Below are 487,587 nucleotides of genomic sequence, written 5' to 3' on the forward strand. Positions count from 1 at the left end.
GGAGTGTTCATGGAGTGTGTGTGGAGGGTGTGGAGTGTGTGGAGTGTGTGTGGAGTGTGCATGTAGTGTGCATGGAGTGCGCATGGAGTGTGTGTGGAGTGTGCGTGGAGTGTGTGCGGAGTGTGTGTGGAGTATGTGTGGAGTGTGTGGAATGCGTGTGGATTGTGTGGAGTGTGCATCGAGTGCGTGGAGTGTGCATGGAGTGTGTGGAGTGTGTGTGTGGAGTGTGTGTAGAGTGTGTGTAGAGTGTGTGTAGAGTGTGTGTAGAGTGTGTGTGGAGTGTGTGTGGAGTGTGTGTGGAGTGTGTGTGGAGTGTGTGTGGAGTGTGCGTGGAGTGTGCGTGGAGAGTGTGTGGAGTGTGTTTGGAGTGTACGTGGAGTGTACGTGGAGTGTGTGTGGAGTGTGCGTGGAGTGTGTGGAGTGTGAGTGGAGTGTATGGAGTGTGCATGGAGAATGTGTGGAGTGTGTTTGGAGTGTACGTGGAGTGTGTGGAGTGTGTGTGGAGTGTGTGGAGTGTGCGTGGAGTGTGTGGAGTGTGCGTGGAGTGCGTGGAGTGTGTGTGGAGTGTGTGTGGAGTGTGCGTGGAGTGTGTGGAGTGCGTGTGGAGTGTGTGGAGTGCGTGTGGAGTGTGTGGAGTGCGTGTGGAGTGTGTGTGGAGTGTGCGTGGAGTGTGTGGAGTGTGCGTGGAGTGTGTGGAGTGCGTGTGGAGTGTGTGTGGAGTGTGCGTGGAGTGTGTGGAATGTGCGTGGAGTGTGTGGAGTGCGTGTGGAGTGGTGCTTCACCCCCTAGAAGTCCTTGCATGTGAGTTTAATGTTCTTGCATAAACTAAAATCTACTGTAAGGATGATACACTACAGTATTCTTATTCTTATCAGTATTACTACTAATATTAGTAATAGTATTAGTAGGAGTTAAAATAATAATAATGGTTATCAATATTACAGTTTATTTATGTTTATACAAGACATTCTCTTTATTATTAGCATTTGTATATAATAATAAAAATAGTAATGATGATGATAATAGTCATAATAATAGTACACACATGGTCTTTGGTTGAAAGGTCCTCGGTGTTAGGCTGCAGAGCTGGAGAGTACTCAAGGGGACCCCCAGGCAGCAGTAGAGGGGGGGGTGGGCACTCCTGAGCTCCACAGAGGGGCACTGTTCATTACACCGTGGGGGGGGGGTGAAGAGCTGAGGTACACAATCCAAGGCATCAGGAATGTACTGGGGAAGGAATCCAGCCAGGTCAGAGGTCAAGGTGAGTGTTCTAAGTTAGAAACCTGACACTGTGAGCTGCCAGGGCTGGGCCTCCTGCAGCAGAAGAGGTAAACACGTGTCAGAGAGCGGAAGTACACATGGAGCGCTCCTCACTCCTGAGACTGCCCTGACACTCCACAGAGCGGGAGTACACATGGAGCTCTCCACACTCCTGGACTGCATACACTCTACAGAGCGGGAGTACACATGGAGCGCTCCACACTCCTGGACTGCATACACTCTACAGAGCGGGAGTACACACAGAGCGCTCCACACTCCTGAGACTGCCCTGACACTCCACAGAGCGGGAGTACACATGGAGCGCTCCTCACTCCTGAGACTGACGACACTCCTCAGAGCGGGAGTACACATGGAGCGCTCCTCACTCCTGAGACTGCCCTGACACTCTGCAGAGCGGGAGTACACATGGAGCGCTCCTCTCTCCTGAGACTGACGACACTCCACAGAGCGAGAGTACACATGGAGCGCTCCACACTCCTGAGACTGACGACACTCCACAGAGCGAGAGTACACATGGAGCGCTCCACACTCCTGAGACTGCACTGATACTCTACAGAGCAGGAGTACACATGGAGCGCACCTCACTCCTGAGACTGCCCTGACACTCTACAGAGCGAGAGTACACATGGAGCGCTCCTCACTCCTGAGACTGCACTGATACTCTACAGAGCAGGAGTACACATGGAGCGCACCTCACTCCTGAGACTGCCCTGACACTCCTCAGAGCGGGAGTACACATGGAGCTCTCCTCACTCCTGAGACTGCCCTGACACTCCTCAGAGCGGGAGTACACATGGAGCGCTCCTCACTCCTGAGACTGACGACACTCCTCAGAGCGGGAGTACACATGGAGCGCTCCACACTCCTGAGACTGCCCTGACACTCTACAGAGCGGGAGTACATATGGAGCGCTCCTCACTCCTGGACTGCATACACTCTACAGAGCGGGAGTACACATGGAGCTCTCCTCACCCCTGAGACTGCCCTGACACTCCACAGAGCGGGAGTACACATGGAGCCCCCCACACTCCTGAGACTGCCCTGAGACACTACAGAGCGGGAGTACACATGGAGCCCCCCACACTCCTGAGACTGCCCTGAGACACTACAGAGCGGGAGTACACATGGAGCCCCCCACACTCCTGAGACTGCCCTGACACTCCACAGAGCGGGAGTACACATGGAGCCCCCCACACTCCTGAGACTGCCCTGAGACACTACAGAGCGGGAGTACACATGGAGCCCCCCACACTCCTGAGACTGCCCTGACACTCCACAGAGCGGGAGTACACATGGAGCCCCCCACACTCCTGAGACTGCCCTGACACTCCACAGAGCGGGAGTACACATGGAGCGCTCCACACTCCTGAGACTGCCCTGACACTCCACAGAGCGGAGTACACATGGAGCGCTCCTCACCGCCGAGACTGCCCTGACACTCTACGGAGCGGAAGAATACATAGAGCGCTCCTCACTCCTGAGACTGCCCTGACACTCTACAGAGCGGACGTACACATGGAGCGCTCCACACTCCTGAGACTGACGACACTCCTCAGAGCGAGAGTACACATGGAGCGCTCCTCACTCCTGAGACTGTCCTGACACTCCACAGAGCGGGAGTACACATGGAGCGCTCCTCACTCCCGAGACTGACCTGACACTCTACAGAGCGGGAGTACACATGGAGCGCTCCTCACTCCTGAGACTGCCTACACTCTGCAGAGCGGGAGTACACATGGAGCGCTCCTCACTCCTGAGACTGCCCTGACACTCTACAGAGCGGGAGTACACATGGAGCGCTCCTCACTCCTGAGACTGCCTACACTCTGCAGAGCGGGAGTACACATGGAGCGCTCCTCACTCCTGAGACTGCCCTGACACTCCACAGAGCGGGAGTACACATGGAGCGCTCCTCACTCCTGAGACTGCCCTGACACTCCTCAGAGCGGGAGTACACATGGAGCGCTCCTCACTCCTGAGACTACCCTGACACTCTACAGAGCGGAAGTACACATGGAGCGCTCCTCACTCCTGAGACTGCCTACACTCTACAGAGCGGGAGTACACATGGAGCGCTCCACACTCCTGAGACTGCCCTGACACTCTACAGAGCGGGAGTACATATGGAGCGCTCCTCACTCCTGGACTGCATACACTCTACAGAGCGGGAGTACACATGGAGCGCTCCTCACTCCTGAGACTGCCCTGACACTCCACAGAGCGGGAGTACACATGGAGCCCCCCACACTCCTGAGACTGCCCTGACACTCCACAGAGCGGGAGTACACATGGAGCGCTCCACACTCCTGAGACTGCCCTGACACTCTACAGAGCGGGAGTACATATGGAGCGCTCCTCACTCCTGGACTGCATACACTCTACAGAGCGGGAGTACACATGGAGCTCTCCTCACCCCTGAGACTGCCCTGACACTCCACAGAGCGGAAGTACACATGGAGCGCTCCTCACTCCTGAGACTGCCTACACTCTACAGAGCGGGAGTACACATGGAGCGCTCCACACTCCTGAGACTGCCCTGACACTCTACAGAGCGGGAGTACATATGGAGCGCTCCTCACTCCTGGACTGCCCTGACACTCCACAGAGCGGGAGTACACATGGAGCCCCCCACACTCCTGAGACTGCCCTGACACTCCACAGAGCGGGAGTACACATGGAGCGCTCCACACTCCTGAGACTGCCCTGACACTCCACAGAGCGGAGTACACATGGAGCGCTCCTCACCGCCGAGACTGCCCTGACACTCTACGGAGCGGAAGAATACATAGAGCGCTCCTCACTCCTGAGACTGCCCTGACACTCTACAGAGCGGACGTACACATGGAGCGCTCCTCACTCCTGAGACTGACGACACTCCTCAGAGCGAGAGTACACATGGAGCGCTCCACACTCCTGAGACTGACGACACTCCTCAGAGCGAGAGTACACATGGAGCGCTCCTCACTCCTGAGACTGCCTACACTCTGCAGAGCGGGAGTACACATGGAGCGCTCCTCACTCCTGAGACTGCCCTGACACTCTACAGAGCGGGAGTACACATGGAGCGCTCCTCACTCCTGAGACTGCCTACACTCTGCAGAGCGGGAGTACACATAGAGCGCTCCTCACTCCTGAGACTGCCCTGACACTCCACTGAGCGGACGTACACATGGAGCGCTCCTCACTCCTGAGACTGCCTACACTCTGCAGAGCGGGAGTACACATGGAGCGCTCCTCACTCCTGAGACTGCCCTGACACTCCACAGAGCGGAAGTACACATGGCGCTCTCCTCACTCCTGGACTGCCCGGACACGCTACAGAGCGGGAGTACACATGGGGCGCTCCACACTCCTGAGACTGCCCTGACACTCTGCAGAGCGGGAGTACACATGGAGCGCTCCTCACTCCTGAGACTGCCCTGACACTCCACTGAGCGGACGTACACATGGAGCACTCCTTACTCCTGAGACTGCCCTGACACTCCTCAGAGCGGGAGTACACATGGAGCGCTCCTCACTCCTGAGACTGCCCTGACACTCTACAGAGCGGAAGTACACATGGAGCGCTCCTCACTCCTGAGACTGCCCTGACACTCCACAGAGCGGGAGTACACATGGAGCGCTCCTCACTCCTGAGACTGCCTTCACTCTGCAGAGCGGGAGTACACATGGAGCGCTCCTCACTCCTGAGACTGCCCTGACACTCCACAGAGCGGGAGTACACATGGAGCGCTCCTCACTCCTGAGACTGCCTTCACTCTGCAGAGCGGGAGTACACATGGAGCGCTCCTCACTCCTGAGACTGCCCTGACACTCCACAGAGCGGACGTACACATGGCGCTCTCCTCACTCCTGGACTGCATACACTCTACAGAGCGGGAGTACACACAGAGCGCTCCTCACTCCTGAGACTGCCCTGACACTCTACAGAGCGGAAGTACACCTGGAGCGCTCCACACTCCTGAGACTGCCCTGACACTCTATAGAGCGGAAGTACACATGGAGCCCTCCACACTCCTGAGACTGCCCTGACACTCTATAGAGCGGAAGTACACATGGAGCCCTCCACACTCCTGAGACTGCCCTGACACTCTATAGAGCGGAAGTACACATGGAGCCCTCCACACTCCTGAGACTGCCCTGACACTCTATAGAGCGGAAGTACACATGGAGCCCTCCACACTCCTGAGACTGCCCTGACACTCTATAGAGCGGAAGTACACATGGAGCCCTCCACACTCCTGAGACTGCCCTGACACTCCATAGAGCGGAAGTACACATGGAGCCCTCCACACTCCTGAGACTGCCCTGACACTCTATAGAGCGGAAGTACACATGGAGCTCTCCACACTCCTGAGACTGCCCTGACACTCCTCAGAGCGGACGTACACATGGAGCCCTCCTCACTCCTGAGACTGCACTGAGACTCAACAGAGCGGAAGTACACATGGAGCGCTCCTCACTCCTGAGACTGCCCTGACACTCCACTGAGCGGACGTACACATGGAGCGCTCCTCACTCCTGAGACTGCCCTGAGACACTACAGAGCGGAAGTACACATGGAGCGCTCCTCACTCCTGAGACTGCCTACACTCTGCAGAGCGAGAGTACACATGGAGCGCTCCTCACTCCTGAGACTGCCTACACTCTGCAGAGCGGGAGTACACATGGAGCGCTCCTCACTCCTGAGACTGCCCTGACACTCCACTGAGCGGACGTACACATGGAGCGCTCCTCACTCCTGAGACTGCCCTGACACTCCACTGAGCGGACGTACACATGGAGCGCACCTCACTCCTGAGACTGCCCTGACACTCCACAAAACCGAAGTACACATGGAGCGCTCCTCTCTCCTGAGACTGACGACACTCTACAGAGCGGAAGTACACCTGGAGCGCTCCACACTCCTGAGACTGCCCTGACACTCCTCAGAGCGGGAGTACACATGGAGCGCTCCACACGCCTGAGACTGCCCTGACACTCCTCAGAGCGGGAGTACACATGGAGCGCTCCACACGCCTGAGACTGCCCTGACACTCTACAGAGCGGGAGTACACATGGAGCGCTCCTCACTCCTGAGGCTGACAACACTCCTCAGAGCGGGAGTACACATGGAGCGCTCCACAATCCTCGAGACTGCCCTGACACTCTACAGAGCGAGAGTACACATGGAGCGCTCCTCACTCCTGAGACTGCCCTGACACTCCACAGAGCGGAAGTACACATGGCGCTCTCCTCACTCCTGAGACTGACCTGACACTCTACAGAGCGGGAGTACACATGGAGCGCTCCTCACTCCTGAGACTGCCCTGACACTCTACAGAGCGGGAGTACACATGGAGCGCTCCACACGCCTGAGACTGCCCTGACACTCCTCAGAGCGGGAGTACACATGGAGCCCTCCACACTCCTGAGACTGCCCTGACACTCCTCAGAGCGGAAGTACACATGGAGCGCTCCTCACTCCTGAGACTGCCCTGACACTCTATAGAGCGGAAGTACACATGGAGCGCTCCTCACTCCTGAGACTGCCCTGACACTCTATAGAGCGGAAGTACACATGGAGCGCTCCTCACTCCTGAGACTGCCCTGACACTCAACAGAGCGAGAGTACACATGGAGCGCTCCTCACTCCTGAGACTGCCCTGACACTCAACAGAGCGAGAGTACACATGGAGCGCTCCTCACTCCTGAGACTGCCCTGACACTCTATAGAGCGGAAGTACACATGGAGCGCTCCTCACTCCTGAGACTGCCCTGACACTCTATAGAGCGGAAGTACACATGGAGCGCTCCTCACTCCTGAGACTGCCCTGACACTCAACAGAGCGAGAGTACACATGGAGCGCTCCTCACTCCTGAGACTGCCCTGACACTCTATAGAGCGGAAGTACACATGGAGCGCTCCTCACTCCTGAGACTGCCCTGACACTCTGCAGAGCGGGAGTACACATGGAGCGCTCCACACTCACGAGACTGCCCTGACACTCCACAAAACCGAAGTACACATGGAGCGCTCCTCTCTCCTGAGACTGACGACACTCTACAGAGCGGAAGTACACCTGGAGCGCTCCACACTCCTGAGACTGCCCTGACACTCCTCAGAGCGGGAGTACACATGGAGCTCTCCACAATCCTCGAGACTGCCCTGACACTCTACAGAGCGAGAGTACACATGGAGCGCTCCTCACTCCTGAGACTGCCCTGACACTCCACTGAGCGGACGTACACATGGAGCGCTCCTCACTCCTGAGACTGCCCTGACACTCTACAGAGCGGGAGTACACATGGAGCGCTCCACACACCTGAGACTGCCCTGACACTCCTCAGAGCGGGAGTACACATGGAGCGCTCCTCACTCCTGAGACTGACGACACTCCTCAGAGCGGGAGTACACATGGAGCACTCCTTACTCCTGAGACTGCCCTGACAGTCTACAGAGCGGGAGTACACATGGAGCGCTCCTCACTCCTGAGACTGCCTACACTCTGCAGAGCGGGAGTACACATGGAGCGCTCCTCACTCCTGAGACTGCCCTGACACTCCACTGAGCGGATGTACACATGGAGCGCTCCTCACTCCTGAGACTGCCCTGACACTCCACAGAGCGGAAGTACACATGGAGCGCTCCTCACTCCTGAGACTGCCCTGACACTCCACTGAGCGGATGTACACATGGAGCGCTCCTCACTCCTGAGACTGCCCTGACACTCCACAGAGCGGAAGTACACATGGAGCGCTCCTCACTCCTGAGACTGCCCTGACACTCTACAGAGCGGGAGTACACATGGAGCGCTCCTCACTCCTGAGACTGACGACACTCCTCAGAGCGGGAGTACACATGGAGCACTCCTTACTCCTGAGACTGCCCTGACACTCTACAGAGCGGGAGTACACATGGAGCGCTCCTCACTCCTGAGACTGCCTACACTCTGCAGAGCGGGAGTACACATGGAGCGCTCCTCACTCCTGAGACTGCCCTGACACTCCACTGAGCGGATGTACACATGGAGCGCTCCTCACTCCTGAGACTGCCCTGAAACTCCACAGAGCAGAAGTACACATGGAGCGCTCCTCACTCCTGAGACTGCCCTGAAACTCCACAGAGCAGAAGTACACATGGAGCGCTCCTCACTCCTGAGACTGCACTGACACTCTACTGAGCGGACGTACACATGGAGCTCTCCTCACTCCTGGACTGCCCTGACACTCCTCAGAGCGGGAGTACACATGGAGCACTCCTTACTCCTGAGACTGCCCTGACACTCTACAGAGCGGGAGTACACATGGAGCGCTCCTCACTCCTGAGACTGCCTACACTCTGCAGAGCGGGAGTACACATGGAGCGCTCCACACTCCTGAGACTGCCCTGACACTCTGCAGAGCGGGAGTACACATGGAGCGCTCCTCACTCCTGAGACTGCCCTGACACTCCACTGAGCGGACGTACACATGGAGCGCTCCTCACTCCTGAGACTGCCCTGACACGCCACAGAGCGGAAGTACACATGGAGCGCTCCTCACTCCTGAGACTGCCCTGACACTCCACAGAGCGGGAGTACACATGGAGCGCTCCTCACTCCTGAGACTGCCTACACTCTGCAGAGCGGGAGTACACATGGAGCGCTCCTCACTCCTGAGACTGCCCTGACACTCCACAGAGCGGGAGTACACATGGAGCGCTCCTCACTCCTGAGACTGCCTACACTCTGCAGAGCGGGAGTACACATGGAGCGCTCCACACTCCTGGACTGCATACACTCTACAGAGCGGGAGTACACATGGAGCCCTCCACACTCCTGAGACTGCCCTGACACTCTATAGAGCGGAAGTACACATGGAGCGCTCCTCACTCCTGAGACTGCCCTGAGACTCTACAGAGCGGAAGTACACATGGCGCTCTCCTCACTCCTGGACTGCATACACTCTACAGAGCGGGAGTACACATGGAGCGCTCCACACTCCTGAGACTGCCCTGACACTCTGCAGAGTGGGAGTACACATGGAGCGCTCCTCACTCCTGAGACTGCCCTGAGACACTACAGAGCGGGAGTACACATGGAGCGCTCCACACTCCTGAGACTGCCCTGACACTCTATAGAGCGGAAGTACACATGGAGCGCTCCTCACTCCTGAGACTGCCCTGACACTCTGCAGAGCGGGAGTACACATGGAGCGCTCCTCACTCCTGAGACTGCCCTGACACTCCTCAGAGCGGAAGTACACATGGAGCGCTCCTCACTCCTGAGACTGCCCTGAGACACTACAGAGCGGAAGTACACATGGAGCGCTCCTCACTCCTGAGACTGCCCTGACACTCTGCAGAGCGGGAGTACACATGGAGCGCTCCACACTCCTGAGACTGCCCTGACACTCTATAGAGCGGAAGTACACATGGAGCGCTCCTCACTCCTCACTCCTGAGACTGCCCTGACACTCTGCAGAGCGGGAGTACACATGGAGCGCTCCTCACTCCTGAGACTGCCCTGAGACACTACAGAGCGGAAGTACACATGGAGCGCTCCACACTCATGAGACTGCTCTGACACTCCACAGAGCGGAAGTGCACATGGAGCGCTCCACACTCCTGAGATTGCCCTGAAACTCCACAGAGCGGGAGTACACATGGAGCGCTCCTCACTCCTGAGACTGCCCTGACACTCCACAAAACCGAAGTACACATGGAACGCTCCTCACTCCTGAGACTGCCCTGACACTCTACAGAGCGGAAGTACACCTGGAGCGCTCCACACTCCTGAGACTGCCCTGACACTCCTCAGAGCGGGAGTACACATGGAGCTCTCCACAATCCTCGAGACTGCCCTGACACTCTACAGAGCGAGAGTACACATGGAGCGCTCCTCACTCCTGAGACTGCCCTGACACTCCACTGAGCGGACGTACACCTGGAGCGCTCCACACTCCTGAGACTGCCCTGACACTCCACTGAGCGGACGTACACATGGAGCGCTCCTCACTCCTGAGACTGACCTGACACTCTACAGAGCGGGAGTACACATGGAGCGCTCCTCACTCCTGAGACTGCCCTGACACTCCACAGAGCGGGAGTACACATAGAGCGCTCCTCGCTCCTGAGACTGCCCTGACACTCCTCAGAGCGGGAGTACACATGGAGCGCTCCTCACTCCTGAGACTGCCCTGACACTCCTCAGAGCGGAAGTACACATGGAGCGCTCCTCACTCCTGAGACTGCCCTGAGACTCTACAGAGCGGAAGTACACATGGAGCGCTCCTCACTCCTGAGACTGACCTGACACTCTACAGAGCGGGAGTACACATGGAGCGCTCCTCACACCCGAGACTGACCTGACACTCTACAGAGCGGGAGTACACATGGAGCGCTCCTCACTCCTGAGACTGCCCTGACACTCTACAGAGCGGGAGTACACATGGAGCGCTCCTCACTCCTGAGACTGCCCTGACACTCTACAGAGCGGGAGTACACATGGAGCGCTCCTCACACCCGAGACTGACCTGACACTCTACAGAGCGGGAGTACACATGGAGCGCTCCTCACTCCCGAGACTGCTGTCACACTCTGCAGAGCGGGAGTACACATGGAGCGCTCCTCACTCCTGAGACTGACGACACTCCTCAGAGCGGGAGTACACATGGAGCACTCCTTACTCCTGAGACTGCCCTGACAGTCTACAGAGCGGGAGTACACATGGAGCGCTCCTCACTCCTGAGACTGCCTACACTCTGCAGAGCGGGAGTACACATGGAGCGCTCCACACTCCTGAGACTGCCCTGACACTCCACAGAGCGGACGTACACATGGAGCTCTCCTCACTCCTGAGACTGCCCTGACACTCCACTGAGCAGAAGTACACACGGAGCGCTTCTCACTCCTGAGACTGCCCTGACACTCCACTGAGCGGACGTACACATGGCGCTCTCCTCACTCCTGAGACTGCCCTGACACGCCACAGAGCGGAAGTACACATGGCGCTCTCCTCACTCCTGGACTGCCCTGACACGCTACAGAGCGGGAGTACACATGGAGCGCTCCACACTCCTGAGACTGCCCTGACACTCTGCAGAGCGGGAGTACACATGGAGCGCTCCTCACTCCTGAGACTGCCCTGACACTCCACAGAGCGGAAGTACACATGGCGCTCTCCTCACTCCTGGACTGCCCTGACACGCTACAGAGCGGGAGTACACATGGAGCGCTCCTCACTCCTGAGACTGCCCTGACACTCTGCAGAGCGGGAGTACACATGGAGCGCTCCTCACTCCTGAGACTGCCCTGACACGCCACAGAGCGGAAGTACACATGGCGCTCTCCTCACTCCTGGACTGCCCTGACACGCTACAGAGCGGGAGTACACATGGAGCGCTCCACACTCCTGAGACTGCCCTAACACTCTGCAGAGCGGGAGTACACATGGAGCGCTCCTCACTCCTGAGACTGCCCTGACACTCCACTGAGCGGACGTACACATGGAGCGCTCCTCACTCCTGAGACTGCCCTGACACGCCACAGAGCGGAAGTACACATGGCGCTCTCCTCACTCCTGGACTGCCCTGACACGCTACAGAGCGGGAGTACACATGGAGCGCTCCACACTCCTGAGACTGCCCTGACACTCTGCAGAGCGGGAGTACACATGGAGCGCTCCTCACTCCTGAGACTGCCCTGACACTCCACTGAGCGGACGTACACATGGAGCGCTCCTCACTCCTGAGACTGCCCTGACACTCCACAGAGCGGGAGTACACATGGAGCGCTCCTCACTCCTGAGACTGCCTACACTCTGCAGAGCGGGAGTACACATGGAGCGCTCCTCACTCCTGAGACTGCCCTGACACTCCACAGAGCGGGAGTACACATGGAGCGCTCCTCACTCCTGAGACTGCCTACACTCTGCAGAGCGGGAGTACACATGGAGCGCTCCACACTCCTGGACTGCATACACTCTACAGAGCGGGAGTACACATGGAGCCCTCCACACTCCTGAGACTGCCCTGACACTCTATAGAGCGGAAGTACACATGGAGCGCTCCTCACTCCTGAGACTGCCCTGACACTCTATAGAGCGGAAGTACACATGGAGCTCTCCACACTCCTGAGACTGCCCTGACACTCCTCAGAGCGGAAGTACACATGGAGCGCTCCTCACTCCTGAGACTGCCCTGACACTCCACAGAGCGGGAGTACACATGGAGCGCTCCTCACTCCTGAGACTGCCCTGACACTCCACAGAGTGGAAGTACACATGGAGCGCTCCTCACTCCTGAGACTGCCCTGACACTCTACAGAGCGGAAGTACACATGGAGCCCTCCACACTCCTGAGACTGCCCTGACACTCTATAGAGCGGAAGTACACATGGAGCTCTCCACACTCCTGAGACTGCCCTGACACTCCTCAGAGCGGAAGTACACATGGAGCGCACCTCACTCCTGAGACTGCACTGAGACTCTACAGAGCGGAAGTACACATGGAGCGCTCCTCACTCCTGAGACTGCCCTGACACTCTACAGAGCGGGAGTACACATGGAGCGCTCCACACTCCTGAGACTGCCCTGACACTCTGCAGAGCGGGAGTACACATGGAGCCCTCCACACTCCTGAGACTGCCCTGACACTCTATAGAGCGGAAGTACACATGGAGCGCTCCACACTCCTGAGACTGCCCTGACACTCTGCAGAGCGGGAGTACACATGGAGCGCTCCTCACTCCTGAGACTGCCCTGACACTCCTCAGAGCGGGAGTACACATGGAGCGCTCCTCACTCCTGAGACTGCCCTGAGACACTACAGAGCGGAAGTACACATGGAGCGCTCCTCACTACTGAGACTGCCCTGACACTCCTCAGAGCGGGAGTACACATGGAGCCCTCCACACTCCTGAGACTGCCCTGACACTCTATAGAGCGGAAGTACACATGGAGCGCTCCTCACTCCTGAGACTGCCCTGACACTCTGCAGAGCGGGAGTACACATGGAGCGCTCCTCACTCCTGAGACTGCCCTGACACTCCTCAGAGCGGAAGTACACATGGAGCGCTCCTCACTCCTGAGACTGCCCTGAGACACTACAGAGCGGAAGTACACATGGAGCGCTCCTCACTACTGAGACTGCCCTGACACTCCACAGAGCGGAAGTACACATGGAGCGCTCCTCACTCCTGAGACTGCCCTGAGACACTACAGAGCGGAAGTACACATGGAGCGCTCCACACTCATGAGACTGCTCTGACACTCCACAGAGCGGAAGTGCACATGGAGCGCACCTCACTCCTGAGACTGCCCTGACACTCAACAGAGCGGAAGTACACATGGAGCGCTCCACACTCCTGAGATTGCCCTGAAACTCCACAGAGCGGAAGTACACATGGAGCGCTCCACACTCATGAGACTGCTCTGACACTCCACAGAGCGGAAGTGCACATGGAGCGCACCTCACTCTTGAGACTGCCCTGACACTCTACAGAGCGGAAGTACACATGGAGCGCTCCTCACTCCTGAGACTGCCCTGACACTCCACAGAGCGGAAGTACACCTGGAGCGCTCCACACTCCTGAGACTGCCCTGACACTCCACAAAACCGAAGTACACATGGAACGCTCCTCACTCCTGAGACTGCCCTGACACTCTACAGAGCGGAAGTACACCTGGAGCGCTCCACACTCCTGAGACTGCCCTGACACTCTACAGAGCGGGAGTACACATGGAGCGCTCCACACTCACGGGACTGCCCTGACACTCTGCAGAGCGGGAGTACACATGGAGCGCTCCTCACTCCTGAGACTGCCCTGACACTCTGCAGAGCGGGAGTACACATGGAGCGCTCCTCACTCCTGAGACTGCCCTGACACTCCTCAGAGTGGGAGTACACATGGAGCTCTCCACAATCCTGGACTGCATACACTCTGCAGAGCGGGAGTACACATGGAGCGCTCCACACTCCTGGACTGCATACACTCTACAGAGCGGGAGTACACATGGAGCCCTCCACACTCCTGAGACTGCCCTGACACTCTATAGAGCGGAAGTACACATGGAGCGCTCCTCACTCCTGAGACTGCCCTGACACTCCACAGAGCGGAAGTACACATGGAGCGCTCCACACTCCTGAGACTGCCCTAACACGCTACAGAGCGGGAGTACACATGGAGCGCTCCTCACTCCTGAGACTGCCCTGACACTCCACAGAGCGGGAGTACACATGGAGCGCTCCTCACTCCCGAGACTGCCCTGACACTCCTCAGAGCGGGAGTACACATGGAGCGCTCCTCACTCCTGAGACTGCCCTGACACTCCTCAGAGCGGGAGTACACATGGAGCGCTCCACACTCCTGAGACTGCCCTGACACTCCACAGAGCGGGAGTACACATGGAGCGCTCCTCACTCCTGAGACTGCCCTGACACTCCTCAGAGCGGGAGTACACATGGAGCGCTCCTCACACCCGAGACTGCCCTGACACTCCTCAGAGTGGGAGTACACATGGAGCGCTCCACACACCTGAGACTGCCCTGACACTCCTCAGAGTGGGAGTACACATGGAGCGCTCCACACACCTGAGACTGCCCTGACACTCCTCAGAGTGGGAGTACACATGGAGCGCTCCACACACCTGAGACTGCCCTGACACTCCTCAGAGTGGGAGTACACATGGAGCACTCCTTACTCCTGAGACTGCCCTGACAGTCTACAGAGCGGGAGTACACATGGAGCGCTCCTCACTCCTGAGACTGCCTACACTCTGCAGAGCGGGAGTACACATGGAGCACTCCTTACTCCTGAGACTGCCCTGACAGTCTACAGAGCGGGAGTACACATGGAGCGCTCCTCACTCCTGAGACTGCCTACACTCTGCAGAGCGGGAGTACACATGGAGCGCTCCTCACTCCTGAGACTGCCCTGACACTCCACAGAGCGGGAGTACACATGGAGCGCTCCTCACTCCTGAGACTGCCCTGACACTCCACAGATCAGAAGTACACATGGAGCGCTCCTCACTCCTGAGACTGCCCTGACACTCTACAGAGCGGGAGTACACATGGAGCGCTCCTCACTCCTGAGACTGACGAAACTTCTCAGAGCGGGAGTACACATGGAGCGCTCCACACGCCTGAGACTGCCCTGACACTCCTCAGAGCGGGAGTACACATGGAGCGCTCCTCACTCCTGAGACTGACGAAACTTCTCAGAGCGGGAGTACACATGGAGCACTCCTTACTCCTGAGACTGCCCTGACACTCTACAGAGCGGGAGTACACATGGAGCGCTCCTCGCTCCTGAGACTGCCCTGACACTCTACAGAGCGGAAGTACACATGGAGCGCTCCACACTCCTGAGACTGCCCTGACACTCTGCAGAGCGGGAGTACACATGGAGCGCTCCTCACTCCTGAGACTGCCCTGAAACTCCACAGAGCAGAAGTACACATGGAGCGCTTCTCACTCCTGAGACTGCCCTGACACTCCACTGAGCGGGAGTACACATGGAGCGCTCCTCACTCCTGAGACTGCCCTGACACTCCACAGAGCGGGAGTACACATGGAGCTCTCCTCACTCCTGAGACTGCCCTGACACTCCACTGAGCGGACGTACACATGGAGCTCTCCTCACTCCTGGACTGCCCTGACACGCTACAGAGTGGGAGTACACATGGAGCGCTCCTCACTCCTGGACTGCATACACTCTACAGAGCGGGAGTACACATGGAGCTCTCCTCACCCCTGAGACTGCCCTGACACTTCACAGAGCGGACGTACACATGGAGCTCTCCTCACTCCTGGACTGCCCTGACACGCTACAGAGTGGGAGTACACATGGAGCTCTCCTCACTCCTGGACTGCCCTGACACGCTACAGAGCGGGAGTACACATGGAGCCCTCCACACTCCTGAGACTGCCCTGACACGCTACAGAGCGGGAGTACACATGGAGCGCTCCTCACTACTGAGACTGCCCTGACACTCTGCAGAGCGGGAGTACACATGGAGCGCTCCTCACTCCTGAGACTGCCCTGACACTCCACTGAGCGGACGTACACATGGAGCGCTCCTCACTCCTGAGACTGCCTGCACTCTGCAGAGCGGGAGTACACATGGAGCGCTCCTCACTCCTGAGACTGCCCTGACACTCCACTGAGCGGACGTACACATGGAGCGCTCCTCACTCCTGAGACTGCCCTGACACGCCACAGAGCGGAAGTACACATGGCGCTCTCCTCACTCCTGGACTGCCCTGACACGCTACAGAGCGGGAGTACACATGGAGCGCTCCACACTCCTGAGACTGCCCTGACACTCTGCAGAGCGGGAGTACACATGGAGCGCTCCTCACTCCTGAGACTGCCCTGACACTCCACTGAGCGGGAGTACACATGGAGCGCTCCTCACTCCTGAGACTGCCTACACTCTGCAGAGCGGGAGTACACATGGAGCGCTCCTCACTCCTGAGACTGCCCTGACACTCCACAGAGCGGACGTACACATGACGCTCTCCTACCTCCTGGACTGCATACACTCTACAGAGCGGGAGTACACACGGAGCGCTCCTCACTCCTGAGACTGCCCTGACACTCTACAGAGCGGGAGTACACATGGAGCGCTCCTCACTCCTGAGACTGCCCTGACACTCTATAGAGCAGGAGTACACATGGAGCCCTCCACACTCCTGAGACTGCCCTGACACTCCACAGAGCGGACGTACACATGACGCTCTCCTACCTCCTGGACTGCATACACTCTACAGAGCGGGAGTACACACGGAGCGCTCCTCACTCCTGAGACTGCCCTGACACTCTACAGAGCGGGAGTACACATGGAGCGCTCCTCACTCCTGAGACTGCCCTGACACTCTATAGAGCAGGAGTACACATGGAGCTCTCCACACTCCTGAGACTGCCCTGACACTCTACAGAGCGGGAGTACACATGGAGCGCACCTCACTCTTGAGACTTCACTGACACTCCACAGAGCGGGAGTACACATGGAGCGCACCTCACTCCTGAGACTGCACTGACACTCTACAGAGCGGGAGTACACATGGAGCGCTCCTCACTCCTGAGACTGCCCTGACACTCTACAGAGCGGAAGTACACCTGGAGCGCTCCACACTCCTGAGACTGCCCAGACACTCCTCAGAGTGGGAGTACACATGGAGCTCTCCACAATCCTGAGACTGCACTGATACTCTACAGAGCAGGAGTACACATGGAGCGCTCCTCACTCGTGAGACTGCCCTGACACTCCTCAGAGCGGAAGTACACATGGAGCGCTCCTCACTCGTGAGACTGCCCTGACACTCCTCAGAGCGGAAGTACACATGGAGCGCTCCTCACTCCTGAGACTGCCCTGACACTCCTCAGAGCGGGAGTACACATGGAGCGCACCTCACTCTTGAGACTGACCTGACACTCTACAGAGCGGGAGTACACATGGAGCGCTCCTCACACCCGAGACTGACCTGACACTCTACAGAGCGGGAGTACACATGGAGCGCTCCACACTCCTGAGACTGCCCTGACACTCCTCAGAGCGGAAGTACACATGGAGCGCTCCTCTCTCCTGAGACTGCCCTGACACTCTACAGAGCGGGAGTACACATGGAGCGCTCCTCACTCCTGAGACTGACGACACTCCTCAGAGCGGGAGTACACATGGAGCACTCCTTACTCCTGAGACTGCCCTGACACTCTACAGAGCGGGAGTACACATGGAGCCCTCCTCACTCCTGAGACTGCCTACACTCTGCAGAGCGGGAGTACACATGGAGCGCTCCTCACTCCTGAGACTGCCCTGACACTCCACAGAGCGGAAGTACACATGGAGCGCTTCTCACTCCTGAGACTGCCCTGACACTCCACAGAGCGGAAGTACACATGGAGCGCTTCTCACTCCTGAGACTGCCCTGACACTCTACAGAGCGGAAGTACACATGGAGCGCTCCTCACACCTGAGACTGCCCTGACACTCCACAGAGCGGAAGTACACATGGAGCGCTCCTCACTCCTGAGACTTCCCTGTCACTCCACAGAGCGGGAGTACACATGGAGCGCTTCTCACTCCTGAGACTGCCCTGACACTCTACAGAGCTGTTAGACGGGGACTCTGAGGGTCGGCCGAATACTGAGGGAGAGGTCCCCGATGAGGACCGTCTCCGGCGATCGTACAGACAAGTCACCTCCCTCCCCACAAATAGGCACCACACCAGGTCGAGTTCAATGCTTTATATAAGGTACGTAAGGCAAGGATATTAGCGATACAGGATATCTCGGACCGGAGGGTCCTCTCACTTCTAGTCTCTGTAGGGAAAAGGGGGTAGCGGGACAGTCTTGGTACCGGGTCGGTACAGGCGGTGATAAGGGGCGAGCTCACAATCCTCGAGCTGGAGAGTCTGCGAGTTGGGCCGCGGCAGCGCCAGCAGGCCAAGACGATGGTTTCACGAGGCAGAGGGCCACGGCAGCGCCAGCAGGCCAAAACGATGGTTCCACGAGGCAGAGGGCCGCGGCAGCGCCAGCAGGCCAAGACGATGGTTTCACGAGGCAGAGGGCCGCGGCAGCGCCAGCAGGCCAAAACGATGGTTCCACGAGGCAGAGGGCCGCGGCAGCGCCAGCAGGCCAAGACGATGGTTTCACGAGGCAGAGGGCCGCGGCAGCGCCAGCAGGCCAAGACGATGGTTTCACGAGGCAGAGGGCCGCGGCAGCGCCAGCAGGCCAGTCACGGATGAGTTCTTCTCGGGTCTCTCGACTCCAGGATACAACTGCCTTCCTGGTCTGGCCCTGCCCCAGTTATAGGTCTGGTCCCCTTTGATGTCCGGACCCTCGCGCCTGGGGGCCGGGAGGTCCGGGATGAGGGAGTCCAGACACCCAGCAGGGGGGTGGAGCCCGCGCCCAGGGCGGCCGGGGGTGATCGACACCTGGCGGAGGAGAGCCGTTGACGATTCCTTCTCCCATTGACTTGCCAAGTGGTCACTCTGCCTCCTGGGGGGAGGTTGGTGCCTCGATGTCGGGGCCGGCCGGGCCCAGGGTTAGGGTCGAGTTGAGGCCATGCGGCCTCGTGCTGCAGTGCCCCAAGATGGCGGCTGGGCCGGGGCCGTGGTGTGGATGGTGACCCGGGCCAGCTGGGTCCGGAGCTGGTGTCTTGTGGTGGAGGGATTGCAGTGTACTTCGGGTGGTCGCCGGGGACTCTGGCTGGGGATGCAGGGAGAGCCAGGGTCCAGGTCCCATTGCGGGGAGGGGGGACAGCCCGACCATGCGGCCTGTCCAACATGCGTCCCCCCCAGCTGAAGGCGGGGAGAGTCAGCCATCTTCCTGGGGACTCTCCTCGCTGAGGCGGAAAAAGCGTGACAGGCCGTCGGCGTTGGCGTGGTCCTGGCCTGGACGATGTTCCACCGTGAAGTCCATCCCCTGCAGGGAGATGGACCAGCGCAACAGCTTCGGGTTCTCCCCCCGCATTTGCATCAGCCATTGCAGGGGTCGGTGGTCTGTTTGCACCCGGAAGTGGGTGCCGAAGAGGTATGGCCGGAGCTTCTTGAGTGCCCAGACTACGGCGAAGGCCTCCCTCTCAATGGTGCTCCAGCGCTGTTCTCGGGGCAGTAGGCGTCTGCTGATGAAGGCCACTGGTTGGTCGACCCCTTCGGCGTTGAGTTGGGAGAGGACGGCCCCCACACCATGATCGGAGGCGTCCGTCTGCACAATGAATTCCCGGCTGTAGTCGGGAGCCTGGAGCACGGGGGCCGTGCACATGGCGGCCTTTAGTTTCTCGAAGGCCGATTGGCAGTCCGGGGTCCAGTTGACGGTTTTGGGGCCCTTCTTGGAGGTGAGCTCTGTGAGGGGCCCCACGATGCTGCCATAGTCCTTCACGAACCGCCGGTAGTATCCGGTGAGCCCCAGGAAGGCCCGGACCTCCGTTTGGGTCGTAGGGGGTTGCCAGGCCTGGATGGCAGCAATCTTGAGTTGGAGAGGGGCCACCAGCCCGCTTCCCACTTGGTGTCCCAGGTAGGTCACGGACCCTTGGCCAACCTGGCACTTGCTGGCCTTGATGGTGAGCCCGGCTTGCTGGAGGGCGTGTAGAACCTTCCGCAGGTGGCGGAGGTGGTCGGTCCACTGGTGGCTGTACACAGCAATGTCGTCCAGGTAGGCGGCGCTGAAGTCTTCCAGGCCCGCCAGTACCTGGTTTACCAGCCGTTGGAACGTTGCCGGGGCGTTTTTCATGCCGAAGGGCATTACTTTAAAGTGGTAGTGCCCGTCCGGGGTAGAGAAGGCGGAACGTTCTTGGGCCCTAGGGGTGAGGGCGATCTGCCAGTAGCCCGCTGTTAGGTCGAAGATGCTCAGGTAGCGGGCGGCCCCCATCCGGTCAATTAGCTCATCTGCCCGGGGGATGGGATGAGCGTCGGTCCTGGTAACTGCATTCAGCCCCCGATAGTCCACGCAGAACCGGAGCTCAGGGGCAACGCCCGGGGCGGCCGCCTTGGGAACCAGGACGACTGGGCTCGCCCAGGGGCTGTCTGAGGGTTCGATCACTCCCAGGGTCAGCATTTTGGACACCTCGGTCTGGATGCAGGCGCGCACCCGGTCGGGTACGCGGTACGCCCGGTGTCGAATAGGAGGGCTGTCCCCGGTGTCCACATCGTAAAGGCACCAGGGGGTGACTCCGGGGGTGAGGGAGAACAGGGAGGCGAACCGCCTCAGGAGCGTTCGGCAGTCTTGGCGTTGCTCCGGGGACAGGGCCTCGGAGAGCTGGACCCCTTCCACTGAACCATCCTGCTCGAGGGCCCTCAGTAAGTCCGGAAGGGGTTCGGAGTCTTCTTCTGTCCCATTATCGGTAGCCATCAGGAGGCTGAGTTCTGATCGCACAAAATGGGGTTTGAGCCTGTTGGCATGGAGGACCCGTAGGGGGTTCCGGGCAGTCTCCATGTCGATTAAATAGGTGACGGGCCCCTTGCGTTCGATCACCTTGAAGGGCCCGGACCATCTGTCTTGGAGTGCACAGGGTTCAACCGGGGACATCACCCAGACCTGTTGTCCCGGTTCGAACTCAATGGAGGACGCGTGCTGATCGTACCACCTCTTCATGTCCTCCTGACTGGCCTCGAGATTGGCTTTGGCGGTGTCTCGGAACCGCCGGGTCTGGTTGCGGAGAGCCAGGAGATACCTGTAGACGTCCGGGGGAGTTTTCTGGGGAGGCTGCTCCCAACCTTCCTTGACTAGGCTGAGGGGGCCCCGGACGGGGTGCCCGTACAGGAGTTCAAATGGGCTGAAGCCGAGGGATTTCTGCGGGACCTCCCGATAGGCAAACAGGAGGCACGGAAGTAGCACGTCCCACTGGCGTCGAAGGGGTTCTTCTAGGCCCATAATCATTCCCTTGAGGGTGCGGTTGAACCTCTCGACCAGTCCGTTTCCTTGCGGGTGATAGGGGGTCGTGAATTTGTAGGTGACCCCGCATTGTTGCCAGAGAGACTTCATATATCTGGAGATAAAGTTCGTGCCCCTGTCACTGACGACCTCCCGGGGGAACCCCACCCGGGAGAAGATCCCCATCAGAGCTCGGCCCACCACGGGGGCCGTCACAGTCCGAAGAGGGATGGCCTCGGGATAGCGGGTGGCGTGGTCTACTAGGACCAGGATGAACCGGTGTCCTTGGGCTGTTCCAGGGTCGAGGGGCCCCACAATGTCTATACCCACTCGTTCAAACGGGGTGGTGACGACAGGAAAGGGTTGTAAAGGTGCTTTGATTTTTCGGCCACTTTTTCCGCTGGCCTGGCAGGTGGGGCAGGCCTTGCAGTGGTTGGTGACATCCTTTCGCATTTGGGGCCAGAAAAAATGGGTCACCAGGCGGTCGTAGGTTTTATCCTGTCCCAGGTGTCCGGCAAGGGGGACATCGTGGGCTAGGTTCAGGAGGAAGTCTCGGAAGCGAAGGGGCACCACCAGCACCCGACTGGCTCCTAGTTCTGCCATTTTCTGCTCGCTGTAGAGGAGGTCTTGGTCCCAGTAGATCCAGTGGGCCCCCGAGGTATCCCCGGTGCCCTGGGCCAGGGCTTGCTGCCGGAGTCCTTCGAGAGAGGGACATGTTTTCTGTTCGGCCCGGAATTGCTCCTGAGTGGGGCCTCCCTCCTGCCGCCATTGTGCCAGGTCAGGGACGTCCCGAAGCTGGTCGGATCCGTCTTCTGTTTGGGTCGAGGGACTGGCTTCTGGGGCGGCCTCCTCTGGGATGAGCGCGGGAGGAGGTTCCGGCCACTCGGGCTCTTCTAGACTGGGGACCGCGCGGGCGGTCATGGACCGGGTCGTGACGCAGACCCATTCGGGGAGGCCGAGCATCCCCAGGTGTTCCCTCCGTTCGACAGCTGCCCAGGGAGAGCTTTCGAGGTCGTTTCCTAGGAGGCAATCCACGGGGGCATCATCGCGGACAGTTACCTTTAACATCCCCGTTACTCCTCCCCACTCGAAGGGGACGCAGGCCATGTGGCATAGGCTTTCGGAATTGTCTGCTGAGCGGACAGGGCAAAGAATGTTCGGCAGGATTTGGTCTGGAGTGACGAGGTGGCGTCGGACCGCCGTTACACTGGCCCCGGTGTCGCGGAGGGCTTCCGCCCGGCGGCCATTAATGTTGACCCATTGACTGTACTTCTGCGTGTTGGCGGGAAGGGGGGCCCGAGGAATCATCTCTCTCTCCCCTAAGCAGACCAGTGCCATGGCGGCGGGGGCCCATTCAGAGGGGTCGGTCTCGTACTCTTCCTGGTCTTCCGGGATTAGTTCTTCCCCTAGGGCGGCCGCTGCGACCTGGCGGGGGGTAGTGTTCGGATTCTTTGGGCAGTGGGGATCACTGGCGTAGTGGCCGGGTCGCTGGCATCTGTGGCACATAACGTTGGCCCGGAAACCGGCCCGGATGGCAGGGCTTCCCCGGCCGACCGGGGTCGAGGGGCTGCTGGGGGGTGACGAGGGGCCGGGGTCTCTCCCCCGACCCTGGCCTCCTCCTCCTCCTCGGGGGCGATGGGGCCCTGGGTACGGTCTGGATGATTCACTGGGTCCGTTCCGGCCAACTCGGGTGCTTTCCCACCGGTCGGCTTCGGCGGCGAGTTGTCGAGGTTCGGTTAGCTTACTGTCCAAGAGGTGTTGCCGGAGCTCCACGAAGCAGTTGTTCGACAGGTGCTCCCATACGATAAGGTCAAAGAGTTGTTCGTAGGTGGTCACTTTGTTGCCCTTGATCCACCCCTCGAAGGCTCGGCTAAAGAAGTTCACATACTCCACCCAGGTTGTACCCGGAATCCGTTTGCAGTCGCGGAACCGTTGGCGGTACATCTCAGGTGTGAGCCCGTATCGAGTGAGGAGGGCGGCCTTCATGTGGTCGTAGGATGTCATCAGATGGTCCGGGAGTTGCAGCAGGGCGTCCCGCCCTTCGTTGACAAACCTCCCCCATAATCCGGCTCCCCAGTCGCTTCGGGGAATCCGGTGGGAGGTCATTGCCACCTCATAGGCTTTAAACCACTGCTGTATATCATCGTTCTTGTGGTATTCCCGGATGACATCTTTGGGGATGTGAACCTTGGGCTCGGTGGAGGCAGACAGGGTCGGTCGTTCGGGGAGCCCGAGGTCTTTATTCTGTTTCTGGATCTCCAGTTCTTTGAGATTGCGCTCATGTTCGTACGCTAGTTTCTTTTCCTCTAGCTCTCTCTGTCATTGCTTCTCTTCTCGCTCCTCTCGGAGCCGTAAGTGTTCCAGAGTTATTTTTTGTTCCGCCAGCTTGAGTTCCCCATCCAAGCGAAGTCGGGCTAGTTCCAACTCGTGGAGTCTGCTTTTTTCTCTTTCTCGGATCTCTTCCAGGGAGAGACCCGCTCTTCTTTCTTCAGTTGGTGCGGGGCTCGTCTCGGTTGTTCGTGTTCGGGGTACGGCCGTACCCGTTTCCGCCCAAGCTTCTAGGGCTCGTTTGAAGTCTTCCTTCGTGCTCAGACCTGTGGTTGGGAGACCAAGTTCTATGCAATATTGCTTCAGTTCTCGGTGGTTGTAGTCTTCCAATCTTTCCATCTGGAATTTCTCCGTTGTTCCGCTCTCTGTTGTCATGGTGGTCGTGTGCCGTGGGTCGAGTGACTTTCTGTACGATTATGCGTAGGTTCGGATCCCGTCGCTGGCCACCAATGTTAGACGGGGACTCTGAGGGTCGGCCGAATACTGAGGGAGAGGTCCCCGATGAGGACCGTCTCCGGCGATCGTACAGACAAGTCACCTCCCTCCCCACAAATAGGCACCACACCAGGTCGAGTTCAATGCTTTATATAAGGTACGTAAGGCAAGGATATTAGCGATACAGGATATCTCGGACCGGAGGGTCCTCTCACTTCTAGTCTCTGTAGGGAAAAGGGGGTAGCGGGACAGTCTTGGTACCGGGTCGGTACAGGCGGTGATAAGGGGCGAGCTCACAATCCTCGAGCTGGAGAGTCTGCGAGTTGGGCCGCGGCAGCGCCAGCAGGCCAAGACGATGGTTTCACGAGGCAGAGGGCCGCGGCAGCGCCAGCAGGCCAAAACGATGGTTCCACGAGGCAGAGGGCCGCGGCAGCGCCAGCAGGCCAAGACGATGGTTTCACGAGGCAGAGGGCCGCGGCAGCGCCAGCAGGCCAAGACGATGGTTTCACGAGGCAGAGGGCCGCGGCAGCGCCAGCAGGCCAGTCACGGATGAGTTCTTCTCGGGTCTCTCGACTCCAGGATACAACTGCCTTCCTGGTCTGGCCCTGCCCCAGTTATAGGTCTGGTCCCCTTTGATGTCCGGACCCTCGCGCCTGGGGGCCGGGAGGTCCGGGATGAGGGAGTCCAGACACCCAGCAGGGGGGTGGAGCCCGCGCCCAGGGCGGCCGGGGGTGATCGACACCTGGCGGAGGAGAGCCGTTGACGATTCCTTCTCCCATTGACTTGCCAAGTGGTCACTCTGCCTCCTGGGGGGAGGTTGGTGCCTCGATGTCGGGGCCGGCCGGGCCCAGGGTTAGGGTCGAGTTGAGGCCATGCGGCCTCGTGCTGCAGTGCCCCAAGATGGCGGCTGGGCCGGGGCCGTGGTGTGGATGGTGACCCGGGCCAGCTGGGTCCGGAGCTGGTGTCTTGTGGTGGAGGGATTGCAGTGTACTTCGGGTGGTCGCCGGGGACTCTGGCTGGGGATGCAGGGAGAGCCAGGGTCCAGGTCCCATTGCGGGGAGGGGGGACAGCCCGACCATGCGGCCTGTCCAACAAGAGCGGAAGTACACATGGAGCGCTCCTCACTCCTACGACTGCCCTGACACGCTACAGAGCGGAAGTACACATGGAGCGCTCCTCACTCCTGAGACTGCCCTGTCACTCCACAGAGCGGGAGTACACACGGAGCGCTTCTCACTCCTGAGACTGCCCTGACACTCCACAGAGCGGGAGTACACATGGAGCGCTTCTCACTCCTGAGACTGCCCTGACACTCCACTGAGCGGACGTACACATGGCGCTCTCCTCACTCCTGGACTGCCCTGACACGCTACAGAGCGGGAGTACACATGGAGCGCTCCACACTCCTGAGACTGCCCTGACACTCTGCAGAGCGGGAGTACACATGGAGCGCTCCTCACTCCTGAGACTGCCCTGACACTCCACTGAGCGGACGTACACATGGAGCGCTCCTCACTCCTGAGACTGCCCTGAGACACTACAGAGCGGAAGTACACATGGAGCGCTCCTCACTACTGAGACTGCCCTGACACTCCACAGAGCGGGAGTACACATGGAGCGCTCCTCACTCCTGAGACTGCCCTGACACTCCACAGAGTGGAAGTACACATGGAGCGCTCCTCACTCCTGAGACTGCCCTGACACTCCACAGAGCGGACGTACACATGGCGCTCTCCTCACTCCTGAGACTGCCCTGACACTCTACAGAGCGGGAGTACACACGGAGCGCTCCTCACTCCTGAGACTGCCCTGACACTCTACAGAGCGGAAGTACACATGGAGCCCTCCACACTCCTGAGACTGCCCTGACACGCTATAGAGCGGAAGTACACATGGAGCGCTCCTCACTCCTGAGACTGCCCTGACACTCCACAGAGCGGAAGTACACATGGAGCGCTCCACACTCCTGAGATTGCCCTGTCACTCCACAGAGCGGAAGTACACATGGCGCTCTCCTCACTCCTGGACTGCCCTGACACGCTACAGAGCGGGAGTACACATGGAGCTCTCCACACTCCTGAGACTGCCCTGACACTCTACAGAGCGGAAGTACACATGGAGCGCACCTCACTCCTGAGATTGCCCTGAAACTCCTCAGAGCGGGAGTACACATGGAGCGCTCCTCACTACTGAGACTGCCCTGACACTCTACAGAGCGGGAGTACACATGGAGCGCTCCACACTCCTGGGACTGCCCTGACACTCCTCAGAGCGGAAGTACACATGGAGCGCTCCTCACTACTGAGACTGCCCTGACACTCTACAGAGCGGGAGTACACATGGAGCGCTCCTCACTCCTGAGGCTGACAACACTCCTCAGAGCGGGAGTACACATGGAGCCCTCCTCACTCCTGAGACTGCCTCCACTCTGCAGAGCGGGAGTACACATGGAGCGCTCCTCACTCCTGAGACTGCCCGAACACTCCACTGAGCGGACGTACACATGGAGCGCTCCTCACTCCTGAGACTGCCCTGACACTCCACAGAGCGGAAGTACACATGGAGCGCTCCTCACTCCTGAGACTGCCCTGACACTCCACTGAGCGGACGTACACATGGCGCTCTCCTCACTCCTGGACTGCCCTGACACGCTACAGAGCGGGAGTACACATGGAGCGCTCCACACTCCTGAGACTGCCCTGACACTCTGCAGAGCGGGAGTACACATGGAGCGCTCCTCACTCCTGAGACTGCCCTGACACTCCACTGAGCGGACGTACACATGGAGCGCTCCTCACTCCTGAGACTGCCCTGACACTCCACAGAGCGGGAGTACACATGGAGCGCTCCTCACTCCTGAGACTGCCCTGACACTCCACTGAGCGGACGTACACATGGCGCTCTCCTCACTCCTGGACTGCCCTGACACGCTACAGAGCGGGAGTACACATGGAGCGCTCCACACTCCTGAGACTGCCCTGACACTCTGCAGAGCGGGAGTACACATGGAGCGCTCCTCACTCCTGAGACTGCCCTGACACTCCACTGAGCGGACGTACACATGGAGCGCTCCTCACTCCTGAGACTGCCTACACTCTGCAGAGCGGGAGTACACATGGAGCGCTCCTCACTCCTGAGACTGCCCTGACACTCTACAGAGCGGAAGTACACATGGAGCGCTCCTCACTCCTGAGACTGCCCTGACACTCCTCAGAGCGGGAGTACACATGGAGCGCTCCTCACTCCTGAGACTGCCTACACTCTGCAGAGCGGAAGTACACATGGAGCGCTCCTCACTCCTGAGACTGACCTGACACTCTACAGAGCTGGAGTACACATGGAGCGCTCCTCACTCCTGAGGCTGCCCTGACACTCTACAGAGCGGAAGTACACATGGAGCGCTCCTCACTCCTGAGACTGCCCTGACACTCCTCAGAGCGGGAGTACACATGGAGCGCTCCACACACCCGAGACTGACCTGACACTCTACAGAGCGGGAGTACACATGGAGCGCTCCTCACTCCTGAGGCTGCCCTGACACTCTACAGAGCGGAAGTACACATGGAGCGCTCCTCACTCCTGAGACTGCCCTGACACTCCTCAGAGCGGGAGTACACATGGAGCGCTCCACACTCCTGAGACTGCACTGACACTCTACAGAGCGGAAGTACACATGGAGCGCTCCTCACTCCTGAGACTGCCCTGACACTCCTCAGAGTGGGAGTACACATGGAGCGCTCCTCACTCCTGAGACTGCCCTGACACTCCTCAGAGCGGACGTACACATGGAGCGCTCCTCACTCCTGAGACTGCACTGAGACTCAACAGAGCGGAAGTACACATGGAGCGCTCCACACTCCTGAGACTGCACTGACACTCTACTGAGCGGAAGTACACATGGAGCGCTCCACACTCCTGAGACTGCCCTGACACTCTACAGAGCGGAAGTACACATGGAGCGCACCTCACTCCTGAGACTGCACTGACACTCTACAGAGCGGAAGTACACATGGAGCGCTCCTCACTCCTGAGACTGCCCTGACACTCCACAGAGCGGGAGTACACATGGAGCGCTCCTCACTCCTGAGACTGCCTACACTCTGCAGAGCGGGAGTACACATGGAGCGCTCCACACTCCTGAGACTGCCCTGACACTCCACAGAGCGGACGTACACATGGCGCTCTCCTCACTCCTGGACTGCATACACTCTACAGAGCGGGAGTACACATGGAGCGCACCTCACTCCTGAGACTGCACTGACACTCCACAGAGCGGGAGTACACATGGAGCGCTCCTCACTCCTGAGACTGCCTACACTCTGCAGAGCGGGAGTACACATGGAGCGCTCCACACTCCTGAGACTGCCCTGACACTCCACAGAGCGGACGTACACATGGCGCTCTCCTCACTCCTGGACTGCATACACTCTACAGAGCGGGAGTACACATGGAGCGCTCCTCACTCCTGAGACTGCACTGACACTCTATAGAGCGGAAGTACACATGGAGCTCTCCACACTCCTTCGACTGCCCTGACACTCTACAGAGCGGAAGTACACATGGAGCGCTCCACACTCACGAGACTGCCCTGACACTCCACAAAACCGAAGTACATATGGAACGCTCCTTACTCCTGAGACTGCCCTGACACTCTACAGAGCGGAAGTACACATGGAGCGCTCCTCACTCCTGAGACTGCCTACACTCTACAGAGCGGGAGTACACATGGAGCGCTCCACACTCCTGAGACTGCCCTGACACTCCACAGAGCGGACGTACACATGGCGCTCTCCTCACTCCTGGACTGCATACACTCTACAGAGCGGGGTTACACATGGAGCGCTCCTCACTCCTGAGACTGCACTGACACTCTATAGAGCGGAAGTACACATGGAGCTCTCCACACTCCTTCGACTGCCCTGACACTCTACAGAGCGGAAGTACACATGGAGCGCTCCACACTCACGAGACTGCCCTGACACTCCACAAAACCGAAGTACATATGGAACGCTCCTTACTCCTGAGACTGCCCTGACACTCTACAGAGCGGAAGTACACGTGGAGCGCTTCACACTCCTGAGACTGCCCTGACACTCTACAGAGTGGAAGTACACATGGAGCGCTCCTCACTCCTGAGACTGCCCTGACACTCTACAGAGCGGAAGTACACATGGAGCGCTCCTCACTCCTGGACTGCATACACTCTACAGAGCGGGAGTACACATGGAGCGCTCCACACTCCTGAGACTGCCCTGACACTCTGCAGAGCGGGAGTACACATGGAGCGCTCCTCACTCCCGAGACTGCCCTGACACGCTACAGAGCAGAAGTACACATGGAGCGCTCCTCGCTCCTGAGACTGCCCTGACACTCCACTGAGCGGGAGTACACATAGAGCGCTCCTCTCTCCTGAGACTGCCCTGACACTCTACATAGCGGAAGTACACATGGAGCTCTCCTCACTCCTGAGACTGCCCTGACCCTCCACAGAGCGGACGTACACATGGAGCGCTCCTCACTGCTGAGACTGCCCTGACACTCCACAGAGCGGGAGTACACATGGCGAACTCCACTCTCCTGAGACTGCCCTGACACTCCACAGAGAGGAAGTACGCATGGAGCGCTCCTCACTCCTGAGACTGCTCAAATACTCCACAGAGCAGAAGTACACGTGGAGCGCTCCAGACTCCCGAGACTGCCCTGACACTCCACAGAGAGGAAGTACACATGGAGCATCCCCTTTTCGCAGTTTCTGAGAGTCAGAAGAAATTGCACAAACCTAAAGGACTATGACACCCAATCAGTTACAATGAAACAGAAATTTCTTGAACGAGGCTATCCCCATCGCCTTGTAAGAGAAGCATATAAAAGAGCCTGGTTCTATGACCGAGATGCTCTGCTCAAATCCCCCAAAAAACCAAGAAGAACTAAAACTGGTCTGCATCACAAAGCATTCCACGCTTGATGCCACCGTTAAACAAATCATTAATGCCAATTGGCACCTTCTTAATGTCAATTCCTTACAAACCAAACTAAGCAAACCCATGTTTGCACACCGCCGCTACAAAAATTTAAAAGACCTTGTAGTTCGCTCACGTTACACTGCAGCGACTACTAAAACCCTATTTTTACAAAAATCAATACATGGCATCAACCAAGTCAAGGGCACCTCCCGATGTAGCTCCTGCCAATCCTGTGACGGCATCATATCGGGAGAGTCATTCACTTTCAACCAATTTAAGATTCAAGCAAAAGAACTATGGACGTGTAATCCAAGTAATCTAATATACCTGATTACATGCCCATGTAACTTAGGTTACGTGGGAGAGACCTCACGTACAATAAAAACACGTCTAACAGAACACAGGTCCGCCATCAAAACACATAAATCCACAGCCCCACTAGTTAATCACTTTTCTGAATTTAAACATTCCCCGTCCGATATCAGATGGCGCATCCTGAAAAGATCCACACGCCAAACAACAAAGGCGGTGATAAAATCAGGAAGAAAAAAGAAGTATTCTGGAATTTTTCTCTGGGAACATTTACCCATGGTTTAAATAATGAATTACCCTGGGAGAACGCTATTCTGTAGAATCAAAAGACAACACCTAATGTTCTGTAAATAATAACCCACAACAATGTCCCCCCAATGCATCAAATTCAGCACTACTGTCCCTTCTGCCCATAAGTATATTCAGTATATAACATTCTGTCACTCACTACGAATTCACCCCTGGTAGATGTAACTGACAACCTTTATTACTGCCGTATGCATTCACTCCTACTAAACATAAAACCCTAGAGCATACACCTTTAAAAGGAGGTTATGTCAATGTCAACGACCATTGGGAAGGCTCAGTATATAAACCAATCAGGGTCACTGTATCGAACCCATTCATTCAATTTTGAGACGTTAGACCGCGCAACACGGCACGCCACTATTCCGATCAACACAGGTAAGAAATACAATAGAGGGGAGGAGGAGCTTCGCGCGCACCCAAGATGGTCGCGTGAGCACAGGGCTCCCGGACCCTCGCCACCTCCATCGACTATCCTGTAATTTATCCTGATTCGGACGACGGGTGTTTATTGGCACAGTTCTACTGCTCATTTATTTGTTTCAGCAAACTTTTTTGGACTTCGGGGTCCGGAGCTACAGACTGTCGCAGTTTTATGGCCTGCTCCAGGGTGACGCCCCGCGCTATCTTGTCTCGCTTGCCGTCCAGTAAGTGAACAACAACGGACTGCCAGACTTGCGTGGGCAGGCAACAGCTTTCGGTTTCGATTCCTGTCCGGAGCCCAACCTGACTTTGTTGGCTCCGTGGACGGCCGGACGCTCCTACACCTTGGTCTCTCCGCTCCTACTGCCGATCTGTAGCGGCTTCCAGATCTGAGACTGGCACCACCTTCGCCCTTTTGGTCCTACATTTGCCTCCACAGTCACCATTTTTACCCGTCAACAGGCGACCCGTACGGGTCCAGGATCCAAGATGGCCACCAAGCCTGAGGGTGGGAAGCGTGGGCCTAAACCGGGCGTTCGAGGGAGTGCTCTGCAAACAAACATTATGGACCGGTACACTCTAGCTAAGGGATCGCCGGGAGCAGTCGCTAAACCCTCGACGACAATGCCGGAGGACTCGTCGATCGAAGACGAGCCCTCGCTGCGAGATCTCATGGATGCCATCACCGGTATGAAGGCCTCATTGGGGCAACAATATGAGGCCTTGACTCTCAAACTGGATACGGTGGCGATTGATGTCAATCTGATCAGGGCGGACTTGGCGAAGACAAACAAAAAGGTCAAATCCCTGGATCTTAAAACCTCTAGCCTGGTCACCGATGTCTCTGACTTACAGGCTGAAGTCGGGAATCTGAGGAAAGCCAATGATTACTACTCTGGGCGCCTAGAGGACTATGAAAGCCGTGCCAGGCGCAATAACATCCGCCTGATTGGGGTCCCGGAATCATCGACTGCTGCCTCGACGGACCTATTGGTGGAAGACCTGGTGCTGAATCACTTGGCGCCCAAGGGTCTCAGCAAGTTCTTCGCTGTAGAACGTGCACATAGGATCCCCGGCGGCACACCTAAATCGGGTGCGAACCCTCGACCCATCATTGCGAGGATCTTTCATTTCCGGGACAGAGACGCTATCCTGCAGGCTTCGCGGCAGTCTGGTCCCATTGCCTTTGAGAACTCTACTGTCAGCTTCTATCCGGACTTTACACAACAGGTCCAGAAACAGAGGCTGGGGTTCCAAGGGGTCAAGAAGAGACTCCGGGAAAGGTCTATGAAGTATGCCATGCTCTTTCCGGCCCTTCTGCTGGTGGTACATAGGGATCGTACTTTTTTCTTCGACCATCCTGGGGTCGTGAGTGACTGGCTTGACACGCTGCCTACGGATCCTGAACCTTTTGAGGACTCTGGCAAGTCGGATCGGGCGGAAGGTGGCCCGACAGAGCAGGAGTAGCTGTTGACTTTGGCCCCGTACCCTTCCCGTTGGCTTTGAACTGTGCTATGTTTTGTTCTTAATGTTTGCAAGTAATAGTCTTTTTGGGGGTGGGTGGGGGGTGAACGGGTCCTTTCTCCTCCTGGGTTTTCTTTTCGTAGACTAGTTGGGTGGTTGGGCGACAGGCACACTGCAAGTTTATGGGGCTCTTTGGTCTTCAGCAGGTGTGCGGGGTGGGGGGTATAGTTGTTTTGAAATTGTTGGGGGAACTGGGTTGTTTGTTTGAATTTTCTTGTTACTTGCAAGGCGAAGGAAGGGCGCACTCCTGTTTTTTGCGGTCGCTTTGGGTGTGGGGCGGGGGAGGGGCTGAACACGGGGATGGGGGGTAGGGGACTTCGGTTATTGTGTTGGAACGTGAACGGGTTGGGGGATGGCATTAAGAGGAGGGTGGTGTTGCAATTGCTGAAACGTTTGACTCCAGATGTCGTTTTACTGCAGGAGACTCATTTGCTCGGCAACAAGTGCTACGCTTTGAATAGGCGTGGTTATCGCCTTGTGGCGCACTCGGGTTTCACTTCGGGCTCTAGGGGGGCGGGCATTCTGGTTAGGACCTCCCTCCCCTTGGCCATAGATGATGTCATTCTGGATGATAAGGGACGATACGCCGCCATTGTGGGGCGCTGGGAGGGGAAGGTTCTTATTTTGATTTCTGTGTACGTGCCCCCGGGCCTCCAGGCCACCACATTTGCTGATCTCAGTGGACTTATCCTGGGTCTCCCCGAGGGTCTGCTTTTGGTTGGGGGTGACTTTAATGCAGTGGTCTCGGGGATGCGTGATCGTCACCCTCCCAGGGAACTGCCGAAGGCCCAGACTTGGTTGAGTGACTTCCTGGAGACGCTGGGTCTCACTGATTGCTGGCGGTTGCTTCACCCAGGACAGTTGCAATATACCTATCATTCTGGTGCTCATGGTAGTCTCTCGAGGTTGGACCACGTATTACTGCCCTCGGCCCATGCATCCCTCATACGGGAAGTTAAACATCTGGCACGGGGCATCTCGGACCATTCTCCTCTTTGGCTGGTGGTTGATGCGCAGCAGGGTTCGGCGGGTCGAGTGGCTCCGATCAACCCCTGGTATTTGAAGGACCCCAGGGTCAGGGGTGAGCTGGTTAAAGCACACGATTGTTATTTTGAGGAAAATGTGGGCTCTGTTTCCTCCCCTAGTTTACTTTGGGAAGCTTACAAGACGGTCATTCGTGGCCAGGCCCTCTCACTGATTGGTAGCGTGAAGTTGGCCAACCGTGCTGAGATGGTTCGACTTGAGGGGGAGGTCACGGCCCTGGAGGAGCGCTTGGAATCTGGGGTTACCGCTGAGGGGTTGCATCTACTGGAGTTGAAGCAACATGAATACAGAGCTCTGCTCACTGAAGCTGCTAAGGAAATGGGGAGGGAACAGCAGGGACGCTTGTATGATGTGGGTGATAAGGCTGGGAAACTGCTTGCTTGGTTGGATAAGAGGGAGAATGCAAGTCGTGTCGTCCCTATGATTGTTGCGGAGAATGGAGAGTGTTGTACAGACCCTGTTGATATTGTTGCGTGTTTTGCCGATTATTTCCGCGAGGTGTACTCCCAGGTGTCTGATCGTTCAGAGCAGGACTCCTGCCTGCTATTGCGTGATATTGCACTTCCCCGATTGTCTGACATTGATAGAGATACTCTGGATGCCCCGCCTACTGTGGACGAGATTGCTGCTGCTGTCCGTTCGGTCCGATCCGGCAAGGCCTCGGGCCCTAATGGGCTCCCCATTGAGCTATATAAACTGCGCCCGGATTCGCTAGCTCTTCATCTGCGCTCTATGTTTCTTGAGTCTTTGGAGGTGGGTTTTCTCCCGCCAGACCAGAGACTGGCCACTATTGTTGTCATCCACAAGGATGGTAAACCTCGGGATTGCTGTGCCTCTTTTCGGCCCATTTCGTTGATTAACGCGGAACCTAAAATCTTGGCCAGGTTGCTGGCGACACGTTTGGCGACCGTTATTGGGGAACTGGTTCACCCTGATCAATCCGGCTTTATACCGCATCGTAACATGGCGCTTAACCTCCGAAGGTTGCATGGCGTCCTGGCACGGGCCGAGACGCTGCGTGAGCCCGCCATCTTGGCGTCCTTAGACGCTACGATGGCGTTTGACACAATAGAATGGCCGTATTTGTGGGCGGTTCTTGCTAAGTTTGGTTTCGGTTCGGAGTTCGTTCGGTGGGTCAAATTGTTTTACGCCGGTCCCATGGCTCAGGTAGTGGTCAATGGTCGGGTCTCTGCGCCCTTTGCTCTGAGCAGAGGGACGCGACAGGGCTGTCCCTTGTCCCCCTTGTTGTTTGCTCTCGCCTTGGAACCGCTGGCGGCCTGGTTGAGGTGGGAACCGTCCCTGAAGGGCATTAGGTGGAACTCGGAGTTTGAAGACCATGTATCTCTCTACGCTGATGATATTCTGCTCTATCTTACATCACCCCGTAAATCCCTCATTGTACTGTTTGATGTCTTAACGTCCTTCCGCAAAAACTCGGGTCTTGTCATCAACTGGTCGAAGTCCTGTGTATACGTCCTGTCGGGTGCCGCCCCCCTTCTGCCAAGTGGTTGTCCTATCGCGATTGTGAAAGATGGCTTTAAATACCTGGGCATTTTTATCACGCTGAGCCCTGCACTGCGGTTTGACCGTAACTTACTGCCCCCTCTTCAGCGCCTTCGGGCGGATGTGGTCGCTTGGGGGAAACTTCCTCTCTCTCCCCTGGGTAAAGCGGCATTGTTTAAGATGATGTCACTGCCCCGCTTCCTCTACGCTTTGCAAAACACACTTGACGTCGTCCCGGCTACATACTTCCGTGAGGTTGAAAGTTTACAGAGGCAACTGGTGTGGGGGGGTAGGCCCCGGATCGCCATTGCTAAATTGTCGCTCCCGTGGTACGACGGTGGAATTGCTTTACCTGATATCCGTCGCTATTATTGGGCGTCTCAACTGGGGGCGATAAATCATTGCATGTATGGCCCTTTGCCGAATCCGGCCTTCGAGATGGACAAATGGTTGTTACCGGGGGGCGACTTCAATAGAGCCCTCTACTCGAAAATCACCCCTCGCAACGTGACGGGCCCCACCAGGACTGCCGTCCAGGTGTGGCGACATGCTTCCATGGCGCTTGGGTGGACCGGTAAATTGACTCGTGCCACCCCCCTGTACGCGTCTGATAGACTTGGCTCACTTTGGCAGTTCCGGGGGTTTGATAGGTGGGACTTGATTGGTATCAGCAGGATTGATGATGTCTGGACTAAGGGGAGAATGAAGACGTTCGAGGAATTGAAAACCGAGTACGCTTTGAGCGATCGTGAATTTTTTCGCTATGCGCAGGTCCGCCACGCGGTGCTCTCGGTCTTCCCTTCGGGTGTGGAGATACCGGAGTCGTCCCCGCTTGAAGACAGGGTACTGGACGGACATGTTCCTGATAGTACGATTTCGCTTATTTATAAAAAATTAATCAACTCCAGGTCTGATCTCCTGGTTCGCCTTAGAGAGGTCTGGACTGGTGATGGGCTGGAGCTGGACGATGAGGACTGGCAGGCGGCGATCTCCTCCCCTAAAGAGGTGGCCATCCAGGCGCGCCTTAGATTTGTGCAACTTAAAATCCTGCATAGAGTGTATGTCACTGGTCCCCGTTTGGTACACATGGGCTTCTCTGTGGATGGTTTGTGTCGGCGTGGATGCGGTCTCCTGGGCACCTTTTTACATATCATCTGGGAGTGCCCTGAGATAGTGCGATTCTGGTCCCGTGTGCACGAGGTGATGAGTGAGGTTACGGGGGTGCGATCGATGCCGGAAGCTAGGAGATGCCTGCTGAATGTATGGGAACCGAATGATTACTCCGTGTCGCAGCTTCGGTGGGTGACCTTGGGCAATATGATTGCCAAAAGAGACATTGCGCAACTGTGGGGCGCTCAGGGCCCGCCCGGGATTCGGAAATGGAAACAAAACATGGACTGGTGCATGTTCAGAGAAAAAACTGTATATATTTCTCGAGGTACCCCCCGAAAATGGGGGAAGATATGGACTCAATGGAACACTTATCGTGGTGATATATGTGCCCCTCCTCTTCCTGACCCAGATGTAGCACCCACGTCCCCGTAACCCGAGGGTTCCTTCACATGCTATTGTATACTGGTTGCAATTTGTCTCTTCTGCCCCCCCCCCTTGTGAGATTCTTTCTCGATGGAACAAATGCTTATGGTATTGCCCTTCCCGCTCCGCCACCATGTACTGCAACGTTGTATATACTGATGTCTCTTTTTCTTCTCTCCTTGCAAGTTGTTTGTGTTTGTGTTATAAAATCAATAAAAAGTTTCAACAAAAAAAAAAAGAAATACAATAGAGACTCGCGCTAGTGACAACAACTTCATCATGTAATACGTAACATTTATTTCCCTGTATGACCATTTCTACCTTTAGATAGCCGGTAATCTGTAGCCGAGTGAACCTCTCTTGGCGGGGTACCACCTGACACCGGTTCGTTCGTAACCCAACTAACACAGGTAAGAAGTCCAATAGCCATTTGTGCTACTGGCAACAATTGACCTGTCACGTAATCCGTAACATCCACCCCAATACAACTATTTCTATCTTTAGATAACCGGTAGTCTGTAGCCGAATGAACCTTTATCGACGGTTTACCACGTGACACTGACCGGTTCATAACTCACTTAACAGAGGTAAGAAGTTAAATAGACATTTGTGCCATTGACAATAATTGACTTGTCACGTAACTCGCAACACTTACTCCCCTATACGACTATTTCTATCTTTAGATAGTCATCAATCTGCAGTCGAGCGATCCTCTATCCACGTAACCACGTAACACCGGCCCGTTCGTATCGTTTTCAACATAGGTAAGAAACAAATGAGACTTTTGCGCCAATTACAAAAACTCTTTTATCATGTATTTTACAAGCCTGAAACTGCTGCACGCTATGTTTAACCGCAGATAGTTGGTAATCTGAACCTGATAAAACCACACCTGTTCGATTAACCATGTAATTCCGGCACAACACTACTCTATCTAATGAAGGTAAGAGATCTCCGGCATCGGCACGCCTCTTTACTATTCATTCTGCAAATGCCGTTTGAAAGATTGATCTTCATGTACGACATTTTTTGATTCTATACAGCCGTTATTTTGAGTCCGATTTTATCCTACTCAGCTGTGAAGATACACGGGTGAACGGGGGATCGCTTCTCCAGCTTTTAGCACCAACCATTCATTAAAAATTCTTTAGAATACAGGTAAGAATAGTGAGAGAATGTAACTACCTACGATACTACGAACAACTAGTACAATATACTGCTGCATAGCTAGTATTCACTATGAACCTATTATTTTTTAGTGCAGCAATCCTGAATAGATTGTGTACGAACAGAACAGTACCACCGCCCCGATATATCACATATCGTGAAATACAGGTAATTAGCAATAGAGATATCGCAGTACTTCATTAACACTCATGGCACGAATTCACTTATATCATGTCCCAGATTCATGGCCATTTGTTTTTCTCGATAGCCAATCACACTCATTCAGGCAAAGTCTCTTCAGTCGATACTGAACAACAGAGGCAATTGAATTTAAAAACCACGCGGTTCCAGCTCAATATAAAGATCTCAAAACAGGTAATAAAATACGTAGATAGACTGTCACTTAATAAATAACTTCGGAATCATTCGTCCTTATAGGAAATAACATTCTTCACCGTATTAAGCTAAGGGCTCCTTCCCTCTCCCTGAATACCTTAAACATGTCAAAATTAGCCCTTAAGTAACTTAATATTTGTAAGGATTAAACAAACACCAGTTCCTTTTTTCCTCTCCCTGTACCCTCTGCTTATGACTTGTGCACTCTCCGTTTATAACCTGTGCATTCTCCTCTGTAGGCCTTTTCTATAAAAATTTCACTATAATATAAAATGTTATCTGTTGTTGCTTTAACTATACCATTGTAACTGTAATTATGTTTTTCCTTGTATTTTTCTGTATGTGTAAAAAAAGATGAACTTATGTTATGCGGTATATCATGAAACTCTATCAATTTACTGGCCGATACATTGTAGCAAACTGTATTTACCACCATAAACTGTTAAGCATAAAGACAAATTTTTAAATATTGTTTATTCATTTTCAGTATCATGATGGTAGGGATATATGACGTTAAAACGCATGTTTTTACAACGCATACCGTTACAACGGGACTTTTACAACGCCAATACTATTACCACGCATGTATTTACAACGCATTTTTTTACAACGCAGGTACCTTTACAACGCATACCATTACAACGTAAGTATTGGTAAGTATATATATTTTTTTTAATTGTATATTATTTAAAATTAATATAATGTAATGTAATTGTATTTAATTTAATTTAATTTAATTTAATTTCATTTAATTAATTTAATTTAAATTTAATTTTATTTTATTTTTACCCTGTACCCCTTTACCCAAAAACCCAAAACTGACCCTGAACCCTAAAAATACCCCTTTACCCAAAAACCCAAAACTGACCCTGAACCCTAAAAATACCCCTTTACCCAAAAACCCAAAACTGACCCTAAACCCTAAAAATACTCCTTTACCCAAAAACTGAAAACTGACCCTAAACCCTAAAAATACCCCTTTACCCAAAAACTGAAAACTGACCCTGAACCCTAAAAATACCCCTTTTCCCCAAAACTGAAAACTGACCCTGAACCCTAAAAATACCCCTTTACCCAAAAACTGAAAACTGACCCTGAACCCTAAAAATACCCCTTTACCCAAAAACCCAAAACTGACCCTGAACCCTAAAAATACCCCTTTACCCAAAAACTGAAAACTGACCCTGAACCCTAAAAATACCCCTTTACCCAAAAACTGAAAACTGACCCTGAACCCTAAAAATACCCCTTTACCCAAAAACTGAAAACTGACCCTGAACCCTAAAAATACCCCTTTACCCAAAAACCCAAAACTGACCCTGAACCCTAAAAATACCCCTTTACCCAAAAACCCAAAACTGACCCTGAACCCTAAAAATACCCCTTTACCCAAAAACCCAAAATTGACCCTGAACCCTAAAAATACCCCTTTACCCAAAAACTGAAAACTGACCCTGAACCCTAAAAATACCCCTTTACCCAAAAACTGAAAACTGACCCTGAACCCTAAAAATACCCCTTTACCCAAAAACCCAAAACTGACCCTGAACCCTAAAAATACCCCATTACCCAAAAACCCAAAACTGACCCTGAACCCTAAAAATATCCTTTTACCCAAAAACCTAAAACTGACCCTGAACCCTAAAAATACCCCTTTACCCAAAAACCCAAAACTGACCCTAAACCCTAAAAATACCCCTTTATAAAAAACCTAACATATAACATTTTAAATATAATTATATACTTACCAATACTTACGTTGTAATGGTATGCGTTGTAAAAGTACCTGCGTTGTAAAAACATGCGTTGTAAATAAATGCGTTGTAATGGTATTTGCGTTGTAAAAGTTCCGTTGTAATGGTAGTGCGTTGTAAAAAATGCGTTGTAATGTGTGTTTACCGATGGTAGTGTCCTGAGGAAGACACCTTCAACGTGTCGAAACGCGTAGACAGGAAACCATCTCCCCATTATATATTTCACTGTATAAACAATGTATATCTATTAATGGAATTTGTTTTATCACTTTTTATCAATACGTCAATGATTTAATTCATGACACTTTATATGAAATTTATTAAAATGTACTTTTCATGTTAAATCAGTGTTTCATTATTAATTTTGTTTTGTTTGCTAATTGAATTGTGCCAGTCCTTATATTTGTTTGCCTGGGTATGCTACTTTACATACGAGACTGCCCTGACACTCCACAGAGCGGGAGTACACATGGAGCGCTCAACACTCCTGAGACAGCCCTGACACTTCACAGAGCGGAAGTACACATGGAGCGCTCCACACTCCTTAGACTGCCCTGAGACGCTACAGAGCGGAAGTACACATGGAGCGCTCCACACTCCTTAGACTGCCCTGACACGCTACAGAGCGGAAGTACACATGGAGCGCTCCTCACTCCTGAGACTGCCCTGACACTCCACAGAGAGGAAGTACGCGTGGAGCGCTCCCGACCCCTGAGACTTCCCTGCCACTCTACAGAACGGAAATACACATGGAGCACTCCTCACTTCTGAGACTGCCCTGACACTCTACGGAGCCGAAGTGCACATGGAGCGCTCCACACTCCTGAGACTGCCCTGACACTCCACAGAGCGGAAGTACACATGAAGCGCTCCTCACTCCTGAGACTGCCCTGACACTCTACAGAGCGAAAGTACACATGGAGCGCTCCTCACTCCTGAGACTGCCTGACACTCTACAGAGAGGAAGTACACATGGAGCGCTCCTCACTCCTGAGACTGCCCTGATTAAACCCAGATCAGTTGACTGGGGGTGAGTGCTTGCAATGTGCAACACTCCGTCCATCATCCCCTTTGGTTTTGCTGTATTCGCTCTAAGTTGGCAGGGTATGCCCAGACGTGGGTCCCTTACTCACTTTGCCACTGGATTCAAGCTAGCCTGGCTGATGAAGGCCGATAGCCAGAAACCGGTCCCAGGATGCTTGTTTCCGGTCCAGGGAAGACATGGCTTGGCAGTTCTGGCTGGACTGTTCCCATGAGGCACAGGTTCAGACTGATTTACATATGGCCATGTCTGAACTGGGGTGGTGGAGTGAGCTAAAGAATGATGATGGATTAAACCCCGATCAGTTGACTGGGGGTGAGTGCTTGCAATGTTCAACACTTCGTCCATCATCCCCTTTGGTTTTGCTCTGACACTCCACAGAGCGGAAGTACACATGGCGCGCTCCTCGTTCCCGCGGCAGTCCTTACTCTCGACAGAGCGCTGTTGAAAGCGGTTGTTTGCCGAGGATGTGTACTCTGTGTGACATATTTGCCTTTATTTCCTTTCGTGAGTGCGCCTGGGGCGGTGTGATAGGAGCGCCGCCCCTACTTCTGATAAACATGTCTGCCTGGGAGTGCCTAGACACAGCAGACCTTCCCATTCAAGAAGGGACAGGCTTGGACAAGCCAGAGACTGTCGTGAATTAGCAGCAACACTTTCATTTCCTTTCAACCCATGTTGCCCTGAGTGCCTCTAATCCTCTTTAAATCTGCACACAAAGGAGCAGCGGAGTTTGGCAAAAGTGTTTACAGTGTAACAAAGTTGTTCCAGCCAGAGGCCACTTTTTTATTCAATCTCTTTCAGAAAAGCTAAATCATAATAAAATCTGCTCCTGTGTCTCTTTACTCTTTGTGTTAAGACTGCCTTTGCTTCTCTTGAGTAGTACTGAGGTTGCCAGGTAACTCCGGAGCACGTTGATATGTTTTTTTTACAATCCTTGGACTTTGTTTTACAATTGACTATTTCCCACTGTGCCAACCCAATCAGGTCATTAAAATGAAGTCAGACTGTATCTCCCACAATGCACTGATTTGCTAGCTGAAAAGCCCTGATCTAGATGCAAGAATTCTGTGTGACATGTACTCTTGTGATCAGAGGTGCCGGAGAGGCCATTTTTCTGGACCCGAGTCTCTCGATTGTGCCCAATATGCTCCTTCTATTTGTATTGTCTTGCATTTGTCAGCACCCCATTCAGAGGGCCACGGGCAAGCAGGGGTTACTGGACTCAACTCTAGCGGCCCGATCTTTTATGGATCCTGAGAAACTGGGGTGCATGCCCCATGTGGGTCGAGCAGTCTTAGGGGTAGATGTATCAAGCCTTTTGCGATTTTCGGCCTTTGCGAATCGCAAAAGGCTTTTTTGCATTTTTTGAAATGTATCAAAAAATCGCAAAATAAGGAATCGCAAAAATTTGCGATTCCTTATTTTGCTTAAGAATTTAAGGAATCGCAAATTTTGCGATTCCTTAAATGCGATTTATGTGGGTTTTAGAAATTGCGAATTTGGGTTAAGAAATCGCAAATTACCACCAACTGGTAGTTGGTGGTAATTTGCGATTTCATTTAAAAATGCCCTATTTGGCATTTGTGAAGGTGGCATGTGACGCACATACATGCCCATAGGGCATGTATGTGCACCATATGCACACACATGTAAATTTCAGGGGTGCAGCAGGGTGTCTTTGAGACACCCCTGCACCCTTGAAATTATTCTCAATTTGCGAATTCGCAAATTGCGATTCGCAAATTAAGAAATATTTCACAATCATTCCTATGGGCCTCCTGGCCCATAGGAATGCATGGGAAATTATTCCTTAATTGCGAATTCACAAATTGCGAATTCGCAAATAAGGAAGACTAAGAAATAGCTAAAAAATAGCGATTTTCTACATACATTCCATTTTGCGATTTCTAAATAGCGTTTCCATAAAAATCGCTATTTAGAAATCGCAAAATGGAATCTTGATACATCTACCCCTTGGCTTCTTAGGGTGGGGTGTAGATGCAATGTGGTGAACACAGAACTCAAAATACGTGCAGCTGTAACACTAAAATAATTATTTATTTTACTGCTACAACCACAAAATGGGAAATAAGACATTCACAAGCAACTTCCACAGTCCACTGAGGTCAGGGCTCTTGGATTTATTAGGCAGTTCCCTGAGTCCCACTTCCTCCTAACGCTAGCAGTACTGGTTATTCCCCATTCACTTGCAAGCAACATTCAGGTGAGGATCCACTAGTGATCTGAGTATCAGGAGTCCTACTCCGACTCTGTATTAAAGTTAAAAGTGTTTCTGCGCTGAAGCACTATCTAGGAAGCAAGTTCCCCTGGGCAGACTGGCCCGAAATCAGCCTTACTCACTCACACCTGCAGGATCGGAGCAATCAGAGTCCCTGAGCTCGGCCCTTCCCTCCTTCTGAATCAAAGAGCACCTTTTGAAGTGTGCAGGGGAAGCTTGGCTGTCCCCTCTCCGGAAATGCATCAATGCACACATCTGTATCCGGAAATGCAGCAATGCACACATCTGTCTCCGGGAATGCAGCAACACACACATCTGTCTCTGGGAATGTAGCAACTGACACATCTGTCGGGGGGGGGGGGGGGGCAGGGGGATTCCTCTGCCTCCTTTCCAAGTTTTACCATGCAGCTACGTCTCTCCCAAAATGGAACCCAGAGTCCGCCATGTATTGTACCATTCACAGCCCACATCCATTACATGCATGTAACATACGCACACTGCACAGCACTACATCATTCATGTATTGTACCACTCACAGGCACATATTCACCCAGCACATGCATGTAACATACACGCACTGCACAGTACTGCATTATCCCTGTTGCACCATTCACAAGCACACATAAACTCGGTATATGTGCACCATACATGCAAGGCACAGCACTAAACACCAAACCTATGTAGGCCAAAGATGAGTTAGGCACACAGCAGCAGAACTTTAACTGAGTGAGCCTGTAGGCCTCACTCATCTGGCACAGGTAAAAAGGAACTGTTCACTACTACTGATCTCTACACAGTATGCTGCCACCTTGTGCTGCTTAACTCCTAGTCAAGGTGGTAGTCTTTCACCAATATGATGGTAGCGCTTTGAGCGCCCCTCCCAGTCCAAGAAGACCACAATGAGTGAGGCAGGCCTCTGCCTTGGAGCACACGCCTGATCTGTATTTGTTTATGACAAGCAAAAAAATCAGCATTTGAGACCAGGCGTCAGTGCAATTGGGCCACTCAGGGCAGGAGCACCCGTTCATTACCATGCAAAGACTTTTCCATCCCCTAAGTATTGTTTTTATTTATAAAGCGTGCATAAGCAAAAGATAAAACGGGTGTTAAAAAAATTATGATGGCAGGTGCTTTCTGAAGCTTAGCAGGTTAGTAGCTGCACCAAGATGATCAGATAAATTGTTCCATTGTATTGCTGTTAAAATAGAAAAAAACACAGATTTCATTCTAAAAGAGATTGAAGCCCAGAGCTCCTAAAGGTTCATAAGTTTTTTAAAACAACAGGGCAGTGCTGTATATTATCTTGTGTACCAACGTCAGAGGTTTTACTCTTTTTTTTGATTCACTGCCAATGCACACCGGAAAGAGCTGGGAACATATGTTCCCAACGTGGGATGCTGGTGAGTAGATGCGCAGCCGCATTCTGAAGTAACTGACAGTGGCGGCTCCTCCATTAGGGCGGAGGAGCGTCGCCCCACTGCTGAGAGCCAAATTAAATCATAATAAAACAATTGTATTATTTTATTTTTCACTGAGCCAAGTTTTATGGTGGGGCGGGGCTATTCTGACAGATAGCAGCAGGGAGGAGGAGTGGTGGGAACTGCAAATGGGAACGTCAGTTTTGCCGGCCGTCTTAGGACAACCAAACTGACATGCGCACTTAGATTTCTCCAACACGAGCTATTTTCACAGCCAGGTGGAGCACAGGCACAGGCTTCCTGTCCCTGGGTGAGCCCTAAACCACCCCGCTCAGATCAATCCCAGCAGTTCTCTCATGATGGGTAATAGTATTACCAGCATGAGAGCAGCGTCTGGATTGGCTTAGGGGAGCCTGTGCAGTGTGCACCAACCCATGGACTGCCAGGACAGAAGCAGAGGAGTAGAAGAGCACCGAGGTGACGATTGGCAGCAGCAGATAAGTACTCTTTTATTTTTTCCATTATTCTCCCACGTGCTACCCTACCACTTTTCATTGACAGCAGCCACCACTGCTAACTGAATGCGTCCAAGCTGACTGTCAGGGAGACCCAACTAGCAGCCATAGTCCAGCCGTGCAAGAAGGAAAGCATTTACCACTGGCAAGTGGAATACCTTGTCAATAAAATACAATAGATTCTTTAAAAGTTTGAGATACCAAAAGCAATTGTCGATCGTTCATCCAGGACCCCTGTTATTTGTCAGTGTGGCTCCTGGATAATGCTCAGGTGGTATTCAACTCCTCCAGTGTACACCAGTCACTCTCATACCTCCCAGCCACTCCTAACACTGCAAACACTCATCTTTGTCATGAATCGGAGGGCAAGGATAACATTTAGGGAGTGCTTGCTATGATTCAACCCCACCGTTCCGAAGCCTGCTATAACCGCTTCGCTGCAGCGCAAATTATTACACACGTGCGGAAAACGGATGGCCCCCAGCCATCTTCCGCACACGCCCACCGTGACGTCAGACAGCCGGGCGCCATCCGACGCACCAAAGAGGATAAAGGCCAGTAACTTAATCTAATGCAACAAACACTAGTAAAGCCAATAGGTCGCACCTTTGGGCCCTATTGGCTTTACCAGTGGTTTTAGCCATGCGGCACAGCATCCTCGATGTTTTGCCGCATTGCTTAACAATTTCTTTTTTAAAAAGCTATTGGCGCAGTTAGCTACATCATTTTGTAGACGTTCGAACTACAGATTTGGGTGCCTGCAAAATGACATGACCTTTTCTTTTTCTTTTTTAGTATTGATAAAAGTTAGATTGGTAACTAAAAAGAGAAAAAAACACAGCTAAACTGAGTGAAAGTGTTTGTTTTTTAAATGCAGAATTTGCAGATGGGGAAGAAACACTGGGGGAAACAGCATTGAGGAGGGAAGCAATGCTGGGGGTAAAAGCAACACATGGTGGCGGTCAGGGGGGACGGAAGCAGCACAGGGGTCAATAGGCAAAAGCAACACGGGTGCAGGTGGAGGATGCAAGCATAAAGGGTTGTGGGTCAGGGGAAGCAACACAGGGGAACGGGTGGGAGGATTAAATGAAAGACAGGAACGTGGATGTGACGTGGAGCTAAGACAACACAGACAAGAGTGCAGCGTGGAAAGAGTAGGGGATAAGCACACTGAAGAGAGAACACGCAGCGCGTCAGAAGGGAGACGCACGCAAGGGAGACAGCTGGACACATATGCACTCTTGCAGAGTGCTAAACTGAAAAGAAAAATGTAGCACCTGAAAAAGTAAACAGTGGAAGGGCACAGTTATGTGTTCATGCTCCAGGGCACGGACAAACACAAGAAAATTAAGGAAAGCACACACATGGTAAGGAATAAGAAGCAAGGAAATGAGAGTGACAATGAAGCCACCAATGGTGAGCAATGGGCGGGCTCAAAGCCCACTGTAAGCTAACAATACATCTTGCATCAGACAGTGCAAGAACTGTCTTAGGCAAGACCTAAAAACTAAGGGGCATATTATCAAGGAGTAGCGATATTTATCGCTAAATGCGCTTAGTGCATTTTTTTTTATCGCCGGAAATTATTGCAGAGATAACGTGCTATTAGCAACGTTTATCTCCAATGCGTTCAAATTTCCGGCAATAGCGGTTCAATGCGTGAATATTCCTGGAAATCCAGCGATATTCAGGCATTAATGCCAATGGGGACTTAACCGTTTTATCCAATGGGAGGTGGATAATCAGGTTAAGTCCTGGTCTGAGCAGGCGTTAGGTTACAGCGATATTCGCGCTTAGCGCAAATTTTTTTATCGCTTCGCTTGCCTTGCTAATAGGCGATAGCTGTATTAGCGACTGTTTTCTGTCGCTAACAGTTTGGGTACTGTAATGTAGCCAATGGACAGTGCCCAGTGACCACACTGGTCAGGCACTAGGACCAGCCCGAGGGAAGGCCGAGGGCGGGAGGAAAGGGAGGAGCTGGGGGACGAAAGGGCAGTTCACTGCTGACCACCATGCCTGTAAGACATGAATAAAGAAGCTCCCTACTATACCAGTTGTCCGCGTGGTCATTGAGTCACCTACGACTCTACAACTGGCGACGAGGCTAAAGACACCCTGCGCGTGTGCATAGCCACTGCAGCAACCGGCGACCGACTGGCCTGGAGCTCGCCCCACGTCCGGAGGCTCGAGCGCGCTGCGTGTCCAGATAGGACAACGCCCACCGAGTGCCCACCTCGGCGGCGAAAGCGGATCCGACGAACATCGACGTAGAGCGCCCACCGAGTGCCCACCTCGGCGGCGGAAGCAGACCAGAAGAGCGCCCACCGAGTGCCCACCTCGGCGGCGGAAGCGGACCAGAAGAGCGCCCACCGAGTGCCCACCTCGGCGGCGACAGCGGACCAGAAGAGCGCCCACCGAGTGCCCACCTCGGCGGCGACAGCGGACCAGAAGAGCGCCCACCGGGTGCCCACCTCGGCGGCGGAAGCTTGGCAAGACCTCCACCCACCGAGTGCCCACCTCGGCGGTGGAAGAGGAAGAAGACTGCCCTATTACCTGTGGTGTCTCCAGCGGCGGATCCCCGGCTTCGGTGAGTGAAGACGCCGACCCAGCCAGACTCCCGGTAGAAAATCGAATGAAATCGGCCGAAATCCCGCCAAAAACGAGATTCCCGGCGGCGCAGTTTCGACCAATCCCCTGCGAGGGATTTCCGGCGGCCATTTTGAAGTCAGGCAAAGGCCCTAAAGTGACAAACAAGCACTGGCGAGTGCAGCGAAGAGAATAAACAAGCACTGGCGAGTGCAACGAAGACTACAAACAAGCACTGGCGAGTGCAACGAAGATATTAAACAAGCACTGGCGAGTGCAACGGAGATAATAAACAAGCACTAGTGAGTGCAACAAACCTAGTAAACAAGCACTGGCGAGTGCAACGCAAACAACAAACAAGCACTGGTGAGTGCAACGAGTCCGGCCAAGAGAGTGAACACGGACTGAAGTAGACGTCAGGCACTACGAGCAAGCAATGGGCGACTCTGCCCCTGAGAGCACGTCGAGAGCATCGCTCCTGCGGCGCCCCAAACCCCTCATTATCGAATCTGGCAGGAGTATGAGCCTGAGGTGGCAAGAATGGATAGAAGACTTTGACGACTTCATAAAAGCATCCAAGATAACTGACGAGGAAGGACAACTACTCTTCCTCAGGAACCTGATTGGCAGGGACGGGGGCCAGGTCCTAAAAGAACTGCCAGAAGAATCCTTGGTGTCCTACACAAAAGCACAGGAAGCCCTGGACGGTAAATTCCTGCACAAAAAGAACGTTGACTATGAGCGGTACACCCTAAACAGAGCCGTGCAAGAGAAAGGTGAACGAATGGAGGCGTTCGTGACTCGTCTGAACCGCCTAGCAAAGCACTGCGAGTTTGACAAGTTTTCAAAAGAAGACGCTCTGCGACTAAGAGTCATAGAAGGATGCCTCTCCGAACCATTGAGACGTAAGTTACTGAAGAAAAGCTACACGCTAGCAGAAATCGTGGACATGACGAGAGTAGAGGAGCAAGCTGACGATTACGCAAAGAGCATGGAAAGCGGAAAAAGCGAGAGACCGGAACAAGCCTTCAGGATGCAGTCTCGGCACGAACATCGGCGGTCCCCGCCATGTGATCGCTCGTCCAGATCTAAGAAACATCACCACCAGTCCCACAGAAGGCACAAGGACACGAGATACACGAAAGGACGCTCGGACAAGCACACCAAATGTTCCCGATGCGGCTACGACTATCCACATGCAGATGCATGCCCAGCACTGGGTGAGCAATGCCGGAAATGTGGGAGAGACAACCATTTTGAAAGTATGTGCGGGGCAGTGTTGAAAAGCGATCACAAGGGAAGCCACCGACGATACCCAGACAGTCGCCATCATATCAGGGCTGTCGAAGACAAACGCGACTCATCCTCTGGGTCGTCACAATCAAGCGGCCGCTCCTGCAGGACATGTCAGTCTCGGCGATCATCCTCAAGAGGCTCTCAATCTCCATCACCCGTTCCCCGAAAAGAATACCTCTATCGGGTGGCAGACCTTAACCAACTAAAGGAATACCCGCGCCTGGACATCAACATTGGCTCTCACCCCACACAGTTTGTGCTCGATAGTGGGGCAACGCTAAACTATCTACCAGCCGCTGAATATCACCGGATGAATCCACCGCCCAAACTAATGGAGGCCCATGTGCAAGTGTACACGTGGATGGCTGAAGAGCCACTGACGTGCCTCGGAAAGTTCAAAACCGACCTTTCATACGAAGATCAGACAATACCAGCGTACATCCATGTTATTGAAGGGCCCGAAGCCGACTGCCTCCTGAGCCTGGCAACTGCCGAACGGCTGAAACTGGTAGATATCCTATTCAGAGTCACTGACAAACCAGCACTCATCCGAAAATTCCCAAAGCTATTCCAAGGTCTAGGAAAATTGAAGAACTGCCAAATAAAACTACATATAGATGAACAAGTCACGCCGGTGGCACAACACCACCGAAAAATTCCATTTCACCTGCAAGAAGCCGTGGAGAAGGAACTCGGAGACCTGCTAGAAGCAGACATCATCGAGAGAATGGAAGGGCCGACCCCGTGGGTCTCCCCGGTCGTGGTGGTCCCAAAGAAAGGAGAAACGGGCCGAGTTCGTCTGTGTGTAGACATGAGAGCACCCAATACGGCCATCGAAAGAGAGAGACATCCTGGCCCACACATCAGTGACATGATCACGTCCCTCAACGGAGCAAAGATATTTTCAAAACTGGACCTCAACAAAGGATACCATCAGCTAGAGTTGCATGAAAGGTCAAGATACATCACAACATTCTCGACACATCTTGGACTATTCAGATATAAGAGACTAAGTTTCGGAGTGTCATCAGCGGCAGAGATATTCCAAGAGGCCATCAGGAGAACAATACACCACATCTCACAGGTTCTGAACTACAGTGATGACATCCTCGTATACGGAGCAACGGCAGCTGAACACAACAAAGCGCTGAATCAGGTCTGTCAAGCACTGATGGACGCGAACCTCACACTTAACGAAGCTAAATGTGAACTGCACAAACCAACACTAAAGTTCTTCGGACACCTATTCTCTGGAAATGGAATGAAACCAGACCCAGAAAAGGTAGCAGCGTTAAATGACACACCAAGCCCGAAGGACGTGGGCGATGTACGTTCGTTCCTAGGCATGGCCAGCTACTGCTCCAGATATATTACCCGACTATGCTACATTAAGCTACCCGTTAAGGAAGCTCACCAAACAAGGGCAACCTTTCCAGTGGTCCACCCAGTGTGAAGGAGCATTTAGGGAAATTAAGAGAACTGTTGAATCAGCAAAGAACCTAGCATACTTCAACCCAACAATGAAGACGGAGATAACGGTGGACGCCAGTCTTGTAGGATTAGGAGCCATCCTAGCACAGTATGACAGGGAAGGAGACCAAAGGCACATAGTAGCGTATGCTAGCAGAAGCCTGACGGACACAGAGAGGGCCTACTCGCAACCAGAAAAAGAAAGCCTGGCGGTTGTCTGGGCGTGTGAACACTTCCACATCTTCATCTTTGGAAAACACTTCACACTCATAACTGACCACCAGGCCCTAATCACAATCTTTGGAAACCCGAAAGCAAAAATGCCACCAAGAATAGAGCAGTGGGGCCTAAGGCTGCAAGAATACACATACACCATCATCCACAAGCCAGGCAAGGACGCAAACCCGGCAGACTACATGTCACGACACCCCATCAAAGACAACAAATCAGAACCATCAATAGCGGACGAATACATTCGCTTCGTAGTGAATCAAGCGAGGCCTCCGGCTGTACCACTGGATGCCATCTGTGAAGCAACACAAACGGATGCCACCCTGCAAGAAGTGAAAAACATGATCCAAACCAACGGCTGGAGACACAAGTCAAACAATGGACAAAACGACACTGACATGGCGGCATTCAAACATGTCCATGAAGAACTGTCGATAGCCGCCAATGGACTCATTTTACGAAACACGAGAATAGTAATACCACGACAACTCAGACAAGGGGTCATCGACTTAGCGCATGAGGGACATCGGGGTGTGGTAGCTACAAAAAGAGCACTCCGCGAAAGGGTCTGGTTCCCAACCCTAGATCAGATGGTGGAGGCGACATTGAAGGACTGTCTTCAATGTCAACTTGTTAGTCGTCCAGACCCCCCTGCACCGCTACAAATGTCCCCACTACCGGAGGGCGTATGGCAACACATTGCCATCGATTTCTTCGGACCAATCAAATCGGGCCAATATGTCCTGGTCATCATGGACGAATACTCCAGATTCCCCATCGCCCAGCTGTGCGCCTCCACGAAAGCATCAAGTGCCATACCCATCCTAGAAGAGGTTTTTGCAGCATGGGGAATTCCCCTAGTGGTGAAGTCGGAAAATGGACCACCTTTCAATAGCCACAACTTTGCTGAGTTCGCCCAACACCTCAACTTCACACACCGCAAGATCACACCATTATGGCCACAGGCCAATGGAATGATTGAACGCTTCATGGCCACGATCAAGAGGACCCTCCAGCAAGCAGAACTCACTGGAAAGCGCCTGCAGACAGCTCTTGACGAGATGCTGCGGGCCTATCGAAACACGCCTCACTCCACCACGGGCAAATGTCCCGCTAACATCATGCTAGGACGCCCAGTGCGCACCAGAATACCAATGATGAACCTGACCGCGACAGAACTGGATGCTGACTCTGATCACGAAGAGATCGCGGCAAGAGACAAAGAAAAGAAGGAAAAGATGAAAGACTATGCTGATGAGCGACGTCATGCGGCCCCCCCGCAAATAAAAGAAGGAGACTGGGTGCTAGCAAGACAAGAGCAGCACCGGAAGACGGACTGTCGATACAACGAGGTTCCTCTCAAAGTGATCCAACAAAAAGGAGCAATGATCACAGCGGAGACCGAAGGGAAGAGACTCACCAGAAATGTGACATACTTCAAAAAGTGCGGACCCACTGTCACCGAGCGACTGGCCGATCCCAAACTGGATCCAGAAGACCTCGAGACACTGACAACCAACAGCTCATTACCCATGGGGATCGCTGACTAGAATGAGAGTGACAACTCTGACCATCAAGCACACCCCAGACGTGTGATCAAGAAACCGTCGCGTCTGATTGAAGAACCTTAAAGAAACAAACTCGTGACTTGACCAGGGACATGTCACTGTGTCATCATCCACCTTGTGTCGTCATCCACCGGGGGGGGAGATGTAATGTAGCCAATGGACAGTGCCCAGTGACCACACTGGTCAGGCACTAGGACCAGCCCGAGGGAAGGCCGAGGGCGGGAGGAAAGGGAGGAGCTGGGGGACGAAAGGGCAGTTCACTGCTGACCACCATACCTGTAAGACATGAATAAAGAAGCTCCCTACTATACCAGTTGTCCGCGTGGTCATTGAGTCACCTACGACTCTACAGGTACGCCCACTTTGCATGTCATTACCGATGAATATCGCTGACATGCAAAGCGGGCCCCAAACCTGCTGTTAGCGACAGCTTGCTAATAGAGTGATAAAAATATTGCCGCTTAAGCGGGAAAAAGTCCCGGTAAAGCGGCGATATGGCCCTTGATAATATGCCCCTAAGATTGTGTAATAAAGAAACTTCACTTTCGTCTACTGAGTTAATTTTCTTTTTTTTATTGAATATTGCAAACAAATGCACCAAAATGCTGATTTTGCAAGGACAGGCACCTGCAAAACCTAATTTCAGTAGAAATCTCATGGGAAAAGGTAGAATTTGTCTGGAAAAAATGTGGTAACAGAAACATCCTCCCACTAAAATATGTTTTCCCGGATATTTTGCCTATTGTCAAAGCTGGGCAGTTCTACTGGAGGGATGAAAATCTGCACAGCTCTTACAGAGAACGAATTGGTGTCCCTTCCTCTTTAGCTCCGAATGACAATATACAAACACTTGAATTATGTCACTTACTCTTCAGCACTGATATCCAATATAAGGACAATTGAATGACAAACAGAAGTTTGGAAAGGAGACCAGAGCTCTTTGTGCACCAACAGAATTCATTATAAACCCTATTAAGAACTGACAATGTTAAAAGTTATTTAAATTGTGTTTACGATCAGTTTTGGATCAGAGAATTTGAAATGAAGTATACAACGAAAAAAATGTGATAATAAAAAACAAAATGGTAAAAATACTGACCGCTATCTTAAAAAAAAAAACTTTGGAGGAAAAGTAGCAGGAGGATCAGATGTCTAATAAAAACTAGAAATTAGAGTGCGTGACTTATGGATTAATTTGGAAACTATTATGGTATAGTAAAACTAAAAGAGGGAGCACGAAAGAGTAAAATATATATATAAAATATATATATATAATATATATATATAAAGATGATTGAAAGTGTGATATGAAAGGAATAGTTAAAACAATTAATGTGCACGTAAAGAATGACAGCGTATGTAGATGTGTGTAATTGCAATTTATATGTGAGAGGTCAAAGTGTTCATTTGGTCCCATAAATAAGTATTGTGTAATAACTGTACAAATACGAGTCATTTTAAAAAGCTATCGTATTTTATTCATTGAACAGGAGAGATGCCTTGTGAAACACATGTTGGCGAGTCTCTAAAAGAACACAATTAATGGTGTTGAAAGAATTGAGGATTGATTAAATTTAGAATAAATGTATGAATATGCGAGTGGCCTTTGTATCGACATTTTGTGTGCTGACATTGAGGTGGGGGGGGGAATTGCTGATTAGTCACATAGAAGGTTTTATGTGCTGGGTATTGAGATCCTACAGTTTAATTTTTCTTTTAGAAAATCAAATGATGCCACTACCTGTTTATTTCTGCATCCAATATCATACTTTGGAACCCACCGTTCTGTTCTTGTGCCAAGAGGAAGCATTGCACAGTGCAACGTACCACCTGGAGACTACTGGAAGGTCACTAACACTGTTGCTTTAGGAAGAAGATCCTTGGACCATTATTCATACATTAACCCGACCTGGCCTTCGTCTTGCATTCTTACCTCATATTTGTATAGAAAACTGCTGTATTTGTAGGGCAGCGTCTTCATACAAGAGCTTGGTGCCACTCACATAGGAAGTAAGTTCGACCCTGCTTCCAACTTTCACAAAAACCCCTGACCACAGAAATGTTCGGAACTACTGTGTGAAGTGTGGAACGCTGTGTATGTTGCCCACGACGCCTGCGCGCTCATCCATTGTGTCAGGGTTATGATGCACAGACCGCCATTTTGAGGATTTGCAGATTAACAGAGGTGGCGGAAAACCAACCCCAGTTACCATCTTGAAGTTTAAGGCAATTCATTATGCCCTAACAACTTCAATGGAATTTGTCTCTTAGGTTCTCTAAGGGTTTTAGAATTTAGCTCCAAGAGGCCTAACCAACAAGGTAAAAACTTGAGCCCATTAGCACCAAAAGATCCCAGGTCTTTCATATCTAAGAGGCCACTATAGACTGTGCCATCATCTTTAGCTGTGTAACGGCTCTTAGTCTAATGCAAGCCGAATGCTTACTACATGATAGACATGTTCTTGTTGTGGCCCTGAAGTTCACTTCGAAAGGTCAAATACATTCCGCTCCTCTGTTTTGTATTCTAGAACAGAAAGTCCCTGCCTGATCCGGTTAGGTCTTGTCCTTTTTTGTTGTAGCCAACCCGGCTTCTGCTCATCTTCACTTCTGGGCCCACGTAGACGGCTAACATTCCGTTCATCATGTGCATTCTACAAATATCCTCTGTTGTGAGGACTTGGTACCCTAGAAGCCTCTGGTGGGATTCGGGTGTACAGGAATTCCACTCAATTCACTCCTGGCGTTAGCGGCACATCCACAAACCTCCACATGGGTGTATCTCCTCATCGAAACCATATGAACCAGTGTCCTGCTGGTAGGCAGACAAAATATCGAAATTAAAATATCGATATACAATAATATCGATGTTTTAATATCGATGTTATAGTATATCGATGTGCCATAATATCGACAGACAGAATATCGAGATTAAGGTATGTATGTTAGTAATATCGAAATTTTGTTGTTTAGTGTTATGTATTTTATTTTGTTGTTTATATGTTTGCTAAATATGTTTAGAAATGTATGTTTGAAAATTAGTAATTTTGTTAACATTTTGCGTTTTAGTATTAGAGCGGGTTGTGGGTTTATAGGGGAATAGGGTGGGAAGTAATTTAATAATAATTAATTAATTAATATATGTTTGTAAATATTTTTAATTAATAATTAATTGGTAATTAATTAATATTAATTAGTTAATTAATATACGTTTGTAAATATTTTTAAATAATAATTAATTGGTAATTCATTAATATTAATTAGTTAATTAATTAATATAATTTTGTACATATTTTTAATTAATTGGTAATCAATTAATATTAATTAGTTAATTACATTAATTAGAGTAATTTTTTGATATATATAATTTTTTTATTGTTAATTAACTATTTGGGAAAAATTAATATTAATTAGTAAATTAAATTAATTATAGCTAATGTGCTAATATATTTACTTTATTGTTATTGTTAATTAATAATTAATTGGTAATTAAATAATGTTAATTAATTTTGGGTAAGGGAGTATTTTTAGGGTTCAGGGTCAGTTTTCAGTTCTTGGGTAAAGGGGTATTTTTTGGGTTCAGGGTCAGTTTTCAGTTTTTGGGTAAAGGGGTATTTTTAGGGTTCAGGGTCAGTTTTCAGTTTTTGGGTAAAGGGGTATTTTTAGGGTTCAGGGTCAGTTTTCAGTTTTTGGGTAAAGGGGTATTTTTAGGGTTCAGGGTCAGTTTTTGGATAAAGGGGTATTTTTAGGGTTCAGGGTCAGTTTTCAGTTCTTGGGTAAAGGGGTATTTTTAGGGTTCAGGGACAGTTTTGGGTTTTTGGGGTACAGGGGTATTTTTAGGGTTCAGGGTCAGTTTTGGGTTTTTGGGGTACAGGGGTATTTTTAGGGTTAAGGGTCAGTTTTGGGTTTTTGGGGTACAGGCGTACAGGGTAAAAATAAAATAAATTTAAATTTATTTTAAATCAATTAAATGAAATTTAAAAAAATAAAATTACATTAAATTATTAAGTTTTTAATTTATTTTAAATGTATATGTATTACTTTTAATTTTTTAATTATGTTTTAATGTTTTTATTTAATATTTGTTAAATTATATGTATTTTAAAATTATTTTTACATTATTATTAATACATTTAAAAAACGATATTTTTTATTTCGATATTTTTGTACTACGATATTATTTTTTCGATATTTTTGTACTTACCATTATGTAGATATAATTTCGATATTTTTGATTTCGATATTTTTGTGTCGATATTTTTGTATGTAGATATTCTGTCTGTCGATATTATGTCAGACATTCTTCCTGCATTGTCACCAACGTCTGACTTACCATGGAGACTGCCGGGACCAACTTTGACATCAACATGGCAAGACACTTCTCCCTGCAGCTCACACATGAGCATAGCCCAGCCTTAGGGGGCTGAGTTTTGATTAATCGTGTCATTATGGAATTATGGGAAGGGGTTCCAGGAGAGCAGTTGCTAATAATTGAGTGCCTTACTACACACCTCAGCGCTGCCAGATATGAATCGTGTATTGTTATAACTGGTTCCACTCCACGTGAAAGAATCCGGCAGGTGGATCATCACAGAATCACCAGGCAGTGGATTAACTCCCAGAACGCGGAAGATTCATGGATCCCTGGAGCATAGGGAATCTGCAAATTAGACATCACCATCAAACAGGGACAGCATTTGAAAAGTCAGATTGCAAAACCATCTACTAACATAAAATTTACTATACATAAAAATCTCTCTAGAACCAAGAATGTTACAAATGAGGGTAGAATAGTAAATTAATTTAGGTCCAGGATAGTTTGGGAGTGAGTTTGTCTCGATTCTGGAATTTAAAACAGATCGACATTTTCTTAAAGACTTATCTTCCTGTTGTAGATATTTTGGCAGCATAATGTGTACATCTGTATATAGTTTGTGTGTTTTTAATCTATGTCTGCACTTGGGCCAGGTAAGGAACAATATTTTTTTTAACTATTGGAAACCCTAAAGCAGAAACATGAACCTAAGAGAATTCAAAATGCACTCCAGAGTCAAATCAGTAGAACAATCTAAAGCCCACGTCAGAACAAGTGAATTAAAACATAATGGAAGTATAACAACTTCTTTTCAAGCTGGTCAGCAACGTAATCAACGTAATGCAGGCTTCTGGGAGCAGTTCCTGAACGTATCAGAATGAAAGATAATGCATGATGCGTGGACCCCACCCCAGAAGGCTCCCACTGACCTCAATCCTAGGATATGGGCAGAGTATAAAGCATTTTCACTAGTGCAAAACAGAACGAGGCAAATCCACTTGTGTTATTTTTGCTGCTGCTGTAACAGGAAATTGTATTTGCAGCAGGAGGAATACTACCCAAGCTGTACTTTCTTTACTTATTAGGAAGTGGAGAACATACATTGCCTGTACTTTTTCAACTTTAGAAAAGATGGGATAATATTTAAGAAAAGTTCATTTTTAATATTTTTGATTACATAGGTTGCAAGGACAGAAGAAAATCTGTTTTATCTATTTGTGAGTGGCAGTAAGGCATAGCTTTCAGGTTTTCCAGTTCCATGTGTGAGCAGCTCATCAAGTTTAGGCATTCTCTCTGAATTCTGGGATGTCTAGTCCTGGGTTTAAAATGGGTTCAGCGCGACTACAAATCCCAGCATAAATATCAAACTCTTTGGGCCACTCCTGCTTTGAGAGCTCTGTATCAATTGTTAAATTATCTGTGTGTCATTTTAAATTAATATGTACATTTCGTTTCACAATCTGTTATACCCATTATTGCCCTGGTGCAAAAATCTTCCCATGGTGTGGACTGTGGTAAAATGTGTTTGCCTTCTTGCACAACGACAAAAATGCTGCAAATGGATTTTCACAGGTTTTTTTATGCAACATTGTAGTCTTTCTACAAAATGACCAAAAGACTTACACAGCCATCAGAATGTGATGTGCGACCATATGCTGGACATACAGGGGCCTCTCTGCCCACTCAGCACCGCCCAAGGGACATTCAAAGGCTCCAGGAGGTGAACAGTGGTCTGTTCATCGTTGCACATTTTGTGCAAGAGCTTGACCTGGCTGTTCAACTGATGCCACCCGAGGAGCTTGGCTCTCAGTGCCTGGATACCCTCGCGGGTGAATAGCTGCGCTTTATAAATCCTGATTGATTGACTGTGCTAAAACTGAAGGATATTTTATATCCATCAGCTTTAAGGACTGGCTCTATCTGCACAGTCTAGTACCAAGCCTGTGAAGAGCACACATCAGCTTACAGGCAAGGAATCCCTCCTCCTGCCCTGGCTCTGCCTGGATGCTGTCTCTGGAAACCCTGTGTGGTGCAGATTCTGATCTGGTTCAACCCAGTACCTAAGTATAATGCATGTTGGGAGATGTAGTTTAGACAAGAGATAAGGTTCTGGTGATTAAGTTATCCACCATCTAATATGGAGACCTGATTTCGAATCTCAGCTTCAGCACTTGACCAAAAGTCGTGTTTCTGTGCAAATCACTTAATAACCCTGTGTCTCAAATTGAAAAGTAGTGCAATTTAATGTACCATTGTGTAATGCAAGCATGTGAAAAACGTATTTATTGTACTCAGTCTTGTATCATCTCCCAAACCCTGTTGACGTACAGCGCTCTGTTGCTCCCTAGCTAGGGATGTACCATAGAAATGACTGTCCCCCCTCGAAGAGTGTTGGACATAGTCCAGGGCTGATAAAAAGGCGGCTTCTGGGGATATGCAGACTTATCACCATGATTTTAAAGCCAACTGACATATCACCACCTGCACTACACCACGTAATTAGACGGTGGTGTAGTTTGAGGTGGTGAATTGTCAGTGAACAGGGTGGAGAGGGGGGTATGGCTACAGGGGTGTGGCACCCACCCACACTACCCCTATATACAAAAGCATTCACCTCGGGCAAGCATTGGCCTAAAGAGTGACTGTGTTTGTCTGCAAATCACTGCTGATGCAACCTGATGAAGAGCAGAAACCCTGCCTCACATGCAGATTCCGCCTATGTTGGGACAGAAATGTTCCCTGCATGGTGTTCAGTCGCGTTCCCTGCCCTGTGTGCCGGACTGCGAGTATCTGGTGTCCTGGTTTTCGACTTGGACCCCAGCCTCACACTCGTCTAGTGTGCGTGCAAAGGCCTAGGCCTGTCCCGTGACATGAGTGAGGTTCTGGACGTGTCATGGACCTGGCAGGATGAACCAAGCCTGTCCTTATTTGTTTGCAGTGGATTACCGTCTCTCTCGTGGCTTTAGTAGGTGGCGGGGTGGTGGCAGCGTAGAATATTTGTGAATCAGTGTTTGTGAGCAGACAACACTGTTCTCCCTGAGTCACTGGAGTGGACACTACTGGACCACATTTCCACATTTATGCACTAACCCTGATCCCAGTGCGAACATCTCAGTGCAGGTTATCAATGTGCCTATGTGTACAGCCCACATGGTGCATGCATTGCTCGTATGAGTCACCCAGACTAATGGAGGCCTGAGGGTTAAATTTTGGAGCCCCCCCCCCCCCGGCCTCTGTGCATGGAGGTGAGGTTTTTTCCCCAGTAAGTGGACGAATATTGCTAACATTCCTGAAGCTGCAAGGAGGCGGCCTAGACACTGACATGGGGAAAGAGTAGACAGGGCTCCCTTTAGAAATTCGATACTTTAATTACAGCAGTGCGCCTGGCATACTGGTGGTATTCCACCAGCTCTCTTTTCTCTGTTCCTTGGCTGGCAACCTTCCCACCAGGCAGCACGCACCTGTTGAGTAAATTCTTTACATTAGTCTTGCAGTAGATTATAGGGAGTGCACAGACCTTACAATTTTTCTTTTTTTCTCTTTCAGAGCACTGCCATTTAATTAATGGAGAGGGTCAAAGGTAGGACTGCAGTCTCTGTTGGACAGAGCATGAAGGGTCCTTTAGGAGAGGCCAGCCTTTCATCCACTTCCTGATCAACGTGGCTGTTGATAGCCAGATACAGAAAGCCCACCCTTCTCTGTGCCTCTGTTGTGCGTGCTCCAAACTGGAGACTACGCTGCTGTGAGGAGCATCACTTAACACAAAGGCTGTGTCTGGAGAGCAACCGATAAAGGACACCTGAAAGAAGAGCCCTCTCAAACGGGTTCTGAGAGTGCAGAGAGAATCCACATCTGCTGTCTGCTTTGACTATATAAAAGGGGGAGCAACTGACCCACTTGTTTTTCCAGTTCCAAATTGTCTTTGATCAAGGAAGAAAGTGCTCCACAGAGTACTCTGAGGACTGCTGTGCAACCAGGGCTGGTGTCTGCCTGACTGTCAACTTCTCAGAGGCGAGAGGTGTGGTTCCGTGAATTCTGAACCCGTGTTTTAAATGTCATGGTCCCATTACGATTTTGGTAACTGATGAGTTTGGCAAGTACAAGTGTTTTTCGCCATGTTACACACGAAGACTCGCAGTGTATTTGAAGATTCTGCTCCGAACCATAGTTATCATTCTGTATAAGGCAGCCATTTTGTGGTTGCCCTCACATAGGCCGATGACTGCGGCTGAATGAGCCTTTAAGACTCGTGCCCTTTAGCTGGGGTTTGTGCTGACTTCTACATGACCCGAAGTGAATTGACCTCGTTGCCTGAAGCCGACCCTGCTGAGCCAGTTCTTGCCCGCTAGCTGATCAAGACTAAAATCAGAGCGCAGGGCATCGTAAAAGGTTTACTACACACAAATATGCCTTATCCTACTCTTAGCTGTTTCTGTTTCTTTCTTTATGGGCTATTTATGATATGGGTTGTAGCCTTTTTATTATGGGTTCGTTCGGCCTGTCTAAAGAAGAATGTTGGGTTTGTCCGATGATTGATCATGGGCCGGGCAATTGAAAAGTGGGTTTTACCGTCATGCGATACCTTTGGTGTGAATACATGTGATTGGACAGCTCGTAAATGTTAGGTATTTGTCTGGAATGTGATTTTTGGCATAAAAAGGGATGACTTGCTTTGTAAAATTGAGCAGTCTCCTGAGCACTCAGACCGTGATGATTTCTAGGACATCTGTTACTGGCTGCAGTCAATAAACTCGATCTTTGACGTCACCACGAAGAGTCCCGTGTCTCTGTATTGAATTCTAAGACAGGTGAACCCGAAGACTTTGGGCGTGCCCCTGGCGCCGCCGGGTCTTAAATAACCCGGTTCTTCAGAGGACATCACCTAGAGTTTGACCTGGAAGGCAGAGGTGCCTCCCTGTCCTCAGTCATATGGAAGCTAACTCGCCTGCTGAGAGAGGGAAGCAGTGCGCCCGCCCAGCAGGAAGTGAGATCATCTAGGGTAAACTAGAAGAATCTGACGCCAGAACTGAGCATCTGCCCACCCAGAGAGATGCAGGAGAGCGATCAGTTCTTTAGGATCTTGTGGAAAAGTAAATTTTGTCATGTTCTGTGTCCCTACGTGTTATCCATCATATGTTATGTGTGCATGACCAATATGCATATGCATTCCCCATGTCTGATTAATGACGCAATTACAGTTGTGTCCACCTCTAGTATGCCAGTTTCCAGTCCTCGTGAATACTACGAATATCAGGCCTATGTAAAGCTACGTTGCCACGTTTCTCAGTGTGCACGTTAGTCTATTATAAAGTCCCCGTTTCTAGGCCTCAAAAGGGCCCGGACATCAGATTCAGCTCCTGTCTCCTGAAGTCCTCGCTGAGGAGCGATGCAGCCCCCACCTGTATCCTCGACCTTTCACTTACTTTCTGCCTCGCAGTGCCCGGTGCAGCTTGGCTCTGCCTCTGAGTCTGCCAAGACTATGTTATGATTCCAGTTATCAGTTCAGTCCTCCTTCTCTGCATTCCTAAGCTACTGAACTGCATCAATAGTTTCCGTCATTGTCTAGCCTATGCGTCTCCATGTTAAGAGAAATACTGCATTTAATGGTCATTTAATATTCTTCATCACGCACTACATGTAGAATAATGCATGGTCCAGTCTTAGAGTCAGTTAGCCTTTCCCCTCCTGACTTCTAGTTTATATCAACATGTTCTCTAAACATCAGATACTAGATAGAGTTTAGGTACATGTCGCTCCGACCCTCCAGACTTTAGTCTCTGCTCCTAGCACAGAGTTCATAGCCCCCAGCTTCTCCTAGTAACACGTCATTGCCAGTTTGCGCGCACCACCAGGTTAGAGGTCCCGGCTCCTTAGGTAGCCCCCTCCTATGTTTCCGCCCATTCATGACATATTCTGTTACGTCTGCACCACATGTCTATGTATATGCCCAGTTACACCTCTTTTTACTCTCATCTTTCGCGACTGCTACGCGTCACGCCTTCTGTTCCACCCACTGCTACGCCTACTGCAATGTAATGCTATGTGTTTGCGTTATGTATATATACTCATGTATTGTTATTAAAAGTTAGCGCGCTCATCCCAGACCCAGCCCCAGCAGCTGCTGGGCCCCTGTCTATGCAGGTTGTCCTGTTCCTGTCCTTATGCTGTATTAAACCTGCAAAAACTCCTACTACCTCGAATCTTGACTCTTATTTATTGAGCTATCTGTTATGATATATGTCTAGTCAAAAATAGGGTATTATTTATTTATTTACCACATAATGGCGCCCGAATAGGGACTTGCCCTTTCCCCACGCGTCGGTGAAGCCACGCCGACCCCCTGACCCTCTGCAGCCGTGACGGAACCATACCGGCCACGTGCAGATATTTCTGCTTCAAGTATCCCTCAGGCCCACGGAGGAGACGGAGGAGGCGGTCCAGCATCCAAACGAGACGGTGGAGGAACGCGGCGAGTCCCGACCAGAGCCCAAGCCAAGAGTCCAAGGTCCGAGGTATCCGGAGGCCCACCCGTAACTAAAGTCCGAAGTTCGTCGTCCGTCGTCGTAGCAGTCCAGTCCAGTCCGAAGCTTCCGTTCTTGCTGCCCGGTGAGTACCATTACTGGGGTAGTATCTAGACAGGGTCAATCTAAATTGACTCTGGTCCGTGGGTTGGTGGTACCCAGGCCCACAAACGAAGTGTTCACCTAGGTGGATACGGGTCTTGATGCGTCCCTTTATGGGACCGGTATGTCCCGTACTGTTTCAGCAGTGCATCCAGTAACTCTAGTCTGTTCCGTTCTCGAGAAATTCTTGTGTTTCTGTTCTCAGTATTCCAGGTAATATTCTGTCCGAACTGTAATGTTATGATGTTGTTCAATGTATTTCCAATGTCGTGGTATGCCTGAATTGTTCTCCCAATTGTTATTGTTCCTCGTCTATTGTATTGTGTTCCGATTCAAGTTTACAATGTCTCTCTTTTCGAGATTACGTCAGTTAAAAACTAGAAAGGGTTTGTTAGAAGAAGCCGTTCCTGTTCCGCCTAGGGACAGTCCAGGTCATTTTATGTATCAGAAGCATGGCATAAGCGCCATATTATATCTAGATTTATGGGTAGATTATACCAAACAGTTAGAAGAAAAGTATAGATGGCCCGTATCGGGTACATGGGATGCCGAGTGCATCATGCGAGTAGAAGAAGCATTATGGAAAAAGAAAGCCAGACAGTCACAGAAAGATGCCATCGAGTTATGGCGCAAAGAAGCTCATAAAAGAACCGAAAAAGAAATCAGAAAGTCAGAACTAAGTAGAGAATCCCAAGAACGAGCCCAAGAAAGAGAACTAATCGAGATAGGTGAACGAGTCAAAGCCGAACAGTCAGACAGACAGAGGCATGCCCTCATTAAGGGTATGTATCCTCTTCTTGCTGAGGGCTTGTCAAAAGCGACCCCAGAGGCATCCAGTAATTTCCCGCCACCATTAGTTCCGACCAAGCTACGTCACAAACCGACCGCAGCTGATATTTTTATTTCGTCCTATCTGGACGACACAGTCCCCGAATATGCAAATCCTGTTCACGCTCCGCCAGTCCCTGTAAATCAGGTAATTCTTGCTCCTCCAGACACCGGGGTGCCCTTAACAGCCCCCCCGGGTCAGCCCGCCATACAAGTCCAGCCCACGTTACAATTACCGACCCTGCCAGGACGGAAAGCATCAGTTGATGATTCTAGTCTAGGGGCCGCAGGAGGAGGTTTTCCTCAAACCCCGCCGCCATACAAGCGTTTATCAGCACTCGAATTACATGCTCAAGCATCACAGCGTACTCCTAAAAGTAATAAGTCTGTTACAGAAATCAGGCAAACCCTTGGCGAATGTGTCTATGACCCAGTTCCAGGCGAATTTAATATGGTTTTATATTCCGTACGCGTAAGGAGAGTGACCGAGTATCTAGTCACCTTACCGAATATGAAAGAAGATCTAGACAGAATATATCGTTTCATCCGTACAGGGGATGATCCAGAAAGTATTAGTGATGCCATGTCTCAAAGGAAAGCCGAGATTCAGCGCATGATATTAAAGTTTTTAATTAACTGTCTAATAAGAGAACAAGATTACCCGTCTAAAGATCCAGCCGAAATGAAAATCCTAACAAAGTGGAGTGATAATATAGCCGAAGGAAAGCACAATACCATTGGTGCCATGGAAAGTATGTACAAGAAAATCCGTAGAGAGATAATAAAGATACACGAACAGCGTAAAGCAGCACAAGTAAGCGAGAAAGAAAGTACCTCTGATCCTGAAGAGGAAGACGACGAGAATACCGCCAGAATAGCGTATGTAGGAAAACCTAGATTTCCAGATCGCCATTTACGTCTAGAACACAAGTCTATTTTTCATCATCCAGCACCAGAACAAGGTTCTCTAGAACAAGTATTTCAAGCTACCGATCACATTCTGAAATCACGAATCGGTTATAGTGAGTTAAGTACTATGCATGAACAGGAACTAGTTCGGTCAGCAGTCCGATGGACTACTGATTCTACCACTTTTCCAGACGAAATAGTGGCACAAATGTTTCTGAAAATGCCCCCAGCCGAGCAGCGACTGGTGGGTATGTATATGATTCAGCACCTCATTACTCTGTATGAGGGTCAACACTCTGATCCAGGTCCGTTACATGATATCCTGAACGAGTTACTCCAGTACAAATGGAGAGGTCTAGGTACCGATTTAATTAGTGTCATTCTAGAACAGCGTCACAAATATAGAACGTTTCTAAACCCGCATTTTGTTCATGTCTCACCCCCAGAAAGTAAATCATTCTACATAGACAGACAGAATCCGTTACGAGAAGTCCACCCAGTTAAAGGAACGGGTGGCGAAATGCAACGAGTGTTTGTATACACTCCGATCACAAAGATGGAACTCCTTGAAATGAAGAAATTAATTCCCTGTCATGACAAAGATCCAGCAGGGTTCCATAGAGAATTAAAAGACATGCTCCGTATGGGAGAATACACTTACCCAGATATCATTAAAATGTTAAAGGTCCTGTTGCCCGCAGGGGTGTATGAAAAGCTAAAGGAAAAAGAATGGGAGGTGGGAGAGAAAAAGATCGATTGGACAGTTCTAGAAGCTGAAGACAAGGCACGAGTACCAGGTACCGGTCTTGGAGAGAAATGTAAAGAATTACCAGAATTATTGATTCAAGTTTTACCCAGATTATTAACAACTAGAAAAGAAGACTGGGATGCAATCTCAGCCTGTAAACAGAAACAAGATGAAGATATTAGTGATTTTTATTCTAGATTTGAAAAATGTTTCAGCATCAACAGTGGTCTCAAGACAAGTAGTGAGTCATACCCTCACCTTTTTGTTACTAAATTAGTCGAGAATTCAAGTCCACCAATTAAAAATCGAGTTTTGAAAGTCGAAAGTACCTGGCAAGCTAATACTCCGTCCCAGATGCTCCAGATGCTCCAGTACCACCAGAATAGAATCAGAGAAGAGCAAGAACACGAAAGAAAACGTATGAAAGACACGAAAATGAAAGTGCTAGTTGCACAATCTGTTCCTCAAGACAGTCAGAAGAGGGGTCCGAATCAAGCCAGTCATCCTGCAGCTCCCGTTAAAGGGAACTGCAATTATTGTAAACAGCCAGGTCATTTTATAAATGAGTGTGCAGTTCTGAAACACAACATAGCTACTGGTAAGACTAAAGAAAGACCACGTCCGTCTAGACAAGAACAAGTTTCACAGACTCCTCAGTCACAGAATGCACCACAGACAGTTACAGTACCGCAGCCTATTGCTGCAACACAGCATGTTACATCGCAGATGTACCAGTATGCACAGTCCGAGTATCCAGAGTACCAGCCATATTCATGAAATAGCCTAGAGAGGGAGGTAGGCTTGCCTCTCATCGAGATACCTGTAGATCAAGAAGGTCCCTATGTTCACAGTCAAGTATTAGGGAAAGACAGAAAGTTTTTGATTGATACAGGGGCAAGTAGGACCACAATTAGTCATGCCGAAGTTCCAGGGGCTCCGCTCTCAGGCTCAAGAAATGTTTCCCTTGGATTTTCAGGAAAGCCTATCGTTAATGAGATCTCAAAGCCAGTTACTCTAGAAGTAGGTCCATTGTCCCGTACTACTGATCTGTTACTTACTAAGTCATGTCCAGAAAATCTATTAGGCATTAAAACACTGAAAGAGTTAGGTGCAGTCATATGCTGTTCCCCAGAGGGAATACGTCTGTTCCTACGTGACTTTAAGGGTCACTATGTATTACGAGATTTTGATTCAAGACTGTCTAATGTTCCGCAGCATTTATGGGCGCAAGGTCCAACTGATGTAGGTTATATGCAAATCACACCCTATCGTGTGACTCTCAAGCCAGGTGTAGTGTTACCACGAATCAGACAGTACAGATTGCCACCCGAGGCTGTAGCAGCCTTATCCAAAATTATTGACGAGCTCATCGCTCAAGGAGTAGTTGTAGAAACTGACTCCAATGTATGTAATTCTCCGATCATTCCAGTCATGAAACGTACTGATCCAAATGCACCCCCAGTATATCGATTAGTGATTGACTTACGAGAGCTTAATAAATGTATTATTCCGCAGTACCCAGTTGTCCCAGACATCTCTTCCCTATTGACAGCCATTGATTCCGAAGCCACGTTCTTTACAGTAATAGACCTCAAGAATGCATTTTTTAGTGTTCCAATTCATCTAGACAGCCAGTTTCTTTTCGGATTTTGTTTAAATGGAAGGAGCTATATGTTCACACGCGCTCCTCAAGGTTTTACAGAAAGCCCTAGTATTTACAGTCAAGCACTTAAGAGACAACTAGATAATATTCACATGCCAACTGACACTGCCCTGCTCCAGTATGTCGATGATCTACTGATCACAGCCCGTTCTGAACGTGACTGCGAGCGAGCATCCCTTACAGTTTTGTATTTCCTAGCCGAGATGGGGCACAAGGTGTCCCCTTCGAAGCTTCAATTCTGTGTCCAGCAAGTGGTATACTTAGGACACTTGCTGTCCAAGAGGGGTAGGCAGTTGACACCAGACCGTATCCAGTTAATAGCGAGTCTTCCCCAGCCCAGAACCCAGAAGGAGGTACGTGCCTTTATTGGCCTTACTTCTTATTGTAGACAATGGATTCCCCAGTATGCATTTCTAGCCAAGCCACTGATACAGTTAACGACACAGGAGGCAGCCGTATCGACTGTTCTCCCTTGGACATCTGAACATACACTTAGTTTCAACGAGTTAAAGAAAGCCCTATGCCAAGCTCCAGTTCTAGCTACACCGAACTACAGTAAGCCTTTTACACTTTTCGTTACTGAACGTGAAGGTACAGCATTATCTGTTCTTACACAAGATCAAGCAGGACAATACAAGCCCTGTGCTTATTTTTCTAGCACATTAGATCCAGTCGCCCAGGCGTTGCCTGCGTGCCTCAAGTCAGTTGCAGCCACAGCACTAGCTATCAGACAAAGTGATTCCATAGTTTTAGGACACTCCCTGACAGTACAAGTCCCACACTCCGTAGAAGTTCTTTTAAACCGAACACAAACTCAGCACTTGACAATTGCACGTTTAACAGGTTATGAATTGACACTGTTCCAGCCACACATAGATATTAGACGCTGCAACATCCTGAATCCTGCTACACTGTTACCATCAGTTAATTCAAATCCAGCCACACATGACTGTGTGGAAGTAGTCAACATTATGACAAAGCCAAGACAAGACCTGACAGACATTCCGTTACCAGATCCTGACCTGACACTTTATATGGATGGTTCATGTATGAGAACAAGTACAGGAGAACTAGTCGCCGCGTATGCAGTGACTACTGACACCGAAGTTATTGAAACACACCGTATTGACACCCTGTCCGCTCAAGCAGCAGAGCTAGTTGCTCTGACACAAGCCTGCATACACGCCAAGAACCTGAAAGTTAATGTTTACACAGATTCACGTTACGCATTTGGAGTTGTACACGACTTCGGAGTGCTCTGGCAGGAGAGAGGTTTCATGACTTCTCATGGAACCAAGATTCAGCATGGTCTCCTTATTCAAGCTCTGTTAGATGCCATACATTTACCGACATCCATTGCTATCATGAAATGCAAAGCACATACGAAAGTCACTGACATTATTTCCCAAGGTAATGATCTAGCAGATCGCACAGCCAAGCTTACAGCACAGACTCCAGACATTCCAGTTAACATGACACACACTCCAGATCCGATTACATGTATGACAGTTAAGGACCCTACACAAGATGTCATAGATATCCAGTTACATGCTACTCCCGATGAAATCAAGAAATGGTCCGAACAAGGAGGGGTCCAGACAGATCAAGGATGGTTAACGAAGGGTAGAGCCACATGGTTTCTCCCCGACTCTATGGTTCAAGTCATCATTAATACCGCACATAGTCCAGCACATTTAGGAGAAAAAGCTATGTTAGACAGTATCCAGAACATTTGGTTCAACAAGCATTTACGAGCTGCAGCCAAGCAGAAAGTCCGTACCTGTATGATATGTTGTCAGTTTAATCCAGGTAAAAGTGTCCCGGTGGAACAAGGTGGTTTCCAACCTCCTGACCACCCTTTTGAAGTCCTCCAGATGGATTATATTCAGATGGAGCGATGTCGAGGTTTCAAGTATGTCCTTGTAGTTGTATGCGCTTTGTCCAGATGGACAGAAGCATATCCAGTCCCAGATTACACAGCCGCGACCACTGCCAAGCAGTTGGTTCGTGAGTTTTTCCCTCGATATGGACTCCCTAGAGTCGTATATTCTGATAACGGTCAGCCATTCTCATCTGAGCTGATGAAGCACGTTTCCCTGTTGTTAGGGTACCAGTGGAAGTTCCATTGTGTACGCCATCCTGAAGCAGCCGGTCTAGTCGAGAGACATAATCAGACTCTGAAAATTCGAATTGCCAAGATATGTAAAGATAAGGGTGTGGACTGGCTAGTAGCTCTGCCAGTCGCTTTGTTTTATATGCGCATGGTCGCACATTCCAGATCAGGTCTGTCCCCGTATGAGGTCGTATTCGGCCGCCCCCCTAACATGTGGGGTACTCCTAGACCCCGAAGTATTACTGATGTTTCATGTAATATGCTGACAGATTACCTAGCTTCCTTGATGTCTGCCCTCAACTCATGTCGTTCACAGGTTGCCGCCGCATTTCCAGACAATACCGAGGTGGCACCGCATGAAATCGTTCCAGGATCCATGGTGATGGTGAGGAACTTTGACAGATCAAGTCCGCTGGAGCCTCGTTGGAAGGAGCCGAAGCTCGTCCTCTTGACCACCCGTACTGCCGTCAAGCTGGAAGGCAGGAAGGGGTGGGTCCACCTGTCTCATGTTAAACTTTTTAATGGACTGAAACCCGCCTTAAAGAACATTTCCCAGGATTTTAAGGACTGCCAAAATATTGCTCTCAAGGACTGTCCCGCAAAAGACATTGATACAACCCCTCCCTTGTTAGAGAAAACTCCGCAGCAGGAGTATAAGTTAAAACTCCGGTCTAGTAAAATAAGTCAGTCAGTTTGATTGTATAAGTCCTCCCTTAGGTGAAACGGTTAGACTGTTTCTGACATGTATAAAATAGACCCCCATAGCGAGAGAGTTAGTAAAAACTCAAACCGATGTATCGTTTTTCTAAGTTTCATATTATTTCTCAGCATTTTGATTTCCTGCACTAGTTACGCATTTTTCCTGTATTTTCCAGTTCCTCATGTAAATAAGTCTGCTAATGCTACAGCAGAGCACACATTTAGTGATCTGCCCCCTCACGAACTCTCCTACCGCCTCGCTATGCGTAATAATTCCTTTATCCGTATGTTACATTACTCACACCAGACCAGCAATGCCACTAATTGTTGGGTGTGTGGTCGACTCCCCCCTTTCCAGACACCGAAGGGAGTTCTGCCACTTTTTCCTTATCCATTCTCACATAATGGTTCGTGTGGAGCATGGTCCACGTTAACGTCATCCTCAACAGATATGTCTTTTCTTAACAGTACATGTTTCCCAGACAAGCAAGGTCTCCCCCACAGAACAGGTTTAGATCTAGAAAATGAAGTATATAATTTAGGTAATTATTCGTCGAATTTCATGGTCCTGAATGTTCAGTCTGATACTACTCCAGACTTACCCGCTATTTCAGTACTACCAGTCAAAGGCGAATTATGTGTCCGAAATAAGGGTTCCGTACATGTAGGACATAGTGAATGTAATACTGTTGTCAAGTATAGTGACAGTGGGAAATCTATTTTCAAAGCTTCACGTCATTCTTATTTTATTTGTGGTCAAACCGCATATGTTCGTCTGCCCCTCGATTGGGAGGGAACCTGTTACATTGCCTTCCTACTGCCACCTGTTTTTCTAGCCCCACCTGACTACCATAGGAATTCCTACCTAGTACACACTAGACACAAGAGAAACCTCCCGATTGTCGATTATACTGAAACTGCCGCAGAACAATTCATTGATATTGATAAAGGTGTTTTCCCTTATTTAGGTACAGTTGTAAATAGTAAGCTAATTCGTAGACTAACAAGAACCCTTGAAGCTGTAGTAGATGAGACTGCCTCCGCTCTAGGTAACTTAACCGAAGAGCAATCTGCTATGAGATTTGTCGTTTTACAGAATCGTCTCGTCCTTGACGTCATACTGGCCGATAGGGGCGGGGCCTGTAGAGTCATCGGATCTAGTTGCTGCATTTTCATTCCAAATAACGCGCCGTCTGTTTATTCAGCTATAACCAGACTCCATAAAATTGCCCATCTGATACACCAGAATCCAGGCACCTGGACATGGTCCGGTTGGTTCTGGAATATAATTTCCGCATGGGGATGGAAAATATTGTCCTTTCTAGGTATTGCAGTAGCGATCATATTTAGCTGCTGCCTCTGTATACAATGTGGCCCTGCGATTTGCGGCATTTGTGCTACCTCTTGTATTCCTAGTCCCAAGCCCCGTTCTAAATCCCGTTCCAAGATAATTCGAGACGAGCAAATGATACTGTATGAGATGATAGACGGTATCATGAAAATTGATGTTTCCTGATGGAAACGTAGTGACAAGGAGGGAATGTGGAAAAGTAAATTTTGTCATATTCTGTGTCCCTACGTGTTATCCATCATATGTTATGTGTGCATGACCAATATGCATATGCATTCCCCATGTCTGATTAATGACGCAATTACAGTTGTGTCCACCTCTAGTATGCCAGTTTCCAGTCCTCGTGAATACTACGAATATCAGGCCTATGTAAAGCTACGTTGCCACGTTTCTCAGTGTGCACGTTAGTCTATTATAAAGTCCCCGTTTCTAGGCCTCAAAAGGGCCCGGACATCAGATTCAGCTCCTGTCTCCTGAAGTCCTCGCTGAGGAGCGATGCAGCCCCCACCTGTATCCTCGACCTTTCACTTACTTTCTGCCTCGCAGTGCCCGGTGCAGCTTGGCTCTGCCTCTGAGTCTGCCAAGACTATGTTATGATTCCAGTTATCAGTTCAGTCCTCCTTCTCTGCATTCCTAAGCTACTGAACTGCATCAATAGTTTCCGTCATTGTCTAGCCTATGCGTCTCCATGTTAAGAGAAATACTGCATTTAATGGTCATTTAATATTCTTCATCACGCACTACATGTAGAATAATGCATGGTCCAGTCTTAGAGTCAGTTAGCCTTTCCCCTCCTGACTTCTAGTTTATATCAACATGTTCTCTAAACATCAGATACTAGATAGAGTTTAGGTACATGTCGCTCCGACCCTCCAGACTTTAGTCTCTGCTCCTAGCACAGAGTTCATAGCCCCCAGCTTCTCCTAGTAACACGTCATTGCCAGTTTGCGCGCACCACCAGGTTAGAGGTCCCGGCTCCTTAGGTAGCCCCCTCCTATGTTTCCGCCCATTCATGACATATTCTGTTACGTCTGCACCACATGTCTATGTATATGCCCAGTTACACCTCTTTTTACTCTCATCTTTCGCGACTGCTACGCGTCACGCCTTCTGTTCCACCCACTGCTACGCCTACTGCAATGTAATGCTATGTGTTTGCGTTATGTATATATACTCATGTATTGTTATTAAAAGTTAGCGCGCTCATCCCAGACCCAGCCCCAGCAGCTGCTGGGCCCCTGTCTATGCAGGTTGTCCTGTTCCTGTCCTTATGCTGTATTAAACCTGCAAAAACTCCTACTACCTCGAATCTTGACTCTTATTTATTGAGCTATCTGTTATGATATATGTCTAGTCAAAAATAGGGTATTATTTATTTATTTACCACAATCTGAGGGCAGTCACTTCTGCTGAGCGGCCGGCACCACGGCACTGTCCTGAAGTTGTGCCTAAGCAGACAATGCCACTGAAGTCCTAAAGTTGCAACCAAGCCGACTGTGCCCGTGCCTAAGTGGACTGAGCCACTTTGACGTCTGACTGAACCTGAGCCGAATGTGCCACTCATATAGCACTGTGACCTGGGACGGGGTTATGCCACCTGCAGGAAAGCACTTTGAGGCAGTCCCAAGAACTCTGACCCAGTGGCGCGCCATTCAATTTACCCAAAGCTCAGAAGTGGACTGTACCAGCCAGAGACATGTGAAGACGCCAGAGCCTGCATTTCTGCACAGACTCCAGGTGGCGCCCTTCGCTCGCTGCTGCTCCCAATGAACATGACGCAAGTGCCGGAGCATGCGCAGTCGGTGCATCCCCTTCTGGAAGACAGAGGAAGAGTCAGACGTGCTGCATGTCCTAGCCATGGACACAACTTTAACGACGATCTGCAGTGGTGAAATAAAAGAACTGTTGGAACGATGAGGGCTTTAAGTGGGCCGGGTCTCACCGTGTCTGAGCACCGGCAGTTTTTTTAAAGGGGGCCTCGAAACGGGTCTCTATCGGGCTCTGTTTTGTGCCCTGGCACAGGTGGTCCGTTTATTCCAGCCTGCAGTAACAGCAGGTACATCGATGTGCGCGTGCTCACACTGCTCTCTTCTCACTAGTGGAGAAGTTACAGCATGACATCAAGCCAGGTGAGCATTGTAGGGGAAGGGAAATCCTTTTGAAAGAGCCATTTCCTCTCTGGATTCCCCTTCTCTTTTTGAAACTCAGGAGCAGGAACACTGTCGTGTTGTCACCAGGGCTTTAAGTGGAAGCTTTTTCAATAATATATACAACAAGCCACAGTTGCTGCTTATTTATCTCATGCAACTATCAACCATTGACAAAGCCAAAAGTCCTGACTTGTTATAGGTATGGTGTTACTTGTTGTATCATATGTCTGGAGGGTGTAGCACGGTTACAACGATTTTTTTACAACGCACTACCATTACATCGCAACTTTTACCACGCAAACCATTACAACGCAATGCGCTGGGGGGCGCTCTAGGATAGGGAATGTATTTAATATACTATCCAACACCTTCACTGCTATCCACGGGGACTGGAGTTGGAATAGTAAATTAAATAATTCACTATCCAGCGCCTAAAAGCATTATGCGTTGTAATGGACTGCGTGGTAAAAACCGCGTTGTAAAGGCATGCGTGGTAAAAGCATGCGTTGTAGTGACACCAATCCGTCTGGAGGCAATGACAGAAACAGCAAAATACAAATCGGGCGGCACTCTCTGCTAAGCACAGATTTTTAGCTTACGTGTTTTTAAGCCACGCCTTATTTACATTGACCACACCCCTTTGAGTGACCCCCGAGTTTTTTCATCCCACTTAAAGCCCTGGGAACTATTAAGAGTAACTGAGCACAAAAACTCCACAGAGTGGGTAGCCCTGGAGGTGTGCCTGATGAATGCACCCCCCATGGACAGATTCGTCCATGAGCATAGGGGAGAGAGCGAAGGGAACAGGGATGGGTGAATCGTTGACCCCTTTGTACAGTGGCCCTGTGCCAGAGAAATGCTAGTACGTGTATACTGAAGTGTGTAATAGTATGTTTTCGGTGTCTATTAAATAACTTTCTTTTTAACAAAGACCAGCACTGGGTGACTGCTTCCCATCACTACTGCAGACAGTCAAGTACTGAAGGGGTTGTATTTGGCCCAGTCTGCAGGCCATAGTAGGACAGGACCCAGGACATCAGAGGCAGATGACCCCTTTCCCTGATGGCCAAGACTCTGCAAGCCCTGCTGGTCTCTTTGGCCCCCTGTTGGGGGTTCTGAAAGCCCACCTTCAGATCAGATCCAACTGTCGATTTTCTCAGAATCGAGACCAGGGCACAAGTCCTAAAAAAAGAAGTGGGGGTACGCTGACATCACGACAGGAAGTGACGTCACAAAAGGTGGCTTGCACCATCAGAGTCATTGCCTCCCCTTGCTCACCCCTTAGATGCGATTGCATCAGAGAAACCAGCGCATGAGCAGAGTTCTGAATGAGCTCCAATCTTGCCCCAGAGAGGCCAAAGAGTGAATGTGGGGCTCCATTTGCTCCAGTTATCGAGCTTCTGGTAAAATAAGTGGGGGGACGCCGTCCATCCGCGTGGTACCCGACTTGAGCCCTGATCGAGACCAAGACAAAGGGCTGTTACCGATGCCCAGCCCGGCCGGGAAGCTGAGAGCAGTGCTGAGTTAAGTGCTTCATCCTCTGCGCTCTGCTGCAGCACAATTGCTGTCTTGCGGTGGTCCTATTATGAGCTGAGCGGCCCATTTGTCTCTCCTGCTAATTGGTTCCCAGACAAGAAGGACTGCATCAAGCACAGCGTTCACAGACCCCTCGACTCAAACCACAGCACTACGGATGCTGACCAAATTTCGCACTTAGCGTCTGATACTTAATTGACTTTTTTCAATGTGAGGACCACTCAGGATTTATTCCACTAACCACTGACCATTTTCCTACTTAAGGGTTTTATATGCTGCTTTCACCTACCTGAAAAGGTTGTATGACACAGGCATGCATGGCTAAACCACCCATGCCTCTACTACGCTGTCTAAACCACGAATGTGTCTGAATTACGCATTTCTTTCCAACGCATGCCTTTACCACACAATTTCGTTGTAAAGGCATGACTGGTATCACCCTATGTTACCTGCCCTTAGCCCTAACAACTACCCCGAACACACTGAGCCCTAAAAAGTACCCTGAACCCTTAAAACTAACCCATCCCCCCCTTGGTCCTAAAAACCTATCCGACCCCCTTAAACCCTAAAAACTTACCCAACCCTCCTAAGCCCTAACTACCCCAACCCGGAGCCCTAAAAAGTACCCCGACCCCACCCTGAGCCCTAAAAAACTACCTCGAGCCCCCCAGAGTCCTAAAATCTACCCCAACCCCCTCTGAGTCCTAAAAACTACCCTAGCCCCCCCTTGATCCCTAAAAGCAACCCCACCCCCAAACTAAACTATGAGCCCTAAAAACTACCCCAACCCTTAAAAACTACCCCACCCTACCCCACCCCAAAACCCGGCCCAGCCCCTCTTTCCCCACCTCGTCCTCTCCCAATCCTTCCTGTTCCTGGGCCCACCCATCTCATCATCTAGAATGCATCCCCTTAACCACGCATATGTGTGGTTAAGGCATATGCGTGGTTAAGACAAGCATGGTTGTGCTTGTGTTGGAATGCCACGCGTGGCTCTGCCTGTGTTTTCCAGGCTGTTTCCCACCTGAAAAATATATGTTTGGAGCCAGTGCTTTATTTGAGCCAGTGGTTTCGGGTGCTCGACACCGGCACTTAATTGTCAACACCAGCGCTTGTGACAGTCTGCCACAAGGTGGCGCTGTGTGGCTAATTTAGAGGGGATCACAATTACAGTTACTAATAAATTCAATATACATTATAAAAGACCATTACCTGCCCCCAAGCCATTTTTATAGCTTTGGGGGGCTGAAATAATCTGAATTATCACACTTAGATGAGTGTGATAGTTAGTAGTTGTGTTGGTACTGTCACTGGCAGTGCTGGCAGAGAAAATGTGTGGTGCAAGCTGCAGTGGCCTCCTGACCAGAGCCCTGGCACTTATGTTTTTTTTTTTTTTTTTACAAATTAAGCACTGTAGGAGCACACCCTGACACAGTGCCTCCCTTTCTCGTTGATACACCAAACCAGTACTTTCATCTGCCGTACTATTTCCTTAAACAGTCCTCGGTACCCATCAATTCTTTTACGTGCCTTATTCTAACCGGCCCACACTGGCGTCTCAAATTGTGCGGATCTCCATTTACTCTGATGCTAGGCGCAATGCAATTAAAAGAAGCCTGTGACATTAGGATTACCGACAAAACATATAACCTTTCCCGAGACCACAATAGCCTTGAAGAAGTCTCAGTGATGAAACACACGTCAGCTGTAATGGTGGTTCTTCAAAAACATCCAGGGATTCCTCATAACCTGTTGCGTCTCTTAACACCAGGAGTACATTTGTAGTGCCGCATCTCTGTTACATATGTATACGGTGTAAACAATTGTATTACGCACATACTACTTGCTGTTATCACCAAACCGTTTGAATTACGGTATATCGACTAGACACAACATAGTATAAAGGGCTACTGGTTTCTTTCAACACACATTAAATGAAAATGTTTTACTTTGTGTACCAGACCGACACATAGTGTGCTCCACACACTCATTGTGTCTTTGGGTTATGCATGCAATCCCCCTACCGCACATTCCGGTAGCAAAAGCATAAGTCTTTTGTACCACCAAACGAACCTGCTTTTTCACTTCTCCTCAATACCTAATGTTGTTCAAACAACAGTTGATGCATAATAGGGAGGTGCGGTTACTGCTGCCATTGTAATAGCAGGAGGGCTGTTGGCTGCTTACATGAAGCTTCAGCCCTTCCATAGTGCTCTTCTGAGTTATAGAGTCCTTCACACAACTGTGTCCCTTGTAATGGTGTGGAGCCACGCCTGAGGGACCCATTGCTGCATCGTGGTTCCATCTCACTCTGTGTGAGCAGTGGAATAATGAAACTTGATGGGGCCCCCCTGCAAAGTACATGGAGCCTACCCCACCCCCACACGGAACCAGTCAGGGGCTCTCAGGCTAGGGGCCTCAGCCCTTGCGCAGTACTAGCGTGGGCCCACTGGAGCTCGCCCCCCCCCCACTTTGCAGGGGATGGGGGGCTAATGTTACACCACTGTGTGTAAGGCTGACTAGTACAGTACGATCTGTGCAGCGTGTGTCCGTGCTCTGCCTGCATCTGCCTCTGCTGCCTGTTCCTTGAGAGTCGCTACACCAGAGTCCTCAGCAGGAGTAACATATGCCATAAGACTTTGGAAAAGTTCATAATGGGATTATATATATATATATATATATATATATATATATATATATATATATATATATATATATATATATATATAAGTTGATCCCACGTCTTCATGACCCCATCTACCAAATGTAAATAAACTTATTTTTTTTAAAGTATGGTACTGCTTGGGCATTTAGGGGCTGATTTAGAGTTTGGTGGAGCGAGTATGCAACGTAATACCCTCTCCGACCACCTGCCCGATTTAGAGGTAGGAAGACTACCAGACTTATACTCCATCAGCGTAAAACTTCTTCCAACAGCTAGAGGGAGTTGGACTCGAAAGTGTCACAACCAACCACAACAACCAAGTATATCCTGGCAGTGGGGGGCAAAATTACCCCCACACAATGGGAGAAAACTCCCCTAGTGTGGGTGACATTTGTTCTTTATTTTTCAAAAACAAACTTCTGCTTTGGGATTTGGTTTATGAAAAATAAAAAATGTAGGAAAAGTTTGATGGCTGGCTGTCATGTTTGAAGAAGCCATCAGTTAAAAAGTTCTTATATTGATAGGAGTCTCACGCTACTCAAGTGTTGTAAGAGCGAGATGCTACTCACAGTTTGTTGGAGTTCATACTAATACTTGGATACTGCTGGTAGTAAAGCAGACCGTGGCCGAGGGTAGATGTTTTAGCAGCCATGGTCCAGAGGAAGAAATGTAACATGAAAGAGGTCTTGTAAGGGACAGGGCTGTGGTCCACACCTGCTCCCAATATCTTTTAGAGAAATGGGACAATAAAGTGAGATTTTAAAAGGTGTAGTATATTTTGCAGTATTTTGAAAGTATTATTCTGCCTTTACAACTGTTTGTGATAATTAGAACCAAATGGTGGCTTTAAAAGTGAAGTGATCCAGAAATGTTGGCATTTTTCAGGGTATCTGAGTCAAATGGTGTTTGGAATCACTTCTAGCCAATTATATTGATAAAACCTTATTAGAACATAAATGCAGTTGTGAATGGGGTTGGGTATTCTCGTTGAGGGCACACGAAGATGTGTCAGGCAAATGCTTAATTTAAAAGGCACATTTTTAATAACAATCATTGATAATAATTGAATGCTATCAAAGCAGTGTAAAGTGTAAACAAATAAGTGCCAGGGGATCACTGCAGCTTGGACCACCCAGTGCCCCTGCCAGCACTGACAATGACAGTACCAACACAACTACCAACCATCACAATCTTACAAGTGTGACAATTCAGGGTATTCTCGGCCCCCAAAGCAATAGGAATGGCTTGGGTGGTGGGTATTAGTTATTTATATTTAGGGTTCCCGGTTTTATGGTATTTATTGTTTTGACATTTACGTCTGTATTTATCCATATTTATTTTTGTCAACTTTATCTGTATTTATCCATATTTATTATGGGTTTTGTGAAAAAATAAAGCTGAAACTGGTATATTTCCACATTTATTTAACCAATAAATATGCAGTCATGCTTGAATGCCTGCCAGGTTTCAGTGATATGAACACCCACAGAAGATAAATCAATGCACTTATATGAAAATATGCACATTTCAGCATCAGCCTTGTACATATCTACTGCTGTTTAAGCCTCTTTACTAAAATTCCTTTCTTTTTTAACCCCCTTACCTATCAATACACACAGTTATTGGCCTGGCTGTCATGGCAAGTGTATTTAGAATCACTCAAAAAGCACCCAATTTCCACTTTTCTCCCCATTTAAAAATAAATACAGACAAGAAAATAAATAGTTTTCTGTCTGTATTTATCTGTAAACATCTGTAAAAACTGAAAACAGGGAGCCTTATTTATGATGTATATTGAATTAATAAACAACCGTTGTGGTCATCTCTAAATTAGACAGACAGTGCACCATGTGGCAGACTGTCATAAGTGCCGGTGTTGACAATTAAGTACCAGTGCCGAGCACTTTGACCCACTGGCTCAAATTAAGTACTGTATAAAAGGGAGCTCTAAACACATTAGCACTTAGACAAGAGTACACACATATGTTGTAATTCCCTGGTTTTTCCCCATTCCCTGCATACCTGGGCTGGTGGATGGAATACTGCGAGTGGAATTCTCCGAGTGAATGCTGTAATGAAATGTTGACATGTGGGTGTGCAGTGGAAGGTGGAACAGAGCAGAGTTGGATGGAGGATGGAGCGCCGACAGGACCTACCTACTGTTGCTGTCACCTAAGGTCCCAACATGAAAAAAAAACTTGGGGCCACAGGTAAGACGTTTTTGGGCGGGGGCAAATGGGTTTTAGACCCGTTTGCGCTCGCAAAAAACCTGTGGCCTATGTACTAATCCTATTTTGCGAGTCGCAAATTGATTTGCGACTCGCAGAATAGGATTAGCATCTCACCATTAGGAAGGGCGTTCCTTCCTAATAGCGTCTCCAAAAGGTATATTTGAATATTTTGCCACCCTTCTTAGAATTTCGTAAACTCGCACTGGCTGAAGATTTTTGGGGGCAGGGACGAGAGTCACTGTGTGTGGAAACCGCCTTGTTACATCAAGCATAAAGGTTAGGGAGCAGAGCTGATGAGCAGGCTTTTAAAAAATGTTGTTTAGTTCGGTCTCGAGACTTGCTCGTTCCTATGTCCATGGTCCTTGTGTCCTTGGTTTCCTGGTCTGTCTTGCTGTCTTTGTGTCCATACATTAGTGTCCCTCTGTCCTTTTGTCTTGCCTGGGTGGCAAACCTGGCTGACTATTAGCATGGTTACTAAAAAGAGACACAAACCTCACCGTCATCACAACAATAAGAGACAACCAGGGCTTACAGCATCATACACAAGAGCAAATCAATAATCTATTCCATGAATGCTATCATATTCTCTACACACAACTAGAAGAAAGAGAGGTAGATATATGGGTCCTTATTTACAACAATTTGATGCAAGGCAGCGCTGCACGTCACTTTTCTGCGCTGCGCTGCCCTGCGTCAAAAGAAAGGGCAGAAACACACTGTATCCATGAGATACGGCACATTCCTGTCCTCTTACACTGCGCTGACGCACACACAGCTTCCTAGCGCCACTTCAAGCACCCTTGCATCATGGCGCAAGGGTGCCCACATTGAAATCAGGTTGTTTTTATGCAAGAAGTGACACCTTCCTTCACAAAAACAACCATTACGCCACCCCTGGGGAGGCGCAGGGTTTTGACGACGCATTCACAGATTTACACTGTGTTGTAAATCTGGTAATGTGTCAAAAACCATGGGCGTTGAGTGGGAGCATCCACCACAACGTGCATGGTATGCCTCCCCGAGGCAGTGTGAGGCAACGTAGTGACCTGCGCTGCATTGCCTCATACTATATCTATGAGGCGATGAAAAGCCACGCAGGGTGGCTTTCCGTGGCCTTGTAGATATGGGTCTACACTGTACGCCACCGAAATGTCAATGGGCTTAAATAAGCCCCCTAATTTTCACACCTGGAGTTGAGATGCATATGTGAAGTAACACAAGAGTAACACATGAGAGGAAGTAAAAGAGGCAAAAAAAGCTCTCACACCCAACACAACACTGGTGCGGGACGGCCTGCAGCTGAATGGTACCAAGAATATGCTACAATATTGGCACCACGGCTTTTACAAGTGCATCAAGCAGCTATAGAAGCAGAGATTGTACCCAGATCTATGAGAGAGACCCAAAAAAATGTAATAATATTGTTAAAGCCTTTGATATAACATGGTGGCATTACATATTCTCGGTAACCCCTTCCATGCTCATGACGAGCTGAGCTCGTCATGTAACGCGGTTATTTAAAAAATGCAGCACAGCGCGAAAAAAGCCGCCGCACGCATGCGGTTAATGGATTTTGGCCCTGTGCTTATTAAGACAGTTAAGCTACTGCACACTAAACCCACAGCTAGAGTCAGAACTATGGGTACCTATCCGACGAGTGGGAGCTGGGAAGAGGGATAAGGCTTTTTCTGTATCAAAGGCTAAGAAAGTCATTTAATTTTCTTTATTTGATGGTCCACCAGTGTCATTGGCTGGCCATCTTATGTTAACTGCAGTGCGTCCATTCGCAATAAAACCCTGAGTCCCTGTGCACCTCTTGTACAATGACTTTGTTTAGACAGAGCACCAACATTTGCCCTAAGATCTGGCTATCTGCATTAAGGAGAGATGAAGTTCTGTGTTCTTTGCAGTCTGTGGGACCTTTATTTGGCTTTATCAATATTATTACAATTATTTGGGTCCTCCATTTACAATTAAATACATATATTTGTGGGCATCACCATCATTGTCAATGGCAGGAAGAAGAATAGTGGTCACTACGGACCAGATGCACAACCATTTATGCATGCGCAAACGGGTTTGCGAACATGTTTGCACATGCAAAAACAGCATGGGGAATGTACGGATGTATGACGTTACAACGCAGGCTATTACAACGCCTGCCTTTACAACGCGGTTTTTACATCGCAAACCTTTACAATGCATAGCGCTTAGAGGTGCTGGATAGTAAAAAGTTTAATTTTCTATTCCAACTCCAGTCCCCGTGGACACTAGGGAAGGTGTTGGATAGAAAATTAAACGTATTCCCTATCCTAGAGCGCCCCCCAGCGCAATGCGTTGTAATGGTTTGCGTTGTAATGAGTGCGTTGTAAAAGTTTCGTTGTAAAGGTTATTCACCGGAATGTACAAACCCTACTTTGCAAGTCACAATTTTGTGCGACTCGCAAATTAGGGTTTTGCGAGTTGCTATTAGGAAACAAAAACATTTCTATTTTTTTTTTTTTTAATGAAGCCCGTTTTCCTTTAAGGAAAACGGGCTGCATTTAAAAAAGAAACTGCTCTATTTAAAAGCAGTCCCAGACATGGTGGTCTGCTGAGCCCAGCAGGCCACCATACCTGGGAGGGCCTGCCATTCCCAATGGGGTTGCAAATTGCGAGAGGCTCATTAATATTCATGAGCCTCTCTATTTGCGACCCCATTGGGAATCACTAACAGTGTGTTACACACTGTTGCACATCCAAAATAGCGCCGCTCAAATTGCGAGTCGCAAAAGACTCGCAATTTGCGAGGCGCTATTTTGGCCGTCGTACTTCTGACCCTAAGTTGCTCATACTGCCTGGGTGCCCATATTTGTCTCAGTGCCTTATGTATACAATTCTGAGGAAATTCATTCGGCAAATAAAATCCACAAATAAGGAAACTGATATGAACAAAGGGGCAGAGTGAGAATGGAGAAACGATGTTACACCTCGGCCTGGAGGCCTGTTACACAGCAGCTCAAATGCAATTTGTTTAGGGGAACAACTGGGCCTAGATAGAGAATTACCAACCACAGCTTCAGCCATAACAGATCTCCAAACTAATCTACTTAGCATAAAGAACAGAAGCTCAAAAACTCAACACCTAGTAACACCAACGAAGCATGGGCGGTCAATATTTCATCCCGGGCTTGGACTACTGATGCTGGATACTCCACAGATGCCACACTAGGTATTGCCAGAGTTTAAACAGTTTAAGGGTGAAAGGGACAAGACAAATTGGAAAAGGGGTGTGTGGGAGACCTATATGAGTCCAACGCTCTGGAATCCATTGGCCCAGATATTGAGGCTTTCCAAACAGTGATGGGCCAATGATTGCAATTCTGTGGTATGTGTAAATCCACCAGAAAGACAAGGGCCAGCATTAAAACCTGCAGTAAACCATCAGCAATATTAGATTTGATAGTGTCAGCAGAGCAAGGAAGGTGGGTGATGATGTGGCTGTCAGGAGCGATGCGAGAAGACAACGTAGAAACAATCCTTATTAGTGTGGCATTAGTGTGGCATAAATGGGAAATGGATTGTGGGATGAATTCTTGGACAGACTGTGGGAGAATGCACTATACCTGCCCAAGCAGGTATCAATCCTCCTGACGACATTAACATATTATATAGAAGACACATCACACCAGCAATGCTACGCAAACCCCACTAGGGATGCAAGCTACAGAGTGATGCAACATTCTTTCATCCACTGTGGGACTGCCCAACCTTCCAAAAGTACTGAGAAATGGTCCAAAGTAGAAGATCAGGAGACTGGCGATTGAAATGAGAAGCAATGTTCCAGTACAGCTTACAGGAACGTCGGTCAACATGTTTCGTGCTATGTAAAGGCCCTGCAGGTCTAAGCACTTTGTTCGACCTTCAATGGAAAAGAGACATATAGAAGCTCAATGACATTCATGATTCTGCCTACTGCATAGGTTTGTTCAACAATTGACTAATGCATTGCTATGTGATGATGTGGTCTGCCCTACTGAATACCCCCCTTGGTTTTAATGCTCTCTCTCTCTCTATGTGTCTCTTCTCCATTGCAGGTCGGATTTTAGATATCATAAGGTATATCCTACACTTTGAGGGTGACTATGAGATTGGGTATTGTTGCTAATTACCACTACTATAACCCCAATCCGTGGTAGATTAAGTTACATGGTCTAAATGAAGTGCCCAGATCTGCAGGGACTTTATATGGCACGAAACATGTTGACCGACGTTCTCACTGTTGTATGAGCTCTACCGGATCATTGTCCCCAACACATCCACCCATTGTTTTTATTTATAACACAAAGGCCCATATATTAAAACTTTCCGGGTCTCTCATTGTTATTTTTACACCACACTTACACCAATCTACACGCACAGCTCCTTCACTTACACTTCGTTACGGCATCCTATTTTAAAAGACCTCCTGCACAGACCCCCTCGAGGGGTCCGTTGAGCATTGCCGCACTGGCCCAACAAGGACCTGCCCGATGAAGCAGGACACCCATCTGGGTGTTTGAGGACCCTTGCTTCTGAGCAATCCACTTGCTCAGAACCCTCCCAACCTACTGACTTTTCTGTTTCCTTTTCTGATTGCTTTAGGAACTGCATACTCCACTTGTATACATGTACATTTAGGGAGCTTGTATGCTGGAACCGGACGTGTTCCCGGTCCCCCATTATTGTGTTCTTGGTTTCCCTTGTTCCGTTGTTTGTGCCTCTGTGTCAGTTTCCTACTGTCAGTGATGCCCCCTGTTTCTGGATGCTGGCCTTAGTGTCCTACATGATGTTATTGTTGCTTCTAAGTGAGTTATACCATCCTGCATCCACTTCAAAGCATTAAGATGGTGGACGAGCCTTTTGGGCTGTGGATGCAGATGAGAGAGTGATCTGGTGATCTAAAAATAAATCAAGGATGATAAGTGTTTTAGGTAGGAAATCTTGAAATAATGTTTTTTTTAAGAGCGAGAGACCCAAAAGTTAAAGCATCCAGTACAGTAACTCATGCAACATTATGATTGTCAACAGTCACAGGTCGCATGACTGTGGGTGGGGGGCGGTTGGGGGGTTTGCGTGGGCGGATTAAATTTTTTTTATTTTACCTGGTCCCGTGCCGCCTCCGCTCCTGGTCAGGTTCCGGGCCATTGTTTTCCTGCTGCTTCGGCAGGAACAGGAAGGAGGCATCCTCCCTCCCCTCTCTACAGATAATCACTGCAATGGCAGCGTTGTGATTGGTGCAGACGGCATCCAGCCAGGCGCCTGTAGGGAGGCCATTTTCTCTATGTAGGATGTGCATGACTGGTTTGGGGCAGACCAAACCAGTCAGGGCCCTCAGCATTGGCAAGCCACTCCTCCCCGACCCGCCCTCCCCCAACCAGGCACACCATTCTGCTTTCTCACAGTGCAAGAAGCAGAAACATGAAATGGTATTAAAAATACCATTTTATGTTTCTGATTCTTGCACTGCAAGAAAGCAGTGGGGTGACACTCCTCCGCCCTGAAGGAGGAGCCGCCCCTGATTGTCACACACATCATACTAATTTTTGTAGTTGCCTATGCAGGAACAATTGTACTCATCTTTTAAGAATTTAAGAAATGGTTTGAAGTCGTTTCACAGTACAGTGCAGGGCTTTAATTTTAGCTTACATGTTGAAAGTGTTCAGAGGTGAAGGCAGTGTTAACATGGGCTAAGCTTTTGCTTTGAAATAAACCTCTAGCCTGCTGTTAGTTGCACTTAGAGGGTCCAAGCAGTATTAAGACCCAATGGCTACGGCTCTGTCATAAACTGGCACTGACAAAGGGACGATCAGAAAAGGCCATGACATGGTGACAGGACACTCCTGGGGGAGCTCTTACTATTCTGGTGCCCAAAAGCACAGCTGGAAATATCTGTGGTACTGGAGCCCCCTAGTAATGGCAGGACACCAATGGAGGCAGCCCGAGAGCTGGGGGCCTGTCGCACTGGCAATTCACTGGCGATAGCACTCCCACTCAGAAGCAAAACAGGTATCAGTGCCCTTTGTAAAGAAGTCCAACTGGGGGGGCAAAAGTTTTGTGGTTGGAGCTGCCAAGGCATGGAACGACTTACCGATGCATCTTAGGTATATACCCAATCACCTGGACTTCAGGAGGGCCTTGAAGACCTGGCTCTTCCAGTCTAACTAGTTATCCACGCTCTTCTGTGTTTAGGCCTCCGAAGGACATTTGGTTTCAGCGCCAGGAAACCCTCGGGTAACAGTTTGCGCTTACAAAGTTTCAGTAACATAACAGATGGCCTTAAGGTCACCACCTGGTCAGGTTTTTTACCAGCGTGGTCAGTATTTTTATGTCTTTGCCAGTGAAATATTTGGAAAAAACAATACATTCTAGTATGTTTAGGTAGAACCTACCAGATAGCATAAGCTGTCTGGCTGCGAAGTACCTATTGTGAACTTACAGTGGGCTTAGATCCCGCCCTCTGCTTACCATTGGCTGGTTTTATTGTCACTCTCATTTGCTTGCTTTTAAGTTTAATAGCTTGTTCTTGCATATGTCCCTCCCCTGGAGAATATCCCCACTGTAATCCTTTTGATTGGCAGATTATTATCCTTCCACTGCCAATCCAGTATAACAACACAGTACCAGGAAATGTTGAAAGGAAGCTTAGAGTGAAAGGGCACCGTAAGGATTGAGCATGGCACTGCACGGAGGGCTCACGCTGTGCGGCACAGCCACGGGGGAGCTCTACACTGCGCGGCACCGTCATGGGGGAGCTCTACACTGCGCGGCCCAGCCATGGGGGAGCTCTACACTGCGCGGTCCAGCCACGGGGGAGCTCTACATTGCGCGGCCCAGCCACGGGGAAGCTCTACACTGCGCGGCCCAGCCACGGGGAAGCTCTACACGGCGCGGCACAGCCACAGGGGAGCTCTACACTACGCGTCACAGCCACGGGGGAGCTCTACACTGCTCAGCACAGCCACAGGGGAGCTCTACACTGCGTGGCACAGCCACAGGGGAGCTCTACACTGTGCTGCACAGCCAGAGGGGAGCTCTACACTGCGCGGCACAGCCACAGGGGAGCTCTACACTGCGTGGCACAGCCACAGGGGAGCTCTACACTGTGCTGCACAGCCACAGGGGAGCTCTACACTGTGCTGCACAGCCACAGGGGAGCTCTACACTGCTCAGCACAGCCACGGGGGGCTCTACGCTGTGCCGCACCCCCATGGGGGAGCTCTGGCTGATACATCAGTTCTAGGAAGGCGCTCCTGCTGGAAAGTCTCTGGAATATTCTGTGTGTCCTGGTTCATTGAAAGTCTGAGATGGGGTATGGAATACTGAGCGTAAATGATGATGCAACAGAATGATGACGTGTATGTTTGTGGAGGGCATAGTAACAGTATAGGAGAGTTTACTGAGAAAAGTGCACCGAATGGGCCTCGTTAGTTCATGAAAAGACGCGTATCCTACTGAGTGTTACATTAATTTCATTGTTGTGTTGATGTGTAATCATGTGTGTGGGTTTGTGTGTGTGCGTGTGTCTGCTTATATGGGGTATATCATAGTGTCGGCATGCTATGTATTGGATGTTACATACGGCATGTAGCAGTTTGCTGGTGGATGAGCATGTTATGCTAAGGAGAAAGATACTCCTGGGTAACACTTATGGCCCAATTCATAAACTGAATTTGTAGTACGTAAGGTAGTGCTACAATAGTTTTAGTACAGTACTTACTTACTGTAACTTGTAGAAACGACCGATTCTGTCCCGGCTGTGCAATCTTGTGGGAGCGAGATGGGAATATCAGAAGCTGACTCCCTGTGCCACCTGCACCCTACTACCACCCGAGATATGATATAGTTCCTGGCAATTCCAGCACCCGGGGGAAAGGGGAAGTGGAGGAAATAAATTGCCATGGCGTCCTAGGGTCCCTTCAAGGTGATTGTACCAATTCTTTGCACAGCAGATTCTTCCAGTGGAATGCAGTGACAATCATGAGAGAATGAAACAAATCCAGGAGACTGAGTAAATTCAGAACCAGATAATCACTACTACTAGAACACCTCTATGGCAAACAATACTTACCTAAACGACAAAAGGCAAAAGGTGCAAAGGCATATTGGAAACATAAGTAAATCATTCCTTCAACATTTAGTAAACAATCCCATATGGGAAATGACTGAGACATATCCCAATGAGGCCCAAAAAATAAGTCTTTAGAAAAATAATAGTATTTTAATTCTCAATCAGTATTGTTAGTGAAGTAACAACGAAAAAAACATATTTTCCTTCTCTTGCAAAGTATGCTTTTCGCCATCCACAAGTTCCTGGATTTGCTCTGAACGTTGAGTATATATCCAAAGGTTTTTGTATGCATGCAACTTACAAACTAGAACAGCAGTCAGCTGTTGGTAAACCTTTATCACCCTTTATGATTCTGCAGGTTCCACAGGAGAGGCAGAAGCAGAAAATATCACCAGGAAGCCCTAAGGTAAATGGAGCAGCCACTGGAGCAAGGCAGTCATCAGTAAAATAGCAGACACGAGGCCATTGAGGGAGAAAAGGTAAGTATAGGGTTTTCTAAAATTCTAATTACAGGCATGGCAGTTCCCTGAGCAGCTTTTATACAGCTGCACTCGAGAAAACACAACTTCAGCCAGCACAGACTTCCAGGGCGCCGCAACTACACAGGGAACACGGAAGACTAGACCCATTGGGAATCTGCCATTGTAATCCCTCAGCCGGAAAGAGCCTGCCAAGGCATTACGGCAGGTTTTCCGAATGGCGGCGGCCATTCTCAAAACCGATTCAGATTACCTTCCGACCGACCCCATCGAAATGGGTTGGTCGGAAAGGAATCCGACCAGCCAATTACGATGCAGGCTGGAGGGCTCCAACCAACAGTCAGAGCCGTTCCAGCCCACATTGTAATAAGGCCCTTGTCATGCCCCGAGGTCCCACTCGAGCTGTAGCTCTAATTGCCTGGGCACTATAAAAGACGCATCACACCAACGGAACGCCGCTTTGCTTTCTTGCGACTAGCCCTTTCTTCCGTGTGTACTGTCCCTGTTCGTTTTGCCTGACTTCCGGTTCCTTGGATGTTTGTTTCCGGTTTGATTTCCTACCTCCTCCGTGAGGGTGTTTTGTTCGGCTGTTATTCAGAGGCCGTTCTATTTCGGTTACGCTTTCGTACTTTGGTGTCAGCGTAATCTGTGGCTTTCTTAATAAGTCCTCACAAACACGCTAATTACTATCCGTGTTTGTTTTCACTTCTATTCCCCGTTTCCCTGTGCTCCGCCCGGCGGCCTGGTCCTTCTCCGCCATCCGGCCGGGCACAGCCATTCCAATCTCCCCTTCTCCTGGTACTCCGCCAGGGTCTTTCCCCGCCATCTGGCCGGGTACTGCTATTCTAAGTTCTCCCCTTCTCCTGGTGCTCCGCACGGCGGCCGGGTCTTTCCCCGCCGCCCGGCAGGACACTGTTTGTGGCATCAGAATTTTGGTTCACTGGCCGGAGCTGACTCCCGTTGGGTGAATCACCCTTCCAGCCTTCCCTTTGGCATTGTGGTATACTTTTATTTGGGGCACTTGCGTGGGCCACTGTGCGGTGTGTTTCGAGGCTCAGCTACAAAGAATCACGGTAACAGCGCTTTGCGCTGCTTTTCTTACATTATGTTGGGGGGTTACTGGAGTGGATGACTAATTGTGAATATCCTATGGCAGATAACCTTGGGCATACTTCAAGGTAGAGGTTCGCACACACGTATCCAGCCTTGAAGAAGAGTTGGATGTTTTTCCAGTTTTCTCCAGAAAATAACAGAATGAGATTTACATATCACTTACCTTCACATGCTAGCAGAGAGTGGGATAGAATTCTTAATATCTTTTTGTCTTGTTGTGTACAGAAAGCGAACACCATATTCTACCCACCAGCAATGTCCCAAGGTCCAGGCGATTAGTTGTGGTAGGTTATGTGCGTATATATGTATTAGACATTGTGCATATACATTGTGTGGTTGCCAAGTGTAGATAGTAATATATTCCTTCCCTTACAGCCTGCCTTTTCACCGAGTGTCCACTCTGAAGTCCATTGCCAAGACCTGTTGTTTTCCCCAACCTCTCCTTGTTTTGTTTCCCTGTTTTCCCCTGGTGAGCCATTCGGTACTCTAGAGTCTGATAGAGTCGAAAGGCCGTAGGGGAAGGCTGAGGATTATTCTCCGGATTCCTGACGCTCCTGCGGAACCAGCCTGGAAATCATTACAGCCCTTTGTAGTAAATGTGACGGGAGACACGGAGTGTGACTGGAAAATGGACAGTACTTACTACTGAGACACTGAATTTATCTATGCATGTGCCTTAATGCATACATACTTACTACAAAAATGCTAATGTTCCAATGTGCTTTAAAATGTGCTGTTCCAATGTATCAATCATTTGCTATGTCATCAGCTGTAAGGCAGCTAAAGTCTTATATTCTTGCACAATTACACACATTGTATGAGCTCTGTGGCCATGTAACTCCATGTTCTACAATACAAATGTGCTGGGCTGTGTTAGTAAGCAGTAGCATCAGTCTGAGGTTGGCACAATGCAAAGAATAAAGAAAGTTGTGGAGTCTGTTCCAGTTACTGTCACTTGTTTAACATATCAAGAACCTCTCACATTCCTTCCCATGAGAAGATCCTGGCACCTGCTCATTAGTTGTTATCACTGAGTTCTTGTTTTATCATGTGGTCTTACTCCCATTCATTTGCAGTGAGGGAAAATATACAAAAAAGTGTATAAATTGTATGTATTTTAGAGTTATACACTTGAATTGAACAAGAGCAAAGCTCTAGTCAACGGAAATGGCCGTCATCTAACATTATTTCTGGTCGCTCGCTTGCTATTTTGCAATAAACCCATGTTAAACTTTACATGCTATCCAAACTCTGACGGTTTTCTTTTACACTATAAAATAAGAGGGTCTAGGGAGGGTCAAAGTGGGGTTACAGGTGGACATGCTGATACAAACACCCAACCAGGAAAGAGTAAAACCATTGCTATTCACAAACTACGATTCAAACGTTACTACAGACCAAAAGGTCACAAAACAGTTGTAAATGTCAGCCCAGCCTTGGAGTAAGCCTATCACGACACATACCTACTCACACGCCACAGAAAATAATGGAGGCAGGGACTTAGGATAACACCCCATAGAAAACAATGTTAAAATAATAACAAATTAAATTATTTACATTTTTACTAAATAGATCAGTTGAAAACCCTGTGAGTTCTCCAAATGTCTTCCTGAAGCAGTTCTTGAGTAACAAGCGAGACCCTTCCCACTCCAACACAAAGCACCCACACTGAGTTCGGCGATTATAGGTGGGACCTTCAAAAATGGATTTTATTGCCCTGCCGCTGAATCGCCACTGATGGATCTTCTTGTTGACCAATGAAGGTCGCGAATGTAGGGAGATGCGGGAGCTCATTTGGGGCTTTAATGGACTGTGAAAAAGCATCATGGCCAACAATATTTGTTGGCACTGTGACCGACAGCAAAAGCCCATTGAGGAGATCGGTGAGTGCTCTGTATTTTTTCCTGAAGCAGTTGTTGTGTAACCAGCGGGACCCTACCCTGGCAACCATAGAGGCACCCGCCTCGATTTCAGCGGTTTAGGTTGGACCTTGAAAAAAAAAAAAAAAATATATATATATATATATTACCAAGACTTCCTCTTTCATCGCTCTGCCCTTGTGGGGGGTAGCACGTTGCACCAGGCACAGTACCCAGCAATCGAATATTTCACTCAGCCAAAGAGTGTCAAACAAAAACCATAGGTTTCAGGGACGTTATAGTTAGAAATTAGCATTTAAAAAACCTTAGAAATTCACTGAAAAAACCATAGGTGTCAGGGGCATTATAGTTAGCTGGACATTTCGCTTGTACAAAACCATAGAAATTCCCCCGTTATAGTTAGTTCAGCTAACTATAACTCGCGCGCCAACAATGCACTGCTAATGACGTCACATATTACATCACTCATGACATGGTCAGTGACATCACTCAAGACATCACTGATGACATCTCAAATAACATCACTGATGACATCACTGATGAGTGAAAAGGTACTAGTAGTAATTTTACAATTGTGAATATTTCTTAGATGTCTCCATCCCCCGTTTAAGGTGGTAGAGGCATGTAAATCTAAACGCAGGTGTAAATCTACTTTCAGAAATGGTGAATAGGAAAAAAGTGTTGATTCATACCTACCAAGAGTAATTTTACATGTAAGTAAATCTACAGGTGTAAATTTTACTTTTTGAGTAAGACCCAGAAAGTATTTTTAAGGTCAGGGTGAGGGTGAATTCCTGAGTTATGCAGGTGTATCTCTGTGAATAGTGAGCTTGTTTCTGAATGTCAGCATTAGGTGTTTGCTTGAGGTCTGATTTTGAGAATTTCAGGAGTGCATGAATGTGTAGTGTTGCATATTTTATAGCTTGTGTTGTGGGCTGGGGGAGTAATGGTTGGTACTCTCCTGCAAATTGTGGTGTTTGGATTTTTATTGTGTGTGCAATCATTTGGAATTACAGGAGATGTACATTCTGAGATTGCTGCTCTGATGGTCGTGCTCATCTATCTCAATTTTCCTGAGTTCATACATGTGTGTAGGTATGGTATACATGTTGGTGGGAGTGTGAAGCTTAGTCTGGAGCTATGTACCTGATGCTGTACGCCAGGGCCTGACATGTAAATAAAGTCCTCCGCCTCACTGGCTCCTGTCTCATCCTTGGCGAACCATCCTTAAGACCTAAGATGAAGGCCACTGAAAATATTGAATTTTCGTTTGCAGCGTTTTCTACATAATTATGGATTTGCCACATTTATTACATAATCCATCATCTGCTGCATGATCTACAGACTTCAGCAAAAAAATATGTTTCAATCTCACACAAAGTTACTAAAAGTGTGGTAACATGTTGCAGCGCATTGGAAAGCCCTTCGCATAGATTGATTGGTCACCGTTTTCTTGCTTATTTCTGCATTTGGGTGTCAAAGTGGTACTAATGAGGAGAAACCTTTTCTCAGTGTTAAAGTATATAAAAATTCCAAAATAATGAGGTAATACTAACCCTAAATGTGCCTCATTGCAGCACATAATTGGCCACTTCATGTAGCACAATTAGGTCTGCTACAGCCTTTGGTCCTTCACTGCCGCATAAATCAAGGAAAAAAATGCTCCTAGACAAATAGAAAACCAAATGAAGATAGGTATGGGTCACCCTGACCTGAACTCTTTCCCATTTTCCCTAGTCCAGGGAAGGAATTCGCTGGGCTTCTCGTCTCGTTCCAAGTGCTCTCTGCTCGCTTCTATTTGTCTAGGAGCATTTTTTTCGTGCTGGCGAATATTAGTGGATTGGCATTGGTGTATCTGGGCAATAAATGAAGACGATAACAGGAGATTACATTCAGTAAGTCACAGGTTATTACTGTTGATCATGATCCATGAATCTGGTGGGATATGGAATAGAATTGGGTATACACATATATTTTTTGTACATTTTTGATACAGCTGGTCATTCAGGAATCACCAAGTGGTCTTGAAGCTGGATCGAGCATTTATAGGAAAAGGATTGCTAAGGAAGAATATATTTGTGGAACACAGGTAACCATGGTTAAGAAAGGAAGGGTTGCCCTGGGAGGACCTCCTTTGTAGTACATTATCTGGAATGCTTATCAAGTTCATTGATTACCCATTTCTACATTTTAGATTTTCTTTACAAAATCAGATTTTAAGTCGCCTTCAGAATACCTGCGAAAAGATAGAATTCTTGATCAGGTCACATACTGGTTGTAATATATTTATCGAAGGTGAGCCATCATTTAATATCTAGATGGTATATCAGGAAAGTAGTTCTTAAATAATTTGAAGCTCAAGAGGGTCCAAGATTGGAGATGACTATTACAAGTGGGAGGGAACATGTAGCCCTTGTGGATGCTCAGAATGTTCAATAGGCAGAAATACTGTTGCTGCATTTGTCAGTGATTGTGTTGACCAATGTGTTAAGGAAAAGGTTGCTGAATTCGAAATTGGTCCGGTTCATCAATTCATTGATTATATTTAGACGATTATGTATTCTGCTCACGTGGCTTAATATTTAACAAGAAAAAAAAAAAAAAAAAACAAAGTGAATACAAAATCCTAGGACATCCACAGAATAAGTGACCATACACGCTGGGACCAATGGAGAAAAAGAATTGTCGGGAGATAATGTGTATATTAAAAAATATATATATTTAATTAAACATAAAGTAAAAATCATATAGAGACTAGAGTGATAAGTCAAACTATATGATACAATAAAACATTAACATATTAAAATCTTAACCACAATACATCAAATACATTCATTAAAAAGCAAATACATCATAATAAAGGCGTAAATCCTGGCTAGTTTAGACAATTATATACAAGAGGAGGTGTTTACTGAAACAACAATTGCATTTATTACAAATTTATTCAATAGACTCGACGCGCGTTTCGGCAGTAGAAGAACTGCCTTCTTCAGGAGTCGTTGATTAAACTCTGTAAAAAATATTATAGGAAACAATGTTATACATAACAGTACATATGTCTTTTTACAATTTTATTACATTTTATCTACTAACATACCTAATAACTCATCACAAAATGAAGACTTCTTAACAATTCTATATCTCACCTAGAGGTCCAGACATATTGATTGGTCACTTAAAGTCATATAATAGACTGATATACGTACAACAATAGTGCAATACTCAGCTCAACATAAAGAACCGTGATATAAGTACAGTTAGTTGTCACAAGCAACATTCCTAGATGATTTCCTGATTAGGGACTCATATATTAGACTGTTCATACATGATGTATTGTGATCTCACTCCTGGATACATACATATTAAATCACTTACATGGCACAAGAATCGATGATAACTTCCTTGGTAATTTAGAAGGGAATGCCAAAAAACACGAATACAGGGACACTTGTTAGAGTTGATACCTGATTTTAAACAGAAATTGTGATGAGACAAACTGTATGGTGGAAAGGGACAGAGAACACCTTGAACACAATGGGTCAGTTCAAAAACGATAGTTTAGTACAACAGTGTAGTCTCTGATGGGATGTTGTTGGGATTAAAAAGATATAGATAGTTGATCACTGTGTTTATGGTAACATGTATCTAACAGGAGACAAATTAATAGGGGGGGGGTTTTAACCATTACAGGCAATAATATAGGACCCGTTGTTAATTGGGTAGCATCTTTGGTGAGTAAATAAATGGATTTCCATCAAAAGAGAGAGTTACCTATTGTTATCACTGCCAGGATATGGTGGCTCACTGTTGCAAGGAAATTCACTTCATGATAATGTTCAGTAGATGGTAAGTGGTAATCACTATAGATAAGTATATAGACAAAAGATATATAAAACCATGATAGATCGTTTCTATGTTTGTAAGTTATGCAATGATAACTTTTATAGCGAAACTATTCATGCTTAAAGTGCTCAAAAAGTAGTAAGCTAGAGGGGAAAGAGAATTACCTCTATGTTTGTAGTTGTTTATATTCCAATCGTGGTTGTCGTAATGAATTTAAAAATGCCCGGGGCATAGGGAAGGCTGAAAAATATAAATAGAGCGGTAGTAAGCGTTAGTTGTTACCTAAGAAAACGTTGGGTTAGTGGATAACAAACACGAACTTGTAATGGAAACCATCCTGTGGTTCGAGACGCTAAGTGTCGAGGAGATGGATGAACAATTACCTTTAAAAAAGTATCTAGTTGCCGGCAGCAAGATGGTGCTGTTCCGCTTAGAAAAACGAGTCGGGATATTTGTTGTTTACAACGCGGCTTAATTCCACGAGTTGTAGGGTTTCTGCAGATAAACATCAAACAGGCTGGGATTAAGTAGAGAGCCACATCTAGAAAATTGTGTGGTTCCAGATATTTAGGGCGGACATGATTCTCACCTTGGTAAGAGAGAAGTATCGCGGGCTGCAGGATGGTGCAGTTCCAGGCGGCAGGATAGCGGGACAGCTTCGCCGGGGTCAATGGATGCGCGCTCTGCTACTGACTACTCTTTTGAAAAAAAAATTATTAAGTAAAGAGCCACATCTAGAAAATTGAGTGGTTCCAGATATTTAGAGTGGACATGATTCTCACCTTGGTAAGAGAAAAATATCGCGGACTGCAGGATGGTGCAGTTCCAAGCGGCAGGATAGCGGGACAGCTTCGCCGGGGTCAAAGGATATGCGCTCTGCTACTGACTACTCTTTTGAAGGGTAATTTAGGCGCGAAAAGCTCAATCAGGTCGGGGTTTAGTAGAAAGAGTGAAAGGACCATCTTACGTCTTCCATCAGAGTCTCGAGTGTGTAATTACCTTTTAAAGATGGCGCTAAAAAGACGAGGGATGTTTACATACGCCGTCTAATTCTAAGGGCACAAACTTAATGCGTTATGATAAAAGGAAGGAAAAAAAGCATGTCTCAATAGAGTCTTAAATGTAGGAACAGCATTCACTAATTGCACTAAATAACCAAAAAGTAATCCTGCATGTTGTATGATTCTAAAGGCAGCATTTGCTTACAGGCAGGGTAAATCAATACTGCGAACAGACCCTCAAAAAATGTCTGTAGGATATATTTTATATAGGCCAGAAAACATAATGAGGACTATTTCGCTCTTATTAGTTTGTGGTGGACTCCATTCCAAGATGGTACTGAATATAACAACTAGTCTTCAGTGGTAAGACAGAGACATTCTATATAGTTATCAGAATTAATTATACTTGGGAGTCGTCAAGGAAGGACGGCAATGTTATTATATTAATATGGTGATATATTTCTATAAGGGCTATCTTATTAAAAAGGCAAAAAAACCTAGTTCCCTAATCGATTGCCTCGGGGGCTAAATGTTAAACATGTAAGGTAAGGTACATAATTAAATGGGGGCCTGTTATTGAAGAAATAGTAACAAAATTCCTGAGCCATAACTAACATATTATTACGTGATAGCGTTCTCCCATGGGATTTCAGCGTTTAATCCTTTTTTGAAAGTTCCCAGAGAAAAAATCCAAAATACTTCTCTTTTCTTTCTAATTTTTTCGCCGCCTTTGCTGTCTGGGAGCCTAAGTTTTTTCTAAGATGCACCATCTAAAATCTTCTGGGCCATGATTGTACTCTCTGAAATGTTTAACTAGAGGTGCTAGAATTTTGTTGGTGCGAATGGCTGAGCGATGCTCCGTGAGTCTGGTTTGTATCGGTCTAGAGGTCTCGCCAACATATCCAAGTTCGCAGGGACAAAGGATCAGATATATACAGTTGGCTGTTTTACAATTCCACATACCTGTAGCGTTAAAATGACAGCCATTGTGTTCAAAGGATTCTCCTGGAATGATATTGTTACATGATTTACATGAGGAGCATCTAACAGTTCCTTTCACTGGGAAGTTATTATCGATTGACCTTTGGATAAATTCAGAATGAACTTCTTTAGAGGAGAAACGAGAATGCACGATCAAGTCTTTGAGATTCTTATTCCTTTTGTGTGCATACAAAGGTTTTTCCAATTTGGCGTTGGTTGGATTAGAGTTAAGTATGTGCCAGTTGGAATTTATGATCTGGCGAACAGTATTGTCTAGGGTGGAGTGTTTGGTAATGCAGACCAGTTTTTTATTCTCTGAGGGTAACTTAGGTCTAAGTAGTGAGTCCCGATCATAGTATCGGGCCCGCTTGTATGAATCCCTGACTAGTCTATGGGGATAGCCTCTATTGAGAAACTTCTGCCGCATGATGTTTGCTTGAAGGTCAAAGTCTGCTAAGTTAGAACAGTTTCTTCTCACCCGAAGGAACTGGGAGAATGGGATGCTCTCTCTCTGACAGCGGGGATGAAAGCTTTTAAAATGTAAGAGAGTATTCCTCGCTGTGGGCTTGACGTAAAGATCAACTGCCAATCTGTTGTTCTGGTGCTTAATGATAATGTCCAAAAATTCTACTTGGTTACTATCAACTTGGGCAGTAAATTTCAAATTTGTATCCACCAGGTTGATCCATTCTAAAAACTCGCACAGCGAGTCTTTCCCATTGGTCCAGATAAAAAAGATGTCATCAATATATCTGGACCAATGGGAAATGGACTCGAAGAAAGGGGCTATTTCGTTGTGGATAGCTTTAGTTTCGAAAGCCGCCATGTAGATGTTGGCAATTGAAGGGGCAACTGAAGCCCCCATACTGACGCCTCTTGTTTGACGATAGATCGTATCACCAAATTCTACAATGTTTTCCGACAGTACAATATGAAGAAGTTCCAAGAGAAATTCTTTGGGACATGGGATATCGAAATGGTCAATGAACCACCTAGTGGCTGACAGAGCTTCCCGTTGGGGAATGCTACTGTACAACGCTTCTATGTCCATCGTTACTAGGAGGTCTGTACATGGATCGAAAGGTATGTTTTCTATTTTCGATATCATGGAGCCTGTGTCCTTGATGTAGGAGATAATTTTTGGTATATGTGGACGTAGAAATGAGTCTACAAATTTGGATAAAGGTTCCGTATTGGTCCCTATTGTAGATACGATAGGCCTATATGGTGGGTCTGTGATGTCTTTATGGATCTTAGGCATCCCGTAGATGCATGCTGTTTTGTGTTGGTGGTAATTCAAGAAGTCAAATTCTTTTTGACTAATGTCACCCGCAGTTAGTGCATTGGTGGTAAGATTACGGATTTTTTTGGAAGTTGATATCAGGGGGTTACTTCTTATGGGGGTATAAGTGGTGGTATCTGCGAGCATAGTTTTCATTTTGCGTTCATAGTCATTAGTATCTATTAGAACGATTCCACCCCCTTTGTCACAACTCTTAATGACCACAGTATTATCCTGTCGTAAGGTTTTAAGGGAGTCTGATTCATCTCTGTTGAGATTGTAAATAGGTTTTGGAATGAAGCGAAGAGCTTTCTCAAGTTGTTGGAGGACAACCAGTTCGAAGGTGGCAACCTCCGGGCCTAGTTGGTCTAGGGAAGGGTTGAAAGTGGATGGAAGGGATAATTGCCTAGTTTCTTGAAGCTGTTCACTATTGTCTAGCTGGGAGGAGAAGAATTTCTTAAGTCTAATCCTGCGAAAGAAAGAGATAATATCTTTCTGAAATTCAAAAATGTCCAGATGGGAATGTGGGACAAAGGAAAGACCTTTGGATAGAAGAGATTCTGTATAGGGATCTATATTTTTTGAGGATAGATTGAAAATCGGGATTTGCAATTGTTGTTTCAGTAAACACCTCCTCTTGTATATAATTGTCTAAACTAGCCAGGATTTACGCCTTTATTATGATGTATTTGCTTTTTAATGAATGTATTTGATGTATTGTGGTTAAGATTTTAATATGTTAATGTTTTATTGTATCATATAGTTTGACTTATCACTCTAGTCTCTATATGATTTTTACTTTATGTTTAATTAAATATATATATTTTTTAATATACACATTATCTCCCGACAATTCTTTTTCTCCATTGGTCCCAGCGTGTATGGTCACTTATTCTGTGGATGTCCTAGGATTTTGTATTCACTTTGGTTTTTACCCTGCCCTAGGAATCTGTGTATTTGTGATACCCAGGGGGTCCTTGTTTATTTCTCAATGTTTACCCACAGCCTGTCTGTGTAGGGCCTTTCTCTTGTAACATTACTAGTGTTATCAAATAGTGTCAGTACCTCGTGCCCTCAGCCTTCATCAATATTAGCCTTATTAATAAATTTATTAGTCATACATCATGGCCCAACTACCAACTTTCGGTTTTTCAGATGAAGTATTTGCCTCTCTAGTTGGAACTAGTATCACCACCACGAATGGGGGAGCTTCCAACATACCAAATAATGAGGACAGTCACAATCTTATTGAACTTAAAAAGAAACTGACCCGTATGGAAGCACATGGGGAATTTATGCTGGCGTATCTTAAAAATGGCATGATCCCCATGGGGTTAAAAGTTCGCAATATACCAGGACTCTTTGTTAATCATAGGCCATTTTTAGAAAAATGGAGTCTCATTGCAAATAGGTGCTCAAGGGACTTGATGATCCTTATCATCGAGACAGCCAAAGAACTAGCTGTCGACATCAAGAAGGAAATTGATGCCCTAGAAACCAAACTTAAAACCGCAGGTAACATAGAGGAGGCAATGAAGAAAATCGAGGAAGCCAACAAAGAGTTAGAGTCTTTTAGTGCCTATTTAAACAAACGTAAGAACGATAAATTAACTAAAGACAAACGCTTTTATACTTTAGAAGGTACCTATCCCTACCTGAGGACAGACTTTTATAAACAAAACCACTATGTGGATGACGTGAGATCAACACCTCAGAGAGTGAATAACTTCACTGATTCCTCGGACTCAGAGAATGAAGGTCCGTCAAATTACTATGACCAAGAAAATAACTTCAATCAATATAATGGCCCTCGCCCCAAACAGCCTTTTTTATCCAACAGGGGCCCACGGCGAGGCCGACAGAGAGTCCATTTCCAGAATCAGACCAGAGGCAATTTCCAACAGGCCCACCACCAGCAACAACATCCACATCAACATCAACAGTCTCACCAACAACATCAGCCTCAGGAACCCCAATGTATCCGCGAAACACGCAACCGCCAATATTGGGGACAAGGGATGTAATCCCGATTTTCAATCTATCCTCAAAAAATATAGATCCCTATACAGAATCTCTTCTATCCAAAGGTCTTTCCTTTGTCCCACATTCCCATCTGGACATTTTTGAATTTCAGAAAGATATTATCTCTTTCTTTCGCAGGATTAGACTTAAGAAATTCTTCTCCTCCCAGCTAGACAATAGTGAACAGCTTCAAGAAACTAGGCAATTATCCCTTCCATCCACTTTCAACCCTTCCCTAGACCAACTAGGCCCGGAGGTTGCCACCTTCGAACTGGTTGTCCTCCAACAACTTGAGAAAGCTCTTCGCTTCATTCCAAAACCTATTTACAATCTCAACAGAGATGAATCAGACTCCCTTAAAACCTTACGACAGGATAATACTGTGGTCATTAAGAGTTGTGACAAAGGGGGTGGAATCGTTCTAATAGATACTAATGACTATGAACGCAAAATGAAAACTATGCTCGCAGATACCACCACTTATACCCCCATAAGAAGTAACCCCCTGATATCAACTTCCAAAAAAATCCGTAATCTTACCACCAATGCACTAACTGCGGGTGACATTAGTCAAAAAGAATTTGACTTCTTGAATTACCACCAACACAAAACAGCATGCATCTACGGGATGCCTAAGATCCATAAAGACATCACAGACCCACCATATAGGCCTATCGTATCTACAATAGGGACCAATACGGAACCTTTATCCAAATTTGTAGACTCATTTCTACGTCCACATATACCAAAAATTATCTCCTACATCAAGGACACAGGCTCCATGATATCGAAAATAGAAAACATACCTTTCGATCCATGTACAGACCTCCTAGTAACGATGGACATAGAAGCGTTGTACAGTAGCATTCCCCAACGGGAAGCTCTGTCAGCCACTAGGTGGTTCATTGACCATTTCGATATCCCATGTCCCAAAGAATTTCTCTTGGAACTTCTTCATATTGTACTGTCGGAAAACATTGTAGAATTTGGTGATACGATCTATCGTCAAACAAGAGGCGTCAGTATGGGGGCTTCAGTTGCCCCTTCAATTGCCAACATCTACATGGCGGCTTTCGAAACTAAAGCTATCCACAACGAAATAGCCCCTTTCTTCGAGTCCATTTCCCATTGGTCCAGATATATTGATGACATCTTTTTTATCTGGACCAATGGGAAAGACTCGCTGTGCGAGTTTTTAGAATGGATCAACCTGGTGGATACAAATTTGAAATTTACTGCCCAAGTTGATAGTAACCAAGTAGAATTTTTGGACATTATCATTAAGCACCAGAACAACAGATTGGCAGTTGATCTTTACGTCAAGCCCACAGCGAGGAATACTCTCTTACATTTTAAAAGCTTTCATCCCCGCTGTCAGAGAGAGAGCATCCCATTCTCCCAGTTCCTTCGGGTGAGAAGAAACTGTTCTAACTTAGCAGACTTTGACCTTCAAGCAAACATCATGCGGCAGAAGTTTCTCAATAGAGGCTATCCCCATAGACTAGTCAGGGATTCATACAAGCGGGCCCGATACTATGATCGGGACTCACTACTTAGACCTAAGTTACCCTCAGAGAATAAAAAACTGGTCTGCATTACCAAACACTCCACCCTAGACAATACTGTTCGCCAGATCATAAATTCCAACTGGCACATACTTAACTCTAATCCAACCAACGCCAAATTGGAAAAACCTTTGTATGCACACAAAAGGAATAAGAATCTCAAAGACTTGATCGTGCATTCTCGTTTCTCCTCTAAAGAAGTTCATTCTGAATTTATCCAAAGGTCAATCGATAATAACTTCCCAGTGAAAGGAACTGTTAGATGCTCCTCATGTAAATCATGTAACAATATCATTCCAGGAGAATCCTTTGAACACAATGGCTGTCATTTTAACGCTACAGGTATGTGGAATTGTAAAACAGCCAACTGTATATATCTGATCCTTTGTCCCTGCGAACTTGGATATGTTGGCGAGACCTCTAGACCGATACAAACCAGACTCACGGAGCATCGCTCAGCCATTCGCACCAACAAAATTCTAGCACCTCTAGTTAAACATTTCAGAGAGTACAATCATGGCCCAGAAGATTTTAGATGGTGCATCTTAGAAAAAATTAGGCTCCCAGACAGCAAAGGCGGCGAAAAAATTAGAAAGAAAAGAGAAGTATTTTGGATTTTTTCTCTGGGAACTTTCAAAAAAGGATTAAACGCTGAAATCCCATGGGAGAACGCTATCACGTAATAATATGTTAGTTATGGCTCAGGAATTTTGTTACTATTTCTTCAATAACAGGCCCCCATTTAATTATGTACCTTACCTTACATGTTTAACATTTAGCCCCCGAGGCAATCGATTAGGGAACTAGGTTTTTTTGCCTTTTTAATAAGATAGCCCTTATAGAAATATATCACCATATTAATATAATAACATTGCCGTCCTTCCTTGACGACTCCCAAGTATAATTAATTCTGATAACTATATAGAATGTCTCTGTCTTACCACTGAAGACTAGTTGTTATATTCAGTACCATCTTGGAATGGAGTCCACCACAAACTAATAAGAGCGAAATAGTCCTCATTATGTTTTCTGGCCTATATAAAATATATCCTACAGACATTTTTTGAGGGTCTGTTCGCAGTATTGATTTACCCTGCCTGTAAGCAAATGCTGCCTTTAGAATCATACAACATGCAGGATTACTTTTTGGTTATTTAGTGCAATTAGTGAATGCTGTTCCTACATTTAAGACTCTATTGAGACATGCTTTTTTTCCTTCCTTTTATCATAACGCATTAAGTTTGTGCCCTTAGAATTAGACGGCGTATGTAAACATCCCTCGTCTTTTTAGCGCCATCTTTAAAAGGTAATTACACACTCGAGACTCTGATGGAAGACGTAAGATGGTCCTTTCACTCTTTCTACTAAACCCCGACCTGATTGAGCTTTTCGCGCCTAAATTACCCTTCAAAAGAGTAGTCAGTAGCAGAGCGCATATCCTTTGACCCCGGCGAAGCTGTCCCGCTATCCTGCCGCTTGGAACTGCACCATCCTGCAGTCCGCGATATTTTTCTCTTACCAAGGTGAGAATCATGTCCACTCTAAATATCTGGAACCACTCAATTTTCTAGATGTGGCTCTTTACTTAATAATTTTTTTTTTCAAAAGAGTAGTCAGTAGCAGAGCGCGCATCCATTGACCCCGGCGAAGCTGTCCCGCTATCCTGCCGCCTGGAACTGCACCATCCTGCAGCCCGCGATACTTCTCTCTTACCAAGGTGAGAATCATGTCCGCCCTAAATATCTGGAACCACACAATTTTCTAGATGTGGCTCTCTACTTAATCCCAGCCTGTTTGATGTTTATCTGCAGAAACCCTACAACTCGTGGAATTAAGCCGCGTTGTAAACAACAAATATCCCGACTCGTTTTTCTAAGCGGAACAGCACCATCTTGCTGCCGGCAACTAGATACTTTTTTAAAGGTAATTGTTCATCCATCTCCTCGACACTTAGCGTCTCGAACCACAGGATGGTTTCCATTACAAGTTCGTGTTTGTTATCCACTAACCCAACGTTTTCTTAGGTAACAACTAACGCTTACTACCGCTCTATTTATATTTTTCAGCCTTCCCTATGCCCCGGGCATTTTTAAATTCATTACGACAACCACGATTGGAATATAAACAACTACAAACATAGAGGTAATTCTCTTTCCCCTCTAGCTTACTACTTTTTGAGCACTTTAAGCATGAATAGTTTCGCTATAAAAGTTATCATTGCATAACTTACAAACATAGAAACGATCTATCATGGTTTTATATATCTTTTGTCTATATACTTATCTATAGTGATTACCACTTACCATCTACTGAACATTATCATGAAGTGAATTTCCTTGCAACAGTGAGCCACCATATCCTGGCAGTGATAACAATAGGTAACTCTCTCTTTTGATGGAAATCCATTTATTCACTCACCAAAGATGCTACCCAATTAACAACGGGTCCTATATTATTGCCTGTAATGGTTAAAAAAAAAACCCTATTAATTTGTCTCCTGTTAGATACATGTTACCATAAACACAGTGATCAACTATCTATATCTTTTTAATCCCAACAACATCCCATCAGAGACTACACTGTTGTACTAAACTATCGTTTTTGAACTGACCCATTGTGTTCAAGGTGTTCTCTGTCCCTTTCCACCATACAGTTTGTCTCATCACAATTTCTGTTTAAAATCAGGTATCAACTCTAACAAGTGTCCCTGTATTCGTGTTTTTTGGCATTCCCTTCTAAATTACCAAGGAAGTTATCATCGATTCTTGTGCCATGTAAGTGCTTTAATATGTATGTATCCAGGAGTGAGATCACAATACATCATGTATGAACAGTCTAATATATGAGTCCCTAATCAGGAAATCATCTAGGAATGTTGCTTGTGACAACTAACTGTACTTATATCACGGTTCTTTATGTTGAGCTGAGTATTGCACTATTGTTGTACGTATATCAGTCTATTATATGACTTTAAGTGACCAATCAATATGTCTGGACCTCTAGGTGAGATATAGAATTGTTAAGAAGTCTTCATTTTGTGATGAGTTATTAGGTATGTTAGTAGATAAAATGTAATAAAATTGTAAAAAGACATATGTACTGTTATGTATAACATTGTTTCCTATAATATTTTTTACAGAGTTTAATCAACGACTCCTGAAGAAGGCAGTTCTTCTACTGCCGAAACGCGCGTCGAGTCTATTGAATAAATTTGTAATAAATGCAATTGTTGTTTCAGTAAACACCTCCTCTTGTATATAATTGTCTAAACTAGCCAGGATTTACGCCTTTATTATGATGTATTTGCTTTTTAATGAATGTATTTGATGTATTGTGGTTAAGATTTTAACATGTTAATGTTTTATTGTATCATATAGTTTGACTTATCACTCTAGTCTCTATATGATTTTTACTTTATGTTTAATTAAATATATATATTTTTTAATATACACATTATCTCCCGACAATTCTTTTTCTCCATTGGTCCCAGCGTGTATGGTCACTTATTCTGTGGATGTCCTAGGATTTTGTATTCACTTTGGTTTTTACCCTGCCCTAGGAATCTGTGTATTTGTGATACCCAGGGGGTCCTTGTTTATTTCTCAATTAATATTTAACAAGTACATGGATAATAGGAATGAGATGTACATTTATATATTTGTTTGAGATGAACATGCTTGTGATTTCTTGTTTTCATTTTCTTTCACAGCCCTGAGGACGTCCCATTAAGGGACGAAACGCGTCGTCTGTTGAGTTTGTACTGTAATCATATGAAAATTGTGGAGTTGAAAGAATAAAGAAACCATTGAAAAATTCAGAAGACGCTTTCTGTGAACAAGTGTTATTGTGAATTAAAAGTCATTATATTTGTATTGCATCACCAGTACGCTCCTTCCTAATTGGTTTGATTGTTTAGTGACAGGGAGGTTGGGCGGTGCCTCTGTGGGGGGTTGAGCGTACCAACAATAGAATTTCTTAACATTGCCTAGAAAGTGCGACCATTGGGTGACCCCATTATCGCCAAATTCGTGTTAGCATAGAGTTTCTCACAGTGACTGTCAGTGGGTCCAAAAGGTGTTCAGAATAAATGCTCATCCAATCCTTGGCCTCTCTACAGAGTGCACAGAGCAATGATCAGGTATTTCCGTAGCAGTTGTGAATCTGTACAAATGTGAGTGAAAGAGGTACACAGTTGTCAAACTATTGACAAGGCGAAAGTAAAAGAATATGCGGTGCTTACAGGTGAGTGAGGCGTTGTGTGTTCGGAGGTGGTGAAGTGATGGAGATGAGAGGAAGTGCATTCAGGAGAGAGTGCGAAGAGGGGGCTGAAGAGGAAAGATGGGTGCAAGATATGCAGATAGCGGAGATGTGGAGAGAAAAAGGGCGTACACGTCTAACATAGAGTGAACATAACGGGAGTGACTGAGAAACTACAGGCCTCAGAAATGTTAAATTCACAGTCTCACAATTTCAGAATTTAAGCATTTTCAATATTAATTATTTAAAACTAAACCATTGTTGCTACTTATTTATCTGAAACGGCTAACAACCTTTGACAAACCCACCAGTTATGGCTGGTTTGAGGTGTAAGTCAGTTGTTGTGTCATATATCTTGATGCAATAACAGGAAGCTGAGAGAGGAACCAAAATACTGGATGGGCCGCACACTATCGAAATCACAGACATTTTGTTTACTTGTTTAAGACACGCCCCTTTTTTTGAGAGATCCTTTTCATCCCACTTAAAGCCCTGCCTTTAGAACTTGCATCGGTCACACCTCTACATAAGTCATAACCAACCGGAAATTGCGCGGCGCTGCTTCGCAACTTTCTTACTCTGAACCCGGAAGTATTTCTTCGCCCTCGTTATTAATCGCCTTAAGGGGTGTATTTTGCTGGTAGAATTCCTCGCATACCGTGCGTAGACTTCTGCAAGACCAGGCGGTGTTTTATCTCCTCCTCAAGATTCATGACTGGCACATTTTACAACACCTTGACCTCCCTTCTTATCTCACAGGCCCAGACTCCCATCTCATGCCCTAACTAAGCACGTGACTCAGGTTTTTATACTCGGCCCTCAGGCCGGTAGTACCTCAGTATTTTTATTCTTCTGTCATCTTGCTGTTTTATTCCCGAGGCCAGTAAATCACCCGGGCATTAAACGCTGGGAGAGCGGCGCTGCTGGGCCAGGCTAATGGCTTGAAATTAATTCTGAAATATGCAGATGTCACCATAAATGCAGCCCACTGCGTGAACAGAACGCAGCTGTGTTTGTGGAGGTGCTGAACACACATGTAAAGTGTAGGGTGACCAGCTGGCATGGGTTCAAATTCAGGACTGTAAGAGTAAAAATTGAGGACAGTGGCTCAAAATTCAGGACACAAATTCAGGACAGAAGCTCAAAATTCAGGACAAAACTTCAGGACAAAAGGTACGCTTTACAGACACATGAGAGGAAATTGCGCGATAGTATAAAAGTAAGTAAATAAACAACCACTTAAGTACAAGTCAAAATACGTTTTATATTAGTTTGAGATAATCGTGCACTTCACACATTTTTTCGGCATGCGCGCAGCTTTGAGCAACTGTGCAGGTCTTTTTGTGGTATTTCATGTGATAATAATCTATTTGTGTGGTTACTGCACTGGGTTGTCCAGTCTGATATTTTGTTTACAACTCATGGTCCTGAGCAGGCATGTTTGGTGAGAGAAGTGATCAGGAAGATCTGCTCGGATATACTTTGTTACTAGCATCTCATATCCGAGTGCCATTGTGAGATGTAAAGCGGCACGCATAGGGGAACTAAAGGGAGGATTGCTGTGATGAACCCACTATAGGGAACGCATTATGGGTGTTTCTGCAAGTGGAACTTAAAATATAGAATCTGACTTTGCTTATGGGGGCTTCGCAGAGAGTTGCCAAGCTGACGGAAGTCACAAACGTGCTTTTCCCTGCCTGCAACTTTCTTAAAGAATGCCCTGTCGATACACTACTACATAGTTTATTGTTGACGCCTTGCCTATTGCTACAAACACAATATACATCTCAAGCACAGCTCATCGCACTATGAGGCTCTCCCTAAAATCTTACACCTGAAACAAAACAAGCAAACATTTACAATTACTAGTGTAACATTCAATTAGCAGTTGGGTGTCACCCAAAATGTCATATGCATGATGTATAGATCCCACACATATGCACACAGCAAATACAGAATAGTAACACATGGGCAAGGGAGTAGACAGAAAATGTAAATACCTCCCACTTTGAACTAAAGCTCTTACGGCACCAAGAAGGCAAAGTAAGTCATCACAACCCTTCCGAGAAGAGCTCTCTTGTCCCAAGGATCTAGCCATTCATCCTTCCATCAAGCCCCTGATATCCACCATTTAAATTTACATTCTGTCATCTAATAATTCTTTTATCCATCATTCAGTCTTTCACCATTCATTCTGTCCTTCCATCTGTGTGCCCATCCATATCCAAACCTTTTAAACTATTTGCAAACCTATCCGTCATCTATCCTTCCATCCATCATTTCACTGGTCCATCCCTTCATCCATCCTTTCACTCATCCATCCACTCTTCCACCCATCCATTCATTCACTCATCCATCCAACCATGTACCCTTTCACCCATCCAGCCATCCTTTCACTTACTCATCATCCATCCACCCAGTCACTCATCCATCCACCCATTCACCCTTTCACTCATCCATCCATCCGTTTTTTCCAGGTGTCCACCCTCCCTTTCACTCATCCATCTTTACATTCTTCTTTTCACTCATCCATGCGCCCATTCGCCCATCCATTCTGTCAATCATTCATCCATGCTTTCACTCATCCATCCATCCATCCTCCCTTTCTCTCTCCATTCTCCTTTCACTTAGCCACCCGTCCTTCCATCCACCCTTCACCCATACACCCAACCATCCAGTTGCAGACAGAAGAGGCCCATCACAAACGTCACCCCTGCTGTAGTTCCTAAAGCAAGGGGTGTGGTGGGGGAGGGTTCACTATGACCCTGCACAAAGGCAATCTGAAAACTTGGAAGTCACGAGTCATGCATGATGCACAGTGCCAGGACGTGAGGTGACTGTGACATGGTGTTGTTTCCAGGACTTTAAGTGGGATGAAAAAACTGGGGGTCTCTCCAAGGGGTGTGCCTCATGTAATTAAGGGCATGGCTTAAAACATGTCTGCTAAAAATATGTGCTGAGCATAATGTGCTTGCATATTTTACTGTTTCTATCAAAACATTAGACCATTACATTAGACCTACAACAAGCCATGACTATTGGCTTTGTCAATGGATGTTGGTTGCATAAAATAAAAAAAAGCAGCAACTATGGCTTTGTTTTGTATAATAATAAAAATGCTTCAGCTCTGAAATGATTAGACTGTGTAAGAACTATAACCTCTTCTTTTTAACTTTGTACATTTCTTTTGTACATTTCTTCCATCTAACCCTAACGAAATTCCCTGCCCTAGACCGTGGCAGGAGGAGGCCACCCACATGCTGTAACACCCCAAACTGGCCCATTGTCATTCTGTATGCGGCAATGAGCTGCATACGGAATGACAATGGGCGGGTGGGGCTGCTCTTGTGATCCAGGAGAGTGCGAGGTGGCCCCATCAGGGAGCTGAGGCCTCTCACAGGGGAACAGCTCGGCTCCCTGTAAGGCCCAAAATTACCGACAAAAGGCGTCCGCAAAAGGGATCCTCACGGAGAACGGACGCGAGGTCCAAATTATGAACGGTCCGTGATATTTACAGACGGTTGGTCACCCTAGTATAGCGCCAAGCATTGTGGCAGGACACTCACCAACCTCGCGGTTATTAGTAGCTCCCAGCCCTCGGGCCACACACCATCGAGTTCTGCTCACAGCAGGGGCCCATCCATAGGGACCTGTCACACTGGTGTCCTGCGCCACCTGCTCTCTGATAGCCAATGAGCTGACTTGTGTTTTTAGAGGTTCAGCCTTTCTGGAATATGAACTCATGACTTGCAGATCACCGTATACCTCAGCAGCGAGAGTTTAGCCCAATGAGCTATCCTGCAAGCTGATGGACTATTCCTAACTTTATCTTCTGAATGGCATAAGCGTTTCTTTCTTTCTTTCCTTTCTTTCATTCTTAGTTTATTCCATTTCTTCTTTCTTCCTTAGTTTCTTTCTTTCTTTGTTTATTTATTTTATTTAGTTACCCAGCGTCCGCCTCAGACCAAACTGTATTAAGGTGCTTCACTGTCAAAAATGAGAACCATGAGAACAGCAGGATAAACACAAAAGCCAACAGTTTAAGCCTGTGTAGCAGAACGATGGTTGACATTTAGATTGAGGAACCTCTGTGAAAGAAAGATCTCCAAATAAATTGATTCAATGGGTGGATACCCTGCAGTCTTATTTAGTTATTTATTTATTTATTTGGGAGTTTTATATAGCGCTAGCTGGACCCAAGGGCATCAGAGCGCTTTACAACAAGTGTCATATATGAAATCAAGCAACGCAGAGATCATAGTAGGACATAGTGATTTGTGACGAGTAGAGTTCAAACAAAAGGAGTAGCAAATGGAAAAAAAAAGAAACATGATGAGTACTGGTCACACAAAACGAGCAGCCGGTAGGTTTTCTTATTCGGGAAGGAGGGAACAGGTAGGGGTCTGGGAGGAAAAGGAGGTCAAGGTCACAGGACACAGAGTCAAAGTCAAGTGGAGTGTCGGCAAGGCACTTCGGTGGCACCTATCAGTTCTCTAGGGAGCGATGGAGGATGAGGACTTTGAGCAGACTTTTGAATTTTGCAAAAGAGGGGATCGTTCTGATGTGGGGGGGGAATAGAGTTCCAGATTTTGGCTCATTAGCAGCAAACAACCTGACCGCGGTTTTTTGTTTGCGTGTTTTCAGCGGGATGAGAAGCAGCGTGTTGGAGATCCTGAGGTTCCTGGTCTGGCCCGCTTTTTTGAGTTTGGAAGCCAGGTTGAAGAACCGGGTTTTAGAACCCAGCGGCGCCAGGAACACGCCCAAAGTCTTCGGGTTCTCCTGTCTTGGCAAACAGAGACACGGAATACTTCTAGGTGGCGTCAGAGATCAAATTTATTAGCTGCAGCTAGTAACAGTAATCCCAGCAATACAACACGGTGTACAACTCAAGAAACTGTTAAATTTTCATAGAGCAAGACATCGCTTTTTATACACCATATTCTCATCATAAATGTACACCCACTGTGCAAAATTCTGACCAAGAAGACACATTTTCTAACTGAGTATCACATTAACAAAAACCCAATTTACAGTAATCCAACCCAAAAGTTAATTATTAGGACTGTCCCAAATTCAATTTTTTCAAGCCAGACAACCCCATAATTGAAAGCACTACCCATGTAATGAAAAGTGGTAAGGAAAGAAACAATTCAGATGCTGATTAGGATAAGATATGTGCAAGGAAACTAAAAGTTAACGATATCCTGAACATTGATTGGCAATCTCAGACAACGATCAGCCAGAGAAATTGGCTTCGTGAAGGGTCAGTTTCAGGTGACGGGGTCAGTGTCTTTGCAATTCACTCACAAGTCAGAAAAAGGGCCTGTTAATGCATACATGAATAATGAGGCCCATGCAACTTTGTTCGTTCGGTTACCTCCACGGCCTACGTGAGGGCAACACAAAAATGGCGTCACGAACAACTCAAACAAAATGGAGTCTGGTTCAAAATCACGGAACCTCAGCCCCTCCTTTTGCCATTACGTAGTTAATGACCTAAACTCACGTCAATCTGAATCCAGGTCTATATCTATTCTCATCAGGTCATCAAGGTGTTGCTGTAACATCATCTTATTATCCTTCGCTTCTCTCGGGACTGGTCTTCTCACACAGATCGTAGCACAAAGACTACAAATGGCAGGACCACACTGGATGCATAAGCAACACGAGAAAAAGATTGCTAAAGCCATACCAAGAAACATCAGAATTTTCCATCCCCATTTGGACAGCAGTTCCCAAAACCATTTTATCAATGACCAGTTCCCTTCGTCTACATGTATAGACTCAGCGGACTTATGTAACCTCAAGATGGCTTGGTACACTGTCGGGGCGTTATCTGGTATGAAAACACAGCAACTAGACCCGATCAATTTACATACTCCACCTCTATCTGCAAGTATAATATCTAAAGCAAAGCGGTTCTGTAATGTCATAAGGCGATCCGCTTGAAGCTCAGCTGTATTATTGCTAAGAGCACCTGCAGTCACATTTATAGTGGCCTCGACCACTCTCGTAAGCTGACGAATATTCCTACTATTAGCCATAGGACCCCAAAAGGGCAGAAAACCCTTAAAGAAGTCTCCAACTTCTTGTGCAACAGTATCTTTCGCATCGATAACACCTCTACCATATCTTGTCTTATGGTAATTGAAAGCAGCTGTATACATAGGGGGAAGCAAAAATGCCACATAACATGTGCCTGAAAAATCAGGAGGCAACCATGTATATGCTCTATCATAACAAACAAAATACGTGCCTTTGGCTGGCACGAATGGTGGAGATTTCTGAGACGTATAGACATAGGTGTGAACACACACACTCTTACCAAGCTGAGCTCTCGGATTCTGACCATTACCTTGCAGACAAAAATGGCCTCGGTGGGGTACAATCCAAATAGGAGGAGACCTTTTCTGTCTCTCTTTCTCTGTCAGACTAATGCTATATCTCGTCTTGTTCCAACCAACATATGCTCGTACCTCATCTTTAGGGATAGCATTATACGCATCAATATCTCTGATCATATCTACTATTCCCTGTATCAAGGCATTATTACTCGCATTATCTTTGACAGAATGTACAGGAGATGCTTCATTCGCATAGATAAACATTGATTGGAGTGCCCATACTGACCCATTAGGCGAAAAAGGCAAAACCAAATATGGCATTCCCTTATCAGTCGTATGTGGCATAAGACCACACACCCAACAATTTGTTGTATTTACAACTAGCTGATGCTGATGTAACATCTGTATAAACAAATTGTTCACAAATTCTAATCTTCGTGTCTGTTCATGTTCAGGCAACGTATGAAACTCGTGTGGGGAAACAGTAGAAAAAGAAAGAGTAGGTTGGGAGGTAGATGCAAGTGTCTGTTGTGATGCATAGAAAATCCAACCCACACAAACCAACGTAATGTTCAAAAGCATAAGAAAACACATTAATAAAAAACATTTGCTACGAACCAATATACACATTTGCACTCTGAAATCAACTTTCTTAACACCCTTGTCGGACTCAAAAGACTCCATCCTCTAACGTGCTGCTCACGGCAATTTTCCTTCTTCACTTAAGTGTGCGTCAAGATCGTACTAACGACCCTAAACCACAGACCTTGTGTCAATACGCGGCTCACCCCTTAAGAACTTATACCGTGACCCTGCAGCTGAGTCCGGATGGTGCCTCGAAAAAGAAAAAAGCAAAAAAGTCTCTTGATCTGACAAGGTGTAATTCACTACATAAAAAAAATCTATTTTATTTGTCCATTTCAAACGTCCTTTTTCGATCTCAGATTGTAGCGCTCTTTGCCAGGCACGGTCTGATCCTTAAAGAGGAGTTCCGGATTCGTCGTGTCGAATCTCAGTGACGGAGGCACAGCAGCTTGCAGAACATCATCATCCTCGCGTTCCGACTGAGTCCATGTCAAATGTGCATCACTAAAAGGTACGAATCTAGGAACCCTTTCACACTCTGAGTCAGCTATTCCATCCCTCACCCACTTATCATACGGTAAGGGCAAAGGAACTTTTTTACAGTGGGTGGCATGCACCCAGTTCTTTTTGCCAGCTACTCTAACAGCAGTTCTAGTGACCAGAAGAACTAAGTAGGGACCAGTCCATCTTGGTTCCAAATTCTTGGTGCGCTGAAAATTCTTGGTCATAATATAGTTTCCAGGTTGAATCGTATGGCCTGGATCTGCAGTAGCTGTAGGCAAACTGTCATAGACCTGTTGGTGGAGAACACGTAATTTAGCAGTCAAGTCATGTAAGTAATCCACCAACATAGGGTACTCAATACTGCTGTATTCTTTTGGACGAGGCACACCCCAAACATTTGCTGGACGACCAAAAACTATTTCGTATGGGCTAAGTCCCACACGAGAATGCACTGTCGTCCTTGTTGACAAAAGAGCCAACGGCAAGGCATCCGGCCACGTAAGACCAGTGCTCGCTTGTACCTTAGCTAATTTCAGCTTCAATGTACCATTGTAACATTCAACAAGTCCAGCAGACTGGGGGTGATTCGCTGCGTGGAACTTCTGCCTGATACCCAAACCAACGCATACTTTCTTCATGATATGACCCACAAATTCACTCCCATTGTCCGACCATACAATTCTCGGCAAACCAAATCTGGGGAAATACTCTTTGAGCAAAACCTTGGCTGTAGACAAGGCAGTATTATCCTTTAGGGGTTAGGCCTCTATCCATCTGGAAAAGGCGCAAACAACCACAAGGACATGCTTCAATTTTATTACATCTCTCCATGTGAATGTAATCCAACTGTATCACCTCAAACGGATATGTCGGAGGAGCAAAATGACCAGCTGGAGTTGGAGTTCCCTTACCAGGATTATACTTCAGACAAATCATGCAATGCTTCACCACGTTCTCAGCACATTTCGGAATTCCAGCATTCTGCCAAACTGGAGCCAACAACTTGCATATTCCCTTCAAACTGATATGAGCCATTCCATGAGCCATTGTAACCACTGGGAGCCCATACGCGTCTGGCAACAACTATCGCTGGTGTTCTGATAACTCAACCCAACAACCTGTCGAATCCAACATACCCGTACTCTCTCTCCACGTACTCACTTCTTTCTCTGTAGCTTCAGCCTGAATCATCTTCACACTTTCTATTGTGTCTTCACACATTCCACCAGCCATAACCCAATTAGCAGGGCCTGCAACATACATACGGCTCATCATGTCTTTCGCCGTTTCCTTCGCAACTTCATCCGCAAACGCATTCCCTCGACCTACATCATCCACAACTTTCTTATGCGCACTACACTTCACAATTGCAATCTGCTTTGGGAGAGCAAGAGATTCCAAAAGTTCATTCACTAACTGCCCATGCTGAATTTTTGTGCCATGGGAAGTAAGGAATCCTCTTTCTCTCCACAAACGTCCAAAACTATGGGCAACACCAAACGCATACTGGCTATCGGTATAAACATTCACTCGCTTTCCCTCTGACAATACACACGCTTGTGTCAATGCAATCAACTCTGCTGCTTGCGCAGAATTCTGTGCTATGCGTGCTGTCTCAACAACTGTATGTAAAGTTGTGACAGCATATGCTGCAGTCGTCTCACCATTCGGAAGCTTGAAACATGAACCATCTACCCATAAAGTACCATCAACATTCTCAAGAGGAGTATCTTTTAGGTCAACTCTAGCCTTCATTTCCTCCTCTGTCCGGAGAACACAATCATGCTGTTCCTGAACATCTGTCTCTACAGAAATCGGCAACAACGTAGCTGGATTCAACACATTACATCTTTTGATGTGAACATGGCTAGCCAACAGTGTCAACTCATAACCTGAAAGACGTGCACTAGTAAGGTGCTGTGTCTTGGTCCTGTTTAATAAGGTATCCACTGCATGTGGGACCATCACAATCAACGTATTATCCAATACCAAACCAGCAGACTGTCGGATAGAAACAGCCGCTGCCGCTGTAGCTCTCAAACAACTCTGTAACGCCTTAGCAACTGGGTCTAACGTAGCTGAAAAATACACACATGGACGCTGCTTGTCCCCGAATGGTTGTGTCAACACTGACAACACACAACCTTCTCTCTCGTGCACGTAAAACGTGAAAGGTTTACTGTAGTCCGGGGTACCCAACACCGGAGCAGAACACAATGCATCACGTAATTCAGGAAAAACTTTTCTGGCATTCATCAGACCAGGGAAGAGTGAGGAAAATTGAATTTTGCCTTGTCATGTGTCCCTACATGCTCCCCATTATATGTTATATGTGCATGATCGATATGCATATGTTCCCCCTTGACCGAATAAAGACGCAATTATAGTTGTGTCCAACGTTAGTATGTCAGTTTCCAGTCCTCGTGAAAACAACAAGTATTAGGCCTATGTTGCCAACGTTTTACATTGTGCACGTTAATTCATCGAGTTGTCCCCGTTTCTAGGCCTCAAAGGGCCCGGACACCAGATTCAAGCTCCAGTCTCCTGAAACCACTCCGAGGAGCGATGCAGCCCCTCCCGTATCCCTGACCCTTCGCTTACTTTCTGCCAAGCAGCGCGGTGCCCGGCCTGGCCTGCCTGCCTGTCTGCCAAGAATATGTTATGCCTCTAGTTATCAGTTCAGCTCCCCGGCTTCACATTCCTAAGCTAACGAACCGCATAAACATCTTCAGCTATAGTCTAGTCTTCCTGTCTCCATGAAAGAGAGTTACTGAATTAATATCCATAGAAGATTCATAGCACACGCAATACATGTAGAATATATGCATGCACCAGCCTTAGTGTCAAGTAGCCTTTGCTCTGATGACTTTTAGATTCTATCAACATGTACTCCAAACACCAGATACCAGATATGCTATAGGTTCATGTCATCCTGACATCCCAGACTTTAGTCTCCTCTTTTAGCGCAGAAGTCAGAGCCCCCAGTTCTCCCTAGTTACACGTCATGGTCCGTTTGCGCGCACCAGTAGGTTAAAGGTTCCAGCTGCCCAGGTAGCCCCCTCCATGTATCCACCCATTTATGACACTTCTGTGACGTTTTCATCACATGTCTATGTGCACGCCTTCTTTGTACGCCCCTATGTTCTTATCTTACGTTTGTCACTTGTTACGCCTACTGTATGCAATGCAATTGTACTGTTTTACTATATATACTATGTAATGTTGATGAGACGTTGCAGCTGCCATTCCATTCCATTGCATGCCACTTCATGGTCTTTAGGCTCGAGCCATCCGATTAAAGCCATTCTGACTCAGATATCACGGATCCTGCCTCTTATTTATTGAGCTATCTGTTTTCAGTTAATGCATAGAAAAATAGTACCGGTAATTAATTATTTATTTACCACATAAAATGGCGCCCGAACAGGGACGAGCCCCTTCCCCACGCGCCGGCGATGTAACGCAGGCCCGCTGACCCTTCTACAGCCGTGACGGAACCTCTACCGTGCACGTGCAGATATTTCTGCTCCAAGTCTCCCTCAGGCCCACGGAGGAGACGGAGACTGCGGTCCGGCATCCAGACGAGGCGGTGAGGAAGGCGGGTCGTTCCGACCAGAGCCCAAGCCGAGAGAGCAAGGTCCGAGGTATCCGGAGGCCCACCTGTAACCGAAGCCCGAAGCCCGAAGCGCATGCGTAGTGCGTAGCAGTAACCAGACGTCGTAGCAGTCCAGTCCAGTCCGAGGCCTTCAGTTTGCTTCCCGGTGAGTACCGTTGCTGGGGGTATCTAGACGGGTGTTCATTAATTTGTGCCCGGTCCGACGGGTTTGGGTACACAGATCCGGTCCGACGTGTTCACCTAGGTGGATACGGTATGACGTGTCTCTTTAGGAGACCGGTATGTTCTGTGCTGTTTTAGCAGTGCATCCAGTAATTCTAGTAAGTCCGTTCTCGAGAAATTCAAGTATTGTGTTTTCAATGTATCAGGTAGTATTCTGTTCGAACTGTTATTAATGTGTTCTTGATGTCGTGGTATGAATGATTGTTTTGCTATTTATTACTGTGTTCATTGTGTATTGTGTTCAAGTTCAAGTACGGTTCAAATATGCCGCTGTTTTCGAAATTACGTCAGATAAAAACGAGAAAAGGGTTACTCGAAGAATCAGTTCCTGTCCCTCCTAGGGATAGTCCTGGACATTTTATGTACCATAAGCATGGCTTAGATGCCATACTGTATCTAGATTTATGGGTTGATTACACCAAGCATCTCGAAGAGAAATATAGATGGCCTGTTTCAGGTACATGGGATGCCGAGTGCATCATGCGAGTAGAAGAAGCATTATGGAAAAAGAAAGCCAGACAGTCCCAGAAAGATGCCATAGAGTTATGGCGTAAAGAATCTCATAAGAGAACCGAGAAAGAATTCAGAAAAGCAGAATTAAGTAGAGAATCCTCAGAAAAAGCCCAAGAAAGGGAATTACTCGAAGAAGGTGAACGAGTTAGAGCAGAACAGTCAGACAGACAGAGAAATGCCCTTATTAAAGGTATGTATCCTCTTCTCGCCGAGGGTTTGCCGAAGGCGACCCCGGAAACACTCTGTAATTTACCTCCACCATTGGTCCCAACTAAGCTGCGTCATAAACCGACTGCAGCCGAAATTTTTCTTTCTTCCTATTTAGACGACACTGTCCCAGAATATGTTAATACAGATCCTACCCCGCCAGTCCAAGTTCAAGTCCAGCCCCCTGTTAATAATGTAATTCCTGTGCCTCCAGTCGTTGGTCCTGTCCATGCGCCAGTCCCCCAGGATCAACCCACATTACGTATCCCTACTGTACCAGTCACGTTACCAGCAGCCGCACATCCAGTATTAATTGACGATTCCAGTTCACGAGGGGCAGGGGGAGGTGCTCCTACCACCCCGCCTCAAACAAAGCGCCTGACGCTGAGAGATGCAGCATTACAGCGTACGCCAAAAGTGGCTACGTATGAAGCCCTCAAGAAGTTCCTTACTGATTGTAGATATGATCCAGTGCCAGGCGAAGATCAACGGATATTATACTCCGTACGTTTACGACGAGTTGCAAACTTCTTGATCACCATATCAGATATGAAAGAACATTTAGACAGAATATATCATTTTATCCGAACAGGGGAGAACCCAGAAAGTATTCACAAAGCTATGGCACACAGGAAAGTCGAGATTCAAGGCATGATATTGCAATTTCTAATAAATTGTTTAATAAGAGAACAGGACCGTCCTGATAAAAGTCCAGAAGAGATGAAAGTCCTGACAAAATGGAGTGACAATATAGCAGACGGAAAACACAAGACACAAAATAGTATAGAAACCATGTACAGAAAGATCCGGAAAGAAATTATAGGTATCCACGAGAGAGAGGAAGCAAGAATAGTAGCAGACAAAGAGAATGATTCTTCCAACGAAGATGTAGACACCGAGAATCCCAGCAGAATAGCGTATGTAGGTAGAGCGAGACCGTCAGATAGACACACACGTCCAGACTACAAGAACGTTTTCCCTCCTCCCGTACCTGAACAGTGTTCTCTTGAACAAGTATTCCAGGCTACAGATAAAGTCCTGAAACTACGAATAGGTTACAGTGAGCTTAGTACCATGCATGAACAAGAACTAGCCCGATCAGCAGTCCGATGGGTTAGTGATTCTGCCACGTTTCCAGACGAAATAGTGGCCCAAATGTTTCTGAAACTGCCCCCAGCCGAGCAACGACTGGTGGGTATGTACATGATCCAGCACCTCATCACACTGTACGAGAGTCAGCATTCTGATCCAGGTCCCTTATATAATGTATTGAACGAGTTACTCCTAAACAGATGGAAAGGTCTAGGTACCGATTTAGTTAGTGTCATTTTAGAACAGCGCCACAAATACAGAACGTTCTTGACTCCGCATTTTGTTCCTGTTTCACCTCCGTTCTACATAGACAGACAGAATCCGTTACGAGAAGTGCATCCAGTTAAGGGAGAGGGGGGTAATCTCGAGCAAGTATTTGTTTACACCCCTATCACGAAAATAGAACTGCTAGAAATGAAAAAGTTAATACCCTGTCACGATAAAGATCCAGCAGGGTTCCACCGAGAATTAAAGGACATGCTCCGTATGGGAGAATACACGTATCCTGATATCATTAAAATGTTAAAGGTCCTGTTGCCTGCGGGCATATATGAAAAACTTAAAGAAAAAGATTGGGAGGTGGGAGAGAAAAAGATAGATTGGACCGCGTTAGAAACCGAAGATAATGCACGGGTCCCAGGTACTGGTCTTGGGGATAAAGCCAAAGAGTTGCCCGAACTGTTAATACAAGTCTTGCCGAGATTACTAGCCACGAAAAAGGAAGATTGGGATGCCATCTCAGCCTGTAAACAGAAACAAGACGAGGACACTAGTGACTTTTATTCTAGATTTGAGAAATGTTTTATTATTAATAGCGGTCTGAAAACAAGTAGTGAGTCGTATCCACATCTTTTTGTTACCAAACTAGTTGAGAATTCTTTACCACAAGTTAAAAATCGAGTATTGAAAGTCGAGAGTACGTGGCAAGCTAATACCCCGTCTCAAATGCTCCAGATGCTACAATATCACCAGAACAGAATCAGGGAAGAGCAAGAACACGAAAGGAGACGTATGAAAGACACGAAAATGAAAGTACTAGTTGCACAGTCTGTTCAACCAGATAGTCAGAAGAGGGGTCCGAATCAGACTAGTCATTCTGCAGCTCCTGTTAAAGGGACCTGCAATTACTGTAAACAGCCAGGTCATTATATAAACGAATGTGCAGTTCTGAAACACAATATAGCTACAGGTAAGACAAAAGTGAGACCACGTCCTCCTAGACAAGAACAAGTTCCGCAGAATTCCCAGCCACCGCAGAACGCACAACAGACAGTTACAGTACCGCAGCCTATAGCTGCCACACAACACGTTACACAACAGATGGACCAGTACGCACAGTCAGATTATCCAGAATATCAGCAGTATTCATGAAACAGCCTAGAGAGGGAGGTTGGCTTGCCTCTCATCGAGGTTCCTGTAGATCAAGAGGGTCCCTATGTACACAGTCAAGTATTAGGGAAAGACAGAAAGTTTCTGATTGATACAGGGGCAAGTAGGACTACCATCAGTCATGACGAGGTTCCAGGGGCTCCACTCTCAGGCTCAAGAAACGTTTCCCTGGGATTTTCAGGAAAGCCTATTGTTAATGAAATATCGAAACCAGTTTCCCTAGAAGTTGGTCCATTGTCCCGAACTACAGACTTGTTACTTACGAAATCCTGTCCTGAAAATTTACTGGGTATTAAAACATTGAGAGAGTTAGGTGCAGTAATATGTTGTTCTCCGGAAGGAGTGAGATTGTTTTTACGTGATTTTAAAGGTCATTATGTGTTACGTGATTTTGATCCAAGATTACTGAATGTACCACAGCATTTATGGGCGCAAGGTCCAACTGATGTAGGTTGTATGCACATTACACCCTATCGTGTCACTCTGAAACAAGGTGTTGTATTACCACGAATCCGACAGTACAAATTGCCACCTGAGGCTGTAGCAGCCTTATCGAAAATTATTGACGAGCTCATTGCTCAAGGAGTGGTTGTAGAAACTGACTCCAATGTATGTAATTCTCCTATTATTCCAATTCTTAAACGTACTGATCCAAATGCACCTCCAGTTTACCGATTGGTGATTGATCTTCGAGAACTTAATAAATGTATCATACCCCAGTACCCTGTGGTTCCAGATATCTCTTCCCTATTGACTGCCATTGATTCTGAAGCAGAGTTCTTTACTGTTATTGATCTCAAGAACGCATTCTTTAGTGTCCCCATTCATCCAGACAGCCAGTTCCTTTTCGGATTCTGTTTAAATGGAAGAAGCTATAAATTCACACGAGCTCCTCAAGGTTTCACAGAAAGTCCTAGTATTTACAGTCAAGCGCTTAAAAGACAACTAGACAGTATTCATATGCCAACTGACACTGCCCTGCTCCAGTATGTCGATGATCTATTGATCACAGCCCGTACAGAACGTGACTGCGAACGTGCGTCACTTACAGTCCTGTATTTTCTGGCCGAGATGGGGCATAAGGTGTCCCCTTCGAATCTACAATTCTGTGTCCAGCAAGTGGTATACCTTGGACACTTACTGTCCAAGAGGGGTAGACAGTTGACACCAGACCGTATCCAGTTAATAGCACATCTTCCACAGCCCAAGACACAGAAGGAGGTACGAGCTTTTATCGGCCTCACTTCTTACTGCAGACAATGGATTCCTCAGTATGCATATCTAGCTAAACCACTGATACAGTTAACGACACAGGAGTCAGCGACATCGACTGTCCTCCCTTGGACCCAGGAACATACACTTGTTTTTAACGAGTTAAAGAAAGCTTTATGTAATGCACCTGTGTTAGCGACACCGAACTACAGTAAGCCTTTTACACTATTTGTTACTGAACGTGATGGTACAGCATTGTCTGTTCTCACACAAGATCAAGCAGGACAACACAAGCCTTGTGCTTATTTTTCTAGCACATTAGATCCAGTAGCCCAGGCTCTGCCTGCGTGCCTCAAGTCAGTTGCAGCCACAGCTCTAGCTATCAGACAAAGTGATTCCATAGTGTTAGGACACTCCCTGACCGTACAAGTTCCACACTCAGTGGAAGTTCTTTTAAACCGAACACAGACTCAGCACTTGACAATTGCACGATTAACAGGTTATGAACTGACACTGTTTCAGCCACACATAGAAATCAGACGCTGCAACATTTTAAATCCTGCTACACTGTTACCCTCGAGTACATCGAACCCTGCCACACATGACTGCGTGGAAGTTATTAATATCATGACAAAGCCAAGACAAGACTTGACTGACATTGCATTACCTGATCCCGACCTGACACTTTATGTGGATGGTTCATGTATGAGAACAAGTACAGGAGAACTAGTAGCCGCGTATGCAGTGACTACTGAAACTGAAGTTATAGAAACACATCGTATTGACACCCTGTCTGCTCAAGCAGCAGAGCTCATTGCTCTGACCCAAGCTTGCATACGAGCCAAGAACCTGAAAGTAAACATATACACAGATTCACGTTATGCATTCGGAGTCGTACACGACTTTGGAGTACTCTGGCAAGAAAGAGGTTTCATGACCTCTCATGGAGCCAAGATTCAGCATGGCCCCCTCATTCAAGCTCTGTTAGAAGCAATACATTTACCGACAGCCATTGCCATTATGAAGTGCAAAGCACATACGAAAGCCACTGACACCATTTCTCAAGGTAACGATCTAGCAGATCGAACAGCCAAGCTTACAGCTCAGACTCCAGACATTCCAGTTAACACGACAAAGACAGATATTCCAGATCAGACTACTTGTATGACAGTTAAAGACCCTACACGAGATATATTAGACATACAGTCACATGCTACTCCCGACGAAATTAAGAAATGGTCTGAACAAGGAGGGGTCCAGACAGATCAGGGATGGTTGACGAAGGGAAAAGGCACATGGTTTCTCCCCGACTCTATGGTTCAAGTCATTATTAATACCGCACATAGTCCGGCACATTTAGGAGAGAAAGCCGTGTTAGACAGCATCCAGAATATTTGGTTTAACAAGCATTTGCGAGCAGCAGCCAAACAGAAAGTACGTACCTGTATGATATGTTGTCAGTTCAATCCAGGTAAAGGTGTTCCGGTGGAACAAGGTGGATTCCATCCCCCTGACCACCCTTTTGAAGTCCTCCAGATGGATTATATTCAGATGGATCGATGCCGAGGTTTCAAGTATGTCCTCGTAGTTGTATGCGCTTTGTCCAGATGGACGGAAGCATATCCAGTCCCAGATTACACTGCCGCGACCACTGCCAGGCAGTTGGTTCGTGAGTTTTTTCCCCGCTATGGTTTGCCCAGGGTCGTGTATTCAGATAACGGCCAGCCATTCTCATCCGAACTCATGAAACAAGTATCTCTTCTGTTAGGGTACCAGTGGAAGTTCCATTGTGTACGACATCCCGAGGCAGCTGGCCTCGTCGAGAGACATAATCAGACTCTGAAAATCCGCATTGCAAAGGTTTGCGCAGAAAAAGGCGTAGATTGGATGGTAGCCCTGCCAGTCGCCCTTTTTTACATGAGAATGGTCGCTCACTCCCGTTCAGGTCTGTCCCCTTTTGAGGTTGTTTTCGGTCGTCCCCCAAACATGTGGGGTACACCAATGCCACGTAAAATAACTGATGTTGACAGTAATATGCTGACAGATTACCTGGCTTCCTTGATGTCTGCACTACTCTCTTGTCGTTCACAGGTCGCTGCTGCCTTTCCAGACAACACGCAAGTGAAACCGCACGAGGTCGTTCCAGGCGATTTGGTGTTGATCCGGAATTTTGATCGTTCAAGTCCGCTGGAGCCCCGCTGGAAGGAGCCGAAGCTTGTTTTGATGACCACAAGGACAGCAGTCAAAGTGGAGGGCCGCAAGGGCTGGCTCCACTCCAGTCACGTTAAACGTTTTCATGGACTCCGTCCAAAGACTTTTTTCAAGGACTGCCCCGTTCTCAAGGACTGCCCAGATACTGACTCTAAACTCCCCCTGTTAGAGAAAACTCCGCAGCAGGAGTATAAACTAAAACTGAGGTCTAGCAAGTCAGACAGTTTAATTGTTTAAGTCCCTCTCGGGTGAAGCGGTTAGACAGGTTCCTGACATGTATGAGATAGACCCCCATAGTGAGAGAGTTAGTCGAAACTCCAAGAAAATACGTTATTGTAAAAATTTGCGCAGTCGATGCGTAATCACGTTACTGTTTATGTTATTTCTGAGTCTTACGGTTACATGCATAAGTTATGTTTTACATGTATATTTTCCTATTGATTCACATGTACATTTGTCTTCTAATGATACAGTAGAGCACACCTTTAGTGAACTACCTCCTCACGAGTTATCCTACAGACTTGCTATGCGCAACAATACTTTTATCCGAATGTTACATTATTCACACCAGACTAGCAATGCCACTAATTGTTGGGTGTGTGGTCGACTCCCCCCTTTCCAGACGCCGAAGGGAGTTCTGCCACTCTTTCCCTATCCGTTTTCACACAATGGTTCGTGTGGAGCATGGTTTACGATAACGTCATCCTCAGACGATAAGTCCCTTTTGAATAGAACATGTTTCCCAGACAAGGAAGGACTTTCCCATAGAACAGGGTTAGATCTAGAAAATGAAGTATATGATCTAGGTAATTATTCCTCGAATTTCATGGTTTTGAATGTTCAGTCTGAGACTACTCCAGATTTGCCTGCTATTACAGTCCTACCAGTGAAAGGCGAATTATGTGTCAGACAGAATGGTTCAGTACATCTAGGACATAGTGATTGTACTACTGTGGTCGAGTATAGTGACAGTGGGAAATCTAATTTCAAAGCCTCACGTCATTCGTATTTTGCGTGTGGTCAGACCGCATATGTTCGTCTGCCCCTCGATTGGGATGGAACATGTTACATTGCCTTCCTACTGCCACCAGTTTTCCTAGCCCCATCCGATTATCACAGAAATACACATCTAGTACACGTTAGACATAGAAGGGAGACTGAGTCCCCGATTGTCGATCAAACTGAGACTGCCTTAGAACAGTATCAAGACTTCAATAAAGGTTTCTTTTTCTTCATAGGTCCTGTCCAGAACAGTAAGCTAATACGTAGGCTAACCAGAACCCTTGAAGCAGTAGTGAATGAGACTACTTCCGCTCTAGGTAACTTAACGGAGGAACAATCTGCTATGAGATTTGTTGTCCTTCAAAATCGCCTCGTCCTTGACGTCATACTGGCCGATAGGGGCGGAGCTTGTAGAGTCATCGGATCTAGTTGCTGTATTTTCATTCCTAATAACGCACCGTCTGTTTATTCAGCTATAACCAGACTTCATAAAATTGCCCATCAGTTATACCAGAATCCAGGCACCTGGACATGGTCCGGTTGGCTCTGGAATATAATATCTGCCTGGGGATGGAAAGTATTGTCATTCCTAGGAATAGTAGTAATGATCATATTCAGTTGTTGTCTATGTTTACAATGTGGCCCTGCGATTTGCGGCTTGTGCGCTACCTCTTGTATTCCTAGTCCTAAGTCCCATTCCAAGAAGATTCGAGACGAGCAAATGATGCTCTATGAACAGATAGATGGTATCATGAATATTGATGTTTCCTGAAGGAAACGTAGGGCACAAGGAGGGAATGAGGAAAATTGAATTTTGCCTTGTCATGTGTCCCTACGTGTTCCCCATTATATGTTATATGTGCATGATCGATATGCATATGTTCCCCCTTGACCGAATAAAGACGCAATTATAGTTGTGTCCAACGTTAGTATGTCAGTTTCCAGTCCTCGTGAAAACAACAAGTATTAGGCCTATGTTGCCAACGTTTTACATTGTGCACGTTAATTCATCGAGTTGTCCCCGTTTCTAGGCCTCAAAGGGCCCGGACACCAGATTCAAGCTCCAGTCTCCTGAAACCACTCCGAGGAGCGATGCAGCCCCTCCCGTATCCCTGACCCTTCGCTTACTTTCTGCCAAGCAGCGCGGTGCCAGGCCTGGCCTGCCTGCCTGTCTGCCAAGAATATGTTATGCCTCTAGTTATCAGTTCAGCTCCCCGGCTTCACATTCCTAAGCTAACGAACCGCATAAACATCTTCAGCTATAGTCTAGTCTTCCTGTCTCCATGAAAGAGAGTTACTGAATTAATATCCATAGAAGATTCATAGCACACGCAATACTTGTAGAATATATGCATGCACCAGCCTTAGTGTCAAGTAGCCTTTGCTCTGATGACTTTTAGATTCTATCAACATGTACTCCAAACACCAGATACCAGATATGCTATAGGTTCATGTCATCCTGACATCCCAGACTTTAGTCTCCTCTTTTAGCGCAGAAGTCAGAGCCCCCAGTTCTCCCTAGTTACACGTCATGGTCCGTTTGCGCGCACCAGTAGGTTAAAGGTTCCAGCTGCCCAGGTAGCCCCCTCCATGTATCCACCCATTTATGACACTTCTGTGACGTTTTCATCACATGTCTATGTGCACGCCTTCTTTGTACGCCCCTATGTTCTTATCTTACGTTTGTCACTTGTTACGCCTACTGTATGCAATGCAATTGTACTGTTTTACTATATATACTATGTAATGTTGATGAGACGTTGCAGCTGCCATTCCATTCCATTGCATGCCACTTCATGGTCTTTAGGCTCGAGCCATCCGATTAAAGCCATTCTGACTCAGATATCACGGATCCTGCCTCTTATTTATTGAGCTATCTGTTTTCAGTTAATGCATAGAAAAATAGTACCGGTAATTAATTATTTATTTACCACAAGAGGATGCGGAGTATCTTTCAGAGTCAACGCTAACAGAGGTTTCGCTAACAATGAGAAATTGGGGATCCACTGTCTACAATACGATGTGATTCCTAAAAAGGCACGCACTTCTCTCTCTGTGGATGGTACTGTCATTTGTGCAATCGCTTGAATACCTTCTTCCCTCCTTCGACAAGAGATGACCTAAGTAGGTTACTTCTTGTCGGCAATACTGTAACTTGGAAGGTGACACTTTATGATGAAGGTCAGACAAATGTCGTAACAAAGAAAGAGTAACCTCTTTACAAATCTCTTTGTTATCAGCAGTAATCAACAAATCATCAACGTACTGAATAAGAGTAGCACAAACAGGCAACACAAAACCATCAAGCTGAGTTTTAAACGCTTGACTATAGATGGAGGGACTTTCACAATAACCTTGGGGAGCTCTCTTAAACCGGAAGCTTCGGCCTCCTAATGAGAAGCTAAAAATATCCCTACTCTCCTCAGCAATAGGAATACTGAAGAAAGCATTCTTCAAGTCGATGACAGAAAACCAGGCTGCCGAAGCAGGAATCAGAGTCAACAAACAGTGATATCAGGGACAACAGGAAACTGTGCCACAACAATCTTGTTGACCTCTCGAAGGCCGATCACAAACCGGTACACAGGTGGCTGAGAAGCATCAGTACGCTGAAGGACAGTCAAAACAGGACTGTTACACACATTACCTCTCGTTTCTTCAACTACACCCTTCTCAACCAAATCATAGACAATCGCTAGAAGAGCTCTCTCGCCATCACTAGAGATTTTATATTGCAGAATACGAGGTAGCCTAGCATTCAACTTGAGGGTGACAACATATGGTGAAATCTGTAAGAGACCAACATCATTCGGACCTGTAGCCCAAAGCGTATCAGGAAGCGAACGCAATTCCAGTGGAAGACAATCTTTAGACAAATACATCGGAGAAATCACTTTCTTACCCAAGGTAAGATGTACTCCTGAAGGAGAACAATGTAATGTCGCATACAATCTTTTCAGCAAGTCCAAACCCAACAGATTCTCATTACAACCAGTCGTCAGAATAAGAGGAGCTTCCAATTCACAAGGACCAACAGAAAGAGGCAAAGGACTAGAAACCGGGTTACAAACTGGGGCGCCTGAAAATCCTACTGAAACATTGGTCAAGCCAGACAAAGGTGCGCCAGGAAGTTTAGAGTGCATAATAGAACTCTTTGTCGCACCAGTATCCAAAAGAAAAGGTTCTGTCACACCTGATGTAGTCACTTCAACATAAGGTCCACTCTGGTCTACTAGAACTGACACTACTCCTTCTCTTTGCCCATGGCTGTCCTAACTATCAATTTAACCAGCACTCTCACTCTCGACATAATAATCGTCAACATAGTACTGTGCAGACTGACCACTCGGAACATTCTGTCTGTCAAAATAATTCGCAGAATTCTGAAGGGAAGAGGGACGTTCATTCTGGGGTAACACACCACGTCCCCTACCCCTAGGAGCTTGCTGGAAACCACCACAACCTCTCTGACCAGATACGCCATTCGCACGCTGTAACAAAGCCGGGCAACTATTCTTGAAATGACCTTCCTCTCTGCAATAAGCACACTGATTAGGACCAGGAAAGAATCGCGGAGCATAAGGCTCAGGTTTCTGTAACAATCTCTGAAACTGTGGAGGTTACTGAAACTGAGGCTGATTCTGACGAGGCGGATAAGCTTGCTGCAAAAGAACCTTCGTCTTTAAATCTTTAGTTTTCTTCTCTGCTTTATCCTTCTCATCTTTATCCCTATTCTCATAATATTGTGCAGTAGCCAATATCTGGGCCGACGAAGAAACAGCCCATGAACTCTCAGAGTCCTTTAACTTATTAGAAAGTTCGGGAAGCAAATTAAAGACAAATTTGTCCACGAACAACCTTTGACCACCTTCCGTACTCATGTCCTGACCACTATGATCGATAAACGTTTCTTCAAACCTCGTGAAGAAATCAGACACACTCTCGTCTTTCTTCTGTATGCATGCTGCCAACTTATCCCAATTCACTCGCAAAGCAGGCATCATAGTTTTCATTAGATTAATAATTCTACCAGGTAATTCTGCAACTAAAGGCTCAGGTTTGGCACCACCTACTTGCCGACCATCTGCAGCAACAATATTAGCCCACGTATCTCCTAATTCTGCCCCATGATTCTCATGACGAATCTTCGCCCACAAAGGTTGCGGAACTACATTACCCATCAACATATCTATGTCAGCTAAATTCATAATACATGCTTCAACTGTCTGGGACAACTCCTTGTAATAACCGGCAGGATTCTTACGGGGGTCAGGTAAGGTCTGCTTAAGAGCCAAGACCTCTGCTCTTTTCGAAGGAACATGTACCCATACTCGCTCAAAATGGGCCGGAGCGGCCACAATACCATGAGCGGCATCAGCCTGAACTGCGTCTCTCCATACAGGAGGAACCTCTCTCATAGGATACTGCTTCACCATCCTCCAAACAGAAGGATCAGGTTCGTACAATTTCTGAGACGGGAGTCTAGTTCTGAAGGCAAGTATCGTCTCTACGGCATCAGTAACATCAGATTTCACTATCGTCCATTTAGCAAATTCTGACTGAACATCAAGCACTTCCTGCGGAATCGCACCCAACTCATTATCTTCCCATTCCTGACGAAGAAAAGTACACATTACATCAAAAACGTATCTTTGCTTAGGCGGATCCCACTGAAAAAAAAACATCCATAACCGCTGGCAAATTATACCTAGAAGCATTTAAAATCCATCTACGAGCCAACAAATCCAACACTGTCCGTTCCTCGGAACTAGGAAGCTGACTACGACTCTGCTTACGTTCCGAAACAGGGGTCATACTCAGTGGCCCAAACAATGGAGACAACAGATTAACAACGGTCTCTGTCATCCGTTTACGAGCAGAAGGAGAAGAAGGAGGCGTGAAAACAGGAAAGTTAAAATCTTGAGACAAAGTAGGAACAAGAGCAGTAGGAGTCTGAGATGCAGAAGCAGAAGGCAAAGGAGTTTAAGGCAAAGCTGGAAGCAAAGCTTGCGACCCTAGAGTGGGTTGCGCAGTAGGAGGCAAAACCATCTGTGGAGCACCGGGTGGCTGAACAACAGCAGGAGGTTGAACAACAAAGGGTGGAACGACCGGGGGTAATGGAGGCGCAGTAGCACCCTGCACATAAGGGGGTGGCAATCTCAGTAAATGAGAGATCAAAGGATCTTTTTCAGGGTCTTCAGTCACTTTTGGAGGAGAAGACGGCAAGGCCGGATAACATTTATCTATGGCCATGCAACGCTGTCTATCTAAAACTTCACACACTCGATCTTCCTCATCTATCTTAAACTGCCTAGTAGCTTGTAGTACTGACATATTCTTATCTTTCCTATCTCTTTTTGCTTGCTTAATTTCTCGCTGTGTGGCTTCCTTTCGCCAGAGGCGGAAAGAGTCAAACATTGCCGGCCGGGCTTTCTTCTTAAATAGCGCAACTTCCAGATTATCTAAAATATTTAATTCGAAACTACCATATTGGGGCCATCGTAAAACACCATCTCTCCTTGTATAGCGGACCCATACTTCATTATAAGTAATAGGACCCACTCCGTGTTTTGAATAGAGCTCATAAGTCGGAGTTCCAACCGGAGGTATCGGACACGAATCCTCCAATCGGGAATCCCTATTGCAACCACAACTAAACCATTTCCTAATTTTGCTAAGACCAGGCATTTTATAGCTCATTAATCTAGCTTCAAACTTCAAGGGGTTATCAACTATCGATACACTCGTAAATATACGAGCCCCTCGGCTTCGATTTTTGCAAAAATCAAATCAAACAAAACCAAGAACCAAAACAAAGTCGTGGGAGCAACCCACTTATACTTAACCAAAGTATCTGTCACGCCACCAGAAGACCGTCTATCGTCTCACTCTACAAAGAATCAATCAAGGGTCCAAGACAGGGCGACAGTCAGGGCAGCAGTCCTTCGTAGCCGTCGGAAAGCGGGAAGCCTCGCAGCAAAAACCTTCGGTCCACGTCGACATACAGGGGTCGATGAAGTGGCCGCCTTCCTCCAGAATTTCCTCACGTGGCTCCTCACGATCCTCGGGCTTGGACCGGTACCGCTGAAGTCACCCCACCATTGGGCGCCAACTGAAGAACCGGGTTTTAGAACCCAGCGGCGCCAGGGACACGCCCAAAGTCTTCGGGTTCTCCTGTCTTGGCAAACAGAGACACGGAATACTTCTAGGTGGCGTCAGAGATCAAATGTATTAGTTGCAGCTAGTAACAGTAATCCCAGCAATACAACACGGTGTACAACTCAAGAAACTGTTCAATTTTCATAGAGCAAGACATCGCTTTTTATACACCATATTCTCATTATAAATGTACACCCACTGCGCAAAATTCTGACCAATAAGACACATGTTCTAACTGAGTATCACATTAACAAAAACCCAATTTACAGTAACCCAACCCAAAAGTTAATTATTAGGACTGTCCCAAATTCAATTTTTGCAAGCCGGACAAACCCATAATTGAAAGCACTACCCATGTAATGAAAAGTCGTAAGGAAAGAAACAATTCAGATGCTGATGAGGATAAGATATGTGCAAGGAAACTAAAAGTTAACGATATCCTGAACATTGATTGGCAATCTCAGACAACGATCAGCCAGAGAAATTGGCTTTGTGAAGGGTCAGTTTCAGGTGACGGGGTCAGCGTCTTTGCAATTCACTCACAAGTCAGAAAAAGGGCCTGTTAATGCATACATGAACAATGAGGCCCATGCAACTTTGTTTGTTCGGTTACCTCCACGGCCTACGTGAGGGCATCACAAAAATGGCGTCACGAACAACTTAAACAAAATGGAGTCCGGTTCGAAATCACGGAACCTCAAGGTATTCCGGTTTGCCTGTGTGTAGGACTTTGTGCGTGAGGCAGGCTGTTCTGAAGCTGGCCCGCATTTCAATTGGAAGCCATTTTAGTTCTCTGAGTGCGGGCGAGTTGTGGTCGAATTTCTTAGTTCCAGTGACCATTCTTGCTGCTGCATTGAGGGTTGTTTTGAGGGGGCAAGGTGAGATTTTGCTGTACCAGAGAGGACTGCATTACAGTAGTCTAGTCTGGACAACACCAATGCTTGAGTGGCTTGTTGAAGGTCCTCGGGTGAGAGGAAGGTTTTTATTTTGTTTATTTTTTTATTTTGTGCAGTAGCTTCAAGTTGGAGAAGGCACTTAATGCAGAGTTTTTGATGTATTTTTTCATGTCCAGTTTCGGGTCTAGGGTAATACCTAGAGAGTCCGCCAGGGTGAGGTCGCTCTCAAAGTTTTTGATTTTTATTCTTTAGGAGCGGTTGTGGAGGAAGGAGTAGAACCAGTGTAGGACCGTCTCTTCAAGACTTGCCCTTTCTTGAAGAGCCTTGATGAGAAGTTTGTGGTCGACCTTGTCAAAAGCTGCCGATAGGTCTAGGAGAATGAGAAGGCAGAATTGGTCCGAGTCAAGTGACTTGTGCATATCATCTATGACATTGAGGATCGCGGTTTCAGTGCTGCAGCCTTTTCTGAAACCCGATTGGTGGGGATCGAGAAGATTGATGCTGTCCAGGTGTTGGGTCAGTTGTGGGAGGACGCATCTTTCCAGGATTTTGGATAAAAGAGGGAGATTCGAGACAGGTTTGAAGTTGTTTAGATCTTTTGTGTCTAGGCCAGGTTTTTTCAGCAGTGGCGTGACTTGTCCGACTTTGAGGAAGTTTGGTATGACTCCGGATCTCAGGGAGCTGTTTATGATCTTGCACCAAAGCGGGGCTAGGATGAGTTTCAGTTCATTGGTCAGTCGAGGTGTGAAAGGCAGCGAATCTTCTAGGACCCTCAATGCTGCTCGGTGCAGGGTTCCACCTCTAATTCACTTTGGGTTCGCTATCAAAATAATGAGGCAAGCGCTGGAAAACTGGAAGACAAGAAAAAGGTTTATTTCTCATGAGGAGATCAGGTCAACTTTAGCCACCGGGATGTCTGGGGGAGGTGTTCTGCTGATAACTCCTTTGGCTCTTCCTTGTATACAGGTTTGACACAATGCATTTGTTTCATCAACATGGTTACACAGGCTTGGGGTCCCCGCCCCGGGCAGGTTGTCACACAAGCCCAACAGTAGTTCTCTTCCCACCCAGGTCAAACAGACAATCTTCACTTGCAGCTGGACCTTGCTTCAGGTTCTAAAACATGTGAGACCGGCCAGATCTAGGCGTCCGTTCTGTTGATAAAAACAGGTCCCATTGTTGGTAACAACAAGTCTTGCTGTTTGCAGTGCAATAAATCTTGTTTCAAGGGTCTTTTTGGTGTTTGGAATCTGTTTGTGTAACTAGGTGCAGTGAGGGGTAGAGTGTCCAAAGGTTTGCCTGTAAACAGAGATGAGAGGAAAAACGAGTTTGTGGCAGCAACTGGCACTGAGGTTTGTTGCAGCAATAGAGTTTATAGCCCCCAGCACACATACCAAGTCGGTCAGAGGGTCAGAGGGATGCTAATAAGGGCAGGGTGAAACAAAGGTGACCAACAGAGTACAAAATGGCTGTGATAGATTAAAATTACTGCAACCTATGTGCACATAGAAATTTCCACCAGACAAGATGGCGCAGGCAATGTTCACGATTGTCGTTTTGCTTTTAATAGAGGGGGTAGCTGATCGAGGGCGTGTGATGAGGGCTTGGGTTTGGAGATTTGTTTGACTATCTCTGCTTCCTGAATGGGATTGAAGGAAGTCCAGTGTTTTGGAGGGTTCATGGATGCGATGTCCTTAATTCCAAGCATCGGGCTCTTGTGGAGGGGATCGTGGTTGGTGACTAGTGAGAGTTCGATCTTGGAGATTTTGTCATTGAAAAAGTTGGCGAAGTTGCCGCACAGTTCTTTGGATGTCTGAGTTGGGGAGACAGCGGGCTTGGAGGTTTGTTTCCTGATGATGTTAAAGAGCTCTTTGTATTCTTAATGTGTTTTTTGTACTTCCTGCGCGCTGCTTGGAGTTGACTGTGGCTCTTAGCTGTCTCCTTTCGTCGTTGATGTCAGTAGTAAACCATGATGTGGATAGAATGTTCCTGTTTTTATAGTTTCAGAGGACCTAGTTGATCCAGGATGAGCGTCATATTTGAATTGTAGAGAGAGATGAGTTCAGTTGTGGGGAGAAGATTGGTGTTTAGACGTCATGTAGCCTGAGGGTGAAGTAGTGTCATAGGGAGTCTGTGATTGCAAGTATGCGTCATTCCTGGTTAGCTGGTGGGGGTGGAAGGGGAGGGTTGGGGGCCATCCAGCAGAGGGATTGGGATCCTTATTCATAGGGGCAGAGTTGCGGGCGGTGTCTCAAGGAGGAAGGGAGGAGGTTCTCGCAAAGGGCGTGGGAAAGGTTGGACTCCTCACCTGGCGAGACAGGCTTACCGGGGGAAGGGGAGGGGTAGGGCCAGGTTGTAGAGTGTGCAAGGGGGCCTTTCTTAGCGAAGGGAAGAGGGAGTCTAAAGCCTTGAGATTATCATAGTTAGCTTGTTTCAGGACTGTGCCGTTTGAGTAGATGGTTATGGAGGTGTTCCGGCTCTTCATCTGGCGGTTAAAGAGGGAGGTCGGCAGTTTGCAGCTGTGGGATGTGTTAGTAGTTTTAGAGATGTGGAGCTGTGATCCACATGGAGAAGTGGAGAAGTGTGGCTCAATGGTTAGAGCGGCAGACCCTGATGCAGAGGTCTGGCCCGGGACCAGATTTCAATTCCTGCCTTGGTGGATCTTGGGCTCATAATTCCTCGGACCTGATTTCTCGCCTCGGTGCCTACTCTAAGCATGGGTCCCACGCTGCAACTCTGGGCAATAGCTTGCTTAGTCTCCACAACAGCCCCCTACAGCGCTAGGGATGCCTGGTTGCACCCTGGGGATGCCCAGGAGTGGACATTTCACAGGGAAAACCAGGAAGGGATCCCTAGCGGTATGAGTACAGCGCCAGGACACTGAGGAGTATCAGTGCGCTTTACAAGTACGTTTACATTTACATTTACATCTGAGCATGTTGTTCCAGTTATCAGGTCTTTCTGTATGGAAGATAAGATCCATTTTTATCTGCCCTTTGGAGGAGCAATGGTAGATGTCAGCGAATAGTGTTTCAGGGTGCTGTCTAAACAGTCTATGTTTGAAGTTTCTCTTCACTTTACATAAGAGGTTGGGGGGAAATTAATCGTGAAGGAGTTCGGGCCGTGAGGTTTCAGGTGGTTCGGTGCTAAGGGGTTAGCGACAATTAGCGTGGCAGGTGGCATTTTGTCAAGGTTAGAAGGGAGGGAGATTCCCTAAGGGGTGAGATTGTAGCGTTACCGTGAGGGGGAGAGAGTGCTTCTAACCGGTTGGGCGGATTGAGGTGGTCACGGTCCACCCTCCCTGGAGAAAGGATCTCGTAACGAGAAGGGGAGGCGGGTGTGGGCCTCCTGTAGATCTGGGTCTGAGGGTCTGAGCTAGGCTAATACCCTAGGCGGGAAGCCTGCATCGTTGCTTGGCTGTTGCCCTGTTTGGGGTATTGTCTGGAGTTTCGGTCAATCATCAGCTTAAGGAAAGTGCGATGAAGGATGCAGCTCCTTATTTTGGAGTCGGGCAATTAGACTTGGTGGACTGGCATTTATGGTCTTATAACTTCTCTGGATCAGGATTAGGCTTAGTGACTTCCCCGCATTCCTGGGTGCTTAGGGAGGAGGAGGTCACAGTCTGCAGCCTTCTTAGGTTTCAGGAGGTAGGGATTGCTGAACTGCTGTTCAGCCCTTTACACTCCCTTCACCCCGCTGGTTTCAGGCTCCCTGTGCTGCTCAGGAATTAGATCACCAGAAGAGGTATTTAGGTGGTAGAATTAATGTGTGGACCGGTCGTGAGGTAAAGAGGGACAGAGCAGCTTCTCACGCTATCTCCAACTGGTCCACTGGAGAGGCTGAGATCGCAGACTTCAGGGGTGACTGAGGGCATGAAGCCACCATTGTGGAGTCAGGCACTGGGTTTGCTACCCACTAGCCAGCGAGTCCTCGCTGCCAGGAGAAACGGGTCAGGGGTGAGTAGCCTCATGGGTCTTTTAGTTAGCGCCCTCTTTGGGATGACAGGGACGCCTCTGCAGAATTACATTGGCTGTTGGAATTCTGAGATTAGGTCTAGAGTGGCCATTTTGGAGTCAGTACCAGTTAACTAGCTGGCGGCCATGCAGACGCTTGTGTGCCAAGTTAAAGATGTTGACTGCTCCCCGGCATTCACTGGTAGCCAGGGGGCAGCCTGTCTTGGGAGCAAAGTAAGGCCAACTTACACTGTCCCAAAACTAGATGGCTGGCCCTAGTTTGGGTTTGCGTTAAGCAAGCACATTTTGTCTCCAATGAACTCCCAAATGCATCTATACTGCCATGATCTAATTTAGAATTGATTAAAGTGCCCAAAACTAAGTTAGGTGAGTGCCTGCTGCTGCTACTTTAGGGAAATTTATGAAAGTGCCCACTACTGGTTTATGCTAACGTATGGGTAGAAAGCCTTGAACTCTATAGAGCTGGGTAATTTAAACCTGCACTCCTTAAGAAAGGCTCACACCTGTCTCCCAAATAAAGACAATATTTTGACGGTGACCAAATAGCACAGTGGACATGTTCGTCAAGTGTCCTAATTTTCCCACTAAAAGGATAATTAAATTCCATCTCTCCTTAACAACCTTTTTTTCTGCACCCACAACCACTTCTGTTTTTCTTTAACAAGTTCTTTTCTTAGTTTCTATAAACTCTAGCGCACATTCTGTTATGATGTCCTGCACTGCTATCAGCCCGTAGAATCCACCTAAGGCCCATTCTTCTTCAATTAGGTGTGCGGACGGTAAAAGAGGAAGTTCTTCAACTATATTTGTTGGACACGGTGAAGCACATGGCCAACTTTACCAAATTCATTCATTCTGCGCGAACAGCATTAATGGATAACACAATCATGGCATAAAGTGACTTTTACTTGGGGGAATCGTTTGAGTAGTACATGCTTTGAAAACATACATTGTTTTTCTAAATTTTAATTTTTTTTACAATGATTGCTTTTATTCACACTAATTGCTATTTTTTTTATTGATTTTAATTAATAATTCAAATAAACTATTTGTCATGTCATGTCACTGAGACGTGGCTGGCAAGCGCGCTTCGCTTAGTTTCTATTAATTCACCCACACTAAAACTGTCTACTCTTCACATTGTACAGTTTGCTGAGCACATCTCCAATCTTAAATAATTCAGGTCTCCCAATTGAATATTCTAACTTGTGAGTGGACAGACTACAATAACCGTCATCTCTTGGAGTAAGCCTCTTGACTAGCTACAACCTAAATATAGTCTCCCAAATATCTTTTGTGCAATTGTGAACTGTGATCCTGATTTCAATGACAAAAACACAAAATGTAAGAAGGGTCCAGAGGGGAAATGATTTAATGACCCAAGTGCACTCTATCCCCTAATCCTACTTACAAAGAACACAGAAAGGGGTGCTACTAGTCAGAATGGGCTAGGAAGTGTCTGCTTTCTCATGTATGAAATGTATGCATGTACTGCAAGGTATGAAGGGTGAATAAAAGAAAACCCATCAGCCCACCCATTGGCGGAACTTCATCATTTGGGATTTTTGGATTGCCAACTGGTATCCACTAGATTGCTCACTGTTGTTATTGTGAGTCAACTCTAGTAATGGATCCGCCAGCGATGAGAAGCCATAGAGTGGTGGTGTATAAAACTGTGGGAAGAAAAAGTTGCAGTGCTCAAAGATGTGTAAGTGCTACTAGAAACGTGGTGTATCAAAATTGACTAACATGATGCCAAAAACTGAATTTTATTATGGCGGTCATCATGGTGCCAAGGTTAAAAGCAGAGTGTGGATAGTGTTTAACAAATAGAACTATCGTGGTGGAATATCAAATGGTCGACATGTTTCAGCCATGAATGGCTTTCTTCAGGACCTATAATAACACTACTGTAACTGTGATAAGGAGGAGTAATAAGGACTACATACCATGCATAAGTGACCTACCATCTGTAGATATGTTATATGGTAAGTTGGATGCTCATGTTTGTGAAATCACCTCTCCTGAAAGAGAAACAGTACATACAAACAACGCGTCAAAATGAAAGCAACAAATGCAAAAAGACATATGTCAGCCATCGAGACATTGCTCATTCATTATTTTTTAAAGAAATTCTTTTATATATCACTCACCCAAATTTACTTGGGAGTGGCCTCACCTCGCCTGGCACTCGCTCAGGTAATGAGGCCCCGCTCTGGAGAAATGGAAATAAGAAATACCAATGGAGTCCTTTTGTTGGTATTAATTCCACTTCTAGTTAATATATTTATACAATTATGTATCTATATAAATATATCCCCTGGTGTCATAGATGGATATGGCAAGGACCGCGGTTCTATGCTAGCCCAGCCGATTGATGATGGAAGGGTTGGCAATTTAACAAGAAAAGGACATATGCAAGACTGTCAACAAACCATGTGACAACTTCGCATAAAAGGTGAAGCTCGGGGTAACGTCCGAGAAGGCAGTATTCGCTTAGACAAACCACATGGTTATTCTAAAACAGGAAGTAGTTGGAATTTTTTAAAGAAGTAGTTAAAAACTTTTAAAGAAAACCATGGCATGAGGTTAAGTACTTATTATCAAAGAAGCGCTTATTCACTGATCTTCAAAGAGAAGCAGCAACAATGGCAAGGGAGTAGAGCCCTTTAACCACAAGGTTTTACAAAGACGGAGAGATGCTCAATAAAGCACCTATTGTGAGAATGTCGTGATCTGCTGCACTCACCTGTCCGTCGGTACCTCAATCCCCTACAGAGCTGAGGGGGAGGTAACTCGACGGACCAGGACGACTGCTTAAATATGGTATATGCGGACCATAGAGAGAACCCAAAACCGGAAGTGCCCGTAAGCTAGGCGGTGCCTCGAGAGTTTATTCTTTTTTAAGTTTTGCAATGCTGCACTCTAACGTGAAAGGCGGACCATCCAGCAAGGTAGAATGTAAGACCGAGTAGTCAAGGATTGCTTAAAGAGCGCCTGATAGGGTAACTTCGGCGCGGTAATCTTATCGCTCTTGTTATTGGTTTATGAAGTAGCCAATCAGAGACCCGATTTCGCCCTTTTGTAGTAAGGCAAAGTCGTCAAAGTAGAAGTAGTTATGTCTCATACTCCCGGGCGCATAGAGAAGTCTAAATTATGCGAACCAGGGAGGGAGCATGTCAGAGGAAAATATAGTTTGTCATATTGCTTATCGTGTTGCGCCTGATAGGATAACTTCGGCGCAATGAACTTATCGGTCTTGTTATTGGTCACTGAGGTAGCCAATCAGAGACCCGATTCCGCTTTGGTGTAGTAAGGCAGAGTCGGCGAAGTAAGGGCGGTTATGTCATGTCCTCCCGGGCGCACAAGGGAATCTAAAATGTGCGGACCCGGGAGGGAACGTATCTAAAGAGAATGCTGCTTGTCATAATGCTCAAGAGGTTAACGTGTAGCAATAATCAAAAAGAATGGCGGACCAGAAAGAGAGCCGCGATTTTTCGCAGTAAAAGGTAATGAAAGAGGCGAAAGTAAAAATAAACTTCGCCGTGTTTCTCATCCAGTAGACGAATGAGACCTTCTTAACCCAACCTACATCGTGAAAAGGCAGGAAGAGTGACGATGCATGCCTTATATGTTTGTGTTAGCCTCGAGACGCTACAGGTTTCAAATGCTGACAGTTAGAACCAAGCTGGTGCCATAATGAGTCGGCCATAATGAGTCGACCAAGCAGTAGTCAGTGGTACTACACTTAAAAGGGAACTAAAGGGGACAAGGCTTGGCTCTGATGTTAGTATTTTCATAAGTGGTTGACAGTGAGGGGTTGCGCTCGAGGGTGTAATGTATGAGTGGGCTCAATAGGAAGGAGTGTATATCCCAATTTATGTCAATATAGCCCACGTCCAGCTCCTCTGAAACTGAGTGGGGTTAACCAATCCATGAAAAATAGTAGCAGGTATAGCCCGGTGGACGCCCCCATGATTTACTGAGAGATGTTAATGCCCCTCTATAAAGCTAATTCAGTAGGTCATCAAATTTGGACCCACGGGATCTCATCATTGAGCCCCATAGTGTCACACTTCATTCTGAAAATCCATTTTTGTTCCTTTACAAACAAATAATGAGATATATCACTGACATGTTGAGGGATGTAAGGTTGTTCCAGTACTATCCACCTCAACTCATCAGCAGTGTGTTTCATAGTCAGGAAGTGGTTGGTGAGGCGTGTTGCTTGTCGGTTGCGCCTAATTGTGCTCTTATGTTCATTGATTCTCAGATTGATCTTTCTAGTAGTCATACCAACGTAGCGAAGGGAGCATGGGCATGTTATAAGATAGATCACCCTTTTCGCTATTTCAGTTGGTATGATGCTTGAGAATCCATGGGCGCTCTGTGCCTACGTCCACGGTTAACGTTTTCTCAGTCTGTGGACACACCGAACATACGCCACATGGATAGTGGCCTTGGATCGGTGGGAGGTTCCATAGTGTGTTAGTAGGTTCTTGAGAGAAGGTGCGAGGTCTAGTGTGAACTAAGTTGTTACGTAGGTTTTGACTCCTTTTGAAGGCGAACATCGGGGGAGAAATGTTCACCCCTGCAGTGTTAAGAATCCGCCAGTTCTTACGAACTATCTTTTGTACTTGTGTAGAGATTGTGCTAAACGTAGTGACAAAGGTCAGATTCTCCAGAGGAGGTTTGACAACTGGAGGGGCAAGAAGGGCTTTTCGGTGGTTATTGGAGGCCCTCTTTCGTGCTTTCCGTATCAGGGCATTGGGGTATTGTCGTTCTCTAAGCTTGGTGCTCAGGTCTCGAGATAGAGCCTTAAAGTCACTTGTCTCTGAACAATTTCTGCGTACCCTAAGAAATTGCCCAAATGGCAAATTTTCTCGGAGAGAACGCGGATGATGGCTGTGAAATTGGGGAAGGAATTTCTGGACATAGGTTTCCGATATAGCCTGCTCGCCAGATGACCATCCTTAGGAAAGATCATTAAATCCAAGAATGGAAGTTCACTCTTGCTGTGCTCCACAGTGAACTTGAGAAATGGATTTTGAGTGTTGAGCAAGTTTTGAAACGCGAGTATAGAGGTGGTATCTCCCCGCCAGACAACAAGAACGTCGTTAATGTATCTCTTCCACAGTATCGTCTGATGGAAGAACGGATTACTGTGGACGAGTACAGACTTGGTCTCAAAAAGATGGACATAGAGGTTCGCCAAACTGGGGGCGAAAACGCTCCCCATAGAAGTAACTGATGTTTGGAGGTATAATGAGTCTTCAAATTGAAAGAAGTTTTCAGTCATGGCTATCCTGGCTAGTTCCATGATGAAGTTGATGGGTGTGATACTGTCATGTTCTTGGGCTTCTAGAAGTCCCTTCACAGCCACTAGAGTCTCCTCCTGGGGGATGCAGGTGTAAAGTGATTCAACTTCGAAGCTGACGAGGGTGTCAGTTTCGATGTTGAATTCAACCTCAGGTAACAAACGCAGGACATCCTTCGTGTACTGCAAATAAGTAGGCATGTTGCGTACCAAAGGCCTCAAGAAGACATCCACAAAAGTGGAGAGGGGCTCCAGAGGGGCTCCAGAAGAAGAAGAATAAACCAGCCACACCAACTCCAGGTCGCCCGATAATTTCTGGCGACCTGGAGTTGGTCTGGCTGGTTTATGGATCTTAGGCAGTGCATAGAAATACGGGGTCACTGGATGGATGGTTACCAGGAATAAGGCCTCTTGAGGTGTAATCCAGCCCTCCGCACTTGCTTCTTCTAATAGATTTTTGATCTCTGCCGCCAGTCTTGCAGTAGGGTCTTCAGTGAGTAAGATGTAATATTTCAATTCTCCTAGCTGTCTGAGACATTCTGCTCGATAGGAGGAGGTGTCGAGAATAACCACGGCACCCCCCTCATCGGCAGGTTTGATAGTGATTTTAGCATCTTTGGAAAGTACATCAACCGCCATTCTTTCTGCCCTTGACAAATTCTGATAGGTGTCATTGTTGGATAGGTTCAAAGAACTAATTTAATGAATGACAGCTTTCTCAAAGGTGCCTACCATGGGAGGTACCTGTTGTAGTAAGGGAGTGAAAGTGGATTTTTTCTTGAGACCAGTATTTTTTTCTTTATCAATAGGCTCATGATCATTCTTGTGGTCAGAAAAGAAAAAGTGAAGGCGAACCTTCCTGATTTCAACACCAGTTTCCTTCAACAAACTTCACTCATCCAGAGCGCATCGCCCCCGAACGTGGTCAAAGAGTCCTCCATGTCTGCATTGACCCTTCCTCTCCAAGGAACAAGTGTCCTAGAATCCGCGGACAGGCAGATGTGATCTAGAAGGGAGTGGCAGTGATGTAAGGCCTTTCTTCAGATGTATTACTTTGAATCTGGTTAGTTGGCCACCTCATGTGATCCAGTGTGATAAACACCCATTAGCTCTGAGCCCCAGGAAGGCCGCTAACGATAAGGGTGTAAGCTCGTCAAACTTTGTAGGCAGAAATGTGACAAAGGGACAGATATACTAATCTATTTTGAGGTTGCTGATTCAGCGATTCGCGAAATAGGAGCATTTGTGGCAGCACTATAGATGTTTCCTGCAAGCAAATACTATTTTAGCAGGTGGTAAAGGTTTATCGACTCCTTATAAGGATTTGCAAATTGATACTGCTTCACAAATCCCTTCCAAATTGCGAATTGGTGTCATATGTATGAATGGTGTGCGACCAGAATTCCAGTTGCAAACCATTGAAAAATGACTACAGTCCAAGTTGGAGTTGTAACTCATTTGCAAAAAAGAGAGGTCCTGTTTAAGACTTACTTTTTAAGAATTGTGAAAAAGGTTTCTGGGGAGGAGGCAGTGCCTGAGGCAATTATGCTAACTCTAAGAGAAACCATTAAAAAAATATTTTTTTAAAACAGCCCTGTTTCCCTCAATGAAAATGGGCAGCTTAAAATAAACTACTCAAAACATAGGGGTCTAGCGGTTCAAAAAACTTCACAGACGCTGAAGGGTAGAGAACTATTCTTGATTGAGGATGAAGGAATACTACTAGCCGAAGAGTATCCCTTCCGGAGTTCAAATGTCTCCAGGAGGAAAAGATTGGAAATCTGTAATGTGCCACACCTGTGCACCACTTTAATGGAGTGGAGAAGGGAAAAAGCCCTTTTCAACCCTGGCCCACTCTAGTAGGGTCGTGCTTCATCATCGGGTCCATCCTGACTCCTTAAGATCAAGGTGGGCTCGACCATATTTCAAGGAGCTAGTTAAATAGGGGGCGTACCTTTAAAGATAAAATTCCTCACACACTCCCAAGGTATCCCTTTATTAGTGGGGTGGGTGGGAAGGTTACAAATAAACACTATGTAGGGGTATTAGGATGCAATTGTCCTATGACCCATAAACACTAACATGCTTCAGCCCTATACTCATGGGTCCTGGGATTTCGTCAGGGTGGGTTCGTAAATATGTCACTCCCCCAATGACGTGTCTTACGTGTTGTTTTTTGTGTAAAATGCAAAAACAACAGTTGGTGGACAGAATACAGAACAATGTCATACATTCACCCTAGTACAGAAATCTGGGACTAAATCCATCGTTTTTTAGGGCTCGTGCAGCGAGAACCCCTTTGTCCGGGGTTCCAAATCGGAGCCTGGAATCGCACACACGCTTGTGCATGTGCTTTTCCTTTTGTTCCTCCCTATTGGCCTTTGTGTGCGTGTGTTTTAGCAATAGATCACGCAATAGGCCAAAGGCGGGCGCATTGCTCTGCCCACGGCCTATTGGTGTCTATTACGCGCACCAAAGGCCATGTGCTTTCAAATATCGTGTCCAGACACTGGCACGATAATTAAGAGCACGTCTCGGATAGCTTTACTCCAGTGGCATGGAGAGCATGGGACCCACGTCTGTGCATACCCGTCCCACTCGTGCTGACAAATACAAAAAGAACAATTGATGGACAGAATGCAGAACAATGTCATACATTCACCCCATGTACGGATATCTGGGCCTAAATCCATTGCTTTTTTGCTCATCATGCCATTCCAGTTTGGACCCAGCCATATGAAAATCAGTCTTGACCCTGCACCCAATGGGAACAGTCCAGCCCGAACTGCCAGGCCAGGTCCTGCCTGGACTGGAAACAAGCATCCTAGGACCAGTTTCTGGCTTTCAGCCCTCATCAGCCAGGATAGCTTGACTCCAGTGGCATGGAGAGCACTGGACCCACGTCTGGGCATACCCGTCCCACTCGGGGTGACAAATGCAAAAAGAAAAATTGATGGACAGAATGCAGAGTAATGTCATACATTCACCCCAGTACAGAGATCTGGGCCTAAATTTATAGTTTTTTTGCTCACTATCCCATTCCAGTTTGAACCCAGCCATATACAAATCAGTCTTGACCCTGTGCCCAATGGGAACAGTCCAGCCCGAACTGCCAGGCCAGGTCCTCACTGGACTGGAAACAAGCATCCCAGGACCAGTTTCAGGGTTTCACCCCTCTTCAGCCAGGATAGCTTGATTCCAGTAGCACAGTGAGCTCAGGACCCACATCTGGGCATACCTGGCGCACCTAGGGCGAGAAAGCAAAAAACACACAATTTTCGGACAGAATGCAGAGCAAATCAAAACATTTACCCTCAGTCAAGAGATCTGTTGATCGAGCACAGACTCTCCTACTGCGGGATGCTTGTATATAGCGCCTCAACGTCAAAGCAGACCAGTGTCTCTGTTGAGGGTTCATACTCTACTTCTTACAGTAGGGTCAGCTGATGTTTGGCATCCTTAATGTAGGATCTTGTCTGTGTTACAAGGGCTCCAGGGAACCAGCCTGTGTATTGTGACAGTGGTTCGAGCACCAAGCCAATGCTTGTCAGAATCGGCCTGCCTTGGGACGTGGGGCATTCTGCTCTTGTGGATCTTCGGGATGGTGCAAAATTGGGGCATCCTGGGTTCAGTTGTAACAAGGAATTCATGCTCCTCTTTAGTGATCCACCCATTCTCTGAGGCCTCCTCTACTAATTTCTTGATTTACTCTTGTATGCAACCCGTTGGGTCAGATTGGAGGGCCAAATAGTTTAATATAAAGACAGCTTCATTTAAAACCAATGACATACACGGTCATCTGCTGACCCTTGCAGGCCACCATCTCTGTGATTTGGGCCAATAAGAGTCGGACGCAATTTACAAGCTACCTAATGCATATTAATAAGGTAGCTCAGATAGTGACTCTATCTGATTTGCAATTTTTACGAACCTACATATCAGTACAGTACACAGACCAGTTTGAAAAATTCCACACTGGTCGCAAAAATACTGGGCGCCAATTGCGATCCGTTTTTCAGTCTGTGCAATGAAACATCTGGCCCAAAATTCCAAAAGTGATCTGTTAGAAAGGCGACCCCGGGGAGGCAGAAGAGGTCTGACTGACCACCCCGAGACCCACCTCTCCTTCTGGAGTTGGCCGAGCGCCGTCGAGAGGCCTCCTGGGTGAGGTTCCTCTCCTAGAATCGTAACAGCCGAGCAATCACACCACTACAAATGGACACCACACAAGAGGATAGATTCTTAGAGTTTTTATCAGCATTAAAGATAGGTTCTCTCAGCAATGTATACAAACGGATCGAGGGACCCTTAATGTCTCGGTACTGAGGGAAGGGGGTAGCGGGACAGTCTTAGTACCAGTCTGGCACGGGGATACCCGGTGCACAGCTCTCAATCCTCGAGCTGGGGGGTTCCGCAAGGTCGAGCCGCGACAGCGTCACCAGGGCTCCGAGGATGGTTCAGCGAGGTCGGGCCGCAACAGCGTCAGCAGGGCTCCGAGGATGGTTCCGCGAGGTCGGGCCGCGACAGCGTCAGCAGGGCTCCGAGGATGGTTCAGCGAGATCGGGCCGCAACAGAGTCAGCAGGGCTCCGAGGATGGTTCAGCGAGGTCGGCCGCGACAGCGTCAGCAGGGCTCCGAGGATGGTTCAGCGAGGTCGGGCCGCGACAGCGTCAGCAGGGCTCCGATGTTCCAGGGTTCAAAGTAGTGAGTTCTTCTCAGGATCAGCCGCGATTCAATCAGCAGGGCTCTCGACTCCAAGATACAACTACCGACCCATTCCAGAGCTGCCCCAGATATAGGTCTGGAGTCCTTTGATGTCCGGACCCTCGCGCCTGGGGGTCAGAGGGGCCGGGATGAGAGTGTCCAGACACCCAGCAGGGGGGGTGGAGCCAGCGCACAGGGAGGCCGGAGGGCGATCGAAACCAGGCGTCCGGAGACGGCTGGAGGGCCATCGAAACTTCCCTCCTCCTTGATCCGTCAAGTGGCCGCTTTACCACCTGGTCGGATCTTGGTGCCGCGATGTCGGGGCTTCGCTGGGGCCGCGGCCGAGGTCGGGCCGAGGCCACGTGGCTCGGACGTGGAGGGGCCAACATGGAGTTGGGGCCGGAGATGGCGGCCCGGGGTAGGGGTCGGACCCGCAGAGTGGGGCGAGTAGGGGTCGCCGTGTTCCTGAGGGGTAGAGCCGGGGGTCGCCCAGAGTGGCGGCTCTCGCTGAAGTCTGGAGAGGTAGCTTCAGGGAGGAGATCATGGGTTGATGCTGTCCAGGGCCGCCATGCAGGAGGAGTGAGACCACGCCACGAGGCCGGGTCCAACACACGTCCCCCCCAGCTGAAGGCTGGGAGAGTCACCCATCTTCTTGGGGGTTCTCCTCGCCGAGGCGGAAGAAGCGGGACAGGCCGTCGGCGTTGGCGTGGTCGTTGCCGGGGCGATGTTTCACAGTGAAGTCCATCCCTTGGAGGGAGATGGACCATCGCAGCAACTTCGGGTTCTCTCCTCGCATCTGCATTAGCCACCGCAAGGGCCGGTGGTCAGTTTGCACCCGGAAGTGGGTGCCGAAGAGATAGGGTCGGAGTTTCTTGAGGGCCCACACCACGGCGAAGGCGTCTCGTTCAATGGTGCTCCAGCGTTGCTCTCGGGCCAGCAGACGCCGGCTGATGAAGGCCACCGGTCGATCAACTCCTTCGGTGTTGACTTGGGAAAGGACCGCTCCGACACAGTGCTCCGAGGCATCAGTTTGGACTATGAATTCCCGGCTGTAGTCGGGGGCTTGGAGCACGGGGGCGGTACACATCGCTGTCTTCAGAGTTTCAAAGGCGGCCTGACACTCGGGTGTCCAGTGCACCTTCTGTGGCTGTTTTTTGGAAGTCAGTTCGGTGAGGGGGCCCACAATGCTCTTATAATTCTTCACGAAGCGCCGGTAATACCCAGTGAGCCCTAGGAAGGCTCGGACTGCTGTCTGGGTGACCGGGGGCTCCCAGGCCATGATGGCGTCGATCTTTGGTTGAAGGGGAGCCACATGGCCGCTCCCCACTTGGTGTCCCAGATAGGTCACGGACCCTTGGGCGATCTGGCACTTGCTTGCTTTTATGGTCAGTCCGGCCCGTCTGAGGGCCGTCAGGACCTCCCAGAGGTGCTTGAGGTGCTCGGCCCAGTGGAGGCTGTACACCGCAATATCGTCCAGACAGGCGGCGCTGAACTCTTCTAGCCCTGCCAGTACCTTATTCACCAGCCTCTGGAAGGTTGCGGGGGCGTTCATCATCCCGAAGGGCATCACCCTGAAGTGGTAGTGGCCATCGGGGTTGAGAAGGCAGAGCGCTCCTGTGCGCCCGGGGTGAGTCCGATCTGCCAGTAGCCGGAGGTTAGGTCGAAGGTGCTCAGGTAGCGGGCCGCCCCCAGGCGGTCGATCAGTTCATCGGCCCGGGGAATGGGGTGGGCATCGGTCCGGGTGACGGCGTTCAGCCCCCGGTAATCTACACAAAATCGCAGTTCAGGGGGGGCGCCAGGGGCGGCGGCTTTTGGGACCAGGACGACGGGACTGGCGCATGGACTGTCAGAGGGTTCGACCACCCCCAGGGCCAGCATCTTGGAGACCTCCGATTGAATGCAGGTCCGAACTCGGTCGGGAACTCGGTAGGCCCGGTGTCGCACAGGCGGGCTGTTCCGGGTGTCGACATCGTGGACGCACCTCCGGGGGTGAGAGAAAATAAGTCTGTGAATTGCCCCAACAGCTTTTGGCAGTCCTGGCGCTGTTCGGAGGTCAGGGCGGAGGAGAGGGTGACCCCCTCTACGGAGCCGTCTTTCTCGGAGGTGCTCAGGAGGTCCGGTAGGGGCTCGGAGTCGTCTTCGGCCCCGCCATCAGTAGCCATCAGTAGGCTAAGTTCCATTCGGACAAAGTGAGGCTTGAGCCGGTTGGTGTGGAGGACCCTGAGGGGGTTCCTGGGGGACTCCATGTCCACCAGGTAGGTGACAGGGCTCTTGCGCTCCACCACTTTGAAGGGCCGCGTCCATTTGTCCTGGAGGGCACAGGGTTCGACCGGGAACATGACCCAGGCCTGTTGGCCCGGCTCGAACTCAATGGAAGAGGCGTTCTGGTCATACCAGCGTTTCATCTCCTCTTGGCTGGCCTCGAGGTTGGCCTCGGCAAGTTCCCGGAACTTCCGAGTCTGGTTTCGAAGGGTCAGGAGGTATCGGTAGACGTCGGGGAAAGCATCTCGGACTGTACCCTCCCACCCTTCTTTCACCAGGCTGGGGGGACCCTGGACGGGGTGTCCGTACAATAGTTCGAAGGGGCTGAACCCCAGGGACTTCTGAGGGACCTCCCGATAGGCGAAGAGGAGGCAGGGCAGCAACACGTCCCATTGGCGTCGCAAGGGCTCTTCCAGGCCCATGATCATCCCCTTGAGTGTTCGATTGAAATGTTCCACCAGTCCATTCCCTTGGGGGTGGTAGGGAGTCGTGAATTTGTACGTGACCCCGCACTATTGCCACAGGGACTTCATGTATCGGGAAATGAAGTACGTACCTCGGTCACTGACGACCTCTCGGGGGAAGCCCACCCGGGAGAAGATCCCCATCAGCGCCCGGCCCACCACGGGGGCCGTCACGGTCCGGAGAGGGATGGCTTCGGGATAGCGGGTGGCATGGTCCACCAGGACTAGAATAAAACTGTGACCTTGCGAGGTTCGGGGCTCCAGAGGTCCCACAATGTCGATCCCCACTCGCTCGAATGGGGTGTTGACGACTGGAAAGGGTTGGAGGGGTGCCTTGTGCTTCCCTCTGCTCTTCCCGCTGGCTTGGCAGGTGGGGCAAGTCCGGCAGTGATTGTTCACATCATTCCTCATCTTTGGCCAGTAGAAATGGGTCACCAGGCGGCTGTAAGTTTTGTCCTGCCCCAGGTGCCCGGCGAGGGGCACATCGTGTGCCAGGTTCAGGAGGAAGTCTCTGAATCGGAGGGGGACCACCAGCACCCGGCTGGTCCCTAGTTCAGCAATCTTCTGTTCGCTGTAGAGGAGCTCGTTGTCCCAATAGACCCAGTGGGACCCCGATGGGTCTCCGGCGGCTTGAGCGGCGGCTTGCTGTCGGGTTCCCTCGAGGGAGGGACACGCTTTCTGTTCTTGACAGAACTGCTCTCGTGTGGGGCCACCTTCTTGGCGCCATTGTGCTAGTTCCGGGAGGTCGCCGAGCTCGGCGAATTCTTCACGGGTGGGCCCCAGTGGCCCGGGCTCAGGGTCGGCGTCTTCGGGGATTGATGGCGGCGGAGGCGCGGGCCACTCCGGTTCCTCGGTCGGGGTGGATTCAGTCGGGGCGGTGGCCCGGGCGGCCATGGATCGGGTGGTCGCACAGGCCCACTCAGGAAGGCCTAGCATCCCCAGATGCTCTCTCCGCTCGACGTGGGCCCAGGGGGAACTTTCCAGGTCGTTCCCAAGGAGGCAGTCCACGGGGGCATCGTCCCGGACGGTCACCTTCAGCATGCCCGACACCCCCCCCCACTCGAAGGGGATGCGGGCCATCTGGAACAGGCTCTCGGAGTTGTCCACCGACCGTACTGGGCACAGCACATTGGCCAGGATCTGGTCGGGGTCACCAAGTGGCAACGGACGGCCGTCACGCTGGCTCCGGTGTCGCAGAGGGCTTCGGCCCGGCGCCCAATAATGGTGACCCATTGGCGGTACTTCTGAGTGTTGCCCGGGATCGGGGCCCGGGGGATCATGTCTCTTTCGCCTAGACATACCAGGGACATGGCGGCGGGCTCCCACTCGGTCTGGTCTTCGTCAAAGTTCTCTTTTACTCCCCTCTATTCTCCCAGGGCGGCAGCCGCGATCTGGCGGTTTTGAGGACCGGTGGTGCCGGGTAGCTGGTTCATCGGTGGCAGGTAACGTTCGGGCGGGGCCCCGGTCGTGCTGGGGGGGGGCCCTCTTCTGGCCAAGGATGGTGAAGTGTGGGTCGGGGGCGGCCCCCGAGGTGGACTCCGGGGCGGCACTGCGGGGGAGTCTCTGTTCCTATTCTGGCCTCCGCCGCTGCCACGCTGGTGGATGGGCCCCTGGGGGTTTCGGCCGTACTCTCCCATCGAGTTCCGGGGGACCCGGGTGCTCACCCATCGATCGGCCTCGACGGCGAGTTTACGTGGCTCGGTCAGCTTGCTGTCGAGGAGATGTTGTCTGAGTTCGACAAAACAGTTGTTGGAGAGGTGCTCCCATACAATGAGGTTGAACAGCTGTTCGTAGGTGGTGACCTGGCTGCCTTTGATCCACCCCTCTAGGGCTCTGCTATAGACGTTTACGTTCTCCACCCATGTAGTACCGGGGATTTTCTTACAGTCTCGGAATCGCTGCCGGTACATCTCGGGGGTGAGTCCATAGCGAGTAAGTAGGGCGTTTTTCATATGTTCGTAAGAGGTCATCTCGGCGTCTGGGAGCTCTAGCAGGGTGTCTCTCCCTTCGCTGACGAACTTCCCCCATAAGCCGGCACCCCAGTCTTTTTGGGGTATTCAATGGGAGGTCATGGCTACCTCGTAGGCCATAAACCATTGTTGGATGTCGTAGTTTTTATAGTATTCTTTGACGACATCCTTGGGGATGTGGACCTTCGGGTCCGCCGGAGGAGGTGGGCTTCTGTTCCCGGAGGCGCTGGCCTCACCATGAGTGGCCTTAATCTCAAGTTCTTTTAAGCCACGCTCGTGCTCGAACGTGAGCTTCTTCTCCTCTAAGTCCCTCTGTTTTCGTTTCTCCTCCAGGTTTCCTTGCAGCTGTAGTTGCTCAAGGGCTATTTTTTTCTCGGCCAACTGTAGTTCTCCGTCCAGACGGAGTCGGGCGAGCTCCAATTCGTGGAGCCGGCTCCTTTCTCGCTCTCGGGCGTCTTCGTGGGAGAGGCCCGTGCCTACGTTTGCATTTCTTTCCTCCGCTGGGGTTGCGAGGGTTTCCGGGTGCATGTCTGGGACCGTGTCATCTTCGATGTGGGGTGGCGTCGCTCCTGCCTCCACCCATGTTTGTAGGGCCTGCTGGAAATCGTCCTTGGTGCTTAATCCAGTGGTAGCGATGCCCAGGTCTTTACAGAATTGTTTCAATTCTTTGTGGGTATATTCTCCCAATCGTTCCTTCTGGAACTCCGTGGTTGGTCTGGTTTCTTTGGTAGTCATGGTTGTGGTGTGTTTCTGTCAGTAGTGGGTGAGTTACTCTCTGTACGATTTGCGTCGGCTCGGATCCCACCGCCTGCCACCAATGTTATAAAGGCAACCCCGGGGAGGCAGAAGAGGTCTGACTGACCACCCCGAGACCCACCTCTCCTTCTGGAGTTGGCCGAGCGCCGTCGAGAGGCCTCCTGGGTGAGGTTCCTCTCCTAGAATCGTAACAGCCGAGCAATCACACCACTACAAATGGACACCACACAAGAGGATAGATTCTTAGACTTTTTATCAGCATTAAAGATAGGTTCTCTCAGCAATATATACAAACGGATTGAGGGACCCTTAATGTCTCGGTACTGCGGGAAGGGGTAGCGGGACAGTCTTAGTACCAGTCTGGCACGGGGATACCCGGCACACAGCTCTCAATCCTCTAGCTGGGGGGTTCCGCAAGGTCGAGCCGCGACAGCGTCAGCAGGGCTCCGAGGATGGTTCAGCGAGGTCGGGCCGCGACAGCGTCAGCAGGGCTCCGAGGATGGTTCAGCGAGGTCGGGACGCGACAGCGTCAGCAGGGCTCCGAGGATGGTTCAGCGAGGTCGGACCGCGACAGCGTCAGCAGGGCTCCGATGTTCAAGGGTTCAAAGTAGCGAGTTCTTCTCAGGATCAGCCGCGATTCAATCAGCAGGGCTCTCGACTCCAAGATACAACTACCGACCCATTCCAGAGCTGCCCCAGATATAGGTCTGGAGTCCTTTGATGTCCGGACCCTTGCGCCTGGGGGTCATAGGGGCCGGGATGAGAGTGTCCAGACACCCAGCAGGGGGGTGGAGCCAGCGCCCAGGGAGGCCAGAGGGCGATCGAAACCAGGCGTCCGGGGACGGCTGGAGGGCCATCGAAACTTCCCTCCTCTTTGATCCGTCAAGTGGCCGCTTTACCACCTGGTCGGATCTTGGTGCCTCGATGTCGGGGCTTCGCTGGGGCCGCGGCCGAGGTCGGGCCGAGGCCACGTGGCTCGGACGTGGAGGGGCCAAGATGGGGTTGGGGCCGGAGATGGCGGCCCGGGGTAGGGGTCGGACCCGCAGAGTGGGGCGAGTAGGGGTCGCCGTGTTCCTGAGGGGGAGAGCCGGGGGTCGCCCGGAGTGGCGGCTCTCGCTGAAGTCTGGAGAGGTAGCTTCAGGGAGGAGATCATGGGTCGATGCTGTCCAGGGCCCGCCATGCGGGAGGAGTGGGACCACGCCACGAGGCCGGGTCCAACATGATCTTTGAACTGTAAGTGATAAAATCTAATGTGCTGATTAGTAATTCTTTTGTATGGAAGCTGCAAAAATAGATGTCTGTAATAATTTCCTAACAGCAGTTAGCAAAAACAACGTTTTTTAAATATAAAGGGCCCGTTCGTAGCGAATCACTTGGTAATCATCGATTACCAAATAGCAAAATGTATCACCTCCTGATCACCGATCACCACCCTGACCACCTGCACCATTATGTCTTCCATCCACTCCGGGGCACCCACTGACCCAGGCCCCCACCACCCCTTCAACCTAGCAATGAACCCAATCAGCGCGTAACTCACAGGCATCCTCAACACCTCCATCTCCACAGTAACCTTCCCGGACAGATGGAAACATGCAGACGTCAGACCCCTCATACAGAAAGCCTCCGCTGACCCCCATAACCTGAAACAATTATTGTTCGATTTCCCTGCTTCTCTACCCATCCAAAGTTCTTGGGAAAGCCATCAACCAGCAGCTCACTGAATTCCTGGGACAAAACCAACTACTGGACGCCTCTCAATCAGGATTTCGTGCCAACCAAAGTACTGAGATCGTGCTGATTACCACCACAGACGACACCAGAACACTCCTCGACCATGGAGAAAACGGCAACCCTGATCCTCCTCCTCCTCAACCTCTCTGCGGCGTTCGACACAGTCTCCCAGAACACTCTTACCAACAGACTCCACAACATAGGCATACGGCAAGACGCCCTCAAGTGGATTGCCTCCTTCCTTACAGGATGCACACAGAGCATTGGACTGCCTCCCTTCACGTCCACACCCAAAAAAATCATATGCGGCGTACCACAATGATCATTCCGCAGCCTCACCCTGTTCAACATCTATAAGACCCCCTTGCAGATGTCAGATCCCACGGACTCAACATAATCTCCTAAGAAGATGACGCTCAATTGATTCTCTTGCTCACTGAGGACCCCGTAAATGCCAAAAGCAACTTTAGCGGCGCCATGATGAACACAAGCCGAATGGATGAGCAAGAATTACCTCCAACTAAACTCTGACAAAACTTAAGTACTGATCTTCTGGATGAATACCTCCGCATGGGACCACAGCTGGTGCCCTGCAGATCCCGGAATCACACCCATACTGACTGACCACGCATGCAACCTTGGCATCATCCTCAATAGCCAACTGACCATGAAACGACAAGTAAATGCAGTTGCCTCCTCCTGCTTCCACACATTGCACATGCTCTGCAGAATCTTCAGATGGATCCCAACCAACACCAGAAAAACCATCACTCAGACCCTCGTCACCAGCCGCCTCGACTACGGCAATCTCCTCTATGCTTCCATCTCCATCCAGCTACTAAGAAGACTTCAGACCATACAGAACGCTGCAATCAGACTCATCCTGGACCTCCCCAGATGAAGCCACATCACCCCCCACCTGAGACACTTCCACTAGCTCCCTATCCAGAAGAGATGCCAGTTCAAGATCCTCGCGCACAACGACAGAGCCCTCCATGACCTTGGACCTGCCTACCTCTACCACTGATTGAACTTCCACCAACCCTCTAGACACTTGCACTCCTCTTCACTCGCCCTCGGACACACACCCCACATCCGCTGCAACCATAGCGCTGGCCACTCCTTCTCCAGCCAGGACCTGGAACGACCTCCCCCTCCAGCTCCGTACAGCCCCCTCGCTTGCAGACTTCAGAAAGAGACTAAAGACCTGGCTCTTAGACGGAGATACAGCACCCTGATACCCCTAGGGGTGACAGAGTACGCTTTACAAATGCTGATTGATTGATTGATGAACTGGTCACTGGACTGCTCATGGCTTGCAATATCCTTACAATGTACACCAAGGGGGTACTTTATGCCATATATAATTTATTCATGTATTTATACGTTATTTAATTCTCTGTCTAGGTTCCAGGGCATAACTGCATAGCATGGTACAACTAAGCGCCAAGGCTAAATTGTACATCATTGTTCTGACAAGGTTCATTTTCTCAGAAAAGTGTGATCGGTATGTATGAAAAGTTTACATTTCTGAAAAAATAGAGAGTAATCCTTTAAATTTCTAGCTTGTTGTTATAGGGTGGGGCCCTAGTTTTTTTCAGGAGGTCAAGAGGTAAGAGACAAGGGGCTCGATTCACAGAACTAACTTTTTTTTAAAAACTTTATTTATCAAGTTTTACAGGTTACATCACCAGCACAGTAAATCCAACAAGGTACAATCTTACATTGTAAGTGCTCTCGTCATAAAGAAAAAAAACATCACAGCAATATTATCAAGCAGTCAGTTGCATAATAGTTATGAGAGTAATGTGGTCTCCAGCAGTCCCTGGTGTAGTCACTGTGTCGTCGCCTGCCGCATAGGCTGTATTGAACTCCATTAAACTCCCTGAACCCTCTCATCCCCCCACCCAAACCGTCAACTTCACCCTGTCCCTATCCCCGCCCCCTGCCGAGATTTAAACCCTCCCCTGTGTGGTCTGTGTTCCTAACTTTTGATTCAACAGGAATAGTAAAAAACTTTAACGTTGGGTCTCTACAACTAGTTCTTCATAGTGGGTCACCAGGTGTCGTGATGTCTTGAGGTCGAATCTCTTCTCGTCTCTAATCTACCAGTTCCTGGCTATTTTGCGTCATTGGGGTATCCAATCCCACCAGCTCTTGGATCATGACCCCCAGGCCTGGAGAACCTCAGGCAGCTTTCCATCCCTCCTTGTGCGTCTTATATGGTCTTCTTCTGCTAGCGCCCATTCTCTCAAGTCAGTCTGCCATTTCTGCAATGCCGCGTTGAGCCGTAACCAGGCCCTTCACAGAACTATCTTAAGACAAAATTCTAAAATTACTACCATTTTGGTATTCACAGAAGGCACTTACTCATTTTGGTATTCACAGAAGGCACTTGCTCATTTCGGTATTCACAGAAGTTAGGAGTCCTAACTTTAGGAGTCCTAAATGCCTTCTATGAATTCCGAAAGTCTTAAAGTTAGGATTTTTCTCAGTTTAGGAGTCTGTCACGATTCGCTCCCTGTGCTCTCGTGCCCACCACCAGGGGGCTGAATTGTGGGGCTTTCCAGTGTTCTAATATGCCTCCAGACACTCCCCTGTATGCATATCCTGACTTCCAGGCATTTGGACATCATTTAGAAATTGACATCCATTCCCAATCCATGCCGGGTTTTGTGAAAGCCAGCCTGCTTATACTTAAAGCCAGCCTACTCATGCCTTAAACTCCATTACCCAGAATTCCATGCTCACTGCTTTGTCTCCACCCCTGCAGGCCAAGGATGGGTGGAGGAATTCAGCTCACCTGTGCCTGGCTGCTGCTAGCCTGCTCACACCAGCTGCATGTGATTACTTTGAGGTCTTTTAAGCCCCAGCTCCCTTCAAGCAAAGGTTGGTCATTATAGCTGTTTTACCGGTGAGACCAATCCTTGTTTCCAGTGCTCCTGAGCTTTTGCTCTCCTTGTTCCTGACCTGCTGCTGTTTTCCCTGTTCCTGAATTAGCACTAATCACAAAACAGGTAGTGGAGGGTCCAAGGGAAATTTTTAAGACCTGCCCAAGCTAACATCCCCTAATGATCATACTAAATAACACTCGAAGCCTGGGGGTCTAACAGAAGAGTCAAACAAATACTCTCAATTGCTTACAGGTGCTCATTAAAAGACATGATAGAAATGACTATGTCAACAATACTGTCCAACGCATTCTCTTCCCAGCAAAGGTAGGTAAGACCCAAGGACCAGAAATGGACTCCCATCAATGTCTTGTGAGTGATCTCATAATCTTATCATTTGGTCGTCCAAAAGGTTGGGATGGGGTACCTCTGGTAAATTGAGATACCTTGCACCCCACCTTATCGGCCAGGGAACAAAGCCCACAATCGCTCGATAGACCATGCGTGGGATCACTCAATGGGATTCAGTGCAGTGAAAAAAAGTGAATAAGTGTAAAGTTAAAAGTAGAATAGTAAGCATACAGTGAGAAACTTTAATAACAGTATGCTTCTTTCTCTTTAAAAACAGGAACAGTGCAAAAAAATGCAGTTCAAGCAAATAGCTGCATATTGGCCGACATGTTTCTGCCAAGTAAGGGGAAACAACCTCTTACGGCTTCATCAGGGCCTCTGTTCTAAGAAAATTTATTGTCACTGCTGGTGCGTGCTACCAAGTGAAACAACCATCAATAAAGTGATCAACTTAAACCATAAAGGATATAACTTTTTCCTATTCCTCCATGTCAGATGGTGTTATTCTCACCCTTCATGACAGGGGATAGTACCTCACCTCGCCTGGACCAAGCTCAGATTAAGGGAGGCCACGCTCTCTCCGTCGTTGCCTCGAACTGTGACTGAGATCGGGGGAGTGCTACCCTGACCCCATAGCCTTAGTATTCCTTGTTCCTGAACTGCAGCAATTTCCCTTCTCCTGAATTAGCACTGCTTGCAGTGCTACCTTGTTTCCTGAGCTATAGCTATTCCCTGTACCCGAATTAGCACTGCCTGCAGTGCTACCTTGTTTCCTGAGTTCCTGAGCTATAGTTATTCTTTGTTCCTGGGCTTAGCTATTTCTTGTTCCTGATTTGCACTGCTTGCAGTGCTCTCTTGACTCCTTGTTTCCTGAGCTGTAGCTATGTCCTGTTTCCTTGAACCCGTATTGCCCGCAGTGCTACCTTGACTCCTGAGCTCTAGTAATTTCCCTGTTCCTGAACTAGCACTGCCTGCAGTGCTACCTTCACTCCTGAAGCTTTGGTAGTTCCCTGTTCCCGAACTAGCACTGTCTGCAGTGCTGCCTTGACTCCTGAGCCTTAGCTCACTTCTTGTTCCTGCCCCAGCACTGCCTTCTATGCTTCTTTGTTTTCTTGATTCCTCAACCTGCACTATTCGAGTATACCCTTGTAGCCTCCCCTTCTGTATATCTGTTTCCAGTCCCTGCCTTGCTTCCCATTTCCTTGGTTCCAGTTCTAGTTTGCTGCCTTTCTAATCTGCTGTCTTACTTCTGTTACCTTGTATGTTTGTTACCTGCTTTCTGCCAAGTGTGCCCTGTCATTTCCTTCCTTTCCTGTTAAGCACTCCTCCTTGCTAGCTCATTGTCTATTGTGCTTGTGTTTAGTTCTACCCCTTTGCTGTTACTGCCTTGTGCGTTCTGTTTGATCGCTAGGATCCGTGGGCTCAGCTGACTACCTAGGTGGTGTTTCTTGTTCACTGTGAGTTTTGTCTTTGAGTTACATTTATAACATCACTATAGGCATAAGCTCCACAGACCCTGCCTTTGCATGCATATCCTACATGTGGGTATTTGCAGTCAGTATCTATAACAGCAATTGCGGGTAAGAACCTTACTGAGCTTCAGTCTTACCATGTGGAGCTCCTGAGTGCTTTACCCCACACCCCCCTTTATTGTTAATGTTGTATTATATATATGTCTTGCACGTCCGTCCTGGGTGTAGTTAGTCTGAATGCTAAATTGCCTTGTGAGTGCCCTTCCTTTCTGAGTCTTACCCATCTTGTTCACTTGTACAGGCTTCCCCTTTGGATCCCTTTTTCTCCTCTGACTCCCTGTATGATCCTGGGCAGTACTGTACTCCTCCTTTCTGTGTACGTCTTCTACCCAGTTCCCAGTCCTTGTCCAAGTCCCTGACTGTGTTCCCCACATAGTCCCGGACAGTCCCTGACAGAGTCCTAAAGTTAGGAGTCCTAACTTTATTACTCCTAACTGAGAAAAATCCTAACTTTAAGACTATCGATATTCACAGAAGGTATTTAGGAGTCCTAAAGTTAGGACTCCTAACTTCTGTGAATACCGAAATGAGTAAGTACCTTCTGTGAATACCAAAATGAGTAAGTGACTTCTGTGAATACCAAAATGGTAGTAAGTTTAGGATTTTGTCTTAAGTTAGTTCTGTGAATCGGGCCCATTAGATTTTAATAAGCAGTGAATGAGAAGCTGGTCTTTTAGTAAGTGCTTTATAAGTTGACAGACAACTCGTGATAAAACGAGGAGCTGGTCAGACTGATGCTGCTCAAGCAAACTGCATGGCTTTTACTTGGCCCTAGTGAAGGCAGTGGTGTAGCTAGGGCTTTTGATGCCCGGGGCGATACCACAGTTTGCCACCCAGTGCAGGTAAGAGCAGGTGGGGGGGATGTTGGCGAAATCCCACAATGAGCGGGGGCATGGTGGGGGTGGTTTCGGGTGACAGACGAAAACGAGAGCATATGTAATACATGCCAACATTTTAGAATAGGAAAGTGGGAGATTGTAAAAAATATAATTGGGAGAATGTATTTCCCCCATTGACTTCTATTGAAGCAGAGGCAATTTCAGGTGGGGGGCAGCCAAATTAGAGCAATGTTTTGCTTTAAAAAATTGGGAGTATCCAACTTGAATTGGGTCTATATGCATGTATGATATGTGTGTGTGTTTGTGTGTGCATATAAACATATGTATAAGCTACTCTTACATAACATTAGCTATAGCTAATACATGCCAACATTTTAGAAGAGGTCTCGCTTTCCGCTGGTTGCCATTACCATAGCCAACACTGGAAGTTACACCAATCTTTAGGACAACAACCTTGTCATCCCTGGATCCGCCTTTGCGCGGCAGGCTATCCCCTCGACTGGGCCGAAATACATCAAAAAACCAAAGATTTGCTCCTTGCGCGGAAAGCCTCTAAAGGTGAACTGTCTTGTTCCATATCTGAAGGTTCAGCGAGCAGAAGGCAGAGACCAGTGCCTCACATCACAGCCATACCCGTTTCGGGTCACCGCCCTTGTTCACTGGCTGCATAGAAAAGAACTGAAGTTGCAGTCACATGATTTTATTTGAATTAAGCCCCGCTCCACCGGGCCTCTCGGCATTCTGGTATTTGTAGTGCTGCATATATTAAAAACCTCCGTGGGTTTCAGTTACATTCCCCTTGTTTGTGCTTTTAAAATACATCACCCCAGTGGGTTAACAACAGAGTCTCGCTTTCCGCTGGTTGCCATTACCATAGCCAACACTGGAAGTTACACCAATCTTTAGAACAACAACCTTGTCATCCCTGGATCCGCTTTTGTGCGGCGGATAATCCCCTCGACTATGCCAGCTGAAATACGTAAAAAAAAACAAAGATTTGCTCCTTGAGGGGTTAATCCTCACGAGTTGCGTCTCCACATTGGGCAAACTTTTTGATGTATTTGAGCGGCCGGTCCGGTAGCGGAGATGCCCTACTGCTTAAAAGCGGACCTTGGCAGTTTGAATTTTCAGTGCTGATGGCGTGGGGTGAGCCGTTTTGAAAGACTTGGTATGAAGCACACACAGCTTTCTGGCACCAATTCGACCCACTTTGGTAAGACATTTGTGTTTATTTTGAAGGGCAGCAGAACCCACTTGGGAGGAACATTTGTGGGACAACAAGTACCATCATGCCGTGTGGCACCCCCCACTGGGGCAGGACTTGGGAAATGCTTATCAGGTGTGTTCACAAACGCTGCTGCTGCTCTTACTTTCCTTGCCTGTGAACAAGGACAGCAAAGTCTGAAACGCGTAAAGCTTCAGAGACTTTGAATTTGGTGTGTGTGATCCTGTTTGCACTGCGGTCTTCGAATAAAGGTGTTATATATATGCACACAAGCATTTATTACCTACTGACGATTGCCAGTAAGTAGTTATAGTTAGGACCTAGTTTCCATAGGAAAAGCGTTTTTTGTTTTCTCAATATCTTTAGCGCCGGTTGACGAATCTTTGCAAAATTTCCAAAACTAGTGGTCCGCTCTGGTCAGCTGCTGTCTTGAAAGTTTCGGGGTGATTCGACAAGCGGGGGCTAAGAAAAAAGGGTCCCAAAACGTGTTTCCCCATGTAATTTTCTATAGGAAACTTTAGACACAGCTACAGCCCGAAATGCTGATCGGAATTACACCAAATTTGGCAAAAAAGTAGCCCTTGGTTCAGAAAGAGCCCTTTTTAGGTTTCGGACTGTCGTAAGCAGCGCATGCGCTGCTCTCGTCACATGAGACTTCTTGGAATCTATACGATTCCAGAAGCCGTGTCCCAGCTCCGCCTTCAGTTTTGATTTGTGAGCGTCGTTTGGCGTCACAAATGATGCCAAAGGCAGTGCAATGATTGCAACGAAGGCATGTCAATCGCTGCTTGTTGCCACCCTGTCTCCTTTTTTCCACGCCCAACGGGATTGGATCTCTTACTGGCGGCGGGAGACAGTGTCTCCTAATTAGCTGCTACGCACTTTTTTGTTATCATTCGCCTTTGGCAAAGGCAGCTGCGTGTTTATTTTTGCATTGCTCTTTCACTTAAAGTGAAAGCGCAATGCAATTATAAGCAAGCTGCTGCCTTTGCCAAAGCCAAGAGCTTTTCTTTCCTGATGTTTGAACTGAATGCCAACCAGAAATAGTATTTTGGTAAGCCCAAAAATACCCAAAGAATTACACTTAACCAGAAGTATTCTGCTGCCGACCCAGAGTCGTTGAACATAGTACACGCCGCACGGGTTTACCACACCAATGCCTGAGGTAAGCATACGTCTGCAGCAGCTAAAAATCACGCCAAAGTGGAACCTTTCCTTTTAGATATGTCTATTTATAAACATGCTCTTCCGCCGAATTGCTGAATACGCGCCTGCATAGAACATGTGTTGAATGTTTCTAGCACGTTTGAAATAACAGCTGATGCAACACGGCTCCCGCATGCCTCCAGATGTGCACACAGCTTGCTGGGGTGTACTTCACACCATGTTGGACATGCCGAAGGCTTTAAGGTGTACAAGTAGCATGAATGATGGTGCTTGTGAGTTTTACTCTTCTTGACATGCCTCTCCTCTACCCCTGGTTATGCACACAGTCTGCTCGGGAGAGCGCTCGCATACCTCACTGGACACAACGAAGTAAGCGCTCCCAAGAAGCCCATACACATGCCGCAGTACCTTAATGGGCAAGTCGTCACTGTTGCCCTTACTGTGTCATCCACTGCCTGTCCGCCAACTTCCTCATTTTGCAGCTGATACGTGCTGCGACACTCCGTCTGCACTCAACGGTCCATGTAGGTTTGTTGCCAAAATGGTTGTAATAAATCGTAGTCACAGGCCTCACTACTTTCTGTCAAGAGACTTATTATCAAGAGACAAGAAACCACCTAACTGTGTCTCAGCCAGACGCAGTTGCAACAACTGTTACATCAACCACTCAAGCGGATACATTTTTATGTCCCCTCACGCATAAATATGCCTCTTATATTCGTGACACTGGCGATATCTTTAACAAAATCGAGGGACTTCCATTCAACCCAGAGACGGACATCCTTGTGACGCTCGACATTGAGGCGTTATACACTAACATTCCTCAATGCCGGGCGTTACAGGCGGTGTCAGCTCTCCTACAAAGGTTTCCAGATAATCGACCAGATGTCTTTATCTTACAATGCCTTGAGGTTGTTCTCTTGAACAACTTCTTTGAATATAATGGCTCTCTCTATAAGCAAATATCTCTACTTGGAAACGCTTCATAGATGATATTTTCTTTATTTGGAGTGGATCAGTTGATATGCTGCAAGCGTTTGTTCTTTGGCTCAATGCTAGCGACACAAATCTTAGGTTCACAGTAAACTATTACAACTACAAAGTCGATTTTTGGACATCAGCATTGAGGGTACCAGCGGACAATTAAAAGTGAGTCTCTTCAGAAAACTACGGCGAAGAATACAATACTGAAATTTGACAGTTACCATCCTAACTGCCAAAGGGAATCCATTCCCTTTGGGGAATTCTTACGAATTTGCCGTAACTGTACGGATATGGCTGCCTTCCATGCGCATGGAGATGCGCTAAAAGATAGGCTTCTTAAGAGGGGTTACCCCCATCGACTTGTGCGGCACTCTTACAAAAGAGCGAAATACTACGACAGAGGTGCGCTATTACAAGGGTCGAAGCGTTCGAATCAGAATCGGATTACATGTGTGATAAATCATTCAACCTTGAATTTCAAAATCAGGAACATTATAAATAAAAACTGGAGAATCCTGAATTCAGATGATAATGTTCCTCCTATGCCATTACCCTTGTTAGCCTACAGAAGAAATAAGAACCTTAAAGATATGCTGGTGCATACTCGTCAGGTTAAAATATCCCCCCTAGATGGCCAACGTTCTATCACGGGTCTACCCGCCATCTTCGGTAACCACAGATGTGGCTCTTGCCATGCCTGTGACTCAGCCATTATATCTGAGGTTATTGAATATAATGACAAAGAAATCAGACTACGCCATTTAACAAACTGTTGCAGTAGTAATATCATATATATTCTGTTCTGTGGTTGTGGGCTGGCCTATGTAGGAGAAACAGGCCGTGAATTCCGCCTACGTTTCAGCGAACATAAGTCCGCCATTAGAACTAAAAAATTGATGGCACCTTTAGTTCAACATTGTCTGAACATGCATCACAATGAGCAAGAAATTAAATGGTCAATTTTAGAGAAAGTGCAACCCAGATTAGGCCAACCAACAGAAATCACACGTAAAAAACGTGAAACTTTCTGGATTTATCATCTTGACTGTGTCAAACGTGGCCATAATGAAGAAATAGCTTGGTATGTTACGAAATAGATGCCATTCAATTACACTTAGATGTTATCTGTCATTCCAGCTTTTGAGCTATGTGTTTATCAACGGTTGCACTGCTTTGCTTCTCTAGTTACCATTATCTGTTTTCGGCACCGATTCGTTATATTTGAGATAATCCGCTCCTCAGCGCATTTCGCGTGTGACAACTGTCTTTTTACTGCCTTCTAGACGTTGTTGTTAACGTTAATGTGGATCTGTACCATATGAGCTTATGGGGAATTGTCGTATAATATTAACATATTCGTTCTTCCCCCATATTACAATTCTGGTATTCTATAAGAGGCGTTTCTATTGGAATCCTTATTCTAGGATATTAGTGATACTTTGGTAACTTTTTGTTCTACATATGTAACACGCGACTTTTCTATTCGGGCCTTGGTATGTGGAGATTCCCATACGTGGATATCTGAGTGTTTAAAATTTCTCATTTGATCGCTCACCTTCTCAAGGGATGCACCATATCAGGACATCATTTTCTATTGCTTTGCGTTGCATTACATCCATATCGTTACCTTCGTAACTGCAACTGTGGATATTTCAGTCCGCTTTTTATCTTTAGTTCTCCTCTGCCGCTTGAGATCGATCTCCGGCACTTTATCAAATATCGCGAGAGTTGCGCCATTTTCTAAGGGCTTAAAAACATGGCCACTAGCTTGGTTTACCGTTTGGAATCATATCACTCAGTCGGAGAGCGTGTTGTCCCGTACCCCGTGCAACATTGGAGTAAGTAGAACTTATCATAAGCGACGTGCAACCAGATAGATACGGATGTAATCGATTTACCGCATTAACGCATTTTGTTCAGTTGTTAGTGATGTCCTCTGACTGTCGATACGTGCATATATATTATCCGTTTAAATGAGTACAACGTGATTCGGGATTTCTCAATTTTTAATTAATGCACATGGACTAGTGTGATCGTTATGATCCTAGACTGAGTGTAGTACACTTTCCCCTTGGGTGAATACATATATAGATTGCGGTATTATCATTAGTCAGTATGATTTCCATTGGCAAGGTATTACATTTTCGGGTACTCGAGCGACCCCCTTCTATTTTAAACATATAGATATTGAGATGTCGATTTTTCCACATCTTAGGTAATCCGCGGACATGGGAAGTCATTATTTCCTGTATTAATCAAAAACGCAACAGATCAACAGTAAGAAGTATCATATGGAAGAGCAGGATACATTGACTTAATTAAAAGGTGGGTTTCCTTTTCTAGAATGTCATGACATAGACGAGAGAGATCCTTAGAAATATGGACAGTTTCCATCACACTAAATATTGAAATATCTCGTTTCAGTTGAATACTATACTGCATACTGTACCGTTGAATACTCGGCACGCTCTTCCATAAATCAATTCGGCACCAAAGAAATTCTTCTTTTTCTATATTGGGGTAAGATAGGCTCATGAATTAGGAGCGTATTTCTATTGCTACAAACTATGTGATTATTTGACTATCTATAGCTGGGCCCTCTTTGTCTCTTAGGTATCCGCAGTGTAATCTCCTTGATCTACCATTATACATGGTTCATTCTTGTGACATCGTCCTCCATGGACTAAGAGTAACAAACTGTTTTTAATCGTAAGTAGATGTGCGCCTATCATGAATCTGAAACGTGTTCCCTGTAAGAATCTCGTGGAAATGTAGATCTCCTTTAGATATGTGGAATGTATCGTTACCCTTATAAAAGTCCATAGATAATCATTGACGTTTATCAGATTAATGTAGCACTAGTCACTTTTTTAGTATTCTATTAACTTTTCTCAGTCTCTCTCACAACTGTGGTTTATGTACACTTACTGAGGACTCAGTCTGTGTCTGGTCATGTGATGAGCTGTGGTGTTATTCCGAGCAATGTTACTTAATGGTGTATATTGTGTTGTTTTCTCTCTTTTCTTGAGAGTACATATGGTGACAGTATTTCTTATGTATATTTTAGGTCCCCTGGATATCTGGGTTTGATTGTCTGGAAGAGGTCCTGAGGAAGGTGGCCTTGTGCCGCCGAAACGCGCGTCGACCAAGTGCGGGGTCTCATACTGAGCTTTGAGACCTACTAATTGGCGGGGTGGTTCTGCCAATTAAGATTCAGTTTCCTTTTTTCAGATGCTGTGGTTTTGAATGTAGTGAGGGTATGATTGTGTTGGTATGTTGTGATTGATTGTGTGCCACCAGGGGTATAATTATTTGGGTAAATTGTTCTTCTATGTATATAGCTATTGTCATATTATGTTCTTTCTATTGTATGAACCATGAAATTATTTATGAAATGTATATGTGGTAAAATGTTCCTTATGAATTAAAATATAACGAAAAAATATAAAACTATAAAAGCATTGATAAATTGAAAATAAAAAGCTTTATATATTTTTGAAGAAAATAAAAAAGATTGTTGTGTATCTGTCACCTATATCATACTAAGAATGGGATTTATACCAGTATTGAAACATTGTGGCCATTGAGGGAACATTGCTCTCTTAGTAGTGTCTTCACACCATGTTGGACATGCCGAAGGCTTTAAGGTGTACAAGTAGCATGAATGAAGGTGCTTGTGAGTTTTACTCTTCTTGACATGCCTCTCCTCTACCCCTGGTTATGCACACAGTCTGCTCGGGAGAGCGCTCGCATACCTCACTGGACACACCGAAGTAAGCGCTCCCAAGAAGCCCATACACATGCCACAGTACCTTAATGGGCAAGTCGTCACTGTTACCCTTACTGTGTCATCCACTGCCTGTCCGCCAACTTCCTCCTTTTGCAGCTGATACGTGCTGCGACACTCCGTCTGCACTCAACGGTCCATGTAGGTTTGTTGCCAAAATGGTTGTAATAAATCGTAGTCGCAGGCCTCACTTCTTTCTGTCAAGAGACTTATTATCAAGAGACAAGAAACCACCTAACTGTGTCTCAGCCAGACGCAGTTACAACAATGACTGTTACATCAACCACTCAAGCGCGGAATGTAAACCATGTCATCAGAATGTTAATATGTCACAGCAATCTCAGCCTAGCTGAGACTGACAAATAACCTTATTACATTAATCCACTGAGATTATATTATATTCTGAAGGCTGTCAAATTAGTCATGTATGACATAATACAATTAAGAACTAAACAGAGGTATAACTCAGTAGGGAGCATTTGACTGCACCTCCCCCACAAGGACTGCAAGTATTATTTATTTAAAAAAGAAAGCATTTGCAATGCAATAGGTCTCGCAATTATATGAGTCTGAGCTATTGGCAGTGTAAATCACAATGCCTTTTATTTATGTGTTTGGTTGTAAAACATACATAAAAGGCATTGTCTTTTACAATACCAATAGCTCAAACTTGCGTAAATGCAAGACCTATTGCATTGCAAATGCTTGTCTTGACAAGTGCCATCAGAGTCTGTGTCAGCGTGTCTCGCCCAAAGCACACACGAGTGTGCGCTTCCTGCAGCGTGAGGACAAACGGGCTGTGGTTCTCCTTAAGAGGGAGCTTATCACACAGGATTGAGGCGCTTTCTATTCATCTTTGGGCTTCCTGTTTGCTCTGCTCCCCTTGATATCGCGTGCTCGTCCCCTGCAAGGAAGACAAATTGAGGAGGCGTTTGGCTGACAGGCCTTATGAAGGTGTTACATAAATTAGAGACTAATTGGGTAGGTGTCGTCAAAGGCAAACCGACAAAAGCAGCAATATCGTCTCTGGCAAAATGCTTTAATAACACTTAATCAAGAAAAGGGATTTATCCCAGAAAAAGCGCTGCAGCTTTGATGTAAAGTCCTACATCTTACTGCTCAAGACTCCAGCTCTTTGTCTCAGGGCTTCGCTAGTGGTGCTGAAGGTAAGTATTGTGAATATAGACTGGATCTTGGTCATTGCCGGCAAGTTGTGGGAAGATATTTCACAACAGGTTGTGTAAATCACAAGTCTTCTCTCTTTCCGAAGCAGCCTGGCTGCTTTACTTGAAAATGTGTGTCCGAGCCTTCCATTTTATAAAACCTTACACTACAAAGGTGAAGCTGCAAAGAAAAGCCAGATCATTCAATTACTGATGAAGCGAATAGCATTTACTTTTATATTATATATGCACATAGGAGTAGGCAGGGACAGACGCACATATTCAAGCACGCAGGCAGAGGAGCCCACTTACAGCCAAGTACACAAACAACAAGAAACAAGCATTTAAAATGCAATAGGTATCGCCTTTTAATAGGTGAAAGCCATTTGCTTTGCGATACAATACCATTAGCAAAGCAAATAGCTTTAACTTAATCAAAGGTGAGACCTATTGCATTTTCAATGCTTGTTTTTAAATGGTGTAAATCCGTTCAGTAGTTCCTGAGAAATTTGAAAAAGAAAAAGTTTCAATATCTAGGGACGCGGTGGAGTCGCGACCCCTCCTGATCACGAGCTTCACTGTGATTGGCTGCCAACACGCCAAACCAGGAAGTGTTGGCAGCCATCTTGTGACTCGGTAGAACCGAGTCACACGAAAACAGTAAAACAAAGGTGAAAAAAAGAAAAGGGGGTAGGGTAGAAACACCTTGACCCCCTAGGCCTACTCAGGGGGTCCCACAAGGGCCCCCAGGGCCAAAAAAACCATTTTTTTAAATTTCAACGAAATTCGCACTGGGGTCGCGAATCCTGCCTATTTTTTTTTTTTAAATGAAGCGGGAGTTCCCGCACTTCTGAGGTTCTGTAAAATCTGCCTTGTCCTGTGATATTATGGTTCCATCACGATTTTGGTGATGTTGTACCGTATTTAGCGAGTACGACTAATGTGGAGTGAATTCGTCATGTTAACTAGCGAGTTCATTACGTATAAAGAGACTTTGTTTCGAATATGGGTTCCATTTTGTCTTTACCTCCATTTTGTGTTGCCCTCACGTAGGCCTGTGGAAGTAACCAAACAAACAAAGTTGCAAGGGCTTCATTGTTCATACACTTATTAACTAAGCCTTTTCTTGACTCTAAGGTGCATTGTAAGTAATTGACCTCTTTATCTGAAACTGACCCTTTGCTAGGCCAATTTCCTTAGTTGATCCTTGTCTGAGATTGCGAGTCAAAGTTCAGGACATCGTTAATTTTTAGCTTTTCTACACATGCTTTATCTTGCTCGTTATCTATCATCGTTTCCTTTTTATGTTCCTTCGTTATATGCATTGTGCTTTCAATTATGGGTTTGTCCGGCTTTTGGTAATTGAATTTGGGACGATCCTAATAATTAACTTGTGGGGTTGGTACAATGTAAAGTGAGCCTTTTGGAATGTGATAATGTATAGAAATATGTTTCTATTGGTCAGAATTTGCTGCAGTGGGTGTCCATTTGTAATGTGAATATTGTGTATAAAAGGTGATGTCTTGCTCTATGAAAATTGAGCAGTTTCTTGGGTTGTACACTGTGTTGTATTGCTGGGATTACTGTTACTAGCTGCAGCTAATAAACTTGATCTCTGACGCCACCTAGAAGTATTCCGTGTCTCTGTATACCAAGGCAAGGGAACCCAGAGGACTTCGGGCGTGTCCCTGGCGCCGCTGGGTACTTGAAATCCCAGTTCTTCAGTTTGCGCGGCCAACGTGGGGCGACTTCAGTGGTACCGGTCCAAGCCCGGAGATTGCGAGGATCCACGTGAGGAAACTCTGGAGGTGGGCCCCCACTTCATCGACCCCTGCATGTCGACGTGGACCGAAGGTCTTTTCTGCGAGGCTTCCCGCTTTCCAACAGCTACGAAGGACTGCTGCCCTGACTGTCGCCTTGTCTTAGACCCTCCGATTGATGTTTGTAAAGTGAGACGATAGACGGTCTTCTGGTGGCGTGACAGATATTTGGTTAAGTATAAGTGGGTCGCTCCCACGACTTTGTTTGGTTCCTTGGTTTTGATTTGGTTGCTGCAGTACCCAAAGCCGAAGGGCTTGTATATTTACGAGTGTATCATTTTTTGATTCCCTTTGAAGTTTGAAACCAGACTAGTGAGCAAGATGCCTGGTCTTGGTAAATTTGGTAATTGGTTTGTTTGTGGTAGTAACAGGGATTCCCGATTGGAGGATTCGTGTCCGATACCTCCGGTTGGAACTCCGACTTATGAGCTCTATTCAAAACACGGAGTGGGCCCTATTACTTATAATGAAGTATGGGTCCGCTATACTAAAAAAGATGGTGTCTTACGATGGCCCCAATATGGTAGTTTCGAATCAAATATTTTAGATAATCTGGAAGTTGTGCTGTTCAAGAAGAAAGCCCGGCCGGCAATGTTTGACTCTTTCCGCCTTTGGCGTAAGGAAGCCAAACAGTGAGAAATTAAGCAAGCAAAAAGAGATAGGAAAGATAAGAATATGTCAGTATTACAAGCTGCTAGGCAGTTTAAGGAAGATGGAGAAGAGCATGTGAATGAAGTCTCAGATAGGCAGCGTTGTATGGCCATAGATAAATGTTATCCGGCCTTGCCGTCTTCTCCTCCAAAAGTGATTGAAGACCTTGAAAAAGATCCTTTGATCTTTCATTTACTAAGATTGCCACCTCCCTATGTACAGGGTGCTACTGCACCTCCATTACCCCCGGTTGTTCCACCCTTTGTAGTTCAACCTCCTGCTGTTGTTCAGCCACCCGATGCTCCACAGATGGTTTTGCCTCCTCCTGCACAACCCATTCTAGGGTCGCCAGCCTTGCTATCAGCTTTGCCTCAAACTCCTTTGCCTTCTGCTTCTGCATCTTCGACTTCTACTGTTCTTGTCCCTACACCTTCTTTGCCTCAGAATACTTATTCTCCTGTTCTTATGTCTACTTCTTCCCCTTCTGCTCGAAAATGAATGACCGAGACTGTTGTTAATCTGTTGTCACCATTGTTTGGGTCACTGAATATGACGTCTGTTTCGGAACGTAAGCAGAGTCGTAGTCAGCTTCCTAGTTCTGAAGAACGGACAGTGTTGGATTTGTTGGCTCGTAGGTGGATTTTAAATGCTCCGAGGTATGATTTGCCAGCAGTTATGGATGTTTTTTTCAGTGGGAACCGCCTAAGCAAAGGTATGTTTTTGATGTAATGTGTACTTTTCTGCGTCAGGAATGGGAAGATAATGAGTTGGGTCCGATTCCGCAGGATGTGCTCGATGTTCAGTCAGATTTTGCTAAAGGGCTGATAGTGGAATCTGATGTTACAGATGCCGTAGAGACAATACTTGCTTTCAGATCTAGACTTCCGCCTCAGACATTGTATGAACCTGATTCTTCTGTTAGGAGGAAAGTGAAACAGTATCCTATGAGAAAAGTTCCTCCTGTATGGAAAGAAGCAGTTCAGGCTAATGTAAATTTGGGTATTCAGGCCGCTCCGGCTCATTTTCAGCGAGTATGGGTACAAGTCCCTTGGAAGAGAGCAGAGGTCTTGGCTCTTAAGCAGACCTTACCTGAACCTCGTAAGAATCCTGCTGGTTATTACAAGGAGTTGTCCCAGACAGTTGAAGCGTGTATTATGAATTTAGCTGACATCGATATGTTGATGGGTAATGTAGTCCCTCAACCTTTGTGGGCGAAGATTCGTCATGAGAATCATGCTGCTGAATTAGGTGATACCTGGGCGAATATTGTTGCTGCAGATGGTAGACAGGAGGGAGGTGCTAAACCTGAACCTCTAGTTTCAGAATTACCAGGTAGGATTATTAATTTGATGAAAACGATGATGCCTGCTTTACGAGTGAATTGGGATAAGTTAGCAGCATGTAAGCAGAAGAAAGACGAGAGTGTATCTGATTTCTTCACTAGGTTTGAAGAGACGTTTATTGATCATAGTGGTCAGGATATGAGTACGGAGGGTGGTCAAAGGTTGTTTGTGGATAAATTTGTCTTTAATTTGCTTCCCAAACTTTCTAATAAGTTAAAGGACTCTGAGAGCTCATGGGCTGTTTCTTCGTCGGCCCAGATATTGGCTACTGCACAATATTACGAGAATAGGGATAAAGATGAGAAGGATAAAGTGGAGAAGAAAACTAAAGAATTAAAGACGAAAGTTCTTTTGCAGCAAGCTTATCCGCCTCGTCAGAATCAGCCTCAGTTTCAGCAACCTCCACAATTTCAGAGATTGTTACAGAAGCCTGAGCCTTATGTTCAGCGATTCTTTCCTGGCCCTAATCAGTGTGCTTATTGCAGAGAGGAAGGTCATTACAAGAATAGTTGCCCGGCTTTGTTACAGCGTGCGAATGGTGTATCTGGTCAGAGAGGTCATGGTAGTTTTCAGCAAGCTCCTAGGGGTAGGGGACGTGGTGTGATCCCTCAGAATGAGCGTTCCTCTTCCCTACAGAATTCTGCGAATTATTTTGACAGACAGAATGTTCCGAGTGATCAGTCCGCCCAGTATTATGTTGAGGATTACTATGTCGGAGGTGAGAGTTCTGGTTATAATGATAACTAGGACAGCCAAGGACAAAGTGAGGAAGTAGTGTCAGTTCCAGTAGATCAGAGTGGACCTTATGTTGAAGTGATTACATCAGGTGTGGTAGAACCTTTTCTTTAGGATACTGGTGCGATGAAGAGTTCTATTATGCACTCTAAACTTCCTGGCGCACCTTTGTCTGGCTTGACCAATGTTTCAGTAGGATTTTCAGGCGCCCCAGTTCGTAATCCGGTTTCTAGTCCTTTGTCCCTTACCATTGGCCCTTGTGAATTGGAAGCTCCACTTATTTTAACGACTGGTTGTGGTGAGAATCTGTTGGGTTTGGACTTGCTGAAAAGATTGTATGCGACATTGCATTGTTCTCCTTCAGGAGTACAACTTACCCTCGGTAAGAAAGTGATTTCTCCAATGTATTTGTCTAAGGATTGTTTGCCACTGGAATTGCGTTCGCTTCCTGATACACTTTGGGCCACAGGTCCAAATGATGTTGGTCTTTTGCAGATTCCTCCGCATGTTGTTACCCTTAAGTCGAATGCTAGGCTACCTCGTATTCCACAATACAAGATTTCGAGCGATGATTAGAGAGCTCTTTTAGCGATTGTCTATGATTTGGTTGAGAAGGGTGTAGTTGAGGAAACGAGAGGTAATGTGTGTAACAGTCCTGTTTTGCCTGTCCTTAAACGTACTGATGCTTCTCAGCCACCTGTGTACAGGTTTGTGATCGACCTTCGAGAGGTCAATAAGATAGTCGTGCCACAGTTTCCTGTGGTACCTGATATCACTGCTTTGTTGACTTTGATTCCTGCTTCGGCAGCTTGGTTTTCTGTCATCGATTTGAAGAATGCTTTCTTCAGTATTCCTATTGCTGAGGAGAGCAGGGATATTTTTGGCTTCTCATTAGGAGGCCGAAGCTTCCGGTTTAAGAGAGCTCCCCAAGGTTATTGTGAAAGTCCCTCCATCTATAGTCAGGCGTTGAAAATTCAGCTTGACGGTTTTGTGTTACCTGTTGGTGCTACTCTTATTCAGTACGTCGATGATTTGTTGATTACTGCTGATGATGAAAAGATTTGTAAAGAGGCTACTCTTTCTTTGTTGAGGTATTTATCTGACCTTCATCATAAAGTGTCACCTTCAAAGTTGCAATATTGTCGCCAGGAAGTGACCTACTTAGGTCATCTCTTGTCGAAGGAGGGAAGGAGATTGACCCCAGAACGAATTCAAGCGATTGCGCAAATGAATGTACCATCCACACAGAGAGAAGTGCGTGCCTTTTTAGGTATTACATCGTATTGTAGACAGTGGATTCCCATTTTTTCCTTGCTAGCGAAACCTCTGTTAGCATTGACTCTGAAAGATACTCCGCATCCTCTTCCTTGGTCTGACGAATGTCAGAAAAGTTTTTCTGAACTACGCGATGCATTGTGTTCCGCTCCTGTGTTGGGTACTCCAGACTATAGTAAGCCTTTCACGTTGTACGTGCACGAGAGAGAAAGTTGTGGTTGTCAGTGTTGACACAACCATTTGGGGACAAGCAGCGTCCATGTGCGTATTTTTCAGCAACGTTAGACCCAGTTGCTAAGGCGTTGCCGAGTTGTCTGAGAGCTACAGCTGCAGCGGCTGTTTCTAACCGACAGTCTGCTGGTTTGGTATTGGATAATACGTTGATTGTGATGGTCCCACATGCAGTAGATACCTTATTAAACAGGACTAAGACACAGCACCTTACTAGTGCACGTCTGTCAGGTTACGAGTTGACATTGTTGGCTAGTCATGTTCACATTAAAAGGTGTAATGTGCTGAATCCAGCTACGTTGTTACCGATCTCTACAGAGACGGATCCTCAGGAACAGCATGATTGTTTTCTTCGTACAGAGGAAGAAACGAAAGCTAGAGTTGACCTGAGGGATACTACCCTTACAGATGTTGATGGTACCCTATGGGTAGATGGTTCGTGTTTTAAGCTTCCGAATGGTGAAACGACTGCAGCGTATGCTATTACAACTTTACATACAGTTGTTGAGACAGCACGCATACCACAGAATTCTGCGCAAGCAGCAGAGTTGATTGCACTGACTAGAGCGTGCGTGTTGTCAGAGGGAAAGCGAGTGAATGTTTACAACCGATAGCCAGTATGCGTTTGGTGTTGCCCATAGTTTTGGGCGTTTGTGGAGAGAGCGTGGGTTCCTTACTTTGCATGGGATAAAAATACAGCATGGGCAGTTGGTGAATGAATTTTTGAAATCTCTCACTCTCCCAAAGCAGATTGCAATTGTGAAGTGTAGTGCGCATAAGAAAGTTGTGGACGATGTTGGTCGAGGGAATGCGTTTGCGGATGAAGTTGCGAAAGACATGATGAGCCGTATGTATGTTGCAGGCCCAGCTAATTGGGTTATGGCTGGTGGAATGTGTGAAGACACAATAGAAAGGGTGAAAATGATTCAGGCTGAAGCAACTGAGAAAGAAGTGAGTGTTTGGAGAGAAACTACGGGTATGTTGGATTCGACAGGTTGTTGGGTTGAGTTGTCAGAACACCAGCGATGGCTGTTGCCAGATGCGTATGTGCTCCCAGTGGTTACTATGGCTCATGGAATGGCTCACATTAGTTCGAAGGGAATATGCAAGTTGTTGGCTCCAGTTTGGCAGAATGCTGGAATTCCGAAATGTGCAGAGAACGTGGTGAAACATTGTATGATTTGTCTGAAGTATAATCCTGGTAAGGGAACTCCAACTCCAGCTGGTCATTTTGCTCCTCCGACGTATCCGTTTGAGGTGATACAGCTAGATTATATACATATGGAGAGATGCAATAATTTGAAGTATGTCCTCGTGGTTGTTTGTGCCTTTTCCAGGTGGATAGAGGCTTACCCCCTAAAGGATAATACTGCCTTGTCTACAGCCAAGGTTTTGCTCAAAGAATATTTCCCTAGGTATGGTTTGCCCAGAATTGTATGGTCGGACAATGGGAGTGAATTTGTGGGTCAAATCATGAAGAAAGTATGCTCTGGTTTGGGGATGAATCAGAAGTTCCGTGCAGCGAATCACCCCCAGTCTGCTGGACTTGTTGAATGTTACAATGGTACCTTGAAGCTGAAATTAGCTAAGGTACAAGCGAGCACTGGTCTTACATGGCCGGATGCCTTGCCGTTGGCTCTTTTGTCAACAAGGACGACTGTGCATTCTCGAGTGGGACTTAGTCCGTATGAAATTTTGTTTGGTCGTCCTGCGAATGTTTGGGGTGTGCCTCGTCCTAAAGAATACAGCAGTATTGAGTACCCTATGTTGGTGGATTACTTACATGACTTGACTGCTAAATTACGTGTTCTCCACCAACAGGTCCATGACAGTTTACCGACAGCTACTACAGATCCAGGCCATTCCATTGAACCTGGACACTACGTTCTCGTTAAGAATTTCCAGCGCACCAAGAATCTGGAACCGAGATGGACTGGTCCCTACTTAGTTCTTCTGGTCACTAGAACCGCTGTTATAGTAGCTGGCAAAAAGAACTGGGTGCATGCCACCAACTGTAAAAAAACTTCCTTTGCCTTTACCGTATGATCAGTGGGTGAGGGATGGTATAGCTGACACAGATTGTGAGAAAGTCCCCAGATTCGTGCCCTTTAGTGATGCTCATTTGACATGGACACGGTCAGAACGCGAGGATGATGATGTTGTGCAAGCTGCTGTGCCTCCTCATCTAAAGATTGACACCACCAATCCGGATCTTCTATTCAAGGACCAGACTGTACCTGATAAAGTACGCTACGATTTGAGACCAAGAAAGCTTGTACATATGGACAAATAAAGTGAAACTGAAATATTTTTTTAGATAGTGAATTTACACTTTGGCAGATCAAGAAACTTTTTTTTGCTTTTTCCTTTTTCGAGTCACCATCCGGACTCCGCTGCAGGGTCACGGTAGGAAGTTCTTAAGGGCTGAACCGCGCAGTGACACAGGGTCCGTGGTCCAGGGTCGTTAGTACGATCTTGGCCCACACTTAAGTGAAGAAGGTAACGACCGTGAGCAGCACGTTAGAGGATGGAGTTTTTTTATGCTGACCAGTGTTAGGAAAGTGGATTCTAAAGTCCGAATATGTATATTGATTCGTAGCAAATGTTTTTTAATAATGTGTTTTCTTATGCTTGTGAATATTACGTTAGCTTGTGTGGGTTGGATTTTCTATGTCACACAATTGCCGCTCACATCTACCTCCCAACCTACTCTTTCTTTTTCTACTGTTTCTCCACATGAGTTTCATACGTTACCTGAACATGAACAGACACGAAGATCAGAATTTGTGAACAATTCGTTTATACAGATGTTGCATCAGCATCAGCTAGTCATAAATACCACGAATTGTTGGGTGTGTGGTCTTATGCCACATACTACAGACAAGGGAATCCCATATTTGGTTTTGCCTTTTTCACCTAATGGGTCAGTTTGGGTACTCCAACCGATGTTTATCTATGCGAACGAAGCCTCTCCAGTGCGTTCTGTTAACGATAACGTGAGCAAGAATGCTTTGATACGGGGAATAGTCGATATGATTAGAGATATTGGCGCGTATAATGCTATCCCTAAAGATGAGGTACGAGCATATGTCGGTTGGAATAAGACGACATATAGTGTTAGCTTGACGGAGAAAGAAAGACAGTGAAGGTCTCCTCCTATTTGGATTGTACCCCACCAAGGTCATCTTTGTTTGCAAGGTAATTGTCAGAATCCGAGAGCTCAGCTTGGTAAGAGTGTGTGTGTTCACACATACGTTTATACGTCCCAGAAATCTCCTCCGTTTGTGCCAGCTAAAGGCACGTATTTTGTTTGTCACGATAGAGCATACATATGGTTGCCATCTGATTTTTCCGGCACATGTTACGTGGCATTTTTGCTTCCCCCTACATACACTGCTGTTTCCGATTACCATAAGACAAGATATGGTAGAGGTGTAATCAATGCGAAAGATACTATCGAACTGTGGTATATAAATAAATAATACCGGATCTATTTTTTACTGGATATGGTAATAACAGATAGCTCAATAAATAAGAGTCAAGATTCGAGGTAGTAGGAGTTTGCAGGTTTAATACAGCATAAAGGACAGGAACAGGACAACCTGCGAGATCTGGGATGGCTAGCTAGCACAACTTTAATAACAGTGCACAAGCATATATACTAAAACAGTTGCATTACAATACATACAATAGGCGGAGCAGGGGGTGTGGTGCATAGCAGTCGCGACAGATAAGGGTGAAAGTGGGTGTAACAGGAGGCGTGTACATAGACATGTGATGTAAACGTAACAGAATATGTCATAAATGGGGCGGAAACATGGAGGGGGCTACCTAAGGAGCCGGGACCTCTAACCTAATGGTGCGCGCAAACTGACAATGACGTGTTACTAGGAGAAGCTGGGGGCTATGACTTCTGAGCTAGGAGCAGAGACTGAAGTCTGGAGAGTCAGGGCGACATGTACCTAAACACTATCTAGTATCTGATGTTAGAGAACATGTTGATATAAACTAAAAGTTATCGGGGTAAAGGCTAACGGACTCTAAGACTGGTGCATGCATTATTCTACATGTAGTGCGTGTTGAGGAATATTAAATGACCATTAATACAGTATTTCTCTTACATGGAGACGTAAAGGCTAGACCATGACGGAAACTATTGATGCGATTCAGTAGCTTAGGAATGCAGAGAAGGAGGGCTGGACTGATAACTAGAATCATAACATACTTTTGGCAGACTAGCAGGCAGAGCCAGGCCGAGCCGGGCACTGTGAGGCAGGAAGTAAGTGAAGGGTCAGGAATACAGGTGGGGGCTGTATCGCTCCTCAGCGAGGGCTCAGGAGACAGGAGCTGAATCTGGTGTCCGGGCCCTTTTGAGGCCTAGAAACGGGGACTTTTCAATGAAATAACGTGCACACTGAGAAACGTGGCAACGTAACCTTACATAGGCCTAATACTCGTAGCTTTCACGAGAACTGGAAACTGGCATACTAGAAATGGACACAACGGTAAGTGCGTCTTTAATCGAACATGGGGGATACATATGCATATTAATCATGCACACATAACATAAGATGGGGGACACGTAGGGACACAGAACATGGCAAAATTTACTTTTCCACAGCACAAGAAGTTGGAGACTTCTTTAAGGGTTTCCTACCTTTTGGGGTCCTATGGCTAATAGTAGAAATATTCGTCAGCTTACGAGAGTGGTTGAGGCCACTATAAATGAGACTGCAGGTGCCCTTAGCAATATTACAGCTGAGCTTCAAGCGGATCGCCTTATGACATTACAAAACCGCTTTGTTTTAGATATTATACTTGCAGATACAGGTGGGGTATGCAAATTGATTAGATCTAGTTGCTGCGTTTTCATACCAGATAATGCCCCGACAGTGTACCAAGCCATCTATAGACTACATAAGATCTCTGAGTCTATTCATGAGGACGAAGGTAACTGGTCGTTGATGGGATGGTTTTGGGAATTGTTGTCCAAATGGGGATGGAAGGTTCTGATTTTCCTTGGTATGGCGTTACCTATCCTTTTCTCGTGTTGTTTATGCATCCAGTGTGGTCCCGCCATTTGTAGTCTTTGTGCTACAATCTGTGTGAGAAGACCCGTCTCGAGAGAAGTGAAGGATAATAAGATGATGTTACAGCAATACCTTGATGACTTGATGAGAATAGATATAGACCTAGATTCAGATTGACGTGAGTTTAGGTTATTGCCTACGTAATGGCAAAAGGAGGGGCTGAGGTTCTGTAAAATCTGCCTTGTCCTGTGATATTATGGTTCCATCACGATTTTGGTGATGTTGTACCGTATTTAGCGAGTACGACTAATGTGGAGTTAATTTGTCATGTTAACTAGCGAGTTCATTACGTATTCAGAGACTTTGTTTCGAATATGGGTTCCATTTTGTCTTTACCTCCATTTTGTGTTGCCCTCACGTAGGCCTGTGGAAGTAACCAAACAAACAAAGTTGCATGGGCTTCATTGTTCATACACTTATTAACTAAGCCTTTTCTTGACTCTAAGGTGCATTGTAAGGAATTGACCTCTTTATCTGAAACTGACCCTTTGCTAGGCCAATTTCCTTAGTTGATCCTTGTCTGAGATTGCGAGTCAAAGTTCAGGACATCGTTAATTTTTAGCTTTTCTACACATGCTTTAGCTTGCTCGTTATCTATCATCGTTTCCTTTTTATGTTCCTTCGTTATATGCATTGTGCTTTCAATTATGGGTTTGTCCGGCTTTTGGTAATTGAATTTGGGACGATCCTAATAATTAACTTGTGGGGTTGGTACAATGTAAAGTGAGCCTTTTGGAATGTGATAATGTATAGAAATGTGTTTCTATTGGTCAGAATTTGCTGCAGTGGGTGTCCATTTGTAATGTGAATATTGTGTATAAAAGTTGATGTCTTGCTCTATGAAAATTGAGCAGTTTCTTGAGTTGTACACCGTGTTGTATTGCTGGGATTACTGTTACTAGCTGCAGCTAATAAATTTGATCTCTGACGCCACCTAGAAGTATTCCGTGTCTCTGTATACCAAGGCAAGGGAACCCAGAGGACTTCGGGCGTGTCCCTGGCGCCGCTGGGTACTTGAAATCCCAGTTCTTCACTTCATTTAATTGAGGCCCCCGGGTTGGCCAGGACCCTGGGGCATTGCAAAGATATATTAGCAGGACTCGCTGGGGCCCCCGCAGCCCCAGGGACCGCCACCTTGTTCAATTTGTGGGGGGCCTCCAAGGCCCCCCCAAGCCCTGGGGACCACCACCCCCCAGGCTTTTGTCAAATATTCACGGGGGCACTGCTTTGGATTTTGGAAGCGAGAGCAGGCAAACCTGCTCTCTCTTCCAAAATCCAAAGCAGATTGCTTTTCCACATGGGGAGCTGCATGTCAGCAGCTCCCCGTGTGGAAAAAAATACCGGCTCCCGCAGGACGCGGGGAGCCAGCCGGACCGTGGGGTTATTGGGGCTCCCCCCACGGTCCCTAACAGATAGGGCCGGCCCCGGGGGATGGGGTCCCTGGGACTAGAAGTGGGCTTAGGAGGGGGACCACGCAGCCCCCCTCTGTAAAAATTTAAATAAATGTGGCCATGCCCCGGGGGATGGGACCCCTGGGCCGGAATTGGCCACGGGAGGGGGGCCCACGCGGCCCACTTCCTGTTAAAACATTTTTTTTTTTTTAAAGGGGTAGGCCCTGGGGGATGGGGTCTCTAGGGCCCAAAAAAAGGAAAAAGAAGGAGGACTATGCAGCCCCCCTTCTAAATAAAAGAAATTTTAAAAAAGACTGGCATTGTGCCAGAGGCCACGCCCCCTCCCAGCAACAGTCTGCAAACGCGCACTGTGGCGCGTTTTAAGTTGGGGAAATAATTCCCCTTCAATACTGGGGGTCCCTGGGGGCCAACTAGCCCACCAGGTACCTCCAGTATGCGCCACAGGGCTGCCTTGCAGAGAGGTGGTCCGAGGCCACGCCCCTTTTTACACCTCTCTGCAACGCAGCTCTGTGGCGCTTAGTGGAGGTACCTGGTAAGCTAGTTGGACCCCAGGGACCCTCAGGACTCAAGGGGATGTAATCCCCCAATTTACAACGCACCAGGGGTCGCATTTGCACAGTGGTGCAGGGAGGGGGCGTGGCCTTATTTGACAAGTGTGCAAACGCGCCCTGTGGCGCATTTTAAGTTGGAGGATTCTGTCCCCTTCAATCCTAAGGGTCCTTGGGAGCCAACTAGCCCACCAGGTACCTCCAGTAAGCGCCAGGGAGCTGCGTTGAAGAGTGGTGGTCCAAGGCCACGCCCCCTTTTTATACGACTCTGCAACGCAGCTCTGTGATGCTTACTGGAGATAGCTGGTGGGCTAGTTGGCCCTCAAGGACCCTCAGGTTTCAAGAAGACTTAATCACCCAACTTAAAATGCGCCACAGGGCGCGTTTGCACACTTGTCACAGGCCCCGCCTCCCTCCCAGCACCACAGTGCTAACGTGCCCTGTGGCACGCTTTTAAGTTGGGGGATTAATTCCCCTTCAATCTTGAGGGTCTTTGGAGGCCAACTAGTCCACCAGGTAACTCTTGTAAATGCCACAGGGCTGTGTTGCAGAGAGGTGCTCCGAGGCCACACCCCTTTTTACACCACTCTGCAAACGAGGCTTCTGGTGTACTGCTGGTGGGGTGATAAGGTCCTCTTGTGGCCTGAGGACCTCAAGACACAAGTGGACTTCATCCTCTGAGCAGCAGTGCCCCAGAAGCCGCGTTTGCAGCGTGGTGTAAAAAGGGACGTGGCCTCAGAACACCTCTCTGAAACGCAGGTCTGTGTCGCTTACTGGGTGTACCTGGTGGGCTACTTGGACAACCAGGGACCTTCAGGATTCAAGAGGACCTAATAGGGAAATTAGCTTTTAAAAAAACATTGAAATTCACTGAAAAAACCATAGGTTTCAGGTACGTTATAGTTAGAAATTAGCATTTTAAAAACCTTAGAAATTCACTGAAAAAAACATAGGTTTCAGGGACGTTATAGTTAGCTGGACATTTCACTCTTACAAAACCATAGAAATTCGGCCGTTATAGTTAGTTCAGCTAACTATAACTCGTGCACCTGCAATGCACTGCTCATGACGTCACATATTGCATCATTCATGACATGGTCAGTGACATCACTGATGACATCTCAAATGACATCACTGATGACATCACTGATGACATCATCCATGTGAAAATCTGATGCACCTCCTCACACTCTAATATTACCTTTGATACACCCACAGTAAATTACAGACTACCATTTTCTAAATCATTGACACACTGTGGGCTTTGTGTATGGGCGGACCGGAATAACAGGCTTGGAGGCCGTATGTAGTGAGCTATATCTGTAGCTCTATTTATTAACACTGACAGTTATAGAGTACGTAGGGGCAGAGGAAACACAAGATTGGAGAGAGAGTCCGGAGGGTAGTCGTCAAGGAGCAGGGTTCCGCTGTGAGCAGGTGTGGGGGTCTTCCTCTTCTCCGTCTTGGGTAGTCCGGTGGCCCTCGGAGGTAAAGAGAGACAATGACAGGGCAGTTAGTCCTTGACCACGAGTACTAACCAGTGACACCAACACCCTGGTTGTGATGGGGTAGAAGAGAGAGTGAGGAGGGGTCGGAAGGGTCGAAGATGGAAGGGAACTCAAGCAGGAAGGGAAAGGGTGCAAGTAGTGAGGAGTCCGGTGGCGGTATTCACTATCTACAGTGTCTCGGGAAGTGCGCGTATACACAGTGCTCCTAGGAGTGCTATACAGTGAGGGGATTCGATATATACACTATGATACAAGTCGACCTACAATTCAGGAGACAGGGTACTCACATGCCCCGCCGCAACTCTTCTCCGAGTTGCGGCCGCTCTCCAGCCACCTCCACAGGACTCCACCAGTCCTCGCTCCAGATCTCTTCCTCCTCGCCTCCGCTCTTCTCTTCTCCGCGCTCTCCGTCCACCGCCTTCAGTTCTTGGTTTGCTGTCTCCTGCCACGAGTCCGCCTTCAAGAACTCCGCTTCTTCTCCGTGGCGTCCTTTTCCGTGTTCCGGTCCGGGATCGTGGGCGGGACTTCCGGGGTCGGTGACAGGTACTTCCGGTTCGCCGTCCCTCGTACTCGTTTCCTGCATGGAAAGAGAAAGGGGGATATGCCGGGTTGCCAGGGACGCGGTGGGACTATCATCGGAGCCCAGGGAAACGGTACTGAGCCACCGCCCGAAAGAGGTAGGGGAGGGGTCTGTTCCACACACACCAATACCAGTTACTACATACGCACTCACTGATTCCTAGGTCTTCCCACACATCCACTCATACATGCAGTCACTCATCAATACAACACTATCAAATGCACTCATACACCTATACAGACACTCACACACTGCCACTCATCCATACAGTTACTCACACGCCCAGTCAGTCATGCTAAAAATCAATCACACTCCCATTTACTCACCTATACAATTATACACACACCACCTCACTTATGCATACAGATACTAACGCATACTTACTCTCTTATATAATCAGTGATACAAGTACACACTCATCCATACAGCCAGTCTCACAATCACTGACTATCATGTAGAATCATTTATATACTTCTACTCTCACATACACTGCCTTTTACATATGTAGTTACTTGGGCATGTACCACTGAGACATCCATTCACTCACCAACACATCCATACAGACACTCACGCACCCATACAGCTGTTTCCACATGCACTCTTAAACCCATACACCCAGTGAATCAGCCATTCACACATCTATGCACAGTCACATACCTCCCACCCACCCACACACACACTCAATCTCCCAAAAAATACTCAACCAATCAATAACCTATATAGACACCCATGTAGCTACTGACCAACCCATGCAGCAGCTTGCACAACAACAGACAGACTGATACAGACATTCACACAGTTTAGTCACTAACCATAACACATTTAATCACTCACTTATAAAGTCAGTCATGCACCTACTAAATCCTCCATCCAGACACTTATACACCCACTCATTCTTCAATAAACCTTGGAATATATATATAAAATATATTTAAACTTTACAGAAACACACAGTAACTGGATGTTGTCATCAGTGATGTCACTGACCATGTCATGAATGATGTAATATGTGACGTCATGAGCAGTGCATTCCGGGTGCGCAAGTTATATATAGTTAGCTGAACTAACTATAACGGTCGAATTTCTATGGTTTTGTAAGAGTGAAATGTCCAGCTAATTATAACGTCCCTGAAACCTATGGTTTTGCAGTGAATATATATCTATACACATATATATATATATATATATATATATATATATATATATATATATATATATATTCAAACCAGTGTAACCTCCCAGGCTCCGCCCGTAGCGACCAGGAAAATCACGCAGTTCCAAACAGCTTTATAGTAGGCACAAGTTTATTCACGAGCTGAACCAAACAATCTGACGCGTTTCGGGCATCCGCCCTTGCTCACAGACGTGACATATATATATAAACAAGAGCTTTCAAACCCGAAACGGGTCATTTGCTGAGAAGAATGGTCAATAAATAACATCTTGCCTGAGATTCGAGTGGTCCATCTCTCCTTCTTCGCCGCCTGGAGGTTGAGGGAGTGCACATTTTGTTGGATATATATAAATATATACACACACACACATATATATATATATATATATATATATATATACATATATATATATATATATATATATACATACACATATATATATATACATATATACACACATGGATATATATATATATATATATATATATATATATATATATATATATATATATATATATATATATGTACATATATACAAACACACACATATATATATATACATATGTACACACGCACACACACATATATACTGACGAAGCTGCAAGGCGAAACGTGTTTGTTGGAAGGGTAGGGGGTCTGCAATAAACCACCTTGAAACCGGATACCTGTGTGCTTTCCCTTTTCAACGCATAAATGGGCTGTTTACGTTTTTCGGATATATATATATATATGTACATATATACACACACACACACATATATATATACACGTATGCCCACATGCATACACACATATACATGGAAATATATATATATATAATATATACATGAATATATATATACATTTAGATACACACACATATGTATATATATATACATACATATATTCATAGATAGATAGATAGATAGATAGATAGATAGATAGATAGATAGATAGATAGATAGATAGATAGATAGATAGATAGATAGATAGATAGACGGGACTACGCAAAACTCGGGACAGCCAGATATAGAAGTAAAGTTAAAGGCTTTAGTCCTAATTTTATGTCTGACATGTCCCGGTTTTTGCTTCTTAAATCTGGTCCCCGTACCAAGTGGTACTGCCCTTGCCCTTGGCTGCTACTGTAAGCCCCCTAAAAGCTTCGAAACGTCATCAAAGAGTGGGTCCCAGGCACTGGGTGTCACGTGGGCTGCAGGGGCCTGGCCCGGGCACACAACCTAGCCCCAGAGCTGCAGGCGGATCTGATTGACACCGACGGGCACCAATGACGGGGCAGCGCCACTCGAAAGGGAACTTTTCCGAACTCCAGTGAGCCAATGGCGTGACGGGGGAGGGCGGCCCGCGCCTGGCAGGGCGGGGCCCGCGGCGGGCTGCGTGCGCCCGGTGGGTGGGAGGGGGCGTGCCCCGAGGTTAGGTTGAGCCCCCGCAGAGGGAGCAGCCTGCACCCAGCCGCACAGTGTAGCTCGGGCTGCCTCGTGAGTTACACTGTGGGGGCGGCAGCAGCGGCTGAAGGGGGAGGCTGAGACCCGCACGAAGCACTCCAGGCCGGGGCTCAGCGAGCATGGACCACTACGACACCCAGACCAACGACTACATGCACCCGGAGGACGACTGGGACCGGGACCTCCTGCTGGACCCCGCCTGGGAGAAGCAGCAGCGGAAGGTGAGCTCAGGTGGGGGACGGGGAGTGCACGCGCACACCTCCGCCTTTCATCATTGCGCCGCTCGGGGTGGGAGTGCACGCTCACACCTCCGCCTTTCATCATTGTGCCGCTCCGGGTAGCAGTGGGTCTGTTTTCCACGCTGGGTGAGAGGGCGGGGGAGTGAGCTGCTAATGCGGAGAAGGTATTTCCTTTTCTGCCCCTCCTCATCCCCCGCAGGTCGGTGTGGCAAGAGCAGCAGGGAGTGAGTCAATCACCGCTTCCTTTCGCTGGTTGTGCGCTGTGGACAGCGGGTGGATTTCAACATATAAGATCAGAGCGTGACTTGGATGTGACAGGCTTCGGGCAGTTTCCCGCTGGCCTCGGGCAGTTTCACGTTATGGAGTTTAACTGTGGTCGGAGCTGAAATCTTGTCCTTGGAGCATTCTATGTCTGGTTGTTAGTGGCATTCTAGAACTCGAGTGTATCCCTTCTGAGCCTTGCATTGATGTCTGGTTGTTAGTGGCATTCTAGAACCCGAGTGTATCCCTTGTGAGCCTTGCATTGATGTCTGGTTGTTAGTGGCATTCTAGAACCCGAGTGTATCCCTTCTGAGCCTTGCATTGATGTCTGATTGTTAGTGTCACTCACGTTCTAGAGTTTGAATGTATCCATGTTGTACCATATTTGAGATCCGATTGTCTGTTCCCGGTTCTAGAACCCGAGTTTACCTTCTACTCAGCTGAATGAAAGTTTTACCTTTTTGATCCCTAGGACACCCTACCTTACCAGATACGAAGATCTTATTGTCAGTTTTACATTATGGAACCTGAGTGTATCACTTACCTGCGGTACAATCCATTGAGAGGTGATTGTTCAATTCACATTCTAGAACCTGTGTATCACTATCCTACTCTACCATCAGCTGATTGTCATTTCCCCTTTTTAGAACCCGAGGATATCTCTACTGTACCATATATTAAAATGTAATTGGCAGTTTCACATTCTAGAACCCGACTGTATCTGTTCCCTATGGTACAATCCATTGAGATGTGACTGTTTGCTTCACAGCCTGCAACTAGAGGGTATCTCCAAAGTGGCATCTTTCATGCTCGGAGTATCTGTTTCACCATCTACAACCATATTGTATTCCTTCCGTCCCTTCTATGGCGATCTGGTTGGTGATTTCACTTTGTAGAACATGTGTAATACTGTACCTGCTGTTGCCTACAGCTCGACCATATTCATACAGTGCCAGCTTCTGAGGCCTGATGTCTAGTTTAACAGTCCACCGTCTACTACTCTTATTCTCACTATCATATTAGAAGCCATGCGTTCATGTTCTACCAGTTTTTGAAACCAGATTCTGTTGCCTAATTTATAACGCCAACGTACCTCATTTACTACGTGCTGGTGGGTTTTGTCAGTTAATTTCTGGACCCAGGTCGCATTCATACTGTTCCAGCTGTTTCCGACTTGTCGTATTTACTCTTTGGAACCCTTGTATCTCTATACTGTGACAGCTTTTCAGACCTAATGTACCTTCACACTCTAGAATGCACATGTAGTGCTGCTGAAAGAGATCTTGGCGCCTGATTAGCAAATTCAGATTTTAGAATGTGTCCATACTACAGCAGCAGTGAGATCTCATAGTTCAGTGTTCGAGAACCTCAGTTTGCCTTAAAGGTCGCAGCCATGGGAGTGTCGTTGTCAATTCCATTCTAGAATCCAGTGTGTGTGTGCCTATGACGTGTGATACAGGGCGATCTACTCCATTCGTTTGCCATGATGGTGTATCGCTTGATGGTTGGGGGTTCGTTTGCACTCCCGGATTGTGGATTTGATCAGGGCCTACAGGACTGGCTCTGGCACCTTCTAGATTGTGGCAGGCACTTAGAGCGGATTTACACTTTACATTCCTGCAGGGCGCCCAGTGTCGCAATCCTTACAGTCCATGGGATTTCACAACATGGAATTTTAATTCTACTGTGGCCTTTGCAAAGATTTACAACTGCATTTTGGCAAGGCTGGGCGGGACTTTCGAGAACGTTGAATAGCAGATTGCCTTTGCTATGATCTCTAGAGTAAGGACATCCAGATTTGAGAAGAAGATGTAATAATATTTAAAGTCGATGTGACGTCATACTGTATAAGATAGCTTTATTTATAGTAAAGAACAGACTGCCTGCCAACTATGCTTTTCAGAATGTATCGATCCGTGCTGCATGTCTGCTTCACATTCTAGAATTTAACAAAGCAGATCTGGTTTAGTTACGTAGCAGAATGTAGCAGGCAGTGCTGCTGGTTCAGTTACGCAGCAGAATGTAGCAGGCAGTGCTGCTGGGTCAGTTACATAGCAGAATGTAGCAGGCAGTGCTGCTGGTTCAGTTACATAACAGAATGTAGCAGGCAGTGCTGCTGGTTGTTACATAGCAGAATGTAGCAGGCAGTGCTGCTGGTTCAGTTGCATAGCAGAATGTAGCAGGCAGTGCTGCTGGTTCAGTTGCATAGTAAGTAGGACGTGGGCTTAGTTACGTTGTAGACTAGAATGTAGTAGGCAGCTCTGTAGAATGTAGCAGGCAGTGCTGCTGGTTCAGTTACATAGCAGAATGTAGCAGGCAGTGCTGCTGGTTCAGTTGCATAGTAAGTAGGACGTGGGTTTAGTTACATTGTAGACTAGAATGTAGTAGGCAGCTCTGTAGAATGTAGCAGGCAGTGCTACATAAAATGTAGCAAGCAGTGCTGTTGGTGTAGTTGCAGACTAGAACGTAGCAGACAGTGCTGCTGGTTTAGTTACATAGCAGGATGTAGCAGGCAGTGTGTAGGTTTGTTTACTTAGTAAAATGTAGCAGGCAGTGCTGTTGGTTTAGTTGCAGACTAGGATGTAGCAGGCAGTGCTGTCTGTTTCACCTTCTGAATGTTGCTGAGGGCATCTCCTGTTCTATTTCCATTCTATAACGTAGGAACAATGGTGGTAGTATGTTTCTCACCCCTTGGGATGTTGTGTACGTCACACTCTAGAACTAGTGATTACAAGGTGACCGCGTTGCTAGTCGGTTTCCCGTTGCTCGTGGACGTCACGCCCTGTCTAGAGGGTGTCCGAGTGTCGCCCTTGCAGTGTGCACGCACACACGTGGAGGGGTGCGGGAGAGAGGCCCGGCCATCTGTCAGTCTCGGTTACCTGCAGTGTCCATTCTACTTGACATATGGCACGGGCCGGATTACAGCTGACAGCGTGCAGCCCCTCCCTTATCAGCGCTGGTAATGAACTGAATGGGACCCCCGCCCCCTCCCCGCTCAGATCACCGCCCCTCTGTCACGATCGCTCCAGGCTAACTTACAGTGGGGCGCACACGTTTTATTGGAACTGAAACCGAACATTTTCTGTTCTTGATTGTCAGCCTGAGTAGTTTGATTAAAAACGCACCCCCACCCCTAAATATATTTGCATTCACTTTTTTTGTCTATATATTTTTGCTGCTTTGGGAAGGCCGGAAACGCAGCCGAGCTGTGATAGGAAGTGGCTGAAATGGACTCCGCGGTGTAATGTTCTGCAGAGGAAGCAACAGATGTGTGCGCCAGCCAGCAGCCATTGTGCACGCGAGTGTGCATGTGTGTGTATGGGGGGGGGGGGGGTGCAAGTGAGTATCCTGCTCGGCTGTGTAGCTGCACCGCGCTGCTAACCTACGTTGTGAGCATCAAAACTACTGGAGTTTATCCAGAATGCGTGTGATATTGGTGAATGGAGTCAACGCACCCGCTGTCACCCCCTCTCTGCGTCTGTATATAGCTATGCAGACAGACACCCCTCGTCCGGGTTCCAGTACACCCAAAGTCCCCGCGTGTGCATGGTGCTCACCTGCAGAGTCCCCTTCCAGCCTCGGGGGGGATTCCGTCTGTCTAGGCCTCTACTTTCTCCTCCACCCCTCGTGTGCAGGGGCCCACTTGTAAGTGTCGGTGTGTGGCTCTGTGTAGGGGGCAGCTGCCCCCCGCCCCCTGTTTGCCTGGCGCCTCTTTATGTGTATATTATCTGTCTATGCACGTAAATTAACTGCCCCCCTCCCCCCCACAAGTTGCGGGGCCCACTCTGTATAACTGGCAGTCTTGGCTGACGCCCCCCCCCATAACAGGACTTTGTCTATACCCCCCTCCCCCGTTCCAGGCGACCGTATATCTGTCTGTCTGTCTCCAGCCGGCTGCGGTCCCTCCCTCCGCCCCGGGTAAAACATTCTTAAAACTCGGGCAGCGCACGGCGGGAGGGGCCGTGGATCGCCCCCACCGGCCCCTCCCTCCGAGTGTTGTGTACACAGCTCGCAGCATACCTTGCCCCCGCCCCAGGGTCCCTTCCCAGGTTTCGGGGCCGCGGTTTGGGGCGGCCTCTGCTCCGCGCACTCGTGTCCAAAAATGGTAACATTCGTCCCTCCTACGTCAGGGCAGGAGGGGCCGCGAGTGAGAGGCATCCGGTGTTAGAGCAGACTCAGGAATTCTTATCTGCCAGACATTTCCCTCTGAGTCACGGAGGGCAGCGGTGACTCCCTCCTGCCCACCCGGTGCCACCACGGGCGCTTCCAAATGTGCCAGCTCCGCGCTGTCTGCAGGGCGCCTTCTGTGCGCCCTGGGCCGGGTGCAAAATGTTACTTTAGTTTCTTTATTTTGTGGCAACTGGCGCTGGGGTGTACAATGTTACACTTGGTAAAGTGCGGCGGCTCGTCCGCGGTCCTGTGGCTTTACTACTAAACCCGGAGAGAGGTAGTGACTAGTCAGAGAGGCCCCGGACTGGCAGGGGCACCTCTAGTGTCAGCAAAGACAGGGGCGAGGCTGAAGTGGCCGCAAGGGTGGGGCCGGTTTTGTTACTGGGGGCCGGTTTTGCAGCAATGTTGCAGTGTCACCCCCTAACGGAAGCGGCAGGGGTGCTTGACACTAATAGCCCCCTTCGCCTCCAGGCCCTGCCCAGCCGACACCCTACGTGGCGCCGCGGCCAGGGCGACTGACGCTGGAATCTGGGGATCAGGGTTCGATCCCCGGCTCCGGCGGCAGGTCAGCCCAGCACCATGTGACTCTGGGCAATAGCTCGCTTAATCTTCCCGACGGCCCCCAGCGCCTAGAGACCCTTACGGGTGATTGTGCGCTTTACAAATGTGGACTTTTACCTCTAACCCATCAGCCTGCATCGACCGACACCACCTGTCTCTCACCTGTTACCCTTTCACCCCCTCTTCCTCTAACACGTCATCAGCATGGACCCCCACTTCTCTTGCTTTGTAGCTGGCTTTGGGCTGGACTGGATCAAAGGTTACTAAAAACTCTGCCACATGTTTTGCTGTGCAGTGGAAGCCCTTTGCAAAGGTCAACCGGTCACCTCTCAGTTACAGCTGCATTTAGCTGTTAAACGTATTATAATTGTGAACATGTAAAGATAACAACATAATGAAGTGATACTATCACAAAATGTGCCGCGTTGTGCTGCATAATTTGCCTTTTCTTGCTGCATAATTTAGTCTACTGTGCCACATAATTTGATCATCTCCCGTCTCATAATTCCAGTGGCCCTGTATAAATAACATAATTAAATAGAAAAATATTTACCTATCATACATAACCTATTCATATATTCATCAACTAGTCAATTTACAAATTGTTCCAATTCATGCCGCCACTTCATCATTGGCCGGTGGTGGTATCTATTAGTTCACATAAGATTGATAGTACATAGAGGTATAGGCAATAATTGGATTAACTGAAGCAATAAACTCCCGGCTGAACCTACAGTCGGTTCAGAAAATTAACCTGACATTGTCGCTCGTCTTTTGTGAATAGTTAACATGAACAACAAGCACTACTATTGCCAACAGGTTTCGGTTGGATAAGACAACTTTTTCATAGGCCTTCTTCACACCTAGTTGACATGAAACAGTGTACATGAGATTAGTTTCACCATGGTGAGGATGCCATAAATTCCTACCCTCCTTTCCTTAGCCGTACATATGTCTCACGATACAGCCTGTGTGTCTGAAAAGTAAGTCTGAGAGACCCTGGATTTTAAGAGCTTCAAGTACCTCTCTTTTCAAGATGCACTAGTGCGTTATAAACCGTTTCATTTATCACTGATGTGCTTCAAGATGTATGTTATGCAACTAAGCAAAGATGGAACTGAAGGCTGCGTAGTGTCTAAAGGAAATCCTCGCCTCTGTGTATTTACGTCACCATATTTCCCAGCGTTTGCTGTCCATCAACTTGCACCCCCCTCTATAATCCACCTACTATAACCAGAGCCACTGGAATTATGCGCCAGTGGAAGACCAATTTATGTGGCAGGCTAGATTAAATTATGTGGCAAGAAAAACATATTTTCTGGCATATTACAGAAGGTTCTGCTGCAGTATTATTTCACTGCTGTCATATTAACACACATTAATAACATCTGAGCAAACCTTTCACCCCTGTTACCAATTTCATAACTAAGCACAGCAATTAGCCACTGAAAGGTGACCAGTTCACCTTTGCAAAGGGGCTCCATCTGACCGGCACCACATGTGGCATTTGTTTTAAAGTATCATTTGATCCGTTTGAACTAGAAAGTTTTATTTTTGTTGAAATCTGCTAATTAGACAGGATATGATGTAGCGCAATAAAGTGCAATAAATCCTAAATTTCGGTGCATATGTGATGTGGCAGGGAAAGGGCCAGAGGGGTCGCGTGGTCCTTCAGAGGTCGTTCTCGTTACCAACCATTCATAATAAACTGAGTAGCCGCTTACTCAACCTTCCAGAAAGCGCCTTGGGTGCCTTATCAAGGGTACGAAGCGCTATACAAACGCTACATGCGAGGACGAGGCTATAGGCTAGGTCTGTTGTGTATGGCGCGTGGGCGGGGCAGGCCTGTCAATCTCCGCCTTTACAAATGGAGGTGGAACCGGAAGCCGCGTGACTATCAGAAAGCACTTCAAAGGGCACTTGAAAAGGCCATTTTTGACCCAGAGCCGCGTGACTGCGCGTGTGAGGATGACTCTAGAGCAGCAGGGCCGCGAAACACGTTGATGATAAAGGGGGCAGTGTGTGTTAAATTCTCTCTGAGATTTGGGACCCTGCGGGGACCCGTAGAGTCGGGTAGGGGTTGCCTTGTGGCCTGAAGGCTGGTTTTGGAGGTCTGTTTGTGGTCCGCTCTGCAGAGTGTAGGAATGACTCCACTACAGAAAACAGAAGTGCTCTTACTGTCCCATTGAAAGTATAGCAGCAGGCTGAAAAGTGCAGGCACTGCCCCAGTAAAAGTAAAGCTACCCTGATGCCACGTGCTGGTACGGCCCCTTTAAAACTGTGGCAGTCTTACACAGAGGCGTGCGGTACTGTCCTATTAAAATAAAGCAGCCCGCTAAAAAGTGCTAGTACTCCTACTAAGAGTAAAGCAGCCCCTGGGAAGTGCAGGTACTGTCCTATTAAAACAAAGCAGCTCCGCTGAGGTTTGCACTATCCAATGACAGCATTGTAGCTCTGTTATGAAGTGTTGGCAGCATCCTATTAAAGCATTGCAGCCCTGCTGTGAAGTGCTGGCACTGTCCTTTTAAGCGATACCAAAGGGGATGATGGACGGAGCGTTTGAGCAAATCAAACACTCACCCCCCAGTCAACTGATCTGGGTTTAATCCAGCACCATTCTTTAGCTCACTCCACTACCCCAGTTCAGACATGGCCATATGCGAATCAGTCTGACCCTGTGCCTCATGGGAACAGTCCAGCCCGAACTGCCAAGCCAAGTCTTCCCTGGACCGGAAACAAGCATCCTGGGACCGGTTTTGGATTCATAATCCTCATCAGCCAGGCTATCTTGAATCCAGTGGTGGAGTGAGTAAGGGACACACGTCTGGGCATTCCCTGCCAATTTAGGGCGAACAAAGCGATACCAGCTACACTGTGCTATTAAAGCATTGCAGCCCTGCTGTGAAGTGCTGGCACTGTGCTATTAAAGCATTGCAGCCCTGCTGTGAAGTGCTGGCACTGTGCTATTAACGCATTGCAGCCCTGCTGTGAAGTGCTGGCACTGTCCCATTAAACATTATCTGGCCTTTCAAGTAGTATCAACATTATCCAACAAGTGTTGGACTCTGGCTGAACAGTGCAACATCAACCTTTATCATAAGTATCGCAACCGTACTAAGTGTTACTTGTGAGAGGCGATGGTACCGTCCTACTGAAGTACAACAACCCTTCTGAGAGGGGCGGGTACTGTCCTACTGAAGCTCCGCAGCCTTACTGAGAGGGGCCGGTACTGTCCTATTGAAGCACAGCAGCCTTACTGAGAGGCACCAGTACTGTCCTACTGTCCTACTGAAGCACAGCAGCCTTACTGAGAGGCACCAGTACTGTCCTACTGAAGCACAGCAGCCTTACTGAGAGGCACCAGTACTGTCCTACTGTCCTACTGAAGCACAGCAGCCTTACTGAGAGGCACCAGTACTGTCCTACTGTCCTACTGAAGCACAGCAGCCTTACTGAGAGGCACCAGTACTGTCCTACTGAAGCACAGCAGCCTTACTGAGAGGCACCAGTACTGTCCTACTGAAGCACAGCAGCCTTACTGAGAGCTGCTGGTGCTTTCTTGCTAGGGTGCCCCTGTTGTGTGTTGGAGGCTGGCCCCGTGATGGGCATAAGCAGTTTCTCCCTCTGGGGCATCGGTGGTTTCTCCCTGTGGATATTGAGCTGGCCCACCCTTGGACATCAGCGGTTGTTCCCTGTTGGCATCAGCTGTGCTTCCCTGAGGGCGTTAGGCAGGCTGTGTTGGACGTTAGAGGTTGGACCCTGCTAGCTCCCTGTTGGGCATTAGCGGTTGTTCCCTGTTGGCGTTAGGCTGGCTCCGTGTTGGGCATTAGAGGTGGCTTCATGTTTTCACCCTGCAGGTTCATTGTTGGGCATTAGCGGTTGTTCCCTGTGGGCGTTAGGCTGGTTCTGTGTTGAACGTTGATGGTGGCTCATGCTTGCATCCTGCTGGTTCCCTGTTGGCATCAGCGGTGGGTTCTGTGTTGGGCATTGGAGGTGGCCTCATGCTTGCATCCTGCTGGTTCCCTGTTGGCATCAGAGGTGGGTTCTGTGTTGGGCATTAGAGGTGGTTCAGGGTTGCATCCCGCAGGTGCCCTGTTGGGCTTCAGTGGTTGTTCCCTGCGGGCGTTAGGGTGGCTCCGTGTTGGAGATTGGAGGTGGCTTCATGCTTGCGTCCCGCTGCTTCCCTGTTGGCATCAGCGGTGGGTTCTGTGTTGGGCATTGGAGGTGGCTTCATGCTTGCGCCCCGCTGCTTCCCTGTTTGCATCAGCGGTGGGTTCTGTGTTGGGCATTGGAGGCGGCTGCTTCCCTGTTTGCATCAGCGGTGGGTTCTGTGTTGGACAAGAGGTGGCTTCATTCTTGCGCCCTGCTCCTTCCCTGTTGGCATCAGCGGTGGGTTCTGTGTTGGGCATTGGAGGTGGCTTCATGCTTGCGCCCCGCTGCTTCCCTGTTTGGCATCAGCGGTGGGTTCTGTGTTGGGCATTGGAGGTGGCTTCATGCTTGCGCCCCACTGCTTCCCTGTTTGGCATCAGCGGTGGGTTCTGTGTTGGGCATTGGAGGTGGCTTCATGCTTGCGCCCCGCTGCTTCCCTGTTTGGCATCAGCGGTGGGTTCTGTGTTGGGCATTGGAGGTGGCTTAATGCATGCGCCCCGCTGCTTCCCTGTTTGCATCAGCGGTGGGTTCTGTGTTGGACAAGAGGTGGCTTCATGCTTTCGCCCTGCTGCTTCCCTGTTGGCATCAGCGGTGGGTTCTGTGTTGGACAAGAGGTGGCTTCATGCTTGCACCCTGCTGCTTCCCTGTTGGCATCAGCGGTGGGTTCTGTGTTGGGCATTAGAGGTGGCTTCATGCTTGCGCCCCGCTGCTTCCCTGTTTGCATCAGCGGTGGGTTCTGTGTTTGGCATTAGAGGTGGCTTCATGCTTGCGCCCCGCTGCTTCCCTGTTGGCATCAGCGGTGGGTTCTGTGTCTGGCATTGGAGGCGGCTGCTTCCCTGTTTGCATTAGCGGTGGGTTCTGTGTTGGACAAGAGGTGGCTTCATTCTTGCACCCTGCTGCTTCCCTGTTGGCATCAGCGGTGGGTTCTGTGTTGGGCATTGGAGGTGGCTTCATGCTTGCACCCTGCTGCTTCCCTGTTGGCATCAGCAGTGGGTTCTGTGTTGGGCATTGGAAGTGGCTTCATGCTTGCACCCCGCTGCTTCCCTGATGGCATCAGCGGTGGGTTCTGTGTTGGGCATTAGAGGTGGTTAAGGGTTGCATCCCGCAGGTGCCCTGTTGGGCATCAGCTGTTGTTGCCTGTGGGCGTTAGGGTGGCTCCATGTAGGACAGTAGAGGTGCTTCATGCTTGGCTGGGTCTGAGTTGGACAAGAGGTGGCTTCATGCTTTCGCCCTGCTGCTTCCCTGTTGGCATCAGCGGTGGGTTCTGTGTTGGACATTGGAGGTGGCTTCATGCTTGCACCCTGCTGCTTCCCTGTTGGCATCAGCGGTGGGTTCTGTGTTGGGCATTGGAGGTGGCTTCATGCTTGCGCCCCGCTGCTTCCCTGTTGGCATCAGCGGTGGGTTCTGTGTTGGGCATTGGAGGTGGCTACATGCTTGCACCCCGCTGCTTCCCTGTTGGCATCAGCGGTGGGTTCTGTGTTGGACAAGAGGTGGCTTCATTCTTGCACCCTGCTGCTTCCCTGTTTGCATCAGCGGTGGGTTCTGTGTTGGGCATTGGAGGTGGCTTCATTCTTGCACCCCACTGCTTCCCTGTTGGCATCAGCGGTGGGTTCTGTGTTGGACAAGAGGTGGCTTCATTCTTGCACCCTGCTGCTTCCCTGTTTGCATCAGCGGTGGGTTCTGTGTTGGGCATTGGAGGTGGCTTCATGCTTGCGCCCTGCTCCTTCCCTGTTGGCATCAGCGGTGGGTTCTGTGTCGGGCATTGGAGGCGGCTGCTTCCCTGTTTGCATTAGCGGTGGGTTCTGTGTTGGGCATTGGAGGTGGCTTCATGCTTGCACCCTGCTCCTTCCCTGTTGGCATCAGCGGTGGGTTCTGTGTCGGGCATTGGAGGCGGCTGCTTCCCTGTTTGCATCAGCGGTGGGTTCTGTGTTGGACAAGAGGTGGCTTCATTCTTGCACCCCGCTGCTTCCCTGTTGGCATCAGCGGTGGGTTCTTTGTTGGACAAGAGGTGGCTTCATTCTTGCACCCCGCTGCTTCCCTGTTGGCATCAGCGGTGGGTTCTGTGTTGGGCATTGGAGGTGGCTTCGTGCTTGCGCCCTGCTGCTTCCCTGTTTGCATCAGTGGTGGGTTCTGTGTTGGACATTGGAGGTGGCTTCGTGCTTGCACACCGCTGCTTCCCTGTTTGCATCAGCGGTGGGTTCTGTGTTGGGCATTGGAGGTGGCTTCATTCTTGCACCCTGCTGCTTCCCTGTTTGCATCAGCGGTGGGTTCTGTGTTGGGCATTGGAGGTGGCTTCATGCTTGCACACCGCTGCTTCCCTGATGGCATCAGCGGTGGGTTCTGTGTTTGGCATTGGGGTGGCTTTATGCTTGCACCCTGCTGCTTCCCTGTTGGCTTCAGCGGTGGGTTCTGTGTTGGACACGAGGTGGCTTCATGCTTGCACCCCGCTGCTTCCCTGTTGGCATCAGCGGTGGGTTCTGTGTTGGACAAGAGGTGGCTTCATGCTTGCACCCTGTTGCTTCCCTGTTGGCATCAGCGGTGGGTTCTGTGTTGGGCATTGGAGGTGGCTGCATGCTTGCACACCGCTGCTTCCCTGTTGGCATCAGCGGTGGGTTCTGTGTTGGACATTGGAGGTGGCTTCATGCTTGCACACCGCTGCTTCCCTGTTGGCATCAGCGGTGGGTTCTGTGTTGAGCATTGGAGGTGGCTTCATGCTTGCACCCTGCTGCTTCCCTGTTGGCATCAGCGGTGGGTTCTGTGTTGGGCATTGGAGGTGGCTTCATGCTTGCACCCTGCTGCTTCCCTGTTGGCATCAGCGGTGGGTTCTGTGTTGGGCATTGGAGGTGGCCTCATGCTTGCACCCTGCTGCTTCCCTGTTGGCATCAGCGGTGGGTTCTGTGTTGGGCATTAGAGGTGGTTCAGGGTTGCATCCCGCAGGTGCCCTGTTGGGCTTCAGTGGTTGTTCCCTGCGGGCGTTAGGGTGGCTCTGTGTTGGAGATTGGAGGTGGCTTCATGCTTGCACCCTGCTGCTTCCCTGTCTGCATCAGCGGTGGGTTCTGTGTTGGGCAAGAGGTGGCTTCATGCTTGCGCCCCGCTGCTTCGGTGTTGGCATCAGCGGTGGGTTCTGTGTTGGGCAAGAGGTGGCTGCATGCTTGCACCCTGCTGCTTCCCTGTTGGCATCAGCGGTGGGTTCTGTGTTGGGCATTGGAGGTGGCTTCATGCTTGCACCCTGCTCCTTCCCTGTTGGCATCAGCGGTGGGTTCTGTGTTGGGCATTGGAGGTGGCTTCATGCTTGCACCCTGCTCCTTCCCTGTTGGCATCAGCGGTGGGTTCTGTGTTGGGCATTGGAGGTGGCTTCGTGCTTGCACCCCGCTGCTTCCCTGTTTGCATCAGCGGTGGGTTCTGTGTTGGGCAAGAGGTGGCTTCATGCTTGCACCCCGCTGCTTCCCTGTTTGCATCAGCGGTGGGTTCTGTGTTGGGCAAGAGGTGGCTGCATGCTTGCACCCCGCTGCTTCCCTGTTGGCATCAGCGGTGGGTTCTGTGTTGGGCATTGGAGGTGGCTTCGTGCTTGCGCCCTGCTGCTTCCCTGTTGGCATCAGCGGTGGGTTCTGTGTTGGGCATTGGAGGTGGCTTCATGCTTGCACCCCGCTGCTTCCCTGTTGGCATCAGCGGTGGGTTCTGTGTTGGGCATTGGAGGTGGCTGCTTCCCTGTTTGCATCAGCGGTGGGTTCTGTGTTGGACAAGAGGTGGCTTCATGCTTGCACCCCGCTGCTTCCCTGTTGGCATCAGCGGTGGGTTCTGTGTTGGGCATTGGAGGTGGCTTCGTGCTTGCGCCCTGCTGCTTCCCTGTTTGCATCAGCGGTGGGTTCTGTGTTGGGCATTGGAGGTGGCTTCGTGCTTGCGCCCTGCTGCTTCCCTGTTTGCATCAGCGGTGGGTTCTGTGTTGGGCATTGGAGGTGGCTTCGTGCTTGCGCCCTGCTGCTTCGCTGTTTGCATCAGCGGTGGGTTCTGTGTTGGACATTGGAGGTGGCTTCATGCTTGCGCCCTGCTGCTTCGCTGTTTGCATCAGCGGTGGGTTCTGTGTTGGACATTGGAGGTGGCTTCATGCTTGCGCCCTGCTGCTTCGCTGTTTGCATCAGCGGTGGGTTCTGTGTTGGGCATTGGAGGTGGCTGCTTCCCTGTTTGCATCAGCGGTGGGTTCTGTGTTGGGCATTGGAGGTGGCTGCTTCCCTGTTTGCATCAGCGGTGGGTTCTGTGTTGGGCAAGAGGTGGCTGCATGCTTGCACCCCGCTGCTTCCCTGTTGGCATCAGCGGTGGGTTCTGTGTTGGGCATTGGAGGTGGCTTCGTGCTTGCGCCCCGCTGCTTCCCTGATGGCATCAGCGGTGGGTTCTGTGTTGGGCATTGGAGGTGGCTTCATGCTTGCACCCTGCTGCTTCCCTGTTGGCATCAGCGGTGGGTTCTGTGTTGGGCAAGAGGTGGCTGCATGCTTGCACCCCGCTGCTTCCCTGTTGGCATCAGCGGTGGGTTCTGTGTTGGGCATTGGAGGTGGCTTCATGCTTGCGCCCCGCTGCTTCCCTGTTTGCATCAGCGGTGGGTTCTGTGTTGGGCATTGGAGGTGGCTTCGTGCTTGCGCCCCGCTGCTTCCCTGATGGCATCAGCGGTGGGTTCTGTGTTGGGCATTGGAGGTGGCTTCATGCTTGCACCCTGCTGCTTCCCTGTTGGCATCAGCGGTGGGTTCTGTGTTGGGCAAGAGGTGGCTGCATGCTTGCACCCCGCTGCTTCCCTGTTGGCATCAGCGGTGGGTTCTGTGTTGGGCATTGGAGGTGGCTTCGTGCTTGCGCCCTGCTGCTTCGCTGTTTGCATCAGCGGTGGGTTCTGTGTTGGGTATTGGAGGTGGCTTCGTGCTTGTGCCCTGCTGCTTCCCTGATGGCATCAGAGGTGGGTTCTGTGTTGGGCATTGGAGGTGGCTTCATGCTTGCACCCTGCTGCTTCCCTGATGGCATCAGCGGTGGGTTCTGTGTTGGGCATTGGAGGTGGCTTCGTGCTTGCGCCCTGCTGCTTCCCTGTTGGCATCAGCGGTGGGTTCTGTGTTGGGCATTGGAGGTGGCTTCATGCTTGCGCCCTGCTGCTTCCCTGTTTGCATCAGCGGTGGGTTCTGTGTTGGGCATTGGAGGTGGCTTCATGCTTGCGCCCTGCTGCCTCCCTGTTGGCATCAGCGGTGGGTTCTGTGTTGGACAAGAGGTGGCTTCGTGCTTGTGCCCCGCTGCTTCCCTGATGGCATCAGCGGTGGGTTCTGTGTTGGGCATTGGAGGTGGCTTCATGCTTGCGCCCTGCTGCTTTGCTGTTTGCATCAGCGGTGGGTTCTGTGTTGGACAAGAGGTGGCTTCGTGCTTGCGCCCCGCTGCTTCCCTGATGGCATCAGCGGTGGGTTCTGTGTTGGGCATTGGAGGTGGCTTCATGCTTGCACCCTGCTGCTTCCCTGTTGGCATCAGCGGTGGGTTCTGTGTTGGGCATTGGAGGTGGCTTCATGCTTGCACCCTGCTGCTTCCCTGTTGGCATCAGCGGTGGGTTCTGTGTTGGGCATTGGAGGTGGCTTCATGCTTGCACCCTGCTGCTTCCCTGTTGGCATCAGCGGTGGGTTCTGTGTTGGGCATTGGAGGTGGTTCATGCTTGCACCCTGCTGGCATCAGCGGTGGGTTCTGTGTTGGGCATTGGAGGTGGTTCATGCTTGCACCCTGCTGGCATCAGCGGTGGGTTCTGTGTTGGGCATTGGAGGTGGTTCATGCTTGCACCCTGCTGGCATCAGCGGTGGGTTCTGTGTTGGGCATTGGAGGTGGCTTCATGCTTGAGCCCCGCTGCTTCCCTGTTGGCATCAGCGGTGGGTTCTGTGTTGGACATTGGAGGTGGCTTCATGCTTGCGCCCCGCTGCTTCCCTGTTGGCATCAGCGTTGGGTTCTGTGTTGGACATTGGAGGTGGCTTCATGCTTGCGCCCTGCTGCTTCCCTGTTGGCATCAGCGGTGGGTTCTGTGTTGGGCATTGGAGGTGGCTTCGTGCTTGCGCCCTGCTGCTTCCCTGTTGGCATCAGCGGTGGGTTCTGTGTTGGGCATTGGAGGTGGCTTCATGCTTGCACCCTGCTGGTTCCCTGTTGGCATCAGCGGTGGGTTCTGTGTTGGACATTGGAGGTGGCTTCATGCTTGAGCCCCGCTGCTTCCCTGTTGGCATCAGCGTTGGGTTCTGTGTTGGACATTGGAGGTGGCTTCATGCTTGCGCCCTGCTGCTTCCCTGTTGGCATCAGCGGTGGGTTCTGTGTTGGGCATTGGAGGTGGCTTCCTGCTTGCACCCCGCTGCTTCCCTGTTGGCATCAGCGGTGGGTTCTGTGTTGGGCATTGGAGGTGGCTGCATGCTTGCACCCTGCTGCTTCCCTGTTGGCATCAGCGTTGGGTTCTGTGTTGGGCATTGGAGGTGGCTTCGTGCTTGCGCCCTGCTGCTTCCCTGTTTGCATCAGCGGTGGGTTCTGTGTTGGGCATTGGAGGTGGCTTCATGCTTGCGCCCCGCTGGTTCCCTGTTGGCATCAGCGGTGGGTTCTGGGTTGGGCATTGGAGGTGGCTTCATGCTTGCACCCCGCTGCTTCCCTGTTGGCATCAGCGGTGGGTTCTGTGTTGGGCATTGGAGGTGGCTGCATGCTTGCGCCCCGCTGGTTCCCTGTTGGCATCAGCGGTGGGTTCTGGGTTGGGCATTGGAGGTGGCTTCATGCTTGCGCCCCGCTGCTTCCCTGTTTGCATCAGCGGTGGGTTCTGTGTTGGACAAGAGGTGGCTTCATGCTTGCACCCTGCTGCTTCCCTGTTTGCATCAGCGGTGGGTTCTGTGTTGGGCATTGGAGGTGGCTTCATGCTTGCACCCTGCTGCTTCCCTGTTTGCATCAGCGGTGGGTTCTGTGTTGGGCATTGGAGGTGGCTTCATGCTTGCGCCCTGCTGCTTCCCTGTTTGCATCAGTGGTGGGTTCTGTGTTGGGCATTGGAGGTGGCTTCATGCTTGCACCCCGCTGCTTCCCTGTTGGCATCAGCGGTGGGTTCTGTGTTGGGCATTGGAGGTGGCTGCATGCTTGCGCCCCGCTGGTTCCCTGTTGGCATCAGCGGTGGGTTCTGGGTTGGGCATTGGAGGTGGCTTCATGCTTGCGCCCCGCTGCTTCCCTGTTTGCATCAGCGGTGGGTTCTGTGTTGGACAAGAGGTGGCTTCATGCTTGCACCCTGCTGCTTCCCTGTTTGCATCAGCGGTGGGTTCTGTGTTGGGCATTGGAGGTGGCTTCATGCTTGCGCCCTGCTGCTTCCCTGTTTGCATCAGTGGTGGGTTCTGTGTTGGACATTGGAGGTGGCTTCATGCTTGAGCCCCGCTGCTTCCCTGTTGGCATCAGCGGTGGGTTCTGTGTTGGACATTGGAGGTGGCTTCATGCTTGAGCCCCGCTGCTTCCCTGTTGGCATCAGCGGTGGGTTCTGTGTTGGGCATTGGAGGTGGCTTCGTGCTTGCGCCCTGCTGCTTCCCTGTTGGCATCAGCGGTGGGTTCTGTGTTGGACATTGGAGGTGGCTTCATGCTCGCGCCCCGCTGCTTCCCTGTTGGCATCAGCGGTGGGTTCTGTGTTGGACATTGGAGGTGGCTTCATGCTTGAGCCCCGCTGCTTCCCTGTTGGCATCAGCGGTGGGTTCTGTGTTGGACATTGGAGGTGGCTTCATGCTCGCGCCCCGCTGCTTCCCTGTTGGCATCAGCGGTGGGTTCTGTGTTGGACATTGGAGGTGGCTTCATGCTTGAGCCCTGCTGCTTCCCTGTTGGCATCAGCGGTGGGTTCTGTGTTGGGCATTGGAGGTGGCTTCATGCTTGCACCCCCTGCTTGGCATTAGAGGGCACCTCTCGTCTCCAGCTCTTCCAGGCCCTCCGTTCCTTCCCGCTCCCACCCTGGCAGTCTGGTAGCCGTGAGCGGCAGCGAGTCCCTGCCAAGGCTCCGCTCCTGTAAATCCCTTGACAGCAGGAATTTCAACTTTGCCGAGGGTTGGAGGCCCCGCGCAGGAAGCGGCGGATGAGTTTCAACATGTTCGGCTTCCAAAGAAGCGCCGCTTTCCACTCCAACGTTACCCCCCCCCCCCCCCCCTTCAGTGCTGCGCGCCCTGTGCACACTAGAACAGTACAGCGGCTGTGATGTCATAAGGCTAGGGCTTCTCGTGCTTCTGATTGGATGGGAGCATCACTAGTGTAACAAAGTTTGCCAACATGTGTACCAACCTTAATATATTTTATACCCCCCCTTAGGGGCCAGCTCCCTGCGTGCAAGGAGTTGGCAATTATTTGTGGCTGGCAGGCATTGGTTTTACATTTGTACAGAGTATGGTTACTCTGCGCGGCCCTGTGCGCTTGGTAATGGATGAAACCAGGATAAAACCTCACTAGTATAATAAATAAGTGTGGCTTGAACACTTGTTTACATTATGGGACTATGGTAACCCCCCCCCCACCACCACCACCACATGAAAGACCAGAGGTTTGGTTTCCATTAAAGACGAGGAGTTGTCGATTGTGACTAAAGTTTGATTTACAGAAACTTCAGCACCCAAGTAATGTGGATACATTATCTAACATGGACGAAAATAACTAACAATAAAGTATACATGTAGTGAGGTCGGCGCTCTAGTTTTTCTCTGGCCTCACTATTACATCAGCCAATCACAATAATATATCTACTATAATTATCTTGGCAGAAAATAAAACCGTCCTCTTCTAAGCGCCATTTTAAGGTCTGAAACAGTGTAAAGGATATTCAGGACTCGACAGCTCCATCAAAGTGAAAAAGTTCTTTAGACAATATCCCCTTCATCAAAGGAAACCGGTTTCCTTTCAAAATAAAGGGGAAAAACCCCAAATAATTTTCCTTCAGGGAGAAAGGGGGGGGGGAGGGGTATAATTTTCGCCTTTGTGTCTTTAATAAAATACAAGCCTCCTGCCACGTTATTAAGAGAAATTTGTATTCTGTTACAATACCAGGAGCTTAATTATGACCAGTTTGAAGCTTTTCTGAAATATTATAGGAAACATGCTGAACTGGTTTGTGATTAAAAAGTCTTAAACATAGACTTCTTTGACCAGTCTGCCTTTAATTTGCCCTTCAAATGTCCATAAGAAAATAAGCCTTGGACGCCACAGCTTTTCTTGTTGAGTGAACTCCAAAATGGTAAACATTAAAACCCGCCTCCAACCTGATCATCATGCAAAGGGTAGCGGGAGGGACCGAAACGTACAGTTCCCTGAAAGATATTTTAAGTTGTGAAGCTGAAGGAAGACGCAAAGTGCAAGTTTGGCGTTTATATGGGCAAAGACGAGCCACCACACACAGTTTATTTACTTTCTGGAAAAGCAGGATAAAAAAGTTAAGTCGACAATGCCTTGGTGCACAACCCCACCCCCAGCAGAAAACAATAGAACTGCTACACACATCAAGAGTTCCAACATCCGAAATCAGCCTGAATGATGTAGTACATTTTTCGGATGACTGCATCCACGAAAGGTATTTATTGTCGCGGTGTGATGGGATTATATCGAATAATAAACTAACATCCCACAAAGACCAATATTTTGGCTTTAGAGTTTAGAGGAACCTCGATGCATATTGATTTGTAAAGCTCTGCAGACCAAGAATGCCGTTCTTCTGGCTCCCCTTGAACTAGAATGTGACATTCCGTAATCGCTGACCTATAAGCCTAATCTGCTACAAATAAATATACAAAAAATGTACTACCACCAGTGGAGATTCGGATATGCGATTAAACTGTTGCGAACCCAGACTGACCAGGCATATTAATCACTGGATCTACTGAAGGGATCCCAGGAGTCGTTAACGGACCATACATACAGCGAAAATCCTTCGACATTCCAGGAAGATCTGAAATCCTCCAACACGAGCTGCAGATGCCCTCCCAGAATTGGGTCGTTTGGACAGCCTTGAGGATTCTGGCAGAGAAGAGAAACAAGCATTTGCAATGCAATAGGTCTCGCAGCATTCAAGTTTGAGTTATTGGCATTGTATATGACAATGTGTTGCATGAATTCTTTTCCAAACTCTGTATTGGCTGGTGGTGTTTGTGCCCGGTGAAAGCGTGCACTGACGGATGGTGGTGTTTGTGCCCGGTGAAAGCGTGCACGAACAACTTATGGCGTCTGTGCCTGGTGAAAGTGTGCACTGACGGCTGGTGGTGTTTGTGCCTGGTGAAAGGGTGCACTGGTGGCTGGTGGTGTTTGTGCCCGGTGAAAGCGTGCACTGACGGCTGTTGGTGTTTGTGCCTGGTGAAAGGGTGCACTGGCGGCTGTTGGTGTTTGTGCCCGGTGAAAGCGTGCACTGACGGCTGGTGGTGTTTGTGCCTGGTGAAAGCGTGCACTGATGACTTATGGTGTCTGTGCCTGTTGAAAGTGTGTACTGACGGCCGGTGGTGGGTATGCCTGATGAAACCATGTACTGATGGCTAGTGGTGTGTGTGTGCCTGTTGAAAGTGTGCACTGATGGCTGATGGTGTGTGTGCATGGTGGAAAAGCGTGCACTGACATGTTTAGAAGTAAAGTGCGCCATACTGCGATTGCTACAATAGTTAATTGTGGATGTGCTAACCATTGATGCGTGCACTGATGGCTGGTGGTGTGTGTGTGCTTGTAGAAAATGTGCACTGATGGCTAATGGTGTGTGTGCCTGGTGGAAGTGTGCACTGCCAGCTAGTGGCGTGTGTGCCCGGTGAAAGCGTGCATTGACGGCTGATGGGGTGTGCCTGGTGAAAGTGTGCACTGACGGTTGGTGGTGTGTGTGTGCGCCTGGTGAAAGCGTGCACCGACGTCTGGTTCTGTGTGCGTGTGGTGGAAGCGTGCATTGATCGCTGGTGTTGTTTAAATAGCAACATACTTGGGTCCAGCATATAGAGCACTCTTTTTAAACAGGCATTAAGAGTGAGACAGCACACAATGATCCAATGGTAATTACTAGTTGAAGGCAAATCGCATATAGAACATTAGGAACACTGCAATTCTTTACATTGATTCAGACGGTCCTTGCTGCATTCAGGACATTATCAAAAATCAGTCTGTTTCGTGAGAAGTAATACCTTACATCCTAAATAGCTGTTTTAACAGAATTTTCCCGACTTTAAAAAGAGAGATGACTAAAACATTGGCAGGGAGGCAGCATCCTGAATTTAGGTTGTATGAATGTTACTTTATTGTTTGACTGAGAGAAAAAAGCTCAACTATAATAAACTCCTAGCCAACGCTGCAACACCATTCTGCCAGCTAAGCAAGCCGAGTAAGAAGGGATGTGCGGACTTCACCCGAAGGTGTCAGAGCGAATTCACAATAGAAACAGAACTGATACATGAGAACATTACTAGTGAACAAAATACAAAGGCAAACGTTACATTACATGAGGCAAAAGTGACAATGATAACAAACCGTGCCTTACACAGTGTGTAAGGCACTTTTTGTTATCTTAGTCTAAGCCCGCCTGATTCTATGAAATGGCGGCGGGACGCGGGACAGGCCTTTATCCTTTTCTTTCACTTTCCGTTCCGCACTTCCGCCGCCGCGTATGCGCGTGCCGCGTGCGTGGGGGGCGTGGGCAGCAGGGCTGGCTGCTGCTGAGTGGTGGTGAGCAATGCCAGGCAGCCCCAGGGCACGCACAACATCATGCGGGCCAATAAGCAGTAAGCCCCTGTGCGTGGCATATGGGGCGCGGCAGGCGGCGCGCATAGCCAAAGAAGAAGACAAGAGAAGAACAACGAAAACTACGAACTTAACTGCCTTCCAAGTCCAAGACAAAGCAGCCAGGCGGCCAGGCCCGCCCACGCTGAGCTGCCCTGTCCGATTTCCGAATCCGAGTCCGAAGACCAAAGTAAGTCACTCAGAGTCTGTCACTCCGTCTCCGTCACCGACCGGCGGGGCAGGGCTGCTGCTGGCTGCCTGCCTCCAGGCCTGCTGCGTGCACTAATTAGTTGCTTTCCTGTCGCGCATTTGCCTGCTTCTTATTTATGTCCCAACTTGTCACTCGTGTTTGTCCCTCCTATAGAACATGCTTTCTCGCTTCTGTACTTCTTTGCTCCCGGGGCCGCACTCAGTGTTGCTCTCTGTTCTTGCCTGTGTGCCGCTTCCCTCCATATTGGGTTCGCCCTTGCACTCAACCAGCCCCCCAACCCCTGTTGCTTCCTCGCCTGCTCCATTTGCCCTCGGCTGCTGCTGAAGCAAGCAAGCAGGCAAGCCTATATTATAATAGTTACAGTGCGCAACGCACGCCAGGGACGGATGGTAACGGGCCCCGGCCTATAAACATTAATTATGGTGCCGTGGTGCGCACGCCCTACCGGCCTGGCCTGAGCCTTTTTAAAATTAATTAAATAGTTGGTAGTGGTACGCACTGGAGCCGGGCCGGGTCTTCATAATTAAAATGGTGCACGGGAGTGGCGGCGCGCAGAGTAGTGCTATTTTTATTTTGTATAGTGGTCATTTTCCTGCAGTTTTGCTCTTTTAGACTACTGTAAATAAAATGCGCTTTTATCAGCCAACGTAACGGTGTTCAATGCATTGGTCTTGTTAAGATGAATAGCTAAAATACTAGATTGTTATTCCATCATGTTTTTAAATGTTCAGCATCACATGCTTACTTTCGTGAGCTTTCTATGTACTTATGACATATGCATCATCGTTATAGTTGCTTCAGTCAAGGAAAAAATGCGTGTCTCTGCATCAGATGTTTGGTGATTAGCAGCTGTCCTAAGCAGGTGTTACAAAAGGAACCTTACATTATTAATCTAGTATGTTTGCACTCCGGAATTTTTCAAGCTAGCTCAGTTGGTTGATGCACCTGTTACAATGATGCAACTGCAACCTAATGGCCACTAGTTTGGAATCAAAGCAAGTTCGGCTCAGCATTTCATCCTTCTCATGCTGAGAAGATGAGCACCATGCCTCGAAATTGTTTGAACACCTTCTGGGGCCTAATCCATTTTTAAAATAAAACGTGTTCTAGCATCACTTCGTAATGGACATACACAGGTGATATTCACGTGGCTCCTTGCTCGTAGTGGGGAGTAGAATCAGGCCAAGCCCCTCTCCTGTGATAACAAAAACAACACTCGCAGGCAACAAAATACACATAAATGAGAGAGCTGGACCAAAAGCAGCAGAGTGCGGATCATCCTTCTCTTGCTCTGTCAGGGTAAGCTGCTGTCTGCTGAGCTACAAATGGGATCACATCTGAAAAGAACCCACCCGAGAGAGGAAGTGTAAACGAACACAGCGCGGTGTAATTTAGATTGATTATTGCAGTGGATTCTCGTGGATCGAAGCGCTCTCTTGTAGTGGGCTCAGGTGCACCAATTATCCCTAGACACCTGCGACTGACCCCTGTCTTTTGGGGTCATGAGACGATGAGAGAGAGGCAATGTGACCTGTCATCACTCAAAGATCTCTAAGCAGTTGCAAGACCTGGCATCCTTGACGTGTTTTCCTCTGTCTTTTTGCTCTACCACCTGTATTTTTGATGTTATGCTGGACTTCTTTTTTGCTGTTTTATGTACTCCGTACACTTTACCACTGCTAATCAGTGCTCAAGTGCAAATGCTACCTCTGTCATTTTTAATTCTGCTGGGTTCTCCATAATTTGCATATTTGATTTACTGGTAAGTCCCTAGTAAAGTGCACTGTGTGTGCCCAAGGCCTGTAAATCAAATGCATCTAGTGCGCCTGCAGCAGTGATTGTGCCAACCATATAAGCACCCCTGTAAACGTGTCTCCAGCCTACCATTGCAGTGCCTTTGAGTACAGTTTTAAACTGCCAAGTCGACCTGGCAAGTGCAGTCTCTTGCCAGGCCCTAAGCCTCCCTTTTACTACATGTTGGACACCCCTAAGGTAGGCCCAAGACACTCCCAGGGGCAGGGTGCAGTGTATGTTAAAGGTGGGACATGTGTAGGTATGTATTACATGTCATGATAGTGAAATACTGCTAATTTCGTTCTTCACTATTGTCAGGACTAGCTCGCCAATAGGATATTATTGGAGCTGCCTTGTATGTTTGCTGACTGGGAACACATTTTAAACCTAGATTGAGGACAGATTCCTCATCCCTTGTCAATACTTTCGTGGATAAATTGACTACTGTCGATGGTGGGATTTCTATTATTTGTAAAAGTTTCTGCGCGCGGGGCGCTGTAGAGTGCGGGGCGCTGTAGAGTGCGGGGCGCTGCGTTGCACTGTAGAGTGCGGGACGCTGCGGTGCGCTGTAGAGTGCGGGGCGCTGTAGAGTGCGGGGCACTGCGGGGCGCTGTAGAGTGCGGGGCGCTGTAGAGTGCAGGGCGCTGTAGAGTGCGCTGTAGAGTGCGGGGCGCTGTAGAGTGCGGGGCGCTGTAGAGTGCGGGGCGCTGTAGAGTGCGTGGCGCTGTAGAGTGCGGGGCGCTGCGGGGCGCTGTAGAGCGCGGGGCGCTGTAGAGTGCATGGCGCTGCGGGGTGCTGAGAGCGTGGTGCGCTGTAGAGTGCGTGCGCTGTAGAGCGCAGGGCGCTGTAGAGTGCGGGGCGCTGTAGAGTATGGGGCGCTGCGGTGCGCTGTAGAGTGCGGTGAGCTGCGGGGCGCTGTAGAGTGCGGGGTGCTGTAGAGTGCGGGGCGCTGTAGAGTGCAGGGCGCTGCGGGGCGCTGTAGAGTGCAGGGCGCTGCGGGGCGCTGTAGAGTGCAGGGCGCTGCGTGGCGCTGTGGAGTGCGTGGCGCTGTAGAATGCGGGGCGCTGTAGAGTGCGGGCGCTGTAGAGTGCGGGGCGCTGTAGAGTGCGGGCGCTGTAGAGTGCGGGGCGCTGTAGAGTGCGGGGCGCAGTGCGTGGCGCTGTGGAGTGCGTGGCGCTGTAGAGTGCGTGGCGCTGTAGAGTGCGTGGCGCTGTAGAGTGCGTGGCGCTGTAGAGTGCGTGGCGCTGTAGAGTGCGTGGCGCTGTAGAGTGCGGGGCGCTGTAGAGTGCGGGGCGCTGTAGAGTGCGGGGCGCTGTAGAGTGCGGGGCGCTGTAGAGTGCGGGGCGCTGTAGAGTGCGGGGCGCTGTAGAGTGCGGGGCGCTGTAGAGTGCGGGGCGCTGTAGAGTGCGGGGCGCTGTAGAGTGCGGGGCGCTGTAGAGTGCGGGGCGCTGTAGAGTGCGGGGCGCTGTAGAGTGCGGGGCGCTGTAGAGTGCGGGGCGCTGTAGAGTGCGGGGCGCTGTAGAGTGCGGGGCGCTGTAGAGTGCGGGGCGCTGTAGAGTGCGGGGCGCTGTAGAGTGCGGGGCGCTGTAGAGTGCGGGGCGCTGTAGAGTGCGGGGCGCTGTAGAGTGCGGGGCGCTGTAGAGTGCGGGGCAGAGTGCGGGGCAGAGTGCGGGGCGCTGTAGAGTGCGGGGCGCTGTAGAGTGCGGGGCGCTGTAGAGTGCGGGGCGCTGTAGAGTGCGGGGCGCTGTAGAGTGCGCTGTAGAGTGCGGTGCGCTGTAGAGTGCGCTGTAGAGTGCGGTGCGCTGTAGAGTGCGCTGTAGAGTGCGGTGCGCTGTAGAGTGCGCTGTAGAGTGCGGTGCGCTGTAGAGTGCGCTGTAGAGTGCGGTGCGCTGTAGAGTGCGGGGCGCTGTAGAGTGCGGGCGCTGTGGGGCGCTGTAGAGTGCAGGGCGCTGTGGGGCGCTGTAGAGTGCAGGGCGCTGTGGGGCGCTGTAGAGTGCAGGGCGCTGTGGGGCGCTGTAGAGTGCGGGGCGCTGCGGGGCGCTGTAGAGTGCGGGGCGCTGTCGAGCCCAGGGCGCTGTAGAGTGCGGGGCGCTGTAGAGTGCGGGGCGCTGTAGAGTGCGGGGCGCTGTAGAGTGCGGGGCGCTGTAGAGTGCGGGGCGCTGTAGAGTGCGGGGCGCTGTAGAGTGCGGGGCGCTGTAGAGTGCGGGGCGCTGTAGAGTGCGGGGCGCTGTAGAGTGCGGGGCGCTGTAGAGTGCGGGGCGCTGTAGAGTGCGGGGCGCTGTAGAGTGCGGGGCGCTGTAGAGTGCGGGGCGCTGTAGAGTGCGGGGCGCTGTAGAGTGTGTTGCGCTGTAGAGCGCGTTGCCCTGTAGAGTGCGGGGCGCTGTAGAGTATGGGGCGCTGTGGTGCGCTGTAGGCTGCGGTGCGGGCGCTGTAGAGTGCAGTGCGCTGTAGAGCGCGCTGTAGAGTGCGGGGCGCTGTAGAGTGCGGGGCGCTGTAGAGTGCGGGGCGCTGTAGAGTGCGGGGCGCTGTAGAGTGCGGGGCGCTGTAGAGTGCGGGGCGCTGTAGAGTGCGGGGCGCTGTAGAGTGCGGGGCGCTGTAGAGTGCGGGGCGCTGTAGAGTGCGGGGCGCTGTAGAGTGCGGGGCGCTGTAGAGTGCGGGGCGCTGTAGAGTGCGGGGCGCTGTAGAGTGCGGGGCGCTGTAGAGTGCGGGGCGCTGTAGAGTGCGGGGCGCTGTAGAGTGCGGGGCGCTGTAGAGTGCGGGGCGCTGTAGAGTGCGGGGCGCTGTAGAGTGCGGGGCGCTGTAGAGTGCGGGGCGCTGTAGAGCGCTGGGCGCTGTAGAGCGCTGTAGAGTGCGGGGCGCTGTAGAGTGCGGGGCGCTGTAGAGTGCGGGGCGCTGTAGAGTGCGGGGCGCTGTAGAGTGCGGGGCGCTGTAGAGTGCGGGGCGCTGTAGAGTGCGGGGCGCTGTAGAGTGCGGGGCGCTGTAGAGTGCGGGGCGCTGTAGAGTGCGGGGCGCTGTAGAGTGCGGGGCGCTGTAGAGTGCGGGGCGCTGTAGAGTGCGGGGCGCTGTAGAGTGCGGGGCGCTGTAGAGTGCGGGGCGCTGTAGAGTGCGGGGCGCTGTAGAGTGCGGGGCGCTGTCGAGCCCGGGGCGCTGTAGAGTGCAGGGCGCTGCGGGGCGCTGTAGTGCGTGGGGCGCTGTAGAGTGCGGGGTGCTGTAGAGTGCTCCACTCTGCACTCTGAAGCTCCACTCTGAAGCTCAGCTCCACTCTGAATCTGCACTCTGAATCTGCACTCTGAAGCTCCACTCTGAAGCTCCACTCTGAAGCTCCACTCTGAAGCTCCACTCTGAAGCTCCACTCTGAAGCTCCACTCTGAAGCTCCACTCTGAAGCTCCACTCTGAAGCTCCACTCTGAAGCTCCACTCTGAAGCTCCACTCTGAAGCTCCACTCTGAAGCTCCACTCTGAAGCTCCACTCTCCACTCTGAATCTCCACTCTGAATCTCCACTCTGAAGCTCCACTCTCCACTCTGAATCTCCACTCTGAAGCTCCACTCCACTCTGAAGCTCCACTCCGAATCTGCACTCTGCACTCCGAAGCTCCACTCTGAAGCTCCACTCTGAAGCTCCACTCTGAAGCTCCACTCTGAAGCTCCACTCTGAAGCTCCACTCTGAAGCTCCACTCTGAAGCTCCACTCTGAAGCTCCACTCTGAAGCTCCACTCTGAAGCTCCACTCTGAAGCTCCACTCTGAAGCTCCACTCTGAAGCTCCACTCTGAAGCTCCACTCTGAAGCTCCACTCTGAAGCTCCACTCTGAAGCTCCACTCTGAAGCTCCACTCTCCACTCTGAATCTCCACTCTGAATCTCCACTCTGAAGCTCCACTCTCCACTCTGAATCTCCACTCTGAAGCTCCACTCCACTCTGAAGCTCCACTCCGAATCTGCACTCTGCACTCCGAAGCTCCACTCTGAAGCTCCACTCTGAAGCTCCACTCTGAAGCTCCACTCTGAAGCTCCACTCTGAAGCTCCACTCTGAAGCTCCACTCTGAAGCTCCACTCTGAAGCTCCACTCTGAAGCTCCACTCTGAAGCTCCACTCTGAAGCTCCACTCTGAAGCTCCACTCCACTCTGAAGCTCCACTCCGAATCTGCACTCTGAAGCTCCACTCTGAAGCTCCACTCTGAAGCTCCACTCTGAAGCTCCACTCTGAAGCTCCACTCTGAAGCTCCACTCTGAAGCTCCACTCTGAAGCTCCACTCTGAAGCTCCACTCTGAAGCTCCACTCTGAAGCTCCACTCTGAAGCTCCACTCTGAAGCTCCACTCTGAAGCTCCACTCTGAAGCTCCACTCTGCACTCTGAAGCTCCACTCTGCACTCTGAAGCTCCACTCTGCACTCTGAAGCTCCACTCTGCACTCTGAAGCTCCACTCTGCACTCTGAAGCTCCACTCTGCACTCTGAAGCTCCACTCTGAAGCTCCACTCTGAAGCTCCACTCTGAAGCTCCACTCTGAAGCTCCACTCTGAAGCTCCACTCTGAAGCTCCACTCTGAAGCTCCACTCTGAAGCTCCACTCTGAAGCTCCACTCTGAAGCTCCACTCTGAAGCTCCACTCTGAAGCTCCACTCTGAAGCTCCACTCTGAAGCTCCACTCTGAAGCTGCACTCTGAAGCTCCACTCTGCACTCTGAAGCTCCACTCTGCACTCTGAAGCTCCACTCTGAAGCTCCACTCTGAAGCTCCACTCTGAAGCTCCACTCTGAAGCTCCACTCTGAAGCTCCACTCTGAAGCTCCACTCTGAAGCTCCACTCTGAAGCTCCACTCTGAAGCTCCACTCTGAAGCTCCACTCTGAAGCTCCACTCTGAAGCTCCACTCTGAAGCTCCACTCTGAAGCTCCACTCTGCACTCTGAAGCTCCACTCTGAAGCTCCACTCTGCACTCTGAAGCTCCACTCTGGAGCTCCACTCTGCACTCTGAAGCTCCACTCTGAAGCTCCACTCTGAAGCTCCACTCTGAAGCTCCACTCTGAAGCTCCACTCTGAAGCTCCACTCTGAAGCTCCACTCTGAAGCTCCACTCTGAAGCTCCACTCTGAAGCTCCACTCTGCACTCTGAAGCTCCACTCTGAAGCTCCACTCTGAAGCTCCACTCTGCACTCTGAAGCTCCACTCTGAAGCTCCACTCTGCACTCTGAAGCTCCACTCTGAAGCTCCACTCTGCACTCTGAAGCTCCACTCTGAAGCTCCACTCTGCACTCTGAAGCTCCACTCTGAAGCTCCACTCCACTCTGAAGCTCCACTCTGAAGCTCCACTCTGAAGCTCCACTCTGAAGCTCCACTCTGAAGCTCCACTCTGAAGCTCCACTCTGAAGCTCCACTCTGCACTCTGAAGCTCCGCTCTGAAGCTCCACTCTGCACTCTGAAGCTCCGCTCTGAAGCTCCACTCTGAAGCTCCACTCTGAAGCTCCACTCTGAAGCTCCACTCTGCACTCTGAAGCTCCACTCTGAAGCTCCACTCTGCACTCTGAAGCTCCACTCTGAAGCTCCACTCTGCACTCTGAAGCTCCACTCTGAAGCTCCACTCTGCACTCTGAAGCTCCACTCTGAAGCTCCACTCTGCACTCTGAAGCTCCACTCTGAAGCTCCACTCTGCACTCTGAAGCTCCACTCTGCACTCTGAAGCTCCACTCTGAAGCTCCACTCTGCACTCTGAAGCTCCACTCTGAAGCTCCACTCTGCACTCTGAATCTGCACTCTGAATCTGCACTCTGAATCTGCACTCTGAATCTGCACTCTGAATCTGCACTCTGAATCTGCACTCTGAATCTGCACTCTGAATCTGCACTCTGAATCTCCACTCTGAATCTCCACTCTGAATCTCCACTCTGAATCTCCACTCTGAATCTCCACTCTGAATCTCCACTCTGAATCTCCACTCTGAATCTCCACTCTGAAGCTCCACTCTGAAGCTCCACTCTGAAGCTCCACTCTGAAGCTCCACTCTGAAGCTCCACTCTGAAGCTCCACTCTGAAGCTCCACTCTGAAGCTCCACTCTGAAGCTCCACTCTGAAGCTCCACTCTGAAGCTCCACTCTGAAGCTCCACTCTGAAGCTCCACTCTGAAGCTCCACTCTGAAGCTCCACTCTGAAGCTCCACTCTGAAGCTCCACTCTGAAGCTCCACTCTGAAGCTCCACTCTGAAGCTCCACTCTGAAGCTCCACTCTGAAGCTCCACTCTGAAGCTCCACTCTGAAGCTCCACTCTGAAGCTCCACTCTGAAGCTCCACTCTGAAGCTCCACTCTGAAGCTCCACTCTGAAGCTCCACTCTGAAGCTCCACTCTGAAGCTCCACTCTGAAGCTCCACTCTGAAGCTCCACTCTGAAGCTCCACTCTGAAGCTCCACTCTGAAGCTCCACTCCACTCTGAAGCTCCACTCCACTCTGAAGCTCCACTCCACTCTGAAGCTCCACTCCACTCTGAAGCTCCACTCCGAATCTGCACTCTGCACTCCGAAGCTCCACTCTGAAGCTCCACTCTGAAGCTCCACTCTGAAGCTCCACTCTGAAGCTCCACTCTGAAGCTCCACTCTGAAGCTCCACTCTGAAGCTCCACTCTGAAGCTCCACTCTGAAGCTCCACTCTGAAGCTCCACTCTGAAGCTCCACTCTGAAGCTCCACTCTGAAGCTCCACTCTGAAGCTCCACTCTGAAGCTCCACTCTGAAGCTCCACTCTGCACTCCGAAGCTCCACTCTGAAGCTCCACTCTGCACTCCGAAGCTCCACTCTGAAGCTCCACTCTGCACTCCGAAGCTCCACTCCGAAGCTCCACTCTGAAGCTCCACTCTGAAGCTCCACTCTGAAGCTCCACTCTGAAGCTCCACTCTGAAGCTCCACTCTGAAGCTCCACTCTGAAGCTCCACTCTGAAGCTCCACTCTGAAGCTCCACTCTGAAGCTCCACTCTGAAGCTCCACTCTGAAGCTCCACTCTGCACTCTGAAGCTCCACTCTGAAGCTCCACTCTGAAGCTCCACTCTGAAGCTCCACTCTGAAGCTCCACTCTGAAGCTCCACTCTGAAGCTCCACTCTGAAGCTCCACTCTGAAGCTCCACTCTGAAGCTCCACTCTGAAGCTCCACTCTGCACTCTGAAGCTCCACTCTGCACTCTGAAGCTCCACTCTGCACTCTGAAGCTCCACTCTGAAGCTCCACTCTGAAGCTCCACTCTGAAGCTCCACTCTGAAGCTCCACTCTGAAGCTCCACTCTGAAGCTCCACTCTGAAGCTCCACTCTGAAGCTCCACTCTGCAGCTCCACTCTGCAGCTCCACTCTGAAGCTCCACTCTGAAGCTCCACTCTGCAGCTCCACTCTGAAGCTCCACTCTGAAGCTCCACTCTGAAGCTCCACTCTGAAGCTCCACTCTGAAGCTCCACTCTGAAGCTCCACTCTGAAGCTCCACTCTGAAGCTCCACTCTGAAGCTCCACTCTGAAGCTCCACTCTGAAGCTCCACTCTGAAGCTCCACTCTGAAGCTCCACTCTGAAGCTCCACTCTGCACTCTGAAGCTCCACTCTGCACTCTGAAGCTCCACTCTGCACTCTGAAGCTCCACTCTGCACTCTGAAGCTCCACTCTGCACTCTGAAGCTCCACTCTGCACTCTGAAGCTCCACTCTGAAGCTCCACTCTGAAGCTCCACTCTGAAGCTCCACTCTGAAGCTCCACTCTGAAGCTCCACTCTGAAGCTCCACTCTGAAGCTCCACTCTGAAGCTCCACTCTGAAGCTCCACTCTGAAGCTCCACTCTGAAGCTCCACTCTGAAGCTCCACTCTGAAGCTCCACTCTGAAGCTCCACTCTGAAGCTCCACTCTGAAGCTCCACTCTGAAGCTCCACTCTGAAGCTCCACTCTGAAGCTCCACTCTGAAGCTGCACTCTGAAGCTCCACTCTGCACTCTGAAGCTCCACTCTGCACTCTGAAGCTCCACTCTGAAGCTCCACTCTGAAGCTCCACTCTGAAGCTCCACTCTGAAGCTCCACTCTGAAGCTCCACTCTGAAGCTCCACTCTGAAGCTCCACTCTGAAGCTCCACTCTGAAGCTCCACTCTGAAGCTCCACTCTGAAGCTCCACTCTGAAGCTCCACTCTGAAGCTCCACTCTGCACTCTGAAGCTCCACTCTGAAGCTCCACTCTGCACTCTGAAGCTCCACTCTGGAGCTCCACTCTGCACTCTGAAGCTCCACTCTGAAGCTCCACTCTGAAGCTCCACTCTGAAGCTCCACTCTGAAGCTCCACTCTGAAGCTCCACTCTGAAGCTCCACTCTGAAGCTCCACTCTGCACTCTGAAGCTCCACTCTGAAGCTCCACTCTGAAGCTCCACTCTGCACTCTGAAGCTCCACTCTGAAGCTCCACTCTGCACTCTGAAGCTCCACTCTGAAGCTCCACTCTGCACTCTGAAGCTCCACTCTGAAGCTCCACTCTGCACTCTGAAGCTCCACTCTGAAGCTCCACTCCACTCTGAAGCTCCACTCTGAAGCTCCACTCTGAAGCTCCACTCTGAAGCTCCACTCTGAAGCTCCACTCTGAAGCTCCACTCTGAAGCTCCACTCTGCACTCTGAAGCTCCGCTCTGAAGCTCCACTCTGCACTCTGAAGCTCCGCTCTGAAGCTCCACTCTGAAGCTCCACTCTGAAGCTCCACTCTGAAGCTCCACTCTGCACTCTGAAGCTCCACTCTGAAGCTCCACTCTGCACTCTGAAGCTCCACTCTGAAGCTCCACTCTGCACTCTGAAGCTCCACTCTGAAGCTCCACTCTGCACTCTGAAGCTCCACTCTGAAGCTCCACTCTGCACTCTGAAGCTCCACTCTGAAGCTCCACTCTGCACTCTGAAGCTCCACTCTGCACTCTGAAGCTCCACTCTGAAGCTCCACTCTGCACTCTGAAGCTCCACTCTGAAGCTCCACTCTGCACTCTGAATCTGCACTCTGAATCTGCACTCTGAATCTGCACTCTGAATCTGCACTCTGAATCTGCACTCTGAATCTGCACTCTGAATCTGCACTCTGAATCTGCACTCTGAATCTCCACTCTGAATCTCCACTCTGAATCTCCACTCTGAATCTCCACTCTGAATCTCCACTCTGAATCTCCACTCTGAATCTCCACTCTGAATCTCCACTCTGAAGCTCCACTCTGAAGCTCCACTCTGAAGCTCCACTCTGAAGCTCCACTCTGAAGCTCCACTCTGAAGCTCCACTCTGAAGCTCCACTCTGAAGCTCCACTCTGAAGCTCCACTCTGAAGCTCCACTCTGAAGCTCCACTCTGAAGCTCCACTCTGAAGCTCCACTCTGAAGCTCCACTCTGAAGCTCCACTCTGAAGCTCCACTCTGAAGCTCCACTCTGAAGCTCCACTCTGAAGCTCCACTCTGAAGCTCCACTCTGAAGCTCCACTCTGAAGCTCCACTCTGAAGCTCCACTCTGAAGCTCCACTCTGAAGCTCCACTCTGAAGCTCCACTCTGAAGCTCCACTCTGAAGCTCCACTCTGAAGCTCCACTCTGAAGCTCCACTCCACTCTGAAGCTCCACTCCACTCTGAAGCTCCACTCCACTCTGAAGCTCCACTCCACTCTGAAGCTCCACTCCGAATCTGCACTCTGCACTCCGAAGCTCCACTCTGAAGCTCCACTCTGAAGCTCCACTCTGAAGCTCCACTCTGAAGCTCCACTCTGAAGCTCCACTCTGAAGCTCCACTCTGAAGCTCCACTCTGAAGCTCCACTCTGAAGCTCCACTCTGAAGCTCCACTCTGAAGCTCCACTCTGAAGCTCCACTCTGAAGCTCCACTCTGAAGCTCCACTCTGAAGCTCCACTCTGCACTCCGAAGCTCCACTCTGAAGCTCCACTCTGCACTCCGAAGCTCCACTCTGAAGCTCCACTCTGCACTCCGAAGCTCCACTCCGAAGCTCCACTCTGAAGCTCCACTCTGAAGCTCCACTCTGAAGCTCCACTCTGAAGCTCCACTCTGAAGCTCCACTCTGAAGCTCCACTCTGAAGCTCCACTCTGAAGCTCCACTCTGAAGCTCCACTCTGAAGCTCCACTCTGAAGCTCCACTCTGCACTCTGAAGCTCCACTCTGAAGCTCCACTCTGAAGCTCCACTCTGAAGCTCCACTCTGAAGCTCCACTCTGAAGCTCCACTCTGAAGCTCCACTCTGAAGCTCCACTCTGAAGCTCCACTCTGAAGCTCCACTCTGAAGCTCCACTCTGCACTCTGAAGCTCCACTCTGCACTCTGAAGCTCCACTCTGCACTCTGAAGCTCCACTCTGAAGCTCCACTCTGAAGCTCCACTCTGAAGCTCCACTCTGAAGCTCCACTCTGAAGCTCCACTCTGAAGCTCCACTCTGAAGCTCCACTCTGAAGCTCCACTCTGCAGCTCCACTCTGCAGCTCCACTCTGCAGCTCCACTCTGAAGCTCCACTCTGAAGCTCCACTCTGAAGCTCCACTCTGCAGCTCCACTCTGAAGCTCCACTCTGCAGCTCCACTCTGCAGCTCCACTCTGCAGCTCCACTCTGCAGCTCCACTCTGAAGCTCCACTCTGAAGCTCCACTCTGAAGCTCCACTCTGAAGCTCCACTCTGAAGCTCCACTCTGAAGCTCCACTCTGAAGCTCCACTCTGAAGCTCCACTCTGAAGCTCCACTCTGAAGCTCCACTCTGAAGCTCCACTCTGAAGCTCCACTCTGAAGCTCCACTCTGAAGCTCCACTCTGAAGCTCCACTCTGAAGCTCCACTCTGAAGCTCCACTCTGAAGCTCCACTCTGAAGCTCCACTCTGAAGCTCCACTCGGAAGCTCCACTCGGAAGCTCCACTCGGAAGCGGCAAAGATCGGAGCATCACGGAACTAAAACAAATATAAACAAGGGCTGTGAGTTACTCTGCGCATGCGCGGGGGCAAGCCTGTTCATTCCAAGCCAGCCTCAGCCAGCCTCGGGAAAAACGAAAGTAATAAAAAAGCGAAACTGACACTGCCACTGCAGACAATGCTGCGCGCTCCCGAGGTGAAATCCGGCACTGAAAACGCTCGTAACACTTTGGTGTCCACTCTCCTAAAAACGGATCACATTAGTTGTCGAGCTGACGTTGTCGAGCTGACAGCATTCATGCTTCGCATGAATGCTAACGTCAGCTCGACCTAAAAACTAGCAGTGTTCATGGAAAGTCTATTAAGAATTATGGACCTTGAGGGCACGACACCTGAGCCGGCAAAAAGTCGGTCACTACGACAAGAGATGCACATCAGGACAGATCTGGCACTAAGGTCCCGTATATCCCTGCCAACTGGGAAAAGCATAACCTCGGAGAGGTTCCCACTGTTGTAGAAATGCATCCACCGGCTCCATCTTGGGACCGGTCTCCTGAAAAACCAGTATGTCTGATTCCAGGGAGAGAGACAAAAAGATCTATCTGAAGCGAACACCAAAGAAGTTTAGTTCTTGGTATCTCGAGACCAGTCGCTTCTGTCTTGCAGAAGTCTGAATTCTCAGTCTGCCACAGAGGTGGGAAGACGTAGAAGATATCCCACCTGAAGCAGGGTCTTTTTGTCTAGACAAAGTGGCCGAATTCCCAGGCTAAATCTGCTAGACCCTTGCACCTCCCGATTTGTTTGCGTAACACGTGAAAACCATGTCCATTCGCAGGACAGTCTTAACAGTTTATCTTGCTTTGGGCCAAACGTTCAACTGTGAAGGAACCACCGTTCACTCTGTCATTTATATGATATTGTTTCTCTTGTAGGGACCACTTCCCGCCTGTAATCGTAACCCCGTATCGAGCTCCCCAGCCTGTTCTGCTGGCGTCGGACTCTAGTGTGCTATTTGGGGGGCCTGGCCAAATATATAGATCTTCCATTTGGGAAAGCCACCATCCCGACTCCTCTCGTGCCGCTTAAGAAATGGAAATGAATGCTGAGAACCGGAGGCTTCTGTGGAGATGTAATGCCTTCAGACGTTGGAGGACCTGATAATGGAGTGGGGCTGGAAAAATCACTTGAGTAGATGCGGATAAAAGATCTACGATCCTGGATAACCTCCCGAGAGCACGCGTCTGATCGTATTTCCTTCTTTTATTAATTTGATTTTCTTCTGTGGGAGTTTCTTTTACTGGGCTATTATGAAGCCAAGACATTGAAGTGTCTAAGATGGACCTAGAATTAATGGCTCTTGATTTATCCCAAATCTAACTGTTGCACGAGTGATGGTCCCTCCGAACACTTGTATACAGAACATGCTTGGAACTGACCATTATCAAACCTGTCATCGAAATAAATCTTATTCTTACCCGTGAGAACTTTATAATCCTATTACAGGTTTTAAGAGTTTTCTCAAACACCAAGTGGGTGGTGACAGCCTGAAGGGGAGAGATTGGAATGGATACATCTGTTTTTTCCATCGAATTGTAGAAATTTCCCGTGGGATCTTTCAGATCCACTTTCTCTAGCAAATCTCCCTCCGGCAATGAATCTCAACCAATCCACTCCTTCCGTCTTGAGGTGTCTTCACAACACGCAATTGTTCAAAAGCTTGATGTTTATCACCATTGTTGGACTTCCGAACCAAATTAGGTGCGACTCTATGGGAACCTTCTGTCGCTCCTTTGCGTAACAAGTTTTTTACTTCCTGTGTTATCCGATATGCTTCTAAGGTAGTGAAAACCATAGTACGGGGGAAGACAGATGAACTGGATGAGGGTAAAGTTCTGTCTTGTAACTCTAAATTGTGTGTAATGTCCCTTGATCTGACGCAATGACTGATCAACTGGGAACAAAAAGGACGAGTCCGCCAACCACCTTTCTTGGAAGAGAAAATGGTTTAAACATAATTGACCTATCATTATTAGGATGTGAGCATCCCAAAGCCTGTTGGAATCTTCCTCTGTAAGGGCCACCTTTCTGTCGATAGCTAAGTACACCTGAGCCTCAGTGGTCCGTTGCATCCCCCATGGCCTCCATTATTTAGTTATAAAATGTCTAGATGTTGATCTTGGCACACTCGAAGGGACGTGTCCATCCTTTTTTTTAGGATCTTTCCCTTTCTTGGTCAGTACGGCCAGCACAGCGGCGTCAGCCTCCGATGGGACAGCCACCTTGAGGGAGGGGATGGGTCTCCGCTATTATGCCCGAAGCTTGTTCCTGGTACTTCTGTCTGCTGGTTTCCCGGTCCAATGTGCTATAAACGGCGTAATGGACTGAGAAGGACCCAGGTACGCTGTCCTGGGATGCGTAATCGCCTCCAGATCAAAGTAAGGGGATCGCATCACAGGGACCTGCTAATGGTTCTGGTTGAGCAGAATCTCCAGGGTCGCCATCATCTGTATGCTAAAGCTGGAGCGCTGACCTTTCTACGTGTATACTTTGTTGACCCTCCTTTTCGTCCATGTTAGGTGATGCAAAAAAATAACCCAAGAACATTTTTTAACAGAGTTTTATATAGCGTGAACTTTACCCAAAGGTATCTGGTATCAGAGCGCTTTACACGAGCCCCAGTTGCATTACATGAGGATTTATTTATATTTCTTTACTACTAGAGTTTCCAGAAATGGAGACTATTCCTAATTAAGGCTCCGATCTAGCAATAGAATCCTATTCTTTTGAGTTCCATGAGGCAAGTGGATACATTTTTGGATTTATTAAATACAGATTTTATTTTTTTAATATTCAGCATTAAATGAAGTGAAATGCCCCCATTATGACCTCTTAAATGAAGTGCGCTGAGGCTGCTCCACCTGTTAGTAAGTCGGGTTGGCCTTACTTCCTCGGTTGCATGCATTTCAGGTTGGTTAGTAACTGCCACTGAAACCCCACGCGACCAACTACGATGTTCTGTGACCTCATTGGACGATGATGACATCACAGTAGATCTCTGTGACGTCACAGGAAGTGTTAAATGGTGTCATGTTTCAGTAACAGTAAGGCGTGGAGTACAGCTTTTGAGTGGAGTTAACATAGACCGCGCAGGGATTGGGGGGCAGTGTCATTTTGTGTGTTACTAAAATATATGGTTCGTTTTTTCTATTTTTAGTCTGCATAATAGGCTTATCTATGGCTCCATGTATTAACCCCTTCCATGCTGGTGACGAACCCCAGCCGTCACGCTCCACGGTGCTCGTGTGCTGATGACGGCTGGGGTTCGTCACGGCCCCGCCCTGTTCGTTCGGCGGCCGCACACGGGGGGAATCGCGGCCACACGGAAGGGGTTAAACAATTATCCACCGCTGTTAAGGTAATCGCCCAGAACGCACCTGTGAACCCACAACCCGCTTCCCCTAAAACCCCCACCCCCCCCTCCCCTCCTCTCCCCTTCTATGGTCAGGAACAGTGAAGCCCACAACTCTCAACGTTGCCCAGTTTCATCCCCAGATTCACATTTAGCGCTAAGGCCGGCCCTACCTAAGACCTTACTACCCAGGTGGGACGGGACAGACCTCCGCATGGTCCAGCTCCCCGACCTTTCACTGTCCTGGGACTTTACTGCCCAGGTGGGCTGGGATAGACCTCTGCATGGCCCAACTCCCTGAACTTTAACTGCTGTGGGACCTTACTACACCAGAGGGCAAGACTAGCCGCATTGTGGCCCAGTTACCAGACTCCCAACCTTCCACTGTCCTGGGACCTTACTGTCCAGGTGGGAAGGGGCAGGCCGCAGCCTGGCCCAACTCCCTGACCTTTCGCTGTGCTGGGACCTTACGCAACCCGGTGGGCAGGAACGTACCCTAGCGTGCCACAGCTCCCCGACACTTTACTGTCACTGGGGGCAGGGACTGGTCTCAGCCTGGCCCAACTCCCCAACCTTGCACTGTCCTGAGACCTGTGCATTGCTGCGCGTGGAGACTGCGGCTGGGAGGCTGACTGCCCCGTTCTACGACAGCTCTGCCCTTAACAGACGAGAGTTTTTAATGGATGTCAGTGGTCCGTGGGGGGCAGAGAAGAAGCTGTGAAAACGATGTCCATTCTGAATGGTTAACGAGTATCCGTCTATTATTGCATGTACGGGGTGTAATATCTGGTGCGGATTGCTGGTAGTATTTCTTTACAACCAGTACATGGTGTGAAATTTGGTGTGGTTAGTTGCAGGGTGTGATTTCTGGCTAAAGAAAGCATTCTCTAATGTCCACTATGCTTGTGTCCATGATACACGAGAAACTTTGCGTGGAGGGACTATCGCGCCAGTCTTTGCTATATGCACAGGTCCTACTGAGGTACAGGAAACATGACGATTGTTTAATGTATGTTATGGGTGATGAATCCTCGTATAAAGTGAATGAAACCCTGATGAAGTCCCATTCAGGGGGCGAAACGCGTTGGCTGGGCTGATTTTGATGATTACTGAATGAATAAATAAAAGAACTTTGGATTCAAACATTTTATGGCTCCTGCGTTTTTGAACACTGAGAAGGATTGTATATTTGTAAATAGGATAAAGGGAACGTTTCAATATATATAATATTTTTTTTAACATTCACAAGAACTTTTTGGGACTGTTTTGGGACTCCTTTTGTATAGGCTTTTGTTATGGCCTCCGAGCAGTAAGGCCATAGAGAGTGCCGTGTCTGTACACTACAAACCATAACACCCATGCGAGTGTTCTTTTGCCAATAATGCTCTTTCTTGTGGTTTCAATAATAACTGTTTATGCAGCAAACGCGAAGGACTAAAGTTTCTTGGTGTTAGAACAATCTGCTTTATATATGACCTGATATGCTGACTTTTCACCACCAGGGAAGGATGAAAGGTGAAGCATTCCACTGCACTGAAAACTGATCCCTTTGTCTTGCACACGGCTGTCGCAAAGCTATTTGTGCACCTATGTGACACTAATGTGCACAGTTAGTGCATTAACACCTGCAAGTTAATGTCTGGGTTCACAGGTGAATTGGCATTTGTAAATGTACTTATATGTAAAATTACTTGGTATAATCTACTCACTGGGCCATGTTTGAAGTGTTCGAAACTGGGGGGTGGGTTCAAAAGGCAAACTTCCGCAAACTAGCACATTCCCCATTCTGAAATACACTCCTTTAAAGGGAAGGAGTACATGTTGTTGTCGGGGTTGGAAAAGGTAGTAAAGGCCCCCTAAAATCTGTGAGTTTATGGGTTATGGGGTTTTCTGTATGGGGGAGACTTTTTCTATGGTGGAAAAGAATGGAAAAAAAGTTGCTAGATGCACTTACACATAACGTTACCCATCTGAACTCATGCGAGTACTCCTAGGAAGCTGACAGTGTGGAGTACACCTGAAACTCTCTGAATTTCAACAGAGTAGGGAACTTGCTTTCATGTAGAAGTGTTCAACTGGAACCGATTTCCGCCTTCTTTGTGAATTGGGCCCAGAATGGCCTCGCTCTAGTGCATGCGGCGTGTGTTATTACGCAGGCCTGAGGGGAGTCTGTACCTACTTCTACCTCATAATTTGTCTCTGTTTTTTCTGCCTCCGGGCCAGCAAAATCACCTGCCGGAGCTTTACCTGGCAGGCGAGGCGGACACACCCTGGACTGAAAAATAAACTCTGTAATTCCACATGGTTTGCAGGTGAAAAGCTGTTTGTGTAAGGCTTCTGTGCCCTGCAGGACTCGCTGGAGTAGCAACTTAGCCGCAAGCCCAGCCTCAGCCCGCCGGCCTCCATACTATGATTTCAGGCCTTCGTCGACTGAGGCTTGCTACTGGCTGCACAATATGCACCACCACAGATTTAACTCTGCGCCATTGTTATTTTTATTATTTCTATCCGTACTTTATTCACAGATTGCTGATATAAACTGAAATCCAATATAACCCTAGAACAAGCCTTTTACAGTTCCTGTAGCAAATACTGACTCCCTAAATATGAGAGTGATTCAGGAAGTTTGTCAGAAGCACCAGGTGGTCCTGGGGGCATCCATTTTAAGAAATACTAAATGGGGGAACCATGTATTGTCCGTAATACTGGGCTCAAAACTAGAACTGAACATGACTTAAGTTTTGGGCCTAGGGCTCCACCTCTCCTCACAGGCTCCTGGCGACCTCCCGTGTTGACCACGCCCTGCTTACTGCCAAGGTCGATAGTGGATTCAGAGAGAGACTGGATCACTTCAACACTACATAATTCAAGGGATAATTGGGTGGAAGCCCAATATCCATGTCCCCTGATGTTAGCCCATGCTCATCCTTTCATCCTGGCCTTCTCCAGGCCCCCCCTCGGTGCAGTCTTCTGGCCTCAGTGGTCTGTCGTGGGCCCTACCACCAACTCTGGAGCGGCTGGAGGGACACAGTTTCCTCATCTCAGACATTGTGGCAAACCTGGTCTTTTACCTCTGCATGTCTGTACCTTCCAAGGCTACACGCCGGAATCACTGGAAACACCTTGGTTGAAAAGCACCACGCCTACACAAGCTTGCGTCAACACCTCTCCAACCGCCTGCTCAGGTCATTCGTTGGACGACCGGTTCATCCCAGTAGGTGAAACCAACCGGAAGGAATTTAGTACACACCTGACGCACACAGAGAAGGTGTGGCACAGGGTGCCTGACTACGGACCACAGGGTTCAAGGTTCGATCCCCGACTCCGGCGGGAGGTTAGCCCAGCACCATGTGGGCAATAGCTTGCTTAATCTTCCCGACGACCACCAGCGCCGGGACACCTCCGTTGGAGGTAGCTGTGCACTTTACAAATGCTGGCATTTACCTGCTAACTCACAAGGTGCAACCGTGTGCCACACGATATCCGCTCCAGTCACACAGTCCCCCGGTGAAGATCTGATCCCACATGGTGGCAGGGAAGACGAGCGAAAACCACTGTAAATTGTGGTTTTTCCAGCTCGTTATCCGAGGCTTTGAACTCCTGATCGCCAGTAAGTGGTGTAACAATACCTCAGGACATCGGCACCAGCCTCGGCAACTTTTTTTTGGGGGGGGAGAGGTGGGGGCTTGTGGGCAGGGTGGGGGTACAAACGTGTCTCGTTGGTACTTTGCGGCTCCAGGCCCTGCCCTTTTCAAGGCCCCGCCCCCTACTCCCAAAGGAGATTGTTCTTTAAGTTGGCTGGTGTGGACGCATGACATGGCGCATCCATGCACATGCCGTCCTAGGAAGTGACCTTATGGAGCTGCATGACGCAATAGGAAGAGCAGGGGCGGCTCTAGGCTCATGGCGGCCCTGGGCAGGGAGCGTAGGTAGGGGACCCCGGACGAGGGTGTCCGGGCGGGGCAGTGCGCGAAGGCCAGTGAAGAGAGGGGGGGGGGGGTCAGGGTGTTTGGAAGTGGAACAGAGCCGGAGGCCGCCAATCCCTGCCAGCGGCCGCCACACACATATGTATCCATCCTCAGAGGATTATTATATTAAGGATATATATATTGGCGTGGTGGCCCCTGGGGTTTGGTGGCCCTGTGCAGGTGCACAGCTTGCACATGCCTAAGGCCGCCCCTGGGAAGAGGCTTGTATGGAGGGGAGACCTTCTGTTTGGCCCATTATACAACAGTACGCATAGCTAAAGAAAGACTTTATAACCAAGCACAGTAACACCAGCTTGTCTCCAACACCGATTACAAGGGTTTTTGTGGTTCAATGCCTAGATACCCGCACAAGTCCTAACATCCCTGTTTACCAGATACAAAAGGTGCAAAAAGGGCTTGAGGCACAATCCCCTATACCTCCAATAATTGGGGAGCCAGTCATCACCCAACCGGCTTTCCCAAAATCACAACTAACAAAGTTAGCCCAGCACACTTTAAAAGTCAAGTAGTAAAAATTAAGCAGTTTTCAAGATGCAAATGTATTCCAATGAAGAGTCGATGTTATGTGGTCGTATTAAATTACATCCTTTATTTATTTATTTTTTTTAAGCTTTTTGCAACCGCCAAAGCGTTTCGTCCATACATAGACTTCTTCAGGGCTTGCAGTATGTATTTGTAGCGCTGTCATATGATTATTGCCAACGTATTAGGACCAATTCGTTTTTTTTAGAACAGTTAACACCTCGAAAATGAGGTCTATTTCACTCCAGGTAATATTCCATGTTGAATTTGTATCCAAGTAAAACGTCGTTCGGGCAGTACGATCGTCCATGGAAGAAGGCAGCGCGTGTCTCCAACGCCGCAATACGACCACACACATGGTAGAAGACTGCTCGCTGGTAACACCTCATAATGTCCGGGCCAAGAGAATTCTGTGATTCTGCACCCCTTGTGTGTTCCTTATAATGATTGATTTGCCGCATTTGCCACATAATCCATCATCTACATCATTACAGATTTTAACAAATCTATTTTGTTTTTAGCTAAAACCGATCATAAACAACTAAAAACGTGACGACGTGGAAGGTCCTTTGCTAAGGTTGACTCTTCATCTTTCAGTTGCTTATTGCTGTATTTGCGGTTTGTAATGATGTGAAATCTTTTCACACACACTGCTAGTGTGTAAAAGAAAAAAATGTAGTATCACAAAACATGCCACACATTACAATACATAATTTGGCTTTTCCTGCCACATAATTTAGTCATACCTTCTGCATGACTGGCTCTGCCCCTTCCACATAGTTCCAGTGGTCCTGCATAACATATAGTTACCTATAGAGGGGCACGATGTGTCCGCCTTTCCTAGCATGGGACCCGTCTTTCTGGGCCTCCCCGGGAGTGGTCCCAGCTACATCAGTGGCCCTCTGTGTCCCCTTAGTCCCGTCACCCATTCTTCTTGATGAGGGGTGAGCAGACTCTGCTTCCATAGTAGGGGCCACTGTGAATGGACTCTTCCGCCGTAGACTGCTTTAACCCCTTAACTGCGGCGGCTATTTCGCCGCAGTGCTTAGGGGGCGGGGCGGAAGAGCGGTGGGCGCATGCTGGTGACGGAACCGCTCCGTCACCAGCGTCGGTTGCGCTGTGCTTATGACGGAGCGGTTCCGTCATGGCCCGCCCCGCTCAATAGAACGCTCAGCGCAGGCGCGGAATCCGCGCCGCGCAGGCGTGCCGAGCGGGCCATGACGGAACCGCTCCGTCATCGGCACAGCACGACCGCGGCTGATGACGGAGCGCTTCCGTCATCAGCAGGGGAGGGGTTAAGCAGTTTGTCCCATCCACGACCAATCTCGTGCTCTTTTTCTTCCATAATTGAAGTGACCCACTTCAAACTACTAATATTTCCTAGCTCACAAGGATCTCTGTCCTCCCTATCAGTGCAGTGGAACAGTCCAGAGCGCGCCGTGCCAAGGCCACGTGCTCCGGGCTCGGCCTTCGCCAGCAGCGCACGTGCTTCAAGGGCGTGACCTGTTGGAATCCAGTCTGGGCCCCCGTGAGCAGCGTGGTCCCCGCGGGCCCTCCACAGGGTGTTACCGGGTGCTCCAAACAGACTCCTGCGTGTAATGGACAGAGCTGCCGACTGGGCCTGGGGTATCAGGTTCGGGTCTCGGCGTCTGCTAAACACCCTGTGATTCTGGGCAAATCACTCAATCTCCGGTGCCGACCACAAATGAATGTATCCGTGTGTAACGTAACTGGTGCTAAAGTAAAGCACTCCAATACCTTCGGGTCTAGTTCGCGCTATATTAAAAAATAATAATAATAAAATATAAAAACAATTGAACTGCCCCATATCGGTATCGACCTACAATTCTGAGGCGGCTCAAGTGATCTTATCCACGCCCTGACATGGTGGCAGAATAGGTTTACATTCCGGGCAATTGGTTCTTGGATCCAAGGTTGTAAACTACTCCCCAGGGCAGGACTCGTCTTGTGATCCTCTGCAGGTGGCTGGAAGCTCCTGACTGCAGCGCCTCTGCTCTGCAGCTTACCTTCCCTATCACTCTTCGAACTGAGCTGCAGATCAGAAATACCGGAAGTTCCTATAACCGACTCTTTAATCAGCAATAATGGACTTTTCCTCCGCACATTCCAGTCTCATTCCGTACAAAGACCGGAAACTCCTTCCTGGAGATTCTGCGCCGTATAAACCCCCTGTCGTAGAACTGCACAGACTTGTGCACTACGTGTTGTGTGCGGGGGAGGGTTGGAGCGCTTCAACTGTATAGTTCTCAACTTGTTACATACAATAAACGTTATTAAAAAAAAAAAAAAAACTTCTTCTGTACTCGGAGAGCCGCGGGCAATAAACGGGGATGGCTTATACCTTTCAACGAAGGTCATTAAAAAGCCCAGCGCCTCCCTGGCTGCGGGCAGCGCGCCATGCGTGCTCTTAGGCAAATAAACCATTTCCCGCCCGCAGCACCTTATCTGCAGCAATACAGATTGCGGCCGGGTTTGTGTTTCTGATCAACATGGCGGCCACCAGGCACACTTCCGGGTTCGCGAATGGAACCGGTTTTACAATTCAGCACAGGTTTGAAATTGTAGGTCTTAGATATTGTCTTTAACGAAGAAGGTCAAAACCTCCGTTATTTGATATTTCCACCCTCCAGACTGCATGGTTTACATATTTTCTTGAACTGCGGGACACAGTATTGTTGGCTTTTAACACACAGATGACCCGTCCTGGCAGGTGTGCTCGCCGGCAGTGCTTTAAGTGGAATAAAAACTGGGATATCGAAAAGGGCGTGGCCAAAGAAGAATAACTACAATCCTTTGCAGGAGTTTTGGCCTATGTACCCTTGGGTGTGGCTTAAAACGTGCAAACTAAAATCCTGTGCTTCACACAGCATACCACCTGGGCAGTATATAAAAGCCTCTCGAGTTTTGTTATTGCTTCCAGACTTGTCACAACAGCAAATGCATGCACCATAAACAAGCTGGCTTTTGGCTTTGCCGGTGCTTGTCAGATGTATTGGATAAATGAATAAAAACAATCTTGTGAGTAATCGGAATTGAAGTGACTCAATTCTGAACGTATGAGATTGCGAATAAACATTACTGAGGGCTCTGAAATGAGTAGTGGACTCGGGCACTCCCATTTCCCCTTCACATGCCTTTCTTCTGTTGTCTCATTTTGTTAGATATTTGCATCCTGTTTCTTCAAATATTTTTTCTGAAATCCTCATTTGCATATTTCCTACAATTAACTACTTAATATATGTGACTCGTTATGTGCGCTCTGCAGAAAGGCCAAATAATGGATGTGCATCTGTCTGCACAGTACTGTGACCTACTGCTGGGCATTGTGAAAAAAACAGTATGCCTTCCAACTCCACTACAGAGCTCCCAATCGTGCACTGTCGTAAACACCCTCCTACAAACAGAACACAACCCCACCTACCAACGGAACAGACCTGTGGAGGTGGTACAGTTCAAAGTGTGCACTATTCCAGAGTCGCACTTCTCACCAGAAGGCTGCAGACCATTCAGAATTGAGTGGCCATTCTCGCACTCAACCTCCCACGCCGCACTCTCAGCACACCACACCTGAAGGAGCTCAACTGGCTCCCCACACACAAACCAGCACAATTCAAACTCCTCACCCACACTTTGGAGGCGCTACATAACACTGGCCGAGCATACCTCAACAATCGCATCTGCTTTCACAAACCTTCCAGACGCGCCTGCCCTTCTGGGCTCAGTGTTGCACCCATCCCGCACGTACGGGAAACTAGGTTCAGCGGTCGAGCCGCCTTCGACATTCTCCTAAAGCATGGAACGTCCCACTACACATGAGTCTCCTCCTCACTTATTGAATTGCCCAAGAAGCTGAATACATGGCTTTTCGAGTAGTCCCACTAGGCCCTATGAGTGGCTCAACTCATGTCTTCTCAGCGCCAGGATACCGTGCCGGGTGATAACATGCGCTACAAATCTGCATAACGCAACATGTTGCATGAAAAGAAAAACAATCTTGAAAAAAGCAAACCCATCTAGGATGAAGTAAAACTTGAAATGTAAACAGGGATTGCATCGCTGACTGGCAATATCTTAATGGTTTCATAGTATTTATTGAGGAATGGATCAGTCTTTTTGCCAGTAAAGTTAAGGACATGAATGTAGAGCCCGATAATATTCAGTTTCAAGATTTTGCTTTTTTTATTACTGCCAGTTCTAAGGCCATGCAAGACCCGGCCCACTTATAGCCCTGCTCTCCGACCCCAAACATCTATCAATCTAGGGCCCAAACCAACCACAGTGGAGAGAGTGCTTTGTGGTCATGCTGGTGGTGGTATGAAGCGCTATAAAAATGTTACACGGCTATACAATGCTCATACCACTTGGACAGACGCCTGAGCAAGCTATCCCAAATCTAAACTGTCACACTAGGACTTCCGTGCACGGCCTCATTTAGGATTTCTACTGATTTTGGGAAAACTGCAGATTTTTGGGGTTCAGCGGTCAAAACCACCTGGCAGGAAGAAAACTGCCAACAACTCTCATGGCGATTTGAAGTGCATGCCTGACGGTACTTACTGCACTTACTGAATGAAAGCCCTGCGTGGGTGCATTGACTGGCGCAGAGACATGCAGCTGAGGTCCTTAAAGGTATCATGAAATTATTTACTGCAACAGTATTTTGAGCCACACAATTTCAAGTATATGGGGATGTTTTTAAGGAGTACAAAGGCACGGGGTCTGATGATCGTATAGGCACCTGAGCCGCCAGTCCACGGTCGGAAAACTGATTCCAGAAGAGAGTGGGGGTGTGGTGTGGGGGGTGGGATGGGGGTGTCCTACAGGGATGCACAGATCCAAGCTACGCTCCCGCAGGGACGTACCTCTGTGCATCAACATGGCCATTGTGTTTACGATACTACAGTATATACTTGGTAAATAGTGTTTTTTGGATTGCCCGCTTTCGTAATTTAACAGGGCTTTGAGTGCTTAATTTGTAAAAAAAAAAAAAAACAGTGCCGGGGCTCTCACCAGGAGGACACTAGAGCTTGCATCATCCATTGCGCCTGGCAGCACTGCCAATGACCGCACCAACACACTACTAAGCATCACACTCTTAAAGTGTGACCATTCATACTATTACAGGCCCCAACAGCTAGAAGAATGGCTTTGAAGGAAAATACTAATAATTGTAAAATGAACTGGAAATAATAAACAGAAGTTGTTGTGCTCGTACCTAAATTGGTAGACACCACTACTATGTGGCAGACAGACAGTCATAAGCCCCGGTGCTGGCTATTAAGTGCCGGTGCTGAGCACCGGCACAAATTAAGCATGTGTTATGTTAGAATCCCTCCACCACCGAGTGTGGGTATCCGCTGAGGGACGGCTCCTTTGCTTGTCCTCCAGCGAGTCCTTTGCTGTATCACTAAAAAGGCGTAAAGTGAAGCCATGGCTTTCTATAGTTGTAACCTGTCAACATATGCGCAAACACCCTCAGAAATACACTTAACCACAAAGTGCAGTGAAGGCTGTGAATTAAAACCAGAAAAAACTCGGAAATTCACAAATTCTGGTTCCTTTGTTGACTTCTTGAGCAGGTGCATGCATTTACATCCCTGGGAATAGTAGCAACGAGCACCTGAGTGATGGAATCAGCACACAATTCGGTCTAGGATCCCTGCTGTGCAGAGAGCAGGTACCCCCATCATTTTACTTTGGTGGAACGTGGACGATTCATTTCTCCAGCAATGGAGGTTTATTAATTACAGAGGTGTAAAACTGCTGTGTAGAGACGGGCTGTGGGGCTATTCCAAAAGTTTTACCCTTCATGGTCTTAGAAATGCTTCTTAACACGAGTTGGCACTACCCCTCCAGGACCCCAAATGTACCCCTGTACGCGGACCTAGGGGCGGTGGATATTGCCTCACTTGTGCAATTGAGACTTCGCGCTCATTGAAGATGAGTTTGGCGACACGCAAGTTGTTCCATTGTAGGGCGAGCTCAAGCGTTGACCGTGTCCTGACAGATGGGTACTCTCTTAAAAAGTTCAGGCATGTTTTTGACTTACTGGGTCGGATAGGTCTGTCAGATGTTTGATCTATCTCCACCCCCATTCTATCACCCTAAGACTGGCGCGCAAAGTCAGATCTGCCCACAAAATATGGCTTCAGGGGTCGAAGCTCTCGAATCTCACCCAATGGAGCTTAACCAAGACTTTCCAAACCTGCCCATGCGTACCCACATTTGAGACCACTCTGTATCAGAGGGAACCAGTGTCGGCTAGAGTTTTGAGTTGAGGATTGAAACTCCATTTAAATATTATACTTGTAATTGGAATGCTGCTTATGCCAGAGCAAGACCATGTCATAATTGTCCAAAGTGGACCCAAGATGAGATGCATCCTTGTTCCTTTGTCTGAAGTCCATCCAGAGGGCAAAATGGCTGACTCAGCTGTTAAGAAATATTGGCGCCCAGAAAGTGAGGCCAGCGATGGGCGTCACTGAGATGAATACCTCAAGACCTGCAGAGTTCCCTGTCTCTCACTTTTTCTGCAAGATGCCTAGAAAATAAGGCAATACAGTGTTTGTGAATGATTAAGGTGTTTCACAGTGATGCAATGCCTTTTTAAAAGAATTTGCTTTTTTGCTTTTAACGATTCAAAAGGGGGTGGTGACGGACAGAGTATCTGAATTAAGCAGAACACTCCTACCCAGTCAAAAGATCAGGGCTTGATCCATCACCGTTTTTTAGCTCACTGCACCATCCCAGTTCAGAACCTGGCTACATGCAAATTAGTCTGACCCTGGCCCAGTGCATCATGGGAACAGGGCAGACCAAACTACCAAGCCAATTCTTTACTGGAAAGGAAACAAGCTTCCGGGGACCGGTTTCTGGCATTACAGCCGTCTTCGGCCCGGCTTGCTTGAATCCTGATGGTGCAGTGAGCAAGGGACTCACATCTGAGCATACCCTTCCACACTTGTGGTGGCCAAAACGATTCAAAAGGGAGTGAAAAAAATCGGTGATGGATCAAGCCCTGATCTTCTGACTGGGTATGAGTGTTCTGTTTAACTCAGATGCTCTGTCCATCACCACCCCCTTTTCTGAATCGTTTTGGCCACTATAGGAGTGGCAGGGTATGCTCAGACATGAGTCCCTTGCTCACTGCACCATCAGGATTCAAGCAAGCCGGGTCAAAGACGGCTGCAATGCCAGAAACCGGTCCCCGGAAGCTTGTTTCCTTTCCAGTAAAGAATTGGCTTGGTAGTTTGGTCTGCTCTGTTCCCATGATGCACTGGGCCAGGGTCAGACTAATTTGCATATAGCCAGGTTCTGAGCTGGGATGGTGCAGTGAGCTAAAAAACGGTGATGGATCAAGCCCTGATCTTTTGACTGGGTATGAGTGTTCTGTTTAACTCAGATGCTCTGTCCATCACCACCCCCTTTTCTGAATCTTTTTGCTTTTAAGCCATATAGACCTAGGTGTTTATTAGTTAGGTGATTGACTTACTTTTCTCTGTTGCTGCCATGGTTTAAAAAAATGTCATTTTTAAACATTATGGGTTTAAACTTGAAATAAGCTGGATTGATTGCGTTGTTCAGTAGAGCGAAATTACGTAAGAGAATCTCCTAAAAACAACCATCCGGATCAGTGGAAGGATTTTTGTTGCACAAGGCAACTTGCCGGACCGCTTCCGGAGTGCTCCCCAGATACAGAATCAAACCATGTATACACGCCTTTTGCTGACACTTGGCGCCACCACTAGGTGGTGCCCTACAGCCTTCCATCACCGTGTTGAATGCTAGCCCCTGAGTTTCCCCTTTCCCATACCACATTCCTAATATGATGGGGGTGATTTATGCCCAAGAAATGGCCAACGGTGCCAGGCCTTCAAAATGAAGTTTTTGATCTACAGCACCCTCCTCATTTTAAACTGGTGGAAATAAACAGTCGACCTTTCACCTGGAAATACTTTTCGGGTGTTGCTTCTTGCTCCAGAATTTACTTGATTATTCTGGAAATGTTTCTTTTTTTTTGTTACTTGTTGGCTCCCTGCTCCATGTTAAATCTGCTTTTTATTTTTTTAATTCTCTATCCTGAAAAGAGACTGTGAAACAGCCTTGGGGTTGCCTACAACTGAGGATTCTTGATTTTAGATAGTATGTTGATCTAACAATGGTGTCAAATTCTTCATTGATGAGGAACCTGTTTAGCTGTTCCGGGCTATATGTGTGAGAAGAGATTTAAACAAGAAATGGGCATCTACCAGAGGCTCTCCCACTCGCCCCACGCGGGGAAAAAAGCGAGCACTGGCCCTTTGGGGGGGGGGGGGGGGATAGTGGTGGATGTGGTGGTGGATGTGGTGGTGGATGTGGTGGTGGATGTGGTGGTGGTGGACGTGGTGGACGTGGTGGTGGTGGACGTGGTGGTGGTGGAGGTGGTGGTGGTGGTGGACGTGGTGGTGGTGGTGGACGTGGTGGTGGTGGTGGACGTGGTGGTGGTGGAGGTGGTGGAGGTGGTGGACGTGGTGGTGGTGGACGTGGTGGACGTGGTGGTGGTGGACGTGGTGGTGGTGGGTTGAGGAATCTGAGTGTAGGGTGCCCGCAGTAGGTATCCTAAGGGCAGCTGGTCCGCGTGCACTAGAGTTCCCAAAGTGGGAGAGCTCTCAGTACGGGAGAGGGAACTTGGGGCCCTCCGATATGGAGGACCCCCATTCTTGGGACAGGAGGTGTAAGAGGAAGGAGCACGGAGTTAGTCTTGATCTCACTCGGAACGGTTATGGAGTTTTTTGTTGGTTGCACAGGAACAGACTAATATGGTTGTGTGATTCCCATGTACTTGTCTCTTTTAAGATTAGGTCTCACTTGTAAACAAGGATGTAAATAATGTAGCTACTGTGCAAAAATGTTATTATGAAAAAAAAATTGGGTGGAAAAATGCAGCCAGGGGTCTTGCGACCTTTAACCCTAAGAATGGTACAATATCTTCAACGTTGGTGTTTGCGGTGACTCTCTGGCCATATACGGGCCTCTCTGCGCTCTGAATGTGGCGCAGATCGTGCCGTGTTCACTCTGGGGCGTTTGTGTGTTTCTTTGCTAAGTTGTTCAGACGGATCAGGAGAGGCATGGAACAGAAATAACCTGCTCGTGGCAGAGTTTAGCACACTGTGCACAAACATTCAAAGGCCTGCGTCCCGGAGAGGGTTATTCTGCGGCTGCAGCTTTGGGCACCATAACTGGCATCACCCAGGCAGCGAGGAGAATGGTCTGGCCATGTAGATCACTGGTGGGGCATCGTGGGACATAGGTGTGTGCTACCAGGAGGGTCTGTAGGGGATATTGGTGGGTTGTGGCGGGGGCATTCACGGGTACCCGCAGTGGGCATTGATCGATAGTCGCAAGGGTCTTTGATGGATGCTGGCCAGGAGCAATGACTGGCTGCTTCAAGGGCCTTTGATGGATGCTGGCCAGGGGCAGTGACTGGCTGCTTTAAGGGTCTTTGATGGATGCTGGCCAGGGGCAGTGACGGGTTGCTTTAAGGGTCTTTGGATGCTGGCCAGGGGCAGTGACTGGTTGCTTTAAGGGTCTTTGATGGATGCTGGCCAGGGGCAGTGACGGGTTGCTTTAAGGGTCTTTGGATGCTGGCCAGGGGCAGTGACTGGTTGCTTTAAGGGTCTTTGATGGATGCTGGCCAGGGGCAGTGACGGGTTGCTTTAAGGGTCTTTGGATGCTGGCCAGGGGCAGTGGCGGGTTGCTTTAAGGGTCTTTGAAGGATGCTGGCCAGGGGCAGTGACGGGTTGCTTTAAGGGTCTTTGATGGATGCTGGCCAGGGGCAGTGACTGGTTGCTTTAAGGGCCTTTGATGGATGCTGGCCAGGGACAGTGACTGGTTGCTTTAAGGGTCTTTGATGGATGCTGGCCAGGGGCAGTGACTGGCTGCTTCAAGGGCCTTTGATGGATGCTGGCCAGGGGCAGTGACGGGTTGCTTTAAGGGTCTTTGATGGATGCTGGCCAGGGGCCGTGACTGGTTGTCTCAAGGGTCTTTGATGGATGCTGGCCAGGGGCAGTGACTGGTTGTCTCCAGGGTCTTTGATGGATGCTGGCCAGGGGCAATGACTGGCTGCTTCAAGGGCCTTTGATGGATGCTGGCCAGGGGCAGTGGCGGGTTGCTTTAAGGGTCCTTGAAGGATGCTGGCCAGGGGCAGTGACGGGTTGCTTTAAGGGTCTTTGATGGATGCTGGCCAGGGGCAGTGACTGGTTGCTTTAAGGGCCTTTGAAGGATGCTGGCCAGGGGCAGTGACTGGTTGCTTTAAGGGTCTTTGATGGATGCTGGCCAGGGGCAGTGACTGGTTGCTTTAAGGGTCTTTGATGGATGCTGGCCAGGGGCAGTGACTGGTTGCTTTAAGGGTCTTTGATGGATGCTGGCCAGGGGCAGTGACTGGTTGCTTTAAGGGTCTTTGATGGATGCTGGCCAGGGGCAGTGACTGGTTGCTTTAAGGGTCTTTGATGGATGCTGGCCAGGGGCAGTGACTGGTTGCTTTAAGGGTCTTTGATGGATGCTGGCCAGGGGCAGTGACTGGTTGCTTTAAGGGTCTTTGATGGATGCTGGCCAGGGGCAGTGGCGGGTTGCTTCAAGGGCCTTTGATGGATGCTGGCCAGGGGCAGTGACTGGTTGCTTTAAGGGCCTTTGATGGATGCTGGCCAGGGGCAGTGACTGGCTGCTTCAAGGGTCTTTGATGGATGCTGGGCAGGGGCAATGACGGGTTGCTTTAAGGGTCTTTGATGGATGCTGGGCAGGGGCAGTGACTGGTTGCTTTAAGGGTCTTTGATGGATGCTGGCCAGGGGCAGTGACTGGCTGCTTTAAGGGTCTTTGATGGATGCCGGCCGGGAGCAGTGACGGGTTGCTTTAAGGGTCTTTGATGGATGCTGGCCAGGGGCCGTGACTGGTTGCTTTAAGGGTCTTTGGATGCTGGCCAGGGGCAGTGACTGGTTGCTTTAAGGGTCTTTGATGGATGCTGGCCAGGGGCAGTGACTGGCTGCTTCAAGGGCCTTTGATGGATGCTGGCCAGGGGCTGTGACTGGTTGTCTCAAGGGTCTTTGATGGATGCTGGCCAGGGGCCGTGACTGGTTGTCTCAAGGGTCTTTGATGGATGCTGGCCAGGGGCAATGACTGGCTTACTCAAGGGCCTTTGATGGATGCTGGCCAGGGGCAATGACTGGCTGCTTCAAGGGCCTTTGATGGATGCTGGCCAGGGGCAGTGGCGGGTTGCTTTAAGGGTCTTTGAAGGATGCTGGCCAGGGGCAGTGACGGGTTGCTTTAAGGGTCTTTGATGGATGCTGGCCAGGGGCAGTGACTGGTTGCTTTAAGGGCCTTTGAAGGATGCTGGCCAGGGGCAGTGACGGGTTGCTTTAAGGGTCTTTGATGGATGCTGGCCAGGGGCAGTGACTGGTTGCTTTAAGGGTCTTTGATGGATGCTGGCCAGGGGCAGTGGCGGGTTGCTTTAAGGGTCTTTGAAGGATGCTGGCCAGGGGAGTGACGGGTTGCTTTAAGGGTCTTTGATGGATGCTGGCCAGGGGCCGTGACTGGTTGTCTCAAGGGTCTTTGGATGCTGGCCAGGGGCAGTGACTGGTTGCTATAAGGGTCTTTGATGGATGCTGGCCAGGGGCAGTGACGGATTGCTATAAGGGTGTTTGATGGATGCTTTCCAGGGGCAGGGACGGGTTGCTTCAAGGGTCGTTGATGGATGCTGGCCAGGGACAGGGCTGGGTTGATTCAAGGGTCTTTGTTGGATGCTGGTAGGGGTCACTCAGGGGTGCCCACGACGGGCACTGATGGATAGCCATAATGATTGATGGATGCTGGCCAGGGGCACTGGCAGGTGTCTGCGACTGGCATTGAGATGGGAATGCAAGGAGCGTTGCTGGGGGCCATGACGAAGGCTGCTCTGATGTGAAGGACAGTGACATATGATTAGGGCTCCCGGTTTTATGGTATTTATTTTTTTGTCATTTCAGTCTGTATTTATCCATATTTATTATGGGTATTGTGAAAAAAGTAAAGCTGAAACTGGTATATACCACATTTATTTATCCAATAAATATACAGTCATGCTTGAATGCCTGCCATGTTTTAGTGATATGAACACCCATGGAAGATAAAATATTGCACTTATGCACAAATTGGTACTGAAATGTGCATATATTTCCTGCTGTTTCTTTCCTAAAATACCTTTCATTTTTAACACCCTTGCCTATCGATCCACACCGTTATTGGCCTGACAGTCATGACAAAGTGTATTTAGAATCACTCAAAAAGCACCCAATTTCTGTTTTTATCCACATTTAAAATAAATACAGACCAGAAAATAAAAGGGTTTCTCTTTGTATTTATCTGTAAAAACGGAAAACAGGGAGCCTTGTATCTGATTAACCATGTACACTCTAAACAAGGTTTCTCCGGTCTTATGTAGTGTTTCGGCACTACCTGTGGGCAGTGCCAGTGCTCTGTCGCTGTTACCTGCCCCTGCGGTACGAACTCGCCAGCCCTAAGAATAATTTGACTATATTATGAGGAAGAGGTCCAAAATGTGGGTAGTGTGCCGGTGCCGTGTGCCCCAACCTTGGGCTCAACGGTGCTCAGCAAGTCTAAGTTCTTGTCAGTCTACAAAGTGTATTGAAGGCTGGTAAGTGAGGGCTGTGAGTGAGTTACAACATACAACAGTTGATAACTCCATGTAAACGGAAGGGCAAACGCAGACACATGCAGACTCCTACTCGGCATCTCCAGAGGCCCGCCCTCCTCAGATGCAGAAGATCTTAGATGTACATGTCGAGCCAAGCTTGTCATTGGTCTTCTGAGATGTCCATCAACACCCATTTAAAAAGACAAGTGTCTACATCTGAACCACATGAACCCTAGAGGGTTTTAGGTCCCAAATACTGACCGCTTTTTACGGTGTGTTGAAACGACTTCTTGCCTGCTGTCTTGTTTTCGCCTGTCAGATTCCTTCTGACAGTGGTGAGTTTTTGGATACCGAGGCAGTAGCCTCATTACTCCACGTTCATTTCGAGTTTTTTTTTTAGTCGCTGTTTAGGTTGTCTTATTGATGTGTGACGCTTTGTCACAGTTGAGGTTGTATCACATGGTCAGCTCAGTGATGGGCCGGACAACGAAACGACTTCTTGTAAATAGTACCAGTACTTATACTGGGCTTTGGGCCAGCCCACTGCTTTCAATTGGCTGGATTTCTTGCAACCTTTTGTCCTTGCTTCTGATTCAAGGGCTTTCCTTCCTCCCCCTGTGCCTGTCCATCCCCCTGTAGTGTCACTTATTTTTACCATCCTTCTCATTTGATGACTTGGGTCCTTCCACTACTCACGTTCAGGAAACTATAGCTATCCTCCTCTCTGCGCTCTCCTTGGGAGCGCATTTTTTTTTTCTTGCTCTCTCCCCTGCCACAGACCCTGCGAGGAGCGCCTATTGCTTGGGTCGCAGACCCTGCGAGGAGCGCCCATTGCTTGGGTCGCAGACCCTGCGAGGAGCGCCCATTGCTTGGGTCGCAGACCCTGCGAGGAGCGCCCATTGCTTGGGTCGCAGACCCTGCGAGGAGTGCCCATTGCTTGGGTCGCAGACCCTGCGGCGAGCGTCCATTGCTTGGGTCGCAGACCCTGCGGCGAGCGTCCATTGCTTGGGTCGCAGACCCTGCGGCGAGCGTCCATTGCTTGGGTCGCAGACCCTGCGGCGAGCTTCCATTGCTTGGGTCGCAGACCCTGCGGCGAGCGTCCATTGCTTGGGTCGCAGACTCCCAACGAGCATCCCTTGCGTGCGTCACTGGCCCTGTGACGAACATCCATTGCAGAGGCTCCAACCTTTGCGCTAAGAGCTGCTAAATGTCAGTGAAATTCATCCAGAGCTTCTAATTTTATTAGCGTTGCAGCAGTGATCACATCGGACCTGATTACATTAGTGTCCCCCTTATGTAAAGTTACCGGCAGGGTTCACCTCGTGCATCTGGCAGGGTTGCTGGCATTAATGTCGAGCATACTCTGTCACTGCACCGGGCCTCTACATGGACCATACATGCCAGCTGCAGCTCCCTGGCACAGAGGCAATAATACTAGTAATAAGTCTCCTAGTGCTGCCTGATTTATCATTCATATATCTGCTTTAAATATATTTGGAAGTGCCACCATTTTGCTTCAAACATCCGCTTACGAGTTTTGAAAATACCCATGTTTGTATCGAATAGACACTTTTTAAAATATTGTCATATATATATATATATATATATATATATATATATATATATATATATATATATATATATATATATATATATATATATATACACATATATATATATACACTCACTCAACCACCCAGAAGCTTCTAATGTAGTATTTTGGGCTGTTCATAGGGCAGCTACTTGCAGGTAGTACTCGTTGGAGAAGCCTGAACCATTGCTTGAGTCACGGACCCTGCAACGAGCGTCCCTCGGTTGGGTCGCGGACCCTGCAACGAGCGTCCCTCGGTTGGGTCGCGGACCCTGCGACGAGCGTCCCTCGGTTGGGTCGCGGACCCTGCGACGAGCGTCCCTCGGTTGGGTCGCGGACCCTGCGACGAGCGTCCCTCGGTTGGGGGTCGCGGACCCTGCGACGAGCGTCCCTCGGTTGGGGGTCGCGGACCCTGCGACGAGCGTCCCTCGGTTGGGGGTCGCAGACCCTGCGACGAGCGTCCCTCGGTTGGGGTTCGCAGACCCTGCGACGAGCATCCCTCGGTTCATACCTGGCTTCCATTAGCCAATCAGTGGGGGGCATTGCCCGACGTTCGCCCTTCAAGGGGTTATTGACCTTCAGGTGGGGTGTGGCTCGTTCAGTGTCTAATGAGCCGCTTTTATTCAGTGTAAACAGTGGGGAGAACCTAGCAGTGACACTGTGGCGAAAATATCCCTGATGTGTGCTCAGTGCCCCACCCCCCACGTAGAGCCACGCCCCGTCACGCCAGAGTAAAACCTTAAAGGCGCGCCGGATGTTTTTTCACGTCGAAGAGCCACAGATTTCCGCAAGAGCCTTGTATTCGGCTTTATAAAGAATAAATGCAGGAATATGGTTACTTTAGATTCCGATCCGTCAGTACCACGGTATGGGCTGGCCCAGCTGGACTGGTGCCAGTCACGTGCCCACGCCGGTTCTCAGTGTCTGGACCGCGGGCACAGCGGGAGCCACCGGCCTTCACAGGGGCTCTGGGCACAGCACAGTGGGCTCAGTGCCCGCTGCGGTGGTGCGTGTGTAGCTTGGAGCCTTGGCACGTGAGAGTGCGCACCGAGCCTGCCCAGCAGAGGTATCCGAGGGAGCCACTGTGCCACGCTGGGAGCAGACACCCCACACCCCTCGGTTTAGGATTGGACGCCCCTGTCTGGTAATTCACCATTTCGAGTCTCTTCCACGGGTGACCCCACTCCTCCGGCCTGCCAAGAACGTGTGCAACCTCTCCAGCCTCACACTCAAAACTGTCTCACGACTGCTTGGTTTGCCTGGGTCCGAGACAGCAAAATAGTCTTATAAATGAAAACCTTATAAATGAAAACCATATATGCATACACTTTATAGCATTCTCTGCAGTGCACGTGTTGACGAATGTAGTGGCCGAGCCGGTGTGTGACGGGCCCCAGTGCAGGGAAGGACATGCCCCCCCCCCCCCCCACACCCCCGTAGGATTTTCAACTATAAGATGCAGCAATAATCTTGGTTCAGCAGGCCCTTCAGAACTCTGAGCCTCGGTGCCACTGCACGTGAGGCTCAATGGATTGCGTTCCGGAGTTTGCCAAGTATTCTATTAATATTTTAAACATTACATTTGCCCCTTCACCCTCAGCACTAAAACTGTTTTCATGAGGTAGTCCTAAAGTTCCTTATTTAAAAAAAATGAAGTTATCACATTTATTTAGGGCGTGTTTTCTGCATTTGCAACAAATTAAAAACAAAAATCCACCACACGTTTATTCGACATTGAGCGCCGCTGAAAAGTCCACAATCTTGAGCCCAAGATGGTGAACCATCGCGGTGAGATGTATCCCATTGTAGAGACCTGCCCTGGCATGTTAAAATGCTGCTGGGAAACGACTCCTCTTTTTATCCTTCGTAGCGCTTTCTCAAGCTGGGCTCCCATACCGTCCTCTCTGGGATACGTGTAGTAGTTTGGCTGTGTGCGGTTGGTGTGGGTTAATGTGACAGTAACGCGAGTTTCATCCAGAGCAGGTGTTGTGTTGTGTGCGTGGGTGGCTGTGTTGCTGCTTTACCTCTGGTTTTGTGGTCGGTTATCCAGCGCCTAGACTCTCCTGCTTGTTTTTGTAGCCAGGTGTGTCCTCACGGTGAAGTGAGGTGCCCGAGTGAAAACACGAGAGCTGGGGGAATTGTCGAGGAATGTTCTTAATGTACATATTTCAGGTCTGATAACAAAACGAGAAGGCGGTGCAGCCAATCGGATTTGTGAAATCCCAAACTCCCCCTTTTGGCACAGACCAGGGGAGGAAGGGGGGGGGGAGCTGGCGAGCCTGTCATTGGGCAGTCTGCCATGTCATCGGTCCATCTGAGGCTTCACAGCTGGAAGTGACATTTTAAACACACCTCCGTATGTGGACGCCTTTGACGTACTGCCCGTTTATGGCAGCTTTGTCAAGTTTTTTTTGTCCCTAAGAATCTGTAAAAAGAAGGGGAGCTTAGCTGCCCTGGCCCCCCACCCCCGGGTACTAGCCTTTCCTCCCCCAGGTACATTGGTGCAACGAGGCCTACAGGACAGACCGCTCTCCATAGGCTGAGAGACGGCTCTAATGAACCCTCTGCCAGTCGATACCCGGCGTGAGTGAGGGCAAACCAGGCCGCAGCGCGCCAAAATCATAAACACATGGGAGATGACCTAAGCAGACCAACTATGGGTTGAGTATGGCTGGGGACATACTATGTATACAAAAAACCTCTAATCTGACTTTTCAAATTTATCAAATAGGTACAACTCACTAACTAATTTTCAAAGACACAGCACACATATAGAATTTCAACGATATATAACTTTCAATTGAATTCACTTTTATTGATCAAATTGATTTATTCTTATTTCATTTTTCATAAGTCAAATTTTTAGGGGGAATTTTAAACTTTTTGTTAAAGGTAAAATACACATTAATTTACAATTCGTTACTTAAACAATCCCATAAGAAGTGAGGAAAACATTGAATCTTAACACAATCCCTTCATACAATAACTCGAATACCCCCATAAGACAATTGAGTCTGGCTGGGGACCCTCTACAGATCTTATCTCCACACCACGTGCTTTCTGCGCGCGTCAGAGTCGAAGCACACGTGGCTGCCAGGCGCCGGAACATGGAACTGGCCACGTCCTACTTAAACACACATTTTGTATTTTATTAACGGTAGCATACAGGTAGGCAAACCGTAGTCCCAGAATACACATTTTCAGAAAATAGGTGCAACTGTTTAGGTCAGGCCGGGGCAGCCGATGCGCTGCTCTGGGAGCCATGCTGGATTGAGGTATGGAATAGAAGCTCCGCCCATTTCCCCGCCCATCTTTTCAATTGGCTCCTGTTACTGTCCTTTCAGTAACCTTGCTTTTCATTCTTGAATAGGCTTAATAGTCCCTACTTGGTACCGCCTTGTCTGCATTTGTAACCTCCCATAAGGACTGGACTTTTTACTTGTGTTGTTACACGGTCTGCTTTATGTAGTCGGTGAGCACTATTTTCTTTAATCTTCCCCTATTCCACCCAGGAGGTCGCAGCATGCCGCCCGCCTTTATATTGTTAGTAGTAATGTATTTATTTTACTGTGCTTTCCGCTTTCACTTTATCAGCGCGCTTATTTATTTAATTTACAGTGCGGTCCACTTTCACTTTGGCGGCTGCACTACAGAACCATTCTTTATTTCTTTTTGGGTGAAAATGCCCCATACCGCATTTTCACTTTAATGTTGGCCTCTCCCATTTCTTTAGACGCTGCTCATTGTAACCTAGATAGAGCTAGCATTGTGTAAAGAAAGGGGCGCAGCCACCATTAACCCCGCCCATGCCTAGCTCAGCTCGTCATGAGCCACAGTGCTCCGGTGCTCATGACGAGCATGGCCCGTGGAACGCTCGCACGGTGGGCTAATTCCCCTGCTGTGCTGAGCGTTCCATTTAAACGGGCGTGGTCGTGACGAGCTCAGCTCGTCATGAGCACTGGAGCACCGTGGCTCATGACGAGCTGGGGGCGCTGTGCACGCCCCCCAGCACAGCAGGGGAATAGCCCCAGCAGCCAGGGGGTTAAACTGGTCGCACGTTTGCGAGAGTTTGAGATAATATCATTAGAAATAGCAATGCCTTTTATATGTGCTGGTTGCTTTTAAAAACACATAAATAAAGGGCATTGTCATTTACAATGCCAATAGCTTAAACCCTCGCGAATGTGGGACCTATTGCATTGACAATGCTTTTTTTTTTTTTACCCACTTCCTCCCTGAATTTCAGTTCGCCCCCGTACCATTTCGTCAAGTAATTCTGAAGTGGTTTTTCCACTTTCTTGTTGATGTAACAGGATAAAAAGCGCTTATTAGACGGAAATATTCAGCCTCACTTTGCTGTCCTAGATGTAAATTAATGTGGTATGGTTAGCTCAGTGTGTTAAACCCCTACTACAGAGATCAGGGTCCAAACTTAAGGCCACAGGTTTGCATCTTGCTGGGCCTACGCAGCCGTTCACCTTTCTGTGGCCCAACAAAATGAGCACTTGTGTTTTTGTGTAATGAAAATCCCTATTAAAGCACTTGAGAACTTTGGTTTGCAATTGGCGTTGTGCAAATGGTCTTTGTAATATATTGGTTATTATGTTATTATTTTTAAGTATATAATATTATTATTTCGGAGCTCTCGACCTCCTCTGACCCATACAGGAGTATCTCAAGGACTCCACGTGTTTTGTTTTCTCACGAGCCTGTGGTTTTGGAGTTGTATAAACATTCTTGACGGGTGTTTTTTCCCCCCCTGAAACGTGAATCGACCCTTTATCCCAGTGAAGTCTCTGACCGCTTAAAAACCTGGTGTCTGTCGGTGTTTCGGTTGCTCGATCGCTGAGGTTGCTTGTATTTTTTGTTTCATTTAATGTAACGTTGGCTTTTGTATTTTGTTCACTTGTAATGTTCTCATGTATCAGTTCTGTTCCTATTGTGAAGCGCTCTGACACCTTCCGGTAAAGTCTGCGCTATATAAAAACGCATAAATAAATAAAGCTTGTTCGCGTGTTGGCGGTGCTGAGGTAGGTTGTGTACATTAAGGCAGGCTTCCAGAGACGTCTCCCTGTTTCAAGGTCGGGGGCGGAGCATGCCGGCGTCGGACACGGGAAGGAGACACCCGTGGGCCCCTCCCCCCTCTGTCCATGCAGGTGCACCGGTTGGCAGGTGTGCTGGGCCTGTTTGGTGCCAGAGGTGAGGACAGCAGACTGTATTGAACAGCACCCGCTGCCAGCCTGGGGGGGAGGGTCGGGGGAGTGTCAGCTCGATTCCCGCCAGGGCAGGAGAGATTGGACCGGTGCTTCCTCCCGGCTGATGGGGCTGGCAGAGAACCTTCTGGAAGAGGAGGCCATAACATTTCATTACACTGTTGGAGAAGTCTAACTGCTTCTGAAGATAGAAGGGGGGTGGGAGCACACTGCTTCACCTCCCAGCACAGTTCACCCCTTTGCATCCTGGTAAATGCAGTTCAATTTAAATGCTTACTTGAAATGTTGCAGTGTTTCACCAAAGTTGGTGCAAGTTAGTGCTGTTAATCTCGACACATGCGTTTCTGGATTTTATCCGTCATCAGTAGAGATAAAACTAAATTCTTCTGGGGTTTGCTGAGAAAGCTGCCACAATCCTCTCCGGTAAAACACTCTGCAAAATTTCAAGTAAGCATTTAAATTGAACTGCATTTACCAGGATGCAAAGGGGGAACTGTGCTGGGAGGTGAAGCAGTGTGCTCCCATCCCCCTTCTGCTTCTGAAGATAACATTTGTGGAGTAAATTATTCCGCTTGTGAAAAGCATATGCAGGTGCACCAGGGCCGGGCTGCATACTTTGGGTAGGCGCAAGCAGGACCGGGCCGGCCCCCGGGCAGGCTCGCCCAGGACCAGGCCGGCCCCCGGGCAGGACCCCGGGTAGGCTTGCCCAGGACCTGACTTGACTCTGCAGATGCCTTTTTCTAGATTCTGTGCCCTGGTTGGCTAGTGCCAGGTTAAACTGGACTTTAGTTGGACCAAACTCGGAGATGGGCCTGGGGCACTCCGTCCTCCCTTATTTTCTGGGCGGTGGTTTTGTAGCACAGGGGCAGTTTCTGGGGTGGTAAGTCGGGCTACGCATCATTTCTTTGGCTGAACAGAGGTGCTGGAAAAATACAACCATGCTCGGATTAGAGGTGCTTTGCTGTTCAGCTTAAATAAATATTAAACGTAAAGTAAGATCTTTCGCTTCAGGCAGGTTCCCTATTCAAACTGAATATTTACTGATCATGTTTGTCAAATGTCTGTCGCAAAAACACACTTTGATTCAGAAATTTGCATTTAGCTAATTTGAAAACAAACGGAAGTAATTCTCATTTATTTGCCGAATACAGTGCGATGTTTGGAGAACTTGTGCTGAAGAAATTTAGAGAAAACCGGCAAAGATTTGTTAGTGTTTAGTGGAAATTGTGTATAACCGCTTTGGAAGTTAAGTTCTAAACCAGTATTTAGTTACTGATTTATTTTTGGGTTCATACTAGGCCACCAAGTAATCGATTCAGTGCGAGAAAACTTTACCCTTTCCTGAAGTTTATTTCTCACTTTGCCACTTGGGTGTGAAAATTGTGACTTTTGTGACTATTTCTGTCGCATATATTGTTAACACCGACAAAAGGGTTCTGTTGATTATCGTTACAGAAAACTGGCGGTGTTGCTCACAGTTGCCACGTGCAAAGAAAACCTTTGCTAAAAAATGTCAGTCTGTATTTTCAAATATGACTGGGCTTAAATAAAGTGAAATTTATCTTGCTGTGTGATGACAATTATCTTGCAACGTAGAAAAAAAACCTGTTCACGTAAAAGGTGAAAAAGTGAACGTATCAAATCTTGTGAAGGGCAAAAAATCTGGCAAAAGACCCACAATTGATGGACGGAATGCAGAACAAATCAAAACATTCACCCCCAGTCAAGAGATCTGGGTTAAATCCAGCATTCTTTTGCTCACCACACCACCCCAGTTCAGACCTGGCCATATGCAAATCAGTCTTGACCCTGTGCCTCATGGGAACAGTCCAGCCCGAACTGCCAAGCCAGATCCTCCCTGGACTGTAAACAAGCATGCTAGGACCGGTTTCGGGGTTTCACCCCTCTTCAGCCAGGATAGCTTGATTCCAGTGGCACAGTGAGCCCAGGACCCACGTCTGGGCATACCTGGCACACTTAGGGCAAGAAAGCAAAAGACACACAATTGATGGACGTAATGCAGAACAAATCAAAACATTCACCCCCAGTGAAGAGATCTGGGCAGAAAATCTGGAACTTAGCAAAACTTGCCCATTGACTAAAAAAACTTTGCACACCCCTGTTCTGTATCTATCTAGAAGCGGTGGGCGGTGGCAGGCTTCCCTGGGTGCTGCAGAACTGGCTGCCATGGACACAGATTAAATTCACAGGCCTCCAGGGAACTTTGGCCGGCTGCCCTGGCACAGCGATAAGTTGCCTAGCAGGTTACTACCTTAATTCAAAATTTGGCACAAGGAAAGCAAATTCTGTGGGCTCGAATTTTAGTCGGAGCGTTGCAAATGAAACTCATCAGCCTGCCAGCAACTTCCGGTTTCGCCCACTCAGATGACACTATTCTGGCAGTGTTTTAAGGTCGGAGTTAAGTGTCCTCTGCAGTGGGACCGATAATGACCCATGCTTGTACTGTTCTGGGTGAAGTGATGCCGCTTTTAGTTTAGTAAAATAGAATCAGAGCCAACCTAGTATGTGGAAAAGCAACTCCTGACACGCGTTTCTCTCCGTCACTTGTCAGAGCATATATTTGTCTATATGTGTGCAATGCAAATACTAAACATTTAAGCTCAGAGGGGCATTTTGCATGAAATAGACAATAGAACAAGTCACTCTGGGTTTGTAAGTCAGATGCTAGTTGGACGTTGCAGTGCACATGCGTACACTTCAAGCCCCGTCGACTCAGTCTGCCTGTTGTTGATCCAATCCCCGAACGGCTGTAGTTGGTCCTAACCTGGCGAAAGTTGAGCAGAAGCCATTGGCGAGATTGAGGCAGTGCTTGAAATGGAAATATAGAAGTGCAGGTACTCCTTGTCTCAGAGTGTCTGTTTGCTGCTAATAAGTGCCCATACTCTCCCATTAAAAGCATTGGAGCAGCGCTGAGAAGTGCCCTTACTCTCCCATTCCAAGCTTTGGAGCAGTGCTGAGAAGTGCCCATACTGCCATTAAATGTACTACAGTAGTGCTGAGAAGTGCCAGTACTCTCCCATTGAAAGCCTTGGAGCAGTGCTAGAAGTGCCAGTACTCTCCCATTGAAAGCATTGGAGCAGTGCTGAGAAGTGCATGTACTGAGTACCTGATAGCACCTGCCCATTTAAAGTGCTGGACAAAGTTCCTTCTCTGACTGTTTTGGGGAGCCCTGTGGCTCTGCGTAGACTGCAGTGAGCTGGCGCGGTGGTTCTGACCAGGCGGGCGAGAGTGGCGTGCTGCGAAGTCCATATCCGGTGAATCTGGCTGATGTGAGTATGGGATGTTGGGGGCCACCTTAAGCTCCTCTGAATGGTCATTAAACAATTCATTCCATGCTCCGAGATGACCTCTCCCAGCACAGATGTGCTGTAGGCGTGAGAAAATGGGCCCTGGGCAGAAAGCAGTTTACCCAATGGAGCGGAGTCTGGCTGTCCTCTCGGGTCGCACTGTTTTGTGTAGAGATGCAGCACATTTGTTTTGGGAGCGGAAGTCCAAAAATTCCATTCCTAAAAATGTGGAAGTCACTTTGTGTGTGTTTTAATGTATTTATTTTTTGCCCACTGAAATGAAGATATTGCTAGAGATGTGGTATTCCTCTCTGGATTACCCTTCATCCCTATATTGCAAACATGCTCCAGATGTGACATCTAGAGCTGAGCATAATAATTTAGACTTTGGTCCCCGCAATGAAGACACTGCTCCAGATGTGACACCCATTGCTGGACCCATCAACACTGAACAGGGGCTCCAGATGTGATTTCTGAGCTGGAACCTCCCCCCTCAGCACATGCCCCAGATGTGACATCCAGGGCTGGGCATAATGCTTCAGACTTTGCCCACTGCAATGAACACTGCTCCAGATGTGACACCCATTGCTGGAGTGATCAACACTGAACACATGCTCCAGGTGTGACACCAGGAGCTGGTCCCTCCCCCCCTCAACACATGCTCCAGATGTGACATCCAGAGCCGGGGGTGGTTCTCCAGCGGTCGCCTCCAGAACTGGACAGTAATGCGGACTCTGCTCCTGTACTATGAGCTACGCCGGGGATGAGGCCTCTGCAGCTGTGTGCAGTGACGCCCACGAACCCGGTACATATGGGAGCGCTTCAGTACCTCGCTAGGTGTACGAAGCGCTATATGAACAATACTTACGGACGACCCAGAAAGTGCTTTGGGCCTCACAGGTGGTTGAAAAGCGCTATACAAATCTCAGTTCAGTACATAACGGTGGTTCCTTTCATAGGGGTTAAAACTGTCTTTTCAGTTTATTTTTTTTAATTTTCATTTTTTAGGCTGTTTCGATTCCCCTCCCTGTTAATAAGCTCCAGCACTGGTGAAACGGTGGATAACCGTGACAGAGCAGTGACTAGCTGCCGCGAGCCCTGCCGTTCCCCCAGGCTCCCCCTGGTCCTGGGCCCGGGATGCCTGCGGTCTGGCAGGCGGCCTCCTCGCTGCTCCCACAGCTCCCTATTAGGAGCGGAGCCTCGCCGCCTGCCCCGGTTTCCGGTTCCTTAATCGTCTTCCTGCCGGAGCCTGACGGGGCTGCAGCTCCGTGCAGGGCGAGAGATGAGCGCTCACGTGATGTGTCCACTCACCCCTCCACCCCCACCCCGCGCCTTGAAGACTGAGGCTTCATTTACAGCGCTGTTTCCCGCCTTGGCTACATGTGATCCTGGGCAAAGTGTTTCAAACCTACCCCATATTCATAGCATGAATAGCCCAGGTGAACAGCCTCTGCAAACCAATTGCTGAATTGTGTTTGTGGAAGGCGTTTTGACGATCTTTTTCGAAATGGTCAGTCTGTCTGTCTATGGCAAGACCTCATTTACCCCATGTTTATTTTGGCTAGGTCATCTTTTTTAGGTCGATCCTGGAGGCAGCGCGCATGCGCTGCTCGCTCTGCGAGGTATGCAGTAGTCGAGTATGCTGTGGAAGCCTCGCCTTTTCTCCGCCCATATTTTCGATTGGCTGGTGTCATTGTCCTTGGTAAATGATGTCTTCCGATTGATAATGAGGCTTGTTAGTCCCTCCTTGTTACCGTCCTGTCGCCATTTGTTACCTCGCATGAGGACTGGATCTCTTACTTCTAGCGTTACGCTTTCACTTTGGCGGTCGCACTTGTTTATTTAATTAATTTGCCACGCAGACCAAAAAGGAGCGTTTCTACTCACTAATCGAATAAGCATTTGCAATGCAATATGTCTCGCATTTATGCAAGTTTCAGCTGACATTGCAAATCACATTGCCTTTTATTTTTATTTTCGTTTTTAAAACCTGAATAACAGGCATTGTCATTTACAATGCCAATAGCCTAAACTTGCGTAAATACAAGACCTATTGCATTGCAAATGCTTGTTCTGGAGGGATATCTCCAGGACCCTCAATCCTGTCCCCGCCATGACGTACTTCACCCGGCAGCGGCTTCACAACCGTTTTTGGAGTCCCTTATTTTTTCCTCCTCATAGAAGTTCCCATTTGCTGTCTGTCACAGCGTTAGATACCAGGTCTGGGTGTTTAATGAATCAATTTAGCATGTTATTAAATTATGTCTTCGTGTGTAGCACATTGGAAGTGAGCCAGGCTGACTTACTACTACCCGTCTACTCTTCATTCACGGGCTCACCTTGCTTGCCAGTTCTATTCCTATGTAGTAAGTGTTGCTGTTCTCCCGTTTTAGGCGCAGATTTTATCTCCTTTACCTCTGCTTGGAATCAGCCCCTGAATCCACTACTGTTTTCACACAAAAGATTCTGATCAAAAGTTGCTCCTATGCCTTTTATTTTTTTACATTTTATCTTTAACAAACATTTATTGCTTCTTTTCTTTTGTATAACATAAACATGTAGAAAAGATGAAACCAAAGTGTTAATATGGAAGAATAGGGAGGGAATGTCCAGGGTAATCGCAACACCAATAGAAAGTAAGCAAAAGATGTGAGTGCAAAGGGTAATAGCGCCACATTGGTACATAGGGCAGTGCAGTAGTTCAAACATCATGTTAGCCGTCAAGCCAATAAGTCATCCTGACGAGGTAACACAGGTGGCGGGATACTGGTTATGGTCACATGTCAGTCCTCCTGTGCCAGTTCTCCATCAGATGACAGGCCCGCCATACGGGCTCGCTGCAGGAGTTCCTTCTCTTTCTTTAGTTTCATATTGTGTCCAATCCTCCCCGTCAGTCTCACGTGCTTCTGTGGCCCTCCCGTCTCTTATGAACCATACTGTTTGTGACCTCTTACCTGAGCCCGCTTCTCTGGTCTCGTATATTGACCCTGCTCGTAGTCTCCTGTCCGGACCACTCACTTCTGAGCTACTCCTTTTCCTGCTAAAAAATATTGGTTTCAAGCTCAAATGCATGAAAAGTGACTGAAAATGTCACGTGGTACCACGTCACGTGGTACCACGCAGAGGCAGGCCATTTGCAAATGTTAACTGGTTGCCTTTCAGTTGCGGATTGCTGTGTTCAGGTATTAAATTGGTTCTATTGGAAGAAATTGTTGTAAAACGGTTGCAATGTGTGCCAAAGTGACTAGATGAAATAATTCTGAGCCTCAACGTGTTGCTTAATTTGCCTTTTCTTGGTCGCCAAATTCGTCAAGGCTTTTGCATAATTTGGTTGTCTATTGCCCCATAGTTGCCCTGGCCGTTCCCCAATGTCTGGGACCCTTAGTATCATCACTGCGTGCTTCTGGATCCTGTTTCAGTATCTTTTTCTGGATCTTACTTCTAAGCCTTCAGTCTCTTTGTCCCCTCGGTTTGATCCTATTATATATTCAAACTATTGGTATATATTTGTCAATTTTTATTAGTTTATTATTATTATTGTTCTTATTCTACACTATCTTTTTGTTATGCGTGTTTTGGTTGTTCACATTTGCCTGTAAATCGCTCTGATACCCCCAAGGTTCTTGTTCGTGCTATACAAAACTTTTAAAATAAATAAAATCCTTCCTTTTTCCCCCCTTGTCTCATATTTTCGATATCATTACCTTTTACTCCCGAGCCTCCGTCTCCGGCTTCCAGTTCTGACTGTGGCTTCTGGAGCTTGCTTCAGTATCTTTTCTGGCTCTCTTACTTCCGAGACTCCGCCTTTAGTCTATTGTCACATCTGCTCTGATGCTTCCTCTTGTCTTGTCAATATCTTGACATTTTCCTCCTAACCAGCAGACCCTGGTCTCAAATCTGACTTCTGGAGCCTGCTTTAGTCTCCTCTCTAGATAGGTCATTTCCTGAGCCTTCACCTTTTATCTCCCGCTGTCCCCTCTGCTCAGTACTCGCCTCTCACCTGTATCTGATCCTCCGTATCATTACCCCTTAGTCCTGAGCATTAGTCTGCTGTTTCAGATTCTGGCTCTGTTCTGGAGCTTGCTTCAGTCTTATTTCTGGATCTCTTTCTCCTTTGCCTTCAGTCTTCTGTTGTCACCACTAATCGATCCTCTCTTCCTCCAACCTCATATCATTCACTCTCACCCAGTAGCATTCCTCCCCCTAAAAATAGGGCCTCATCTCCTGTCCGCTACCCTTGGGAAGTAAGATGTCATTGACCCTTCCCTTTGCTTGAAACATCTCGTTGCTCAGCTGACCCTGGATGCCTGGTACCAGCACAGTCCAGTTTCTGGAGCACTGTCCAAGTGCCGTCTTCTTCCATCTCACCAGATGTGTCTCTCCGTTTGCAGGTGTTCCAGTTTCCCTTTCGACCCCTCCTCCTATAATTGTCGTCCATGCTACGATACACCTTATCAAGGACCTACAAAATTACCTGGTTAACCCCACTCGTGGAGAACGTCACTGGCACCCCATATTCTTGAAAATCTTCTGCATCACCTCCAAAACGGTGAACTGGAGTCCTCCACCGGGCCTAGTCAGCAAGAGGAGGCTCTCTGGTGGTCTACACAACGCCTGCAGCAGCGTCCCTAGACTCGCGACCAGGAAGTATTTGAAGGAGAAGACCAGGGTTTGGACATTCTCCGGCTAGTCTCCAATGGTCTGGGCCGCCGTCCCAGTGCAGCTCCAGCCAGGCCCAGAAGGAACCGAACACTTGCTTCTTCAGGGAACACCGTGTCTGCATCAAAGTGACTTCCCGTCACCCTCCAACCTCCTCGATCCTTTTCTTTTAAGATGCATCCCTCTTGTTGGTCTCTCTCCTGGTGCCTGTCACTCCTCTGGAAATGCTGACCATGCTGCCACAGAGGTACCACCGCTCCAGGGCGGAGGACTTTACTAAAGAAGCAGGGATTTTGAGGCCACCATCTCACCTCTCCTGTTGGGTAAGATCTTCCATCAGCAAAGGGTCTCGACCCTCTACCCATAGTCTGCGAGACAAACTCTGCAGGAGCGACGACTCTTGAGGATGGGGAGGAGACGGTGCACCAGTGCTTTCTTTCGAGACAATGTGGAACAAATTAAGATTGGAAGACTTCTACCATCTGCTTGAGGAGGCTCCTCTAGGCCCTCTTACTGAGGTTGATCGCGGATATGACTCCTTTTGTGAGTGGATCTCTGGTGCCCTCGATTCTCTGATCCCCGTGCGCTGGTCCAAGTGTCGGCGGAAGGAGCCCAGCCCATGGTATGATAGCGCCTTAGCGTCCCTCAAAAGAGCCTGTAGACAGGCCGAGAGGTCATGGAGGAAATCGTTCGATCCTGAGTTGAAGGCTTGTTATCTTGCTAAGATTAAAATCTACCGTAGGGCGGTGTGTCAAACACTAGCAACCTTCTATGCCCATGAGTTTCAGAATAACGTGAACTCTTCGAAACTCATTTTTAAGGTGCTAAAGGATCTGATGGCTAAGAGGGTAGCCGCGGCGGAAATATGCTCGGACTCCCATTGTGAGGGCCTGGCCTCCTTTTTTCGTGAAAGTGCAGGCCATTTATCGAACTTTTCCAATGGGTGCCCCAATTCCTGAGCGGGTCAGCTGCACGCTGGGAGACAGTGAGTGTCTTACCATTCTGCCTTCCCTTTCTATGGAGGCCTTTGACTCTCTCAGCCATAAAATCAAGTCAGGATCTCTGGCAGATCCGCTGAAACCGGCCCAACTTAAGAATCTGGTGCCGTTTTGCCGCACTCCGGTGCTTTCTCTGATTAACCTGTCACTTTCCTCCGGAGTAGTTCCCGTCAGATGGAAGCAGGCTGTAGTCACACCGATTTTGAAGAAGGCGACCCTTGACCCCCTTGAACCTGAAAACTACCGCCCTATCTCTTTACTTCCTTGGGCCACGAAAGTTGCGGAGGCCCATGTGAATGCCATTCTTGCAGACCATCTATCCAGGGCTAACATTCTTGACCCTACTCAGAATGGGTTCCGTGCAGGCCATAGCACTGAGACGGCCCTTCTTTCTATGGTCGAGCATCTGCGTTCTGTGCTTGATGCGGGTCGGACGGCGGCACTATTGTTATTAGATCTCAGTGCCGCCTTCTACACGGTCTCGCACAGGATTCTGCTCCAACGACTTGAAGTGGGTGTCTCTGGCTCCGCCCTATGCTGGTTTCGATCTTTTCTTGCTGAAAGGTCATTCCAGGTGGTGATCCCGCCCGGTAAGTCGACATCTTATCCACTAGATCTGGGGGTCCCTCAGGGTTCATCGTTGAGTCCCACCCTTTTTAATCTTTACGTGAGACCGCTGGCTGCGGTCGTCAAGCAGTGGGGCCTGACGATGGTCTCGTATGCAGATGACACGCAGCTGGCGGTCACACTGAGTGGGGACTCAGACATGGAGGCGCCCAGATTTTGCAATGGCTTACGGGCAGTGGCTAACTGGGTGAATTCCAACTGTCTCCAGTTAAACACCAAGAAGACTGAGATTATGGTAGTTGGTAAGCAGGTGGCATTGTGGGGGGACAAGTGGTGGCCTTCTGAATTGGGTGTGACTCCGTCTCCAGCATCAGAGATACAAAATTTGGGGGTTTGGTTTGATCCATCCCTCAGCTTCATCTGTCATACCAAGAAGGTGGCGGCTTCTTGTTATGGCATTATCAGAGGACTTAGACCTATCCTCAAGTTCTTTGATGCATCCACTAGACAACTGGTGGTCCAAGCATCAGTGCTGACTCGGCTGGACTATGCCAGCTCACTATTGGCTGGGATCAATCAATCAGAACTCTCTCGGCTGCAGCGAGTTCAAAATGCTGCAGCCCGAGTGGTGATAGGTCTGCCAAGGCGGTGCTCGTGTCTAAATCTTTGCGCTCCCTCCACTGGCTGCCTGTAAATCAGAGGATTAAATTCAAGGTTCTTTGCCTTGCGTTTAAAATTCTCAAGGGTACATCTCCCCAAATCTTAGAGAATTTGCTGACTCATTATGCTCCTCTGCGTACCCTCAGATCTCTGGGTCAGAATTTAGCGGTGGTTCCGCGTTTCAGACTGAGTAGAGCTGGTGGCCACTCTTTCCGAGTTCTGGCGGCAAGCTGGTGGAACTCTCTTCCCATGCACATTCGGGCCATTGATGAGCTTCTTCAGTTCAGACGGGCCATCAAGACCTTTTTATTTGTTTAGCCCTTATGCTGTGTTTTATTGCCCTTTTGATCTTCTTTAGTGTTGTGTTGTGTTGTGATTGCCTTGTCAAGGCGCCAGGACGCCCCTTTGCTGGGGCAGCTGTGCGCGGTATAAGTATAAAAATAACATAACATAACATCTGAGGAGCACTTTTGCTCTCACAGATGTTTCCATAAGCGTTGCGTATCAGAATAGACCTTGCATTTGTTGTCAGATTTGTAGGGCAGTGTCTCTTGGCAGTTTTTTACTACAAAAAAATGTTGCTTCTCAATCAAATAAAGGAAAGGTAACCCAGATACCTAATAATTCCTATATCTTGTACAGACTGTCGTGCTCTCACCTTTTGTTGCCTCAGGAGTGCCACGGAGGAAGAAGTTAGGTCCACAACTTCACCCTATCACCACCATATGCCAGAGTAGGGACTGGTAACATCTACTGGTGATTAGGGGGGAAGGAGGGAAAACATAACAAGGGAAGGAGGGAATAACAAGAAATCTTCTCCAATCGATGTCGGCAGGATACCTGCAAAACTTCGGTATGCGTCTACTGCATGAAGAGGAAGCATAAGATTAATGTCTGCCCCTGCCTATCTTAATTCTACAGTATGTGTGTCTTATGTTAAAGACAATAAACGAGTATGACATAAGGATTTCCTCAAACGGCAACCACCCAGTGCCTGATATAGGAGAGACATATCAATCTGGTCTTGAAAAAGATGGTCAACTGTAAATAAACCCTCGAAACGCGTTGACGCCTAGATTAACATAATCAAGGGATTGAGCTTACTCCAGAGATAACAAAATTAGAGTGTGTCCTGAAGGGGTTTCTATAATTCAGGTTCCCTGATATGTATCCATATGACAAATAGGATTGTCTTTTTGTTTCTCTCCTTATATTTCTCTCTTCCTGTATGATTCTTCTTTTTATGAAAAAAATGTATGAACTAGTATATCCTTTTCTAGTAAAGGATTGATTTTAATATGAAGTGGTGCTAATGTATATGCATTTGAATGTATTTTTAATGTATTGTTTTTAATTTTGTATAAATATCTCAAAAAAATCCTTCTTACTTAAAATAAAAAGGAAACAAAGAAAATTGTATTTTGTGCCAAATATCTATTTTTTATACATGGGCTACAATGATGTAAATTATACATCATAGTGTACCGACAGGTTGTATCACCAAGGGATCCCCCTTTTTTCACTTATGTTAATATGTACCTTCTATCTCTGTGTCTTCTCCTCTTGAGAGTGATGTGATTGCGTAGCTTTGATGTGAGGATTTCCTGACTCCATGGTAGAAACATCTTAGTGTCAGTGTTTTATCTTATGGAGGGAGTAATGAATATCTCTGCCCTTGAATCCCTTGATCACCATATAGATTGGAGACTGGAGACTGTTTAATAAATAATCAAATGACCATCCCGAATCTTGTCTAAATGCTTACTATCAGCATCAATACTTGAAATTCATATCGATTGTTCATGGCATGTTGTATCCACATGAAAACCATGAAGTAAATACCATGTAATTATTTACACACTCAATAGCGCCCAAACCGCCATTAAGTACAGGGAAACAACAAAAAGAAGTCATATAACCGAAAACCCTCAGTCAAGATATGTACTCCCAGGTTGTGACTAATGCGAGGGTTTGAACGAAGCTCAAACACTTCCAAATATACACATGTGACTAAATGACGAGATGCCACAGGAAAGCAATGAACACCCCGGATAACACTTAATCAAGCTTACACGACGCCTAGACCCGACGTTCCTCTGTGAACGCCACCACCGTGACCTGGACGAGAAAACAGGAACTGGCTCGAACGCAAAGCGCTTCCGGGAAGGAGAGGAGGGCTTAAGACTCGCCTCCTTTCCTCATGCGCATGTGTTAACCTTCGCGCATCCGTCTAAGTGGACAGTGTCTGCCATCTTGCCAACCACTTCCACGTCTTTTTGCCAACCCCGTTTAGAAGCATGACGCAGACCAAGATAATCCGTAAAGTTCCTTTGGTGATGAACAAGTGAACATCCACCATCAGTTCATCAATAAGTAAGGAGCATCCAGGCCAAGAAATTTTCAATCGCTTGGTTCTTGCTTTCAATTTACAACACAGATAATTCTATTCCATTCTTCTTTACAATAGTCAACAAGCGTGGCGACGCCCCAGCCAACACGTTTCGCCCTACCAGGGGACTTCTTCTGGGCAATTATTAATGTTAAGATTTCCTTGCAGCTGGTTTACTGAGTGCTTGTGCCGAGATTGTTTAATGTGAATGGATTTAGAAATGAACTACAGAGGAACACGTTGAGAACTGTTTGTCAACAACAAAATCTCAACATTAATGACCGCGCTGTCTGATTTGGGTACTTTTGCATCTAGGTCTCCAGGATTTGTCACAGATTGGAGTCTTTTTGTACTCTATTGGAGGTTGTGATTATTCAGTAATCTAGTTCTCTGCACTTGCGCATTACTACCAATAGGAGAGTACCAACACTTCTTAGCAATTGTGCATTACTACCATTCGGATAGTAGTATAACATCTCTGCACTCGTGTATTACTACCAATGGGAGAGTACCAGCACTTCTCTGCGCTCGTCCATTACTACTAATGGGAGAGTGCTTGCACTCGTGCAGTACTACCAATTGGATAGTATCAGCACTTGATGCCCCTGGGCTAAGTTCGCGCTCTACAACATTTGTATTCATTCATTGATTTCTCTGCACTCGTAATACACCGTCTTTATTATTCGAACAGTCCACGTTCTGCAGTGACTTGAAGTCTCACATGGCTGTGAATTTTGTATCTGATACTTCTGTGCGTAGAACACGCAGGTGTATTTATTGATGGTCCTATTTAAGTAATTGTAAATACCCTTAGGCTGTAAACTTAATGCAGCTTTTATCATCAACAATGCCACCAAACATCAACTTTACAGGAAGGACCAATTACAGATCCTGCACTGATTTTTGTATTATTCTCCTTTGTGTCATTTGTATGTGAATCATGCGATTATTCATGCTTTGTATTATTACTTGATGTTGATATTGGGTTTTGACCTTCCTTCCTCCCTTTTGTAAAGCGCTCTGATATCCTTTGGGATCTTGTTCGCGCTATATAAAACTTTATTAATAAAATAATAATAATAATAAATAAGATTCCATACCTGATCCACTTCCATTTCTGCATTTCTTGTTATAAATCTTACTTTGATGTACATTTCACAGAATTCTACGCTACACTTTGTATAACTGAACTCTTTACATGGCTGTACAGTTAAAGTTATGAAAACTGCTCACGGTTGTAAACTGTGCCCTGCTGTAAACTTGAGCTGTCCGTAAAGGTTGCCTGGCTGTAAAGTGTAAACAAATGTAGACTTTGTCAGGCTGGAAACTTCTCCTAAGAGTTAAACTGCCAGGTTGTGAAGTGCAAACCGCTGTAGAATGTCAGTGCATTCAGGGGTTGTACTTTTGTTGACCGGATGCTTCTTTCTACTTGACCAGGTCGGTGGCCCCGGCCAGGTTTCTAGTTTCGCCACCCACCAGTTATGCGTTTCTAAAGTACCGAGTGCGGTGCGCCCTGCCGCTTTCAGAGTGACGTCGAGGCGGAAGCGTGTCATTCCCAGGCTCCCGGCCTTGTAGGTCTTAATCTGTGTTCTTGTCCCAGGGTCCAGCATCCGTGTCATGAATCCGTGCCAGCTCCGATTGGCAGATTACAGGCTCGGAAGTTAAAGGCCAATCGGGGCCAGGAACAGCATTCATCTTTTGTGACGCTGCATGGCAGGCTGCTTTCTGCTACAGTGAAAATGTCGCCAGTTTGCAGCCATTTAAAAACGTTTTCTGGTCCAGTGGGGTTCACACGCACAAGCGTGTGTCTGCACCTGAATTAACCAAGGTGTGCTGGAAGGCCTCCGGAAGGGCTGATGGTGCCTGGTGCCAGCCTGGGGGTCTGTGGGCATTGACGCCAGCAGATGGAAGGTGATGCTCTAATATGGTGGTTGCACCTGTGTCCTAGGTTAAGGGGTTGAAAGGGGGAGCCGCCCTGCAAACGCCTGTGAATCCACGGCTCCAAAGGCTGGTGTAGTCCAGTTTCCAAGTGTGGGAGTGGGCTCCGAGGTTCCATGTGGGTGGACGGGGAGGGTCTTGTGCAGGTGGACATGTCCGTCCTGTTTTTTAATCCTCTTTGGAAAGTGCAAAGAAGCAGCGGTGGGTTTTATGTAGCGCTTCATACCACACCTCTAGAACTTGTACATGTGATAAATAGCAGGTGTCCGTGCTGCTCACTAATTCTGGAAGGATGAAAGGCTGAGTCGACCTGCAGATCACTGCGGTCCTGACTGGTGAAAGTTTAACTCACTGAGCCTTGTGACCACATACAAATCTGATTTGCACATTTCCATATGTTTTCACGAGGAGTTTTGTAAATTCCCAAAGTTGGAAACCTACCTGTCAATCAATCAATCAATCAAGTCATTTATATAGCGCACTACTCACCCGTAGGGTCTCAAGGCGCTGGGAGGGGGGGGGTGCCGTTACTGCTCGAACAGCCAGGTCTTGAGCTTCTTCCTGAAGGAGAGGTGGTCTTGGGTCAGGCGCAGGTCGGACGGGAGTGAGTTCCAGGTCTTGGCAGCCAGGTGGGAGAAGGACCTTCCTCCTGTTGTCGCTCTTCGGATGCGGGGGACGGCGGCGAGGGCGTGGCTGGTTGATCTGAGGAGGCGCGTGGGAGTGTAGAAGTTGATCCTGTTGTTGAGGTAGCTCGGGCCTTGGTCGTGTAGGGCTTTGTGCGCGTGGGTGAGGAGGCGGAAGGTGATTCTCTTGTTGACCGGGAGCCAGTGCAGGTCTCTCAGGTGTCCGGAGATGTGGCTGTTTCGTGGGATGTCGAGGATGAGTCTGGCTGAGGCGTTCTGGATCCGCTGGAGTCTCTTCTGGAGCTTGGCGGTGGTTCCGGCGTAGAGGGCGTTGCCGTAGTCCAGTCGGCTAGTGACGAGGGCCTGGGTGACAGTCTTCCTGGTCTCGGTGGGGATCCACCGGAAGATCTTCCGTAGCATGCGCAGGATGTTGAAGCATGACGAGGAGACGGCGTTGACTTGTCTGGTCATGGAGAGGGAGGAGTCCAGGATGAAGCCCAGGTTGCGTGCGTGGTCCGTCGGTTTGGGTGCGGTGCCCAGGGCGGGGGGCCACCAGGAGTCGTCCCAGGCGGAGGGCGAGGAGCCCAGGATGAGGACCTCCGTCTTGTCTGAGTTCAGTTTCAGGCGGCTGGTCGTCATCCATTCGGCTACCTCTCTCATCCCTTCGTGCAGGTTGGCTCTGGCGGCGTCGGGGTCGTTGGTCAGGGAGAGGATCAGCTGGGTGTCATCGGCGTAGGAGATGATGTTCAGGTTGTGTTGGCGTGCGATGGTCGCGAGGGGGCTCATGTAGACGTTGAAGAGGGTTGGGCTCAGTGAGGATCCCTGGGGTACGCCGCAGATGACTTCGGTGGCCTCTGACTTGTACGGTGGTAGACGGACTCTCTGTGTTCTTCCGTTCTTCCTGTGCCAAGATTGCGTGGTCCTGCACCTTTGTGTGTTACAGACCTGGCACACTGATCCGATTGTCTGCAGCCTTTCGTTTCTCCACTTTGATAGGCTCAGGGGTCTTGTTTTTTTGGTTTTTTTTTTTAACTTAATATTTTGTATATACTTTTGAATTTTTATAGAGCGAGCCACACCAGGCCCTGCATGGTAGCAGAGCGCTTTGTCGCAGCGAGATGCACTGTAGGTGACAACATGACCATAGTAGAGTGCATTGCAAGAGCCTTGTGATGACCTGTATCGGGCTAGGAATTAATCCGATATAGGATGAACGTCCCTACATGTGGGAATCGATGCCCACCAAGGCAGACTTTCCGTATGGACCCTGGATGTGATCCAGGCCAGGTGAAGCAACGGGTCAATTTTTACTCTGTCACGGCAACCACAAAGTGTCAAAGGATCACCTTGAATCTCCTCACTCACGCCTACAAAGCTCTCCGCAGCACAGGACCAGCATACCTCAACCACTGCCTCAACTTCCACACACCCGCCAGACAACTCCGCCCCGCCCATTGGCCCTGGCCTCCGTCTCACCGATCCACTAGACCAGAACCGACATCGCCAAGACCTGGAACACCCTGCCCCTCCACCTCCACCTCAGCCAATCCGCGTCATTGACACCGTTCTGTAGGTACCTAAAGTGTTGGCTCTTTGACTGCTGTCCCCCTAAATGCCCTTAGTGCCTCATTCATCCTCCTGTACCCCGGATCCAGGGTTTAGGGTGCCAAGCAGAGTTTGAGATGCAGGAATGGCCAATGGCAGGGTTTCATTCCAGTGGTCGGCGGTGCCACCCTGAGCCCCCAGCTGGAAAACTGATCTCAGTAGAAATCTAGCTGGCATAAAAGCAACAGCAGAAGCATGAAGGGCCGAGGAAGCCCTGCTGGCCTTCAGATTGCACACAGGCCTCTGCAGTGGGCGGTGAACCCACTGAGCTGCCTCACAGGCTCCCAGAATGCCACGCAATAGCCTTAGAACAGACTTGTTTTGATGGTGAAACCAGTATCCCGGAGACTGCTCGTGGTACAGAGCAGCCAACGCCACCTGGGCGGATGAGAGGCGTCGTCAGCACTCTCCAAGCCTCTGAGAAATCTCCATGGTAACCATCTGCAGAATCCAGAGGTGGGTACTCATGCTTCGCTCTACCTTGCCTCGGGATGTGAACGTAAATCTATGTCACTTTCTGGCGCCGCGGTTGAGAGCTGTTCCTACTACAGTGGAAACTCGAGCAGTGGTGGAGTCTGACGGTTCCTGTAGGCGCTGGGTTGGGAGGGCTGGCACCACGTCATCAGACAGCGCCTCAACGGAGGTCAAAGGTCACTTGAACTGTGTTAGTAGGGTGTCTTTCACTATACACAGAATAGCTCGGACCCATGTAGACCCACCGGAAAGGGTCGAGTCAGTGCCTTAATGCGTGACACCCCCCCCCCCCCCCCCCCCCAGCAGACCACCAATCGGATGCGTATGTTTTTTACATCATCCAAAAATTGTGCAGGAACGTCCACCTTAAAGTGGCATAGTGAGAATTCCAAGGGTCTAGTGCCAGGATGCAAAATGTGCACTCATTAAAATGTACAGAAATCACACATGCAGACATTCTATAAGATAAAAGTGGGAGATTTTAAAAACCTAATCGGGAGAGTGCATTTTCCCATTGACTGCTAGTGAACCAGTGGCAATTTCGGGCGGAAGAAAACCAAACTAAAGCCATTTTTGACTTTAAAAATCGAGTCTCCCATCTGAATCGGGTATATTGGCATGCATGTGATCTAATATAGCCCTGTTCGTAGCAATCAGCCGCTTATCCTGCAAAGGACTTGTCTTCGGACACAGCAGCCCACGTCCCACCCATTCTGTGTCTAGGGGCTTTGCAAGTTCCTACCCACCTCAGCCTCCTAAAGCGGCTAGAAGAAACCCTCTGACATGCATCCGATCTTAGCTGGCCACAGTAGATGCTGCATGTGTTACAAGTACACCACTAACCCACAAATCGGCTGGACATGTATGCATGCATGTTGAATTTACACCGTACTCTAGTAGGAGTCTCTGTAGTCCGCATAATCCCTTAGCCTTGAAAATAAATCTTTGCTTTCTCGTTTACATCCATAATGTCTGGGAGCCTTTAGTGCATGTAGTATGAAAACTCATATTTTACAGGGAGCCATAAAATATGCAAAGTAATGCACGGTTTCTTTTGAAATATGGATTTCCTCATTATAGCCTCCAAACCGCCCTGCTGAGGTCAAACATTGGTCTTTCATGGTACATAATCCTAGCAGCCCTGAAAAATGATGTGGTGAGGTTATCTAGATTATGCAGCACATTTTATGGCAGTCTTATTTTCAGATATTTAAGCAAGAGCCTACATTTTTGTGAAATCCTCAAATTATATGGCCAATTATGCGACAAATGCGGTAGTTTGATTAATTATGTGGTCGAATTGAAATCGCAGATTCACATAAATCCTCAGGCCTCCATTATTGTCCATTGTTTTATCAACAATTTATTCCAAATATTGTCAACAAAACATAAAAATTCTAATTCGAGTGTGTGCTCATTGTTCGCTGCATCTTACAGAAAGCAGCTGTTTAAAGTAAATTGCGCCTAAACAAATGTGACAATTAAAATACATGGGTGATCTAAAAGTACAAGTGAATACGACCCTTAATTGCCTTCTCGATGTTTGTGACATTTACAAAGCACTCTACCTTCGGCTTTGGTTTTTATGACGTCACAAGAACTCTTCAATGGCAATATTGGTCCATGTCACACAGATAATAATTATACAGCTTTTTGCTAATGTTATGTATATTACAATGACGGAGGGTTTCCTGATATCACCTCTTTTAGCAAAAAGCCAGAGTAGAGACCCCAAATATCTAAAGAATACTCTTGCAGACTCCTGAGTTCCCCAAAGACTTGTCACACCTAGTGAAGTGGTGAAGTGGTGTGGCTCACTGGTTAGAGGCGGCAGACCCGTAAGCAGAGGACGGCCCGGGACCAGGGTTCGAGGGTTCGACGCGGCAGGGTCGTGGACCAGGGTCAGCGGGCTTGATAATTCTCGCCTCGGTGCCTACTCCAGTCAGGGACCACACTCTGCAACTCTGGGCATTAGCTTGCCTCATCTTCACAATGGCCCCCCAGACCGCCGGGGATGCTTGGTTGCACCTTAGAGATACCCATTAGGGACCATCTCTCAGGGTGAGCCAGGACGGGTTCCCCAGCGGTCGAAGCGCGGGGATACTCCTCCGGGAGTTGATTCTAGCGCTATATAAACCCACAATTAAACAATTAAATCCATATCTTTTCGGGAGGGCTTCGGGGTAAGGGAGGCGCAGGGTTGGCTTCTCCTTTTATCCTTCCTTGGTGCTTGCGGTGTGCACCCCGAATATCGGAACCACAATATAGGTGACACATATCGATGACACAATATCGAAAATAAAATATTGATTATAGATTTTCAATAACTAGATTCACATGTAGGTAACTATGTGAACTTGTTTCTTCCGGGTATGTAAATGTGAAGTTAGGAATAGCAAATCTATACTTGTATGCACTTGTCTTTCCATCTTTTATTCCTACATACTCTGTTGGTGATTATTCTTCTATCCGTGTATTGGTGGTGTGGATTTTCATTAGTACAGTCGTGCCTGCAGTCCACATCCTAGGAAGGGGTCAATGGCCCCTTTTATACTGAGAAAAGGTTATTATTGCCAAACTCAACACAACAATGCATGCTACTTTGTAGTGTATTGTATTGTATTGTAACTAAACTTATAATGCGCACAGCTACCCGCATGGGGTCTCCCGGCGCCAGCAAGAGGTAGTAAAGTTAAGGGTCCCGGAATAAGGCTGTATGGACAAACTAGCCGAAACCTACTGTATCCTCAAAATTCAGTCAAGGGGCCTGCCTCCCAGGAGGAGGATTGTGGTCAAACCCCGGAGGAAGTGCCATGTCACTGCCCCTCCTAGGCTTCCTTTCTCGTCTCAGCTCTGTTGTGTTTCACCACTTGACCAAACCGTGTGATCCTGGGTGGTTCACTATATTTCACCATGCCCCAGTGCCCGTCTTTAAAAAAAAAATAAAAAAAATAAGGATTACCTTGAAACTAGTATCCGGTACTATTGTACAACTGAATATTCTGGGTTTATACATTAGACTTGTTAACCTTGTGTCCTAGAGGCTGTGATGTACAATCAGCTGTTTGGGATTAAATTGAAGGTGGAAACATTTTTGGGACTTAGATTGCAGAGCAGTACGTATTGTTCGGCCATGTGTTACGCTACATTTGAATAATAGTAGGATAATAATAACAGTTTAAATTAAATCATAATTTATGGGTTGTGGTTCTAAAGCCCACGCTCTGTCCTGATGGTTCTCGCGATGTGTGACCGTGGGATAAACACGTCACTATCCAGGCGCCCTCCTAATTCAAAGGAAGCCATGCCATCGACTTGCCTTTTGCTTCCGGAACTTCTACGCGCCGGAAGCGGAAGTCCTGGTGTGGCAGCAGCCATAAGGGCATCCATGGGAGAGATTAGGCGGCGGGAGGGAGATGTGGTACAGAGGGTGGGGGCTGTGGGGGTGGCGGGATTAGCCTGGAAAGGCTTGAAAGTGAGCACGGCCGGCAGGGAAACGAACGGACTGTTCTTGAGCGGGAAGGAACAGGCGGGAGGTGGCCTTGGTGTACCTGGGAGGGAGCAGGCGGGCTCGGTTGCCTGTGCCTGCATGGGAGGAAGCAGACAGGGTTGATAGTTTGTGCCTGATGGAAGGGAGCAGGCGGGGTTGGTTGCCTGTGCCTTCATGGGAGGGAGCAGGCGGGGTTGGTTGCCTGTGTGCATGGGAGGGAGCAGGCGGGGTTGGTTGCCTGTGTGCATGGGAGGGAGCAGGTGGGGTTGGTTGCCTGTGTGCATGGGAGGGAGCAGGCGGAGTTGGTTGCCTGTGTGCATGGGAGGGAGCAGGCGGAGTTGGTTGTCTGTGTGCATGGGAGGGAGCATGTGGGGTCGGTTGCCTGTGCTTGCATGGGAGGAAGCTGGCGGGGTTGGTTGCCTGTGTGCATGGGAGGGAGCAGGCGGAGTTGGTTGCCTGTGTGCATGGGAGGGAGCATGTGGGGTCGGTTGCCTGTGCTTGCATGGGAGGAAGCTGGCGGGGTTGGTTGCCTGTGCCTTCATGGGAGGAAGCTGGCGGGGTTGGTTGCCTGTGCCTTCATGGGAGGGAGCAGGCGGGGTTGGTTGCCTGTGTGCATGGGAGGGAGCAGGCGGAGTTGGTTGCCTGTGTGCATGGGAGGGAGCATGTGGGGTCGGTTGCCTGTGCTTGCATGGGAGGAAGCTGGCGGGGTTGGTTGCCTGTGTCTTCCTGGGAGGGAGCAGGCGGGGTTGGTTGCCTGTGTCTTCCTGGGAGGGAGCAGGCGGGGTTGGTTGCCTGTGTCTTCCTGGGAGGGAGCAGGGTGGAGCTAGGCCGGGGTGCCCGCGGCCTGGCACTTTTGGAAGGTGGCTGGCATGGTTTTTGACCAAGCATTCTTGGCAGATGACGTGGCATCCTTGGTAGGGAGTAGGCTGGGCACTTGTGGGGGTGTATTTTGGGGGATGCTTTATTGCGTTCCCTCGGCATTCTTGGTTGGTACCAAGGGAGTGAGTGCCCGTGCGTCATTGGAAGACGGCCAGGCCGTGGTGCCTGCCTCCTGCGAGGCCTTGGCTGGAGCGCGCTACGCATGGAGGGATGACGTTTTATTCCGAGTTTAAGAGACTTGGCCAAGGGCGCGCTGCCGGAAGCGACGGCTGATCCCGGCTTTCACAACACTTACAGAAAGCAAGTTGTGTGAAGGACAAGGATAGCTCCCACGGGGGCAATAAGGCGCTGCGGCATGAGCTCCCATAATCCAGGCTGAACATGGCTCCCAGTGAAATCCAATACCCGGCCAGGGCTGGTCAATAGCGTCCTGCACAAGTAACCGGTCACAAACCAATGCTAAATAAATCTGGTATTTAATGTTCGACAGATAACCAATCTGGGCAGAAGCCTGTCGTGCAACAGATATTGGGTTTTTTCAATTGAATTAGTGCGCGGTGGTAAATCCCAGCAGAATAATAGACTTCTGGATTACTTTTGACCAGGAGTTCTCAGCTGATGGTTTCTCTTGTTGTAGTATCTTTCTGCTCTGAGTTATCATCTGTCAGGTTTCGGGCGAAGGTTTATCCAGTGGCTGAAGGTGCATCTAACAGCAGAGTTGTGGCAGGCTGTTACCTAGTAACTGGTTTATGGCTGGTGGTTAACCCATCGGTTGGATCTTGGCTGGCTTTTACCCGGTGTGCTTGTTTTTTGGCATGCAGTTTGCCCTGTATACCAGGCCGTCGCGATCCGTTTATCCAGTGACTGGCGTCTCCAGCTCCCGGGGCTTGGCAACTGATGGGATCAAGTTGGCAGTTGACCCCTTGGGTAGGCCTTTCCTTGTGTATTCCAAGTGTTGCTTGTCCCCCAGTTTCTCCTGCCAGCATGTTTTGGCTGGCACGTCAGTAGCCGGGAAGACCCTTCTTCAGGGCTTTTTATCAAGTGATAGGACCGAAACTATTAATTTAGCGGCTAGCCATTTGGCTAGTGGTGTTATCCCAGGCCCTGGCTGGCGGTTTATTCCCTGGGCGTGCGCTTGATGGTGGGTTATCTCGAGTTTGTGTATCAGAGTGACTGGGTGTTGACTACTGGTTTATCAATGTGGCAGGTTTTGGCTAGCCGTTTTATCCCTTGGTCTGGTTGGCTGCTTACAGTTATCTAAACAGAAGTTTGCTGAGGCAGGAACCGTTGACTGTTTGAATCTTTTTACCAGTTTCTTCAGGGAAACCAACATTTTTCTGGATCGCTTGCACACTAGACAGTGGGATTTTTTGTTACGGCATCTGTTTTTTTAATTTTGTATGTATGCCAGAACGCGTTGAGGGTGAGGTAAGGGGGCCCGCTACACAATGTCGGCAGTGTTGCAGAAGGAAATGAAGTGACTGTGCAACACGTGTTTGGGTTGGCACGTGCCTACCCATGCGACTTGGGGAATTCAGGAAACTTGGATTCGAATGTATGGGTCTTTAATCTTTTTTTTTTTTTTTTTTTCTTCATTCTATTTTTAGTGCTGTCATGGAGATCACTTTACAGCCAGATGTATATTTCCCTGCTTCTGTTTGAAGCTTTTAAAACCTTTTCTAGAAAGAAAAAACCTGCATTTGCCTGACCGGCGGTTTTAGCGCAGTTTGGTTGTTGAAAGCTTTAGCGGGCCAACGAGTGCGCCTGTGGGCGACCGAGATTTAGGGTTCAGAGGAAAAAGAATGACGGTCATTTTAATGGTGCACAAGCAGAGGCATAAAATCGTTAGAGAACTCTTATGTGCTGCCAGAAGGGGCTTGAAACTGCTATAGCGCGTAAGGCTGTAACCCTTTTGGAATATGGATCCCCAAAATCATCGATTTAGCAGGTAATGAGAGTTGTTAATATCCACTTCGGCGACGTATAAATATTCCTTAATGTTGGAAAGGCCACAACGTTGAGTTACAAAGATTCCGAAAATGTCAAAAAAGTGATTCGGGTCCAGTAGGTCCTTCTTTTTTTTTTTTTTTTATTTTTTTTTTTTTTTTTATTTTTTACCAAAACTATATTTTTGAACTAGATTTACCAGTCCGTAAACGAGGTAGGTTTGAAGTAAATTTACCAGATGCAAAACCCCCACTCCATATTCTTGTTCTTTCCAACTACATTTGAGGAGACGCAGTAGGATGCGCGGCTCGCAGCATGGTCTTTCGGCTGTGGTGGTACTTGGTCTACAGGCACCCGATAAACCTTAACCTGTCAAACTCCCAACCTGACCTATTGAAAGCAGACTTTCCTAGTTTAGCCCCTTCCATGCGTTTGTCGGCCAACGGCCATCGCAAGCACTACCTCCGTAGTGCTGCGCTCGTACTCGGCCCCGCCCACTCCACTAAACCACCGCACCGCGGTGGAATTTCTGCCGCGGTTAGGCCTGACTGCAGGCCAGATCAACGGATAGTTACTCCAGATCGCAGGACTTAGCCAGGGTCCTCTATCGCAATCTGCGATATACGGGGTTATGTTTCCCCAGGGATGGCGTGGAGACTAGGGTGGGGTTGTGCAAGGCAGCCAGCCATTTTGAGAAGCAACATTGTACAAGACCCAGTATTGCCCACTACACTGTGGTGGTCACAGGTTATAAATGGCGGACTTCGGAGTTTGCTGTTTCCTGGTAGAATGAGTGGAAAAGCACCTTAACGATACAGACATAACTCGAGACTTAAGGTGGAATGGAGCACACTACTTCGCCTCCCAGCACAGTTCGCCCCTTTGCATCCTGGTAAATGCAGTTCAGTTCAAATGCTTACCTGAATTTTTGTTGAAGTGTTTTACCAAAGTCGGTACAGGTTAGTGCTGTTAATCTCTAGACGTGTTTCTGGATATTATCCTTCATCAGTAGAGATAAAAACAAAATCAATCTGGGGTTGCTGAGAAAGCTGCCACAATCCTCTCGGGTGTCTGTACCTCTCCCCGGCGCACAGGTGCATCTCCAAGAGCTCGGATCCCACCGACTCAGTATTTGATCTGTGGGTTCTCAAATAGCTTGCTTTTGTTTTGTCTAGCAATTTAGGGTAATATCTGCATATTTAATGATGGGTTGGAACGCTACCCTGAGCGGCTGCCAGCGGTAAGACCTCCCGCCATTGTTTAATTTAATGATCCCACCAGAGAGGTTGACTCTGTTTAATTTGATATTCGAGCTCTAGAAGAGTTTCTTAGTCTAATTTATGATAATATCTGTAAAATGTAGGGATACTTAATTAAAAAAAATTGTAACTATTACACTTGTGCGCCAGGTTTATTTTATCATCCTGCTTTGTTTTAAACTTGGGGAAGCAGTAGCTACAAACTGTTTCATCCCAGACCTCTCACTCCCTGCATCTCTACAAAGAGCCGTAGCTTCACCACCCAGTGCTTAATTTGTAAAAACCTTCGTGCCGGGGCCCTCAACAGGAGGAGCTTGCACCATCCGTTGCCCCTGGCAGCACTGCCAATGACAGCACCAACACACTACTAACTACCACACTCTTAAAAGTGTGACATTTCATACTATTACAGGCCCTCAAAGCTATAAGAATGGCTTTGGAGGCAAATACTAATAATTGAACATTTAAATTGAAATAATAAATAGAAGTTGTTGTGCTCGTACCTAAATTGGCAGACACCACTACCATGTGGCAGACAGTCATAAGCCCCGGTGCTGTCAATTAAGTGCCGGTGCTGAGCACCGGAAAACACCTGCACAAATTAAGCGCTGACCACCCCTGCTAACTCTGGAATAAAAGAGCTCTAGAAAAGGGTCCACCCTTCCAGACCTATCATCAGTCTTTTAGTTCACTCATGTTAAATATTGGGTAAAGTTTAGGGCTGCACGTTTGCGGCAGGTTTTCCTGCAGAATTGTTCGCATCCTGGCAATTCATATGCATAATGTTTACGCATTTGCTGAAGAATATACCTAGCCTACGTTTCCAAGCGTGCTCCTGGAATACTTCAAGGGTGCCCAAAATTCACAAACATTTTTTTTTTTTTTCTTCTTTTCTCTGCCTCAGTGTTTTGGTGCTTAAGATTAATGCAACGTTGTGGAACTTTTCTGCAAAAAATCGTTGGGGTGATTGCGAAAACACTTAAATGTCATTTTAGCTCGTCTTCTCCAAGATATACAATCGGAGCCTGTTTTATCATTTGCACCCATATTTTAAAGGAACAAGGGTCCCTACAAACAACCATCATACTCTGATTAAATGCTTCATACGAAAATAAAACCACATTTATTAACAATCGAAAAGCTAGTGGGTAAGGTCAAGAGACCACAAAATACAATATACTCGGGTAATTGTAAGTGACGTAAATAGTGGATATACACTTCACATCACACTATAATATAGCCACAGGTCAGGCATTTACAAATTATATACACAGTACAGGGTCAGTGTGCATAAGTTGACGACGTTTGGATCCTTTTTCGAAATCGGGGCATTACAGAATTGTTTGTAGGGACCGTTGTTTCTTTAAAATATTATGCGTCCTTGTTCCCTATGTATCCTCGATTTTTTTCCTTATTTCTTCATTAATAAAAAGAAAAGAGAACTTCATCTATCCAAGTACTGGCATTTAGTTGTTTGCTTGTAAAACAGCTAGAAATAAAGGTGCTCGTGCTGCTAGCGCCCCGCTGGGGACAGCGCCTCGGAGCAGAAAGGGGCGCTCAATGAGCTTTATTTACAGCCGCGACCTTCTCATCCAAGGAGCGCGCTGGGAGGGAAGTGCGTCACTTTTGGACCTGGTCCACACGTTTCTTTTTCAAAGCGGTGTCATTTGGGTCCGCTGTATAATCAAGGAGGCAGCAGGTAGTTTTCAAATAGTGCGTTTTGTTGGACAAATTGCCTCATTTCGCCTCGCGCTTGGCACGAGGCCACCTCCCTCACCGACCTGCTCCTGCCCTTGTTTCTAAAGGCGGTGGGGCCTTCTCGCAGAAGCTGCTGAATTCTGGACTAGGCTTCCTGGATCAATCCTAACCACATGGGATCGTGGCCGGGCCCTGGAAAAAGGTTTGCATACACTGTTTGCGGTAGGCCTATAAAAACACACATTGGTAACGGCAATTTAACCTGCTTTGGCTGCTAGCCAGAAGGTTTTAGCAATGCTTTTTTTGCGATTTAATAACATTGCTTTCGAAGCTGCAGGGCCCTCCTCGTCCTTCTGAAAGGAAATACTTTGTGTTCGGATGTGCTCCTTGTAAAAGGGTGGAATGCTGTCATTCAGAGTGAAGTCAGCCAATGGCCGAAGTAGGCTGACCCAATGCCTCTTGCTCAATATTTAGTGTGTGGTAGAAAAATATGAATGACACAACAGCAAACCAATGGATGTAGACAACTGGCGGAAAGTACAGTATGTATATAAATTCACTAAAATCGAGGGGTCTTGGCTAATGTCAGACCAAAAAATGGTAGTCATGCCCTAGTACATCACTAGCTGATACAAGTATGTGCAGTAGCCGCTGTTCATTTTGAACACTATTCTCGGGCGGATACAATCTTTGTAGCCCACGGTTACATTATCCATCACGATTTTATTAACCCTATCGCTGCTGCCGTTGGACGTCGCGTGAGCTACCTCCCTGGTGCTGCGCACGTCCAACGCGGCCGCACCCGTTTCTTAGAAAGTTCAGCACTGGCGCTGAACGTTCGAAGCAGCAAACTGGTTAACAAGAGCAACTGTGTTGTCTTGTTGGGTATGAGACTCTGTACATCAATAAACCAATCGGGGTTTGTAAAGGGCAGCTACTCACCCGTGTGGGTCTCAAGGCGCTGTGGGCAGATGGGGCGGCTGCAGATGTGTCTGAGCGATGGGTTCGTTCGAAGAGCCAGGTCTTGAGGTCCTTCCTGAATTGGGACAGCGATGGGGAATTGCCTGAGGTAGGGAGGCATTGTGTTCCAGGTCTTGGTGACGAGGTAGAAGAAGAATCTTCCTTCGGTTCTGGTCTTGCGGATCCATGAGACTGTGGGCAGAGGGGTTTGTTGGGTGCCTAGAATGAGAGGCGGTGGTTCAGGTATGCTGGTCCGGCGTTGTGAAGGGCCTTGTATGCGTGGGTGAGGAGCTTGAAGGTTATTCTTCTGTTGACTGGGAGCCAGTGGAGTTCACGCAGGTGTTGTGTGATGTGGTTTTGGCGGGGGATGTCTGGAACCAGTCTGGCTGTGGCTTTTTGGACGTTCTGCAGCTTCTGCAGGAGTTTTTGGGTGACGCCGACGTAGATTGCGTTGACGTAGTAGAGTCTGCTGCTGATAAGGGCATGGGAGGCCATTTTCCTTGATTCGGTGGGGATCCATCGAAGGTCTTTCGGAGCAGGCGGAGCGTGTTGAAGCATGCACCTCCCTTGCTCCTAAGTAGTTCTGTAATGCAGGTACAAGAAACATACTGTTGTGTTTTTTTTTTTGTGTTCGAATTTCGAATCGTCTGGCATATCATATTAAAATACATAGCGCTTTCTGTGTGTCCTCTTGTGAATATGACCATTTTTTCATTTGAAAGGCTTTATTGAATTAAGGACACAATAATGAATCTGAAAGCTGAGACTCTGAAGGGGAGAATGCCGAACACAGAGCCCTTGTTTTAGGGATTTAAGAAGTGTGGCAGGAAGTTTAAAAATTGAAACCTAACACCATTTCTAAAAGATGGTATGAAGAATTTCTTGGGGCGCTTAGAGTTCCTAGTATAATGGGCCCGGTATTGTTAGAAAGAAACACAATTATTTTGACGCAGATCAACACAGAATTGAAAGGCATTTGACACCTTTTCAAAAATATTTATTTTTTAGCCAATTGGAGGTAGTAGATTTGGTGGCCTCAGCCTGCCGTTGAAGGCAGACCTAATGGAGAAGCTGTTGCGAGTAGTAGGGGTGTTTCTATTGGCTGAAGTCCTTTTTTGTATGAACGTTCAGCTGTGGCTCAGTCAACCTGGGCTGAAGTTTGTTTCTTGTTGGGTCCCTCTGGGTTCCTGCTTCACGCTTCTGGTTTTTAATATTTACATCCAAACTCTACATGAACTGTTGACTAACTTGTAACATTCCACTGCTACGTAGATGACACCAGAGCGATATTTTGTGTCCATTGATGATCATCAGGACACATTGGCAATTGCCCCAGTTTTCGATTGAACCCAAGCTGGATGAATGAGAATAGTTTCGCCGTTAATGCGGACAAGACCGAGATCTTGTTGGTTGGCTCTGATCCCTGGATGAGGCAGCGTAGAGCTGGGTACCACTCTTCCTTGTTTGGCTTTTCTGATGTAGTATTAACACAGCAGTGCGGCGGTTTTAATAAGTGGGCGGGCCGCGTTGGTCGTTGGACGTTCGCAGCACCAGCAAGGTAGTGCTCGACAGCCAACGGCAAGAGGGAAGGGGTTAAAGGACAATATTAAAACACTTGGGTTTTACATTGAGGAAAGAATGTCCATGGATAGTCCAGTGAATCGGTAAATTCTCTCGGCATGCTACCATCTTAAGATCTTACAAACAACTAAACGAATACTTTCCCCTGAAAATCAGGCGTTTAGTGCTGAAGCCGTTAGTGGTTCTAAAACGGACTATGCCAAGGCTGTGTTGGCCGCCATTTCTGGCATGAATTTTAAGAAGCTGGAAGTTGCCAAATTCGTCTGTGCGAGCTATATTTAACCTTCGCTACGATGCTCGCATATCCAGAGCTCGTCTGAGCCTCTGCTGGCTTCCAGTGCCATCTAGGGTCATGTTCAAAATATTAATATGGACTCGTAAAGTGATGCATGGAAATGAAAGAAAGACTGACCTACTGTCTGAAAAGAGCTCTCGGATCAGGAAAAGCAGCCGCTCACTCTTCCAGAGAGTCAGAAAAAAAACTGGAGGGAAGTAGATTATGGCCATTACCTGCACATCTTTTACACCCACCATGATGGCCTAAGGGAAATGTAGCAACTACTACCGGTCAGGAGCTTGCTGACATCTCATCTGTGGGAATACTTTTTTGGCTTCCTTGACCATTGTAAGGTCCTAGACATCTTCGTGTATTTGGCGCTGTACAAGCGCTGATTCGATTTGGAAGGCAGTAAATTGCTCTTTACTCTTTGTGGAGGTGTCTGTTCAGTGCTTGTTAATGTATTGTTCATCGACCTCCAGGAGATGAAACTTTGTGTTGACCCTGCTGCCGGGATTCCTTTCTGTGGCTTGCATGATCATTTGAATAAACCCTTTGAACTACCTCATCAGGTAGCTCAGTGGGGTCAGAGCTCTGTGTTTGATTAGCGCCTAGTATGGACTCTAAATGAGGATCGCTGGTGGAGCTGGATTGATCAGATATGTGTTATCTTTTTTCTAAGTTTTTTTTTTTTTTTACTGGGAATGTTCATGACGTTGAAAAAGTTTGCCAAGTTTTGAAGAAAAAACAAAAACACTGCAAGAAACTGCTTTCAATACAGGTGGGTTTGCGAAGCAAAAGACCGCCAAAAGCACTGAGTGCGAGAATGGTTTTTCAGAGCTTTTTTAGGTAGAAAAGGTCACCTGCAAACGGAGCTGTTGCTAAGATGAAGCACCTTCGCAGGTGTTGCCTCCTTTGCCCAGCTCAGAGAGCAAACCTTTTAAAAACTATCACCCACCTCCAGGTTTGGCATGGAAGGACTCTGCGAACGGTCTTTACCTGGATGCCCCAGCACTTCTACCTGCAACTGATGGTGGGTCCAGGGTTCGGAGGACAGACTTCACCTGCGTCGTACGCGCAGGGATCGTCTTATCCGAGGCCTGCTGACACTATTCTGGCTTCTGTTTACAGGATGGTTGTCCTTAAGGGTCCGTGCATAACTCGCTGAGCAGTCGAGGTTGGCCGGGGTTCCGCACCAAAAAGTAAATACACAAAACAAAATCAAAGTAATCTGTGCTTCAACCCTTGCTACAAATGATACTCTGTACCACGTCACATTAGGGAGATGCAAAACCACCTGGTCTTCATAGTGGCAATAAAAACATGGCTCAAGTTTCGGAACTGGTTTGAACCATCACTCTCCAGAGGACAGCAATGAAAAATGACTGCAACACAGCCACCTCTTTCACAGCAAGCGTAGCCCGCTCCAAGCGTGGCCCGCTCCAAGCATAGCCCACTCCAAGCAACCAAACCAAGCATACTCCGCTCAAAGCATAGCCCACTCCAAGCAACCAAACCAAGCGTAGTCTGCTCAAAGCATAGTCCGCTCCAAGCGCAGCCCACTCCAAGCAACCAAACCAAGCGTAGTCTGCTCCAAGCATAGTCCGCTCCAAGCGCAGCCCACTCCAAGCAACCAAACCAAGCGCCGTCTGCTCCAAGCGCCGTTGGCTCCAAGCAACCGCTCCAAGAGCAAGTCCACTCCATGCGACCACTCAAAGCGTGGTTTGCTCCAAGCTGCACCAGGATCAGTCCACTTCAGGCGTAGTCCACTTGCTACTTCCAAGCTAGTGGGGGCTCCAACCCAAGTCCTTTGGTCGATGTCGTTGGGAAGCACACCCACCGTGTTGTGACTCATTGAGTGGGTCTGTGGATCCAATGCAGCAAGAAGTGCGCTGTGCCCGATCTCGCATACCTCTGTAACATGGGCATACACACTGCCGGAGGCAAGCTACACGACCAGGTCACGCTTCAAGTCCTCACGCGTGTCACACTAACTCTTCCCAATTAAAATATGCTACAACACGCACACTCCCAACCAAGCATACTTGTCTGAATGCAATCATCCAGGCACTATATATTAAACCAGGAACAGGCTAGGTTAGCACACCACCTAATGTTAGAGTATTGTAGACTCTAGGTAATCCTAGATCTTTCCTTAGAATCAATCAATTCCAATAGACATTTAGTAACTATTTCGCAATTGGATATGCACAATGTCCAATTCTTATATCGCAACAATGGATTCAGAGATCCAAACCAAGTAGTATTCTTTATTAAAAATCCATGTGTAGATTAGACTTCTAAGCTCACACCGCCGACACGTGTTTCGTCTCTTTGCAAGACTTTTTCAAGGCAGATATTATAAGCACGTCTTGTGGTGATATGTAGTAGGCGCCCCTCCGAGTTTCCCTGTATTCAAAAGTTGAGCCCCTCAAAGTTTAATGGTGATAATTTGATAAGCACCCAGCAGTCCTCTCATAAAGAGCAAAATAAGTGAGGAGTTAATCAACAGGGATGCCACTTCTAAATATCTTCAATAATGAGATATCCAGTATTGATGTGGTTGAATAATCCTGGCCTACTACTTCAGCATCGAATATCAAAAAGTAATTCAAAAACTTTGGCGAAGTAAAGTTCAACAATATGGTGTCGCGGCTTTGTACGGCATCATATCAATAATGGGATGCCCTTCAGTAGCGTTAATAATGTAGTATAATCTGGGTGTGTAAAATAAACACGCTGTAGCCAGTGGACACCCCCCTGTATATTGATCGCACAAGACCCTGATAAGTCTCGAATTTGACACTTAAGTGTTGACCATCAAACACCAACAAAAGCCGTCTAGCCAGTGTCACACTAACTCTTCCCAATTAAAATATGCTACAACACGCACACTCCCAACCAAGCATACTGGTCTGAATGCAATCATCCAGGCACTAAATAGCGCTGTGATGCCACGAGTGCATGTGCGTATAACCCACACCATGGCAGTGCAGTGATTGGCTTGGAGATGAAACTGTTTTTTTTTCCCGAATGTGTCTCTGTAGAAGGGGGAAAGCATGAATTGTAACTATCTTGACTCTGCTCCCCAAACCCATGTCTGCCTCAGTGCAGGCTTGACACATACTCTGCCCGTGCTCAGTGTGTGCTGCACTCCCAAGTGTGTCAGAAGTTTGAGGTTAGAGTTGGCCATCTGCCAACAACCCCAGTGTCCAGAGGGCCACCACCACCGCCAGTCTCTTGTTCATGCAAAAGCTCTTTGCCAGCTGGGACGACCATTTTTAGAAAAGAAAAAGTAAGTCACAGAATCCCACAGAGTGTATTATATAAAAAAAAAATCAGAAGTGATGTAAAGATGGCCTTCCTGGCATTGGTGCACTCGGCGGATATTCATCTCGGTGTGCTAGGAGAAAAATCGGGTATATTTTAGGAGCTTGATAAAATGTTGCCTCCCAGGCATGGAGCCTAGGCGCATGCGCGTGGTACTCTTGTCACGTGGTAATGCTGCTGCACCTGGCCATCATCAGCAGGGAACGAGTCTCGGCGCGAGAGGTAATTGTATAAGTGCATTAATTCGTGCCGGGGTGCCCGTCCAGACTGGCAGTGGCACGCGTCCCTGTCAATTAAAACGGCTTTTAAGGGCTGTTTGTGCCAAGCACTCCATGTATATGATAGGGCGGTCCCTTCTAAGCGCACACCCCACCGCGTGCCCGCCCGTGGAGAAGCAGGTGTGGGTTGTTGCTTGGGGGCACTGGATCTGGGAACCTGCCATGCTAATTGTTCAACTCCCCACTTAACCCAACAGGAAAATGTGTGACCTGAGGCAGCTCACCAGATAGATGCATCTTGCCGGCTGAAGCAAGGAAAACAAAAATTATATAGACGGGTATTTTGTGTAATTTCCGTCATTGTAGGAGGTATTACTTTAAGGCTCATCCTATAGTTGCATTTGTATCATTTCTTTGGCAGTGGGGAAAAATAGATACATTGATTCCCAGCGAGTGCACTCAACCTTTCCTCCTTCTAAGGTCGATAAAATGAGTACACTTGAGTTGGGTGACTATACATATCTGTTATTCAGCGCCAAGGTGTCCTTCTGGGTGAACGTGCGCTTTTACAAATAAATACGTGTTGTTAATACTTCCAGTCACGTGCATTGGAGTACAGTCATGTTTCTAGGGTCCACGCATGAACTGACTAGAGGCTTGTTTCCTATAAAAAGAGGGGGGGGGGGTTCCGCGCCCTCCAAATGAGGATATGGCGTGTCACTGGGTTACCAACCACTCAGTGGAGCACCGCGTAGGCTGCCAGTTAAAAGTTTAAAACGCTGACAGCCCTGGCTCAACCTTTCATCCTCTGAGACTGTTAAAATGAGTACCCCTCTGTTGACTAACCGTAAACCGTATGCTTAACCTCCAGTAATAGATTCCGTTAATCCGCTTGTGCTGCCTGATGTATTCTAGATTAATATGCCTCACATTGTAATGTGCACCCGGTTAACTTGTATCCCGACTTGCTGCTCAATGCACTAACGATGCTTTGTCAGTTTTCCAGCAGCCCCCTCGGGTCGTTTATTCCTCATTTATAAAGTACCTGTTTCCTTCCCGGGACAGACATGCGGCCGCTCAGCCTCCCGACAGGAACGCAGCCAGCTGAGAAGCGGCCAAGTTGGCTGGAGCGGAGCGGACGCTGGTCTGTGGGAAGTGCGTAAAGTACCTTCACAGACCTGCAACGGGCCGTGGTGGGGCGTTCCCAGGCACCTCGGAGAGCGGCCAAACATCAGGGATGGAGGAGAAATTAAAAACTGGGCCCTAAGGAGCCTTCTACGAGGTTCCACCCCTCGGGAGCAGGAGTCTGCTTTTCAAGTCTGAAGGGGGTGCGGGGTGCAGGGGTAGGGCTGCGCCAGTTGGCACCGCCCAGGGCCTGCCCTTGCACGGGGACACCTCGGGTCACAGCCAGGGCTAGCAGCCATCGGAGGCTGCCCCTGGCCTCGGCGGAAGGCGGGAGATCTCGAAAAGAGTTGCGCTTCCCATGGTGCTTTGCGGGTCACCACAAGGTCAGCCAAATGCAGAATAATCGTTGGGCAAGGGCGAGCGACGAGGGCTTTTGAGTGACCTTCGAGCCACAGAAGCTTAAACCCCATCTCCGACTATCTCGTTTGATTTCTGACACGAAAACCCCGGGCCGATTCACTGCCGAATTATCATTAATATTTTTCTTGGCACCAACTTTCAAATGTCTCCAACATCTGAAATAAATTGACATTTTTACATTATCTTTATGAAAATGCTGAAATGCTGCGCTAGCCTTGAAGCAGCTCGACCCTTTGTGCTGCAGGTTGTACATTCTTGCTTGCAACTGGTGCATTAACCCCCCAGTGCTAGCTAATACTGATAGAGTTGGTGGTGATCCTTGCCCAAGCTTTGATTGCCCTGGGAATTTGTTTAGGGCCCTGTGTTGCATGTGGCCCATGAGCAGGACCACTGGAATCATGCCATGTCGCCATGTTTTCTGCATAGTTATGGATTCGCTTCATTTACCACATAATTCGTCATCTACCGCATAATCAGATTTTAAGATGCAAATATTGTTTCTAGCTCGAACGGATCTATGATCCGAAAATCACGGCGACATATGTTGCTGTGCAGTGGAAGCCCTGGGCAAAAGTTGAATTGTCCTATTTGAGTTGACTGTTACTGTATTTGGACGCTAAAATGGTAGCAATGAGGTGGAAAGTTTGCCCAGACAGTGTTAACCTGTGAAAAAATGACAAACTTGTGAAGTAATACTATCGCAAAATGTGCCACTAATCGTTGCATAGTTTGCCTTTTCTTGCAGCTTATTGTAGTTAACCCTGCCACATCATTTGGCTTCTCCTGCCAGATAATTCTAGTAGGCCCTGCCTGTTAACTAGTCCTGGCTTTTTAGTGAACACTGAGCTTTGCATTCTGGGCCTTGTAGTTTGTTTGACCTGCATGTCTGATGTGCTGACTGCCATTGGCTGCGAAGGCAGGACTGGGCAAAGACATCCTTCCTACTTGGGGGCACGTGCCAAGGGGTGTCGGGTACCCACCCTCACTCACGCAGGGCAATATGTTTTCAGTGGTTTGTGGACCTGAGCAGATGTTCCTTTTCCTGTTAAAATACTGTAACTCCCCTGGTTGTGGGTTCACTGAGCATTAGATTTCTTTGGTGCAGCAAAAACAAAGTGAATTGTGTTCATCTTTTGTGTGTCTCGAGTGGTCTTTTTATTCTGATAACCGGGCTGGATATCAGTGGGGGCGCTGAACAAGAGAGTCAGTCCTTTGCCAAAGCCCTCCACTGAGCTACCCCATGGTGCTTAGGGATGTATAAGAGTGATTTAAGACTCAATGTATTAAAATGTAATCATTTGCAATGACGATGCGTTCTTCCCCAAGCAGTAGGGTTTGGGATTCGATTCCTTTAAGTCCCAGACAAGCTCGCCTCCTCCAGGGCTGCATCCTGAAGTAGACTCCAGATCCACAGATGTTTCCACATCTGGCTGGAAGGAGAGGCGGGGTCTGCACATCTTTGGAAGTGGGCATCATGTTGTATCATGAGGATAGGCAGTGGTTTCATGCTAGATCCTCATGAAAGAACGAAACATAAGGACATGCTCAAAAGTTATAAGGCCGCAGTTCTTGCAGAAAAAATGTCATACTTCTCCAATCTTACGACCACCCTTAGGTCACCCAGAGAGCTATTTAAAATCGTGGATAATCTATCCATGGCCCTCCTCCCTGACCCTATTGTACCATCCCAAGAGTTGTGTAACCAGATTTCCAAATTTTTCCACACTAAAATCAAGGACATATACACAGCTCTACAAGACTGCAATCTTAACACCAATATTGCGCTCCTTCCTATAACTCCCTCCCCTCAAGACTCGATGGCCCTACCTCGCAGCAGTATGACAAATTTTCCCCCTCTGACCCTGGAGCTTCTCTACCAACTCCTTGATAAACTCAAGTCTGGCTCTTCCCCTTGACCCCTGTCCCCTAAAAATCCTGAAGGAGTGCAAAGAGGTTCTGCTGCCCCCTCTTCTTGACATCATTTTATTTATTTATTTATTCAAAGTTTTATATAGCGCGAACAAGATCCTTACAGATATCAGAGCGCTTCACAGATACAAGGGTAGGGGCAGCAGGACTGAACAGAGATAATGGGAGCAGTACAATAGTCACTAAACATAATAGGATAACAGTAATGTACAGAAAACCTATCATTATACAATCAGGTAACAAGTAATATAAGAGCGCACAAGTCATTGATCCCATTACAGTAGGGTTCAGGTAAACCTTAGATGTGTGGATGGCTTATAACAATTTCTTAGAATAGAGGGAACACGGGGTGGGGGCATGGGGAGGGTTATTCAATAAACTAAAGTGTATCATATATTGGTCGGTAGTAAGAGAGTAGCGTAGTAGTGTCACAATCGAGTAAGAGTATAGTGCCAGGAGACAAGGTGATCAGTGATACAAAGCGATGCAGAGTCTCTGATCCAGCATCTATAAAGTTCAGGAGATCTTGGCCAGAAGGATGGTTTTCACCTCTTTCTTGAAGAGTGCAGTGGAGGAGATACGCCTGGTTTCAGGAGGGAGCGCATTCCAGATCCTGGGTGCCATTCCTGAGAAGGAGCGCTTGTATGTTTTTTCTTTCCGGAATCTACGAGGTTTCAGGAGTAGATTTTTTGTACTTCTATTGGATCTCGAACCTCCTGATATAGACCACTTTTGAGCGAGGTAGTTGGGTGCCTTGTGGTGCACGGCCGAGTGTGTCATAACTGCGATTTTTAACTGTATTCTGGCTTCAAAAGGCAACCATTTTAGAGACTTTAAGTCTGGGGATATATGCAAATGTTTTCTTGAGCCAGTGATGAGCCTCGCGGCAGCGTTCAGGGAGGCTCTTAGGGGTGCTGTTGTGGATAGCGGGAGTCCGCTGAGGGCCACAATTCCGTAGTCTATGCGAGGGATGACTAAAGAATGTACAGCAGTTTGGAAGTCTTTGGCAGGGAGGAAGGGTTTAAGTTTCCTCAGTGTGTTGATTTGGAAGTTAGCTCCTTTTGTGGCTTTGCTAACGTGCTGCTGCATGTTGAGCTTGGCGTCGAGTGTGATGCCTAGGGATTTCGCAGAATCCACGATGGTAGGTTGGACATTGAGTGCTGTTAGGTTATTGAGCCAGGTTTGGGTGGTGGAAATTTTCGCCGGAGGTGAGATGAGTAGGAACTCAGTTTTCAGAGCATTTAGTTTGAGGTGATTATCGGCCAACCAAGATTGAGTGTTACTAAGTGTGGAATTCAGAAGTTTGATATCTTCCGGGGATTGTAACTTTAGGTAAAGTTGTGTGTCATCGGCGTACATATGGAATTGAACATTGGATGCTTGGAGTAAGGTGGCGAGCGGTTCCATGACGAGGTTGAACAGTGTGGGGGAGAGGGAGGAACCTTGTGGAACACCTAGATCTGCAGGCACAGGTGTAGATAGCACATTGTCGATCTTGAACTTCTGAGACCGGTTATGAAGGAAGGAAGAAAACCATTTGAGAACAGTCCCCGAAAGACCCATTCTAGTGCTTAGCAGCTCCAGTAAGTTCTCATGTTTGACCGTGTCAAATGCTGAAGAGAGGTCAAGAAGGATGAGGAGGCAGGACTCATTGCGATCAAGGATTTGGAGGGCGTCATCGATTATGTGTCATAGCGGTTTCCGTGCTATGATTCGCTCAGAAGCCTGATTGATGATGGTTGAGGAGGTCAAATTGGTCAATGTGTTTTGTTAGTTGGAGTTGGACACATTTTTCCAGCAGTTTGGCCAGGGTGGGGATATTGGTGATGGGCCGGTAGTTGTTTAGGTCAGACGGATCAGCTGTAGGTTTCTTGAGTATAGGCGTGACTTGCCCCACCTTGAGGGAGTCTGGAATGAGACCTTGTTGAAGGGAGCTGTTGATGATTTGGGTCCAAAGTGGGAGGAGCAGGGGGATGAAGTCTTTTACAGCATTAGCAGGTAGGGGGTCTATGAGGTGATTAGAGGGCTTCAAGGTGCAGAGCAGTTTGTGTATTGCTTCTTCCGAGTAGGTGTCGAAGTACAGCCATGATGCCTTGTTTTTGGGTTGAGTGTAGGACATTCTGGTGTGGTTGGGGAATCGGCTTACATCCATGATGAGGTCATTTCTTATGTTGTCGGTCTTTAGCTTAAAGAAAGCAGAGAAGGCTTCACAGTGTGGGGTGTCGCTTGTTGTGCTGTTTGATTGTAAGTCTTGTGTCTTTGTTTGAGTCTTGATTAGTTCGAACAGCTTTCTTGGCCTGTTTTTTGCTTGGTCCAACTGGCGGCTAAAGAAGTCCGACTTTGCGCGCTTTATTTTCCTAAATTAGGCATTTCTCTTGTTCTTAAGCATTTTGAGATGCAGTGATGAGGGGTCAGATCTCCAGGTACGCTCTGCCATTCGCATAGTACGCCTGTTATCATTGAGTCTGCCGTCATACCAGGGGTTAGAAATTTTGGTGGAGACTCTTCAGTTGCAGTGGGGCGACTTCATTGACTATTGAATTCATAGAGTCAAGGTAGTGATCGGTCAGTGTTTGAACATCCGAGGCACCTGAAGGGGGGAAGGAGGAGACTGCCGATGTGGGGAGGCAGGGTGGTGGGGTTAAGATTCCTCAGGTCCCTTTTCCAGGTTTTGGATCTGGAGCATTGAGCAGAGTTAGATTAAACTTTTTCGTTGATAAAGAAGGTGATAATGTGGTGGTCTGACCAGTCGCAGGGTTGGATCGCCTCCAGTTGGGTAGAGTCCTCTTTGGCGATGATGAGATCGAGTATCGAGCTTTTGTCGTGTGTTGGTCTATCGCATATTTGGGTGAGGTCAAGCGCATTAAGGAAAGTTTTGAGACTATTCACCACTGTGTCTTTCTGATCGTTCCAGTGGAGATTAAAGTCACCCAGATAGACTTGGGTGGTCTGCCGACCGGCATTGGATGTGATCGTGTCCATGAGTTGTTGGGTGATTATGAGGTTGTCACCAGGCGGGTGATAGATGAACCTAGCTATCTCCAAGGGCGCTTTCCCTGCATCTTGGAAAATGGCCACTGTCAAACAACTTCTCAAAAAAGCCTCCCTAGACCCTACCATCTTAAAGAACCTCCGTCCTATATCCCTGCTACCTGCCCCCGCCAAGCTACTAGAGGCCCACCTCAACTCTTCTTAGCGCCTTCCTGGATAAATCCTGCCTGCTAGATTCTTCTCAGCACGGCTTCCGGAAGGCGCACAGCACGGAGTCAGCTCTCACAGTGGTGGTAAACAACATCCGCACTAAGGTCGACAGTGGTCAGACTACCCTTCTGATCCTGCTCGACCTTACAGCTGCATTAGACACCTTGTCCCCTGCCATTCTGATTGCCCGCCTCAGCGAGATGGGAGTGGATGGTCTTGCTCTGAGTCTCTTGGCCTCGTTCCTCAACCAACGCATGCAGAGGTTTAAACTGGGTGACTTCCTCTCCCCAGCCAAGCCTGTGCAATGTGGGGTCCCGCAGGGCTCTTCCTTGAGCCCCACCCTTTTTAACATTTATGTGGCCCCCCTTGCCAGGCTTGTAAGATCATTTGGCTTGGAAGTATTATCGTATGCCGACGACACCTAGATTATGGTCTCCCTCAATCAATCCGTGGAGACCGAGGCATCCAACTTCAAGAACTGTATGGAAGCTGTAGCAGGTTGGATGACCAACATTTTTTTAAAACTAAATGGGGAAAAGACGGAGGTTCTGGTCTTCGGAGGCAAACATGAGATTTGGTCGGCTGACTGGTGGCCATCAGCCCTCGGAGTATGTCCCACACCCACCCTCGCAGCGCGAAATCTAGGAGTTATACTTGACACCACACTTTCCCTTGATAGACAAGTTAATAGAACTGTCTCCACCTGCTGCGGGGTGCTAAGGATCCTCCGTAAACTTTCAGACTATCTTTCCTTCGACTCCAGGAAACAACTTGTGGTGGCCCTTATCTCTTCACGCCTAGATTATTGTAATGCACTTTATCTGGGCATAAACAAGAGTCTGATTCAACGCCTGCAAGTTGTGCAGAATGCTGCTGCCAGGTTTGTTGTCAACGCCCCAGACGCTCCTCCGGCTCGGCCATAAGAAAACATCTCCATTGGCTCCCGATGCTGGCCAGGATAGATTTCAAGGTTTTATGTCTAACTCACGGTGCCCTTCAGGAATCCGGTGCAGAGGACATTAGGTCCCTCGTATCCTTTTATACTCCTGGCAGGGCCTTGCGCTCTGCCAACAGGAACCTTCTGTCCACTCCCCGGACGAAGAAGGCCAGATGGGGAGGGAAGGCTTTCTCTGCTCTTGCCCCGAAGCTCTGGAACCTCCTCCCGGATAAGCTCAAGGGCCTCGCATCACCTGATCAATTTCGCAAAGCCTTAAAGACCTGGCTCTTCACCATAGCTTACCAGTAGTTCCCTCTTCCGATTTGTGCACTGCTTCCAGCTTTGCCATCCTATGCGCCTTGATGCCCCTGGGCAAAGTTCTGCGCAATACAAAACTATTTTCATTCATTCATGGCTTTGGGTGGCAGTGGCAAAATCTCAAAGCCTTGGGGTACTCCAGACGAGACCTCAGTGGGGTGGGGGGAATCGCAGCTCGACCTGTTTCTGTCCTCCGAAAAGAAAGGACGTGTTAAGTCACATGGCACAGCGGCCATGTTTGGTGACTTCCCGGATTTGTCAAACCTTAAATTATTTAATTCCCCCATACGGCAGAAGCAGCCATCTTCTCTGGCGCTTATGGATTCCGGGAGAAGATGTGACCACGTGAAAGAAGGCTGAAACATGATCTTTTTTTAAGAGGCCTGAAAAGAGAGATGTGAAAAGATCTGTGTGAAATGTAAGGAGATAACGTTTGATACTTGGATCTTTGTGTCTTCCCAAGAGCTTCCCACAATTCAAGGAGAAACTGCAAATAATGTTACTCCTGAACATTTGACCTTGAATTGAGTCCTTCAAGGGCACCCGTAAGCTCAAGGCAATAGGGGCCCTAAAGCTGTTGATAACCGCTTACTGTGATGGTCATTTGGGTCCCCGCCTCTATCGCAGTGCAGAGGTGTTCTCCACCACCCAAACCTGAATCGCCTTAAGATAGAGTTCCTGTTTGCCTCCTCGTCGCAGTCAATCCGCGTCCGTCATCACTTCCTTCTCGAACTACTGGACGACAAACCAGCTACCACAACCTCTTGGGTTCGTTCCACTGAGATACAACCTCCTAATGGTTAATTTGTGTAAAAAAAAAAAGTGCCAGGGCTTTCATCAGGAGGCAGCTTGCACCAGCCCATTTCTCCTGTTAGCAGCGCCTAAAACAGAACCAACTACTCATCATGCAAGTGGGGAGAGGATGTGTTGTAATGGCCATAGCCGTCAAGTTCGGAGCTGGGGAACCAGGTTCGATTCTCGGCGTTGGCTCAACATCCTGTGATTCTGTGCAGATCACTCAATCTCCCAGTGCCAACCATAAATGAATGTCCTTAACTGGTGCTCATGAAAAGCGCTTGTGTTGATGATTAAGTGCTGGTGCTGAGCACCAGTAACCACTGTCTCAAATTAAGCACTGCATCCGTCACATGTGTACTGACAAGGCTTGAAATGGACAGTTCAGACTAAGTCTCCTCGGGTGTATAAACCTTACAAGGTCGATGCTGGGGGCTCCTTGAGCCTCCACTTTAAAAGTCAACAACCCACGGTGCTATGTAAAGCGCTCTGATACCCGATACCGGGTCAAGTTCGCGCTATATAAAACTCCGTTAAAAAAAAAGTAAATTTTGTTTTAAAATTTTTTTTTAAATAAAATTTTTCTGTTAGCCAAAAGCTGTCTCTCCATCTGCCTTCAGTCCGAGCTAGCACCTCAGATTGTGCATCAGGAGAGAATGAAACCACCTTCTGTTCAGTTCAAGATCCACGCCTACAAAGCCCTCCACGACCTAGGACCTGCCTACCTCAACCAGCGACTGAACTTCCACCAACCTTCTAGACACTTGCGCTCCTCCTCACTCGCCCTCACCCCCTGCACATTCTCCACACCCGCATCGGTGGTCGGCCACCTTCTCCTACATCTCTGCCAAGACCTGGAATGACCTCCCCCTCTGTACCGCCCCCTCGCTGGCAGACTTTAAAAAGAGACACAAGACCTGGCTGTTCGATGGAGACACATCGCCCAGATACTCATAGGGGTGACAGTGTGCGCTTTACAAATGCTGTTGATTGAATGATTCAATCCACACTCTAGGCTTTTGTCTCAAAACTTTTCCTTCAATCAGATAGATACAGATTCTGCTTCCTCACCTCCTCGTACTACTGCCTGTAAAATAGCAGCACCCTACATATTCCTTTTATAACTTTTCATTGGCTCATTTTATACCCGTTCTGATGTATATTTTCACACCCTACGAATCTGGCCTGGATCTGCCCCTCGGGAACAGACACTGGAGAACCCTGATTTAGACTATTTACAGGCATTCCTCCCATCACCTTTTGTGTTTCAGTGTCAATCCTGGAGGGCCGGATCCATGCCAGATTTTCATGATGGCTACATTTATCTAAATGTGTGGATATGCTAAAAATATGGCATGGATCTGCCCCTCCGGAACAGACACTGGAGAACCCTGATTTAGACTATTTACAGGCATTCCTCCCATCACCGTTTGTGTTTCAGTGTCAATCCTGGAGGGCCGGATCCATGCCAGATTTTCATGATGGCTACATTTATCTAAATGTGGATATGCTAAAAATCTGGCATGGATCTGGCCCACCAGGACCTACATTGGAGAACCCCGGTCTAAATCCCTGACAGTCTCTCTGGGTAGCATTCCAACCATCGTGTTTCACCCACCGTGCCATTCTAGACAGAAGCCTATCTCAGCTGGCAGGTCCGGGTGGACTGTTCCCAAGAGGAGCGGGAGCAGCACAGATTGGCATAAGGTGAACCTATGTCGAGAGTAGGACACTGGGCAATAGGATGGTGCTTTGGATGTTATGCTGCGTTGAGTGATTGTCGTAGGTGTATAGGGTTTGATTATCGGCAAGCATCCTCCCAGCACCTTTGTGTTTCATCGAAGGACCTAAGAGGCACAGGGCATGTCCAGATATGGGTCCCGTGCGAGCTGTGCCCTGCCCCGGGATCCAGAGGAGATCTCAGTGACGAGGATCTACAAGATTGAAACCAGTAAGAGGGATACGAGGTTTCCTTCTGGATGGGCTTCGCCTTGTATGAGGGAAGGTGACGTGGTCGTTATGTCGGAGCTGCTAACTTTGGAACTGGGTAACCAAGTTCGAGCCTTTGTATCGAGTCAGTCTTCGGATTCTGGACAACTCAATTAATCTCCCTGTGCCTAAAAAAAAATATGAATCTGGCCTTGTGTGTAATGTAATCAGATTTGAATTTGAATTTAAAAACATTTGTACAGCGCTCGTTTACCAGGCGGTTTCATGGCGCTAATGGCGGACGGTGGGCGGCGGTGACAAGAGGGGTCTATGTCAGATGGGCTTGCGTGAAGAGGAAGGTTTTAAGGTTCTTCCGGAACAGGAGGTAGGAAGGAGAAGTGCGCAGGGTGACAGGGAGGGAGTTCCAGAAGGTAGGAGCCAAGACAGCAAAACTGGATCCACCCGCTTTCTGTTTTTTAAAGCGGGGAATAGCAAGAAGAGCTGAATAAGTGGAGCGGAGTTCTCTGCCGGGAAGGTAGGGCTTAATGGCCGAGCAGATGAACTCAGGGGCAGTGCCTGATCTGGCTTGATAGGTGAGGCAGCCGAGCTTGAAAAGGGCGCGTTCTTTTATTGGAAGCCAGTGCAGGGTTTTGAGCAGTGGGGTAGCCCGATGGTATTTAGGCTGGCCATAGATCAGGCGGGCCGCCTGGTTCTGTACCAGTTGCAGGCGGTGGATTGCATAAGCCGGGGCCCCATTATAGACTATGTTACCATAGTCTATACGGGACAAAACCATGGCCAGCACGATGATTTTTAGAGCAGGGGTAGAAAAGAAACGGGAAACTTTCCTAATAGTTCTAAGGGAAAAAAAACAAGAGGAAACTACGGAACTAACCTGTGAATGGACAGTGAGTTGGGAGTTAAGGTAGATGCCCAGGGTTTTCACCTTGGGCACAGGGAGTGGGGGGGCACCAAGGGAAGGGGGCCAGAAGGAGGGGGACCATGGACTGCAACCACCTCCAGTCAAGACCAGCTCGGTCTTGTCTGGGTTAAGCTTGAGGTGGTTGCAGTTCATCCAATCGTGAATGAAAGTCATTACTGTCTGGACGTTCAAAGCAGATGAAGGTGAGTGAGATAGGTTGAAGATTAGCTGGAGGTCATCCGCGTAGTTGAACACAGTGACCTCCAGCTGCTGTAACATAAAAATGAGGGGAAAGATATAAAGGTTGAACAAGAGGGGGGAAAGTGATGAGCCCTGGGGAACCCCGCACTCTACTTTGCGTGAGGCCGCAGCATAGCCGGCCAAGCGTACCGCTTGGCTTCTCCCCGCAAGAAAGGACTCAAGCCATGAAAAGGCCAGGCCTTCTATGCCCGCCGCCCTGACACGATGGAGAAGGATGGAATGGTCCACCGTGTCAAAAGCGGCGGACAGGTCTAGGAGTATCAGGGCTTGCGGAAGGTTGGTGTCAATACCTCCACGCAGTTTGTCCATTACTGAGACGACCACCTTCTCAGTAGAGTGCATGGGGCGGAAACCAGCTTGACGGGGGGAGAGACAATGATTTGTCTCAATATGTGTAGTTAAGGTAGTGGTGATGTGGGTTTCTAGGACTTTTGCAAGGTAGGGCAGGAGTGAGATGGGACGATAGCTGGCAGGAGCCGATGAATCGGCGTCTGGTTTTTTTAAGAGTGGTATGACAATCGCCGATTTATGTGAACTGGGAACGGAGCCGTATGTGAGTGAGTCGTTAAGGAGAGTGAGAGGAGGTGTAGGACAGACTGAATAAATTTCTTTAAGAATGTGGGCAGGAGCAAAGTCCAGGGGGGAACCGGATTTGACCCGGTGAAGAAGGGGAAGGAGAGTGTCATTGGTCAACAGTGGAAAAGTAGTTAACTTAACAGGGGTGATAGGTGGGGACGGGGTAACAAAAGTGGGGGAGGGCAAGGGAATATTGAGTTTGATTTTAATCACTTTATCTATGAAGAACTCATTTAGTGAGTCACAGAGGAACTGGGAGGGGGGGGGTGGTGGCCGTGGTTCTGTTGGATGATGCGAGTTCGTGGACGGTGGAGAAAATTTCCTTAGTTTGAGATTCTGCTGTAATTATCCTATTGGTGTAGTATGCAGTTTTTGCTTCCAGAATGCCTTTTTTGTAGGTTTGTAGGGTGGAGAGATAAATTGCCTTTTGCGCGGGATTGTAGGTGTTTCTCCAAGCCCGCTCGGCCCTTCTTGCAGCTAGTTTCAATTCCTTAAGGTCCGGTGAGAACCAGCGGTTTGCTGCGTGGGCCCGTTTAACTGTGAGCCGCCTTAAGGGAGCGAATTCGTCGCACGCCGTGGTAAGCCAGTTTTTAATAGCAGCCAACTGAGAAGTAGCTGGGAGACCCGATAAATCAGGGTGGGTTTTAACCAGGGCTGAACAGAGAGAAGGCATGTCTGTTTTGCCCCATTTCCAGACCCAGATGTTTTGGGGAGCGGGGGCTTGACCATGGGCGCCAGGGCAAGGGAGAGCGTGATAATGGAGTGGTCCGACCACGAGCAGGGAGATATAATGGGGGATGTGGACGGAACGTTAAGTGACCAGATTTGGTCGAGTGTGTGACCGTGAGTGTGAGTAGGGCTGGTGATCAGTGACCTAAAGTTTAGACTATTCATGAGATTGGTAAATTCCTTGGATTGTGGGCTTTCGGCAGGGTCGTTGGGCCAAAAGTTGAGGTCCCCTAAGACCAATACCGAAGAGTTATTAATTACCAGGGTAGCCAGAAGGGTCTGGATGCTGGAAAGAAACAGGGGAGTGGATTGGGGGGGACGGTAAATTAAAACAAAGGTGAGGGGAGCCCGATGGGAGGAAGAACGAGCTACCAAGAGGTCCACATCAGGAATGGGGGAAGATGGGAGGACTTGAAAGTTAAGATCAGTACGAGTTATTAGGGCCACTCCTCCCCCCCGCTTGCCTTCTGGACGATCCGCTCGAATGGCGGAGTACGAGGATGGTAAGGCGGCAAGTACATTGGGTAGGGAGTCTGCTTTGAACCAGGTTTCGGTTAAAAATAAAAGGTCTGGTTCATGAGACTCGATGAAATTGAATAGTTCATATTGGTGATTGACTGCGGACCTAGTGTTCAGGAGGGCAGCCGAGGTATTAAACAGAGGGGCAGGGGGTCCAGGGGGTCGGGAAGGGGAGGGAAAAGGTGTGAGGGGTAGTGAGGCTAGGTGTGATACAATCCCAGGAGGGAGGGGAGGTGGGAGTGTGAGTAAACCAAGTTGTTGAAGATGAGTCAGGGTGGCAGGATCAAGGGAACCAGGGGTCCAGAGCTGACATAGATGGGAAGGTGAGTAGCTGATAAAACTGGCAGCATCTCGTGCCCCTGGCCCCGGTCGGCCGCGGACGGGCGCAGACGGGCTTAACTCAGGCGCTACTCCGGCGCGTCTACGGCGCTCCCGCTGCGCTCGTCCGCTGCGCTGACGCATAGGGGATGTTTAAATAGGCGCGTGATGAGGGAGGTGGGAGGAGCCAACAGGGCGGGATAGGAGGGTTTTTTAAAAAAAGTAGATGGCGTCCAGCGCTTGCAACCAGCGGGACGAGAAGGCTGCTCTTCAGTCAGCAGCAGGAAGGAAGGTATTTTAAAATAGAATTGAAGCACTTGAATGCCCTCGAGCCATGTTTGCGCAATATAAAAAGCAAACAAGCTGTTGTTCAGGGCGGACTGTTCCTAGGAGTAGCGGGGTCAGTAATGATTCGCATATGGAGAGCGGTCTACAGTGGGGTTGTAACGCACCCTGAGCGATAGAGATTTAAACTATTTGCAAGCATTCCTCCCAACACCTTGTGTGATAAATATATGTATAGGGGAAATCCCTTTTTGGGTAGCTGTCGTGCCTTGCAAATGTAATATATATATATATATATATATATATATAGATTTAGATTTAGATTTAGATTTAGATTTAGCCTCCAGTGTCTTCCCAAAGAAGCAACAGTTATAACCAGGGGAAGGTAAGAGGACTGAGTGTGATCTTATATTGACATTCAGGGCGAGGGTTGTATATATACACACATCTCTCTCGTGACACCTCCTTCCAACCACGATCTCCCATGATGCAGAAGAGGCTTCCCTTGAATATTCTCCCTGCGGAGTTCACTTGGCAACGGTTGCTAGGGGAAACACGGGCGCTCCTGCAGGTACTAATCCTAGGTTTCTCCAAGGAGTAGCTCTTCAGCTACATGTAAGCAACTCTCCTGTGTGCAGCACAGTCTAGTAGATTAGAAGCTGTTTGGTGCAATACTCACTTTTCAACTTTGGTGTGTATATATATATATATATATATATATATATATAATGCCAAAGTTGAAAAGTGAGTATTCAATTTGAAAGTATTTTCAGCACACATAAGCTGTTGAATTTCCTTTGGAATTTCCAGTTGAAATTCCATTTCCACCACTAAATTAAATCACAATTAGCATTGTTATTTCAGCGCCAAGATACCCTTCAGGATGAAAGTGCGTTTTACTAATTCATGCTATGTTAGGTTATATTTAAAGCTGATATTTTAGTGAGAAATAATGCAGATTCAAACCTGGGACCTACACTTTAAATGTGTACAACTGTAGTGGTTCATTTTATCCCGTGAGGACCCAACTAGCTCCCTGTTTTCGCTAGAGTGCATTTTCAAAAGGTGCGTCGGGCGCAAGCAGGGAAAGTGCACCCTATGTTGAATGTGCTGCCCTGGGGGCAGCCACCAACTCGCCCTACCCTGGGCCAGTGCATTCAAGGGAAGTATGGAACAGATGCTATAAAGTGCTCTGTGTTTCACTGTGCAGGCGCCATGCCACCTGCACTTTCAAGAGTGGAGAGAGCTCCCCGTGCAGGCGGGTGCAGTGAGTGACTGCACCCGCCTGCATGGGAATGTCTGGGGGTCTCCACTTTGTGCTTCTGTACCCCCCCAGCATACAGCGTGCAGCAGAGGGGCAGCCACTTCAGCCATTGGCTCCCCTCACTGTGACTGACTGCCTTTTGGTTGTGCACATGAACACCCTTCCCCTTCCCCCCCCAAAAAAGAAAAAGTAATCCACTTCAGTTCTTAATCTGATGGGACAATGTGTGGTTTTTATTTCCGAGTACATATAGTTTTTTATGCACTTTCTGCAACGGGTCATTTTTTATTTACTATTTTTGCAAACACATGCAGGCCACCTTCAGACAGCAGTATTTTTAATTTTAAACTTGTAATGCCTATTAAATAGGTTTTCATTAAAAATATATTGTTGGCCGGATAAGGATGGACCGATTGGCTTTGCCAATGCTTGTGTTCTTTGGATTGGGTTGTCATTTGCTTGTCCGGAGTAAAGTGGGTTATGTCTTTGATATGTAGTGGCCAAGCACACTTACAGTGCTAATTCTAATTGCATGTGTTGAGTTGGGTGGGGAGGGGGGGGGGGGGGGTTAATTTAGGAAGGCAGTTTGGCGGGTTAATGATCCATTTCTTGTTAGGTCTGGCCTTTGAGACCTTTAGTTGTTTTGTCAAACTAATACTTTTTCAGGAAATTCATTCCTATGTATAAATACACAGAGACTCGGAGTCAGAAGGCTTCATGTATTGTTCTGTCATGGACAGTTTTAACTCCGCCCATCAATGCCTTCAGCAAGTGGCAGTGGACCTGTTCACTTTACCCATTGGCTCCCTTCCCTTTGAGTGACTGCACAAAACCTGTGCGTCACAAGCACTTTAAAATAGTTGTTTTCTCTTTAGTGACAAAGTTGGTTCAAAGTGCTGTTTTTATTTTTGTATAATAACTTTAAATGGTGGTTATTTTACCTTCACCATTTTTATTTTTTAAGGTTCTGCTATAGACTGACATTGTAACATTGTAGCTGCCTTCGATTTGAGTATTTGGTTAGGTGGCAAGATATTGTCTCCTTCACGAATAAACTGCATAGCACAACTGAAAGGCCTGATACTGAAATAAAAAAAAAACTAGTAAATTAGTGACACCTGTGAATTCTTTTAAAATGTAAATCTGTATTGCAAGCAAATGGCAGCCATGAGCCATGTGTAGATGGTAGTTTTCTTTTTTTGGAGGGGGAAGTTTGGGGGGGCCTAAGCTTCCAATAAATGTTGAAGGAAAAAAGTTAACCATCACACCAGCTTGCCACCGCGACAATTATTGACTTTGCCAGTGTTTGTTTACTCTGTCTTTCAGCAGCTCTGCTGGTTTTAACTGCTTTGGTTCAGTTTGCCTTCTATGGCTTTGATTAGATGAAGCCTCGAGTAGGCGCCAAAAAACGTGATAAATGTTTTCAAGCAGCCGTCACGGAAAAGGCGTTTAGTTTGCACTTTAACAACTGTGCATCCAAGTGAGTTTTAAAGCCGCCCCTTGTCCCAAATAGTTAATTTTTTTCAGCATTTGCAAGATACACACCCCTGCCTCTCAGTTCAGCTTTTCCAAAATTTGTTCCAGGCGAGATTTTTTTGCACGATGCGCACTTTTTCTTATTCCCTGTTTTTAAAGCATCGAGCGCTCTCTGCAAACCTTTGTGGGCGTGGCTGTGTGACCGATTCATCTGCATATTACACAAACATTTTACGGTTGCCAAGAGAGCTATTTGAAATCGAACTAAAAGTGACGCGGCAATTCTAGATAATTCACCATATATATATATATATATATATCGGGGATACAGATACACCATATCTACAAGAACACGGCAGCCCTCACCTTTTTGAACAAGTATCACAGAGGTTGGGACTGCACAGCACCTTTTGCCCACTCATTCGCAGCCTTTTCGAAGAGGCTGCCGCCAGGTGACCGTATAGAACATAGGGGCTTATTTACCTGCACCTTGCACCGCCAGCGCGTTTTTTTGGTTTTTATTTTTTAGACACGCTGGCCCCTATTTACAAGGCCATGCAATGCCACCCTGCATGGCTTTTCATGGTCTTGTAAATACAGCCCCTTGTCATGCGGCACTTTGCGTGAAAGGGGTGTGCCATGGGTGTTGCTGTGGGTGTTCCCTTGCAACACCAATAGACTCTGACGCATTCCCAGATAAAAAAAAAACTTCTATCTGGGAATACATCAGAATCCTACACCTCTCCAGAAGAGGCGTGCGGAGGCGCAACAAGGAGAAATACTTGTATTTATCCCCTTTTCTTCCTCTTTCTATGCGTGCTGCAAGATGCAGCACACATAGAAAGAGTAAAAGGTCATCAATGATGGTTCTTTTGCAGGAAGGTGTCCCTTCCTGCACAACCACATTCATTTCCGTAACGCAGACACCCTTGCACCATGGTGTAATGGTGTCTGCATGTGGGAGACGCCTTACCGTTTGTGCTGAAAGACGCTGTGGAGAGTTCCATTTGGCTGCTGCTTTTCCGTTTCCACAACCTCAGAACCTCGCGGTACCCGCTGCACTTGTCCCGCATCGCTCATCTTGCTGGGGCATTGATCATTGGACTGAGGCTACATCACCAGGCGACTAAGGACATAGAATAGAGCAGCAGGGCTGCGAGCGCCAGGACAGGGACTCCATTTCCCAGGAGTCCCTGCGTGCTCATCACCTGCACCTGGACGCTCTCCCTGTTTGCCCCGCTCCCCCAACCACCTCCTTCCGTTAATAGGAACTGCTGTACCCCGCTGCGCTGGAGCGCCCAGGAGAAGCCCGGGACAAGGGCGGGACAGTCTGCGACAGTCCGAGACAGGCAGAGACTGGACCGGGCCAAGAACGCTGCCCAAAATACTAGCCGTGAGTTGTCGTTGTTGTTATTAGTTATTATTGTGGAACCCTTGGAGTATTGCTCTCTAAACTTAGCGCGACACATTGTCCCATTTTCTCTTTTGTTTACTATCTAGTGTGTCTCTTGGGGAAAAGGTCACCTACTGTGTTTGTGTAGCATGTCAAAGTCAAAACCCCCCCTAGCAGTAAATACCCTCGACAACTATCTAGTTCAGGTGGTTGCCAAAATTAACAATGATAGAAGATCTTCACTGGGCTTGAGCTCATCCCCTTCATTGTCTATGGTAGAAAATATGCCTGTTGAAACACCCGAGCCAGATGATAGCATTGAGGTTTTCTTGCAGGATCAGCAAGATAATAATACATTAACACAGTTATTAGTGACCTTAGCAGAGTCGGACTCAGAGAATACACATGAAGAAGAGTTAGTGCTATTAGAGGTCGAGCCCCCGGTGCCGGTCCCAGCTCCTAGAGGCGCTAAAGGGGGGGACAAGGGCCTCCCTAAACGTGGTGGGTTACGCTCAAGCAAGAAAAGACTAGATACCCTACCCCCAATAGGGATGTAGAAGATGAAAGGGGTCTAAATGGGGGAAAAATACTCCTGGATGATGACCAGCTCAAGAAATTAGTAAATATCCTAGATACTAAGATTAAGACCATTACAAAACCACTTCTGGCAAAAATTGACCATCTTACAGAGCAGGTACATAGATTAGGGGGGCTCTTACAGAAGACATTAGAAGAGGTGGCAAATATCCCCACTCAAGTAGCATCTAGAGTAGAGACCGAAAAGATCCCAACAGTTTCCTGCCCGGGGTCAACTGAGAATGTATCTCCCCTTCCAACTATGACTACTCATTCGGGGGGAGGGGGGTCAGGATTTAGACAATAGGGTACCCCCAAGACCAGACCCAAGGGATAAGAATGGAGATTCCAGGGCAGAGAAGGGCCCAGTAGAGCTAATTGTGGAGGCCTCCCCCTTGGTGTTGGTCTTGGCCAATGTCCCACATTTGAAACCTGGGCAAATAGAAAATACACCCTCCCTAATGAGTAAGGCCCTGCACTGGCTATCTCAAAACATGGCATTCTCACCCGGGGGTATGCATCAGTTGGCAGAAGAGATAGTGAAGGCAAGGAGAGTGGAATGGATTGGGGCGGCCATAAAAAATTCAGGGGGGATTGCGTGGTGCTGCACTTTACAGATCCGGTAGTTCTGCCAAACATTCTGTCGAATATATATCCTCCCCAACGCCGAACCGCTGAGATCATCCCTTTAACATTAGATTTTTTCTATGCCAGACGAGGTAATATCTTGAATCCTACAATCCTAAGATCCAAATGGAACACTGTGGTAAAAAAGGGAAACCCTATTGGTCCAAAAAATAGTTGGGGTGTGTCCCTTGAAAACAGATTCTCAGCTCTATCAGACCTCAATGAGTGCGACTGAAATGTAATGAGCTGCAGCTTCTGTCCCATGAAGTCAGTCAGCCTCACAAATACTAGGTCAAGTAGTGTCGAGAAAAGGGCCAATGAGCCTGTCTTGCTTGGTAGCAAAGAGAAACGTCACGCGGATGTACATTCTGTGCATAGAGTTCCGGAAAACGTTGATGGGATCCTCAAATCTACTTCTAATAATCCCAGTAGCAACAAGACACGCAGTTTATGATCTAATTTTGGCCTAGTATCCAGTAGGCAAAATGTAGTGCCGTCTCAAGATATAGCTATACCAGATAATAGAAGTCTAAACCTCCTATCATGGAACCTTGCTGGTATTTCTAACAAAATGATTTCCCCAGAATGGTGTGAATTCATAGAGCACCATGACATAATTATGTTTCAGGAAACCTGGGCAGTGAACCCAGTCTATCGGCATGGTTTCCTAAATTTTTATGTCCCAGCAAAAAAGAACCCCAAAGGGCGGCCATCAGGGGGATTGATTATTTGGGTGCGCCAATCTTCGCATTGTAATATCCAGGAAAGATCCCTCAATAATAGTGACATACTGTCAATTACGATCACCTGGGCCAATGGCCAAGAGATGGCCATTTATAACATATATGCTAGGGGAGTTGCAGGGGGAAAAACTTCAGAGGTAATAACAGCACTTGATAATGATCTTGACCTCCTTCCATCTCATCTTTCTATCTTGGTGGGTGGAGACATGAATACGACCTTCGAACCTTTGGGCTCGGAGGACGGTGAAATGACCTTAGAAGAGGATAATAAATGGGGAATCCCCCAGTTGGACCTGCCATCTGTCAAGAGATGGTCTGAGGTAGCAATTCAAATCAAGAGCTTGTGCTTAGCAAGGGGCTTAAGAGCAGCTAATGGGCGCACCCCGTCTGACCGACGGGGTGTCCATACATTTGATAATGGAAGGGCAAAAAGCCGAATAGATTATATCCTAGTGGATGTGAGGGATTGGCACAGGCTGGTAGATATGAGCATCGCATCTAGATTAGAGAGTGACCACAACCCACTATGCTTGAGCATACAATTTAACCAGGAGGTGCGAGTTTCAAGCCAGGGAAGGGGCACAGTGACTTTGGATATTATCTCCACAAATAACCAACGCCATGTAAGGTGGGGCAGACTGATAGAGAAGCCAGAGATGTTAGAAGATCTAAGGAAGTTAGTTGTCTCTGAGATTAACATTATGAAAGAACATTGTACCGAACCCAACTTCTCCAGATTTATGGAGGAGGCACACTCTGAGTTTTTTTTCTAAAATTCAGGGCTTCTTTCTAAAACCAGTAGGCCAAAAAAAGGTGGTAAAATCACCCACTAAACAGGGGTGGTATGATCAAACATGCAGAAGAGCACGTCAGAAACGTAGTCTTGAGTTAAGGAGTCAAAACAGAGGAGTGAGGAAGGCCAGGGATGTCTACAGAAAAGCACAAACCAAAGCGAAAAAGCTCTGGGACGAAAATCACTGGCTTGACCTCAAATCAGCATGTGCAGCTAAGAAGCAAAAAGAGTTTTGGGCAATCGTAAAATGGGACGGGGGGGGGGGTAGCAGAGCGTCCACAAAACAACGTTGCAAAGAACTTATGGATAGACTTCTTTAAGCCACAATATGCGTAAACATAGCGTTGGATGGGGTGTCTGTGGGGAGAGCGCCAGGAATGGACGGAATACCGGCCGATGTATTCTTAAGCGACCGGGCTTCATGGTGCCAATACTTTGTCTGGCTAGCAAATTCCATCGCCCATTGAGCTTCCATACCCAATTCATGGAAGGGTGCGGAGATCATCCCAGTTTTCAAAAAAGGTGATAAGACACTCCCAAGCAACTACAGACCCATCAGTCTTATCGATTCTGCACAAAAATTGATGGGCCGACTGATACAAAACAAACTACAAGCTTGGATAGATGAGAAGGATATTCTCTCCCCCTTCCAAGTCGGATTCCGCCCCCTAACAAGTTCTATTGACCAGGTCTTTTATTTTCTAACTTTATACTGGAGAAACGTGACCTTGATCAATGGTCCATTGTATGCCGTATTTGTTGACTTAAAGTCAGCATTCGACTTAGTCCCGCGACAAAAATTGTGGAGTGTCCTCGCGGAAATTGGTATCAGCCCGAACTATTGACATTGTTAGTCCGCATGCATGAAAATAACTACGCTAGGATCAGGTGGGGGGCCCAGGGCGAGGTAACTGATTCTTTCCCTGTAGAGCGTGGGGTTAGACAGGGATGCGTCCTGGCTCCCACCTTATTTTCATTATATATCAATGGCATAGTGGACTACCTGAAGAAATCCCCTACTGATGCCCCAATACTGGACGGGGTTCGTGTACCAGTATTAATGTTTGCTGATGACACGTTGCTGGTATCACGAACTCCTAGTGGCCTCCAGAAGGCAATTAATGCTTTCGGGGATTTCTGCCAGATTCGGGGCTTGGAGTTAAACACTTCAAAGACTAAGTTTATGAGTATGAATCCAGCAAAGCCATTTAGGGGTACAATAACTTTTAATGGGGCTGCCTTAGAACAGGTGGAGGCTTTTACTTATCTTGGTATCTCCCTACAGGGCAATATGTAATGGAAGTCCCATATTGACTTAGCAGTTTTAAAGTTCCATCAACTAGCAGGGGTCCTAGCACTTAAACATAAATCTTCATTAACCAAACCTATCCATCCTGTGTTAGAGATTTATAGTATGAAGGTGCGAAGTGCCTGTTTGTATGGCTCAGAGTTGTGGGGTTTTGCCAACTTGAAAATTTTGTCTACTGCTGAGAACAAGTTTTTGCGACGTCTGCTTGGCGTTCCACAGAGCACACCAACAATCCCCCTGTTGTATGACCTGGGGAGGAAAAAGATTGAGGACCTGGCTCGACTGCGCCCATTACTATTCTGGAGACGAATAATGTCAACGCCGGAGCTAGGTCATTATGCCTCCGCCCTCATGGACATTATTAAGAAGGACCGGTTCCATACAGTAACATGGCTCAACGAGATCCGGAACCTATTAACAAAACTCCATCTAGACCATTTATGGATTAACACTGACCCAACTGCCTTCCCATCAAAGGAGATTGTGAAAAAAATGTACTGGGATATGACTTTGCAATCTGTTTTGACCTCTAACCCACATTCCATGTTAACATCCCGGTATTTGGAAATCAAATTTACTCCATTTTGTGAACTATACTGGGATTTTATTACAAAACCTATGGATAGAAAGTTGTACTTCCAATTTAGAGCTGGTAGTTTGCCCCTTAACGCTTTCACACAAAAGTGGTCGCCTAGCAATGTTAATATATGCAATCATTGCAAAGACTTGGTTGAGGACATCTCGCACTTTGTTTGTCTGTCCTCTTTATGCTTCTCCAAGAAGGAGGTGGTTAAAACCAGCGTGTCAGAATTTAGGGACACGTAGGTGCCAGGAAGCACTTAGAATTTTGGAATCAAACAGCTCCCCTCCTTTAGCAATTGCAGTAGCAAAATACCTGGGATGGGCATGGATCATTCGCACTCGCACTTTAGCCAGTGGAGTCAGAGGAAATGTAACGTGATTTTATGTAGATTATAATTAATCATGTGTAGTGAACTTGAGTTTTTAGCAGTAAATGCGTTCCTTTTAGTCATGATTCGTCAGCGTTTTGAATTTAATGTGTGTTTTAAAAATGTGATTGTATTCTAGAATAGTATTTACTGATGTATAGGTTAGGGCGTCAATGCTTTTATGACAATGCTGTCGAATAAAGCTTTTGAATTTGATTTGGTGTCTGCATTGACGCATGGCAGGCAGTTGTGCGCCAGCACAGAGGAAAGCACAGGTATATGTTGTATTGTTGTAAATGACTCATCCCTGTGCTTTTAAAATGATGCAGCTCGGCACAGCAAAATGGCTTGCCGCGTTGCACCATTTTGTTGTGAATGAGGCTTCTAGTTTCTTAAGCCACGGCTGCTCCAAACAAGCATTAAAAATGTTATGTTATTTAAATTTGTAACGTGCGCAGATACTTGTAAGTGCAATAGGTCTCGCAATTGTTTCAGGTAGAGCTATTGGCATTGTAAAGGACAGTGTCTTTTACCCATGTGTTAACAGGAACCTTTTGAGAAACTGGGTGGATACTTGGAGGTAAATTGAGGATCAGTCCAGGCCACACTTCAGTTGCTCCCTCCTCCCGAGAAACCACCCTAAACATTTTAAGGAAATTTGAGCGCAGGCACGGGCTTTCACAATGCTCATGCGACCCGCTCACCAGCTACCAGCTCTGATGTCTTTTTGATGTTTTCACAAAAAAAGTGCTTAGCGGCTAATTAAAAGACACAGTAATGTCACTGAGGGAGTTCTGGTAACACAATAAAATATAAAATCATGTTCACATTAAAATATAAGTAAACCCACTACATGTTTAGGTAGACAACTTCGTATTTGCACATTTTAGGATTTGTTTTAGATATATTTACTTGGTAAATAAAAACTACAATATACTTTCCCATATTTGATTGAAATACAAACAAAAAAACAATCACATCCCTCGCCCAGCAGTGGGAATTCCCAGAGAGTAAATGTGTCCTGACTCCTCCGCTGTGCCACTTTCACCAACTGGTGTCCTTCCAAGCTGTACCAGTAGTGCGCCCACACTCACTTCTCCTCAGCACTGGTAGTCTTAGAGACCAGTGTGCTGTTCTTGCCCCAACTCCCAGGGTATCCTTGCTCTAAGCCCCGCCCCTAAGCAGCCTCCCTGCAGCGGTCATGCCGCTCAACAGCCCTGACTTGGTTTATTGTACCCAGTCCCACCGCCTTAGTCACTCGACTTTTTTTCACTACTAGGCGAGACTCCCACCGCCCACCAAACTCTGTCCTTCAAACTCAATGCAACTGTTCCTTTGCAGTACCCCTCTGCTGTTTCTCTCAGCACCACAATGTTTAATTTTTCACTTCGGAAATACCACCCCGTTTAATCCTGTGCCCCTGCAACACCAGCCCGTTTACTTGTGCGCCACCACAACACCACATAGTTTACTCCTGTGCCACAGCAAGACAACCCCGTTTACTCCTGTACAGTCTCAGCCCCCCCCTGAATGCTTGTGTCCCGATTACCCCCAGCCCCTCGTACCCCCAATGCACCCCAGATCCGCAGGTGCTCTCCGGGCGCAGCCTGGTCTCCGGAGGAAGGTGGAGTAACGCTGAACACAAAAAAGGCACATAACCAGAGAGGTGCTCGGTGTCTGCGGAATATAATGCCTTGTAACCGATCCTCATAAATCCCCACTAGATCCACGATAAGCGACCACGGTATCACAGAATTCTCACAGTTTAAATGCGTTCACATCGAGACTACAGGCTTCCACAATGCACGTGCGACCCGCTCACCAGCTATCCGCTCGGATGTCTTTTTGATGTTTTCACGAAAAAAGTGCTTTGCCGCAAGTAAAAGATTCAGTCCGAGTGGGCAGGGCCAAAAAGAGACAGGGCGGTAACAAGGAGGGACTAAGAGGCCTCCTTTACAATAGAAACACAGCGTTTAGCCTGCAAAATGATTCAAACCAATTAAAAGAAGGGGCGGGCTTCAACTCCCCTTCTGAAAGGTACTGATGACAATAAGGCTCGCAGAGCGAGGAGCGCATGCGCGCTCCAGCGCTAGGTCTGCGAGACCTAATAAAAAATCTACTTCTTAACATGTGTAAAATGTAGAATGTGCAGTGTCACCTAAATGAGAATGGTGTTTGAACTCCTATATGCACTCACTGGTTCATCTATATATTCCACTATGTGAGTTGAGTCCCTGCTTCAGAGTGCTGTCTCTAACCCGCGTGCACTCATAGCTGAACTATGACCGATGAAAGCTGGTACTAGTCAGCCCTGCAGGAACTGTTCTGCTGGGAAAAGAGAATTTACTCGCTGCCTCATGTGAGAGTGGGAAGTTTGCTTTGCTATTGTGTACTCATTCTGTGAGGAAGCAGAACTTGCAATGCTGCTGTCTCATTCGTACGTGGCCTGTGATGAGAAAAGCTTGCCCTGCTGATAACTGTCCCCTGAATACAGGAAGCTTGCGCTGCCTCTGCATATGATGTACTGGTTCTATGAGAATAAGGGTGTTTCCACTTCTGAATGAAGGTGGTTTCCTGCTTATGAAGTAAGAGTATATATATAAAATACACGTGCATAGCATGACCTACGAACTGGGACTTTTCTTTCATATGTGATCGGAGATGCATATAGTCCTGAGGCAGTTCCATCACATAAGGGCAACATTCTGCCCGAAACATGTTGACCGAAAACAAAAGCCGGAGGTTAAAATATTTCACTCCTTTGGCCAGTGCCTGGATTTTAGCTTGCATTACTTTGCATTCTGGTTAATGAAAGTGTTAAATCAAACCTACACGCCCCAGAGCGATATGCTATTAGTTCAAATGCTAAGAATGTCGAGGTGCACTTGGCAGACTTGTAAAATGCTAATTGAAATAATGTTCCTGGCTTTCTCCCTTCCTTCTTTTTCTTGATGGTTAAATAGCCCAGTGGGTGAGAGGACAGTGATGGCCTTTCAAATGCAAATAGGAACCCACGTCTTACTGCTAATGGGCTAACATTAACCCTCCTTGGAAAGAAACCAGCATGCCAAATGAAAGGAAGCCATTGTTTCCCAGAACAATGCATCAGCAGAGGCCCTGAGAAAGAAAAACAGGGACCTGGCAGCCATCTTCCCCAGCCCATCCTTGGCCTGGACGTCCCTGTGTTTTAGGTCCAGGGCCTGCCTGTGACCCTCCCTTAAACTGGTGCAGCACGTGCTGCAGGTTCTCCTCCGTGAGGGCAGCCGGTGTACAAGTGCCAGTTCAAGCTCTTGACCCATGCCTACAAAGCACTCCACAACATTGGACCACACTACATGAACCACCACCTGACCGTCCAACCACCCCCGCCCCAGACACCTGTGCTGAGCAAACCTCGCCCTCGCACAGACGCCATGCATTTGCCGCCTCTGCACTGGAGGATGCTCGTTTTCTCACCTTGCCACCAAAACCTAGAACACCCTCCCTCTCCACTTACGCACTTTGCTTATTAGGTCTCGACTATTTCTATCCCGCATGGATAGATAGGCGAGAATTATAGTAAGCACTTCAAAAACTCTACCAAACTTGCGGATCACGAACAGTTCATGTGAGACAGGCGCGTGCACACCATTTGTCTGTGCCTCGCATCAGACTTCAAAGGCTGCCGCTCCCCCCCAATCACACTTCAAAGGCTGCCGCTTCCCCGCCCGCCGCATCAGACTTCAAAGGAATGCGCTCCTGCTCCCCCACCCCTCCGCTACAGCAATGCCGAGAGCTTGTTATCCTATGTGTACTAGTGATAACACAGGCAACCTCCGTTTTGGGTATAACATTGCAGGCGAACCCCGCTTTGGGTGTAATGTGACTGGCAAGCCCCGCTTTCGGAGTAGCGCGGTGACAACGCCAATTGCAATATCTCCAGCCACCGCCATCTTTAAACAGTAACTTGCTCATATTTTGCTTAAGAGTGCCCGATACGTCAATAAAAGCCCGGACCTTGCTTTTATATTTACACTCTGAAACGTCACATTAAGCCCAAGCTTAGAGTAATTTATAATAAAATTACATGCAAATACTTAGCCTCTATTAGACTCGTATATCCTCATCAAGCAACAAATACTTACGGGAATAAGTATTTCCCTTCACTTATATGTGGGCGTCCGATTCCAAAAGAAGTTTCAAAGGCGACTCACCATCGAGCCTTTTATAACGGAATTGTGCACATCACACCTATTACTCATTAGCACCACTCGTGTTATTTTTTTTTTCTCCTCCTACCCCTCTTTCTACATCTTTCTCGCTCTCGAACCCACGCTTCACCCTCCAAGTCCACCCTCTAAGTCCACCACCGCATCACTCGTGGGGGAGGGGGACACCACCACCACCACCACATCATCTTTGCTTGCTACCAACAAGCATTGCCATAGCCAATAGGACTCGCATTACGAAAGTGTAAGCTATTGGCTTTGTGAATAACAATGCTATTAATTTATATATTTTCAAAGCCAACACATATTTAAAAAACGTGTCATTTACAATACCAATAGCTCACACTTTCCTAATGCGAGACCTTTCGCATTGCAAATGCTTGTTTTTTGTTTGTTTTATGTAGCGCGTACTAGACCCGAGAATTCGGGTATCAGAGCGCTTTACACAAGCAAGCACCAATTTCATTACAAATGGACACATACATTTTTGTCAGGCACTGGGTGATTAAGTGATTTGCCCAGAGAATCGCAGGATGTTGAGCGGCGCTGCCGAGACTCTCACCCGGTTCCCCAGCTTGGAGGTCGACCGCTCTAGCCATGAGGCTACATCCTCTCCCGCTTAACCTCTTCAGGAAGGTACTCAAAACCTGGCTCTTCGACTGAGACAGGCAGCATAGCACCTGGATACCCCCCAGGGTGATAAGCAGCGGTTTACAAATACTATTACAAAGACTGCAAGAGTGCACCATTGCTTCATATCAAAGCTCCAGGTAGCCTCCTTAGGCGGTCTGCAGCTGCTGGAGCTGCAAAAACATCCAAGTTCTCATCTTTTGACCAGGGCCAAACCAACAAGTCTGATCTGATGGTGCCGTATCAGGAACGGTCTCACCCATGTACTTTGGCAGGTGGCGTGGTCCCAGTCTCATCACGGGGTACAGCCCGTTTTTGGACATCAACCTACACGGTAGACACCAGCGGACCGTACCGGAAGAGGCAAAAAGGGCAATATTGTAGAATGCATAAAGGGAATACTGTACAAGGCATAAAGGGCAACATGAACGCTGTATGAGATTGTGTGCTATTGAAGTGCCAAAATACAGTAATGGGCAATACTGTATTGGTTGTGAATGGCAATGCAGTACTGCGTTTTAGTGTCGGTACTATACATGGTGTAAATAGCAATACTGTACTGGGTGTAAATAACAGTACGGTTCTATGAGAGAGGTGTGGCGCCGCGGCCAGGGCGACTGACGCTGGAATCTGGGGACCACGGTTCGATCCCCGGCTCCGGCGGCAGGTTAGCCCAGCACCATGCGACTCTGGGCAATAGCTTGCTTAATCTTCCCGACGGCCCCCCAGCGCCTAGAGACCCTAACGGGTGATTGTGCGCTATACAAATGTGGATTATTATTATTATTATTATTATGTGTAAGTAGCAATAATGTTCTATGCATAAGTGGCAATAACATACTAGGTGTGGAGATGACGGCATCAATTATTTTCTGCTCTGTGATGCCTGGTAAAGGGCTACCTTTTCAGTGCTAATCAGTAGCAGATATAGGGCCACTGATAAATGAATTTAGATGGTGCCCGCAGAGTAGTCACCAGGCACTTTGCCTTCCGCTGCCTGACTGTCCGCTGCCTGACTGTCCGCTGCCTGACTGTCCGCTGCCTGACTGTCCGCTGCCTGGCCTTCCGCTGCCTGGCCTTATTGTTGACCATTGACCACTTCTAGCTCCTTGCCTAGTTGAAGGTTTTGTTTTATTTCACTTAACTGCGGTAGAATTGTGGAGAAAGGGTGTCACTCTGTGCAGGATGAGGATGGGTCACACTCTTGCTCCATGGAGATTGGATACCATGACATGCTATTGATGGCCTATTGTGGAGCGCACGCTTTTCCTTTTATACATGGGTTAACAGAAGTTTGCATTGGAAACCCAAAAAGTGTGGATAGTAGAGAAAGGGTAACCGGGAAGACCTCTGCTCTGCAGTTCTAAAAGATACTCCTGATTAACCCTGAGCGTAGTTTGCGTAGTAGCACTACGCAAAGTGCACTTTGCACTACGCGAGATAAGCGAAGCGCTGCGCGAACTGCATAGTGCGCTGTTCGGGATGATTGCACAGTGCCGGATGCTTGTCCGCACTGTGCAATCATTGAAAACGGCATCTATCGCAGCACGAGCTGTCGTTTTCTGCCCCTCGAGTAGATTTTTACTCGAGTGGCAGCTTTCTCAACGCGGACTGGTAGTTTCTCATCGTGAGCGGTCGCAAGCATACGCGACCACTCGCAATGAGAAACCTGACCTCCCTGCATTGAGAATCTCGCCGGGAGGTTTATTTTCCGCGATCGCCGACTTGATGTTGCTAATCGCGTACGAGGAAAAAGTCTCGCGAGCGAGCACAAAATGCCCACTACGCGTTTTTGCACTGTGCTACGTGCAATTCGCGTAGCGCAATGTAGCACACACTACGCAAACTACGCGAACCTTGATTACTAATGGGCTGCACGGGGAGCCCTGAGTTTTGGAGTTAATGTTCGACTTAGGGGCTCTTTGGAGAGAGTAACTCAATCTATAGCCCTGTCGCTGATCTAAGGGAATTGGAGAGTAGGCTGCAGGCCTTCTTAGAGGGGGTTCTATGCCTAGATTGTTGTAACACATTTTATTTTATTTTGTTAAAAAAAAGAAGGCATTAATGCTTTCTGACACGAACTCCCTTTTTCCAATTTTTCAAATTCTCTGGTAGATTTGGGGTGTTTTGAGATTTCCTGACATGCTTCTGAAAACCCCGTACGGTCAAGTCCTGGGCAGCAATGTCAGTCCCTGATCTCACACTTAGCTAGCCTTATAAAGTCCTCCATGTATTAGGATTTTTGGGCACACAGTCCCACCTCCGTTAAAGCAGTGTGTGACGCCAGGTTTCCAGCCCTGGGCTTTCCCTTTACAAACTATTGCATTCTGGTACTTGTAGTAGCATTGTACCTGGATCTCCCCGTATTCATTGGTTTTGTAAATTAATTTCTAGTATTGGAAGCAGTGTTTCCAGGTGCCACAACTCCTCTTGTGAGACCTAAGAAAGGGACACTTTATCTTATTAGATTGTATGTAAAGGCAGGAGAGAAATTACTGTTTCCATCCTGAAGTACATTTATCTCTGTTCACGACATTCATCGTGAATCTGCGATAACTTGTATAGATTAATAAATAACAGTAAAACACCCACTTTTTACATAAAGCTCTTCCCACCTCGGGTCTGCCGCGCCCATGCAAGCTTGTTGTCTGGAAGTATTACGCTGGACTTTTTCATTTACGTTCCCTTGGTCCAGAGTTATCCCATTTCATTGTGAAAACTATCTTGGCTCTCACTAAAAAAAAAAAATGTTCAAAAATTGCACATTTTGTCAAGCCCAAATGCACAATACAAAAATTTGAAATAAAGTGAACATAAAAGGTATGAATTTTAACGCATGTTAAAGCATGCATGTTTACTATCGTTTTTCTGAACTTGTGTTAACCCGTGCAACAAAATAAACAAAAGCTTGTTAAATTCATAACTGCCAAGTGTATTCTCTAGTAGTGTAACACCTTCAGCCAGAGCGGTTTTTAAGCCAAAAGCACTTATTGTGCTGGGATTTTCTAACACTTATCTGCAATATTGAAAGTGAAACTACCAGGTCCCAGAATGCAACATTGTTTTATTAAAAATAAAAAATGTGATTCACCCTTTAGGTGCATCAGGGACAGTCACCCTCGTCCCCACCCACTGCTAGTGTAGGTTTCCAAATTTTGTAGGAAAAAGGGATGCGTTATCCCAAACCACTCTGAAATTGGCCTACTGTATTTAATCAAATTAATCGAAGCCTATCAAGCTTGCCTAGACGCACCCCGATTAAGTTTTAAAACTGTTCCAAAGATCAGATAATCTCCCATGAATTTATACAAAATGCTCCCTTCTATGCGTAATTAAGCAGGGCTTCCATGTCTCCAGGAGCTCAACGTGCTCCCAATATCTGTGAAATTGATGTAATGGCTGAAACAATTTATTGAAATTCGTCCAAGTCTCCATGAAATTTTAAATTCACGCAGAAGGCAATGAAACGTAATAGTTTTTGGAATGAACGCTGCCCGTCTTGAGCTGCCGAACCATTGGACGAGAATCTTCTCTCTGAAGTAGAGTCCTCGCCGTGGACTGCAAATCCTTGCACCATCGATGTGAGACGGAGCCCTCAAATGCTGTACCTGGTTGCCTACAATTAGGGTTGAGGTGGCAAAAATGTGTAGCATGCCATATGGAAGGTGCCAAGGGCTTTGGTAGTCATTAAAGACCATGTCTCTGTCCTATTGGCCAAAGCTGCAGGCAAGAGTCTTAACAGAGGGAGATGGACCGTACCGACCAGTAGATCCTGAGGGAGAAGGAATAAGTGCCATTAGAGCACTTCACCCCTGAGGGTAGAATGTTCCAAAAGAGGGAGAGACCTAAACACAAACATTGGAGTGGTTGCGAATGACGTCTATATTGGCCATTATTGGCCTTCTGACACGCCATTACCTTTAACCCCTTCGATGCTGATGACTAGCTCAGTTCGTCATCAGTTACGGCGCTCGTACGCTGATGACGAGCTGAGCTCGTCGTGTAACGCAAAAGGCAGCGCACAGCGGGAAAACCGCTAGCGCGCATGCGGTTAATAGAATGCGCAACATTTCAATATTCTAATATAGCAGCTAAGCCTAGGTAGTGCCCCTAGATAAGCAGCTAAGCATCTTGACCCACCTCCTGGAAGGTTTGTAGAGCTACATTCTCCAGCCAAGTGCACTCACAAGAAGCCTTCCATACCGGGCCCTCAACGTCAGCCCAGCCGCGTTGTGCGCTATGGCTAATACCAATCTTGCCAATGTCGAAGCCTCCTATACCGGGGCGATATCCTGGATTTCTCCTTACCGCCGTTGCCTGTTTTGTGTCTGGTGCATGTGATGTGCCTGCTGCAATCGGAAACAGACCAAATTTGAAAGACGATGGCCCTGGTTCCAAGGCATCTACACTGGCTTTCTGCAGGGTTCCCATGAGGTCGAGAATTCTCTTGTGCATTCTCCGCATGCTTCAGAAATGTTTGGCAGGCGCCTCCTCATTCTACTTCTGCAAACAAATATGGCATTCTAAAGCCCAGCATTCCCTGCAGCTCTTCGTCGCTGTAGTGGGCGTCAACATGTTTTCTCAGGTTCTCCTGGGAGACGGTAGAAACTATTTCTGCCAACTTCAGGCAGAGCGACAAACCCGCCTTTTCCTTGGAGCTCCCAGGTTGGCCTTGGGTAAGAAATTGTTGTGTGCTTCTCGCCCTTTATCGAAAAGTGGCGCTATAGATGGTGGCAGATTCTTCATGCATGCCCTTAAACTCTGGAATAATTGGGTTCCTGATGGGGAAGCCCTACAGATCCACTGCTCATCCTGTGATCCTCTAAGACCTACCCTTTCCCTCCCAACAACCTAACATGGTCATGGTATCGACAGACCAGGTCACTGGGGGCAGTATCAATAGTAAAATGAACAGGTAAAGAGCACATTATAGTAGTTCTGAGTGGAATAGGAATGTTTAAATATTTATTCATGGAATGGATGTCAAAACGTTAACTTTTTGCCTCTAAAAAGTATTACTTCAATTTTGTACTTATCCTTTTTTTTAATTTATTTATTTATTTTTACTTTAGTGTCTACATCTTTTTACTTTATTTTATGATTTATTTTTCCTTAACCTATTTTATTTATTTTTAGTTCCACATTTTTTCCTTTTTGGAGTAACCCCCACTGTCCTTTTTTTCGTGCTTTTTTTTTTTTTTTTCTTCGCCATGTTTCCTCTGCCTCCTTTAGTTTTTTAATGTTCTATTCCTAGCTCACACGGATCAAAGTGCAGTGACACCTGTTGGCGTACAGTGAAAGCCCTTCACAAAGGATGATAGGTTACTGCATTATTCAGACTAGATTTGCAGAATAACTGAAAATAACATGCTTAATCAAAATATCGCAATGAATTTTGTATGTGGATAATCTCTGCTTCTGTATGCACGGGGGAGCGGAAGGGCAGCTCGAGGTCTGGGCATCTTTTAGACATTGTGTGGTACTGTCAATTCACATTTTTTTTATCTCGTGTTTAATCAGTCATGCAAAATAAAGCAGTGTAACCTGAGGGGTAGTTCTGCTGTGCTAGGAGAGGGTTTTAGGTTTCATATCGCCTCTTTTTTTGACTGGGCTATCTGAAGCCCGATTCTACCGGTTCTGTGTAGCCTAAGAGAGTTCTGCTGTCTGTTGCCAAAATCTTGCGGAGGGCTCGGTTGTCTATACCAAGCGCCTTAAAACCGGATAATGTGGCCCGCCACATAATGCCAAAGCCTGTAGGTTGTGTTACTCGAGTGGCAGCGCCGCTTATGTATCTGTAACTATGTTCTACGTACCATAACTTATTTGAACTTATGTCATGGAAAGGGTGGAGAGTGGGTTAAGACCTGCCCACCCCCGTTCAGATGTGGTCTCGACGCAAGGGCCCCTACCAAGGGCCTTGGCAGCAGGGTGTGCCCCCTCTGCTGGCACGGGGGCTTCCTGGTGGAAGGTGCAGATCTGAGCAGTCTCAGTACCTGCACATCCTGAAGTAGGCATCGCTGCCCCATGGGATGTGCATTTCAGGGGCTCTGTATCCAGGGTACCCCCTCTCGCCGTGGTACCCGTCCCCGGAGGGATGCGGTGTTACCTTGGCACCCAGCTGCGCGTAAACATCCCTTGTGTCCTTCCGTGTGGTGTGTGCGCATGCGCAGGGCCTGGGCCCAGAATTCTGCGGCCAAAGCACAAGCCACGCGCACACAGACCCTCCACGCTGTACATTATGCGCCACAAATCCTGGCGATTAAAATTAAAATATGCCAATGAAAGTAAACGTGGCCAGTAAAACGTATCCTGCCTCGCAGTTACATACCAGAGGGGCTGCATGCAGGAAGTCTACACCACGAATACTCCGAAGGCTCTTTAATGAGATTTATTTTTTACTGCATCAAGTTAACTCTTTCTTCCCCAGTTCTATATTCGAGCCCCTACACTGGAAAGAAACAGCACAACATGTGCATATCGGCATGGGACAAATAGTCTGTTATCTCCCCTGCTTTTTCTTCTCATTACATGCACGCTCTAACGTCATGGGCACCTATGTTAAGAAAAGTGTACCACGGTTTGCGGCTGCCGCACATGGGGGTGCGGGAGGGGGTGTGTGTTCTGCAGAGAGCCCTACAACCCCAGATTGTGAAATGAGAAATGACTCCCTGTTTTTTTTTTAATGTTTATTGCTTTTCCAACCGTATTTACTTTTTTTTTTTTTCTTCTAATTTTGTCTGAATTTATCTGTAATTATTCAGTGTTTAGTGTAAAAATTGAGCTGCAACAAATAAACCACTGATCTTTCTTGAAATAGTTCCCCGGTTACACGCGTGAAGTTCTTGGACTCGAGCTGTAGTATTTCAAGCTGCTGATAGAAACCGACTTTGTCGGACTTCATGCCACACGCATTCCTACAGGCAGGTGCCAAGGAGTGATGTTTCCCTATTCAAATGAGCAAACCGCAAAGGAAGAGGGCGGCCGCTAACCAATGGGAGCAGAGCACGGAAACCTATTCTGTTTATGGTATGCAAACTAACTGTGGCCTGTCCTTGAAATATGCAAGTTTCAGGGTATCCAAATTATTTCTTTGTGTTCAATAAAGTGCTGGATTGTCTCCTTTCGGACACTTCTTAGCACTTGAAATGTTGGGTGTGCCAGAACAAAGCACCGGCTTGTGATAGCGTTTCGGTGAGGTTACTGCAGATGGCGCGAAGGTCTTCCTCTGGATGAAGCGCTCTGCTGTAGTTGGGCGGTATGGAAGAGGTGTGGCGCCGCGGCCAGGGCGACTGACGTTGGAATCTGGGGATCAGGGTTCGATCCCCGGCTCCGGCGGCAGGTTAGCCCAGCACCATGTGACTCTGGGCTAACTCGCTCGCTTAATCTTCCCGACGGCCCCCAGCGCCTAGAGACCCTTACGGGTGATTGTGCGCTTTACAAATGTGGACTTTACTTTAGATGTCTCTAAACTGTTCATCTGGTAGGATTTGGAAGATGGTTTCTTGGTCATTGAAGTGGGATGTTTGCTATTAGTCCCTTGGCAAAGGTGGGTACGGAGGCAGTTCCGTTAGTTACTTAACCACTTGGATGCTAAGGTCCCTGATAATCCTCCCTTAAATTTCCATTGAAATCAATGGAAACTCCATGACGAGTTACCCTTGTCATTAGCATTCAAGTGGGAGGTCTCTAAACTCTATTCCTCTGGGTGGAGTGAAGATGGTCTGTCGTTGAACGCGGATGTTGATCATTGAACCAGTCCCTTGGTAAAGGCGAAGTCATTAATGGTGGCTCAGTTAGTTACCGCAGAGGTCTCTAAACTCTGTTCCCTCAATTGAGTTAAGATGCGCTATTGGCCGTCGGATGTTGATCACTAGGCTTGGTCTCTTGGTTAATGTGGGATTGAAAGGTGGCCTCGATAGGTTTTCCTAACGCTCCATACGGCTGCCTTAAGCGTCTAAAGTTTTTTATTTTTAGAAGGCTGGGCGGAGTTTTCAGGGTGGCATTCGGATTGTTTTTGGTCTGATCCCAAAGCGTTTGTTTCCCCCCTCTTGTTTTATCTGTATGAAACCGGTTTGCGCATTCCTCCTGGAGCGGTGAAGATCAGGGCTGTCTGAAGGTATTGGTGTGGAGTAGGTGATTGCAGACGTCTGGTCCTTATTCCGGGAGGTGCTCTAGATACGAAGCAGAGGTCCTTCGGCGGCTCTCTGGGGTGGGCTGGTCCGCACTTCTCAGATTCAGGCAGTCCGGCCACTTGGTCTTGGATCCCCTGTAGTATTTGGACTTCTTTCTTCGTTGGTCGCCATACATTACGCTATGGTAGTCCAACCACGAGAACACTAGGGATCTGGTGAGTTCAGTTTGGTGCGTTGTTTTGGCGCTTTTTGTGCCAATTGGTCAGTGATCAGGAGAGGGCCTTGTTAACCCGCACCCTCTTTTTTTTTTTTACTTCCTGTTGCAGGCGGGTTGCTTCCATCTCCAGATCCTATCGGAAGGGGACTGTGTGACCATTTACTGTCTCGATGGCCAGCACCTCCAGTTTGTCTCAGTTGAGGCACAGGAAATGTGTTTGCTGATGTAGTGTAGTTTTATGTGTTGCAAGCAGAGATTAACTTGTATCTTCGTAGTGTCCTAGTCGAATGGAGGTCTAATGTTGTCTGTGTGTGCTTGGAACTGCATTGAGCAGAAAGCGCCTTGATGTGTATAGGTAATGCCTCTTTGGTTCACCTCAAGCACTTGTCTCGCAGAGGTGGAGATTCAGGGCCATATGTATCAAAATCCTCTTGCGATTGTCAAATAGCGATTTTTTTTTTTTTTAATCGCTATTTGAGAATCGCAAAATGCTATGTATGTAGGATTTGCAATACATTTTGCGAAACCTACATATTCCTTAATTGCGAATCTCAAATTGCTTTTCGCAATTAAGGAATACCTCCCCATTCATTCCTATGGGCCTCGAATGAATGGGAAGACATTCTCAATTTGCGATTAGCAATTAGAGAATCGCTATTTGAGAATGTAATTTCAAGGGTGTCAAATGGAAACCCTCTGGCACCCCTGAAATAAGCATGGGTGCACATGTGGTGCACATACAAGCCCTAAGGGCATGTATGTGCTTCACATTGCATTTTGAAAAATGCAAAAAAGTGAATTTTTCAAAGAAATCGCAAATTACCACCAACTTGAAGTTGGTGCTAATTTGCGATTCCTTAAGGCAAATTGAACTTTTTTGGTGCTTCTTACATTGCATTTAAGGAATTGCAAAATTTACGATCCCTTGAATGCAATTGCAAAATAAGGAATCGCAAATTTTACGATTCCTTATTTTGCACGCAGATTTGCCTTCATTCATGCCATTTAGCAAAATCACAAACGCTGAAATTCTGCGAATTTCGGCGTTTGTGATCGCAATTTTGCTTGATACATATGGCCCTCGGTGCTCTCATTTATTTTCTGGTAACATAAAATCTTAATTGTGCACAACTTTTACAGCATTTAACTACTGATTCATACTATACCGAACTCAGCTGCCAGACTCATCCTTGACCTCTCTAATCGGGCCACATCACCCACACCTCCGGAACCTCCACAGGCTCTCCCTCCGCAAGAGATGCCAATTTAAGATGGTCACCCATGCCTATAAGGCCCTGCACAATCAGGGGCCAGCCTACATCAATCACAGTCTGAACTTCAACCAGCCTTCCAGACACTTGTGCTCTTGCTCTCTCTCCTTCGCACAGCCCGCCCATCCTTCGAAGCAAGAGTGGCAGACTCTCTATTTTTTTTTTTTTTTTTTTTTTTCCACCTGGCCCTAGGACTTGGGGCAGCTTCCCATTTGACCTCTGGACCGCCCCTTCCTTTGTGAAACTCAGAAAAAATCTGATGATTGCTCTACTGATTAGATCCAGCAGCAGTAACTCCCTGTGTCTGGATACCCTTGCTGTTGATGAGCAGCACTCTACAAATCCTGATTGATTCAGTGTCTCTAGCATGCATGCATGTGTGTACGTGTGTGTACATGTGTGTGTACATACATTAATGTAAAATGTGTAAATGTAGTGGTACTTGTATAGCGCATGAATCACTCATGAGGCATCTCTGCGCTTGTACGAATACCGCTGAGGAACCCTTCCTGGCCTTTCCCTGTGAAGTGCCCACTCCTGGGCACCCCCAAGGTGAAGCCAGGCATCCTAGCGTTGTTGGGGGCCGTTGTGGAGATTAAGCAAGCTATTCCCAGAGTTGCAGAGTGGGACTCCATGATTAGAATAGGCACCGAGGCGAGAATTATCAGGTCCGAGGAAGTTGAGCCCAAGACCCGCCGAGGCGTGAATTGAACCCTGGTCCCGGGCCAGACCTCTGCATCAGGGTCTGCCGCTCTAACCATTGAGCCACACTTCTCCACGTGCGTGCGTTTGTACGTGTGTAGGTGGGCATGTCTCAGTCCAAAGATCCAGACAGCAGTAGGAGAAGACAGTTTGTGTTCACCGTGTAGCACTATTGTTAGTTGCGCCTTGCACCAGGCTCTGCACCAATGGTGTTCTTAGATGCGCTAATTCTTACTGTTTTACAGAAAGCCATTGCAGGGAAAAGACCACAGTCTGATCACGTCTGTCCACCCCATGTTAGCACTGCAAGCGCTCATTCAGTCTCATTATTGAGCCATAAGAGACATGATCCTGTCCCCACAGTTGTGAGATCCTTGCACAAGAGAATTAAATTCAGGGTTCTGCATGGTCCCCCCGGCTCTCACCATAGGAGCCTTGCATTAATCCTTTGAATATTGCAATTCTATTAGCTTGACCACGCCCACGGCTCTTGTACAATAAACATTGAGTCAAGATTTAGTAAAACCTGCACAAAGAGGTGTGCTTTGTTTGTTGGCGCTGCTGAAATGTGGAAGAGTCAGGATGACTAGGTTTCCTATCTTTCATCACTTGTCTTGGCAAATTTCAGTACACTTAGCACATGTTGTGGTTTTCAAAGAGGTAGTGGCGGCTGGCAGGAAACGGTGAGGGGGTGGGAACAAAATATAAAAAAAGAAAAAAACGTACCTCCTGACAGCCACCGGCCGCCGTCTCTCCTCCTTTACTTCGAAGCAGGAAGCACCCAGGCTCCCCTAAGCCAATCACAACGCTGCATTGCAGCGTTGGTCGGTCTGACCGCTATGGTTTGGCGCTCGGACAGGGAGCATGTTACTCACCGGGCTGGGCATTGCAGCCTGGTAGGGAATATGCAAAGTGCGCGTAACTGTTTGGTCGGCCAAGCAGTCATGCGCACTTAGTGTGCGCAAACCCCTCCTCCTCTCTGAGCCACCAGCCCGCCCCAACCTAGCACCGCAGTGACGAAAAATAAAATAACTATATTACCATTTTATTTTTCCCTTTTTCACTGCTCTAAGAGCAGTGGGGCGAAAAGAGAAGTAAGTTTTCATGCGCTCCAGACTCCAGTGCAGAATTAGCAGCCCTAGCAGAAAGAAATGTGGTTCACACATACAGCACCATCTTCTCTGGCTGCCGCGTGTGAAAGCGATGCTCGATATAGCAACGCCTGGCTATAGTGGCAAGCCGCTGACAAAGGCTATAAGCTACATCTGTTTTACTATGAAAAGCTGCGATAAAGTCAGTGGGCCTGACTTCCAGTTTGTGGAAAAATATGTTCAAATCAATAGGCTTTTAAAGGGGGTGTTGTTACTATATTAAGATCTTCAGAGCGGTATTTTATTACATAGAACGTTACCGTTTATCAAAGCAAGCAAGGATTTTAGTGTGGGTTACCCCTCTGCCAAATCATGGGGATAGAAGATTTGCACTTTAAAACCTTTTAAGCCCTCTTAGGAGACCTAGTATTTTGCGTTGCCAGCTCTGATGTTTACATTTGTAATTTTGTGACTATATGCGGATGGTGGTTGAATTGTTTTCGCTCCTTACAGTAGGCCGGGGTTGGTTATGGTGACAAGCCAGTGATCGATTAAAATGATGTTGAAAACCATAGGTCTGATCTCTTTATTGTAAAATGTTATAACAAAGGCAGTAGGCTTAGCCTATTTATTATGAAAAGTATGTGTTAAAACCAATAGGACTTTAATGGTGCATTGTTGTCATACTGTGTTAGAGGCTCTAGTTGGGTATTTTGTTACATGGAATTTCACAGATTATCATCGTAGACCACGGTTTAAGTGCTTATGATTCCCTGTGACAAACTCTGGGAGTAGAAATGATCATTGTGAAAATCATTCTTAGGTCCGTTTGAGAGAGTTTGTATATTGTGTTGCCAGCTGTAATTTTCTACATTTAATGAACTTCATTTTATAACTATGCGTGATGGTTGCTAGCATGTATGCACTTCAGTAGGTTGGTTATGGTGTCAAACCCCATTGGTTTACCATTTAAAGACTAGAATCTCTTTATTTGGTTCATTTACAAGTTATGTCAGATATCCTCAGTTTGATTTGCTTATTATGAAAAGTTACGAGCAAGCCAGTGGGCCTGACTGACTCCTTGTGAAAAGCTTGTGTCACACACAGTTGGCTTTTAATGGTGAATTGTTGTTGAACAATGGTCCAAACCTATAGGCAGGTATTAAGTTAAATTCATCTTACAAATTACCATGATGGGCAAGGATTTGGGTGTTTGTGATTTACTTGAACAAACTTCAATGTGAATTCCTCATTAGGTCCTATTACGAATGGTTTCGAAAACTGTCATTTTGTGAAGATTTGTAAATTTATTAGCGTGTTCTGGATGGTTACCTTGTGGGAGCTCTTCTGCTGAATAAAGGAGGCCCAAGCTGGTTATGATGACACGCCAGTGATGAAGCGTAAAGGTCTGATTGGTTCATTGGGAAAAGTTATGTCAGATGTCAAGTGTCATCTGTTTTCATAAAAGTTTCAACAAAGGCATCTGCCTCATTTAATTGTCCCCTTGCATCAATCAATCAATCATGCCATTTGTATAGCGCACTACTCACCCGGGAGGGTCTCAAGGCACTTGGGGGGAGGGGTATGCTACTGCTCGAACAGCCAGGTCTTGAGTTGTTTCCTGAAGGCGAGATGGTCCTGGGTCAGCCGAAGGTGGATGGGGAGGGAGTTCCAAGTCTTGGCAGCCAGGTAAGAGAAGGATCTTCCTCCGGCGGTGGCTCTTCGGATGCGTGGTACGGCTGCGAGGGCGAGGCTGGTGGACCGTAGCTGGCGGGTGGGCGTGTAGAAGGTCAGGCGTACTTGGGGCCCAGGTCGTGGAGAGACTTGTGGGTGAGGAGCCGGAACTTGATAACATTTGTCATGGGGCAAGTGGTCAGCGGCTTCAGCCACTGGCTCTCTAGCCCCGTGAGTGATCGCATTTCACTGACATGCCCATCCATCTGGAAATGACTCTGCTTCAATGCCAGGACTGGCAAGCCAGTCCTTCTCTTTAACATTTTTCCTGTCGTTTCTTTTCTTCTCATCTTTATATTTTCATTATTTTTAAAGTATACTACTCCCCTCCCACCCCACAGGCAGTCCACAGTTTGCCTGTTTTACCATGGCCACTTAACTGTAGCTGCCATGTTGGAACTTTAAAACAATGAAACACCATGTACAATACCATTTGAGATGGCCATCGTTTTCTCTGTTTAATTTTTTCTCTGTTTAATTGTGTTTGTTGCAAGTGCATGTCGGCATTTTTAATTTTTTTACTTTCAATTTATTTTACATATTATATTGAGTTTGTGTGTTTTTATTGTGGTTGTGTGAGGAAATGAATGCATGAATGAGTCAGCGGCCTGATAAATGGACACATGACTGCTAAGATGAGCAACTGAGTGCTTGTCTGATGACCTATAGACTGCCTAAACTCATTATTGACTGAGGAGGCACTTATATTTAAAATATAGACCTATTGGCATTGCCAATGCTTGTTGGTGTCGGGTCAGCCTGTGAAGAGCTCACCCCTTAAACCAGTGGTGGGGTCCTCACACTTTACCATTTCTATTGCAATAGATCGGTCACTATTGGGTCATGTTGACGTTTAATGTGCTGATCTAGTGCCTAGAGGCTGCCCTACATTCTATAGCATAGCTTTACGTTTGCTGCCCTCAAAATACTCCAACCCCTACTGCACCTCCCCCAGCGTTGGTAGGTCTACCAGTTTTCCTCCTGCCGATCGAGTTTTTCTCTTTCCAGGGAGACCGACCGCCATGGGGCAAAACACTCGCCGTGAGCTCCTTTCTGCCCCCCCCCCCCCCCCCCCCCCCCCCCCCCCCCACAAGAGCGAGCAGATTCTTTCTAGTTCATGGTCCTACCCCCAAGTGACTGGCATGCCCTCCAAATTATGATGAAGAATGATGCGTGATGGCAATATCACGACCCTACCTTACGCACAGCTTGATTTGTCGTGTTTCCACCTGTTCTAATAGTTTACCAAAGTTTTTCAATTATTCAATAATTTCTGGTTTTGCTCATTTGTCTCATTTATTGTGAAACAAGGATTCAAAAATGTCCATGAATTATAAATGATTACTTTTCAATGCATTATCATTTCGTTATAGCCTCTAGATATACTTTGCAATGCATAAATTGTATTAAACATCATACAAACAGCGATATGCAATGTTATTTCTATTTCGACGATCGTTGAATTGATTGGCCCGATGCATTTTGGGACCAGCGTCCCTTCTTCAGGGGCCTCTGCAAAAAAATCATATTTTAACATTAATAATACATTGATTGTACATTTTAAGTTTCTACATTTCTACTAATTTATCCAAATGCCATCCGCGGTATTGAAGCAAGGTGGCTCCTGCCCTAGTGTGGTATAGGAGGTAGGCGAGTGAATTTGGCAGCAGCAGTTTAGCTATCAGCAAGTGTTGTGGCATCTGGGTGCTCGGAAGTGACTGGCACGCTTATTCCACTTAATGGGATACCGCCCTAAGCGGCATGGGAATGCCCAGATGTGGGTCCTGTGCACACAGTCCACTGGAACCAAGCTACACCCAACTGAAGAGACCCAATCAGGGTGAAACTGTTTCTGGGTTGCTTGTGTTCTTGTTCAGGGAGGACCTGGTGTGGCAATTCGAGCTGGACTATTCCTATTTGAGCAGGGTCGAGCCTGATTTGAATATGGCTGGGTCCAAACTGAGGTGGGTAAAAGAATTCTGGTTTGAAATGCTACCCTGAGCGACTGTCAGTGGTTAGACAAATAGCAAGCATTCCTTCCATCACCTTTTATGTTTTTGGTATTGTTTGTGTCTGCATTTTTTATGTATGCGTGGGTTAACGGGTTATTCTGTTTTGTGTGTGCTGGTGCATGTCTGTCTGCATGGCGGTAATCCTGAATGGGGATGTGTGGATTTATTTTTGCAAATATACTGGGTGTTTTGTCTTTGGTGTGCTCTACAAGTATGGATGTATTTGTAATTGCTATGCTTATATTTTGTGGATTGGTTAGTTGCACTTTCTGCCTGTGGTGTTATTTTGCGTAAGTGGCTGTACTATTCTTCCTCGTTGGATGTTTTTGGCTTTGTTACTCTGTGCACAGGGTCTCATTATCTCTCATATATTGATATATTTGCAAATGTTATCCCGTCCATCTTGCTGTGTTTGGGTGATAGTGCTATTTCATTGGTTGCTGTGTTTTTTTAAAGAAGGGTTTATTTGTGGCTCTGTATTTCTTGATTTATTAGAGGTTTTTAGTCTATTTAATGAAGCCTTTTTAGGTCAAAGCCTAACAGACAGAGCAGCTGTCTGGTTTGCTAAAAACATCTTGGACATTCGGAAAACTTCCCTGGGAATGCATTCCGCCCGCTGCTTACAATTGTAACTCAGTTTCTGGCTTTCTACTTGCTGGCTTTATTTGTTTGACTGTCCAGGATGAGTTCATGCCTCCAAAGGAGCAAAGCCTTTTCAATCAACTCCCCTTGTATTCTTCCACCAGTGATCCTTTCTGTAAACCGGCCTGTAAATCTTGTTCTTATCTGGTCACATTTGCTGTGCATTCAAAGACTGAGGTCAAATGTCAGGATCTGTCTTCTGAGGGAGCTTGGTGTTTACTTTTCTTTCTCTGCCTTTATTCCATCCATCATTGGAGGTCTTGGCTCCTGTTTTGGCTCCAAGCTAGACCCCTAGCTCCTAGTGGAGCTAGGGCGTCTAGCTTTGAGCCAAAACAGGAGCCGAGACCTCTAATGATGGATGGAATAAAGGCAACAAATGTCAAGAAAAAATATAGCAAACACTGTACAAATAATTTCTAAAAAGTATTTTTATCATTACATCCTCCTCGCTTCTGTTTAACACAAATGGTCAATGCTTTGTGTTCATTTATTCAAATTATTGTTCAAACGGTGTTAGGTGCATTTATTCAACTCCATATACTATCACAATACCTTGAACAAACTGATGCTATATACACTATTATACAGGTATGCTTTTCTGTTTGAAAGGTGACCACAGACGCTGAAGATCAAACATGGTGTCAGAACAGGCCTGTCTGCAATCATGCTGCACTTACAAGCATCTTTTTGAAGAGCTTACACCGGGGAGCGAATCTGTGGGGGCCCTGAGGCCTTTTCAGTTTTGTAATTATTTAATGCAGTTATTGAGGTCTTGAGCCTCCTCTAAAATCATTATTTTTCTCGAGTCAGCGAGACCTGGTCTGTCGCCACGGATTAATCACCAGTTTCCACTTCACAATAAAACATCTGGGGGATATTGTCCCTTGCGCCCCCCCCCCCCCCAACTCCAAAATCTGGAGTGGAAAAATCCGCACACTTGCCCCGCCCCAACGGTTCCTAGCCAATGAGGATGATTACCTGAGATAGGGAGCAATGCTGTTAGCCTATCAAAGGTATTCTTACAAGATTGCATCTGCATAACTCAATAAACAAACTGTTCCCTTTGAAGCAGGGTTTCTTAGCACACTCCCCCGTCTTCCAATAATGCAGAGCAGATGCGACTCAAGCGCCTCCCCCCCCTCCCCCGCAGCCACTTCTGGAACCGTGCCCCCCAAGCTATGTTTCTGTCTGCTCTGTGTCCTCAAAGGACTTCCTGTGTTTCAGGTTTCATGTTAGTTCGCTTGGCTCTCTTCATATGCTTACAAATATTTGTCACAAACAATTTAACAATGTACACTTAAAGTATGCGGCTCTTTTGTTTAATTTTGTTTGAGGGGAACTGCAGAAACAGGAGTGCATCTAATACAAACGGACTATCCAATTTAAATGAATCCTTCAAAGCCTATTTTTTTAATTTCCATAAAAAAACAGTTAAATAGTCTGCTGGACTTTAAATTGTACAGAGTCTTTGCTACTTTAGGAAACGGCCTTACGGTGCTACCACAAATACCCACAAGGGGGCACCAGATTGCATCTAATGTGAGTGGAAAATTCCACTGAGCAGACCACTAATATGCTCCTCAGTTTTCTCTAGTAATTACTGCTTCTCATTTGGCTGGTGAAATATCATTCATCACCCGGAAGACCCATGAAACGACCTCTAAAGTGACCCGGAAGACCTATGAAGTGACCTCTAGCGTACTCCTCAGTTTCCGCCTCACTTTGCTCATCAGCTGCACCAAAGAACTGATCACTTGGCTCTAGAATGTGTTCATATTTTCACCAGAGAGCCACCAACATACCCCAAGCTGGCTGCGGGTCACAGGCTACGCCCGGCCACCTTTTACTGGATTTAATGAAAATAACCTGCATAAGATGTTATGTTCACGAATGCCCTCTGACACTAACCCTTACTCGCAAAAAGTTATAACTGTGGAGGGAGAGGTTTTACTCTTATTGTCTTCTGCACAGTTGAAGCCCTTTGAGTAGGTGCATAGTCTGGTAGCATTATAGCGCTTAAACCAGTTTGTCTGCGTGATAACCAGGATCCGCTGGTTTTGAGTCGGTCGTCCAGCTTCAACTGCCCGATGATTGGATTACATGAGTGCTTTGGAGACACTAAAACTGGTCCTTTTTAGACTTAAAAGTAGTGCAAGTAATAATCGGACCCATACCTGGCCACTGAAGTCAGGGCAGCTGGAGGGTTCTGCAGGTCACACCCCAGACACGATGGAATCCGTATAGAGTGCAAGGGTGCCCAGTGTGGCACCAGAAGGGCCGGATTCATGTTGGCGTTTCAGGATGTACATATAAAACGGATTTACATAAAACAAATTTAAAAGGACCACAGAGCATACAAACTGTGTATGGGCACGGAGAGCATTTACTGCTGTACAATCACAACAAATGAGCAAGACGAGTGTAAGAGCAATCCAAGATGGCCTCACAAGCAGAGCATACCAACTGTTTATGGGCAGGGAAAGCGTCTTCTGCTGTGCATTTACAACAAATGAGTGAAAAGTGTATGAGCAAATATATATACGCACATACACTCAAGGGTTTAAGGCCTGGGCACAATGGGCAATAGCCCAGCGCCACCTGAGAAAGTGAACATTGTCTAGTTGACTTCCGTCGACTATGCCTAGTTCACTATCTGAACCATTCTACCTCTCTCTGTCTCCGTGTACCTTACTCGGTCTCTTTCTTTCCAGTGTCATCTTAAGGATGTTTGTGTTACTGCTCAAAACATGTTTCAATTTATTTGTGACCCAGTTTATGAAAGTTTAACGTATAATTCACCATACTATGGGATTATGCAGGCTTGAATTAGTAGGAAATGGCTAATGAATTTCATTGTTCTGAACAGAGCCATCAACATAATTCTGGCCCGGGGCCCTATAACAAACTTATGAGAACACTGACAGTACCTAGTGCCTTAAAACTTTTTAGATCATTTACCCCTTCCATTGTAAGCAAGACTTCCATATATTGTGTTAAGTAACGATAGAAAAAACATCCTTTATACTTGCATTGCATTAGGGACATTAAATGTAAATTGATACTTGTATAGCGCACTACTCACCCGCAAGGGTCTCAAGGCGCTTGTACGAATACCGCTGTGGAACCCATCCTGGCTTTCCCTGTGAGGTGTCCACTCCTGGGCACCCCCAAGGTGGAGGCCAGGCATCCTTAGCGTTGTGGGGGCCGTTGTGGAGATTAAGCAAGCTATTGCCCAGAGTTGCAGAGTGGGACTCCATGATTAGAACAGGCACCGAGGCGAGAATTATCAGGTCCGTGGAATTTTTTGAGCCCAAGACCCGCCGAGGCGGGGAATTGAACCCTGGTCCCGGGCTAGAGCTCTGCATCAGGGTCTGCCGCTCTAACCATTGAGCCACACTTCTACATTTAGGGCTTGCTGCGTGGTTTTCTTTACCCCTAATATTTTTGTTTATGAATAACGCAAAAAAAAAAAACATTTTAGGTCTGACCTAGAGACTACTTTAGCTGTTAAGATGGCCTCTTTTTAAAAAACAAATAGCGCCAAAAATACCTACATATACATACAAAGAGTTACTTTCAGTCAACCCTCTGCTTCTATTGGTTGATTTAAGTGTCATTCGCTCTTTGTGTCCGCCTGCCACAGCATACTGCATCAGGCAAAGGGTCTCCCCCTTTATTCATTGTCTCTTATACTGTGAGTGATGGAACTTTCCATGATCACTTGTCCACAGCTAGCAACAAGCATTTACAATGCAAAGGTTTCGCCTTTGGAAAAGTTTGAGCTATTGGCATTGTAAATGACAAAATTTGTATTTATGTGTTGGTTTTGAAAACAGATAAATAAATGGCATTGTCTTTTACATTGCTAATAGCTCTAACTTTTCCAAAGGCGAAACCGTTGCATTGTAAATGCTCAACCCACGTGGAAGTGGTCAGATGTTGCACCGCCCTCCTCTCGCAGAGTATAGCAACTTCCGGTCTTAAACTGCATCACTGCTAACTAACAAGACCTAGTCTGCTCTACCTGTCTATTCACCCCACCAACCATCTGCACGTACTCACAGCTGCCACTAATGTTCACACACAACTTCTATGAACTCCATCAACTACAAGCACTGCAGTAAATGCAAAGAGCGGGTCTCTTGGCAGCATAACACCAAGACCAATAATGCACAGTAGTCAATGACCACTGGATGAAACAATAACGTTGGTTTCCGGAGTTGTCTGCTACTCGCCAGAAAGCGCTTGAATGTCCCATCAGGGGTACTAAGCGCTATATAAGCGCAATTACACTGCAATACAGTTCTGCCAGTGTGTTCTGTCCGTGCTCAGACTTCAAATGCACAGATGCTGGGGCCCGAACAGCATAAACGTGCCACATACTTTATCCGCAAAGAGTGGCACTGTCATTCATTATGCTGCATGCATATATAATATTGTTGTAACTTTGAAGAGTCCTCCCATCCTCAAAGGGCTAGGGGTAGCAATGCTATGACCAATGGAGTTGCCACTAATGTTGGCTTCCGGAGTGGTCTGCTACTCGCCAGAAAGCGCTTAAATGCCCCATGAGGGGTACTAAGCACTATATATGAGCAATTGCACTACAATGCAGTTCTGTCAGTGGGTTATGTTCGTGCTCAGACTTCAAATGAAGATGCTTGGGCTCCAACAGCACCCGCTGTGTTTTGGTTAGACAAAAGGAGATCAAAAGAAATGAAAGAAGGACAAAGTTGTGTCGCACAGGTGCTACTTACAGAGTTGACCCCGGTGGTGGCAGCGGTCTGTCCCTCGGTCGGTCCTGCCGGCCTCCCGAGCTCCGCTGCCTGAGAGGCGCGAGCTCCCAGCCTGATCCGAGGCGGGCTGGTATGTGGAGAGGTCTGTTCAGCCTCCCCCATCACAGCTGAAGGGAGGGAGGGCCCCTCCTCTGCCAGCCTCCTCACCCAGTCTCAGGCACAGTCATCCGGGGCCTGGCTGGGAGGAGAAGGGCGGCAGCCTGCACCAAGAGCTGGGAAGTGAGGGGTTTCCTCGAGCCGCACAGATGTGCCTCCTCCCGTGTAATCCACCCTCTGACAGCCGCACATCTGGCGGACAATCCCCGGGGAAGTGAGCTCATCCTTGGAGCAGCCTGACTAACGACGGATCAAAGCTGGGATCCCGAAGAGCCCGGGGCCCCTCCTGCCTCCCCCCCCCCCAGCCCAGACCGCGGCAAACTGAGCACCCCCGCCCCCACACATCTAACACAACCTGCAACCCACAGCAGACGGCAGCTGCACACCTGCTTTTTGTACACACAGACGCGGTTTCCCGTTAATTTACACATAACACGAGCCTCAAGCACCTACGAGGACACAGGGGTCGGGAGACGACACGGAGGGCGGGAGATGACACGGAGATGACACGGAGGGCGGGAGGGGGGCGGGAGATGACACGGAGGGCGGGAGATGACACGGAGGGCGGGAGGGGGGCGGGAGACGACACGGAGGGCGGGAGGGGGGCGGGAGACGACACGGAGGGCGGGAGATGACACGGAGATGACACGGAGGGCGGGAGGGGGGCGGGAGACGACACGGAGGGCGGGAGATGACACGGAGGGCGGGAGGGGGGCGGGAGACGACACGGAGGGCGGGAGGGGGGCGGGAGACGACACGGAGGGCGGGAGGGGGGCGGGAGACGACACGGAGGGCGGGAGGGGGGCGGGAGACGACACGGAGGGCGGGAGGGGGGCGGGAGAGGACACGGACGGCGGGAGGGGACACGGACTGCAGGAAACGTGCACAGGACAGCGAGGGTGGGGCGGGGAGGCACACGGAGGGGGCGGGAATGGACAGCGCATCTCCGCCCAGGGAAAAAATCTCGGGAACGCCCCCGAATCTGGTCCGGCCTTGACGGACAGATCCGGCACTCAATGGCTAGCCTCCATTTATGGAGCTAGCCAATGAGAGCCGGGGGACGTTCCCGAAGTGCTTAGTGTAGACATAGGATTTCACCTGCGCTGAAAAGCTGCGCAGAGCGCAGCCTTTCGGCAGGCGAAACCCAAAAACAAAGTGCACTTTAGAGTAAGTGCTAGTTTCTTCAAATTGACCACCCTTTCATTTTTTTATGTATTGTTGCCATTTTCTTTGCATATTAAATATCTTTGCAAAAAAAAAAGTTTTAAAGAATGTTTACTTGCCACAGCCAGACCGCTTTGCCAATGCTTGTTAGTAATGTAAACCAGTGTGGGACTACTCACGCTGTTCATCATTGTGGATTCTCCTTGTATGGTCGTGCTGTTTTTGCTTTTAATCTTACTTCTTGATTAATTGTGCCCGTGGTTGGCAATGGACTCTGAGGCTGTGGTGGATGATTTGTGTATGTGGACAGTGGCAAACACTTGGCCTGCTGGCATATGTCTACCTTCATGAGAAATATATTGGTGCCAAGTGTCCCATGCCCACACGCGTCGACTTCAGCCTGTAGAGGCTTTAAAGCTCATAGCTTTCTGGGACTTGTCGTTTAACTTTAACAACAACATTTATGAGCTAAAAAAATGCCTGCATGAAAGTATGGTTTTCTGACGAGCCAGGACTGTCTCAATGTGCCACACGTGAGGTAAGCCATTTTGATGGCTATGATCCTAGGCTAATTCTGTCGACAAGTCATTGGTGCAGATAAGGGAAAGAGCATGTTGTTCCCGGGGTCATCATTTGAGCAGAAAGAGCAGAGTTCAGTTATGTGTGTAAAACTAAAGCAAGCTGCCTTGTGCAAAGTCTATTAACAAGTTGACATGTTTCAACCCCGCTATATAACAAGCAGCCCTTCGTCAGGGTGCCTAGCCCTGTCTGTTAACCATGTCATTGGTCGTAGTTCTAAAGCTGGTAGTTGCCCCTGAGAGATTCAAGAGTAATGTCACGGTTTGTCATCGCGTGACAACCAGAATCATTCATCGCCTCCCTTAAACTGAACCACACATATTGTTGATGTCCTTGTGTGTCAAATTGTACTTCTTAGTGCAGCATTAGGGCGTTTCAGGTAGACCTATTGTGGCATGTTCAATAAATACAAACCCATTAAAATAAATTCTATGTAAAGGGCAAAATAATATGTATAACGTGTCTTCTGTTAGTGGAACAATAATAATGTCTTTATGTCACAGAACCCAAACTAATTTACAACTTGGCACTTAAAAAAAGTTCATTTTTATTCATCTCGTGTATCTCATATTTATTCACATTATATTTTTAGTCATCTCATGAATTTTTTTTTTGTCATCTCATGATGTGGACCTCATATCGACCCCCAAAGGATTAACAGCTTAGTCAGCCCTGCCAGGTTTCGTAAGTGGAAGGGTTTGCTGGGATGAGGGAAAGAAGGGAGCTCTGCATATCGGTTGCATCCTTGAAGCTTAGAAAGGCTGCTGTGCACTTGCTGTGTGAGCCGAATGGAAAGTCTGATTTATCATTCTGGGCAGCTTTATTCCTGCCTGGCAGCAAAGCCGCCGCTTTCAATATTGCCTCGGCTGGCTAGCAAAAAAGCATTGGCAAAGCCAACAGGTGTCACTGCCGAGACTTATTGGCTTTGCCAGTGCTTGTTTTAATTGGCTTGGTACTTTTACATACACAAACATCAGTGTCAAATGTTTACACAGTTCCTATAACTAATGTAAACAAAGCTGCACAACGAGAAGGCTTCCTCTAAATCAGTGATACTCAAAGTTCGGCCCGGGGGTCGTATGAAGCCCTCCTGACATTTACATGCGCCCCCTGGTCAGCAGTAGCACTGGGCTGCCGTTTACTCCTCAGCACTAACCTGAAAAAAAGTTAAATATACAACAAACACTTATTTAAAGGTTAATTGCAGTTAGGGAAAGGAAGTAACTAGGTCCTTAACTTTAGGAACACCTTCCTTTTTAACCCCTTGGCCGCGGTGGTAATTCCGCCGCGGGGGAGGGGGGCCGCGTGGCGCCGCCATGCTCGTGACTGAAGCACTCTGTCACGAGCCGCGGTGGCGCTGTGCTTGTGACGGAAGGGTTCCGTCACGGCCCCGCCCGCCTAATAGGACCCTCAGCGCAGGCGCGAAAGCAGCGCCGCGGCTGCCAGGCCGTGACGGAACCATTCTGTCACCAGCACAGCACCACTGTGGCTCGTGATGGAATGGTTCCGTCACAAGCATGCAAGGGGTTAAAGACAGCCACTAGATATACATGCTTTGCTTCCCCTACACCCACTTTACACCCCCTGCTGGCATCAGTGCGGCCCTCGGTCACACCATAGACCAAACTTTGCGGTCCCTTGGAAAATGTTCGTGAGTACCCATGCTGTAAATGAACACCGGTCAGATAACTAAAATTACATATTTCACTCACAGTGAACACCTCACTTACTGTTTGACTTCAGCATGACCTGGCCGCGTTTTCGATCATGTTCACCAGCCCACCACGCAGTGTACCTCCTCATTGGCGTCATTGCTTTCAATAAACATTATCTGATTTTAATAGGAACTGCTTCTGCCAGGCAAAACCAAACTGAAAGCAGCAGATTCAAAGCAAAAACAAAAAGGTTCTCTCAAACTACCCAGACCGGATTGGAACCTAAAGACATGCAACGGTGGAAAACTAGCAAACTAGCGCGATTGCTTGTTTGCTGCACCCGACGGGGCTGAAGGCCCGACGAGAACACCACGCTGCAGCGAACCGGAGCTCACATGAGCACGTCTAGCCTTAACGTTGTTCTTACTAGGCTCATGTGCCCTGCTTTCAAGCCACTTCACTCTTACACATTGCAATTTGTCGTCGAAAGTAGCTTTCCTCGTAGCCATTACTTTCCTTAGATGAGTCGGTGAGATACACACTTACATTGGAAGAGCCTTTCTTCCAAGGTTCACCATGAAAGGGTAGCTCTCCGAATGGTTTCTGGCTTCCACCTTCATCAGACAATTAAGCTGCCAGTCTTCTTTCCACACCCAGTCTGTTGCGGAACGTGCTGTACATAGTCTGGATGTCAAAAGAGCGCTAATGTACTACATTGATGGAATAAAACCATTTTGTAAGACACAACCGCTATTCGCGTCCTACTCTAAGACACATAGAGGCGTGCCATTTCCAAGTGTTGTCAAGTGCATTCAGACTTGTTACTCTAAAGCTAAAACATCTCTGCCCGACCCTCTCTAACCCCAGTCTACTCGTAAGAAAGGAGTTTCTAAGACTTTCTTAGGTAACATACCACTAGCAGACATCTGTAAAGCAGGTATGTGATCCACACCTTTACTAAGCACTGCTGTGTGGATGTCCTGGCCAGACAACAAGCTAGAGTGGGCCATTCTGTCCTACGCACACTAGTCCAGTCTTTTGCAACATCTACAGGCTGAGCCACCGCTTTAGGAGGACTGCTTTACCGCCTATGCACAGCATGTGGGCATCCAACACCAGGCCAGAGAACTGCTGCAATCCTTTCTCACCATTCGCACGGTCGGTAAACTTGGGCAATTTCCACTCTGCCCAATTGGCCCCACCATGTGGGGTCCCTCAAGGCTCATCCCCGAGTCCGACTCTTTTTAATATCTGTGTCGGACCTAGCCAGAGTCATCAAGGCTCATGGGATGGGCCTTACTTCCTACGCCGACGGTGCTCAATTGGTGCTGGCCAATAAACCACAATGGAGAAAGGGTTGCAGCTAACTTTCAGGAAGGCATGCTCGCCATCAGTAGCTGGATGGCCAGCAACTGCCTTAAATTAAACTCTGAAAAAACAGAGGTCATGATCTTCGGTAAACTACTCCCCTGCTGGTCTCAAACTTGGTGTCCCCCCTCCATGGGCCCCCTACCAACTCCAGTAACCAAGGTTAGGAATCTGGGTGTTACATTTGATGACAAACTGACTTTCCTTGCACATGCTAATTCGGTAGCCTCGGAATCATTCCACAAATTACGCATTATTAAAAAACTTTTGCCATTTCTCCCTCTGAACGCTGGGAAAACTCTAGTCAGCACCTTGGTTATGTCTTCCAAAGATTACTGCAACGGACTGTTCGTGAATGCTCAAAAGAAGGTCATTCAAAAACTTCAAACAGTTAAGAATGCAGCTACAAGAATTTTATCAGGAACCCCTAAATTCAAGCCAATTTCCCACATTGTCCAGAACTATCACTTGTTATCGGTAAAGAATCGGATAAAGTTCAAGACACTTTGCATTGCCTTTAAAGCATCTCGCAAAAACGGACCCGAATTTCTAATAAATCACCTAAAAATTCACAAGCAGTCCGTATCGCCGAGACACCCCAGGGTATTTTGTGCGCTTTACAAATCTCAAACATAAATAAATAAAATGAATGTGTATCTACAGCCACACATGCCACGAACTAAAAATGTTTGTGACATGTAGTGCTGTAGATTCACGAGCGCTCACCCTCCTTTCCGGACACCTGTGGGTGTTGCAGATCTTCTGTCTTCCTTCTGTCCTCATGTTGATACTTTATACTTTGCATGGTCATAGTTTACTGACGCTTTATGCTCCATCTCCCTCTGTGCGGGGAAAAACAATCTAACTGCGATGCTCCTGTGCATTACCCCTGATCGGTGGAGTCGCCTGGCCCCATGACTTGAAAAGACTTCTTTCGAAGAAGAAAAAAGTCGAACGCTAGATGGTGGAAGTATGCTCCGCATGTGAATCTACAGCACTACATGCCACGAACAAATGCTTACAGGGTAACCTTTTCCATATATTAAGTGCCTAAATATTAATTTACTAAGTTTTGTGTAACACACTTTGAGAATTAAAGTGCCTTTTGGCACTTTAGAGGTACCAAGTGAGGGGATTTGGTGCACGTGATAAGTGCTACAGTGAGAGCTCCAGGGCGGGATGCCTCCTCAGCTATTATAACGTAGAAAGTATGCCTCAATAGTGACACATGCACCTAGGTTTTATCAGAACACTGGGTTGATTCCTCTGCTGAAATATCTATGTGGGCCTACGGTGGTGTTTTTTTTTTTTGTATCTCCTGTCTCACCTTTTCACCCTTCTGAGGCAGATGAAAGGAGTGCCATTACATTGTACATGTGTCACATTTGTTATTTACAGGACTGCAAGATTGTATATTGTAATGCGGAGTCCTGAAGCTGCAGCGTAAGTCCCAGGGGGTGCTGGCTGCTGCTCTGGGCGCTTTGCTCTCCACCTCTTTGTCTCTCTGCCGGTTTTGTTGATCTGCTGTTGTGTGAATAGCTGGGGTCAGAATGTGCAGACGGAGGCGTGGCGCGATTGTTTGCAGCCCGGTGGGAATGTTGGAAGCCTCCTGTGCGTTGTGTTCTGGGAAGGGCCTGGCAGGCGAACCCGGACGGGGCATGACGGTGGCACCTGAAACCACCTACTGGCTGCAAGAATAGCGCCTAATGCCGGGACGAGCTTCCACGCAGCCTCAGACACGATAGTGCTTGCCATTAGAGGAGCGCCTAGTGGGAGGCCCACATATCCAGGCGCACAGTAGAGCACCCGCCCTTCCGCAGCAGGAGGGAGGGCACTGGCCTGCTAAACAAGCAGTGACGTATAGCACAGCACGTCCAACGTTAGCCTTTACAGGAAGTTTTACCCAAGGGTCAAGGCTGGTCTTGCAGTCAGTGGGGCAAGTTCACTCCAAATTCAAACCCCTTTATTAAGAACTGCAGGCCCTAACCTTGTGTCCCCTGCAGCGCAGCTACCTTGTGTCCCCTGCAGCGCAGCTACCTTGTGTCCCCTGCAGCGCAGCTACCTTGTGTCCCCTGCAGCGCAGCTACCTTGTGTCCCCTGCAGCGCAGCTACCTTGTGTCCCCTGCAGCGCAGCTACCTTGTGTCCCCTGCAGCGCAGCTACCTTGTGTCCCCTGCAGCGCGTCTGCCCTAGTGTCCCCTGCAGCGCCTCCGCCTTGTGTCTCCTGCAGCGCCTCCGCCTTGTGTCTCCTGCAGCGCCTCCGCCTTGTGTCTCCTGCAGCGCCTCCGCCTTGTGTCTCCTGCAGCGCCTCCGCCTTGTGTCTCCTGCAGTGAAACAGTAAAGGTATTGGATCCTACATCTGACCAACCCGGATCTTAACAATAGGAAAAACAGAACAGGGTGGCTGGACAGGATTATTCGTGAAACAATTCACCAGACACACAGTCAATCTGTACCGTGTGACCACTGGATTTAATTTTCCAAACAAGTTTATTTTTCTTTTTTACATTTATCAGCAATTTTTTGAAACGCAAGCACAAACAAAACCACTGTCAATTCAAAAGGTTCATATATACAGTATCTACAAATGCACACATTTACAAATTTACAACAAAGAATCAAACAAAAGATTGGTTAGACACACCAAAAGACAATCACAAATGTATAATAATTCAAATAAATTGCAATTATATACAGTGCAGAGATTAATCCATAAGCGAACAAACGGGAACCAGTCCTAGAGATTGAAAAAACCAAGTGACAGGCGGGGTTGAGATCAAAAACAAGCCTGCCTGTCAACGAAAGCCTGTGGTGTAATGTTAAATAGGGTTGCAAGGCTAGGATACAGAGTGGTGGTATGATTTACATCCTAGCGGCACCCTTTGTTGTAGCCACAGGGTGGTATTGTCGACGCGTTTCGAACCTAAGTATTCAAGGTTCTCTTCAGGACAGGGACTGGGAAACAGATTCTGCACGCGGGCACAAAGGTTGCCGTGGCGTAGGTATGTCGTGTTCACACCTGCAATAGGCGCAGAGCAGGACTTAAGGCGTGGTGTCAGGCTTCAGAAGCTTGCAGGTATCAGGGCGGCTCACATTATTTTGCGCGTGTAGGTCTGGCTATGCAGACCACAGGGAGGGAAGCGGCCGGTCACTGGCCTCAGTTCAGGCCGGCAGTTAAAGTTGGCCCGTTTTCTGAATGAAGTAATCAAGCCACAGAAGGTCCGTGTTGGGAGAGAGTGAGCAACACGGACCTTCTGTGGCTTGATTACTTCATTCAGAAAACGGGCCAACTTTAACTGCCGGCCTGAACTGAGGCCAGTGACCGGCCGCTTCCCTCCCTGTGGTCTGCATAGCCAGACCTACACGCGCAAAATAATGTGAGCCGCCCTGATACCTGCAAGCTTCTGAAGCCTGACACCACGCCTTAAGTCCTGCTCTGCGCCTATTGCAGGTGTGAACACGACATACCTACGCCACGGCAACCTTTGTGCCCGCGTGCAGAATCTGTTTCCCAGTCCCTGTCCTGAAGAGAACCTTGAATACTTAGGTTCGAAACGCGTCGACAATACCACCCTGTGGCTACAACAAAGGGTGCCGCTAGGATGTAAATCATACCACCACTCTGTATCCTAGCCTTGCAACCCTATTTAACATTACACCACAGGCTTTCGTTGACAGGCAGGCTTGTTTTTGATCTCAACCCCGCCTGTCACTTGGTTTTTTCAATCTCTAGGACTGGTTCCCGTTTGTTCGCTTATGGATTAATCTCTGCACTGTATATAATTGCAATTTATTTGAATTATTATACATTTGTGATTGTCTTTTGGTGTGTCTAACCAATCTTTTGTTTGATTCTTTGTTGTAAATTTGTAAATGTGTGCATTTGTAGATACTGTATATATGAACCTTTTGAATTGACAGTGGTTTTGTTTGTGCTTGTGTTTCAAAAAATTGCTGATAAATGTAAAAAAGAAAAATAAACTTGTTTGGAAAATTAAATCCAGTGGTCACACGGTACAGATTGACTGTGTGTCTGGTGAATTGTTTCACGAATAATCCTGTCCAGCCACCCTGTTCTGTTCCTCCTTGTGTCTCCTGCAGCGCCTCCGCCTTGTGTCTCCTGCAGCGCCTCCGCCTTGTGTCTCCTGCAGCGCCTCCGCCTTGCGTCTCCTGCAGCGCCTCCGCCTTGCGTCTCCTGCAGCGCCTCTACCTTGCGTCTCCTGCAGCGCCTCTGCCTTGCGTCCCCTGCAGCGCCTCTGCCTTGCGTCCCCTGCAGCGCCTCTGCCTTGCGTCCCCTGCAGCGCCTCTGCCTTGCGTCCCCTGCAGCGCCTCTGCCTTGCGTCCTGCAGCGCCTCTGCCTTGCGTCCCCTGCAGCGCCTCTGCCTTGCGTCCCCTGCAGCGCCTCTGCCTTGCGTCCCCTGCAGCGCCTCTGCCTTGCGTCCCCTGCAGCGCCTCTGCCTTGCGTCCCCTGCAGCGCCTCTGCCTTGCGTCCCCTGCAGCGCCTCTGCCTTGCGTCCCCTGCAGCGCCTCTGCCTTGCGTCCCCTGCAGCGCCTCTGCCTTGCGTCCCCTGCAGCGCCTCTGCCTTGCGTCCCCTGCAGCGCCTCTGCCTTGCGTCCCCTGCAGCGCCTCTGCCTTGCGTCCCCTGCAGCGCCTCTGCCTTGCGTCCCCTGCAGCGCCTCTGCCTTGCGTCCCCTGCAGCGCCTCTGCCTTGCGTCCCCTGCAGCGCCTCTGCCTTGCGTCCCCTGCAGCGCCTCTGCCTTGCGTCCCCTGCAGCGCCTCCGCCTTGCGTCCCCTGCAGCGCCTCCGCCTTGCGTCCCCTGCAGCGCCTCCGCCTTGCGTCTCCTGCAGCGCCTCCGCCTTGCGTCTCCTGCAGCGCCTCCGCCTTGCGTCTCCTGCAGCGCCTCCGCCTTGCGTCTCCTGCAGCGCCTCCGCCTTGTGTCTCCTGCAGCGCCTCCGCCTTGTCGACTGCAGCGCCTCCGCCTTGGGTCCCCCGCAGCGCGCCTGCCTTGGGTCCCCCGCAGCGCGCCTGCCTTGGGTCCCCCGCAGCGCGCCTGCCTTGGGTCCCCCGCAGCGCGCCTGCCTTGGGTCCCCCGCAGCGCGCCTGCCTTGGGTCCCCCGCAGCGCGCCTGCCTTGGGTCCCCCGCAGCGCGCCTGCCTTGGGTCCCCCGCAGCGCGCCTGCCTTGGGTCCCCCGCAGCGCCTCTGCCTTGGGTCCCCCGCAGCGCCTCTGCCTTGGGTCCCCCGCAGCGCCTCTGCCTTGGGTCCCCCGCAGCGCCTCTGCCTTGGGTCCCCTGCAGCGCCTCTGCCTTGCGTCCCCTGCAGCGCCTCTGCCTTGCGTCCCCTGCAGCGCCTCTGCCTTGCGTCCCCTGCAGCGCCTCTGCCTTGCGTCCCCTGCAGCGCCTCTGCCTTGCGTCCCCTGCAGCGCCTCTGCCTTGCGTCCCCTGCAGCGCCTCTGCCTTGCGTCCCCTGCAGCGCCTCTGCCTTGCGTCCCCTGCAGCGCCTCTGCCTTGCGTCCCCTGCAGCGCCTCTGCCTTGCGTCCCCTGCAGCGCCTCTGCCTTGCGTCCCCTGCAGCGCCTCCGCCTTGCGTCTCCTGCAGCGCCTCCGCCTTGCGTCTCCTGCAGCGCCTCCGCCTTGCGTCCCCTGCAGCGCGCCTGCCTTGTGTCCCCCGCAGCGCGCCTGCCTTGTGTCCCCCGCAGCGCGCCTGCCTTGTGTCCCCCGCAGCGCGCCTGCCTTGGGTCCCCCGCAGCGCGCCTCCCTTGGGTCCCCCGCAGCGCGCCTCCCTTGGGTCCCCCGCAGCGCGCCTGCCTTGGGTCCCCCGCAGCGCGCCTCCCTTGGGTCCCCCGCAGCGCGCCTCCCTTGGGTCCCCCGCAGCGCGCCTCCCTTGGGTCCCCCGCAGCGCGCCTCCCTTGGGTCCCCCGCAGCGCGCCTGCCTTGGGTCCCCCGCAGCGCGCCTGCCTTGGGTCCCCCGCAGCGCGCCTCCCTTGGGTCCCCCGCAGCGCGCCTCCCTTGGGTCCCCCGCAGCGCGCCTGCCTTGGGTCCCCCGCAGCGCGCCTGCCTTGTGTCTCAAAGCACTCACTGTCTCTAGCCTGTTATGCATCACCCTGTGCTTCCTTCTGCACTGGGTTATGCATGACTTGTCATTTGTGTGTTTAATGCAAGTGTGTCTGTGCACCTTTGTCGGGTGCACTTTGTGAAAATAAATGTGGGTTTGTTGGTTTGTGTACTTTTGTGCCCAGATGTTATAACCCGTTGTGTATGCACTACACAAAGCTTGAGCTACGCAGTTTATCCAGGGGTCTGTTTGGCACGCAGCAGGCTCGCTCCACCTAGATCACTCCTGGGACCCTGTTGATCCCATACACGGATCCCTCTCTAATTGAGCAGAAGCTCGTCATCGCCATCCTCCAGGGGCCTTGGCGTCGGCATCCGATGAGTCGCCCACGTGGGGCGGGGGCGGGACCGATGAGGGCGCATCTGATTGGACTGCCTTTGCGCCAGGATGAGCCGGTGTCTGTGATTGGTGAACGGTGCTGGCTGCCCTCTGATTGGTCGTTGCGCCTGGCCTAGGGAAGGGATATGTTCTTGCAATTATGAAGGGAACGTCAGCGCTTGTATCAAGCGTGGGAAATAACTATCAAAAGGATTCATGTTATTCTACTTGTTTTGCTTTTTTTTTTTAATATGATACTACTACGGTTTCTCGTTGTATGTTGGTCTCCCTACATGTGTAGCTGGAGTCTTGAAATGTATTCAACATGCTTGTATTCGTTTTCTTTTCTTTTCCTCTTCGTTCTTGTACTTATTATCTTACTCAATGGTTACCATTTTCTTTAGTGTCGATTCAGTTGTTTGTGTTTTGATTTGTTTTCTCTCTTTGGCTCTCATCTCTGTGTTCTCCTCCTTGTTCTGCTTTCACTGCCTCGTCTTTCCAGAGTATCTTCCAGTTTTCGTTTCTTCTGTCACCTCCCGAACTACGCAGCAGTGACCAACCCCTCTGAGAGTGACTCCTTTCTTGGCGATTTTAATGAAAATGGTGAAGGAGCATCTTGTGTTACCGTGCACTCCAGATTCATCACACGCTGGTGTCACCTGTTGTAGTTTCCGGTGGAGTGTGCTTTAGTAGGTGTTCACAAACCTAAAGCACTTTCATGTACTACATTTAATCTAAACGCCGCCCTGCCAAGTATCACTCATCATGCGTGATACTATCGCATTTTTGTGCAGTGGTCCACATCACCGCACAAAAATGAGGTCACGCATTTCTAGCAACTCCATGACATCCCCACCGGTGCAGAGTAAGAGACTAGTGGAGCAAAATGGCTGTCCTGCTTAAACACTGCTAATGAGCATGCTGCTCTGGCAGAGTGTCTTGCAATAATGTCAAGTGTGCTAAGTCTGTTGTAAATGGCAAGTCCGGAGTGTGGCGCCGACCACTAGTAGCGGATTGCTGTGCGCCGCGCTGCAGCAAAGAGCGTTCATGGTTAATACAGCTGCTGGGGCTGCGCTCGCGTGACTGCTACAACCGGTGTAGCCATTACTGAGCGCGTGGAAGGTAAAGTTTGCTGGGCCCGTCACGCAGCAGTGATTATATTGGTGCCTCCTGGATCTGGTGGTCACTGGACGGTGATGCGGGCCCTACAGTCATGGCAGAGGCGCTGCAGGAACGGATGGTCATTACAAGAGGTCCGGCCGGGGTAGCTGAGGGGACGAGCATGCCGCCTCTTGCACCACCACCGCGGCCTGCCTCGGCCTCTCGGATGTCACCCGGGAAGCGGCAGCGCAGGCAAGAAAGCCATTAGGTAAAGCTTTTGTATCCGTTGGTCACGGCAGAAGAAAATAAAGCGGAACACAAAAATATGGGAACTGGAGTCTGAACCTCGGCTACATTCAGTAGCCCCCAGTATTGCAGTCATTATATTAAAGGCAAAAGGCAGTCCATTATACAGCTTTCCATCAGTTTTAACATCCTCTTAGAGTGTGTAGTTGCTCAAATGGGTATAATTGCTGATATGTATGACTTCCTAGGCTTCATTGCTTGATTTTGCTTCCGAAATAGTATCACTCAGTCGTTGAAATGTCACTCATAATTACACTAAAATCATGAAAACGTCACACATAGCAATCTGAGACCTTGGCGGCTATGTAAACGTACAACATGATCTATATTATAGCCGGGATCACTGGAATTGTGCGGCAAAGAAGAACCACATTTTCCTAAAGGGAATTCCTTCAAATGGAATTAAAAATATTCCGCACGAAGGAAAAGGAGGAGGGGGTGTAATTGCCGTGTAATTCTCTGGCTGTGGACAAAGTCTAGGGCAGGGGCTGACGGGGGCACTCCAGAAAAACGACAACATTCAAAATTATAATCTCTACAGAACAAAAGTGAACTTTTCTTCAAACACTTCTTACTCTAACACTTTTAAGTTTCTCTTCACAGCGCAGTTGCCTGTTTTCATTAAAAAAAAGTGTTTGTGTATGTAGATAGATAGATAGATATATAGATATATATAGATAGATATTAGCATTGCCAGCAAGAGAATTTTTCTTTCACCTCTTTTCATTTGCTGTTGAGAGTATCACTCCGCCTTCTAGGGAGTGATTTCTGTACAATGCATGAGGGATTATTTTACATCTGAAAAGTACACTCCACCATCACACTGTTTGCCACATTCAGTTCTTTACCTCCAATATGTATTCTATAATGAAGGCAATCCCCTTTTCCTACCCCCCCCCCCCCCCATCACACCAGCCCCTCCCCCAGGATTAGCAAAGCCAACAAGTCTCACTTTAATGTGCTAAACAGCATTTGTGCGTGACACGCAGACAAACCACATTCATGCCCGTCTGTGTTCGTATGTGTTAGTGCGTTAAAGCCAGACCCATTTGCTTTGACAGGGGTTGTTTTAACCCCACAAGTATCCCAAGCACTGCAAACCAAATCTGTTTATGTTTAACAAAAGTATTACAAGACAAATAGACATATATTTGTTCTCAAAACAAATGCATAAATACAATACAAATACTTTCCAAGTACTGTGTGTTTTTTAGAGACGTTTGTGGTTTGAGTTTAAATTCCTTTACCCTGAAGTTAATGCAGTTTGAACAGTTACACATGGCTTCTAATGAATGCACATCCAATTGCTGACATATTGTTTTTGGAGGGCTGGATTACAACCCGCTTTAGCAGTTTGCTGGCTGCAGACCTGTTCTATCGAATATAAATTTACAGGGGATTTTGGCCACGCCCCTTACTCATGATTCAATGGTTTTCTCATCTGTTTTAGTTCCCTGCTTCCCATTTAATGACTTTTCGGCCTAATCTCGTTTGCCCCACCCCTGAAGCACTCTAGTCTCACCGTTTTTCGATTGGATGACTTGTATCATAACGGTACTGACGTCAAGGTATTGCATTGCAAAAAACTTTATTTTTTTTATTTTTTTTTATTATGAGTTAGGAAGGAAAGCTGTCAACTTGCTACAAAGATTTGTGTATTTAATTTAGGGCCCCCGGATTTATGGTATTTATATTTTTGTCATTTCGGTCTGTATTTATCCATATTTTTCGCTAATTTTACCTGTATTTATCCATATTTATTTTAGGTTTTGTGAAAAAATTAAGCTGAAATGTGTATATATTCTGCATTTATTTAACCAGTTAAGGTGCACTTGTGCCTCAGCGCCTGACCGGTTTCAATGATGTATACACAGGTGTTAAGATATACATTTGTAAGAAAATATGTACAGTTTAGTAGCAAGGTTGTGCAAATATACTGCTGTTTAAGGCTCTTTACTAAAAATCCCATTTTTTGTAATCCATTGCTTGTCAATCCGCACAGCTATTTGCCTGGCAGTCATGATGACAGCATTTTAGAATCACTCTAAAATAACCCATATTTCCGTTTTTATCCACATTTAAAAATGAATACAGACAGAAAATAAATGTTTATCTTTCTGTATTTATCTGTAAAAATGGAAAACAGGGAGCCTTAAATACATTTAACTCAGACACACAGCATTAACTATAGTAAAGGCCCGTGCCGCTGGAATTGTGCATCAAGAAAGAACCATATTATGTGGCAGGATTAACTAAATTATGAAGCAAGAAAAGGCAAATTGTGCAGCATAATGAGGCACATATTGTGATCGTTTTACTTCATTATTTTGTAATTTGTACGCATGGTAACACCGTCTGGGCAAAGATTTAACCTCCGTAGTACCGGTTTACTAACCAAATGCAGAAATAAGCAACTAAGGGTTGACACGTCTGCGCGGAAACACTTTACTGCATTTTTTAAAACTTTTGATCCGTTTCAGCTAGATTTTTTTTTTTTTTTTTTAATTCTGCAGATTATGCAGCAGATGGATTTTGTGGCACATAATTATGCAGAAAACTCAGCACTCAATTGCATAATTCCAGTGGCCTTGTTTATAGTCCATTGAATAGTCCTTTGTTATGCATATTAATATAGCACACATTCTGACGTCAGTAACGCCTCGCCTCTGTGCAGGAGTCCAGTATAAGTTCCTGTTTTGGTCTGCTTATGCGTTAGTGAAGCATCAGTTTGGTATCTGCGGTTCTTTTACAGTTTTTTTTTTTTTTAAATAATTGATCAGTGGGTTCATTTTTTTGGGTCTTGCGGACGTGCTGCGGTGGTGTCTGGGTTGTGCGCAGTCAGGCGTATAGGTGTGTGAGAGTGCATTAACAGGAGGGAGTGACTGGTGGTGCTGGTGGGCCATGTCGCTGGTCCAGCTGGTGTGTTCTGTTTAAAGTGGTGTGAAGCTTGGGTGTATGTACAGTAACGTGCAGCAAAGGCGAATAAGGACGCTTATTGGCCCGCTTCCCTCCATGATGTCATGCTAAGCAGGTTTGGCTTCTTTGCTTGTGGTCAGATGGCAATAGGCCACCTCAGATCACTGGATCACCAGATTACCGTGAAGGATCATGTATCATGATACATTGATGTAACATACTCATAGCGCGCTGGTCACCCAGAGCAGTATCTTGGCACTGCAATAACAGCTGTTCATTGCTACCCTACTCAGTGGTAATGGTTTTATCGGCCTAAGAATGATGAAGGGCTTAGTAGGCATGTCAGCATTCAAACCTGTGACCATGTCAAGCTCAGATCCCTACTGTGGGTGCATTAGCCCACTTAGTTGCCAGACTTGCGTGCTGATTGGTGTAAGCTTGGGGCCTGCCTGCCAGTAGCTCGCACCCCCTCTGTATGCCAGTGTGCGGCTGTGGTGGTGGTGGTGTTATGGGGACCTCTAATGGGGGATGGTTTTGGGGGGCCCTCCATTGTTCGGTGTCTAACGTCTGCCCCTCTCCCCCTGCAGACCTTCACGGCCTGGTGTAACTCCCACCTGAGGAAGGCTGGCACCCAGATTAACAACATCGAGGAAGACTTCCGGGATGGCCTCAAACTCATGCTGCTGCTCGAGGTCATTTCAGGTGAGCCCTGCTGCTGACGTCACTTCCCCCCTCTCCGACGACCAATCACTGCTTCTTACCATGCTTCTGTCATATCCTGCTAGCTGGAACAGGATGGCCACGGTCTTCAATACCTCAAGGACTCTGTTATCCTGTACTATGCCTGCACTTTCATTTTACAAAACCATTGCATGCTGGTAGTTGTAGTGTAAGCTTCTAGGGCTGCTTTCAGTAACTGGAGGGTTGTTTTACCAACATCTGTCCAAAGTAGGTCCAGGAGAGCCGGATCTACGCCAGGGTTTAAGGGTAACCAAATAAATATTATGTAAATTAATTCAGTCTTGATACATTTTATGCAAATATAACTTGTATGGATCTCGTTGAAAGTTTGGCATGAGTTTGGTTTCTAGAGCTTACTAGGGCCCACTGTGTAGGATTAGCAAGCAGGACTCCTGGCCTCCACCCGTGAGGGTGGAGCTGCCCAGTTCAAAGAGGCGCAGTAGCTCAAGCTTTCCCATTCCCAGAGTTTCCTAGCAGGCCCAGGGCAGAAGTCCTGCTCCCAGGGCGTGCCGGGGGCACAATGAAGGAAGCAGCCCAGATGAACACAATTAAAATCAACATGTAGGGCCAGACAGTTTAATTAAACAAAGATTTAAATATAGAAACCTTTGAAAACAACAGTGAAGCTTAAAAGTCCATTCCAAATGCTCGGAATGTGGGAAAAAGCCACTGCAATGGGTAAACCATCTCAAACACCGCTTATGTGTGTTTCAAATAACTCTAGGCCGGAAGCAATGAAATGAGCCTGAAATCTAAGTTTAAACTTTACAAATAAAAACTTTTACCAAACATACACTCCTCATAAGAACACCAAAGCCGAGCAGTGCGAGGTAGAGGTTTAAGAGATAACATTGTAGAATGTCTCGGATGAACCACCGTGGTCCCGCAAAAGAACATTACATGTCTATTTGTTAAACGCACCTTCACCCTTTGGGGCTGAATAACAGATATTTGTTATGCTACTTATTTTATCGACCCTAGAAGGATGGAGAGCCGAGTGGGCACATCAGGATTCGAACCTGTGCTGTAATCATGTGGCCAGATAGATTCCAGGAGTGGCTGCATTTGTTCACGGAGACCCCACACCTCACAGATGAAGAGGGCACCCAGTGCTAAGTGGCAGTCACGCTGAAGGATGCACCCCCAGTGCTTGGAAGCAGACTCTGCACTGGGGGTGGGCGGAATTTGCGTATTCGCGCAATGCAAAACCCCAGGAAACAGTAAAAAAATCTCAGCGAGCACGCAAAAGTTCAGCGAACACGCGGAATTGCTTGTTCTGCCTGTTCACGATGCTTTTTTTTCCTTTTCGCGAACACTGTTTGTGTGCTTAGGGAGAAATATCTTGCGAATACGCATTTTGAAAGTGCGAACAAGCAAAAAATTCTGCGAAGCCGCTGATCGCAGAATATTTGGTAAATCCGCGTTCTCCGCGGAATGCGAAATTACCCAAATTCCGCAAGAGGAATGGAATTTACAGCCCTGGCCTACTCTGCACACAATGCAATCCTGTAGTCTCACTCGCTGGATGCACGTCTCACACCTTGGCCACACTTGATGGATCTATTAACTTAAGTAGTCGCACACCAGAAGTGCAATTTTTCTGCGAAAACACTCCGTTTTGGTGTCCAGTCCTACCAGGCGTAGATCAGTGAACCTGTGGCTGTTGAGACCCCCAAGCCTTGAGCTTTCTCTGCGGAAGCTCAGAAAGTTGAGCGCCGTTCTTTCCCTGAGACCTCCCGTGCTGGTGCCCCATTATATGCCAATAAGGCCTACCAGCCTTTCATCCTGTCCTGGTCATTGCAGTGACCACCGTTGAGTTCGGGATTATAACATCATCCTCTGCTTGCTCCATTGCTATAAAACTGCAAGTCTGTGATAGTAAGGATTATTAGATACATGTGAATACGGTTAAATTCGTATTATATATATTTATATAGTATCGGAAATGTTTAATGTGAAAATCTGTCCTGAAATATTGTTCAAAGTTACTATTTATGTTAAATCTTCCTAAATAAGGGAGGTAAGGGCAGTGAGAAGAGAGGTGGTAGAGCTTTTAAACACATCACAATAGAAAAACAAATTCAAGATCCATATAGAGAAAGAGAGAGAGATGTAACTCAAAGTTTTCTGGATGTAGAAACATAAATGTAATACAAAATCATTAAAAAAATAAGCAAAAACAAATAACTATTTACCTTCAAACATTCGGGGGAAATATATAAATTGTGGACGTGATACGTTATTAAAATAATTTAGCAGAATTTATCAATACATAAGAATTTTGCTTTTTCTATTTATAAAAAACATTTAAAATGTTTTCCATTAATCCTCATTGAACATACACATCTAACAGAATAAAATATATTTTAATAATGGGAAAAAACAAATCGCCCAAAATTATTTATACAATATAAATATTTTACTTTTCAGGTAATTATAATTTAATATTAAAACACACTTCAATATACTCCATTATGTTATAAATATTCTCTATACTTTAAACATAAAATAAAATTATTATTCAGTAACTTTGGAAAAGTTAAACATGTTCAATGAAAACAATCTAGCTAATAATTAACCTAAGTAGTAGATTAATCAGTTAATATTAATTAAAACTAAACACACAATCACCAGAAAACCTACATCCCAAATTTAAAGAGATACATTGTAAAATTATACATGTAAACAAAAGGAGGTTGTATTTTAGGTCAGGCTCAGTATATGAATAGGCTGATGGCCTTTTTAAAGATTGAAATTAATAAAGGACTTTTTTTCAAAAATACAACAGCTTGTTTGGACTGCTAAATTCTGGTGCACCATCCTTTGCTATAACACAGGCACAGGCTCAGTATATGATGTTAGGTTAATGTTCGATCAGGTCCGCTTTGGTTACATTCACGATATGGACTTTCATTTTACAAACTTATGGTAGATGCAGTATTTGTTCCTTAACTTTGACTAATGAGCCAAAAATGTCTGATTATAATGTTTTGTAAAAGGAATTCCCAAGGCAGAAGCCATGGGGCCCTCTGTGACAGAGCTGTCACGCCCCACTGATCTCTGGGCTGGCATGGCAATAACTTTGGGTTCTCTGGAGATTCTATAAGCTCCTTGATTAGTCCCCTTGTAGGTCACTTCCAGGGGCTCTGAAATCAGCTGCCCAGGAAAACAAAAGCTGCAATTCATGTCATCCAATAATATGGGAGCTTTCAAAAAGCAAAGTTTGACGTAAATTACATAATAAATCTGTGTTGCGCCATTTACGCTGTATCAAAGAAGAGAACGGCTCTGTAATTAAAGAACGGCTCTATATTCTTATTTTGTTCAGGCATGTTGTATGATTTCTTTTGTCCCTCCGATGACGCTTTGTTTCCCATACGCAGTGTCCTATGATGTATGCCCTCACTTTCTTCATCTCTTTGCCCAGGTGAACGTCTGGCCAAGCCTGAACGGGGCAAGATGCGAGTCCACAAAATCTCCAACGTGAACAAGGCTCTGGACTTCATCGCCAGCAAAGGGGTCAAGCTGGTGTCCATTGGCGCTGAAGGTAAGCGGGAGGCTTCAGACTGAGTGTCCCTTCTAGGTTTGCATCTGAAACAAGCATCCCTAGCTGATGGCTCGCGGAAGAACCATGTGGCCAGCAAGGAACCCTATGCACTGACCAAGAGACGCGAGTCTGGGGACAACTTCCTCAGTTTTGCGAAAATATGAATCCGCTTTTTGAATCTTTGCTTTGTAAGGATTCGCTTGAAGCAATTTAGCTCTTCTGGTAAAAATCACATGCCCAAAACAGGAAGTACCTCACTCATGTTGCAGAATCAAACTAGGTGCCCTCGACTATTCTGTTGGGCGAAATAAATACAAACCTTTAAGTGGTTCATTGCCACATAGTTAAGGGAGGACGAGTACACGTGGGGGTGTAAATTGGGGACATGTATTTCAGCGCCATGTGTGTTTAGATGAGGTAGAGTGAAGTGGACATTAAGACAAACACTGGAGGAAAAGATTCCTTCCATCCCAAAATATCGTGCTGGATGAAGATTCACACACAAGATCAAAATGTAGAGCAAGCGCTTCTGCCCAAAATGGCTGCCACATCAACAAAACACGTTGTATCCAATATGGCTGCCAAGCAGCTCGTGCCTAAGAACCACAATGCAGAAGAGGCTTGGGACGTGTCGACTCACAGACAGACAAAGGACACTGAGGAGCACAAGGGGCACAACTACCACAACGCTGCCTGGTTAGTGGAAGAATTGTCCACTCTGCCCCGCCGTACCTCGTGGCCGAGCGTGGAGGGACGCAACCATTAACATCAAACAAGTGGGCACTCCAAGCGGCAACTGTGAACTTCACACAGATCAGTTGTGTTCTCCACAGCCATTGGCAAACACAGCGAGGCATGTTAAGCCTCTTCTTAACGAGTGTGGCTGGACAGTCTTTATTGTAGGATCGGTTTAACAATCTTGCGTGCTGGTGGTCGTGGAGAGGTGTGCATGCAGAGCATTTCTCATTTGCCAATTGGCCTTATCTAGAGCTGCCCGAAGCAGGGTAGGTGCAATAGATACATAGAGTAGGAAGCCCTAGAAAACATACGTGTCTGGTGAACACATCATGTAGATGGGTATGTTCTAAACCATTTGAATCCTGATCTGCTAAAAAAAATTGGATTTCAGGGCCTGCCTCTATAGATGCAAGAATTCACTCCGGTTGATGGCGATACAAGCCTCATCTTCCCTCCCTCTGCTTCGAGGTCTCCCCCCACAACTCCCTATCCCCATTAAAATCCAAGCCTTGGTGCTGCTTAAAGCCCGGTGTACATAACACGTTTATCCAAATTATGCGTTTTAATAAGGAGGACAAAACATCCCCACCTGCACTCACTAAATTTAGTTTTTCAGATTTTTTTTTTTCATTATTTTTTTATCTGTGATTTACAACTTTTCTTCAAGTATATAAATTCATGTTTAAAGAAATGATTGATCCAATCTTCTTTCGATCAGTTATTGATGTAAGCTTCATCAATGGTATAGTGTTGGTAATCACACTGCATAAACATCATGGTCTTCAGTTTGAACGCTTGAGCATTCACCTTTTTGGAATGAGCTACTTGTCGCCTGTTGTGAGGAACTATCCCCTGATGAAGGGTGAGTCCCAAAATGCATTGGGTGTTGTATAATTAGGGATAACTGAAGACCATGATGTTTTTGCAGTGGGATTACCAACACTGTACCATTGATGAAGCCTACATTAATAAAAAAGAAGATTGGATCAACCTTTTGTTTACACCTGAATTTATATATTTGAAGAAAAGTTGTAAGTCACAGAGAGGAAAAGAGAATTTCGTGAGCGCCAGGTGGGGACGTTTTGTCCTTCTTAGGAAAACTCGTCATTTGGGTGGTCTTGAATTTTACACCTCTTGATCAGGAGATACCCACTGACACACTTCAAACTATTTACAAGGACTATATCGAGTCAATCAGGAGTGCAATTGTCATTTCTTCTATGTCTAGTTTTTACATAACCGGTTTCTCAGCAACTTGTGCAGCCCCTTCTTTAGACTGCGTTCCCTCTGCTGCCATCTTGTGGCAGGGATTGGAACTTTGACACAGGAAGTGAAAGCGGAAGGGGCCGGGTCAGGCAGATGATTCCACGGAAAGGCCCAGCTTGGCCTACCGAATGGGTGTATTCTCCATAGCGAGACAGCCAGCGCCCTCAAGAATAGGGGATAATGAGAAGCATGGATGAGATAGAAACTCCTTATCTTACATCAAAGGTCAGGTTTCTATTTATAATATACCTCTGCCTAAGGTTCCATTTGAATTTCCTTATGACACACCTTGGCCACGTCTGCAGGTGACGCACAAGATGCTCTGCCACGCACCCTGAGCCTCCTGGGTCCGGTTTTGTGCATCAAGGTCTGCGATAAACTTGCATTCACCCGGTTCACTGCTCCATTCTTCCCACCACTGAGGAAGATTTGAAAGTTGTGTCTGTTGGACCCGGCCTCGTGGCGTGGTTCACCTCTGTCCCTCCACGCCCTGTGTGCGTAGGCCTGTACCCCGAGTCCCCTGCGCAGCCTCCCCTTTAGTGTAGCCTGCACCCCGAGCCTGGTCGTCCTACTCCCGTTAAGCCCCGGTCCCCCTAGAACCTCGACCAGGCCTGCCTTTCCCGCTCCACGTCCGGCTCCGAGCGCCTAACCTGGCATGCCCCACAAGGCCCGGACGCCATCTTTCCTTCCCGACATCCCTGTCTCCCTGGGCCTAGCGTGACCCCAGCCCCAGCGAAACCCAGACTCCAAAGGCATGCCAGTCCCAGATGGGGGGTAAGGGCTCCCCGAGTGAGATAAGCCAGGGAGTTTCGATGGCACCTCCGGCCTCCCCTGAGGGGCTGGTATCTGTCCCATCTTTGGCCCTCCCCTGTGGGTCAGTTTCGATCACCCCTCTGGCCTCCCCGAGGGCTGGCTCCAGACCCGCTGGGCGTCTGGGAATTCCTGGACCCATCTTTCAAAGGGATCAAAGAGCTGACCGCCGGACCCCGCCAACGACCACCCCCCCCGGGCAGGAGACCTCTGCCTGTGAGGGTCCGGAGATCAAAGAGCAAAAGGACTATAACTGGGCCCGCCCGACAACTAGCGGGAGTTGTATCTTGGACCTGAAGCCTGCTGATCTGATCGCGGCTGACCCTAAGAAGAACTCATCCTGAACCTCTGAGCCCTGCTGACGCTGTCGCGGCTCCTTCTTTGCCTCAAGGAACTGAACCACCTGAGCCCTGCTGACGCTGTCGCGGCTCGACCTCGAAGACCACCGGAGCCCTGCTGACGCTGTCGCGGCTTGTCCTCTCTAAAGACCTCGGAGCCCTGCTGACGCTGTCGCGGCTCGTCCTCTCTAAAGACCTCGGAGCCCTGCTGACGCTGTCGCGGCTCAAGCTTGCACCTGCAACCATCCGAGCCCTGCTGTCGCGGCTCCTCACGAACTTCTCCAGATCGAGCCCTGCTGACCTCGTCGCGGCTCGAGGAGTACTCTGGTCCGGCTGGACCATCGACGCTACCATCACGACGAGCCGACCTGACCGAGGTGAAGCAGTCGGTACGACCATCATCCCGTACCCCTCGGCTCGAGGATTGAGAGCTGTGCGCGGGGTACGCCTCGTACTGACCCAGAGACTAAAAGACTGTCCCGCTTCCCCCTTCCCGAATCCACAAAGACTTTGTGGTCCCTCGATCACTGTGTACATAAGAGTGCTTTCTTCATTTATTGCTTATATAAAGAACTTGTTACTAGAATCCAACGGTGTGGTGTCTGTTCGTAGTGTGGTGTGAGCTCAGTGTGTACGATCCTAGACTCGAAGTCCTCCCCGGTAAAGGACCTCACAATCAAGACTCAGCAAGTTCTGTGGAAGAGGTGGGTCTTGGGGTGACCGGGTGAGCATAACCTGGCCCCCTGAGATCGCCCCTTCTAACAGTGTCCTTCAGCAAAAGAAAGGAAAAATCAGGGAAATGTTTTGTCTCCTTCTGATCATAAAAGAAACCTAAATTAACGTGAAACGAGTGGAGCCATGAAACGCCATCTTGCGATATCCAGTGAGGATCATGTTGGGGGCTCACTCGATGAGACCCTGTATCTGAGCTGGAAGGGGGTTGGCTAAAAGCTGCTGTGAGGCCTGGGATTGGCTGTGAGCCAGGTGTATAACCCCGCCTCCCTTGACTTGTGTTTGGTATTGTTCGATTTGTATTCTTCCCTTGAGCAATTCAATTTATATACTCTTATTGAATTTCTAGCAAAAGATTTATTTACATTTTTCTCCACGGGTGGAGTCTGTGGTACCCTGTAGTATATGCCAGTGCTGACTATTCACATTACTAGATCAAAAAGAGCATTGGGTGCTTTGCTTTTAATCACTTCGTGCTCCAAAGAGCAGCTCTGCAAATAGTACCTGCTATGTCAGAAGTAGAGTTGCTGCTAGTCCCACCCAGCGGGCTTGCGTCCAGCCTGCCGGTGGCACTCAGACCATGCGGGCTCCCAGTGTTACCTCTCTTGCTTTGTACTATTGCTCCCCACCATCTGATCCGGACAATTTATTTGTAGTAATTTACTACTTTCATTTGTACCTCATCTGCTGGTGGTTGGTTTGGGCACCCACTGCCATTGGCTTGAAACTAAATTATTTTGAGATGTCAGTGCTTAATGTGAGCCGGTGGTTTCTGGTGCTCTGCACCGCCGCCTAATTGTCTGCACTGGCTCTAGTGACGTCCACCACATGGTGTTGCTGTCTGTTTAATTTGGAACTGAGCATAACAACCGTGTTTATTAAGTCAAATAACACCAGCCTCTTGCGCCATTATTATAGCGTTGTTTGGCCTGAAATAGTCTGAATTGGCACATTCGTAAGAGTGCGATGGTTAGGTGTTAAGTTGGTACTGTCCTTGGCAGCGCTTGCAGGAGCAATGTGTGGTGCAAGCGGCAGTGGCCTTCCGAGAAGAGCCCGGACACTTCACTTTTTACAAATTAAGCTCGGGATGTTGCTGATGAACCTTTACCCCACACCACTGTCCTTCCTCGACTGCTTGATTTTTGAGTTCTTTTCTGAGACTACTGTTTGGTGCTGGGTCATCTGATTTCACCCCTGCCCCATCTCTCCTCCAGCGTAGGCATGTTTTGATTCTTAAAGCTGGATTGATAGTTTAACTAATGCTAAAACCGGGTAGTTTTTTTTCTGAACTGTCTGCACTCTTTTCCTTCTGGCACTGTGCCCCGGAAGTGGTTTCCAGATCTGCATGCTTTCCTCCAAAGGGGCGTGCAGAGTTGCAGCAGGGCTCCGGAATTTAGCACAATGCTCCAGATGTTACCTCCAGAATGTAATGCAGTGTTCCAGATGTCGTCTTACGATCAGGACACAGTAGCCCAGATGTGGCCTCTAGAACTGCTGCAAATGTGGCCTTATTGGTACTCGAGCATCTCTTGCCCGGATATGCGTCTTGCTGCCCCAGGGAAGCGGCGCTTTCCCTCGCGGGCAGGGTGAGAACCGGAGTTTGGCATTTCTGTGTGTCCTGGCCTAGCGCATAAAAGCCTTGGATATTGGGCCTCAAGTTGCTTCCTGGCCTCAGTCCGCCTGCCCCATGTACCATAATGTTGCCTGCTGAAGGGTGAGTGTCTGAGCAGGTTATGGCTAGCTTCCTGGAGGTGGGAAACTTCAAATCTTTTTGAACTGCACATCATGCAGAATGTTTGCATAATGCATCACATGTTTGGCCTGTTGACCTTACTTTGATACCTACCTAATGCCAAAATGACAACAAAATCACCCCATGTGCTGCACTAACTGGCACACTCGCTAGAGAAGAGTTCAGAATGGACAGTGTCAATTTTTGCTGATCGGTTCCATGAAGCGACAGAATGATTATTTTTGAAAGCAGACTCAGAAATATTTTGTTTGGGCCATAAAACTCCAACAACGTTTCCTTCAAATGATTACAGGATTTCAGTTTTTGTGTTTTTTATCATTTTCTGCAGCACATTACCAATATCTGTTAAGATCTTTGGAAACCTGCACAAAATCATTAAGTTTGGTCCCGAGTTCCCCAGCATGCCTTGCATTGCCTCTCGCTTAGTTGGTGGGTGGGGAGGGCGTGAAGACTTATAATGAAATGTTCTTTCAATGGCTGATTTAAACTGGGGCATGTGTTGGGTATGATATTTCGACCTCCATGTAGGCACGTGGGTACACGTTCACGCACAAGATCACAGGCTACAAAGTAGAACCGTACATCCTAATACCCTTTACCAACATGGCCATCCTAATACCCTTTACCAACATGGCCGCCAACCGATGAGTGCTTGTCCAACATGGCTGCCTCAACAAGCGTGCTTCTCGCCCGTTCAAATGGTACCAGCTGTTTTCACACTGGGAAGCAAAAACAAATTCAAGATGGGCAATTAACTGTACTTGCGTCAAAGCTGGTAGGCAGTGCCACGTTGGGTTTCAATACAAATACTTGTATTGAAACCCAACGTGGCACTGCCTACTCATCGGTTGGCGGCCATGTTGGTAAAGGGTATTAGGATGGCCATGTTGGTAAAGGGTATTAGGATGTACGGTTCTACTTTGTAGCCTGTGATCTTGTGCGTGAACCTGTACCCACGTGCCTACATGGAGGTCGAAATATCATACCCAACACATGCCCCAGTTTAAATCAGCCATTGAAAGAACATTTCAACCCCTCCTCCTACACACCCCTCTATTGTCCTATTACTTGCCTATCTAAAGTTCAAAGTTTTGTGCAAACTTCGGGAGAATGAAGAAGCTGCAGGAATGCTATGTCTATAAAAATCTCATCCGGATTATACTCCAGCCTCGGTGAGGGACGGTCAGATTGTGAACAAATTCCATAATTAGCTGTTTTTTTATTTTTATGCATAGGTTTTAACAAAGTGATCAATGGCTGGCTGCTCAAATCAAAACCGTATTCACAATATCAGAGTTAAATTGACTTCTGAGAAGGAGTACAAATGATGCCTTTGTTTATTGTCTAGGGTTATTAATAGGGGTGGGCAGAATTTGCGGAGTTGCCTTCCGCAAAACGGCACGATCTCCGAACACGCGGAATTTCGCGTGCTTGCAGAGATTTTGCTGCGCCCGTTGTAATCGAAGCAGGCTAATCTACTGGCTAATCAGTAATTGCTACCTCGTTGGGTAGATGTATAGTGCTTTTTCCTACACTACAGCTGCGTATAGGGACAGAAGAGTTGTCTCCCTCCAGTGACCATAAGTGTCTGAAACTTTGTCACCGCGCTGAAAGTCGCCGCAGTCCCTTGAGTGAGCTTCCCATCATAGTGGGGAAATGGCGGAAAGACGTTGCTTACCGCTAGTGTGTGTGGGGCGGGGCTTCTGTGCGAGTTCACATTTATTTATTTATTTATTTATTTATTTCGAAAGTTTTATATAGCGCGGACAAGATCCTTGCGGATATCAGAGCGCTTTACAGAGAGTACATGGGGGAACATAGTCAGACAGTTACATCAATAGGTTACATGGTATAAATGGTACAAATAAGTGGAAGCAAAGACAACCTGTGTGTAAAATAATACAAATAAATGGCTACAAAGTCCAACATGTGAACAATCAGACAATTCCTAAAAATAATCAAGGTTGATTGAGAGAGTACGACGGTAGGGTGGAGGACCCGTTGGGCGGGCAGGTGTAGTTGTGTGAGGTGTTGCCGGGGCAACGAGAGGGACGAGGGCAATTGCTGCGTCTCCGAGCAGGGAGTGTGGCGTGTTGGGTGAGTAAGACCGCCGGCTGGGTGGGGGATAAGATGGGAGGGGAGGTGGGTGAGGGGTGTATGGGGTGTGTGGCGTAATGGGGACTGAGGGTAGGAGGGGAAATGGGATTGAGAGTGGTCCTGTTGTGGGGAGGGGAAGTTATACTAAGAGAGGAGGTGAGAGGGTAGTGGGGACTGAGAATGGGGGGGGATCGGGGGGGATCCATGTTGCGATGTTGGTGTAGGTGAGAGTTGGAGAATGCACTATAGTGGCATAAATGTGCAGGGAAAACAAAAATAAACAATAGGTTACACGATGTAGGAATAGTACTAGTGATCGTATCCTAAATGTAAGAGTGTGCAGAGTAACATATAGATAGAATAGGTTACAATTTTATAGGTTATAGTGTACAACAGTGGTACTAGCGATCAACCAGATATATATATGTGAGGTAGTGTCACCATCATAGATATCAGAAGTGACAATAGTTAGCAAACCAGGGTAAATGGGGTAGCATTGCATTACCAAAGTTCGAAATACCGGTCGAGGAATAATGCTGCGGTAAAAAGGTGTATGAGGTAGCAATCTGTGCCTTAAAAATGATCAAAATACAGGTATAGGTAGGATACTGCAAAACTAGGCAAACGTTCTATCCGATATGGTGTGGCAGACTGTACATCACCATGTTCAGAGTCAAGCTAGGAGTGAACTGCAATCATAGGCATCTTTCCATATATGAGGTATCATTCTGTGGATTACGCATGTTCAGAGTATAGTTCAAAGTATTGTGGTACAATAATAGGCAGGCATTCTTTCTTACAAAGGAGGGTGTAGATACCTAACTGAGCCAAGTCATCAGAAGTTGTGCTTAATCTAGTGTGTTAAATTCTAAACGAGTGATCAAATAAAGAAGAAATGACTAATCCAAGATGTCCGTCCCTGAAAGAGACTAATCAGACATGTCCGCCAAATAGGTGGAATAGAGACATTGGTCCTCTGTTTGTTTCAGCTGCTTAACTAGTATAGAAGAGCAGTTCCCCTTCTCCTTCATGCAAGCAGATGAGGTGGAGATATTAGTCCTCTGTCTGCTGCTGTTACTTTAGGCATAGGGGGAGGGGTTTCACTTTCCGTCAGAGCCAGCAATGCTCCAGCTATCTGGGAGGAATGCTTATCTCTGTGTGGGGGAGATGCATGCCTCTTGATTATAAAGGGTCGGAGATCGATCAGAGCAGCAGATGAGGGGAAAGCACCCTCCTGGTCACACTTCCTTGTGAGGTTTAATTACCTCATGCATGCCCCCAAACTCCGTTCCACCGAAGATCGCAGACATTTCAGCATTTTCGCGTTCCGCACGGAAGGTGGAAATTCCACAAATTCCACGAGCGCAACAGAATTTCCCGCCCACCACTAGTTATTAATTACCCTAGCCATCTTATTTATTTATTTATTTATTTTTAAAGTTTTATATAGCGCGAACAAGATCTTTGCAGATATCAGAGCGCTTTACAGAAACAGTAGGTAGGATAAACAAGACTCTTAAATCAATATGAGATTCCGTAGACAGTGAGATGCAAAAAATAGGGTATCAGTCATACAAGAGTATACAGAGTAATAACAATCAAGAAACAATAAAATGGAAGCAGTACAATGTCTAAACGGATAAGATTATAGCACCCCAGAGGGTGAGTAAACACAATGTTGAGAGCAAAGAAGTAGTCAGTAGTGGGTGCGTTGCAGGTTATTGAGGCACTCAAGTCCTTGTGTACAACCCAATAGACAAGTTGGAAATCAATAGTATAGCATCCGTGCAATGAATTAGATCCAGAAGCAGACAAAAAAAGGACTGACATAGATAAATATTCATCCAGCCGATAATGTGGGGGCCAAATACAGTCATTGTTCCAGTATCAATAGTGTTCAGGTGTATTTAGCCATAAGGATGGCCTTCACCTCTTTCTTGAAGAGTATAGTGGACGGGATAAGCCTGGTTTCTGGTGGGAGTGCATTCCAGATCCTAGGTGCCATTCCAGAGAAGGAGCGTTTGTATGTTTTTTCCTTCCGGAATCTCCGTGGTTTCAGGAGGAGAGTGTTTGTGCTTCTGTTGGATCTTGAGCCTCCTGATATGGTCAGCTTATGAGAGAGGTAGTTGGGTGCCTTGTGGTGTACGGCCGAGTGTGTCATACAGGCAATTTTCAACTGAATTCTGGCTTCAATAGGCAGCCAGTTCAGGGTTTTTAAGTCAGGGGATATATGCGAGTGTTTTCTTGAGCCAGTGATGAGTCTCGCGGCCGCGTTCAGGGAGGCTCTTAGGGGAGCCGTTGTTGTCAGGGGGAGCCCGCTGAGAGCCACAATTCCGTAGTCTATGCGAGGAATGACTAAGGCTTGTACCACAGTTTGGAAGTCCTTGGGTGGTAGGAAGGGTTTGAGTTTTCTCAGCGTGTTGATTTGGAAGTTGGCTCCTTTAGTTGCTATGGTAATATGCTGCTGCATGTCGAGATTGCAGTCCAGTGTGATGCCAAGGGATTTCGCTGAGTCCACGATGGTGGGTTGGACATTGAGTGCGGTTAGATGATTGAGCCAGGTTTGGGTGATGGCCTTTTTCGCAGGAGGAGAGATCAGAAGGAACTCAGTTTTCAGAGCATTTAGTTTGAGGTGATTGTCGGCCAGCCAAGCTTGGGTGTTTCTTAGTGTGGCATTCAACAGTTTGATGTCTTCAGGGGATTGAAGCTTGAGGTAGAGCCGAGTGTCATCGGCGTACATATGGAAATGTACCTTAGAAGATTGAAGCAAGGTGGTGAGTGGTTCCATGACGAGGTTGAACAATGTGGGGGATAGGGAGGAACCTTGCGGGACGCCCAGTGTTACTGGCACAGGCGAGGACAGTGCGTTGTTGATCTTGAACCTCTGAGAACGGTTGTGCAGAAAGGACGTGAACCATTTGAGAACCGTCCCGGATATGCCCATTCTGGTATTTAGGAGCTCCAGTAGATTCTCGTGTTTGACCGTATCAAATGCTGAAGAGAGGTCAAGAAGGATGAGGAGGCAGGACTCATTGTGATCAAGGATTAGGAGGGCATCATCTATTATGTGTGTCATGGCCGTTTCCGTGCTATGCTTTGCTCTGAATCCGGATTGGTGGGAGTTGAGGAGGTCAAACTGCTCAATGTGTTTTGTCAGTTGGAGTTGTACGCATTTTTCTAACAGTTTTGCTAGAGTGGTGATATTGGTGATAGGACGATAGTTGTTTAGGTCGGCCGGGTCAGCTGTGGGTTTCTTGAGTATAGGCGTGACTTGCCCAATCTTGAGGGAATCTGGGATGAGCCCTTGTTGCAGGGAACAGTTGATGATTTTAGTCCAGAGTGGGAGGAACAGGGGGGTGAGGACTTTAACAGCATTGGCAGGTAGGGGGTCTGTGTGATGATTGGCGGGTTTCAAGGTGACCAGCAGCTTGTGAATTGATTCTTCGGAATAGGTGTCGAAGGACGTCCATGAAGCGTTGTTTTTAGCATGAGTGTTAGTTATGCATATGGAGCCGGCGAATCGACTTACATCCTTGATGAGATCGCTTCTTATAGTGTTGTTCTTGCTGGCTTAGGGTGTTAACAATGCCTAACCTAGGCCCAGTATACATCAACCACCGCTTGAACTACCACCAACCGTCCAGAGATCTTCGCTCCGCTTCCCTCGCACAGACACCATGCATATGCCGAAGCCACAGTGGAGGCTATTCCTTCTCCTACCTCACCGCCAAGTCCTTTAACGGCCTTCCCCTCCAACTCCGAACATCACCCTCGCTGCCGTAATTCATCAAGAGACTCAAGACCTGGCTTTTCAACTGATCCCAGCAACCTAGCGCCTGGATATCCTCACTGGTGAATGCCAGCGCTTTACAAATAATGACTGATTATCTCCTTGGACATTCCCTGATTTTTCATCTGGATGCACCTACAAAATTCTACATCCCTCAACTGCTTCTCTTTCACGCATATCCATAAACCGTTTTTGAAAAGAAAAGGGCTCATTTCCTAGTAACCGTTGAGATTTTCCTCCTAGCCAAAGTCAGACACAGTGCTACAGGTCTAACTTCAGTTTTCGTGTACTGGTCCTAGGATGTAACCACAAAACAATGCAGCTTGGAGCGTTCAGTTAGATTCTCTGCATCTCCTCCGTCCAGAGTTGCCTCCCGTGATGGGAGTTTGGGCTGATACACATGATGTACAACGCTGTCTCCGCAAGTTCCACTTTCAGGCCAAGTGTGTAGAGAATGCGGATAGAGGACATTAAGGCATGTGTGTGTAAGGTACTCTATGAAGGTATTTCCACCCTGTGAGTTCACATCTGGCAGTACTTGCACACTCCACACTACACCCTGAATCAGCCGGGGTTCGGCCAGTTAGTTAGTCCAGTGATGGCGTCTTCTAAGTTGGTCACGTTGTAGGTTTCGATACTGTGACCATTCTAGGTGGAATCACCATCTAAGGATTGGATCATCATATTAATCGGCTATTGGCCGGCCGCCACCTCTGAGTCCAATAATAAAAACAGCTTGTATTTTACATGGCGCATCCGCAGTGTGAATACCAGACGTTACCCTTACCCGGTTTAATGGTTCTCATTAAGTAACTTTGGAACAAATGTCCAGTTGAGTTGGCCTTCCCAGGACTCCTCATTGCAGATATCAGCAGCCAGCCTTCCATCACTGAGCCATCGCGCCGGCTTAGGAGACCTGCTGATGAAACTCTACCCATAAAAATGTGGGATAAGAGGTGCTTCCAGGGTGTGGTGGGTTCATAGGACCATTGCACGTTGCAGACTTTAACCAGGCCGCGTTGGCACTAGCTGGGCACGCAGATGCAAAGTCTTGTCCCCCCAATGAGGTCTCACTTCTTTGATCTAGATGCCAGAACTCATTTGAATGCTGTTTGAACTGTAAAGCGCTCTGACACCCACGTTTTTGGGTCATGTTAGCGCTATAGAACAATTTGAATAAATAACTAAAAAAATGAAAAAAACTGCCTTCCATGTGTGTGTTCCGCTCTAGACCAATTTGAATTTAGTGGGTAGCAGCTAGCCTTGGTGACCAACAAAGGGACAGGCCGTGACGTCAGACCTCCACCCCAGGTGTCAGCCTCGGTGCCTGTGAGTTGCAGACGTCACATCTGTTATGGCAGATGTGTGTTTGCCCCTCACCATAGCAGGGCTGGAGCATTAATGCAGAGGCTGCCTCAGAGGAATTTATATGAGATCTTAATAAGGAGTTTAAAAACCATTCAGTGGAGGAATACAAGGGTCTGAAGCCGGTGAACCGGGACAAAGTGGCCGCCGCAGCGCCGGGCTGGTAAGTAGCTGGGATTAATGGCCCTTGCGCTGTAACCGGCGGGGGAAGCACTTGTCTCACCGCCTGCGTTAATCTTGCTTATCGCTGATGGAGCGGAAGAAGTGCGCATGCGCGGCGGCCCCGCACCATTCATAGCTTATTTGATTTTACCCAGCAAGAGTGCACGCTTCCAAAGCCGCATTGGGATAATGAATAACTACAATTCCAGGGTCTGGTGAGCACTAAAAGTAAACTTTATGCACAAGAGCAACTGCCACAACGCAGAGGTAGTGTTAAACTGGCTCAAGGCAGGCGTAAAGTTTGTGCCTGCTTTATAATTTAAAATTTCAGCTCACACATAGACAGCCCACCATTGATCACCCTAGATCTTTTTTTATCTGACCACAAAAACCATTAGACCACCACTTGTGGTCAAGGTTGCGCAAGATATTGCAAAACCTTTCGTCCACCTGCTCCATGAAATAGTGTGAAAAACACTGAACAGGTCATGAAATTTCTGGAGTTTATTAAAAAGGTTTTCATAAGTGTCCTTTCCAGAAGTAAAGTCATACTGACTACTGTTATGTTCGCCACCCAGAATAAAGATTGTTTTAGGGCTGAAAATATCATTTTTCAGCCCCAGTCTGTGGATAAAGGACCAGTGCACAGCCTGTGAACCTAGAATAGCCTTAAGCTGCAAAACTATTGTAACAGGCAAGATTCTAGTTTCTTTTGTGAGAGGAAAAATCTGAAAACGTTTATCCTGAAGATGCCTTTATCAATAAAATAAGTTTAAGTTCCTCTTTTTTTTTATTTTCACTTTTTCGGTGGGGGAAAAAACTTGCTAAACTGACTTGGTTCTGGAGAATTGTCCCCCCGATTAGAGGGACATAATTTGAAGAGTAATTAAAGTTCTTCGTTTTACAAAAGGCCGCGGTATGAACTCCTGTAGTTGCATCAGTAGGTTGGATTTCACACATCACCAGTTGAGTTCTGCAACTCCCAGTCCTGTTTGTCTAGAAAAACTTTTCCACATTCCTCACCAGCAGCTCGAGGCTTTCAGTGGTCCTTTCCCAGCTCAGCTAAGTAAACTCCCTGCGCCCTGCACGTCACTGCGGCTGGCCTCGGAGCCTTCGGTTTTAGTAGATAGCTGCCATGACTGTCAATCGATGGGGACATTTCTGATTAGGTGTAACCAAACTGTACCCGTTACCATGACTTCTAGAATCCATTCCAGCACCCACAGAGCCCTCTGGAGCAAGGGCCATAAACACCCACAGAACAAGAGTTGAGCTCATCACATTGGGAATTTGGATCAGGTGTCTTCAGACCTTCAACCTCCAAGTATTAAAAGATGAAGGATGCGGGCTGGTCCAGCAAGGCTTTGGGTCACTTTTTCTGAGGGACCGAGAGAGAAGTGATTTAAGCTCACTGTCCGGCATTAGAAAGGCCTTCCTCTTCGAAGGATGTCCATTCTATCCCATAAAAGAAGTTTGCTCCCGAGTCAACTAACTTGTGTCTATTTCTGTCCGAATCTCAGACACAGTAACATGTGATGCAATAAACATGGATACACTTCTCAAACTAAAAACACGAAATCTCCCACAAAGATTAGGGTCTCTGTAAGAAGAGGGTCAGGTGTGGTTCATCATAACAAAACATAAGTATATATTCTTTAGTTTTTGGCAGTTTCTAGTGGTGGAAAGTGAGAGAGAGAGAGAGAGAGAGAGAGAAACTTGTTTATTTAGACCTTGGTCTTTTAAACAGTACAAAACATACACGATCCGGATCGAAAGAAGTACGAACAGATAACATTCTACAACAACTTAAATAGATAAAATTCACTGCATGTTATTGGAAAGTTAAGAGGGTGGTGCCCTCAGAGATGCAACATACAATGCACCCTATTTTTACAGAAATCTCATAATCGCTAAAAGGATAAAATTGAAAATTTACATTTATAAAACTTTAAAATGCCTTAATAAATCAGTGCCCCTCCTTCAAAGTCTCCCTTCCAAATTCTTTTAAACCCTTCAAAAATGTACCCAATCCGATTGCAATTTCTAACGTGGGCATATCGGTAAGTAGGCAGATGGCCTGGGCACGTGAGGTTATCTTATGTGATAGGAATATAGGACGTAAAAACAATTTCCTTATATCATGTACAAATAAGCAATCAAGTAAAATATGCAGCATATCCTGGCTACGGCCACAGTTACAATTACCTTCTGGGCCAATCAGAGCAGACTTTAGTTTTCCATCAATCTTCCAAGGGTTAACCCCAACCCGAGTTCTAAGAATTTCATATCTCAGAACTTGGTTGGGCAGTATGTCCAAATACGGGAACCAGCCATCATTAACCCATGACTTTTTTACCCACTGGACTGATTTTTTCTCTGACATATAAACTAGGTCCTGCGCCTTGGAGAGTGACTGGCCTTGTTCCCTAAGAGATTTCTTAGTAAAATCAGCTATCAAGGCGTCCTGGGAGAATTTCACATTAAGTCGCCCTGTTACATTCTGGAGAGTTTTACTCACATCCTTTGCCCAGGCAAGGTTACTTATTTGGATCTCATCTCTACACCATTGTGAGACCTTAAGTGTCACTCCTGGGTCTTGGCGCTTCCAGAATCTTACCAGGGCCATTTGGGATTGTACAGTCCATGAGGTTAGCCCTAGCTCCATTCTTATTGCTTGAACCATAGTGCAGTTCGGTAAGGACAATAGCGTTTTTAAAATTTTTCCCTCTTCCTGGTCCCACTCATGTTTACCGCTCAAGTATAACACTTCAGCCCCATACAATACTTGGGGGGGGGATCATTGCTCCAAAAGCCTTTAACATTGGTTTGTGAGTCATGTCACCATATTCTTTGTTAAACCTTTTCAACCCACATGTGGATGAAAATGCTTTGGCTCTTTGAGCCTCTAAATGAGTGCGCCATTTTAGCGCACTATCAAACCAGAGGCCTAGATATCTATATTCCTTGACTGCCTCTAGTTTGTCATTACCCAAAAACCAGTTAAAGTTCTTCTTACTCCTTCCAAAACATAAAACCTTAGTTTTTTCCATATTTACAGTCAGAAATTTCCTATCACAATAGCTTTTAAAAACATTTAGTTTCCTTTGAAGTCCTAGTTCTGTTTGGTCCAAGATGACTAGGTCATCCGCATATAGGAGACAAGGCACTTTATGCCCGCTCATTCTAGGGCTTGCGCTTCTTTCTACTTCAAGTGTCACAGGGAGATCTGCCAGAAAGATTGAAAATAACAGGGGTGCCAAAACGCACCCCTGTCTAAGGCCATTCCCTACCAATATCTTATGAGTTAGTGACCCATGCGAATCTCTAATAACCTGGGCCCAGTTCCCTCTGTGCAGATCTCTCAAGATCATCAATAAGCCATCCGGAATTCCATATCCTGACAGATCCTCCCAGAGTTTATTACGGTCCACTGAGTCAAACGTGGCCCGAAAATCAACGAAGCAGCAATGCAACTTCCCATTTTGTTCTATTGATTTCCGGGCCAAGGCCCATAGGGCAAAGCAGTGGTCTATTGTGGAATGGCCTTCTTTGAACCCGCCTTGTTCTACTGGAATAATTGCTCTCTCTTCTGCCCAAGTCTTTAACCTGCCTAATATTATTTTAGCAAATATTTTTTCACCAATATCAAGTAGGGTAATAAGTCTATAGTTCCTTGGTGCATTGATGTCCCCTTTTTTGTGGATTGGTCGAATTATCGCACCCTTCCAATTGCTTGGAAGTATCCCTGATTCTAGGATTACTAAGAACATTTGGGAGAAGAATTTAGCCCACCAAGATGTCTGTGACTTAATTATCAGGGCAGGCAAGTTATCTGGTCCTGAGGCTCTTGTTAAATTTAGGGTTTTTATTGTGTTAAGTACGTTTTCTTCTGAGAAGTCTGGTTTTAGGTCATCTACTAGACCTCTCCAGTCCCCTTGTGCTTCCTCTTCGGTTTCTCTCCCCGGAGGGTATAGTTCTTTCAAATAATCCTCCCAGGCGCCCTCAGCTACCACACAATTCATTGAAGCAGATGAGGCTTCAGTTACTGAACGGACGAGGTTCCAGAATAATCGTATATTCTTGGATTCTATTGCCTCCAGCAGTTTCCCCCAGCAGTTGTTCTTATGTGCTCTTCTTGTACTATAAAGAAGCATTGTATATTCTTTCTTTAATTTTACAAGATATTCAGCTCTAGATTTATCAAATTTTTTACGCAAACTGCGCTGTTCTCGCCTTAGTTCTCTTTTCTTATTTAAACAGGCTACATTGTACCAACTTCCCTTCCTAACCTGTGTGGTTTGTATACTCTTGGTAATCCTTACGTCTGTTCTAAATTCGACCTTGATACTTTGTACCACTTGGTTTATCTTTTCAATGTACCAGGCTAGATCCAGACCAGCTGCACATCCTAAGACGATGTTATGTTGGAGCCTGGTTAGTTTCTCTATATATTCTTCGGTTAACCGTGTTGTGATGCGCCTGGGATAGTCCATCTGTGGAATAATTACTTTTTCAGCAACTATCTGATGGGAGTGTACCAGTTCCAATTCTAGGATATTATGATCACTATTTTCTATGTGGTTAACCATAAAGCCCATTATTTTGTTAAAGTTCCATGCTGGAATAAAAACATAATCTATGGGACAATTTTGTGTACCTTGTTTAAAAGTTTTCTTTGCCGGGCGATCTTGTGGAAACCTACCGTTCAGACAAAAAAAACTTTTATTCGCTAAATAGTTCCCCAAGCTTACATCATTCGTCGAACACAGACATTCGGGAAACTTTGCTTGTGTTATGTCATAAGATTCTAAAATATCCTGATACATGAGATCCTGACGCTTAGGGTTAAGTTTATGATTAAAATCTCCTACCAACAAGATCAAATCTGAATCGTACTTTTCACACAATAAATCTAAATCATTTTTAAAAAGACTCATTTCCACTCCATATTCCTCCTTGGCCCCCCATTGCATATATACATTTAGTATTAGCACGTTTTCTTTCTTATTACTGGCTGCAATTAAAGTTATTCTACAGCAGAGCAGCCATTTACAAGTTACAGTGAGCCGTAAGAATTTTTTCACCAAATTTGTAGATAGTAAAGTCAATAAACCCCCTGCCGGGCGTCCTGACCTAGATTTTACTGCCGGTCGATAGATTTGACAGAACCCCTCCACTACAGGGGGCTCGCCACATAGCCAGGTCTCCTGGATACAGATAATCGCATTATTTTTGGCCAGATCTTTTAGCCGTTCAATTTTTATTTGATTTCCTAGTCCGTTTATGTTCCAGGAGACCATTTTTAAGCCATGTGGCTGCCCCTTTACCTATTCTACGTCACTAAGTGGCCCAAACCTATTAGATTCCTCTAGGTGCCACTGGGAAGGTCCTGGGAAGCTAGTATTAAGGCTCCAGTTCTTCCAAGAATCTTCCGGAGCGGAGGTATTTATTATAATATTAAGGTTTCCCGGGCCTTGCCCTAACCCTCTTTCTACAAATCTTACTTGTCTTTTACCAAGACCGGCATGGTACTTTAAGAAATCTTTTCCTTGCTGGACACTTTCTTCAGTCCCTACTTCTTCAATAGGTACTAGCCGGATCCCTGCTTTTAATATCTCACTACCCGCTCGTTCAATGGCTATTTTTACCAACTCAGAGTAAACTTGTACCTTAGTAAGCTCTTTTCCATCAAAGGTTGTTTGAAAGCCCACCTGTTTAAGATCTTTTGTGCCGATTCCTTTTAGGTTAGGGCAGTGGGCGAAAGAATTAAGAAGAAGTGCTCTATTTAAGTACGAACTCTTCTTCGTTTTTTTCCCTCCCCTTCCCATTTTTACTTGCTCAAAATACAGCCATTGATTTCCTTTAGACTCCATTCCATTTACCTTTGACCCTCTAGGTGAATGTTGTATTTTAGTTTTAACCTCATAGGCATTCTCATTAGGTTGCCTCCCCTTGTTATTTTGTTTCCTACCACCATTATCATTTGTTACTCGATTTATTGCTGCCATCTCTATGCTTCCCATTCTTGCCTTGTTCGCTCTCTCTCTCATATTTTTTTGGGGCTTACGTTTTAACTCTTGTTCCGTTAAATCTAATGATTCCTCCCTCACCGTCCTTTTTCTCACTACTCTGCCTTTACTCTTTCTTTGCAAGGCTCTACTGATAGGTCTCCCCTGTCTTAATGAAATATGACTCTTATATACACCCCTTCTTTTTATCAGCATAGGCCATTTTGAGATGTACACTTCATGATTTACATCTGGAGGTTCTGTGTTCCCAACCTTCATTACAATTGGGGTTGCAGCTGGGGGTTCGTTATTCCCAACTTCCCTCCCAATTGGAGTTATATGTTCAGGGTCAGGGACTGGTCTAAGCATTAAGGGCATTTGAATCTTGATTCCTTGTAGTTCGCCCTGGATTTTTAAGAGGTGCGAGTTCTGTGTTTTTAATGTATCATGATTTAACATTGTCACTTCAAGGATTCCCTGGAGAGTTTTTTGCAATATTAATATCAGGTCCAGCATTGAAGAGGCCGGATTTGTAGAGGACTCCGGAATCATCTGTGAAGATTGATTACAGTCTTTAGTGCCCTTGGACCCTATAGTATGCTCTTCGTGCTCGTCATGTCCTTTCGAGTTTCCATTCGGAACCAAATCGTTCAGATTCAAGTCATCTTCCTCCTCTTGTCCTTGGATTTCACTATTTACTTCCTTAGAGTCGTGGAGTAAAGACAACTTTGGGGACGAGGATAGCCGGGGAGACATTGTAGTACCAATGTGAGTTGTTAAAAACTGTAGTGATTCGTTAATTAAATTATCAGGGTCCACCATTTGGTCATCGAAGATGACAGAGGAGCCTCCCTTCCAAGATTCCCCCCCGGCTGATTCCAGATCAGGTGTGAGGTGCTTAACTGGGGAGAAGACCCTTTTGAAATGTTTTCCCACAAAGTCTTTCAAAGGGTTTGAAGCTTTGCCACCCATATGTCCCACTTGCTCTTTGGGTATTTTCTCTATTTCCTCTTGGGTACGTTTGGCTTTAGGTTTTAACCCAGGGTCCACCGAGCTTCCTCCTGTCGAGTTTAGATCCATTGGGGTTTTTTTAGAAGACTTTGACTTTGCCTTTGTCTGTCCCAAAACACTTTTGTTCTTTCTTGGCGCCATCAAATTTAACCTTTTGGCTCAAAGGTACCTCAACACTCAGTTCCAGCTGGTTCAAACCACTCAGCCCTTGACGCTGCACTCAGGACTGGGGTGAACTATTTGCAACAATAAAAAAGATGGGATAAATAAAAAAAGGGGGGGAGCAGGGAGACACCCTTTACCCCACTTACCTCTGTTGTGCTTTTGTAAATAGCCTGTACCGTGCCCAAGCCCGTTTACTGCTGTTTGCCCTTGCTCTTATGAGGCCTTTTCCTCTCCTTCGCTCTTCCAGGACCTGGTGCCTCTTGCGCCTTTCTCCAGCGCTGTCCTTCCGATTTAACCCGGCCCCTCCCTTGCTTTTCCTCTTACTCCAGACTAATAGGGGGGGGTCGGGGGCCGAGCAGCCGCAATGCCGCTACGCCGCACTATGACGGACCGTGTCCAAGCCTCTTGATTCTGTTCCACTGGGGGGTGGGGGGGTCAGGGGGCCGAGCGGCCGCAATGCCGCTGCGCCGCACTATGACGGCCGAGCCCAAGCTTCTTAATTTTGTTCTGCTGGGGGGGGGGCCGGGGGCCGAGCGGCCGCAATACCGCTACGTCGCTTCTAAGACGGGCCGTGGCAAGCTTCTTGATCCGTTCCGCTGCACTCGCGGCTCTCACCGGCTCTCACCGTTCTCCGGTCACGTGGGGCTCCCGGGTCACGGTACGGCAGTTACGCAGCTACGCACAACAGAGCATTGGTTAAAATCGACTGCTTGGCATTAGACGGAGTGAGCATCCCGGATCTTAGGGGTGGGCGGAATTTGCGGAATGGCGTTACACAAATCTCCGCGAAACGGTAAAAAATATGCGAACACGCAGAAATTCTGCTAACACGCGGAATTGCTTGTTCGCGATGCTTTTTTACTGTTCGCAATCGCTGTTTGTGTGCTCGGGGGGAAATATCTCGCGAACACGCATTTGAGAATGCGAACAAGCAAAAAATTTCACAAAGTCTCGGAACACAGAATTTTGGGCAATTTTGCGTTCTTCGCGTAACGCGAAATTACCTAAATTCCGCGAGTGGAACGGAATTTACCACCCACGCCTGTTCTTCACGAGCTGGAATCATGTGGTTTTCAGGATCTCGTCATGAGATAAATTGACCTCCAGCGTCTCGGAACTGGACTGCTAAGTCTGGTGTGAATACAGCCCTTGGGTGGTTGGAATCCCAGTTTAGGCAAAAAATGCAAATGTAAACCTTCGGAAGCGTGTCTCCTTATGTGCTGAAGTAGGCAACTTTGAGAACATAGGCTGGTGCTGGGTCTTTCAAAGAAGTGGGTCGGATCAGTTGAGGCAGATCAATCTCTTTGCTTTGGGAGTGCTTGTAAATGTGGGTGTACTTGTAAAGCGCACTGCGACTCCATGGAGTATCCTGGCGCTGAAGACCGCTGGGGAACCCGTCTTGGTTTTCCCTGTGAGATGGTCCCTTTCTGGGTATCTCCAAGGTGAAACCAGGCATCCCCGGCGTCTGTGGGGGGCCGTTGTAGAGATGAGGCAAGCTTAATGCCCAGAGTTGCCGAGTGTGTTCCCTGGTTAGAGTAGGCACCGAGGCGAGAATTATCGAGTCCGTTTTTTTGACCCTGGTCCACGACCCTGCCGCGTCGGGAATCGAACCCTGGTCCCGGGCCGTTCTCTGCTTACGGGTCTGCCGCCTCTAACCAGTGAGCCACACCACTCCACCACTTGTGATTGGGTCTGAGTTTGTCCTGAGGGTGTGAGTAGTTGAGCACAGCTGCAGAGTGTGAAAGAATCGGTTCATCTGGTTTGCGGCGGCGAAGAAATATATATATTTTGACTGATCATTGAGATGAGATCTTCTTAATGAGCTCTATCTGTTTGGTGAAGTCTCTCTAAGCCCCTTAACACAAATGTTATGATTTTTTTAAGTTTCTCTTTTCTCTAGTTTGTATTAGTCTACTGCAGGTCTGTCCAGGAGGGCCGGTCCATGCCAGACTTTCTGGATATCCGTGTAAGATGCATACAGTGAATATAAATGGAGCCCATTTGCACAGTCCGGGATTATCTGGAAAATCTGGCATAAATCTGGCCCTCCTGGACTAGGGCTGAGCATTGCAGCGATAAAGCACGTCGCATTTCCCACGTCTGAACGTCCATGGCTTGGCTGTTTGGGCTGGACTGTTCCCATGAGGCACAGGGTCAAGACTGATTTGCATATAGCTGGGTCTGAACTGGGGTGTTGAAGTGAGCTAAAGAATGATGATGGATTCAACCCAGATCTGTGACCGGGGTGAGTGTCTGAAAATTTTCAGCGCTCCGTCCATCATCTCCTTGTGTTAATTTTCAAGTATAGTCACGTGCCTGATAATCTAGTCCGACTTGTTATGAGGGCAAGCCCGTGTGAACCCTTCCGACAAGGATTTGCTCCTTTTGTTCTTTGAATGGTTTCAAATATCTTTTTAGGCGCTTCTGCTGGTAGATGAGCGCGACATTGTTGGCGTTTTTCCCAGGCACACTTGAGTTTGTGGCTGCTGGCTTTGAAGTAAATACTTCTGAGATTGGCTATGTGGTGTGTCCTTTCTTTTACATCAGTACTGGTTTACTCTGTCCAGGAGACCACCAAGGAGTGCTTAATTTGTGCCGGTGCTCAGCACCAGCACTTCATCGCCAGCACCGGGGCTTATGACTGTCTGCCACATGGTAGTGGTGTCAGGTAATTTAGGTACGAGCACAACAACTTCTGTTTATTATTTCAATTTCAATTTTCTATTATTAGTATTTGCCTCCAAAGCCATTCGTATAGCTTTGGGGCCCTGTAATAGTATGAATGGTCACACTTTCAAGAGTGTGATGATTAGTAGTGTGTTGGTGCGGTTATTGGCAGTGCTGCCAAGGGCAACGGATGGTGCAAGCTCTGGTGTCCTCCTGTCAAGGGCCCCGGCACTACGTGTTTTACAAATTAAGCACTAGGGCATCACCAACTGAGCTGCAACCCACCCTGCCACCGTCTGTCTGTCCACCAAACTCCTTTCTCAGACACCTACATACTGTCAACTGGTAACCAGTGGTAAACCCTGAGGCGCCTTCTAAGGCAGTGATATTCAAACTTTTAATGGAGCGCCCCCTCCTTCCCCCCCCCCCCTCCCCCAGTATAAAGCAAAAATCATTGGGTCCCTCAGAATTTTTCAGAATTGTTCTATTACATTTGCAATCTTTAAATATGTCTAGTCTTAAACATTACAGTTGTTAAACCTTTTAAAAATGCAATCACATACATGATTGCCAAACATACTATTCTGGTTAGCGAGGCCTTACTAATGTGTTAAATGTATCCACCGTGTGAGTATCAGAAATGGAGGCCGGGAGGTTTGAAGAATATTTTGGAGTCCCTTCCCTTTTAGCACAGGCTTCCAGCCAGATATAAATAACATGTTATGTTAGTTATGCCCCATTACAGAGCGGCTCACTGCTGATTGTTTTAAGCTTAATACAAAGCGCTGTTGTGGGCATGATGCGTCTTTTAACCAGAGGCTGGCGACCCCCCTCCCCGGATCAGTTAAGGTCCCGCCCCCCAGTTTGAAGACCCCTGATCTAAGAGGTCTCAAACTCGGTCCACTGAATCATAATCAACCCTTATCTCTCGCTAAAGAACGTCACCCACAAATATATACATTTTAAAATATGTAGTCCGCGCCAGTCTGTACCGAAGACACGCATCGTGCGTGATGAAAACGCGCAACCAGCCATCTAACTAAAGAATGTAAAAACTGCCCTTCAAATAGTTGTTTATGCCGAGATTCTCCCCCCAACCCGCCTTAGTCAATAACCTTTTCATAATTGTCAGGTGATCAGCCCAGGTCAAATATCTGTAGCTCTCTAAATTGTGCCGGTAGCCGCATCACTTAAAGGAAAGGGTCGTGTGGGTTCGTCTCGAGTAAAGGTGAAATGCGGGTGATCAGCCTTCACTAAAGTTCATACTGGCTCCTAATTTTATCTTCCTAGGAGAATGTGCGGTGATGACGGTTGTTATTTTTTTCACTTCCTCAAATGGATGAAATTCTGATCGATGTCACGCGTGTTATTTTCACCAGGATGAGAAAAGGCTTGAAGTCGGTCTTCATTTTATTACACTAAAATGAGGGTAAAGCGGCGTGTATTCGTAATTTGATGTCTCTGGAAGGTTGGCAGCCTGACAGTAGTGTTTCATGTTATCTCTCTCAGAAGGATTAAGCTGTGGTTTTCCCTGGTGGTGAATATAAGTGTGACTAGTAAGTAGCTGTGCACATTTTAACGCCCTCACACCCAGGTCACTGTCAGCCTTTAGCCAGGATAGTCCGTGTTCTGAATTCCACATTCCTTTTAAATAGGACTTAATTGTAACATTTATTGTCAGAATAAAAGATAATTTGCTGTCATGTGACAGATCAATATAATTGTCCACGCAAATCAGCGGTTATTGGCGTGTGTTGTGTGCGGCTGAAATGTGTGTCTTCATCGTTCTAATTTTGGGGCAGACGGGGCCCGCAGTTGTGAGAACAGTCGCAGATGACACGTGACATTCACTGCGACACCATCCATGGCTCGAAATACCAATAAGCTGAAATTAGCTGTGGATGCGATCGATACATCTGTGCTGATCAGCAGACAGACCCGGGCACCCATGACCTTGAAGTGCGAGTGACCCGTGCTGGGTGCGGTGTTTACTATAGCAGACCCGGAAACGTATACATGTATCAGGGGGCGGGGCTTCCCTGGGCGCATCAGGTGTAGTGGTACCGGGACCCAAAAGCCTAAGGGAGTGGGTGGCACGTCGTTCCTTGCACTAAGGCTTATACCACATTGTCTACGCTACTGCCTTGTATTCTGAATGTTGCCCTTTGAAACTGGCGGTGGTATGGGGGGGGGGGGGGGGGGTGTTATTAAAGTTGAATACTGGAACTAACCCGTATAATATCGAACACCCATCACCAAACTGGTAACCCATACACTATAGCCAAGTCAACCCTGCGTCCTGAGCACGCCCGCTTCGACTGGCCTGTTTCTTTAGTCGCTGTGTGTGATCTTGGGCAGGTGTTGTCAGCACTGATCTGCTGAATGAGCTTCCCTTGCTCGATGCGCGTTGTCACATCCCGGCCGGATTTACAGCCCAGCTCTGCCTTCCCCTTAAAGTAGGCCAGCGCCGGCAGCGGACACAGCCGGGCCTCGCCCCGTGTCCTGCCGCTCAGCATGCGGCGGAATATGGATTTTCTTTCTTGTTTAAACCGGAAGCGGCGCCGTTCCGCAGGCGAGCGTGAGATTGACCTTTGAGAGAGCCTGGCACGCCTCCTCCGATGCCAAACACGGACTGTTCAGTGCCCAGGAACAGCAGTGAAGGGTTCAAAGAGAGATCGAGCCTGCCACATTTTCCATTTGCCTGCCAACCCCCGCACCCCTTCATCCCCCGCACCCCTTCATCCCCCGCACCCCACCTCCCTTTTAATGCATCCCTTTATTGAATGTATAGTTGAATTAGTTTGAGGTCTACGCTGAGAAGAAAGCAAATGTTCGCGTTCCAAGCGGATGCCCTCTGTTCCTTTCTGCTCTGATCATCCTAGGCCGTGATGTCCTAGGAAGCTGTGATGTCACAGTGGGGGGCGGGACAGGAAGGAGCCAGTGGGAAGAGTTGGAATCTGGGCAGGGTACTTTGCTCCTCGTGTGATTATCCCTTATTTACATTAACCTATACAAATAAAGCTGTGTGCACCCCTTCGTGCCCGGGGTGTCTGTGGACTGGCCATGGCCTCAGGCGTGTGGTACACAGGTGTGCGTTCAGCGGAGTTACAATACTCTTCACTGGGGTCCCTGCAGGTGTCTACATTCATCCTTGTTGGCATCATGCAAGGAGAAACGTGCTTCTAAAGCCGCCTGCAGTCACCCTGTACAAACACGCTGCCCCCGACAGCCAATGATCACAGCCCGGGGCCCTAGAACCTCAGTCAGCCCCTTAGCCTAGGTGCCGGACTCCTGCGTCACTACCTGCCCACTCACTACATCACCTTGTCTGTACTTCTGGGCCCTAATAGGAGTTGTGCTTGTCTCACAGGATGTACTTTCCACCCTCCTTGTGAGGGTAGGACTTTGCATGTGGATTCTGAGGATTACACCCGGACTTCAATCATGTTCTGAGAGTTTCTGCTCGGCTCCCTCCTAAACCCCTTTCCCTCTGATTGGAGTCCTCTTGAGCACCAGGAGAGGGCCAGCCTGACTACTCTTTTGTTTGTTTGTTTGTTTATCTAGAAGATGCACTACATTGTGCGAGTGTAACTCCGCACTGCACCAAACTTTACTCCCCTCATTGAAATGACAGCATGTCTGTTCGATCATAGTCCGACCAGTGCAGACTCGCACCAGCTGTTAAATGATTGTGCTGATACCACACGCTGTAGTGCCCATTGGAGCTGCCGTCAGCCGCCTGTTCTCTTGTCGATCTGCTCCTGGAAGTCCAAGAAGACTGAATATTCGAAGTGATCTAAGAAGCGAAACTCTGAAGTTTAAAATCTCCTTTACCAGAACTTCAGTACTTGCCTGGAACTCTTTACCTGTAAACATCGGATACAAATCTACCGCCTCACGTTCAGGAAACATCTGAAAACACATCTATTCTGCCCTTTCTTGAATAAGTCTATTACACAGCTTTGAACTGTCCTCCTCCGGAGCAAAATGTCAGACTCTGCTATTTTCTCTTTACTTCGTGAAGACCCACAATGTGTGAATTCTTCATCCCTGATGAGTTCTCCAGCTCTTTGTCCCGCACCGTCCATGTGCTGCTCTCTGTATATCCGGTGTGTTCTTCACACATACTTTTGGTTGTGTTATTGTTACTATGTCAGTTGTGTGGTTCTGGTTTAGTGTAAAGCACATAAATGCCCATTGGGGCTACTGCGCTGTACAAGAATACAATTATTCGTTTGAACAGAGCACCGCAACTCCCAACACCTTGAGACCCTCACCGGTGATTTGCAGTGCTTTATAAATCCTGATTGAGTGAAATAAGTACATATTACTTCACCGTTCATCCACTATCAACTGGCACACTAAATGTTAACCCTTGCCCTACTGTTCTGACCAGATGCACTAATGGTTGTCTTCTACCACTGGTAACTTAGACTGATGAATCCACGCTGATGTGCTGTAGCACTCGAAGTTCACACTATGGGCTTACCCATTGTGTCCTCTCACTGGGAATTAACACCAATTGTTCAACCATTGTATCCTACCACTGTTATTCACTCTCCACTGGTTCACCCATTATTCACACTCACGGGTGACCTGTTTGATCCGACTGCTGTGAATTCACACAAATGGTTGCCTGCTGTGTTCCACCCCTGCAGTCGCACTAATGTTTCATCTGCTGCCTCCTACCACTCACTAATGATTCACCTATTTTGTCCTAGCACCGTAGAGCAGAGTTCTTCAAACTGTGGGTACACCATCCCAGGGGGGGCGCGCACTCGACCCTAACATCTTGCTTTTGTTGTACTCCACTGATCTCCGCGTGGCAAGTATTTAACCATTTCAAATGGGATTTTTTTTTCCATTGACTAACTCCGGTGACAGCGGGTTGGAGGGGGGAGGGAGGGGAAATCATTGGGCGCGCCGTGCCGTGCTTTTGTCTGCTAAGTGCTAGAGAGAACTGTAGCTGGTGTGAGAGTGGCGCTGCGTGCGTGTGATGGGCGCTGCGTGCGTGTGATGGGCGCTGCGTGCGTGTGATGGGCGCTGCGTGCGTGTGATGGGCGCTGCGAGGGTCTGATGGGCGCTGCGAGGGTCTGATGGGCGCTGCGAGGGTCTGATGGGCGCTGCGAGGGTCTGATGGGCGCTGCGAGGGTCTGATGGGCGCTGCGAGGGTCTGATGGGCGCTGCGAGGGTCTGATGGGCGCTGCGAGGATCTGATGGGCGCTGCGAGGATCTGATGGGCGCTGCGAGGGTGTGAGGGGCGCTGCGAGGGTGTGAGAGGCGCTTCGGGAGTGAAAGGACGCTGTGAGGGCTGCTGCTGGGGATGAGTGGCGCTTCTAAAGGGTGAGGTGCTCTGCTGGAGGTGAGAAAGAACTTCAGGTGGTGTGAAAGCTGCAGTGCTCGAGCGAGAGAGGGCCTGGTGGGGGTAACAGATGTGCTGAAGAGGGAGCGAAAGGGCACTGTAGTAGACAACCGGTATTTAGGGGTGAGAAGGGTACTAAGGGGTTCGGGGACGGAGGCTGCAGGGGGCAAGGGATGCGCTGCAAGGGTGGAGAGAGGACATTGCTGGTGTGAGAAGGGCACTGACGTGTGCAGGCAGCTGTGCAAGAGGGGATCGCTGCAGACTTCATCGAGGGCATTGATGAGGGTGAGGCTGGGGGCACACCCAAAGTGAGGAGTGCCATGGCAGTGGCTAACAACAAAAGGAGTGTGATAAGTGTGTAAACGGGGGCACTTTGAGTGTGAGATTGGATGCCCCACGGAGGGAGGCCGGGCAGCGTGCGACTGTTTGAAGGTGTAACTTGGGGAGTGATCAGAGGTGCGCGTCTGGCAGTGAGCCGTCACAGTGAGATCTTGAAAGGAGTGAGTTTGTATGGGGGGGGGGGGGGAAGAGTCCCTGTCTACCGGGACTGTGTGTGCACGCGTGTGGCTGAGGTGTGAATAGGGCGCACACAGCAACAAGTCACTGTGGGGAGAGTGAATGTGTGCACGGGTGATAGTGAGTGTATGGAATCACCGTGTGAAGAAGGTTGTATCCATGCAGGTGGTGGAGAAGCAAGGAGAGGGTAAACCAGTGTTGTAATGACTGTCTGCTGGCGGACTGTGTGCAGCGATGAGGGGCTGCTCGGTGAAGGTGTGTGCAGCGTGATTGTGAGTGGACAGTGAGTGCAGGTAGTGTCTGGGAACAACTGTCTGCCAGCAGTGCGTGATACGTCACCAGGCGCCCTGAAAACGCGCTAGCGGTACATATAGCGCTGTGACAACCCCTCATGGAAAGTGTGTGCAATGCGCGTGTCTTCAGAGAAATGTGTGCACCGGGAACCATTGTGCAGACGTTATATCAGAGGGAGTGTGTCAGTGAGATTGTGCATAGAGAGGCTTCTTGCAGAAAGTCACTGCAACAAAGTGTGTGCAGGGGGAGTGCGTGTATGGGGGTCACCAGCTAGGAAGTCACCACAGCCGATTAGGAAGTCACTGCAAGAAAAGTATGTGCAGAGGGGGTCACCATCTAGGTAGCCACAAGACACTGCAGGGAGAGTGTGCAGTGTGAGTGCGTGCATGGTGAATACCAGCTAGGAAGTCACCGCAAGGAAAGTGTGTGCAGGGTAAATGCATGCATGGGTGGTTACTGGCTACATGTGTCTGCCCGGCCTGGAAGTGTGTCTAACTTGAATACTACAATTACATTGTAGCAGAACTAACGCGCAAGCCGCAGAGCTGCAAACAGATTTAGCAACATTATTTGTCGGATATGGCCCGTGATATGCACGTGGCGGTCGATTCCAGAAATTTCTGTCAGGTGGTGGGGGGGCCCAACATCTAAAAAAATTGAGATGGTGGGGCTCAACCTACAAAGGTTTGAAGACCTCTGCCGTAGAGTCACACTAGCAGTTCACCTGTTGTGTCTTTTCACTGTGAATTGACAGTAATTGGTCAACCATTGTATCCCACCACTGGGAACTCACTCGCACTAATGGTTCACCCACAGTTCACACTGAAGGATCATTGTGGAAATCTACCACTGTGAAGTGACACTAATGGTTCAAGAGCAGAGTGTTATGATTGTGAACTCGCACTGAAGTTTCTCCTGTTCACATTGATGGATCACTTGTGGGAGATCTACCACTGTGAAGTCACACTAATGGTTCAAGAACAGTGTGTTACGACCGCGAACTCGCACTGAAGGTTCACCTGTTAATCAACACTGATGGGTGACTTGTGGTGATCTACCATGTGAAGTCACAATGATGGTTCTAGAGCTGAGTGTTACCATGAACTCCCTCTCCCACAAAGGTTTCACCTGTTCAGTTCCACCGCTCTAACCAGCCTCACCCTAATTGTTCGCCCATTGTCTACCAGAGTGAATTCACACAAACGCTCTTTGAGCGACTCCACTCGTGTTTGTAACCACACTGACCAACCTCGAAGAATAAAAGGTGGAAGAGGCTGTAGAGTCCGTTTTAGCACCCTATGGGAAATAAACTTTTCTGCCGCCAACGCTTTGCCACAGCGAATGTCCTTGTTTCACCCTCTTAGGAGAAGGCCTTCTCCACCTGTGTGAAACTGTGAACCCTTCGGTGTGGCAAAGCTAAGGCTTCGGGGTGAACACGGGGCTCACTGTTCACACCTGTTCTTCCTCCTCTGGCTGCATCAGAGGAACAGGGTCGTGTTGAAGGTGAGCACGAGACCGGTGCACGAGCAGGCAGGCGGGAGCACTTTAAATAGGCGATGAGCAAGCGTCCGCCTCTGGGATCCACCCGTCATTTGCAAATGTGCTCATTTTGTGGCTGGGGGAAGTGTGGTGACTTTTGGTCTTGGTGTCTTTGGGGCCTGTGGTTCTTGAATCATTGAAGAGCATTGATTTTCCAGCCCTGCCCGCGTCACTCCTGAAACCTTAAAACACGTCTATTTATTTAACTGCCAAGAATGATGCATAAGACACACCATCACATCAGGGCGTCATGGAATGGTACATGGCCAGACCCATCACCCTACTGTCGTCTCGCTCTCAGCAGCTAAGATCTATTCGCGAGACAGTCTGGTGGTTACATCGTCTGCGGTCAACCACAGACCTGCGTTCTAATACCTGAAGTTGTGTGATCCTGGGCACGTCCCTCAGATTTCCACGTGCCCCGTTCTCTTACAAGTGCATAGAAACTGGATGAAGACCACTATTAATGCTGAGTCAGAGGAACAGAGCGTGCTGAAAGTGTGCACTCATGTGTGCATACCCTGGAGCACAGTACTCGGCGAGCAGGCCTCAGTTTCTGAGAACCACAAACGTCATCTCCAAATATGGTCATTTCGGAAGCATGAAGACGGGTGACGCGCCATCAACCACCCAGTGCCCCTCTCTTCTCTGAGGCACCATGGCTTGCCTGAAGGTTGAGTGATGGGGACGCGAACCAGCGGTCAGCCAGAGACCACCGTTCACATGTCACCTATTTACACGGACCAGTCACCGGTGGAAGTTGGAACCAGGGCTTACCAGTAGGGGAAGGCTCAGAATACATTATATTGTGACACCACAAGTCCTTCTGTCTCAAGATGAATCCAGCCGATATCACTAGACTTCCCCTCTCTATTGAAAGTGAGTTTCTGGTGATTTCACTATTTGAATACATGGGATTACCTAATGTTTGAAGGTTTGTTGTCCAGAAAGCTCCTTTAAATGGTGTCTCTCACTCACCCCCTCCCCCGTCGCGCCCCCCCCTTCCCCCATGCTGGTTGTCTCCTGGAAAAGGAATTATTGATGGACAGAATGCAGAACCATGTCATGCATTCACCCCTGTACAGAGATATGGGCCTAAATCCATCGTTTTTTTGCTCACCATGCCATTGCAGTTTGGATCCAGCCATATGCAAATCAGTCTTGACCCTGCGCCCAATGGGAACAGCCCAGCCCGAACTGCCAGACCAGGTCCTCCCTGGACTGGAAACAAGCATCCTAGGACCGGTTTCGGGCTTTCAGGCCTCATCAGCCAGGATAGCTTGACTCCAGTTGCATGGAGAGCATGGGACCCACGTCTGGGCATACCCGTCCCACTCGGGGTGACAAATGCAAAAACAACAGTTGATGGACAGAATGCAGAACAATGTCATACATTCACCCCAGTACAGAGAGCTGAAAGCCCGAAACCGGTCCTACGATGCTTGTTTCCAGTCCAGGGAGGACCTGGCCTGGCATATGTTGCTTAAGTGGGAAGGGTATGCCCAGACGTGGGTCCCGTGCTCACTGCACCACTGGATTCAAGCTAGCCTGGCTGATGAAGGGTGATGCCCTGAAAGCTGTCCCAGGATGCTTGTTTCCAATCCAGGGAGGACCTGGACAGGCAGTTCGGGCTGAACGGTTTCCATAAGGAACAGGGTCAAGACTGATTTGCATATGGCTGGGTCCAAACTGGGGTGGGGTGAGCAAAAGAATAATGGATTAAACCCAGATGCTTGTGACTGGGGGTGAATGTTTGCATTGTCCAGCATTCCGTCCATCAATTGTTTCTTTTGCATAGGTTGTCTCATGGCGCACCTTTTTTCGCGACCCCTGACCTGAGGATTAGTACGGTGTCATTCCCAGGGATCTTGGGGCTTTTCATACTACTGGTATCAAAAACTAATCTTCGTGGTAACCATCGGAGAACTATTTTCCCCCTAGTTTTCTTTGTCATCAAGTTTTTGCGTAAAATCCGCATTGAATCATCTGTCCCAATGTGTCGATAGCTGTATTGATTTCTTGATGACTTGTGTAATTAGTGAATTATTCCAGCGCCAGTGATTTTACTGCTGGCGGGAGGTGTGGCTGATAATGGAATATGGGTCTGGGTCGGAAAATCGTGAATAATTGAAGATCACAAGTTTCCATTGCGGTCTCGGCAAATGGCTGAACTATTAACGCCCGTCCATTAACTGGCTCCAGGCCGGACTGGAGGGTCCGCCGTGTCAGGGTAGGGTCAGGGCTTTAATGGAACCGAGGTAGGTCTACAGATGCGCCTGTCCTGCTTCCAGGAGCCAAGGTCTGCTGATTAAGAAAGAGGGCCCTGACATAACGGAGTGTGATGAACAGGTCTTAATTACCATGTATCTCATCCCGGCTAATCTTAGTTGATGACTTTGTGTGATCCTGAGCAAACCACCGAGTTCAAGCGTGCCACCGAAACCGGGGAGTGCCTACACATGGCCTTCTTCACCTTAGTCTTTGGCTTTGTATGAACACAACGGTGGCCCTCGACTCCTTGGCCACTCCCTAGCAGAGAGAGTGCCCTTAGACCTTCTCTTGTTCAGTCACCTGCCCTAGCAGACAGCACTGCTGGGATACAGCACCAAGAGCACACACTGCGGTGTAAGCGTGCAACGTGTCCACTATCCCTAGCAGACAGCGAGGCGTAGGCCTAAAACCAGCACACAGTGCGGCGCAAGCGCACAAGGTGTCCCCTTGCTCTAGCAGACAGTGCTCCTAGGATATAACGGTGTGTATCACTTACAACGCAACTTTTACGTCGTAATGCTGTTACAACGCAGCTATTACAACGCAGGATCCATTACATCGGATGCCATTACAACGCATGGCATTACATCGCAGATGCTATTACAACGCATACCATTACATCGTAAGTATTGGTAAGTATATAATTTTTTTTAATTTTATTTAATATTATATAATTGATTTAATTAATATTAATTATAAATAAAAATAAATAAAAATATTTATTTATGTTTTTAAATATTATAAATTAAATTTATTAATTTAAGTAATTTTTTTAATAAGTATGAGTATAGGAGTATATGTTTTGGTGTACTGAGGTTTTAGGGCAGGGTTTGGGTTTTGGGGTACAGGGGTGTTTTTAGGTTTCAGGGCTAGGTTTGGGTTTTGGGGTACAGGGGTGTTTTTAGGTTTCAGGGTAGGGTTTGGGTTTTGGGGTACAGGGGTGTTTTTAGGTTTCAGGGTAGGGTTTGGGTTTTGGGGTACAGGGGTGTTTTTAGGTTTCAGGGTAGGGTTTGGGTTTTGGGGTACAGGGGTGTTTTTAGGTTTCAGGGTAGGGTTTGGGTTTTGGGGTACAGGGGTGTTTTTAGGTTTCAGGGTAGGGTTTGGGTTTTGGGGTACAGGGGTGTTTTTAGGTTTCAGGGTAGGGTTTGGGTTTTGGGGTACAGGGATGTTTTTAGGTTTCAGGGTAGGGTTTGGGTTTTGGGGTACAGGGGTGTTTTTAGGTTTTAGGGTAGGGTTTGGGTTTTGGGGTACAGGGATGTTTTTAGGTTTTAGGGTAGGGTTTGGGTTTTGGGGTACAGGGGTGTTTTTAGGTTTCAGGGTAGGGTTTGGGTTTTGGGGTACAGGGGTGTTTTTAGGTTTCAGGGTAGGGTTTGGGTTTTGAGGTACAGGGGTGTTTTTAGGTTTCAGGGTAGGGTTTGGGTTTTGGGGTACAGGGGTGTTTTTAGGGTTCAGGGTTGGGTTTGTGCTTAGGGCTAATTAAATTATATTTACCATTTATAAATTAATTAAAATATATTTATTAAATTAAATTAATTATATTATATTAATTACATTTTTAATTAAATTAATTAAATTAAATAAATTATTTTAATTAATTTAATTTCATTACAATTTTAAACATATTTAAATTAAAATAATTTCATTATATTAATTAATTAAAATTAATTACAATTTTTATTAAAATTAAATTAAATAAATAGATTTAAATTTATTAAATTAATTACTATTTTAAAATGTATTTTAATTAAATTAAATAAATTAAATTAACTAAATTAACTTAATTACATTTTTTTTAAAAAGTATACTTACCTATACTTACGATGTAATGCCATGCGTTGTAATAGCATCTGCGATGTAATGCCATGCGTTGTAATGGCATCCGATGTAATGGATCCTGCGTTGTAAAAATTACGATGTAAAGGAATGCGTTGTGAAAATCTGCGTTATAGTGACACCAATCCGATATAACACCAGGAGCACACAGTGTGGCGTAAGCGTGCAACTTGTCCCTTTGCCCTAGCAGACAGCACTGCTAAGGCCTAAAACTAGGAGCACGCAGTGCTGCGTAAGCGCACAAAGTGTCCACTAGCCCATAGCAGACGGCACTGCTAAGGCCTAAAACCAGGAGCACGCAGTGCTACGTAAGCACGCAAGGTGTCCACTTGTCCTAGCAGACAGCGCTGCTAGGATATAACACCAGGAGCACACAGTGCGGCGCGTCCCACTGGGCCCTCAAACAAGGGTGCAACTCCTGGTCTTCAACTAGGACACAGGGTGGCATGTCTGGCTCACTTGTTTGCCTCTAGTCTAAGGGTCTCGGAGCCTTTGCCAAGCATTGTAGCAAGACCCCTGCTGCTCGAGTGGCAACTCGCCACAGAGGGGATGAAACGCTCTGAAGGAGACAGGAGTCTGACCACAGTGTCAGCTGGACGAGGATTCAGGGAGGCGCGGCATGACGTCATCAAGGCTCTATCCCTGATCATCCATTGGCTGCCATTTAGAAGTTATTTTTCAACCTCGCCCTGAATGTTTGCGGATCAGGCACCAAGCGGTAAGAATATGTGCCATGTGTGACTCTGGCACTTGCCAACCTGCAAAACCGGTCTAAAGAAATGTTTTATAAAGAGGAAATTGATCTGAGGGCTTGGCATGGTAGGCTTTCCAGCCAATCACGTCTATTTACGGACTGAGAGCACAATGCTGTGCATGTCTTGCACCAGGGTTTTAGTTCAAAATGGAGGCACTCCGCACCCTCTCCGGTGCAACCGCACTGCCTTTTGGTAAGCGACTAACATCCATGCACCATTTCTTGTTTTCTATTTCCTTCTGCTGAGGATGGTATAGGGAACCAGGTCATCAACCCTGTCCTGATTGCCGGATGGAGTACTGTTTCCTCACCTGCCTGTCTTTGCTGAGTACTGTTTGTAGTATTTCTCCACAAGCTGGAGGTCCCAGTTCAACGCTGCTCAGATTGAAGATTCATAATTCCTTGACTTTTGAGGGTTTCTGTGACAGATGGTGGTGAAATGTGACGTTGCAGTTGCTCCCCCATTGCATCGGATCCATTGCATCATGGGACATCAAATCAAAAAGTATTGTACTAGTAGTACTTTAAAAAAAAAATTAAAAAATGGGTGGGGATCTCTTTCGGAGACTATGTATTGTATCCTGATGATGTAGTGGAGATGAGATATTGGTCCAGTTTCTCTGGACTATGCAGTTGATGCATTCACTCTTTGTGCAACATTGAGGTCTTGGGCGTAATGGGGACAAAAAGCCATTTCTGTAGACTTGCATTGACTTGTCAGCGAAACAGCTGCACCTAAGGATTAACTATTTATTCCAGCTGGAAATACACAAATCAGCAGTTTTCTGGTATTGAAAGGATCTTTCATTGGTCCCCTACCAGCCCCAGGATCTCTCTTCATCCCCTACCAAGAACCCACCCAAATTTCTTGAACACACTTGCTTTCCACCTACAACGGAATGTATCTCGATTTTAAAACTTCTCAGGTTGCTCTCTTGTTCCTCTATACCAGCTTTTTAACTTGTAGTTGGTTTTCTGTTATTTCCCTCCACGATTGGGCAGGTAGGATGCCTTGGGTTCTAGCACTGGCTAGGAGAAGGGGACCCGCGCCCACTGGCTGCACGGACAAACACAGCCATAGTTGGATCTAGCTGCTCTATTGACGGCTGCGCTTGCTCTCTGCGTATTATATGGAAGAAAATGGTGGTGGATTAGCACTTACTATTGGCATGATCATGGATCTGCTCTTTATTGTCAGTTTATGAAAACATATAAACAACCAATTCCAGTTTATAGCAAAGTATTTGTTGTCTAAAGCCGTGATAACGTATTAATTCAAGTGGGTAATCAAGTACTTTCTTGTTTTTTGAACAAATAATGCTAACTCGATTACATTTATCAGTTGTTAAGTTACACCATTTTTCTACTCAAACACATTAATTCTTCATCAAATATTCTAAGGGTTGACACCGCCTAATCCTGCGTTTACACTGAGAGTAGGTCAAATGTTCTAAGAATTGACACCGCCGCCCGGCGTTTACATTGAAAGTAAGTCAAATGTTCTAAAGATTGACACCGCCAATCAGCGTTTACACTGCGACCAAGTCAGATTCTCTAAGGATTGACACCACCACCCGGCGTTTACATTGAGAGTAACTCAAATATTGTAAGGATTGATGCCGCCACCCGGTGTATACACCAAGAGTAAGTCAAATATTCCAAGGACTGACACTGCCTCTCTGCGTTTACACTGAGGTCAAACCAGATTTTCTAAGGGTTACCACCGACTGGCGTTTACACTGGGGGTAAGCCATATATTTTAGAATTGACACCGCCGACTGGCGTTTACACTGAGAGTAAGTCAATCCTCTCCCGATACCATCTACTTCCAGTACCGGCAGATGATTGTATCTAATTCCCACCAATCTAAGAGTTATAAGGTAGCATTTTAATATTCCATCTTGTAAGAAATTGGGCCGACCAGGGGAGACATAAGAGTAGTTTTAATATTGTGATGCATTATTTAAGCACAGAGGTCATATGCTATAAATTGCTTAAGTAATATGAAAAAATGTTATAAAATTAATGTTCCTATGAACTTGTATATATTTTATGTAAGATCATTGTATTTTTAGAACTGAGATGAGATGTTTGTATTGACTGCTTTTATGATTTTATATGCCTAAAATCGAATAAAGCTCGTTTTGACTTGACTAAGACCAGTGATCAGCTTGATTTAACAGATGGCAAATATTATATCCAATGGTCCTCTTGAAGATTTTTTCTTGATACTATTACAAATACCAGTTTCAAGAGAACAGTTTTTAAGAAGTCCGCTACCTTTTATTTGCGAACATTTCACAATCGATGTGCAAGGTTTTAAAGGGCCAACAAGTGGGCGTGATCACACATGTATGTGCGTTCACACAATCCTGGTGGGCTTCTTTGATCCTCTGTTCAGTTTCCCTGGATTCTTACTGGGTACTACGTACTGTGACGCAAGATGACCTACAAGTGGGACAGCGTTATTTCTTGCTTTGAGAAGGTTCGCTAGAGGACTACATAGTCAAGATCTCGGAGGAGGAGGAGTAATAGTGGTTGTTCAAGGTGTGGTGGCAGGAAATACCTGATCTGAACTGCCCAATAGTTCTTTCCTCTTTTCAAAATGTAGAGTCCTTATAAAAGTTATTTAGAAAAAAAAAATTTGTAAAAATGAAATTGATTTCTTTACACTTCCTTTAATGTTTACTGGTGTCCTTGGCTTGGAATCATATGGAGAAGCATGTGGAATTGCTTCGTCTTTTGTATAGTCTAGTAGAGTTTTTAACATCCCTCGACCTGCCCGCTAACGCTTGTACACTCTCCATTTGCAGAAATCGTCGATGGCAACGCTAAGATGACACTCGGAATGATCTGGACCATAATTCTACGCTTCGCCATCCAAGATATCTCTGTAGAAGGTGAGTCCTTTTACGACTTTCTTTCCACTGTCCTCAAACATTAGCCTTGGTCGTTAAGTCTTCCTTTGAAATTTGAAGATGTTCCATTTACCGCTTTGATCCCATTGTCTTCAAACATCATTCTTGGAGGTTTATTCTTCCTATGAAAGTTGACGCTGTTCCGTTCAGATTGGCCAGCAGATCCCCCACCGTTTCGGCGCTTCCTGCTGATGCGGAGGTGCTCTCCTTGGAACCATCCTCCCAGAACGCGACTTCATGGGAAGGCTAATGACTAGAAGCCCACCTATCACTTGTAATGCTTGCTGCGGGTACAGACTCAAGTGCTTGCCGGCTTATTTTAACTGGTTTGACAGCCTTCTAACAGAAGTGCACAGTATGGTCAGTTGTAGACGTGGGTTGGGATACACAAAGGAGTGGATGGCACATGGGTTGGATCATGGAAACACAAACTTTAGAAGAGTGCTTTACAGGGAAAAATAAAACGTAAACAGAAAAAAAGCATTGTCATGCAAACAAATGGGTAACTGAGTCGATGCGTGTCACAGTATAGTGTATAGTGCATAGTGCAAAGAACTAAAGTGCACAATCTTGATCACTTAGTATGGTGCAAATAGTATCACAATCCTTTAGAGAATAGTATATACCAGGTAACAAGCACCGACCGCTTCCAAGGTCCTTACCTCCGCATTAGTTTGTTCCAAAGCCACGCGGGTGAGCACAACCACAATCTTCGTTCCAGAACAACGCTTCTTTTGGATAAACCCTGAATCCTTCGGGGCCCCATGTTTGTGGGTCTGGCTCCTCTCCGTGAATATAGAGATCCATCAATCCAGAATACTGAAATTTTGATTTAAATCTGGATTAGAGTGAAAGTGTGTGACTTTTTCTCTCTGCCTCTTCCTCCATACAGAAACATCTGCCAAAGAGGGTCTGCTCTTGTGGTGTCAGAGGAAGACCGCCCCCTACAAGAATGTTAATATCCAGAACTTCCATATAAGGTATGGGAATACCCAACATGCCCGGCCACCAATGAAAACTCCTTTTTTTTCTTTTTTAATTTCAAATACTTTATTGAATTTTTTCAACAATATACCAACATAACCACAAAAAGACAAGTTTGGAGTAATGTACAAGCTTAATAAATGTACTAAAATAAAATGAAAACCTTAAAATATGATTGGTGTATGAGGTGAACTGGCCTTTTAAGAGGTGATTGGGAGAGAATGCTGTCTCGCGTTTAATTTTGCACTTTCCAAGCAGTAGTGAAGTTATTTGACCATCATTAGCCCAATTAATGGCCCCCGGTAACGCACAGCGAGGGAGAATTTGTGGAACACCCAAAAAAAAACCAGTACCGTCACAGGCGGATCAGATGTTTTCATGAGCTTGCCATCTAAAGGCTCTGAGGAGGGTTGATCAAGACACCGGAAATGGAGTCGGAAGCAGAAATAAAAGAATCCTTTGAATATTTTTCTGTTTAGCAAAGAAAAAAAAAAAGTTCAGATCAAAGCCGAACAGAGTAGTTGAGTTTGAATAGTTAGTTGTAGCTCAAGGAAACATTCAAGCATGTAAGAAAATCCTCATCTCCATACATCAATGCATTACATTCTGCTTTGATGAAGTGCATTGAACGCATACTTGTTAGCACTTTAAAATATTAAATATTTCCCTCATAGGAGAACCTAATGCATTATTAAAATATGATGTGGTGAAGTGTATTCGAGACATACATGCTACTAATTACAAATATTTTCCAGTAAGCAATATCAATGACTTCGGATGTTCTATGATATATACTTGGGAAAAGACTTGAAATGAAACCCTTGGGATTCATTAAATGAATTAACTGTTGAACATTTTTGGTTTTACACTTGAAAATGTCACCACCATGGGAATTGTTTAGCTGTGTGTGTGTGTGTGTGTGTGTGTGTGTGTGTGTGTGTGTGTGTGTGTGTGTGTGTGTGTGTGTGTGTGTGTGTGTGTGTATATATATATATATATATATATATATATATATATATATATATATATATATATATATATATATATATTTATTTATTTGTGTTCAGTACAAAATATTTATCAATTTTGTTTTAAACAATTTTTACACACCTTGATTAGAAAATTATTGTTTGACACAGAATACCCAACAAATTGATTCCTTGAGGCCCTTGGATCAAAAATATTAACATGGAAAATAATCATCTAGCTTGCCCTACTTCACATTTTGGCATCTTCAACATTAAACATACTCCAACAATGTGTGACATCATTAAAACAGTCATAAGATTTCTATAGAACATCAACAAAATTGTTTTGGCCTTCTATCACATAGCCGTAGCCTTCATCAGGAGTTAATCTGTGTTTAACAGAATTATTTTTATCAAGTTTCTAAATGTTACTGGTAAAAATGTGTTCATATGCTTCTTTTATACATAAAGAGCAAAGAAAGTAATACCAAACTTGCGTATCGCAATTATAAGCTGACACCACACCATGCCGACGCTGCACAAAACCACCCACTTTCATATAGGATAACGAGTCCCTTCTGGCCACATGTGACCGTATGATCTTAAAGCTTGCTTTGTGTCCCCACAGCTGGAAGGATGGCCTTGGCTTCTGCGCCCTCATTCACAGACACCGACCAGAGCTCATAGACTATGGAAAGTTAAGAAAGGTAAAGCAAGTTTCTTTACCTGACATTTTTGCGTTTCTAAAGGGTAATGTTGGACTTTTATTAGCTTTTCAGTAAAGTCGCGTATGGTTCTTGAATTCACAGGTGTGTTTCGTAGACTGTGCTATCAGGCTTCCGGTGTTGCTACACTGGCTTATTCTTCATTTTATCGTTGTTCTGGGGGAAAAAGCGGCCAATGGGGGGGTCATGCACAATAAAGATTGTGTCTATAGGGGAAGGGAGGCAGTTAAGGATAAAATAATCTATGTCTTAAAGAGTAAGGCTGTGGACACTACTCTGGTAAGATGGCACTTCTATTCCCACATTGATATGGCACATCAATTGCATCATACAACTTTTCAGAACCCTTCAAAATAGTCGGGGACCACCGCCTGAAACATTCAGCTCTCTGCTAGCATTTTAATGTACTTGAAGTTGACCCAAAAGCATAACTCGGATTGCAGGAGGACGATCTTAATTTGAAGCATCACCTGTAACTGTGAGGGTCAGTGATGTCAATAAATTAATGCAAAGTCAAATGATGTGTCAAAGTAGGGTACATCATTCTGAATTTCCATACTGACCTTCAGGGTCATTATGCATTGGAAAGGCTAATTGATAAATCCCAAATCCGCCAGTTCAGTAGCACAACATTTTGTGCTGTTGTGTCTGAATGCAACAATGTTCCATTTGGGGGTTTCAGTCTCCAGATGCACCCACCATATGTTGTATTTGTGGGACTTCATGGAGAGTTTTCATCCCAGGATATTAAAACTCAACCCTTAAGGTGCCATGGCTGTCCTCGTGGAGCTGGTTGACCCAGAGTCTCATTGGCAGACATCGAATTCAGTCTCCAGTCACCGCTCGCGTGGTGTTATAGGAAAAACATCTGGCCACATTGTTATGATCTTGTTCAATTCAACTCGAAGTTTGCATTACCTTAAAGGTTTTCTGCATTACCTGTAGAGCTTGAAACAACCAAGTTATCTAAAAGAAAAATTATTGATAAATGGTGTCCTCATCACCAGCAGACTCGAGAGCACGAGAGCAGCGGCGGGGGGCGGGGTCATCGGGGCGGGCTCAGCGAGGCTGAGACAGCAGCGGGGGAGGACCGCACACGCAGCAGCTGGTGGCCGTGCGGCGCGGGGGTGTCCTAAGGATACTCCACCCTCTCCATGACCAGGCAAGTCAACGCCGTCTCCGCATCCTGCTTCAACACCCTCCGCAGGATCTTCAAATGGATCCCTTCCGACACAAGGAAAACCGTTACCCAGGCCCTCATCACCAGCAGACTCGACTACGGGAACGCCCTCTACTCAGGAACACCAACCAAGCTCCTGAGACGACTACAGCAAATCCAGAACGCCCCTGCACATTTGATCCTCGACGTCCCCCGACGCAGCCACATCACACCCCACCTGAGAGGCCTGCACTGGCTCCCCGTCAACAAGAGGATCACCTTCAAACTCCTCATCCACTCACACAAAGCACTACACAACACCGGACCTACATACCTCAACAACCGACTCAGCTTCCACATCCCCACCCGAAGCCTCCGCTCAGCCAACCTCACCCTCGCCACAGTCCCTCGTATCTGTAAAACCACTGCCGGCAGCAGATCCTTCTCCTACCTCGCTGCCAAGACCTGGAACGCTCTCCCTACCAGCCTACGACAGACTCAGGACCTGCTGGCCTTCAGAAGACTTCTCAAGACCTGGCTCTTCGATCAGTAGCGCCCCCCCCCCCCCCCCCCCCCAGCGCCTCGAGACCCTCATAACCTTTAAATGCCACGGAAGAAGTGAGAAAATGCTATGAATATATGAAAAAAGCTGAGATATAAGGGCAATTAAACTAGTTTGTACAATAAGTCTTTTTTTGAAGTTCTAATTTCCAAACCCAACAACATAAAGAAGTGAGAGAAATGAAACTAAATTTTAGATTCTACTTTTCTCTTAGAAAAGGGAAAATAAACAGCTACGGTGTATGAAAAGGCTTTCTTCCTCCATGCCCTATGCGTAAATGCAGAGTTTTGTGCACCTTCCCGCATGTACTGCAATATTAATGCATTAGTGGTCCACGCATGTTACTAGAAATAAAGGGAAGTCTGAAAGTCACAGCCATTACATATATTTGAATGTATTTGATGATGATGTGTTAATGCTCTTCCGTTTTCTTGTCCCGCTTGCTTTTCTCTCTCCCAGGATGACCCCCTCACTAACCTAAACACAGCTTTTGATGTGGCTGAGAAGTACCTGGACATTCCCAAGATGCTGGATGCAGAAGGTAACTCGGGGGGGGCTCAGATTAGCAGCTCACTTTCAGCCAGAAAGGGATTTCATGGCAAAGCGGGAAGTGCTGCAGTGTTCGGCGACTCCCATAACAACCAACAGCCTCTTAAGGGACCGGCCTAGCTTGGGTTTAATCGAAAACCTCTGCTTTCTTTAAAGACCTTTGTGAAAAGGGGTCTGAAGTAGAATGAGTCTTAAAGCGTAATAAGTTCATTTATAGTCTTTAAAAAAAATTACAAAGTAAGTTAAGTGTTGAAACATATATAATTAGAAATTAGCATTCAATATAACCATATAGATAAAGGTACGCGTTTTATAAGGATAGAGTGCCCCTTTGTGACCTACCACCACGGCACTTCTCGCTCTGCCTTTATATTATTCAGTTTATTTCCTTTACCGTGCATTGTCATGGCCTAATAGACCAATTGTTTTTGTCAATGTTGGTGTAGCCTGTCGGTAGTAAAGCTGTGTAGACTGAAGCTTAAAATTGACCACCCGTTTGGGCCAGAATCCACGAATTGCAAAGAATAAAAATGGAACTCCCATCCCATGAAACTGATGGGTCCTAAATTTGAGACACGCTAACAAAGGTTTTTGTGCCCAGTCAGCAACTGCTGAGGGTCCAGAGTGTCACAAAAAAGGCATGTACCCACTGCCGGGCTGGAGAAAGATGAGGCGACTGTTAGCCATTTTGTCCCTTTGTGGAGTTTGTTTTTGCTGGTCACACTCGCTCAAGCTCAGTACGGCCAAGGCATTCCCTGGACGCACAAGTTCCACTATTATGGATAGGCAGATCTATCCATCTTGGGAAAATCAGAGAACTTAAGATTCCTGTCCCATTTTTCAGGCTAGCAACAGAGAGGTGCCTTAATTTATAAAAGAAAGGAACAAAGAAAGAAAACAAGGAGTTCAAACCAAAAGAAAGGTTTACACCAGCTAAGGTTGTGATTAGTGGGGATTGCATGCGTAGGTAAGCGGGGTCTGCCTGACTGTAATTTGCGCATGCGGAATACTGTTCCCCTAAGCATGAGTCTCAAAGAGGCAGCAATTGCCAGTGCATTAGAATACAAGTTAGGTGAAATCCATATAAACAAGCCGGCTATTCCTTAATGTCGGACGGCAGTACTCGGAGATTTGTCGTAGTCTGTAGCTAACTTCAGAAATGCCAGGGGTAAACTAAAGGGATAACTGCGGGGCAGGAGCAAGGCGAGAGTGTAAATCTACAGTGCTGACTCTACAGATCTGCAGAAAGCAGTGTAATAACATACTTTTTGGATCTGACTGTCCTAAATGTCTGGAAGTGGTTATGTCCTCTTGTTCAGTATACTAGAGGACCCTCGTCAGTGTCACAGGTGCGTGCAACTCGCCGAATAGCGATTCAATGCCTCGTCACGAGTAGTAAGTGCTTTATAAATACAATTGCTCCTCCTAGGCCGTATTCATATACTGAAGTGAATACACGAACATTACTATCCTCCTTTGAAGGTGATTTCAACTCCAAGCAATATTCTGTAATAAAATGAACACCAGCTGAAGTTTATCTTAATAAATTGCATGGGCCCCCTATTTTCTGGTGCATTGCTGGCCCACGTGTCCAAAAAATAAGATCTGATATTTATTTCACTATGCAACTGCCCTTCAACCAAGATCTTGGCATTCACAGAGACCAAAGACAAAAACCTAGGTCCCCTACATGGCATTAATGAGCCTGCTTCCTTTCAATGTGAATTTTTTATTTTTTTGGGAGGGGGTTGGAGATTTGTAAGAGCCATCCATACAGTGTGAGGGCCCTCCTAACCTCTCTAGTAGTTACGGTCTCTCTCGTCAACACTCCTACAAGCTCAGTAAGCCAGCCTACTCTTAACCTCAGATTTTTCTCAACAGACATTGTTGGAACTGCCCGTCCGGACCAGAAGGCCATCATGACCTACGTGTCTAGCTTCTACCACGCCTTCTCAGGAGCACAGAAGGTATCCCTTGGAGTCCACGCCTCTTCCATGTGGCGCTTTGTTCCTGTTGCTAACTTTCCGACCTTTCTTTCTCTCTGTCTGTCCTGTTTTTCCGTAGCTGCTAGGTATCTTAGTGTGGCCAAGTTGGCCGTTTCTCAAAGTGGCACCGAAGTGGGATTAGGGTTTTGGGAAAAATGGCAGATGAGTGTACGAGTGACGCTAGGCCCTATACCTCTTGTGAAGCCTTTGAAGAAAATCTGAAGTATGGTTCTACCTCACAGGTCAAACATCTTTACACCCCTTAATATAAAATCGCCCTTGCAAATGGTCGACCTGTTCACTAACTTCAGACCTAACAGTCGTGACTTTTCAATTTGTTTCCCCTGTTTGTGGTCTTCAGTTTACAGAGGTGGCAGCATGATTTTTTTTTGGCAATAGCGCTGTCTTATCTGTAATATTCAATTAATGAGCTGCAAGACTGATGAACTCTGGCTAACCGTTCAAGGAAATAATTTGATCACATAAAAAATATGTTGTGCTTATAGCCTTGTAAGTTAGCACTAGTACACTGTGCGGAGTTGAAAGGATGAGTAATCATGTTGTTATGTTCATTTTATCTTCAAGTAGTTTAACTGGTACAAAGAGGCGCACAATCAAGATTAATAAAGTGAAACTATGCAATTGGTCATTTGAAGGCTTATACCCTATAGATCAGTATATAGGACAATAGCCAGTTATTTTTTGAGCAGCTAAATAAGTTCTATGTTTTGAAGCATTGATTCTATAATTGAACTTGGAGGTCATTCATAAAATTGGACTTGAAATTCATGTAGCCAGATTTGGATTCGAGAGCCCAGACACTGAAAAGATAGCTTTTTCTCGTTTGGAAGACTTGCAATTTTCAGTCCTCACTGATCTTCGAGATGCTGTATTCTGGACTTAGTGAAATGCAATAAGATGGTCCTTTTCAGAGCCACCTGTTCTGCTATGAGATTTTGCACAGTGGGTCAGTGGCTACTGGCATAGCACATGTGATCTTTAAGATACTGAGTGCTGCGCCGCTAATGTACTGTGAGAAAAAGCATGTTTCTTACAAATTCCTGCAAGGAGTTTGGTTTATTAAATGGGTTTGCTTATCCAGAGGAAATTGAAATGTTTTGGAACTACATTCTAGCATGGCAACTCTTGCATTCATGCAAATAAACCCACAAAAGTAGTCTTGAAAGCTAAGTAACGGAGTTCAGCTCTCACTACTGAGCGTTGTGTGCAAACCTGCAAGTTAAAGGTTTGAGCCTCACCAGCCCGAACTCCGCGCCTTTCATTCTTCCTAGGTTGACAGATTGAGTACCATTGAGTTAGGTGTCTTAACGCCTCTGTCAAGCATGTTGGTGACCATGTAATAGCAAGTGCTAGGTGGAGTAGTGTGGCTCACTGGTTAGAGGCGGCAGACCCGGGAGCAGAGGACGGCCTGGGACCAGGGTTCAATTCCCGAAGCGGCAGGGTCTTGGACCAGGGTCAACGGACTCGATAATTCTCGCCTCTGTGCCTACTCTAACTAGGGATCACACTCGGCAACTATGGGCATTAGCTTGACTCATCTCCACAACGGCCCCCCACATACGCCGGGGATGCCTGGTTTCACCTTGGAGATACCCAGTAGGGACCATCTCACAGGGAAAGCCAGGACTGGTTCCCCAACGGTCTACAGCGCAGAGATACTCCTTCGGGAGTCAATTCTAGCGCTTTAGAAACCCACAATCAATCAATCAATCAAAGCAAGTATAGTTCTTATTGACGCCAGTATTATTATTGCTGTAAGGTTCCTCGTGAATCGGCTACTCTGAAAAGCAAGAGTTTCTGTTGTCCAAAAGTCAACATGCAAGATCTGCTACGTAAGGTGGATGTGTACATCCACACCAGTGGCTTATTCGGGTTCCAAATGCTTGAAATGGCAGCGGAATCTTGTCTATTCCACAGCTGCTTAAAAAGTATTTGAGGTTCCCTGCTAAATGTGTTTTCCCCCATACCAGAACGTCTTAAGTTCTATTTGAACTTTATAAGCATTGTCTTTTTTTTCTCCACCAAAACATTGAAGTTGTTTGGTTTTAGCCAGCCTTACAGCTTGATTTCTCACAAAGCATGTCAACCTTATTTCATTGATAAGCTCTAAACCGGGCAAAACAAATCAGTAATTGTTAAATGACTTTTAAAATTGTACTTCTTTGGCAAACAGAGCCTCTGGTAAATGAACCCCACCTTAGATTTGGATGTTATTCTTATGTTTTATTTGGGATTTCCAAAGTGAGAAAGGTGCGAGTTCGCAGAGAAATTTTGCACACACTTGGATTCCACTTGCATTGATCATGTGGTCAAAAACACTCTGGAGTTTGCACCTGTCAAAGAACACAAATATTATTTCTTTTCTGTGATAGCATCCAGTGGATATTGTTAGTTTATTTACTTGCTGTAACATTCGAAGCAATGCACCCTGCCCTTGGGCCTACCATAGGGGTGACTAATATGACGTAAAGGGAAGGTTTAGAGGCTGGCATGTGTGTGCACTTGCCCAGCCAGCATGACAGTACCAGACTGCACGCAGGTTCTGCAATGATAGACCCTAGATACATTTTAAAAGGCTGCTTCTGTGGGTGGCGCAACCAGCGCTGCAGGCCCACTAGCAGTATTGGTATTTACAAGCCCTGGCACTCCTGGTGCACTTTACTGGGGACTGACCGTAAATCCAATGAGCCAATCATGGAGATCAATTACCGGTACACTTTATATTGGGAGCACTTGCACTGCGGCACGGATTGGCCGTGGCGCGGTGCCCCGAGCAGCGGATACCATCAAAACATCTGAGGCACATCAGCTAAAAGTGGAAGGGAGACTCACACCAAGGTGCCCGGTCGAACATACTTGTATTGATCTTGTGGTCAAAAACACTCTGGAGTTTGCACCTGTCAAAGAACACCATTTTTTTTTTTTCTTTTCTGTGATAGCATCCGGTGGATATTGTTAGTTTATTTACTTGCTGTAACATTCAAAGCCCATTTCTACAACAGATGAGGTTACTTGATTACTTTGTTTTGACAAATTATATTTAGTCTTTTAAAGTAATTAGGCAAACTTCACAAACCACAAAACCTATTATCATTAAAGTGGCACCTTCTACGCTTTTTTTTACATTCTTGTAAATAATTAACAAGGTTCAGCTTCGGGCAAGCGTCGTGCTCAAAAGGCATGTAATTCATCTTGCTGCTGCTTTACATTGCATATAGTGGTCGCTTCTTGGTGAGCGGAGTCTCGTGAGATTATACGCAATATTCATTCACAAACGTCCACTGTATTAAATATTAACCGAATGAGCATCGGTTTCTTCCACTGAAGGCGAAACAGGATAAATATTGATTGCATTACTGCAGGTGCTAAATAAATGATGCAGACTCCAAAGTAATCTTGAAGCCACCCTGCATTGGCTTTTGAAGATGTGCTCCCTAATTGGATATTCTTTTCCACAGACAAAAGTACGTGGTTAGATTATGGATTATGAAATAAGGTTGGGTGATAGTCTTTGAAGAAATGCAATACCATTTTAATAAGAGTGTGCTGAGAGGCCCGGCCTCTGAGCACAGCTGCTCCTCTCCACGTTCATTAACTACACCACCCAATTTCATATTCTCAATATTGGCAGGATCCAGCCCGCGCCACTTTGCATTCAGCCAGCACCTCTCCTGTGCACAATTGGATATCACCAATTACTATATCCTTCTCAAGAAAATCCTCAAATTTGTCATTCCTAAATCCAGCACTACTTCACCTTGCCAGTTCAGTAAATCCCTTCTCTTGTAGATAAACTCCTTGCCCTTTCTATGTCCCCAATACCCCCAGTCAAACACCTCAAAGACCGACTGATCAGCATCGCTACAGGTGCTAAAAAATATCTTGTGGAAGACCTGAATTCACTTGGCATTGAGAAATCCCATTCAGAAAGAACGTTTGTTTATCCTGGATGGGGGCATCACCATTTTGCAAACAATTAAGTTGTTTTCCTGTGTGTGTGTGTTAGCTAAAAGGGGCGCAGAGGTGGGAGGTGGGAAGGGTTGGGGCGGGTGCCATTTTGAGCCCAGGGCTGGCCTGGTCTGCCATATATTTGATTTCACCTTTCAGCTCTCTGCATGGAGTCTCTGTAGCGTGTCCTGTGGTGCATGCTGGGAAAATGTCCTCCCACTTTCTCTCCTGTGGTGTTGCTTGGTTCTGTGTCTGCTGCTGCTTCTGACTTGTACCCTTTCAACCTCTTCTTTTCCTTCTTTGCACAGATATTGTAGGCAACCTAAGGCCGGATGAGAAGGCCATAATGACCTATGTTTCATGTTACTACCACGCCTTCTCAGGTGCACAGAAGGTGAGATGTGTTCCAGACTGCACACCCCACTCTCGCCCACTAGTCCCTCACCTGTGTCCAACCAGCCTAGAACCTAGAGAGATCAAATAAAAGCTATCATCATTCATATGTGTGATGGATGTTCTATTAAAATATGCAGTTAGGTGTTGGCGCAGTGTGTCTCATTCAGCCATTACTTAACCGCTATTCTTTAGAATGAACTCTCGGCATGCATTGGGAAAGTCCGGATCATTCTGTGAAATTTCACCCAGACTATTCCTGTCAATAGGGAACCTTTCCAGACCTAACTCACAGTTTACTCTCCTAGGTCAACCCTTTCCGCAGGAATTTCTCCCAGACCGTTCCAGTTGTCTTCCCTGGGCCAAATCCTATCACAAGAAATGTTTTCAGAAGGTTCTTATCCATAGTGGACTTTTCTAGACCATTCTTGATCACAGGAAGCTCTCTTAAACCAACCAGGGTCACAGGAAGCTCTTTCAGATCACCCTTGACCACCAAAAACTCACCCAGACCAATCCTGGTGACTCTGAATCCTCAAAGTGTTCCTCCCCACAGACCACCCCTTATCACATTAAGTTCTCCCTTCATCCATGGTCTCGTACCCTCTCTGCACTTACTTCCTGGTTCTACTGTTCTCACCTAGGTCATGCTGTACTATAGTTCGATCTCACAAACCATTCCTGACCACATGCTAGTTTTATTTCCACCACTTTGAGAGCTCTCCGACTGTTCCATCACCGCTAACTCCTACTGTCCATTTTAAACTATTTGGAATATCCCACGCCCCCAGCTGACTATTGCATTTGTGTCCACTCTTGGACATTCCAGACCCATCCCGGCCACACTGCACTATACAGGTCTAGTTAGGTCAAGAGTTACTTTTCTCCCAACCGTGCTCTGCTCTCTGAGAAGTCTTCCCAGACTTTTCCCAACCATGCTGCCCTTTCTAAGTGACTTTGTTCCAAACTAATCCCAATTCTATTGCACTTTTTGAGTCTAGTTATGTCTAGAGCGGCTTCTTCCCAAAGCCTCCCGACCACGCTGAGCTTTCCTAGTTTCGTACTGTCAAGAGTGACTCCTTTCCTGATCATTCCCAACCACGCTGAGCTTTCCTAGTCTCGGACTGTCAAGAGTGACTCCTTTCCTGATCATTCCCAACCACGCTGAGCTTTCCTGGTGTCGGACTGTCAAGAGCGGCTCCTTTCCTGATCATTCCCGACCACGCTGAGCTTTCCTCGTCTCGGACTGTCAAGAGCGGCTCCTTCCCTGATCATTCCCGACCACGCTGAGCTTTCCTAGTCTCGGACTGTCAAGAGTGACTGTTTCCCTGATCATTCCCGACCACGCTGAGCTTTCCTAGTCTCGGACTGTCAAGAGTGACTCCTTTCCTGATCATTCCCGACCACGCTGAGCTTTCCTAGTCTCGGACTGTCAAGAGCGGCTCCTTCCCTGATCATTCCTGACCACGCTGAGCTTTCCTAGTCTCGGACTGTCAAGAGTGACTGTTTCCCTGATCATTCCCGACCACGCTGAGCTTTCCTAGTCTCGGACTGTCAAGAGTGACTGTTTCCCTGATCATTCCCGACCACGCTGAGCTTTCCTAGTCTCGGACTGTCAAGAGTGACTGTTTACCTGATCATTCCCGACCAGGCTGAGCTTTCCTAGTCTCGGACTGTCAAGAGTGACTCCTTTCCTGATCATTCCCGGCCACGCTGAGCTACAAGACAAACTCTGACGCAAGTGACTTTTCAGTGCCATCCCTAAATGCACAGCAATCTCACCTAGGTGATGCCTGTTAAAAAAAAAAAAAAAAAAGCGTTGTTTCTTGGCTGTTCTTTCCCATCTTTGCATGATGTTTAATTTTTATGTATAAACTTCTATAAAATTATGGTTGAGGGCTTTATAAGTTTGTGGAACACACAGTGTTTGAGAACAATTCATTTGTATGTCCTTTGGCAAAGTCGTATTGTGCCTTTTTGTCTGGAAAAAATCCCAGTAGCAAATTAGGCCTAAGTCAGAAGGCAAGACCTGGGCTGAAATGCATAGCACAGATTCCTGTAATACAAGAATAGAAGAACCTATTGGGTAGTGTTGCATGGAACGAATAGGTAGCAGGTACAATTTAATCACTTTTTCATCTGGGATGAGTGTTTTGCAGAGCAGTGCTTCTTTTACGCATACAGTAAACCACACACATATTTGTAGGACATACTCATAATATGTGCCCATCTATTCCGGTGTTGTAAATCAGCTTTACAAATGTATGTGGTGTAGATGTCTTGATTTTCTTTGTGGCAGACAAGGACACAGGATCAAACCATCATATGGCTCCTCCGCTCTCCAACAAAAAAGCAAGATTGCGATTTGGCCGCTTAGCTACCAGTGGGTCCTGCTGGTTGGCCTCAACACCTGCAAGCTACTTGTTCTGAGCCTGTCTTAGCAGCCTTTAGAAACCTGGTTAGAAATAAGTTAATAACTAGTGAATGTGTTTTTTACGACAATAAATGACGCTGAGCAGATTTTCCTTAACCACGTTGAAGAGCAAACCTTTACCAAATCGAACGTTAAAAAATAATGCCAGAGTTTAGATGCATGCTGTTATTTAAAGCACCCCTAGATTGTTTTATCGGGTACAGCCTATTTCTTAAGAGCCATACTTAGATTGTTTTTTCAGAAAAAAACCAAAATGTAATACATTCTCTGAAATGTAAGGATTGTGAACAGGTGCGATTAAATTTCATGAGCTCCAGCAGCAAGAAGGGCGCGTGATCTGTGATGCTGATGGGCAGCTGTGATCAGTAATTTAAAGTGCTCTTTCAAAAGTACAAACTTCATATGATCTGTTCAGAAAAGAAATTCTGTAAGCTTCATTGATTTGATTTAATTGCTTTCAAAGAGCCTGGATAGCATAAATGTCCACCTTAAAGGAATTTGATATGCCTTTCATAGATTTTGAAAATCCTAAATGCAAAGGAGCAATGTACAGCTACATTGTAGGTGAAACAGTGTTGTGGCAAAAACTGAATATTTTGTGGCCCATCCGTTTATCTAGCCGTCTTCCTGTTTGTTTGCCAAATGACCAACTTGGACCATGTTTATTAGAACACCGATATCTTAATTTTGCAATTTGAGGTAGGGTGTATGAATGGATGACCCCTTTGAGTGTGTAAAACTGCTGCTTTAGATACTACGCCTGCCTCATATTCTCGATGCTGCGCTCTCGGATAGTTGAGCGATGATGCTCCATGCTTGTGGTGCCGGCACTCGCTCCCTGGATGAGGATTTTTTTTTCTGAAATATGTTACTGTGTTTCTTTCCTTCTTAGATACTCTGACTTCACTTTTCCTGATGGCAGTCACATGATAAGCTTTGCACTTCTTTCCTTCCCTTACCTTAAAGGTACAGGCTCTGTCTGACCTGATGTGACGCGTGCATTGCTGTGCCGACTGCTTTTTCCCTAAACCTTTTCAAATAAACATCTAACCCCTGGAACTTTGTGCAAACTTCTAACTGCTCCGATTCTGACAACACTAAACTCTCTTAAGCATTTGCATGTGTTGATCTATTTACTTACTGTTTTATGAGCTAACTGTGTTGAATTGAGGGTTTATCACATGTATTTTAATTCTTTAATTGTTTCATCGGAAGGGCTGCAAGCTGCTGTTGTATCTGTTGCTTTATCATATGTTTAACAGTCAAACGTCAATGCAAGATTTGTTTCCAAGCTACCGTCTTGTAAAATCAGTAATGGTCACATCACTCCAAGATGGCCACGCCCAGGCTACAAGTCGCTCTCACAAATTTATATGTTGCACTTACTGGAACCAGAACTCCGACATCAAAGAGCTAAATACCATCTAGATGAAAGAAAACTGAGCCTATGTTAATAAAATGTAAGCTTTACCAGAAATACTCTCCATACATTTTTATCAACCACCATATTGATATCAAATTAAAGTAAAATATTAAGTACTTTTTTCCAGTGGAAGTGTGTCCTTAAAGTATCAAAATTGAACTAATCTGGGATTGCCATTCCTACATCCAGATTTTCAGTAACTTCAGCCAAAGTTGTAAAGGCAGCATCTGGCCCCAATAGCTTGTGGTGTTCTGGCAGCGCGGCTGGGTTATTGCAACATGCAATGTTTACCGCCTGTCCATAACCCCTTTGCGGAGTACAAAAGATGCAAGGCTTAGCTGCAAGAGCTGTGGTTAGAGTTTTGCATTAAGGGCAGACTGATATCTGCTAGAATTAAAAGTTGGATGCAATTCAGAAGACATCAAATTTCCACAGAAATGCCCCCGCAATGTTCATTTATACAGTAAGATAGTCAATTGCTTTTTTTCCTGGTCTGTCTGAGAACACAAAGCCAGCAGAAGTACAACGGTCGGAGAATAGCTCTTGTATCTTAAGCCGATCTGTGTTAACAACTTTCATATGAATGTCGGAGACAGGAGAAACCTGCTCATTTTTTTTGTTTAGAAAAAGAACATAATCATCCCTTTTAGTGCACCGCATAAAAGACCCCGTGTTTACGGATTTTGTATTATGGCGTATACCACATAGGTGGTCTAACCATGCTTTAGTTTGAATAATACTTATAGGTGCAGTTCTTATGTGCTAATATCACTACTTGCCCTCGCTTGGTTAATTTCACCACCGGCTCTTCTTGCACCAACGAAAATCCCATTCATTGACCCCGTTCACAGTAATATGACAGCATCAGGATCAGCCGGGTCCTTTTTTTATCACTCTATAGAAGCCCAATACTGTAATCTTTTCAAGATAAATTAAGATATAATGTTCAGTCATTCTCAATGAGCTAGCAGAAGAAATAGAATTGCACTTAATAATCCAATTTATATTTTTATTTTATTGAGTCCTATATCAACTCTATGTACGTAGTGCCCTAGACAGATACACATTTGATGTGCCCGACATGAGATTCTTTGAATATTCCTGATACAAACCTCCCTACTCTTGATAGACATCCGCTTACTTTGTAATGTATATATAACATGAACAAAAATGGCTGTTTTTATCTTAAGATAGTCTGGCCCCCTCCACAATAACAAATGTTCAAATTGCCAGTTAAATATTTGGGAGTAGTTTAAACAGTCTTACACTAGTAAGATTAATGAAAGGATGAAAGAAATAGAAGTGCCATAATTGTTTCTCTGGAGATAATTTTACATACTACAACAAAGTGTTCTTTTCAATTTGTACCCCTCTTTATTGATCTTTACAAGCAAGATCTATTGGTTCCAAAATGAAGGCTGTGGGTGGTTAATATGCATCAACATACTGTTCCTAACATATACATTATAGGAGTTTGATTTGTTTCTTCATGACATCAAAGTCTGATGACGAAGACTAATTTCTTTTTTTATTTTCTATTACAAAGGCTCCATGTAAATTCCTCATTCAACCACTTAATGGGAAATCTCTTGATACAGAGGTTTATTGTCTGAAAAGTATTATGAGATAATTATCCATATGATCAGGTTATGCCTAGCTTTAGTGGAATAAATTTAGCAATTTTAATGGAGGTCTCCTCTCGCTAAGAAATAAATTCATCTGGTCCGATTTCCATCATTTACATTTTACATCCTCTAAATTTACAAACCAGGAGACCGACGGTAACAGCCCTAAGGAGTTTATGGATTACATGTTTTTTTCTGTCACTTAAGAGCTCCTAATGCCTTACTTTGGGTCTGGAGTTTGACAAGTTGCTGGCACTTACCAACTCCCTCTCCCCCCAGTGACACAATGTCCCCCACACAATGACCAGAAATTGATTGAAATGGTTTCCAAAAACTGCAAACTCTTTTCATACATGAAAATGATCATTATCTTTTGAAAAGAACACTTTTTTAACAGGTGAATATACTTGTTGGCGTGCTTTGCAAAAGATAATGACATCTTTGTAAAAGGTATGCCAAATTACTTGCACAGAATTCTTTCAAAGTCATTTCCTTAAAGTGTCCATAATTGTTTAAAAACGATACATGGATTTAATTCAAAAACTTGTTAAGCCTTTGCTGCTAGACAGCGTTGATCAAAGAACGTGAACAGAACTCTTTATCAAGCACTTGCATCTAGTGAGCAAATACTTTGAAAACTTTCTGAAAAGTGTGCACAAAGACTGTGGGATGATGGATGGAATCTAGACTGCAATAGCTCGGTCTCCGATGATTTGTAAAGCAGTAGCACAGATGGTTGTAGTTTTGTTGCTCAGACTTGTGTGTGTTTAAGGTGCATATTGGCATAGGTGACACTTTAATGCAGTGGTGAAGATCACAAAAATAAGCACTTAGTTCTACTGATCTTGTGATCCTTTTGAAATCATTATTAAAACTCCAAGCACAATAGGCAACCATCAAGATACAAGTTTTGAACCCTAGTGGGTAGGAGGAGTCCTCTGATACCTACGCCGACTAAACTAACATGCACGAGAGCTTATTGGATACGTCTTCGGAGAGGAGTGCGTTGTCTGATCCAGTTTTGCAGGAGGCCTGGCCCCGCTCTGGTCAATTTTCGGGTGTACACCAGAAGAGGCAAGCAGATAAGTCCTTGTAATGAACATTTGCATCCACTTTGGAAAGTGTTCTACCCTTTGTTTGGCCCAGTGTTTTATCTCTGCTTCTTCCCTCATTGAGGTGGATGAATGAGACATTGGAGGGATCTTTCTTTTAAGACTTAAGAGCAGTTCAGTAGAGTAAAAGCCAGTTGTACTGTCATTTACAGCTTCAAGTGTCTGAGCATGGGGTGGTTACCCAGAATCGAACTTTGTTTAGAGATCGTATAGGGTTGGTGTAAAGGTAAGAAACCTCGGCTGAGGTACCGTTCGCTTCAAGTTGCCCTTGATCCATCCGTTGTAATTTCAAGAAGCCAGTTCCGATGGGCAAATATCAGTCTTCACCCCACCTCAACTGGAAGTTTGTGTGGAATGCACGTAACATAAGCCCATTTATTATATTAAAATAATAATTGCTCTCGGTGGTTTTTGTAAGTGCCAAGTATGTGAGAGTTGTGAACTTTGAGATCTCAGCCTACCTTCGTCTCCACATTGATAATGATTTAACTAATTTGCCTTGCTCTTTCTTCTCTTGTGCCTCAGACCATGGTCCCTGCCCAATACCTCACTCAGTAACCACTCAATGCCACCACCAATAGTTTTCACCCTGCCCGCCTCCTTTCCCGCAAGATACATACCTTAGACGGACCAGTCTGCCTTCCTTGGGGGAGACCCACATTGCAATGACTCTTTTGTGTTTCTCTTTCCCCTGTGCAGGCTGAAACGGCAGCCAATCGCATCTGCAAGGTGCTGGCGGTCAACCAGGAGAACGAGCAGCTCATGGAAGACTATGAAAAGCTGGCCACTGACGTAAGTGTCTGCTGTACGCGTGAGCGCTGTAGGCTTTTCTTCTAAAGAGACCGTCCACATTTGTTTGAACATTTCTTGTCTGGTGGTTCACTACCCAGCAGAGCGGTCAGCACTAGCTTGGGCTAATTCTGAGGGGTTGGACCAGAGGTTTTATTTTGTTTCAGGGTGTTTGATACCACAAACATGAGGGCAAGTGGCATATTTTTTAAGAGAAGGCAAACGTTGCAGATCAGTAGAGTGACTGTGGTCACGAAGGGCTAGCGCTATAAATCTTTTTACAAGTTCTAACCCCTCTAGTTTGCTACATCAAGAATTTGCGACTGTAAAATGCTTTTTCTTATGTACTAAATGCATTTTCTTATGTTCTGAAATGATTTTCCTAATCGTTAAATGGGTTTAAAAATTAGTACCGCCCTCTTTGGAATCATGAAGGAAGCATCAGGGGGAGTAGATTGTGGTCCTGGGGACCCCTGTCTGCTCTTACAAAAGGTTTTCAAAATGGCGAATCTTTTTTATCTGTTCCTTTACGGAACTCAAGCTGCTTTAAGAAAATCCATTTTGAAATGGTTTCAGGGGCTGGTGGTCTTCTGTCTCTTGCAGGCCACCCTCCCCGTGAAGGTAGTTCATCACGGATAGTCACAATTTGCACCCTGCCTAGTCAGTAATAATTTGGCTGGTTACTCTGCAACTATCCTTGATTCCTTTTTTTGCCAACAAACCTACTAGTACATAGATCGGTTTGCAAAAAAAATTGTTGCCACGAAGAATTTGGTGGGCAATTTGCTGCCGGGCAATTTGCTGCCACTTTTTGTTACCAGTACAGTAGTCGATCAGTCCCCAAGTTTCCAGTCCTGGGACTTTACATACTACCCTGATGCACTATGGAAGTTGTAGTGTCAGTGCACTTGAGGTGGTATGACTTGCCACATTACAGTTGTGTGTAAATGAAGAGCACAAAACTGTATCCCAATGTCTTGAAGTGAAATGCTGTCGCTGTAGGTGGGGCTACATAAAAACGGGAGGAGCGCGCTATGGCTGAAGGCTAGTGCAGGAAGTCTGTTGGTGATTTCCCAGGTGGCCGGATGTAAAAAAGAAGAAAAAAAACATATGTTTAGAAACTTTCTGGTCTGGTTTTTGGTATGTGGCTATGTTGTGGTGTTGGTCCAGGCCCTTCAGATGTCAGTGGAAGAAATGGTGCTCTCAGAATGGTTCAAGCAGTTCAGTATTTTGCATTCAAGTGTATTGTTCTGGACTTCACTTCTCTACGTGCCCTGTCTTTCGATTCACAGTTGCTGGAGTGGATCCGTCGCACTATCCCCTGGCTAGAGAACCGGGCGCCCGAGAACACCATGCAGGCCATGCAGCAGAAGCTGGAGGACTTCCGGGACTACCGCCGCCTCCACAAGCCCCCCAAGGTCCAAGAGAAGTGCCAGCTAGAGATCAACTTCAACACCCTGCAGACCAAGCTGCGGCTCAGCAACCGGCCGGCCTTCATGCCTTCCGAGGGGAAGATGGTGTCGGTAAGCGGGAGAGGGCAGTGGTGTTGCACAATGTGACCGGGTGGCTCAGCTATTCCCAGTGCTGCTCTGGACTTTGAGTTGCTGTATGTAGTCTTCTGGGGCACCGTTGTATCTGCAAATGGCTTAAAAGTGTATGCCGGAGGCTATCGTGCATGTTGACGTCAGTTAAGGTTAGCCATGGACAGCTGCTGGTTGCTGCTAACTCTAGGGTACCCTGAGCAGTACTCTTGCTAAGCTATGTTTAATTTCTCTGCCCTTCGCTGTTCGCCTTTATCTAGCTCTTAAGCAGCAAATAAGGGCCTATTGTGAGGAACACAGTATCAGTCCTTTTATTTCAGCCAGTGTCAAAGGGTGAATGACGTCTCCGCATTACAAAATTGAAAATCATTTACTGCCGTGGAGGCTCTATTGGGGTCGATTTCTCGTGTTGTCCATTTTCCCCTGGAGTCGAATCCCCAGTCTATTCACTTTAGACCTCCATCATTAAGTTGTCTCAGTTGGCTGAGTGCTGGTTCTGGAGATGTGTGTTTAAGTGCCAAGACACAAGTTGTTTTATTGAATGAATCCCTTCTAGATTCGCATTCCATTGCATAATTCCGTTATCAATTTTTTTCTTTTTTTGTAGAGTTTTATATAGCGCGAACTAGACCCGAACCGAATCAGGTATCAGAGCGCTTTACATAGCACAAGTTACGTTTTACATGAGGACCCACAATTCCATTTTTTTTTTTAGCTGAATTAAAGAGTTGACAGCAAGCACCATCCATACATCTGGCGTAGCCACATTTTTGGCAATGACCGGAAAGAGACCTTTTTGGGAAAGATTCTCCGCATTTGAGTGATGCCTGTTACACAGTGCATTGGCCAGCTCTGACTGGAATATTTAAAGAGGTGATAAGTTTGGAGTGGATCTGGTCGTATGTTATTTATTAGCCTTTGATTTAACCTACGACGAAACTCCGCAAAGTAAATTTTCTAACAATACTGGAGAGTTGGGAGGGCTTGTAGATTGACATAGTCACATTCCATTCAATTTATGAAGTCAAAAATGAAAAGTAACACATTTCATTCAGTGTAAAGATCAGGAACTAATTTTTCCTCACTTTAAAGTAGCCCTCCCCCACTACTATCAAGAGAGCCACCTTTAACCCCTTCGCTGCAGGGTGTTTTCCCCCGCTGTGCGGGGGGCAGGGGGGCGGCGCGCGGCGCTGCTGTGCTGGTGACGAGCTCGGCTCGTCATGAGGCACAGCGGAGCTGCACTCATGACGACCACACCCTATTTGGAATGTTCAGCACAGCGGGGAAATTATCCCCGCGTGTGAACGTTCCAACGGTCATAACGAGCTCAGCTCGTCATGAGCACAGCTCAACCGTGCTTCATGACGAGCTGAGCTCGTCACCAGCACATAACTGGTTAATGCTGATCCTGCCTCTATTAGTACAACCACCAATGATACTAGATTATGACAGTACTATAATAGTACTATTGGATGTACGCCAACTACTATACTCGGTACTTTTAGTACTCATACCAATGGTAGTAGGACAGAATATTCTAAAACGAGTAGAACAACTCTCCTATGTCTAGAACTGCCGCTAGTGATTCTGAAGGGGTGATGGTGTGAATTGAAAGGTGTGTGGAATGGGTTTCCTCCCGCCTCTGTTGCATCCGTAAAATAGCTGCTTATTGTCAATCATGTGTTTTTGGCAGTTTTCTACTTGCTAAAAATATGTTCAGCCAGTTATTTTCTTACTCCTTGTTCGGCTGGTGTAAGTGATGGGTTATTGCACAGTAGTGCATAATTAAAAACAAAATGAAAATGCTGTGTCCTTATTTATCAATTGCCAAGTAAGTTCATTTCCCTAGGATCTTGTATTACTTGAAACTTAAAAGCGGGACTGTTCTACCTCCAGACACAATGGAATGCCTTGGCCTCACTTTCTGGTCTCACTGTTGGCCGAACAGCTCAGGTTTTTAAGCTACTATAGCCAAGATCTCTGTGGTTAGTTCAAAATTGTTTTTCATCCAAGGTGCCTGGTGTATGTCTTGAACAGCTGGATCCATGCTGGATTATAGAGATAACTACAGATAAATTTACTTTCAATTAATCTAAATGTGGCATGTTCCATACTCTGTGGTTCTTACAAATTGGGATTGGATCTTGCTCTCCTGTTCCAACTTTGGACTCCCTTAATATACTGTACCTTACTAGCCCTGGATATATGTGCTCTTCCTGTGGGTTGGTCCCTGTAGGGGACCCCTTGGAAAGAGTTCCTTGGTCATGTCCAGTCCATTCATCCCTCTTATGTGCTCTTTCTCGCTGTAGGACATAAACAACGCATGGGGAGGCCTGGAGCATGCCGAGAAGGGCTACGAGGAGTGGATGTTGAGTGAAATACGCCGGCTAGAGAGACTGGACCACTTGGCCGAGAAGTTCAGGCAGAAGGCTAACATCCATGAATCGTGGACCGATGGTAAGTCCAGCCCAAACCGGTTCAATTTCAAGGCTCAGATTTTTTTTGTTTTTTGTTTTTGCAGAGTTTTATATTGCGCGAACTAGACCCGAACCAAATCAGGTATCGGAGCGCTTTACATAGCACCAGTTACGTTACATGAGGACGGACACACATTCATTTTTAGGCACGGGGAGATTAAGTGATTTGCCCAGAATCACAGGAGGTTTTTGGCGTCTTTACCGAGACTCAAACCCAGATCCCCAGGTCCGAGGTCGAGCGCCCTAGCCGTTAGGCCAACTCCTCTCCCCAAGATGCTCCTTTCAGCCATCAAAACATGGATTGGGTGCCACACAGGTAGCACCGCCAGCTATAAACCGAGCTGAAGCTTTTAAGCCGAAAGGCTCCACGTGTGACGTATTCTTAGCGAGCGAAGATGACCCATTAGTGCCATTCTTTGTAGCATTGGAGATTCCAAATGAGGGTGACCTGCCCACCCATAGCCCGATCCTTTGTTCCCTTGATCTGATAGTCGGAGAGAGATGGATCGCAAGACAGTAGAGTTACTCTTCAACACCGACCAAAGAGATGGCATAGGGGAATTAATCTCTGTAGGGGAACTGCGAAGGCGGTGCATGTAGGGTGGGAGCATCCCAAGAAAACATGGAGGATATGGAGACGCTGGTTAACATAGGCTCTGGATTATCTGGGAGATTTCCATGGGATATGTGAGAAATTTAGCAAAAATATGCTAATCCGGCAAAACAAAGGAGATTAAGGCATCAATTCTGCTATTAGCAACCTGGCATGTGTAATATTCAAGACTTCTTGCCTTCTTCCCACAAAGAAGAAACTGTAATGTTTATTGTCTGATATCTGTATATATTTCAGTGTTACTCTTGTTCCAGTGAGTTGGCATATTATTCTGTGGTTTACATAAAACAAAAACAGATGTTTAGAAAAAAATAAAAGGATTGATGAAAGTCAAGAATCCTCCTGGGAGGGGTACAATAAACATGAGGCAGACTCACATCTGTCGTACCCTGAAGTTATTGCATAGGCTTCCTATTAGGAAAATAGTTTCTGCATATAACATTATGGTTTCACTGCCCCCTTTGAACCTTTAAACCTGTCAAGAAGAGTTACCATGGGAGGCACATACCTGGCAGAGTTTGGCTCGGAGATCTGGAATGTACTCCCTGAGGAACAGAGGCATGAGCCCAGGACAATTGCACGGGGGTTTTAAAAGGGGTCCATCCTTTACTTTTCTCCCCTTTAATTTGCCCAACATTTACTTACCTGCAATTTCTTCAACTGCATTTAACTGTGTTGATATTCTGAGGACCCATTATTTTGCCACAACAATTATGTAAAGGTGGGAAACAACTTTAATCGTTAGTAGAATATATAATGTTAGGGCTATTAGTAAATAATTGATAGTGTAATTTTGTTTGTTAGAGGAATTATAACTATAATGAATTGAAAAATACATTTAATTTAATCAAGTGTTAGTGTTGGTGTACCTTTCATTAGATTACATATTTCTCATTTAAATTCTTCAATAATATTTAGTTTGATTTAGGTTTATGGTTAGTCAGTATTCGAAGACTTGAATATTTAAATGGAAATGCATTTTAATACAAACGACTGGTAACATTCGAAAAAGATGCTTCAGTTTAATTTAGGGTTATGGTAAGAATTAATATAATACAATATAACTTAATTTGAGTTAGACCATTTATTTTGAATTACTTTTTTTGTTATTTTATTTATTGAATTTTGTTGCAAAAAACAAAGCAAAAACATAAGACAATAATAGCCACAGTGTACAACAATGGTGATCTGGCCATGTTACATAACACAAGCATACAATCTTTGGTATGGCATAGACTACTAAGTAGCATATGATACTTTCTAGACTGAGCGAACCCAGTCACAGGCCTCTATAGATTCCTAAACCACATTAGGCAAGACAGGGTTTTCGTATAGTGGTGACACTTTGCAAATAACCGTTGACTCTTCAAAGGAGGGACGAAAGATTGCGCCCATGACCTAGTCTAGAGGCTTTGGCTAGTTCTCTTCACGCAGGCATATTCGACTCACTTCCAGCTAGATAGCGCTTATATAGACTCCAGAAAATTTGGGGGCGGTTCTGCGGGAGAAGTAGATCACTATATAGTTCGAACTGCGTATTGTAATAGATAATTTCTTTAGACCATTCTGCGACTGTGGCGCCGGGCCTGTGCCCAATCGGATCGCTATTCTGCGCTTCGCTATCAGTAAGCCCATGGCCTCTAGGCGATGCGTATCCTTCCGTAACAGTCTAGAATATCCCACAAGGGCCCGAAATGGGTCTAGGGATAGAGGCAACCCTATAATGTCATTCCGCTTTAGGAATATTGATCTCCAAAAGTTAGTTGTATCTGGACATAACCGGCAAGATGCACAAACCCCGCTGGATTGGCTGTACATCGCTCACACTCTGCGGTATCTAATTTAAAGTGAATTACTAATACGGTTAACATTCGTAATAGAATGTCAATATGGTGTTAATTTTTAATGTAATTAAATAGATGGATAATAAGGTTAGCATTAAGATGTATTCATTGGTAAAAAATAGTTTTGATGTGATTGGGTTAGTGATAGAATCGGGTAAAGGATTATTTCAATTAATTAGAAAAAACATACAATGCGATTTAGAGTTAATGGCATTCAATGTTTAATTAAAAATTATTAAGGAAATGGTATGCATTATAAAGTTTGGGGATAGGAGATGAAGTAAAAGGAACAAAGTAAAGGTCATTTCAATGATTTGGATAGTCTGGCAGTAAAATGTACTAGAGATAAAGGTGGGCAAATATAGGTAGCAGAAGTAAACATGCAGTTGTAACAACCTTCAGCTATGTTGGTTGTTGGTGAGTAATAAAAGGCAGTACAGGTGTCACTGTATTATGCTTGTAGGTCCAGCCTCAGCTGCCTAAATCTATAGGTGATGTATGTGGCATTGTGTGATGCAAATGGTCCTACCTTGGCATCCTCTATCTAAAGAGTCTCCATCTAAAGCTCAGTCAATCTATAGGCAATCGCTGTATCTTTGTGTCGGGGTAAAGATCTGGCGGCCTCATTCTGTTGACGATCAAAGTGCCTTTGTGCATAATATCTCAATCTATAGGAGATAGTTATGGTTTTATGCACTGCACATATGTTTAGCTCCAGCTGACTAGGTGATTGGCGTATTTGTGCATTACTTCTGTGCACAACTCCCAGTGTCTTAATCCGCAGACTATTGTCTGTGATCTGCGTGTAGGTTCTGCTACAGCCACCGTCATCTGTGGGTGCTCTTTCTGTCTTTCCTGCATGGAGTCACTGCCCTAGCTGCCTCAGTCTATAGGTGGCTGATGTATTGTGTGCTGCCTGTAGGTCCTGTCCTCCGAGTAGAAGCAATAAATAGATCTCTGTGTAGGGTTATCTCCAGCTGCCGCGTCTCTAGGCGATCAGTGTATCTACGTTGGAGTAGGGCTGCTGTCCAACGAGAGATGAAATCCAATTTTTATTTCATTTACCCCTCCGTAATAGTTCCTCAGGGTGCTTAGAAGCCTTCCAGAGGCTTGTTGCCATATGTATGTGGTGCATTGCAAACGCAAAGACCCGAAAGATTGGTAACTGCCTGGTGCGCACGCTGAATCAATCGGGATTTGTAGAGTGCGGCTGCTTCACCTGTGAGGGTCTCGTTGCGCTGTCGGGTAGTTCTGCCTGTTCTATTGGTTGAACATCCATGTCTTGAGGTCCTTCCTGAATTGTTGGAGCGATGGTGAGGCTCTGAGGTGCAGGGGGAGGTTTTTCCAGGTCTTAGTGGCCAAATGGGAGAAGGAGCGGCCTCCGCTGTTTGTCCGACGGGTGACAGCTAGGGCAAGGATCCGGATCGGAGTTTCCTGGTGGGCTGGTGAAAGGTCACACGTTGGTTTAGGTATGATGCAGTTCCTTTGTTGTGTAATGCCTTGTCTGCGTGGGTGAGTAGCTTGTATTGGCATCTCTAACATTATTGAGTACCAGTTAACCTGTTCGCCTACGTCCTGCATTGTGAGAGCACTGGGCCCGTACTAGCCTTGGGCCTGGGCGCCGGACGATTATTCCCGATCCACACAAGGCACCCCATGCCTGGCTGTGCAGAGGTCCAGCAACTCTCTGGCCCCTGTTATCCTAAATCCAGAACTCCATGCCAAAGACCATGAGGCTCGTCTAGACTGGATTTTCTGATTTTTAAAGGGTTGGAGCCAGTCCGGACCCTCTCCAGATTCAAGAGGGCTCTCCTAACCCCAGGATAGTTGACACAGGTGGCTACTACCAACAGGCTAGAGCTTCATGCTCCTAAAGAACAGATCCCTGTTCAGGGAGACTGTCCGGTATCACGGATGCATTCATCTGAATTTCTTTAATGTGTCGCAGATATATTCACCATTTTTTTGTTTGGGGGCTCCAATAGCCATATTAGAAGGCAGTCCATACCCCAGAGGCAGCCAAGTATCACAGTACCTCGGGAAACCTAGACTTTTTTGACCACTACTGGAATATCCAAAACAAGCATTTGCAATTGCACCTGCTTTTGGGACCTTATATGTATTTAGCTATGTAGCCCATTAGCCTGGATGCTGAAACATTCAAGTTCAAGCATTTATATCGCGCACTACTCACCCATAGGGTCTCAAGGCGCTTGGGAAGGGGTTAATTATTTGTCGAAAAGCCAGGTTTTAAGTTCTTTTCTGAAGGAGATGTGGTTTTGAGTAAGGCGGAGGCGAGTGGGGAGTGAGTTCCAGGTCTTGGCCGCCAGGAAGGAGAAGGATCTTCCTCCCATAGTGCATTTTCGGATGCGCGGGACTGCGGCGAGGGCTTGATTGGATGATCTTAGTTGGCGGGTGGGTTTGTAGAAGGACAGACGAGTGTTGAGGCATTCGGGTCCCAGATTGTAGAGGGCCTTGTGTGCGTGGGTGAGAAGACGGAATGTAATTCTTTTGTTGATGGGAAGCCAGTGGAGGTCTTTTATGTGTCCTGTGATGTGATCTTGGCGAGGGATGTCCAATATGAGTCGCGCTGATGCGTTTTGGATGCGTTGGAGTTTTTTCTGTAATTTTGATGTCATTCCGGCGTATAGTGTGTTCCCATAATCCAGTCGGCTAGTGACTAGTGCGTGGGTGACAGTCTTTCTTGTCTCGAGGGGGATCCAGCGGAAGATCTTTTTGAGAATGCGAAGAACGTTGAAGCAAGAGGATGAGACTGCGTTGACTTGTCTGGACACGATAGAGAGGAGTCAAGGATGAAGCCAAGGTTCCGTGCATGGTCTGTGGGTGTGGGTGCTGTGCCCAGAGCGGAGGGCCACCAAGAGTCGTCCCAGGCCGAGGGGGAAGATCCCAGGATGAGCACCTCTGTTTTGTCGGAGTTGAGTTTTAGGCGGCTATGTTTCATCCATTCAGCTACTTCTTTCATGCCTTCGTGCAGATTGGTTTTGGCGGTGTTGGGGTCTTTGGTGAGGGAAAGGATTAATTGGGTGTCGTCGGCGTAAGAGATGATGTTGAGGTTGTGTTGGGGCGCGATGGATGCGAGTGGGCTCATGTAAACGTTGAATAGGGTGGGACTGAGTGATGATCCTTGTGGGACTCCACAGATGACTTTAGTAGCCTCTGAGTTGAATGGGGGGAAGTCGGACTCTCTGAGTTCTTCCCGCTAGGAACGAGATGATCCAGTCCAAGGCATTTCCTTGTATGCCGATGTTGCTGAGGCGTTGTATGAGGGTGCTGTGGCAGACTGTGTCGAAAGCGGCGGAGAGGTCGAGTAGAATGAGGGCCACTGTTTCTCCGTTGTCCAGTAGTGTTCTGATGTCGTCTGTTGCTGCGATGAGGGCGGTTTCGGTGCTGTGTTTGGCTCGAAATCCGGACTGAGAAGGGGTCAAGTGGGAGTTGTTGGATTCAAGGAAGGCGGCGAGCTGGCTGTTTACGGCTTTCTCAATTACTTTGGCCGAGAATGGGAGGAGGGATATGGGTCGGTAGTTTTTAAGTTCAGAGGGATCTGCTGTGGGTTTCTTTAAGAGGGCGCTGAGTTCGGCATGTTTCCAGCTTTCTGGGAATCTACTGTTCTTTAACATGGAGGGAAAGTAAGCACCAAACTGCGTGACACGCCAGGTATGGGAACACATGGAGAGAAATATTGCCTTTCAGCTGGAAATGGTATAGTCCAAAGCTCTGTTTTTAATATAAAAACAGGGCCTTCAGTGGTCATATCACTGAAAATACAAGATTTGTAAAAATTATTATTGTCTACGAGTGCTCGTGAAAGACCATTTCATTGAACTGGAATCTAGAGATTGCTAAAGTGATTCTGGTATTTTACTGACCTCTGCTGGTCGTTTTCTATCAAGATAGTTAAATAGAGGCAGTTGAACAGAAAAAAAGTCCTTTAGCGGAAGCAGACCAGTCCTAGGGCTGATATCCAGAGCCCACAAAGTGCATACACATACAAGTATATAATAAGTATATACTAAAGGATATACAAGAGGTCTTGAATGCTCTACCGAAAAACAGCCGCTTTGCAACAAAAACACCCAAATCGCCGCCGTGCATGCCCTGCTGTGCTCGGCGCCGGACTGGCCATAGCGGGCACCGGGCAAGCCGCCGGTGCGCCGCGCGGGTGGTGGCCGGTTTTGTTACAGGGCCGTTTTTGCAGCATAGCTGCAAAATCGTCCCTGTACCAAAATCGTCCGAAAACCGGCCCTGGCAAAGCGTTCGGCGGCACCTCCATCCCCCCACCGAGTGGCGAACGGGGGCCGGCCGAGCACTTTACCGGGGACGGTTGTGGTTCCCAGTCCGGCCCTGGCTGTGCTTTGCAGTATGCACGTTAATCTGTGCTGGTTCATGATGAGTCAGAGATGCGATTAGATTCCATACAGATCTCTCCAGCAAGTGCATTAACCACCAGAGTTTTCTTGCAGCTATATTATAACCCAGAGCTTGCCAGGCACACAAGGGCCTCTGTAGTTGGTTCCTTAACCCCGTAAGATATTTTAAAATCTGTTTGTGGCTGGTTAAAAATACCAGGAGCTCTCCTGTTTGTTGACTTCTGAATTAACGATTAACGAGGTCCTGTTTTTGTCCTCGTCTCGCCAGTTTGAGCTTGTACTGTCCGTCAGATGTTTCACAGAAGCCGTTTCTAGAGCGGACTGGGATTGGCTGAGCTGCACCGGAAGTCTGAAGCTGTGAAACTGACTTGATGACAGAATCCGGACCCCCTCTGGGTCTGAACCGATGCCATCTGGGGAAAGTTATGGAGTGACGTACAGGGGGGCGAGAAGAGGGGCACCACATGTTTATTCATAGTCTCCCGCAGATGAATAGTTTCCCTGTACAGGGCTCGAGTAGGGGTACCACGGGGGTGGACGGCGTCCCCCCACTTATTTTACTGGGGGGACGCCGCCCCCCCTGCCAAACAGCTGGACTTCACTCTTTGGCCTCTCTGGGACGAGGAGCTTGGCATCTTTTGTGACTCCACTTCCTGTTGTGACGTCACTTCCGGTGACAGCGTCCCCCCACTTCTTTTTTTAGGAATTGAACCCTGGTTTCCCAACCCTAAGATCACACCAGTCAACGGTAGAACAGGTGAAAGCTGTTCGGACCTGTCAAACAGATCTTTACCTTTTTTTTGCATTGTTCATTTTATTTATTTATTTTTGCAATTTTTATCGAACCTGGTTTCTCAGTTCGAAGATCTGCTGCATCTGTAGCCGCTAAGCCACATCCCCCACCTAGGTACTAGGGCAAAGACAAAGTGTAGAAAGTTTAAATAATTGGTGTAAAAAGGGAAGATTTTCCTTCCAACCTAGTGCTTGGAGATCTGGGGAGGCGCTAGATAGATTGGACAGCAGGATTCACAGGTGTCCTCTGTCCTTGGATAGTCCAGTCACGAAGTCTATTTTTTAATTGGCTGTTCTTGGATAACTGCAGGAGAGAGCGGCTCACTGCCACAGTGAAATACTGAACAGGATGTGCCCTTTAAAGAAGGACTGTGTGCGGGTTCAGAGGTCATGGCCTGGTTACTGCTGTGCCTGTGTACAGCCTTCACTACACCTCTGCATGATTCTATATATTACTCTTCGGTATTACACCAGGTTGTGTTTTATTTATTGATAACGCGCTGTTGTACAAACCATGCATGCTTCAATGCAGAACCAATAACAGTACAGACCTACATTTCTTTAAAAAAAAAATCCAAGATCACCAAACACCACTTGAAAGTGCAAATAACGCTATACAAACACAAATCAAGTTTAGTGCAAAACGTTGAACTAAACACAGTAAAACCGCCCAATACTGCCCCCCCTGTTTAATCCAGTCCGCTATCGCCTGTTCTTTTTCTCCATGCTTACCAGGTTTTCCCCATTCCCAAGGATTTAAGTGGAAGGAAAAACGAGGGGTCTCAAAGGGGTGTGGCCGGTGTAATTAAGGGTGTGGCTTAAAAATATGCACGCTAATAATCTTTGCTTAGCATAGTGTGCCACCCTGCGGGCATTTTGCTGCTTCCGTCATTGAATACAGACACATAATACAAGTAACATTACACCTACCACAAGTCAGGGCTGTTCGCTTTGCCAATGGTTGTTAGTTGTGTAAGATCAATACATCTCTCTGAAGTTACCTCAAAGGCAGTGAAGGGTGGTACTGCTGCAGAGATTTATTTCTTTCACCCAGAGGGCAAAAATGGAGAGCCCGACAGAGACCCGGCTCAGCACCTGGTTTTTAGAATATCCGGTGCCGAGCACCAGCAGGACCCGCCCCACTTAAAGCCCTGCCCATTCCCCTTTCCTTCCACTTCACACTATTTAGGACCCCAGACATTGTGAGAAACTGTGCTTTAAATGTGCAGGTACTGTCTGGTACTGTGTACATGCACTTCTGTAATTTGAAAGCAAGCGAGAGTACCGGCACTTCTCAGTACTGCTGTGATGCATTTAATGGGAGAGTGCCCACACTTCTCAGCACTGCTGCAATACATTTAATTGGGAGCGTATCTGAAAGAGACACGTTAGTGATAGATTCCTTACCTTAGAATATCCCCAGGCGTCAGACTGGATCCGGAATTTTTTGCGTAGCAGTAACCTTGCGCGTCGGTAGGCGTCGTCTGCGGCTCCGCATCCGTCGTCGGCGTAGTGGGTGCCGTGATGACGTCGTCGGAGTACTTAGACGCCGCCTCCGCATGCTGTCGTCAGTTCATCTTTTTTCTGCGCCAGCAGCGCAGATCCGGAAAAAGTGGTACCTTAGTCTTTTTTGACTAAACTTTTTTGTTCCTTTTTGATCGTTTCTTTTTCGAGTCTTCGATTCCGGACGGTGCCGATAGGGATGCCAGGTTTTAAACCCTGTGAGGACTGCGACCGACTGATGTCGGTCACCGACCCTCACCGTCGTTGTCTCCACTGTCTCGGCGTCGACCACGACGACAAGACCTGTCCCGACTGCCGGGCCCTCTTTCGAAAGCTAGGCGGGAGCGGTCCCGCAAGCGACTCGAACTCTGGCAGTCGGCCCCGCGCCAGGAAAGGTCCCGGTCCGGACGGAGGTCGAGGGACCGGTCGCGGGAGAGGAGCCATCGGAGCTCTGGGAGTCGACATCACTCCTCAGGGTCGAAGTCGTCAGGCAAGCACAAGAAGGCGTGACGCCGGAGGAGATAGAGCGGTTCCTCATGGCCATGAGGTCCCTCACTCCCCCGACGGGCTCTGCGGCGCCTTCGGGGCTAGCGGACCCGTCTGGGGGCCCTAGCGGGTCGGGGACTTCGGCCCCGACGCCACCGGGTGCTTCGGCCCTGGCACCGCCGGCGCCTTCGGGCCCGGCGCCGCAGGCCCCCACTGGATCCGGGTCGTCGCCGGTGGACTTGACGACCTCCCCGGCGCCGGTCCCTCAGGTGTCACCCCCGGCGTCGTCTTCGGGCGGCGCTGTCCCCGATGCCTCCCTCGATCCGGTTCCAGCGCCGGAACGGCGCCGCTGGGCGCTGCTTTCGACTCCGTTCGGAGAGTTCACTTTCCATGAACCGGCCCCATCATTTGATCCCCCTGAGTACCAGGAGATGGGTGATGAGGAGAATTGGGAGGGGTCTGAGGACCCTCTGACACAGGAGTGTCAGTCCCAGGAGGACTGGACAGGTGGACTTGGGGCTGCCAGTGATCTGGACACTTCGCCAGTCACTGGTTTTGTCTCCCCTCCTACCGTGGCTATGGAGGAGGGGGATACCTACAGTGTGGTGCTGACGCGGGCGGCCAAGGCCTTGGGCCTTGAACTCCCCGTCACGGCCGTGAGGACTAACCTCCTCACTGAGGTCCTCAAACCGCAGTCAAGCTCGTCTGAGCCTCTGCTACCGTTTAATGAGGCCTTGACTGACGTTCTTGTGGGCACTTGGCCCAGGCCCGCTACAGGTTCCCCTGTAGATAGGAACGTGGCCAGACGCCACCGCCCGGCCCCGGGCGACCCTTATTTCCTGTCCACCCACCCCACCCCTGAGAGCCTGGTGATTCAGGCCTCCAATTCCCAGACCGCATTCCTGTCGGCTCCGCCTGACAGCGAATCCAAGAGGTTTGAGCAATACGGCAAGAAGGTGTTCTCTTCCCTAAGTCTGGGACTGCGGTCTTCCAACACCGCATGCCTTTTGGACCGCTACACCCACTCCCTGTGGGATACGGTCGCGGACGTGCTGCCAGAATGTCCGTTGGCGGTACGGGCTAAACTCGGCCAAGCCCTTGTGGAAGGCCGAGATGCGGCACGTTATTCTATCCGGTGTGGACTGGATACCACCGAACTCACTAGGTAGAGCGATGGGAACGACGGTGGCGATTCGTCGCCACGCCTGGTTGAGGTCCGCCAACTTCTCGGCTGATGTCCAGAATACACTCATGGACATGCCTTTTGATGGCCGTCGCCTTTTTGGCGACAAGGCAGACCATGCGCTTGAGCGTTTTAAGGACTCCAGGGCTACGGCCAAGTCCTTGGGGCTCTCGGCCCCGCGCCAGCAAACGGTTGCTTTCGTGGCCAAGGAAGGGGTGTACCCACACAGGCTGCCAGCCACGCGCCGCAGGGTAATACCCAACGCGGTGGCGGCTGTGGAAACCGCCTCGGGGACAACGGCGAGGACAGTCCACACCATCCCCCGCAGCATCCGCCTCAAAACCCTCCTAGTCCGTGCTTTAAGGCCCATGTGTCGCCAGTGGGGAGCAGGGTTCGCCATCACCTCCTCCACTGGCGCACTGTCTCGTCGGACAGGTGGGTGCTGCAAATCGTCCGAAGGGGCTACTCCCTCCCCTTCGAGGCGACCCCTCCAGCCATGCCACCGCAGAACCACCGTGTATCGGGTGATCATTTGCGACTTCTGCAGGAGGAAGTTACGGCCCTCTTGGCCAAGGTGGCCATCGAGCGCATTCCTGGGCCAGAAGTAGGGTGTGGTAGCTACTCCCACTACTTTCTGGTACCCAAGAAGGGCAAAGGGGGCCTACGCCCTATCTTGCTTCTACGGAACGTCAACAGCTTCCTCCGGAAGGAGAAGTTCAAAATGATGACACTGGCTCAGGTCTTAGCTGCCCTGGACCCAGGAGACTGGATGGTAGCGTTGGACTTGCAGGACGCTTATTTCCACATCCCCGTCCTGCAGGCCCACCGGTGTTACCTGCGGTTCACGGTAGGCCACGAGCACTTTCAGTTTACCGTGCTCCCCTTTGGCCTTACCAGCGCCCCACGGGTGTTCGCGAAGGTGATGGCGGTGGTCGCAGCTCATCTGCGCAGGTTAGGGGTTTCAGTCTTCCCCTACCTCGATGACTGGTTGTTGAAGGAGGGCTCGCCCCAAACGGTTGTCAGCCACCTCCAGACGATGGCAAACCTCCTGCACCTCCTGGGGTTTTCCATCAATGTGTCGCAGTCACACCTGTGCCCCTCTCAGAAGCTCCTCCGCATCGGAGCGGTTCTCGACTCGGCGCAGTTTCGGGTTTATCCTCCCGAACAGCGGGTTCGGGACATTCAGGCTCGAATTCCACTCTTTCAGCCTTTGTCCTGAGTCTCAGTCAGGTTGACACTGCATCCTTCTGATGCATCACGCCCGGTGGCGGATGCGGGCTCTGCAGTGGGACCTGAAGTTTCAGTGGGCCCAGCATCAGGGCAACCTATTCGACCATGTCCTGATCTCGGAGGGCACTGCGAGACAGCTGCAGTGGTGGCTCACGGACCGCTGCAGTGGTGGCTCACGGACCGCGATTGGGTCAGCGGCAGATCTCTCTCTCTTCCCCAACCGGAGCACGTAGTTGTGACGGACGCATCCTTCCAGGGCTGGGGAGGCCACATGGGAGAGGGGAGATCAGAGGCCTCTGGTCTCCGGCGAAGTCCCGGCTCCATATCAACCTTTTGGAGCTGCGTGCGATTCGTCTAGCACTGAAGGCATTCCTCCCCTCCGTTCGGGGGAGTGTAGTGCAGGTGTTCACGGACAACACCACCGCCATGTGGTACTGCAACAAACGGGGCGGGGTGGGGTCGTGGACCCTTTGCCAGGAGGCTCTGCGCCTCTGGCAGTGGCTGGAACATCAGGGGGTGACCCTGGTGGTTCAACACCTGGCAGGTTCTCTGAACGCCAGGGCGGACGAACTCAGCCGTCTGTGCATGATGGATCACGAATGGCGTCTGAACTTGGACGTGGCGCAAGGCCTCTTTCAGCAGTGGGGAGCGCCTTGGTTAGATCTATTCCCCACCGAAGAGAACGCGCAATGTCATCAGTTCTGCGCGTTGGAATTTCCAAGGCGGCAATCGCTCGGAGACGCTTTTCATCGCGAGTGGAGTTGCGGTCTATTGTACGCCTTTCCGCCTTTACCACTTCTGCCCAGAGTGCTGAAGATCAAGCGCGACCGGGCCCAAGTCATCCTTGTGGCTCCGGACTGGGCACGAAGGTACTGGTATCCAGAGCTACTCAGTATGTCAGTCGATCCCCCGGTTCGACTGCCTCTTCAGGAGGACCTTCTGTCGCAGCAGCAGGGGACGGTCCTCCACCCGAACCTGTCCAGTCTCCACCTCCTTGCTTGGAGATTGAGCGGCGACAGTTGAGGCCATTTGACTTGCCTCCAGAAGTCTGTAATGTCATTCTGGCAGCCAGGCGTCCCTCCACAAAGTCGGTATACGCCTGCAGGTGGAACAGATTTGTGGCATGGTGCACAGCAAAGGCTGTGGATCCTCTTGCTGCCCCTCTCTCTGAGGTTCTTCTCTTCCTTCTTTCTCTTGCCCGGCAGGGCTCTGCTCTGGGCACTATCAAGGGCTACCTTTCTGCCCTTTCAGCCTTCCTAAGGCTGCCTGATCAACCTTCTTTGTTCAAGTCCCCTATTGTAACTCGTTTTCTGAAGGGCATCACACACATGTTCCCTCCTGTTCCATTTGTGATGCCTCAGTGGGACTTAAACCTGGTTCTTACGTTTCTGATGTGCGCTCCCTTTGAGACACTTCACAATTGTCCTCTCCGTCTTCTTACTTTGAAGACTGCTTTCCTGGTTGCCATCACCTCTGCCAGGAGAGTGAGTGAGCTCCAGGCTCTTTCATGTACACCCCCTTTCCTTTCTGTCCATCCGGACAAGGTTGTGTTGCGTACTAAGCCATCTTTCCTGCCCAAGGTTGTCATGGCCTTCCATATCGGGCAGTCTATCACCTTGCCCACCTTCTTTCCGCCACCGCATCCCTCTAAAGAGGAAGAGCGGCTCCACCGTCTGGATCCAAAACGTGCGCTTTCATTCAACTTGAATCGCACATGCCAGTTCCGGGTGGATGACCAACTCTTTGTTGGTTACGTGGGCGCTAAGAAGGGAAAAGCGGTGCACAAACAGACCATCTCTCGGTGGATCATCTTGTGTATCCAGGCATGTTACTCCTTGGCTAAAAAGGAGCCCCCCGTTGGATTGCGGGCTCATTCCACCCGGGCCACGGCGACTACAACTGCCCTGGGCCGGGAAGTGCCCTTGCAGGACATTTGCCAGGCGGCTAGGTGGGCCTCGATGCACACGTTTGCAAGACACTACTGCCTGGACAGTCAAGTCCGGAGGGATGGCTTCTTTGGCCGTTCCGTCCTCCAGGACTTTCTGGTGTGATTATTGGTTTGCAGACCCACCACCGGGGTTGGTATTGCTGGGGTATCTATTCTAAGGTAAGGAATCTATCACTAACTTGTCTCTTTCAGATGCACAAGTTACTACTTGTGTAACGATATATCTGTGAGAGACATTAGTTAGTGATAGATTCCTTACCGACTCACCCATCCTCCCCGTTCTGCGAACCGATATCTAGGGTTAAGGTCATCCCCTTTCAGGGCCCTAGTTTCAATGACACCAGTGTTGGTTTTTAACATGGCTCGGCGCTTCTGGCGCGGAAAAGCTGTGTCTAAGAACTGACGTCCGCACGCGGAGGCGGAGTCTAAGTACTCCGACGTCATCACGACGCCGACGACGGACGCGGAGCCGCAGACTACGCCTACTGACACGCAAGGGTACTGCTACGCACAAATTTCCGGATCCAGTCTGACGCCTGGGGATAGTCTAAGGTAAGGAATCTATCACTAACTAATGTCTCTTACAGATATATCGTTACACAAGTAGTAACTTGTGCATCGGCACTTCTCAGCACTGCTGCAATACATTTAATGGGAGAGTACCAGCACTTCTATATTTCCATTTAAATCACTGGTGACAAAAATGCACGTACCAGTGCATGGCGGAAAAAAAAGTGACGCAGATCAATGCAAATGTAATAATATGGTGGTCTGACCAGGGGCAAGGCGAGATTTGGAGTTGGGTAATTTCCAAGTTGGAGGTCCAAACTTGGTCTAGGACATATCCCTTAATGTGCGTGGCGGTCTGTATGTGCTGAGTGCAGTTCATACCGGATAGAAGGTCTGTGAATTCTGAGGAGCTGGTGCTCTCCTTTGCGTCCATAGGCCAGTAGTTCAAGTCACCAATAATCATGATTTTGGCATTGTTAATGATTAATTGGGACAACATTTCACCAAACAAAAGAGGTAAGCAGGGCATGTAGTGAGGGGGTCGGTAAAAAAGGGCACAGATAAAAAGGGACTGGGAGGATTCAGATTTTAAAATGAGGCTGTCAACTGAAGGTATGCTAGTAATATTTAAGGCGGTAAACCTAAGCTGATGACGAATTATGATGGTTTTGTTGGTGTCGCCAGGGGTCAGAGGTGAAGGGAGGGCAAAGAAAAGGGCTAAAGGGATTTTAAAAAGGTGTTAAAATATTTCACCTGCCTTATGATAATGAAGGACTAAAACCACTGTAAACTGGCCAAACAGGCAGGGACAAGGACAAGGCTGGAGCTAGATGAGAAGGGTGCTGCTGTTGGCATCGCATTAATGCACAAAGCTCATTGCGCACCTCAGAATGTTGGCGCCCTGGGCCACCTTCCTGTTGGAAATGGGATCCCTGGCTGGCCAGGGCTTTCGCCAAAGTCAGTCAGAGACCCCCACTCCCAAGTCAGGGCAAGGGGGTCACACACCAAGACAACCCCTGCTCACCCTCTAGGTAACGTGGCGCGAGCAGCAAGGCCTATCTCGGAGGTCATGTGTAAAGCATTTGCGCTCGCACACCCAGCAACAACCTCCCGGGCCCCCCACAAAAGGAACTCCACACAAGATATATATGAGAATAGCTTTTGTATTGAAGAACACACTTAGACATACATACGCAGTTTACAAGGTGCCAGGGGCACGGGCAGGATTTACAAGGGACTATATACAGCGCAGGGCCATGGGACCACCGCCAGGGATATGCACATGATGGAACTGGCATTAGAACACATACCTGGGAGCTTCCTAGAACTAGCAGTAGAACTCACTCTAACCAGGAACAACATACATAGGACATCGGATATTCAGGAGGGAAGGACTGACAAAGCGCATCACGTAACAGGAGTACTTTTAGAGGTGCAACACAGAATATTCTCAGGGCTCACATAAACATTAATCAATACTTCCAACAGGCAATGTCACGATGTTCAGGGCAGGCTGCAGGTAGCCCGGGGACCAACCTACACGTGGCAGCTGCCCACGAAGTGCTGGGCAGCTGAGGGGCATCGTGGGAGCCTCGCAGGCTTGGGGGACTAACTTGCGCCATGATGGAGCCTCTAGGGCTCGAGAACAAAGATGCTGGGCGAAGCCTCGTAGGCTCTGAAGGCAAGGGACAAAGGAGGAGCCTCGGGACCCTGGGACACGTGGTGGAGCCTCTCGGGGCTCTGGGAATGAAGGGGCCAATGGTGGAGCCTCTCGGGGCTCTAGAAGCAAGATGTGGGCAGGCGGGGTCCCCTTCTGGGGACCCGGCATCACTGGGGGCCCCACGGGCCCAAAAGCACATCAGAAGGATTGCTGGAGGGGAGGGGCAGGCACCGGCAATGTGCCCCGACGCCCCTCCCCTTCGCTGCACTCACCGGCCGGTGGACGCGCCGGTCTCTCCTCGCTCTCCCGGGCTCCCTCTCGCTCCTGGGGGCCCCGGGGGGGAAGCGGCAGTTCTCCTGGGGGGACGCAGGGGCGCGGAGTAGGCTCCCGCCGCTCCCTGCATTCTCCGCTCTCTCCAGTCGCCTCCTCAGCTCCTTGGGCCGCCGGCCAATCACAGCGCGGCCCGGGGAGACGTCAGCAGCCCAGCCCGGGCCGGCAGCCAATCCCAGCGCGGCCCGGGGGAGGGCCGTTCGAGGGTCCCGGGCCGGCGGCGGTGAACTCGGGGGAAAGGACGGGGGCCAGGCTCCCTCGAGGATGAGGGGAAAATAGCAAGGTAGGCACTCGCTGGGGAGGCAGAACCTCCGCAGAACAGGGCAAATGCCGGGTGGGCACCGGCTTGTTGAATATAGCGCTCCCAGCGCTAGTACCACGAATGAAGCGCTCCAAAGCGCTAGGGGAGCAGGAACCAGCGCTCCCAGCGCTATAAGGGAAATAGAGCGCTCCCAGCGCTACAAGCAGGATAGAGCGCTCCCAAGCGCTAGGGCCACAGAAAGCAGAGTCCATAGGAAGTCCAGGATTTCAGGGGGAGCACAGCAGCTCCTAGAAGGGAAAGAGGCCATCAGAAGTCCAGGAGCAGGGCAGGGCCCAGGGAGGAAAGCCAACCCTGAGCCCAAGCAGCAGCACGCCCCTCGCAGGGTTCCAGTCAGGACAAGAAGGGAAGAGAGAGAGAGGAGGTCACACCCTCTTTTTATACATGAGATTCCTTTGTCTAAAGGGGGCAGGCCGGGTGAGAACCAGCGAGAACTGGTTATAAGGAATTCCTATCTACTGGCCAGGCTAGGGACACCAGACACACCCCAGGGGGGTGGAGCCAGCCTTGTGGGGGAAAGCCCAGCCCCATACAGGATACAGGCACAGCCCCTCCCTCACATCAGCATGTGAATCTCTCCATTCACCACCGGGGCAGACCCAGACAGACTCCTGGAGCCAGGCTCCCCAGCCGGCTTCAGCCAATCACGCGCCAGCACACCTACTGCACACACACACCAATGTCTAGGAGTGGCACTTCCCTTCTGGTCACACACATGCCGCATACATCATCTTGTAGCATTCAATCACACGAGTCCACACATACCAGACTCGAACCTGTACCCCCCACGCATCAGGAACTACCAGGGACACATACATTCCCCATGCATTCCTATGGGAGGGCAGGCCTCATCTACACGCACTCAGAGTGGGAATCACCATCCCCAGGTCACATAGAGCAAGCAAAAACTTCAGGGGCGGACCTGCCAGAAGGCCCAGTCCAACACTTCCCCATACTAAAGGCTTAACATCCACACAGGCGTTAGGGGGTCTGCTTTGTGCTGGTTCCGTTCCTTCCTTTCTGATAGATCATTCCAGGTCGCGATCCCACCCGGTAAATCTACCTCTCACCCGCTAATACTGGGGGTCCCACAGGGATCATCTTTGAGCCCCACTTTATTTAATCTATACGTCAGACCGCTGGCTGCTGTAGTCAAACGCTGGGGCCTGACAATGGTTTCCTATGCGGATGACACGCAGCTGGCGGTCACATTAAGTGGGGACTCAGCTGTGGAGGCCCGCAAGTTTTGCAAGGGGCTTCGTGCGGTGGCCAATTGGATGAATCAGAACTGTCTCCAATTGAACACTAAGAAGACAGAGGTCATGGTGTTTGGAAAGCAGCCTGGATGGTGGAATGATCACTGGTGGCCTCCCGAGTTAGGAATGACCCCTTCTCCTGCAATGGAGATAAAAAATCTTGGGGTCTGGCTGGACCCTACCCTTAGTTTCACCTGCCATACTAAGAGGGTGGCCGCCTCTTGTTTTGGCATTATCAGGGGCATCAGACCTGTACTTAAATTCTTCGATGCCCCCACTAGACAGCTTGTGGTCCAGGCCTCAGTACTATCTAGGATCGACTATGCCAGTGCACTGCTAGCAGGAACAAACCAGGCGGAACTCAAGCGGCTGCAGCGAGTGCAGAACGCCGCAGCAAGAGCGGTGGTAGGACTGCCTAGGCGATGTTCGGTCTCAAGAACACTGCAGGTGCTCCATTGGCTGCCAGTTGCTCGGAGGATCGAGTTCAAGGTGCTTTGCCTGGCTTTTAAAATTTTAAAAGGCACGGCCCCCCCTATATTGATGAACTTACTGACCCCTTATGTTCCTTGGGTCAGAACCTGTCTGTTGTCCCACGTTTCTTGTTGAGTAGGACTGGCGGCCGCTCCTTTCGAGTGGTAGCCGCAAAACTGTGGAACTCTCTTCCTGCTGAAATTCGAGCATTGGAAGACTTATTCCAGTTCAGACGTGCTATTAAAACCTTTCTTTTTAATAAAAATCTTTGATTCTGCGGCTTTTTTGCAATGTTGTGTTTACCTTCTCTGGGCGCCAGGACGCCCCTTGGCTGGGGCAGCTGTGCGCGGTACAAAAGTAGCTAACATAACATAACATAACAACACGCCTACCCATTTCTTACGATCCACGCCAGCCCCATGCTCGAAAGACCCCCTTCGCACTATAACCAAATTTGCAGGGGCCTAGCTTCAAGGGGAGGGGGGAGTTTGGGGTGTTACACCCCTACCTCTACAAAATGTATTTTCTTGTAAACAATTACGTACAGATGCTTTCAGTTGGGTGTGGTGAAGTGTATCAGATTTCACCTGGGATTTGTACATGCCTACTCTGACAAAAATGCACACACACTTGCTCTGGTCTGTTGTGAAGGCCTTAAAACATGCAGTTTACTTGGAAAAACTGTGTTTTATGTGCCCCTTTCCATCTGCCGTCCTCTTTTTTTTTTTTTTTTTTTTTTTTCCCACTCTCAATTAAGTCTCCCTCATGTCGTGCCTCTCATATGTTTTAAAAAGATATCCCCGGGTGATTATTTGGAAAGTCTGAAGCTCACACCCCCAATCTTATTGGCTAAGCTATGTCCCTGCACATTAGTAAAATCCCAGGGCACAGTCACGGGTCTTTGTTTATTTCTTGTCTTCTTGCTCCCTCTGCAGGCAAAGAAGCGATGCTGCAGCAGACGGATTACGAAAGGGCCTCCCTGTCGGAGATCAAAGCGCTGCTGAAGAAGCACGAGGCCTTCGAGAGCGACCTGGCGGCGCACCAGGACCGCGTGGAGCAGATCGCGGCCATCGCGCAGGAGCTCAAGTACGGCTGCGGCCCCTCTCGCGCTCCGTACTCTTCCTGTGCCCGTGCCCACACTGATGCTCCTGGGCTGACAGTGGCGCAGCAAGGGGGCCTTGGGCCCTAACGCAAGCAGGGAGAATGCCCCCCTCCATCTGGTTTGATGATGGGCCCATGCTACCCCTGGACCCCGGTGCCACTGCACCTGGCGCACCATTGATAGCTGCTCCCTGCTGTCTAATTGCATAAGCTGAAGTTGATAACTTGGTTGTTTGCCGAGTCAGGTGTAATAAAAATAGACTGAACTAGGTTTAAATTAATCAACTACCACACTGTAGTTGGAAAACATTAACTAAAGAGGTTGTTTGCCCAGTGTTGGACTCGGTGCTGCCACCTGTATGGCAGGATCAGAAACTTTGAACATTAAATATGAGAAGAAAACACTTTAAAATGTTTTCTAGAGGTGCATTAATGTCTCCTGACTGATAGTCAACAAAGACAGAAAGACCATGTTAAAAAAGAACACAGACAATTTCACATCGTGTTCTATAACAAATAGTCTATTTGTTGTGTCCAGGTTTTTATTTTTATTTTTCTCTCGTGAAAGTGGCAACCCCCGTTGGAATGGTTTTTAGACCGTGTCGCATTGCCAGATGGACCAGCTGAAAGGGCCAATGTGTGGGCTGTTTTTTGATTCCGTTGTGGTCACGGGACCAAAAAAGTCATAAAGGCCAGTCCAACCCTGTGCCTGTCCGCAAACCGTAAGCTAAAAGTCAGAGATGTGTTCCCTCTTTGTACAGAGTGTGAAACAACTTGCCCATACCCGAATGTGTCCATGTTACGAAAAAAAATTGTAATTGACTGCTGCCACCTAGTGTACACAGATAATACTGACACTCCGATTTAATCACTGAACACAATTATACAATCTTTGTGAAAGCCTTAGTGACTGTCCTACATGCAAACTTAAAAAATATTTTCAATTCAATTCAATTGATTTATATAGCGCACTACATACCCAGAGGGTCTCAAGGCGCTTGAAGAAGGGTGGGGGATTACTTGTCGAATATCCAGGTTTTAAGTTGCTTTCTGAATGCTAGGTGGTTCTGAGTGAGGCGAAGGTGAGTGGGAAGTGAGTTCCAGGTTTTAGCTGCCTGGTAGGAGAAGGATCTTCCTCCCATGGTGGTTTTGTTGATGCGAGGTACAACGGCAAGGGCTTGGTTGGAGGAGCGTAGCTGGCGGGAGGGGGTGTAGAAGGAAAGTCGTGTGTTGAGGCATTCGGGTCCAAGTTCGTAAAGTGCTTTGTGTGCGTGGGTTAGGAGTCTGAATGTTATCCTCTTATTGACTGGGAGCCAGTGGAGTTTTTTCAGGTGGCCAGAGATGTGGTCATTACGCGGGATGTCTAGAATGAGTCTGGCTGAAGCGTTCTGGATGCGTTGGAGTTTTTTCTGAACTTTTGCTGTGGTACCGGCGTAAAGGGTGTTTCCGTAGTCCAGGCGGCTTGTAATCAGTGCGTGGGTGACCGTTTTTCTGGTTTCGGTGGGGATCCAGCGAAATGTTTTTTTGAGCATGCGAAGAATGTTGAAGCAAGATGATGAAACGGCGTTGACTTGTCTGGTCATCGAGAGTGAGGAGTCCAGGATGACGCCCAGGTTCCGTGCGTGGTTTGTTGGGATGGGTGCTTTTCCAAGGGCCTCTGGCCACCAAGAGTCGTCCCAGGCGGAGGGAGAGGTACCTAAGATAAGGACTTCTGTTTTGTCTGAGTCCAGTTTCAGACGGCTATGCTTCATCCATTCAGCTACTTCTTTCATTCCTTCATGTAGGTTGGTTTTGGCGGTGTTAGGGTCTTTGGTGAGTGAGAGGATCAGTTGAGTGTCATCAGCGTAGGAGATGATGTTGAGGTTGTGTTGGCGTGCGATGGCCGCGAGGGGGCTCATGTATACGTTGAAGAGGGTGGGGCTGAGTGAAGATCCTTGTGGTACGCCGCAAATGACTTCAGTGGCCTCTGACTTGAATGGTGGGAGGCGGACTCTCTGAGTTCTTTCGGCGAGGAACGAGGTGATCCATTCCAGTGCTTTTCCTTGGATTCCGATGTTTCTGAGGCGTTGTATAAGGGTGCTATGACAGACTGTGTCGAAGGCTGCGGAGAGGTCGAGGAGGATGAGGGCGACTGTGTCACCATTGTCCAGTAGAGTTCGAATGTCGTCTGTTGCTGCGATGAGTGCGGTCTCAGTGCTGTGTTTGGCCCGGAAGCTGGACTGTGAGGAGTCGAGGGATTTGTTGGTTTCGAGGAAGGCGGCGAGTTGGTTGTTGACAGCTTTCTCAATGACTTTGGCCGGGAATGGAAGGAGCGAGATGGGGCGGTAGTTCTTGAGTTCGGTAGGGTCAGCTGTGGGTTTTTTCAGAAGGGCGCTGAGTTCGGCGTGTTTCCAGATTTCCGGGAATGTGGCGGAGTTGAGGGAGCAGTTGATGACGTCTCGGAGGTGTGGTGCTATGATGGAATCTGCTTTGTTGAAGATGTGGTGAGGGCATGGGTCTGTGGGGGATCCTGAGTGGATGGAGTTCATTAGGCGGATGGTGTCCTCAGTGGAGATTGGGTTCCAGTCCTTAAGGATGTTCAAGGGGGGTGAAGGTACTGCAGAAGGTTGGGTATGTTGGTCTCCGGGTTGGTTGTCAAAGCTGTTGTGGATGTCTGCGATTTTGTCGTGGAAGAACGAGGCTAGGGAGTCGCAAAGGGCTTGAGATGGAGTGATATCGTTGGAGTTGGCAGTGGGGTTGGTGAACTCTTTGACGATGTTGAATAATTCCTTGCTGTTGTGGGCGTTGTTGTCAATTCGGTCTTTGAAAGCGGATTTCTTGGCAGTCCGGATCAGTTGGTGGTGTCTGCGGGTGGCGTTTTTGAAGGCGTCCCTGGTGCTGGAGTTTGGGTCTTTTTTCCAGGCCTTCATAAGGGAGCGGCAGAGTTTCTTGGATTTCTTAAGGTCATCGTTGAACCAAGGGGCGTTTTTGCTGTCTAGTTTGATTTGGCGTTTTTTCAGGGGTGCTAGGTTGTCAGCGCTGTTGGTTAGCCATTGAGTGAGGTTAATGGCTGCTTGGTTGGCGTTTGAAGAGTGGGCAGGGGGGTTTTGGAGAAGCGATGAGGAGATTTGGTCGGTGGTGATTTTGTTCCAGTTTCTTCGCAGAGTGGGTTGGGGGTGGTTGTGGGTTGTGGTCTTTTTGTAGATAAAGTGAACGCAGCTGTGGTCCGTCCAATGGAGAGCTGTGGTGTGACTGAAGGAGATATGTTTGCAGGAGGTAAAGATGGGGTCGAGTGTGTGACCTGCGTAGTGAGTGGGGGTATTAACAAGTTGTTTGAGTCCGAGGTTAGCGAGATTGTCCAGAAGGGTGGTGGTGTTGTTGTCGTTGCTTTTCTCCAGGTGAAAATTGAGGTCTCCCAATAGAATGTAGTCCTCGGAAGGGAGGGCGTGTGGGGTGATAAAGTCAGTGATGTCTTCACTGAATTTTGCACGGGGTCCTGGTGGCCTGTAGAGGAGGGTGCCTCTAAGTGTGGTCTGGAAGTGAAGGTGTTCGGCGCTAGCGAGGTTGACGTCTGAGCTGGTTGAGATGCGGATGGAGTTCTTATGGACGATAGCGATGCCTCCTCCTGTTTGTTTGTAGCGGTCTTTTCGGATGATCTTGTAGCCTTCCGGGATGGCGATGGTGATGTCTGGGGCTGAGGAGGCGTTCATCCATGTTTCTGTTAGGAAGGCGACGTCCGGAGAGATGGTGTCTAGTAGATTCCAAAGGTCGATGGCGTGTCTGTGGACCGAGCGGGTGTTGAGCAGGATGCATTTTAGGTGGTTGGTGTCAGGTTTCTGTTTGGTGTTAGTGGATGGGGAGTTGGTCTTGGTGCCGTCAAACTTGCAGGAGTTGCATGTAAATGGTCCATGGGTGTATCCAGGAGCGGCTTGGGCGCAGTTGGGGAGGCGGCCGGGCTTTAGGGCTAAGAGGGTGGAGGCGTCGTATGTGATGCGGGTGGGGTGGGTGGTGTGGGGGCCAGGGGGTCTGGCGCTGGGCGCGGTCCAGGCGCGGACGGGCGTAGACGGGCTTACCTTTGGCGCACCTTCGGCGCGGCCGCAGCGCGTGGACGCTGCGCGTTGGGACATCTGTCCATAAATGGAGTGTGGGGGGGGGGCGGAGTGAGGGAGGGGCCGCAGGGGGGTGTGATCGGGGTGGAGGGGCGGGCTGGCAGGCACAACAACAAAATGGCTCCTAGCCAAAACAATAACACACCGAGGTCGGCACAATCAGCTTAAATATATCTGGGAAGTGGGAGTGAGGAGGTGTGTGAGGAGGGGGGCAGGGGCTCGGGCTGGTGCCGATAGCTAAGAGACACTCTGCCACTCCCCAAGCCCCCATCCCCTTCAATAAAGCAAAAAACAAAAGTAATCAAAGTTGTTGCCGATGTCCTGGAGTGTGTTCACACCTTTTAGGAATTACGACTGTTTAGAGCCTCCGAAAAGAAGCTGGAACCCAACAGTGGTTTTCAGCTCGGTTTCCCTGCCACTATGTGATTTCGGCTTCTCACCAGGTGACCATGTGAAGGGAGCCTAAATGATGTGACACAGTGGCACCGTGTGAGTTGGCAGATCTGGACTGTGTTAGTGACTTTACTAGAGTAGGGCAAACCAAGCCTCAGAATTCATCACAATAGCCCATCTGCGGTAGCAGTGCTGGAACTAGGGTTGTAGGAGGTGCCGTGCTTAATTTGTAAAAGAATGAGTGCTGGTGCCCGAAGCTCTGCTCAGAACCCGCGGCCGGTGCAATTCAATGTCAGCATGCCGAATATCAACGCTGCATAGTCTTATATCACCTCGCATCTCTTTAATCCACCACCCTTATCCCTGAGCAGTTATCTCACTCTTGCAGGCGCCTGCTTTCACCCTTTTTGTCGGTTTTGCCATCTTTCCGTTTTGTTAGTTATTCTCTCTTCCTCTTGGTAAATGTCTGAAGTAGAAAAATAAGTCCTGATCGTTAGAAATGAGTGCTGTTGGCCTCTGACACCAGGTCAAATTAAGCACTGCAGATAACCCTGAAATATTTCGTTTTGAATATTAACAATAAAGCGGCTTCTGTGTGCATATCCTGCATCATTTAACACTCTCTCAAAGAGAGGCTGTCCAATGTCACTGACTTCTTCGGATCAACCGCTGGTAATACTGTTAACATAGTGTTCGTTTTTCATTCTGCTGACTCAAAAGTGGAGGCAGTTTGTAACTTAACCATAGTTAACCTGTAACTCTACCCCCGTACCAGCTCTCATGGAGGTACAGGAGAGTGTAAAAGGAGCAGAAGGCAGTAAGCCAATGCTTTATAGAACAGAAGTAAATAGAAACATCTGCCAGATTTACAAACTAACTTGTTTAAATATTAAAAAATATAACCGCAACTTTTAAACAGAATGGGGCTAATTATGGGACCCATGGTATGTGAAGCGGTAATACCAAGCTAGTAAATACAGCTTTGGTTCTGTATTTGCCATGGCTGTTATTACCTAGCCATTACAAGTTCTACAACTCAAAATGAGGAAGTACATGTCAATAACACATTCTCTGCTTTTCTGTGCTGGAAAAATCAGGATGTCGCATTATTTCCACACACACATTCTAGTTTAACCAAACAAAGTTTGTGCTGGAGAGAAGTGCAGGTTTTTTTGCCAACCTGTGCTCCCAAATGTACTGGTGACCTCACACTATTCCCCCGCACTAAAAGGGAATCACTCAATAATTATACTTGGTATTAACACCCTCCGTGCACTACCTGCTGTGTGCTACGCATGACTGTTGGCCGACGCAGCCCCGCCCACTCCGTCGAACGCCCACACCGCCGCGGAAATGCCGCCGCGGTAAACGGGTTAAAGTAACATTTTGAATTTTTCACACGTGCCTTTAGTGAGTTGACGTCCCCGAATCCCCCCCCCTCCCCTCCTCACCCCCATGCACACTGTTCCAGTACCATTGAGTCAGGAGTCATGTCTGGCTTCAAGAGCCAAAGCTCCAGCCATATGCAAATCAGCTGTAATTCTGCTCCAATGGAAAGTCAGCCCGCATGGCTAGACCTTGTCCCCTCTGAACAGGAAGACGAGCAGCTCCAGACAGGTTGTAGTCTATTTGAACCTCATCAGTAGGGTTCATCTTGAGTCCAGTGCACAGTAAACCCAGGACTCTCACCTGGGCATAAACATCAGATTGAGGGTGTCCACCTAAAAAAATCAAATATGTGATCGGAGGAACGCTTGACTTCATCTATGCCACTGGCCTCCGGCTACATTCAAGTCCGTTGTCTTTTTTTTGTTTTTGCCTGCCATGCCACTTCAGACAGTAAAAAAACAGTCTGCTGAAAAATCAGACTTGGTCCTGCTCCAATAGTCCAAAACTATACAACTGGCCGTAGTGGACTATGAACAAGGGCGCACTGGTGTAATATTAAGACCCTTCTATAGGCACACTTTCACGCTCAACTTTGTGATCCTACTGCCCCGGGGCCACGTTAATGCAAAGTCCAACTTTAGAAGAAAAGGAACGTGTAAAAGTCCATCAATGATTTTGCTTTCCAAAATTCAAAGAATAGTAATATTCAATCAATCACATTCGACAAATAATCATTTAGGAGTCTTGTGTTTCTTAATATTGATCCACATTTTATTCAATCAATGCTTTCCTTCAAAAGCAGTCCTCGCAGCCCAGCCAACACGTTTCGTCCCTATGGACTTCATCAGCGCTAAAGATCCCAATTCAGTCAGAATACTCTGATCATTCTACTACAGGTTTGTATGCCAGGGTGCAGCACATTTCTCATTAATGTCTGGTCTTCCCTGCAGCCACCTTGACAGTTCTATGCGATCAGGACAACCAGACATAAATGTGATATGTGCTGCATACATAGCTGAAGAATGATCATATTCTGACTGAATTGGGATTTTGAGCCCTGATGTTGTCCGTAGGGACAAACAGGAACTTTGTTGTACATCATTGAAAACTGGAATAATTATACCAGTCTTTTCTTGGCAGTGAACTGGATTACTATGATTCACCAAGTGTGAACGCCAGGTGTCAGAAGATCTGCGACCAGTGGGATAACTTGGGGGTTCTCACCCAGAAACGCAGAGAGGCCTTAGAGGTAAGCCATGTTTGCTCCTCTGCTTTAACACTTGGTTCACTTATGTGTTTATGCATACTTTTTAAAAACTCAAGAAAGCAGGTTGTGGTTTTAATCCTACCTCCTCCTTTTTGCAATTTGCCAGCGGACCGAGAAGCTTCTAGAAACCATTGACCAGTTGTACCTGGAGTACGCCAAGAGGGCGGCGCCCTTCAACAACTGGATGGAGGGCGCCATGGAGGACCTGCAGGACACCTTCATCGTCCACACCATAGAAGAGATCCAGGTACCTGATCACTTACTGTTCCCCATCTACACACTAGAAAATAAGTGGACTTAGCCGGCTCAGACGCTACATGGAAGGATACGCTTAGCATGTCAATTAATAATTATTCAGGATGCAAAACTAAGGTTACAGGTAAACAGCAGATTTTTTTTTGATGTGCTCCCTAAATCATGGAAATATTTGTGCTCCGTGAATGCTCCACCTATCTTCTGAGGTTGGTGATAAAGCCACAATGTTTTACATGTTTGTATGATATTTATATAAGCGCACAAATTTACCTCAAAAAGGGCATCATGCCGCTTCCCAGACTATACAGTGAGTTCCGAGCAGGTTACTTAAAAAAAAGCAAATAAAAGGGAGTAATTATGTTTGCTAATTGAACAAATATTTCTCTAATTGTTGTTTTAACTTACGATGGTTGACATAAGACTTCCGCTGTAACCGCATTGAAACCCAAGCCTCTGGCGCGATTACTGAGAGCCTCCACCCACTTACTCTAGACTTTTTAGGTTTCGCTGGAGGGCGGAGCTTTAGCTCCGCCTCCAGAGAAATCTGTAGTCTTCAGTAAGGGACACTTGAATCCGCCCTCTGTTCTCCCTCTGTTCCATTGGCTAGCTCCATAAATGGAGGCTAGCCATTGGAACAGAGATCTGTCCGTCATGGCCGGACCAGATTCGTGGGCGTTCCTGCATTTTTTTCCCTCTCCACCCTTTTTGCATCGTCATTGGGTGGTGGGCGGAGTCTCTTTTTTTTTTTTTGGTGTGTTTTCCTCATTTATTGCCGACCACGGCCGCTGGAAGAAGTCCAGGTGAGTGCGTTCCTCTCCCCCCCCTCCCGCTGTTCGTGTCTTTGCCGCCGCCCCCCCCTCCCGCTGTCCGTGTGCTTTCCCCCCCCCCTGTCTGTGTGCTTTCCCCCCCCCCTCCCGCTGTTCGTGTCTTTGCCGCCCCCCCTCCCGTTGTTCGTGCCTCCTCCCTCCCGCCGCGGTCTCACCACCGTCCACTATTAGCCAGAGCTCTCAGGGTCATATGATAGCAAGCGCTTCTCAGCTGTTGTCTTGGTTTTTTTTCTCTGCCCTTCTCATCACCTCTTCGGGGGATTGGTAGTCACCAAAGCAGGCGGTGCCATGACATCAGCCGAGGGCAGTCGCTGAAATATTCATGCGCTCCGAGAAGCGTGCGTCTTTAGAGGCATCAGCTGCGGGGCGCGAGCTCCTCTCGCATCTGGGGCTCCGTGGACTCCATTGAGGGGAGGAGGGTCTCGGTGCACGCGTGGAGCTCCGACCCTGCCTCAAACGAGCAGGCGCGCGAGGACGCAGATCCCGGTGCCGGCGGTCTCTGCCAGTGGCCCCTCATTCACCACCTCAGAGGGCATCACCAGAGAGGAAGGGCAACAAAAAGTTGCTGCTGTGGACTGCGGAGCAACCTGGGGGCGGAGGGATGGCAGACAAAGCTGCTCCGTGCACGGGCCAGTGAGTTATTGTGAAAGGCGAGCCAGAAGGCTCATGCAACGGGGAGGGGGCTTCAGAGCGGGGACCCCGAGGTGCAGAGGAGGTGGCGGGGTGCCCACGTCTGGGCCAAGATTGGGGGCACGGGGACCTGTTCGCTATCGTCCAGAGCCCAGGGCAGCCTGTTGGAGCCTCGCGGGCACGAGCAGGTGCTGCGCCGAGGGTGTCCTGCTCAGGTCAGGCTAAAGTTCTCAGCAGCTCTCCCGCGGCGGGTTTTTCACTCTACGAGATAAGGAGGGTCACAGCAGAGTCCCCAGGAGCCGACAGCATCGCGCTCAATACCACCTGCAAGCAGCCCCAGCACGACTCCCCCAGAGACTCGAGGTAAGATAACGTTTTAGCCTCTCTCGCCTTCTCCGCTTGGTAGTGGGCACTGTGCCTCTCTGGTCCATCTGAAGCGATGCCACAGATGCGTGGCTCATCTGTGCTCTTGGACACAGATCCAGCCCTCCTGCTCACCCCGGCCAAGTTAACTTAGCCTTTCATTCTTTTTAGTTTGATAAAATCAGTACCACTGAATTAGGTATACAGCCGCAAGTTACTCTTCCTGGAAGAACATGCGCCATACAATTGCACGTCATCTTATGTCATGAGACTACAAGTCAGGGTATGTAAAATGCTGTTGGCTAAATGTCACCTGGTTGCAGGTCACCACAAAAGTCAAGGGTCATTTGGCAGCTATGAACCATGCTGCCAAGTGGTGATGAGACAAATTGAAGCCATGCTTCGCCTGTTAAGTTTTGGTGGCAACTTTTTCTGGCGGATGGGGGTCACTTCTGCAGTTTGACAATCAGGTGTCCTAAAACTGTTCTACAAGGTGCCACAATCTACAATGTTGGAATAACAAGTCCTGAGACCTAACTACTGAAAATGTATTTCCTTAAGTTTATATTGATTGCAAGAATGGTAGAGGACAGCTGTTATCACGGTTAGACCAGAATGCATTCATTTTTTTTTCTCTCCCAAAAACGCCTCTCTTTCACAGGTTTGTGACTAGAGTTCGTAGTCTGGAATAGACACGGGAAGCAGAAATGAAATATTGCGCATAACATCCCCATTTTTTTTAAAGTCGGGAGTGCGCCCCAGACTCAAGACACGCGCGGATTGTGCTCCTGTGCATACTCACACTCAGCAACGACGACTGGTACTTCAAACGACAGCGAGTCACAGGGATTTCTTTGTATATATTTTATTGGTATTTGCATAGACCCCCCCCCATGCGATGCCCAAGGGCTTAGAGTTGTGATGCTTTTCATAGCTATTTAGATGAAAGTGCATCAGTTTCAAGATTCGGCATCAGGGATAAAGTCAACACGTGGGGGGGACATGCGCCTACCAATGCCAGGGAGGCGCGGGCAGACTGAAGTTCGCTTGGGAGTAGGGAGACACTGAGCACTCGGCCGTGCTGGGCACAGCGTGGGTTCTATAAAAGGGGTGAAAAGTCCTTGCCGATGAATTTCAAACACCAAGCACCTAGAAGCAGAACTCCATCAAACAGTGAACTGAAAAACTGTGGACCGGAGTACAGCCCAGAGGAATTACCAATTTCTGAGGTTCATTCAAGCATTCCTCCGATCACTTCTTTCTCGACGCAGGCCATGTGCATTTTCATTAGGGAATTTTCAGTGATTGGCAAACTCTGAGAGCATTACCAAAGTTCCGAATTTAGCGGTCTAGCGCCGGTATGGGGCGTTTGTTTCTGACCCGGTGCATAACATTGTTTTCAGAAGTGCACGTCATTCCTCTAGGCGCTTTGGTTTGGCGGGTGGTACTATGCAAGTATTTTCACTCACTCGCCGGACCGGGCACTCCAAAGCCTGACGTCTGCCTGTAGCTGCAGCGCTCATTACTAGCACCACTAGCCGCGTTGACTAGCAGATGCAAACCCTGGAAGGAACTTCTTCACACTATCCGCCTTCTCCCGCCCCCTTCCCCCACTCAGGGAGTGCACAAGCTCTCTAGCAGCATCTTTTCGACTCTTCAGACGAAGGGTTTCTGATGGTAAAACAAGGAAGTTTGCCTCGCCGTAATCTGCTAGAATCAAGGTGAGCGCGGGGGCCGGACTTCATTTTCTAATTGAAATGTGACTTGGTACAAGATACAGAAATGACGAAAAGGTAGAAAGAAGGAATAAGAGGAAACTGTGACAGAAGGAGAAAACAGAGATGACAAAGCTGACAAGAGATAGATACAAAGAGAGGAAGTGTAGAGTGGGGAAGAGGCAGCAGGAGGCGGGAACACGATCAGGCAACCTTGATATTTGGTATTGTGGCATTCGACAGTGCTGGCGGTGTCCTCGGAAAATCTGTCGATCTACAATTAAGCACTGGTGCTGTTAAAGTGGAAAGGCAGCTCTGTTGGCTGCCTGCAAAAAACTGTTCAAAACAGCCCATGACTGTAGAATGGGGAATTCATTATTGGATCATGCCACGGCACCCCGCTCAGAAGCAGACACCCTGTCCAGCAGTCTCCTGGGAACGGCCAGAGGGGCAGAATAGTTTGTCCAGTCCCGTGCCCAAGGTAATGGCTGTTCCCCTCAACTTTACAACATTGCCAGCTTCAGGAGTGCACATACATGATATCCTAATGGCCATGCTTCTGAGATACAAGCCTTTGACAGTAGAAAGGACAGTCAGCCTGCTTTACTTTAAACAGTAGGCTCTGTCTACCGAACTCCAGTGGGGCAACAAGGTGCTCCCTAAGAAGGGGCTCCTGGACTGTGTTGAAATGCTGTATCACTAAGTGAGATGGAATCGGCCCGGACGGCTTCAAGAAGCTGTGTCCGGAACCTCAAACCAGCAGAAAGAATTGCTCCAGGACTAGTAAGATCTAAGAAACAAGCATCCCAATGGCAACTGAAAGTTAGTGATACCTCGGAAACAGGTCCTCAGTCATCACTGTACCCCGGCCACATTAGCACATTCAATGGGACTCTAAATGGAATTTCGTCCGTCTAAGAGTGTGGATGAGTGGTATAGGTACCCTCCTGTACAAAGTAAGATCAAAATCCTTCCCCAAATGTTCTCCTCTGGTTGATTCAATCTTTTGCATATATGTGTTTGAACATTTAACTTTATTTGCCCAATTCCCTTTGGAGACAACACTTCCACTACATCCCGATGAAATATGGGTGTGACCCCTTCCATTTCTCACTCTGCACACAGCTTTTAACAGTAGTAGTTTCATGTGTATATACTAGGTGGGACCGCCACATAGAAAGTTTGTGAAAAGCTACAAGTTAGTGACTGTTCACTGAATGTTGCTGTGCGTACTTCAGTGTGCAGAAGTTCCCCTTTCTCTCCCATAACGTCTGGTGGTGGAAAGCCCACCTTGCTAGTGGATATTCCACCTCCGTAAGCGCATTTTGTTCTAAAAATTCAAATTATCCTGATGTTGAGTTTCTAACCGTGATCCTATCATTTACACCCCTTATTCTTTAATGTCTTCATAACCTTTATGAATCTGCTTCATGCTGTTCATTTTTTTATGTAGCAGTTTTATATAGTGCAAACCAGGCCTAGTGCTTTTCACAAGAACAGTGCTTTACATCTGCTTTACATAAGAACAGTTTCAGACTTCTTACCAGCAGTTTGCTTAAGAAGAGTCTCAAAGCACAGATAGGGTTGACTTACTTGTATGCCTAGCCTCTTGATGGGGGGAAGCGGTGTTTGCCATCTTCTAGTACCAGTGCCATTCCTGTTTTTCTTCCTCACGGGCTCCCAGAAAATACTTCACACTCTACTAAAGTTTGTTGAATAGGGTTTTTTTAGTCTATGTCTTTGACAGTCCAGCACAGAATTTAGTTGGAAAACTACAATGCAGAGACTCTCTCATTATTTAGTGACAGTGTCCCCAGTGACCGAGAAGGCAGTGAGGTATCTGTACACACGCTCCCTTCTCCCAGAGCTTTCCCAAAATGCTCCCATCTGCCAGTACTGTTAGAGACATTCCCTCCTCCGAGCCAGGGTCCAACTCTATTCTCCAAAAGAGCGGCACTCTGTAGGCCCCCACAGAAGCAGACATTTCTCCAGTAAGGGGAGTCCGGATGGTGTAATTCTGCGCACCCCCCTCGCTGCGCTTGCTTTCCTGCCCCCTCGCTGCGCTTGCTTCCCTGCCCCCTCGCTGCGCTTGCTTCCCTGCCCCCTCGCTGCGCTTGCTTCCCTGCCCCCTCGCTGCGCTTGCTTCCCTGCCCCCTCGCTGCGCTTGCTTCCCTGCCCCCTCGCTGCGCTTGCTTCCCTGCCCCCTCGCTGCGCTTGCTTCCCTGCCCCCTCGCTGCGCTTGCTTCCCTGCCCCCTCGCTGCGCTTGCTTCCCTGCCCCCTCGCTGCGCTTGCTTCCCTGCCCCCTCGCTGCGATTGCTTCCCTGCCCCCTCGCTGTGCTTGCTTCCCTGCCCCCTCGCTGTGCTTGCTTCCCTGCCCCCTCGCTGCGCTTGCTTCCCTGCCCCCTCGCTGCGCTTGCTTCCCTGCCCCTCGCTGCGCTTGCTTCCCTGCCCCCCCGCTGTGCTTGCTTCCCTGCCCCCCCGCTGTGCTTGCTTCCCTGCCCCCTCGCTGTGCTTGCTTCCCTGCCCCTCGCTGTGCTTGCTTCCCTGCCCCCTCGCTGTGCTTGCTTCCCTGCCCCCTCGCTGTGCTTGCTTCCCTGCCCCCTCGCTGTGCTTGCTTCCCTGCCCCCTCGCTGTGCTTGCTTCCCTGCCCCCTCGCTGTGCTTGCTTCCCTGCCCCCTCGCTGTGCTTGCTTCCCTGCCCCCTCGCTGTGCTTGCTTCCCTGCCCCCTCGCTGTGCTTGCTTCCCTGCCCCCTCGCTGTGCTTGCTTCCCTGCCCCCTCGCTGTGCTTGCTTCCCTGCCCCCTCGCTGTGCTTGCTTCCCTGCCCCCTCGCTGTGCTTGCTTCCCTGCCCCCCTCGCTGTGCTTGCTTCCCTGCCCCCTCGCTGTGCTTGCTCTCCTAGGTGTGTGTGTGTGGCTCTGGGTGTGGCTCTGGGTGTGTGTGTTGCTCTGGGTGTGGCTCTGGGTGTGTGTGTTGCTCTGGGTGTGTGTGTGTGTTGCTCTGGGTGTGTGTGTGTGTTGCTCTGGGTGTGTGTGTGTGGCTCTGGGTGTGTGTGTGTTGCTCTGGGTGTGTGTGTGTTGCTCTGGGTGTGTGTGTGTTGCTCTGGGTGTGTGTGTGTTGCTCTGGGTGTGTGTGTGTTGCTCTGGGTGTGTGTGTGTTGCTCTGGGTGTGTGTGTGTTGCTCTGGGTGTGTGTGTGTTGCTCTGGGTGTGTGTGTGTGGCTCTGGGTGTGTGTGTGTGTGTGTGTGTGGCTGTGGGTGTGTGTGTGTGTGTGTGTGGCTGTGGGTGTGTGTGTGTGTGGCTGTGGGTGTGTGTGTGTGTGGCTGTGGGTGTGTGTGTGGCTGTGGGTGTGGGTGTGTGTGTGGCTGTGGGTGTGTCTGTGGGTGTGTGTGTGTGTGGCTGTGGGTGTGTGTGGGTGTGGCTGTGGGTGTGTGTGGGTGTGTGTGGCTGTGGGTGTGTGTGGCTGTGGGTGTGTGTGGCTGTGGGTGTGTGTGGCTGTGGGTGTGTGTGGCTGTGGGTGTGTGTGGCTGTGGGTGTGTGTGGCTGTGGGTGTGTGTGGCTGTGGGTGTGTGTGGCTGTGGGTGTGTGTGGCTGTGGGTGTGTGTGGCTGTGGGTGTGTGTGGCTGTGGGTGTGTGTGGCTGTGGGTGTGTGTGGCTGTGGGTGTGTGTGGCTGTGGGTGTGTGTGGCTCTGGGTGTGTGTGGCTCTGGGTGTGTGGCTCTGGGTGGGTGTGTGTGTGTGGCTCTGGGTGTGGCACTGGGTGTGTGGGTGTGTGGGTGTGTGTGTGTGTGTGTGTGTGTGTGTGTGTGTGTGTGGCTCTGGGTGTGTGTGGCTCTGGGTGTGTGTGTGGCTCTGGGTGTGTGTGTGGCTCTGGGTGTGTGTGTGGCTCTGGGTGTGTGTGTGGCTCTGGGTGTGTGTGTGGCTCTGGGTGTGTGGGTGGCTCTGGGTGTGTGGGTGGCTCTGGGTGTGTGTGTGGCTCTGGGTGTGTGTGTGGCTCTGGGTGTGTGTGTGGCTCTGGGTGTGTGTGTGGCTCTGGGTGTGTGGGTGTGTGTGTGGCTCTCGGTGTGTGTGTGGCTCTGGGTGTGTGGGTGTGTGTGTGGCTCTGGGTGTGTGGGTGGGTGTGGCTCTGGGTGTGGGTGTGTGTGTGTGTGTGTGTGTGGCTCTGGGTGTGTGTGTGTGGCTCTGGGTGAGTGTGTGTGGTAGTAATTGCTGTCTGATGAGCTCGTCCAGTAGGGTACAATAGGTCTTACATTTGTGAGAGATTAAGCTGTTGGCAATGTAAATGACAATGAGTCAAAAGGAAATCCCTGGGGAGCACTCGTTATTCTTTCATTCCACTATGGGCACACACACAAACCTGAATATGGAAGGCCCGTTAGCCACACTATAGAGAAAATATATTAATTTCCACAACCAAATTGAATCGTTTACAATCTATTTTTAATAAAACCATATACATGAAAAACATAAGCGCTTAGACATCATAATTTAAAATTTCAAAGAATTTCTTTGAAAACACAAGGTAAAAGACAATTAATCACAATATTTCATCACAACGTGCGACTCAAAATTTAAAATTAAAAACAGAATAAAACACATAGGACATCTCAACAACTCGTATATGAAAACGGTAAACAAGAACCTAATAATGTACAACCCCTAGTTTAAATGTGGCTACTTGATCTCTTTGCCACTACTTGTCTCTGGATCCAAAGGCTTGCAATTTTTTCATCAATTTAAACAACAGTAACAGTAGTACATGTACATCAGTTGTTTATTGGGCCCTGGTTGGATTCTCTGTGTATACAAAAATGCGTCGACGCGTTTCGGTGCAGAACAAGTGATATTTTGGCACCTTCTTCAGGACTTCTTTAATCGGGGTTTCTCACTTGAATAAGTGGTGACTTGCACCCTCTCTGCAAATATATCAAGAGAAAAATAGGGTGTCACTTACTTTAAGTATAGGTTATCAACCTCTCATGAGTCAGGGTTTTTTTTAATATGATAACATACTGTACAGTAATATCTCTCACATGTTCCCATAATGATGATACAGTTGTTCAAGTACATATGTATTAACCAATTAGTTAATACTCGCTTGCTTTGATTATATATGCATTATATGCCTTATATTCAGTTAGCTCTATATTTCAGCCTTCTCGTTACATTAACCTCTGTGGGCATCTGACTTCCCTCCGAATCCATTTCGATGTGGAAATTATTGCGAGCGGGGTGGGGAACTTGTACAGGAGACTTTCATTCAAATCTCTGCATTCGGTACACACTCTTACCCCTTCTATATGAAGGAAGATCCAGATTAGTACATCTATGGTGTTCAGTGAATTTCTTCCGTATTACTTCTCATAGTCCTAATGAGGTATATCAGGGGACATTAATATATATTAGAAATACTGATCTATTGATTAAGTCTCTGCTGATGGATTATGGCCGATTGAACTATTTACCTCTCTTTCTTAAGAAGAGCTCCTTGTATTTGGTTCGCTTCTCCTGTTGTTCCAATCTTTTAAGTTGTTTAGCTGAATATCTATATGGGCAGAGAACAGGAAATTTACTTTATAACTACCCTCTGTTGAGGTGGGGGCTGCACTTTGATTTTAACGGATTTCCCTTTTAGCCATCTTACCTTAAAGCTTTTTAAAACTCTCCTTGAACGGGCATAGGATTTGTGATCTCCTTGAGAAAACTGGATATGTTCTATTAGGCCAAACAAATACAGAAGTATGTGTTATTAATAGCGCGGTCACGCTGCCTCGATCTCTTCTCTATTTTCGTTTTCAGCAAAATTTAACGTGTTTGTATTCCCCCTTCTTTCTAGGTATCTGTGGGTATTTTACGCGTTGTCGCTTATTTTATTTTCTGTTGCTCCCTCATAAATTTGTAAGTAAATATAGATGTGGCTCTCGACTAATCCTATGTTATGGCATTAACCACAATAGTTCCGTCATCGCTTCTCTTCCTGTCCTTATCAACGATGTATAAAGCGTGTATACGTTCTCTCAGTGTAATCTAATAGTCAAATATGATAAACATTCATTGTTATCTGTTGGATCTACCCCTATTTTAAGTAAAACTACAAATCTTCTTGGTGGGGGAAAATGGAAGTTAATATTATATACGGATAGTCCCACCCTTTCAAATGGACCCTTTTCTGAGATGTTCATTATATGTACAATGATTCCTCTACATGCTGATTTTGGTCTATCCCTCCCTGCTTCTTGCTAGCTCTGTCTACATTCACTGGCTGGTCAGAAGTCGCTTACCTCGTATTTCCTGGAGCCGCGTCTTTGCCTCGTTCCAACACTCTCTAAAGTGTTGCTCGTAGCCGCCTCTCTTTTATATACCGGCTTACTCAGGGCAGATTAATCTCACCTGGGGAGCCATAACCGTTTCCATGGGGCGTGACTCCAGGTACCGGAGGCGCCATCTTGGAACGGAGTAGATATAGTACTTTTCTATCCACAAATCGTTATAAACAACTTTATGGGCAAACCGAGTTTATTATCATGTTTCGATGTTACTCACTTCTCTTTTGTTACTATTATAGAATGGTTATTATCTTTTATTTTATATTTGTTATCCATCTTGAAGTAGGCTGGATAATATATTTTCTTACATAGGCGCCTTCATATTTATTCAAAGCGGCTTTCCAATAATACGCCCTATTTGAATAAGCATTTGTTGAACTATCGTGGCGAATTCATTATTAAGACTCAGGCTAATCTTTTTAATGCGAGAAACGACCATTCGTCCTTTGTGAATGTTCATTGATAGGGTTGTAAGATTTGTTTATAACATCCTTTTCCTACTACGGTTGCACTTATCTGTTGGTACATGAAATGTAAATGACAATGCCATTTATTTATCTGTTTTCAAAACCAACACATAAATAAACATTTTGTCATTTACAATGCCAATAGCTCTAACTTTTGCAAAGGCGAAACCGTTGCATTGTAAATGCTTGTTAAATCTGGGGATAGAGAGCAGACATTGAGAAATGGATCTTAATGTTCTGAAATGAGTGTATAAGGAAAGAAGACAGGACGTGTGGTTCATTTTTCTCTGGTTGTGAATAGCATCGTTGCATAGGCAGGGAGCGGTATAGAGGCATCTTTTGCATATCGGAAGTCCATGTGGTTGGTGCAGGTGGTCTGTAATCTGCGATCTTCGACTCAGACCTAGCGCAATTATTTTTTTTGTTGGGTGGCTGCTCTAATGCCACCATTGACCAGGAGTGACTGTTTCTGCCATAAAATATATGGGAGCTGGACAATATAATTAAGGTGCAGGACCAGGTGAGAGTGAGACTGTAGTAAGCATAGGTGCAAGCACTCACTAGGCCGAGTGCGAGATTAAGGCTTGTGCTGGGTGGAAATCATAATTCCGGTGGGGGATGTTGGTGGATCATGGAAAATTAATGGTGTAGGTCAAGAGACGCTGGCGAAGAGTATGTGGAGGTGTCAAGCGTAAAGTACCTGGGAGTAAGATGAGGCAGATTGATGGGAAGAGGGCACAGAAAGTAACGGGCAGGAGCAAAACTCAAGGCATACCAAGGATGTGAAGGGGGTGCTGAGGGGGGTTTACTGACAAAAAGCGGGTGGGGCAGGCCGGCATGTAAGAGGCACTGGACATTAAGAGGAAGCAGTTGGAGATTCACGGAGTCTCTTTTCTTCCTTTTCACACCACTGTTGTGCAGTGCATTTCAAGGCTGTACTTTAGCAACATCTGGCTTGGACACCCAACCTGACCGATGTTCCTTCTACACTAGGAATAATAAAAGAAAGTTATCAGCTTGGTTAGATATTGTAAACCTCTATTTTCCCATTATCAGTGGATGCAGCAGACTTCACAAAAGCAGTACCAGGTAGATTCTTATGTAGGGATATGCCAGGGGGGGAATCCTGGATGAAATGTAACTGAGCCATCTAGTTTGATTTCTAGCTGCATATGGTTTGCTAAGCAGTCTAGAAACCACTGGAACCTTATGTACGCGTCATCTCCGCCGTTGACCTAACTCTGCTCCTTCAATCATAGGGACTCAGCACCGCCCACGATCAGTTCAAGGCCACTCTGCCAGATGCGGACAAGGAGAGACAGGCCATCCTGGGTATACACAACGAAGTCGCGAAGATCGCCCAGACCTACCACGTCAACATGGCCGGAACCAACCCCTACTCCACTATCAGCCCCCAGGAGATTAACAACAAGTGGGACCACGTGAGTAACCGTTTCAGGGATATTTATAGACCTAGTGTGCCTAATTTCAACTTCAAATATGTGTTGGAGTGTGCACCACATGTGTATGTCAAGGACGAACACGTGTTCCCAGCGATGATGTGCAGGTGTTTGCTGATGGTGCACTTCACTTGTTTGCAAGGGAGATTGCAGTTGATAGCATGTGACCTGCACATTTTGCATCAGAGACATCACACTTTTTATTTACACAGATAGTAGTACTCCATTTGTCCTAACCTGAGCTTGCATCACATACAGGTTTTGGTAACATGGGTTTCATGTGATGTTTAGGATACACACAACATGAAGTTTTGTTTAAAAACACTACTCTTGGTCCTTCATTTACAAAGGGTGCAATGCACTGAGCTTCACCAGAGACCAGCCCTTCTAACTCCTGTGGTTTGCCTTTAGGTCCGACAGCTGGTGCCGCGAAGGGATCAGGCGCTGATGGAGGAGCACGCCAGGCAACAGCAGAACGAGCGACTCCGCAAGCAGTTTGCTGCGCAAGCCAATGTCATCGGGCCCTGGATACAAACAAAGATGCAGGTAAGATGAAGACGAGAGCATGTGTAGTCTCTGTGGACCCATATCAGCCCTTCGAACAGGTAACAAGCGACATAGCAGTCAATAACGCAGACATTTCAAGATGAAGTGAACTTCCTGGCATCCAATGTTCCTACAGCCCTACTGTCACCGCACACTAGAAGCATCTTGGTCTGCGACATTCCCCCCTCATATTACTGGCAATGCCAAACTCTACTGACTGAGTCGGAGTCAAAAATATGTGTAATTCTGGGTGAAATGGCAATTCCCCAGTAAGGAGAACTTTTGGGTTTTGAGGGCAATTTTCTCCCCTCTTCCGGTGGCCCCCTTGGAATAGATTTTGATGCACCTGAGAACGGGCAATTTTGTGTTAAACTTTTTATATTGTGCCCATAAATTAAGAGTGGATTTTCTGACACTGTTCTAAAATCGCGGATCCCATTTTCCCCCCAAATCCTGCGCTGACGGTGCAGGTCAAGACTTTCCTGTTGGTCCATGGACTTAAGAGGGCAGGGAAGAAAAAGATCATGTTGATAGGTTTTGGCCACATTATTGACCCTATTAAACAGATAAGACCATGCCCATTAGCGGGCCTTACTATGTGATCTGCATTATGGTGGGAGGCGCATCCCCAATACTAATGACAAGATCATGCCGGGTCAATGCGGTGAGGGTTCTTGGCCTATCATGATCTTCATATGAGCAGGATTCATTTTCTGGTTGTTTTCACACATCCACCCATCTATTCCCCCTCCACACAAACACACACGCACAAGGTTTTGCCTCCTGTAGCATGAACTTGTCAATTTCTTCGGGTGGAAGACTAGAGAAGTTCACAGCTAATGTGCAAGCAGGTAGGATGTTGGTAACCCACACCTCTGAGACTGACACCACTGGTTGTGAAGTAATGCAAAAATTGTAAAACAAAGATTTGTGGGATATCTAGTGTTGTAACTGCATTAGTACACCGCTTCTTTCCCCTGAGCTGATGCTGAAGTTCATTTGTGGATGAGTAGCGCGTTGTGCTGTGGGTTGAAGGCTGTGCCTCTGCCACACGGTCAGTGTGGATAGTGTTTGGATGCTAGAGGACCTGAACTTTGCTCTTACCACGTTTTGATGCTGAACTGATGTGTGTATTTGAAGCAAAAAATAATGATCAATAAAAAGCGTAAGCACTCGGAGCGATATTGCTATGACATGAAGGTGGCTTGATTTCAGATTGGCTTTTGAGGCGTGTGTTTTGTGTAGTCATGTACAGTTGCGCATATGCATGATTGTAGGAGAGTGTGCGGGAATAGATGAGGTTGCGCACTTGGACACCATCTTTGAAGTTGTGGGAGTCCTACCAATTAAGCCACCGATGCACTAAAATGCATATGTTCAATGGAGTTCGCCTAGGCTTGGAAGAGGAGTAATTCATAGGAGTGGGAATTATACGGTCCCCCTTATTACATTCTCAGAGGTATCCATACAGGAGTGGCTGGACAGAAATATTCTAAAGTTTGAGTAAATGAATCCTAGGCAATTTCAAACAATTTGTTATATGCAACACAATAGCAATAGAATAAAAACAAAACAAAACAAAACTAAACTAAAATTAAATATGAAACCGGGAAAATAAAATAACGGGAAAATTGGAAAACAATTTATACATTTTCTTTAATCTTATTAAAGATTACATAAGGTTAAAATTCATATTGGACACACAATAAAAAATTCATAACCATCTTTAAATCAATTATACAGAATGAAAGAAGTGGCAATTTTATATTAATCAGTTATATCGACGCGCGTTTCGGCGTAATCACAAATGCCTTCTTCAGGAGTAGCCACTGAGTAACATGAGTTTCTGTCACGTACGATCTTATATTGATATCGGATTTAACGGTAACTCAATGATCGGTAAAAAGAGGCTCAGTGATGGCCTGATTGAAAAACTGTAGAAAAAAAACTCGAAGACTGAACGGTCAATTAAAATGATATAAAAAGCTTCCTGTAGATCAGAGTTAGTATCTGCTTAGAGTATTGAACAAACGGTACTTCAGATAATCGGTTCCCGTTATTTTTGATTAGATATCGATGAAAGCAGACACCTGGTTTATAAGGCGAATATAGGCACAACAACGGGGCAAATGATGGCCAACCGTGTTTTGCGTTTTGTAAAAAACACCGACGATCTATTTAGGAAGCTGATGAAAAGCGCGGAAACGGAGCAAAAGATGGCCGTCCGCGTCTCGCGTTCAATGTCGGACGAAAATAGGAGTGGCTGGACAGAAATATTCTAAAACCAGGCATTGTAAGTCCCTGGGGAGTCCAACCAGGAAGTTGGGGAGCAACCAGGTCAAATTGGCATGATGTGAACACTTTTGATTTATTCCTAAAGAGTCCACCCAGGAGCAGCAGATGGTGACTTAGAAGAATGGGTATTTTAACATAAGCCCAAAGCATTTGCCTGGTGCAAACGAGTATTTCCAAGCCATCAGGACCTGGCGCCCCGGGAAGATAAACTAAAAGAAGTATTGGATGTTGGATGAATCAGTGGTAGAAGTGGGTGGGAGAGACTGATCATGGGCCCAGAAGGGTCCGAACAGGACTTCTGATGTAGTCAGGAGGCGTGGTGGGAGGACGTGATAGTCCCTGTAAAGGAAAAATGAGTAAAACAAACCTGCCTCCCATTTAAAACGCATATAGCTGGCTATGAACACACTTAACATTTACTGAATGAAAACCAAAATGTTATCCAGTATTTGGGTGTCTTTCATAGATTCACATGCCTGAATCATTCCCCGTCGTCGAGACGGGAGCCTCCGGTATATAAAAAAGTAATGTCCTAGAGACATACATAGAAAAGAATAGGCCCAAAGGTCTCACCTTAGTAGCCTATCCACGTCCTTTTGCAGGAACGACCAAACAGAGCAGGCCCCAAGGGTCCCACTTTGGTGGCCTATCTGGGTCCTTTTGTAAAAAAAGGACCAAATAAAGTAAAACAGCCAATCAGCTACTACCTCCTTCTAGAACCTTCCTGCCAGGAGTTCAAGTCTCTCAGATTTTCTACCGCACGTTGTGCTAGGGAGTCTCCACCTGAGTTCTCCTCAGGAATTTCTCTTTTTTCTTCAAAAAACTAATTTGATTGTCTTCTACAGTTATGTCTGATAGTCAGAAGAAGGGTCTTTTCAGAGCTTGTTCCTCCTGCAGCAAGAAAAGACTTCATATTGAGGATAAGCATGACAAATGTTTATATTGCCTCTACCCTCACCACCAGGCAAAAGACTGCAAAATATGTCGATCCTTCTCCAACAAGACCCTCAAGGACCGAGAAGGTCGACTTCTGCTATGGCTCAACAGGCTCAAAACCAAGACTGATGACTTGGTGTCCGAAGGTGAGAGTGTGTCTGGCGCGTCGCATTTTTCCTTGAAGAGGCCAAGGGTTTCTTCCCCTAGCCCCACAGACACCCCTCCTATGAAGACTTCTAAACAGTCCTCAGAGGGCAAGCCATCTGTGTCTGGCAAGGACCTTCCTGTCCCCAGGAAGCAGCCGCTGGTCCCGACGACGACGACAGTGTCGATGGTGCATTCAGCGCAGAAAACTGTCTCGACGTCGACGACAGTGTCGACGACGACGGCATCGTCGGCTTCCTCCTCGACGACGAGGACGACGCCTTCATCATCGGCGAGTAGACCTACGCCGTCGACCATCCTGGTCACTCCATCGACGACTAAGATATCGTCGTCGACGACGAGACCCTCGTCGAAGACACCGACGACGACGCCGTCGACGAGGACTTCTTCGACGAGGATCATCCCGTCGACGGTGGGAAAGCCGTCGACGACGAGTACACCGTCGACGGTGGGGACCTTACCGTCGACGAAAATGACGTCGATGAAAACTCCGTCGTCGCAACCACCGTCGACGACGAGTAAATTACAGTCAACGAAAATACCTGCCATGACACCGTCGACTCCAGCGTCGATGTCTACAGGACCCTGGAAGGAGTCTGCACTCCTATCCCACGCCATGGACGCCTTTCCCCGCAAGTGAGCCATGTCATGGTGAAAATTACTAAACGGCCTATTACGCCGTGTCAGACATCGCCCGGTAGGTTACAACAACTACCTCCGGCCTGTATACTACAAGGTCAGGAGTCGGACGAGGACTCCTTTACGCAGGCTACTAGTCCATCAGACCTAGTACTGAAGTGCCAAACCACAGACGAGGAGCCGGAAGAGGAAGAAGACCTTCTACAAAAACAGGTCCAACCTCCATCCCAGACACAGATTACTCCTATGGTGTGTCTCCCCGCATCCATCGTCTCGGACCTACTATTCCTCATAAAGGATTATAAGGAAAGGTTCCCGGAGAAACCCTCTGCGCCTGCACTTCAAGCTGCACAGGCGCCAGCTCCTTCATCCCGCCATAGACCAACTCCCCTGGTCATTGAAAGGACACAGGTTCCCATTCAGGACGCTCCCTCATCTGACGAAGAGGAGAGGGAACAGGAGGAAGGGGAAGTCGATGACGACCAGTCGGACCCGGATGCAGACCAGGACTATGTGGCACATTCTCCAGCCTCTCCGGATCCACAGACCTCGGAGTCTCCACCCGCAGACATCGGTGGATTCCACAACATCATTGAGCGGGCAGCCAAGAGGTTCCATATGTCCATGGAAACCCAGGAAACTGAATGCTTCCTTTATGACTTCAAGGAGCCCACTAGGAAGACCACAAGGTCAATCCCAATTATTGACTATATCTGGAAGTAGGGTAAACAAATCATGCAAACTCCTGCTTCTATACAGGTGGTGGTGCCCAGGCTTGATAAGAAATACAAGGCCATCTCATCGGCACCGGCATGCCTGACAGGTCACCCCAAAGCAGATTCCGTGGTGACTCAAGCGGCGCAGAAGAACTCACGAAATCCAGCCTTGCCTCTGTCGACGCCACCTGACAAGGAGGGCAGGAAACTGGATGCCGTTGGCAAACGCTTCACTACCACGTCGTCCATGACGGTGAAAGTGGCTAATTCAATTGCCCTACTGAGCCGTTACAATCGCCAACTCTGGGCGGACATTGCACCCTATCTTTCCAATCTGCTGGAGGATCTCAGAGAGGAAGCACATTCACTTCTCTTAGAGGGCCAGACCTCTGCTTCAGAACTCATCGATTGTGCCATTGATGCCGCCATAACTGGTTTCCGGCAACTGGCAGGGGCTGCAGTCCTGAGGCGACAGGGTTGGCTCAAGGCCACCACTTTCCGCCAGGAGGTGCAAACCAGGATATTAGATATGCCTTACGATGGCCAGCACCTGTTTGGTGAACAGATTGATGCGGCCCTCACCACCATTAAAAAGGACACGGACACCGCCAAGGCTTTGGGTACTCTACAATTCCGGACCCAGTCCTTTCGTGGCAACAGGGGAAGAGGCCAACCTACGTACAAAGGTTCCTATCAAAATCGGTCTTCGTACTCCTATTCACAGTCCAAGCCGCAATTTCAACAGCGACAACCTCAACAGGGACGACAGTCTTCCTACGGCAAATCCAATTACCGAGGAAAGGGCCAAAAACGACCTGCTGGCAACAGACAATGACTTGTCTCCCCGGCTAGCCCCTCCACCACTACATTCTTTAAGACTTGGAGGGAAACTGAAATACTTCTTACAAAATTGGCAAACTATAACAACAGATCGGTGGGTACTCCAACTCATTCGATTTGGACATGCCCTAGAATTCACCTCTATTCCCCCAACAACACCACCGTGCCAACGATCACACAGGCACCTACGATTACTTCTTCAGGAAATAGCTTCCATGCTGCAGAAGGGAGCGATAGAGAGAGTTCCACGGGTCCACAAGGGACAAGGTTTCTACTCTCACTTCTTCCTAATCCACCAAAAAGGAAAGAAGTGGCGACCAATCCTGGATCTCAGGGCTCTCAACGTTTTCCTAAAGAAACAATCGTTTCGTATGGTGACTCTGCAAGAAATACTTGGTCTTCTGGAAAAAGGGGACTACATGACATCCTTAGACCTTCAGGACGCCTACTACCATATACCTATTCTCAAAGGGCACAGGAAGTTCCTCAGGTTTGCGGTGGCAGGACAGCACTACCAATTTCGTGTCCTTCCATTTGGCCTCAAATCGGCCCGAGGATATTTACCAAATGCCGATCACCCGTGGCAGCATTTCTTCGTCAGCAAGGCCACCAGGTGTTTCCATACCTGGACGACTGGTTGGTGAAGGCACCAACAGCGGCCGCCGCAGCCTCATCCTCCAGCGCCTGTCTGGATATTTTCCACCGCCTGGGACTGACCCTCAACAACGCAAAGTCGACTCTGGAACCCACCAAGGTCATCACGTTCCTTGGAGCGACTCTGGACACGGAGCGTGTCAAGGCTTTCCCCTCTCAGGAGAGAAAAATCAAACTCATCTCTTTGGCCAAGGTAGTGGCTTCGCGGAAGACTCTTCCGGTCCGCACGTTCAAGTCCCTCCAGGGCATGATGTCTTCATGCATAATGCTCATTCCCCACTGCCGCCTGAAAATGCGTCCACTCCAGGAGGCACTGACAAAGCAATGGACCCAAGCCACAGGCTCTTTCGAGGACCGCATACGAGTCACTCGACCCATTATCAACCACTTGCAATGGTGGACGTCCCTCCACCATCTGTCAAAGGGTCTACCGTTCCTGCTCCCAGCAGAACCACACGTAATAACTACGGATGCGTCCCTGGAAGGTTGGGGAGCAGTCCTCCAGGAACTCCAGATCAACGGCAAATGGACGACACAGGAAACCAAGCTCCATATCAATCTGTTGGAGTTACGAGCGGTCTTCCTGGCTCTACAGGCGTTTCTTCCACGCATTCGTCACTCCCCAGTGCTCGTCAGGACGGACAACACCACGACGATGCACTACCTGAACAAACAGGGGGGTACGCGTTCGATCTCGTTATCTCGAGAATCGCAAAAAATCTGGAACTGGCTTCTGGCACATGGAATAGCGTTGAAAGCAGAGTACGTCCCGGGCAAGGACAACGTCTTGGCGGACGCACTGAGCAGGGAGAGGTCTCCTTCCCACGAATGGGAACTGGACATGGAGGTGCTGGACCGTATCTTCGAGGAGTGGGGCACCCCGACCATAGACCTCTTTGCCACCAGAGAGAACGCCAAATGCCCAAGCTTCGCAAGCAGGCATCACCACTCAGGAACCCTCGGGAATGCATTTTCCATCGCATGGCGCAACGTCTTTGCGTACGCCTTTCCGCCATTCCCACTGATACCCAGGGTTCTCAGGAAGATGAAAGCGGAACCCTGCACTCTGATCCTCATTGCTCCGTCCTGGCCGAGGCAGCACTGGTTCACGGAGCTTCATCGCCTCTCTGCCCGGCCCCCTCTTCGCCTGCAGCAGTTTCCGGCCTTGATCTCGATGTCCCAAGGGCAGGTTCTACACCCGAACCTGAGCTCTCTGAAGTTGTCAGCCTGGCTCCTGAATACCGCGAATTCAGCCACCTGAACATCCCGCAGGATTGCAGAGATGTCCTTGCGAAAGCTAGAGCTGTCAGCACTAACAAAACCTACTCACTGAAATGGAAGCGTTTCTGTTCCTGGAGTGTGGATCATGGCTTGCACCCCTTCCATGCCACTCCACAGCAGCTGCTGCCATACTTGTTGCATCTTGCGCAATCAGGCCTTGCACATGCATCCATCAAAGTGCATCTAGCGGCGATTTCAAGGTTCACAAGGACGGCTACGGGCCCATCTTTGTGGGCGGACAGGCTCATCAAACAATTCCTAAAAGGCCTATTCAGGTCCTTTCCACGACCACAACCAATTCCTCCATCGTGGCACCTCAATGTGGTTCTTCATCAACTAATGAAGCATCCCTTCGAACCCATCCATAAGGCAGAGATCAAGTTCCTCTCTTGGAAAACGGCCCTCCTCCTGGCGCTAACCTCTGCCAGAAGGGTCAGTGAATTGCAGGCTCTATCCATCCAGGATCCTTTTCTTCAATTCAGGGAAGACAGAGTCATTCTGCGGACTAACCCTCACTTCATTCCAAAAGTCCCCTCGGACTTTCATCTTAACGAACCAGTGGTGCTTCGATCGTTCTTTCCGAATCCTACCACGGCAGCCGAAAGAACTCTACAATCTCTAGATCTAAAGAGATGTCTCAAATTCTACATCGATAAGACACAACACTTTCGAAAGTCATCCCAGCTCTTTATTACCTTTAGTAGACCACGGCTGGGCATGCCCCTGACGAAGCAGAGTATCTCAAGATGGATCTCTTCTGCGATCACCTTTTGTCACGACAAGGCCGGACGGCCTTTACTCACTAGTCAAAGCTCATTCGACTAGAGCCATGTCCACGTCTGCGGCGCTATTCGCTGGAGTGCCGATATTGGACATTTGCAGAGCGGCGACATGGAAGTCCCCGCACACCTTCACCAGGCACTACTGCCTGGATACTGAGCTGATGAAGGATGCAGCAGTGGGCCGAGCAGTGCTTCGCCATCTATTCCAGTAAGGTGAGCCCTACTACATCCCTCCATCCTTTACTGGTATGCACATCATCTTACTGTATTTATGTCATTGCATTTGTGCTTGATAGTCATGTGATATGTATTATCTACATAATCATACCTGATATTCATACAGAATGTGCATAATGTATTGCTCGCTACTCTGATTCAGGCATGTGAATCTATGAAAGACACCCAAATACTGGATAAGAAATGCGTTACTTACCTGTAACTGCAGTTATCCAGTATTAGTGTCTTTCATAGATTCACATGCACCCTCCCGCCTCCCCTGGCAGGGCTCACCTTTCTCTCTAATGAGTTTACGCCTAACTAGCTTGGTGCGTACGAAAATCTGAGAGACTTGGGCTCCTGGCAGGAAGGTTCTAGAAGGAGGTAGTAGCTGATTGGCTGTTTTACTTTATTTGGTCCTTTTTTTACAAAAGGACCCAGATAGGCCACCAAAGTGGGACCCTTGGGGCCTGCTCTGTTTGGTCCTTCCTGCAAAAGGACGTGGATAGGCTACTAAGGTGAGACCTTTGGGCCTATTCTTTTCTATGTATGTCTCTAGGACATTACTTTTTTATATACCGGAGGGCTCCCGTCTCGACGACGGGGAATGATTCAGGCATGTGAATCTATGAAAGACACTAATACTGGATAACTGCAGTTACAGGTAAGTAACGCATTTCTTACAGGGCTCCCCTGCATTGTTGTACTGACATTTTTGCAGGTGGCAAATGTAATAGTCTGTGATTATATGACCTGGAAATTGAATGGAGGACAAAATATGGAAGTGGTTCTTGAGTCTCTGGCCAGCTCAACTCAGAAGGGGAGTCTTATTGTGGGATCTGATTTAGGGAAGTAACAGCAGACAAAGCATCCTGCTAAATGGAGTTCAGTCTGTGGTGATGGGGCTGACCAGTGAATTTCCAACAGGATCAGTATGCGATTCTTTCTGGACCAGCGTCCGGATGATTGCACATTGTTGTCCTGGAAGAGTCTTCGAAGTATCACGAGAAAGGTGGCTCCTCCCCTGGACTACAGTGCGCATGGGCATCGACTCCATCCCCAGATTGTTTTTTTCCGCCATTGGGTTCGGATGTGGTTTCGACGTCTCCTTGTCGGAATCGAAAAAACTTACTTCTTTAAGGCCAAAAGGCCTTCGTACCTGCGTCGGTATTGTTCGCGTGCGGTCTCGAGCTTCATCCGACTCTTCGGGTCGGATTTCTGCGGAGTCGAGTAACTCTTCGGACATCGAGGCCCTCTCGTCGCAGCAAGACCCCGACGATCTTACCATGGAACGAAGTCCGTTCAAGTTCTGCCCCGTCTGTGGGTCCAAATACCCACATATCGACGTGCATCCAGTCTGTAACAAATGCATCTCGCCGGACCACAAGGAGGACAACTGCATGGCCTTCTCAAAGTTCAGGTCAAAGAAAACGCTCAAGCTTCGGCGCGCGGCGCGCCTCGAGGCCCGGCGAGCGGCTCCGGCACCGGACGACATATTCGACGACCCCCGCAGAAGAAGGCCGAGGCCATCTTCAGATTTCACCACCGTCGACGGATCCCGAAGAACACGTCGAAGGACAGAGCCAAGACCTTGAATACGTCGAGGAGGTAGGGGACGACGAAGAAGTTTATGGGGCCGCGGAAGATAGCTCGGAGGAAGAGCTATGCCCCGAAAGTTACATGATCCCGAAGAACACGTCGAAGGACAGAGCCAAGACCTTGAATACGTCTAGGAGGTAGGGGACGACGAAGAAGTTTATGGGGCCGCGGAAGATAGCTCGGAGGAAGAGCTATGCCCCGAAAGTTACATGATTCAGCCACAGGTCACGGGATCGCCACTCGGCCTTACCCACGACCCTGAACCGCTATCCCCGGCCCCGCCTTCTGGCCCGGCCACGGACACACCAGCGGAGACGCCATTGCGCGTATCGAAACCGAAACCAAAACCTTCGGAATCGACGGCACCAAAGATGGCCGACGTCCCATCGAAAACGAAACCTTCGGATTCGACACCTAAAATGGCCGACGTCCCATCAAAAATGACCAAGCCTGCTCCCTCATCAACTCCGTCGCCCTCCGAAGTCGAAGAAGGCTGTCGAGTCGACGGCGCCGCAGAAAGTGGCCAAGGACCCGTCCTCGAAGAAGGTCGTCCATCACGTGTCGAGCACGGTTACGCCGGCAAAGTCCACTAAAGCTGTCGAAACACCTTCGGACGCGACTGCGGCGCCGACAGGCAAATGACCGGTCGAGGCTAAGTCAGCACAGGACCACGACCCGAAGTCCGGAGGCACTACGCATCGGCACAAAGACACCAAATCTAAAGCAACGGCATCGGCGCCTAAGCCTACAACGGAGGCACGGACCGTTGCAACCGAAGATTCGTCGGCGGCCACCTCGTTGACACCGAGGTCCTCCGATAGTGGCGGACATGGGGCATCGGTTACCAAACCCTCCGCTTCATTCACAAAGCAGGTCGCTGACTCCCTCAAACGTATTCGGGAGAAGGCTTCGTCGTCGACAACTCACACGCCATCGGCTCCGAAACCAGTGGACGCACCTGCGAAGACTTCAACCAAGCTTCTCTACACTCTGCCGCCGAAGGTGGCACCGAAGGCATTTGCAACCAAATCGGTGCCGAAGATCGCTGAAACGTCAGAACCTTCGACACAAAGTGGCCGATTGGATCGACACCAAGCCTCAGAAGAACACTCTGAGCATTACATCGATGCCGAAACCGGGAAATTGACCCTCTATAAACGAAAGATCACTTCCCAACCATTGGAATCCTATGTCATTCCACTGAAAAAGAAAAGGCCGGCACAGGACGTTCCTACCCTTGTTGAACATATTCAGCATCCACCAAGGAGGAGTCCATCACCTTCCCCCAACCAGTCAGGGGGAGAGGACGATAACCAGGATGACCAGTACAATTTCCCAGCTGACAATGACCCTGATGTACAACAGGACTCATATGACGACACTGGTGACCAGGGAGGCCATCAGGTGGTACAGGACCCACAGGGTTTTGGTGCACGTACATCCCCAACTGAGGATTCAGCGGCATTTAATGCCTTGATAGAGCGGGCAGCTGCGAATCATGATGTGGACATGCATGCTGACCCGGTGGAAGAATATTTTTTGTTTGACACTTTCTCTGTCTCAGAAAGAACAGTTAAAACACTTCCTATGCTAAAAGGTGTCCTTAAGCATGCCCCAGAGATCTTTAAGGAACCTACCAGGGTAAGAGTGGTGAACCCACGTATCGAAAAGAAATACAGACCAGCACCTGGGGACCCTGCATATATTTGGGGACAGTTGCCTCTGGACTCGTTGGTGGTCGCCAATGCCCGCAAAAGGGCGAACTCCCAGACAACGGGTGAAGCTCCTCCCCCAGACAAGGAGTCGAAAGTGCTTGAGGCATCGGGCAAAAGGGTGGCTGCGCAGGCTGCCAATATCTGGCGTATATCAAACACACAGGCACTATTGGCACGATATGATAGGGCACATTACGACACCCTAGAACAGCTCCTTCAACACCTACCTGATGAGTTTAAGGAGGCAGCAGAAATGCTCATACAAGAGGGAAAGCTCATTTCAAACGCTGCAATAAAGTGTGCACTTGATGTGGCTGATACAGCGGCTAGGGCGATTAACACTAGCGTCATGTTAAGGCGCCAAGCATGGCTTCGCATATCAGGGTTTAAACCTGACATTCAGACAACAATACTCAACCAGCCCGTTAATCCTGACAGACTGTTTGGCCCAGATGTTGACACCACCCTCGAGAAAATTAAAAAGGACAATGAGACAGCTAAGTCCATGGGGGCGCTTCAGTCTCAACAGTTCAGGGGGAGCACTTTTCGTCGCTCAGGTGCACGCGGTGTTACCAGAGGACACTTGGGTCAACAAACACAATTCACGAAAGGTGGCGCACAATCCTCGTACCCCTAGCAGGGTAGAGGGGGTTACAGAGGTAATAGTGCCAAGGGCAGAGGCAGAGGAAACAACAACTCCCGTTCCTCTGCCGCCAACAAACAGTGACTCTCTGTCACTGCCCCCCGACCATCCAACACCTGTCGGGGGGAAACTCCAGCAGTTCCTGCCAGTCTGGACGTCCATCACCACAGACAGGTGGGTAAGACAGCTTATCCAGTACGGTTATTGTTTGGAGTTGACCTCCACTCCACCCAACATTCCCCCAAGACAACGTCCTATGTCGGCAGAGCACTTGCACTTATTGCAGCAGGAAGTAGTGGTGATGCTGCAAAAAGGCGCAATCGAGCTCGTACCAGTGGAGGAGGAAGGCACAGGGGTCTATTCCCTGTACTTCCTTATCCCAAAGAAGGACGGATCCCTCCGACCCATTCTGGATCTACGCCCCCTCAACCTGTATATACTGTCAGAACACTTTCACATGCTTACACTGCAGCAGATTCTTCCCCTGCTGAACCAAGGGGACTTCCTAGCAACCTTGGACCTCAAGGATGCTTACTTTCACATACCACTCCACCCATCCCACAGAAAATACCTCAGGTTCACCATCCAAAACAGGCATTATCAGTTCAAAGTCCTACCCTTCGGAGTGACCACTGCCCCCAGAGTGTTTACAAAGTGTCTGGCGACAGTTGCGGCGCACCTCAGGAGACAGAACATACAGGTCGACCCTTACCTAGACGACTGGCTCGTTCAGGCAAAGTCGGAACAAAAGTGCGCCGCAGACATGTCCCACACTATTCGCCTCCTTCACAGTCTGGGGTTCTCGCTAAACTACCCAAAGTCGCACCTTCAACCAGCCCATGTGCGGCAGTATCTGGGCGCGACAATAAACACCCTGACTGCTATGGCTCAGCCAAACCCGGTCAGGATCGACAACATTCAGTCGCTGATCCAGAGGTTCAGACCGCAACACTCACTACCAGCGAGAGTGTTCATGCAGTTGATAGGCATGATGGCCTCCTGCATCTTCATAGTCCCGCACGCAAGGTTGCATATGCGTCCGCTCCAAGAATGCTTGGCAAATCAGTGGACACAAGCTCAGGGACAACTGACAGACCTAGTGTTGGTGACCGGTCGGGCATACAACTCTCTGCATTGGTGGAATCCACACAACCTTTGCAAGGGACGACCGTTCCAAGAGCCTGTGCCACAGATTATCCTAACAACGGACGCATCTCTCCAAGGGTGGGGAGCTCATGTGCTCCACTACACGGTGCAGGGACTGTGGACAACTCAGCAACAGAAGTTGCACATCAACTACCTGGAATTGATGGCAATCTTCATGGCGCTCAAGTCCTTTAAAGTACATCTGTGCAACAAGGTCGTGTTGATCCGGACGGACAACATGACAGCCATGTACTATATCCAGAAACAGGGAGGTACTCACTCGCCACAGCTGTCTCATCTGGCTCAGAGCATGTGGAAGTGGGCCATTCAGAGGAACATTTTCCTCATGGCAGAACACCTCCCGGGCAAGGACAATCAGATGGCGGATCCGCTCAGCAGATACAGCCATCAAATGCACGAGTGGGAGATACATCCATCAGTACTACACCCGTACTTCCAACGGTGGGGTCATCCACAAATAGACCTCTTTGCCACAAGGGAAAATGCCAAAGCTTTGCCGCCAGGTTCCCTCACCCGGAATCGCAAGGGAATGCGATATGGATGAACTGGTCAGGCAGATTTGCGTACGCTTTTCCCCCAGCGCCTCTCATTCCGCTGGTGGCAAGAAAGCTACAGCAACACTCGATGACGCTCATCCTGGTTGCTCCAACGTGGGCACGCCAACCATGGTACACCACGTTTCTAGACCTTTCCGTGGTACCGCATCAAAGGCTGCATCTCTCTCCAAGCCTCTTGACGCAGAACCATGGCGACATTCAGCATCCAGATCCGCAACAGCTCAACCTGGCGATCTGGCTCCTGAGGTCCTAGAGTTTGGCTACCTCAACCTGCCTCCTGAATGCATGGATATCATACGGGAGGCGAGAGAGCCCACTACCAGAGCTTGCTATGCAGCAAAATGGAAGCGGTTTGTCATTTACTGTACAGAACACAATATCAACCCGCTGGATGCATCCATTCCTAACATCATCTGCTATTTGTTACATCTTTACAAATGCAATCTAGCGTACGCCTCCATTCGGATACACTTATCCGCCATAGCGGCTTATCTCCAGAACAGGCAGCATCTCTCTGTTTTCAGGGTGCCTGCCATTAAAGCCTTCCTGGAGGGACTGAAACAAGTCATTCCTCCGAGAACACCACCAGCTCCAGTGTGGAACCTCAATGTGGTCCTCACTAGGCTGATGGGCCCACCTTTTGAGCCACTGCACTCCTGCGAAATTCAGTTCCTGACATGGAAAGTGGCTTTTCTCATTGCTATTACATCGCTCAGGCGTGTTAGTGAGCTGCAAGCGCTCACAATCCAGGAGCCATTCATACAAATTCATTCAAACAGGGTAGTACTACGCACTAACCCCAAATTCCTTCCGAAGGTGGTGTCACAGTTTCATATCAACCAAACTATTGACCTGCCCGCATTCTTTCAAAACCCACAAACAGTAGCGGAAAGAATGCTCCATACATTGGACGTTAGGAGGGCGTTGATGTACTACATTGACAGAACACAACACTTTAGGAAAACACAACAACTTTTTGTTGCCTTCTCGGCACAGCACAAAGGCAACCCTATTTCCAAAGCAGGAATAGCCAGATGGATTGTTAAGTGCATTCAAATCTGTTATCAAAAAGCTAAACGTACTTTAACAATACCCCCAAGGGCGCACTCCACACGCAAGTTGGGGGCCTCCATGGCCTTCCTGGGGAACATTCCTTTGGAAGACATTTGTAGAGCAGCCACGTGGTCTACACCGCACACATTTACCAAACATTACTGTGTCGATGTGCACTCCAAGCAGCTGTTGGACAGGCTGTTTTCAAGACACTCTTTCAGACTTCTGCAGCTGGCACGGGCAACCGCCGTTAATGGAGAGACTGCTATGTATTCTATGCAATAGATATGAATTTAGCAGCCCACATGCCTCGAACTGAATATGCTACTTACCAGTATGCATCTGTTCTTGGCATGTAGGGCTGCTAACATTCATATCGCCCACCCTCCTCCCCGGTGCCCGTAGCGGCTGCAGATACTCTCTTGCATTCAATCATTAGCATGGACATCCTTTACACTATTTCACTCCATCTCTGCCACAATGGCTAAAAACAATCTGGAGATGGAGTCGATGCCCATGCGCACTGTAGTCCAGGGGAGGAGCCACCTATCTCGTGATACTTCGAAGACTCTTCCAGGACAACAATGTGCAATCATCCGGACCCAACACTAGGCGGCGATCTATGGAATAGATATGAATGTTAGCAGCCCTACATGCCAAGATCAGATGCATACTGGTAAGTAGCATATTCAATTTATACCTGCTTTATCACCTAAGGGTGATGAAATAAATGCCACCAGTTGGGTAGTAGTTACATCCTTTTACAACAGAGCACACAGACAAGTTACCCTTAATGTTGTTGGGAGCCAGTGTACGGTGCATGACATCAGACACTGGCCTCTATAGTACCAGAATTTTCTGGAATTTACACTAATGCAAGTTAGTAAGATTGCATAGTTGGTTAATGCTCCTGCTGCAGTTGCAGCCCACATTATAGCATACCACTGGAGGTTTTCAGGTCCGATTGGTAACTTTTAGAAGGTGTTCGTGCTCTGGAGGGATCTTAGGGGCAGATGTAACATCCGTTTTTTTTTGTCGCAAATGCTGCAATTCGCAAAAAAGCAGTTTTTGCGACAAAAAAATCGGCAAATGCGATGTATGATGAAAATCGCATCGCAAAATGAAGGAATCACAACATTTGCAATTCCTTAATTTTGCGCAAGCATTTAAGGAATCGCAAAATACAATTCCTTAAATTCTATGTAAGAAACATTCTAGCTTTGCGATTTCACACTAAGAAATCGCAAATTACCACCAATTTGTAGTTGGTGGTAATTTGTGAATTCTTTTACAAATGCACTTTTTGGCATTTGTAAAGGTGCCATGTGGCGCTCATACTTTCCCTTAGGGCATGTTTGTGTGCCATATGCGCACACATGTACATTTCAGGGGTGCAGCAGGGTGTCCTTCAGACACCCTTGCCCCCTTGAAATTATTCTCAGTTTGCGATTAGCAAATTGCGAATCGCAAATTGAGAATAACTTCCATTCTTTCCTATGGGCCTCCTGGCCCATAGAAATTAATGGGAAAATATTCCTTAATTGTGAATTCGCAATTTGCAATTCGCAAATAAGGAATATTAAGAATTCGCTAAAAAATGGCGATTTTTTTTTTTAAAAGTCATACGATTTTGCAATTCTCAAATAGCGATTCTCAAAAAATCGCTATTTGAGAATCGCAAATAGGTATTTTGATACATCTGCCCCTTAGTGCCCTGTGTATCAGTAGGACAATATATTTGTATCTTTTGTTGCCCTACATCCACGTGACATTTTAAAACGCTCAATTTTCAATTTACCGTATTTATTTATATACACTTTATTAACCTATTGATATTATTTCATTTTTCCCTTTGCCTGGCAGAAGTAGAATGTCTGTAGATTTTTTTTTTTTATTAATACCAGATTTACTGAATTTCTAAATTCTGCAGAGAATGAACTGATCCCAGTTTTCTGTAGATTTGGACACCCCCAATTATCATCCAGGCAGGAAATAATGAGGAGCTCAAAGTTCTCAAACCTTACCTACATAAAGCGCGTGTGTGCATGCGTGTGTGCATTAGTACTTTTGTGCATGCTAGAGTATCATGGACAATTGATGTTTTTAAGTAAATTTCCTTGTATTGACCGAATTCACAGTCCGCATTAAAACATGTATATTAAAATGCATAACTGGGCTTGGCCTTGATGTGCCTCCTCCCTCACTCTTGTCCACTCTCCTCACACATCTTCTGCAGGAGATCGGGCGCATTTCCATCGAGATGCACGGCACTCTCGAGGACCAGATCAGCCACCTGCGGCAGTACGAGAAAAGCATTGTCAACTACAAACCAAAGATTGACCAGCTGGAGGGTGACCACCAGCAAATCCAAGAGGCACTTATCTTCGACAACAAGCACACCAACTATACCATGGAGGTAAGACCCACGCGGTGGGTGAAGGATCAATGTTGACCAACGAGCAGATTGGACTGCGCTTCCACAATGTTCCAGTCTACTTTCAGTACTTACATCAGTTAGAACTTAGTCATGTAGTCAATTCTTATACTGAATGACTGTCCGCACCATGCTCTAAAATGTTATTGGTAAGGCAGTTCTTTGGGTTTAGCCCCAGCTGCAGATATTTATATGTAACCTGTAAGTAACGAGTTGAAATCCTGCAGGGATCGACCCTGCTGTTAATCTTTCTCCGGTAGATTGAAATATGTTGTGAAAGAATGCATATTGTTTAAGTTCCAGGAGGCTAGTTATTTTGTGATGGGTGCTACGTAGCTGGCTAGTAATAATATTGCTTTTATTTGTATTGCTGTTAACACACCTGTTGCCAAGACAATCAGATGAGCATGATCCCTTGAAACTGGTGTGAAAAGATTTTTTTGAAAACAGAAACCGGATGAGCTGATCTATTCTAGTTCAGTTCATATCTCTCCTCAAAATGCATTACTAATGCTGTGACTGGCTTAAATGGATGGAAAGCTAAAAAAACAGGTTATACACTTAAGAGGTGTGCTTAAAACCTATGTGACATATCACATGCAGCATGTTAATAAAACTAGTAAACATGGAGGTCTGGTGCGTCAAAGTAGTGAAAAAAGCTGAGATAATAGGATTTGACTTTGTGCAATACTGTGACAAAAATGTTTATCTGCCAAAGTTTGCTAAATAACTAATTAAATTCATGGGAATAAAACCCAGTCAGAGTTTGACAAATATTCTGTCTCTGGACAGCAAACTCTGCGAATTAAACAGAAAGACAAATTAAATTACAGGAACATTTCATAATCGATCTAGAGAATTTAAGGGAAAAAAAACTATTTTGGCCTATTAAAATCTAGTCCTTCATTGTATTAAATGTAGTACAGCTTTAAGGGACACTGGTAACGTTATGATTTTGGTTTAAAATGCATTTCTTATGTATGTTATCTGCAGATGATGCTACTGTCTTTAGCAACTTTTCCAACCTGAGTAATTCAGTTATCAGATTCACATGCATAACGTGATGCATTTACTGGCAATGAGTGGTTTAAATACAGTAAAACACTTTGGGATAAAGTTTAGACTTGGACTGAAAATGTGTTGATTCAGGCGCTCGAGGCTGCCACCAAAGCGAATTGACTTTTTCCGCCTCCCTGCTTTCCAATTCACTCGATCAGCCTTTGCCTGAAAGCCTAAAGTCCATTTTCTAAATCTGTATCCGTAATTATTGGTTGCTTTAACCATTCAGTATGTGTTTCCACAAATATAAAGATTTGGTCTACTCTTGAATTCAGCCCGAACAGGGCATTTCCTCATGTACCCCCAATTTAAGGGAAGTGAACGGTATAACTGGTGTAACTGGCCTTCTCATGCCTTGATGATGTACTATATACTTATTACCTTCCCATTCGTGAACTTCCAGATTTAGACTGGCCTTTATTTAAAAACCCACTGCAGGATTCTTGTTTAAGACCGATGTTCGCAGCATGGATCTTTCATAGAGCCCACATTTTTTTGCCGTATTATCAGTCCTTGTTGGTGATTACTGCAAACCATTTACATCTGTGAAAAAGAGCAAGTGGTCTAACTTCTTTTAGAGGATACTTCGTACTCTTACCATGTATGTCTTTAGGAATGTACAGCATTTTCATTTATAAATAAACTCTTTTGGAACAAAAAATTTAAATTTTCACTAAACCAACATATAAAGGGTTGACTCATACGAGAACAAGTTCTTATAATTTCTGATCTATGAACAGTTGAAACCGAGAAAATGCTGGAATGTTAAAGATCCAGTTTTATCAGAGCGGCCATCTTGAAGTTGTTTGTTTTATTCAAGTGTGCTGGAGCTGTGCCCACATACTGTCTCTCCCAGACTGCTGACCGAGCAGCATGCTTTGCACGAGGACAGTCAATTGTACAACCGCATACAGGTGACATGGTGTATTCTTTTTCCTTCAGCACATCCGAGTGGGCTGGGAGCAACTCCTCACCACAATCGCCCGGACCATCAACGAGGTTGAGAACCAAATCCTGACCCGAGATGCCAAAGGCATCAGCCAGGAACAGATGAATGAGTTCCGGGCCTCGTTCAACCACTTCGACAGGGTATGTATTCCTTCTCTCAATTTGTCTGTGTAAAGGGTGCATGATTTACTCCCGATAGGAAGTATAGGGTCTAAAAACCACCTACAGCATCTCCCCAGTTCATTAGATACTGGTTGTTAAGTGGTTGCTGGGTCTGAAATAACTAGGACACAGTTGTAGATGAAGTGGTACAAAAGGGGGTGGTGATGGACGGAGCTTCTGAACCAATCAAACACTCACACCCAGTCAACAGACATGGGTTTAATCCATCACCGTCCATCACCACCCCCTTTTGTACCACAGTTGTAGATGAAGCCACTGTCTGCGCATGATAACAGCCCGATATAGTACACATTCCTCTGCCCATACATAATTGTGGGTTCAACTTGCCTAGGACCGTCTTCTGCACGTGAGCCCGTCACCAAGACTGTGATACATCACAGCTGGCCTAAAGAAGAGCTTGTTTATCAGATCATCCTGATGATGCTCTGCATTATACAAGATGGGGAAGCAAAACTCAGGGCTAGCACTCCACATGGCTCGTTCATTGCAGTAGGAGACAGAGGAGGGTGTATTCACATCATTACACCCTCAAGAGACCTGAAGACACGTGCTTGGGACAATTGTGTTTCTGCAACATGATACTATTCTGGATTCACATGTGAGGCTTTATTCCACTACCTACTGGTTGGCTCCAGAAATTATCTTTTGAATAACGTTTTATTTTGGATGTTGACAGTAAATAGAGCCAGCATGACTCAATAATATACTAACTGTAATTTCACAATGCCTCAGTACGTATCCACCATCTTTTTATGCAATTTTCCACTGGTGGGTTTAGTAGCAAGATGGGACTCTTGGCGGTGAGGGCACAGAGTAAAGAGGAAGGCACCAGGAGCTACAGCTAAAGCGTTGGTGGTGATTGGTATAGAAATAGCCAGGTTTTACTCTGTCTTTATTCATAGGAGGCCAGATAATTTGTTTTAAGGGTGATTGGTTTTATCCTGCTTCCCTTTATTTTTGTGTGGCCTTAGCTTATGGAAAATATAGCAATTAATGTTCTCTAAATTAACCACTAAATATTTAAAGCTAATCTTAAGTACATAATTAATTTTATGACTGTCCTTTGGTAAAACTGAGTGTTGGGTACCAGTCTTTTTCTTAGAGTTTAGATTTGTTTTATTTTTAAAGGGAAGCAGTGTAGGGCACACCATGCATTCCACAAATCAACTCCAGGTATGGCTCAAACTCAATAGACGCGCATGGCAGGAAAGGATTTGTCTGAAGAGGAGGACTTAGATGATCTTGAGGGTACTGAAGTGGTGCAGGGTGCACAATTACAGAATGTAAATGCCAAAGACACAGCATAATATAAGACCGATGAAACAAGTGTAAAAAAAATTTTTTGGTTGATGTCAAAAAGACAACCGCATGCCCTGCTTCAGGACAATCAGCATTTGTGGCTGAAAACGTGTATTCCCTGAATTAAACACGTGCCCTCGATGTTGAAATCCTCAACAACACCATTAAGGTTAAAACATTCAACGTGACTTAAAAAAATTACCAAGATAATGAAACAAGTTAGGGACAAGATGCCGAAAAAGAAGATAAGGATATCCTCGGAGATCAAGAAGATCTGAAAGTTCATTGACCGTGAAAAGCAAAATAGATCGCTCGAGGCTGACCTATTTCTTTTACAAAAGAAAAAGACCTCGGAGTCATTGAGGTCCTCCAAATTTCCTTCTAAAACACGTTAAAACAGAGACCGAAAGAATGCAGAATCGGCTGCCGTGGAAGACGCAGGCATACCTGTTTTGTATACATAATAATATTGTCGAAGAAGCTCAGTCTCCTGTTTTGATTTAATTTAAAATCATGTTTATTGGGAAAAAAATAGGCTGTGATCACAGAAATTGCCCACAAGACATCAGAAATTAAGTTAAACTCACTGAGAAATGGCAATATCCAAATATTTACTCTACAAAACTCAGTTTCTAGTTTTGCTCACACGACTAGATTCTCACCAAGAGTACAGGGCGCTTAGCTGAGTTCATGAGATTTAGCAGACTGCCTTTGAGTAACAAAAATGTATACTCTTAGGGCTGAGCATGCTGGTTTGTAAATGTAGCGTCTCTGATGCAGGAGAATCGAACCCACAAGGACCGACACATGTGGTAGGCAAAGTTAGCATGTGCTATAAACAAAATGGCTGCAGCTTATTACAGTTGCCTTAGAAAGGCGGAGTGCATTTAAAGCTTTCGCGGTATGTTCAGGAAGAAGAGGAAGACATGAGGGAGATTATTTTGATCAACCAAAGGATCAGGCGGTTGATGCGTAGGAAGATCCAGAGGAAGATAATATATAAAACACAGACTGATTCATTCTAAGAGAAAGTTGAATCCATGTCTTTACCATCAGATGGGCGGCAATTTACCATACAGTTCTTTAATACCACCTGACGTTAACGGAGTAAAGTTACCTAGTATAGTGCAACAAGGGAAAAGGTGGGTCTAACCGTTAGTTGGCAGAATAATGCACAGCATGTGAATCCAGAATCTTCAAGAGACAAAACTACTCCAAATGGTAAGAAACCATTTAGTTATCCTTCTTGGCTGAAAGTGGCACATCGATCAGCCTCATATGAAAAGGGTTACTCTTGTGGCACGTTGGCTGAAATACCCTTAGATTTAAGTCACCTCCTGAGATTACTCTAGTAATTTTGCAATGCCTAGCTAAGAATTTTGTGCACTTAAACTGTAATGTAGCCCACTTTCCCAAGATCGCATTACACTTTAACAAGAAAACAGCTCACTGTAAAACTTTATGTAGTATATTTTAGCTGAAGCTAAGAATTTTGGATTTTGAACTTTTGCCACCACAACTTTGACAACTTTGCAACATTCCCTCAGTAAGCCAAAATGGCACGTTATTTAATCAAATAAATCTAAATAAGGTAAGCATGTCTGTGCAAATCACACGTAAACTTAAGCGCTAAATTCGGATAGGAATATGTAACATGAAAGTGGGTGCGTGCACATGACGCGTAGATTGGACAGTTGGTGAGTGCGCAGGCGAAAATGTCTCAGATGATGCTATTAAGTATGCGCCCCAGTCCCACTGCATTCACCATCACACCGCTAGGTTTGAAGCCATTTCCCAAACTAGTGTTCAAGAAGCCCTAGGCATGCAACTTGCTGCACAGGCCTGCATCTCCCACGCTAACTCTCCAGCCTTTTTTTTATTTTCCTCAAGATCAGAGTAAGGACTTTTAATTAAAGTAGGCGTCAGTTGTATTTCACTACACAAATCATGCCCTTGCATGCCAAAATACATTTGCATGAAGTTGTACAGAATTGCACTATTTTTATATTACTTAATTAGTTTCTTCAGAATTTTAGAAGCGCAAATAATTCGGGTTATCTAGATTTGTAATTCTTTTAATTGAGTACTGCTACCCCAAATTGGTCAAATAAAAATATAAGCAGTAGGCATTATTGTTGATGGTGGAAGTTGGGAGCGATTGGTGGGGGAGGGCAGAGGGGGAGGAATTGCAGTCATTTGCAAAGCTCTGCTATTAACGATCACCATGTTTGTTTGCAACACTGTCGCAATGTGGCACTGCCCTTTGTACTACTAGTCGAGAAAGCGTTTTGAGCACATCTTGCCATGTCACTAACTGTGCACTTTTGTCTTTTTTTTATTTCTTCTTATGCCTTCACTTCTGCACGTTTCTTGTCTTTCCTCGCCCTGCTACTCTCTTCTCTGCTTTCCCACCCTCTCTTCCCATCTGTCTCCTGCATGGTACCTCTGTACTTGCCACTATCTCCACTCCTTGACCACCTTGCTCGTGGCACGGCATGCTTCTTTCACTGTGTGGCACAACACGTTTTAAAATAGGACCACTCTGGCGGACTGGGGCCCGAGGAGTTCAAAGCCTGTCTAATCAGTTTGGGCTACGATATTGGAAACGACGCGCAGGTATTGGTTACTGGTGCGGAACGCTGCCCGCCTCTTGGCCTGGGAGCCCAAAAAATAACGTGTATTTCCATTTTTTCTTTTCCTTTGTCTCTGCTTTTCCCCTGTTTACCGTTAATGTTTTGATTCAATTTCATCAACTTTTTCCTTTATTTCTGTCAACGTATTGCTTTCTTTTTACATGTCTCTGCCACTCTTCGTGTTACATTTTTTTCCTTCAACATCCTATACTGCCTCAATAAAACCCTTTTGAATCTTTTGCAAATGCCCATTTGTTTCATGTTTTTGGGCGGTTGCTGGGGCTCTGATCATATTTTTCTATTCACTTTTTGTGTTTGAAACTCAATTATCTGTCCATTTCTCATTAAAAAATCTAATTAATCCCCGTCTTCTGACCTAATGTTTCTATTTGACTCAACCCACATCCTCCTTACATCTTCCCCTGCAAACAACTGTGCCATGGCCCAACTTTCTTAATTTTTCCTCCTCCTTGTTACATTTTGTCCACATAATATTTTCATATTTCTGAACTCTTTTTGGTGTGGGCCTCACCTTTTTTTGGCCAATGGCCCACCACGCTTGGTTCCGAACTATCCTTTCCTCCTTCCATGTGCCACTGCTAACTCTCCCTCCCTTGGTGAATCTTTTCCTTCGTACGCTCTGTCCCCTGGTGAATCTTTTCCTTCGTACGCTCTGTCCCCTGCTCCTCTTGTCCTCTCCCTCCGGCTTGCTGTCCCCTGTCTGCCATGGACCACAGAAGAAGACCGGCATGATGGACAGCGATGACTTCAGAGCCTGTCTTATCTCCATGGGTTACAACCTGGTAACGTAACGCCCTGTACTACACCTGTGTACATTGTGGTTTGTATTTGGTGTCCAGCGGAGACAGTGGATTGCAGGGTCCGCTGACACCTGTGTACATTGTGGTTTGTATTTTGTGTCCAGCGGCAATAATGCATTGCCGTAAATGTTAAATAATTAACTCTGTTACATAAAATGTATAGTTTTGATTGTTATAGAATCAACGATGTGATGATGGATAAGTACCACAGGTCTGTGCATCTGTCTGCTCTTAAAACACAGACCTTAAAAGCATGAATGACACCGGCCATCTGCAAATACGTTTGGTGCTCTTTATCCAGCACCTAAGCGTAGGTTTCTAGAACCATCAAAATGGGAAAACTACTTACCTGTAACAGTAGCAACCCGAGAGTATAGTCGCTCCCCAAGCGTCCCAAGACGTGCATCTTTCTCCCATCTCATGGTTGGGCTCAGAACAGTACCTTATTGTTCCATAAAACAAGCCATATTAGAACATTGGAATGTTGAGTGCTCTATTGAAGACAGTGGGGTGCTCCGGGCTTCTAATGGCCAGTAGAAGCCCGGAGCATCAACATTCCAATGTTTGTTCACAGCCGTTGCTTTGAACAAAGGCCTCACTGTGCTCAAGGAGATTTCGATCCTTCGGGCTCCGGGAGGTCTATGTTTTACAAATCCGAACATCCTGCCCTCTAGGGGCAGGATGTTCTAATTGCCTAAGAGTGTTCCGTAGCGGGCTGTACCGGCCATTAAAAGCCCTCTCCTTTGGCTTGGGCTTTTAACGCTGGAGCGGGCCTTTAATGGACGGTAGAACCTGCTACAGCGGGCTCTAAAGCTAGAATAGTATGCTGTTCAGAGCCTAGCAAGTAGATGATAGAATTTTGCACAGCATGTGCATCAAGAGTATTTGTAGACTGAAGATCTATTGTTGCAGTTAAATAACTGCTCCCTTTCTGGTGGTTCTGTCGAGATAGAATTTGATAGTTGTTCTGCTAACCCGTTTTCTGTCTGCTCTTATCACAGACCGTCCTTGACGAGATGTTCTATTCTCACTTTCATTAACATTGAGTTACATAAACCACGAATCGTCACTAACCTAAATCACATGTGCCCTTTGTCATAAAATGACAGTGCAAAAGGTCAATACTATTTCTAGCTTTTAAATAATAATAATCCACATTTGTAAAGCGCACAATCACCCGTAAGGGTATCTCGGCGCTGGGGGCCGTCGGGAAGATTAAGCAAGCTATTGCCCAGAGTCACATGGTGCTGGGCTGACCTGCCGCCGGAGCCAGGGATCGAACCCTGATCCCCAGATTCCAGCGTCAGTCGCCCTGGCCGCGGCGCCACACCTCTCTCACGGGGGGGGGGGGCTAGACTCCCATCACTCAAAGGGCTGGTGCTAGGATTATTTGCATCCTTTCCTCAGTGGCATTTAATCACCCGGATAAATTGACAACGATTGATTCTTCTGGGAATGACCTTCCACTTTCTTGCTGTATGTGTTACAAACAGCTGCCTAGAATGATCTTGTCTTACCTCAGGCTTATTTGCATATCTCCTGATCCCTAATTAATTATCCCTGAGTCTTTTATTACCAAATGCCTCACTGGAATAAGTTCAACCTACCATTAACCTTCTACAAGAGAACAACCCTGGACCTTCCTCGACCGAAGTCCGGGCTTCTTTCCTCCTGGATCCCTCACTGATCATTATTACCCCCTCTTTGACAATGGAATGCGTATCATATCCGGACTCTGATTGTAACCCTCTTCCGCTCCTTCACTGTGGTACTGAGCTTCGACCTTCCCAATCCTATACCCTATTGCCCACTTCTTACAACCGCTGATCCTTAATTATTGTTCCAGTGGTCTCCCCCCGTTCAATCCATGATCCACTCTTCCTTTCCCCAATATCCTTTTACTTCCCCTTCACAACTCGTGACCCCTGCCCTCTGATTCCTGACCCTGAACTCTTTACCTCTCAATATTTAAACTCTTGTCCATTTAACCCATGTGCCTGGTCTTTTATTTCTGTGAGTCAATGTTGGCTAATATGCTTCTAGACAATTTTAAATCGACAATATTGATTCAATGTTATTCCATGGTTTCTGTCCTGACTCTTAAAATTAATTTACTGATGTGAGAAGATAGTGTCCCGTAAGAGTCTTACAAATAGCACATTTGTTCGCCATGTCAAGGATTTTTTTGTATACATTTTAATTTCGATTGCTCATAAGTAACAATATTGAAGGCGACCTGGCTTTCACCTCCCAGTTGCAGCTGAGCACCAGCAGGCAAGAAGACTAGGTATCTGCCAGAGGAAACGGGGGCACCATGTTGCCCCCAAAATAAGTCTAGAGACTATTTATTTTCACTGCATATTGACATGAAAAACTTGATGTCAATCCCATTGGGGCTCCTTGATACACCTTTACCACTTTTAAAGGCTATCAATCGACCAATTAATTTGGCACATTCTACTTAAAGTAAGGTTTTTTGGGCTGTTTGTACTTCTGTGCATTTGCTGTAGCATCACCGAATTCCAGAGGCCTTTGTTCACTTATACTACCTAGAGGGTATTGGAATCAAGGGAGTGTAGTTTGTGATTTCCTTTCTTAAAAGAAAGTCTCACATGAACATGTCAGAATGAGACACCATCCCACATTCCATTGTTCTGGAAGTCAAAACAATTCTGTGCCTAAAGTTTGGAGGGGATGCGAGTTGCACGACACAAAACAGAAATCCAGAGTGAGGACTATTCGAAATCTCTCAGTTAATCTTTTTCACTTCTCAGAGCAAAAACTGAAGGCCTAGCAAGTGACTGGATTCACCAGAGCCGGTGGAAGGGGTGGGGGGGTATCCAGAAGAATTTGAAGCAAAACAATTGGCATGTCAAAGTTCAGGAATAAAGACCTAATTTAAATGAAATGCTATGTATGGAGGTCTTTAACAGCCTAGATAATATTTTAGGAGTTATTTTGGCTTTTACTGGACCTACAAGATCCAAAAAGAACACAGTATAGAAGATGTTTTCCAAAGCTCCATGTTTGTTTACACAAAAGTGACCTCATTATCCTCTGTTTAGCACTGAGGATTGAAAAAATGTAAACCTGGATGTGTATGCTGTTGATTGCCATCTGTTCATATATAAAAAAGTGGACCTCTGTTTGACTTTTATACCTGTATTTCTAGACCTTCCATTACCAAAATCTGAATTAATGCTCTTGAGTATGCCATATATGTATGTATGTATAAATATACTTATATAGCGCAATTTCTGTCACCCGACGGGCATCCTGGCGCTTAGACTGTCCTGACACTTACACATACATGATATTTTCCAGCAGCAAATACATTTACGTTGCCCTCGGAAACAAGTGAGTTTTCAGGGCTTTTTTAAAGGAATTAAAATTTTCCAGACCCCTCAGACCTAGAGGAAGGGAGTTCCACAATCTTGCAGCCGCAAATCTAAAAGACCGGCCGCCAGTCCGGGACCTCAAAATCTTAGGTACGACCACCAAATGAGAAGAGGCTGAACGTAGCAGTCTAGAAGGGGTGTACCAAGAAAAGAGGTCCCGCAAAGGGGTTGGACCCTGCCCATGTAGGGCCCTAAATACCAAGCACAGTGCTTTAAAATCAATCCTTTGGGAAACTGGTAGCCAGTGGAGGTCCCTAAGTGCCTTAGCGGAGGAATCCAGGCGTCAACGTGAGAGGGCCAGTTTGGCGGCAAAATTCTGCACCCACTGTAATTTACTGACTAGATTAGCCGGAGCTCCCAGGAGTAGTGCGTTTTAGTAGTCAATGCCACTCAGAATTATGCTCCGCACTACCTCTGGTCTTTCCTGTGCCGGGAGCAGGGGCAAGATCTTACGCAGCGAGCAGAGCAACGCCATGCAGGTAGCCACCGTTCGATTCACTGATGCATCGAGCTGCAGGCTAGCGCTGAACACTACCCCCAGATTACGGACCGAGTCCGCGGACAAACTAGCGCCCTGGAAATCAGGGGGCCAGAAATCCAGAGGAAGTGGTCTGGGGATACGGTCCAGGGAGCAGTGCAGCACCTCAGTTTTTGCGCTGTTGAACTGCAGGGAGTTATTGGCCAGCCATTCAGCCGTGGTGTTCATACAGCGATGAAAGGCCTCCTGAGACACCCCATCCTTGCCCTCGAGGGAAAAGATGAGCTGGGTGTCGTCAGCGTAGTTGGTGACCGTTATGCCAAAAGATTTAATCAACGTGATCAGGGGGCGGAGGTAGAGATTGAAGAGAATGGGGCTGATGGCTGACCCTTGAGGTACGCCCTGACCAACCCTTCTGGTGTTTGATTTAAAGGGTGGTATGGCCACTAGCTGGTGTCTATGATCAAGATACGACACCAGCCATTCAAGGGCCAACCCAGATACTCCAACTGCCATGCTGTTGTGTTCTATAGATCTGCTCCTTTAAAGCTTTTGGCATTTATTCACTTTATTGATACTTTTATCCACAGATTCCTTTCCTTGTGAAACTCCCCAGGTGCCACAACAGATCATGAAACTCTTGCAATAGCTCCTGTGCACCTGCAGGTGGTTCCAACAGACTCTGTCCTGTCTTCGGACATCCTGACATGGAGCTGCATATAGTTGCCACCCCTTCGGGCTGACATTGGTTCCTCTTTTTTCACTCGCTTAGAATGTGCAGGGATGTCGCTTCACAAAACTGTTGGTTTTTCAAACCGTGTCACAAGCAAATGTCCGACATGGATCCACACAACTAGTTGTGCGAAAAATGCTTACTGACACATCCAGAAAACATCAGGGAGCGAGTAGCTAAACTCTAACCATAAAAATCAAAATCCGGTATTTGTAAAGCACGAACCACTCACCCTTAAGGAACTTGAGGCGGTGGGGGCTGTCGGGAAGATTAGGTGAGCTATGCCCAGAGTCGGATGGTGCTGAGCTGCAGCAGGCATTGGGGATTGAAGCGTGAGCCCTGCGCTCCAGAGTCAGCCACCCTGGCCACTGTGCCACACCTCTCCACCGTAGAAAACCAGGTTGGCCCTGCTCAGTCTTGAGGTTATACCCAGTCCTGCGGTGACACCCGGTCCTTTACCCGCTCACCATCATCTAGTGAGTCTGAGACTAATTCGAAAGACGAGCCAAAAGGAAAGCATAAAGTCAAAAAGGGGTTGCACACCTCCTCTGCGCCCATTCTGGTGAAAGATTGCATAGTCGACACTCAAAAGGCCTGATATAGGCTGTATCATCCGACTGTGATCAATTCCAGTTCCGGAGCAGTTGCACCTACAGTTCCCTGGGCTGTGTGTACTCCGCAGCAAATCCCAACCTTCAAGGAGGCCATGCTGCAGCTTTTCGTGGAGGTTACAGATCCTTCTGGTGCGTCTCGTGGCCCAGTGGATCTGTTGCTGCCTTTAACTGGGCTTCCCCCCCCCCCCAATGCTGAATAGCCCCCATACAGCCCACTCTGCCTCCAGTGCTGGGCCGTGCCTCAACTCTGTTTCTGCAGGCCCAGCTGGTTGTTCCTCTGTTCACACCGGCACAAGCTGCAGAGGCACTGGTACTGAGTTCATGCTGACTCCGCTTGTAGAACCAGAAGTGGTTTCCGGCAGGGTGCGTCATGCACCCCTCGCGCCCCCTCCCCCCCCCCACCACCACCTATGTCACTCTATGCATTGGACAAGGGTCGACCTCAGTTTGCAGAAGAGTTGTCTCCTGTACCGATCACTCTTCCCCCCTGCCCCCCCACCCCCCCACCCGCCCCAATTAAGGATACCAGAGGAAGTGGACTACTTTCTTCTCCCTCATTATGCTGATACTGGCTTATACCATTATCTCCAGAATTCCAGTGGCTTGGGCACTTTGCTTGAGACAAACTAAATTAGACCTTAAAAACCAGCTCAAACTATACAGTGGAGGCTAAGGCTAACTTCTGTAATAAGGGCTCCAACGTATAGGACCAGGCCTGCAAAATTTAGCAATTAAATGATGCTCGGAGACCTGTACGAGTCTCGCTTGGCTTCGTTAATGAGTTGCCCGATTTCTACATGGCATGCACCTGCCTGGGGTGATCCAAATTTCCTGACACAGAATCCTACTCCCGATAGTCTTATAGTTTGGGCCTCTACAAGAAAAGTCAATCCAAATCCTTTCCCCACTGCTCCCCCAGACAAATAATTAAAGAAGATGGTCATTATGGGCAAAAGAGTCTTTTTCGCAGCTCACCTAGCACTCAGATCCTTGACTGCTTCTTGCTTCTTTGGTCACAACACTCCTGTCCTTTGGGACAGGCCAGTGAGATTTTGCCTTCTCGCAAACTGCATCTGGATAACACCGATTGTGTTGCTCGGGCTATGGGCACCAGTGTAGTCCATAGACTCCATGGTTTGATGCATGTTGATGGGTTTTCCAAGAATGCCCAAACCTCTTATGGGCATGCCCTTTCATTGGCTTGATTGTTTAGCGAGATTATTGCAAGTTTTGAGGCTGTTCAAGGGTCCTTGCCTGTTGTCAGCTTACAACCTGTGCAGCCAGCTGAGCTTGTATGTGGCTCCAGGGGTAGAGGTAGTTGTAGAAGAAGAGGGGGGCGGGGGGAACAGCAGCAGCAGTCTTCATTCTACTACTCACTTAGCGTTGCCCCAACAATTCACGTTTGTGGCCAGTATGGTGCCAAACTCAGTGTTGTCTAACCTACTGGTACTCTGTTATGTCAGATCTATTGGACCGTCAGATTGTTCCACAAGTTTAGGTTCTTACTTTTTGGCCTCTTGTTCCTCCAGTTGTTGGGCAGTCATCAGTGGATCATGCCACTATTCTTTCACAAGTGGTGATGTTGCTTGGCAAGGCAGGGATTAAAATCTTACCCAGTGCTGAGGGGCCTGGGTTGCTAGTCCACGTACTGTCTGGTCCCTTGAAAGAAGGTGGCCTAAGACCAATTTTGGAACTTGAAGAATTGAATGCGTTCATCAAGAAGGACAAAAGGGGGACATTGACTCCGGTTCCGCTGACCTTCGATCCTGAGGACTTCATGGTATCCCTAGACCACCAGACTCTTACTTTCATGTGCAGGCCCTGCAAGCCCACATGAAGTATCTTTGTTTTTAGTGGGGTCTTGCCACTTCTTAATTCATCCGCCTACCCTTTGGTCTGACATCAGACCCTTGGGTCTTTCAGAAGGCCGGGTTGGTGTTAGCGACCCATGTTCACAGGTCAGTGTGGCAAACATCGCCGTACCACACCTACTTGCTCACCTCCGGTATTCTCTGACCATCTGGACAACTTGGAGATCAGAGGCCGCTTATCTGCCATGGAGCTGCACCGTTAAGCTACAAACCATCCATTTGGTCCACTAGGCATTATCTTTTCCATCAAGGACTCGTCAATCCAGGTACTGACGGACAGCATGATTGCCATTGTGTACTGTCAGAAGTAGGATGAAGTGGTCCCTTGCCCTCTTTCTGGAGATTATGGGGCTGTGGCTGAAACTTCACAAGGTGTCCCTGAAGTGACTCACGTGATGGGATCCCTCAGCATCAGGGCAGATGAGCTCGGCAGGCATCCTCTTGCAGATCACTAGTTGCATGTACATCCAGAAATAGCACAGGGTATCTTTGCCCACTATATCCTTTCACTACAGAAATGCTCAGTGTTCCTCTTTTCATGTTCTAGAGTTGCCTCCTTGTGGTCACTGTAGATGTGTAAAATAGGTGGCCAGAAAAATCATCTGAGATGTATTTCCTTCTTCACCGCTAATGTCATAGGTTTTGAAGAAAGACAGACAGGGTCGAGCGCAGCGGACTGGTGGCCCCAGATTGGACCATGGCTTCCCCTTGCTCCCTTCATAGTGCCTAATTGGGACTTACATTTGTAAATGTAAATGTAGTTGAGCTTATATAGCGCACAGCTACCCGCAGTAGGTTTCCCGGCGCTTGCTTAGGGAACCCTTCCTGGTATTCCCCTGTGAGATAGCAGGGTATCCACAAGGTGAAAGTCAGGCATCCCACCGCGAGGGGCCGTTGTGGAGATTAAGCAAGCTATTGCCCAGAGTCGCAGAGTGTGAACCCGTGAGTCGAGGAGACACCGGGGCGAGAAATTATCGAGTCTGTGGATTTTTTTTTTAGCCCAAGACCCGCCGAGGCGGGGAATTGAACCCTGGTCCAGGACCGATCTCAGCTTCCGGGTCTGCTGCCTCTAACCCCTGAGCCACACTTCTCCATTTAGACCACACTTTCCTGTATGGACTCCTTTTGAGCCTCTATGTAACTGCAGTTGGAGTCTCCTAACCCTGAAGACCATAAATTTCATTACCATCCCATCTGCTCGTCACATCAGTGAACTTACAGCAATTGTCTGCGGCCTTCGTACTTTACTTTCTTCCCCGACTAACTGGTGCTTAGGATTCCCGCATCCTTTCTTTCAAATGTGGTGTCATCTTTTCATGTGGGTCAGTCCATCATGCTCCCTGTGTTATCTCTGTCTCATGCCTCTAAGGAGGAAGAGAGGTTACACACGTTACTTTAATACAACTCAGGGGTATTGTGAGATAGCAGCTTATCCTTAAATTTGCCAGTCGAAAAAAAGAGGCAGTTCAAAAATGGACCTTACTCCTGCTTTCGACTGTTATACTTTGGCCAAAAAGGATCCTCTTGGGGTCCATAGTGCTCATTCCACTCTGGCAAAAGCCATGACTACAGCACACATGCCTGCAGCGAGGATCATTTTGCTTACTTCAGACCAACAGGGCATTCAGGTGTAAAGTCCATTACTCATACCTACCTTGTATAAGCGAGCATTGCTTCGGTATCTGCGAACAAGGTGACAAATCTGCGATTACTTACCTTCGGTAATGTTGCTTCTGGTGGATCCTCGAACCGTGCCTCATGGCCAGTTCACCTCCTCCTTGTTCTCTAAAGTGGACTTTCATGAGTTAATACACTTCCAACTTAGATATGCCCATGTCAGTGTTTTTAATGTGCCAGGTACGCTCCGCATCTCAGGGCTCCGAAGAGACCAACAAGTAAACTGATGTCGGTATGAGGGATTGCACCAGCACGCGGCTCCATGTCGTCATATCTGGAGGTGGGATGGAGGGCAATGGTGCCATCTGCCGAGGGCAGGAGCTATTTCAAGAATTTACAGATCCGGTCTAGTGCCTGGGGAGATTCACAAGTTGAGATATATGTACTTAGATTTACCAAAGGAAAGTATCAGTGGCCATTTTCAAACACTTCTTGATTATCAATTCTTTGATCACCTTAGTTCCAATGCTCATCTTGGAACTGGTATTGAATGTAATTATCTGTGTTTTCTATTGGTGTTTAAATGTGTTCAGGTCCCGTTTCACAACTGGAACTAATAGAAACAACTTGCAAAATATCTGTTCAAGTTTCTGTCCTTGGAGACCTGGGGCTGGCCAGAATTCTGGCCCTGAGCTGCCTGACAATAGTAATAATGTGGTTCTGGTCAGATGCTCCCAAAGCGATCAAGCTGCTCTTGCAGGCTTTTTAAGCTTTGTCTGGGCATACTCTGCTAAATTCCTACAGTGCTTAAGGGAGTTCAAGATTGTGGAGCACATTGGCTCGTTCCGCTTCTTGTTCTCTTTAAAAATTAAAATGATAAACAGAACACACAGAAAACCTCAGTTTTAACCTCTTTGAGGCTCATGACGATGAGCCACGGCGCTCCGGTGCTCATGACGAGCTCAGCTAGTCATGAGCCGTGGAACGCTCGCATGCGGGGATAATTCCCCTGCTGTGCTGAGCGTTCAACGGCAGGTAATGCACCTGTGACGAGCTGAGCTCGTCATGAGCACAGGAGCGCCGTGCCTCATGACGAGCTCGGCTCGTCGTGAGCATGCGGGCGCTGTGCGCGCCCCCCTCCCCTCCCAGCACAGCAGGGGATTAACCCCCGCAGCGAAGGGGTTAATAACAGCCTAATAGTTCTAGATGGCATACTGTGGACAGCTTTTGTAGTGGTGTTATTTTTAGGAGCAAACTGCTGCCGCCAATCTGAGACCACCATTTCTATTAAGGTCATTGCCCTTCTACTTTAGTTGAGGGGGGGTGAGTTATGAGGGATGGGGGTCACTGCTGACTCTAGGAAACCAATGTGGCCATTATTGGTTGGGTGACTGTTGGTTTCACTCTTTACAGGGAGAAGTTGAGTTTTCCCGCATCATGAGCATCGTGGATCCCAACCGCTTTGGACTGGTGACGTTCCAGGCCTTCATCGACTTCATGTCTCGCGAGACGGCCGACACAGACACAGCGGACCAAGTTATGGCTTCCTTCAAGATCCTAGCTGGAGATAAGGTGAGGCTTTGAAATACTCATTGAAAATTGCGTATGGTGTCTTATCTAGAATAGAAATGCATATTTTGTGGGGTAAGGAATGTTTCTATAGCGGGACTGAAATCCGGAGACTCCCAGTCAACCATTCCCGCCTTTTGTTAGATGCCCTGACCCATCTGTCAATCATCCATGCCTGGTGAATACTGCTCAGTTTCTGCATCTTCTCTCCCCCCGTCTAGATACAGAATATTTTTAAACACTATCAGTATAGAGTATCCTATCTGCTCTCCCTACTCTGGCATATCGATTCTAGGTCACGTATGCCTAGTCTTACAGCTGGAAAACTGGAACTCTTAAGGCCCTGCAATTAACAATGTTCCTTAGGATTTATTTATTTTGAGTTTTAAATAGCTATGGCTAGACCTGAAGGTATCAAAGCACTTTACAAGTTGTGAGCTTAGGTTCATTCGAGGTACACGTGAGGAGGCCTTTGGGTCAGATGTAGTCAAAGGGATGTTCATACAAAACATAATTAAAACAGTGAGAACCAACACGCCAAAGTACAATCAGCAATAGGATAATGTTAGTGGCAAAGTATGGACCGACTGGATCAGGAGACCTCAACAAGAGTGTCTATAGAGTTGGGCAAGGTCTTTGGGAAATGTGGATATATTGGAATAGTTGAGAGTTGTGCCTATTTTGAGCCCCTTATGTGTTTTGCCACCCCTTCTGAAGTTAGTTGTAAGTGAATTTGGTCTTTAGCTGAACTGTGCCTACTTGCTCGCCCGTCTACTTCTGCGCTCTGGCGAGCCAAAGAATGTAAGCTGTGACCGTACCCAACCCACTGACCTCTCCTCCCTACTTGCAGAACTACATCACAGCGGATGAGCTGCGACGCGAGCTGCCCCCAGACCAGGCGGAATACTGCATCGCAAGGATGGCACCATACAACGGGCACGACGGTGTGCCAGGCGCCCTGGACTACATGTCCTTCTCCACAGCACTCTATGGCGAAAGTGACCTTTAACCCCTTCTCCACCCTTTCTCTCCCTTCGATTGTCATACAGGCGCACCTTTCTTTGTATGCAATGCAGCCTCCATTCACGTCCCTTGTTCGTCTCCCCCATTGCTTCTGATTAATAGAATATCATATTTTTGGGGAGGGAGGGACTCTTTCACATTTCAAAGACGTCTGCTCGGCCCTTAAAGCTGCAGTGCTACCCAAAACCAAATAAAATCTCTGAATTGTACCATGGGGACAAAAACCAGACGAAAATCTTGACTTTTATTTAGTCACACCAGAATTCTGCATATTAATGTAGCGTCTTCTGTGAATGCGCTTCAGCCTAGATGCTTCCCACCATTACGGATTAGCTTTCCATGCAGTGTTGGGCGTTGCACGTTGCAAAAGGAAATACTGCGCATGTACTACCCAGAACTGTCCAGAGTATGAATACAGCCAAACTCTTGGGAGAATGCCCCTGTAAGATAGCCGTACCCACAGCATGCTGGATATATTGCACACTTTAAATGCCTAAATGTGGGGCAGGGGTATCTAATGTTGATGCATCAGGGCCAAGTCAATGCCAGATTTTCAGAAGGCGACCAAACTAGATGATTTCCATGTAGATTCCTTATATGTAAATTTATATTATGTGACTATCCTAAAAATCTGGCATGGTTTCAACCTCCTTTGGACCCACATTGTACACTCTGTACGTATACGAGAAACCGGACAACAATAAATGAAACAATCAGACCACCAAGAAAAGACCAAAAGGTAATGAATGAAATAGCATGACCAAGTTAAGTGCATCCTCAAAGTTAAGGGTAGAACTGTGGTTTTAACTGTTAAATATGATGGACTCCCTGCATTTTCTCTTGTTTACCCGGTTACTTAAATTACTTGCTTTGATGTTGCTGACCCCCCATTTGTGGGATGAATGAGCATTATGGCTCTGTCCATCTCATAGACCTTATATGTCCACAGCTTTAACAAGTAGAGATTAAATTGGGGTCTGCTACTGCAAAAAGAGGTACCTTAAGGTTTTTAGTGAGGCCTTTCCTGTCTGTTCGCATATCAACCATGCTGTGATTGGTTGGAGGCTGGCACATGCCTGAAAGTTTTTGTGAGGTAAATATCTGACCCCTTGTTGCCATGGCACGGTTTTTCTTGAAGAGAATATTCCTTCATATTCATATTCCAGCCAATCACTATGTGTTGTAGGATTTTTGTCTCTGGTGTGGAGATGGTTTCAGAGCACAAGTTTTCCGTTTACCATTAAGTGACTTCGTTGGCTCCTTTACGCATGCCCTAACCTTTAGCCAATCCGAGCATTGTGACCATGCCAACTACAACTCAGGGAGGTGCAACTAAGAACTAAAGCACATGTCCCACCCTAGTAATCTTTTCACATGGAGAGGTCTTTTAATATGAGAAAGATTGAGTCCCGTTTTGATTTTTCGTCAAGTGACAGAGAAGACATACCGGGACAACCGAAGTGAAATTCACAAGTCCATTGCAGACGAACCTTTCTTTAATAGTGGCTGTTTACAATAAAAATGATTTTCTTTAGAAAAAAGGAATGACCTTTAAAAAAAATATTTTATTATAGTTAATAAAAAAGGTATTTTTCTTCGCCAAATTAAGGCATGAATAAAAAAAAGGACTAAAATATTGTACAAAAATATGGGTTTTGGGCATGGGGAATCATTGTGACCTATTTAAGAGCACAGTGTTAAATTCCGATTGTCATTTTTTTTCTTTTTTCGAAGACAACACGTCCACATTTTTTTTCTTTTTATATCGTGGGTCTCGATTTTGTTGAAAGGACTAACGACAAGTGCTGGGTTTTCGCTGGGTCGTCCATTTTCATGGATTACAAAAAAATATTTTATGAGGGAATAGAAACTTTTAAAAGGGTTACATGTTTTCTAGAAAAGGGGTGGGTGGGTAAGGCAAATGTTCCTGCATTTTCAATATTTAATTTAAAAACAAATAAAATTGCAATATATGCCTCTAATGTTATTGGTGCACATGTTTTATTTCTTATGTCGCTGAGTACCATCTTGGGTTTGGAACATGAAGCTTACAAAGAGTTAATACTTTGATATTGCTTGTCACAAACCATATTAAAATATTCTTGTGATAAAGAATCTTGCCTGTCTCCTTTCTCTTTTATTAATTGTTTTTGCATGTTTACTTTAATTACCTTAGTTGTCATCTAGAATCTTCTGACACAGAATTCACTAAGTAATTTGTGTTCACTTTTGAGTCGAACAAGATGCCTTGGACAGCACTGGAGGAGCTCAAACAGGTGGAATTAGTTTATCCAATTATCTCATTGTTTCTGAACGGGGAGATAAGGCAGTGAAAAGGGAAAATACATGTTCGAGGCA

General features: G+C 47.8%; 1 protein-coding gene across 3 annotated transcripts; it reads left to right on the plus strand.

Annotated features, from left to right (window-relative positions):
• Positions 1 to 185,846: 185,846 nt before the first annotated feature.
• ACTN1 (actinin alpha 1) lies at positions 185,847 to 487,344 on the plus strand. 3 transcript variants are annotated; one of them, XM_078659465.1, is made up of 22 exons: positions 185,886 to 186,120; positions 345,151 to 345,265; positions 348,732 to 348,851; positions 387,136 to 387,222; positions 388,133 to 388,220; positions 389,821 to 389,899; positions 392,098 to 392,179; positions 394,069 to 394,154; positions 405,828 to 405,920; positions 407,210 to 407,440; positions 409,768 to 409,915; positions 429,404 to 429,554; positions 436,580 to 436,688; positions 436,813 to 436,953; positions 448,545 to 448,727; positions 449,157 to 449,291; positions 466,786 to 466,965; positions 468,985 to 469,131; positions 473,008 to 473,088; positions 473,843 to 473,908; positions 484,051 to 484,209; positions 485,057 to 487,209. In XM_078659465.1, the coding sequence occupies exons 1-22, from the start codon at positions 186,019 to 186,021 to the stop codon at positions 485,213 to 485,215; spliced, it is 2,742 nt and encodes a 913-aa protein (XP_078515591.1). In that variant the 5' UTR covers positions 185,886 to 186,018; the 3' UTR covers positions 485,216 to 487,209. The 3 variants fall into 3 exon arrangements, with proteins under 3 accessions (XP_078515589.1, XP_078515590.1, XP_078515591.1); XM_078659463.1 differs by lacking the exon at positions 473,843 to 473,908 and having other exon boundaries at positions 185,847 to 186,120; positions 485,057 to 487,344; XM_078659464.1 differs by lacking the exon at positions 473,008 to 473,088 and having other exon boundaries at positions 185,864 to 186,120; positions 485,057 to 487,344.
• The last annotated feature ends 243 nt before the right edge of the window (positions 487,345 to 487,587 follow it).

Source organism: Lissotriton helveticus, chromosome 9, assembly GCF_964261635.1.
Source record: "Lissotriton helveticus chromosome 9, aLisHel1.1, whole genome shotgun sequence".
NCBI classification, from domain to species: domain Eukaryota; kingdom Metazoa; phylum Chordata; class Amphibia; order Caudata; family Salamandridae; genus Lissotriton; species Lissotriton helveticus.

Coding starts and splice junctions, on each gene's coding strand:
- ACTN1 (XM_078659465.1), top strand. CDS start 186,019: ATGGACCACTACGACACCCAGACCAACGACTACATGCACCCGGAGGAC. Junction 449,292..466,785: donor GGATACAAACAAAGATGCAG/GTAAGATGAAGA, acceptor CATCTTCTGCAG/GAGATCGGGCGCATTTCCAT. Junction 484,210..485,056: donor AGATCCTAGCTGGAGATAAG/GTGAGGCTTTGA, acceptor CCCTACTTGCAG/AACTACATCACAGCGGATGA.